This window comes from Crinia signifera, chromosome 1 (genome assembly GCF_055691185.1).
Source record: "Crinia signifera chromosome 1, ASM5569118v1, whole genome shotgun sequence".
NCBI classification, from domain to species: Eukaryota; Metazoa; Chordata; class Amphibia; order Anura; family Myobatrachidae; genus Crinia; species Crinia signifera.
In genome coordinates this window covers 446532812-447068921 of record NC_139217.1, presented here as the reverse complement: position 1 = coordinate 447068921, position 536110 = coordinate 446532812, and the positions used below count along the sequence as shown (strand labels likewise).

The following is a 536110-nucleotide window of genomic DNA, read 5'->3' as shown; positions in this document are numbered from 1 at the left end:
CTGCCACCTGTTGATGATGGCAGTAGTGCAAGCTGCAATTAAAGAGTTATCTGTAGAAGACATCCCTAACAGGTGGGTAGCGGTAACGGCCCCAGTTTATGAAAACGGAGACGTGCCACCCCTAATTAAGGGGAGGGAAAAGACCAGGGATCTCTGTTGATGAAAATGTCCTGGGCTCTGCAACAGGTAGTTTGCATATCCCCATGGAAGAGGCCCAATGGCGAGTCAATGATCAATACTTACCTAGAGCTCAGAGAGGATACAGGGACTGATATTTATGTCATCAAGCCCCGCCCCAGTAAGCAAATACTGCAATTTGCGAGGAGGAGGCGAGGCTAAAGTGACAAGATTTGCGTCATTGTAGCCCCCACCACCTCCCAGAAGAGCCATAAATCGCGGAATTTGAACAGTGGAGTGAGGAGTACGGGGGCATGATTCAGGAAGCTTGCCCACCTTTCCGGGGTCGGCCAGGAGTGGGACTCCATTTTTGGGAGGGCTATTCCGGAAGGGAAGTAGAGATGGGTCGTTTGCGAACGAAGCGGTTCTTTGTGACGGATCCCATAAAAGAGTGGGTGAGTCGGCGATCCAAAAAAGGTGAACCATGGTTCTTTTACTTTCAGTTTTGTTTTTCATTACAATGCATTTGCCTGAGCTCAGCACTGCAACCTGTGGCAGCTGAGATGTACCAACTCTGGAGGCTGAGTACAATGCTGCGACTGCAAGTAAAAGAAAGAATAACAAGGCTGCTGCTGCTGCCATCGATGGCGATTCTGCACCCAGCCATCGATCAGTGTTTTACTCGGTCATGTATGTTCTTATTTATTCAGCTCACTGTTTTTTTTAAAAAAAGTCTTAAAAAAAATGGCAATAAATGATTGTAAAACAAATTATGCTTCTTTATTATCAAATTAGCCCTTTTTTTTCAAAGCGAGTCGAGGGCTTGTCTTAAAGATCCGGATCTTTTTCACGCGGTGAGCCACTGGATCCCGGCTCGTCTTAGTGACTCGTTTCGCCCATCTCAGAGGCAAGTATGCAATCATCCATGATCCCAGGCTGCATGTCGGATCACTACTGCAGCGAGAGACATCTGCTTGTAACTTGACGCGTCCTGCAGCATTACAATAGAGGGATATCTCTGCTGCTTCCCAGAAAACTGCAGCGATAGCAGCTGAAACCACATCTGAATTTCTCCTCATGCCCCCAGCATTCTAGTTCTTGTCCACTTACTGTAGATCTGCGGATAGCCATGGTTACCTATAGATTAACTATTTACCCTATGAACAGAACATTTGATATTTCTTATTACATTTAACATGGTTGAAATGATCATAAACATATTTCTTTTGTAGTAAAAGATTAGATTCAGCTCATCATAGGCATCCCACTGTGGGCCAGATGTATCAAGCTTCAAAAACTGATACAGTGGAGAGTGATAAACAGCCAGCCAATCAGGTAGGAGCACAAAAGTGTGATGTCACAGGCTAGGTTATAAAAATGACAGGAAGGAGCTGATTAGCTGGTTGTTTATCACTCTATCACTTTTTGAATCTTGATACACCTGTCCCTGCCTTATGTCATGTCATAAAATGCTTCAGGAGGGCCGACGTAAGATCCTAATGGGGACGAGGAGAGTTAATATCGTCTGTGAAGCTTTCCTTCCCCAGACCGTCAGTCGCTGCCTCCTTCATATCAGGATTTAAAAGCTTTTTAATGAATATACCTTCTATTCTAAATTGAGTTTTCCTTGGAATTCATTTCATTATGGAGCAGCGATGCAGCAAATAGACTCATATTTTATGTCAACGTGTCTTCGTCTGAAAGTTTATTTACTTCCCAGCTGCTGCTCTTCATAAAACTATTTTTTTACCTCAGAACAAATGAATATAGCTTGCATGACATACAGTAAAATAAAGTTTTTAAGAGTGATAAACTACCAGGGAGCTGATTGGCTGGCGGTTTACCAGTCTCCATTTTTTCACTTTATGAAGCTTAGTACATTTGGCCCCCTATGTTCTGGAAGCTTCTTAGGTGTGTATGCGCCTGTTCGGCCATTTCTTATGTGTCTCCATGGGCCTGAAGATGGGCACGAGTTCCTGGGCAGATGCGTTTATATATTGAAACACGTGGCAGCTTGTATTAGGACACATCTGACACCAGCGATTGCAGCTAATGATGTAATTAAGGTGCCACCATTATTTGTACCCCCTTTTCAGTTGAGGGGGACAGCAAGTGTGTGCGTGTGCAATATCTATTAACTGGGATGTAGATGGAATTTTGGCACTCAGGGGGATGGAGGACAAAAGCTGTCTTCTCTTCAGCTGTCAGAATATCGACACCGGAGTCCCGACAACCAACATCCCGAATGTAAGCATTAGGGGGAGGAGGGTGGGTTATGGTTAGGCTGTGGGGAGGGATGGTTAGGGTTAGACTGTGGGGAGAGATTGGTTATGGTTAGGATGTGGGGAGGGACAGTTAGGCTGTGAAGAGAGATGGTTAGGGTTAGGTTGTGGGAAGAGATGGTTAGGGTTAGGTTGTTGGTAGGGATTGTGGTACTTGTGTATTTTGGCGGCGCCCATCGCATCGCATACCATAACACATACGATGGTATGCGATGCGACGCGATATCGTACGATAGTGCACGATGGCATACAATTTTGAAATTGTATGCCATTGTACATGGCATACGATGCCATACGATGCGATGCGATGCGATTAAACATTGTATAAGCACCCTAATGGGTGCTTATACAATGTTAAGCACCCAAATGGGTGCTTACAATGTTAAATGCACCCCCACGCCACCCCCCACTATAAACGTGAACCCGAAGCGTGGCGAGCGCAGCGAGCCCGCGAGGGGCGGCGGTACGCGTCCTACGACCTTTTCATACCCCCACTATCCACGTCGGCGTGGAGTTGAGAATAGAATAGTGTGGCGAGCGCAGCGAGCCACCGAGCCCGAAGCGTGGCGAGCCCCGCGAGGGGACGCGGATACTTTCACAGGTAAACGCGTCCCCTCGCGGGCTTCACAGGTGTCCGCGTCGCCGCGGGGCTCGCTGCGCTCGCCACGCTTCGGGCTCGGTGGCTCGCTGCGCTCGCCACACTATTCTATTCTCAACTCCACGCCGACGTGGATAGTGGGGGTATGAAAAGGTCGTAGGACGCGTACCGCCGCCCCTCGCGGGCTCGCTGCGCTCGCCACGATTCGGGTTCACGTTTATAGTGGGGGGTGGCGTGGGGGTGCATTTAACATTGTAAGCACTCATTTGGGTGCTCAAAAGCACCCTTTAGGGTGCTTATACGATTTTTGGTCGTATAGGGGGTCAAAATCGCGTCGCATCGCATCGCATGCCATCGGGTGCATGGCATGCGATGCGATGCGATCTGTTCGTCGTACGACGGACATCGGGGGCGCCGCCAAAATACACAAGTACCGGGATTGTTAGGGTTATGCTGTTAGGAGGGTTTATTAGGGTTAGGTTGTGGGGAGGGATGGTTAGAGTTAGGCTGTGGGAAGGGAGAGTTAGGGTTAGGCTATGGGGAGGGAGAATTAGGGTTAGGTTGTTGGTAGGGATGGTTAGGGTTATGTTGTTAGGAGGGTTGATTAGGGTTAGGCTGTGTGAAGAAATTGTTAGGGTTTGTCTGTGGGGAGGGAATGGTTAGGGTTAGGCTGTAGGGAGGAAGAATTACTGTTAGGCTATGGGGAGGGAGAATTAGGGTTAGGCTGTGGGAAGGGTTGGTTAAGGCATACCTCCTAACTGTCCCTCTTTGCGTGGGAACATCCTGGTTTTCGGGGACATTCCTGCGTCCCACCTGGGGCCGCCAGTGTCCCATGGCAGGCGGGGGCAGTTGGGCGCTGCTAAGGGGCGGAAAACAGGACGTGGCCTTAAAAAGCATCATCACATGAGACCACGCCCATTTTCCATAGGCCACGTCCTGTTTGACAGGCAAGAAGTTGGGAGGTATGGTTAAGATTAGGCTGTATGCATGGATAGTTAGTGTTAGGCTGTGGGTAGGGAGGGTCAGGGTTAGGCTGTGGGTAGGCCTGCTTTGTCCAGACCACACAATACCCTGTTGCTGCCCCTGCGGTCACTTTTTGCCCAGAAGCGACCACAATTTGAAAAGTCACACATGCGCACTGCAGTGGGCATGCATGCACAGGTGTTCGAAATCTCTGATTAGCAAGAGTGGGGTAGAGTGGGTGATGGAAGGAGTTACAATGATCTCTTTCTCTCTGCCTCCATGATGTGCAATTCACAGTGGTTGTTATATCTCTGCCTGGCAGCACACTAATCGCACAGCAGCTACAGCCTCATTGCGTCATCTGAAAATGGCTTTAATATCATAAGCCTCTCTCCATTTTTATTTTATTTTACAATCAACTTTAGTACATTTGAGAAGATCACATTTCCCATTATACAGTAGGTATGAGAAATGTGATCTGCTTGCCACCAAAAAAATGCAATACTAAGGGCTTGGAGGAGAAGTTAATGAATTCTCCCCAGTTGTCCTTTTTTGTACATTTAGGTGATAATAAAATAATGTGAAAAGGATATAAAAACACAATTTTCCATATGGGGGGGGGGGGGGGGGGGGGTGGGGGGGGGTGTCTATTCATAGAGCAGAGAAAAGCTTTGTTTTGAATGAAAACATGGCCTTTCTCTGCTTTAGGTTAAACACAAAGCAGGTACCGTGGAGAAATTCCTGACATCCATAAGCAAATCATGAACAATTCAATGCAGCGTTGGCTCCTATAACAGAGTTGCCGACTTTTAAAAGCTCCTCTCCAGGAGAAGCCCGGAGAGGAGACTTTCAGCAGGAGGTCGGGGGCGGGGCTTAAACGTGACATCATTAAGCCCCGCCCCATGAAGGAACGTTACTTCGTTTGCCTATCTCCGTGGAGGGGGCGGGGCTAAATGACGCGATTATGATGCTTTAGCCGTGCCCCCTCCCCGGAGATCGGAGATCTGCAGACATAAGGTAATTTAAACGCTGCGGTCGGGGGGGGGGTCCCCCAGAATCCGGGAGGGTTGGCCACCTTTCCGGGGGGGCCGGGAGGGTAGGCAACCCTGTCCTATAATGCTGCCCCCCTTCTCTGCCTCCACTGCTGGATCCCGGCACTGCCAGTCCCTTATGCCGCTGTCCCCACCGGTCTCTGTCTAGTATCGTCCTCAGTACTGCACATGCATGTACCCCCAGCTTCTATGCGCTGCTTCTGCAGCAGCCAATATAAGCTAAGTCACGGTCCCGGCGCCTGTACACTGCAGATGACAGGCACCGGGACCACCGCATGTGCAGTATCAGCCTCAGTACTATGCATGCACAGAACCTGGATTCAATGGGCTGCAGCCGACGCAGCCCATAGAGGCATCCTGGAGGGAGGGAACACCTCCCAATGGGACTGCCTTGGTTGACTGGCAGCTCAGACTTCCAATAGACAGTGAAGCCACTGCAGTCTCACGCTATTTGGGCTCGTACATGCGTAATATAATCTGTATGCATGCAGTCATTCAATAACTACTCAATTTGCGAAGTCGCTGACCAGTGATCAAATCAGGTTCTGGGTGCGATTCATGAAAGAACGGAGTTCAGACTTGCCATCTCGGGGTAGTGTTATCTGAACTCAATGCTCCCAGCAGCCCCTGGAGCTGAGCCGCTTAGCCGCTACCGCATGCTCAGAAGACACCTGCCGGCTAACTCCACACTTCATAGGGGACTGCAGAGGAAGACAGCACGGCCAGAGCCCTAGATAACATATCGCATCGCCGAAAGGTCTATCGCAACAAACTGATGCGATCTATAGTGATAGGTAACAACTGATCCATTGTTTCCTGCATGAACAAGGCCCATTGCTTCATTATTTTTGTATAGATAATGTTGGTAAATAGGCCGGACTGGCTTGATACATCTCCTCTTATATACTGTAGTACGTAATACTACATACGCTAGTTTTTTAGCTTTATAGCAAGATATAGGACAAGATGATTAATACCCCTTTTACACTGCCGCAAAAACCCAGGTTTTTCCCTCGTGGACCCGTGTCAGCGGTGTAAAAGGGATTAACCCGTGTCCTTTTACACAGGACTTCTAACCTGGGCCTTACTAGGGTAGAACACGGGCAGGGCCTGGGTAGAGGGCAGTGTAAACGGGTATGCCGGGTCATCCGACCCAGCTCCAGTTTACAGCAATGAGGGAAGCCCAACCTCCGGACCGCAGCATCCTGTGGTCAACATGGAGGACGGGCGAGGGGCGCACACAGTCTCCACTGCTGTCTGCTGTACTCAGCAGACAGCAGTGGAGGCAGGGAGGAGAAGAATGGATGCCTGTGTGCGGCATCCATTCACCTCGTGGATGGGGGCTGGGGGGGGGGGGGGTGCACGGGGGCTGAGGGCAGCCCAGCAGCTTACCTTGGTGCTGGGCTTGCCCCCTAGAGCGTTCCCGATGGGGTGATCGGCGGTCCCGGTGCTTGGAGAAGATGTCATCTCCAAGCGCCACCCCTGCTTACACTGCGGGTAGGCTGGCTTGGATCCGTGTTCCAAATGCCGGGTCAGATCCGGGATGTAAGTGTGAAAGGGGTATTACTGTTCTATGAAATTAAGCCTCATTGACATAAACATGGCATTTGTAAATGGAAAATGACACAGCCAGGTTAGATTAGATTGCCACTTGTTGGAACAGCGGACACATTTCAACTCTTAAGGCCCCCATACATTAGGCAGACTTGTCCTTAGGACAAGTCGGACCCAATTCTCCTGTGAGCCGCCCAGCAGCTCCCCGGGAGGCTCACATACAATTTAGCACTTGATGAGCCAGTTTTTACATGTGATAAATTGCTTGCGATTTATCACATGTAAATAAATGGGGAGCTGCAGGGCGGTGAGGAGCAGTGGGGCGGGCAGCGGTGATGCCAATGAGGAGCAAGTTAGTGGGGGCGGGTGGCAGCTCTCAAATGAGTTCCCGGCGAGTGATGCTGACCTGGCCAGGCATGTTGTAATCACAAATAGCAACGCTGTGGGACAGGCAGTGCAGTGGCATTTTTCAAAATACCTGTCAAATGACCGGCCGTTCTCTAATTGGCTGAGAGAGCTCTCAGCCAATCAGAGAACGGATGGTCATTTGACAGGTATTTTAAAAATCTAATAGCCGCCACTGCACTGCCCGTCCGTCAGCGCTGCTATTTGTGATCACAACATGCCCGGCCAGGTCAGTGTGTGTGCTAGTGCTCAGGGACCCGCTGCCCGCCGTGCTGCTCCCGGTCAGTCTGCACGCATCGGATCGGATCAGATGTCACACAACTGCGATTTTGGGCCGATTTTACCGGGTTATCGGCCCAAAGTGCCAAGATCGCATAGTGTATGGGGGCCTTTACACAATAACACTTGTTGTGTTTTGCTGAAATCATTTAACAAATGTAATTTGCTTTCATGTTAATGGTCAACATTATGCTGCATCTAGAAAGATAAAAATATCTGTTCTCCCCCCTCCCCCCCCCATTAACAGAACTGTGCATTTTGTCAGACAAAAGGCAATTACATTGTTATGAATCTGACTTTACATTACAAAATCACATCAGCATGGGTGCTAGAGAAAAAAATTGGGGGCAAGGAAGGACCCAATAGATGAAAAGTCGGTACTGCATGGCCTCAGTCAGGGTGGGAGCTATGAGCGATACCTGCCATGCACAGCCTCAGCCAGGGTGGGAGCTACATTATGGGCGGTACCTGCCATGCACAGCATCAGCCAGGGTGGGAGCTATGAGCGGTACCTGCCATGCACAGCATCAGCCAGGGTGGGAGCTATGAGCGGTACCTGCCATGCACAGCATCAGCCAGGGTGGGAGCTATGAACGTTACCTGCCATGCACAGCATCAGCCAGGGTGGGAGCTATGAACGTTACCTGCCATGCACAGCATCAGCCAGGGTGGGAGCTATGAACGTTACCTGCCATGCACAGCATCAGCCAGGGTGGGAGCTATGAACGTTACCTGCCATACACAGCCTCAGCCAGGGTGGGAGCTATGAGCGGTACCCGCCATGCACAGCATCAGCCAGGGTGGGAGCTATGAACAGTACTATCCATGCGCAGCCTCAGCCAGGGTGGGAGCTATGAGCGGTACCTGCCATGCACAGCATCAGTCAGGGTGGGAGCTGTGAGCAGTACCTGCCATGCACAGCCTCAGCCAGGGTGGGAGCTATGAGCGGTACCTGCCATGCACAGCATCAGCCAGGGTGGGAGCTATGAACGTTACCTGCCATGCACAGCATCAGCCAGGGTGGGAGCTATGAACGTTACCTGCCATGCACAGCAGCAGCCAGGGTGGGAGCTATGAGCGGTACCTGCCATGCACAGCCTCAGCCAGGGTGGGAGCTATGAGCGGTACCTGCCATGCACAGCATCAGCCAGGGTGGGAGCTATGAACGTTACCTGCCATGCACAGCATCAGCCAGGGTGGGAGCTATGAACGTTACCTGCCATGCACAGCAGCAGCCAGGGTGGGAGCTATGAACGTTACCTGCCATACACAGCCTCAGCCAGGGTGGGAGCTATGAGCGGTACCTGCCATGCACAGCATCAGCCAGGGTGGGAGCTATGAGCGGTACCTGCCATACACAGCCTCAGCCAGGGTGGGAGCTATGAGCGGTACCCGCCATGCACAGCATCAGTCAGGGTGGGAGCTATGAGCGGTACCTGCCATGCACAGCATCAGCCAGGGTGTAAGCTATGAGCAGTACTATCCATGCGCAGCCTCAGCCAGGGTGGGAGCTATGAGCGGTACCTGCCATGCACAGCATCAGCCAGGGTGGGAGCTGTGAGCAGTACCTGCCATGCACAGCCTCAGCCATGGTGGGAGCTATGAGCGGTACCTGCCATGCACAGCATCAGCCAGGGTGGGAGCTATGAACGTTACCTGCCATGCACAGCATCAGCCAGGGTGGGAGCTATGAACGTTACCTGCCATGCACAGCAGCAGCCAGGGTGGGAGCTATGAGCGGTACCTGCCATGCACAGCCTCAGCCAGGGTGGGAGCTACATTATGGGCGGTACCTGCCATGCACAGCATCAGCCAGGGTGGGAGCTGTGAGCAGTACCTGCCATGCACAGCCTCAGCCAGGGTGGGAGCTATGAGCGGTACCTGCCATGCACAGCATCAGCCAGGGTGGGAGCTATGAACTTTACCTGCCATGCACAGCATCAGCCAGGGTGGGAGCTATGAACGTTACCTGCCATGCACAGCAGCAGCCAGGGTGGGAGCTATGAGCGGTACCTGCCATGCACAGCCTCAGCCAGGGTGGGAGCTATGAGCGGTACCTGCCATGCACAGCATCAGCCAGGGTGGGAGCTATGAACGTTACCTGCCATGCACAGCATCAGCCAGGGTGGGAGCTATGAACGTTACCTGCCATGCACAGCAGCAGCCAGGGTGGGAGCTATGAACGTTACCTGCCATACACAGCCTCAGCCAGGGTGGGAGCTATGAGCGGTACCTGCCATGCACAGCATCAGCCAGGGTGGGAGCTATGAGCGGTACCTGCCATACACAGCCTCAGCCAGGGTGGGAGCTATGAACGTTACCTGCCATGCACAGCCTCAGCCAGGGTGGGAGCTATGAGCGGTACCTGCCATGCACAGCAGCAGCCAGGGTGGGAGCTATGAACGTTACCTGCCATACACAGCCTCAGCCAGGGTGGGAGCTATGAGCGGTACCTGCCATGCACAGCATCAGCCAGGGTGGGAGCTGTGAGCAGTACCTGCCATGCACAGCCTCAGCCAGGGTGGGAGCTACATTATGGGCGGTACCTGCCATGCACAGCATCAGCCAGGGTGGGAGCTGTGAGCGGTACCTGCCATACACAGCCTCAGCCAGGGTGGGAGCTGTGAGCGGTACCTGCCATGCACAGCCTCAGCCAGGGTGGGAGCTACATTATGGGCGGTACCTGCCATGCACAGCATCAGCCAGGGTGGGAGCTATGAGCGGTACCTGCCATGCACAGCCTCAGCCAGGGTGGGAGCTATGAGCGGTACCTGCCATGCACAGCCTCAGCCAGGGTGGGAGCTATGAGCGGTACCTGCCATGCACAGCCTCAGCCAGGGTGGGAGCTATGAGCGGTACCTGCCATGCACAGCCTCAGCCAGGGTGGGAGCTACATTATGGGCGGTACCTGCCATGCACGGCCTCAGCCAGGGTGGGAGCTATGAGCGGTACCTGCCATGCACAGCAGCAGCCAGGGTGGGAGCTATGAACGTTACCTGCCATACACAGCCTCAGCCAGGGTGGGAGCTGTGAGCGGTACCCGCCATGCACAGCCTCAGCCAGGGTGGGAGCTATGAGCGGTACCTGCCATGCACAGCCTCAGCCAGGGTGGGAGCTATGAGCGGTACCTTCCTTGCAAAGCCTCAGCCAGGGTGGGAGCTATGAGCGGTACCTGCCATGCACGGCCTCAGCCAGGGTGGGAGCTGTGAGCGGTACCTGCCATACACAGCCTCAGCCAGGGTGGGAGCTACATTATGGGCGGTACCTGCCATGCACAGCATCAGCCAGATTGGTACAAAGACACATCCCCTCGCATGTGCCCGCAGCAGGAGAAATCATTTCATGGTCACTAACCAACATATACAGTGAAATGTTGAAGCATCACTGTGAGATCGGCATCTTCTGGATTCCGTCTGCTGCACTATTTGCTGTATGTATTTTCTGGGACCCATGGTTATTGCGGGATGCGGTCATTAGGTTGGCACAAGAAAGGTCGACACTCCTTAGGTTGACAGACAGAAGGTCGTCAGGGACTGAAGGTCTACAGGGTCCTTAAAAAGGTCAACAATGCAGAAGGTTGACACGGGTTTTTTGATTTTTTCCCCCACTGTGGTACCAGAACAGGCGGTAATTCATGTCCTACCATCCACTATGGCATGGAGGGAGAATAGAATAGTGTGCCGAGCGTAGCGATGGGCTGCCGTACACTTAGACAGTGTCCAGAACTAGACGCCTAGATCTAGACGCCTAAAAAAAATAAAAAAATCCGTTTCGACCTTCCGCCGGTCCACCTAAGGACCCTGTCGACCTTCCAGTGTCGACCCAAGGAGTGTCGACCTTTCTTGGGTCGACCTAATGATCCATACCCGGTTATTGCAGGCAGTGCCGGTTCACAAGCTTTTTATATACTGTATATAAAGAAATTCAGGTTAATAATATATTCTTGGCGAGTCTCAATTTGAACGGCATTTGCATTTTTATCAGATGCTGACACAGATAACATTATACTGTATTTCTATCCAAGCTGTGATTTATCAAGCTCAGTGTCATATACTGTATATATATAAACGAGTTGCAGAAACGTTTATTGTAAAATCAAATCAAATCTATTTTTGGAATAATGCATAATGTTAGAAATAACCTCCATGATGCTACAAAAGAGAAATCATATAAGCACTTATATAATTTATATATATATACTTTATAAAATCAACTCCACGCCGACGTGCAGAGTGGGGTTATGAACGGGTCAGGAGGACGCGTAACGCGTGCGCTCGCCACGCTTCGGGATGACGTGGATAGTGGGGGTTTGAAAATGCCTCCTTTATTGTGCATAGGACGCACTTGCGCCCGCATACCCACTTTATGCATGAGGCGCACGTGCTAATAATTACTGAGACGCAGGAGCGTCTGAGACGCAGGTGTGTCTCAGACAGCTGGAGCGCCTCTCCGCCAGCGCCCGCATGATCCCCTCTCCACCGGCATCTGCCAGCGCAGGGGATCTGGCGGTTACCGGTGCTGCGTGAGAGGCGCTCAATACACTTGGCATGGATGCCGGGGACAGAGCCATGGACGCCGGGGACAGAGCCAGGCTGCCGTGGAGTGACCACACTAACTACGCTAGGCAGCCGTTGGTGTGGTGCCCCTGGACTGGTGTGGCTGGATGGCTTAGAGGTAGCACACTATTATACCTCTTTCACACAGCAGCTATAACATGGTTTATTGCCGATTTTTAAGCATGTCAACCCGGTTCTAGGTGCAGTGTGAAAGCTCCATAGTCAAAATACCAGGTCAAAAAAACCAGTAATTCAAACCTTGTTAAAAGAAGGATCCTACATGGGTCAAAGCCAGTGCATTTGGCAGTGTGAAAGCCTCAGACCTGGTATTTTGAACACATGACTGTGCCACAGATGGTGATAGGCTGTCTCCCTGCCTTATGAACCTATCCTGAATCAGGAAACAAGAGAAATTGGAAGTAGCGGAGAAGCATTGCTGGCATATTTCTATGCCATTCAGTGAGCTGCAGGGAAACAATGTGTTTTTTTTCTTACTAAGCGGAGAAGGTTCAGAGTCTAGAGGTTTATTTGCTAAAGGTTTTATTGTAGGTGGACCTTTCATCAGTGACTAGATAACAGCAGCAGGCTCCTATGGCGCAATTGCTGCAGGGTCTGTGTGATGGCGTCTCTGTGTTTTGGACATAGTGCTTCCTTTTATGCTTGATCATTTGTTATTATTGCTGGTACATTCCAATCTGTTGATGATGATGATGATTAAAACTCACTTGGGGGATTTTTACTAAGGATTATTTTTGGGGGGTTTTCTGGTCTATCAAAAGCAATCTGCTAAAGCCCAAAATTGATCGATAACCAATGATAAAGGCCACTTTAGAATAGGTTAGTTACTTACTAAAGGCCCCCATACACTAGTCCACAAAGTCGGACCCCATTTCTCTTGAGCCCCCCTGGAAGCTCCCCAGGAGGGCTCACATAGGATTTGGCACTTGATGTGCCATTTTTTACACATGTAACTTCTGGGGAGCTGCATGTGGGGGAAGGCGGGACAGGAGAATTAAAAAAAAATTATTCAAGTGAATCGTGGCTGCTGATTAGCAGCCTCCCATTCTTTTGTATGGGTTTTTTTCAAATCTCCTGCTCACCACCCACCAGGGATGCAGAGCGGGGAGAGCGTCTCTCCTACCTGGCACTTCCCCACTCTGCAGATGGCACACACCTACGGACTGTATCGGATGGTAAAAAGCACCCGCAATGTGCCATTGATGGCTGCACATACGACTTATCTTATGTGCAGCCCGCCCATCCTCCGACTCCAGTCTGATACACACGGGCCCCGCATTGGATCAAATCAGATGTCATACACAGTGGATGTGCCTTGAGCTCTGTGGTCAATATGGTGAGCAATCATTATACACATACAGGTTTAGTATTCTTATTAAAAAAAACGGGACCAGAAGCATTTTGGATAACGGATAATTCCGTAGTTTGGAATATATTCATATTTCAATGAGTTATCTTGAAAACGGGACTGAAGTGTGAACACAAAATGCATTTATGTTTTATAAACACATCAAACACATGAATCACACACAAATATATTGTATTTGTACATGAAACAGGGTTTCAAAACATGAAGCAATGTTTGTGTGCTATATCAGGCACTGAATTTGAATGCTAAGCAATCCTTTTCTTGCACATATTTAGTGACAGTTACATATCATGTCCCCGGTAGTGCCAGTTACAGATGTACCCAGTAGTGCCAGTTATAGATCATGACCCCAGTAGTGCCAGTTACATATCATGTCCCCAGTAGTGCCAGTTACAGATGTAACCAGTAGTGCCATTTACAGATCATGATCCCTGTAGTGCCAGTTACACATCATGTCCCCAGTACTTCCAGTTACATATCATGTCCCCAGTAGTGCCAGTTACATATCATGCCCCCAGTAGTACCAGTTACATATCATGTCCCCAGTAGTGCCATTACAGATGTGCCCAGTAGTACCAGTTACAGTATATATCATTTCTCCTTTAGTGCCAGTTACAGATTATGTCCCCGGTAGTGCCAGTTATATATCTTGTCCCCAGTGGTGCCAGTTACATATTATGTTACCAGTAGGGACAGTTACATATCATGACCCCAGTAGCGGCAGTTACAGATGTACCCAATAGTGCCAGTTACAGATCATGTCCCCAATAGTGCCAGTTACAGATGTCCCCATTAGTGCCATTTACATATCATGTCCCCAGTAGTGCCATTACAGATGTCCCCAGTAGTGCCAGTTACAGATAATGTCCCCAGTAGTGCCAGTTACAGAACATGTCCTCTTTAGTGCCAGTTACAGATGATGTATCCTTTAGTGCCAGTTACAGATCATGTCCCCAGTAGTACCAGTTACAGATCATGTCCCCAGTAGTGCCAGTTACAAATCATGTCCCCAGTAGTGCCAGTTACAGATCATGTCCCCAGTAGTACCAGTTACATATCATGTCCCCAGTAGTACCAGTTACATATCATGTCCCCAGTAGTACCAGTTACATATCATGTCCCCAGTAGTGCCATTACAGTTGTCCCCAGTAGTGCCAGTTACAGATGTCCCATGTAGTACCAGTTACATATCATATCCCCAGTAGTGCCAGTTACAGATCATGTCCCCAGTAGTGCCAGTTACAGATCATGTCCCCAGTAGTACCAGTTACACATCATGTCACCAGTAGTGCCAGTTACAGATGACCCCAGTAGTGCCAGTTACATATCATCTCCCCAGCAGCCCAATATCTTTCCTACTAGAGCTATTTACATATAACGTGACACATTTCTAAGTAAGTATTGATGATTACTAAACATTTCTGGGTGCGGCAAGTATGCAGTAGAACCATAGCAAACAGGCAGATACACGCTTTCACATGTGTGTTCTTAGATGGGACAGGAATGTATGTTCGCTAGGTTGCTCTGTTGCTATTGCTGAAATTTATTGTACATTTGTTGTTATCAAATACAACCTGCATACTGCAACCTGCGAACGCACGCGTCTGGCCGAACAGACCTGAATAAGGCCCCGTATCCCTTGTGCATATCCCTAGGCTGTCTCCAATTCAGCGGCATACTCTCACTAGTTAATTCTTTCCCTGTCTACTGTGAATAATAAGACAGTGAGAGAGAATGAACTTGTCATTCATCAGCCAGTCCCCTACAGACCAAGCACAACACATTAAGTAAATAGCATTAGTTCAGCAAGCACACAGACAAGGAATAAAATGTGGAAGTATTACTTCTTTTACCATTTAATAATAAAACATGTTTTATTGGAAAGGACATTTATGAAAATGTAATACCCTGATGCATATCACCCAGTAATGATATTTTCATCACACAGCCACAAAATAGATTTATCCCTATAAAATTGACTTAAACTCGGTTATCAGTAACAAAGCTTTATAGCTTATTTTGTCAAAACATCTCATCATTGCAGCTCTGTGCATTTATTACCGGAATTACTGGCTGGGGAAAAATACATTGCAGCTTTTCAGATGACGTGTCCTGTAGCCCGGTGGGATTTGGTACATGCATCTAGAGCAGAATTGGCTTGTTTGTATGGATGGTCATCAAAACACAATTACTTTTGATGAAACGGAAAAATCTGTTGTTTTTTGAAAGTTTGAAACACAAACTTTTCCTGTGGAGGTCTTCAAAGGACAAGACTGCAACTTTAAAAACCTCCTCCATCCGGGCCTCCTCCTCTCTCCCGGAGTTCCTCTTTCCCGCTGTTGCTACTTCCCTGGTGTGGTCGGGAAATCAGCAACAGTGGGACCATCCTGTCATAGGGATGGCCATCAAATGTTAACTATCAATGATCACCATCAATGGTGCCCTCAGGTCTTAACATTGATAGCATAAAACATCAATGGAGAGCCAATAATGGTTTGTACCAAAATAGCCATCCCTGCACTGCGGGCAGTGGGCCAATCAGATACAGGGGAGGTATTAACAGCTTAGGCCAGGTATGTCCAAACTATAGCCCTCCAGTTGTTGCGAAACTACATGTCCCGTCATGCCTTGCCACAGTTTTGCTATTAGGGAATGCTAAAACTATGGCAAGGCATGCTGGGATGTGTAGTTTCACAAGAGCTGGAGGGCCACAGTTTGCACATGCCTGGCATAGGCCTAAGCTCTGTGCCCCTGGAGCAGAAATAAATAAGCTGCCATAATAGGTAGAGACTCATTGGATCTTCGCCATTCAGAGGCAGAACTCTGGGAGGCAATGGAGTCATCTGCCGCCGGGCTCCTGCTCTCAAGGGGCACCTCTCCACCACTGCCAGTTTAAATCCATTAATTGAAAGCCATCAAAATTGCTTCTGTGGCTGAGTTCTCTATCTACATACAGTATATATGGGACAAACTTATGCCACTGCCGCCATTGATGGCGAAACCATCTACCATTGTTTACCTGTGGACCATTGATTAACCTGAGGCTACCTTTCCAGCCAGGAATTTTCCACTGGTTCTCTGTGCCTCAGCCACCGCTGGATAAATGTTGCTAGAACACGATGAGGTTTTTATTCTGTTTTACTTTTAATTGGAAAAGGAAAGGGAAAATAAATATTTTTCTTAGCTGCTTATTAACTCTACAATATAACTGATACTAAAGACTAGCTCCTTTATGTGTTGCAGGAAGAGGTTTTTTTTAGATGTATAATCTTTTCATGCAATTCCAGTATCAGTAAGTGCAGGGCTGAAATATTGGGCCCCATTGGTAAACAAGTAGCATAGAATGGGAGAACTATTCTGAAAACAGCAGTGGGCTGAAATGTGTGAGAATGTGCAATAACAGAGCTCTGCATCTGAAAATAAACACCTGTCTGTCCGGCGGATAGTGAGGAGCCTGTTACAGGCAGGGTAACACTTTCAGCTGTGTGTGCGCTGAGGTCCGAGAGCTTGTTTCCTTACACATTAACAGGCAATCTCCGACTTGCTCTCAGTGGGACCTGCTTTCTCCTTGCAAACGCCAGATGTTCTTTTGGCTACTCTAGGGTACACTAACCCTTTGCTTTATCTTCCCATTGTATTTGTCAAACTAAAATAATGGAATACACTGTATAAAAATGTTTTAACTCAGAGATGTACAGACCTTGATAAGAGACTCTTGGGTATATTCAATTAGTGTCGAAACTGCCGTCTTGCCGAAAAGCCATCAGTTTTCGACATGAATACATTGGAAGGGGTTCCGATGTTTTCAATTTGAGCTTTTTTCCCCCGGCATGTCGAAATGTTTCGACATGGCGAAAAGCAGGTGGATTGACGGAAGAGCCGCTGCCGCACCTGCCGCTGCCGCACCTCTCGCCGCCGCCCGCACCCTCCCGTACATACCCGTCGCCGAGCCGGGTGAGAGCAGCTCACCCGGCTCCATCCATGCTCCCCCGCCATCCCCCGCCATCTCCCGCTGTCTGCCGCACTCACCCGGTCCGAGCGCCGGCCAGGTGAGTGTCAATCATCGGCCAAATCCGACAACAGGATGAATTGAATAACTATCCCTATTACAAAGGCAGAAAAATGCAGGAGGTGCTCGTCTCCCAAATGTCCAGACTATCAGGCTTGTCTTCTGAGTAGAATACTACATTGGTCCAGGTTGCACACCGTTAAACAGTGGGTAAAGCCACTCCTTACCCTTTCCCATTAATGTTATCCCATGGCTCTTTCACCTCCCTAGCTCATCCCACCCCACGGTAGGCCCAACCATGGCATGTTGGAAAGTAGTTCGTAATTCTCTGTCTGTCTCCTCACTCTCATCCCCTTACATGGCTTTTCTGTATGACAAGCGCTTCCCTCCTGGTTTAGAGGCCAGTACATTTAGGCCGTGGTATAAATTAGGTCTCTTCTGCATGGGACAGCTGGTGAGTGGGGGGGTGGTGGTTTCTTTTGAGGATTGAGTGATTTTTGGCGTTATCTACAAACCTGCCATTTTCTGTCATCTCTAGACCCAATACCTTTCGGTCCTCCACTCTAACTCCCTTTGAACTCCTGTGCACAGCTGAAGACTCCCCCTCCCGTCCTATATCCAAGATTTATAACCGCCTGTTAGAGGACGCTACTCCTAATCTCCCCAGCTCTCCTAAAAGGTGGAATAAGGACCTGAGGGCTGACTTAACGGATGCCAAATGGGGAAAAATCCTCCAACTAGCTCATGCCTGTTCCCCCAGCATACTGGTAGTGGAGACACAATATAAATTACTGTCGCGGTGGTATAGATGTCCTGATACTATATCTAAAATGGGGATGGGTGTACCTAATATCTGTTGACGTTGTTCCTTGGGCCCCGAAAACCCCCTTCACATTTGGTGGGATTGTCCCTCATTACAACCTTATTGAAATAAGTTGGGAGGTATGGAATTCTGCTATTGCTCCAAAACCTGGTCTGGATCCTTAACATTACTTTCATATGGGGAGATGCTGTCTCTGCCACTATATATATATATATATATATATATATATATATATATATATATATATATATAAATATATATACAATCCCAGCGTATGTGCCGCACTCCAAAGATACGTCTCTTAAGTCAAATAAACTAAGTATTTATTTAGCAACGTTTCAATGTCTATGTGACATCGTCATCAGGCTTCAACCTGAAGCCTGATGACGATGTCACATAGACATTGAAACGTTGCTAAATAAATACTTTGTTTATTTGACTTAAGAGACGTATCTTTGGAGTGCGGCATATATGCTGGGATTGTTTATCGTTTGAACAGCAACACTATAGGAGGCTGTGCTAGGCTACCCTGGGAATATATATATATATATATATATATATCATACCTGGAACCCCCCCCCCCCCCACACCCATCCTGAAAATCCTGCTTTTGCTCCCGCTGTACAAAAAAACAATGGGAATATGATGCAAACACCATGTTCTCGGAGACCCGCTCATGCAGTGTTCCAGCAGGGAGAGGAGGGGGACTCATGTTGACTGCACATGTGTCTTCTCCTGTTTCAGTACGCCCCATCAAAATGTGAAATCATTTGTTATTTAATACATTGATTGTGTGCATGGAAATGGACATCTATTGGATAAATGCACATTAAAAAATCTATATAAGAGGAAGAGATATTTTAAAACATTATATCTATCAAACTAGAGATCTTACTCATGTTTCGCGCTCACTCAACATGTAACAGGAGTAATATCATATCCGCCATAGAGTGCTCTTGGGGGAAATTCTATATTGGGGAACGAGCAGGCCCCTAAAGACCTACAAACGGGAATAATAGAGGAATATTAAGAAGGGAACAGAGAGAAGACAAATGCACTTTCTGTACATTTTAATAACATTAGAATTAGGGATGCCAATCCCGGGGCATTTTTTCAATCACGGATTTCGGGATTGAAAAATGCTCAATCCCGGGATTCTCGGGATCCCGGGATTGGCATCCCTAAAAGAAAAACATGCCCTGTCCACCCGTTTAATCGACATGGCAGGGGGGGGGGTGGACATGGTCGGGCGGGCGGGCATCGACAAGGGGTGGGCGAGCGGGCGGGCATCGACAAGGGGTGGGCGAGCGGGCGGGCATCGACATGGGGTGGGGGGCGGGCGGGCATCGACATGGGGGGTGGGCGGGCGGTCATCGACATGGGCGGGCGGGCGGACAGAGCAGCGCTGCAGCCCCGCAGATTACCTTACATAGGCGGGCTGGAGTGGGGCACATAGCGCTGCGGACGGTGAGGGGAGGAGGTCAGTGCGGCCGGAAGCAGTCACCTGTGATAGGCTGCTGTGGCCTGCGCAGTGTGACAGTCAGAGGTCACGCTGCGCCGGGGTCGGGAACAGCCGGGCAGCTTCTGAGCATGTGCTCAGAAGCTGCTCGGCATTAGACTGCGCGTGCGCAGTCTAATCCCGAAATCCCGGGATTGGATACTCCAATCCCGGGATTGAAATCCCGGACATTTTGGGGCCAAATCCCGGGATCCCGCCGATCCCGATCCCGGGATTGGCCACCCTAATTAGAATTCCACCTCATACAAAGGGATTTTGGGGGTGATTCTGGTTCTCTTGCAATAATGTGAGTTCGGCCCTGTCCCAATGATTTGGGGACTCCGCATGTGCATGGTCTAATATGTGCATGTGCAGCCCCCAAAACATAGGGATGGGCGAAACTTATTGCGAGAGAACCAGAATGTTCGCAGCTTACCTAGTGAACCAGAATTGGACCCTTTATGTATTAAACGTGAGTTCCAGTGTTTTGTTGCGATAAACAAGAGTTAAGTACATACATATATATACTACACTATGTGGCAGATGTAATGAGAGATGTTCTTTATTATCGCTCAATACAAAGTTCAATGGTGATTCAGCCAATCAGCTCCTGTCATGTGTTTGAAAAATGATAGTAGCTGATTGGCTGGAGATTCTGTCTATCATTTTCTGGGATGCAATAGAGAAATTATATACAGAATCTATGGGCAACATCGAAAGCAATATCAACAGCCATCCAAGCCCATCTTTGTACAGTCCCGTTATCTATCTAAGTAGAATTATGCTGAGCGCAATAGCCTTGAATATAGTCCAAGCTGCTATCTCCAAGGGATACTCAACCCTTGGCAAATAGAAGAACAAAAAAGGGGGACAAAATAGACAGCGCTATAGGACTATATTTAAAACATAAAATAAACTTTATTTAAACATCACAATTCTATTCATATAAAAATTCTATTCATATATGACACAATATCACCGGCCGGTGCTGAATAAAAAAAGAATTACTCTCCTTTTGACATCCAATGATCATTTGATTTCAAGTAGTTCTGCACACCTGAACATGAAAGTCAGTTATCACAGTCCTTTTGCGCAATCAGAACTGGGTTAGTGTTAGGAACAGGGAGATCTCGCCTACCCTAACTCCGTTGTCACCCCTTGGAGTTGGCGGATGCGTGCTAAGCTAACCTTCACCAATAATAGCCGCGTTCGTGGGAGCCCGTTAGTCAGGCTCCCACCCCGATGCCACCTGGTCTTACTAGTGACAACGCAGCCGCCAAGGCCGGAGGTAAACAAGGGGAAATCTACCTAACAAACCAAAGAGGCGAGAACCACCCTGCCCCACGGAGGGGGGTGTCAGTGGATAGCGGACTGGGCTGGGACCCGCGGTGCTAATGCTGTGGGCAACAGGCAAGACAATGTACTGTGGCCAAACTGCCCGGTATCACAATACACGAGGTGTACCCAGATGCTGAGCAAGAGTAACAATACACGGTATGCTGACACAGTCAGACCTGCTGACGGGTGTAACAATACACAATATGCTGACACAATAAGAACTGCTGACGGGTGTAACAATACACAATATGCTGACACAATAAGAACTGCTGACGGGTGTAACAATACACAATATGCTGACACAATAAGAACTGCTGACGGGTGTAACAATACACAATATGATGATACAAAAGATAAATGACAATAAGGGAGGCAAGGAGTGAGAATCTCCCAACTTATCTGAAAACCAAGAGATCGGCAGGCAGACACAAGCAAGGATTCTGGAGGCAGCCAGGAACAGGGACTGGAAACAGGAACCACGAGAGAGCAGGAGCCTGGAACCGGAAACACTCAGGACGCCAAATCAAGAGCTATAGCCGGCGTCTGAGTGCCCCAGCAACCAAGTTTAAATAGCGCGCCAAGCGCTACCCTGACGCTGCGTGCGGCGTCATGCACACCTCTTCCTCCCTGCGGCCGCCAGGCGTCCCCCGTCGCCTTGGCAACCGCTGCGGCAGGGGAGGAAGGGGTTGTACGCCGGCAGCCTGACTGCCTGCCGGAAGCTCCCGGCTGATGACGCGACGGCGTCGCGGTAACCCGGCAACCGCCGGAAGAACTACAGAGGAGACTGCCGGGCGAGCGGAGGCGCTGCCCGTGCAGCTCCTAACAGTACCCCCCCCCTTGAGGAGGGGTCACCGAACCCTTAGAACCAGGTTTGAACGGGAAGGTCTTAAAGAACTCTGCTTTGAGCCTGGGCGCATGTAACAATCGCTCAGGCACCCAAGACCTCTCCTCTTCTCCGAACCCCTTCCAATGGACCAAAAATTTCAGTTGACCCCGAACAACCTTGGAATCCAATATCTGTTCTACTATGAATTCTTTGTGCCCTTGAATGAGGACTGGTTTGCGGTTGGGAGCAGGCCCTGATTGGGAAGCCATCGAGGCTGGTTTAAGAAGAGAACAATGAAAGACATTATTGATCCGCAGTGCTCTGGGGAGCTGCAACCTAAATGCCACCGGATTGACTTGAGCAGTGATCAAAAATGGACCGATGAACCTGGGCCCTAATTTTGGACATCTCTGGCGAAGCTTAATGTGGCGAGTAGACAACCACACCTTTTGCCCCACTCGGAAAAAACATGGTCTCCTATGTTTGTCAAAAATTTTTTTTGAACGTGCTGAAGATTGCCTCAGAGCCAAATGAACCTTTTGCCACGACTTCCTAAGGAAGGACACTGTGGAGAAGGGCGGCCGAGAGGAATCCCTTGGAACAAAAAAGGAGTTGCACTTGGGATGGAACCCAAAATTACACAAAAAAGGCGAGCTCTTGGAGGCCGCATGATAGGAGTTGTTATAAGCAAATTCTGCCAAAGGTACCAGTTTGGCCCAATTGCTCTGACATTTGGAGACGAAGCAGCGTAAATATTGCTCCAATGCCTGATTGACCCTTTCGGTCTGTCCGTTGGACTGTGGGTGATGCCCGGAGGAAAGACTGACCTGTATTCCTAAACCGGAACAAAAACTTCTCCAGAACCTGGCCACAAACTGAGATCCCCTGTCAGAAACTATATCCAAGGGAAGGCCATGGAGTCTGAAAATATGCGAGATAAAGAGCTGTGCCAACTCTTTAGCAGTGGGGAGTTTACGCAAGGGAATAAAATGTGCCATCTTGCTAAAGCGGTCGACCGTGACCCAAATGGTGGTAAAACGAGAAGAAGAAGGAAGATCGACAATGAAGTCCATAGAAATATGGGACCATGGCCTTTCTGGAATGAACAACGGCAGGAGAGTACCCACTGGTGATGATCTGGGAGATTTATGTCGAGCACATACCGGACAAGAAGAGATAAACAGAGCAACATCCTGTTTTATGGTGGGCCACCAAACCGCCCTAGACAAGTGCTCAAGGGTCTTGGTAACGCCAGGGTGTCCAGTGACCCTACTGGAATGAAAGTCTTTGAGGACCAATTTTCTGAGGTGTTTAGGAATAAACAGTCTATTATGTGGAGTCCCCTGAGGAGCAGAAGGCTGGGAAGCCAGGACACGGGAGGCCAAGTCCTGAGTCAGACCCGCAAAAATGACAGAAGACGGGACAATGGGTGTATCTTTGAGTCCAGCGCTCTGACAAGTCTGGAAACTACGAGATAATGCATCAGCTTTGACATTTTTGGGGCCGGGTCTGAATGTAATGATGAATTGAAACCTGGTAAAGAACAACGCCCACCGGGCTTGTCGTGGGTTTAATCGTTTAGCAGACTCGATGTAGGCTAAGTTTTTATGGTCGGTAATCACAGTGATGATGTGTTTGGCCCCTTCTAACCAATGACGCCACTCCTCAAAGGCCCACTTAATGGCCAACAATTCACGATTCCCGACATCATAGTTCCTTTCGGCTGAGGAGAACTTACGGGAGAAGAAGGCGCAAGGATGAATTTTCTGATCACGAATGTCCTTCTGAGAAAGGACAGCTCCAGCCCCTACATCCGAGGCGTCAACCTCCACAATGAAAGGAATTCTGGGATCTGGGTGATGTAAGACAGGAGCTGAGCAGAAGGCCTTTTTTAACTGATGAAAGGACTCAACGGCCTGTGGGGACCAAATTTCAGGATTGGCTCCCTTGCGAGTCAGTTCCACAATGGGGGCAACAATGTCAGAAAAGGACCGGAGAATCCTAAGAATCTTTGGATGGCCTTGAGATTGTTTGGACGAGCCCAGGACATGATGGCTTGAACCTTGCTGGGGTCCATGGAAAAACCCTTTGGAGAGATGACATAACCCAGAAAAGAGACTTGAGCAATTTCGAATTCACACTTTTCGAGTTTGGCGTATAATTGATTTTCACGCAACTTCTGAAGGATCAGGCGGACGTGTTGCCAATGTTCAGAAAGTGACTTGGAAAAAATCAAAATGTCGTCTAAGTAAACCACAGCAAATACCCCCAGGTACGGCCGGAGTACTTCATTGATGAAATCCTGAAAAACTGCAGGAGCGTTGGCCAAGCCGAACGGCATCACAAGATATTCGTAGTGACCTGAATGTGTGTTAAAGGCTGTCTTCCACTCATCTCCCTTCCTAATCCTGATGAGGTTATATGCTCCTCTAAGATCAATCTTGGAAAACACCACCGCTTCCCGGATTTGATCGAACAAAACAGAGATGAGTGGTAACGGATAGGAATTTTTTACAGTCATTTTGTTCAAGGCCCGATAGTCTATGCAGGTACGCAAAGATCCATCTTTTTTTTCAACAAAAAAAAACCCTGCACCTACAGGAGATTTAGAAGGACGAATGAATCCCTTTTCGAGACTCTCTTTTATGTATGAATCCATGGCCTGGGATTCAGGTTCTGAGAGGGCATATAGACGTCCCTTGGGCAATCTGGCATTGGGAACTAAGTCTATAGCACAATCAAAGGGACGGTGAGGGGGCAACGTATCAGCTTCCTTCTTGGAAAACACATCGGCAAAGTCTCTGTAGGGTACGGGTAAAGAAGAAAAAACGGGAAGGACAAGACGAAGAGGAAGAGAGAGACAATGATCAGAACAGGAAGAGCCCCAACGTATGATTTCTCCTGTGGTCCAGTCGATACTGGGATTGTGCTTCCTAAGCCATGGTAACCCCAGGACGAGTGGCGTGAGCGGACAGTGAAACAACAGAAAAGAAATCTCTTCCGAATGAAGAGCCCCCACCGAAAGCTGGAGAGAAGGGGTGCACGCGGTAACACTGCCGTTGGCGAGTGGCTGACCATCCAGGCCACAAACCGACAAGGAATTGACCAGGGAAATGGGTTTGAGCCCCAACGAACAAACCAGCCCCCTGTCAATAAAATTGCCGGCTGCACCGCAATCAACAAAGGCAGTGGTAGCGACAGTGCAGTTATTACAGGTGACAGAAACCTGAATAATGATCGAGTCTAGGGGAGAAAAACAAGATAGGCCCAAGTGAGTTTCCCCAAACCCACCTAGGCCCTGTCTTTTCCCGCCTTCAACGGACAGACCACTGCACGGTGACCCTGACCTCCACAATACAGACAGAGACCCTTCAGCCTCCTACGATTCTTTTCTGCGGCAGATAAACGTGTAGCCCCAATTTGCATGGGTTCGTCACAGACAACCTCCGAGGTCTCCCCCAGTGATGTGGAGGGATATACCCCGGAGACCCTCTCCCTCTGGCGTTCCCGGAACCTCCGATCTACCTTGATGGCTAACTCCATAATTTCATCCAGGGAGGTCGGGGTAGGGTAGTGAACCAATGCATCTTTTAACGTCTCAGATAAACCAATGCGAAACTGGCTACGGAGTGCTGGGTCATTCCAACCAGAGTCAATGGCCCACCTCCTGAATTGGGTACAATAAGCCTCTGCGTTACTCTGACCCTGCCGTAGTGCCCTCAGGTTGGCTTCGGCTGAGGCAGCACGGTCTGGGTCGTCGTAAAGCAACCCCATGGCAGAAAAAAAAGCATTCACAGAGGTAAGGGCCTCGGACCCTGCGGGAAGGCCAAACGCCCAGGTCTGAGGGTCTCCTTGTAACAGGGAGATGACCATTCCCACACGCTGGGATTCCACGCCGGAGGAGGCCGGGCGGAGTTTGAAATAAAGTTTACACGACTCTCTAAAGTTAAAAAACTGGGAACGTTCCCCGGAAAACCGGTCCGGGAGACTCAACTTGGGTTTGGGGTTTCTAGATGAGGATAAGACCCCTTGTACCCGTTCCTCTTGTGAGTTTACCCGGAGGGTCAACTTCTGAAGCTCTTGAGTAAGAGTATGCATCTGCCCCGCCAGAGCGTGATTAGCAGCCTGCTGGGCCGGATCCATAATAGCTGACTGGAAGTTGGGTGAAGTATGGCCGGCTATAATGTTAGGAACAGGGAGATCTCGCCTACCCTAACTCCGTTGTCACCCCTTGGAGTTGGCGGATGCGTGCTAAGCTAACCTTCACCAATAATAGCCGCGTTCGTGGGAGCCCGTTAGTCAGGCTCCCACCCCGATGCCACCTGGTCTTACTAGTGACAACGCAGCCGCCAAGGCCGGAGGTAAACAAGGGGAAATCTACCTAACAAACCAAAGAGGCGAGAACCACCCTGCCCCACGGAGGGGGGTGTCAGTGGATAGCGGACTGGGCTGGGACCCGCGGTGCTAATGCTGTGGGCAACAGGCAAGACAATGTACTGTGGCCAAACTGCCCGGTATCACAATACACGAGGTGTACCCAGATGCTGAGCAAGAGTAACAATACACGGTATGCTGACACAGTCAGACCTGCTGACGGGTGTAACAATACACAATATGCTGACACAATAAGAACTGCTGACGGGTGTAACAATACACAATATGCTGACACAATAAGAACTGCTGACGGGTGTAACAATACACAATATGCTGACACAATAAGAACTGCTGACGGGTGTAACAATACACAATATGATGATACAAAAGATAAATGACAATAAGGGAGGCAAGGAGTGAGAATCTCCCAACTTATCTGAAAACCAAGAGATCGGCAGGCAGACACAAGCAAGGATTCTGGAGGCAGCCAGGAACAGGGACTGGAAACAGGAACCACGAGAGAGCAGGAGCCTGGAACCGGAAACACTCAGGACGCCAAATCAAGAGCTATAGCCGGCGTCTGAGTGCCCCAGCAACCAAGTTTAAATAGCGCGCCAAGCGCTACCCTGACGCTGCGTGCGGCGTCATGCACACCCCTTCCTCCCTGCGGCCGCCAGGCGTCCCCCGTCGCCTTGGCAACCGCTGCGGCAGGGGAGGAAGGGGTTGTACGCCGGCAGCCTGACTGCCTGCCGGAAGCTCCCGGCTGATGACGCGACGGCGTCGCGGTAACCCGGCAACCGCCGGAAGAACTACAGAGGAGACTGCCGGGCGAGCGGAGGCGCTGCCCGTGCAGCTCCTAACAGTTAGTATTTATATTAAAGCTTGGTATAAGCAACAGTTTCTTGCTCCTCAGAGCCCGTCCAATTGCAATTGCTAATGTAGCAAGTAAGCAGCTGTTTTTAGGCTGAAGCTTTGATTAGTACGTTAGTAGCATTTTTAGGAATAATATTGTTGTAATTCCTTATATAAATAAACACGCGGTGCAGATCAATAGCACTATGAGTGTACTTGCTCTTTTGTAGCTGAATGGCACAGTCCCTTCTGGCTACCAGGAGCGGGTCCCCGGCTGCTAGCGCTTCCCAAATAATGCAGCCTTCTCTGGGAGTCCTCGGCTCCGGTTTCTGGGTCTCCGGCCGTGATCCGTTAGTGCGTGATGACGTAGCCTGATGACGCGTTTCTCCGCCTTGTAGGGTAATCGGCGGCTTCCTCAGATCTGAGGAAGCCGCCGATTACCCTACAAGGCGGAGAAACGCGTCATCAGGTTACGTCATCACGCACTAACGGATATACTAATATATAATCCCAGCGTATGTGCCGCACTCCAAAGATACGTCTCTTAAGTCAAATAAACAAAGTATTTATTTAGCAACGTTTCAATGTCTATGTGACATCGTCATCAGGCTTGAAGCCTGATGACGATGTCACATAGACATTGAAACGTTGCTAAATAAGAGAGGAGGGGGACTCATGTTGACTGCACATGTGTCTTCTCCTGTTTCAGTACGCCCCATCAAAATGCGAAATCATTTGTTATTTAATACATTGATTGTGTGCATGGAAATGGACATCTATTGGATAAATGCACATTAAAAAATCTATACGAGAGGAAGAGATATTTTAAAACATTATATCTATCAAACTAGAGATCTTACTCATGTTTCGCGCTCACTCAACATGTAACAGGAGTAATATCATATCCGCCATAGAGTGCTCTTGGGGGAAATTCTATATTGGGGAACGAGCAGGCCCCTAAAGACCTACATACGGGAACAATTGAGGAATATTAAGAAGGGAACAGAGAGAAGACAAATGCACTTTCTGTACATTTTAATAACATTAGAATTCCACCTCATACAAAGGGATTTTGGGGGTGATTCTGGTTCTCTTGCAATAATGTGAGTTCGGCCGTGTCCCAATGATTTGGGGACTCCGCATGTGCATGGTCTAATATGCGCATGTGCAGCCCCCAAAACATAGGGATGGGCCAAACTTATTGCGAGAGAACCAGAATGTTCGCAGCTTACCGAGTGAACCAGAATTGGACCCTTTATGTATTAAACGTGAGTTCCAGTGTTTTGTTGCGATAAACAAGAGTTTATTTTTTAAGTACATACATATATATACTACACTATGTGGCAGATGTAATGAGATGTTCTTTATTATCACTCAATACAAAGTTCAATGGTGATTCAGCCAATCAGCTCCTGTCATGTGTTTGAAAAATGATAGTAGCTGATTGGCTGGAGATTCTGTCTATCATTTTCTGGGATGCAATAGAGAAATGATATACAGAATCCATGGGCAACATCGAAAGCAATATCCCCATCCATCCAAGCCCATCTTTGTACAGTCCTGTTATCTATCTGGTAGACTTGCAGTTTTAATCAGGATTTTTGTTTATGGATAATGTAAGACATTCTATCATAATTGGAGAATTACAGAATTATCCTCCAAGCCCTTCAATTCACATTTATTTTAGTAAGCAGATCCACTTTTCATGCTTGTAATGGGAAATGCAATCTGCTAGAATTTACTAAAAAACATAAATGTACAATAATAATGTGATAATAATGCTATCTTGAGATTGCGTTATCCAGGCCCTGTTTCCCAACTCCTGCACAGCCTTCACTGCATGCTGGCAGTGAAGGCTGAGGTCAGAGATGCTACCTGTGATCAGTAACATGTGTCTAAATAGACCACAGGCTAATTACTTAAAAAAAAAGGTGTCCCTTCCTGCTTCGCCTCCTTATTGAGTGGAAGCAGGAAGAATTATAGCAGCACGCTTAACGCTGCTATAATACATCCGCCCCTTACTTACATGCTGCTACAGCCATGTATTGGTGCCAGACCCTTCCTCTGTTCCGGTTGGGATTGTCACAGCAGCAGCATACCAAAGACACACAGACAAGGAGCTTTGTACCGATCCGTGGCTGCAGCAGTGTGCAGATTACAAGGATAGAGCTTTTTCATGAGTTCTGTCTGTGAATGTGATATCTGATATATTCCGAAGAAAAGAAACAGAGAGATTCATGGAAAAATTACTATTCAGTTACACTGTCCTGGAACTTAGTAACCCCAACAAATCACCTGAGCATTCAGGCAATTCAAGTAATGGTGTTCTGAAGGTATGGTCACAGGCCCTTAAGATCTCGACTACTGTGAGGAGGAACCTCCTCAGGCCCACTTAGCAGATGGTGTTGGTTATGCTCATAGTTTGCAAGTACTGTTATATTAAGCATCCCCCAGATCAAGACACAGGTCCTGTAGCACTGGTATGGATATGTGATATAATGACTTTGCGTAAGAAGACTACGAGAGCCCCGTATCTTTTTCCATTACCGGTACACTAAGAGAGGGTGCACTGGAGACATAAGAGCTTGAATGCTGAACTGCTATAACAGACAAGGGTGAGTGAAAAAGGATCTGCACTCCAGTTATATAGTACCCCTCCCCCCACCCCTACTGTCTCATCAACACTTTACATACTAGGTTGCTCTCTCCCTTGTCAATGCTGTGCAGGTTTGAACATATAATATCAGTTTATTTGTGACTGCAGTGCAAAAAAAAATGGCTGCAGTGTGCAGTGATTCATTTTTTGTGGTATCTTGGTGCCGATACTTATCAAAGACTTTGTGCACAGTATGGGAAAAGTGCTTTGTTGCGAAGAAGTGTGCATGAGTGGACAGAGAATTTCAAAGAAGGTCACACAAAAGTGTCAGCCACGAAGAAGTAGCCGGACACTCGTACAGGTCCACTACTGATGAGAACATCAGCCATGGCTCTGTCTATGCAATACTCCACGGCAGAACTGGGTGCATTCGTGACTTTTTAATAAAGAAATTACAAAGCTTGCTGATGGATAGAGAGAGTGTACTTAAAAGTAGGGAGATAATATCGAAATGAATGTATTTATTTGAAAGTTTATCATTTTTGACTCGCCCTTGTATATGATGAACTGACCAGTTATATTATCTTAGTACTCGGAGGTGGGGACCGGCTCTGGCGGCGGGGGAGGCCGCAGGGAGCTCCGTCACCTTCTTGTGCGCACGCGCGCCCCCTGGCGGGAGCTGGCGATGGTTTCGCCAGCCCCTGCACAGATGGAACGGGCTTCATCTGTAGGTGCAGGTCAAACAAACTAATATAAAACATTCAAACAAAACAATAAAGACAGTCCCAACCTACCCTCACTGTCATGTGATATTTGAGACATAAATCCAATATTTTAGGACAAATACAGTAAGTGGTAGTAGTTGGTCTATAATACAGTATAACATATATTTCAGTTTATGCCAAGACCATTTTCTTGAGCATCCTCCAATTTGGAACAATAGGCACCCAAGACTTAACTAAGGGTTTTGGTGCCAATGGCAAGATGAAAAACGGTGCCACCACCTCCCCCCTCAAACAAATAAACAAATACTTTATTGCTTAAGAGCAGGCATGTTCAACCTGCGGCCCTCCAGCTGTGGTCAAACTACAAGTCCCCTCATGCCTTGCCACAGTTTTGCTATTTGGGAATGCTAAAACTATGGCAAGGCATGCTGGGATGTGTAGTTTCAGAACAGCTGGAGGGCCGCTGGTTGGACATGCCTGCTTTAGAGGAAGGGGGGGGGGGTTCTGTATGGGTATGCGTATCTAAGCTTTTTGCCTCAGTCTCTCATGTCCCTGCCACCAGTCCCGCTGGTGTCGATTTTACAGTACAACAAAAACATTGTCATCAAATGGAAATTTCATAACAAAAAATAAGTGATCTGTCCCTGGTCACACTCATGAGAAACATATTTGTTTTATCACATTTACAAAATTAAAATAGCGTCAAATAAATATGTTTGACTTTTTTTTTTTTTACAGTTTTGCTTTACATTGCAATTAAACCTCAGCATCTGAATTTCATTTTACTATATGCTTTTATTTTAATTGTTTAATATATTTGTAAAAATTTTTCCCTTCAATGGATTTTAGGGTATGGATAGAATGATTTTATTTATGTATTCATTTATTAACATTTATATTGCACTGATATTGTAGTTTGTATTGTGGGTGGAAAATCTATTTGTGCATTTTGCCTTTTAGTTGTTCCGCAAATAAAATTCAGAATGTATAATCCTTTTCAATAGCAATGTCCTACTATTTATTAAATGTCATTTGGAGTCCTAATAACTTTCTTTGTGTTGCGCGGAGAGGCTAGTCTGAGACTGGCTGAATAATCAAACTGATTGACTATGAATCTGTTTACTTGCTACCTGCATTCATTCCTTAAGTAAAATTTGATTTAGTTTTTTATTTCTGATTTTCTATAACTAGTGAACAATGAGGGCAACATTCAGTCTCGTGAAGCCAACATAGTGGATAAATTAGCATGCTCAGGGCCTGGAGTTATAGACAAAGAGATTCTGAAAGAAAATGCTTTTAAAATTGCCTCTCCGAAAAATGTTCATAATGTAACAATGGTACTTATGTAGTATCTGGGCTGCCGATTTCTAAATCGGGTCGAATCGGGCACATCGCATCGCATCGCATGCGACCATCGATGCAATGCGATGCGATGCGATGCGATGACCCGATTTTTCCATAGGAATCAATGTTAAAATGGACTGAGTCCATTTTAACATGGAATTCAATGGGAAAAAGGGGTCCTTTTCATACCCCTACTATCCAAGTGGGCATGGAGTTGGATATAAACCTGTGGCGAGCGTAGCGAGCCACCGAGCCCGAAGCGTGGCGAGCGTAGCGAGCCCCGCGAGGGGACACAGAATACCGGCCCCTCGCGGGGCTCGCTTCGCTCGCCACGCTTCGGGCTCGGTGGCTCGCTACGCTCGCCACAGGTTTATATCCAACTCCATGCCCACTTGGATAGTAGGGGTATGAAAAGGACCCCTTTTTCCCATTGAATTCCATGTTAAAATGGACTCAGTCCATTTTAACATTGATTCCTATGGAAAAATCGGGTCATCGCATCCGATGGTCGCATGCGATGCGATGCGATGCGATATCGCATCGCATCGCATCTGATTGTATGCCTTAACTTAAGGCATACAATCAAAAAATCGGCAGCCCAGATACTACATAAGTACCGTAACAATCAGTGACGTAGAAGAATAAATGTCTTTATTCTGCTGTAAACAACATTTTTAAAAAAATTTTTTTAATAAACTGTTTTTATTAAGATCTTTGCAGTGTTCTTCATCGACACACTTCCTGTGTTAGCATATTTATACTTGAACAAATCTTAAGATAAAACAAATTACTATTGACTGTATATATAAAGGGGGGCTACACTCGACATACAACACATAACAAGAAATCACAAGACAAGAGTAATGCTAGACAAAAGGGTAGGAACATGAGGATTAGGGAGGGGGGGAGGGGAGGGTCCTAAATATTTCACTTTTTACCTCCTCAAAAAGTTTGAATTTTCATAAATATTATTTATGTTTCATCTTACAGGGCATTGTTCCTAAGTTAGGAACGAGTAGATATCCATTCTTGCCACCTCTACCAAAACCTGGAGATGGGAATTCCTTTAAGTGCTACTGTCTGCTACCTGCCTCAGCAGGGACGTGTTTTCAAATAGCTTATAGATGTGAGTGCTCATGGTTTTGTCTAGGGATTCCAAGTAAATACCCCATTTTTTATGAATTTTTTCTATATCCGGGATAGTCGCTTGACTATCATGATACACCACTTTCAGGATCATATTGGTTACTTCCAGTACTCTAGGTTAGGATCTTTTAATCCAATGTCTCAATATGCATTTTTGTGCTATCGTGATAATGACCGTGAGAGCTGGGATCAGTTCTCGTTTCCTATATCCCAAGTCCCATACACTAAAGTTCACAAAGAGGCATGCAATGGGATGTTTTCTGACCGATATTTTAAATGTTTTATTCCAAAATAACGCGATTTTCCGACATTGCCAGAAGTTGTGGAAATAGCTGGCCTCCCTTGCCGAACATTTTGGGCAGTCTCCTAAGGAGGCCGAGTGCAAGTAACTTGCTACTTTCTGACTATGCGCTATCAGTGGCTGTACATCTAGGAACTCTCAAAATGTCTCGTTACCATATTGATAGCGTGCGTTTCCACATCCCTACACCTTAATTCTGATGTATTAGCATAGAGTATTGTTTTAGTCTAAATGAGTAGGAGTGCGACATGAGTATTGTAAACAACATTTTAATGAAAAAACTAACTCATGGAGGTGATCAGTATGCTGTTTTGCAGCGTCCCTTATGGTCCAATCAAAGCTTATTGATTTGACAGGTACAGTAAGAGATAAACCAGGTTCCATTTGGAAACATATATTCTTGTACCAAACAGAACCTTTCCCAGTGCAGTCTTAAAGTGTGTACACATGGATAGATTTGGCAAATGGGCGTTCCCGACCGATTGAAAACACCAAATCGCTCAAATCATTCCCTGTGTATGAACGATATAGATGCCGATGCGCATACACGCCGGTCATTGGTAGAGGTCGATGATCTTTCCTGCATGCAGTAAGATCATAGATAAATCGTTAGCGATGTGTACTAATCATTCCATGTGTATGCACAATGAACGATTGTTAAAGCTGATTACTGGCTCCCACTCCCCTCCACCATCGTTAAAGATCAATCGTTCATGTGCAATTGTTTGTACAATCGTTCACGATTTGACACCAAATCGTTTGTCCAGGAGTTCTGAAGAAATCGTTAACGAGATGGAATAGTTTCCCAAATCTATCTGTGTGTACGCACCTTTAAGCTGGGTAAATAGGTAAAGATTTATCTGTACAATCTGTCTGGCGGAAACAAAAACCTGGTAATGTATTGGAGCAATTGACAATTGCTCCCAAATGCTGGGAAATAGACAAGACAAAGAGGGAAATTGGTACTCTTTACCTAGAAGGGCGCCAGCGATTGAAATCGCGGTCATCGGGGGTAAAAATCGCGGTCATCGCGGGCATCGCGGGTAAATCGGGATGGCCGCGATGCCCGCGATGACCGCGATCACCGCGATTTTCCCATAGGGAACAATGTTAAAACGGCAGATTGACCGCGATTTTACTGTTAAATGCCTCAATGGACCCGATTTGGGGCCAAATAGGCCAAATTAACCCTTAAATGTCCCCCCAAAGTTTTAACGCCACCCCACGATCCACGCCAACCCGAAGCGTGGCGAGCGCAGCGAGCCCGCGAGGGGCGGCGGTACGCGTCCTCCGACCTTTTCATGCCCTACTATCCACTAGGGCGTGGTGTGAGAATATAATAGTGTGGCGAGCGCAGCGAGCCACCGAGCCCGAAGCGTGGCGAGCGCAGCGAGCCCCGCGAGGGGACGCGGATACCTTCACAGGTAGACGCGTCCCCTCGCGGGCTTCACAGGTGTCCGTGGCGAGGCGGACACCTGTGAAGCCCGCGAGGGGACGCGCATACCTGTGAAGGTATCCGCGTCCCCTCGCGGGGCTCGCTGCACTCGCCACGCTTCGGGCTCGGTGGCTCGCTGCGCTCGCCACACTATTATATTCTCACACCACGCCCTAGTGGATAGTAGGGCATGAAAAGGTCGGAGGACGCGTACCGCCGCCCCTCGCGGGCTCGCTGCGCTCGCCACGCTTCGGGTTGGCGTGGATCGTGGGGTGGCGTTAAAAATTTGGGGGGACATTTAAGGGTTAATGGGCTCTGTGGCCCATTTAACATTGATTCCTATGGCCAAATCGGGTAGATTGAGCCATTTAACAGTAAAATCGGGTCCATCGCGCCTTTTAACATTGATTCCTATGGGAAATCGGGAGCATCGCGTCGCGGGCATCGCGGGTACATTTATAGCCGGCCGCGACGCGACCGACACGATTTCCAAGTTTAACATTGGTTTCAATGGGAAATCGCGGGCATCGTGTCGGTCGCGTCGCGGCCATACATAAATGTACCCGCGATGCCCGCGACGGGCGCCCTTCTAGGTAAAGAGTACCGGGAAATTTACTAAGATGGCCGTTCTATTTCACATAGGATGTATCCAATCAAAATCTACTTCTTCTAGAACATAATAGATAGTATCGGATTGGTTGCCAATAGCAACATCCCATGTGAAAGGAAACTCACATCTTAGTAAATTTCCCCTCAATAGTTTTTATAACTTTATTAAATCAATTAGTATTAATTAATTTGTCTAAGCCACCATTGTCCATTTTCCCATGGTTATGAGCAAATCATTGTCATTTGCTCAAATACATTGCCAGATTTTTGTTTCTGCAAGACAGATTGGACAGATAAATCTTTAGGTGTGTACCCAGGATTACATAAACTCCTAACTTCCTAGGCTGCAGCGTATGGTTTAATCAGGCACTGCTGAGTACTATAGTGTGTCAACTAATAAATTGTCCAAAGACTGTGAATTGATTTTATATTTCAATATTTTAATGACATATGTTTATATTTATGATATTACAATGATATTATTTATTGACTTTTATGTAGTCACAGTGCACACATATTCTGTAGCGCCTTCTTTAGTGCTTTATTGTCAATCACACCAGTCCCTGCCCCAGTTGGGGTAGAAAAATAAGGCCCTTATGCTGGTTGACTCGCTCAGATGCAAATTTGCATCCTTGCGAGTCACCCTAAATGTTTAGCCGGCGCCACCCATTCGCATGCGGGATTCGTTCGCAAGGCTTGCGAATGGATGTTCCCATTCGCATGCCAGTGGGAACCTCCCCCATCTTTGGTCAAGGGTTCTATGCATGTAGAATTCCAGGGAATTGGGCGGCAGCTGACATCCGGTTATGTCAGCTGTCTGCCCCCCGCACGTCCGTCACGGACACATTAGCACGAGTACGCCCAACGTTTTTATGGGAACGTCCATGAAATGCTGGGCGTTCACATATGCTAATGGCCCAGCCTGGCACTCCACGCCCCTCTCCACCCTCCGCTCGGAAGGCAGGGTGCGTGCACCCACGAACAGACTTTTGCACCCAGCATATACACATGCGCAGAAATGCTGCTGGACATGCGCATACGCAAAACATCAGTCTCCATGCGAATTTGCGGGCGCTGCGAATGAACCAGAATAAAGGCCTATATTCCCTACCACATGTATACATGCAAACACATATACACTAGGGTTATTTTAGTAAGATCAGGCAGTAATGCTAACCATTACGCCATCTGTGCTGCCCATATTATGTACAGTATACTATATTTTACATGTTATGTGTCAATCTGTAGAATCATATATAGGATTTATGATAGCAACTTATTGAGTAATGCAATAAAGAGAATCTTACTTATAACAAAGTTGCAGCATTATTTTATTGCTGATGTAGTAATTCCTCTTGTGGTAGTACATAAAGTTGTATTTGTAAAGTTGCAGAGATCTGTTTCCCAGGATATAGTAAAAAAGTTGTCAATGACACAATTTTGAACAGTAAGGGTGTTGAAATTGTAAAAATGAGGATATACTGTACGTACTGAAGGGGGTGAGGAATTGGAGGATGAGGATGAAATCTACTCTGTAGAGTCGGTATGTAATAAGAGATAAATTGCTTCTTTTTTTGTGGGGGCCCAAATAAACCAATCATTTCAGCCACATTCGTGTGGAAGACCCTGTCACTGAAATGATTGGTTTGTTAAGTGTGCATGTCCTATTTATGCAACATAAAGGTGGGTGGGAGGGCTCCAGGACAATTCCATCTTGTACCTCTTTTGTTTTGGCATTATGTGCTCTTTGGGGTCTAGTTTTTCAAATTGCCATCCTGTCTGCCGCTGCATTGCCACTCCTAGATTAGCCACATCTTTAAGCCACCCACTTGTGTCACTTAGCATAGTCATCCATGCTGATGCACATCCCTAGTTCTAAACTCCGGTGTGGAGGGTAATGCCAACATTACCTTATAGAATCATACAGTGTAAGTGTTTCTTTCTGCATTGTGCTGTGGAGTGATCTGATTGGATCCCTTCCGAGCGTCCCGCCCCCACACACACCAGAGGAACTAATGGGGCTAAAATCTTCACAGGAGAGCCTTCCTTTGCGATATTAATGACCTGCATTTGTACATAGGTGATTAGTATTAGTGCGGTAAGGGCCAGGATGTACTGCAAAGGATGGTATATCCCACCCAAAGTGAGACTTAAAAGCATGTTGCAAATTGTTAAAGATATAATATTACCTACTGCATATGTGGTTAGTTTTATATATATATATATATATATTTGCTATTATATTTACAGTGGAACAAACTTTAATAGTGAACCAAGGTCGTTGTGGGTGGAAAGGTTAGGGACATTTTGTTCTCCAAATAAAAACCAAAATCCATAATCCTTTTCAATAGCAATGTACTTTTCACTGAACGTTGTCATCTGGAGTCCTATTAACTTTCTTTGTGCTGCACAGAGAAGCTCATCTGAGTAATATTGGCTGAATAATCAAACTGATTAACTGTGAGTGTGTTTACTTGCTGCCTACATACATTCCTAAAATAAAATGTCATTTTATTTGTATTTCTAATAACTACAACTAATGAACTACGATTGCAACATTCAGTCTTTGGAACCTGACATAGAGGTTAAGTGAGCATGTTCAGGGCCAGAAGTCATAATTTAACAAAATACACATCCGATAGCCCTTTTAAACCCGGGATTTTGTATACGGACACAATCTGGGTGCCACTCATCTGAGACCCCTTTCAGACTGGCATTCTGAGCCAGCTTATGGCTGGCTCAATTACATCACTGCAGACATGTGCAAGCACCGATTCTTCCTTTGCTGTGAACAGGTTCCAGGTTGCATCAACCCAGCGCACCCGTTCATACTGCATCGCAGCCTGGGTTGAATCCATATTCAACTCTGGTTGTGTCGCAACATTCAAGTATTGTTTGGTTCTTACCTGGTTTGTGACTTCTCCTGTCAGTTCAGCTCTTCTCCATGCTGCAAAGAAGTTCTGTGTGGTCTGAGCTTTGCTAATTGCAAAGCTCACCTGGGTGAGTCCATGCTGCCAGGCAGTTCAGTGTAACCCGACCATTGCTTATTGATTTAAGCACCTGAGTGAGACATGCTCAGCCCTCATTGATTGAGGCACCTGTGAGGATCCAGTTCCTTGCACTTCCTATAAAAGGCAGCCTCTAGCAGACAGACTCTGCCAGAGTATAGGTTCACATCAGCTCCAGCGTTCCTGTGCCTTATCAATTACCTTAAAATTCCTGACTATTGTATTTGACCTCGGCTTGTTTCCTGACCATTGTCCTGCTTGATCCTTCGGTACCTGACCTGTGTTATCCGGTGTATGATCTCAGCTTGCCTAGTGACCATTCTTTAGCTTCATTCTAGTGTACCGCAAACTGAGCTTTCCTGTCTATGACCCGGCCTGACCTTGAACTCCTTTTGCCTTATCCTTTGGTACCTGCTTTGTCCGTTCTGATCTCGACCCAGCTAGCCGACCACGCTTCCATATTTCACCCTCGTTAGTACTTATACCAACTCACAAGGGAAACCTGACTAGGGGGCCGCGACCGACGTGTCAGGCGCCGCAGAAGCCCATATCCCGATTGGTGGGGTCACTGGAAGAAAACCCCAGCACGGTTGGACTCTGCACCCCTGCGTCAGGTCGCGCCAATTCCCGAGTTAGGTAGAACAGTACTTCAGTTTGTGACAGGTTGGTACCTGGGTTGAAATGGACCTAGGTAATTTCAATTGCACCCAATTAGACTGCACAAGAACCCAGGTTGCTGAGAAATCACATGCAGTAACCCAGGTTATTTTTGGCAATGTGAAAAATATGAGTCTCAAGGTGCCCAAACACGGGACGTTTTGTGCTTCTTGTGTTTTGTACTAGATTGCATCACATCTGAACTGAGTTATCTGCCCCAGAGATGGACAAACAGGGGTAGGGCACTGACGTCAACTGCAGCGTGCAGACTTTGACCCGCCTGCATTTGCATGGTGACGCCCAGTGTTTTTCTGGGTGCAGTCACCATTTTTCTGGGCATGCCCAGGAAACACTGGTCATCCCCATGCGCTATCCACCTGCCTGCCCCCCTGTGCAAACGCCTCAGCGACTATAATAGTTGCCGAAGGCGTTCGCACTTGTGTATATTCGCCCATACGCATGTGCAGAGCCGCACCATCTGACCCGATGCGAATACGGCCCAATGTGCGGTAACCCTGTAATTCTGATTTAAGTGCAGAAATCTATGAGTTATCCCAAGCAATAAGCTCCAGAGGAAGAATTCAGTGCAGGATTCCATTATATCCCTTCCACATAATGTGTAATTAATTAATGTCCCAACTTAAGGTGATCCTAAATATAAAGTGCCCCTTGCCCTTCGGGGGGCCCGGGGCACTTTAGACAGGGGGCCCTCCCTTGCACTTGTCATTACTGCCCACAAACTACATGGGAGAATATTGCACTGTCAAAACATAAACTTGGTCAATGGGTAACTGCAGGGGGGAGATATATATATATATATATATATATATATATATATATATACACACACACACACACACACACACACACACACACACACACACACACACACATACACACATACCACATGAAAAGCCTGTGTTTGTCCCTCTGCACCTTACTCTGAAGGACTGTAAGAGACCTCACAGTCCCAGTGCTGCCTCTGATTAAAAACCCTCCCATGACTAGGCTGCTGCTGCTGTCCTCCATGGTCCTGAGCATGTAATGAGCTCCACCAATCAGAGCTCAGCATAAACTTCTCAGCCTCTGCCCTCTTGTGTAAAGTGTAATGGGGCTTAGTCAACTCCCAGTAATGCACTGCACACTTGTGCAGTAAGTGTGCCTTGGCACCCCATGCTCAGCTGCATTAGTCATTGTCACATTGGCAGATAGGTGAAGCTGCAGCACTACCGCATTCCCCATGCACAAAACCTTTAGCTAAAAAAAAACCCTGCACGGCCAAGTAGCCGTGCCGTGCACAGAAGTTTACAATGGTCGGGATGGCCACAGCCCGGCAGCCGTCCTTTCCAGTGGTGGCATCCGGCTGCAACCGGGCGGAGAGGTTTGGCCGTCTCGTGTGAATGGACACAATCCTGTCCATTATTAACTACTGTGTACGGCACGGCTTTTGTCTGTACGGTGTTTCGCCACCCAGCGTCAGCCGGAGCGTGTGAAACCGCCCATAGGCTCACACACAGAGAGAGCCCCTCTCAACTGTCTTCCTTAGGTCGTGGCTCACCATGACTAGCCATGGCTATCCTATTGTTCTCAGCAGCAGTACAATACATAGAACAATACAGTAGGGGATTAGCAGAGTAATCCCATTACTTATTTGCTTATACCTGATAATGTTTAACATTAGGCTGTACTATTACCTAAGGAAGACATTTTAGTAAAGTGTAGCCCCTTCTGTCAGCAGACATTTTGCTGGAGCCCTGATCATTGTGTAATACAGAGCTGGTAAATTTTGTTAAATAGTGTCCCTTACTACAGTAGGTGGTAGTACAGCTATAAATGTTCTCTATACTATGTCCTAAATTACCCTATCAACATCATGTTTACAGAGAGAACACAACATACATTATGTACTTTAGTCTCTGTTCAGCTAATGGTCCAGGTCACTTAGAGATGCTTGTTTACTAAATTGTTCAGTGCTCTTTTGAAAAACATAATTTCTGTTTTCCGTCGAAGTTTACCAGGTATTAATGAAGTCTGATAATAGAATGCACCAAAACCAACATACTGTACAGTACCGGCCAATCTCCTGTCAGCATCAAGGTTACAAGGCTTTTAATGCGGAATGATTAACAATCTGTTGTTTGCGATGAGAATATGTCTCCAACAGCATTTTAGAATATTAGCCTGTTACAAAGCAAAAGAAAAAAAATATATATATATGTATATATGGTACTTGTGAGTTATCCGGGCTGCTGATTTTTTCATCGCGCCCGAAATCGTGGGCATCGCGTCGGTCGTGGCCGTTATAAGGAGCCGCGACGCGATGCCCGCGATTTCCCATAGACAGTAATGTTAAAAGACACGATGGACACGATTTCCGACACGATTTCCCATAGACAGTAATGTTAAAAGACGCGATGGACCCGATTTCTCATAGACAACAATGTTAAAATAAAATGACAATGTGAAATTGGCCAATATGGGCATTTCACATTGGATATGTTTTAAAAAAAAATGTTTCATGGCCCCCCACCACCGTTAACGCCACCCCGCTATTGACGCCAACCCGAAGTGTGGCGAGCGCAGCGAGCCCGCGAGGGGCGGCGGTACGCGTCCTCCGACCTTTTCATACCCCTACTATCCACTAGGGCGTGGAGTGAGAATAGAATAGTGTGGCGAGCGCAGCGAGCCACCGAGCCCGAAGCGTGGCGAGCGCAGCGAGCCCCGCGAGGGGACGCGGACACCTGTGAAGCCCGCAAGGGCACGCGGATACCTGTGAAGGTATCCGCGTCCCCTCGCGGGGCTCGCTGCGCTCGCCACGCTTCGGACTCGGTGGCTCGCTGCGCTCGCCACACTATTCTATTCTCACTCCACGCCCTAGTGGATAGTAGGGGTATGAAAAAGTCGGAGGACGCGTACCGCCGCCCCTCGCGGGCTCGCTGCGCTCGCCACGGTTCGGGTTGGCGTCAATAGCGGGGTGGCGTTAACGGTGGTGGGGGGCCATGAAACATTTTTTTTAAAACATATCCAATGTGAAATGCCCATATTGGCCAATTTCATATTGTCATTTTATTTTAACATTGCTGTCTATGGGAAATCGGGTCCATCGCGTCTTTTAACATTACTGTCTATGGGAAATCGGGTCCATCGTGTCTTTTAACATTACTGTCTATGGGAAATCGCGGGCATCGCGTCGCGGCCCCTTCTAACGGCCACGACCGACGCGATGCCCCCGATTTCGGCTAAATCGCGGGCATCGCGTCGGTCGGGTGTCCTTAAGTTAAGGACAAAATCGGCAGCCCGGATAACTCACAAGTACCGTATATATATATATGTTTTAATTTTTAAGGCTAAAGATCCATTTTAGGAAGTATTATTTTTTTTTAATTTTGTTTAAGTTGCATATAAGAACATCTGTGTATGTTATACAGTGCTAACAACCCTGCAATAGTTTTCTTTGTAATGCCCATTACATATTATACCACATCGTAATGTCTATTACATATTATGCCACATAAGTGCCTCTTGCCTACATACTTGTTGCCATGCTAAGGGTTACAAGCTTGTGGCCAGGGGGTTACAAGCTTGTTGCCAGGGGATTATACACACCTTGACAGGGGATTACAGTATACTTCACAGGGCGAGTTACAGGCTCCTTGCCCAGGGGAAATTACATGTTCACCACAGAAGTTTACATGCTCATTGCCAGGGGTTTACATGCTTATTGCCTAGGGGGAATACAAGCTTGTTGCCATGGGAGATTACATGCTCATTGCCAGGGGGCATTACATGCTCAGTGCAATGGGGTGAGTTGTTTACATGCTCATTGCCCGGGGGTTTACATACTCTTTACCTGGGGTCGCAGCCTTGCAGGGAGGAAGCTAGATCTGCTTCACTAGGAGGACCTTTCCCATCATGCACTGGATCCATGTCTACCATATAAACCTGTGGCGAGTGAAGCGAGCCACCGTGCCCTAAAGCAGGGGAGGAGGTTGAGCGAAGCAAGCCTGCATGGGCCTACTGCAGTTGAACTAAAATAAAATAACCTACACCAACCTAAATTAGAGATAAATATAAAATGCTGTAAGGGCATCTAACAACTTTCACCCTCACCTCACGTCACATTCGGGTCCTTTCCACAAAAATAGTCACAACCTTGCAGGGACACTTTTGGGAATCCGCACTGCCTGATAGCGCTGGGCGCCCTGCAAGCCCCTGTTAGACACTAGAGGTGAAGGAGCACATTTAGTGTCTGTCTCTGAAAAGGTAGTGGCCATCTCCCCCCCCCCCCCCTGCCGCCAGCAGCTCCCAGCTCCAACTGGAGAATGGGGTGGACCGGTGCAACCCCAACCACCCCGCAGATCCGCAGCCTACAGTATGCTGATTTCAGGGGGACCGTTCCCCTAGGTTTACTAGTGGTAAATTCGGCTCTGCATATTATAGAAACAAAGCACTTGCATATTGATGAGCAGTGAAAGTATGGTGTCTCAGACTCTGAGACTACAGGACCTATTGAACAAGGTCAATCTCTGAGGCCTTCTTTTGCTTATTACTATTTTTATTATGCTTATGAGCCCTGTCTTCTCATATACAAAGAGGGATTACATATATTTGTCACTTTTCTACAATATGGCCAAATATAACTTCTCACAATAGAGTTATCATCAAAGAATCCGTTACCCTGATGAAGTCCACTTAAGGACGAAACGCGTTGGGTACCTTTTCTTGACTGTGAAAAACAACTGAAGTACAACTGTAAGCTTGTGCCAGATTCATATTTAAGACTTTTTAAATAAAAGTATTTGGATAAGACTTCTGCTTCATACTCTGGACTTTGGGAAACCACATTATGAACATTAATTACTAGCGCCAATACTCTTGCTTTACTATATGTATATATATATACTCTCAGAGGTCTTTTCAAATAAATATATTTGAGCAGAAAAGGCTTAACGTTTCGGAGCTGCGCTCCTTTTTCAAAAGCGTGTGGTGGCTTTTGAAAAAGGAGCGCAGCTCCGAAACGTTAAGCCTTTTCTGCTCAAATATATTTATTTGAAAAGACCTCTGAGTGCCGCCAATTCTTCGTCTGTTGTTCATGTTATGTGAAGGCACCGGGGCAGCTGCAAAGGGGACCGGAGAGTGCCAGCCTGCAACCCCGCAAGCTATATATATATATATATATATATATATATATATACACACATCATATATATATACACATCATATATATATACTGTAGCAATTTCAGGCACTCATCTCTGACAACTTGTTTAGGAAATAAATGTACACCCACACCAGTAGGTTATGCCAACGTTTCCAGTACACGACTCTTTATCAAGACATGGAGAAAAGAAAACATGGTACTTAAATTTATAGTAGTGGTCTGATACAAACAATCACCAGTGCAAACTGCAGCTCCCCGCAGGATCCTAAACAAGTTGTCAGAGATGAGTGCCTGAAATTGCTACAGTATACATTTATCCCTCAAGGGATTCAGCGCACCTTCCATCGTTGTGGAATTGTACAGAGTTCCGGGCGTTGCATGCTTTATATATATGTGGCATCCCAGAATTGGGGTACCCTTTTTAATGCCACAGAAACATTGGTGGCCAGTGCTGCCCTCACCAAATATGGCGGCCGGCAACCCAGTCTCAGGGGGTTGCCAGCTAACCAGCCCCAACCAGCAGTCTCCACACAAGGGACTTTAGGACCCAGGACTTACCCAGGTGCTGGGAGAAGCAGGAAGAGAGAGCCCTGCCTGTTGCTGGGCAGAAGAAGTTGTATCAAGTGCTTCAGGAGAGAGGAGGGGCTGGTGTGCTGGGCGCGAAGCGGTGTGCCCAGAGAGGGTAAGGAGTCAGGAGGAGCTGCCCGGCGTGAAGAGGAGATCGGGGTGAGCAGGAGAGAGACTGACCTGCAGGGGAGGCACCCGTCATCCACAGACCGGCGCAGCAGTGTGACGGCGCCGCCACAGAGGTGTCGGGAGAAGGAGCGCGCTGCCCGGCGGTGACTGACAGCGGGGCAGACAGCCGCAGCGTGACCCGGAGCAGAGGCAGAGGCGGCGGGGCACAGTCACTCACAGCTGTGCGCCCGGCGGATGAGTGACAGCCGGCGCACGCTGAGGGAGAGGCGTCTGCCGGGAGAGTGGGGGCTTTGTGACTCTGGTGTCCCCTGAAGCCGCACCACCAGTGCGGAGGAAGGAAGCGCTGGCCGCACCAGTGGCAGCATGAAAAAGAGACCCCCTGCATCCTGAGTGCCTCAAGAGTGGGACGAAAATCGGGATCAGCAGGAGCTGGCAGCTGTTGCTGGAAACAGGTATTTTACTCCCCACACTCCACCGTGGCATGGACCCCCTTAGACTGCATCCACACTGTAGCCACTGAACTTCCCCTTGCCTGCACGAGGAATTGATCCCACTGCGTCCGCAGTGAGTGCCCTTAGCCTCTATTTCAGCCTGGGCCCATATCTTTCAAGTTACTCTGCTAGTGTTCACAAACTATCCCCTACATTAGGTTAGTGACTGGAAGCCTATGTGACCGTTACCTCAGCATTGGCAGGGAGCCAAGACGCCGGACATATTTACCTTGGATTACAAATTTCCTCCATTAGTTGTTCTTCTAAATCATGGTGCACCTAGGCCAAATGGTACCTAGCTTTGAGCGTTAAACTGCAGTTCAGGGACTGATTAATAATTTGCATATGGACACTTGTTGTTATTTATATTGAAAGTGAATTATTGCATACAGTATTACCGCCATTTAGTGGGGAAGCCCTTGCGAATATTTTTATGTTGTGAATCTCCTTACACAGTGAGTTAACTGAAAGGTTGGTGACGGAGTGTATCGTGCGAATTGTGGCCTGTCAGTACCACAGACGGCCCCATCGCGCACGATATCTTCTCTTATTGAGTCTTCTTATTATTCTTACATTGTTGCGTAAAGTTATTTATAGAAAACGGTGTATTGCATTTATCATAGTGGTGCTGCACGAGGTGCGGCCTATGGTGCGGCCTATGGTGCCTCAGTGACCCCATTGCGCACAGCATCACCTAGGTGGAACTTCCTTTAAAACCCTTTATTCATAACGTAAATTGTCCTTATCTCTTTTGTTACAATTGCATTGTTTTGTTGTTGAATTGCTTCATCATTCTTCAAAGTGGTGATCCACGATCTTCTTGGTGCAAAAATAAAATGTTTGATCACCGTCCTAACGTGTGGTGACCATTCTGTGGGGTGTTTTGGGGTATTGTCTCCCTGGGGTGCCCTTGTCCCTCCGCCCTCTGAATTGCAGGCGAGTGAAGCAGGCAGGCCGCAGATGAGCAGTGCCGGAACGGAGACCAGGAACAGCAGGTATCGGGCACACACCTACACGTAGTCTGACAACATCACACATAAAGATTAATATATAGATATATATAGATATATATATCTATATATATAGATATCTATATATATATATATATATATATATATATATATATATATATATATATATATATATATATATTGGCTGCCGGCCGGCACTCTGTTACATGGCCCAGTACTGGGGTCCGGAGCTCAGTCTTCCCTTGCAGGGATACATACGCACACCAACCGACGGCTGCAACGGACTCACTTGTAATAAAACTCTCCACACACGGCTTTACTGTCAGCAACGTTTCAATGTGAGTTACATTGTCATCAGGCTTAACCAGTAACAATAAATTCATACCTTAATATACACCAGTGTCTCCTCAGTGCAAACAGCATTTCCGGGCAACGGGACTGCACTCCCGGCCCGCCAACGCGAACATGACGTCATCAGACGATACCTGTTGTCAGGGACGCCTAGCGACACACAATAGTGACATATAAACATAGCAACCACCACCACCAATACAAAACCGCATCTGAAACAACAAAGAAAGAATTGCGCTGTAAGAACCATACAAAATACAACAACGAAATGGACATTCATTATTACTATACATCAAACATTATGATTAGTATCTATCACAAATTGGTATATATTAAAAGCAGCTCAAAGTGAGTTGATCATTGAGGCCGTGTGGTGCTAAGGATTTTAATCTGTGGATCCACTGACTCTCCTTTCTAAGCAATGCTGATCCCCTGTCACCACCTCGCCTCAGCGGGGGGACATAATCTATCATGCGGTATCTAATAGATGCCAGAGAATGTTTCCTATGAACAAAATGACGGGCAACAGGCTGATCACTGTCACCCGTTTCCAAGGCCAGTTTAATAGAGGATCTGTGGGCAGCCATAAGTTCGCGGAACGTTTGCTCCGTTTTGCCCACGTATGACATACCGCACGGACAAATAATCTGGTACACTAGGTACCGCATTTTACATGTAAGATGGTATCTGATGTTGTACATTTTCCCAGATAACGGGTGAGGGAATTTGTCACCCTTAATCAAAAAGCCACACGTCGTGCAACCACAAGGGAAGCATCCGTTTTTAGGCTGCAAGAAATGTTGGGGTCTGATGGGTTTTGACATATCGGTGTGTACCAAATAGTCGCGTAAATTCCTGCTGCGTTTATAGCAGTTCAGGAATCTGGTATCACTAAGACCCAATGTCTCATCAGTGCTTACCATTGGCCAATTCCGCTTAATTACTGCTCCTGTGCTCTTACTGCAAGGATTAAATACAGTTACCCATGGGAAAATTTTGTTCTGTACTTTTGTTTTTTTCTTTAACAGATCGTTTCTATTAAGGTGCAATGCTTTGTTTTTGGCTTCCATTAGCAATTTTCTGGGGTAGCCACGTTGTTCAAATTTGCTAACCATTATATCTATCTGTTTAATGGCAGTTGTGTGATCACTATTTATTCTCATCACCCGCAAAAACTGGGAATAAGGCAATCTAGCCTTCAGCGGGGCAGGGTGAAAACTGCTGTATAACAATAAATTGTTACGATCTGTTTCCTTTGTGAAGAGTGTAGTCGACACTGTGTCATCACTCCTCACAATTTTTACATCCAAATATGATACCTCTTCCTTGCTCATGTGGAAGGTGAATTTAATGGGGCTAGGGCTCTCATTATGTGTGCCCAGTAATTCTTTAAATTCCATTTCAGACCCCCTCCACATGATCAGGAGGTCGTCGATGAACCTCTTGTAGAAAAAATTTTTTGAGGCTACATCTGGATTTGAAAAAAACACAGCCTCCTCCACCATAAACATAAAAATATTAGCGTACGATGGGGCCACAGGGGACCCCATCGCACACCCGCTGACCTGCAGGAAAAAATCTTTTGAATAAGCAAAGTAATTTTTGCAAAGGATCATCTCTAATCATTCAAGAATCAAATTAATGTCAGGACCAACATACAAAGGATGATCAGTGAGGAACCTTCTTACAGCCTGTACACCTGCCCCATGAGGGATCGAGGTGTACAGGCTGCTGACATCCACTGTGCACATCCATACATCTTCTGGAATAGGAGGGAGCTGTAATAATTGCGACAACAAGTCTGTAGTGTCCAACAGGTGATGATTGTGTGCTTGTACACACGGTTGGAACAGTTCATCCAAATAAGTCGAGACCATTTGAAATAACGACCCTCTCGCCGCTATAATTGGTCGACCTGGGGGTTCTTGTGGATCTTGGGGATTAAATAGATCAGAGGGACCTTTGGAAACTCTGGGATTAAAGCCTTAGCTAATTTCTTATGAATGATGTTTTTTGACACCACTGTGTCTAATATGACCTTAAGTTCCCTTGTGAACTTGGTGGTCGGATCGTCTGGTAATTTGCGATAAGTCCTTTCATCATTCAATTGGCTCTCCATCTCTCCCTCATAATCTTGCACATCCATGATAACCAACGCACCTCCTTTATCCGTAGAGCGGAATATTAGCTGGTCGTTTGTAGATAGTTTTTCCAAAGCTGTCCATTCATCACCCAATAAATTTCCTCGATTGTGGGATGATTTCGTTTCACCCATGGAAGGAGTCGCCTGTTCCATAACCCGCATGAATGTCTTTATTGTGGGGTTCGAGGATGGTGGATCGAATTTGGATTTTGGAAGTAACTTGCGAACCTGAGGTGGTATTGGATCAGGTTCAATATTGGTAGGAGGATTTTTTGTGAAGAACTCTTTGATGCACAGTTTTTTCTGTAGTTCATGTAACTCCACCTGGTGCCTAAGTGGGTCATGTTTACTAGTCGGCACAAAAGAGAGTCCCCTCGATAATAATTTTTCTTCGCTAGATGACAGCATATAGGAAGATAAATTGTAAATTACGGACGTCTGGGGAGTGGTGGTCTTCCCCGTTTTGCCCCTCTTCCTCTGGCCACCTCGACGGGTGCGGCTTCGAAACGTGGGGAACATCTCACCCCACCTAAAGGGTAGTTACCACGGTTACCTCTTCTGTTTTTGGGGCCTTGGTTGCCCTCATAGTCACTATTGCTAGTGGACCCGCCTTCTCCCGACGACATATCTTGGGTTGCAAACCTTCTACCACGGAGCGAACGTTCCGCGAAGGTATGGCTGCCCACAGATCCTCTATTAAACTGGCCTTGGAAACGGGTGACAGTGATCAGCCTGTCGCCAGTCATTTTGTTCATAGGAAACATTCTCTGGCATCTATTAGATACCGCATGATAGATTATGTCCCCCCGCTGAGGCGAGGTGGTGACAGGGGATCAGCATTGCTTAGAAAGGAGAGTCAGTGGATCCACAGATTAAAATCCTTAGCGCCACACGGCCTCAATGATCAACTCACTTTGAGCTGCTTTTAATATATACCAATTTGTGATAGATACTAATCATAATGTTTGATGTATAGTAATAATGAATGTCCATTTCGTTGTTGTATTTTGTATGGTTCTTACAGCGCAATTCTTTCTTTGTTGTTTCAGATGCGGTTTTGTATTGGTGGTGGTGGTTGCTATGTTTATATGTCACTATTGTGCGTTGCTAGGCGTCCCTGACAACAGGTATCGTCTGATGACGTCATGTTCGCGTTGGCGGGCCGGGAGTGCAGTCCCGTTGCCCGGAAATGCTGTTTGCACTGAGGAGACACTGGTGTATATTAAGGTATGAATTTATTGTTACTGGTTAAGCCTGATGACAATGTAACTCACATTGAAACGTTGCTGACAGTAAAGCCGTGTGTCGAGAGTTTTATTACAAGTGAGTCCGTTGCAGCCGTCGGTTGGTGTGCGTATATATATCTCCTATATATTTGGCTACATCTGTCACTCAAAGTGGGTGTCTGTGTCTATAACGCTCTGTTCCTGGACTTTCCTCTTAATGTGTGATTGCCTTCATCTGTGCTGAACACCTTTCTGAGAAATTAACCTGTTTAAAACAGGTGATGGCAATCATACATTAAGGGGAAGTCTAGAAACAGAGCATTGTGTCCCTCCTGGAGAGGGTCATGTTGGGAGGTATGTGACAGAGAACCAGCCCAGTGAGCCCACAGACAGTGCCAGACACCCACTGCCTTCCCATGTTGCCCAGCACTGCTACTCCACAGCCACCAGGTGAGCGCCCCCCTCCCGCGATTTGCGGCAAAACCTCCCCCCCGCGCGCCCACCCCCGCGATTCGCGGCAAAAACACCCGCTCCCCCGCGACCCCCCCTACCGCGATTCGCAGCAAAAACACCCCCGCGACCCCCCCTCCCGCGATTCGCTGCAAAAAGACCCCCCCCACGACCCCTCCCGCAATTCGCGGCATAACCACCACCCCGCGACCCCCCCCTCCCGCGAATCGCGGCAAACCCTCCCCCGTGACCCCCCCGATTCGCGGAAACCCCCCCCGCGACCTCCCTCCCGCGATTCGCGGTAAAAAGAAGCCCCCCCGCGACCCCCCCTTGCACAATTGGCGGCACCCCCCCTGCGACCCCCCTCCCGCGATTCGCGGCACCCCCCCCGCAATTCACAGCAGCCCCAGGATTAAATGGCACATGCAAAACACTGACATGGCTATGGTCGACAATGAAAAAGGTTGACATGAGTTTTTGAAGATTTATTTTTAATTTTTTTAATTTTTTCATATTCATTGTCATGTGTCGACATGGACACCAATGAAGTGGCACACTTATGTCAACATTTACATGTGTTGACCTTTCTGTGTTGATTTTTTCTTGTGGCGATTCGCGTCACACCCCCCCGCAACCCCCCTCCCGCGATTCTCGGCACCCCACCCCGTGACCCCCCACCTCCTGCAATTCGCGGCAACCCCCCACCGGAACCCCTGTGAACCCCGCCCTCCCGCGATTCGCGGCACCCACCCCCGCGACCCCCCCTCCCGCAATTCGCGGCACCCCCCCGCGATTCGCGGTAGCTCCAGAATTAAATTGCACATGGAAAACACTGACATGGCTATGGTCGACAATGAAAAAGGTTGACATGAGTTTTTGAAGTTTTTTTTTTCATTTTTTGAATGTTTTCATATTCATTCTCATGTGTCGACATGGACACCAATGAAGTGCCACACTTATGTCAACATTTACATGTGTTGACCTTTCTGTGTTGATTTTTTCTTGTGGCGATTCGCGTCACACCCCCCCACCCGCAACCCCCACTCCCGCGATTCACGGCACACACCCCCCCGCGATTCTCGGCACCCCACCCTGTGACCCCCTCCCGTGATTCACGGCACACCCCCTGCGACCCCCCCTACCATGATTCGCCGCAACCCCCGCCCCGTAACCCCCCCTCCCGCGATTCGCGGCACCCACCCCCGCGACCCCCCCTCCCGCAATTCGCGGCACCCCCCCCCCGCGATTCGCGGTAGCTCCAGAATTAAATTGCACATGGAAAACACTGACATGGCTATGGTCGACAATGAAAAAGGTTGACATGAGTTTTTGAAGGTTTTTTTTTCATTTTTTGAATGTTTTCATATTCATTCTCATGTGTCGACATGGACACCAATGAAGTGGTACACTTATGTCAACATTTACATGTGTTGACCTTTCTGTGTTGATTTTTTCTTGTGGCGATTCGCGTCACACCCCCCCGCAACCCCCCTCCCGCGATTCTCGGCACCCCACCCCGTGACCCCCCACCTCCCGCAATTCGCGGCAACCCCCCACCGGAACCCCTGTGAACCCCGCCCTCCCGCGATTCGCGGCACCCACCCCCGCGACCCCCCCTCCCGCAATTCGCGGCACCCCCCCGCGATTCGCGGTAGCTCCAGAATTAAATTGCACATGGAAAACACTGACATGGCTATGGTCGACAATGAAAAAGGTTGACATGAGTTTTTGAAGTTTTTTTTTTCATTTTTTGAATGTTTTCATATTCATTCTCATGTGTCGACATGGACACCAATGAAGTGCCACACTTATGTCAACATTTACATGTGTTGACCTTTCTGTGTTGATTTTTTGGTACTTATGTAGTATCTGGGCTGCCGATTTTTTGATTGTATGCCTTAAGTTAAGGCATACAATCAGATGCGATGCGATGCGATATCGCATCGCATCGCATCGCATCGCATGCGACCATCGGATGCGATGACCCGATTTTTCCATAGGAATCAATGTTAAAATGGACTGAGTCCATTTTAACATGGAAGTCAATGGGAAAAAGGGGTCTTTTTCATACCCCTACTATCCAAGTGGGCATGGAGTTGGATATAAACCTGTGGCGAGCGCAGCGAGCCACCGAGCCCGAAGCGTGGCGAGCGAAGCGAGCCCCGCGAGGGGACGGTATTCTGTGTCCCCTCGCGGGGCTCGCTACGCTCGCCACGCTTCGGGCTCGGTGGCTCGCTACGCTCGCCACAGGTTTATATCCAACTCCATGCCCACTTGGATAGTAGGGGTATGAAAAGGACCCCTTTTTCCCATTGAATTCCATGTTAAAATGGACTCAGTCCATTTTAACATTGATTCCTATGGAAAAATCGGGTCATCGCATCGCATCGCATCGCATCGCATCCGATGGTCGCATGCGATGCGATGCGATGTACCCGATTTAGAAATCGGCAGCCCAGATACTACATAAGTACCGATTTTTTCTTGTGGCGATTCGCGTCACACCCCCCCCCCACCCGCAACCCCCACTCCCGCGATTCACGGCACACACACACACCCCCGCGATTCTCGGCACCCCACCCCGTGACCCCCCCTCCCGTGATTCACGGCACACCCCCCGCGACCCCCCCTACCATGATTCGCCGCAACCCCCGCCCCCGTAACCCCCCTCCCGCGATTTGCGGCAACCTACCCCGCGACCCCCCTTCTGCGATTCTCTGCAATCCCTCCCCTCCCGCGATTCGCAGCATCCACCCCCCCACAACCCCCCCTCCTGCAATTCGCGGCACCCCCCGCGACCCCCCCTCCTGCAATTCGCGGCACCCTCCGCGACCCCCCCTCCCGCGATTCGCGGACACCTAAGTTGCAATACAGGGCATCTTTCATACAATTCTAACCATATTTCTAATATACAAACGTTCACAAATTAAGGGGGCGTAGCCCCTTACGACGGTGTGAAGAGCGCCCGTAGGGCGCGATGAATCACCTAGTAGATATATATATATATATATAAATAATGGTCCAAGAAACAGGCAGAAGTACTCAGGAGGACTTGTAAAAAAACTTTTAAGTCACAAAGTAACTTCCAACGTTTCGGGGTTCACTAACCCCTTTGTAACACTAGCCAGTGTCTGACATCATATCCTGTTGCCTAGAAACTGGTCCGGCGGAGACGCACCTCCACTATTCAGGACTAGCGTCTCTGTTGCCGGGTAACACAGCTAGTGTCAGTGCTAGCACTCCACGCTCCGTGGCTGGGCTTCCCTGGTGAAAAGACAAGTGCATACAAATACTATATTAATATAATAACAACAGTTATATGGCTCATAAGAAGAAGCTGAAAATACGTACAGCTAAAGTGTATAAGAAAAATAAAAAGTGAAGTAAAAAATGCGGGACTGTAAATACTGAAAGATAATAAATCATCTGGCACATACCTATGAAATTTAGAATAATAAATATTAAAACCTAAATAATATGGCCTTATAGTATAAATGTATCGTATAGAAAAAATAAGAAAAAATTAGCAAAAATACTGGATGACAGTTTGAAGACATTGTATGAAAGTCTCTCATTCATCAGTCCTTAGGGCCTCCTGGTTTTTAAATGAAAAATCCAGTGTGCTTCTCATTCCACAAGTTTGCCCCCTCTATCACCGCACCTTAGAGAAGGTAGTATGTGGTTGATGACATATGTTTAAAGTCTTTTAGTGTATGTCCTTTCTCTACAAAATGACGGGCGATGGGTTGTTCCGAGACCTTTCCTTTTAATGCCAGGTTGATGGCTGAGCGGTGGAGGGCCATCCTCTCCCTCATCGTGCGCACCGTCTTGCCCACAAAGCAGAGTTGGCAAGGGCATTTGATGATATAAATAATGTGTCGACAGGAAATTCAGTAGATGTCTGATTTTAAAAGTTCTCTTGCCTGTGGAATCCTGGAAAGAATTGCCCACATCCTGTAATTACACGTGGTGCACTTGAGGCACCGATAGCACCCCGGTTGTCTACTGAGGAAGTCAGTACCCAATGGTTCTTTCTGATATTCGGAAATATCTGTATGCACTAAATAGTCCTTAAGATTTTTTCCCCTGTTATAACACACCATTGGTCTGGAATTTTTAAAACCGGGAGTTTCTTGCCTGAGGAGACGATTGGCCGCAGGGCTCTGGTGGTTCGAGGGACCACCACACTTGCTGTATTATATTGAGACCCATGGAACTGTAGTTTTTCTATCTTTAAGTTGAGATTGAAGCAGTTCAGTTCTGGATAGGGCTAGGACTTCCGGTTTTTGGATGGCTAATTATTTGGGGTCATAGCCTCTGGTGGCAAACTTGTGCACCATCTTGTAAAGTTTACTGGTAACTGTGTAGTATCATTAGTGATACGGGCCACCCATATCGTTTGGGATCTAGGAAGTCCATTGATCAGGGCCTTAGGGTGGTGACTGTTGGCTCTTAGTAGCGTGTTCTTATCTGTTGGTTTGACGAAGACAAATGTGTGAAGGAAGCACTCCTTGATAGACACCTGTATGTCCAGGTAGTTGATTGAGTCCGTCGAATATTGGGACGTAATCTTAATGGGGGAGTCTCTTAGATTTATTTTATCAAGTAGATCTTGTATTGCCTCCATTCCTCCTGACCAAAGGAGGAAGAGGTCGTCGATAAATCTTGTGTACAACATGATGTGTTTTACTATGTTTGGGTCTGTAAAAAAAACATTTTGGTCTCTTCTTGGAACATAAAAACGTTTGTGAAGGAGGGTGAAACATTGCTCCCCATTGAGCAGCCTTTAAGCTGGAGGTAAAAGCTGTTATCGAAAAGAAAGTAGTTTCGCTTTAATGTTAAATTAAGCAATTGCAGAAACAGTTCAATATAAACATTGACCTCCTGTTATTTTGTCAGAAATTCTCCCATAACCTGGATGCCTTTGTCCTGAGGAATACTAGTGTACAGACTAGTGATATCTATTGTATACATGATGGTTCCTGTGGGTACTCTACCGATCTTTAAGATCTTCTGTAAGAAGCTGGTGGTGTCTTTGATAAAAACAGGCTGTCTCATTACCAGTGGCTGAAGAATGGAGTCCAAGAACTGCGAGATGGGCTGATATATAGAGTCCTGGGCTGAAATAATTGCCTACCCGAAGGGGCCCTCACATTCTTGTGGATTTTAGGCACCGAAAAAAAGACTGGCAAATTTGGGGTGCTCCTGTGTCAAAGCTTTCTTGAGCTGGGTCGAAATGCTTCCATTGTTGTGAGATTGCTCCAAAAGAAGATCTAATAGATTTTTTATATTGTTGCATTGGATCTTTAAGTAATTTGGCATAAGTATTAGTATCCGCCAATTGGTTCAATATCTCTGCTTTGTAGTAGTCGTAGTCTAGGACTACTACCCCCCCGCCTTTGTCGGTGGGGCAGATGATGACTTCTTTGGAGTTGCTCAGGTGCTTTAAGGCCGTCCATTCGGGCTTTGTGAGATGGTAATGTATATTGGTTTTTGCCTGTGCATACTTATTAACTGAGTCGTCCAGTAGACGAGTGAAAGACTTGATTGAGGGATTCTGGGACGTTGGATCAAACTGGGATGCAGATCTGGAATTAATGAACTGTTGATGTACTTCAGGCAGTAATCATACCAGGGAAAAGGGGAGGGGAGTTTTGCCTCTGCACAAGTCTGACTGTAATGTTGAAAACATTTGTTTATTTATATATATATAGTTCCACAATAACAGGAATAATTGATACTGACGTATCCATTTTGTCTGATAGTGGAGGTGCTCCCTAGAGAGTGATTAGATGCAAGTAAAGAGGAAAGAAAATAAGTCTTTTTTTTTTTTGGGGGGGGGGGGGGGGGGCAAACTTGGAAATTATTTTTATTTTTTAAAAATAACTTTTATTTTAATATTTAATTAAAATATGGAGGGACCAACTGTTAGGATATGCACATTTCTACAAACATTGAACATGCAACAGTTGTCAAAGATAAAGGGATTTCTTTGACAGGACAACAAAAAATATTGAGATAAAATAAAAATGCCCTTGCTTCAAATATAGGGCCTTATTCTAGTTCACTCTTTCTGACAAAATCCTTCTTAGATGGACAAAACCATGTGCACTGCAGGTGGGGCAGATGTTACTTGTTCAGAGAGAATTAGATTTGGGTGGGGTTTTTCTTCAAAGTGAGATCTATATTGCAGTGTAAAAATAAAGCAGTCAGTATTTACCCTGCACAAAAACAAAATAACTCACCCAAATCTAATTCTCTCTGCACATTTTACATCTGCCCCCCAGCAGTGCACATGGTTTTGTCCATCTAAGAAGGATTTTGTCAGAAAGAGTGAACTAGAATAAGGCCCATAGTCTGGAGCAGAGGGGATCAATGAAAGTGATAGTGTACTAGCGAAAATATCACCTTGCTGGTATCGTGTGCTGTTTTTAGTAGTATCTGTTGTAGCAGTTTTATCAGACAATTGTATAAATGTAACGATTGTGTGGAAACAGATAAAACAATGTACTGTAGGTAAAATCGTTACATTTATACAGTTGTCTGATAAAACTGTTACAACAGATACTACTAAAAACAGAACACGATACAAGCAAGGTGATATTTCCGCTAGTACGCTGTCACTTTCATTGATCCCCTCTGCTCCAGACTATATTTGAAGCGAGGGCATTTTTATTTTATCTCAATATTTTTTGTTGTCCTGTCAAAGAAATCCATTTATCTTTGACAACTGTTGCCTGTTCAATATTTGTAGAAATGTGCATGTCCTAACAGTTGGTCCCTCCAATTAATTAATTAATTAAATATTAAAATAAAAGTTATTTTTTTAAAACGATAATAATTTACAAGTTGTGCCTCCAAAAAAGAGAGAGTTCTTTTCTTTCCTCTTTACGTACTTCAGGCGGTCTCAAGTCTGGTTTATCTTGAAAATACTCTCCTAACCAGAGCTTTCTTGGGAAACGATGTAGTTCAATTTGCCAACCTAGATTATTGAACCCAGTTGTTGACTGCCTTTTATAAAGAGCTAATTGCTGGAGTCTCACAGGTGCCTCAATCATTGAGAGCTGAGCATGTCTCACTCAGGTGCTGCAATCAATCTACAATGCTCAGATTACACAGAACTGCCTGGCAGCATGGAGGAGAGCTGAACTAACAGGAGAAACCACAAACCTGGTAAAACACTAAACAAACTTGAATGTTGTGACACACGCATAGACTAATAGTGCTGGGTTCCATCACTGTAATGCTATTAATAAGGCAGCGGCAATCTCCCATCTAAAAGTTACCAAAGAGGGATTTTCAATTGATGATTTTTATGTCAATGGAACACAGGTCATTATGGTCAGGTTTTGCCGCTATGGGCGCGACCCCCCAAAAAAGCCATATTTGAGTTACTTTTTGCACATTTCATCTTGCCACCCCTGTGGGTGCAAGCAGAAATGCAGGCACCAACAGCCAATTGAATAGCTCAGTTGGGCTCCATCTGCTGGCTGCCAGGAACCTTACATTTGAATTCCTCCCTGTGATGGCAGTGTGACAACTGAGCATAGACTCAGTGCTACATGTCCATGTTGACTGTGTTGACATTTGGGTTAAAAAATATGTAGTAAGGTCGACATGGGGTTTTTACACCCCATGTCAACCTTATGACTGTCGACCTACTGACCATGTCGACCTTCCTGCATGTCGACCTAGACTCATTTCGACCTAAATGCATATCAACCTAATGGTATCAACCAACTTGCTGGTGACCAACTGATACACACCCACTCAAACACCTACTGTAGCTCTCCTGCCAAAGGATTTATTGACTCGCCACCTAATTCTTTGTTACCTGTGTGCTGCGGTCTCTCTGTTGCTGCACGTTTATCTGTTTGAAAACACAGAGGGAACATTTTGTACTTATTTAAACATTGAGAGCAAAGCTGCAAACAATCTGAAGACTTAGAGGGATAAAGGATTTAAAATTCCCAAAGGAATATGTAAAACCTTGTAGAGAAGTGGAGAGTTAAAGTAAAAGCCAGTCAACGCCCAACTGTCATCTTTCAAACCCAGCCTTTAAGATTGCAGTTAGAAGCTGTTGACTGGAGATTCATAATAGTGTGGAGAGAGATGAGCCAACCAATTTTCTCCTGCTATTTTTCAAACACCGACAGTTTAAAGTCCAAGGGCCATATGTAATGTGTGATTTTTAGGCAAAAACCATCTGAAATCACTTTTTCCAAAAATCCCAGAGATAGTAGTGTGCGAATGGCCGTAAAACGCTTTGACCTGTATAAGAAAATTGAACATTCAAAATCGCATTCAGAATTTTTCTCATAGAAAACATAAAAATCGCAAATGTAATAGGGTGCGATTTCTCAAATTATCGGGGGTCCCTACTCCCCCAGGTACCCCATCCAGGGCCGACCAGCCACGGCAGTCATGGTTCAGCCAGGGGACCTTGTATAAAGAGTGTCCCCTGGCTGTGGCATGACACTTCTGGCTGTCCCCGGTGCTGGTTCCAAAATATGGGGGACCCCAGTCTTTTTTGGTCCAGGAGCCCGCTGCTGGTTTATTAAATACAGGGGATCCATACTATTTTTTTCCCCCGTATTTGGGGAACCAGGACCTAAATGATCCCGGTCTGGTTAAGCCTGGGGGGGAGAATTCACTTTTTATTAATGAGAACAAAAATCTGCACACTCTCACTAAAAAAATTGCACATTACCGTTACTAAAAATTGTATAGGGGGAAGGAAAAAAGTTAAACTCTTTTTGGGAGCACACTTCCCGAGAAAACGTTTTGTGAGTTATTTGCTAAGAACAAATCTTTATTGGGTTATTCATTAAAAATAATCCTATTGTGTCCCTGTTGCTGTGATATAATCGTAGCAAAATGTTGGAAGATGCGTCAATACATCACAAAAATGTGTAGTAATGAGTCAGTCCGGTTGCTCACAAAAACAGTTAAGGATAAAAAATCTCTCCTGTGTATGAATCTGTTAACTTAGTAGGACCTTCATTCATACCACCATAATTTATCAGACAACATAAGTGATAGTGTAATGGTAACTTAAATCACGGGTCACCTGTCTGGTATTTATATGATGCAGTTTCAACCATTGACATTTATGCAATACAGTGAGATCCCTTTTAGGCAGTGTGTTTCTGTATACATACAGACATACGGTACCTGGGTATTCCCTGGAGGTCTCCCCACCAGGTACTAGTGGGTATCTACTGTGTGTATTGCAGAGAATTGTCGACTAGAAACAAAGCATCACTCCATGCTCGGAAAATAAGTAATTGTTGATAACTTATGCAAATGTCACATATCACCAGTGGCGGCTCTTACCATTATAAAGGAGGGGGGCTGGCACAATGTGGGCCCCCCCCCGCCACTGCCATTGCCGTCCCTGTCCCCAGCCACCGCCGCCGTCCCTGGAAGTCCGCGCAGGTGCGCACCCCTGTCCCCTTCATGGGGCCAGTGCATGCGTAGTAACTTCATATATACCAAGCCTTTGCAGCAGCCCTCGGAGGCTTGATCGGGTTCCAGGGTTCTGGCGCATGTGCAGTATGGTCTGCGGTACTGCGCATGTGCAGAACCCGTTTTGGATGCTGCCGCGCATTTGCGCACAGAGAGGCATCCCGGAGGGAGGGAACACCTCCCGATGGGATGCCTTGAGTGACTCAGTGAAGAGAGTGCAGGTTTAAGTGCACGGGTAAAACCCCTTGTGTTTAACGATACCGTCTCCCGCCCGGGGGGGTTGGAAATCTGGGGGATTCGTTCCTCTGTATCCCGTTTTCATGTGTGATCTCTGTGCATGTTGTCCCAGCGTCCTGCTCTGTGTGTAGGTCCCGGGCGTGCCCTTCATTGTGCGCCGTGCACCAGGTCCTGTTGTATAAAAATTTGCACCCTATTATATCTCGCCCCAAGCTTTTATGTATCTCCCCATTTATCGCTCTCCACTTTATCTCATTGTAATGTTTGATACATCTCCCCCTTCCCACTCCCCAATGCCTTTAGTCCAATGCAGGGAAGTATACAAAACCTGCTATGTAAAAAATCTGGAGGACTACAAACACCCCAGGGACAGGAAGTGCAGCCAGAACTCATAGTACTCATACCAAAGCCTAAACAAGTAACACCCAGTCTATTGTTAATTACATTAAAAGAAAATAATTATTGTCCCTTTAAATAAACCTGTTTATTTAATACAGCGGATGCAACCTGACAATCTACCTACATTTATTGAACCACTTACCCTCACACATTACTTGTTCCTCAAGCCCTTAATTTAAAGCAGAGACATAAGGCAGATTATCATTTCAGGCAGTATTGATCTTCCTCTCTGGCAGAAAGTGTCCTGTGTACAGTCGGAGCATTAGAAAAGAATCACATCCTAGTAAAACACCAACACTGCTTCTAGTTTGCAATGTTTTATAGTGTGGAAAAATGGACAATTCCTAACCACTTTATATAGTAAAGAATTATGAGATATTTATTTTTAAATTTAATGCCTCCAACCATGAGATAGTTTTTATCTTTATGTTAGGTTTGAAAGCTACCAATAAATTTAACTACTGTATGAAAATGTAAATTCTCCTGCCCGACGCTTCCCTGCTCTGCAGATAGGCGTGTGTGCCAATGGTGTGGCACCGCTGGCACACACCTACAGACCGTATTGCATGCATACTTGCTGACATTTTTTGTCTCCTCTCTGGCAGCAGCTCGGAGATGAGACTTTCAGCTGCCATTAGGGGGGCAGGGAAGGAGCCCCACATAATCTAGCCCACCCCCCATTGCAAAAAAAACTTGTGGTCATAAGTGTACGCATATGGGCGGGGCTTTTTAGCCCCTCCTCATACCCCCATGACTCGTGGGATTTTATGGGTGGGTGTCGGGGGCATGTGGATGCATCCAGGAGCCTTTCCCAAGCAGCCCACCTTTCCAAGGGAACGGGGGGCTGCTAATCTTTGGGAGCCTCCCGGCCATTCCAGGACTGTAAGCAATTCTGGATGTGAGTGCTGAAAAGAACTCTGGATGTGCCGCTCATGGCTGCACATATGACATCTTATATACAATTTGGGCCTAGTTTGATTTGGGCCGATTTCTTTGCCAAATCCACCGGAATCAGGTGAAATCGGGCCAAAAATCGCATAGTGCAGGGGTGGCCAACCTGTGGCTCTTGAGCCATATGTGGCTCTTTTCTGTTCTTACAGACACATATGTGAGAGAATTACTGAGTAGCGTCAACCACACACGAATCAGAATTTTTTTAAAAAATTATCGAAAACAAATGTAACCCTCTGTGGGTTGTATGTAAGGAAAAAATGTATCAACTCTGTTGATTTGTTTGTCATGCTCATGTGACAGTGAGGAACTTTCTGGATCCCTCACTGGGGATGCAGCTGTCACTCAAGGCTGTGTCGCATGGACAAACTGTTGGAAAAACTGGCAGTAACAGTTCACCACGAGCTGGGCAGCTGATCAGTTTCTGGGGGAGAAAAACACTGTCATTGCCAGCCAGAGACAGACTGCTGTTCACTCCTTCAATGACTGACCCTCCAGAGCCATAATCCTACAGCTGTAGACATTAAAGTGGGCATATATGAGGTAGCAGACAACCTCCCAAACCCTCAATAACCTACTGTGGTTGGCAGCGGGTAGCTGGGTCTGCACAAAGCCTTCCCATTCTACAGGATTGGAGCCTGTCTAGTCGGCTGTGGACAGGCTGATTGCTGTTGCTGTCACTGATTGCAGGAAGTGAGATCCGCCACCTCCCTCCAATCTCTGCTCCACCTAACATAGGCGCCGGCACCACCGACACTGGCGCTGGGGAGCACTGGGAGCTCCTGAGGTTGCCAAGAGACCCACTCCTTTCCACAAGCTGATGCCACTGATATCATTACCTGCTTATGAGGATTGACAGCAGCTTAGCTCGGTCCACAGCTAATTACAGCTCAGAGAAAGAAAGCGACAGCGCCCAAGTGGAGTGACAAAGGGAAGTTTCACAGGCAGTCTGCTTCAAAACGTACAGCCTATATTAAAGGGGATGCGGTCATTTGGTCTACTGCATTATGGTCGACAGTCATTAGGTCGAATCCATTAGGTCGACATGCTAAAAGGTCGACATGACTCTAGGTCGACATGGGAAAAGGTCGACATGATTCTAGTTCGAAAGTTCATTAGTTCGACAGGTCATTAGTTCGACAAGGTCATTAGTTCGACATTGTCTATGTCGACATTCACAAGGTCGACATGGAGTTTTTCACTGTTTTTTGAGCCAACATGTGCCGACAGGCGGTATTTCATGCCCTACCATCCACTAGGGCGTGGTGGGAGAATAAAATAGTGTGCCGAGCGTAGCGAGGCACCGTGCCCGACGCATTGCGAGCGCAGCGAGCGATGCGAGGGGATGCAGTGCACTTTAAACTGTGTCCATGTCGACTGTGTTGACATTCAGGTAAAAAAAACAGTGAAAAACCCCATGAAACCTTGTGAATGTCGACATAGACAATGTCGAACTAATGACCTTGTCGAACTAATGACCTGTCGAACTAATGACCTTTCGACCTAGAATCATGTCGACCTTTTCCCATGTCGACCTAGAATCATGTCGACCTTTTAGCATGTCGACCTAATGGATTCGACCTAATGACTTTCTACCATAATGCAATAGACCAAATGATCCCAACCCATATTAAAGCATCCTGACAGCATAGGTTCAGCAACGCTGCAAGAAGGGTGAGAAATAACAGTGCGGAAACAAGTACTTTACACTGGTCTTGTGTGTCCATCAATATCTTGGCTAACAGCCAGAATTAAGTTACTTTGTATATAGAAGAGCAGACTTTAAAGAGAACAAGAAAAGGTTGATTGGATTGGATACTTTTTATACAGTATACACATTAGTATCCAAGTCTAATACTTTTCAGCACGTCCATCTAGAGTTTCACAGAAAGGCAAACTAAACAGCATATTTATATCAGCTGAATATACAATGGGCCCCAACGCGCGCCAACTAAAATATTAATACAATGCATTGTATGGGTTTCTACTTTTAACTGGCCAGTTAATTGCTATTATAGCGAATGTAATTTTTTTGTACTGCATGCGTAAGTTTATGTATAGCGTTTTAAGGATAGATTAGAGATATATTTGAGTTGATTGATATCTTTATATTGAAGGTACTATAACAACTGTTCTGTTTACTATTTGTAATTTAATACAATTGCTAACATGTACAATAAATTTACCTACCATAATTGGGTCCTCTAGTCCATATGCTGATGCAGGGATCCTGATATAAAGAAAAGCAGGGGTTAGAATAGTAGTGAGGAGCATCTGGCTCCGCACTATCATATCAATCAACCAACCAACCATCTACACTATATAAATACGTAGGTTTCCCAAGCCACCTACATTGTAAATTGACTTGGGTGGAGGCACTAGCATACCCAGGGCCGTTTCTAGAGGCGGACAAGCCGTGCAGCCGCCCGGGGCGCCGCACGGCTTGTCCGCCTCTGTTTAGCTGCCAGGGCGCCCGCCAGCTTCCCCAACGCTGCTGTCCCCCCCGCACGCCCCGTCCGCCGCCCCAAAAAGATGCTCGACTTGGAGGGGAGAGGAGCGCATAAGTCTCTCCTTCCCCTCGCTGTGTCACTGGGCTGTAAGCCAATCAGCTCGCGGGCCGGCAGCCAATAAGGAGCCAGCCCGCGAGATATGATTGTCTGACAGCCGTCATAGTGAAGGGGAAGGAGAGATGCGCTATGCGCTCCCCTCTCCTCCCCTGGGAAACAGAAGCAGCGGCGGCAACGGGACGACGGAGACCCGGACTCTGCTCTCCCCAGCAGCAGCAACGGTGAGTTGTGCTGCTGCTGGGATATTTATCCTCTGGCACTGTGGGGGCATATAGGTCTGGCACTGAGGGGGGCAGATGTGTGGCACTGTGGGGGCATATTTGCCACTGTGGGGGCATATATGTGGCACTGTGGGGGCATATATGTGGCACTGTGGGGGCATATATGTGGCACTGTGGGGGCATATATGTGGCACTGTGGGGGCATATATGTGGCACTGTGGGGGCATATGTGTGGCACTGTGGGCGCATATGTGTGGCACTGTGGGCGCATATGTGTGGCACTGTGGAGCATATTTGGCACTGTGGGGGCATATGTGTGGCACTATGGGGGCATATATGTGGCACCGTGGGGGCATATTTGGCACTGTAGGGGCATATGTGTGGCACTGTAGGGGCATATGTGTGGCACTGTGGGGGCATATCTGGCACTGTGGGGGGCATATCTGTCGCACTGTGGGGGCAAAGCTGTCACTGTGGGGGCATATATAGGTGGCACTGTGGGGGCATAGCTCTCACTGTGGGGGCATATATGTGTGGCACTGTGGGGGCATAGCTGTCACTGTGGGGGCATATATGTGTGGCACTGTGGGGGCATAGCTGTCACTGTGGGGCATATATGTGTGGCACTGTGGGGACATATGTGTGGCACTGTGGGGGCATATCTGCCACTGTGGGGGCATATATGTATGGCACTATATGTATGGCACTGTGGGGGCATATTAGTAAATGGCATCAGTTGTGCGGCAGCGGCGCGTTGGGCATAATGTGTAATAGGCATTACGTTGTGGGGAGTATTGTGTACTTGCCATCATGGTGTGCGGCGTAATATGTAATGTGTAATTGGCATCACAGATAAAAAAGTGTATAATGATTTAAGTAGAAAGACAAGATATAAGCGATAATTCGCATATATCTAGAGAGCGCCACAGTTGGATGAATTCAATACAAATTTATTAATATAAAATAACACACAATAAAATTGTACAGACAATATAAGCTCATAAAAATACAAAAAAGTAAAAAGAATCGATATATTCGCACACACTCCTATTGACGATTTCAAGGGCTGTAATAGACAGCTGATTGTCCTTTAAATTGATCCCCAAATGGATTTGGGGAATTATAAATGTCAGTGGCTTACTCAGAGTATTTATCAATGATTAACCGACCTCAGATCCTTTGAAATTTGAACAGCCGAGAGAAATATTCAGTTGTGCTGTGTATATTCAACAGACAGCTCCAGCACCCCTGTCAGCGGTCGCCGCCTGTTGACAACCCACTGATGAGATGTTTCACAGGGGGCGAGCCGTCCGTCTCCGGCAAACAGCGCGGATGGAAGTTTGCTGTACTGCCGGGAATCACAGAAGTCAGGACACAGTGCAAACACTCACCCAGGTTGCGGTGGCTTGAATTACCGGTCAGACGCCGGCTGCTTGTTGAAGATAGCAACACACTGGGGAGGTCACTCTGAAACGGCTTGGAAATTTTTAAGGCAGGTTGAGGTAGATTGTTAAGCGGTTGCTCTGAGTCGGCTACACGGAGTGCCAGCTGGTAAAAATCCCTTGACGCGTTTCTCCGCTATGTGGGTAAGCAGCGGTTTCCTCAGAAGGTATAAGACAAGGTTTGTGAGCCATGCTATTTAAAAGACTGACATCCAATCATCTTTATGCACTAATTAGTGCTTCTAGCAAATGTCCTGATGCAGGTTGTGAGTTAACCCTTGGTGGGTTGGGTTTAGAAAGAAGCACTTTTTGCTTAGTCATGTGTAATTTCCCAGAACATTCGAATAAACTTATAAAACATTAATCCTAATGCTCCTGTATAACATATCATCCATACAAATTATAAACATTACATATACAAGTATATAAACCAATATATATTATCAAAAAACGAAATAAATAAATAGAAATAAAAAAAAAAAAAAAAAAAAAATTGCATAAACATAATATAATATAAACAATACTAAGAAAATAGAAAGGGGAATGGCATCCGAATATATTGTGGAGATAAAAAGGAAGGAAGAGCGTGCAAAAGAAGTTATTGCTTTGTATATATTCGACTCTAAGGAAGACTAATAGGGGTAAATGTGCCATAATGTTAATATAGAGCTGAATGGCTCACTCAGTAGTGCTCCCGCTTAGCAATAGAATCACTAGCTGTGCTATCCACAAGTTCAAAACCCCTGGTTAGCAGAGTTCGGCAAAGTTTATTTTTATTATTATAATTTTTTTTTTTTTTTTTTTTTTTTATATATTATTATATTATTATTAACCTTTTTCCTTTTTATCTCCATACCTTGTACTTGTGTTATAATATGGGGTATTATCCAGATAGAAACATATGATTATCCAAAAATTAAATACAGACAAAACCACATTGATGGTGTGGAAAACCAGAGTGAGTAGACCTTTAAGACAGAGACAATGACAGTAATGGTTTCTTCAACTTATTAACATATTAGATAAGTGGTTTGGGTGGTTGTATATGCAGCTTCACATTATATCAGAAAACTCAATAATAAAGCTCAATAATAAAGCTACAAGACTTAGGCTAATCAGATATTATTGAGCTCTATGCATTCATTTAAGCCCGCTGGATGCAAGCTATTAAGAGCAAAAATCCAGTAAGCTTCCTTACGGCAAAGTTGGTTAAACCTGTCACCACCCCTAGAGGTAGCATCGATGGTCTCAATGCCCTGAATAGTTAGGCCATCGATGCTACCTCTGTGTTTATACTTAATATGTCGCGATAGGCTATGAGTAGGGTTACCTTTAAGTATATTTCTTCTGTGTTCCAAAAATCTAACGTTAAGTGAACGAGTTGTACGGCCCACATATTGGGCACCACATACACAAGAGATGAGATAGACCACAAAAGTAGTAGTACAGTTAATGTACTTTTTAATAGGGTGTCTGACTCCAATAGAAGATGAGGAAAAATATGTGCTATCCTTCATAAATTTACATGTAATGCATTTATGTCTTAGACATTTAAAGCATCCCTTACGTCTACTAAGTTGTGCATTAGTTCCCATGGGGTTTGATAAAAAATGGCTTGGTGCTAATGAGTTCTTAAGGGTGTTGTTTCTTTTGAAGACTATTCTTGGGCAATCTTCCAAAGACTCTGACAAGATTTTATCGCTTTTGAGGATTCTAAAGTTCTTACTAACAATATTTTTCAGTTGTTTGGAGTGTGTATTGAACTTGGACACAAAAACAGGTGTGGAATTCTCCAACAACACCTCGTTAGTCTTATGTTTAGAATTCTGAATTAATAAAGAATCGCGATCAACTTTTAGTGTTTCATTTCTAACTCTAATTAGCAGATCTTCCGGGTAGCCTGCCTCTCTGAAAGCCATAGTAAGTTCATCTATTTGTCTTTCAAAAATGAGTCCATCCGAACAATTACGTCGGATTCTCAGGTATTGGCTCTTGGGTATATTGTCCACCCAAGGCCGGTGGTGGCAGCTCCTATAATTCAAATAATTATGGCAGTCTACCTCTTTGCGATACGTTGAGGTATGTATAGTACCCTCTCTGGCCGAGAGAGCGACATCAAGAAAAGTGATTTCGGAGGGGTGAGAAGTGCTCGTGAATTTCAAACCAAAAGTGTTGGAGTTAAGGAATGTAACGAAATCGTGCACAGAAGTGATATCCCCATTCCAAACAAAAAATAAATCATCTATGTACCGCCCATAGAACACCAAATTCGCCCCAAAGGGGCCGCCCCAAATAAGTTCTTCCTCGAGGCGGCCCATGTATAAGTTGGCAAAGCTGGGGGCGAATTTGGTGCCCATGGCGGTACCAAGAACCTGTAAATAAAAAGACCCATTGAACGTGAAATAATTATGTGAAAGAATGAATTGAACTGCATTTAACAAAAAATCACGTCTGGTGTCACTGAGGTCCTCATCTAGATCCAGATAGTATTTTAAAGCCTCAATACCTCCTTGATGAGGGATGTTACTATAAAGAGATTCTACATCACAAGTTAGGAACAAAAAATTGGAATCCCATTTGACAGTTCTGATGTTATTAAGAAATTGTGTGGTATCTCTGATGTAGGACCTCAGTGACACCACCCTTTCTTGGAGGTGTGCATCAACAAAAGCCGATAAATTGGATGTGAGGGACCCTACACCTGAAATAATAGGACGCCCCGGTGGTGCAGTGACCGATTTGTGTATTTTGGGTAAATGATAATATGTGGGGGTGACAGGAAAGGGATTGTGCAGAAAATTATGTTCTTTTCTAGATATCGCTCCCTCGGCCAGAGCCAAGTCCAGCAGTCTTTTGAGTTTTTTCGAATAAGGGGGGGTGGGATCCTGTTTCAAAATTTCATAGATATTTCTGTTATTCAATTGGCGATAAGCCTCCTTGACATAGTCAATTTTATCCTGAATAACAGTCCCCCCCCCCTTATCTGCTGTTTTAATAATAATAGAGTCGTCTTTCATCAGAGCTCTGAGAGCGACTCTTTCATTTGGATGAAGATTATCCTTTTTAGGGATCATTGTCTTGTCATTAGCTGTATCGCAAAGAAGTTTAAAATCCTGTAGAGTCAGAGAGTAGAAGGCCTCAATGCAGCCCTCTTTTTGTTGTATTGGATAGAACTCTGACCGTTTCCTGAGTCTATTCAGGTTTTTTGAAGTGGTGTCAAAAATGGGGACAGGATGAATGGGACTAGTCACACTTTCGCCCTGTAAATCCTCCAAAATATGAACAAAATGTTGGTCATTTTCATCTAAAGTGATAGGTATGCCCTCAATACTCTGTTCTCTAAGTTTTTTGGCGACAAAGTGCCTCTGCCTACATAAGTCCCTAGTGTAACGATTGAGTTCTACATAGAGGTCAAATAATTTGGGTGGTTTAGCAGGTGCAAATTTTAAACCCTTTGATATCACAGCTTTCTCACTCTCTGTTAAGACTTTGGAGGATAGGTTAAAAAGACTCTTGTTCCTTACTCTTTTCTTAAAGCTTTGGATTGATTTCTTATATCCTCCTCGCCTTCCCCGAAATCTGTGCTTTTTCTTTTTGGAGACTCTGTGCTGAGAGTGCTGTATCTGTTCTGGGTTTGCCACAACGGGTACATATTTTTCTCTAAAAAAGAGACCTGGGGAGAGGAATCTCTATGTCTAGTGTAGGATTGTTTTTTGGGTATCGCCCCCTTGTTTTCATACTCTGTTCTTTTCCCAGATAATTGGGAATCTCTCAATGGTTCAATAACCCGATTTGGGACATTATTATTACCTCCCATGGTGTTAGTGGAGTTCTTCCTCCCCCTATAGGAACGGTTCTTACTGGTATCTCTAATATTGTGGGAGTGGTCATTTGTATCTCTACTAGAGAATCTCCTTCTACTTTGTCTTATCTGGGGGTGTGAGTTCCCATAGACGGGTTCTCTATAATTGGTTTCTCTGAATTTTCTATTATAGGACCTCACCTGATTATTTTTATAATCAGAGATGTCACGTGAAAGTTTATTGTTCTTCGATTTAATTAAGAACTGTTCGTACTCAACAATTTTGTGGTTTAGTTCTAAATCATAATCTGCAAATTCTGGGCATGTTTTATGAATTTTCAATAAATTTTGTACTTTAACTATCTCTGCATTCGTCTCAGTGACTTTGGTATCCCTATAAGAAATCAAGAGTTTAATCAAAGCAAATGAACAGTTATCAAGAACCTCATTCCATTTTGTAGTTAAATCGGGATCTTCTTGAAAGGAACAGGTTTTAAAAATACGTAACCCTCTCGGGATCATTTTATTGTCTAGATATTTGGTAAGTAACATTTTGTCAAGCCAATGGCGTGTTTCGGTTTTAAGTAAACCTTCTAGTTTATTGAATAAATGTGTTATATTAGGAGAATTAGAGCTGGACTGTGAGTCCTCAATATTTAAATTAATTCCTAGTACTTGACTACGTCTAAGATTCCGAGAATCAATATCAGAGGATGCCATTCCCCAAAAAGAAAAAAGAAAAATAGAATAGAAAAATAAATAAATAAAAATAAAAGAAATAAACAAAAAATACACACAATATATACTATGTATAGCAAAATTAATCAATTAAAAAAGAGAAAGAAGTAAAAATTAAATATATATACAAAATATATAGAATTAATTAATGCAAAAGTATAATCACTAATACAATTATCATTAAACGGTATTAAATTTACCGCATGAATGAGACACTGATAAATGCTGCCCAAATATATACCAAAAGACCTAAAGATAACAGCTCTGGTTCAGAAAGAACAAACCAATCGGGCGCAATCAGTGACCACACCCCCTTTTGGGGAAAAAATAGAAAATAATAAAAAACTGGAAAATTACACAAAGATTATTGAATCAATTAGGTAAATATGGATGTAAATATGGTTGGCTGCTCCCAAGTACAAATAGGTATATTTGTAAGAGGACAATATGTAGAAAGACAAGATATAAGCGATAATTCGCATATATCTAGAGAGCGCCACAGTTGGATGAATTCAATACAAATTTATTAATATAAAATAACACACAATAAAATTGTACAGACAATATAAGCTCATAAAAATACAAAAAAGTAAAAAGAATCGATATATTCGCACACACTCCTATTGACGATTTCAAGGGCTGTAATAGACAGCTGATTGTCCTTTAAATTGATCCCCAAATGGATTTGGGGAATTATAAATGTCAGTGGCTTACTCAGAGTATTTATCAATGATTAACCGACCTCAGATCCTTTGAAATTTGAACAGCCGAGAGAAATATTCAGTTGTGCTGTGTATATTCAACAGACAGCTCCAGCACCCCTGTCAGCGGTCGCCGCCTGTTGACAACCCACTGATGAGATGTTTCACAGGGGGCGAGCCGTCCGTCTCCGGCAAACAGCGCGGATGGAAGTTTGCTGTACTGCCGGGAATCACAGAAGTCAGGACACAGTGCAAACACTCACCCAGGTTGCGGTGGCTTGAATTACCGGTCAGACGCCGGCTGCTTGTTGAAGATAGCAACACACTGGGGAGGTCACTCTGGAACGGCTTGGAAATTTTTAAGGCAGGTTGAGGTAGATTGTTAAGCGGTTGCTCTGAGTCGGCTACACGGAGTGCCAGCTGGTAAAAATCCCTTGACGCGTTTCTCCGCTATGTGGGTAAGCAGCGGTTTCCTCAGAAGGTATAAGACAAGGTTTGTGAGCCATGCTATTTAAAAGACTGACATCCAATCATCTTTATGCACTAATTAGTGCTTCTAGCAAATGTCCTGATGCAGGTTGTGAGTTAACCCTTGGTGGGTTGGGTTTAGAAAGAAGCACTTTTTGCTTAGTCATGTGTAATTTCCCAGAACATTCGAATAAACTTATAAAACATTAATCCTAATGCTCCTGTATAACATATCATCCATACAAATTATAAACATTACATATACAAGTATATAAACCAATATATATTATCAAAAAACGAAATAAATAAATAGAAATAAAAAAAAAAAAAAAAAAAATCTTGTCAGAGTCTTTGGAAGATTGCCCAAGAATAGTCTTCAAAAGAACCCTTAAGAACTCATTAGCACCAAGCCATTTTTTATCAAACCCCATGGGAACTAATGCACAACTTAGTAGACGTAAGGGATGCTTTAAATGTCTAAGACATAAATGCATTACATGTAAATTTATGAAGGATAGCACATATTTTTCCTCATCTTCTATTGGAGTCAGACACCCTATTAAAAAGTACATTAACTGTACTACTACTTTTGTGGTCTATCTCATCTCTTGTGTATGTGGTGCCCAATATGTGGGCCGTACAACTCGTTCACTTAACGTTAGATTTTTGGAACACAGAAGAAATATACTTAAAGGTAACCCTACTCATAGCCTATCGCGACATATTAAGTATAAACACAGAGGTAGCATCGATGGCCTAACTATTCAGGGCATTGAGACCATCGATGCTACCTCTAGGGGTGGTGACAGGTTTAACCAACTTTGCCGTAAGGAAGCTTACTGGATTTTTGCTCTTAATAGCTTGCATCCAGCGGGCTTAAATGAATGCATAGAGCTCAATAATATCTGATTAGCCTAAGTCTTGTAGCTTTATTATTGAGCTTTATTATTGAGTTTTCTGATATAATGTGAAGCTGCATATACAACCACCCAAACCACTTATCTAATATGTTAATAAGTTGAAGAAACCATTACTGTCATTGTCTCTGTCTTAAAGGTCTACTCACTCTGGTTTTCCACACCATCAATGTGGTTTTGTCTGTATTTAATTTTTGGATAATCATATGTTTCTATCTGGATAATACCCCATATTATAACACAAGTACAAGGTATGGAGATAAAAAGGAAAAAGGTTAATAATAATATAATAATATTTAAAAAAAAAAAAAAAAAAAAAAATTATAATAATAAAAATAAACTTTGCCGAACTCTGCTAACCAGGGGTTTTGAACTTGTGGATAGCACAGCTAGTGATTCTATTGCTAAGCGGGAGCACTACTGAGTGAGCCATTCAGCTCTATATTAACATTATGGCACATTTACCCCTATTAGTCTTCCTTAGAGTCGAATATATACAAAGCAATAACTTCTTTTGCACGCTCTTCCTTCCTTTTTATCTCCACAATATATTCGGATGCCATTCCCCTTTCTATTTTCTTAGTATTGTTTATATTATATTATGTTTATGCAATTTTTTTTTTTTTTTTTTTTTATTTCTATTTATTTATTTCGTTTTTTGATAATATATATTGGTTTATATACTTGTATATGTAATGTTTATAATTTGTATGGATGATATGTTATACAGGAGCATTAGGATTAATGTTTTATAAGTTTATTCGAATGTTCTGGGAAATTACACATGACTAAGCAAAAAGTGCTTCTTTCTAAACCCAACCCACCAAGGGTTAACTCACAACCTGCATCAGGACATTTGCTAGAAGCACTAATTAGTGCATAAAGATGATTGGATGTCAGTCTTTTAAATAGCATGGCTCACAAACCTTGTCTTATACCTTCTGAGGAAACCGCTGCTTACCCACATAGCGGAGAAACGCGTCAAGGGATTTTTACCAGCTGGCACTCCGTGTAGCCGACTCAGAGCAACCGCTTAACAATCTACCTCAACCTGCCTTAAAAATTTCCAAGCCGTTCCAGAGTGACCTCCCCAGTGTGTTGCTATCTTCAACAAGCAGCCGGCGTCTGACCGGTAATTCAAGCCACCGCAACCTGGGTGAGTGTTTGCACTGTGTCCTGACTTCTGTGATTCCCGGCAGTACAGCAAACTTCCATCCGCGCTGTTTGCCGGAGACGGACGGCTCGCCCCCTGTGAAACATCTCATCAGTGGGTTGTCAACAGGCGGCGACCGCTGACAGGGGTGCTGGAGCTGTCTGTTGAATATACACAGCACAACTGAATATTTCTCTCGGCTGTTCAAATTTCAAAGGATCTGAGGTCGGTTAATCATTGATAAATACTCTGAGTAAGCCACTGACATTTATAATTCCCCAAATCCATTTGGGGATCAATTTAAAGGACAATCAGCTGTCTATTACAGCCCTTGAAATCGTCAATAGGAGTGTGTGCGAATATATCGATTCTTTTTACTTTTTTGTATTTTTATGAGCTTATATTGTCTGTACAATTTTATTGTGTGTTATTTTATATTAATAAATTTGTATTGAATTCATCCAACTGTGGCGCTCTCTAGATATATGCGAATTATCGCTTATATCTTGTCTTTCTACATATTGTCCTCTTACAAATATACCTATTTGTACTTGGGAGCAGCCAACCATATTTACATCCATATTTACCTAATTGATTCAATAATCTTTGTGTAATTTTCCAGTTTTTTATTATTTTCTATTTTTTCCCCAAAAGGGGGTGTGGTCACTGATTGCGCCCGATTGGTTTGTTCTTTCTGAACCAGAGCTGTTATCTTTAGGTCTTTTGGTATATATTTGGGCAGCATTTATCAGTGTCTCATTCATGCGGTAAATTTAATACCGTTTAATGATAATTGTATTAGTGATTATACTTTTGCATTAATTAATTCTATATATTTTGTATATATATTTAATTTTTACTTCTTTCTCTTTTTTAATTGATTAATTTTGCTATACATAGTATATATTGTGTGTATTTTTTGTTTATTTCTTTTATTTTTATTTATTTATTTTTCTATTCTATTTTTCTTTTTTCTTTTTGGGGAATGGCATCCTCTGATATTGATTCTCGGAATCTTAGACGTAGTCAAGTACTAGGAATTAATTTAAATATTGAGGACTCACAGTCCAGCTCTAATTCTCCTAATATAACACATTTATTCAATAAACTAGAAGGTTTACTTAAAACCGAAACACGCCATTGGCTTGACAAAATGTTACTTACCAAATATCTAGACAATAAAATGATCCCGAGAGGGTTACGTATTTTTAAAACCTGTTCCTTTCAAGAAGATCCCGATTTAACTACAAAATGGAATGAGGTTCTTGATAACTGTTCATTTGCTTTGATTAAACTCTTGATTTCTTATAGGGATACCAAAGTCACTGAGACGAATGCAGAGATAGTTAAAGTACAAAATTTATTGAAAATTCATAAAACATGCCCAGAATTTGCAGATTATGATTTAGAACTAAACCACAAAATTGTTGAGTACGAACAGTTCTTAATTAAATCGAAGAACAATAAACTTTCACGTGACATCTCTGATTATAAAAATAATCAGGTGAGGTCCTATAATAGAAAATTCAGAGAAACCAATTATAGAGAACCCGTCTATGGGAACTCACACCCCCAGATAAGACAAAGTAGAAGGAGATTCTCTAGTAGAGATACAAATGACCACTCCCACAATATTAGAGATACCAGTAAGAACCGTTCCTATAGGGGGAGGAAGAACTCCACTAACACCATGGGAGGTAATAATAATGTCCCAAATCGGGTTATTGAACCATTGAGAGATTCCCAATTATCTGGGAAAAGAACAGAGTATGAAAACAAGGGGGCGATACCCAAAAAACAATCCTACACTAGACATAGAGATTCCTCTCCCCAGGTCTCTTTTTTAGAGAAAAATATGTACCCGTTGTGGCAAACCCAGAACAGATACAGCACTCTCAGCACAGAGTCTCCAAAAAGAAAAAGCACAGATTTCGGGGAAGGCGAGGAGGATATAAGAAATCAATCCAAAGCTTTAAGAAAAGAGTAAGGAACAAGAGTCTTTTTAACCTATCCTCCAAAGTCTTAACAGAGAGTGAGAAAGCTGTGATATCAAAGGGTTTAAAATTTGCACCTGCTAAACCACCCAAATTATTTGACCTCTATGTAGAACTCAATCGTTACACTAGGGACTTATGTAGGCAGAGGCACTTTGTCGCCAAAAAACTTAGAGAACAGAGTATTGAGGGCATACCTATCACTTTAGATGAAAATGACCAACATTTTGTTCATATTTTGGAGGATTTACAGGGCGAAAGTGTGACTAGTCCCATTCATCCTGTCCCCATTTTTGACACCACTTCAAAAAACCTGAATAGACTCAGGAAACGGTCAGAGTTCTATCCAATACAACAAAAAGAGGGCTGCATTGAGGCCTTCTACTCTCTGACTCTACAGGATTTTAAACTTCTTTGCGATACAGCTAATGACAAGACAATGATCCCTAAAAAGGATAATCTTCATCCAAATGAAAGAGTCGCTCTCAGAGCTCTGATGAAAGACGACTCTATTATTATTAAAACAGCAGATAAGGGGGGGGGGACTGTTATTCAGGATAAAATTGACTATGTCAAGGAGGCTTATCGCCAATTGAATAACAGAAATATCTATGAAATTTTGAAACAGGATCCCACCCCCCCTTATTCGAAAAAACTCAAAAGACTGCTGGACTTGGCTCTGGCCGAGGGAGCGATATCTAGAAAAGAACATAATTTTCTGCACAATCCCTTTCCTGTCACCCCCACATATTATCATTTACCCAAAATACACAAATCGGTCACTGCACCACCGGGGCGTCCTATTATTTCAGGTGTAGGGTCCCTCACATCCAATTTATCGGCTTTTGTTGATGCACACCTCCAAGAAAGGGTGGTGTCACTGAGGTCCTACATCAGAGATACCACACAATTTCTTAATAACATCAGAACTGTCAAATGGGATTCCAATTTTTTGTTCCTAACTTGTGATGTAGAATCTCTTTATAGTAACATCCCTCATCAAGGAGGTATTGAGGCTTTAAAATACTATCTGGATCTAGATGAGGACCTCAGTGACACCAGACGTGATTTTTTGTTAAATGCAGTTCAATTCATTCTTTCACATAATTATTTCACGTTCAATGGGTCTTTTTATTTACAGGTTCTTGGTACCGCCATGGGCACCAAATTCGCCCCCAGCTTTGCCAACTTATACATGGGCCGCCTCGAGGAAGAACTTATTTGGGGCGGCCCCTTTGGGGCGAATTTGGTGTTCTATGGGCGGTACATAGATGATTTATTTTTTGTTTGGAATGGGGATATCACTTCTGTGCACGATTTCGTTACATTCCTTAACTCCAACACTTTTGGTTTGAAATTCACGAGCACTTCTCACCCCTCCGAAATCACTTTTCTTGATGTCGCTCTCTCGGCCAGAGAGGGTACTATACATACCTCAACGTATCGCAAAGAGGTAGACTGCCATAATTATTTGAATTATAGGAGCTGCCACCACCGGCCTTGGGTGGACAATATACCCAAGAGCCAATACCTGAGAATCCGACGTAATTGTTCGGATGGACTCATTTTTGAAAGACAAATAGATGAACTTACTATGGCTTTCAGAGAGGCAGGCTACCCGGAAGATCTGCTAATTAGAGTTAGAAATGAAACACTAAAAGTTGATCGCGATTCTTTATTAATTCAGAATTCTAAACATAAGACTAACGAGGTGTTGTTGGAGAATTCCACACCTGTTTTTGTGTCCAAGTTCAATACACACTCCAAACAACTGAAAAATATTGTTAGTAAGAACTTTAGAATCCTCAAAAGCGATAAAATCTTGTCAGAGTCTTTGGAAGATTGCCCAAGAATAGTCTTCAAAAGAAACAACACCCTTAAGAACTCATTAGCACCAAGCCATTTTTTATCAAACCCCATGGGAACTAATGCACAACTTAGTAGACGTAAGGGATGCTTTAAATGTCTAAGACATAAATGCATTACATGTAAATTTATGAAGGATAGCACATATTTTTCCTCATCTTCTATTGGAGTCAGACACCCTATTAAAAAGTACATTAACTGTACTACTACTTTTGTGGTCTATCTCATCTCTTGTGTATGTGGTGCCCAATATGTGGGCCGTACAACTCGTTCACTTAACGTTAGATTTTTGGAACACAGAAGAAATATACTTAAAGGTAACCCTACTCATAGCCTATCGCGACATATTAAGTATAAACACAGAGGTAGCATCGATGGCCTAACTATTCAGGGCATTGAGACCATCGATGCTACCTCTAGGGGTGGTGACAGGTTTAACCAACTTTGCCGTAAGGAAGCTTACTGGATTTTTGCTCTTAATAGCTTGCATCCAGCGGGCTTAAATGAATGCATAGAGCTCAATAATATCTGATTAGCCTAAGTCTTGTAGCTTTATTATTGAGCTTTATTATTGAGTTTTCTGATATAATGTGAAGCTGCATATACAACCACCCAAACCACTTATCTAATATGTTAATAAGTTGAAGAAACCATTACTGTCATTGTCTCTGTCTTAAAGGTCTACTCACTCTGGTTTTCCACACCATCAATGTGGTTTTGTCTGTATTTAATTTTTGGATAATCATATGTTTCTATCTGGATAATACCCCATATTATAACACAAGTACAAGGTATGGAGATAAAAAGGAAAAAGGTTAATAATAATATAATAATATATATTAAAAAAAAAAAAAAAAAAAAAAATTATAATAATAAAAATAAACTTTGCCGAACTCTGCTAACCAGGGGTTTTGAACTTGTGGATAGCACAGCTAGTGATTCTATTGCTAAGCGGGAGCACTACTGAGTGAGCCATTCAGCTCTATATTAACATTATGGCACATTTACCCCTATTAGTCTTCCTTAGAGTCGAATATATACAAAGCAATAACTTCTTTTGCACGCTCTTCCTTCCTTTTTATCTCCACAATATATTCGGATGCCATTCCCCTTTCTATTTTCTTAGTATTGTTTATATTATATTATGTTTATGCAATTTTTTTTTTTTTTTTTTTTTATTTCTATTTATTTATTTCGTTTTTTGATAATATATATTGGTTTATATACTTGTATATGTAATGTTTATAATTTGTATGGATGATATGTTATACAGGAGCATTAGGATTAATGTTTTATAAGTTTATTCGAATGTTCTGGGAAATTACACATGACTAAGCAAAAAGTGCTTCTTTCTAAACCCAACCCACCAAGGGTTAACTCACAACCTGCATCAGGACATTTGCTAGAAGCACTAATTAGTGCATAAAGATGATTGGATGTCAGTCTTTTAAATAGCATGGCTCACAAACCTTGTCTTATACCTTCTGAGGAAACCGCTGCTTACCCACATAGCGGAGAAACGCGTCAAGGGATTTTTACCAGCTGGCACTCCGTGTAGCCGACTCAGAGCAACCGCTTAACAATCTACCTCAACCTGCCTTAAAAATTTCCAAGCCGTTCCAGAGTGACCTCCCCAGTGTGTTGCTATCTTCAACAAGCAGCCGGCGTCTGACCGGTAATTCAAGCCACCGCAACCTGGGTGAGTGTTTGCACTGTGTCCTGACTTCTGTGATTCCCGGCAGTACAGCAAACTTCCATCCGCGCTGTTTGCCGGAGACGGACGGCTCGCCCCCTGTGAAACATCTCATCAGTGGGTTGTCAACAGGCGGCGACCGCTGACAGGGGTGCTGGAGCTGTCTGTTGAATATACACAGCACAACTGAATATTTCTCTCGGCTGTTCAAATTTCAAAGGATCTGAGGTCGGTTAATCATTGATAAATACTCTGAGTAAGCCACTGACATTTATAATTCCCCAAATCCATTTGGGGATCAATTTAAAGGACAATCAGCTGTCTATTACAGCCCTTGAAATCGTCAATAGGAGTGTGTGCGAATATATCGATTCTTTTTACTTTTTTGTATTTTTATGAGCTTATATTGTCTGTACAATTTTATTGTGTGTTATTTTATATTAATAAATTTGTATTGAATTCATCCAACTGTGGCGCTCTCTAGATATATGCGAATTATCGCTTATATCTTGTCTTTCTACATATTGTCCTCTTACAAATATACCTATTTGTACTTGGGAGCAGCCAACCATATTTACATCCATATTTACCTAATTGATTCAATAATCTTTGTGTAATTTTCCAGTTTTTTATTATTTTCTATTTTTTCCCCAAAAGGGGGTGTGGTCACTGATTGCGCCCGATTGGTTTGTTCTTTCTGAACCAGAGCTGTTATCTTTAAATGATTTAAGTAGCCTGTCATTGTTTGGCCTTGATCTGTGAGGCATACTAGGTAACTGTGTGGGGCTTTATATTTTTATGTCACCGTGTGGTCTTCAGCCCGCCAACTTGTGCGGGAGGACAATGACAATTCCTGCGGTAACCAATGTCTGGACATGCAGGTTGCAAAAGTGAGATGTAAGGTAATTGTTTTGCTGCTAGACCACGCCCTTATTTAAGCCACACCCCCCTTTTAAAATAAGCCACGCCCCCTATTTCATCGCGCGCGCGCCTTCGGCGCGCGCAATTTCTTGTATTTCATGTTATGTATTTGGGGGGGGGGGGGGGGGCGCATTTTTATTATTTTGCCCTGGGAGCTAAATTGTCTAGAAACGGCCCTGAGCATACCTATAATTAACCTTTCCAGGATAGGGGAGGGTTACACAAGGATTTTCAAAAGTCCCACTAATAAAAAAAATTACAGCAAAGTGAAAAGATAATAAAAAATTTTATATTGGGAAGATTATGTAAATTCTGTATTTTCAATGTGCTTGTCTCACCCCCAGCCTAACTAAAAACTGAAGTTTGACACAAGGTCATGCTCCTACCAATGTCATCCCAAAGGAGCGAACACAAAAATGGGACATGGCCTTATGGGAGCTAGGCCACACACATTTTCTGCATGGTATCGTCTCTTTGTTTTACCATAAAATATTTTGGGCTCATTGCTTCTGGTTGGTTGCCCACCCCTGGCATAGTGTATAGGGTCCTTTACAGGTCATGCTAGTATACAAGCAGTTTAACCTTTAGTAAACCCCACATGAACATTCTTATACTGTAGGCCAGGCATATCCCAACTGTGGCCCTCCAGCTGTTGTGAAACTACACATCCCAGCCTGCCTTACCATAGGTTTAGCATTCCCTAATAGCAAAACTGTGGCAAGGCATGATGGGACTCGTAGTTTCACAACAGCTGGAGGGCTATAGTTAGGACATGCCTGCTGTAGGCTAAAGAATCTACACAGAATTTATAAAGGACTTTCTACTTCATATAAAAAAAGGGTCAGTCATTAGGAGGTTATTGGATTATGGGACACACTGTACTGTAAAATTGTGGCTTCATTTTGCTCATTGAGAAATTCAAGAAAAAACGCCTACAGGGATGACTACAATATTTTCCTCACTGCGTATAATTGTATAATGAATTCATGAATTTAGCATCTAATTTGTGAACATACTGCGCAGAATTAGATTATATCCCAACCACTGAACAGAACTGTAAAGAAAAGTCAATTTTGTTTTCTAACTGGAAAGATAGAACGAAATCTATTCAAATAAATTGAAACACAAACCGCTAGAGACCAAACTGCTCCTCTGCACTGACAGAATAGACGCAGACAACCCAGAACACAGCCTATCGAGGTGAAATACATCAAGTGCAAACCAAACATGATAGCAGGACCAGCGAATGGGTGATGGGCAGCTCCTACCTGCCACATCATAGGCTGTGTTTGAAAAATAACATGAGTTGATTGGTTCAGAGGCAGAAATACCACTGGCTGGTGTGTTCCCTCTGGAAATGATGAATGTGCAGGTGTTGATATTGCAGTGTAATATAGACACACATCAGTGGATTAAAAATGATGAAAAGCCCAGATAGTTAACCGTACAAACATGTGCTGTGCTAATCTATGTAACTATTGCCATTTTTTTCAGCTGTGTTGTTGGGATACGGTTATTGGGTTACCAGCAAGATGGTCAACAGGAGTCTAGGTCGACATGCAGGAAGGTCGACAGGAGTCTAGATTGAAATGGGTTAGGTTGATCGGGTCATTAGGTCAACAGGGTCATTAGGTTGACATGGGTTAGGTTGACAGTCAAAAGGTCGACATGGAGTTTTCCCTTTTTTTTTTTTTTGAGCCAACATGTGGCGGCAGGCGGTATTTCATGCCCTACCATCCACTAGGGCAGGACAGGCCAACCTGTGGCTCTCCAGATGGTTTGAAACTACAAATCCCAGCATGCCTTGCCACAGTTTTAACACTCCCTTATAGAGAAACTGTGGCAAAGCATGATGGGATTTGTAGTTTGACAACATCTGGAGAGCCACAGGTTGGCCAGGCCTGCACTAGGGCATGGTGGGAAAATAAAATAGTTTGACAAGCATAGTGAGGCACTGTGTCCGAAGCATGGCGAGCCATATGAGGGGACGCGGTGCTACCTTTCCATGTTGACTGTGTCGACATTCGGGACCCAAAAAATGAGAAAAACCCCATGTCGACCTTTTGACTGTTGACCTAACCCATGTCACTTAATGACCCTGTCGACCTAACCCATGTCGACCTAGACTCATGTTGACCTTCCAGCGTGTCGACCTAGACTCATGTTGACCTAAATGCATGTCAACCTAATGGTGTCGACCTAATGACTGTCAACCAACATTGTGGTGACCTAATGATCCGTACCCGTTTTATTTACGCATGACTAATTGTCGTTTTATGTGTAGTTTAATTTATTAAACAACTTTATTTATGACTTTTTGTCTCCAGCAAATGTTTTTGAAGTATTAAATATTCGTGGGTCCGATCATCATTCGCATAGGTTAGAATTAGGCTCAGGCTTATGCCCGCTTAGCCATTAGCCAATATTGGCCCTTATTCTGATTGATGCGTACTTTTCCGCATACTTTCGGATAGCGTCTTTACGGCGTCTGCGCATGCGTGGAGAACGCCACGCGCATGTGCCACGCATTGACTCCGTACCTGTTCGTGCAAATCCCGTACAAAACTGTGCCCCGCAATCAGTCTTGAAATATGGGCGTATTATGGGCGTCATGCGGAATGAGACATGGGCGTAGTTTCAAAGTGGGAAAAACTGGGAGGAAACATGGGCGGACACGGGGGAGTACACTTATGTTGGGGGGCGTACATTCGGATAGCACTCCGAATGCACGCGACCAAAACCGATAGAAATGTGCGGTGTCCATAAGTCAAGTATTACTTTGCGGAAACCACTCGGTCTTGCGGTAGCCGAACGGAACGCCTAATGACTATAAGCATTAACACCTGAACCCAATACAATCGACTCCTTTACTCATTACTCACTAATAGGACGCTTGTCAGTGCTTTAATTGAAACCATTGCACTTCAATTGCTGTAAGGGTTAATGTGTGCAATGCATGTGTTAGGCATGCTTGTAAGGATATATTGGCATCTAATTGATTCCAATTCCAAACAGGCATTTTTGTATGAGGATAGGTAATTGAATAAGTGGGTCATGTGATGTATTGCAGAATAGACATAATAGTTTGTAGTTTGGCGTAAATACACCGCTTCCGTGCGGAAGCACCGCTTGCCATCCGTTTGGATGCGGGATTCCCGTGCATACTCTGTAATACCGTGCAGAATCGGAGTGTTTCACCCGCACACGTATGGTTTGTATTTCGTCCGTAAACACGCCCTGTTCTTAAAGAGTGAGTCCGTCCGAATGCGGAGGACACGTGGGCGTTTCTACGGACGATGGCCGCACGCGGCAGCACACCGTGGCGTGCGGACCGCACCGTAAGAATTCGGGAATATCCGCACCGATCAGAATAAGGGCCATTGTGTGGATTAACAAGCAATATTACTCTGGACCGGCTATGGCTGCAGCGCCATCTACCTAGAGCAGAGGGGGCTGCTAACCATATATAGACGTACTGTCAGGGCTTGGGTAACCGGTGTCCCCGGCTGTGGCAGCAGTGAGCCAGTGGAGGATTCTGGGAATGTGAAACTGGGGGCTTGATATAATGATGGTGCATATGACACTGGGAACCGAGGACACATCTAGGGAGAGAGTTGACAGAACTCTAATCAGAGGCGCTGAGTCTAACCACACCAATGGTCTTCTCCAGGGACCCCCACATGGATATATGGGTTTCGTTGCATCTGGTGGGCAGGCCGATGGTACTGGGTTGGTCTGGGAACTGATGGTACTGGGTTGGTCTGGGAACTGATGGTACTGGGTTGGTCTGGGAACCGACGGTCTGGGTTGGGGCGGGATGTATCAACATACATCGCCGCCCTTCGCACGGCAGCCGCCGCGATGCTACCGCATATGTACTAACATATGCGGCCAGCTTCGGGCTGCGGTAACGGAGACCCCCGCGATACCTGTGATGTGGGCTGCGGGGGTCTCCGTCACCTCCCGGTGGCTGCCAGCGTCCCCCTGCGTCTTCTCCTCCCCCCCTGAAGCCGGATGTCCTCCCGGCTGTGACACCAGGGGGAGGAGGAGGTTAAAGGAGGACGGGAGGGGGGGGCGGCGCGCTGACGGCGTGCGGCGGGCGGCGAAAGAAGCCCATAGGCTTCTATAGGGTATCGCCACCCTCTGGGTGGCGATACCCTGGCCAGCGAAAACGGGGCGAACCGGTGATGATACATAGGAAAATGCGGTAAGCCGGGGGTTTTACCGCATTTTCCCTTTAGTACATCCCGCCCTTGGTCTGGGAACTGATGATACTGGGTCAGTCTGGGAACCAATGATCTAGGCCGGTCTGGGAACCGAGGATACTGGGTCGGTCTGGGAATCGATGGTCTGGAATCTTGTGCTGCTCTCTAGTGACTGATGGTAACTCTGGTAGAGGAAGGTGGTAATTGCAGATACCAGTAAAGCTCTGTGCACATAGAGCAATATATTGCTCAGTGTCCCGTTCTCATCAGCGACCAGAGATGGTCTCTGATAAAAAGGAGACTCTCTGCCGGGGGAAACAGCTGATCACAGGAACATGCTCCTCCGACCAGCGACCACCCCAGGGCTGGTTGCGGGAGTGTGCTCCTGACGACAGTTGCCGCGTACACACGGGAATATGGTCGCTTAGTGACCATATCCCCAGCGATATAGGCTAGAATCGCCCCACGTATACAGGGCTTAACTCTCTGGTAACTGATGGTAACGCTGGTAGCGGAAGGTGGTAATTGCCGAATACCAGGCAGGTGGTGGAAAGCCAAGAATAAGCAGTAGCAGCAGGACAAGGTAACATGGAGCCTAGAAATCAGCCTCTGGGATCTCTCTCAGAAGGTAGACAATTGTTCAAGGACCTGAGCTGTACAATTTAATCTTGGTGACACTCAGCGACCATATTGCCCGCGATATTAGCAAAAAAATCGCCCCCGTGTGTACACACCATAACATTTATATTTTTATTATATTGTATTTTTGGTACTTGTTTCCTAGCACAGTGCCCACTACGTTAATTGCGTAGAGGGCTATTCTGCGTAAAAAAAACGCATCGCATGCGATTTTAAACACATGCGATGCGATTTTTTTAGTTAATTTATTCACTGCTTTCATGGCCATCGCACCTCCCAAAAAATTGCATGCAATCGCATGCGATGCGATTTTTAAGTTAATTTATTCACTGATGTGTCCCTAGGGCCATTTCATCGCATGGCATCGCACCTCACTCAAAATTGCATGAGATCACATGCGATTTTTTGATCGCATGCGATTTTCTGGGGTGCTATGCCATGACATTAGGTATACAATATTATGATTGTATGTCCCAAAAATAGGTTTAACGCACCCCCCCACTATCCACGCCACCCCAAAGCGTGGCGAGCGGCGGCGGAACGCATCCTCCGACTTTTTCATTACCCCACTATACACGTCGGCGTGGAGTCTATTTTATATAGTGTGGCAAGCACAGCCTGAAGCATGGCGAGAGCAGCGGGTGTGGTATGGGGCTCCAACAGTCGGGATCCCGACAGTCATTAGCCCGACATCGGGATCCCGACTGCCCGTACTCAGACAGCATGGCGAGCGCAAAACAGCCCCTTGCGGGTGCGCTGCGCTCACTACGCTCGCCACCTATTCTATTCTCCCTCTATGGGGGTCGTGGACCCCCACGAGGGTAAATAGCGGGTGGCCATCGGGCACCCGGCTGTCAACGTTTTGACAGTCGAGATCCCGATGTCGGGTAAATGACTGTCAGGATCCCGACTGTCGGGAACGCGTCCGGAACCCGAGTGCAGTGAGGCCCGCGAGGGGACGGTGGCTCGCTGCGCTCGCCACACTATATAAAATCAACTCCACGCCTATGTGGATAGTGGGGTAATGAAAAAGTTGGAGGACGCGTTCCGCTGCCCTCACCACGCTTCGGGGTGGCGTGGATAGTGGGGGGGTGCGTTAAACCTATTTTTGGATCATACAATCATATTATTGTATACCTAATGGCATGGCATCGCACACCCTATAAAATCGCATGCGACAAGACAACCCTGACACACTCTATGAGTGCACTTCTGTTTTTTCCAAAGCAAGTTTGTGATGGTCTAACTGACTGCTTATTATCTAAGTGGGGCAGCACGGATGGTGTAATGGTTAGCATTACTGCCTTACAGCACTGAATGGGTTCTATTCCCACCATGGCCCTAACTGTGTATATTCTCCCCATACTTGCGAGGGTTTCCTCCCACAATCCAAATATATACTGGTAGGCTTATTGGCTCCCAACAAATTAACCCTAGAATGTCTGTGTGCGTGTACATGTGGTAGGGAATATAGAATGTAAGCTCCACTGGGGCAGGGAATGATGTGAATGTTCAATAATTCTCTGTAAAGCGCTGCATAATATGTGTACTACTGTATATAAGAAACTGTTAATAAATAAATAAATAATAATTAAGTGTACTACTCATCTGCGTTATTACTGTTCTTCTTCATCCATTTTGCTATGGTGACACATTGCCATTACTGCTACATGTTCAGTTAACATTTGTAATGTCTGAAAATTCAATAAATATATTTGAAAAAAAAAAACGACAAAGAACCCCACCTAGGTAGACTATAGTAATGTAATATAGATCTGTAACTTCAAATCTCTTATATATGTCTGTAATTTTTCTGTGTGCATAAAGCCAACTGTGGGACCAATTTGGATGAAACCAACGTGAGGTGACTTGATTGGGTCCAGATTATGCTGACAGCGACTAAAACCCCCAATCCACACCCCGTGGGGGTCCCGGGAGCCAAAAGAGTAATCCGCCCAGTACACAAAGTGGGCCAGGAAAGCAAGATATGGCAAAGTTTCATAACATAGATGGGGTAGAAGACATGGGGTCTAAGAAACAAATGTGGCCACTAAGACCCCTAATTCCAACCCTGTGGAGGTCCCAGGGCCCCAAAAATGGATCCAGACACTACACAAAGGGAAGCAGGGAAGCAAGATATGGCAAAGTTGCATAATTTATACCTCTTTCACGAAAAATAAAAAAAAATCCCCAAAAAAATACAAAATGAAATAAATAATATAAAAACTAAAATAAAAATCACTAAATGCTACAGACACAGGAAAAAGGCAAAGTCATTGACACCCCCCCCCCCCCCCCAAAAAAAAAAAACAACATTGAAAATAGATTGCTGCTCAGAGAAAGTCTGGAGATTATGGCTACAAGCGAAACCCCATCAACAGAAATGAAACCAGGCAGCCACCGTCTGCTGGAAGAGCTGTCAAGCTTAAAACAAGAGAAGGGTAAAGTTCAAGTAATGTGTATAGGAGCTCGAACATGGGCACAATACGAATAGGGGGATACATATGGATGAGCAGCGGTCAGAATACCGATGCCAGCATCCTGAAGGAGGTAATCCCAACAGTGTAAGGTGAATATACGTACCCTCCCACTGTACCCGCAATCCTCCTTTACAGCAGCCTAACCCTAACCTTACCTGCAGCCTAATCCCGCCCCCGCAGCCTAACCATAACCCCTGTAACCTGCCAAATAAACCTAACCCCTGCCCCCCCTAAACACACACACACACAGCCCAACCGTACCCTCCCCCACCTCCGCATCCTTACCCTGACTGACAGTGGGTATTCTCCCTCGTGGAGGTCCACGACCCCCCCATAGAGGGAAAATAGAATAAGTGGCGAGCACAGGGGGCTTTGTTGCACTCACCCTGCTGTCTGAGTCTCAGCAGTCGGGATTCCTACGTTGGACTAATGACTGTCGGAATCCCTACTGTCGGCGCACTATACCACACCCACCAGTATCTGATGCCGGTATTTTGACCTTATCCCAAATAAATCAATACAGACACATTACACTAACCAGGAAGGATTTTCCAAAACTGTTATTAATTCTACTGTATATGGCTGCTGGCATGAAATATGTAACGGGATGCGGTCATTCGTCAGACTGCATTTAGGTCTACAGTCATTAGGTCGACCCCACTAGGTCGACTGGCAGGAAGGTCGACCTGACTTAAGGTCGACATGGGCCAAGGTCGACATGACTTAAGGTCGAATTTGCATAAAGGTCGACATGAGGAAGATCGACTGGTCATAAGGTCGACATGGGTTTTTCACTGTTTTTTGAGCCGACATGTGCCGACAGGCGGTATTTCATGCCCTACCATCCACTAGGGCGTGGTGGGAGAATAAAATAGTGTGCCCGAAGCATTGCGAGACTGTGTCGACATTCGGATAAAAAAACAGTGAAAAACCCATGTCGACCTTATGACCAGTCGACCTTCCTCATGTCGACCTTTATGCAAATTCGACCTTAAGTCATGTCGACCTTGGCCCATGTCGACCTTAAGTCAGGTCGACCTTCCTGCCAGTCGACCTAGTGGGGTCGACCTAATGACTGTAGACCTAAATGCAGTCTGACGAATGATCCCATTCCTATGTAACGGTTGTCATCAGAAATACTGGTACACCAGAAAATAATAGCTTCTTAGCAATGTTAAAGGTCATAGAACATCTTCTGTTGGTTTAATAAAAAGCACAATAGTTGGTCACCATGACATGGTGTATACAGTCATTTATAACACTTTACACAAGGCAATCCTGATTACTATGTACTGCATTTAGGTTTTCCATAAACAGACTGTAAATGCCACTCTGTATAAATAGCAGCAGTACACTTCACTTTCACAGGCATTAACAATTCAAAGACATTTAACAGCGTTGAATTATCAATGACTGTAATTTCAGCGTTAGCATGCCCTAGGAGTAATTACTCGGTAACAAATCAGACAATCCGCAGGGTAATAAGATATGTATGGTTTTTTTCTTAAATCAATATTATAGCATTACAGTACAGTATGGCAAAGGGGACTTCAAAGCATAGTTGCCTACCCTCCTGCATTTTGCAGGAGGCTCCATGAAACCGCAGCGATCTCCCTCATTAGTCTAGCAATCTTCCTCATATCACCTAGGCCACATTACACTGTTACATCATATTTACCTCCCCTCCTCCATTCTTCAGGAGGCTCCCTGAAACAGCAGCAATCTCCCTCTCTCCCACATTAGGCTATCAATCTTCCTCATGTCACCTAGCCCACATTACACTGATAAATTTTTGGGCGAATGAGAGATACTGTAAATACATTTACATCATCAGCACCATTTCCCAGCACTTTACCAAGTATAGTAGCTCTTACTAACTGCTTTGCGGCTCATCTACATTTGGATGTAAGTCATTTTAGAAGATTCCTCTCAGATGTAGCAGTACACAGCCACGCTTCTAGGTGCCACGTTCACAATCTCTCCATATATGGAACTAGACACACCCTTTGGGAGGAGCATGACACGCCCCCTCAATGGGGCATTCTGACTTTGCTGCACTTAATAAATAAATAATGCATAATAAAATCATTCTAGTATAGAGTGAGCGCCCAAAGACCTTTTTTTGTACTAAAGGGCAGCTAGCACAATACTTATGTTTTTCGGGGTCTGCACATCTGCAAAATAGATCCTGCAACATCACTCACAGTCGGAGAATAGGGAGTAAATGTAACTGGGTTCTGGATTTACTTAAAAAAATACGTCCATTCTCGGACAAAGTCTCGAACCTCTCGCTTCTCAGACTCTATTACCCCAGGAACTTTCTACACAGTGTTGACTAATAACCCTTATTCAATGCACCATCCAAAGCTATCTCCCAAGCAATTCCATGGGGTTCACATGAAGAGGATGTTTCCTTTAGAGACAGTGGCAAACGCAGGATTTTCAGAAGGGGGTTTCCAGAGGGGCGGAGCAAAGCACGGAGATGGACACTTAGGTGACCCAGTATATGCCGGGTCAGTTAAAGTATTATAGATAGACCAAATGTATATAAATAATATTAATAATAAATATATATATATATATATATATATATATACATACATACACATACATACATACATACTAGAGATGTGCGGGCTCGGATTTCAGAGATCCGAGCCCCCACGGACGTCATCATTCCGAGCCCGATTCCGAGCAGCGCTCGGAGATTCCCGCCTGACTCGGTCCGTCCGCGTGATTAGAACGTCATCTCCCGGCGTCGGATTTCGCGAAGGCTTTATAAGCAGCTGCCGCGCCCCGCCATCTTCACTCCAGTCAAGTAGTGGGTTGGGAGAGGGTGTGTTGGTGCTGCTGCTGGGGCTTAAACTTGAGCTTGACCTTGAGCTTTTTCAATAGCTGGTGCTGTCTCTCAGTGCTGCTGTGTAGTAGTCTAACTGTGTACTTGTAGTACTACTGTCTCCTCTGTGCGGTCTACCTCTGGTGTGCTGTGCTGCCTGTAATTGATTATTTTATTTGCTGGGGCTGTCTCCCTCAGTGCTGCTGTGTACTCTGTTCTCAGCTTAGGACAACAGTCTAACTGTGTACTTGTAGTACTACTGTCTCCTCTGTGCGGTCTACCTCTGGTGTGCTGTACTGCCTGTAATTGATTGTTTTATTTGCTGGGGCTGTCTCCCTCAGTGCTGCTGTGTACTCTGTTCTCAGCTTAGGACAACAGTCTAACTGTGTACTGTACAGTACTACTGTCTCCTCTGTGCGGTCTACCTCTGGTGTGCTGTACTGCCTGTAATTGATTATTTTATTTGCTGGGGCTGTCTCCCTCAGTGCTGCTGTGTACTCTGTTCTCAGCTTAGGACAACAGTCTAACTGTGTACTGTACAGTACTACTGTCTCCTCTGTGCGGTCTACCTCTGGTGAGTTGTGCTGTAATTAATTATTTTATTTGTTAGGGCTGTCTCCCTCAGTGCTGCTGTGTACTATGTTCTCCTCTGCTTAGGAGAACAGTCTAACTGTGTACCTGCCTGTAGTACTACTGTCTCCTCTGTGCTGGGGCATACCTCTGGTGCTGTGCTGTGCCATTTATTATATATATAATTATTAATTATATTAAAATATAAATATATATAGTCCACTGGTGCTGCACTGCTGCCTGCACTGAATCTGCCAGTCTGGCGGTCTGTGGTCTGGGGCTCACTGGCTAATAAATAATTAAATACTGCCTGCCTAATAAATAATTAAATACTGCCTGCCTAATAAATAATTAAATACTGCCGTATATCTCTACCTTTGTGGTCTGGGGCTCACTGGCTATACTGCCGTATGTACCGTCTGGTCTGGGGCTCACTGGCTAATAAATAATTAAATACTGCCGTATATCTCTACCTTTGTGGTCTGGGGCTCACTGGCTATACTGCCGTATGTACCGTCTGGTCTGGGGCTCACTGGCTAATAAATAATTAAATACTGCCATATATCTCTACCTTTGTGGTCTGGGGCTCACTGGCTATACTGCCGTATGTACCGTCTGGTCTGGGGCTCACTGGCTAATAAATAATTAAATACTGCCGTATATCTCTACCTTTGTGGTCTGGGGCTCACTGGCTATACTGCCGTATGTACCGTCTGGTCTGGGGCTCACTGGCTAATAAATAATTAAATACTGCCGTATATCTCTACCTTTGTGGTCTGGGGCTCACTGGCTATACTGCCGTATGTACCGTCTGGTCTGGGGCTCACTGGCTAATAAATAATTAAATACTGCCTGCCTAATAAATAATTAAATACTGCCGTATATCTCTACCTTTGTGGTCTGGGGTTCACTGGCTATACTGCCGTATGTACCGTCTGGTCTGGGGCTCACTGGCTAATAAATAATTAAATACTGCCATATATCTCTACCTTTGTGGTCTGGGGCTCACTGGCTATACTGCCGTATGTACCGTCTGGTCTGGGGCTCTCTGCCTAATACTGCCGTACCTGTCTGGTGTGTGGCTCACTGCCCAATACTGCCGTATCTACCCTCTGGTCTGGGGCTCACTGCCTAAATACTGCCGTATATCATTATCTACCTGTCTGGTCTGGGGCTCTCTGCTTAATACTGCCGTACCTGTCTGGTGTGTGGCTCACTGCCCAATACTGCCGTATCTACCCTCTGGTCTGGGGCTCACTGCCTAAATACTGCCGTATATCATTATCTACCTGTCTGGTCTGGGGCTCTCTGCCTAATACTGCCGTATCTACCTGTCTGATCTGGGGCTCACTGCCTAATACTGCTGTACCTGTCTGGTCAGGGGCTCACTGCCTAATTTTTTTTGGAGCCTTGAGACTTTTAGGGATAGTGTACTAGCCGACACCTTTAGGTGGACTCTGGTCTGTCTTGTATCAAGCACAGTGGTCTCATGTGCATGAGATTGTTCTCTATCCTCTTTTAAAATTGTGTCACCATCACCATCTTCATGGGTGAGAATGTGATCTCCCTGACTTGGGGGAGTCAGGGCTGGGGCAGGAAGGGTACAGGCTGAGTGGGGGTAGGGCACCCTTGTACTCTGCTGCTTTTGCCGGCTCCGGCCGGTAGCGTCTCCCTGGTGTCACGGCTGGCACTCTGCAGGGCCTCCCTCTTGCCTTCCTCATGATGCTGGCTGCTGGCTCTCTCTGTGTGCGCCGCTGTCCATCACCGCCGGGTCTCCTGCACGGAAACGCTGCCCGGCTCTCTCCTCTCTAGCGGGTCTCACTTCTGCACGCTTCCAGGCTGCGCACTCTGCTGCTCTCCTCTCTGTGGATCTTTAGGGTGCCCAGCCTGTCTTCTCTCTCTAAGCACGTGTCATCGTCTCTCACGCTGCTGCAAACCCTCCTCCATCACGCTGCACAGTTTCATTTCACCTCTGACCTCTCCTTTTGCGCTCCCTGGGCAGCCAATCAGGGGGGTGTCAGGCTCCCTGCACGTGGACTGAGCTGGGGCTGTTTAACCCCTCACATCCCTGCAGTTTTCCTCTGAGCAGCATTGGCTGCAATTAAACTTCTTTGGGGGCACTCCAGGGGCACAGGGGGTATCCTGTAGTGGGCTGCCACACAAGCCCATTCACATTTTTTGAAATATGGCTATCCACAGGTTGTTCAGTCTGCCATTTGAGATTGGGATCTTTCAGCACAGAGACAAACTGCACATCAGGGTCAGGATCAGCCAGGTTGTTAAACGGGGTTTCGACCATAAATCAATCACATCAAAAAATTTATTAATAATCAATCAATCAATCATAATCACAATCAAGCCAGATAGGGGTCTTGTTAAATATTAAACTGACCAAAACAGATACACACACAACTAATACTGCCTCATCTACCTGTCTGGTCTAGTGCCCACTGCCTAGTACTACCGTATCTACCGTCTGGTGCCTAGTACTTCCTAGTACTGCCTTATCTACTGGTCTTGTGCCTAGTACTGACTTATCTACCGTGTGGTGTCTAGTACTGCTTCATCTACCTGTCTGGTCTGGTGCCCACTGCTGAGAGTCATTCGTATGAGGGACTTGTCTTTTAAATGCATACAACTGATTGCATTCCACTAATGAGAGTAATTGATTGCTGCACCAATCGCCCACTGCTCCTCGGCTGCACTGTGTAAACAGTGCACAATCAAGCCAGATAGGGGTCTTGGTGCTTGTTTTGAGGTTGTAGCAGGGGAGTGCAGCTACGAGTCGTAACACCTTGAGAGAAGATCAGTACTTCTCTACCGGCAAAGGACATCCTCCTCGACAGAGCGCACAGCTTCACGAGGGACGCATGTGAAGCAGTGAGCAAAGGGAACACCCGCCTAGCGAGCCAGATCACCTGAATCCACCCTAGCGATCAATAGAGTTACAGAAGTCGCAGCCAGATAGAACTCTTCCAGCTGCCACCTAGTCATTGATTAGCACCCTTCCCTCAACCCATTAGGCAATGATTGACGAGACGAATGGTAATAATAAATAATAAATGAATAATATTACTAATCACCAAATTAAAAATCAGATGAAATTAATTATAAATAATCATAATCACAATCAAGACAGATAGGGGTCTTATGAAATATTAAACTGACCAAAAAAGATACACACTCTGCACCATCGAGCAGGTGATCACTGACATGCCAGGTGCAACGGTCTTTAGCACCCTGAATGCCAAGTGTGGGTTTTGGCAGTTCCCTCTGGACAGAGCCTCTTCCATGCTTACTGCCTTCATGACCCCTATTGGGTGCTACGTCTTCCTACGCATGCCCTATGGCATCACCACGGGCAGCGAAGTTTTCCAGCGCTGCATGGAGCAACAGTTCGCTGGCTCTCCCTTTGACATCATCGCTGTCAGCATCCTCCTTATCTGCACAGCCGGGTCCATCAGTTACTCCCACTGCTGCAACCAATGCTAGTGATGGTTACGCATGCCCTATGGCATCACCACGGGCAGCAAAGTTTTCCAGCGCTGCATGGAGCAACAGTTCGCTGGCTCTCCCTTTGACATCATCGCTGTCAGCATCCTCCTTATCTGCACAGCCGGGTCCATCAGTTACTGCCACTGCTGCAACCAATGCTAGTGATGGTTTACATTACATTACATCTTCCATCTGCCACCTTAAAATTGATTAGCCCACTCCCCTACACCCATTAGGCAATGATTTAAGAGACGACTGGTAATAATAAATGAATAATAATCACAAAATTAAACAATCAGATTATATTATCACACAATCAAGCCAGATAGGGGTCTTGTTGGATGTTAAAGTGATCGAAACAGTTACACACTTGCAGACAAACTCTGTGCTGCACAAAATGCCCACCGCTCCTTGGCTGCACATGGTAAACAGTGCATGATCAAGCCAGATAGGTATCTTTTATGGGCCTATTTTTTTAAACTGCCATCATGTCTGCCGCTGCAGTGCCACTCTTACATGAGCCACGTGTTTGTGCCGCACACTTGTGTGGCTTAGCATAGTTATCCAGCTACCTCAGTGCAAACTTTGGCAATAAAAACAATATTGTGAGGTGTGAGGTGTTCAGAATACACTGGAAATGAGTGTAAATGAATGTTATTGAGGTCAATATAGCGTAGGAGCAAAAAAAAACACCAAATTCTGCAATTTTAGCTGTTTTTAGGCTTTTTTTAACAAAAAAATCAGAACCCAAAACCCAAATAAATCCAAACACAAAACACTTAGGAGGTGTTTTGACAAAACCCATTAGAACCCAAAACCCATAGGCGTGCGCACAGGGGGTGCCAGGGGTGCACAGGCACCTCCTAATGATGGGCACCCCCCCTCACAATTATAGCCAGAGCCGACATCAGGGGCAGCGGAGCAAGCTCGGCTGCAGTGTGTGACAGACGTGGCAGAGGCTGCTGCAGCAGGATACTACAGTACTATCTGTATCTAGTGAGGCCCCTGGCTGCCTCTAGGGGGAGCTGACGTGCACAGCTTCGCTGCCTGGGTGAGGAGGGACTGAGGAGTGAGGACTTCCTGCCTTTTGATTGAAATTTGATGCAGGTCTACTTATTGGGGCTAGGGAGGTGCTGGAACAGGGGTTTTTGTATATTATCTGGGCAGTCTATGGCTTTGTTTTATGGGGGGGGTATGAAATGTTATTTTTATATTTGTCTTTAATGATGCTGCCTGCTTTTTATTGTTATGTCAAAAAGGTGTGTGTGTATGTATCAGCTTTTTGTATGTATACTGCATGTGTGTGCATAGAGGAGCTGTGTATATGTATGCTGTGTGTGTTTGTGGGGGGGGGGGGGGGGGGGCTCTGTGTATACTACAGTACATCTGTGTGTATATATAAATATATAAATAATGTGTGAGCATACGGTAGGGGGCTGTGTATACTATGTGTGTGGGGGCTCTGTATGTATATATCTGTGTGTGCATAGGGGGCTGTGTATATGTATACTATGTGCAGGGGGGACTCTGTGTGTGCATACCCTCCAACATTTGAAGATAGGAAATCGGTACACATTCAGAAAGAGGGCGTGGCCATTAACAAGGGGGCGTGGTCATGGTAAAAAAAAAAAAAAAAGGTGCAGCCACGTCCCCTTTCTGAATGTGTACTGTGTGCACCAACTACTACACCCCAACCAACTGTGTATATGTACCCACTACCCAGGTTACCTCTGCTGATGGTGTCACTAGTCCTGTTGCTTGTGGACCTCCCCTTTCAGCCAGCATCGGATGTGATATTCTGTTCCCCATCTGCTGTTCCATAACAGCATCAGTGGATCCCCAGCTCCAAGTGGCCAGCAGTGCAGTTCATCTGCCTTCTCCTCCTCCCCCCGCACACCCGGGACCGGTGCGAGCTTCAGCCCCCGCGCGTGTGCTACGTCGCTTGCTCTGCCAGTGCAGGAAGGGAAGCGCCGCTCAGTCAGTCTTCTTCACTGCAGCCAGCCACTCTTCTCCCTGTGCTGCCGTGCGCACGGGCAGCACAGGGAGAAGAGTGGCTGGCTGCAGTGAAGGATCATTTCCACGACGAGAAACTAACCGATACACACTATTATACTGACTGAGCGGCGCTTCCCTTCCTGCACTGGCCTGGGTGTCATTCAGAGCAAGCGACGTAGCACACGCACAGCGGCTGAAGCTCGCACCGGTCCCGGGCGTGCGGGGGGAGGAGGAGAAGGCGGCAACACTGGAGCAGCAGGAGTTACCGTTCTGTGGCCCAGCTTGTTGTGCCAGTGCCCACCCGACCTGCAATGGCGATACAGCGCCAGTGCCCACCCGACCGCACTGACACCAGCGCGGGATCCCAAAAACCGGTACATTCGGTACACTATGATTTAGCCGGTACAGACCATTTAAAAACGGTACTGTACCGGCTAAATCGGTACAGTTGGAGGGTATGTGTGTGTATACTTTGAGTGTGTATGTGTTGGCTGTTTGTATGTATACTATGTGTTGGCTGTGTGTGTGTGTGTGTATCAACTGTGTGTATGTATACTGTGTGTCCTACTTGCCTACAGTCTCAGAATGGATGGGAGGCTAATAAAAATTACAGTGTGTGGCATTACGTGTAATGGGCATTATGGAATGTGGTATACTATGTAATGGCTGTGTGACGTGTAATATGCATTACGGTGTACATTTTTGGCGCGCACCATCCCTATTATGCGAAGATTTGTCAAGTCCTGACATAATGTGGAATGGGCATAACTGTGTGATGGGCATTATGGTGTTTGGCATGTTAGGTGGCATTGTGTGGAATGGGCATTACTGTGTGTGGCATGTGTGATGGGCATTATTGTGTGTGGCATTATGTCTAATGAGCATTACAGTGTGTGGCATTATGTGTAATAATAGGCAATGATGAACACGCCCAGTAGGCGGTGATGAACATGCCCGTCCAATGGTGCACCCCCTAAGAAAATGGGCTGCGCACGCCTATGCCAAAACCTCAAGGTAATCAGAACCCAAAACCCGAAAAGTGGCCGGTGCACATCTCTAATACATACAGGGGCGTCAACAGCAGTGAGACCCCTGCGCATAGCAATGTATTTGGGCCCCTGTCAGGAATGTGCTATGAAGCCCCATCACCCATCTACTGGTAGTGTCCTAGCATAATTATTAAAAGATCTATGTATCAGAATCAGAATCAACTTTATTGGCCATGTGTGCTTGTGCACACTAGGAATTTTTTGTGGATCGTATTACATAACAAGAATACAATAAAACCACTAACAGCACACATTATGTATAACTGACTGACGTACCTGGCATTGTCCTGGTTTAAGCCTTTGAGTTATTAAATTATCAATGAGTTGGATATAATGGTTATCATTTATAAATAATTGGCAGCTCTTCCAACACACCCATGGGGTGGCTGCTGAGTGTCGTTTTTTTTTTTGTTGGGGTTTCGCCAGTAGCCCTATTCCCCAGTTTTCCTTCAGGTGTAAAAGTTTCCATACACGTTACAATTATTGAATACAGTATTGTATATAATACTGTATACAATAATTGTAACGTGTATGGGTACCTTTACTGCCAGCCCGATTGCTGTTCATGTGTGCAATGTGTAATGACCAACCTTGAAAGGAGTGTACACCGTAAGATGCTGTGGCTTTGGTCTCAAATTGCGGTTGGGGATTCTTTGCTGGATACAGGGAGGAAAATCACGCAGCGGCCTTGCACTTTTTCTCACTTGATAAATATTCCCAGACCTGGGCAGGATCCCACGGCCTTGCTCTGGAGGATGAGGGACTTCCGGCAGCACTGTGGTCCCTCTGACGCCCTCGGAAGTCTTATTGGGGACACAGACACGGTTTTTCTCCACTCGCGTCTTGATAAACTTGGCCTTGCTTCCGTAGGTCATTGTGCTGCGGGATTCTTCATAAGCACTATCCGCAGGGCTGATGTGCGTGATCATAACCAATCGGCTTTTCCCGCTCAGTGCTCCCTTTAGTAGCCAGGTCAGCTTGCTGTCCCGATAGTTTATATGGCTGCCTGGTCTGTCACGCAGCGCCATGATACACATCCTGAGGGTAAGAAGGGATCGGTTGATGTATCCTCCTTCTTTCATGGTCTGGCCGCTGTTCTTAGTCTGGCTTGCTCGTTCTGATCCCGCAAGGTCTACCATGTACAACTTGCCTGTGCTCACACTATCACTAGCTGTCTGCTTTATGGTGACCTGCAATACTGCATGTGAGCGGGATGAGGTCTTATTAGAGGCTGTGGGAGCTTCTGTGCGCCGCTTGTTGCCCTTCTTCAGCAGGGTCATGGCTTCCTCAGGAGTGCTAAGGGAGAATGTAGAAATCCCTTCTATGTTGGTGTTGCCATTGGGATCCTCTCTGAGGACCAAAGACCTAGAGGAAGGTCTTAATAGGTCTCGGACGGTTTCATTATAGATCTCCGCGTATGATAATGATACGGAGAAATTCTTTTTTTCCCCAGTCTCCTCAATGGCTTTAAACAGGTCCTTCAGGGTGCGATATATTACTCCAGGTTCGCGGTCCTTACCCATCATGGTGAAGGTCTTTCCGGTGCCTGTGGGGCCGTAGGCAAATATGGCAGCATTGTACCCGGACAGGATGTCACCCAATAAGGGCTTCACTGTGGAATCATACACAGTCTCCTGGGTAGCTGCCTGGTCAAACACCTGGTTAAATTGGAATGTTGTTTCTCTTGTCCTGGTGGAGCGCAGGACATCGTTAGGATCCTCACCGGGGTCCTGCAATAGCACTGTCTGCGGTCCGAGCTGGTGTGTGATGCATCGGGCGCGGTTCTTAGTCTCCGTCAAATTAACGGGACGGATGCGCAGAGCGACAGTCATTTGGTGGTCTATAGCTTTATTAGCTTTCGCCTTCTTCATTTTATATCAAACTTCAATCTTCAGAAAAGAGTGAAAAATTATCTGTGTTGGCACAAGTCCAGCAATATTAGATATGACTCAGGAAGCAGTCAGCTGCCAGTGTTCTACCCATCACAGCCCATTGTGACATCATCGGCCCATTGTGACATCATCGGCCCATTGTGACATCACTAGCTGCCATATGGCAGAAGGGCACTGCTATGTATCTCATCCAGGGTCTGCTGTTACAGAAGTGGTATCGTCTTCTGGTCCCCCTGGGATGTCTTACCTCTTACTTATTTACGTGATAAAAGTTAATAGGCACAAAGAACCTTTTATCTCTGCATGTTTGTAGCCATACACAGCAGTGGGAGCAATTGTATTAGTTCTGAAAGAAAATATATGTTGCCCACAGATGCCAGTGGAAGTGCGCCTCCAGTGGCCAAATTATTAATTACTTTAGTATAGTGTGAATACTGCTTCATCTCTCGCGGCAGTTTTATAATCAGGAGAAATATACTAACCATGTACAGTTACCTTGTAATAAACCAGCTCATGTCCTCTCTTTCTGCAGTACAATGCATTAAGGACCGCCAAGGATATTATGCCAAGGATCCTTACAAAAACCATGATGGGGACTGGGACAGATGAGGATATGTTAATCCAAATTCTCATCACCAGGGCAGAGGTAACAGGCTATAGTTTGAGAATGGACATTGTGCTGCTAGGAGGACGCAGAGTGTTTCTCACTGATAAGATCACAACATGTGCTGTATGGCCATTCACACAAATTAGGGCCCTTATTCAGATCTGATCGCAGAACAAATTTGTTCTCAAAATGGGCAAAACCATGTGCCCTCCAGGTGGGACAGATGTAACATGTGTACAGAGAGTTAGATTTTGTTTCTGTGCAGGGTAAATACTGACTGCATTATTTTGACACTGCAATTTAGATTTCAGTTTCAAAACACCCCACCCAAATGTAACTCTCTCTGCACATGTTACATCTGCCCCACCTGCAGTGCACAAGGTTTTGCCCATATTGAGAACAATTTTGTACTGCGATCAGATCTGAATAAGGGCCTAGGTCAATCCATTTTATTTAACAACATTATCAGAACAATTGGTCTTTTGTTAAAGTTTATTTCACCATTTTTCCAATTGGCTGTATTATAATTTCTATATTGTATCATTTCTGTTCTTGTCATTTGCTACAGATATGCCGGAGCGACTGGATGCTGTGCAGGCTGTTCTGTGGGACAAGGAAATAGGAGTCTGGTTGGACTTTAATATAGAGGATCATAGACACAATCCAAACTTCTACCCCACCAACTTGGCTCCACTTTGGGCCTCATGTTACTCTGGCAACAGGCTGTGGACAAAGCAGTCTCCTACTTAGAGGTAATTAATTATTTTGTATTATATTATTTTTCTATTTGTTCCTAATTGTATTACATACTCCAGGCTTGCCTACCCTCCTGGAATTGCCGTGAGGCTCCCGAAAATCGGGTCCCCCGGGAAGGTGGGCAATCCTTCCGCATTGGCCAGGCAGCCCCCGCACCCCCTTCCCTGCAGCACAAAATGACCTTTTTTTGCGGGTCCGCGAATTACGTTGTTTGACTGTCATGGGGGTGGGGCTTGATGACGTCTGCCTGTCCCGCCCCCCTGACTTGCTGCTGTCAGCAAGTATGACATACTCCTATGGTATTGATTCCATCTGTTAATATCGAAATTCGTGCAGACCCTAGTGCGGGATCAAAACCTAAACACTTGCCAATACTGAGAGAGCGGTCCAATCAGGAACTATAGGTGCGCCATGTATCCCAGAATTCCAATGGCAGGCCAGGTTCATGCCACTGGAAAAGTTTATTTACAAACGCATTATTACTGGTTACTACTGAAGTAATATGTAAGAATATATATAATGTAATATAACGTATGAAGTAGCTTTTATGAACTTGGCAGAGTATATATAATGGGGTATATTGGTTTGCAAATCCACTGTACTGGTTTCTCATTTCCCTACAGTATTTGGCATGATGTTACATTACCTATTTGCTTTCTTAATGCCAAAACGTAAAAAAAAAAAAACTTTTTGAAACATAAAACTGATTTAAAATCTTACTTATATTGTCTGTATTATTTATAAATAGTGATAAAGATTTTCATGAATAGATGAGCAGGACCCTCATCCCTCGTGTGCTTTCCTTCTCTTAATGTCCCATACACTATGCGATTTGGGCCAATTCCGGTAGATCAAGCTGAGATATTGGGTGAAATCCATGTGTATAATATCCGTTCTGATGCACAGTCCTGTGTTCATCGGAGCGGAGTCGGAGGTTGGATATTCGGCGGGGGATCAGGTGCGACTTCTCCCTTCAGAGAATTTGCATAGTGCATGGGGGCCTTTACTTAAGCCATCTTTGATAGCACCAAACCCTGTGGTTTTCTACCACGCTGATACCCTGCGGATGTAGCTATAGTTATGTGCCCTCTATTGTATTCAGCTGTAGGTCACTGTTTCCCTCATTTGTATATGTACTCTGTAATTGGGCCCGGGGGATCCTTTGTGGTGCCATATAAATAAAGTATAATAACCATAATAATATGCGACCAGTGGCAAACGCAGGATTTTCAGAAGGGGGTTTCCAGAGGGGCGGAGCAAAGCACGGAGATGGACACTTAGGTGACCCAGTATATGCCGGGTCAAGATAGACCAAATGTATAAAAATAATATTAATAATAAAAAAAAAAATATATATATATACATAGTGCAAAAGATGTGGCACTCTGGGCGACTTGGTAAAGAAGACTCAGGAGACGTGTGTATCACCAATCAACGTTTCATTCAATCAAGAATTTCGTCAGGATTACATCAAATATCAAACATTATGCTTACCTTATATCCCCCATTTCACGCTGGATCGTCCCGTCCCCTGACGCTGAACCCGGAAGTGGCGCTTCCAGATGACGTCATGACGTCTGCAGCCCGGCCCGCAGACGCTCTGACACTGTTCCACGTCCTGTCCCTGGGTCAGTTGCCATGGAGACGGCGCGCTGTCAACAGAACAGAGTGTAAATAGGGATAAGGCAGCTATATACAAAAACATATAACATTACAATATCAAACCTGATAATATCATCCAACTATAGCATGTAGCAGACTATGGACCAGAAAAATATCCAAAATAAAAACACATAACAAACAGCAAAAATGTACATCAACATAAATGTATAATCATAATAAACAGGAGATAGGCATAGTATCATTTAACCCTCTAGGGTAGATCGTATCTAATTTGTTTATCCAAAACGCCTCTCTATGTAAAAGAACAAGATTCCTATCACCCCCACGTGACAGCGGGGGGATGAAATCTATCATGCAATATTTCAGAGATGTAAGACCATGCCGCAGTTCAAGGAAGTGTCTAGCCACCGGTTGCTCACTGGAGCCTGAATTAATGGCGGCTTTGATGGCCGATCTATGTGCTGTCATTCTCTCCTTGAACTTGCGGCTGGTCTTACCCACATAAGAGAGCCCACAGGGGCAACTTATAAGGTATACCACAAATGAGCTCTCACATGTGAGGTGGTGGCGAATATGGAATTTGACCCCAGAATGAGGGTGGCAGAACACGTCTCCAGGTACCAAAAATTTACAGGTGGTGCAGGGACATTTAAAACATCCATATTTTTTATGGGAGAGAAAGTGGCTAACAGGAGATGAATCAGGTTGAAGTATATCAGTTTTAACAAGCCAACTGCGAATATTGCGGGGATTGGAATAGCAAGGCATCAAGGTGGTGTTATTGAGATTAAGGTCGTCATCAGATTTTACAATACCCCAAAGCCGTTTAGAGATTTCCCTAATCTGTGGTGCTGAGGTGTTATATTGGGTCACCCAAGGTAAACGATCTTCATTGGTTCTAACCACCCTATTATCCAACAACTGTCTTCTATCCATCCCCAATACTTTGATCTTGGTCTCCACCAGGGACTCACGAGGATAACCTCTAATGACAAATTTTTCAATTAATTCATCTATTTGATGACTGGCAATAGTTATGTCGTTGTTAATCCTAAACATCCTCAACATCTGTGAGTATGGCAGTCCTGCTTTCAGACTCCGTGGGTGACAACTATCCCAGTGTAAGAAAGTGTTTCTATCGGTCTTCTTGATAAAAACAGAAGTATTAATAACCAAGTTGTTAACCCTGATGAGGACATCAAGAAATTCAATTTCACATTGGCTGCTCTTATATGTAAATTTCACAGGGTGGACAGACCCATTGATGTGATTGAAGATGTCGACAAGATCCCCCAATTCCCCCCGCCACACAAACAACAAATCGTCTATGTAGCGGGTGAAGAAGGGGATACGGGTGGCAACCTCATCCTTACAAAAGAAAAAATTCTGCTCGACATCGAACATATAGATGTTGGCGTATGTGGGGGCCACTGAGGACCCCATAGCACACCCCTTAATTTGTAAAAAGTGCTGCCCATTGAACCTGAAATTTTTTTTTGTCAAAATCATCACCAATAGTTCCATCCAAAAATCAATGAGATCTGTGTCAAAAGTGCCCTTAGAAATCAATAACCTGCGGACAGACGCTAGTCCTTCCGCATGAGGTATTACAGTATAAAGGCTAGTTACATCAGCTGTAACTAGCCAACCATCATTGGGTAAATTACCAAAAGCCTCCAACTTTTTGAGCAGTGTAGTGGTATCTAATAAAAAATGCTCATGTCCCTGTATGAGGGGTTGCAGTATGGTATCTAAATAGATTGCCACTGGTTGGAAAAGGGACCCCCTCGCCGAGATGATAGGACGCCCCGGCGGGGGGTCTAATCCCTTGTGGATTTTCGGCAATGTATATAGGATGGGCATGATGGGAAATTTAGGAATGAGCACCTGACACAGATCTTCACTGATTAAGGAATTCATACGTGCTCTATCCAGAATGCATTTCAACTGTTCAGAAAACATAATAGTAGGGTCTGACCTCAGTTTGGAGTAAACCTCAGAGTCAGACAATTGTCTAAAAATTTCGTTACAATAAACATCACAATCCTGCACTACAATCCCACCCCCCTTGTCCGCGGGTCGAATGACTATACGGTCATTTTTGGATAAATTCTGTAATGCCTCACGTTCAAGGGGGGAGAGATTGCAGTGTGGAGCAACAAACTCATTAATGGCGGTGGATACCTCTGAGTCTAATAAACGCATAAAGGTCTTAATGCTAGGATTATTAGATAAAGGGTCGAAAGTAGACCTCATTTTAAACTGCTTTAATTTATTAGGTAGAGGCACAGAATTCTCCGCCGGAAGAGATGGATGTTTATAGAAATATTCCTTGAGTTTGATCTTGCGCTGTAGCTGATGCTTTTCAGCATGCCAGTTCAGTGGGTTGAAGTGGGAAGACGGCACATAGGATAATCCCTTACTGAGCACTGATTTCTCAGCCTCAGTTAAGTTATGTGTGGATAAATTAAATATTATTTCCTCTTTGTGCCTGCGGGTGGCTTGTTTCCACGACCTCTGGCGTTGGTTCTGCCTCCCACGTCGAGTGGCTCTACGAGAGGGCCGCCTTGGGTACGTGTCTTCACCCCTAAAGGGACCGACTTCTTTCCTCTGGCTTGGACATTTTCTGTATCACTAGCTGAACTCATAACCTCAGCCGAGGTATCAGTGTCGACATTGGTCTTAGGATATTTTTGTCGCCTGAAAAATGGTTTCCTTCTGGAATCGTTACGGCCTTGATTAGAGGTCCCCGATAACCAGTTGTACACCTGATGGGTTTCATAGTCCCGTTCAACTTTAGTGAATTTTTCTTTTTTAAAAGCAATCAGATCTTTCTTATAAGTCGCTAATTGTGTCGACAATTTGGTTACCCAATCAGTGTCAGGATCTGCTGTTAAAATTGGCATATGGACGGTTTCAAATTGTTTAATCTTATCTTGATACTGTGTGATCTCCTTGTTGGAATGCTCAATCACGAGCAATATTAGATCCATCGCACATTTATTAGTAATGGCGATCCATTTGGCACAGAAACTTGAATCATACCGTCCAATAGTGGGGCAGTTTTTCACACGGAAGCCCCGTGGAATCTTTTTCTGGCGAAAATAGTCGCTCAATGATATAGCATGGTATGTGTAATCTATTTCCTTCTTTTTAAGTCTCAATAAATCCTTATAAGCAATATCGGCCGATTTGGCCTCCGATGCATCAAACAATTGTTGTTTGTGTATAATTCCGTCAGCATCTGACTCCGAGTAGCTGAACAGATCATATTGTGGGATGATACGAGGGTTGAATGCCTCGTTTGGTTCACCACCATTAGCCATAGGGAATAGAATTGCTTTAAACAGGAAATTGCACAGTGTGTATGGAAGTCCAATCACTGCAGCTGCACTTATCACGTTAGTTAATAGCGGTTCAGTCCAGCAGTAAAAACACCAATGAACACAGTGCTCCACAACCAAGATTCACCACGGTGAAAATCTCAGTAAATAACCCGGTTTAAAAAGTGACATATATTGCCACGAGATATCCTGTACGCAACAGTGTCATGTGGAGATAATTCCACTAATATATATACATACATACACATACATACATACATACAGGGGCGTCAACAGCAGTGTAGACCCCTGCGCATAGCAATGTATTGGGGCCCCTGTCAGGAATGTGCTATGAAGCCCCATCACCCATCTACTGGTAGTGTCCTAGCATAATTATTAAAAGATCTATGTATCAGAATCAGAATCAACTTTATTGGCCATGTGTGCTTGTGCACACTAGGAATTTTTTGTGGATCGTATTACATAACAAGAATACAATAAAACCACTAACAGCACACATTATGTATAACTGACTGACGTACCTGGCATTGTCCTGGTTTAAGCCTTTGAGTTATTAAATTATTAATGAGTTGGATATAATGGTTATCATTTATAAATAATTGGCAGCTCTTCCAACACACCCATGGGGTGGCTGCTGAGTGTCGTTTTTTTTTTTGTTGGGGTTTCGCCAGTAGCCCTATTCCCCAGTTTTCCTTCAGGTGTAAAAGTTTCCATACACGTTACAATTATTGAATACAGTATTGTATATAATACTGTATACAATAATTGTAACGTGTATGGGTACCTTTACTGCCAGCCCGATTGCTGTTCATGTGTGCAATGTGTAATGACCAACCTTGAAAGGAGTGTACACAGTAAGATGCTGTGGCTTTGGTCTCAAATTGCGGTTGGGGATTCTTTGCTGGATACAGGGAGGAAAATCACGCAGCGGCCTTGCACTTTTTCTCACTTGATAAATATTCCCAGACCTGGGCAGGATCCCACGGCCTTGCTCTGGAGGATGAGGGACTTCCGGCAGCACTGTGGTCCCTCTGACGCCCTCGGAAGTCTTATTGGGGACACAGACACGGTTTTTCTCCACTCGCGTCTTGATAAACTTGGCCTTGCTTCCGTAGGTCATTGTGCTGCGGGATTCTTCATAAGCACTATCCGCAGGGCTGATGTGCGTGATCATAACCAATCGGCTTTTCCCGCTCAGTGCTCCCTTTAGCAGCCAGGTCAGCTTGCTGTCCCGATAGTTTATATGGCTGCCTGGTCTGTCACGCAGCGCCATGATACACATCCTGAGGGTAAGAAGGGATCGGTTGATGTATCCTCCTTCTTTCATGGTCTGGCCGCTGTTCTTAGTCTGGCTTGCTCGTTCTGATCCCGCAAGGTCTACCATGTACAACTTGCCTGTGCTCACACTATCACTGGCTGTCTGCTTTATGGTGACCTGCAATACTGCATGTGAGCGGGATGAGGTCTTATTAGAGGCTGTGGGAGCTTCTGTGCGCCGCTTGTTGCCCTTCTTCAGCAGGGTCATGGCTTCCTCAGGAGTGCTAAGGGAGAATGTAGAAATCCCTTCTATGTTGGTGTTGCCATTGGGATCCTCTCTGAGGACCAAAGACCTAGAGGAAGGTCTTAATAGGTCTCGGACGGTTTCATTATAGATCTCCGCGTATGATAATGATACGGAGAAATTCTTTTTTTCCCCAGTCTCCTCAATGGCTTTAAACAGGTCCTTCAGGGTGCGATATATTACTCCAGGTTCGCGGTCCTTACCCATCATGGTGAAGGTCTTTCCGGTGCCTGTGGGGCCGTAGGCAAATATGGCAGCATTGTACCCGGACAGGATGTCACCCAATAAGGGCTTCACTGTGGAATCATACACAGTCTCCTGGGTAGCTGCCTGGTCAAACACCTGGTTAAATTGGAATGTTGTTTCTCTTGTCCTGGTGGAGCGCAGGACATCGTTAGGATCCTCACCGGGGTCCTGCAATAGCACTGTCTGCGGTCCGAGCTGGTGTGTGATGCATCGGGCGCGGTTCTTAGTCTCCGTCAAATTAACGGGACGGATGCGCAGAGCGACAGTCATTTGGTGGTCTATAGCTTTATTAGCTTTCGCCTTCTTCATTTTATATCAAACTTCAATCTTCAGAAAAGAGTGAAAAATTATCTGTGTTGGCACAAGTCCAGCAATATTAGATATGACTCAGGAAGCAGTCAGCTGCCAGTGTTCTACCCATCACAGCCCATTGTGACATCATCGGCCCATTGTGACATCATCGGCCCATTGTGACATCACTAGCTGCCATATGGCAGAAGGGCACTGCTATGTATCTCATCCAGGGTCTGCTGTTACAGAAGTGGTATCGTCTTCTGGTCCCCCTGGGATGTCTTACCTCTTACTTATTTACGTGATAAAAGTTAATAGGCACAAAGAATCTTTTATCTCTGCATGTTTGTAGCCATACACAGCAGTGGGAGCAATTGTATTAGTTCTGAAAGAAAATATATGTTGCCCACAGATGCCAGTGGAAGTGCGCCTCCAGTGGCCAAATTATTAATTACTTTAGTATAGTGTGAATACTGCTTCATCTCTCGCGGCAGTTTTATAATCAGGAGAAATATACTAACCATGTACAGTTACCTTGTAATAAACCAGCTCATGTCCTCTCTTTCTGCAGTACAATGCATTAAGGACCGCCAAGGATATTATGCCAAGGATCCTTACAAAAACCATGATGGGGACTGGGACAGATGAGGATATGTTAATCCAAATTCTCATCACCAGGGCAGAGGTAACAGGCTATAGTTTGAGAATGGACATTGTGCTGCTAGGAGGACGCAGAGTGTTTCTCACTGATAAGATCACAACATGTGCTGTATGGCCATTCACACAAATTAGGGCCCTTATTCAGATCTGATCGCAGAACAAATTTGTTCTCAAAATGGGCAAAACCATGTGCCCTCCAGGTGGGACAGATGTAACATGTGTACAGAGAGTTAGATTTTGTTTCTGTGCAGGGTAAATACTGACTGCATTATTTTGACACTGCAATTTAGATTTCAGTTTCAAAACACCCCACCCAAATGTAACTCTCTCTGCACATGTTACATCTGCCCCACCTGCAGTGCACAAGGTTTTGCCCATATTGAGAACAATTTTGTACTGCGATCAGATCTGAATAAGGGCCTAGGTCAATCCATTTTATTTAACAACATTATCAGAACAATTGGTCTTTTGTTAAAGTTTATTTCACCATTTTTCCAATTGGCTGTATTATAATTTCTATATTGTATCATTTCTGTTCTTGTTATTTGCTACAGATATGACGGAGCGACTGGATGCTGTGCAGGCTGTTCTGTGGGACAAGGAAATAGGAGTCTGGTTGGACTTTAATATAGAGGATCATAGACACAATCCAAACTTCTACCCCACCAACTTGGCTCCACTTTGGGCCTCATGTTACTCTGGCAACAGGCTGTGGACAAAGCAGTCTCCTACTTAGAGGTAATTAATTATCTTGTATTATATTATTTTTCTATTTGTTCCTAATTGTATTACATACTCCAGGCTTGCCTACCCTCCTGGAATTGCCGTGAGGCTCCCGAAAATCGGGTCCCCCGGGAAGGTGGGCAATCCTCCCGCATTGGCCAGGCAGCCCCCGCACCCCCTTCCCTGCAGCACAAAATTCCATCTGTTAATATCGAAATTCGTGCAGACCCTAGTGTTGGATCAAAACCTAAACACTTGCCAATACTGAGAGAGCGGTCCAATCAGGAACTATAGGTGCGCCATGTATCCCAGAATTCCAATGGCAGGCCAGGTTCATGCCACTGGAAAAGTTTATTTACAAACGCATTATTACTGGTTACTACTGAAGTAATATGTAAGAATATATATAATGTAATATAACGTATGAAGTAGCTTTTATGAACTTGGCAGAGTATATATATAATGGGGTATATTGGTTTGCAAATCCACTGTACTGGTTTCTCATTTCCCTACAGTATTTGGCATGATGTTACATTACCTATTTGCTTTCTCAATGCCAAAACGTAAAAAAAAAAAAACTTTTTGAAAAATAAAACTGATTTAAAATCTTACTTATATTGTCTGTATTATTTATATATAGTGATAAAGATTTTCATGAATAGATGAGCAGGACCCTCATCCCTCGTGTGCTTTCCTTCTCTTAATGTCCCATACACTATGCGATTTGGGCCAATTCCGGTAGATCAAGCTGAGATATTGGGTGAAATCGGTCCAAATCGCATGTGTATAATATCCGTTCTGATGCACAGTCCTGTGTTCATCGGAGCGGAGTCGGAGGTTGGATATTCGGCGGGGGATCAGGTGCGACTTCTACCTTCAGAGAATTTGCATAGTGCATGGGGGCCTTTACTTAAGCCATCTTTGATAGCACCAAACCCTGTGGTTTTCTACCACGCTGATACCCTGCGGATGTAGCTATAGTTATGTGCCCTGTACTTGTCCTCTATTGTATTCAGCTGTAGGTCACTGTTTCCCTCATTTGTATATGTACTCTGTAATTGGGCCTGGAGGATCCTTTGTGGTGCCATATAAATAAAGTATAATAACCATAATAATATGCGATGAGCATGTTCGGATCCTAGAGATCCGAACACCCCCGAACTTACCTGTTCCGAAGCGTTTGCGAGCTGTTTGCGTCCATCCCCCCCGATAATATGAACTTAAAACGAGGCCAAAACGTCATCATCCCGCGTTGGACTCTTGCGAGTCGCGGCTTCCAGCGCCATCTTCATTCGCCATGTGAAAGTCAGACAGCACGGATGTGTCCGTGCTGTCTGCAGAGAGGGGAGGGTGGCAAACTACACATGGTCAATTTCTGGGGTGCTGATAAATCAACCTTACAGTTCTCTTTTTTTTTTAATTGCAGGATTTCTGTGATGTGTGCCGTATAATTCCATGTGTGCTGCTAAGTGTGCCGTATCAGTTCAGGTGTGCCGCCATCTGTGCTGAATAATTCATGGGGTGAGCCTGGTCTGATCATAAAATACCTGGGGTGAGCCGTACCAGTCCCGGGGTGATCCTAAATGTGCCGTATCAGTCCAGGGATGGTGCTACCTGTGCCATATCAGTGCAGGGATGGTGCTACCTGTGCCATATCAGTCCAGGGACGGTGCTACCTGTGCCATATCAGTCCAGGGACGGTGCTACCTGTGCTAAATCAGTCCAGGGACTGTGCTACCTGTGCCATATCAGTCCAGGGAACGGTGCTACCTGTGCCATATCAGTCCAGGGACGGTGCTACCTGTGCCATATCAGTCCAGGGACGGTGCTACCTGTGCCATATCAGTGCAGAGGTGATGCTAGGTGTACCATATCAGTCTTGGGGTGATGCTACCTGTGCCGTATCAGTGCAGGGGTGATGCTAAGTGTGCCATATCAGTCCAGGGGTGATGCTAGGTGTGTCATGTCAGTCCAGGGGTGATGCTACGTGTGCCATATCAGTCCAGGGGAGATGATACCTGTGCCATATCAGTCCAGGGGTGATGCTAGGTGTGCCATATCAGAGTAGTGGTGATGCTAAGTCTGTCTTGTCAGTCCAGGGGTGATGCTGTGTGCCATATCAGTGAAGGTGTGCTACTAAGTGTGTCGTATCAGTCCAGGGTGATACTACCTGTGTCGTATCAGTCCAGGGGTGATGCCAAGTGTGTTATGTCAGTCCAGAGGTGATACTAAATGTACCGTATCACTCCAGGGGTGATGCTAAAGTGTGTTATGTCAGTCCAGAGGTGATACTAAATGTACCGTATCAGTCAAGGGGTGATGCTGCCTGTACCGTATCAGTCCAGGGGTGATGCTGCCTGTGCCGTATCAGTCCAGAGGTGATTCTTGGATGTGCAGTTTCGGTACTTGTGTAGTTTCACGGCGCCACCGCGCGCACAGTCTCTCATGAAACATGGCCGCTTGCCAGACTCTGTGTTTACTGTGCGCGTGCCGCTCTAGATGTAATGTACGTTATCAGCATAGCGCTGGCAGCAGCAGCGCACGCTGGCCAGCGCTGACAGGTCATTGTGGTACTTGTAGTTCCACAGTGGACACCCCGGCACACCGCTAGCGAACGGGGCTTCACCCCGGCACACCGCTGGGGAGGATTAGTTCATGATATAAGAACATCATCAACATACAATGCAGTTTTATGTTTGGAAGAACCAACTCTTATTCCAGCAAAGGATGACCACAAATCCTCGTTGCCAAAGGTTCCGTGATCATGGTGAAGACGGTTATGGTATATTAGGCCTACAATATCTAGGTCTACAGTAATATGGTCAACCAGTAATAGGCGACAGGGCAAAAAGGTCGACAGGGTCCAAAGGTCGACAAGGAAAAGGTTGACAGGTTCAAAAGGTCGACAGTTAAAAGGTCGAGCTTCAAAAGGTCAACATTGTCAAAGGCACTATTGTATTCTCTCTCCACGCCATAGTGGATGGTAGGGTATGAATTACCGCCTGTCGGCACACGTCGGCTCAAAATGTTGTTAAAAATGGCATGTCTACCTTTTCCATGTCGACCTTTTGACCATGCCATCCTTTTCTTTGTTGACTTTTTGACTGTCGACCTTTGGACTCTGTCAACCTTTTCATTGTCGACCAATAGTGGTCGACCGTATGACTGTCGACCTAGAGTCAATCTATCATGAGTCCGGATACCGGTGAAGATCAAGGTAGAAAGAGGACAACCCTGCCTCATGCCAATGGAATACCCGAAAGGTAGAGAGGTAACTTGTATAACCATGCCCAGTGGTGTCAAACTCATGGCCCTCCAGCTGTTGTGGAACTACACATCCCAGGATGCTTTGCATCAGTTTTGCTATGTGCCCATGCTGAAACTTGTGCAAGGCATGCTGGGATGTGTAGTTCATCAACAGCTGGAGGGCCGCTATTGCCCAGCCCTGCCCTAGCTGATGCTTAATGATACAATGCTAGAAATTAGCCAGTAAAACCAACAGCTCGGCATTGCGTCAGTCGGGATTCCGCCGTCGGTATCTCGACCGCTGGGATTCCGACTGCCGCCTATCATACCGGACCCGTTCTACAGTATGTACTTTTTTAGCTACTACACATTAGCCTAATTTCTCTATATGTCAGGCTGCAGTGTCTGTCAGGTGTTTAGCTGCAGCTATGTATCCACTCAGCTGTCATATAATTAGGCCATCAGCACTCTGCCTTTGTTTCTGGCTGTCCACCTGCTGTGATTAGCGGGCTGGTCCTTTATGGTGGTTCTCATTGGAAGTTGCTCCCTATATCACCCAGCCTGCCCTGACAGTCTGGTATTATGTGCTTCCCGGGGTTCAAGCCTTTCCAGTCTGTGTCCCAGTCCTCTGTTCCAAGCTATCAGCAATAGCTAAGTTGCTGGAGTTTTCCACCCTGTGTACTGTTATACACCTGTGCATATTGTGAGAGTACCTCAGTGTTATATCCTATGCATTGTTACACCTGTGGATATTGTAATAGTACCTCAGTGTTATATCCTATGCATTGTTACACCTGTGGATATTGTAATAGTACCTCAGTGTTATATCCTATGCATTGTTACACCTGTGCATATTGTGAGAGTACCTCAGTGTTACATCCTATGCATTGTTACACCTGTGCATATTGCAGTAATATCTCTGAGTTACAGTATATCCTGTATATTGTTACACCTGTGCATATTGCAGTAATATCAATTGTGTTATGGGCAGGGCTATTTTTGTGCAGGCTCTAGCAGGAACTGTGGCCCTTATTCTAGCTCACTCTTTCTGACAAAAACTGCCTCACCTGCAGTGCTCATGGTTTTGTCCATCTAAGAAATATTTTGTCAGAAAGAGTGAGCTAGAATAAGGGCCACAGTTCCTGCTGGAGCCTGCACAAAAATAGCCCTGGTTATGGGTAATGCATACTTGTTGCACTTGTGTATATTAGTGTTATAGTTTCATCCTGTGCATGCTTGTGAATAACATTAGTGGGTCATTGTTCCATCCTGCGCATTGTTGTGCTTGTGCATATTAGATGGTGTACACTCCATTCCTTACAGTATCGCATCAGTTAATATACCATCTCATAATCTTGAATTACTACGGCTATTCCAGTGTGGGGAGTTGGAAGTGTTCTAGTTACCCCGGCGTGTTCTCCATCTTTCTGTCCTGAATATTACCTTGTCCAGCCCTCCAGTAGCCACGTTGTCCCCCTAGTAAGTACTAGCGGCACCCCAGTACATGGTGGACATAATCAGCTGGGGAAAAATGGCAGTTATAGGTGAAGCCTTAGCAAGCAGGAGGCTAGAGGACTGCTGGGCAAGCGTAATTATAATATTCAGCAGCGCCACCTTGTACCACCTGGTGGCGCCCCTAACAACATGATTCCTCTATAGAAGATAAACGTTGGACAAATATGAATATAAGGGGTGATTCTGATTAGCTCGGTAAGCTGCGATGCTCGTAGCTTACCGAGTCCTTGTGACGCCACCCGGCAAATACCCCCCCATCGCGAAGACACATCCCCTCGCATGTGCCCGCAGCAGGAGAAATCATTCGATGGCCATCAAATGATTGCTCCTGTCTTCACAGCCCCGTCAGACTTTGCCCCGCGCACTCCCATGTGAACGGTCAGCGTTTGCATGGGGATGCCCATAAAACATGGCCAAAACGCCGCCATTTGCCCGTCACTCCCTCACCGCAGCGAACAGCCTGGCGACATTGTAAATTTGCTGAGGCCGGTCACATTCAGGTTTGCACATGCGCAGAAACACACAAACCCAGACCATCGGGGCCGGGGCCGAATTCGGTTCAATGAGTGAACCACAATCGGCCCAATAGTTCCTCAGATTCTACAGGAGAAGATCTAAAAGGAACTATAAAATTCTCTGATATTATCTTAGGGTAATAGTTATCATAAAAGCGTTGGTGAATTGTATCCCAACAAGAAAGGAGAGTGTTCAAGTGACCCTTAACCCCTTCCCTGGCACTCCCGAGAATTTTCCAGGCTATGCTCCAGTGCCCAGACTGGCAAACCCAGGAAATTCTCGGGATTTACACTGTCTGCGCTGCTTAGCGCCGGGCAGCACCGCTGAGTGCTGAAGCTCCGGGTGCCCGGCCCAGCCTTCCCCCGCCCCCTTCCCGGCTGTGTGCGACGTGACCTTGTAATGCCACGCCGCGCACAGCCGGGTTGTGATGTTATGTACAAATTATTGATTAATTATTATGTATGATTTTAGAAATTTGTTACCCCTGATGAAGTCCTCTTAAAGACAAAATGCATAGGGTACCTCTTCTTGACTGTGAAAAACTACTGACAAATCTGTTGGCTTGTGCCAGTTCATATTTAAGACTTTTTAATAAAAAAAAAACATTGGATAAGACTTCTGCTTCATTCTCTGGATATTAGGAAAACCATATTACTCATATTGGCAACCATTATGGACATTTATTACTAGCGCCAATACACTACCGTCTTGCATATATATACATATATACGTTGGTGGATTCTGGCACTCTCTATAAGTCCTTACTACGCCTGTTGCCCTCCGCATTCAGGAACCAACTCGTCCCCACATAGAGCAAAGTCCGGTGGCACTCAGGCATCAACACAAAGGAAACACAGCCACAGGCAAGTATGTATGTATGTATGTATGTATGTTTTTTTTTTTTTTTTTAATGGTCTGAGGCTACTATTTTGGGTACTTGTTTCCTAGCACGGCACCACCGATTTTAATTGTATGCAATCGGGTTGCAAAAATTGGGTCAATCTCATCGCATGCAACCAAATTGCATGCGATGCGATTGACCCGACCGACCCAATTTTTTACATTGGGAACCAATGTTAAATGGTCCCTGAGACCCGATTTTACATTGGCCCCATTGTTAACGCCATGATCAACGTGAACCCAAAGTGTGGCGAGCGGCGGCGGTACGCGTCCTCCAACCTTTTCATACCCCCACTATCCACGTCGGCGTGGAGTTGATTTTATATAGTGTGGCGAGCGCACGCGCATTACTTCAGACGTATTACGTGTCCCCGCGCGGGGCTCGTTGTGCACTCTTCGGGCTCGGTGGCTCGCTGCGCTTGCCACACTATATAAGATCAACTCCACGCCGACGTGGATAGTGGGGGTATGAAAAGGTCGGAGGACGCGTACCACCACCCCTCGTGGGCTCGCTGCCCTCGCCACGCTTCGATTTTACGTACGAATTTAACATTACATACAATGCTTACAATGTAAAATCAGGTCGGTCGCATCGCATGCCATTATAATGGCATACGATGGACCCGATTTTACATTTGTCGGGAAACCTAAAAAAAAAGCCCGAAATCGGGTCCGTCGGGTCCCATCGCATACCTTAAGTTAAGGTATGCGATGGGATCCGATGGGCGCCGTGCTAGGAAACCATTTTTTTGCCCTACTTTTTTCTTAGGGATGGATGCTGTGCTAATGGGACGGACAGCTTCGTACGGTTGCCTCGTGAGCTTCGCATATGCCGGAATCTTCATATTTCCGAACGTTAATGGTATTATGGTAGTTACCGGTATGAGATGCTTATCTTGTCACAAATAAAAAAAAAATAACTATAAACCAATTTGATGACTAAGACGTGCTGCAGAGAAAATGAAATAAACTACTTCATTAATTCAGACATAACAGTTTTTATTATGTGTACCCAATTTACAGATTGAAGAAATGATTATTGCGATGAACAACAAAATAACCTCATCATTACATTATTGAATCCAACCGCTTACTTATTTTGTTCCATGTACCGCCAGCTACTGTATGCAAGGACAGATAAAGAGCAGCCTTGTTCTGCTCTCAAAGGGCCTGACTCATACACAATCCGCAATCAACGCCGGAACTCATGTAGTTGAGGAAATTTGGAACTCCACCTGTGCAAAAAATTCTGAAGACTCCAATGAAGCATCTCTTACACACAGCATTAACCGCTGTAATCGCAGCTCCGCCTCCAATCAGCACAGATGCACAGTGTTCGGCGCCATTTTGGATACTGGCTGGCTTGCTGGCATTGGCATGGATTGTTCTCCTAGTCCTCACTGTGAGCATAGCCAAAGAGTGGAAAGGAGCCCTTTCTTTGGTGAATGGTCTCATGGGCCTACCCTTGTTTTTGTCACTCTGGGGGGGTCCAGGAGATGAAAGCTTCCCCCAGAGACAGCTCTGGCTGCATTGCCGGCTCCTGCACTGTGACAGGAGGCAGGTGCTGCAGTAATATCACAGTGCAGCACCTGTCTCCTGTCACAAAGCAGGAGCTCTGTATTCTACAAATTACTATGTGTGATCCAGAATCTGACCCATTGTGTAGTGTGTATGCCCAATTGCATGCTCCCACAGGTTGCATGCATCATTGGCTGTTCTGAACGGCCAACCAGAAAATATTGTGTGTCACCTGGTGCATTGCAATGAAGTACAGAATGAGAGGTTTTTCCGTCATTCATTACATCAGGTAATGTGTACCAGCAGTCTGCTATGGTCCGGGGTGACGGGAAATCTCCCTGACCATCAGCACGCTTGCCTTACATGGAGGTGTGTACCTGGCATTACACGCAGGTGTAATTGGTTCTGGAGAGTTGGGGGAACTCATTTCCTTCTGCCACCTAATCACCCCATCTCCCCTCCCCCATTAGGTAGAGCCAGTACCAATAGGCAGAGCCAGGGCAACTGGTAGGGTTTTTGGCTCCTCCCTTGCAAACTATAATGCTTTCCTCTTAGAATTACTATGAAGAGGTGAGGTGGAGGTTGAACTAGTTCCACCTCACCATTATAGGTCGTGGAACTCCGTCCCTCCCTTTAACCCCTGCTCAGGTGATGCACACAAGTGTAGCCCACCAAGATTGAGACTACTAGCACAGGAGACTACATCAATACCTTGTGTCACCATAACTTTACCTGACTGATGTGTGAGGAACTTATCCACTCATTCAGGGGGGGCGGGATTACCACTTGATTTTCAGGAGCCTCCCTCCCATTCCAGGAAAGTATGCAGTATGGGTTGGAGCGATAAATCCCCTATAAAACTGTGCAAAGATTCCCAATATCGATATACCATTAATTTGTGCTGGATTGTTCTGGATATTGCCTACACTGAAAGACATAAAATATATATATATCATCAATTATTTATTTTTACTAAGCAATGAAGCGCTGTCCCGGTTTTTTGAATAAACAGAAAATCAGCATTTACCGCTGAATAAACTCTCTGCCAGGTATATGTGTATTTCTACAAACAAAAGTTTCTTTATAGACTCGGCGAATGTTATTCTGCCTGACTGAACGTCTGAGGAAAATCCATCACAGCTCCCCTCCTGGGCTAAGTAATGCTGAAGGTAATATATTAGGTGCGGAAAGGGTGCATGACTTAATGGCAATGTTCATGTCTGATGCTACTGTGCATTACCCATATGAAACCAATCAAAGCCCTCGTAAATAATCTCAGCAATGTGAGCAGATGGTAATGCACTTATAGGTATAGAATATATATCGCTGCTATTTTAAATCATTCTTAACATACTGTAGCTGAACCTATCTGTAGAATATTCCATAGCACACAGACAATTCACATCAACAAGAAATGGTACACCATGGGCCCTTATTCTGGTTCACTCGCAAAGGCAAATTCCTTCTCGAATGGACAAAACCATGTTCGCTGCAGGTGGGGTAGATGTAACATGTGCAGAGAGAGTTAGATTTGGGTGAGTTCTTTTGTTTCTGTGCAGGGAAAATACTAGCTGCTTTATTTTTACACTGCAATATAGATCTCACCTTGAAGTAAAACCCCAGCCAAATCTAACTCTCTGCACGTCACATCTGCCCCACCTGCAGTGCACATGGTTTTCTCCATTTGAGAAGGAATTTGTGAACCAGAATAAGGGCCCATATGCTATGTGTTTTTGCAATTATCCAACAGACCACTGGTTTCTATGCTCTGGCTGCTAAGTTGAACCATTAGGGTCCATCACCTGTCAACACGGCTATTCCTGGTGTTTGCATTTGAGTTATGGAACTTGCAGCTTGATGAGTTGACATCCCTCACTGCTCCCCGCTGGTTCCTATCACCACTGTTATATTTACAATATGACACCTACAGCATTATGGAAAGGACATTTAGCTGAAGAAGCATTTTTAAAGTCTGCAATTGGATTTTCTTAGTTAGAAAACTTTGCAAGGTTCATAATTTACAGTACATAGAGGGTGATTCAGGTTGGTTTGCAAGAGCAAACTCCCTTAATGGACAAAACCATGCTGCACTGCAGGTGTGGCAGATGTAACATGTGCAGAGAAAGTTACATTTGGGTGAGTTATTTTGTTTCTGTGCAGGGTAAATAGTGACTGATTTATTTTTAGACTGCAATTTAGATTTCAGTTTGAACACACCCCACCCAAATGTAACTCTCTCTGCACATGTTACATCTGCCCCACCTGCAGTGCACATGGTTTTGTCCATTAAAGCTAGCATTGGCAAACCAACCTGATTCACCCCCATAGAGTACATAAAATCGAATATTATTATTATTATTATTAAACGTTTCTTATATAGCGCATACATATTCCGCATCGCTTTACAGAGAATATTTGAACAATCACATCAGTCCCTGCCCCAGTGGAGCTTACAGTCTATATTCCCTACCACATGTACACGCACACACATTTATTTATTAACAGTTTCTTATATAGCGCACACATAATCTGCAGCGCTTTACAGAGAATATTTGATCATTGGCATTCTAGGGTTAATTTTGTTGGAAGCCAATTAACCTAATTGTATATTTTTGGGTATGGAGCAGGTGAAGATTGCAAAGCTAATGTAGTGACAAAACCTAGTTAAAACTTTAAAAATGTAATCTAAAAAAAACTGGCACAATTGTCAGGCTTGCATACTGTATGTGACAATGGGATGCCACATCCATCAATGTCCCTATTTACAATTCAAATACCCACTGGGGCTCATGTATCAATTACATGCATTGCAATTTATGAATTACATTTATTGTAGAAAAACCCCATGTAGGTTTGGAACTTGTAACCAATCACAGCGCAAAAAAAATTGTCTGTTGATCCTGTGACCCAGAGCGGCAACCCGACATTCAAAATTCCAACAGATTTTGGTTTATATTTTAACTATAATCCTAACCCTAGACCACCCCTCCTGCATCCTAACTCACCCGTTCCACAGCTTAACCGTAATCCACCCCTCCAACAGCCTAACCATAACACACCCCTCCCACAGTGTAACTCTAACACACCCCTCATACAGCCTGTCACGGACCCACCGGTCGCCTGCTCCAATACGTCAATCTGAGCAGCTCCGGCCGTGACTGGGGTTCACTTTGGACACTCAGGTCCCCTCTTTGAGGTACACTGCCACCAGCCAAAACCTGATTTTAGCACTTGAAACTGCGCAAGGGGCGGCTTGGCTCGCACCTGACCACACAATACAATATAAACTAAGGTAACTCTGACCACTCTTCTGAGGCTAATGAGTCTAAAGAACACAGAACCAGGACTGAGAATATGTATTATTTATTCCTAGAAATACTACAGAGCTTTAAAAAATGGTTACAAGATATTACAATGATTTTAAAAGTACACACAAGATTAAATGCAATTTCAGAAATAAAAAAGGGATAAAAGAAATTACAGAACTGTATCTTACATGTAAGTACAAATCCTGATGTGGGGGGGGGTCTCCACAAGAAATCTCTGGTCGCTTACAGCCTGTTTGCTGCACCCCCAAGTAGTGACGCTGACTATAGGGAGAAGGGTCTTAGTTATACCTTGAAGACTCCCTCAACCCTCCCACCCTTGGGATTTGACTCTTTCCATGCTGATCACTTTTTCCTGGATAAATGAAGAATTGGTCCACTGCTGTGAAGTAGATTTTACACATTCCTCAAGTGATAAGAGGTAATTTAGTGGAGGGGCAGAGAACCTTTGGCCTTTTGGCTGGACACTATTACTCTTCCCCCCCAATGTGGTTTATGAGGGGTTTCCGATCTTATCTGACATCCTAACTTCGGAGGATTTTTACAGATGCCAAACTGAGGGAATACAGGCCTCAAACTCAAACCAGGGTCACCTACAGTTTACCCACATAATAAAAGACATGTCCTGATTCCAATACTCACAGGAGACATTACTTTACAACAATATCAGACATACATTGATCGAACAGATAATCATAACAGGAGGCATATGTTAATTTGATCGATCACCTGATCTGATCGTTACACCTCGCCCTTTTAAAATGGCGCACAGAGGCGGTGACCCACGTCACCGTCTCATCAGTGAGCTATTAACTACATCACCTGGAGGGGTAGCAGTGGTCTCCGTGCTGAGACAGACTGCCACTGAGTCTGCTGAATTTGTACAAACACTTCCTTATACTTGACGTCTGTCATGGCACCACCTGACGCCATGGCCGTGGCTAGGGTGGGCAGTGGGCATAGTCCCTGCCCCTCTCCCAGGAGATGGCAAACCAAAAGCACACAGGTGTCCTCGAACCCATAGTCTGTGAGCACGCTGATATAGTGGGAGCTGTGTCCCCTTTTTCCATCCTGGCTGGCATTGACACAGCCCACCACAGCTGTGCGTCGGACTCCTGGGCACGGATTCTCCCCTGCAGCTGGCAGTTTGGCTTGACTAACTGAGATCAGTACCAGCCAATTCCGCCACACCCCAAACGGCCATCCCCCTGTGGTGTAGACATTCCAGAACCTCTGCTTAGCTTCAGCAGCCATAAGGTGACCTTGGGCCAATGCTAGCAGGGATTGTAATGTTCCTTGGAACAACATAAGGTAACCCATAATGATGAGGGACATCATTTCAGCCATGGGCCTAATCTTGTCACCCTCGTCCCCTGGGACTCGTAACTCAGCACGTTTAACTATACCACAGGTGTGGGGCATTCTCCCAGCACTTTATACAGATTTAAACGTTTAAATGTCTTCCCCGCACCTCTCCTGAGCTGACTGACCCCCCCTCCCCTTCACTGGGGGGAAGGTCCACTCACTCAACACCTCACACCTCATCCTTTTGTGAGGAGATTCGCTCTCTGTGTCTGTGTCTGTGAATTGTGAAGGGGGGCACGTTTTTGCAAGGGGGAATACCAGCAGGTCATTGTCCCCTGTCTTGGGAACATCCCAGCTCAGCCTTTCCGAGGTTAATGGAGCTGAGTTTACCTGTGCTTCACGGGCCCTCCCACCCTTCTGGTTACACACAGCAGCTTCCCTACTAGCCACTGGCTCTATTCCTGACACAACCCTCTCACTGTACCCAGGGGTATCTTTCCCACTTCCCAGGTATGGGGCAGCCGCAGTGGGAGTCGGCTCACCTGGTACGTTCAGAGCAGCCTGTGCAGGGTTGGTTCTCAGTTCTGCGTGGAAAGCCAAGCTTTCCATGGCAGTCCAGGACACCTTCCTGAGCCTGACCTTCCCTCCCAGACCCGCAGGTTCTGTGGCTGGGGTGGTGCCACTGAGGTTCTCAGGAGAGGCATCCGTTATCCAGTGACGCTGGAAAAATGCACTCTCTGGAGGATTCTCAGTGTCCGGAGGGAACCCCTGCTGTGTTCCTGTATCTGTGTTTGTGTGGCTACAGGAAGGAGGGGGGTTTGGGGGGAAGGCTGCAGTAAGGGAACTCTCTCCCTATCTGACAGGTCTACAGTGCACACAGGACCCACCAGGTCACTTATTATACCTGGTACCACATTTCCCACAGTAGCGCAAGACATCACATTATCAACAGTAACATCAATATCATAACCTGGGGAGACATCCTGCAATACCTGCAAATTAGCCTGTGCATCTTCCACAACACATGGGGTCCATCCTGCTGGCTTACAATTGCACTGTGGCAAAACCTCTATATCTGGGTCCCATTGTCTCTGAGCAGGAATGGGGTTATCTGAGCATGTTGTCACCATTAACTTATTGGCAGGTACATGCTCTGCCTGCAACCAACTCAGATCTGTCCCATTTGTGCAGTTAGCGTCCCCTGGCACCATGTCACAACCAGACATCACTGGAAGAACAGGGTTAACTTCTAGCACAGCAACATGAATGACATCACCAGCAGCACTTCTACCATTGGTGAGTGAGGGTGTCTCATTCCCAACTAGATTAGGGCATTCATTTAACCCCACAAACTGGCAAGGATTGCCCACTATACCTGTCTCTAACTCACCCTGCCCTACCTCCACCTCCACAGAAGGTACGGCACTCAGTGGCGTAGCTACGTTTTGGGCGCCCCCCCCCTGCCGTTAGGGGGGGGGCACCCCCATCGCCGCCCCGCTGAGCACCCCTACCCCGCCGAGCACCCCTACCCCGCCGCCCCGCCGCCCATGCAAACCCCCCCTCAATCCCCCACAGCCTTACCTATCGCGCTGGTCCCGGCGGCTCCATTCTTCTGCTGAGGACCACCAGAAAATGGCCGCCCCCATACAGCAGACAGTTTCAGAGAACTGTGTGCTATATGGGGGCAGCCATTTTGTGGTGGTCCTCAGCAGAAGAACGGAGCCGCCGGGACCAGCGCGATAGGTAAGTCTGCGGGGGATTGAGGGGGGTATAACTATAGCACCGCAGCCCCCGGCGCCCCCACATGCACAGCGCCCCCCCCGCGGTGGCGGGGGCTGTGGTGTTATAGTTACGCCCCTGACGGCACTATCACAGATCATCACAGGAGCTTCACACAAAATCACAACATTGCAATGTTCAGCATGGTTACATACTACCTGAGATGGTTCAGAAGGGTTAGCGACAGTGGGGACAACATTGACAGATATGTGTGGAGTTAATAAAAGTCCCACATCAGTAGTCCCACACATATTTGTGTGCATACAGTCAGAAAGTCCCATCCCTCTTTCCGGCATAGTCTCTTCCCTGCATACTTTCACTATGCAGTTAGCCTCTGCTGGCAACAAATCTGGAGCAAAGGTTGGGAACATGCTGCTCACATCATCCAGCAGTTTAAACTGGGCCTTGTGATGTGAGGTCTCATGAGCAGGTTCCATGACTGCTGTAGTAGGCAGAGGCACCTTGCCCTGGTGGGGCACCCCTGGTCAGAGCAAGCTGCTGACATCCTCAGCTTCTGCTTCTCCCAGCAGTTTAAACTGGGACTTTGCTTCCAGAGCTGGTAACAGCAGCTGTTCTAGGCGATGCCACTCCGCACCTACCCGGCGGCACTGATCTCTCCAAAATGGGGTATCCAGCTTTCTCCAAGCATCGACCTCCTGCTGCGCGAATTTGTAACACTCTCCCAGTTCGCTCAGCAGCACCCAAGGAGACGCAGATGGACCCCAGAAACGAAATGCTGCACGATACTGGCTGAAGGCATTGCACTCATCGTCCCTTGCCTGGGTGAGCTGCGTGATCATCTCCCCACGAGTATGGTTGTGGCAGGAGATACCTTGCAGCTTGCATTCTTCCGTTAGTTCCTCTATGCTCATTAGGGTAAACTTATCATCATTCTCCACTGGGTCAATATACCCACTGGACTCCTCCAGTGCTGTAGGGGATTGGTACTCTGCAGTCTCCCTGGTGCTAGCAGAGATGTCAGCTCTCTGAGCATCAGCTGTAGTGCCCAGGGCCAGCTCATTATTCACAACCAAGCTGACACTCACTTGGCTTCCTCTGTCTGGCCAGAGAGAAAATGTAAGCAATGGACATTTCCTTTTCTCCAAAGATATTTATTTCCAACAGGTAAAAAACAACAGAATAAAAACTAAGTAAAATTAGAACCTTTGCTGAAAAGTGCCAATATACACAAATGTTATTCTTCTCACCCGGAATGAGTTGGAATAAATCGTGATGCCCAGATGGTATGGGGTGAATATTGGTCTCTCCTGTGTCCAGTGTCCCTGTACACCAACGTGTTTCTGACGTCTCCGTCCTTCCTCAGGTGTGCCAGTATTAATGAACATTTTGGCGGGATGTTCTAACATCCGCACCCCAGCTCTGCTGTATATCGCCGCCCTTCGCATACATAATTATCGCATATGCTGTAACATATGCGATAATTATGGCAAAGGACAGCTCTTCCGTTAAGAGCTCTCCTTTGCGGTGAGTCAGCGGGTCCCACCTGGTCCCGGCGGCTCCCCCTCTCTCCCTTACCTGGCACTGTGCTCAGTGTACTGCTGCTGCGGCGGGGAGCTGGCTTCCCTCCTCCCTGCACCCGGAAGAGGATTATAGTGCAGGGAGGAGGAGGTCACAGGTCTGGGCAGCACAGCACTGTGCTGCCCGGACACCGGTGAGGGGGGGGGGGGGGTGACTTAGAGCATCCCAAAATGCGGTAAAAAACCTGATAATGGGTTTTTACCACATTTTTAGTTTAGACTTTAGAGAATCTCCCCCTTTGTTTGACAATTGTCATTTAATGAAAGTAAGATCATGCAGTAGGCTGACATGGAGGTGAATAATACATTTCCTACAGCTGGTATTATTTCATTAGGATGCAGTAACTGTCATTTATTAAATGGCCGGAGAATTATGTAGGGTACACACCAGGGCGACCCGCTCACGATGCACATCGTGAGCGGGTCGTCAGTGTCTCGTCCGACCACGGTGACGCGGTGGGGCACGACCCGCTCACGATGTGCACCGTGAGCGGATCTGATCCGATGGCGACCCGCACCCGGCTGTATGGTCGTCATTGAGATCCTACCTGCAGCAGGTAGGATCTCAATAACGACGATCGACCAGCGGGACCGCGCATCGGATCGGTATCGGTCCACACCAGGACAGAAAAGGGCCCAATCACCACACAATCTACATCCAATTGGTCGGAATTGGATCTAGATTGAGGGGATCTGGCCCTAGTCGTCCTGGTGTGTACCCAGCATTAGGCTATGATTACAATTGCCCTAAGCAGAAGTCCTGTAATGTCAGAAGCTGCTGCGAATCACACAAAAAGCAGTCTGGTATCTATAATATTAAATGGTATCTTCCAATGCGGTATTTTAAACTCTAAAATATTAAGCTCAAAATTCTATGACTGTTGTATACATTATTATTTCTGGATGCAGTATCTATAATTGTCCGCCTCAAACAATTTAAATAGCAATTATCAGCGTGGAGATTTGCAGCACAAGGTATTGGGAACCTACGAGATTGGAAAACAGGGTAGGAGAGCGCTGTAGAGAGCGAATTGCAATACTGCAAATAATTATACAAGAAAGAGCATGTTTATATACTGTAATGAATGTAAGAAAAAAGGCATAGCTGCTTACCCTCCTGCGATCTGCAAGAGACTCCCTGAAATAACAGCAATCTCCCTCTCTCCCTCATTAGTTTAGCAATCTCCCTCATGTCACCTATCCCACATTACACTGTTAGTAGGAGTCAGCCATTGCTCTGAAAACTTCCTTGTGTGACCAAAATAGTGGCATGACCTGCAGAATGTCAATATGTAAATTAGTGTTATGGTGCCCATACACTGGGTCAATCCACATGCAATTTGGTCACTTGTTATGCGATTGGGATGATCTATCGCATTAAAAAGCATCCAAATCGCATGTTATTGACATCAGGTCCAATGCGATGTGCGGTCTCGCGGGCATTTCTTCGGAGCATGATGGTCACAAGGGCAGCAGGCCTAGAGAAGTCGCATTGCCAAGCCTTTAGGCAGGCTTGGCTGGGATTGCTAACATGCATACATTTTTCATACATTGTATAAAAAAGGACTGCATACGCCAGGCATAGTTTTAGCATTCCCTAGAAGCAAAACTGTGGCAAGGCATGACAGGGTATTGTCTAATCGCTGTGCCCAACTATCCCCCCACAAATGACATAACTCTCTTGTTGGATAAAATTGGCCACAGCAGCCATCTTTATTGAACAATACAATTTTAAACAATAATCCAAAAACATTCCCACGGAAGGTGGTCCCCGAGGCCCTCAATAAATATATATCCACACCTCTAAGCACTTCCAGGAGCTCTTACCCCCAGCCGATAGCGATTGGCTCGAGGGCACCAATTGTACACACCCAGTGCTCATTAATTAACCTCACCCAGGGGAGTCCAGCCCCCTCATGGGGCCCTCCCCGCCGCATAATTAAGCCTCAATGCCACCAACCTCGAGGACCCCCCTCCGCACAGGCCACTGTGACAAAAAGACATCCTAGCAAATATTCTACCTAAACTATAAAAAATAGGGAAGGGTGGGTGGGAGCTGTTGAGAAAATCTCCCAGTGACCCCTATTTCCTGCCTGAACCCTGCTTATAAACCCCTCCAACACCCCGTTAAGCCCCTCCCCCTATGACCCTCTCCTTAAGCACTCCTCCTATGACTAACTGCTAGTCAGCTCCCTACAAACCCTGTCAGGGGAGCCTACCCCCAGGCTTTGCCTCCAGTCCGGCTCCTACATGACAGGGTATTGTCTAATCGCTGTGCCCAACTATCCCCCCACAAATGACATAACTCTCTTGTTGGATAAAATTGGCCACAGCAGCCATCTTTATTGAACAATACAATTTTAAACAATAATCGAAAAACATTCCCATGGAAGGTGGTCCCCGAGGCCCTCAATAAATATATATCCACACCTCTAAGCACTTCCAGGAGCTCTTACCCCCAGCCGATAGCGATTGGCTCGAGGGCACCAATTGTACACACCCAGTGCTCATTAATTAACCTCACCCAGGGGAGTCCAGCCCCCTCATGGGGCCCTCCCCGCCGCATAATTAAGCCTCAATGCCACCAACCTCGAGGACCCCCCTCCGCCACAAAGCACGAGGTTAAACCCTTAACCCCGTGTGCCCCCCCCACATCCGGAACGCTGTTTCTATTCCCTCTTGTAGTCCCAAAGACCAAACATCTATCCCCACAGCATTCAGGTGCACACCGTCACCTCTCCAAAATGCCCCGGCACCAGACTCAAGTTCCCTGTGCCTCACCACAACAGCCCCGTTCCTGGCCATGAAACGCCCAATCGCCCTGTTAACTTTAATCCGTGCCTTATTGAGCTTGTCAGCCGACCTCGCATCCCTCCAATAATGGCGTGGCACGATGTCTGACCAAACCGTGATTAATTCCGGAAACATTGCCCATAACCGTAGGAGATCAAACTTGATATCCCGTATCAACTCCCTAAATGGTCTGCTCCCAAGGTCATTCCCGCCTACATGCAGAACTAATATGTCGGGAACCCTATCGAGCCGAACAAAACGGTGAAATTCCTGCAGCACTCCACTCCATACCATACCGCGTTTTCCCAGCCAGCGAACCACTGCCTCCTCTCTATCCAAACCCAGCTGGCGGCCGTTCGGTCTGACATCCGCCCGTAAAGCTCCCCAAAAGACATATGAATGTCCTAAAATCCAAATCAGGCACGGAGGCTGCCCTAAAACAGAAAAAACACGGTCAACCTCAACAATCCCCTAAACGAACATAAGACCGAAAGCGAGACGATTCCCACCGCCCAATACGCTTAATCAACTCATCCCCAAATCCCATTCTAGCAGCCTCAGTTGCGGCCCCAATGCGGAAAGAGTGACCCGCGTATTCCTCCCCCTTGAGGCCCAACGTCCGCAGGACTGCTCTAAACACACTTGTGAACTGAAACCGTGATAAAAAGGATCCATTCGCATGCATCAGCAAAGGATCCCTTTCCCTGCCCACTCTGACCTCCTTAAATATCCTCAGCCGTGCCACCGGGCACATATCCGACCCTGGTACAGAGAAGAGAACTACCTTCTTCCCCCTCCCTAACTGATCCGTCTTAGACCTCCTCACCACTAGCTCCACCCTATCCGAGTATAAATCCACATCCTCTCCTAACAAACCTCCCGGCCTGGACACGCTTGGACTCACGAGCTCCCCAATCCGCAGTGCCCCGAAGAAGGCAAGCGAAAAAGCTACCCCAAACAACCTTTCCTCGAAATTGGAACTACAGACCTCCCCTAACTTCATGCCCATATTCTGTAACAACTGGAAAGACACCGGCCTTCTCTGATCCTGTACGACATGACCTCTCCTCCAACCTTTCAAAGCCTGCGCAATCAGGAAATTCTTAGTGACGTCAGGCCTGCCGCCTGCACGAAACCCAAAAGCCAAGCCCGCCATGCAGCGCGTGATTTTTGCCACTGACCAACCAATCTCCTTACAATGGCCTATATATAGCAAGACAGCCAACTCGTCATCATCCTCCTTCAGACCTACTACCTCACGCCATTCTAACCAGCTCCGCCATTCCTGATTGTATGCCGACCATGTATTCGGGGCCAAGGATTCCCTGATGAGCTGATCGACTACCCGTCCAGCAGAGCCCAGAGCCGACTCGGGAACCCGGTCCCCTCCCTGTCCGCCTCTGGTGCCAACTCCCGAAAACGCTCCCACTGTGAACGAGATAAAGCATCCGCAATGCCGTTAGAGACACCAGGAACGTGCCTAGCCACAACCCACAAATTCAAAGCCAGACATTCCAATACTAACTGCTGCAAAACAGTGACCACTGACGGTGAAGATGCCGACAATTGGTTAATAGCCATGACAACCCCCAAATTATCGCAGTGAAAACAAATCTTCCTATTGCGGAATAGCTCCCCCCAAACAACTACTGCTACCAAGATAGGAAACAACTCCAACAATGCCAAGTTTTTAACCATGCCTCTCTGCACCCAAGACTCCGGCCACCGGCCTACACACCAATGTCCCTGGCAATATGCCCCGAACCCACCACTCCCGGCCGCGTCTGTGAAAAGGTCTAGCTCAGTAGCGACGCATGTGTCTGACATCCACAAAGCTCTGCCGTTAAAAACTTCCAAAAAAGTTGCCCACACCCGCAAGTCCCCTTTCAACTCGCTACCTAATCTGACAAAATGATGAGGAAGAACCACCCCTGCTGTCGCTGCTGCCAGCCTCCTGCTGAAAATGCGGCCCATAGGCATAATGCGACACGCAAAATTCAATTTGCCCAGCAAGGATTGCAATTCCCGCAATCTAATCTTCTTCAACAGCAATGCCCTCCCTACCTCGGCCTTCAAACCCAGCAATTTCTCCTCGGGCAAGCGGCACTCCATATTCTCGGTATCAATGACAATACCCAGAAAACTGATCACAGTCGCAGGGCCCTCCGTCTTACCTGGAGCAAGCGGGACCCCAAAGTCTGCCGACACCCTTTCAACAGTCCTCAACAATAAGTCACATACTCCGGTCCCCCCAGGACCAATACATAAGAAGTCATCTAGGTAATGAATAACTGAACTACACCCAGAGACATCCTTAACCACCCACTCCAAAAAAGAACTAAAGGCCTCAAAATAAGCACATGACAAAGAACAACCCATCGGTAAACAACGATCAACAAAAAATTCCCTGTCCCAACAACAACCCAACAAACGCAAACTGGTTGGGTGAACCGGCAGCAAACGGAATGCCGATTCAATATCAGTCTTTGCCAATCTGGCCCCTTTCCCAAACCGCTTCACCCACTGAACAGCCGCGTCAAACGATGTATAAACCACCGAGCAGATGTCAGGGTCAATGCCATCATTGACCGACGCCCCTTTTGGAAAAGATAAATGGTGTATAAGACGAAACTTGTTCGCCTCCTTTTTTGGCACCACTGTTAGGATCTCCTGTGCCACGCTGTCTGGCGAGACACCACGTGACACTGGCTGGAAGGAGATAGTGACAGGACCAGGGCAGCCTCGCCAACCTGACTCCGTTGCTATCGGCTGTAATTGACGAGAGTGTGCGAGGCTAAGTTTTCACCACTAATAGCCGCGTTCGTGGGAGCCCGTTAGTCAGGCTCCCACCTCGATGCCACCTGGTCTTACGGGTATACAACTCTCACGTCAAGGCCAGAGATGAGCAAGGGGAGAAACTAACTAAGGACCCTCCCAGGCGAGGTCCCTGACAGGTCTCTAGAAGGGGGAACCACAAGTGGAGTGGCACCTAACTGGCCCCGGGCAACGGGGGTAACAATACACACAAGATGACCCAATAAGATAACCAGTGTAACAATACACACAAGATGACTCAATAAGATAACCAGTGTAACAATACACACAAGATGACTCAATAAGATGACCAGTGTAACAATACACACAAGATGACAATAAGATACAAGCAGCAATGCAATATAAACGAATATAGATGCACTTAGCTGAACCAGAAAGCAGCAACAGACTGGTACTGGAAGCAGGCAGACTGGACCCACAGGGAGGTGACAGATAATCAGCAGGCAGACAGATCCAGGGACCGGGAACACTCAGGACACGAAGCACTGAACTATAACCGGCCCTGAGTGTCCCGGCGTCTGCGCTAATAAAGGCTGCTAGTTAATTGAATTTCCCGCCCCAGGCGCCTGGCGTCCCCGTCGCCTAGGCAACCTGGGCGGGCGTTGCGGAAGCGGCCGGGAGTGTGCTCCCCGGCCGTCCGTGACGTCGGACGTGGGATGCGCGTCACCGACGCGCCCCCGTCCGACGCGGCGTCGCTCAGTGACGCGGCGGCGTTTCGGCTGCCTAGCAACAGCCGGGACGTCCCGCCGCGGCTTCCCTGCGCCAGCATCGGAGCTGCGCGCAGGGAGTCTAACAGTACCCCCCCCTTGAGGAGGGGTCACCGAACCCTTATTCCCAGGTTTAAGCGGAGACTTCTTGAAAAATTCTGCCCTTAACCTGGGTGCATGCAGGAATCTGTCTGGTACCCATGACCTTTCTTCGTCCCCAAATCCCTTCCAATGTACAAGAAATTTAAGTTGACCTCGGACGAGTTTGGAGTCGAGGATCCGTTCTACCAGGAATTCCTTGTGACCCTTGACCATCACAGGTCTACTGGAGTTCCTTAAACGGAAAAAAGGGGAAACTGGTTTGAGAAGAGAACAATGGAAGACATTGTTGATCCTCAAGGATTTGGGTAATAGTAATTGAAAGGCTACCGGGTTGATTTGTTTGGTGATGAGGAAAGGTCCAATAAATTTAGGACCCAGTTTAGGACATTTCTGGTGCAACTTGATATGACGAGTGGAAAGAAAAACCTTCTGACCGACTTTAAATGAACAAGGTCTCTTATGTCTGTCATAGAATGTCTTGGATCGGGCTGAAGACAGATTCAAAGCAAGATGCACCTTCTTCCAGGACTTCCTAAGGGTGGTTACTGCTGAAGAGGGTGATTGAGGGGCTTGTACTGAATTATCAAAAGAACTACATTTAGGATGGAATCCGAAGTTGCAGAGGAAAGGAGAAGACTTGGTAGACACATGATAAGCATTATTGTAAGAAAATTCAGCTAACGGCACCAAATCTGCCCAATCAGTCTGACATTTGGACACGAAGCAGCGCAGAAATTGTTCCAAGGCCTGGTTGACCCTTTCTGTTTGTCCGTTAGACTGAGGATGATATCCAGAGGACAAGCTGAGTTGAATACCTAGGTCAGAACAAAAGCTCCTCCAAAAACTGGCAATAAATTGAGATCCTCTGTCTGAGACTATATCTGTGGGGAGGCCGTGTAATCTGAAAATATGAATGATGAAAAGCCGAGCCAACTCTTGAGCCGAAGGAAGCTTACGTAAAGGTACAAAATGAGCCATTTTACTGAATCGATCGACCGTAACCCAAATGGTGGAAAAATGGGAAGACAAGGGAAGATCGACGATAAAATCCATCGAAATATGGGACCAAGGTCTTACTGGAATGGTTAGTGGAAGAAGTTGGCCCGTGGGAGAAACTCTGGGTGTCTTCTGTCGGGTACAGACTGGACAGGCTGAAACAAAACGGGTGACATCCCGTTTCATGGAGGGCCACCAAAGCGTTCTAGACATACTTTCCAACGTCTTGACGATGCCAGGATGTCCCGCTATCTTACTCGCATGGAAATCTTTGAGGACAAGATCTCGTAAGATCTGGGGGACAAAAAGCCGATCCTGAGGGGTCAACTGAGGCGCAGAGGACTGAGCGGCGAGTACCCGAGAAGCCAGATCCTGGGTTAACCCAGCCAGAATGATATCAGGTGGAATGATGGGTTCATCCATTGATCCCGGGCTTTGAGAGGACTGAAAACTTCGGGAGAGGGCATCGGCCTTGGTGTTCTTAGGCCCGGGCCTATAGGTAATGACAAACTGAAATCTGGTAAAGAATAAGGCCCACCTGGCCTGCCGTGGGTTGAGTCGCTTGGCCGACTGAATATATGCCAAATTTTTGTGATCCGTGATGACGGTAACTTGATGCTGCGCTCCCTCTAGCCATTGACGCCATTCCTCGAAGGCCCACTTGATGGCTAGTAACTCTCTATTTCCAACATCGTAATTCCTTTCAGCGGAGGAGAATTTACGTGAGAAATAGGCACAAGGGTGGAGCTTATTGTCCAGGCTCTGGGTCTGGGAGAGTACCGCCCCAGCTCCGACATCAGAGGCATCTACTTCTACTAAGAAGGGAATCCTAGGATCTGGGTGATGAAGAATAGGAGCCGAACAAAAAGCTTTCTTCAACCGCTCAAAAGATGTGATGGCCTGCTGGGACCAGTTTTGTGGATCAGCTCCTTTGCGAGTGAGCTCCACAATCGGGGCTACTATATCTGAGAACGACCGGATAAATTTGCGATAGTAATTGGCGAATCCAAGGAACCTCTGGACTGCTTTGAGATTAGCGGGACGAGCCCACGACAAAATGGCTTGGACCTTACTGGGATCCATGGAAAATCCCCTTGGGGAGATGATATACCCAAGGAACGAGACTTGAGGTACCTCGAATTCGCATTTCTCCAGTTTGACATACAGATGATTTTTACGAAGTTTTGGAGAACCATACAGACATGTTGTCTATGTTCAGACAGAGACCGAGAAAAAATCTAAATATCGTCCAGATAGACAACAACAAAAGCCCCTAGAAACGGCCGGAGTACCTCGTTAATAAAATCTTGGAAGACTGCTGGGGCGTTGGCCAAGCCAAACGGCATCACAAGATACTCATAGTGACCAGAGTGGGTATTGAAGGCAGTCTTCCATTCGTCTCCTTGTCTGATCCTGATGAGATTATATGCCCCTCTTAAATCGATCTTAGTGAAGATGACGGCCTCCCGGATCTGATCAAATAAAACCGAAATAAGAGGTAACGGATAAGAGTTCTTGATGGTAATTTGGTTTAAAGCACGATAATCAATACAGGGCCGCAAGGACCCGTCTTTCTTCTCCACGAAGAAAAAACCCGCCCCTACCGGAGACTTGGAAGGCCGAATGAAGCCTTTTTCCAGGCTTTCCTTGATGTAATTATCCATAGCTTGAGATTCAGGAGCGGATAAAGCATACAGGCGCCCTTTGGGTAACCTAGGGTTGGGAACTAGGTCTATGGTGCAATCGAATGACCGATGAGGCGGCAATGTCTCAGCCTCTTTCTTGGAAAAAACGTCCGCGTAACTTTGATAAGGTAAAGGCAATGAGGAAGGAAGAGGAGAAACGGCCCGCAGAGGTAAGGACAAACAATCATCATGACAAGATGACCCCCAACGGGTGATCTCCCCCGTAACCCAGTCAATATCGGGATTATGCTGTTTTAACCATGGAAGTCCCAGGACAAGGGGAGAAAAAGGACAATGGAAAATAAAAGAGGAAATCGTTTCCGAATGCAAGGCTCCAATGGTCAATCCTAAGGAAGGAGTGCGGAAGGAGATGCTGCCGTTGGAAAGTGGAGAGCCATCTAAACCGCAAACTGACAATGACCTCTCGAGAGGCACCGGCTGAAACCCGAAAGAGTCAGCCAGAGCGGCATCGATAAAATTACCGGCCGCCCCACAATCCAAAAAGGCAGAGACCTCCAGGGATTGTCCTCCAAAAGAGACCGTGGTCTTAATATAAATAGAGTCAATGGGAGAAAAGTGAGTAAGGCCCAAGTGAACTCCCCCGAAACCACTTAGGCCCTGTCTTTTCCCGCCTTAAGGGGACACACCAAGGCACGATGGCCCGAACCACCGCAATACAAACACAACCCCTTAAGTCTTCTCCGATTCTTTTCGGAGGCGGAGAGACGAGTGGCCCCGAGCTGCATTGGTTCTTCCCCTAATGGGTCTGTAGACTCTCCCGGAGTAGATGAGGGAAAGACTCCAGACTCCCTTTCTCTCTGACGTTCCCTAAAACGTCGGTCCACCTTGATGGCTAACTGCATGATTTCATCCAGCGAGGTGGGAGATGGGTAATGGACCAGAGCGTCCTTCAAACTATCTGAAAGACCAATTCTAAATTGGCTGCGTAAAGCGGGGTCATTCCACCCAGAATCGTTAGCCCACCTCCTAAACTGCGTACAGTACCCTTCTGCAGTTCCTTGACCCTGCCTGAGAGCCCGAAGATTGGCCTCGGCCGAAGCGGATCTATCGGGATCGTCATATAATAACCCCATGGCCGTAAAAAAGGCATTAACGGAGGAGAGGGCTTCATCCCCAGAGGGAAGTCCAAAAGCCCAGGTCTGAGGGTCTCCCTGTAAAAGGGAAATAATTATTCCTACCCGTTGAGTCTCGGAACCAGAGGAAATGGGGCGTAACTTAAAGTAGAGTTTACAGGACTCCCTAAAGTTGTAAAATTGGGAACGATCTCCAGAAAAACAATCTGGGAGATTGAGTTTAAGCTCAGGGCGTCTAGAAGAGGAAAGGACCCCATGGACCTGTTCTTCTTGTGAGTTAACCCTGAGTGTGAGCTCCTGGAGCTTCTGTGTAAGGTTATGTATCTGGCCCACTAGGGCATGGCCTGTGGCCTGCTGAGAGGGATCCATGACTGATCAGAACAGCGGCTAAGTGAGTATTTGTTCTGGCCGGTTATAATGTTAGGATCTCCTGTGCCACGCTGTCTGGCGAGACACCACGTAACACTGGCTGGAAGGAGATAGTGACAGGACCAGGGCAGCCTCGCCAACCTGACTCCGTTGCTATCGGCTGTAATTGACGAGAGTGTGCGAGGCTAAGTTTTCACCACTAATAGCCGCGTTCGTGGGAGCCCGTTAGTCAGGCTCCCACCTCGATGCCACCTGGTCTTACGGGTATACAACTCTCACGTCAAGGCCAGAGATGAGCAAGGGGAGAAACTAACTAAGGACCCTCCCAGGCGAGGTCCCTGACAGGTCTCTAGAAGGGGGAACCACAAGTGGAGTGGCACCTAACTGGCCCCGGGCAACGGGGGTAACAATACACACAAGATGACCCAATAAGATAACCAGTGTAACAATACACACAAGATGACTCAATAAGATAACCAGTGTAACAATACACACAAGATGACTCAATAAGATGACCAGTGTAACAATACACACAAGATGACTCAATAAGATACAAGCAGCAATGCAATATAAACGAATATAGATGCACTTAGCTGAACCAGAAAGCAGCAACAGACTGGTACTGGAAGCAGGCAGACTGGACCCACAGGGAGGTGACAGATAATCAGCAGGCAGACAGATCCAGGGACCGGGAACACTCAGGACACGAAGCACTGAACTATAACCGGCCCTGAGTGTCCCGGCGTCTGCGCTAATAAAGGCTGCTAGTTAATTGAATTTCCCGCCCCAGGCGCCTGGCGTCCCCGTCGCCTAGGCAACCTGGGCGGGCGTTGCGGAAGCGGCCGGGAGTGCGCTCCCCGGCCGTCCGACGTGGGATGCGCGCCACCGACGCGCCCCCGTCCGACGCGGCGTCGCTCAGTGACGCGGCAGCGTTTCGGCTGCCTAGCAACAGCCGGGACGTCCCGCCGCGGCTTCCCTGCGCCAGCATCGGAGCTGCGCGCAGGGAGTCTAACAACCACCCCCAATGGAGAGACTATCAAATCTGGCCATGGTGCCGACCCAAAAGGTCCAGCCATACGACCCAGCTGCACCTCCTTACGCAGTTTGTCCTGCACCACCTCTGGATGCTCCCTTGCAGACTTCAAATTCCTCCTCAAGCCCCCTGAAACCTGCACGTCGGAAGGTATCTTAAAACCTTCCCTAAACCCCTCCTCCAACAACACGGCTGTCTGCTGGTCAGGATACCTACGCAGATACCCCAGCATCCTTTCCAGCCGAACAGGTGTCTCCCCCTTTTGAATTACCGTCCCGTGACTTCCCTCTGAAGCATTTATTTGCACCATGGGTCCCTCCACACGAGGAACATTCATGTTTAAATTTGCATTTTGCCCCAAAACGACATGACCCGTCATTAAAGGCAAAGCAGAGTCCCTTCTGCATGGCCGTCCCATTTGTGGCCTCCCTCGGCCCCCCCCCGTCCCCACGAAAGGGCTGCCCACTTTTTGTGGGAGCCGTCACTTTTAACCATAAAGCAATATCCTTATGATCCCAACGTATGTTAGGGCGAACAGCCTTCCTCTGCCTAAACTGCTCATCGTACCTGAGCCAAGCCAAGCCCCCATACACACGGTATGCCTCTCCTATCGCATCCATGTAACAAAACAAGCCTGAACAATTGTCAGGCGCCTTCTCCCCAATCACACTAGCTAAAATAGCAAATGCTTGGAGCCAGTTCGTGAATGACCGCGGTATCAGCCGGTACCGCCGCCGTTCCTCCTCCTCCTTCTTCTCCTCCTTACGGGGCCTATCTAGATTAAAACGCTCTAAAGGGAGCAATGAAAATATATCAACGTATTCCCCTTTCCAAATCTTCTCCCTCACCTCCTGCTTCAGGTGGGCCCCCAATGGCCCCTCAAAGCATACATACACCTCCCCTTTTGCAGTGTCACTGAGCCTTCCACTCTCCTCCTGCGTCCCAACACTGCCCCCTTCTGCCCCTGCACTACTGCTATTTTGCTCACCGCCGGATACCGGCACCCCGCTGCTCACCGGCACCCCACTGCTACCCGGCACCCCACTGCTAACCGGCACACTATTACTGACTGGCACACTAATGCTAGCTGGTGTGCCCGCATTCTGCGGCACCCATGCTGCCGCCGGGGACGGCCCCGCCCCCTGCCGCAAACCCACCAACCAATCTGTAAAACCACTCAATAATTCAGTAAAACCTCTACTCATTTCCCCTTGGAGGGCTAACCCTCCCCCCCCCTGACTCTGCGCTAAAGCATTAACAGACATAGAGACAGACTCACCAGGCTGCCTGGGGGCTGTGAACCCAGCAGCCGCAGGTCCAGTGTCCTGACGAACTCCAGCCAATGAGGAAGGACCAGGTATTTCTCCATCATCTGCTGACGCTGCCATCACTCTTCTCCTGACATCCCGACCCTCAGGTACAGCACCAGCCGGCGTGACCTCGTTGGAGGCGGAGCCAGCTGTGCGCCTCTCGCTCCGTGTACCAGGCCTGCGGTCCTCAGCCTGTACTTCTGCCCCCCTGGCACGACTCACCCCGCGCTGGGCAGCAGCATGCCCCGCATGCCCCACCGCACCAGGTCCAATACCACGCAACGCCGGATCTTCTTGCACGTGGGGGGGATCCCCCCCGCGCGGAGGGTTCCGCCTGCTGGTTGGATTCCTCCCAGACCTGGTCCTGCGGGCGGAAGGTGCCCGGCCCACAGCCTGGCCTGGAGGGTCCCTAACGGGGCTCCGTGAACGGCGCTGAACCCTGGGGGACACAGATGGGCTAAAGCGCTCCGGAGGCCTAGACCTCCGAGGCCGTGCACCCGCTGGAGCAGCCTCTTGCGTTGCTGCTCCCAGTCCCCCCAGCAGACCTGACATCTGCTGCTGCAGCCACTCAGTCCCTCTGGTGCCAGCTGCCTCCCTGAGGGCAGCAAGCACAGCGGATACCTCTGCATCAGCGTTGCCTGGGGAAGCCATGGGAGATGTCACGCTGCTTAGCTGTTGAGAAAATCTCCCAGTGACTCCTATTTCCTGCCTGAACCCTGCTTATAAACCCCTCCAACACCCCGTTAAGCCCCTCCCCCTATGACCCTCTCCTTAAGCACTCCTCCTATGACTAACTGCTAGTCAGCTCCCTACAAACCCTGTCAGGGGAGCCTACCCCCAGGCTTTGCCTCCAGTCCGGCTCCTACATGATGGTTACTTCCAGCTTTCATTATTTACCAAACGGAACTTACCATTATATGAGCAGCAGACCTGAAGACAACACCTGTGATCAGTGGTGCAAGTAGGAAAAACGACTTAGTGGTACTGTGTTGCGTGCCGAATGTGCGCGTTGAAAAATGGGCGTGGTCAGGGGCCTGGTCATATGACACTAGGAGGAGTGGCTGGAATATTGCACGCCGAAGGCCCACGGCCAAAATTTACATAGTAATGCCTGTTACGCGTCACAAACCCAATACATATGACCCATGCCATAATGCCCGTTACACATTATGCCCCACACCATAATGCTCATTGCACCGCACAACTGATGCCCATTACTAATATACCCCCACAGTGCCAGATATGCCCCCACAGTTCCAGATATCATATGCCCCCACAGTGCCAGATATGCCCCCACAGTGCCAGATATCATATGCCCCACAGTGCAACACATATGCCCCCAGTGCCAGATATCATATGCCCCCACAATGCCACACATATGCCCCACGTGCCAGTATGCCCCCGCAGTACCACACATATGCCCCCAGTGCCAGATATGCCCCCACAGTGCCACACATATGCCCCCAGTGCCAGATATGCCCCCACAGTGCCACACATATGCCCCACAGTGCCAGATATGCCCCACAGTGACACACATATGCACCCAGTGCCAGATATGCCCCCAGTGTCAGATATGCCCCTACAGTGCCACACATATGCCCCCAGTGCCATATATGCCCCCACAGTGCCACACATATGCCCCAGTGCCAGATTTGCCCCCACAGTGCCACACATATGCCCCCAGTGCCAGATATCATATGCCCCCTGAGTGCCACACATATGCCCTCAGTGCCAGACATGCCCTCACAGTGACACACATATGCCCCCAGTCAGTGCCAGATATAATATGCCCCCACAGTGCCACACATATGCCCCCAGTGCCAGATATCATATGCCCCCAGAGTGCCACAGATATGCCTCCCCAGTGCCACACATGCCCCCAGTGCCATATATGCCCCCACAGTGCCACACATATGCCCCCAGTGCCAGATATAATATGCCCCCACAGTGCCACACATATGCCCCCAGTGCCAGATATGCCCCCACAGTGCCACAGATATGCCCCCAGTGCCATATATGCCCCCACAGTGTCACACATATGCCCCCACAGTTCCAGAAGTAAGCACAGCACAACTCACCAGTGATGGCTGTGTCCAGTCCAGTCAGGTCCTCTACCCCCCTACAGTCCCCCGCCACTGCTGCCTGCTTCTGTTCTGCTTCCCTGGGGAGGGGAGCGCATCTCCCGTCTCTCCTGCCCTGGCTTCACTGACTCTATTTTGCAGGCTGGCTCCTGATTGGCTGCAAGCCTGTGAGCTCTGATTGGCTGTCAGGCGACAGCCTAGTCTCAGTGACACAGGGAGGGGAATCAGAGACGTGCGATGCGCTGCCCTCCCCTCCGAAGGCATCAGCTGTGGCGGGGCGGTGGAGGCCACACCCCCCACCACATACATATGCGCAAATGCGCATTAAACACTTGGGGGGTATTTGTTATGGCGATACGGAGTACCGGCAATATATCTATTACCGGTACGCCATACCACCCCGTACCGCCATACTTGAAGCTCTGCCTGTGCTGCCGGAGATCTGATAACAGGTAACTAGGGACCAAGGGTGATTTGGGATGAAAATCAGCCCAGGCAATTTCTGGAAGCAGCTCCTTAATGAAGGCTGGGTCTTTTGAGGGGGTGGTGTTTGTTGAAGGGGCTGGATTCTCATAGGCCTGAGATGTATCAAGCTTCAAAAAGTGAGAAAGTGGAGTGTGATAAACAACCAGCCAATCAGCTCCTGCCTGACATTTTTCAAACCCAGCCTGCAGCATGACAGGTAGGAGCTGATTGGTTGGCTGTTTATCACTCTCCATTTTATCACCTTTTGAAGCTTGACACATCTGGCCCTAGTTCTGACGCAGTTGCAGCTGTCCTTGTGTCCTTTCCTGCAATTGTGTCTGTGACTTTATGCTCATTCCAATATAATGGCCTTCCCCGGTGTCATGGGCAGAATCTTGTGTCCACAGTATTGTCATTGGATGTTATTAAAATATACAGAGCACATATATATTCAGATACTATAAGAAACAAATATCGTCCAAAGAATGTTTGGAAAGGCCAATAGTAGCAAACAAACTTTAATTCTTTAGGAACAAGTTCCAATAAGTTATATTACAGTCTCCCAAAAAAACCTGACACGCCCCATATTTCCCGCAGAGTGTCAATCACCCCGCGAGAAGCGAGCTAGGGCTAGCCTTTGCTCGCTGCCTTCAGGCGGACGGCTCACACGTGCACACTGAGTACCGTGCGTACATGTGGCCGTTCGATAATCGCCAATTTGCAGCCGGGTCTGAATGATCTCCATAGAGACATAAGGTGCATACACACTGTTAGATTTTGGCTATGTGATTTCCCTTGAACATCTCAGAGACCGGAACCTTACCATTTTGACTATATTTACTTGAGACTTTGGCTATGACGACTTGACTATACTAGAACACCAGACTGTACAAAATATAGTCAAAACTTTCCAGCGCAGTCTATTTTTCTTGCGATGCCGAACTCACGGGGGCGCGCAACAGCATCACAAGCTGTATACATACTGTGTGATTTGTGCTAACTTGCTGACCTTTTGATTGTCAACATTTTGACCCTGTTGACCTTTTGCTGTCGATCTACTAACTGTTTGTCTAGACCACGGGTCTTCAAACTGTGGCCCTCCAGATGTTGTGGAACTACATGTCCCAGCATGCCCTGACAGTTTTGGCATGCTCTTATAGGAAAAAATGTGGCAATGCATGCTGGAACATGTAGTTTCACAACATCTGGAGGGCCACAGTTTGAAGACCCATGGTCTAGACCAGTGGTGGCCAACCTGTGGCTCTTGAGCCTCATGCGGCTCTCCCGCTCCTGCTCCCACTGCTGCCCGCCGCCCACCGTCTGTCCCAGTCTCCCCTGCTGCCGGTTCCCTGAATCCCTTCTCCTTCTGAGGGGAGGAGAGCGCGCATCACGCATCTCTCCTACCCCTTACTGTGCATCCTTGTGACTGGGCCGTCTGCCAATCAGAGCTCGTGGGCCAGCAGCCAATCAGGAGCCGGCCAGCGAGCTTTGATTGGTGGGCGGCCCAGTCACAGGGAAGTGAGGGGGAAGGAGACGCGCGGTGTGCTGTGCTCTCCTCCCATCAGTGACATGACAGGAGGACTGCAGGGGGACACCAGACTGTCCTCTCCCCACCCGGCAGCAGCAGCAACAACGGTGAGTGCTGCTGCTGGGAAATTTGCACTGTGGGGGCATAGCAGTTTGTGGCACTGTGGGGGCATAGCAGTTTGTGGCACTGTGGGGGCATAGCAGTTTGTGGCACTGTGGGGGCATAGCAGTTTGTGGCACTGTGGGGGCATACCAGCTTTTTGGCACTGTGGGGGCATACCTGGCACCGTGGGGGGCATATGTGTATCTGGCACTATTGGAGGCATATTTGTATCACACCCACCCAAGGGGTCAAAATAGACTACGCCCCTTTTTTTGGCGCATGCGCCTTCAGCGCGCGCATGATGTCGTCTCTTTAGCTTGACTACCGATATTTTTTGTCTCTTTACCTCTGACCGGTTGGCCACCCCTGGTCTAGACAATGTAGATCTATCAATTGGATACAGGCCTCTCCATACCTCCATGCCCTGCAGGCTGACCTGGGTTATCCGAACCTCCAAGTGCCAGGTCACACCGTTCAGACAGCAGACTACCTGGGTCAGTGCCGAATTCAACCATGGTCAGAGTCGGTGTAATACAACCTGAGCCATTTTTTCCTGACCCTTTCCCACCATACCTCAACCCAGGTCGCCTTGACAATAACCCGGATTATAACTTTGGTGGAAAAGGGATACAGGTTGAGCATCCCTTATCTGAAATGCTCGGGACCATGAGCATTTCAGATAAGGGATTTTTACGGTTATTGGATTATTTTTACATACTTACCTGGTCCCTCCGATGGTCCCATGGTGTCCCCCGGCGTCCTCGGCTTCCCCCGGTGGCCTTTAGGATCTTTTTCAGCAGTCCCTGTGGTGCATTGCGCGTGACATCACAGAGTAATGCACTCCTGGGACCACTGAAGACACCAAAGAACTTCCTGAAGGCCGCAGTAGACATCAGGGGACTTGGGGGGGGGGGATTCTAAAAATCCACTTTTGGGGGGAATATTTCCGATAAGAGATCTCCGGATACGGGAGACTCTACCTGTATTAGAAGTATACTGTACAATACATTATATTGTACAGCAACATTCTGAATAGTTGTGGTTAGGCTATGCAGCCCTTTAAAAGTGAAGTATTAGAATTTACTGTCATTACTTATCTAGTTCTGACATTTCTGTTTATCGTCTAGTAGTTAGCAAAAAAACGTAAAGTGGAATTTTCTGTAATAGCTCAGCCAAAGCGAGGAATGTATAGCCGCGGTCATATTTCAGCGGAGTCTGCTTGGAGGATAGCTCAGTTTACAATACAGTCTTCTGTATCTGTGTGCCTCACTATCCCTCCCTCCACCCCTGCCTGTCACTCTCACACACTCTGACTGGATTACAGGCAACTGTCCTGTTATATACAGAAGTAAGACCTTACGTACTGTAGGTGTATGATGGACACACAACATGTCCAAACACAACTGGAGATAATCTGCAAGACTGAAACAAATGTTCATTTAAGTGACGTGTTTTGTACTGTAAAAACATCTTATGTACTGATGATTTACAAAAAGCATGTGAAAAAGACAAAAAAAAAAAACTTAATACCAACGCGTTTCACATGCATTTGTTAACTAGCATTTTTCGTTAAACGCAATGGGTGTTTACAATTGAAATGCACAATGGAAAATGCTGATGCTATGTAAATAAATGCTATTAAATACTGAGTATTTTCACAAAGGATACACTGCGTTCCATTGTCATGCTCCATTGCATGCATCATGCTACTGGTAAAAGCACTAACAAGCTCTGTTAGGGCCAAGTGTATCAAGCTTCACAAAGTGAAATGGGAGAGTGATAAACAACCAGCCAATCAGCTCCTACATATCATGTCAAAGGCTGGGTTTGACAAAATGACAGGTTGGAGCTGATTGGTTTCTGGTTTATCACTCTCTGTTTTATCACTTTTTGAAGCGTGATACATCTGGCCCTTAAGGAGCTGTGAAAAATGAAGCAGTTAAGGTGCCCATAAACGCACCGATGCAGGCTGTGCGATGTGTGCTTTGAGGTGCGGGCTCCCGCGGCACCTTATCGCACAGTACAAAAAGTATGTGCTGCACATACTTTTTGTACTTAGTTTTCATCACATCGCATTGCATGCACAACGCATGCACAAGGCATGCGATGCGTGCTAGTTAAGCACAGAACGCACGCCGGGATTGGAGCGTGTATGGGCGGCATTATTGCGGTGCAATAATTAGCTTGCTCCCTCACAGCATCGAGGTCCTTGGTTCGATTCCCATTAAAGTCTGTTCTGTGTGGAGTTTGTATGTTGCCCTGGTGTTTATGTGAGTTCTCTCCAGGTGCTACGGTTTCCTCCTGCAATCCAAAAACATATTTGTAGTTTATTTGTCTTCAGTCAAAAATAAAATAATCCTAGTACTGGATATAAAAGTGGTAGGGAATATAGATTAGAAAAACACAACAAAATAAATACCATGAGCAGTCTGCTAGAGGTCAGCAAAAGAGATATGAATCCTACATAATAATAAAATTCAGAGGGCTCGGCCACACATATTTACAAATCCCATACAATAAAAGGCTAACACTGCTCCTCACCTCTATGGGGAGAATTCAAGTGTTGTGCTTGCCAATAGGTGGCACCCGAGGTGTACAGTTATAATATATCTTTGTTTTGTAATCAGCCCAGCTTCCAGCTCTGCTCTACTTGTCAGTGAAGAGCAGGGATAATAGATCCAGACGGAAGTCTGTATAACGTCAATTGGAGATTGTGTTATTATCACTGGGCTACCTTCAGTATTTTATAACAATTTCATTTAAGCAGACCACATTCCCCATTACAGGTATAGAAATGTGATCAGATTACTAGAAAAGTTTGATATTAAAAGCTTGGAGGAGAATTTTGAAAATTCGGTACTTATGTAGTATCTGGGCGTCCGATTTTGTGATTGTATGCCTTACCTTAAGGCATACAATCAGATGCGATGCGATGCGATTCGATGCGATTTTGCATAGGATTCAATGTTAAGAAGGTCCTGTTCATTTCCCCACTATCCAAGTGGGCATAGAGTTGATTTTATATAGCGTGGCGAGCGCAGCGAGCCACTGAGCCCGAAGCGTGGCGAGCGAAGCGAGCCCCGCGAGGGGACGCATATTTCTTAAAAGGTATTCTGTGTCCCCTCGCGGGGCTCGCTACGCTCGCCACGCTTCGGGCTCGGTGGCTCGCTACGCTCGCCACAGGTTTATATCCAACTCCATGCCCACTTGGATAGTGGGGAAAGGAAAAGGACCCCTTTTTCCCATTGAATTCTATGTTAAAATGGACTCAGACCATTTTTACATTGAATCCTATGGAAAAATCTTGACCATCGCATCGCATACAATTTGGTCGCATGCGATGCGATGCGATCCGATTTCTAAATCGGACGCCCAGATACTACATAAGTACCGAAAATTCCCCTCAAACTACCCAACAGTACATTCCCGTGATACAAAAATGTGAAAAGGGTATGAAAACATGAGGTTTTACATTATTTTAGGTGAAATAATATTGGTGAATATGCCCATACAGTTGTGTCCAGCCCACGGACGAGGTGCGGGTGCGTATACATTGCAACTGTAGCTAGAAATGCCCACCTGCAACTCGTTCACTTGAGCATACAATCCAATGAGTTGAAGGTGTGTATGTGGCACACGTTAGTGTACATGCTAGTCTCATCAAACAATCTGCGATTGTGGATAGTCCCAGGTAAGATGAGGCAAGACACATCGGTACTGTATGTGAGAGAAAAGGTGGTGGATATGTGTAAGCGTAAGCGTAAGCATTCGCTCGGCGCAGAGGGGTGGGAGTTCGCACTGAATTACGCCCAGGGTGGCTTGGGCCCTTTCAGTGAGGCTTCTACTGATGACATGTGCTGAACGTCAGTAGTATAAGGCATTGTAGTACTTTGAATTTTTGCAGATGCTCAGTTGCCTGGCTTACATATCTCACTCATATGGGACCCATTTTAGCTATTCGTCATATATCAAAACATTTAAGTTTAATATAACAGAATGAGAACATATAGTACTGTAATGAATAATTTAATTATATGACTTGCCATGTAAGTCTCTCCTTCCATAGGTTATCCTTTTTCACTTATACCCTTCCAGGATTCCTACGAGTAAGAGGCCGGCTTGTGGATTTTTGTTATTATGTAACAGAGGTCATGAGAATTTCTCTAGTCATAGTAATTATGTACATTTCATAATGCTATGGGAACCAGACGACGAGACCCAAAACCTGAAAGATTGTTTATAGTGATGGAATTCGAAATTCAAAAATATTTTTTCGTTATTTATACTTGGTCTGAGTCTGACAAGCCTGCCTACGTTTTTTCTTGCATGCTGTTTAAATTAGAGAAGAGAAAGTATTCCCACATACCGGTTATTCTTCCGTGCAGGCAATCTTATACGCAGCACTTGTAAACATGTGGAAACGGACACCGATATAATGATTAAATGTTTTCTTATGCGTTAGATAAACATATTTGCAAAGACTCTGAAAAAAAAATACTTGAGGCCTTTTGTATTAAACGATGTTGGATTTAAAAAGTTTTGAGATATGTAATAAACAAAAATAATGTGGGACTAAGCGATAGATGTATGAAGCAGTGATAACAGTGTCTAAGAAGTGAAGTGGACCATGGCAACCAATCAGCTTCTCTGTATAATTTTATATTATGCAAATTGTTACTTCAGTGCTGATTGGTTGCCATGGGCCTCTTCTCATCTTGCTCACTTCTCCTTCCTTACATTTTCACTGCTTCATACATTTACCTAGGGATGAGCACCGGGCACTTTTTGTGTTTCGAGAAACTAGCTTTGGGTCTGTATCTCGGGTAGTGTTTTCGATCTGGATCTGTTCCAAAAAACCACCATTTTCGTGTTTCGTGTTTTGTGTTCTGATTTTTTTTTTTAAAGAAGCATAAAAACTGCTAAAAATCGCAGAATTTTTATTTTTATTTTGCTTCTACGCTCATTTCCAGTCTATTCTGAACACCTCACACCTCACAATATTGTTTTTTAGGGAAAAAGGTTGCACTATGGTAGCTGAAGAACTATGCTAAGCTGGATAACTATGCTAAGCCACACAAATGGGTGGCAGGAACACACGGCTCATCTAGGAGTGGCACTGCAGATGCAAGGTGCAAGATGGAATTATCCTTGGGCCCTCCAACCCACCCTTATGTTGCATAAATAGGACATGCACACTTTAACAAACCAATCATTTCAGCGACAGGCATGGCTGTGGCTGAAATGATTGGTTTGTTTGGGCCCCACAAAAAAAGAAGCAAGTTCCTCTGCCTGTACAAACTGGCTCTATAGAGAAGTGGTTCCCAACCCTGGTCCTCAAGTACCCCCAACAGTGCACGTTTCCAGGTATCCACACAGAATCACAAGTGACATAATTAGCTCCACATGTGGACCTTTTAAAATGTGCCTGAATAATGAGTGCACCTGCTGGGTGATGTTACTGTAATGTTACCTTTATATAGGGAAATTTTATCTATTTTTACACAACATTTTTCATTTGAATTTATATAACAAATGTGAGCGACGCTGGCATTATATTTAAACATCTCTTACAGAGATGTTGGCGCTCAAAGGGCTGTGGCCCTTTTTGGTTTAACATGGAGCTTTTCTCCATTGCCCCTCCATTTCAGACCGTGAAGCAGCTCCTGTAGACAGAGGTGTAGCATGGAGCCATGGTGCTCAGAGCAAGTGCTCGCTACAGTGCCCCCTCCTGTAAGGAAGTACACACGGGGAGAGGAGTGGCAGAATGTACTGTAGGAGTACGTTCAAGTGAAAGGAAAAAACATAATTGGCTGTGTCACATTGATCAATGATCCACTGGGGAAATACAGAGGTTGGGGCCCAAGAAACTGTGCCAAAAGGAAGAGAGTAGAGCAACCAAGGTAAGAACGTACTTGGTGGTTGTGAAAGAAATAGGCTGATTGTGGGCGGAGCCAGAGGCGTAACTCTGGGAGGCAATGGAGGCATCTGCCGCTGGGCTCCTGTTCCCAAGGGGGCACCTCTCCTCCCCTGCGAGTTTGAATCAGTTAATTGAAAGCCGCTGATATCACTTCTGTGGCTGACTCCCCCTCCTCACATCACTGTATTAAAACCCATGACCTGTCTTACTAGAGACAGACACCTTACTGATTGAGCTACTGGGCGGGGCACCAATATTTATCTTGCCTCCGGGCAACTGGGACAAACTTACGCCACTGGGTGGAGCTGACATCACATGACTTCCACCTCAAATGCCTGTGTTGTCCCTGACACTCCCAGAAAATGGTTGGTTACCACCCCCAAACACCAGCTTCTGGTCAATCAACTTGAGTAAGTCCAACGATAAGAAAAGTACGGACTTGTGCGTGCGTATTAAGGGCAGCTAGGTGATCACTTCCAAATAACCCCCCTAAATTATGATTTTGTACGTGTCACCTTTGATTGGCAGTTTGTGGTAACCCAGCAACTCCAGCTGAAAAGGAGGAAGAAGAGGGCAGAAGTGGCAGTAGGTGTGACTGCGGGCGGTGTGTGAGGGGCAGAGGAGGGGTGAGTGATGAGAACTAATGGTAGAAGAATGTGGATGAAGGAGGTATAGATATAAGCAGGGCTGCTGAGAGGGGGGCTAATTTCTTATTACCAAGGCCCAGGCTTGCTTAAGGGGCCGGCGGGGGCCCTGGTCAAACCCCCTCCATTCCTCCCAGGCAGAAGCACCAGAAGCACACACCTACTGTCAGCACTGCACATGCTGTAGGTGTGCTGCTGCTACTAAAGAGGTGGGGGGGCGAGTACAATAACACTCCCGACTTTAGCGTGTTTTATCACCCCTAAACATTTTGGAGGCGCGGCCCAACCGTGGGATGCGACCACGCCTCCCGTGATTAGGCCACACCTCCAAAATTTTACCAGCGTCAAGCATACCTCTCGGCTGCCCTGGATATAAGAGAGGTGTAAGCAGGCAGACAGGCCCAAATACAGGGAGAAATAAAGATCACTCACAATGCAGAGGTATAAAACACATACATTTACAGAGAGACATATGTGCAGGGGGAGAGCGGCATGGACACACAGAGAGGAGACAAAGGTGCACACACAAATGGGCAGAACGATGGGGAGTCCCATACTGTACATATACACGTACACATTTGGGGGGAGGAAAGGAGTATGCAGGAGTCTTGGTATAATAAGCTAGTACTGCACATAAACAATCCTCCTGCTGCTGCTGCAATATGAACGAGCATGCATTCCTTACATAGAGACAGGGGCGAATTTAGGGGTCAGGCCGCCCCTAGGCACAACATTTTTGTGCCCCCCCCCCCCCATTTTAATGTAATCATATGTATATACATTGTTATTTATATATTTCATTAAAATTTAACTGTAGCCCACCTTAATATTTTTTTAAGCACTCTGGACTGCTCACTGCACGGAGGACCCGGAGGGAGGGAGGCACTTTTTAGTACAGTGATTAGCACAGTGTCTCCATCAGTCTCTCTCCGGCTCGCACACTGTGGGCGGTATTCAATGTGAATACCTGCGAGGTGCAGCGAATCCTTTTTTGGATTCGCTGCACATTCGCCACGTTCCGGAGCCGGCGGGCTCCGGTATTCAACGAGTCAGGGGCAGCGAGCCCCTGACTGGCGAATATGAGCTCCTGCGGCGATTGCCGCAGGGAGCCTCAGGACGGTGCCAGGCAGAGAGATGGTAGTCTCTCTGCCTAGCCCAGAGCTTTGTGGGGGGTTAGGTGTGCTCCCCGGGTGCCAGGCAGCACAGGCTGCCCCCCCCCCGGGGGTGCCAGCAGGCAAGCGTATATTCACTACACACGATCAAAATGATCGTGCAGTGAATATATGAATATGTAATGAGCGGCTCCGCTCTGGCGCCACCTGCTGGATGCTGTGTAAAAAATAAATAAAAAAAAATAATATTATTTTTAAAATTAAATATATATTCATGTGCTTACAGCACATGAATAAAAATAGCATGCCCCTCCTCAGAATAAAATTCCTGATTTTTTTACACCAAATGTAAAAAACAAAACACTTTATTTTAAAAGTTCACATTCCACTTCACCATAAAAAGATAGCGATTGCTACTCGGTGAATCATGGTGAAAAAAACCTAGAAATGTATTCGCCATCTGGTCATTGAATAGGGTGATTCACCGTTTTTGACAGAAATTCGCCAAACAGCACAAATTCGCCATAAAAACCTGGCGAATCAGGCTCATTGAATACCGCCCTGTGACTAACAACTGAGCGCAGGGGGGATCTGCGTTACACTCAGCTCAGCTGTTGGATACACAGCAACCAATAGACTGTGTGTGTGTGTAGAGTAGCCAATGGGCAGGAGCCAGCAGCAGTGAGCCTGAGCCATTTCTGGAAGTGCAGGGGGACCGTCGGACCCAGCCACTAAGCGGTGATGTAATGTGCATGGCAGAGTGGGTGGGCAGTGGCGAGTGACGAGCGACGCTGCCGTCGACATATGATAATTCATGTCTGCGGCGGCGGCGCTCGTCACTCGCCGCTGCCCTCCTGCTGTGCCATGCTGCTATTTAACTGAATGTCAGCCTGCCTGCCGCCCTTAATTGGTGCAGCCCTGAGGCCGGTGCCTCACGGGCCTAGGCACAAATCCAGCCCTGCATAGAGAGAAGCAGAGGCACCTCTCTGGCGCACTTTCCAGTGGCGTGCGGTGAGGAAAATGGCTGGGGAGGCGCTGGCTGGTATCAGAGCCAGAACTCACACACACACACACACACATGGGGGAACAAAGGTCCTCCACCTCCCCCCAAAAATATTTATATTTGAGAGGCGCCAGTACTGCACCACGCATTGCGCCCTGCAGTGTGGCTGCCATTTACAGTTAATATATGTGGTGTGAGGACGAATACCACTGCTCAACTTCATCCCTACCCAAAACCTTCTCCTCTAACCTCCACCAAAATAAAATTATAATCCACCCCCCACCACCCCCCAACCAATCAGATTCTTTCTATAATTTTCTAGGATGCAATAGAGAAATGATAGACATAGGGGGAAATTTACCAATATGAAAAACCTAGTTTTTCGTATTAATATTTCCCCTACGACTGCATACGACTGTTTCAGTCGTATGCAAAGTCGTGTTCCGGAGGGGAATGTACAAAGCAGTCAGATACGACTGCTTTGTAACCCTCCGATGGTGTAACCATTCGTATTAGCTGGCCATATATACGGCCGCTAATATGAATTAGTGTAGGCAGTCTGCACGGATCAGTCAGATCCGTGCAGGCTGCAAGATGTAAAAAAAAAAAAAAAAATTAAATAAATAAATAAAAAAACCGGTGTGGGGTCCCCCCCACAGCTGTAACCAGCCCCAGGCTGTAAGAGCCGGGGCCGGTAATTAAAAATCAGGGAACCAGACAAATAGGGGTTCCCCGATTTTTAACAACCAGCCCCAGGCTCCAGGTCCGGGGCTGGTTCCCAAAATACGGGGGACAAAATTACTAGGGGTCCCACGTATTTTAAGAACCAGCCCCAGGCCAAACCAGCCAGCAGGGTAATGTCACAGCCGGGGGACACTTATGATATAAGGTCCCGCGGCCAAAACATTAACCCCCTGACCGGTCAGCCTGGCCAGGGGCCCTGGGGGAGTGGGGACCCCCCCCAATGAAGGGGTCCCCCCCCTCCAGGACTTACCTGACCAGGCTGAAGCCTGGTGCTGTCCCCGGTGACCCTGGGCTGTGGTCACCGGGCTGATTAAAGTGTAAAAAAAGAATAAACTATTGTCTAATACTGGGGAACTATGAGTCCCAGCAAGCCTCCCCGCAAGCTGGGACTTGGAGAACCACAAGTCCCAGCCTGTGGGGCATTAAAGGGCCCGCTGGCACTTGTAGTTCCACAGTATTAAAAATAGTAAAATAAAACACACTGACACGCACTTAAAATAAAACTTTAATACATCCAAAGCCCACACATACTGATACTTACCTATCTTCATCCCGTATGTAGCCCTGGTCCTGATGTCCTGGTCTTCTGGTCCTGTGTCGTCTTCTGGCTCCATGTCGACCGTCGCTGTCGCCGTTGCCGTCCGGGTCCGACAAAATCCATGGAGGAAGCTGTGGAAGGAAACCAAACTCACCTGTCCCAGGGCGACGTAGTCCAAGGGGGTCTTGGAAAAAAAAAAAACGAGAAGCCGAACCAGACGAACAGCTGAGCCGCACGGTACTCTGTGTACATGTGCGGCTCCGCCCCCGAATGCCGCTATTGGCCGCCTTGCGGCCTAGCGGCCAATCATGTGCGGCTCCGCCCCCGAATGCCGCTATTGGCTGCCTTGCGGCCAATCAGGAGCCGCTAGGCCGCAAGGCGGCCAATAGCGGCATTCGGGGGCGGAGCTGCACGATGTACACAGAGTACTGTGCGGCTCAGCTGTTCGTCTGGTTCGGCTTCTCGGTTTGTTTGTTTTCCAAGACCCCCTTGGACTACGTCGCCCTGGGACAGGCGAGTATGGTTTCCTTCCACAGCTTCCTCCATGGATTTCGTTGGACCCGGTCAGGGGGTTAATGTTTTGGCCGCAGGACCTTATATCATAAGTGTCCCCCGGCTGTGACATTACCCTGCTGGCTGGTTAGGCCTGGGGCTGGTTCTTAAAATACGGGGGACCCCTACTCATTTTATCCCCCGTATTTTGGGAACCAGCCCCGGACCTGGAGCCTGGGGCTGGTTGTTAAAAATCGGGGAACCCCTATTTGTTGGGTTCCCTGATTTGGGTTCCCTGATTTTTAATTACCGGCCCGGCTCTTTCAGTCTGGTGCTGGTTACAGCTGTGGGGGGGGACCCCCACGCTGTTTTTAAAAAAAATTGATTTAATTTTTCTATTTTTTTACACTGCAGCCTGCACGGATCTGACTGATCCGTGCAGGCTAAAGCCAAATACGACAGGAACATCAGGGTGTATTTTCCTGTCGTATTTTGGTTCCTGTTTTACACCAATTAGCAGCCGTATTATCAGTACGGCTGCTTAGTAAATCAGGAACCACCATTCTTTTGAATGGTGATTTCTGTCGTATTCTATCGATGGTGTAGACATTCGTATTTGTAAATACAAATACGAATGTCCCATCATTAGGAATACGAATTGTTGTATTTTCGGGATTGTAAATCCCGAAAATACAAATGTGTAAAAAATAGGTGTATTTCTGCCTACGAATACACCTATTTTTTACGAATCCATTTTGGTAAATTTCCCCCATAATCTGATTGGTTGGTATTGTTTTTGTTTTTTAGAAATATATTTATTGTTTTTCACAAGTTAAACAATTTAGGAAGTACACAAGTTAAGTACAATAAAAGCAGACATTGAGATAACAAAAAGTTTTTCCTTAAAGCAAATTATTAAAACAAAATACCTTGGGAGACATTCCAGTATAACTCAATGTTTCTCGTAAGAGCAAAATATCAAAGTATCATTCCTAAATAACAAACAAACAGGGTCTGAACTTATTATATATATTTATAGCAATTTAAATTAAGGAAAAAGGCAAATACTCCCTAGGGGCAGTGGTGTAGCTAGGTGCCACTGCGCCCGGAGCAAGGGCATGTTTCGCGCCCCCCCCCCCCCCCCCCAATTTGTATTAGGTGAGGCTCCTGTGCAGTGAAAAGTGGGCGCGGCCCAACATTATACCACACACCGTAATTCCCATTGCACATTTTACCAAACTGTGTAATACCAATTACACACAAAGCCACATGCCATAATGCCAGTTACACATAAGGCCACACATGATGCCCATTGCATACTATATAACAAACCGTAATGCCCATTACATACTATATAATACACCCTTATGCCCATGATATACTACATAACAGTGGGCACAAAGTAACACATAGCAAAGGTGGGCATAGGGCAGCACATAGGGGAGCACACGTCTCCCGCTGGACTGCTAGCCAATAGGCGCTCACGGTCCAGCAGCCACCAGTTGATTGGCTGCTGGACCGCAAGTGCCTATTGGCTAGCGCGGTCCAGCGGGAGACATGGATTGAAAATAGAAGCACGTCTCCCGGACACAGCGGGGAGCCGGGAACGGGAGGGGGAGCGGGTGGGGGGTAGCCAGATGAGCAGGCGAGCTGGCGGTGCCGGCATTGCTCCGGCGCCATGTTATCATCCGGCACCCGGAGCTGGTGCTCCGCCCTCACTACGCCTCTGCCTAGGGGGCTCTTGATAATTGTCTATATGAAAACCATGAAGTCGATTCAAAAAGTTTGTAAATGAATGTTTGTGTATCTCCATTTAAACTATCAGTGAATCTCTCCCACATCTTAGCACATTTCTGTACTCCCTGCTCCACATCAGGGAGCGTTGCTCTTCGTTCAAAATACAAGATCTTAAGTAACATATTTTTAACTGCAGATAATAAAGGTGCATTTTTTTTAATCCAGTGTATGAGGATTTGTTTTTTGGCTATTACTAACAGGATGGATATCACCGAACTGATTCTCTTTTTCTCTGGGCCCAAGAGCCAATCTTCAAAGTCAAGAAATAAACTTTAATATTAAATGTTTGATTAATATATTCCACCACTTTAATCCAAAATCTTGAATCCTTATTGCATGTCCAGAAATTATGACACAAGTCTGCTTTACTTATATTACATTTAACAACCAGAATCTTCTGGAACCATATGTGCTCTCTGATTAGGCGCAATGTATACCCTATGAAGAAATTTAAGATGTGTTTCCTGTAGGGAGGCAGAATGAAGATACCTCATTGTATACCTCTTCTACTCTGCAATTGCGGAGTCTGTACAGAGAGAGACAAATGCAGACTCCAAAAGGTAGTCAGAACTGCGGAGAAGATAATCGGGACAGACCTTCCGTCTGTCCTGGACCTGGACCTGTCCAGAACAAAAAAGCGGGCAATGAAGATAGTCAAAGACCAACTACATCCTGGCCATGGCTTGTTTAACTTGCTGCCCTCAGGCAGACGCTACAGGGCTATTCCCACCAGGTACAGTAGAAGCCTAAAAAGTTTCTTTCCTCAAGCGTGTCACCTGCTGACACGTGAACTCCTGAACACCTCACTGTTTAGTCGCGCCATAACCCTTTGCACATAATCTAACTGTGTCCCCTCGGAATAACTTTCTATATGACTGTACATGTTCTCCCACCTGTTTATATTGTTTATACTGTATGCTGTTTACTTGTTGCCCACCTGGCTGCTGCACAGCAAACCGAAAACAAATCAGAGGATGATACACAGTCGTGGGTAAACAGCAAATACAATAGGGGACTGAGGACACATTCCTGGGGTACTCCAGTTTTTATTGTCATCTCCTCAGATACAGCATTCCCCATTCTAACCACCTGTGGTCTGTCAGTTTAAAAGTCTAAATTATTGAAGGAAAACATTGAGTACAAATATATAGGGGGTCATTCAGAGCTGATCGCTGTTGTGCACATTTGCAAGACAGTGGATTATTGAACGTCTGCGCAGGTGTACAGATCATAGCGCGGATGCACCAGGCCAAACAGCAACAAAAATCAACGATTACTTTTTTCACAATCTCCATACAACTTGACTGACAGGAAGCTGGTGTTTAGGGGGGGGGGGGGGGGGGTGGCAATGGTCCCTTTTCTGGGAGCATCAGCAAAAATGCAGGCATGCCCAGGTGTCTTCAGGGAGGGACGGCTCTGGCCTCGATCAGCTTGATTCTGTAGCAGAGTTGTGCAAGGGTCAGTGTTATTTTTTCATACTGCCTGGGGTAAGTCTCTGCCCTCCCAGAAAGATACCCAGAACGGCCCACTCAGGGAGGAAAGGAACGGCCCACTCAGGGAGGAAAGGAACGGCCCACTCAGGGAGGAAAGGAACGGCCCACTCAGGGAGGAAAGGAACGGCCCACTCAGGGAGGAAAGGAACGGCCCACTCAGGGAGGAAAGGAACGGCCCACTCAGGGAGGAAAGGAACGGCCCACTCAGGGAGGAAAGGAACGGCCCACTCAGGGAGGAAAGGAACGGCCCACTCAGGGAGGAAAGGAACGGCCCACTCAGGGAGGAAAGGAACGGCCCACTCAGGGAGGAAAGGAACGGCCCACTCAGGGGGGAAAGGAACGGCCCACTCAGGCGGGAAAGAAACGGCCCACTCAGGGGGGAAAGGAACGGCCCACTCAGGGGGGAAAGGAACGGCCCACTCAGGGATGAAGGGAACGGCCCACTCAGGGAGGAAGGGAACGGCCCACTCAGGGAGGAAAGGAACGGCCCACTCAGGGAGGAAAGGAACGGCCCACTCAGGGAGGAAAGGAACGGCCCACTCAGGGAGGAAGGGAACGGCCCACTCAGGGAGGAAGGGATCGGCCCACTCAGGGAGGAAAGGAACGGCCCACTCAGGGAGGAGAGGCACAAAAGGGCTGATTCAGACCTGTTCTTAACTCTTGTCGGGCCGATTGCACCAGGAGGGTTGGGCAGGGGACAGAAGCAGGGTAACCCCCAGCATTTCATGGGCTTGCCCCTTCTTGCTGAGGGTACCCCTGCAGATGCAGGTGTGTCTATGCTTGCTTGAGGTGGGCAGCTGACGTCACATGACATTAGCGCCCACCCCAAATTCGGCGACCTGCGGCCATAATTAGCTAACGGGTAAAAAAATAATTTGATGATGAGCAACCATCGAATGATTTTTCACCCATGCAGCCTAGCGCACAGGTCTGAATCAGGCACAAAGTTAAGTAGGTGCGTCCCAGCTTCTCTTCTTACCCGCCTCCTGAAGCCTTGGATTCCAAGGAAACTGAACCGCTCCGAACACAGCCCCCCGAGCCGTCCAAGAGCCGCGCCTGCGAGTTTACTACTTTGTCCGGAAACCCGAGCGTGGCAGAACGGCATAGTCTTGTGTGGAGTCTTTAAAGGCTCGGCATCTCACGTATTCGGCGCCATTTCTCCCACACTTCGGAACAGCGCACAGCTCTGCGGGGTCTCTTATGTTGGGTCTTGTGGTGCACTGCTGGGTCTTGTGGTGCACTGCTGGGTCTTGTGGTGCACTGCTGGGTCTTGTGGTGCTAGCCTGGTGTCCTTGCTCAGACTGCCTGTTGCAGCCCGACTTGCAAGGCCAAGAAAACTGCGCCTCACTGCCTTGGCCTGGACACTACTGAAAAATGAGGGCTGCCCCCGGCCCACCCCTCAATTGCCATCAGAGGTGTCAATTGTTCTGCGCCACCATCAGGCATAATGCGGGTTACATCGCTTATGCGATCCAACCTGAATCACCCCCTTAACATGAAGCCATTGGCTCTGCATATACTGTACAGGTTTGCTACAAAGCAGAGCCAAGTAACAGAATGAAGTACTTGGACCTTTCACTACAGTTCAATTGAAGAATAAAAATGATTCCATATTTAACATAAACTATTATTTCTGTGTGATATATATATATATATATATATATATATACCCTCCAGCTACTAGGACGTGCACAGGAATATTACATTATCGGGAGTTATAAAGTGTTCTTGTAATGTGTGTTCAAGCATTAAATGGATTATAGATGGTTCTGCTCTCTTGTAGTACAAAGTTCCCTTAATCTGATCACCGCGCTCCTATATTTTCTTTGGAGTCACTCTGAAATGTCAGCAGTGTATCACAAGCACTGGAGAATCATCAGGCAATGTTTATGGAAGCCCTCAGCTTCATGTGCGATGAGTCAGCATTGGCTCCCACTCCTTCCCTTAACTCCTCAGTAGTGTATGCAGATATGGGAGGCGACAGTTTTTATACTGACACTGCTTACCTCAGCAGCACTTTCCCAGCACCAGTATGATGAGGGTGACGACCGTCAGCATGGATATTTGCAGTTATTGATAGTACAATGGAAAGAACAGAATAGACTGCGCTAGAATACTTGACTTTTTATTTTAAAAGAAAAACACAGAGGGTGGTATTCAATCAGGGGCGGATTGGCCCACCGGGAAACCGGGCCATTTCCCGGTGGGCCGGCCCAAAAGTCATTAAAAAGGGTCCGGCCGCGCCCCCCCCTGGGTTGGCTGGGCCGCGGGCAGCAGCTGCAGCACTTTTTATAGTAATGGTTTGAGTCTCTACTCTATGGCGCTGAATTGGGTATCTGCAGCACTGGTCACTGAAGTTACTCCCTTAGGGGTGAATTTATGAAGCTTGGAGAAGTGTTATCTATCCCCATAAAGAACGTTATGAGCAAGGTGATAATGGTTCAGCCAATCAGCTACAATATGTAAATTGACAGGTAAGAGCTGATTGGCTGAACCATTATCACCTTGCTCATAACGTTCTTTATGGGGATAGATAACACTTCTCCAAGCTTCATAAATTCACCCCTCAGTAACTGGAAATAGCAATGCGATTACAGTGATTAGTGACTTTGTGCGCTGATGCCCTCCGTCTGAAACCGTAACCGTGAGGCGTATGGTCACTTTTCTATTTAAGTGAACCCAAAAGTGAATTTGTAGGTAAAACGTTACTTCCCTTCTCTTTCGTACCTTCACCTCATCAGAGGCTCTCCATTATTGTAAACGTGATGGAGACATAGAGAAATGGAAATCCAAAATAGTGTAATATTGTAGGTATAGACAAATTTATTTGACAATGGGGTAATACAATAAATTTTGAAAATACAAGGGGTAAAAAATAAAAAAGACCACTATAGTGTGTCTCAATCTATTAAAAATGGAGGTTTACCAGATTGCGATGATAAAAACGCCTGTAGAAAGATCTTTTAATCTTGAGGTGCTGCTGGTTTTCCCGATTAACCAGGCCTCCAGGCGTCTCCAAGATCAACAAAGCTGGGTCCCCCTCCAGAAAATTCCAGGCTACTGCAACGCGTATCGGAACTACCTTGTTCCTTCCTCAGGCAGTACTCTGGAAATGACTCCTCTGGTGATATATATACCCCTTCTAGCATTAACTTCCGGGTTAAACAATCAAAAAAATAGGGATAATATGCACCTAAACTGTGAGACATTTTATTAAGTTTTTAAAGCTTTTTTAGCTGGGGTTTTTGTATTAAATGTATTTATATGAAAATCATTTTTTTTGATTGTTTAACCCAGAAGTTAATGCTAGAAGGGGTATATATATCACCAGAGGAGTCATTTCCAGAGTACTGCCTGAGGAAGGAACAAGGTAGTTCCGATACGCGTTGCAGTAGCCTGGAATTTTCTGGAGGGGGACCCAGCTTTGTTGATCTTGGAGACGCCTGGAGGCCTGGTTAATCCGGAAAACCAGTAGCACCTCAAGATTAAAAGATCTTTCTACAGGCGTTTTTATCATCGCAATCTGGTAAACCTCCATTTTTAAAAGATTGATACACACTATAGTGGTCTTTTCATTTTTTACCCCTTGTATTTTCAAAATTCATTGTATTGCCCCATTGTCAAATAAATTTGTCTATACCTACAATATTACACTATTTTGGATTTCCATTTCTCTATGTCTCCATCACGTTTACAATAATGGAGAGCCTCTGATGAGGTGAAGGTACGAAAGAGAAGGGAAGTAACGTTTTACCTACAAATTCACTTTTGGGTTCACTTAAATAGAAAAGTGACCATACACCTCACGGTTACGGTTTCAGACGGAGGGCATCAGCGCAAAAAGTCACTAATCACTGTAATCAAGCTGCAGCACTTTGCCCGCTACCAAAATGGCCATGGGAGGGCTGCTGCGCATGCAAGGGGATATGGTGGCGGTGGGGGCGGCGAGTTGGAGGGTGGCAGAGCAGGCCCTCTGGGACTTGGTAAGCTGCGAGTCAACCAATGGATACAACAAGTACCAATTGGTAGGGGTTTCTCATTAGAATAGTAATAATCCAATAAATATGTCATCTGTATAAAACATTAATACATATATTTAAATGGAAACAACCCTTATAATTATCTGTATTATAAAAAGACAAGTTGTCAATACATCCAACGAATAATAAAAGTAGATCAAAGGAATACGGGATGTGATGCTGATTGATCCGTTATTATAAGTTAATACATATGTTCATGAAGCAGGGTTATCCTGATGTTAAGGCCCCAAACAAATTTAAGCCGATTTCACCCGTTCCCGATGGAATGGGCCGAGAAATCAGCCCAAAATCGGGTCAGTGTGATGTCCCCACAGGTCCAATGCATGGTTCCGCACGCATCGGACGTTGCACCGGAATGCAGTTGTGACCTCAGACCTCCCTTCCGGGGCGGGCCGGGTGGGGAACATGCGATCCGTCACAAGTTAAAGGACAACCTGTGATGGATCACATTTGACCCTGCCACCCGGAAGAAGGTCCCGGGCGGCTCGTGGGTGATTGGCTGGGCGTACACTGCTGAGTCAATAAGCACAGTACTGGCACTGAAACTCTTTGACAGCCAGTCCATTTAATGTGCAGCCTTTATAAACATCCAGCTGTATAATACCTCCTGGTTAGCATTCCACCACACCTTGGGGCCGAATCAGACCCGTTTTTGATGTTGAGGGGTCTCTGTATGTACATGCGCGATTATGCACGTGTGCAAAACCACTGTGTGAATGCCGAGGCATCACATGACATCAGCGCCCGCCCCGGACTGCAACGGGCATTTGAAAAGTAAGTATTGACTTTCAGAGGGAAGCCTGCAGAAATCATTTGATGGTCAGCAACCATCGAATGGTTTCTCTACCGGGCGGTCTCATGTGAGGGGATGTGTTCGCATACACATCCCCTCGCATTTTAGCAAGGGGATTCGGGTGGCATGGGGGAGGGCGGTATAATGAGGAGCCCTGGTACTGACACGTTTCTCTGCCTTCTCCTGTAAATTAGTTTTAAGTGTTCGTATACAGGTAAACTGAAATTTACAAGGCTGTATTTCACCCAGCATTGGCCACACCCCCGAGGAGTCTGCAGGAAGAACAGCATTGGTTAGAGCAGCCGCAGAATGCCTCGGGGGGGGGGGGGGGGGCTGTACAGGATGCTCTGGGAGCACTACGGCGGGGATACCTTTCAGGAACAATTCTATCCATTCTAGCCCTGTGCTCTGTTCGACTGCACTGCTCGCACATCCTTATTTATGGCCCTGTTCTCAATATTCTGGTGCTGGTGGGTTTTACAACTACCCCCCCCCCCTTCCTGGGTGAGGAGGGCCAGTGCTAAGATCCATTGAAGACCGCCTTGGCTATGCTGTAACTAGAGAATTGCCAAGCTGTGAACCTGGTATGCTGTCTAACTGCTACAAATAAAGAACCAGACTTTGGGGCCAATTCAGACCTGTGCGCAATTCTGCCTCGTCCTTGATGGTCAGGGTCTATGCATACACATGCGCGAAAATGCGCATTAGAGCAAACTCCCACAGCGAATAAGGTCTGCCCAGTGACCACATGGGCGTGCCCACAAAAACAGCAGAAGTGCCCATGGAAATGCTGGGCATACCCCATGCCTGTATAGGGTGGGCATAGTGGCGTAACAATAGCCCCGCAGACCCCGCGGGGCTATTGCACAACACTTTTGTTGGTAAGCTGCTCAATCAGAGGTCTGTCACTCAGGTGCCAAACGGGAGGGGCAATTCTAATTGGGAAAACAACATTTTGTATACCAATTGCCGGGCTATTGTAATGCCGCTGTGCTGCGGCCGGGACACGCAGATTTAGTGAGAGATATCTACATAATAATCAGATAATACAGAGATCTTGGTTGCATATATCTGCAGATATAGGGCTAAGCCCCAGGCCGTACATCAAGGCATCTCTATCACTGGGGGTCCCTAATACTGGGTATGGGTCTGGGGTGTGGGCCCCCAACATGCCGACACAGGCTGAGTACTCCAGGGCAGCACACAAATGAAAGTTAGTGGGGGTTAATAAGAAGCACATAAGTGCTATATAGGGAAGTGAAGGTGTGATTAAAATACAAAACATATACAATGTGATAGGAAAAAATAAGTGTTAATAAAGTGTTAGGGTGTGCTAACCTGGAGCAGACCAGCCCTACCAACACAGGGGGCACCACACTCCCAAACCCATCCCATTAGCAATAACATATATGTCTGGGCTTAATAGCCCAGTGTAAGGCCACATGATAATGGCGTATAACGTCTGAGAGCCAGCTTACCTGGAGCTACCCCTGGCTTCTCCAATGGCACTCAGGTGTCAGCAATCCCTCCTAATGCTGACCCATCTATGCCTCTCTCAACTGCACAACACTTTTGTTGGTAAGCTGCTCAATCAGAGGTCTGTCACTCAGGTGCCAAAAGGGAGGGGCAATTCTGGTTAGGAAAACAACATTTTGTATCCGAATTGCGGGGCTATTGTAATGCCTCTGTGCTGCGGCCGGGACCCGCAGATTTACCTGTCTGCGCAGCGGTTCCGGCTCCCCTCTTGCCCTGGCTTCTACTGAAATGAAAATGGACCATCATAAAATATCCCCCCCCCCATACAGCAGACAGTTCTCTGAAACTGTCTGCTGTATGGGGGCGGACATTTTGTGATGGTCTGTTTCATAGCCGGGACTGCAGACAAAATCTGCGGGTCCCGGCCGCAGCATAGCGAAGGGTAAGGCACGGGGACATGGGCGGCGGCGGCGGGGGTGTGTTTGTGTTCTCTTTAAAGGGGGGGGGGGTGTGTGCTGACGAAATTTTCGGCGGGGGGCGCGGTTTTTGTAGTTACGCCACTGGGTGGGCAGATGACATCACATGAAATCAGCGGATATTAGGTAGAAAGCAGCCATATGAAAAGTACGTCTAGTCTAACTTTTCATACCGAACGGAGGAAAAAGAATTAGATGGTGTGGAAGCGTACACTCAGGGGCGACCCTTACTCCACAAATGTGTTTATTATCCTGTAGTTTGGGAGCAAAAGGCAAAAGTGAAAATATGGGACAAAGAACATTTCTGCTGCGTCCTGTCCCGAACCCTGAACAGCTGAGAGATAAAGACAGAGCATCAACACCCCTTGGAAAGCTGCCTCCAAAGTCACATTTACAAAGTGTTTTCTACATAAAGTCCAGGAGATCTGGGGGTCTACAGATGGGGCCGTTCTAATATGAGTGACTCATATGCCAGCGCCCCATTCACGGCAATGGACGCCCTCCGCCTGCAGCAGCCAGATGCAGGTATCTGGGGCACTGGTAGCAACAGGTAGGGTTGGTAGGGTTCCAGGAGAATGTGTGACCAGAGTGGACCACCAGAAGGGTGTGGCCAACCAATTCAGACCTGTTATCAAGGCTGCCATTTTTTGCAGATGGACAAAAACGTACTGCACTGCAGGTGGAGTAGATGTAACAAGTGCAGAGAGAGTTAAGCTGGCCATACACCTACAGATTTATCTTCAGATCTGGATGGTTGAAACAAAAACATGGTTATGGAGAGAGCAGATGACAGTTGACCATTTGCTTGGAAATGCTGGAAAACTGACAAACTGTCATTCAGAAATGACCAGAGTTTTGTTCCAACCAGCCAGATCTGAAGATAAATCTGTAGGTGTATGGCCACCTGATGATTTGGAGGAGTTCTCTTGTTTCTGTGCAAGGTAAATACTGGCTGCTTTAATCTTACACTGCAATTCAGATTTTAGGTTGAACACACCCCACTCAAATCTAACTCTCTCTGCACATGTTACATCTGCCCCACCTGCAGTGCAGCATGGTTATGTCCATTTGCAAAATTTAAAGCCTGCTAACAAGTCTAAATTAGGCCAATTGTCCTTTATAAAGGAGGGGAGAGGGGTGTGTCAGAAGTCAGATGGCTACCCGCTACTCATTATGTAACGCAGATGGCTACCAGATACCTATAACGTAATGCAGATGGCTGCCGGCTACCCATAAAGTAACGCAGATGGCTACCCGCTACCCATAAAGTAACGCAGATGGCTACCTGCTACCCATGACGTAACGCAGATGGCTACCAGATACCCATAAAGTAACGCAGATGGCTACCAGATACCCATAAAGTAACGCAGATGACTACCCGATACCCATAACGTTACTCAGATGTCTACCCGCTACCCATAAAGTAACGCAGATGGCTACCCGCTACCCATAAAGTAATGCAGATGGCTACCCGCTACTCATTATGTAACGCAGATGGCTACCCGCTACCCATAAAGTAACGCAGATGGCTGCACGCTACCCATAAAGTAATGCAGATGGCTACCCGCTACTCATTATGTAACGCAGATAGCTACCTGATACCCATAACGTTAATCAGATGTCTACCAGATACCGATAAAGTAACGCAGATGGCTACCCGCTACCCATAAAGTAATGCAGATGGCTACCCGCTACCCATAAAGTAACGCAGATGGCTGTCCGCTACCCATAAAGTAACGCAGATGGCTACCAGATACCCATAAAGTAACACAGATGGCTACCCGCTACCCATGACGTAACGCAGATGGCTACCAGATACCCATAAAGTAACGCAGATGGCTACCCGCTACCCATAAAGTAACGCAGATGGCTGTCCGCTACCCATAAAGTAACGCAGATGGCTGTCCGCTACCCATAAAGTAACACAGATGGCTACCCGCTACCCATGACGTAACGCAGATGGCTACCAGATACCCATAAAGTAACGCAGATGGCTACCCGCTACCCATGACGTAACGCAGATGGCTACCCGCTACCCATAAAGTAACGCAGATGGCTACCCGCTACCCATAAAGTAACGCAGATGGCTACCTGCTACCCATGACGTAACGCAGATGGCTACCAAATACCCATAAAGTAACGCAGATGGCCACCTGCTACCCATGACGTAACGCAGATGGCTACCAGATACCCATAAAATAACGCAGATGGCTACCTGCTACCCATGACGTAACGCAGATGGCTACCAGATACCCATAAAGTAACGCAGATGGCTGCCCGATACCCATAAAGTAACTCAGATGGCTACCCGCTACTCATTATGTAATGCAGATGGCTACCCGCTACCCATAAAGTAATGCAGATGGCTGTCCGCTACCCATAAAGTAACGCAGATGGCTACCAGATACCCATAAAGTAACACAGATGGCTACCCGCTACCCATGACGTAACGCAGATGGCTACCAGATACCCATAAAGTAACGCAGATGGCTACCCGCTACCCATAAAGTAACGCAGATGGCTGTCCGCTACCCATAAAGTAACGCAGATGGCTGTCCGCTACCCATAAAGTAACACAGATGGCTACCCGCTACCCATGACGTAACGCAGATGGCTACCAGATACCCATAAAGTAACGCAGATGGCTACCCGCTACCCATGACGTAACGCAGATGGCTACCCGCTACCCATAAAGTAACGCAGATGGCTACCCGCTACCCATAAAGTAACGCAGATGGCTACCTGCTACCCATGACGTAACGCAGATGGCTACCAGATACCCATAAAGTAACGCAGATGGCCACCTGCTACCCATGACGTAACGCAGATGGCTACCAGATACCCATAAAATAACGCAGATGGCTACCTGCTACCCATGACGTAACGCAGATGGCTACCAGATACCCATAAAGTAACGCAGATGGCTGCCCGACACCCATAAAGTAACTCAGATGGCTACCCGCTACTCATTATGTAATGCAGATGGCTACCAGATACCCATAACGTAACGCAGATGGCTGCCCGCTACCCATAAAGTAATGCAGATGGCTACCCGCTACTCATTATGTAACGCAGATGGCTACCCGCTACCCATAAAGTAACGCAGATGGCTGCACGCTACCCATAAAGTAATGCAGATGGCTACCCGCTACTCATTATGTAACGCAGATGGCTACCCGCTACCCATAAAGTAACGCAGATGGCTGCACGCTACCCATAAAGTAATGCAGATGGCTACCCGCTACTCATTATGTAACGCAGATGGCTACCTGATACCCATAACGTTAATCAGATGTCTACCAGATACCGATAAAGTAACGCAGATGGCTACCCGCTACCCATAAAGTAATGCAGATGGCTACCCGCTACCCATAAAGTAACGCAGATGGCTGTCCGCTACCCATAAAGTAACACAGATGGCTACCCGCTACCCATGACGTAACGCAGATGGCTACCAGATACCCATAAAGTAACGCAGATGGCTACCCGCTACCCATAAAGTAACGCAGATGGCTGACCGATACCCATAAAGTAACTCAGATGGCTAACCGCTACTCATTATGTAATGCAGATGGCTGCCCGCTACCCTTAAAGTAACGCAGATGACTACCCGATACCCATAACGTTACTCAGATGTCTACCCGCTACCCATAAAGTAACGCAGATGGCTACCCGCTACCCATAAAGTAATGCAGATGGCTACCCGCTACCCATAAAGTAATGCAGATGGCTACCCGCTACCCATAAAGTAACGCAGATGGCTGTCCGCTACCCATAAAGTAACGCAGATGGCTACCAGATACCCATAAAGTAACACAGCTGGCTACCCGCTACCCATGACGTAACGCAGATGGCTACCAGATACCCATAAAGTAACGCAGATGGCTACCCGCTACCCATAAAGTAACGCAGATGGCTGTCCGCTACCCATAAAGTAACACAGATGGCTACCCGCTACCCATAAAGTAACACAGATGGCTACCCATGACGTAACGCAGATGGCTACCAGATACCCATAAAGTAACGCAGATGGCTGCCCGCTACCCATAAAGTAACGCAGATGGCTACCAGATACCCATAACGTAACGCAGATGGCTGCCCGCTACCCATAAAGTAACGCAGATGGCTACCCGCTACCCATAAAGTAATGCAGATGGCTACCCGCTACTCATTATGTAACGCAGATGGCTACCCGCTACCCATAAAGTAACGCAGATGGCTGCACGCTACCCATAAAGTAATGCAGATGGCTACCCGCTACTCATTATGTAACGCAGATGGCTACCTGATACCCATAACGTTAATCAGATGTCTACCAGATACCGATAAAGTAACGCAGATGGCTACCCGCTACCCATAAAGTAATGCAGATGGCTACCCGCTACCCATAAAGTAACGCAGATGGCTGTCCGCTACCCATAAAGTAACGCAGATGGCTACCAGATACCCATAAAGTAACGCAGATGGCTACCCGCTACCCATAAAGTAACGCAGATGGCTGTCCGCTACCCATGACGTAACGCAGATGGCTACCAGATACCCATAAAGTAACGCAGATGGCTACCAGATACCCATAAAGTAACGCAGATGACTACCCGATACCCATAACGTTACTCAGATGTCTACCCGCTACCCATAAAGTAACGCAGATGACTACCCGATACCCATAACGTTACTCAGATGTCTACCCGCTACCCATAAAGTAACGCAGATGACTACCCGATACCCATAACGTTACTCAGATGTCTACCCGCTACCCATAAAGTAACGCAGATGGCTACCCGCTACCCATAAAGTAATGCAGATGGCTACCCGCTACCCATAAAGTAATGCAGATGGCTGCCCGCTACCCTTAAAGTAACGCAGATGACTACCCGATACCCATAACGTTACTCAGATGTCTACCCGCTACCCATAAAGTAACGCAGATGACTACCCGATACCCATAACGTTACTCAGATGTCTACCCGCTACCCATAAAGTAACGCAGATGGCTACCCGCTACCCATAAAGTAATGCAGATGGCTACCCGCTACCCATAAAGTAATGCAGATGGCTACCCGCTACCCATAAAGTAACGCAGATGGCTGTCCGCTACCCATAAAGTAACGCAGATGGCTACCAGATACCCATAAAGTAACACAGCTGGCTACCCGCTACCCATGACGTAACGCAGATGGCTACCAGATACCCATAAAGTAACGCAGATGGCTACCCGCTACCCATAAAGTAACGCAGATGGCTGTCCGCTACCCATAAAGTAACACAGATGGCTACCCGCTACCCATAAAGTAACACAGATGGCTACCCATGACGTAACGCAGATGGCTACCAGATACCCATAAAGTAACACAGATGGCTACCCGCTACCCATGACGTAACGCAGATGGCTACCAGATACCCATAAAGTAACGCAGATGGCTACCAGATACCCATAAAGTAACGCAGATGGCTGCCCGATACCCATAAAGTAACTCAGATGGCTACCCGCTACCCATAAAGTAACGCAGATGACTACCCGATACCCATAACGTTACTCAGATGTCTACCCGCTACCCATAAAGTAACGCAGATGACTACCCGATACCCATAACGTTACTCAGATGTCTACCCGCTACCCATAAAGTAACGCAGATGGCTACCCGCTACCCATAAAGTAATGCAGATGGCTACCCGCTACTCATTATGTAACGCAGATGGCTACCCGCTACCCATAAAGTAACGCAGATGGCTGCACGCTACCCATAAAGTAATGCAGATGGCTACCCGCTACTCATTATGTAATGCAGATGGCTGCCCGCTACCCATAAAGTAACGCAGATGACTACCCGATACCCATAACGTTACTCAGATGTCTACCCGCTACCCATAAAGTAACACAGATGGCTACCCGCTACCCATAAAGTAATGCAGATGGCTACCCGCTACTCATTATGTAACGCAGATGGCTACCCGCTACCCAAAAAGTAACGCAGATGGCTGCACGCTACCCATAAAGTAATGCAGATGGCTACCCGCTACTCATTATGTAACGCAGATGGCTACCTGATACCCATAACGTTAATCAGATGTCTACCAGATACCGATAAAGTAACGCAGATGGCTGCCCGCTACCCATAAAGTAACGCAGATGGCTGTCCGCTACCCATAAAGTAACGCAGATGGCTACCAGATACCCATAAAGTAACACAGATAGCTACCCGCTACCCATGACGTAACGCAGATGGCTACCAGATACCCATAAAGTAACGCAGATGGCTACCCGCTACCCATAAAGTAACGCAGATGGCTGTCCGCTACCCATAAAGTAACGCAGATGGCTACCAGATACCCATAAAGTAACACAGATGGCTACCCGCTACCCATGACGTAACGCAGATGGCTACCAGATACCCATAAAGTAACGCAGATGGCTACCCGCTACCCATAAAGTAACGCAGATGGCTACCCGCTACCCATAAAGTAATGCAGATGGCTACCCGCTACCCATAAAGTAACGCAGATGGCTGTCCGCTACCCATAAAGTAACGCAGATGGCTACCAGATACCCATAAAGTAACACAGATGGCTACCCGCTACCCATGACGTAACGCAGATGGCTACCAGATACCCATAAAGTAACGCAGATGGCTACCCGCTACCCATAAAGTAACGCAGATGGCTACCCGCTACCCATAAAGTAACGCAGATGGCTACCCGCTACCCATGACGTAACGCAGATGGCTACCAGATACCCATAAAGTAACGCAGATGGCTACCTGCTACCCATGACGTAACGCAGATGGCTACCAGATACCCATAAAGTAACGCAGATGGCTACCTGCTACCCATGACGTAACGCAGATGGCTACCAGATACCCATAAAGTAACGCAGATGGCTGCCCGATACCCATAAAGTAACTCAGATGGCTACCCGCTACTCATTATGTAATGCAGATGGCTACCAGATACCCATAACGTAACGCAGATGGCTGCCCGCTACCCATAAAGTAACGCAGATGACTACCCGATACCCATAACGTTACTCAGATGTCTACCCGCTACCCATAAAGTAACGCAGATGGCTACCCGCTACCCATAAAGTAATGCAGATGGCTACCCGCTACTCATTATGTAACGCAGATGGCTACCCGCTACCCATAAATTAACGCAGATGGCTGCACGCTACCCATAAAGTAATGCAGATGGCTACCCGCTACTCATTATGTAACGCAGATGGCTACCTGATACCCATAACGTTAATCAGATGTCTACCAGATACCGATAAAGTAACGCAGATGGCTACCCGCTACCCATAAAGTAATGCAGATGGCTACCCGCTACCCATAAAGTAACGCAGATGGCTGTCCGCTACCCATAAAGTAACGCAGATGGCTACCCGCTACCCATATAGTAATGCAGATGGCTACCCGCTACCCATGACGTGACGCAGATGGCTACCAGATACCCATAAAGTAACACAGATGGCTACCCGCTACCCATGACGTAACGCAGATGGCTACCAGATACCCATAAAGTAACGCAGATGGCTACCCGCTACCCATAAAGTAACGCAGATGGCTGTCCGCTACCCATAAAGTAACGCAGATGGCTACCAGATACCCATAAAGTAACGCAGATGGCTACCCGCTACCCATAAAGTAACGCAGATGGCTACCCGCTACCCATAAAGTAATGCAGATGGCTACCCGCTACCCATAAAGTAACGCAGATGGCTGTCCGCTACCCATAAAGTAACGTAGATGGCTACCAGATACCCATAAAGTAACGCAGATGGCTACCCGCTACCCATAAAGTAAATCAGATGGCTACCCGCTACCCATAAAGTAACGCAGATGGCTACCCGCTACCCATAAAGTAACACAGATGGCTGCACACTACCCATAACATAACGCAGATGGCTACCCGCTACCCATAAAGTAGCGCAGATGGCTACCCGCTACCCATAAAGTAACGCAGATGGCTACCCGATACCCATAAAGTAACGCAGATGGCTACCCGCTACCCATAAAGTAACACAGATGGCTACCCGCTACCCATAAAGTAACTCAGATGGCTACCCGCTACCCATGACGTAACGCAGATGGCTACCCGCTACCCATAAAGTAACGCAGATGGCTACCCGCTACCCATAAAGTAACGCAGATGGCTACTCGATACCCATAAAGTAACGCAGATGGCTACCCGATACCCATTATGTAACGCAGATGGCTATCCGCTACCCATAACATAACGCAGATGGCTACCCGATACCCATAAAGTAGCGCAGATGGCTACCCGCTACCCATAAAGTAGCGCAGATGGCTACCCGCTACCCATGACGTAACGCAGATGGCTACCAGATACCCATAAAGTAACACAGATACCCATAAAGTGCGGCTACCCGATACCCATAAAGTTACGCAGATGGCTACCCGATACCCATAAAGTTACGCAGATGGCTACCAGATACCCATAAAGTAACACAGATGGCTACTCATACCCCTTTTCCACTAGGAAATTCTAACCGGGTTTTTGGACGGGGACGTGCACCGACACAGGTTTTTTGTTAGTGTAAACGGGTCAGACTTCCAAAACACGGGTAGAGATACCAGGGAATTCTACCCTGGTATCAACCAGGGTAAAACACGGCAATGACACGTGTAAACGCACATTACCTGGGTTTTTATATCCAGGTAATGCTCTGAGGCCGTTTATTGGTTCTTCAGGGGCACCTGAAGATGATGTCATCTGCTGGAGCGCTGGGAGACGCTGGAGACACTGACCATGAGCAGGCTTCCCAGCAGCAGCTCTGCAATGCTGGGCACAAGCAGCTTCCCTCCTATGCTGGGCACAAGCAATATCACAGCAGCTTCCCTCCTACGCTGGGCACAAGCAGCTTCCCTCCTACGCTGGCACAAGCAGCCATCACAGCAGCTTCCCTCCTACGCTGGGCACAAGCAGCTTCTCTACGCTGGGCACAAGCAATAGCACAGCAGCTTCCCTCCTACACTCTGCAAAAGTAGCCATCACAGCAGCTTCCCTCCTACGCTGGGCACAAGCAGCTTCCCTCCTACGCTGGGCACAAGCAGCCATCACAGCAGCTTCCCTCCTACGCTGGGCACAAGCAGTCATCACAGTAGCTTCCCTCCTACGCTGCGCACAAGCAGCCATCACAGCAGCTTCCCTCCTACGCTGGGCACAAGCAGCTTCCCTCCTACACTGGGCACAAGCAGCCATCACAGCAGCTTCCCTCCTACGCTGGGCACAAGCAACCATCACAGCAGCTTCCCTCCTACACTGGGCACAAGCAGCCATCACAGCAGCTTCCCTCCTATGCTGGGCACAAGCAGCCATCACAGCAGCTTCCCTCCTACACTGGGCACAAGCAGCGATCACAGCAGCTTCCCTCCTACGCTGGGCACAAGCAGCCATCACAGCAGCTTCCCTCCTACGCTCTGCAAAATAAGCCATCACAGCAGCTTCCCTCCTACGCTGGGCACAAGCAGCCATCACAGCAGCTTCCCTCCTACACTGGGCACAAGCAGCCATCACAGCAGTTTCCCTCCTACGCTGGGCACAAGCAGCCATCACAGCAGCTTCCATCCTACGCTGGGCACAAGCAATAGCACAGCAGCTTTCCTCCTACACTCTGCAAAAGTAGCCATCACAGCAGCTTCCCTCCTACGCTGGGCACAAGCAGCTTCCCTCCTACGCTGGGCACAAGCAGCCATCACAGCAGCTTCCCTCCTACGCTGGGCACAAGCAGCCATCACAGCAGCTTCCCTCCTACGCTGCGTACAAGCAGCCATCACAGCAGCTTCCCTCCTACGCTGGGCACAAGCAGCTTCCCTCCTACACTGGGCACAAGCAGCCATCACAGCAGCTTCCCTCCTACGCTGGGCACAAGCAGCCATCACAGCAGCTTCCCTCCTACACTGGGCACAAGCAGCGATCACAGCAGCTTCCCTCCTACGCTGGGCACAAGCAGCCATCACAGCAGCTTCCCTCCTACGCTCTGCAAAAGCAGCCATCACAGCAGCTTCCCTCCTACGCTGGGCACAAGCAGCCATCACAGCAGCTTCCCTCCTACGCTGGGCACAAGCAGCCATCACAGCAGTTTCCCTCCTACGCTGGGCACAAGCAGCCATCACAGCAGCTTCCATCCTACGCTGGCACAAGCAGCCATCACAGCAGCTTCCCTCCTACGCTGTGCACAAGCAGCCATCACAGCAGCTTCCCTCCTACACTGGGCACAAGCAGCCATCACAGCAGCTTCCCTCCTACGCTGGGCACAAGCAGCCATCACAGCAGCTTCCCTCCTACGCTGGGCACAAGCAGCCATCACAGCAGCTTCCCTCCTACGCTGGGCACAAGCAGCCATCACAGCAGCTTCCCTCCTACGCTGGGCACAAGCAGCCATCACAGCAGCTTCCCTCCTACGCTGGGCACAAGCAGCCATCACAGCAGCTTCCCTCCTACGCAGGGCACAAGCAGCCATCACAGCAGCTTCCCTCCTACGCTGGGCACAAGCAGCCATCACAGCAGCTTCCCTCCTACGCTGTGCACAAGCAGTATCCCAGCAGCTTCCCTCCTATGCTGTGCACAAGCAGCCATCACAGCAGCTTCCCTCCTATGCTGGGCACAAGCAGCCATCAAAGCAGCTTCCCTCCTACGCTGCGCACAAGCAGCCATCACAGCAGCTTCCCTCCTACACTGGGCACAAGCAGCTTCCCTCCTACGCTAGGCACAAGCAGCCATCACAGCAGCCTCCCCCCCTACGCTGGGCACAAGCAACCATCACAGCAGCTTCCCTCCTACGCTGGGCACAAGCAGCCATCACAGCAGCTTCCCTCCTACACTGGGCACAAGCAACCATCACAGCAGATTCCATCCTACGCTGGGCACAAGCAGCCATCACAGCAGCTTCCCTCCTACGCTGTGCACAAGCAGCCATCACAGCAGCTTCCCTCCTACGCTGGACACAAGCAGCCATCACAGCAGCTTCCCTCCTACGCTCTTCAAAAGTAGCCATCACAGCAGCTTCCCTCCTACGCTGTGCACAAGCAGCCATCACAGCAGCTTCCCTCCTACGCTGTGCACAAGCAGTATCAAAGCAGCTTCCATCCTACGCTGGGCACAAGCAGCTTCCCTCCTACGCTGGGCACAAGCAGCTTCCCTCCTACGCTGTGCACAAGCAGCCATCACAGCAGCTTCCCTCCTACGCTGGGCACAAGCAGCCATCACAGCAGCTTCCCTCCTACGCTGTGCACGAGCAGCCATCACAGCAGCTTCCCTCCTACGCTGGGCACAAGCAGCCATCACAGCAGCTTCCCTCCTACGCTGGGCACAAGCAGCCATAACAGCAGCTTCCCTCCTACGCTGGGCACAAGCAGCCATCACAGCAGCTTCCCTCCTACGCTGGGCACAAGCAGCCATCACAGCAGCTTCCCTCCTACGCTGGGCACAAGCAGCCATCACAGCAGCTTCCCTCCTACGCTGGGCACAAGCAGGTATTTCAGCAGCAAAACAAGTCTAGCCATAATTGGACAGACAGTGAGATAAAAGAGCTGCTTAATATTCGGGGAGAGGAAGAAATTAGAAGGCAGATGACGGGAACAGTAAAGGATACTGTTGTGTACAAGGACATATCCCTTACACTGGCAGACAGAGGCTTAACAAAAACACAGCAGCAAGTGGTCAACAAATTGAAAGCACTACGCAAACAATTTACGAAAACACACGACCATAATCGCAAGAAAAGTGGCGCAGGACGTATTGATTGGCCATATTATGAGCTATGCTTCAGTGTCTTTGGCAAAAGTGCCCTAACTAATCCCATTGCACTATCATAATCCAGCCAGAGCCGGCCCTAGGCATAGGCAAACTAGGCAAATGCCTAGGGCGTTTGGAATGCCTAGGGGCACCAGCAGCTTCTGCTGATTAAAATGATATGCAGCATGCCTATATTCTGTGTGTGAGTGAGGCTGTATCTACATATGAAATAGTGTATTCAAGGAAATCACTGTAACATAGCATTCCGTATGCAGGTACAGTCACAGTCGCACACAGAATATATTCATGCCGCATATCATTTTAATCATCGGAAGCTCCGTGTGTGTGCTGGTCATAACAATGCAAATAAGATGAATTTTCAGCAAAAAAGGCACCAAACGTTAGCAGAACTGGCCAGGAGCTGCATGGCCTATTGAGGCAATATGTATGAGGAAACATCTGTATCCAAGCAGAGGCAGAGGTCACAGTGTTAGCGGCTGTGCGAGTGCTGTCTGTGGGTGGGTTGTTTGTGCAATAGTGTTCGGCATATGTGTAAGGGGCATTAGGTGTGTTATGTATAAATGCATTAATAATGTGTGACATATGTGTAACAGGCATTATGTGTGTCATGTGTATAACGGCATTCATAATGTGCAACATGTGTAATGGGCATTATGTGTGTCATTATGTGTAGGGCATTAATAAAGGTTGGCTTAATGTGTAAGAGGAATTATGTTTATAAGGACATAATAATAATGTGTGTCATGTGTAAGGGGCATTACTGTGTGGTATTATCAGGGGTGCTGAGAGAAAGGGGTAGGGGGTACAAATTACCCAGGCCAAAGTCTGATGGAAGGGCCCAGTGGGGGCCCCGGGCCCCCTCCCATTAAGTGACAGCAGCAACTGCAGCTCTTCTCCTCTGTCCAGCACACACTGCTTTATGCTGGGTTGCAGTGTGGCCATGGAGGTGCTTAAAATACAATATTTTCTCAGTATTTTTTTCTAAGGGTATAATGTGAATAATGTGAGGAGTAATGTATATAAGGTAAAGTGGTACTACTGTGTGATGTAACGTGAATAAGGGACACATCGCATGATATAATGTGAAAGTTGCACTACTGTGTGGCATAATTTGAATTGGGGGTACTATTGTGTGGCCATGCTCCTTCCCAGCAAGAACACACCCCTGTTTGGGCTGCGCACCGAATGTGTGCACTGTTTCTTTTTAAAATATTGCGGGTAGGAGCACCAAAATGATGACTGCTATGATGAGGGTTGATGGTGCTGGGAAAGGGGAGCAGGGTCAGATGCGGTGCTAGGGGGCTCAAGACAAAGTCTTGCCTAGGGAGTCATTTAGGCTAGGGCCGGCTCTGCATCCAGCTGTGCCAATAGTCAGATGTCAGTAGAGGAGGACTATGCGGAAACACAGCACAGCCTACCCAGCTCACAATGTGCACCACCATCCCCGCTGCTCATATCTGACTGCAGTTTGGAAGAGTCAAGCATGAACGATGATTCCGCCAGTCCTGTAAATGAGGAGGTAATGGCTTCTCAGTCGGAGACTTCACAGGTACCCAAGCCCACAACTTTGCGCTCCAATAGAATGGGGGAAATTTACAAAGATGAATTCGGCGAAAAAAATTGTATTTTCATTGGAAAATTAGATTTTTGGGGGGGTATTCGTATTTTTGGCATTTACTATAAAAAATATGCAGTCGTATTCAGTCGTATTAACTTTCCCCCTAAGTGTTAAATTTGCACACAGACAAACACACACATCATGCAGTGGTGTCAAAACTATCGCCCTTCAAACTCCTTTGGTACTACACATCCTAGCATGCTGTGCCACATGCTGGAATGTGTGGATAGATGAGTGGCAACTTAGAACAATATTACACCCCACAATACCTTTAAACTGTTTTTGAAAAAGGATAGAAAACATAATGGGTAATGTTGCAGTATAGCTAGTGTGCAGGTGGCGGAAGGCCACACACACGTGTTTGCTAAACTCTGCAATGTTTATATATGCTCAGTGTGTAACAAATCTTTTTTTATCCCTTTCACAGTCTATAACGTTCCCAAAAGAAAGCCGAAACCAAACAAAACAGAACAATCGGTGAGAGCAATGACAACGATTATTGTGGATCATCTACGTGAGGCGGATAGCGATTTGAACGCTCATGAAGATGCAAGAATTGACAGATTTTTGGCATCTGGAAAAAAAATGCATGATTCATTTATGACACAAATAGCAGCGATGCATGAGAGGCAGATGGCATTTTTTGAGCGTATGTTTAGCCGTATGCCTACCAATACCCAAGCACCATAACAAGACCACACACAAGTGCCATATGGCCAGTACAACTATGACCATGCTCAATATCCTAACACATCAACCCCACAACATCGGGTTTATAGGCAATTGCCTTAAGTAAGGCCTGTTGTTGATACAGCATTGTTTGTTTTTTACCTTTGCAGGTTACACTTGTTAGGTTTCTGCACAATAAAGCTAGAGAGACCAAAGTTGGCCCATTTGGTACACAATTTTCTTTTTGAAGTTATTTTTTGGATAAAAAATATATAAGTATATATATTTATATATATTTTGGTACCTCAAGGATGTACGTTAGTGGGCCTGAAATAAGTAGGTCCACATGATAGCTAGAATGGCCAAAGTCTGGCCATTTGGCACAGAGGGGCAGATGCATGGAGCAGTGATAAGGTAGGACAAGTGACAAAGTGCTTTTTGGCCCTCCTATCAGATCCAAACTGTTAAGTGTATACTGGGTTTCTGAAGGGACAGTTAGGAGCTGATTGGATGGTCACTTTATGGACTCCCCCCCCCCCCCCATAACTGCGTCATACATCTACCTCTTGTGTTCTCTTTGCACTTCTATATTTTATATTATATTCACTATCAGTCCCCATATAGGTTTATACACAGTGGTTAAAGTAGGGGGGAATGGGGCGGAACTGCGTTCCACCACCTGTAGTGGTAGTTGGAACTAATTTTACCTTCACCATGGCCCTAAACATTAATTCCAACAAAAAAACACCAACCTCGTCAATAGATAACGCAGCCAGCCACATCTAAAATCCTCCTCCTAAGTACCTGGCGGCTCCGTGGTTTTCTTCCACCTGCGGCCCACCACTCTTGGTACTCACATGAGTTCCACCACCTCTCCTGGAGCACTTCCTGTTTCTAAAGATGAAGGCTGCACTTAGCGAGCAATCTGACTTAAACTGTCCTTTTAAACACTGGAGAACGTTTTGTTCTCAACTTAATAAATGGACCTACAGTATTAATGAGCGCTAAGAGGGGCTATGTTGATTAATTTAAGGCACAGCACAATAAATGACTGATCCCCGGTGTGCATTTCCCAATACTGTCCTCTAGAGGGAGCCTGGAAGTTCCAGCAAAGTGACACGCACCAGGCTCCAGATTCCCCACTAGCAGCAAAGAGCAGCAGCAGCAGCAGCAGCAGCCAAGCGCTGGCAGCCAGGAGCTGATCCTTGTAGCCTCACCCTCCTTCCCCCCCTCCCAGAAGTGAGAGCTGTCCCAGCCTGACAGCCTGCAGTGGGGCCCCAGCGCTCTGACAGCTGACACCGGGGAACAGGGGCTCTTGTTGACCAGAACAGATTCCTATTGCAGCCTCCGAGTCCGCACCAGCAAGCAGCCAGCCAGGCAGCTGCACACAGGGTAGGTTGGCAATGCCCTTACTGCCTGTAGTGTGTGTGATCTGCTGCCAGTGTGCCCTGGGATCTGTAGTGTGCGTGTGGACACAAGTGGGTGTATAGTGGAAGTCAGTGGGTGTGCTGTGGAAGTCAGTGGGTGTGCTGTGGAAGTGCCTGGCTGCAGGCTTGGATCTTCCCTGCACTTTCCCAGTGAAGCTGTTATTATTATACGTTGCTAACTCTGAGGCTACATTTTAGCCAACTGCTTTGGAAGTAAGAACTTTCCCTGTGTTGGGAGTGTGAGGAAGCTGCAGCCGGGATTGGTGCAGTCTGTGTCCAGTCCATGGATGTCGATGTCTAGATGTTGTGGTCGACCAAACTTAGTTGAACGTGTCTAGTTAGATGCCTAAAGATAGTTGACTGATCGACAGTAACGGAAGTCAGACGCAAGCATAGTCGATCGTCACATAGTCGACATGGGTTTTTCACGTTTTTTTGGGGGTGCAGGTCGACTTTTTTCATACTTTACTATCCAAATGGACACAGTATTAGATTATAACAGCGTGCCCGAAGCGTGGTGAGCCATGCCAGGGGACACTTTGCACTTTTGCAGTGTCCGCGTCAACCTATGTCGACATAGCTAAGAAAAAAATGCGAAAAACTCAGGTCGCCCATGTGACCAAAGACCACGCTCCGTCAATCTAACGCTTGCATCTAACTTCCGTTACTGTAGGTGCAGTCAGTGTCCCATTCCCATCATTACTGAAGTTGGGCTGCTTCTGTCCTATCATCCCACTGGGAATCTGTGTATTGCCTGCAAGGTTTGTCCCCACTCAGCATTGCAGGAAGTAGGCACGATGGAACGCACCTCAGTGATACACCTGTGACCCAGGTGCCCTCATGCACAGAAATAATGTTCATGATGTTGCTGTCGCTGTCTATTTAATAAAGTACTTGTGGTGTGCAAAGTTGTGTCACGGGGTAAAAAATAGTATAACGGGGAAATGTTTTCCCCCCCCAGATATTCAATTGTAAATGACAGTGTTGTGTTGTTCATATTACTATTCCGTTATATTATTATTACATTTATAATTATTATTTTTATTATGAAATATTATTATTATTATTATTATTATTATTATTGCTACGTTATTGATCAGCCGTGGTTGACTACAGTTGTTATTGCAGATAGTGAACCACAATGTGGAGATAAGTATAGATACTGGATGTACTGTTTGGTAATGACCATATAACAGTATGTATTAACCCTTTGAACGCCAAGTGAATTTGTTAAACTAGGTGTGAAAATTGGCCAAGCCAACATTTCTATTTATCATAATGACCTGTGATGTTTTACTTATACAGGAAATATAATCTTTTTTTTACACGTTTTTTTATTTGAATTTATATAACAAATGTAAGCGACGCCGGCATTTTTATCGGATATATTGCACATATTTCACAAAGATGTTGGCACTTAAAGGGTTAATGTTCCGTCTTGCCGTTTTAGAAGCAACAGAACTTTGTAGCTGAGAAATAGTTTTGTCTCCTGCATATACAGTGGGTCAGGATAATGTACAGCAGTGGTTCCCCAACTGTGTGCCTAGGCACCCCTCAGAACACTTGCAGGGGTGTCTCGGATTGGCGTTCCAGGACTAGTTTAAATTATTTATGGACAATGTAATAGATAAAATCAGTGCTGGCGGCTGCAAATCATAAAGTATGTGTACAAACAGAAGCAATGTCTGTCCTTCACCACATACCTGTACCCAAGGATGACATAAACACAAGCAACTACATTTTAGATTTTTTTTCTACTTTGGGGGGGGGGGAGGGGGGGGGGTGGTGGTGGTGGTCCTGGGGGTGCCGTGAAAAAAATTCTGATACGCTAGGGTTCTGTGATACAAAAAAGTTTGGGAACCACTGACCTAGAGTGTACACTCTGCATAATGCACACTTTTCTTGGTTAAAGGTTTCATCTGTTAACCCTCAGGGTTAATTCATTTACACCAATACTGTTCTCATCAGCTATCTAATGCCTGGTAACTGCATTAAATAGGATGAATGACAGGGGGCGGGATGTTGTAACATCCGCGCCCATTATCGCCGGACATCGCATTTTTAATAACGGCATATGCTATAACATATGCCGTTATTCAGGCAAGGGACAGCTCTTGCGGTAAGAGCTGTCCCTTGCGATGCGGTGCCGGCGCTGGACTTCCGGGTCTGTGACCCGGGAGTCCATCTGCGCATGCGCAGACCCCGGCGCCGGCCGCAGGGCACGCTGGGAGGGATCCGTGACGGATCCCTCAAACAGCGCTGCGGTAAGAAGCCCATAGGCTTCTGCAGGGATTCGCCAGCTTTAGCTGGCGATTCCCTCCGCAGCGCTGACACTGCGGAGGCGCCATATAGCATATAGAAATGCGGTAGAAACCCCGAAAACGGGGTTTTTACCGCATTTCTGCTATATAGCATCCCGCCCATAATATGTTAACTAATATTACATAGCCTTTATCTAGACATAGATTTCTTCACTAAATACTCACTCACTCAATTCCGCCAGACCCCCGCATCAGCTCCTCACCGTATTCAATGTTCTGGGGGAACCCACACTGTCAGATGACGGTGAGGATTGCCCCAAACAGCGACGCTCGTGACTAATGCAGGGATGTATTTAACCGCAAGCCTTGTTGTTTTGGCGGCCACAAACGCCGTTTCCACATCACTGTGAAAACCCAGCAATGTGGATGCGGCATGTGCAGGGGGGGGTCAGTAGAATACAGCACTACTCACTGTCACAGCTCGCAAAAAGCATTGAATATACCCCTCTGCCTCTCAGTATGGAACATAGATTTTTTGTCTTTGAAGCTATTATGTGTTGCGTTTTGCTTACACGCAGCTAGACAGATCAAGAATGGAATGGGACCGAATTCAAAGATATTTTTTTTTTTTAATATATTATTTATCAGGGTGATTCGTCCGAGTGGGACTGGGGTAGTGCGTGTGTGTGTGTGTGTGTGTACAAGGCCTCTTTTTTTACCTGTGCAAAAAGGTCTTTGGTTAAGAAGTTGGGTACTTGTGTAGTTTCATGGCGCCCTTGCGGGGCTCGGTGGCTCGCTACGCTCGCCACGCTACAGATGGGGCCGGGCTCTTCTTTGCTGGCGAATCGCCAGAACGTCACCACTGGCGATCCGCCAGCAGCTCGGCTTGCCATCTGACTGAGACGCGCGTGCATCTCACACGCACGCACGTCTCAGTTTCCGTCGACGGTGCGATGGGAACCCCGCCCGTCTCTGCTTCAGGGAGACGGACAGGGTTATGGGGGGGTGCGGGGAGGCGGCGGGGACCCCGGGTGACCGCCGACAAGCTGGCGGTGACCCGGGGAAATCGATGGAAGCGCCGTCGGAAGGGGACGCGCTGTACAGATGGTGGCTGGCGGGGGATGGCGGCTGGCATCGCCATCTCCATCCCCTGCAAGAATGAGTCCTGCCCCATCTGTATCTAAAATCCCCCCCCATGCCAACATGGATAGTGGGGGTATGAACTACCCATGTTGGCATGGAGTTAAGTTACTTTATTTTAGATAGTTTGTGGCGAGCGTAGAACCCGGAAGTAGCAGGGCGCCATGCTGGTGCTGTGTAACTACACAAGTAGCAGAAGTTGTCATCGGTTTTGTGTGTACAAGGTTAAAGGCGCTGATTGATTTGTACAGCAGCTATTTGGTTATAGTAGCAGTTCATGCAACTTGTAAATTGCGTTTCAGTTTTTACTGACTTAGTATATAGTGTATACTGTCATTTGTTGTTATGTAAAGTAAGTGCGAAGACCCGCAGTTCTCTTTCATGTTCAGTATCTGGGGCTTCAGTGTGAAAGTTGTTACTGTATCTTTCGGGTGCTGGACGGGGTCCCGACAGTCATTTACCCGACGTCGGGATCCCGACTGTTAAAATACAGATGCACGGGTACCCGACGGCCACCGGCTATTCTCCCTTGTGGGGGTCCACGACCCCCATAGAGGGAGAATAGAATAGGTGGCGAGCGTAGCAAGCCACAGTGCACGCAGCGTGGCGAGCCCGCAAGGTACTTTGTTGCGCTTGCCACTCTGTCTGATTTCGGCCAGTCGGGATCCCGACATCGGGCAAATGACTGTCGGGATCCCGACTGTCGGAACTCTGTACCACACCCGTATCTTTCTATGCACTTTATGTCATATTCTGCTGTTTTGTATGCCTTTTATGTACTATTCTGTTGGTACTGTATGTTTGTATGCACTTTATGTACTATTCTGTTGGTTTTGTACCTTTTGTATTCACTTTATGTCCTAGTCTGTTGGTACTGTACATTTGGATGCACTTTGGACCCCTTGGTGCACCCTGGAAAAAAGGATAATATATAACTACCATATTGAAAACTTTTTAGTATCTGGTCTCTTGATTATTTGTTGGTAAACTCTCTGGGCATCAGCTGTCATGGGGGCACAAGGGCATGGATAAATACATCTAGAACTAATACCTGTATCCTGCAGGTTGCAATTATAGAAGAATGACTCTGTGGGGTCTGGGTAGCTACTGTTACACAGACAGCTTGTGCAATAAAGTTGTTTTTTTGTGCTTATTGCGACACAGCTTGAATGTCACGCCACTAGTGGACAGAGGAAGACTATGGGGCTAGCTGGAGCTGTAGAGAGACTGGGGGTTTAGAGGGGGCTGGAGAGACAGAAGGGTGCTGGCTGGAGCTGTAGAGACACTAGGAACTGGAGAACAGAAAGGGCTGGTTGGAGCAGGAGAGATACTGGGGGTGGAGGAAAGGACAGGAGAGATAGAGGGCTGGCTGGAGCTGTAGAATCACTGTGGACTGGAGAAATAGATGGGCTGGCTGGAGAAGTAGAGATACTGGGGGTGGAGGGGGAGGGCTGGAGAGACAAGTGGGCTGGTGGAGCTGTAGAGACCCTAGGGACTGGAGAAACAGAAGGAGCTTCCTGGAGCAGGAGAAATACTGGGGATGGAGGGGGGGGGGGGGGGAGACAGAAGGGGGCTGCTTGGTGCTGTAGAGACACTGTGGACTGGAGAAATTGAGGGGGCTGGCTGGAGATATACTGGGGTGGAGGGGGTGCTGGAGAGACAGAAAGGGGCTTGCTGGAGCTATATAGACACTAGGGACTGTTAAAATACAGTCAGTATTGGGCAGTTGCGCTGGCAGTCCGTGCAGCTGCTGTGTAAGACTCAGGTGCTAATCTGAGTAAAAAGACAAAGTTGCTATGAAATTTAGAGTTTCACCATGTCTTCCACCACGGATCATGGGGCCTAATCTGCGACAATGACTTTTTATGTGGCATCGATGTGAATAAGAGGCTGAGCATCCCAACATTCTGTGTGTTGATCTGATGACTGCCGAAATGCAATGTGGAGACTTGAGGAGGGTGAATGGCTTGAAATGAATGCTGGATGGTATGGGAAGCTAGTGTTAGCGGAGTGGTGTGACGTATATGGAGTAGTCTGAGAGGTAGGGTAAGGAAAGATGGGATGGACAATGCTGTGTAACAAGAGAATGGATGCCGGTGGCATCCAGCATGAGAAACGGAAGCAAAAGAAGAGACAAGAGAACATTATGAGGATGGGGAAGTAGGACTAATGGCAAAGCTGCTTTGGGCCACATAGTGGGGTCACTAGCCTTGGCTTTGATGTTGATAATAAGTGATGGATAAGGTTGGGTGGTGATACTGTATATTATATAAAATAATTTCTCAGTTTTAGAAAAGTTGAGCTATAGTTAGCATTGGGATTTTCATGAGGAGGTGCTGGATAATTGACACAGAACCTTGTGGGACCCCGACATAGTTTTAGAGAAGAAAGTTTTGTGGAACACTGATGGAATGGAATCGGTGAGGGCTGGCTGAATGACTGGTGTTGGAAGTGAGGTTTATTTCTGGTTTGTAAGTGACAGCGGAGTCCGGCATGGTGAAGGGTTCTTTTGAACTAGTAGCTGATAGTTCATTGGTCACTTTATTTATTAATTTACAGTGTCTTATATAGCGCAGCAGATTCTGTTGCACTTTACAATTGTAGACCGTGATAAAACAAACTGGGTAACAACAGACAGACTTGGAGGTAGGAGGGCCCTGCTGCAAGCTTACAATCTATAGGGATATAAGAGGAAACACAAGGACAGGCACCAGTAATAGCATAGCAGTCCCACCAAGTTACAAGTCCAGAAGGGAAGCTATAGAATACATAAGTGCCTCAGAGGGTTATGCGTATGGAAATTAAATATGATGGGCTTGCCTGAAGAGGTGAGTTTTCAGGGAACGCTTGAAAGTTTGGAGGCTAGTGGAGAGTCATATTGTGCGTGGAAGGGCATTCCATAGGATGGGAGCAGCCCGATGAAAGTCCTGTAATAGTGAATGGGAGCTAGTGATCCGTGCAGAAGACAGGTGCAGATCTTGCGCAGAGCGGAGTGGTTGAGATGGGAGATATTTTGTGACTTTATTGTAATCTTTTGTCTTCTACAAAGATGGGAATATATCAGAAGGATACATTATAGATGTACAGTATGGCCAATCACAGGGGAAGGAGCCTAGAAGAGAGGAGAGATAGACCTCGTACTTGGTAATGGGAAATGGGAAGAATGAATTGTAATGGACATTGTAGTGGAAGATAACATTGTCGTGACATGCGGGATATGTCATGATATGTCAGGCGTTGTGGTGAGGAAGGGAGATGAGCCAGTGGAACATAGAACAGCTATTTCTACAGTCAGGGGAGCAGCTTTGGGTGAGGGCTGCAGAGGGCCCCGTCAGCATCGCAACACCAGAGCTGAAGGTTCAAGTAAGAGGAGATAAACAAACATCATTGATCAAACAATGGCCGCACCTTCGGACTTCTATGGTTGCTCAGAATGTCTCACAGAATTTGCCCGCTGGTGTCAGTGGAACAGTATACACGCCGACGCCAGTTTACTTGTTTGCTAGGCTGTGCGCATATGCAGCTTAGTAAACAGGTCTGAATAATTGAGAATCACAGCCTTGGCACCCCTGAATTTCCCACCATTGTGGACGACTGCAGGGTGGTGCGGAGAGGTTGCAGATGCTGAGGCAGGACCCGGGAGACTTGCCCACTCTTCCCAGTGTTCAGGAGGGCCACACGATTTTCCAGGAGAGTAGGGAAGTATGAGTATGTATGGAATGTAGGCCTTTTTGCATTATATGTAATCACACATTTTAATAAGCGTGCCCATTGCCGGAACATATAGTGGTGGGAGCAGATATTTTACAAGCAGATGCCTCAGTGAGATCACTAGTTCCCAGCAAAATGTATAGTTGGAATTCTAATGAATGCTGGTTCAGCGGACACAATCCTGCAGCCTCTGTGTGTAAGTGATAGGGGCAGATTTCCATCAGGATCACTGTAGCGCGTAACTGGATATAAGAACCCCTGGAGTTCAGCAGAGACTTCACCTGCTAAAATGACAAATTGGAGCGAAAGAATCTGGAGTCGCTCTGTGCGCTGTCTCAGATCATTTCCGACGCCTGTTTCTATGGCTCTGTTCCCGTTGTACTTGCAGATTGGCTGTACGTCGCTATATGGCAATGTAACGAAATATGTTCTATGGGTTGTTATTGCAGAACGCACTTTGTTATATATAAAGAAATACAATAAATACGCTCAAGAGCTTTGTCGCGTAAAATAAGATTATTATAACTGTAAGGATTTAGGGGCCGATCCAGTTCGTCCCCAGCCCGGTGGTCGGGGTTTGCGCATGTTACATACTCGTCGGTCCACTCGCTGCGGGGTGGGTGGGGGGATGAAACGGGCCTGGAGCAGAAGAAAGGCCCAGCGTTTTATTGTCATCCCCATAAAAACACTGGGTGTTCCCCTGGCAACGCAGGCGGGCCAATGGCTGTCAGGGGTGGGCGGCTGACGTCACATGACGTCAGAGCCCTCGTTGATGGACTCCAACGGAAATAAGTCAGTTTAGACTAGGCAATACCAAATGATGGCCCTCCAGCTGTTATGAAACTACAAGTCCCATCATGCCGTGCTACAGTTTTGCTGTTAAGGAATGCTGAAACGATGTCAAGGCCTGCTGGGATGTGTAGTTTCACAACAGCTGGATGGCCACAGTTTGGACATGCCTGGTTTAAAATAATGATGTGTTCGCGTATATCCCCTCGCATGTTAAAAATCATTCGATGGCGAGGGACCATCGAATTTTGCCTCAATGCGGATGTGTAAGCGCACCCATTGCTTGCATCGTACCGGGGGGGATTCGGTCGGTGGGGGATCATGCTTTTGGCGGGCGTCATTTTCCTTCTCGCTACTTAGGGAGTAGGTCTGAATTACCCTCTTGGTATGCAGCGTGATTTATACGACACTTGCAATAAATTTCTTATTACCAGAATTTTTTTATTGCTTGATATAAAGTGCAGCAGTCAGGCCGTCCTCGCAAATAGCTTTATCTCTGAGTTTATCTCACAGTCTCCTATTCCCAAATCCTGCGCTACTGCTGACTTACAGCCGCTGAGCTTTAAACATACAAACAGTATCCAGCCATCCATCTGACAGGCCATAGGCGTTTTTGAAGGTGTCTTTTATTTCATATATGCATACAGCTTATTATTATTATTATTTTATTTATAAGGTGCCACAAGTGTTCCGCAGCGCCGTACAAAGGAACAGTACAGGGAGACAAAACTTGGCATAACATAGAATAAATAACAAAAATAGGAGTACAAATAAAGAGCACCACAGATCAATACACATTACAGCTTAAATATAAGTAGTGAGGACTCAATCAGCATACAACTAGAGGCTTGAGGCCAATGATGGAGATGAGTATGAAGATGGTCACTGAGTGTTGGAGTATAGGAGAGCTGTGAGTGAAATGTGAAGAGAAGTGGGCTTTGACAACAGGATGGAAGAGGGCCCTGCTCGGAGGAGCTTACAATCTAGTAGGAAGGGGAGACAGACAGATTACAAGAGGTGCAAGCAAATGGGTGGTGGCTAGATAGCAGGATGTAAACAGGCAGGGGGTCGGAGAACCAGCTGGTTTATGCAGGGGAAGGGTACGCTTTGATGAATAGGTGAGTTTTCAGTGCCCGTTTGAAGCTTTGCAAGGTCGGGGAGAGTCTAATGGAGCGAGGGAGTGCGTTCCACTGAAGGGGTGCAGCATGGGCAAAGTCCTGTACTCTAGCGTGGGAAGCAGTGATCAGGGTGGAGGAGAGACGACAGTCGTTGGCCGACCATAGAGGGCGGGAGGGTGTATGAATGGAGATAAGGTTAGAGATATATGGAACAATGGAATTAGAGATGGCCCTGTATGTGAGTGTGAGGTGTTTGAAGAGGATTCTGTAGGGGAATGGGAGCCAGTGCAGATTTTGTTGAAGGGGAGTAGCAGAAGTAGAGCGGCGGGAGAGGAAGATAAGCAGCAACTCGCCTGGTCTAAGTGATTGCCTGCAAACAGTCAGGACAACCTCGCTATTCTGCGTCACTGCCCCCCCCCGCGACCTTAAACTGTGGTCGCATTTTTCAGAATGCGACTACAGTTTCACAGCTCGTGGTTCTATGTCCCACCAAACACTGGAATGTCCAACATGTTGAGCTACACTTTACGCGTTTCAGCACTTCTTCTGTCTCTAGCAATCAGTAAGTCCGAAATGCGTAAAGTGTGGCTCAACATGCGCCGTTTCCCTTATTCTGGCTTTTCACCGTGGACAGACACTCCAGTGTTTGGCAAGACACACAACCGGTATTGCTGTTTTGCCGTCCTCACTTTCTTACCAACATCGAGGGGATCTGGAGTGAAGTCATTTCCGTTTCAGTTCCTGCCATATGGGATTTGGCGCATGCTTTTATTTTTGTCTCTTTATTGTAAGTGCGTTGTATAATTAAAATCTTTTGTATATCAAAGGTACTGCGCTATTATTGTCTTCTGTGCTTGATTGTCCTCCTAATCCTCTATCACTTACGGGAGAGAGCAGACGTGTTTTTACTGGCATTAAGACTGTTCTGTTAAGGAATATATAGGAGCTTTGACACTCCCTGGAGAAACCCTAATCTTAGAAGAGTAGATTATTACATAGTTTGTTTTCATTTGTCTTAGCACCAAGGCGTTGTGTGTATTTGTGCATGGTCCTAAAAGGCGACTGACATCACATGACGCATGCGCAGACCCCCAAACATGAATCAGGCGATATCTTTACTTCGACGTGTATACGCACACACATTCATGGTAGGGTTAATTTGTACTTTACTTATACCAGTATATGTCTGGAGTGTGGGAGGAAACCAGAGTACCCAGAGGAAACCCACACAAGCACAGGGAGAATATACAAACTCCACACAGTTAGGACCATGGTGGGAATTGAACCCATGACCTCAGTGCTTTGAAGCGGTAATGCTAACCATTACACCGTCTGTGCTGCCTGCATCCCAGCATTACCGCACGTGGAACACATTCCATACTTGCCTACTTTTGTAAACTAGTTTCAGGGAGATTATATTTGTTAGTAGAATTCTGCACAGCGCCCCGTTGAGGGGGCGTGTCATGCTCCTCCCAAAGGGCGTGTCTAGTTCCATATATATGGAGAGATTGTGAAGAGAGATTGTAAATGTGGCACCTAGAAGCGTGGGTGTGTACTGCTACATCTGAGAGGAATCTTTTACAGTGACTTATATCGAAACGTAGATGAGCCCAAAGCAGTTAGTAAGAGATACTGTACTTGGTAAAGTGCTGGGAAATGGTTCTGATGGTTCAATGTAAATGTAACTGTCTCTCATTCCTTTTTCCCTAAAAATGTAACAGTGTAATGTGGGCTAGGTGACATGAGGGAGATTGCTACACTAATGAGGGAGAGAGGGAGATTGCTGTTATGTCAGGGAGTCTCCTGCAGAATGCAGGAGGGTAGGCAACTATGACACCTTCCCTAAAAAATAATAGCAGGGACGGGCAGAAGATTGTCCCCTCCTCTGATCAGCAGGATATGCCATCATAACGAAAGTGCCCCTATGTCGGAGTGCAGCAGTAGAGCACAAACATTGTTCCTGGACTTTGACTACTATAGCACTGCTTGTTTCTCCAGCTATCAGTAAGCACTGCCTGGTGTCAGGGCTGTAAGAGGCTGGCTCTCCCTGTACTGCTACACATTTACTGTTCTAGTGATCCACAGTCCCAGTGCTCCTGTTATCCTGCAATTCTTGGTACTGGACCCTGCGTGTCTGAACTTTGTGTTCTATTTATAACAGCTCCTGTGTTACTGTGACCTCGCATCCAGCGTTTAGCAAGTTCCTGATCTCTCCCTGGCTTACACTGCAATCGTCAGACGCAAGTGCAGTGTGTGGCATTTCTCCACTGGAATCAGGGCCTTATTCTGGACGATTTTCGCTGCTTACCGAATGCAGAAACACCGCTGGCCAGTCGAGGAAATGCCCGCCCCCCTTCAGCGTGCAAATATTCGCCCCGGCATGCAGATGGATGTGTAAGCCATTCCTCCCAACTTCCATTGGTGGTCCAGTGGGACCCTCGCGCGGCCGACATTTTGGGGGCGTGACCTCACGATGAGAGGCGTGGCCTTCACATGCATCATTTGTCCAACGCCCCCTGTTTTGCTGCCTCTGCCTGAGGGGACTAGAGGCTGTGATCCCCCAAGCCAAGCTCAGCACAAGCCTCTCAGCCTCTGACCTCTTGTGCAAAATCTCATGGGACTCCCAGTGATGCACTGCACACTTGTGCAGTCAGTGTGCCTAAGATCCCGATGCTCAGCACCATTAATCATTGGCAGATAGGTAAATCTGCAGCACTACCCCACTCCCTTTAGCTTAAAAAAAAAAAAAAAATGCATAACAACCACAATGGTCCCCTAGATAGAGGGGGACCCATGGGTACTGCCCATCTGAGTCGTCCACCCCCCAACCCCCCCTTAATCCGCCCTGACCCCTGCCCGTCCATGCTGGAGTGATTGCCCCGGTAAGTATGAAATCGGCTGGGGTGGCGAATTCAGCCCGCACGGAGCCGTTCTGAATCGCCCCACTAATTGCATAGAAGGCAGGCTCACCAGACAGCAGTTCTCTTGTAACATGCCAGTGCCATAGATTAAAATGTCATTATAGTCTAATCAACGCTAATAAATCTAGAACACCATTCATTAGTTGTTTCTGTATAAATTAGAGCCTTCATTGTAGTATAATTTGGTGCGCTATGTTAATTTATTGGATAATTGCCCTTTTGAAAGAAGACTATATAAATGTTCCAAACACCAGTAATTGCTGCCAGGTGACGGGGAGGGGGAAGGCTACGTCCTAATCCACCCCCTCCATATAGGCTGCCAATAAAATGGACATGATATTTACTGTCATGCCACAATGTCTTGGCAACAGGACAAAAATCTGCATTAAATGAATAAAAAGGTTTTACAGTGGTGTGTTACAAAGTGTAGATGTGTCCTCATACATCATTGCTGCAGTAGCACCCAGCATCTTCTCTCTGCGATGTGTCCTCATACATCATTGCTGCAGTAGCACCCAGCATCTTCTCTCTGCGATGTGTCCTCATACATCATTGCTGCAGTAGCACCCAGCATCTTCTCTCTGCGATGTGTCCTCATACATCATTGCTGCAGTAGCACCCAGCATCTTCTCTCTGCGATGTGTCCTCATACATCATTGCTGCAGTAGCACCCAGCAACTTCTCTCTGCGATGTGTCCTCATACATCATTGCTGCAGTAGCACCCAGCATCTTCTCTCTGCGATGTGTCCTCATACATCATTGCTGCAGTAGCACCCAGCATCTTCTCCCTGCGATGTGTCCTCATACATCATTGCTGCAGTAGCACCCAGCATCTTCTCTCTGCGATGTGTCCTCATACATCATTGCTGCAGTAGCACCCAGCATCTTCTCCCTGCGATGTGTCCTCATACATCATTGCTGCAGTAGCACCCAGCATCGTCTCTCTGCGATGTGTCCTCATACATCATTGCTGCAGTAGCACCCAGCATCTTCTCCCTGCGATGTGTCCTCATACATCATTGCTGCAGTAGCACCCAGCATCTTCTCTCTGCGATGTGTCCTCATACATCATTGCTGCAGTAGCACCCAGCATCTTCTCCCTGCGATGTGTCCTCATACATCATTGCTGCAGTAGCACCCAGCATCGTCTCTCTGCGATGTGTCCTCATACATCATTGCTGCAGTAGCACCCAGCATCTTCTCTCTGCGATGTGTCCTCATACATCATTGCTGCAGTAGCACCCAGCATCTTCTCCCTGCGATGTGTCCTCATACATCATTGCTGCAGTAGCACCCAGCATCTTCTCTCTGCGATGTGTCCTCATACATCATTGCTGCAGTAGCACCCAGCATCTTCTCCCTGCGATGTGTCCTCATACATCATTGCTGCAGTAGCACCCAGCATCTTCTCCCTGCGATGTGTCCTCATACATCATTGCTGCAGTAGCACCCAGCATCTTCTCCCTGCGATGTGTCCTCATACATCATTGCTGCAGTAGCACCCAGCATCTTCTCTCTGCGCATCAGGTTCTGCTGGAGTACTCGCTGTTTTTATGTCTTTTATATAAATACTTGCCTACCTGACCCTCTCCAATGCTCTGTTCCTGGACTTCCCTGGTAATGTATGATGGCCATCACCTGTGGGGAGCTAGGTAATTGATAAGAAAGGCGTTTCACCACAGGTGATGGCAATCATACATTACCAGGGAAGTCCAGGATCAGAGCATTTTCTCCCTGAAGCAGAGGGTCAGGTAGGCATGTATGCTTTTGTTTTGAAAATGCATCTTGCTAGGCGGAACTTGTATATCTGTGTTTGACTGAGTCTCTAATGCTGCATTTGACGTGCTGCAATGTAGAGGCCGCAGCTTGTTTTAGTCTTTTGATGTAGCTTAGCAGCATTGTGTTGCAACGAAGCTGGCCGTACACTAGAACGACCAGCTTGCGATACTGATTGTTTCACGATTTCCCTTGAACTCCCCGGCAGCTGTGGACTCACGATTTGGGGCATTTTTGAAACATGATGTGCCAATAATGACTCGTTGTGCGATCCAGCTGCTGCATAAGAACGATCGTCTAGCGGTAAGGTGGGAGTGCCTGGGAAACTGCCAGTCAAATGAGGCCGGACGTAGGATCCATCGAATGCCCAATCGCATGTGCAAAAACCAACTCACGATCTGCACCCAATCAAAACTGATCAGACGTGCATGACGTATGGTCTGAGGATCAACTTATCCACCCGTGGGACCGCGCATCGAACAGATATACCACACCATTCGCACCAGGCATCTCAGGCTGCATTGCATACTGAGTTTAAATGTATGAAGACATGTCTGTATGTTTTATAAGAACAAGGTCTGCAAAAATACAACATCCTAAAACCAAACATCATTTTGGCCTACTTAAAAATGGGTTTTCTTGGTTGGTAACTGTTAGATATTATGCGTGCACAGGTGTTGATATTGCAGAGTTATATTCACGCACAGCAGCAGATGACTCAAACTATAAAAAGCCCAGTTACTTAACCTGGGAACGTGGTGTTGGTTCATTGAAAGATAGCAGATACAGCCGTACTCACTGTTACGTGTACACTAATGATGAGAGAGAGCTTGAGCATAGTAGGGCTTCATTGAGCTCACCAGCCAGTGAGCGTATACTGCAAACTGGTTCAAATTCAGGGATGATGGACAGTGGCGTCAAGAGGAGGGTGTTTTATTTTTACCTGGGACCGGGTCTGCTGTGTGCGATGAGGATCCTGCACCGCGCACAAATTATGGTCTTTTTTCCCACCTCCCGGAGGCCACACCCCCTCCATTTTACCAGGACCCAGACGACCTGTCGGCTCCCCTGATGATGGAACAGCTTGATATTCAGGTATTAACCGGGTCTCTCACAGGACCTGGAGATTTCGGTCTCCCACAGAGTCTCACTGAAGCTACAGTATATACACATTCGGTTACAAACGATAATATGCAAACAAAATGTTGTTATGTCAGGTTGTTATCGTGTATATCATTTAAATATCATCTAATGTGCACATGGCTTTACAGTGAAAAGGTACGATTGTCCCTGTACATGCTTATTTAAGATCTCAGTGGCCATCTTGGGATAGGGCATGAAGCCTCCCCGGAGAACAGGAAGACTGGAGTCTGCACACTAGCGCACTCCTCTTCCAACACTAATGCATTATTCCCCTGTCAGAGAGATTATGTAAAAGGTTTTGTTTGGTAACGGCATCTCTTATTATCAGGGCGATCTTAGCCTTGACTGAAACATTCTACCTTTGTTTAACTCGTATGAAAATAGGGATTTATAGAGAAACAAGGTTTTCAACGCATGATGCATTGCATTATTGATATCTGGTATGACAATGTACGGAGACATGTTATTTAGGTTATTAGGCTGAATGTATAACTGATTTATACTCCTGGTACTGTTATTGTTTCCCTGGACAGGAAGCTTGGCGTCAATAACATTGGGAAGTGTAACAACTCCTGTATTTGTCTTAATGGGAGTTATTGTAGGTGAGGGACATAGTCTGAATTCCTTATAGGATAATGGACCCAGTGCTGCTGTCCTGGTGGCTACAGCTACGGATTCCGCTTGTACAGTGAAATGTATTAGTTGCTGTGTACAGTACATCATCTCTGGGTTGGAATTTCATGTCAAATCAAAGTTAGTGAGATGACGTAAGCAGACCTGCGAGTGGGCCTTTGCTTGGGTACTGCAACCACTAAGTGCATCGGGCAGTGGGGACAGCTCACATTATATCTGGTTATATTAAAGGGAAAAGATCACTATAAATGCAGGAATATTGTCCATTATTTAAGCTGCTTTTGCTGTTTGCTGCTGTGTTGCAGTGAGCATAAGTATTGTACAAGTGCAGAGTACAAATGCATAAAACTAAGATATACTGTACACTATTACCCTATTAATAAAAGACAATATCTGATAATAATGGCAATAAGGAGTATCCACACACACCATTACAAATGCTGAAATCCTCAGGATCGTGAACAGTGTGGCTTCTTCGTGGCACGGGATTATCCCCTTAGTCTGAACGGTTCTGGGAAAAGTCGAATCTGCATTGTTGAAAACGGATGCCAGATTGTCGAATCCGCAAATTTTTGAGATGACCCATCTTGGCGTGCCGCTCGCCGGGACATGGACTCGTTCACACTGTGGTCACAGTAGCCAGATCATCCCCTTTAATAAGCGCACATTTGAATTACACAGGTTCTTGATTACTTTTCAAATGTAATGACAGTTGGTATGGTTGGGAGGTGACAGAGTTCAAGAGTTCATACCAACTGTCATTACATCTGGAAAGTTTGAAAAGTAATCAAGAACCTGTGTAATTTAGTGTTCATTCTAGCACCCGCCATCTTTGAAAACCCATGCAGTTCCTTTTCCCTGCCTGGGGTGTCGCTAGCACAGGTCTGGTTTGCACATCAGTGCTGATATACAGACCGCACTGTGCTAGAAGCAATACAGCAGACAATGACACCCCAGGCAGGGAAGAGGAACTGCATGGGTTTTCAAAGATGGCGGGTGCTAGAGTGAACACTATAATTTATATGTTGGGCTTATTAAATGGATGATCTGGCAACCCTGACTGTGGTGCGCTTCATTGTGCCCCGGGAGCCGCTCTAATGAGCTCAGCTTGCCTGTCTGCAACCAGACAGTGCATGACTGTCAGAATGCTGATTGGTCGATCGCTGGAGTTATTTACCAATCAGTGTGCTTACAGCCATTCTCTGGATGGAAGCACGTGGAGAGAGCCTCCACATGCTTCCAGACCCCCCCCCCCCCCCTCCCCGTTGCATCTTTGTCCAAAGCCTAAATGCTGTTAAGATGGCCCTGCCTATATTTTATGGCTGCATAGCACAGAAATGGGCATTTTACACCCAGTAATATTGGCGCATGTTGAGATGTAACATGTTTATGCTCCTGGCCAGCGTGTATACATGTGTGCGTGGTTCTGTCTGCAGGAAATCTGCTCCGTGCCCCTTTCATGTTCATGGAGGGATTTCATACTTATTTACACTTCTAATTACAGTATGTTTTAACTATAAAAGTTGATGTTTTTCCTGCCAGACGGTCACAGAAGAAGCCGGTGCTAATTTCATTGTATTTGTGTGCTCTTCTTTGTCTATATTTTATGTGAGTTTGGCTCTTATTGTATAATGCAAACCAGGTTGTTTCTGTTTGTATTGTACTGTAACAAATCCGATTAGCGGGTCCTCACATCCATCGTGCAGCCGGGATCACAGAATGAAGGCGCGACGTGCTGCAGAATTCTAGCAGTACCGGAGAGCAGGATGATGGCTCTGTTGCCGTATTGTGTGCATGTTATGTATGCATGGTGAAATGTAATAAGGATGATTCCTGCATCCTGCCAGAATATGATCCAGCCTCTGGGAAACCTCTGTTAGTACCGTGCTGAGCATCTTCCTGGGTGTTTACCTCGGGATACATCGACCCTAATTAGGTTGACATGCACTGGGTTGACCACTTAAGGTCGACAGGGAAAGTCAACAGTCAAAAGGTCGACCTGATTTTGTCACGTTTCTATTTTAGCCGACATGTGCCGACAGGCGATATTTCATGCCCTGCCACCCGCTACGGCATGGTGGGAGAATCAAATAGTGTTGTGAGCGCAGCGCACCACCGTACCCGAAGCATAGCGAGCGCAGCGAGGCACCTTGACTGGAATATAGCGAGCGTGGTACACTTTGATGGTGTCCATGTCGACTATGTTGACATTCCGGACAAAAAAAACCCCTCATGTTGACTTTTTTGACTGGCGACCTTGCCATTGTCGACATAATGCTTGTGTTGACCTTCCAACAATGTCGACCTTAGCCATGTCAACCCATTTGAGGTGTCGACCTTCAGTGGTGGACCCAATGCATGTCGACCCACTGACCCGTTACCTCCAACTGTGCTGCATATATTACATGTACTCGGCAATACCCAGATACAAGACGTCTCTGCTACATGAAGCTGAAGATCTGAGGGCATCCGAGAGCCTGCAGGCATATAACTCTCTGCAGGAAAGGTGACTTATGCTGCCCATACACTTGTGAGATATTGTATACAATCATTCGATGTCGACCAATTCTGGCCGATAAATCGTATGCATTTTTAAGGGACTTTTCGACGCGATGCGCGGGCACGCCGTCGAATGTCGTGTCGACAGATATTATGTGCTGCACACAATATCTATCGAATTGTAGGAGCAGTCGCATGTGGTTTTTAACCACATGCGATTGCTCGAATACAATCCGGGGGTGGGGGGCAGAGGGGACGTATTCAGCGTTATCAGGATTGGTGAGCGGGGGCCCTAAGGACCGCTGGCGGCGTACCTGCGGAGTAGTGTAGCGCTCGCAGTAGCGCTTGAGGGAGTCAGTGGTGGCGGGAGAATTTTTTTAAATACTGGGCTGCCCTGTGATTGGTTGAGAGAGCTCAGCCAATCACAGGGCAGCCCAGTGTTTTAAACTAATCTTCTGCCACCTCTGGCTCCCGCCGCCCGCAAGCGCTACTGCTAGCATACACTACTCCGCCGCCCCCTGCCCGCCCTCTTCCAGCACCCGATGTGCCATCGGAAGATGGCATTCGACATCGGGTGCTGACTTTTGCACCCAAAAATGTGATCGGATTCGATGGACATCGTACTTCGATGTCTCATCGAATCCCATCGCATATGTGTATGGGCAGCATTACTTTAGGGGAGAACCACATGCAGCTGCCCAGGGTTTATTTGACGTGCTATATTTAAATTGAATTCATTAAAGAATTGTATTGCATATGGAGTTTATACGCAGGACCTTCTAAACCGCATTGGAGGCACTTGGCATAGAAATACCCTCAGTCCCCAAAACCAACCATTCACAGGAATACATTGAAAATAAAAATCATAACACACCTACAGTCCAACACATTCTCTCCACACTCTTCAGTACAGTGACCGGCTGTCAGCACTCTGATTGGTAGATACCTCCAGCCATCCACCAACCAGCCTGCTGACAGCGTTTGGCTGTCTGGCTGCAGTCTGCCTTCTCAGAAGCTCTGGTAGCACCAGTCTAAAGGCCCCCACACACTTAAAAGAATTTTTGGCCGATTGTCCGATTTCCGACCGATCGGCCGGAAATCGGACAATCGGCCAAAAAATCGTTCTAGTGTGTGGGGGCCATAAGGGGTGTCTGCCCCCAAGCCTGCTTAGAATGGTATGGGCATCTGGCCAGTGTACCCATACATTAAGATGGGATGCAGTCAAAATCCCGACAAGGACAAAATCCCGACATTTAAAATCCCGACAAGGACAAAGTCCCGACAAGTTCAAAATACTGACATATAGAATGTACTGGTGAAACAGTCAACATGACTTTCGGTCGACAGGTCGGTATTTTGTCTTTGTCTGTATTTTGACGAATCCATTAAGAGGGCCCTGTTACATTTAGGATATTATAATAACAGTAATTCCTGATGCTTGTCCATGCTTAGCACAGAAATGGGCATTTTACACCCAGTAATATTGGCGCATGTTCAGATGTAACGTGTTTATGCTCCCGGCCAGCGTGTATACATGTGTGTGTGGTTCTTTCTGCAGGAAATCTGCTGCGTGCCCCTTTCATGTTCATGGAGGGATTTCATCCTTATTTACACTTCTAATTACAGTATGTTTTAACTATAAAAGTTGATGTTTTTCCTGCCAGACGGTCACAGAAGAAGCCGGTGCTAATTTCATTGTATTTGTGTGCTCTTCTTTGTCTATATTTTATGTGAGTTTGGCTCTTATTGTATAATGCAAACCAGGTTGTTTCTGTTTGTATTGTACTGTAACAAATCCGATTAGTGGTTCCTCACATCCATCGTGCAGCCGGCTTATAAATTGCTAATTTATTTGATCATTGTTATTGCAATTGCTAATTATATTTACAGCCTAATTATCTGCTAATACAAATTGCAGTAAGCGGAATCCTTCTTACTCTAGTGTCAATGTATTTCTATATGATAGCGAACATGCAGGCAGGGATATATCAATATAGGATGTGGGACCAATGTTAGACAGCACTTACATAGACAGCCATTACATCGACACCATTAGTTCGACAGCTCAATAGGTCGACATGCTTTTAGGTCGACAGCTCATTAGGTCGACAGCTCATTAGGTCGACATGTTTTTAGGTCGACACTGCCATTAGGTCGACAGTGTCTACGTCGACAGTCAAAAGGTCGACATGGTTTTTTTCACTTTTTTGGCTGAAATGTCGACACAGTCGACATGGACACAGTTTGAAGTGAACCGCAGCCCCTCGCTTCGCTCGCTATGCTTCGGGCACGGTGCCTCGCTGCGCTCGGCACACTATTTTATTCTCCCTCCACGCCCTAGTGGATAGTAGGGCATGAAATACCGCCTGTCGGCACATGTCGGCTCAAAAAACAGTGAAAAAAACCATGTCGACCTTTTGACTGTCGACATAGACACTGTCGACCTAATGGCAGTGTCGACCTAAAAACATGTCGACCTAATGAGCTGTCAACCTAATGAGCTGTCAACCTAATGAGCTGTCGACCTAATGAGCTGTCGACCTAATGACATGTCGACCTAATGGTATGTCGACCTATTGAGCTGTCGAACTAATGGTGTCGATGTAATGGCTGTCTATGTAAGTGCTGTCTAACAATAGTCCGGATACCATCAATATACTCATCGTGAATGGACTGTCTAGTCTCTGACAGTATCCCGCTGCTGGCACAGGTGGATGGGATAGGCTTACATCTGGGGGATATAGTGGCGGTGAGGATTTTATAGAGGGGAAACCAGCTGCACAGGCCACACACACAGCTGATGGTCTGAATGATGATTGGATATACAATTTGTAAATACCCCTTTCGCAATGCTATGCCGGGTTGCATTTGGGATTTAGTACATGGGTCCAACACTGGTATGACCTGTCTGAAACCACTTTAAAAAAAAAATCAGGAAGAGCGGTTGATTGTGCACAAGTACTAAGTAACAGTTTAAAATATAAATGAATTCAAAGTGGTCAGGTGTGTAAAAAAAAAAATAACAATTTAATAATAAAATATTAATATATTAAAAACATATATTAAGCAAAAGAAAAAAAGGACATTCAGATCAATAGTCTCCCTTTGTTTTCCAAAGTGCAATGCGGGGGGGGCGGTTTGGGAGGTGGACCCTCTTTTCAGGAGCCTCCCGACCATTGCAGGAGTGTAGTAAGTGTGGATGAAAGGTATTCCGCATTCCACATAGTGGTCTTTTCAAACACCAGTCTGACCCTTATTAGGCAGCTGTATAGAGGTAGCCGACTGAAGAGTATATAGTGGCGTCAGGGCCTTAACCGGTTATGATTACTGCAGCCCAGACATGTAGCCTGGAGCAATCACTGTAACTTGTGTATACTTTGGTATCCAATGCAGTCATTTCCTTTTTCTCTTTAACCCACTTTGTTTCATCTCGATCCGTCCACTTAAAGTTGTGCAATAAGAAGAACAAACTTTATTGGCATCCTCAATGCAAGAAGCCGGTGTAACGCCATGTGCTTGGTCGGCAATGGGTGTACGAGGGAGCCAGTATTCACTTGAATAGGATAAACTACATAGCAGTCTGTGCCGATGCCATACAGTGACCTTGGTGGGAGGAGCGGTGGTGGTGCTGTATAGCACTTGGTGGTTACGTGAGCCACTCCCACGTGGCAGGGCCCCTGTGCAAAAAATACAATGGTAAACCCCCCCCGATTTTAAACGATTTCATCAATATATCTGTATATACAGTACGCCCTGTTGGCCTCAAATCTGGCACCACTTATAATGATGAAAACCTGTGGTCATGTAAAACACACACTACCCGGAAAGACTGGCTGGCATGGTACAATGGTACAATTGTTAATGCCTGAAGAAGCACATCTAAAACAACTGTGGGAGTGGCCAAATGGAAGGACACTTACAGAATACAGGGAAGGATTTGTAGCAAAGCTTTGGGCTTAGTGTAAAATTAAATAAACAATTGGTATCATTGTCATATGCTGAAATGAATTTTAGATGATTACATAGTGCATATTATACACCTAAACTGCATTTTTTTTCAGGGGGGTTTCTGACAATACCAATTGTTTTAGCTGCAAGACACCAAGGGCCTGATTCATACTCGCACACAAATCTGGGAAAATCTCTAGTTGGCGATTTTTTTTTTTTTTACAGATCTGAGCATGACAGATGGTCTCAAAGAATACAATATTGGCAGGTATTCAATGCGGCAGGCGAGGGGGTTAAACAGCGAGGATTGCAGAAAACCAGCGATCCTCGCTGTTTAACCCCCTCGCCAGCCTCTCGCCCTAATCAACATTCTGGGTAATTCCCCAAAACAGTGAGACCCGCGGCTAATGCAGGAAACTCGCTGTATTTAGCCGCGAGTCTCGCTGCTTCTGGAGCCGCATACGCCAATTCCCCCTCGTTCAAAAAATGGAACGAGGGGGAATTGGCGTATGGGGGGGGGGGGGTGTGTTGAATACTGACAGTGTGAGTGGTGACAGCGAGCAGGAAGCTCTGCTCGCTGTCGCCGCTCGCCCACAGCATTGAATACCTGCCTAAGTCTGAATGGATGCACCAAGATCCCATACCACTTCCTCTGATGCTGCCTCTTAATGGCCCTTATTCTAGTTGATTCGGACAGATGCGTATTTTGGACAGGAACAGAGAGTTCTTAGCCCCGCCTACCGTGCGGATCGCTCACGATTGCCGTAAGACGCCGAGCGTACGGACCGCAAGTGGATGTTTCATGTGAACACCTCCTCCATCTGTGGGAACCTCCCCTAACCTCCGATGGTCGCTGACCATCGAATGATGGACCGAGCGGTCAGGCAGCACCGAGTGCTCCAGAGCACTCAGACATTTTTCGGTATGAAAGCAGGGATATGGGCGGGCAACTGACATCCGGCTATGTTATATGTCCGCCCCCCCACACGTGCGTCTCGGCCGCATTACCATACCTACGCCCAGCGGTTTCATGGTAACGCCCATGAAACGCGGAGTGTACGCATATGGTAATGAGCCCAAACAGCCCTTCACGCCCCTTTCCACCCCCTGCTCGGGTTGTACCGTATGATCGTTTTCTGCACTGACCTCACTCCGTGTTCGGACGTGCGAGGCATTCGCACATGCGCAGATACGCCTCCGCACATGCGCAAATACCAAACATTGGCCACCCGACCGCGCACACAGCTGTCCGACTCAATCAGAATAAGGGCCATTATGTATTTATATAGCATGGAATGAACTGACTTCCGTGCTCTTTAGAGGTGGAGTCTCGTGCCAAAAAATGATTTCCTATTTGGCTCCCTTTTATTCATTTTTTTTTGCACCCTCTATTAAAGCGTTTCTTAGTAGGGCAGTTCATTTATCTACTTGCTTGGTATCATTTAGAGGGCGCTACCTCCATTCTAGATTGTTAGTATTGTTCTGGTGTAAAGTGTTTGTTATCTTATGATATCTATTGTTCCTGCAACACTACAGTTACCTAATGCTACTTATCATTGTTCTCTCATTTCCTTTACTTGTATCGCTCTTCACCATGGGCCTGATTCAGACCTTCTCGCTGGGCTGCGAGTGTTCGTCGAAGAACAGTGAGCAGGTAAACGCCACTCTGACGGAGCCCCCCCCCCCCCCTTGTGCACTTGCACACAGGGGGAATTCCCCATAGAATAATTCCCCCACTGCTCTAGACAGACTCAGCGCTGCAAAGGCCGTGGGGAGAAGGAGGCCGCCGATAACGTCATCCGCCCTCGCTCCTTCCCTCCCAACGACTATGGAAACACCTGCATTTTATGGGGCACTCCTACAAAGCGATGTGTTTCCGCCCCGAAACACCCGCAAGGTGTCAATCACAAAGCGAGCGAAGGCAAGCCATCGCTCACTACCTTCGGTCGCACGGCTTGCGCACTGTGTATCGTGTGCATGCGGGGTTGTTCGATAATTGCTCGGGCTGTGAATTCGCAGCCCAGCGAGCATGGCTGAATCATGCCCTATGTCCTCTCTGATACCCTTAACCCATACTACTTTATGAATATTTTACCGTGTTCCATTGTATTTGATATTACTTACATGGGCCTATGTCACCTGTAATAGAATGTGACTGTTCTCAATAAAAACACACACACAAATAAAAGCAAAAAAGAAGCTGCAGATCTGATATGTGGCCGGGTAGTTCCGGCACCGCTGACGTAATGCTGCGGCATGTTCTCATTCCTTGTCGCAGGGCCCCAGCATTGCCACACGTGCACACTCTCCGGTGATAAGGGATGGACTTTGGAGTGGACGTGCTCGGCAGTCTCTTTCTGCAAGCTGGCTGTTCTGCCACTGGAAGGAATCACATGTGAAATTTGACCATACATAATGGTAATCAGTGGAAATGTCGGTGATTATACTGAAACAGCAGCGTCATTATAGTAATGAGCCTCTCTACAGAGCGTTCTTTGTTCCCGCTTCGCGTCTAGTCCTAACTATACTACTACTGTGCTACTCCATCCGCCGCAAGACTTTCAGTGTCCAATGACCTTAAATGCCAAATGTAGAGAAACACACGTGTATGGGCGCTCAGGGACTCGCCAGTCATACTGCCCATGTGCATGTCACAAATATCATACAGCTGGCAGGTAGGATCGAGGGCCTTATTCTAGTTCACTCTTTCTGACAAAATCCTTCTTAGATGGACAAAACCATGTGCACTGCAGGTGGGGCAGATGTTACTTGTGCAGAGAGAATTAGATTTGGGTGGAGTTTTACTTCAAAGTGAGATCTATATTGCAGTGTAAAAATAAAGCAGTCAGTATTTACCCTGCACAGAAACAAAATAACTCACCCAAATCTAATTCTCTCTGCACATTTTACATCTACCCCCCTGGAGTGCACATGGTTTTGTCCATCTAAGAAGGAATTTGTCAGAAAGAGTGAACTAGAATAAGGCCCCTAATGCTTGTGGCGTGTGAATGAGACTTTGGATTTAGGCTGCCCGGCTGGTGCTGTAGCACAATGTACATACAGCAATGGTTCCATCATTTTCAAGTTACATTGGCACAGCCATTTAGCTGTACCAAACTGTACCCCCCCCCCCTCAGTTTATAGACTAAATTAGGCCTTAATGTTAACTGGCACCTACAATGCCTGGTGCACTAGCACTGGACTGATTTACACTAGTGAGATTTGGCCCGAGCTCTCTCAGCCAATTAGTGGCTTCCCATTCATTTGTATGTTTTTTTTTCTTTGCAGCTTGTCTCCCGGCTCCTGGCTCCCCTGCCCAGCACTCCGTGAACTCCACCCCCACCCTTCCTCCCTCCCTCCCTCTGGGCGAGATGTATCAAATGGAAAATGCGGTAAAACCCCGGTTTTACCGCATTTTCCAATGTATCAAAAATGATACCGCACTGAAGGGTATCGCCACCTTTGGGTGGCGATACCCTATAGAAGCCTATGGGCTTCTTTTCGCCGCCCGCCGACGCAAACCCGCCGCCTCGCCGACCCCCCCCTCTGGCTTATCTTCCTGAAGGGTCCTCCTGGACCCCAGAAGGTAAGCCCTGCCTCCCCCTAGTGAAGCAGCCGGACATCCTTCTGGCTGCAGGGGGGAGGAGGAAGCGCCGGGGACAGCATGCATAGCTGTCCCCGGTGTAAGGGGAGAGCGTGGCGGCAGGGAGGTGACGGAGACCCCCCGCACACCAGTGTACAGGTATCGCGGGGGGCCTCCGTCACCGCACCGCGATGCCAGCCGCATATGTTAGTACATATGCGGCAGCATCGCGGCGGGAGGGCGGCGATGTATTTTAATACATCCCTCCCTCTGCCTGCATCTCTCCGGAAATTTCAAGTCGGACTAATGTATGGGGGCCTTTTCATGTATATAGCATTTCCATTTTCTCCGGAAATAGTAAATGTGCCGTTAGTGGCATTCAAAAACAAGAGCAGAACCCCAGCAGAAAGCACAGTAAAATATAGAGGTGAGATAAGTGCGCTGAGATGTAAAAGTGTATTGATTAGCACTTAGTGCAGCATTCAGTGCTACATAGGGATTACATGGGAATCAAAGGCCAGCGTCTTGACTGTAACCCCTCAGGCCACATCCAGCAACCTGAACAATGTTATCTCTGAGGTGTATGATTTGAGCATATCTATATAATGGGAAACATTCTGTTTCTTAAAGCAGTTATAAACGTACATCATTTTGTTACGCTTCCTGTAAACCATTGTTTGCCATTGGCTGGAAGAAGTGCCATTCCCAGTCTCTCATCGCTGTTTCCCAGTCATGTGATGTAGGTGAGCTGACTCCTTTCATTCCTGTTTTACAGAACAGTCCCTGGTTTGAGGTTGTCCTTCAGGAGTATCGTAAATGACATCTGCAAGTGGCTGTGAACCGGAGCCCGGCTGCAGTATGTACAGTCACTTTCCTCTTTTCATATGTGGAAGATTGCGCTAACAGAAATGCTATGTTATGTCTTGTACAGATGTGTCCTCATCAGTGGCGGCTCCTACCTTATGGTAGTAGGGGGGCTGGTGCTGGCCGCGATACCGGCACCGCCACTGCTCCTCTTAGTCCCCGCCGCTGCTCCTCAGGTCCCTGCCGCCTTCACTGAAGCAGTGTTCCCGGCACCTGTACAATGATGACAGGCGCCGGATCTGGTGCATGTGCAGTAACGACATCTGTACTGCGCATGTGGCCAGCTTCTATGGGCTGCTTCTGCAAAGGCCCATAGAAGTGAAATTTCAGTCCTCGCACCTGTATAATACAGATGACTGATGCGTGCGCAGTACCGACGTAGGTACTGCGCATGCTCATACCCCTGGTTCTATGGACTGTTTTGTATGCAGCCCATAGATACCAGAGGCATCCCAGAGGGAGGGAACACCTTCCAATGGGACTGCCTTGGGTGACTGGCAGGTCAGACTACCAATAGGAAATCACTGCCAGTCACAGTGAAGGCAGTGCATTCTCACAGACTGCATCTGGATTCATTACAGTAGAAGATTTTACCTGGGGGGGGGGGGCTGCAGTCCTGCATGCACAGACGCCCACTAGTGTTCCCTCTAAGCCAGGGCTGGGCAACACCGGCCCTCCAGATGTTAGTGAACTACACATCCCAGGATGCTTTGCATTAGTTTTGCTATGTGGCCATGCTGAAACTGATGCAAGGCATGCTGGGATGTGTAGTTCATCAACATCTGGAGGGCCGGTGTTGCCCAGCCCTGCTCTAAGCTGTGCGCATGTGCGCACACAATTTGTTGAGCATGCGCACAGACAATACAACAGAGTGCACAAAGCAGCAGTGGTCAACTTTTTGCAGTTATGGACTAAATTAATGTATGTTTCACCCATTAACTACATCATGTGCTGTGTTTTGAATGTTTAAATGTTTTGAATGTTTAATATCATTTTGAAGAAAAGTTAACACAAATGCTGAACGTCATTTTCCAGTTATATATAAGTGACGCACAAAAAGAAATATTTCCTTCCAAAGTTGCACAGCCAAAATCTTTTGCCGCACACAGCCTTTGTAAACTTAGAGGGAACATTGACGCCCACCCCGTCTTTGTCCAGGCACTCGTAAATAAAAGTCAGCATAGACTGATTTTTATTTGCGAACGGGTGGAACAATCATTCAATGGTCACGTGCGAATGAGTGTGTGAGTGTACACCTCGTTTGGCGTGAGTTTGCTCACCTGGTGGGTGAACGTCACCCCTACTATTTCCTATGGAGGCAAAAAAACAAAACCTGGTAGATATAATGTATCATGTTTCTGCCGCTATAAATGTTAATCCTGTATTTGATGTTGTTTGTATTAGCAGTGAACACTTTGTAACCTCAGTAAAGGAGGGCGAGGTGATCCAGAGGGATCCGTAACTTGTCACTATGTATAGGGTTCGATGTGGCAGCTGAGGGATATTATTGCTATGTCTTGTCCAAGTTATTTTCTTTATCTGGCAGTGACATGAGACGCCACTTACGGCTGCGATTATTTTCTTTTCAACAACTTTACCCCACTGAGACCTTTTTCAAACAGGACCTGTGCATTAGAAATGTTTTACCGCCAGACAGCTAATTATCTTGTTTCAAACACCGCAGGGTGTTTACATGTAATTGAGTTTGCTCTTGAAAAATTGTATTGCATCTTTACAAATAGATAAATCCCTTTACAGCAGCAATAGAATGCAGGCTGATTGTTTGTATATAACCTTGCAGGGGATAATAGGGCCGGATTGTATCGAGGACCTTATTCTGGTTGACTAACAAAGCTGAGAATTTCGCAGTATTGGGGTTCACCAAATGCCATCCGCCCCCCCCCCCCCTGCATGCCGTGATCCCCCGCAAGTATGCGAATGGTTGTTTTGCATAAACATCCATTCGCAGCTTGCATGCGGGGATGAAATCATTCCATTGAGCTCTGAACCATGGATAAGGGTTAAAGGTTAGCTCCACCCATTCCTGGTTAACAGCGTAGAGAAGGGGGAATTCATTCGGAATCGACTATAGCAGTCCTCTGATTATCCCTCAGGCTGCGATTTTGCAGCCCAGCGAATGGGGCTGAATCAGCCCCCAAGTCCTGTTATGCCGTAGCTGCGATTTTCTATGTGTTTACAACCAACTCCTGTTCCTTCATAAGTTGCATCTGCCATGCAAATAACACAACATACTGTATACAGAATAATACGTCTCGGCAATGCCCGTTGCTTTGCGCCACATGGTGTATAGACAGCCGTGTTTTGGATTTAATAAAATCACCGCATTAAAGGGGAGATGTACTAAGCTTTGACGAGGGAGAAACTGGCTAAAAATGAAGCCAATAAGCTCCAAGCTGACGTTTGAAAAATGGCAGTTACAAGCTGTTTGGTAGTTAGTCTCTCTCCTCTTTATCACTCTTCAAGACTCACGGTGCACCCGTTATGGGCTGCATTGCATTGCAACATATGTGTTTTGCATTCGATTTCCGTGCGATGCGATCCGCGGGCAATACAAAAAGTATGTGCAGCACATACTTTTTGTACTGTGCAATGCGATGCCCACGGGAGCGCGCATCGCTTTGCATCGCACGGTGCTATCGCACTGTGTATGGGCACTCACAGTTCATCCATCTAGCCCTTAAAACAGAGGTGGCCAAACCGGTCCTCAAGATCTATCAATGGTCCACGTTTTGCATATCCCCTAGCTGGTGCACAGCTGTAGTCATTACTAACTGTCACATGTCCCATATCCCCTAGCTGGTGCACAGCTGTAGTCATTACTAACTGTCACATGTACCATATCACCTAGCTGCTGCACAGATGTAGTCATTACTAACTGTCACATGTACCATATCACCTAGCAGCTGTAGTCATTACTAACTGTCACATGTCCCATATCCCCTAGCTGGTGCACAGCTGTATTCATTACTAACTGTCACATGTCCTATATCACCTAGCTGCTGCACAGATGTAGTCATTACTAACTGTCACATGTCCCATATCCCCTAGCTGGTGCACAGCTGTAGTCATTACTAACTGTCACATGTACCATATCACCTAGCTGCTGCACAGATGTAGTCATTACTAACTGTCACATGTACCACATCACCTAGCAGCTGTAGTCATTACTAACTGTCACATGTCCTAAATCCCCTAACTGGTGCTCAGCTGTAGTCATTACTGTCTGTCACATGTCCCAGATCACCTAGCTGGTGCACAGCTGTAGTCATTACTAACTGTCACATGTCCCATATCCCCTAGCTGGTGCACAGCTGTAGTCATTACTAACTGTCACATGTCCCAAATCCCCTAGCTGGTGCACAGCTGTAGTCATTACTAACTGTCACATTTTCAAACCTTCTGCATTCATTCCTACTATAGATCCACAGGTTGCCTGAGATACAGGAACTGATGGTAGATCTTGAGGACAGGTTTTGCCGCCCCTGCATTAAAAGTTCTATGGCAAAGATCACAGTCAAGGTCCAATTCAGACCTGTTTGTTAGGATGCGTATGTTCAGCCAAACACGCAGGGACCACCCCGCGTTTTTATGGGCTCGTCCATAAAATGCTGGCTGTTCCCAGGCTCCAGCCCCCTGACCACCCTTTTCCCTCCCCTGACCGTAGGAACGATTTGGCTTGTGTGATTCTTGCCTAAGGCATTCGCACCGTCTTAAACGGGGCCAAATTTGGACCCTAACGAACAAAATAAATAAATATGTTTAAATGCTCAGTTGTTATATTCATCCTTCTTAGAATTATATATGTTACAGGTATGTACAACCTATCTATTCCCTGGGGCGAAGCGATAAACCTGCACATCTATATTCCCTGGGACGAAGCGATAAACCTGCACTGTGTGCTCTCACTGCGGCCTACCCTCAACCCCGATTGAACTGTACTGGAATATTTAGCTTGGGTAAACACACTCTGGCTTGGAAGTGAAGCTACATTTTCCCTGCATAACCGCACTCTTCATTTTTGTGCTGTGCAAAAGTCTCCATTCTAGAGGGATTATTAAATATGGTTTTGTTCTCTGCCCAGTTCCAAGAGGTGAAAGAACTCTCTCAAGCAGAAATATTATATTTTCCATGGTTATAAGTGGAATAACATCTTTTCTCTATACTTCAGATCTCATCTAGTAAGTTTGTTCAATCATGTTGCAACGCAGCTAACATCTGATAATTAAGTGTTTAATTATAATACATTAGGTGCCATTGCTGAGCAACTTTTGTTAACGGCTTTCAGCGCAATTCAGTGGTTGCCGTTAGACTTTAATTCTCTATTGTGGGCTCTCTATTGTGTGGTACGGCAGGAGGTAGGACATGTTTTGTCACGTTTGCTTTTATGTAACAGTAAAGCTGTAATTGGGGTTGTTCATATTTTGTCAATATTGCTGGAAAATTGAGCTTGTTCGGAACTTGGTTTTAGCTTGTGCATAAATTGCAGATTAAAGCGATGAAGTTTTCAGTAAAAGCTTTGGGAGACAGTCTCACTGCTTGGTAAAATTAGTATGTTCATATTTAGGAAATATATTGTTACATTTTTTTAATATCATAATGTTTTCTTTTTTTTAATGACTTAGTGAATGTGTTTATGTAGAATTTTTTTGGAAATTGCAATCTTGTAAAAAATATTTTTGGGGTATACCTATGCGTGCCTTTTATATTAAGGAGTAGCAGTGCTGTCAGGAATTGGGTCCCCCTGTGTACGGTCTCCACAGTTCCCGCCAATGCCTGTAAGATTCATGCCACTGCTTCCTCCGCCCGTTTCAGTGCAGGGCAGGTGATCGCTGATGTCAGAGGGATCAGTGGATCCTAGTGGATTGCTGGTTGGGCAAAAGCTCAAGAGATGCTGATGACGCTGCAGGGAAGCTGGCTGGTTCATGTCCATGGCGGGGGAAGACTTCTTCCGCCATCGGGAGACTTCTTCCGCCATTACCAATATTATTTTCAAATACCCCCAACGGCCAAAATATCGACATTCTTAGTATGTCGACATTCACCATGTCAGTGGACACTGCTGAAATGTTGTCATGGTAGAATGCCAACAAACCATTTCCTGGTGATCTAATGGTGGCTTACCCAGTCTTGATGGCAACGGCAGCTCCTGGGTCTTGGCAGTCGTGTGAGGAGCAGTACCAGAGGAGCCTTGGGACAAGCAATGTTCCGTTGTGTGGTCCACCCTAGCCAGAGAAAATAGAGAATCCATTAGTGAATCAGGGATTTCCAACATGTCAACCCTGGAATCACCAGTACAAGGAATTGGGGCAATACATCTTAAGCTGGCCGTACATCAGGACGACCTGCATATGACCCTGATCATATACAGGTCATGGAGCATTGAACGAGCCATCGAGCACATACAGTTGTTTGACTGACCATAATGAAAGCTGCTGGATCAGACATGCAGCACGTCTGACCTGAGGGCCGACTTAACAACCTGCGGTATGTGCACATAGTGATTAAACACCACACGATGTGAAAACAATCCGTCGTATGACCAGTCGAGATTGGCCGTTTAGGTCCAATCTCGTTCTGGTGTATGGGCCACCTTTGGTAAGGACGAAACTGGCAGACTCTCGCCATTGCAATCCATTTTAAATGCTGCTGCTAGGCTGATCTTCCTAGCAAGACGCTAATTGTCTGCTGATCCGCTCTGCCAGTCCGCCAGATATAGTGAACATGGGAAGCCATATTTCATGCTGATTGTGTGATTTTTTTAGGGTTTGCGAGCCCGATGCGCTGCCGATGCGCGCTCCCGTGTGATTGCAAATCGGCAGTCAAATAGAGAGGGCAGCCAAGACTATATAGTGCAGATCTGCACTATATAGTCAAAATTGTGAGAATAGGGTGGGGGTATTGGAGTGAATTGCGCTGCTGGTAGATTAAAATAAGTAATAAATTAGACACACTATATGGCTGAAAAGATGAATGAGTAATGGACACACTGTTTGTAATTTGAATTATTTTATATGAGAAAATAGAAAATTAGCAATACATTTACAGTAAGTAAATTAAAACATATTTAATTCTGGTACAATAGAATTGTAAGCAATATATTAAAACTATGGAGTTGGAATCCCAAATTAAATGGAGATATCTTGATATTTAGTAGCAGCAGACTTTCAGTGGTATAGTTCGTTACACTAGTGTCAATTTTATAGACAGATCACTTTTGTATACAAAGTGAGAAACAAAGTGTCCAGGTCATAAATGGACTGGTTTTGTTAGAAAATGGTAGTGATAGTAACGATTATGAACATGAAATTGCAGACACAGGTATATATTCGAATGCTCACCCTTAGTAGTCACACTTTGTACATAGGATTGGAGTGGAAATTCTCCAGCACTCGGTTGCCAGGTATTGATATGGGAGGGTGATGTCTCCACTATTAGATGCTCCTGGTGCTCCTCTCGGCAAACGCCGGTGTAGCCAGCCAGTGGTTCAGTACGGGTTACCCGCACTGACCACGGCGGAAAAGGAGTAATTTGAGATGTTATGTTTCACCGGGTGCTCCGTTGGATGGGGGTTCAGCTCCCCTGATGTAATGGATAGGGCGCTTGATGGAGCAGCTGATGGCCGGCAGCGGAGGGGGGGGGGGGGGAATACGCTGCACTTCAGCTGATTTGGTGAATCCAATATCGGTGGTGAGACAGTAGTGTTGCCTGTGCTGCTGTAGCGTGGAGAGCGGCTAGCTGAGGCAGCTGGTGACCGGCAACGAGCGGGGATGCTGTACCTCAGCCGGCTAGTGCATAGGGTAGTCGGCGGTGACCGGCACTGGACTTGTGCGGCTGAGGAGTAGGTCAGCGTGAGGCGGCAGGTATCCAGCAGCGTGTGGAAGCTGCGCTGCTGCTGTGAAGGCAGTCAGTGGCCGGCAGCAAGCGGGGATGTTGTGCCTCAGCCGGCTATTGTAATAAGCAGTCGGCGGTGACCGGCACTGGACTAGTGCGGCTGGGGAGTAGGTCAGCGTGAGGCGGCAGGTATCCGGCAGCGTGTGGAAGCTGCGCTGCTGCTGTGGAGGCAGTCAGTAGTCGGCAGCAAGCGGGGATGCTGTACCTCAGCCAGCTATTGTAATGAGCAGTCGGCGGTGACCGGCACTGGACTTGTGCGGCTGAGAGGTTCTGGTCAGCGTGAGGCGGCAGGTAGCCGGCAGCGTGTAGAGAGCTGCGCTGCTGCTGTGAAAGAAACTGAAGTCTGCTTGCGTGGATCTCCAGGTGAAAGTAGGTTGTGACGTCAACGCGTTTCGTCCCCTTCAGTCGAATGGGAACTTTTTCAAGACGTCTTCCAACTTCTTCCACACGCTGCCGGATACCTGCCGCCTCACGCTGACCTACTCCTCAGCCGCACAAGTCCAGTGCCGGTCACCGCCGACTACCCTATGCACTAGCCGGCTGAGGTACAGCATCCCCGCTCGTTGCCGGTCACCAGCTGCCTCATCTAGCCGCTCTCCACGCTACAGCAGCACAGGCAACACTACTGTCTCACCACCGATATTGGATTCACCAAATCAGCTGAAGTGCAGCGTATTCCCCCCCCTCCGCTGCCGGCCATCAGCTGCTCCATCAAGCGCCCTATCCATTACATCAGGGGAGCTGAACCCCCATCCAACGAAGCACCCGGTGAAACATAACATCTCAAATTACTCCTTTTCTGCCGTGGTCAGTGCGGGTAACCCGTACTGAACCACTGGCTGGCTACACCGGCGTTTGCCGAGAGGAGCACCAGGAGCATCTAATAGTGGAGACATCACCCTCCCCTATCAATACCTGGCAACCGAGTGCTGGAGAATTTCCACTCCAATCCTATGTACAAAGTGTGACTACTAAGGGTGAGCATACGAATATATACCTGTGTCTGCAATTTCATGTTCATAATCGTTACTATCACTACCATTTTCTAACAAAACCAGTCCATTTATGACCTGGACACTTTGTTTCTCACTTTGTATACAAAAGTGATCTGTCTATAAAATTGACACTAGTGTAACGAACTATACCACTGAAAGTCTGCTGCTACTAAATATCAAGATATCTCCATTTAATTTGGGATTTCAACTCCATAGTTTTAATATATTGCTTACAATTCTATTGTACCAGAATTTGAATATGTTTTAATTTACTTACTGTAAATGTATTGCTAATTTTCTATTTTCTCATATAAAATAATTCAAATTACAAACAGTGTGTCCATTACTCATTCATCTTTTTAGCCATATAGTGTGTCTAATTTATTACTTATTTTGGTCTACCAGCAGCGCAATTCACTCCAATACCCCCACCCTATTCTTTCTTTCTATGTGAGTCAAGACAGACCCACAGGAGTGCATGCTGCAGCTGTATAAACCTGCATATACAGAACTTATAAAAACAGTATTTTTTCTGATACTGCCAAGCGCCGGGAAGTGTGCCTTAGAGTGTTCCTAGTTTGGGACCCTCTATTACACACCTACCCCCTGTCTATAGTCAAAATTGTGCCTGTGCATGCATGCCGTGCGATGCGAGTCCCGATGTGATCTGATTGCATCGGGACTCGCATCTCATGGCATATCTACCGTGGGTGAGAGATGTGCAAAATATCCGCTAAAATGGTCAGCTCACAGCAACTGTTCTTTTTTTGGGTGCAATATTTAACTGACCTTCAATTAAATAATTTGGCTGTATTTGTATTTATTTATGCTGGAAGAACAGTCGCTGGCATTTTTAGCGGATATTTTGAGGATCTCTGACAGCAACGTTGGAACTCAAAAGCTTAAATGGGTATGCACCGTGCAATAAAATACTTTCTTAAATGAACATAACTACATTTAGCTCATGGGGAAAAATACTTTGCGATACTTACCCTGCTGCAGCTACGTGACGCACCTACTGTATGTTAATCTCAGGTGAAGGACCCATTCATGCTGGATCAGTTATCTAAGCTCTCCAGTTTCTTTCAATTTACTGTTACTTTAATGTTGATGCTGAAGATGTTTCCTTCCCTGTAATACAGTATAAAACCATAAGTGTTACATAAGAGGTACTGGATTAAATGAGAAGCCTTCTACGAGCAGTAATTCAGGCAGGGCAGTACTTCCAACTCTGATGGGAAAGTCACATAGGAAGATCACATCCACACAAGTCAGCTTAGCACAGTCAACAAGACAAAATAAAAGACACAATGGTACTGTCATGCCACTGTTCTATTCAATTGCGGTGTTTCACCAATTTTTTTAGTTATATTTCACCAATGGCTTTTCACCTGATTTTTTCTTTAGATGAAAAGGCATGCGTGAAAAATTACACAAAACCAGTGAAAACTCAAAAATGGGAGAAAACATTTAGATTTGCCATTCCGCATGTTTTTTCCGCCCGTAACAGATTTTTCACCTTAGCAAAAAATCTGCATTTTAATTGAATAGGGTGAATCAAAAATTCTCCCCCCAAAAAACGTAAGTGACCTATTTTTTTCATCTAGGTAAAAAAAAAATCAGCACTTATTGAATACCCCCTTATTCTATATTACTATTTTGGAAACAAAAACATTACATACCGTACTGGGGTAAATATCGTTAACAATTTCCGTTGAGCTCCTGGACAAACTATAAAAGGCCTAATTCAGCATGGTTCACTATATAGATAAAAAACAGAGGACTGCGAGCAAAAAGCCACTGCCCAGTATCACCATTGCATGATTGCGAATGCATCGCTATTCGTTGTGTATTTGCAGATTCCCAAATCCCGAAGCATTGAAGAGCATCAAAGAGTACTTTTCCGTTTGTGCAAATGTGAGTACAGATGGACCGTTCTCACTGGAGCGGCTCCTGTCGTGGTCAGCACCACCCGCGCAACAGGAATAATGTGGTGCACTTGCATCGGAGATGCTCGCGTGCCCAATTCCCAGCAATAGACGCGGGAGCGTGCCAGGTGCTTGCGTGTCCACGTTGCACCAGATACACGATACGGGCAGCTGACGATGCGCCAGCAACAATAACAATGGTCCCATCTGTAAATCTGAGGCTTTCACTAATCTGCAACTGAGACAGGCTCTAAGTGGTCATCGATGACATCACAGACCCACCCTAAAACCGCCATGTGTCCGCGCCCAAATGCCGTCTTCTTGTCAGTGTAACTGCGCCTTTATTGTAGTTGTGAAGGGTTTTCATTTTCATTGGCGATTTCAGCATGGGCGATAATGGCTTGATTACCAGTTTCTCAAAATAGAGATCTATGCAGAATTAGGCCCCACACTAAACAAGTTTTACAAACAATATCATTCAACGGCCACATCGGGGAGCTGCATCTAGAGACAACAGAGGGGGGCGCTAACGACTTGCAGGATCGCGCATCAGTAACGATATAGTGTGTACACTCTAGACCAGGCATGTCCAACGTTGGCCCTCCAGATGTTGTGAAACTACACATCCCAGCATGCTTTGCCACAGTTTTGCTATTAGAGAATGCTAAAACTATTGCAAAGCATGCTGTGATGTGTAGTTTCACAACATCTGGAGGGCCAACGTTGGACATGCGTGCTCTAGACCATGGGTCCTCAAACTGCGGCACCCCAGATGTTGTGAAACTACAAATCCCAGCATGCTTTGCCACAGTTTTGCTATAAGGGAGTGTTAAAACTGTGGCAAGGCATGCTGGGATTTGTAGTTTCACAACATCTGGAGGGCCGCAGTTTGAGGACCCATGCTCTAGACGATAACTAGCTCTAAACTAAGATTATTGATTGCTGTTGGCAACCAATCAGATTCTATTATCTTCTAAAAGATGATAAATAAATAAATAGTAGATTCTGATTGGTTGCCCCTAGCAACATCCCATCTTCAATAGACCCCTAATGACTAAAGGGGATGCGGTTAATTTCCCGGCGGTCGGGATCCCGGCGGTCGGAATCCCGACACTGGAATCCCGACCGCCGAAATCCCGAAACTTTCTCCCTCCGTGGGTGTCCACGACACCCATAGAGGGAGAATATAATAGCGTGCCGAGCGTAGCGAGGCACCGGGCCCGCTGCGTGGCGAGCGCAGCGAGCCCGCAAGGGGGGGCGATCCATGTCCCCCCCTTGTCGGGATTTCGGCGGTCGGGATTCCAGTGTCGGGATTCCGACCGCCGGGATCCCGACCGCCGGGATATCATATCGGATCCGACTAAAGTATGGGATGATGATCACACCGATCAATACTGCAAAATGAGCTTTGCTGAGCCACTTTAGTGCCATAGGTCTGTGACTTTAATTTGCACCGGAGGCTCTGTACTTCGGAAGCCCAATAGAGATGACTAGGTTCCAATTATCGCCTGCTTAATTAAGACCTTAAGTTCTATTCCAAATTATTAGCTAGTCCTTTACAACCCTTAATCCCTAGTTTAGGCCATGCAGATCAAGTGGGATTTGTAGCGGAACATTCAGCTTCAAATCACCGTCGTCAGCCTGGTTTATTAATAAGATGCTACAGCAGAGGTTCCCAAACTTCGCCATTACAGTCCAGGTGTTAAGGATATCCGTGCGTGAGCACAGCGACTTAATTAGTACCACAATTCGATATCCTTCATGATCATAGCACAGTTCCATGTGTATATGAGTGGGGTACACCAGGAGTGCCCCTATATTATTTGCAGCATGCATAGAATCATTAGATTTGTCAGTAGAATAAATGGGTTGGGTACTGAATGCCAACAGACTTGATGTTGGCCGTTAAACATGTGGATTTTAACCATGTCAACATTCATCATGTAGGCAGTGACACTAAAACACAGGTGGGTCATTGCCTAAGGACAAGTCTGACCTGATTTTCCTCCGCAGCTCCCCGGGAGGGGGACACACGATTAGGCACTTGATGAGCCAAGTTTTTGCATGTGATAAATCGCATGCAGTTTATTATATGCAACTCCCGGGGAGCTGCAGCTGGAGGGAGCAGGGGGGGGACGCGGACATAGAGGTGGCGGGTGGGGGGCCCCAGGGAGTTGATGAGGGGAACAGAGAGCCGGGCAGGGGGAGCAGGGTGCTGCAAGAGGAAAAAAAGGAAAGCCCATACAAATGAATGGGAAGCCACTGATTGGCTGAGAGCTCTCAGCCAATCAGAAATTGACTGAGAGAGCTTTCAGCCAGTCACTGGCTGCCCATTCATTTGTTTTTGTCTTTTCATCCCCCGTCCACCTCTTATCTGCATCCCCCGCCCGGCTTCGGCTGCACATAAGATTTAGCAAATCTTATGTGCAGCCGGTCCGACCTCCCGACTCCGATTGGATGTGCAAGGGACCGCGCATCTGGTCGGGCGAGATGTCTACACCAGGGTTGCCGACTTTAAGATTCTCCTCTCCGGGAGAAGCCCGGAGAGGAGAGATTCAGCAGCCACTCAGGGGGCGGGGCTTACGAGTGACATCACTAAGGTACGCCCCATGCTGTTAAAGCAGCTAATTCACGGATCTCCGTGGAGGGGGCGGGGCTAAAATGACTCAATTGTGCCGTTTTAGCTCCGCCCCCTCCTCTGAGACCCGAGGATTTATTTATTTATTTATTAACAGTTTCTTATATAGCGCATACATATTCCGCAGCGCTTTACAGAGAATATTTGACCATTCACATCAGTCCCTGCCCCGCTGGAGCTTACAATCTTGCGGCATTTTAATGCCACGATCCGGGGATCAGCGGGGGTCCCCCCTGAATCCGGGAGGGTTGCCCACCCTTCCGGGGGGCCGGGAGGGGGACCCGATTTTCGGGAGACTCCCGGAAATTCCGGGAGGGTCGGCAACCCTGGTCTACACATGCAATTTGGGCCAATTTCACGGCCCGATCCATCCGAATCAGGTGAAATTGGGCCCAATCCGCATAGCGTATAGGGGTCTTAACTCTCTCTGCACATGTTACATCTGCCCCACCTGCAGTGCAGCATTGGTTTTGTCCATCTGTTACAAAAATTGCAGCCTTCCTAACACGTCTGAATCAGACCTATTGTCTTCCATAGATTGATTTCTGCACTACATTCACTTTCCATGTATCTGTAGCCCCTGGTGGCCAGATCCATCCATATAAACAATTATCAGAAACACTGGGGATTCTACTCATTATTGCAAATCAATTACAATGTAACACCTTCTGCTTGTACCACTAGCATTCAGCTCAGGGAGATGGTTATACAGGGCTGCTCAAGGTGTTTATTGCACGAGCTAGGACTTTGTCTCTGGGTTATCTGTGCCTTCAGGTCAGCAAACACCCAGCCATAAACAACTGGCTTTATGGGGTGTCTGTGATATCATGCTTTGTTTAGGAGACAGAACAGCAATTCCAACTAGAAGTTCAAGAAGTAAAAAAAAAAAAACTTTTATGTTCCTGTCTCTTCCCTGTGTGCAGTCTGATCCAATTCATTCTCCATACCCAGCTGCTGATACAGTAGCTTCAGACAGCGGGAGGGTAGACACTGAGCTTAGGTATTACAGACAGACAGACACCGTTTAGTAAAGGTAGTAATGCTCCCTATATACCTATCCAAGCGTATCCAAGGCTTAAATCAGAGCAGTTAGCCATTGGTCAGAATTAAGATCCCCAGCAGGATTGAAAATGAGAACCTGTGCAGACCTATCTCTTTTATTTAATTATAGGCCAACAGTCAAAGCGTAATCATCACACTAAATACTGCTCCATAAATCAATTATATCATTTGATTATTGTTAGAATTTCTCTTTTACCGTTTTCATACCCAAAAAATCCCCTGGGTCCAACCTGAGTTATTGATTACTATTTCAAACCATGTCTAGCTCCTTCAAATCACATTCACCTGTAGGCTGGACCCAGGTTATTGACGGGTCTTCCCCTTTTATGGCGCTTGGAGATGACATCATCTCTACTAACTGGTGATCCGGTTCTCTGTAGGCTTGTAGAACAATGGCCTGGCTACCCCGGTCAGTGCCAGTTTCCACCCTGGTATCAAAACCCGGGGAAACCCTTTAAAAATAAACCTGGACCCAGGTTGCCCCTGCAATAACCCAGGTTAGAACTTTGGTGTGAAATGGGTAGAAGATGTTATATAGTTAGTGAATATTGGGCACTGCCAATGTCTGCGTAGTTAAAGAAAAATCTGAATGTATGCACAAATGCGCTGTTGCGTATGGGGGCGATGGTATCAGAAAGTGACTGGTATTCTGGGCGGTGTATGGGAGGCGTGTCGGAATATGTGCTTCCTCAGGTGTATGGGAGGTGTGTCGGAATATGTTCTTCCTCAGGTGTATGGGAGGTGTGTCGGAATATGTGCTTCCTCAGGTGTATGGGAGGTGTGTCGGAATATGTGCTTCCTCAGGTGTATGGGAGGTGTGTCGGAATATGTGCTTCCTCAGGTTTGCACATTCAGGAACACACTATTAAATATCCAGGGAAAGGTTAAATCTATAGTGTTCTGTATAGCACCCTGCACCTTGTTAAATCCTTGCAGTTCCGCGAGCGGTCACGGTGCTACGCTTAGGAATCCATGTCGATACGACATGTGCCGACAGGAATGGTGGTACATTTCGGTGTCCATGTCAACACGACATGTGCTGACAGGCGGTATTACATGCCCTACCATCCACTAGGGTGTGTTGGGAGAATAAAATAGTGCCCGAAGCATAGCGAGCTATACGAGGGGACGCGGTGCTATGTTTCGGTCTCCATGTTGGCACCACATGTGCCAACAGGTGGTATTTCATGCCCTACCATCCACTAGGGTGTGTTGGGAGAATAAAATAGTGCCCGAAGCATAGCGAGCCAGACGAGGGGACGCAGTGCTATGTTGTAGTGTTTATGTTGACTGTGTTGACATTCTGGAAAATAAATAAATAAACATGTCGACTTTTCACTGTCGACCTAATGACCCTGTCGACCTAAAGTCATGTTGACCTAATGCTTGTCAACCATAATGCTGGTTACCTAATGATCCATAGGTCCAACCTTGTGTCCATCCCTGAATTTGAACCATTATATAGCAAATATTTTTAACTTCTGGAAATATGTATTATGTATGTCTGATCTCGGGCAGCACGGATGGTGTAATGGTTAGCATTACTGCCTTACAGCACTCAGGTCATGGGTTTGACTCCCACCATGGCCCTAACTGTGTGGAGTTTGTATATTCTACATGTGCTTGCGTGGGGTTTCCTCCGGGTGCTCCGGTTTTCTCCCACAATCCAAAAATATACAGATAGGTTATATATGTGGTAGGTAATATATGTGGTAGGGAATATAGATCATAAGCTCCACGGTTACCGGGTCCTGCAAACAGGTAGCAACACAGCAATTCGAACCAGTAAAAAAGAAGGGTTCTTACCGGTTCATTGCCGTGTTGCTTTGCAGTGTGAATGGGTTAATCAGGTGAAGCAACCTGTTTCCCATTCACACCAATGGAAGAGGCCGCCAGATCTAAGCACTGCCTCCTCCCCCACCCCCAATGAGGCTCCGTCGCTCTGCCGCACCTCCGGATGACTTCAGCGAACCGGTTTGCTGAAGCGATCTGAACAGACCAAAATGCAGGGTCGCATCGGGACTGAACCGTTTCAAAGTCCCGTGCGACCCTGCATTTGCGGTCTGAAAGAGGTATTACAGAGACTCATGTGAATGGCCAAATAAATAACTGATAATAATCTCACTGATGACACTGTTCAGGAGTAACCAATTTCCAAAACTTTTTGTTAAAGGTGATCTCACATGAGGGCAGAAATATGGAGCCTTGGAGATAGATAAAGTAGATAGGTAACCAATCAGCTTTGATCAGTCATCTATCTAGCTAAGTGTCACTCTCCAAGGTCTGTAGTTTCTTTCACTCATCCACTTGTGTTTGCCTTTTTTTTAAGTATCCTAGAGCTCTTGTTAAGTCTTAGCACTTCACAGATCTGAGCTGGTATCACATTCTGCTGACTGACGCGTTTCATTGCCACACGCAACATTACCATACTGCTGCTGGTTTTTTTTTGTTTTTTTTATAATTGCTACATTATTATTCTTGATATTATTGTCAAGAATTTATGGCTTTGCTTCTACAATAACATAAAAGCACTATATTGATGTAGACTTAAAAAAAAAAAAGGGATGTGTTTATTATGGAAGAAATACCCCACCCACCGAACGGTAGCAGACGGTCAATCGCTCAGTCAGCTTCCTTCCTGTGTTGCGCACATGTGGGACAGATCTTGCACATATGTAAAGTGTTGATAATCGACACTATGCTACATGGGAAGCCGCAAGTGAATGAGGTCCAGAGTCACTGTCACTGGCACTGCACCGTCTCAGATATGTTTTGGTCAGTGACTGGGAGATGGCTTCTTAGACACTCAGAGATACTTCCTAACGGGAATGTTATAGGAGTGTTGCGGACGTGTCCCAAAGCTACTGTAGTCCCATGAGACGTCTATTACTAATGGCCTCTGTTTTGTGTCTTTTTTTTTTTTAAATACAGTAAGTCTTACATTGTGTACACATGGTGAGATTTGGAGGCCGCCGATATTGATTCGATATCGGCAGCCACCGGAACACAACGGGGTGCCGGCATCAGCTGGCAGGGAGAAAGACATGGCGGGTGGGGGGGATCTCTGTCAACAACTGCGAAACCTGGCTGTGATGGCAGAGAAGATTTCAGGCCGGTAGGCCCTGGCCAAGGACCTCTGGTGGACTGCGGGACTCCCACCCCCCTTCGATGCTCCTGCTCCAGGTGAACTTAGAAGTGGCCCCAAGGGGGGAGGTACAGTTCCAGTATCGGGGGGGGGGGACCACAGCCCAGAGAGGGCCCAACTCTGGCCCCCGGCCTTGCTGACTGCCCCCACCCCCGCGGCCTCACTGACTCTCCCCACCCACCTACTTGGGTGCGGCTGCAGCCAGGGCACCTGACATGCTGGCCCAGCCCCACTGCAGGACAGCCTCTGGATCCATACACGCTGGCTGTGGTGTGATGAAGGGGAGGTGGCCTGTTGAGTCCTTCCACTGCTGCCCTGTGAGTAGCGTTGTCAAGATGGTGCGGCTGATGGCTGCCTAGGATCTGTTCCACTCAGCCAAAATATGTACCCCGTGTCTTGCCTGTCATGCTCTGCATTTGTTCTGGTTTTACTTGTTTACCTATCTAGCTGTTGCAATGACCAATTGGTGCTGCTGAATGGCTACCTAGGTGCCGTTCAGCTCAGCAAATAAAAGATTAAGCATGGCACTGTCTACTAGGTTCCAGTCGACCTTTTGCTTGTGTCGATCTTCTGTTACTGTTCTACACGCCGTCGGCTATGTTTAGGCTTCTAACTAGTCCACGTGATTATCTATCTATCTATCTATCTAGACATCGTTGACCTGTCTACGGGATATGAGAATATTTGGATATGTGTTTCTTTAAAGCCTGGGGAGGCGGCAGCTTGTCATTTGTAAGACAGCTGAGAAGCAGCCGCTTGCCTAAACCTAGGATAAGTCTTGGGTGTATTAGCTCTGGTTTACAAGGTATTGATGTGTAACGTAATGTGGAGTGTACACGCTCTGCATACACAATGATCACCAAATTCCAGGCGTCACTTACGTCTGTCCTGGGTTACAGAGCTTATGGCTGCACAAACCAAACATGTCCAAATCTGTTCAGATATGTCTCAAATACTGCGCAAAATAAAACTGTCTAAATCTTGAAATCAGACAGCGAACAACAGGGATAATTACAATGAAACGCAGAACCAGAAAAGGCACTGACGAGCGAACCCATTACAAGCTCAGGAATAAAAGAATTTGTAATTGAATACGGTCTTGAGTTAAGTACAGTATACTGATGTGCCGTCTTGTTGCATGAACTGGATGTTTGCAAGTTATATTCAAGATAGAGGGATGTAATTATATATCATTACTTTACAGTAAATAGTTCTTTTTCCATGTTAAAATTATATGGAAATGTTCCCTTCTGCTCTTTCATTTTTTATTTTTTTTTGTCTTTGTTCTACAGACTTTTTTTTTCTTACCCTGAAATTACCTATTTAAACCAAATATCCATTTTCTCATCTAATGCACATTTTTGAGCTTTTTGACTTTATCATTAAACTACATTATAGGGAACATGTAAAATGTATGCTTTTGATTTTATATTTACATGTATTAATGCTTCTCAGGTGCCACATTTGAAACTTTCTCAGAAGGGAACAAGTAATACCCCTTTCACATCGCTCAAAATTACCGGGTTCATGCCGGTTTCTGGCCGGTTTGACCTGGTAATTTGTGCGATGTGAAAGTGGTTACTAGTTACAGCTAACCGTTAGCAACACGGCCGTTTAAAAGTCCCGGTGCGACCCTGCTTTTGCGGTCTGAAAGCAGTGGGATATGGTTGGTTGGTCTACCTAAAGTGGTCGACACCACTAGGTAGACATACTGCAAGGTCGACATGGGTCTAGGTCGACATGGGACAAGGTCAACAGGTCATTAGGTCGACACAAGCATTAGGTTGGCATGGTCTAGGTTAACAGTCAAAAGGTCGTCATGAGGATTATTACTGTTTTTGAGCCGACATGTGCCGACAGGCGGTATTTCATGCCCTACCATCCACTAGGGTGGATGGTAGAATAAAATAGAGTGCCAAGCGCATTGAGGCACCGTGCCCCAAGCATGACGAGTGCAGCGGTGCACTTAATCCTGTGTCCATGTCGACTGTGTCGACATTCGGGTCAAACAGTGAAAAATCTGCATGTCGACCCAATGACCTGTCGACCTAGACCCATGTCGACCTTGCAGTACTGTATGATGGTCTAGTGCAGACATGTCCAACGTTGGCCCTCCAGATGTTGTGAAACTACACATCCCAGCATGCTTTGCCACGGTTTTGCTATTAGATAATGCTAAAACTATTGCAAAGCATGCTGGGATGTGTAGTTTCAAAACATCTGGAGGGCCAACGTTGGACATGCCTGGTCTAGTGGCTGTCGACCATCTTTAGGTCGACCAACCAATCCATACCCAAAGCAGTATAAGAGATCAGTTAATCGCTGAACAAGTATGGGTTGCGGTATTCGGTTCTATTCGCCCCGATGCTGACGTCATTTGGGTGCCCCAGACACACAAAGCATCATCCCCGATAATAAGCCTTTCCCAGCCACGGTAACACAGGGGTACTGAAACTTATCCCAGATCATACAGTAAGTGTCATCGCTGCAAACTGAGATTTATCAGCTGGAAAAAAATGGCCTTTCAAATTATTATAGTTAAACCATATATTTGTGCAGCTATGAGTAGAATATGAAGCAAATCTGATTTTCTTATTACATTTCTATAAATCAGATTATTGCATGATTTGAAAAATCTGAATTTTATCAAGTTTCGATTGAAATTGCAATCAAGGCTGTGTATTTAATAGCAATGATCTATGTACAGTTCTGTTTGAGAAATAGTCTGCATACATACATAAATGTGTATTACATTATCTATGGCCTCATCCCATCATGTATGGTGGGATCTGCACAACCTGTTCTTGTTTTCTTCGGGATTTAAGTAATTGGAAACTGTGTATAATTCTATTTCATATGTTTGCATTAAAGAGGACAGCTGCTATCAGTTTATGTACAAGATCTTGTATGTACTGACTCATCTCTTGCTATACTGTACATGTCAGTGCTATGCCATTTGAATACGCCACGCCCCCTTTCGGGCGCGAAGCCACGCGAGTGTCCCTATTCTTCACTTGCAAAAGTTGGGATGAGTGCCAGTGCCAGGCAGTGAGTGCCAGGCAGTGTGCGTTCTCCTGCAGGCTTGGGACATTCCCAGCTCTCAGCGGATCACTGCATCACATGACATGCTGCGGGGTGGACTGCCCGTGAGTGGAAGGGAGGCCAGTCCCAGGTTGCTTATGAAGGCACCCATACAGTCCCATCGGACTGAAGAGGCGCAGAGATTTTCATCTTCCGCGCCTCTCCTCCAGATGATTCTATTGGCCGCCTAGCGGCCAATCAGGAGCCGACTTTCTCGGCTCCTGATTGGCCGCTAGGCGGCCAATGGAATCATTCTGAGAAGAGGCGCGGAAGATGAACATCTCCGAGAGCGGGTACCAGCCGGGAGCAGCGCGTCTGCCGGAGAGGATGCCGATGTCGTCGCCGGGGACCAGGTGAGTAGGATTTCCTTCCTCAGGTACCCCTGTGGACTACTTCGGATCCTGGACCCCGGATTCTTCAGCCCAGGAGCCCCGGAACCAGGACCAAGGCCCCGGAACCGGACTCTTCTGCCCTGGAGCCCGGACCCAGGATCCAGGACCGACCTACGGGCTCAAGGTAGGTAAGCATCAGTGTGTGTGTTATGTGTGTATTAAACTTTTATTTTCCAGGGTGTCAGTGTGTTTTATTTCACTATTTTTTGTACTGTAGAACTACAAGTGCAAGCGGGCCCTTTAATGCCCCGCATGCTGGGACTTGTGGTTCTCCAAGTCCCAGCATGCGGGTAGGCTTGCTGGGACTCATAGTTCTACAGTAGAAAACAATAGTTTATATTCTTTTTTTTACACTTTACATCTGCCCGATGCCCACTGCCCAGGGGCATCGGGGACAGCCCCGGACTTTCAGCATGGGCTGGTAAGTCCTGGAGGGGGGGACCCCTTCTTTGGGGGGTCCCCACTTCCCCAGGACCCCTGCCCATGCTGACCAGCCAGGGGGTTAATGCTTTGGCCGCGGGACCTTATATAATAAGTGTCCCCCGGCTGTGGCATTACCCTGCTGGCTGGTTGGGTCTGGTGCTGGTTCTTAAAATACGGGGGACCCCTAGTCATTTTGTCCCCGTATTTTGGGAACCAGCGCCGGACCTTGAGCCTGGTGCTGGTTTCATTAAATCAAGGGGACCCCTATTTGTCGGGGACCCTGATTTTATGTCCCCAGAACCGGCTCAATGAGCCCGGGGCTGGTTATGCTCTGGCGGGGGACCCCGCGCTCGTTTTTTTTTATTTTAATTTGCGCTTTCCTGCAAACGTGCGATTTTCAGACATGAAAATCGCACATTTTCAGGACTAAAGACATCGCACCACCTCGCACCTATTCGCACTATTTGGCCCGTTTTTCGCATCTCATTAAATATGCGAAAAACGGGCCAATCTTGCGATTTTAAAAAGGGCGAAGTGGTGCGATAAAAAAAATGCGCATTTATCACATCCCATAGAATGTCACCCATTCTCTCAGATCGGATGTCAAACAAGTCTGATTTGGCCAGTTTTCATCAGATATATCAGCCCGATCCGTCAAAATCGGATGAAAACAGGCCAAGTCAGACCTGTGTATGGTCACCTATAGCTGGAAGATGCGATCAGTGTGGACCGGGCCATTGATGCAGAACGGTGCCTACTGTAGGAGTCAGGGCCAGTCTGCCTCTCTCAGAGGGCCCGGTACTCCAGTCCTGGCAGTCCCTCCCTCATGCTGGCCCTGTGCCTAGCAGCTGGTATGCTGACCCCAATGTACAATACATCACTCAGAAAATAATATTTTAACAGTTTGGTTAAGCTGCGTCTGCAAATCACCTTGCAGAGAACACCGTTGAGCTGGGACATATCGTACACAGGTATATTATTTATTTATTTTAACACTTTCTTATATAGCGCACACATATTCCGCAGCGCTTTACAGGGAATATTTGAACATTCACATCAGTCCCTGCCCCAAGAGCTTACAATCTATATTCCCTACCACATGTACACGCACACACACATTCTAGGGTTAAATTTGTTGGGAGCCAATTAGCCTACCAGTATATTTTGGGATTGTGGGAGGAAACCGGAGCACCCGCAGTAAACTCACACAAGCACGGGGAGAATATACAAACTCCACACAGTCAGGGCCATGGTGGGGATAGAACCCATGACCTCAGTGCTGTGAGGCAGTAATGCTAACCATTACACCATCCCTGCTGCCCTATATATTAAGGTAGCAAGTATGTTTTTGCTGCATTAATACTGTTTTACCTTTGTGGTAGATCTTCTATTGATGGATGTTGTAGTACAGAGGTTCTCAAACTGTGGGTCCTGACTCCAAAGTGGGTCCCGACCTTCTCAGCATGGGGTCGCGACTCCATGTTGTTGACCATCAGGCTGATGACTATTCTAATCTTTGTCAGTGATTGAAGGAGTCTAAAAATCTGTTGAATTGTCTGTTATTTAGACTCCTCCCATCATTTTGTGCCTCCACAATGCTGCCATGTATGTGCTGTCTGCTGACTACACGTGTGATGTGATGGGTTATGGTATATTAGACTCCTCCCATCACTCTGTGCCTCCACAATGCTGCCATGTATGTGCTGTCTGCTGACTACACATGTGATGTGATGGGTTATGGTATATTAGACTCCTCCCATCACTCTGTGCCTCCACAATGCTGCCATGTATGTGCTGTCTGCTGACTACACGTGTGATGTGATGGGTTATGGTATATTAGACTCCTCCCATCACTCTGTGCCTCCACAATGCTGCCATGTCTGTGCTGTCTGCTGACTACAAGTATAATGTAATGGGTTATGGTATATTAGACTCCTCCCATCACTCTGTGCCTCCACAATGCTGCCATGTATGTGCTGTCTGCTGACTACACGTGTGATGTGATGGGTTATGGTATATTAGACTCCTCCCATCACTCTGTGCCTCCACATTGCTGCCATGTATGTGCTGTCTGCTGACTACACGTGTGATGTGATGGGTTATGGTATATTAGACTCCTCCCATCACTCTGTGCCTCCACAATGCTGCCATGTCTGTGCTGTCTGCTGACTACAAGTATAATGTAATGGGTTATGGTATATTAGACTCCTCCCATCACTCTGTGCCTCCACAATGCTGCCATGTATGTGCTGTCTGCTGACTACACGTGTGATGTGATGGGTTATGGTATATTAGACTCCTCCCATCACTTTGTGCCTCCACAATGCTGCCATGTATGTGCTGTCTGCTGACTACACGTGTGATGTGATGGGTTATGGTATATTAGACTCCTCCCATCACTCTGTGCCTCCACAATGCTGCCATGTATGTGCTGTCTGCGCTGACTACACGTGTGATGTGATGGGTTATGGTATATTAGACTCCTCCCATCACTCTGCGCCTCCACAATGCTGCCATGTATGTGCTGTCTGCTGACTACACGTGTGATGTGATGGGTTATGGTATATCAGACTCCTCCCATCACTCTGTGCCTCCACAATGCTGCCATGTATGTGCTGTCTGCTGACTACACATGTGATGTGATGGGTTATGGTATATTAGACTCCTCCCATCACTCTGTGCCTCCACAATGCTGCCATGTACGTGCTGTCTGCTGACTACACATGTGATGTGATGACCTTCTACAGTAACTTGCTGGGGTCCTGTCATTATTTTTATTGTCTAATGGGGTCCCAGAGCAAATAGTTTGAGGACCCCTGTTGTAGTACACAGTATATGTTTTATTCTTTATATGTGGTTTCATTTGTGCATGGGCTGAGAAAGGAACCTTAAAAGCTGCCTGGGGATGGATAGCCCGGAGCTTTAATGCCCGGAGTATTACATTAAAAGCCCATTTCCTCCCCGTTAACTGACAGATTCCAGGTTAAGTCCTGCAGCAATGGTTTAATGTGCTCGCCACAGCAGGGGTGAAACCACAGAGGGTGCAACAGTAATCCGTGCTAAGTGGAGGCCCGCTGCTTATTGAGTATTCCCCATTGAGACCGTAGAATGTGTCTGTCAGTTCTCTGTAAATGTCTTTTGAATGTGATGACCCCGTAAATCCAGGCTGGATTGCCCCAAGTAACCAAGAACCAAAGTATATATAACACTATTGAAATGAATGGGTGTATCTGCACTGCAATACTTGTGCTGGGTCAGATTGGAATGTCATGAATGGGTCGACATGGCACAAGGTCGACAGGTGTCTAGGGCGACATGGGACAAGGTCAACACGACCGTTAGGTCAACATCGGTTAGGTCGACAGTCAAAAGGTCGACATTGTTTTTTTTACTGTTTTTTTTTTGTCCCAAATGTCGACACAGTCAACATTGACACAGTTTTAAGTGCACCGCGCCCCCTCGCATGGCTCGCTGCGCTCGGCACACTATTTTATTCTCCTACCTCGCCCTAGTGGATGGTAGGGCATGAAATGCCACTTGTAGCACATGTTGGGTCAAAAAACCGTGAAAAACCCCATGTCGACCTTTTGACTGCCGACCTAACGGTTGTGTCGACCTAGACACCTGTCGACCTTGTCCCATATCGACCTTGTGCCGTGTCGACTTAGACACCTGTCGACCTTCCGGTATGTTGACCCAACAGTGTCGACCTAATGACTGTCGACCATCTTGAGGTTGACAATCGACCGTATCCCGTCAGATTATGGGTCTGAGGTTGTACAGGGAAGTTTCTGTGTTGTATAGAGCACTGCGATAAAAGTACAGGCTACGGGCCTGATTCAGACCAGTATACGCAGCCTAGCGAAGCCCCACCGAGCGGTTTACGTTACTATGAACGTGGAATGTCACACTCTGCCCCTCTGAATAAATCCAGCGTGCGATAGGCTGAGATACTGCAGGCATTGTCCCCTCCCCCGGGATCTCTTTCAAACATACCATGGTCTTGGCTTCCATTCAGGTTTAGAACTCCGCTGAGCATAATTGATTTCTGGTCACCCTTCCGAGTATCTAAATCTGACATCTGGTTACACAAGGGCACGGCTGTCACGCTGATCGCTCCTACTGGGGGTATGTTTCATGATCCTTTGCACAGTTATTGTTCTGCTCTTTCGCAGTACACAGGTTCCTGGAAATGAGAGAATCCTGGTGCCACGGTTGCTGGGGCAAAGCTACAGGATCAGTCTGGCCAATATGAGCTGCACTATGCACGGCGTTGCTACACTTTTTGCAGTAGACAGGCTGCTGCCCTTATTGTATGCCTCTGCTTGTCCATCTGGCTTTCAGCATTCTTCCCATTTTTGCACTGACATCTGTATATGCTGCGTTGACATTACTGTAATTTGCCATGCTGCATCTTGCACTTGGTAGCATACTTCCCACACAGTGCACCAAAAACTCACCAAAGCCCAGTGGTGGATATTACCTACTGCAGCCCCCTAACCAAGGTAAAATCTGCGACCCAGCAAAATAGCAATGAGCCACCTTCAACTGTGGTGAGGCTGCATTGGCTTCACTGTGACTGGGAGTGACTTCCTATTGGAAGTACCAGTCATAGACACACAAAGCAGTCCCATTGAGAGGTGTTCCTGCCCTCTAGGACTGCCAGCCTGGGCTGCCATAAGCAGAGAGCTGGCTTTCTGTAGAAAGCCACTCTCAGCCTTATTGTGCAGCCCAATCAGGCTTATATGGGCTGCAGCCGGTGCAGTCCATAGAAGCCAGAGTAATGCACATGCACTGGTCCCGGCACCTGTTGTATCCATTGCGCAGGTGCCTGGCTCACAGCCTTTGTGTGCTAAAAGATACCAGAAAGTTAAAGCAATTCTGCAGGGACACAAACTCGTTTCAGACTAGATATGGAGAGAGAGAGAGAGAGCGGTGAAGACAGAGATTGGAGGTAGGAGCAGATAGAGACTGGGGGTGGGATGGAGAGTTGGTGTGCTAAAAACAGTCACAGCTCAAAGTCAAAGTAAAACCGGTCACAGCTCAAAATGAACATTGTACATTGCAGAAGCCGTCATTATGATGAGCTAGCTTTGTAAGATTTTAACTATTCCATTCCATTTTTTCCATTATGTCTTCATTAATGTACTGAGTAGTCAATTAAGAAACATTTTTGTAACATAAGGTGTTTATTCCGGATACATTAGGACAAGGCTACAAAATTAAGTTTGATTATTTTTGGTAACAACATTGAATGCACAACCCAAATAACTTTTTGTTCATTTTTGGAATTATATTACTAGTTCAAATAGATTATTGTGTCACACTCAACTTCACAAAATGCCGAAATGTATGTTGTGCCAGCAAACATGTCATTTAGCCACAATAAAGACTTAGCATCTGTCACAAGCTGCTTAACGTAAGAAGTACAATAAAACAACAGTTTTACAGTACCTAACACGCTGTCCCCGGAGCTTGTGAAGCTGGCAGTGAGAGAAACTAGAGAAGGAAAGAAAATACGAGACAGAGCAAAATACTGTACAGGGAGAAAGGGAAGGGAAGAGGGAGACAAAAATGTAATCGAGCGGTTACTGGGGCATGAAGAGCTTATAGGTGGAATACAGTGGTTGGGGCCCATGCTTATGTGTAGTCAGTCCCCACAGGGGGTATGGCCAGACACCATAGGGGCTTGGCCAATCATTAGAGAGTGCATCCCGTGAGATGCGTCTGGTGTGGGACTCAGGTCGGTCTTTCCATGTAGCTGCACTACAGATGCCATTAATAGTAGGACAAAGTGGTGTTGGAGCTGAGGTGGAACAGGTACGGCTATGGCCCAGTGACCGGCCTTGTGGAGATTTTGGGGGGAATCAGAGGATTTATATGAATTCTCTGGGCATCGGGAGACACTGGCCTTAAACTAGTCTCCCGCAGAATGTGGGAGTGTAGGCAACTATGCCATGTGCAATTTGGGGTGTTGACGGGGTGTCATCAAGCTCAGCCCATTCCAGCCGAATGCCAAAATTAGTGGGTATTTGGTGTGGGAACAGGGCTACAATGATGCAAAATTATGCAATTTGCATCATTTCAGTGCCGCAGTCATCAGATTTTTTTTGTGGTCGACATGGGTAAGGTAGATAAGGTCGGAAGGTCGACACAAGCATTATGTCGACAGTGGGAAGGTTGACAGTCAAAAGGTCGGCATGAGTTGTTCACACTTATTTGGCCCCGAACGTCAACACAGTCGACATGGAGACCACCTAAGTCAGGCATGTTCAAACTATGGCCCTCCTGCTGTTGTGAAACTACACATCCCATCATTTTAGCATTCCCTAATAGCAAAACTGTGGCAAGGCATGATGGGACTTGTAGTTTTACATCATCTGGAGGGCCATAGTTTGGACATGCCTGACCTAAGTGTACCGCTGCGCTCACCATGCTTCGGGCACGGTGCCTCGCTGCGCTCAGCACACTCTTTTATTCTCTAACCACATTGTAGTGGATGGTAGGGCATAAAATACCACCTGTATGCACACGTCGGCTCAAAAAAACGTGAAAAACTCATGTCGACATCTGTCAAGATCCATTGTGCTTCATGTGCAACATATAAGGGTTTGTACATGTTCAAAACCAATTACAGATCCATTCGATTTGCAGCCTATCACACTGTGAGTGGCTTTTCGCTGCAATAAGATGCAAAATGTGTACAGTGTCTCAATCATGCCTTATGACGTATGGACAACCGGTAAGTGACGACACATCTGCACATGGAGAGAGATATACTGTATAATGGGGCGGATGTATTAATCCTTGTAAGGTGATAATGTGGTGGTAAAGTGAAAGGTGACAATACAGCAGCAAATCAGCACCTAACTGTCATTTTTCAAACCCATCCTGGCTGCAACTCGAGTGGATCGTTTGGTGCTTTATCACCTTCAGGTTTATCACCACTCTGCCTCATTGTCCTGCATGATTGTTACTTGGAAAAATATTTTCTTCTTATGAAATTATTTTGGCTGATGAACAGTGTATGCACACACATAATCTTCTCAGGAATTCTTTTGGGAAACCTGATTTCACCCAGCTTTTAGCAGTGCACACTGCAGACAAATACATGGTCTTCAGCTATTTTGTTTGAATAAACACCAGGATGTGTACAAGGAAAGATTAATGCTGCTTCAGACCGCAAAACTGGCTATGACCCGGTATTTTAAAACGTTTCTAAAAACGGGTCTGCCAGCTAAAACCCCTTTCACACCGCATGTCTTTAAAAGGTATTTCAATGCAGTTTTTGTTCCTTCACAACACTGAACCCGTTTTAACCCATAGAAAACAGTGGATAAAAAAAATCGGGTCTGAAACGGGTAGGACCCTGCTTCATCACCATTTAAAAATACCAGTTCAATCGAACCGGTAAATTCAATCTGCACCTTTCTGACTGCACAAATTACTGTTTTAAAACGGTAAAAAAAATGGCACAATAACGGGTAAAAAGTGCGGTCTGAAAGGGGTATAAGTCTACATACACCCCAAATTCACATAAAAGAAAATTAATACACTCAAGGCAAATTAAAGTTGATCACAGCGGGGCTTTAGGGTATTTCTGTGTATTAAAATTCGTACCAACATTTAGCATGCCTTTTGCATTTATTTACGTTACACTAAAAAGTTAATCTCCCTTATATGACATGTTTTAGAAATCTTGTGTTGTTAAAGCATGTTTTTAATTTTTTTTAAAAATTGTGTGCCTTCAGCTGTTTTCGAGTGTGCCCCCAGATCTAGAGATACCCGAACCAGTTTACAGCAACCACCAGTTCAACTGTTATTTGCTGGTCTCTTCTTTTCATGTAAAGGGCCAATGTATTTTAGTTTTGTTACCTGTGGGGACCAGTGTGATTGTTTTTTTTATATGGGGGCCAATAAGTTTGTTTTATTTCCTGTGGGGACCAATGTGTTTTGCCCTGTGGGGATCTCATGGTGTGTCTGGGCAATTTTAAAATCTTATTTAGTGTGCCGCAAGGTAAAAAGGTTGAATATCACTGCAATAGAGGATAATCACGTGGGCTTGTATACTTACGTACAACTTACTGTATATACAGTTCTGTGCTCTGATATTTCACAAACACTTTAGTCATAGATTACAGTTCAGAACCATTGGGGGAAATTTACCAAAATGGATTCGTAGAAAAAAGGTGTATTCGTAGGGAGAAATACACCTTTTTTTTACGAATTTGTATTTTTGGGATTTACAATCCCAAAAATACAACAATTCGTAGTCCTAAAGATGGAACATTCGTATTTGTAGTTACAAATACGAATGCCCTACACCAGGGGTGGCCGGACTTTTACAACCCGGGATCTACTTTTTGTACACTTACTTACCCGGGATCTACCGGCATCTACCCCTGTGTAAAATATACCCCGTCCTTTACACATTATGCAACATGTAATGAGACAAACTTAACATTACAGTATGCCACATATGGATGAGCTAAAATTCGCATTCTGACATAGGGAACGTGCCCGAATTTCACATACTGACACAGGGAATGTGCCCGAAATTCACATACTTACACAGGGAATGTGCCTGAAATTCACATACTTACACAGGGAATGTGCCTGAAATTCACATACTGACACAGGGAATGTGCCCGAAATTCACATACTGACACAGGGAATGTGTCCCCGAAATTCACATACTGACCCAGGGAATGTGCCCGAAATTCACATCCTGACACAGGGAATGTGCCCGAAATTCACATCCTGACACAGGGAATGTGCCCGAAATTCACATACTAACACAGGGAATGTGTCCCTGAAATTCACATAATGACACAGGGAATGTGCCCGAAATTCACAAACTGAAACAGGGAATGTGTCCCCGAAATTCACATACTAACACGGGGAATGTGCCCGAAATTTACATTCTGACACAGAGAATGAGCCAAAATTCACATTCTGACATAGGGAATGAGCCAAAATTTACATACTGACAGTGGCGTAGCTTGGTTTGGAGCGCCCCCCCGCCATTAATGGGGGGGGGCTCCCCTCCCCATTGCCGCAGGCTTACCTTTCTGCGCGTCCCGGCTCCCCTCCTGGCTTCAATTAATTCTATGCAGACGGACCACGATAAAATGGCCGCCCCCATACTGCAGACAGTTTCAGAGAATTGTCTGCTTTATGGGGCGGCCATTTTATCGTGGTCCGTCTCCATAGAGTTGATTGAAGCCAGGAGGGGAGCCAGGACGCACAGACAGGTAAGCCTGCGGGGCATGGGGGGCGGGGACATTACTATAGCACCGCAGCCCCCTGGCGCCCCCACATGCACAGCGCCCCCCCGCAACTGCGGGGGCTGCGGTGCTATAGTTACGTCCCTGCATACTGACACAGAGAATGTGCCCGAAATTCACACACTGACAAAGGGAATGAGCAGTAAACTTTACATTTTGCCACACGGAATGTTTTAAAATTCACATTATGGCACATGGAATGACGCAAACTTCTTTTATGCGGTGGGAGGGGCGCTGTTTACAAAAGTTCATCCCAGTTGCTGCTTGTGATGGAGTTGTGTGCCCCCTTTAAAAAACATTTAAAGAAAAAAATAATAATAATAATAATAAATATATATATATATATATATTTTCTTTAAATGTTTTTTAAGGGGGCACACAACTCCACACAAGCAGCAACTGGGATGAACTTATATTTGTAAACAGAGCCCCTCCCACCCCCACCGCATTACATAACACTAAAAACACAAACCTGTGGGCAATTATGCCCTCACATGCAGGGCACTTAAGTAGAACTTACTGTGCTTCCTGCCGTTTGAGTGCAGCTTCCCACTGTGCGCTGCACTCTGAGTCCCGTCCCACTGCTGCTGAGCCTCCAGTCCCTCCAGTGCCTGCTGCGCTCCGAGTCCTTTCCTGCCACTGCTGAACCTCCAGTGTCTGCACCACTGAGCGCTCCCAGCCTGGCGGCCCCTGTCCCACGCGACGCTGAGCCTTCCAGTCGGCTCTCACTTGCAGTGCGCGGGTGACGTCACCCGCGCACGGCATCCATGGTAACGCTGAAGCCACTGTTCTTTCAGAGGCTTCAGCAGCTATGCGTGTGCAGGCAATGGAACTTGATCGCGATCTACCCGCAGGACCTCCGCGATCGACGGGTAGATCGCGATCGACCTTTTGGCCACCCCTGCCCTACACCATCGATAGGATACGACAGAAATCACCATTCAAAAGAATGGTGGTTTCTGATTTACTAAGCAGCCGTACTGACAATACGGCTGCTTAGTGGTGTGAAACACCCACGCAAATACGACAGGAAAATAGAACACCATTTTCCTGTTCTATTTGCGTTTTAGCCTGCACGGATCAGTCAGATCCGTGCAGGCTACAGTGTAAAAAAATAGAAAAATAAATAAATTAAAAAAAAAAAACGGCGTGGGGTCCCCCCCACAGCCATAACCAGCACCAGGCTGAAGGAGCCGGGGCCGGTAATTAAAAATCAGGGAGCCTGACAAATAGGGGCTCCCCGATTTTTAACAACCAGCCCCAGGCTCCAGGTCCGGGGCTGGTTCCCAAAATACGGGGGACAAAATGACTAGGGGTCCCCCGTATTTCAAGAACCAGCCCCAGGCACAACCAGCCGGCAGGCTAATGCCACAGCCGGGGGGAGACTTTTTATGCAAGTCCCCCCGGCCAAAGCATTAACCCTACCGACCAGTCAGCCTGGCCAGGGGCCCTGGGGAAGTGGTGACCCCCCCCCAATAAAGGGGTCCCCCCCCTCCAGGACTTACCTGACCAGGCTGAAGCCTGGTGCTGTCCTCGATGCCCCTGGGCGGTGGGCATCGAGCTGATAAATGGTGTAAAAAAAAGATGAACCTATTGTTTTTTACTGTGGCACTACAAGTGCCAGCAAGCCTCCCCAGCAAGCTGGGACTTGGAGAACCACAAGTCCCAGCCTGCTAGGCATTAAAGGGCCCGCTGGCACTTGTAGTTCTACAGTTAAAAAAATAGTGCACAAAACACACTGATACACTTTTAAAATAAAACTTTATTACACACAAAGCCCACACATACTAATACTTACCTATCTTCTCTCCGTAGGTAGCCCTGATGTCCTGTGTCGGCGTCTTCTGGTCCTGTGTCGTCTTCTTCCTCCATGTCGACCGTCGCTGTCGCCGTCCGGATCCGACGAAATCCATTTGGGAAGCTGTGGAAGGAAACCATACTCACCTGTCCCAGCGCGACGTAGTCCAGGTAAGGGTCTTTGCAAAAAAACAAACCGACACCCCGAAACCAGACCGGACTGACGGAGACGCACGTGTGTTTGTTTACATCGTGCGGCTCCGCCTCCCGAATGCCGCTATTGGCCGCCTTGCGGCCTAGCGGCTCCTGATTGGCCGCTAGGCCGCAAGGCGGCCAATAGCGGCCTTCGGGAGGCGGAGCCGCACGATGTAAACACCGTGCGTCTCCGTCAGTCCGGTCTGGTTTCGGGGTGTCGGTTTGTTTTTTTGCAAAGACCCTTACCTGGACTACGTCGCGCTGGGACAGGTGAGTATGGTTTCCTTCCACAGCTTCCCAAATGGATTTCGTCGGATCCGGACGGCGACAGCGACCGTCGACATGGAGGAAGAAGACGACACAGGACCAGAAGACGCCGACACAGGACACAGTAAAAAACAATAGGTTCATCTTTTTTTTACACCATTTATCAGCTCGATGCCCACCGCCCAGGGGCATCGAGGACAGCACCAGGCTTCAGCCTGGTCAGGTAAGTCCTGGAGGGGGGGACCCCTTCATTGGGGGGGTCCCCACTCCCCCAGGGCCCCTGGCCAGGCTGACTGGTCGGTAGGGAGAATGTTTTGGCCGCGGGACCTTATATTATAAGTGTCCCCCGGCTCTGACATTACCCTGCTGGCTGGTTGTGCCTGGGGCTGGTTCTTAAAATACGGGGGACCCCTACTCATTTTGTCCCCCGTATTTTGGGAACCAGCCCCGGACCTGGAGCCTGGGGCTGGTTGTTAAAAATCGGGGAACCCCTATTTGTCGGTTTCCCTGATTTTTAATTACCGGCCCCGGCTCCTTCAGCCTGGTGCTGGTTTCGGCTGTGGGGGGGACCCCACGCCGTTTTTTTTTTTATTTATTTATTTTTTCAATTTTTTTTTACACCTTGCAGCCTGCACGGATCTGACTGATCCGTGCAGACTGCTAGAAATAATTCGTATTAGCGGCCGTATATACGGCCGCTAATACGAATCATTACACCATCGGAGGGTTACAAAGCAGTCGTATCTGACTGCTTTGTAACTGATCCTCCGGAACACGACTTTGCATACGACTTAAACAGTCGTATGCAGTCGTAGGGAAAATACCAATACGAAAAACTAGGTTTTTCATATTGGTAAATTTCCCCCATTGTGTCTATTCTACCTATACACCACATGTGTAAGCGTATTGCACATGTTTATACCATTATTTTGTGTATGCATGAGACTATTGCAAAGTGTGCGCCAGACTCTTAAGACAACACAAAGCGTGTTTGCAGATGTACATAAGCTGATATATAGCTGTGTGATTCTGGGCTGTAGGCCAATGGCTAACCATTGTTTATATCATGAGCTGTTTAAACCAATCACATACTGTTAAATATTATATGGAGTTGACTTTACGAGATTCATTTGATAGTGTTAAAATGTGGTTGTGTTTGGTGTTTCCCGAAATCTTGATTGGAACAAGTCATAAGGATATTACCAGACATTAAATTCTACATTATAACATATCGATAAAAAAAAAAAAATTCCCAACAGTTGTCATCACATTATTCTTTAGGAAATGTTCACTCCTAGGAGATTTTCTTGTATACCTACATTTTTTAGCACATGCTCACCAAAAATAGCCCAGTTAGGATTTATATATTTATTCCCAGTTATTTATATAGCGCACACATATTCCGCAGCGCTTTACAGAGAATATTTGAACATTCACATCAGTCCCTGCCCCAGTGGAGCTTACAATCTATATTCCCTACCACATGTACACGCACACACAGACATTCTAGGGTTAATTTTATTGGAAGCCAATTGACCAGTATATTTTTGGATTGTGGTAGGAAATCGGAGTACCCGGAGGAAACCCACGTAATTAAGGGAGAATATACAAAATCCACACAGTTGGCACCATAATGGGAATGGAACTCAGGGCTGTGAGGCAGCAATGCCAACCATTACACTGTCGGAGCAGCTAGGATGGAGATTAATAATAATTAGGAGCTTACTGTCACCTTCAGAATTCTAGAGGGAGTTCAGAAAGTGCTTCCGCAGTGACTGCGTTCTAAGCAAGTCGCACAGGGAGGGGCTGGCAGTAGGCAGACAGGGGCTGGTGCATGGGGATGCCCACAAAAACGGTGCAAACACTGCAGAGGAGCCCTGAGATGGTGCTCACTGCGTTGGGACTTTCCGAACTCCATATAAAAGGGATTTACCCCTCTACAAAATGTGAGTTTTCTTTTATGCCTGAACACCGTAGTTCCCAACGTTTCTTTAATCACATTTGCATTTATTTTATTGGCCCCTCTAGGCCAAATAACTATTCTTATGTACCTGTCATCCATAGGTTATTTATATATATCGTGGTAGACAAGACTCCACACCATTCTCCCCCAAGTAACGTTCTCCACTTGTTCCAGCAGAGCTGGTTTAGGTCTTGCTGAAGACTAATCATGTGGGAAGAATGGATTTTTTTTAAATGTTTGATGATTCAAATGATCCTTTTTTATGTATTTAGAGAGGCGAAGAAAAGTTACCTTTCTAACCAGCTCTGTTTTACTATTAGATTATTGATCATGTGTGCGGTATAGCAGGTCGGCAAAGTCTAGGCCACAGGTTCTCAAAGTCGGTCCTCAGGACCCCACAGAGTGCACGTTTTCCAGGTCTCCTCACAGAATCACAAGCGAGATAATTAGCTCCACCTGTGGATCTTTTCAAATGTATCAGCGAGTATTGAGTGCACTGAGGACCGAGTTTGAGAACCGCTGGGCTAGGCTGATCCTAAAAGGTCAACACACACAAGGTCGACAATGGAAAAAGGATGAGGTCGACTCGGAAAAAGGGTAGACACATGATAAGGTGTCATTGTCAATACCTGGACAAGTAGAGCCCAAATTAGTGTACAGGTATGGGTCGACTTGTCGACATTAAACAGGTCAACAGTCATTAGGTTGACCAATATTGTTTGACAGTCCAAAGGTTGACACTCCAAAAAGGTCAACATAGACAATAGGTTGGTACAAGCAAAAGGTCGACATGGAAATGGTCAAAAATTATTTTTTTAAATAATTTTTTGGGTGACTATTCTGACAAATGTCGACATGAACACCGTATAAGTGTACTGCTTCGGGCACGGTGCCTCACTGCACTCGGCACACTGTTATATCGTCCCCTTCATGTCCACTGGGATGGTGAAGTACAAGTCCTTTATTTGGGAAAATATTTTGAAAAAACTCATGTCGACCCCTCTCAGTCAACCATTTTTTATTTCAACCTTTTGTCTGTCAACTTAACGTTGACCTTTTGGTGTATCGAATGTTGGCCTTTTGATCTAAAGTGGTCAACCAAATGATTGTCAACCGTTTTACTGTCAACGCCTCCCTATTGGCTGTGTATCTAAACCCTGTAGATCAGTTAGGCCACACCCACACAAGACAAGAGAAGGGTTGCACAATTTCTTGAAGGACGATTCATCGCATTATATGAAAGTTCCTGTGAGAAACCTCTATAACTATTTGGTGGGAACTGTAGCATTTCATTCATTGGATGACCTTAGGGGATATTTGGTGTTTCACCCTCCCGGCAGCCAGCAATCTATGCCAGGATACATGTTGTACTGACTCATGTAAGAACACCTAGATATCATTATTATCGTCTGTTTATCATTACCCGCGCTACAATTACTCATTGTTTATATATTTAAAAAAAATTCATTATTATTATTAAATGAAAAACGTGTTGTTCTCGGTACTAAGCGAATACGCATATCATCTCGCTTGTAATATTTAATTACTCTGTTTATTCAGATAAATGTAATTATTGTACAAAAGGTCAGATAAGTTTTTCCAACAAAATATTGCTCTGATCCTGATAAGTACCATAGATACACGTTCCGTAGATGAAACGGTCTTTAAAGAACTCGTATGGCGTAATTATGAAATCAGATAAAAGATAAGGGCCAGATGTATCAAGCTTCAAAAAGGGATAAGGTGTACCTCCCAACATTTGCCCGGAGGCAGGAGGGACAGGTCGCGAGCCGCAGTCGTGCAACGATTTTTGGGGCGTGGCCTGATGAAAAAGGGACGTGGCCTGCACTCGCGAGGCCACGCCAACTTTTTTGCCACTGTGTGGGCATGCTCAGCAGCTTCGTGGGCCGCTGGCTATGCCCCAGCCCCCCTGGCTCCAGGAATAGGCACTGTGCACATGCGCCCAGCGTCTATTCACGGATGTCTGGGGGGGACTCCCATCTGCCCCCCCTGCCCACTGCAGGACACTGCAATCCGCGGGAGGGATGCAGGAACGTTCCAAAAAACCTGGACGTTCCCGCAAAAAGTAGGACAGTTGGGAGGTATGGACAAGGTATAGAGTGATAAACAGCCAGCCAATCAGCTCCTACCTGTCCTTTTTGCAAACTGAGCCTGTTACATCGCAGATAGGAGCTGATTGACAAAAGGTTGACATTTTATCAATTTTTTTCAAAAATGTGTACATTTGGCCCTACATTTGAGCTAAATAAAATATAAATCAAATAGCATTTACCCTCAGTTGTCTCTGTGACTGGATAAATAAAATTCAGGGGTGATTTTTTTTTTATTACCGCCATTAAGAATTTGCAGCTATAGCGCACTTCCTGTGTCAGATTTTTATTTGCAGCCCCATAGGACACAAGGCCAGAACCCCTAGAACGTCCACCCCACTGGTCATCTGAATAAATTCCTGGTGCGCGCGGGCATTGTATACAACCTGGCAAGCACTCCCTCAGCTGATCTCACCTCTGATTTCAATCTAGATTTGAAATATTCCCTTTACAATTCCAGTAATTGGGTGGGTGTACAGCGCTAGGTTTATCTGAAGAAAGTATACATTACCACATGTAAATGTAAATATATTTATTAATACAAAATAATTATTATTATTGAATGAGAGCTCTCATAAAAACATATACAATAAAATTATATATTAAAACCAATTAATTAGACAGAGGCTCTCTGATGAGAAAGGACGTTCATCTTTCAGCAGCCATTAGCAATACCATGCCGGGTATACATATACCATAAGGACTGCCTATAAATTACCTACCTTGACACCTGGACCCACTGGGCACTTATCCGGATCAGGACATATTTCATGCAGCTATACCATCAAGGAGACCTTCCATTATCCTCCAGTCTCCCCCTGGTAAATATAACGTACTGGTGCAATATATTGTGGAGCCCTTTCTCATCAGAGAGCCTCTGTCAAATTAATTGGTTTTAATATATAATTTTATTGTATATGTTTTTATGAGAGCTCTCATTCAATAATAATAATTCTTTTGTATTCATAAATATATTTACATTTACATGTGGTAGTGTATACTTTCTTCAGATAAACCTAGCGCTGTACACCCACCCAATCTCTTGTTTTCCATATTATTGGGAGAATTACACACTCCCTGTACAGCAGCTTTGTCTGTGCCTGTGGTTCTTTTCCCTTTTTTTTCTACAATTCCAGTAATTACTGCACAACCTTGTGTGCATGAGATTTACTGATGTACAGTGTTGTATACAGAACTTCATGGTCCCCATAGCAATATTTTGGAGGGATCTCTTCCCATAGAAGTGCCCATGTTCACACTATGCCAGTGCCATATTGTACTTCCGACAGTTCAAAATATGCCACATTGTAGTGCTAACAGTATAAATGATGTCGCACAGTGGGGGGTATTCAATGTCTGTCGAGCTCCTTATTTTTGTCAAGCTTTGTTGTTTTCTCGACGAGAGGTTGGTTATTTATGAGGTCGCCTATTCATTGTCTAGTTTTCTCGACTTGTCGAGCAGAGCTCGCCTGATTTGGTTTTCGGTTTGCTCGACTGTCGAGTTGAACATAACTCGACTTGTCGAGTTATTTTGGGTAAAATCTGTCGAGATAATTCCTGCGGCCTATTCAATGTCAAAGAATTCACCTGACCTCGACTGTTTGAAATCACTCTTCCCTCAAATTTAACTCGACAATTATTTCTGTCGTGACAAGGGAGTTTCTCTTGTTGCATGTTCATAAATTGTGTTAAATGTATATGCAGGATTGTACTAATGTTTGTAGTGCTTATCTTGACTTCTGTCTTTGTGATATTTTGCTAAATATTCCTCTTTTGATTAACTTTACATTTGCTGCATGTTTATATGGTATGCTTTAACCCATTATTCCATTGTCCGCATCAGTTTTCAGCTTGTATTATTACGCATTTGTTTAAATTATTCCATTTGGCATATAAGAAGTATTATCTTTTTTTTCTGCTCACCTTTCATGTTCACTGTGCTGCATTTTGCCCATTGAAAGTCTTCTGTATACATGTCTATTTATGTCTTGTTAATGACGATATAATATGACCAGAGAGACAATAAGTGAAAAGCGTTGGTTACGTAATAAGTCCGCAACCAACGTACCCTTTATACCTAACTACATGCGAACAAAGCGTAGCGCAGCGTAGCGTACCTTTTATTGTATTATGTACACCAAGAACCAATACCTTAATCAGAGATTCCTTCGCAGTACTTTGTCTCTAATCTGCGAATATACCTTTATGGACAGTGTCCGTAATATACCTTTATCGCTAAATGCGAATAACAGACACAAACCACAGTATAGAAGTAAGGAGATAAGAACTCCATAAAGAGGTTGTATTTAAGTCCCTAATGGACAAAAGGGGGGTTACAGGAATAGAAAATACAGGTTTAACAAGTGATACAATATGCTAACAATGAATACTAAACAGGCTCTGCTAAGGGGAAAGAATACAGATACAAGACACAACCAGCCAACAATACAATAAGAATAAATACCGTGAATGCAACCGTTACCCGTCTCATCAAATATGCGAAGCGCAGTCCGGTCAGAGCTCACTATCGTTCAGGGCTGAACTATAGTCCGGTAGACAGTCAGGGAAAGGTAGATGTGCCGAAGAGACTTTGGCTGCTCTGGGTCGCCTATCTTATAGGGTCAGAAAGGGGAGGTCAAAGGCCGTTCTCATTGGTCAGAGGTCGTATGTCAGGTCAGCTGTGATTGGGGGGTAAGATGATACACCTGGTTTGGCTAGGTCCAGGGGAGTGAACTTTAAGAGTCCTTTGTTTGGTGGTTTCGGCGTCAGCAGTGATAAGAACTGGTTTCATCTAGATTCCTTTGTTACATTCTTTCAACAGAAACTGTCCCTGGAATATGGATTATGTCCATAACTATCGAGCCGTGTATATTGCGAAATATTCGCAATGACCGGAATACTTCGCACAATGAACGGAACGGAACGATACTAAACATGATACAGACAGATGTGTGCAGGGCTAACTAAGCTATGTGTGGCGTTCTAAACCTTTAACTATATTTCATTTAGTGTAAGTGTGTTATTATGAATTTATGTGTGATAGTATGGCTACTCTTCTGGTCCACTTTGTCACACATACTCGGGTATGGAAACTTTATTTGCGTAACTCTGCGAACCAAAATGGCGGCCATACTATCCTAAAATGGCGTGTGTGCAACTAGACTTCCACAGTCCACCCTTTAACAGTAAATATAAAACTGTTACAATACAAAACATTTTACACGACAATACAGAAATTCATAATCCTAACAAAGAAATTGGGATCCATGAAATAAACATATAAGGGGAGTAAACCATCTGCTCTTGGCCGATCCAGGATCACGGATAAACGATGGGCAGCATTTATCGAACAATCTACTCAGGGTCACGAAGGATAATGTACAATTTTGGGATAAAAATAAAAACAAGGGAGGTTACAACATATACACGTTTTTCAGATATGGCATCCTTTGGTAGGTATTGTTTGTGACAACAGACCCTTGAACTCTTTGTTGTTTCTCTTTTTGGTATGCTTTTAAGTATGATGGTATTATCACTATCAAACATCCGGTCCTGGGTAATGTGTCAAGTTTATAGATTCTACCATGACCTAAACTGGGACGGGTAACACACTCTCAGAACTCTGTATCGTCCGTCCAATGCCTGGCAGCAGTGCGGCGGCGGTATCCTTGATTTTGAAGATAAGAACGGATAGTGGGGGGGGAGACAAGAATAGGACCCACAACAATAGAGAAAACTGAGAAAGGAAAAGATTTTTGTTAGTGATCCTTCCAACCTGTTACCAGTGGGGTGTGTCACAGTCCCTTTTGTAGCTTGTACAGGTTGCTTGACCTTAGCTGCTCTCCAGTCCTCCCGAAATGGTGCCTCTTAGCGATTTCTTTCTTTCGCCCTCGAGTGTCAGGACCTTCTGGCTTTCTGTTCCTTTGGCAGTAGGGCAAACGTACCCGAATCTCTCTCTCTGCGACTTTGTTATTGAGGTAGTGCTGGTCAACAAGATTTGGGGTGGTTCTTTCCAAAGGTCTATCAAGCAACCTGTATATGGCAAAGCAGGGGAAACAACAACATCTCCTGGTTCATGGTTATGACAGTTCACAACAGGTGTCAACAAAGTCCTTTTGCTGCAGTTTTCCAGGTGTGGATACATCACTTGCATTTGTGGTCTAGGATCTCCTTGTGGGATTACCATAACCTGTGGCTGCCCGCCAAGCAATGTTTCGATGAGGACAAATGAGGTGGAGTTCTGAGAGTGATTCTACTACTACAAAAAGAGATTATGGGGTGTACCATCAGTCCCTGAAGGTTCACACATGACTTAAACCTTTCATATATATATTTGCATACTCAAGGGTGCTTCTGGGCTGCCATATCTATACACACAAACGTCAACATATATATATATATATATATATATATCTATATATATATATAAAAATAAATAACTTAAATGCTTCTAGAGTGGACTGTACAAAGCCAATTTTGTATTACCTGCAGAGGATCCTGCTGGAGGAGGGATGTGGAGATGGCTCTGTGGGAACAGCCGTTGCAGTTTCTTTCCCCCAGACAAGTAAGGCATGATCCTGTCGTCTTACCTGTCTGTGGGCACACTAGTAATTTCGGACTAATTTTTCCACATACCTTCCCTGTCAAGACAAGTCAGGCCATGGGCTATCTCTGTCCTGACAGTTTGGCATGTTCTCAGAGTCACTGGTTTTCCTTGTCCATCTTTCTATTCCTGTCCACATCCCTTCTCCTTCCAGACTGCTTCTCCTGCAGGGGACACAAATCTTGTATTTCTATGTGAATATACTGACATTTACAGGGGGAACACAAACATTATCCGCAGAGCGCATGGCTCACCCAGCTGCCTTGCCAGCATGTTCATCATCAAGTGACACTGAATCCTCATTGAAGATGTGGGCTTTACACTTGATAACAGCCACTCTGTCCGGCAGCTGTGTGACTGTCAGGAATCTTTTAAACTTACAACGCTTGCGCCACTGGAGTGCCAGCTACTGAAACAAAACATCTGAGGCGCCATTGGGCCTAAGATCTTCTGCATTACCCCAACAAACGTACTTGGAGTCGGCATGAATATTGGCTGTTTTTTTTTTTCTCTCAGCCCGCAGTACTACTAATGAGACTGCTGTTGCTGAGTGAGACGTCCAATGGGTTCAGCCTCTACTATGCCTTTTCCATCTATTACGGTATAGCCAGTGTACAATTTTCCCCTCTCGGTGTTGTGGAAAAAAAACGAGGGAGAGAAAAAAAATGACTTACCTCTTCCAATGGGTTGTTACCACCCTTTGGGGGCATGCTGCAAAGGTCTGATTCAAACATGTCATGCAATCATATTCGTCTCGGCTCCCACTAAACTCTACCATTCCAGCAACCTCATCACCAATCCACCCTTTGTGCCTTGGCGGGCACACCTGGTAAGAGTGTTGCTGGGTTTACAATATTACCCATTTTACTGGTAACATCAATGCAAGTTCCCATTTAGTGAACTTGGCTGATGAATATTTTTCACATGTTTAGGCAGAATTTTAGGAGTGTCCAGACTATATGAGGAGCATAAACAGTTAAAACACACCCCAACACCACATTCTCAGTTTTGTTTACCAGTAGTGCTATGGCAACTACACTGTGTAGACAAGTATGAAGTGCTCAAGTAATAGGGTTTAATTGCACACTGCAGTACGACATTGGTCAGGCTGGCATCACCAGGTTTCTTACGTCACTATATCTGTCGCCCCCTCAGCAGGTCTAATATTCTAAATCACATGATCTCTTGTGTCAGTCATACCCATGTCAAAGGCTGTAATCAGGCCTGTTTCTCCTTCTTTATTATCCACATCTGTCTGTGAAGACATGGGTATTGTGATTGCACCTATTTATATGTAAATGCGTTTTACAACCCTTTTCATTCTTTGTAGAAGGGGAATGCTTGTGCATTACTTGGACTGCTTTTCACAAGATGGTGGCTGTGGTTGCCCTGGGTAACATTAGGAGCAATGCTCAAAGTTACTGGGACTTTGTTCAAGATTTACTGGAAAAATATATATTTTGACTACTCGCTTTATGGGGTACCGCATATACACAATGGGTATTTCTCTGCTGGGAGTGCGACAGATCTTTCAAACTATTTTTCTATGATTTGTGGGTTTATGGTTACTAATGTGTCCCAGATTTCCCCCCCTCCCCCTCTTTCTTGTTCAGGCGCAACCGCAATACATCCTGAGATACCTTATGTCCTGCCTTAGGAGGATACACCAGAAGTTGTCTATCGCCAACTGCTGTTGCTGTGGATGAGGAAAGGACATAACAATAGATCATTAACCCATTGTATTGGTATTTACCCATTTGTGGGCCGTAAGGACAGTGTGCGATCTTGCAAGACCCGGGGGAGGGCTTGGTGGCTCTCTGAGGTTTCTGGAACAGAAGAGTAGGGGAAGGAGAAAAAATTGGAAAAAGAGAGAGAGAAAAACTAAAAAAAAAGTAGAAAATATTTATGACAGTAATGTGTACATTTATTTTCAACTGGAAATTTTTCTTTTATTTTTTTTTTTATGACACCAGGATTTAGCACTATGGGGGAATTGGCTCTCAACTATTTGGTTCTTACCCTTTTCAACTCCTGTTCTGATTTGTAAGCCCTCCCTTTCTTTCTGTTTCCCAGTGTGGTTGTGACTATGGGCTGTGTCTAGGGGTTTTTAGTTAAAAGTTCTCTTTTGGGAACCTTGTTATTTCACTGGGTATTTTTCCAGCTCAACCTCAGATTTCAAATGGTGAAGCTGTACTTTGGGGCGCTATACTTTCTGTTTTTAACAGGGTTTCTATTGAAGCTATGGTTGCCATTGATCCTGTGTCCTTCCCATCTTTAGTTCAAAGGGAACTCGGTATTTGTGCTGTAGTTTTTAGCTACCTTAGATGGATTTGACTCTATGACAGTGGAATACAACATTAGCCTCTGAGGACTGTCCAGCATATCTTGCACTTCTTGTGTAAGATTTCTAGGAGTGTCCAGAAATACCCCATCAGGGGTGCAATAGATGACACATCCCATTTTACATAGTAAATCTCTACCCAGGAGGTTAGTCGGGGCCGCTGCAGCCAACAGAAAAGAGTGTTTGGTATGCAGAGGCCCGCTTGTAACATCTGCTGGTTTCGTCAGTGGGTAATGCTGTATTTTTCCTGTTACCCCAATTGCTGCTACTAATTGCTTGGCACAACCTAGATCAGGAGGGAATGTTGTTAACGGGTTTGATACAAAAAAAAAAACTTTATATTTAAACTATTCCACTTACCCATATCTGGGGCTCCTCCCTCAGATATTGTCTTATGTTACCTGGATGTGGGGTGTATGTGTGTCCTACTCCCTGTTTGCATATATGTGTCATGCTTAGGGCGGCGTTGGCTACTAGGTGGGGCTATGGCTATGTGTTGAGACCTACCTGTCTTCTCCCATTGTGTCTCCCAGTTACTTACATATGTGTTATGTTTCCTATGGTTACTTACCCTGCAATGTCTGGCTATGTGTCCTTTGTTTCCACATTTGAAACATACCGTTTGGTTTTGTCTTTCTGTCCTAAATCGTTTGTCCAGATCAACAGCAGATTTCTTTAAAGTGTGTATTGACATCTGTCTGCAGTTGGGTTCTATGTTGGTTCTCAGATTTTCCCTAAGACCTTGTATCAGCACAGAGACAATCCCTCCCTTAAGATGTATGTTGTTCCTGGGGCTGGGGATACCAGAGTGTTTTGGCAACGCCTGTAAAGCACGGTTGAAATATCCGCTGGTGGACTCACCATCTTTCTGTGTGATGGTGAACCCTAGGGTATTTTCAACTGTCACTGGGAAATATACACCCAATTGTATATTTATTAGGCGTATATTTTCCTGGTTGCCCTGTTCAGTTAAAATCTGATCGCCCTCCACACCACTGTCTCGAATGAACTTCTGGACATCTATGTGTGAAGGGAGGCAAGCTCTCAACATGTATCGCCAATCCTTATTGGTGGGCTCATCTGAATTTCCTCGCTCCCTTACAAATTTCTGACACTTTGCCAGATCTTTGCTGGGATCAGGGAAATTTTTGATGATTGAATGACGTTCCAATCGTGTCCATGTATTGTGCATGTCACTATCCTTTACAGGCATTACCTCATCCCCGCCTCCCCGTCCACAAGGAGGTTCCACTGTGTGCAGAGGGTGGATCTGTATCCCCCCTGCACCATTGGACAACATCCCAGGAGCAACTATCTCTGTGCTGTGTTGTGTGTACTTACCTGTGTCTCCAATCGTGTTCCTGGCATCAGCCATCTCCTCGACCAGAATGGCAGCAGCAGCTTGGGCTGTCTCAGCCTCTCTCTCCTTTCTGCTAGCTTTGCAAGGGATGGCTGATGTCAGGAATCTCCCTTCTGGATCTGTATCTTGCTTATAGGGGGTAAAAACAGCGTACAAGTTAGCAATGGATACATTATTACTCATGTTTTTTTTATGAGTCATTAACCCCTTCGGCACATATGGGGGTGGGGGAGCTGATTCTATTGTGGCAGCGGTTGCATTTTTATTGTGGCTGATTGCATCTGGTATTGTCAGACCTCTGATTCCCCATTGTTCCTGTCCTTCCTTCTGCCACAATTTAAGAATATCTATATGCTTCACTCTCTCCTTAGGACTGGAGAGCAGGCATATTTCATCTTTTACTGCCGATAAGATTTCTGGATCAAAGCTACCAACGCTGGGAAATTCTAACTTGCTGCCTTGTGTCATTCTTCTCCATTTATTTTGATAAACAACTGCGAGTTCACCGTGCTTCCTGCACATAATGAAAGCCGCCGACCCTTTGGGTCGACTAGATTCCTCCCTAACTGACTCGGTATCCCTGTGTGACCCGTTATTACCCATAATTACAGGAATAAACGTTCACAGCTAGCAGAAACCGGAGGGCCGTTTATCAGTGAGTCACTCCCAAATCACTCCTTCTCCACAAAATGGCACTATTCCGCAATCAAGCGTGAAGCCCACTATGCGAGGTAATGTACTCAATCACCAAGTCTTTCAACTAGTAGCGAACTGCTAGCCAAATTGCAAGGTGCGGCAGTTTTTCCAGTTCACAGCAAAACTTGTTTTTCCTGTACCCCCAAAAACTGGTATTTCTAAAGTAGCTAATCGGATCACTGGGTTCCGATGTATCTCTTGTACCCTCCCAGTGGATCAAAATAGGTAGTTCCACGGAAGGGGCAGTTCCTATGGGCACGTCGTCACGTGAACCCGGTCCTAACTGGACTGTCCTACACTGGCTACACTGCGCTTGAGTCGTGTCTTCACACACCCGTTCGCCTCAGTTATTTTTCACACTGGGCGCTGGTTACACCTTGGTCTTATGCATATATTTGAAATATTTCTGTACAGAAAATCTTCCCAGGCTGGTAGCTTTTCACTAGATACTTATGCAGGTATAAATCCCTTATAATACGCTATAGGAATCTATTAAAATAATGCTTGAGTTGCTTGCTTAATGAGAAAATGAACAAAAAGAAAAAAAACTTATTTTCTCTTTATTTAATCACCACCTTATCCACAGTATATTGCTATACTGTTTAAATAAAGCTAGTGGTTCAATACTGTTCACCTTTGAGTTCCTATGTGTGCTGCATGTGCAGTACCAATGAACAGCCACGTGTGTACATGCGTTGTTCACAGGCCGCCGATGAATCGGCCACCCACGTGTTCTATAGTGTATTTGCAAGGTTGCACTCGGGTTTCGCTATACGCAGTAATTGCGCCTAAATGTGGAATAAATCCCTTAACTCCGTCCGAAAGTTACGTATCAAGATGCGAAATAAATCCCGCACTTAATCCGTAAATCACGTACAAAGATGCGAAAATTTCCGATACGGGCACGTGCGCGCGCACCTTGCGTAATACACAATAGACGCTTTACGTTACTGCAAAAGGCCTAGGACTTGTCGCCACGTGGCGGAGTCCCTGTTTTTGCAGTAACTAACAATAAACAGTTATAGTTTTGCACAGAGGGGATCCTCTATGTACTATAATAAACACAGACTCCACGTGTGCGAACCTTATCGCACGTGGTACATATACTGTAATGAACAAGCAACTCAAGACACTATACCCCGTTAAACTACTTGTGGCAGGCAGAAGTACAGTTTACTAAACACTTAATATATGCTTTAAAACACGTGGCTTTCACTTATTGTACTCCGGGTTCAGCGCTAGCACTTCCCGAACCCCGCACCGCCGCGGACCCGGCCTATCCAGCAATGGAAACAATAAATACTTCCACCCTTTTGCTGGTATAGGTCAGGTCGCACGCCTGGTACTGAGTTCTGGAATGTGGAGCGGACGGACGAGCCCTCAATTGTTAATGACGATATAATATGACCAGAGAGACAATAAGTGAAAAGCGTTGGTTACGTAATAAGTCCGCAACCAACGTACCCTTTATACCTAACTACGTGCGAACAAAGCGTAGCGCAGCGTACCTTTTATTGTATTATGTACACCAAGAACCAATACCTTAATCAGAGATTCCTTCGCAGTACTTTGTCTCTAATCTGCGAATATACCTTTATGGACAGTGTCCGTAATATACCTTTATCGCTAAATGCGAATAACAGACACAAACCACAGTATAGAAGTAAGGAGATAAGAACTCCATAAAGAGGTTGTATTTAAGTCCCTAATGGACAAAAGGGGGGTTACAGGAATAGAAAATACAGGTTTAACAAGTGATACAATATGCTAACAATGAATACTAAACAGGCTCTGCTAAGGGGAAAGAATACAGATACAAGACACAACCAGCCAACAATACAATAAGAATAAATACCGTGAATGCAACCGTTACCCGTCTCATCAAATATGCGAAGCGCAGTCCGGTCAGAGCTCACTATCGTTCAGGGCTGAACTATAGTCCGGTAGACAGTCAGGGAAAGGTAGATGTGCCGAAGAGACTTTGGCTGCTCTGGGTCGCCATCTTATAGGGTCAGAAAGGGGAGGTCAAAGGCCGTTCTCATTGGTCAGAGGTCGTATGTCAGGTCAGCTGTGATTGGGGGGTAAGATGATACACCTGGTTTGGCTAGGTCCAGGGGAGTGAACTTTAAGAGTCCTTTGTTTGGTGGTTTCGGCGTCAGCAGTGATAAGAACTGGTTTCATCTAGATTCCTTTGTTACATTCTTTCAACAGAAACTGTCCCTGGAATATGGATTATGTCCATAACTATCGAGCCGTGTATATTGCGAAATATTCGCAATGACCGGAATACTTCGCACAATGAACGGAACGGAACGATACTAAACATGATACAGACAGATGTGTGCAGGGCTAACTAAGCTATGTGTGGCGTTCTAAACCTTTAACTATATTTCATTTAGTGTAAGTGTGTTATTATGAATTTATGTGTGATAGTATGGCTACTCTTCTGGTCCACTTTGTCACACATACTCGGGTATGGAAACTTTATTTGCGTAACTCTGCGAACCAAAATGGCGGCCATACTATCCTAAAATGGCGTGTGTGCAACTAGACTTCCACAGTCTACTTCTGGTTTGATCAAACACCTATGTTTAGGTCCCTTGTATACATGCTGGGGCAGAATTACTCAGGATACAATGTTTGTTGCCATTCTTTTGTTTACTTCTACAATGCAATGCATTGCAATTTACCTCAGAGCTCTCATTCCTGTACTGAGACTTCAGGGAGATACCAGCATTGTGCAGTCTGCTGATTTGGAAATGGTTTTTATAATTGACTATAAAAATGAAGCCTATCTCTGACAATTGCCACTTTCCTCTCTAGGGGAGAACTCGACTTGTCGAGCAGGGAAGAACTCGACTTGTCGAGCAGATGAGAACTCGACTTGTCGAGCTAAATATTCATGTCGAGCAAAACGAGAAAAACAAATGCTCGACAATTCGGACTGTCACTGGTGGGATTGAATACCCCCGCTCTAGTGCACATTATGCCACAAGGCAGCGACCAACCCCCTCCTAAATGTATGTATACCATCTCTTTCTGGGGCAGTCCTAGGGCAAGATGTATTAGGCTGAAAATGCGGTAAAACACCCATTTTACCGCATTTTCCTATGTATTAAAACCTGGCCGCACTGATTCTGCATAGTAGGGTATCGCTACCTTTGGGTGGCGATACCCTATAGAAGCCTGTGGGCTTCTTTTCGCGGCCGCCGCCTCGCCGACCCCCCTCTCCCCCTCCCTCCAGCTTACCTTCTTGCAGGTCCTCCTGGACCCCGGAAGATAAGCCCTTCCTCCCCCTAGCAAGGCAGCCAGACGTCCTTCCGGCTGCAGGGGGGGGGGGGGGGGGGGGGAGGAGGTGCTGGGGACAGCCACACTGAGCTGTCCCGGCTGCAGGGGAGCAGTAGGCGGCTGGGAGGTGACGGAGACCCCCTGCACACCACGGTACAGGTATCCCGGGGGGCCTCCGTCACCGCACCGCGATGCCAGCCGCATACGTTAGTACATATGCGCTGGCATCGTGGTGGGGGCGTGGCGAAGGGTGGCGATGTATAATAATACATCCCGCCCCTAATCTTGGACATCAGATGCTCCATAATTGATTTATTTTCTAAACCATAGCAGTACCCTAGTTCATGTTATGCCCTTACCCCCCGCACCTATAGTAGCTATACCCCTGTATATTACACATGTAACTGTGACAGGGAAGGTGGCCCCCTTTCAGCTCTGGGCCCTATGGCAGCTGCAACCCCTTCACCTGTGACCTACACCCTTGCTTAGCATGCAATTTCAGGAACTTGGTAGAACACTATATGAATTTGTTCCGGGTCCCAGAAGTCTCTGGGCCCCATAGCAATGACACCCCTTGTACCCACTAGCTATGCTCATTTATATTCAGACCCCAGAAGGGGATTTGAATATAAGATAACATAAAATATTCCTCATTAAATGTTCTGGTTTCCACTCACTGGCTTATACAGTATATGTGCAAACACAATACTTTTTTACATATATTGAAATCCTTGTATGCCACTATATTTATATACAATGATATACATGCTGCTGTCCATCTCCATTTTTTCCCCACAAAGACGAATGCTGCGGTTGGAAGGATTTGTGCTCGGTAGTTTAGGAGATTAGCACAAAACTGACCTTGGATATTGAAAACAAAAAGATTAGTATTTATTAGGCAAGTAATAAATTAGTAAGAGGTAAAAGCAGAGGGATTTGTGTATGTGTGAGATTAATTCTCATGTACTGGGAGCACTTAGACCAAACACCTGCTCAGAATCCTGGACATGTTTCGGCCCAACACAAATGCTGAGTTTAGTTTTTAAATATGAAAGTACAGGATGATTGATGTGATAACTGGCAGCTGTCATGTCTCTCTGTTTGTACAGGTTTCTGAGTCTGGGAATAAGGACAGCTGGAGGCCAAGATTCACATGAACCAGACAGAAAACTATTTCATGAATCCCTCTTTGACAAAAGTGGCAGTTACTGGTAGTTGGTAATTTTGCAGAACCTTTGCTGTCTTGCTGCATATATGCAGTAGCTCTTAGTGGGGTAGTCAAGGCTTGGAGAGAGATAAAGTATCAACTAATAAGACTCTAACTTTTTTTTTTCAAACACAGGGCGATGCTCTATTCTCCGCTGCCCCTCACCCCCCCCCTCCGCCGGCTACCGCAACAATACTTATCGTATATGCTCTAACATATGCGATTAGTATAGCAATGGGCAGCTCTTGATATAAGAGCAGCTGAGCGGGTCCCCAGCGGCTCCCCCTCCCTCCCTTACCCTGCTGCTGCGGGTGGGCTCTGCCTCCTCCTCCCTGCACCGGAAGAGGATGTACAGTGCAGGAGGTCACTGGTCCTGGCAGCACAGCACTGTGCTGCCCGGATACAGGTGAGGGGGGTCTGTGTGGGGTTGTCAGGGTCAGTGTGGGGCGGTGGGGGTCTGCGTGGGGCGGCACTGGGTTGTGTTAAGAAGCCCATAGGTTTCTATGGGGTATCGCCATATCGCCTGGCAATACCCCCTGCAGCAAAAACCCTGTGTGCAGGTTTCCCTGCATATCAAAATGCAGTAAAAACCCAGATACAGCAACTGGGGGTTTTTTTTACCACATTTTTGCGTTTCGTCCACAACCTTTAAGGGGTAAATTTACTAAGATGTGAGTTCTATTGAAGATGGGATGTTGCCATGGCAACCAATCAGATTCGACTTCTTATTTTTATAGCACCTTCTAGAAGATAATAGATAGGATTTTGCCCATAGCAACTAATCAGATTCTATCTTCAATAGAACTCCCATCTTAGTAAATGTACCCCTAAGATTGTAGTTAGGGGGTCCAGAGGGGGTGACACCAAAACGCCGGCTACCAGGTGTTGCATTCTCTGGCATCAGCCAACTACTGCCACAGAGGTGCAGTGTAGGCGCTAGTCTCCTTGAGTAACCCAGCATCTCCGGGGATCTGCCCCAGAGGTGAAGTGTACAGTGTAGGCGCTAGTCTCCTGGAGTAACTCAGCATCTCCGGGGATCTGCCCCAGAGGTGAAGTGTTCAGTGTAGGCGCTAGTCTCCTGGAGTAACCCAGCATCTCCGGGGATCTGCCCCAGAGGTGAAGTGTTTAGTGTAGGCGCTAGTCTCCTGGAGTAACCCAGCATCTCCGGGGATCTGCCCCAGAGGTGAAGTGTTCAGTGTATGCGCTAGTCTCCTGGAGTAACCCAGCATCTCCGGGGATCTGCCCCAGAGGTGAAGTGTTCAGTGTATGCGCTAGTCTCCTGGAGTAACCCAGCATCTCCGGGGATCTGCGCCAGAGGTGAAGTGTTCAGTGTAGGCGCTAGACTCCTGGAGTAACCCAGCATCTCCGGGGATCTGCCCCAGAGGTGAAGTGTTCAGTGTATGCGCTAGTCTCCTGGAGTAACCCAGCATCTCCGGGGATCTGCCCCAGAGGTGAAGTGTTCAGTGTAGGCGCTAGACTCCTGGAGTAACCCAGCATCTCCGGGGCTCTGCCCCAGAGGTGAAGTGTTCAGTGTATGCGCTAGTCTCCTGGAGTAACCCAGCATCTCCGGGGATCTGCCCCAGAGGTGAAGTGTTCAGTGTAGGCGCTAGTCTCCTGGAGTAACCCAGCATCTCCGGGGATCTGCCCCAGAGGTGAAGTGTACAGTGTAGGCGCTAGTCTCCTGGAGTAACCCAGCATCTCCGGGGATCTGCGCCAGAGGTGAAGTGTACAGTGTAGGCGCTAGTCTTCTGGAGTAACCCAGCATCTCCGGGGATCTGCGCCAGAGGTGAAGTGTTCAGTGTAGGCGCTAGTCTCCTGGAGTAACCCAGCATCTCCGGGGATCTGCGCCAGAGGTGAAGTGTTCAGTGTAGGCGTTAGTCTCCTGGAGTAACCCAGCATCTCCGGGGATCTGCGCCAGAGGTGAATTGTTCAGTGTAGGCGCTAGTCTCCTGGAGTAACCCAGCATCTCCGGGGATCTGCGCCAGAGGTGAATTGTTCAGTGTAGGCGCTAGTCTCCTAGAGTAACCCAGCATCTCCGGGGATCTGCCCCAGAGGTGAAGTGTTCAGTGTAGGCGCTAGTCTCCTGGAGTAACCCAGCATCTCCGGGGATCTGCCCCAGAGGTGAAGTGTTCAGTGTAGGCGCTAGTCTCCTGGAGTAACCCAGCATCTCCGGGGATCTGCCCCAGAGGTGAAGTGTTCAGTGTAGGCGCTAGTCTCCTGGAGTAACCCAGCATCTCCGGGGATCTGCCCCAGAGGTGAAGTGTTCAGTGTAGGCGCTAGTCTCCTGGAGTAACCCAGCATCTCCAGGGATCTGCCCCAGAGGTGAAGTGTTCAGTGTAGGCGCTAGTCTCCTGGAGTAACCCAGCATCTCCGGGGATGCTGGGAATGCACTTAGAGTAATGTCATCGGCATTTCTTAAGACCTCTCTCTTTTATGTTAGGACACTCCCCATTTCAGGAGCGAGGGAGGTATATAAAGTATACATTGTATGTCACCAGACCCCCATGATGCCCCTGGGCCTTGGCCCGTTGCTGACAACTTTATACAATAAGGTTGCAACAGATCAGCGTCCTTGCAAAAATGGTTTTCACTTTCTGTTATGACAACTTTTTGCACACAAAGGAGTAATTTGGTTCTGTGAGTGACCTCTAGTGACCTCATAGGGGTGAGGAGTAGTTAGCTTTATACTATAGAGAGAGAGAGAGAGATGGGCATTCATGTTATGCATAAATCAAGTGCAGGTGCTTTACTTTATTCTATAGGATTATAAATACTGTGAGAACCACAATGTCCTAGAGTGGGTTACTGGTTCCAGATGTTAAAATGTGTTCATGCAATCATCTAATAATTCAGAGATACTGTACAATGAAGGCTTGAAATCAGATGTACTGTACATTGCCATGGGCACCACTGTGAGCCATTTGTTCTGGTCTTGCAATGACATATTTCATTTACGTAGGCCTGTGAAAATGTGTCTAAAGCAAGTACTGGGAGTTGTGCTTCCAACAGCATTACGTTCAATGACCACCGCTCATCAGACCTCTGTGCTAGAATGCTCACCATATCTACATGCAATATGTAGCAGGAACATTCTACCCAGATGTATGGACAAATGCCATACCTTATACTGAGAATTGGAACTTCACTGACCTCGCATGTGTCAGATCACGTCACTGTAGTTCAAAGTAACTTCCGTCATTTGATATGTAACTAAAAACTCATACACTTAGGGCAAGAGTTGCAAAGTGCCAGGTTCAGAAACTTATGGAATCGTTCAAGCTTATCATATTCCTGAACCTCCACATAACCTCCAGTAATATTCCGAACAAAAGCAATAGGTCAACATGGAAAAGGTGTGTACCGCCTCCCCTCACATGCTTCGGGCACACTATTATAACCCTTCTCCATGTCCTCCTGGATGGTAAAGTATGCAAAACCACCTTTTTTGGAAAAAAAATGTGAAATGTTCGTGCCAGCCTTTCCCATGTCAACCTATTGCACGTGTCAACCTTTTGACCATATCTACCTAAGGTATCTTGGTCTTTTTCCTGTATCATCATATGGCCTGTTGACCTATTGGCTGCATACCGTCTTAAAAGTAAAGAGTTGTAAGCGATGGGATCTATTCAGGCTGCTATATAAAAAAAAAAAATCATGCACATAGTTTAAATGGGATCACTTTGATTGGTCAGAACATGAGAGTTTACCGCATTCTGACCAATCAGAGCGGTGCTATTCATTCTCACGAGAGTGTACATGAAGGAACTCTCAGGCCTGGACTCTTGTACCCCTGTTTTTTACACTACCGACCCAGGCTTAGAGGTTTAGGGCTGCCTAACATTTGGGAAGAGAAATGTGCAGTGCTAACCTTATACAAAAGATGCCTTGTTTTCTATAAGAAGAAATGACACAGATGTTCAGTCACTATTCTACTTTTTTTTCACAATTGTGTATAGATTGCGGTGGTGTTACCTTTAGTAAATCTGCAAAATGCAGTGTAAAAAATAAAGCTGCCTAACATTTTAGGGCTACTGTACATGCAAAAGCCGCCAGTATTTACCCTGCACAGAAAAAAATATAAATTTATTTGCCCCATTGCAACATGGTTTGTTCCAGATACAAAGTTACTTTAAAACGGTTAAAATGGAGGGTCCTACCCGTTTCAGACCCGGTATTTTGGCATCAAAATCGGGTCTGAAACGGTATTTAGGACTCAGCCAACGAGCGGACTCAGCGCAGTGAATATTTAATGAGTGCTCATTAAATATTCACTGCGTTTCACCCCCTGGAGCCCCCTGCCCCCCCGCGCGCGGGTTAACACACACACACCCTAGGGCTAACACCCCCCCAATGTGTTTAAGAACCCCCCCCCCCACCTGCGTTGAGGATCCCGGCAGTATGTACGGATGCGCTTATAAAAAAAGGTGTCTTTCGGAAAATGGCTGCCTCATAGGAAAACCTGTTCAAAAAAATGTCTTTCGTATGGGGGCAGCCATTTTCTGAAAGTCATTTTTTTTTTATAAGCGCATCCGTACATACTGCCGGGATCCTCAATGGGGGGGGGGGGTCTTAAGCACATTGGGGGGGGGGGGGGGGTGTTAGCCCTAGGGTGTGCGTGTGTGTGTTAACCCACAGGTTGTGTGTGTGTGTTAACCCGCAGGGGGGGAGGGAGGGGCGGCCTAGACCGGACTGGCTTTGACACTGTATTTGGAAAGTTTCCAAAAACGGGTCTGCCAGTGTCAAAAAAAGGCACTTAAGCGGTAATATACCATTAAAGAGATGCGGTGTGATAGGGGTTTTACCTGGCAGACCCATTTTTGGAAACGTTTTCAAATACAGGGTCAAAGCCAGTTATGCGGTCTGAAAGCAGCATTATCTTCTTGATGATCTGTGAGAAGGCGACAGGTAGAGGAACTGTGATCTGTGAGAAGGCGACAGGTAGAGGAACTGCGATCTGTGAGAAGGCGACAGGTAGAGGAACTGTGAGAAGGCGACAGGTAGAGGAACTGCGATCTGTGAGAAGGCGACAGGTAGAGGAACTGAGATCTGTGAGAAGGCGACAGGTAGAGGAACTGTGATCTGTGAGAAGGCGACAGGTAGAGGAACTGCGATCAGTGAGAAGGCGACAGGTAGAGGAACTGTGATCTGTGAGAAGGCGACAGGTAGAGGAACTGATCTGTGAGAAGGCGACAGGTAGAGGAACTGTGATCTGAGAAGGCGACAGGTAGAGGAACTGTGATCTGTGAGAAGGCGACAGGTAGAGGAACTGTGATCTGTGAGAAGGCGACAGGTAGAGGAACTGCGATCTGTGAGAAGGCGACAGGTAGAGGAACTGTGAGAAGGCGACAGGTAGAGGAACTGCGATCTGTGAGAAGGCGACAGGTAGAGGAACTGAGATCTGTGAGAAGGCGACAGGTAGAGGAACTGTGATCTGTTAGAAGGCGACAGGTAGAGGAACTGCGATCAGTGAGAAGGCGACAGGTAGAGGAACTGTGATCTGTGAGAAGGCGACAGGTAGAGGAACTGCGATCTGTGAGAAGGCGACAGGTAGAGGAACTGTGAGAAGGCGACAGGTAGAGGAACTGCGATCTGTGAGAAGGCGACAGGTAGAGGAACTGAGATCTGTGAGAAGGCGACAGGTAGAGGAACTGTGATCTGTTAGAAGGCGACAGGTAGAGGAACTGTGATCTGTGAGAAGGCGACAGGTAGAGGAACTGGGATCTGTGAGAAGGCGACAGGTAGAGGAACTGTGATCTGTGAGAAGGCGACAGGTAGAGGAACTGGGATCTGTGAGAAGGCGACAGGTAGAGGAACTGGGATCTGTGAGAAGGCGACAGGTAGAGGAACTGATCTGTGAGAAGGCGACAGGTAGAGGAACTGTGATCTGTGAGAAGGCGACAGGTAGAGGAACTGTGATCTGTGAGAAGGCGACAGGTAGAGGAACTGCGATCTGTGAGAAGGCGACAGGTAGAGGAACTGTGATCTGTGAGAAGGCGACAGGTAGAGGATCTGTGAGAAGGCAACAGGTAGAGGAACTGTGATCTGTGAGAAGGCGACAGGTAGAGAATATTTGAGAAGGCGACAGGTAGATGAACTGCGATCTGTGAGAAGGCGACATGTGGAGGAACTGAGATCTGTGAGAAGGCGACAGGTAGAGGAACTGCGATCTGTGAGAAGGCAACAGGTAGAGGAACTGAGATCTGTGAGAAGGCGACAGGTAGAGGATCTGTGAGAAGGCGACAGGTAGAGGAACTGTGATCTGTGAGAAGGCGACAGGTAGAGGATCTGTGAGAAGGCGACAGGTAGAGAATATTTGAGAAGGCGACAGGTAGAGGAACTGCGATCTGTGAGAAGGCGACAGGTAGAGGAACTGTGATCTGTGAGAAGGCGACAGGTAGAGGAACTGCGATCTGTGAGAAGGCGACATGTGGAGGAACTGAGATCAGTGAGAAGGCGACAGGTAGAGGAACTGCGATCTGTGAGAAGGCGACAGGTAGAAGATCTGTGAGAAGGCGACAGGTACATATCCTGTTTCGGCACTGCTATTTCCCAAGCATGGACAGACTTTACAGACTGTAGTCAAATCAGCAGGAAGGATAATTATATACTGTAGTTATAGAACAGTTGTATGGAAAGCATGAATGCAGCCGAAATCTAGAGATAAACAAATATAAACAAAATACAAATAAACACTTTAAACACTTTTCTAGATATAAGGATTAGTGTGAAGTGCGGCCGGCATGTTTCGCTGTTTTGTACAGTACTGTAAGATGTATAGAGAAATAACCTCAGGTATCCAGGGCTGAAACAAGAACATCGTGTCCTGCGCCCCTTTCTAGACTATTCATCTATTTCTTGTACATTATTCAGAAAACATTTGCTGGGAGATTTATGACATGTCAGATATGAAGATGGAGGCGTGTTACTATCACATTTGCTGTGTCGCCAGGGTAAATGTTTCCACTTGCACGGTCGGGGTTGTGGTGGGGGGGGGGGGGGGGTTATGGGCTGCGGGGATCAGCCGAGTTTTCTGTTTATTATGAAGGATATCTGAAATACCCGCAACAGGCGTGTTGTGTGTAGTGTCTACTGGTATAAACATGTTACCAAATTCTATCTCTTGTTTATTACCATGGTTATATGTTCAAATTCAGTGTCAGTGGCTTGTTCTGCAACATTCTGAAATGTAGGATAGGATCCATACTACAGGATTGCCTGGAAGAATGAAGTGCTCCTGGGCTTGCCGTCTTGAGAAATATATTTAAAAAATGTGATATCCCTAATTAACTAATTCATGATCACAACAATACGTTTAATAGGGTTTGAGATGGATGGAACAAATGAATGCAGCAAAATATAACAATTTTAAAACATTATATGGTTTTCCTAGCATAAGGGTGATACTATCCCGTTTCCACCATAATCCCGGGTCTGGACCAAGGTTTTGAACACGGTTTCAATACGGGTTAGAACCGGGACACAACCCTTTACAATACGGCGCTGTATTATTCTTGGATCGGTGTTATTCACAAAGCACTTGGTTGGACGTCCTCAAGCTGGGCATACATTAGGGCGAAGTCTCCGAGAGGAGAAGTCACCCGCGATTTACACTTGAGCTGCCCCAGGACTTTCCGGCCTTTTGCATACGATATATATGCATGCAATCCCATCCAAACTGCCCGGTTCTGATGCGACCAAACCTCTTTAAAAACCCTTTAAAAAATTCTATTTATCAAAATCACGTAGGCTTCTGTCTCGACGATGACCTCCTCATTTGAGCTGAATTTTTTTCCTGCAAGCCAAGTTTTCAGGTTAGGGAACAGAAAGAAGTCGCAGGGAGGCAAGTCGGGCGAGTACGGTGGATGAGGCAACAACTCATAGCGCAATTCATGCAATTTGGCCGCAACAATTCCAGATGAGGGAACGGGTGCATTGTTGTGGTGGAAAAAATAACTAACCTATGAATCAATGTGAAATTTGGTATGGCGTTGTTTGACAGATGGTAGTACACGATTGTAATACCAATTGTCCTCAGCAACGCCACCTGTCTTCCTACACGGGTACTTATTGATCCACCCTCGTGTATAAGCGAATTCTTAGGGTATCTTCTGTGTGTGTGGTTTTTTTATGATGAGTGGTACCATCTGTCACACGTTGTAGTTTTATGGCGCCTTATATATAAATGTTCTTATTTAAACATGAGTAATTTCAGATGTTAGACATGAGTATTCCTATATCCAATAAAGCAATCTTGTCAGCACTTACAGAACTGCTTGTACATAAGATGACAGAGGCCGTTCAGTTTCCAGATTCCTGATTTATATTTGTAGGCAGAACCGATGGTTTGCGTCTAGATCCGATGTTTGAGTGCGTGCGCAGGTGCAGAAAGAGGCGTGTGGTATTGACATCCCGCAGTGTTCAGGGTGGAGAGGGGGCAGCAGTCGGATCCTTGCAGCTTTTGCAACTCCATAGAAACATGAATCGGGCCCAATGTTACATTATATTACCTTCTAAAGAGGACCGGTGGAGACGTTGCCTACAGCTTTCCTATATCAGCTGATAGTAATCATTTTTCAAGTGCTATGGGGACCTTCCCCACTTGTCCTCTGTAGAAGGTTGGATACTCCCCCCGCTGCGTTGTCTCCTTTATGGAACTGAATGGAAGCTCTGCTTGTGGCATGTGTGTGACTCATGTTACAGAGCAGTGTAGCTTCTGTACAAAGAATAATGATAATAAGACATAGATCTATTTGTTGAGCTCTCTCCATTGTGTATGTGATACTGAGTTATTTTCTTTCCCCTGCAGATTCTGTCACTGTTCCTCAGTATTCTTCCCCCCATGTCTCCTGGAATCCTGTGTAGAGTCCATACAACTGGAGGTAAGCTTTGTGTACAATGTGTAGAAGTAATTATAATAAGGGGGGGGGGGGCTATCGGTAACATCCTATCTTTTCATTTCTAAAATGAAAAGATAGGATGTTACCGATAGCAACCAATCAAATTCAGGGCCAGATGTCATCTTCAAAAAGTGATAAAATGTAGAGTGATAAATAACCAGCCAATCAGTTTCTACCTGTAATGTTTCCAAATGAAGCCTGTGACACGGCAGGTGGGAGCTGATTGGTTGTTTATTTATCACTCTCCATTTTATCACTTTTTAGAGCTTGATACGTCTGGCCCTCTATCTATCATTTCGGAATTGCATCCTAGAGAATGATGGACAGAATCTGATTAGTTGATCGGAGGTTTTTGTACATTTACCCTAGTTCTATATTTACTATTATTAGGTACCAACCGTTATAATATTATAATTGTACTGTATGTCTCTCTCTGATGTATGATTACAGATATACAGAGATATAGATACTGTGTGTGTGTGTGTGTGTGTGTGTGTGTATATATATATTTATATATATATATATATTTATTATGTACAGTATTCAGTATTGCTATGTTTTAGTGTTGGTTTTGGCAAGTCCATTGTATTTTGGTGTTGCTGTATCGAGATCAGATAAATAAGAGCAGGGCCGCCATAAGGGGGGTGCTGTATATACAGCTGTCCCAGTACCGGCCTCTTTGAGAGAGAGAGAAGGGCACAGGCCACTAATACCCCTTTTACACCAAGGCAAAAACCCAGGTTGGACCCAGGTCAGAATTGGTGTAAAAGGGGCCAACCCAGGTCGAGTAACCCAGGTCCTGACCAGGGTTGAACACTGGTTGGACCTGGGTCGTGGGTGGTGTAAATGGTACCAACCCAGGTTGAGACATCCAGGTAGTGCTGAAAGGATACCAGAAGTGCTGGACGCCTTTACGTAAATCAGCACCATGAGTTCCACAGTGCGCTGCAGTGGCAAAAGACAGCAGCCAGGAAGGATACGCGCAGTGCACACAGAAATCACCGCTATGTGTCCTTGAGCACTGAATATAACTTTTTTTTTAAATATTTACAAAATAAACAAACGAACATTTTTCAATGCTAACTTGTCAGGTCTTTTAATTTGTATTTTAAATCATTGAGGGAAGGTTGGATGGCAGTTTATCAGTCCTAAAATGGAAATTTTTAATGTCATCCATAGGGAAAAGCAGGGCTGACCGAGGTTCAGTGTAAATGGTGCAGACCGGGGTTCGACCTGGGTCACAGTGCTGTGTAAATGGGGTATGCAGCTGGGTCCAACCCTGGAAACTTCTGTGTTCAAAGACCAGGGTCTGACCAGGGATTTTGGTGTAAAAGGGGTATAATTTTGCCCACCGCAACCCCCTCCGCTGTGCTGCCTGCTCAGTGGCTGAACAAAGCCCTGCTCCCAGAGCGAAGGCTGCTTCACATCCGGACACTAGTAGCCAATTAATATGTGGCACCTGGTGGTGAGCCAATCAGAATGGCTTGCGGTACGCAGGCTCTGGTTGGCTGCCCTGAATAAGAGCCGTTTGTGAGTGATTACATAATGTACAGTATCCATTCTATACCAATTTAGAATCTAATATAAATATTATATGACTTCATTATATTAAATGGCAGATTACTGTGCAAAGTATACTGGGCGGGATGCGATAATTATGGCAAAGGACAGCTCTTGCGTTAAGAGCTGTACTTTGCGGTGAGCCAATGGGTCCCGGCGGCTCCCCCCTCCCTCCCGTACCCGGCTTGTGGTGCTGCTGCAGGGGGGGGGGGTGGCTCTCCTCCTCCCTGCACCCGGCAGAGGATTACAGTGCAGGGAGGAGGAGGTCACAGGTCCGGGCAGCACAGATCTATGCTGCTCGGACACAGGTGAGGGGGGGGGGGGGTGTTGGTGCGGGGCGGCAGTGGGTCACGGTAGAAGCTGGCGATGCCCCCCGTCGCAGGAACCTGGCGGGGGATCTTTAGAGCATCCCAAAATGCATTTTTAGTTTAGAGAATCTCCCCACTGTATGTTAGCAATGAAATGCTTTCCTAAGAAATTGTACAGTACATGCGCATTTTTCAGTATACTGCCCCCTCGGTGGTTGTAAAATATGTATGGTCTAGAGAGTGGTTGCACTTTTTCTGGCCCGTCTGCTAACCAATACAGTGCCCTCATTCATCTCTGTAATGCAGGATAAGCAGGAGCGACTGGAAATGTTTTGGTTTTCTTCAAAAATCTGTGATGATGCAACGTCAGCCGCCAACCACTTCCATTGCCCACTGTCAGCAGCCCTGTAAGCTGCCTTAAAGTGTGTACACACTACTATATGCACGATAACGTCATGTCAGAACGACATGTTCCTGTCTATCATCCAGTGTGTATGCACTATATTGTTAATGACGTGTGCTCATGCGTGTTGTTAATGATGCCCTCTGTCCTTGCAGGATAACGTAGATTAATGCTAGCACCCACGGTCTCCCTCCTTCCCCACCAGCATCAGCGAGTGTGTGCGCACTATGGGGGTATTCAATGTCGGAAACGTCCCGACAGTCGGAATACCGGGCCATTTCTTTTCTTCCGACTACAACTCGACAGCCAGAATTCCATGTTCCGTCTGTTGAGCGGCAGAAAGTCCATGGAACGGCGATAAAGCAACCGTTTTGTCGACAATACACGTCCGTTTCCGAAAACACAGATTCGCTTCCATAGGGAGGCAGGTCTGTAAGCAGGTGAGTCCAGCCTGGGATTGTATACTAAACTTCCGATGTTTCCGCTGTCGGATATATCGGCAGAGATTGAATATTCCCCAATATCGTTAACGATGCATGGTCGTTAGCGATGTCTTCTGTTGTTTGTGAATGCAGGATGACGAAGGATATTGCTAGTCCCCACACTCACCTCCCCTTCCCCCGCTGCTGCTCCGTGCATTCGGAATCGGCAAGTGTTTGAGCGCATCCTCGTAGTTAAGGAGGTTGCCGGGTACACACATCGCCTTATGTGTACACCTTGTTATATGGTCTTTAATTTGTATGTTGCAAGCAGTGCCAGGCAGTGGGGAAGGCAGAGGATGTACAAAGCACGAAGTATAAGGTAGACAAAATAATTGCAGACGTGAGAACGAAGGCCTGGGAGTTCCGTGCTCACAATCTAGTGGGAAAGCTCGGACAATGTAACTAATAGCCGCTGAATGCCGGCCCCAGCATTCTGTGTTGTGTTGATTCAAGGCGAAATGACTCAAGATAATTAAACGCTTCTCATAATAAATCCTTACAGGAAGTCGGTGCTTTGCTAAGTGATAAGAGCAGAGGATACATGACTTCTAGCTTTCCGCCCCATAGATGGTTTTACAGCAGGGCACAGCGGGTATATACTGTACCATTTATAGGTTTCCTTTTACAACTGGCTGTCTTAGTTTCTGCCCTTCGTGTTCAACTTCTTCACGTGCCACTAGAGTGACCAACCGTCCCGGTTTGCCCGGGACTGTCCTGATTTTGACCTCCTAAATTCCGCGTTCCGGCCAAACCCAGCCGGGACGCGGAAAGTCCCATTTTAACTAAATAAAATTGTTGGTTGTGACGGGCAGCTCTCCTGCACAGCATTAGACTGGGAGTGTGGGAGGGGAAGCTGTTACGCGGTGTGCACCGCCGCCTCCCCATCATTGGTTAGTTCGGCCACCGCGTGACCTCGTCCCCTCCCACACTCCCAGTAATGCTGTGCAGCCAGCCAGGGTGGGTGCGGTCAGGCAGCATTACTGGCCTGAGGTGACATACTGAAGGCGTGGTGGTGGCGGTGACCCGACAGCTGCTGGAGGCTGGAGCCTGCGAGGCTGTGAGTCGACTCTCTGCTGACTGTCAGTCTACGACGGTGTGCTGCTGAGTGTGCCCCCTGCCTGTGTGCGCTGCTTTGTATATGCGGCAGGGTTAGTCTAACTCTGTGAGAGTCTACCCTTATTATACTGACTAAGGGGGCTATGCTGAAAGTTTTTGCACTGGTCTGGACTCTGGACTGTCTGGATCGGATCAGGATGCATTAGTCAGTATATAATGGATTTCCATTCCCAACCCCAGGCCTAGCCAGTAGCCATATACTAAGGGCCTTAGTCACTAAGGCCCTTAGTATAGGGCAAGTCCTGGGATTGGGAATGGAAATCCCATTATATACTATATAGCTTACGCTAAAAGTACTTCATATCCCCCCAAAAATTCGGAAGGGCTGCTGCCCCCTAACCCCCGACTTTCCTGAGGGGGGGGGGGTGTTTGTCGACCCCGCGACCCCCTGTCCCGGGTTGGCCCTTTGGAAAGTTGGTCACCCTACGCGCCACCATCATATCATTATCCTGATCCGAGGTTCTGACTGGTTCCTCCTGTGCTAGATTAATGTGTCTTCTGTACAGCTGTGTCCTGGCGCACTGAGAAGGGAAAGAGGAACAGGGGCTAGTCCAGGTGCCAAGGAAACCAATTCAAGTTCCGACAGGACAGAGACTATGGGGGAAATTTACTAACGCAAATACGCCTATTTTAGGTGTATTTGTAGGCATTTTGTATGGACATACGACTGCCTATACGTATTTTCGGCATTTACTATGCCAAAAATATGTAAATTCGTATTCATGGCACATTCGAGTTTGTATTTATGAATGTATGCCATCGAATGATTACAACTTTCATTCGAATGGTGATTCCTAATTTACTAAGCGGCCGTATGTAATATACGGATGCTAATTAGCGGGATACGGCCGCTAATTGCCAGTCAAATACGGCTGGACAATACACCTCATTTTCCAGCCATATTTGGCAGAAGCCTGCAAGGACTTCAGTGTAAAAATTAGTGTTCATTCTAGCACCCGTTATCTTTGAAAACCCATGCAGTTCCTCTATCCTTCCTGGGGTGTCGCTGTCTGCTGTAGTGCTTCTAGCACAGTGTGGTCTGTATATCAGCACTGCAAACCAAACCTGTCCTAGAAACACCACAGCAGACAACGACACCCCAGGCAGGGAAGAGGAACTGCATGGGTCTTCAAAGATAGCGGGTGCTAGAATAAACACTAAAATTATTGAATACTGGTGCTGGTTTAATAAAAATCCAGGGGACCCCTACATGTTTTGTTCCCTGATTTTTTTTAAACCAGGACCGGCTCTGTGAGTTATGGCCGTGGGGGTCAGTGACAGTGCAAATTTTTTTCCCTAGAGATGGGTATAACTTGACAGGAGCCTATAACCAGGTAAAACTCGGCACCGCAGCAGCAGTACGACTGCATGTGGAGATGGCACAACAACTAGTTAACTCTACTAAAGAAGCGGGCAGGCTTGGAGGCAGGGCCGAGGGCATCACGTAAGGGAAGCGTGTTATACACAAGCACCTGACACACTGCACTGCGTAAGGCGCGTGAACATTTTGAATAAAATTTTTTAAATATAAAATATAATTAATTTAAAACATTTAAACCAGACAGTTTGAATTACAAAAAAATTAAATGCACATACCCACTGCAGTGACCTTTCCTTTGTAACCATTTGTTAATTACTTTGGGGCACGATCCTCTTCTCCCTTTCACAACTATCGATGTTGCTGAGCTTGCAGTTTTTTTTTCTTTTAAGCTAAATGTATCTCAGATAAACTTTGTGTGACTGCTGGTGCGTTTACCTACATTACCACACAATTCCAACCAACCAAACTTTATTGGCCACAAAACTTGGATGTCTGGGTAAACAATTAATAGAACAAACACGGTCTCTTGGCACATGACCTCTGTCTATCATTCTTCACACATCATAGTCTGCCGCCATAATAGATTTATTTCCAGGCCCATGCAGACCTACTACTACAGTACTGACCTAAATTGAAGAACACTTTGTTCACCACATCAAATCAGGTGTGGTATGGCGGGCCGAGTCGGTATTCCTACGGTCAGTATAATGACATTGGAATCCTGACCGCCATTACTGCGACAGGGGGCAAGCGCAATGAAGCCCCTGATTGTGCTCGCCACAGGTTCTATGGGGGGTCGTGACCCCCAGGAGGGAGAATAGCCCCTCTCAGTCGGGATTCTGACTGTCGGGTATTTAACCGGTTGGGATTCCGATGTTGGAGTACTGACTGTTGGGCCATTATACGGCACCCATTATAACGGCAGCAGAATGGGGGGTGGTGGAGTGCAGGGAGAGGTCCTGCCAGATGCCACAATGGGCCTAATTCAGACCTGATGGCACGGCTGCACATTTGCAGGCCAGGCGATTATCGATAGACCACGCAGGCGTCCGTCCATAGTATGCATGCGCGAGGCAATCCTGACATGAAGCCGACGTTTGCGGGTGTTAACCCGCCATTTTCTAGGAGTTTCAGGAAAATGCAGGCGGTTTAGGAGAAGGAGTGTGATGTCAGATCCATCCGCCATCAGCCTGCTTCTATCACAGCCGCCGAGTAAGTCCCGGGCTAAAATAGTCTTACGATGTCACACCTAGGGGGTGGGGCTACCAGCACTGGGAAACATTCAAAGGCAACTCAACAGGCCGTAGGATTATTCTTCAAAAGTGCTGCAGGATGCCGTTTCAGGCACCAAGACACATGCAAGTGCCATGTGCCTACGATGATGCCACCCCCAGGGCAATGTGCGGCGGCACTGCTTGTGCACCATAGATATGGCCCTGTGAGAGCTCATATTTGTAATAGGTAATAACCTATCAAGATTTATTCACAGCATTTACTTTGGGTGTGCGTTCGCTATGTCCACAGTCGATGTGTCAAACGCCATAATGTCGGCACTGCAAGGTCAACTGTCAATGTTGGTGTGCACATTAGCATTCATATGTAATTGAATCCCATCAGGACTGTCTAGGACTCTGGTGGGACTGATAGATTCCTATCCTTATGCGTCCCTCCTATAGGGCGGGATGGTCTAACATCCGCCGCCTCTTATCACCCCCAACCGCATCGATACTAATGGCTTATGCCGCATTTTTGTTTAAGTTCATCCCGCCCTTTATCCCTATAGATTGTAAGCTTGCGAGCAGGGCCCTCCTACCTCTGTCGGTTTGTTACTACCCAGTTTGTTGTATCACTGTTGTTTCCAATTGTAAAGCGCAACGGAATCTGCTGCACTATATAAGAAACTATAAATAAATACATGTACAAAATGTCAACAATGTAAATAAAAATTGGGTACTTATGTAATATCTGGACTCCCGTTTTTCTTATGAGACCGCGTCCCCTCGCGGGGCTCGCTGCGCTCACCACGCTTCAGGCACGGTGGCTCGCTGCGCTCGCCACACTATATAAAATCTACTCCATGCGTAGTTGGATAGTAGGGGTATGAAAAAATGGGGTGCATTTAACATGGGAGCCCAGATAATACATAAGTACCAAAAATTGATATTAGAGTAAATTCAGGGTTACCTGAGAAATAGCTTGTCAATGTAGTGTCAACTAGGGTGGCCAATCCCGGGATCGGGATCGGCGGGATCCCAGGATTTGGCCCCAAAATGACCGGGATTTCAATCCCGGGATTGGAGTATCCAATCCCGGGATTTCGGGATTAGACTGCGCATGCGCAGTCTAATGCCGGGCAGCGTCTGAGCACTCGCTCAGACGCTGCCCGGCTTTTCCCTGTCCCGGCGTACGGCCTGCGCAGCGTGATTAGGTCACAGGTCACGCTGCGCAGGCAGTAGCACTACATCGGACATCCCCACCGTCGGATCTGCTAGCCGCCGGGCCTCCTGCAGTTGCCTGCCTCTTCACCTAAGCCGCCTGCCGCCTGCTTCCCCCGCTTGGCACTCCCCAAAAGTAAGTGTGTGGCCTTGGCACCTGCTTGCCGCCAGGCCACCCGCATCACGCACCGCTGCCACCTGCCCCCCTCCCCAAGAGTCAGTTAGTGTGGGGGGCACAGGGGCATTTTTTTTTTTAGGCATGCCAATCCCGGGATCCCGGGAATCCCGGGATTGAGCATTTTTCAATCCCGATTCCCGGGATTGAAAAAATGCCCCGGGATTGGCATCCCTAGTGTCAACGTAGTGACCATTTAGACATTTCATCAGTGTTGAAACACTGTACGTCTACATGTCTGTCACTATATTGACATTCTGAATGTTGACATGGTGACTTTTGACTGGGTGTGGATCGTATTGTTGACCCAACTTAGGTCGACAGACATTAGGTCGACCGGTGTCTAGGTCGAGATGGGACAATGTCGACATGGGTTTAGGTCGACACGTGTTAGATCGACATGGGTTTTTTCACAGTTTTTTTACCTGATTGTCAACACAGTCGACATGGACACAGTTGGAAGTCATTTGCAGCCCCTCGCATCGCTCGCAATGTTTCAGGCACGGTGCCTCGCTTATTCTCCCACCACGCCCTAGTGGATGGAAGGGCATAAAATACTGCCTGTCGGCACATGTCGGCTCAAAAAACAGTGAAAAAAACCATGTTGACCTCGCAACCTGTCGACCTGACCCATGTCGACCTAGCGCATTTGTCGGCCGAAAACCTTGTAGACCTTGTCCCATGTCGACCTAGAACACTGTCGACCTTGTTGTCTGTCGACCCAACAGTGTCGACCTAATGACTGTCGACCTAAGATGGGTCGACAATACGACCGTAACCCTTTTGACCTTATATACGGAATCCTATCATTTTGGTATCGTTATTATGAAAAAATTGTCTTGAACAATATATATTTCCGCTTCCGAATGGGACGAGTGTTGCAGAAATGACATCATCTTCTCCGGTGTGTGAACGCAAATCCGAGATGATTTTCTCAGAAGTCTCATCTGGTAGCTTCATGTTCACTGTGTCAGATATTATTACGTCTTAGTACCAATGCAGCATGTACTATGATAGCAGATGCACCCTTGTGTGTGCGTTATCATGTACAAGGAAGATCCATTGCTACTTAATGTTGTCCATTAAATATATATATCACTTTAATAACAGCGACAACACTTCAGGGTTCCTTTTTGATGAGCCTGGAGTAACATCGTTGCGGTTAATCTCTAGTAAGTGTGAAGAGTAAGATCTCTCTCATGATCCTCTCACTGCAATATATGCGAGACAGCTGAGGTTGTGATCACATAACCATAACTTGTAATGGCATCCACAGAACTGAGGGCTTGATGACTCTCAGTTATCAGTGCCAAGCACCATTACAGGGATCTACTCTGTTCAAATAAACAACACAGCTCGTAAAAGAGTTTATAGGCCGGCTTTTATAGCGGACGCCAGCATTTTTCTCTACATCACGGTATTAAAGAGGCACGCACACAGGATCATTAGACAATCAGTCAGTCTACAACGGCCGATATCCGGAGAATATGGGGTGGGCGCTGGCATAATGTGACGTCAGCTGCCAGTCCTGAGCAGGCATCGCCATGCCTTCGTCCGTTGAGGGGGCGCCCATCGTTTTGAATATTGGAGTTGCAGCTGTCACTCAAATACACGAGGATGGCTGACAATACCAGTACCGAGGATGGCTGACAATACACCTACCTCTGGGACTGCCAGTTTGGCTGTTTATTGGCAGGGAGGAGGGGCTTCAGCCTTATAACCAGTGATGGTTCCAGAGGAGGTGCGCCTGCAGCATATTTTAAATTTCGGTACTTATGTAATATCTGGGCTCCCGTTTTTCTTATGAGACCGCATACCCTCGCGGGGCTCGCTGCGCTCGCCACGCTTCGGGCACGGTGGCTCGCTGCGCTCGCCACACTATATAAAATAAACTCCATGCGTAGTTGGATAGTAGGGGTATGAAAAAATGGGGTGCATTTAACACGGGAGCCCAGATAATACATAAGTACCCAAATTTCATATAGAGGAGAAACGCTAACTGCCAGTGAGTCAGTTTGGAATGACAGTTGGTGTGGTTCCCTCATTTAAAATTTTAACCCACCTCTATAGACACCACTGTCTGCAACCCATATGTAAAATCCCCCACTGGTCTATACTGAATATGGGTGATGGCTGGTGAGTGAAAAGACCAATCAGAAGCCACAAACATGGGCATACCACTTCTGATTGGTCATGCCAATAATCACACCCCCATCTGGAGCCACCTAAAAGTGGCAAACATAATTGTGCACCATTGTAGGTACTAATACAGCCTTCTAGTTCTTGCTGGAATATATCTTCATCTCAGTTACGCACAGCCAGTGATAGATTTTCATGTCATTTAATGTCATTACTCACCCGTTACATTCGCACTGTACCGAGCAGCTGTGTAATAGGGGTTGTTGTCAAGTTTGAAAAACGGCAGCAATAATTTATTCTAATTACAGTATAATTTGACACATTAAACAAGATTGTATCAAACAAAGAACATTAGAAACTGGCAATTTTATATGATATACTGCCAAATGGTTCTGCTGGCTGATCTGGTACAAGCACCCTAATGAGTGATAATCTATATGTCATACATGACCCCTTGGCAGTTGCGGGAGAAGCTTATTATCCGAGAAGGAAATTTCGATCACAAATGCTTTGTGTGTTCAGACAGTACTTTTTGGCAGGATGACAGTATGTTTTCTAGACGTATGACTTTGGGCTACGTATTAGTAACTCTATAAGATAGAAAATATTATGGCACGCGGTAAAAACCGCCATCGGATAATGTGGAGGAGACAACCCTGAAACCACTGTTTGTTTTTACTGTGGACTTTGTCGTGTTTCAATTATAGCCGTTGTGGTTGAATAAAGAGCTGTTTTGTCAGTGACGGCTTATATAAAGTCCATGTTGTATGTATTATTATATGAAGTCTTCTGACAACAATTACCACTCTCACTTATATAGGGAGAGAGGACAGTCAGAGCCAATGTAGACTTTTGGATCCCTTTTATGTTTGAGAAACATTCAAGTATACTGCAGTGTACTGTAAAGATGGTCCTGGTATAGATGGTCAACAGTGTCTACATCGAAAGTGACTACATAAGCCAGTAATAACTGAAAGTTGGCACCTAAGAACGGTCGATAGACACTAGGTTGACATTGGCAGAAAGTCGACACGGGCAAATGGTTGAAATTAACATGGTCAACACAGGAAACAGTTAACACAAGTTTTTCACGTTTTTGTATGTGTGTCTATGTCAACATTCTTTGAGCACTACTATATCCCCCCTCAACGACCACTGTGATGATAAAGTATAAACACGTCGGTAAAAGAAAAACAGGAAAAACGTATTGAACTTGTGTCAACCATGTTCTTGTCGACCTATGGCTTGTGTCAACCTTCTGTCAATGCCGAGCTAGTGTCTGTCGACCATTCTTAGGTGTTGACCTGGCACTGTTGACTGTTAGGGGTCAACCTAGTCACTGCCGACGTAGACTTGTCAGCCAGTTGACTGTATACAGTAAAGAGAACACGTCTCGCGTTCAGATATCTGATACCTTACTTCCAATGCAGGGCAGCCAGTGTCCCGGCTATTCAGCGCTGCCGAGGGACAGAAAACGGGGGCGTGGCCTTGGAAAGTTTCATCCAGTGAGACCACGCCCTCTTTTTCCGAGGTCATGCCCCCTTTTCGGCACACGCGTGAGGCTTTGCCGCTACTCAGAGACCAGAAGTTAGGAGGTATGTTACTATGAGGGGTAATTCGCAACCCATAGCAACCAATCAGATCCTGCCTAGCATTTTCTAGGATGCAATAGAGAAATGATGGGCAGAATCTGATTGGTTGCAATGGGCAACAGCACATTTAGTAAATGTTTAAAAGCATTAGTAAATGTACTTCTCAGACTCTCAGGGGGAAATTTACTAAAGGAAATGTGTAAAAAATAGGTGTATTTGTATCCAGAAATACACTTATTTTTGACATTTACTATCCCGAAAATACAGCTATTCGTATTGATGTGCTATCAATACGAATACGAATTGCCGTATTTTCGGGATAGTAAATGTCAAAAATAAGTGTATTTCTGGATACAAATACACCTATTTTTTACACATTTCCTTTAGTAAATTTCCCCCCCAATGTTCTGACTCGCCAACAGTGTAAAACTCTGGATGAACGAATGTGCAATGTGGTTTGGCTACAGCAGGCCCTGATCTGCCTACGCTGCGCCTTTTTGATGCTGAATATGAGGGGTATATATCTGGACAGTATTGTAGGGAAAGGGGAACAAATGCACCGTTGCCCATAGAAACCAAAGTCTGCCATTTGTCGGGTGTAGGGTAGGAACGGGGCGTGAAAGTTTGACATGTTTGTGCACACAAGCTTCCCATAGAAGCTAAGCAGTGTGTGGATTTACGTCTATGGATGTACATGTACCGTAAGCCAACAATTGTGTTAGTAAATTGGTTTTAAGTAGAGGGGAAAGAACAATGATATCCCCCCCCCCCCCCCCCAACCTTCCGATTTAATGTGTCTCTGGTTATCCTGGCGTAGTATTTTTTTACTATGTGTCAGTAGGGGGTTTATGTGTCGCTGGATATACTGTACTGTACTTAGTTTGCAATAAATTACACAGCACAGATCCAAGATGGTATAAAAGTTTCCAGTTGCCACGTAACACGCAGCACGCACTCCTACCCTGGCCCCATCGTTTCTGCTCCCAGACATGCCACGGGGGCCGGCTGTGCGCTTCTTACAATGACTTGACCCATAGTTGCTGACTTTCTGCCTCCCAAGATTTATGCATTTCATTGCAAATTGTGTGAGCGGCCTCCAGGACAGTGGAGAAAGGCTGCTGCTGGCGGAGGAGATGGAAAGGCTACTGATGATGATTTAGGCTCAAGGAAGTCATACTGTGATTGAAGCTGAGTGCTGTGCACACTGAAGGCAGACTGTACGTGATTGAAGCTGAGTGCTGTGCACACTGAATGCAGACTGTACGAGATTCAAGCTGAGTGCTGTGCACACTGAATGCAGACTGTACGAGATTCAAGCTGAGTGCTGTGCACACTGAATGCAGACTGTACGCGATTCAAGCTGAGTGCTGTGCACACTGAATGCAGACTGTACGCGATTGAAGCTGAGTGCTGTGCACGCTGAATGCAGACTGTACGCGATTCAAGCTGAGTGCTGTGCACACTGAATGCAGACTGTACACGATAGAAGCTGAGTTCTGAGCACACTTAGGACCTTATTCAGGTACGTTCATACAGACCCCTTCATGCGCAGGGTCATTTCAGCAGCCATGGAAAGATGTTGGCGGTTCCCACTAACGTGGATGTTTTCATAAAACATCCATTTGCATGTGCCGTGCGAATATATGCGCCCAGCGGGGGGTGGGCCGGCGTACCACCATTCCCAAGGCGGGATCTGGTTGACTCACAACAGTCTGCAAGTCATACCTCCCAACTGTCCCAATTACAGCGGGACGGTCACTCTTAGTGCAGACTGCACTCTAAGTGCAGAGGCTAACGAGCTGCTTGGGGAGTGCTGGGAGCGCCACCAAAATGACATAAACCGGAGGTCACAGAGCTCAGCCCCACCCCTAACGCCTGCGGCACTGCACCTTGTTCACTGCAATTCTCCACTCTGGGACTTCAGCTTTCAGCTGTTTCACAGCAATGTAAGAGACTGATGATGGCTGAGTGCGAATGCCGTACAGCATTGCAGTACACTGATTTTGGATCAGATACTGGGGGTTATTCAGCCCTGATTGCTGTTGTGCGACATCGCACGACGATCAATTATCCAATGACTTTGTTTGCATACGGATCACAGTACACATGCATGATGTCAAACAGCGACAGAATTCAAAGCACACGCCAACCACTGTTTCACTGACAGGAAGTCGGCGTTTGTGGATGGTAAGTGGCTGCTATCTGGGAGTGTCAGGGAAAACGCAGGCGTGCCCAGTCGTTTTCAGGGAGGGCAGCTCTATTGCAAAGTTAGAATGCCAACCACCATGCTGATTGACAAGTACAGTTCACAGGGATGCCAGGAGGCACACAGATGCCCATGATTCGACGCCAATGTACCTGTTAGTGGACACTCAGATCTCAATGTGTGTCATAACCACATTCCAATAGAGACTCTACTCTGGCTCTCAAACCTCCTCTTGATCGCTTATATATTACATATATACTAGCTTCCCTTTACGATCACCGCCACTGCCTGGACTTCCGGACTGCGACCCTGTACTCCCTCTGCACATGTGCAGTGATGCTGGTGGCCGGGGGGAATGCTGGTTATGTCTTTCACACAGCAGCACTGTGGAGAGAAGCCCGAAGACCCATTGGAGGGTGATTTAGTGTATTAGAAATTGCAACACCATAAAAAAAAGTGATTTTCACTGGACTTGGCAGAAAAGAGGACTTTCATTGCAGATTTACCTACGCCTGCCTTATTAATATTATTATTATTATTAATAATATCAATTAACTTACTTCTTTCTTTATTTAGTTTACAGCCAGTATATATAAAATATTTCTACTTTTTCTTATTTGTCTGTTTATTGTCTCAGCACAAAAACCCACACGGTGGTGTAACAGTTGCTAAGCAGTGCTAGGAAGCCATATGATTTATGGTGGAAAAACCATATGATTTATGGGGTGAGTTGGCCAAGGAAATAAAGTCTATAATCTTTACAAGCTGTTTAATGTAAAAATCATAAAATGAAAGTGACTTTGTACACTTAATATTTGACACTATTCAGATGCTGGAGTTAAGGTAGACTTTCATTTTCGTTTATTCGTTTATGTGAGAGTATGTGGAAAACGGGTCACTAACGAGAGCTGGGATCCAGCAGATCAGTCCGTGGAAAGATCCGTATCTTTCCACGGAGCGACGGATCACTTTGAAAGAAGGGGTAATTTGATAATAACAAAGCATAATTTGTTTTACAAAAAATTTTTGCCAATTTTTTTTTTTTACTTTTTTTTTTTTTAAAACAGTGAGCTGCACAAATAACCGATACATGGCCGAGTAAAACACTGATCGATGGCTGGGTGCAGAATCACCATCGATGGCAACCATCGATGGCGTCTGCACCGATGGCCATCCCTAGCAGCAGCAGCAGCCTTGTTATTCTTTCTTTCACTTGCAGTCACAGCATTGTACTCCGTCTCCGGAGTCAGTACATCTAAGCTGCCACAGGTGGCAGTGCTGAGCTCAGGCAAATGCATTGTAATTAAAAACGAAACTGAAAGTAAAAGAACGACGGGTCACCTTTTTGGGATCGGCGGCTCCCTCAGGGGGAGATTCTCTAAGAATCTCCGCCCCCCTTCGCCGCCCATCGCATTTATAATTATCGCATATGTTCTAACATATGCGATAATTATAGCAAAGGACAGCTCGGCGGGGGGTCGTTGCGGGGCGGCGGTGGGATGCGGTAGAAGCCCATTGGCTTCTATGGGGCATCGACAGATTTTTCTGGCGATGCCCCCCCGCCGCATTAACCTGGCGGGGGATGCTTAGAGCATCCCAAAATGCGGTAAAAACCCTGATAACGGGGTTTTTACCGCATTTTTTGTTTAGAAAATCTCCCCCTCAGTCTTTTATGGGATCCGTCCAAAAGACCCGCTTCATTCGCGAACGACCCATCTCTATAATAGGGTGTACAGTACATACAGTTTGATTTAGTCTATTTTTCTATTCAATTTTGCTTATATGGGCCAAATCGAATCAAAATCAAACGTTTTTCAGCAGCATTCGATGCCGATTCGATCTCGATGCGCACTCCCATTTAGTCTAATAGAAAAATAGACTGCAGGAAAAACTATATAGTACAGATTTAGTAGGAGGTCATTCAGGTTGTTGTGAAATTCATAAACATCCATTCGCAACTTGCGTGCTTGGGGGTATCATTCGATGGTCACCATCAAATTATTTGGTACTTATGTAGCATCTGGGCGTCCGATTTTGTGATTGTATGCCTTACCTTAAGGCATACAATCAGATGCGATGCGATTCGATGCGATTTTGCATAGGATTCAATGTTAAGAAGGTCCTGTTCATTTCCCCACTATCCAAGTGGGCATAGAGTTGATTTTATATAGCGTGGCGAGCGCAGCGAGCCACCGAGCCCGAAGCGTGGCGAGCGAACGCATATTTCTTAAAAAGTATTCTGTGTCCCCTCGCGGGGCTCTCTACGCTCGCCACGCTTCGGGCTCGGTGGCTCGCTACGCTCGCCACAGGTTTATATCCAACTCCATGCCCACTTGGATAGTGGGGAAAGGAAAAGGACCCCTTTTTCCCATTGAATTCTATGTTAAAATGGACTCAGACCATTTTAACATTGAATCCTATGGAAAAATCTTGACCATCGCATCGCATACGATTTGGTCGCATGCGATGCGATGCGATCCGATCCGATTTCTAAATCGGACGCCCAGATACTACATAAGTACCAATTATTTCCACAGTGCTCGTAGATGTAAGACACCCCTCTGGTGTCTTAAGGCCCCCATACACTAGGGCGACTTGTCCTTAGGACAAGTCGCCCCCGACTTCCCCCTGAGCTTCCCCGGCTGCTCCCCGGGGGAGCTTGATTAGATTGGCACTTGATGTGCCATTTTTTACATGTGATAAATCGTCTCGATTTATCACATGTAAAAAACCCGGGGAGCAGGGGGGGGGGGGCTAAGAGGTGGGAGCTGGTGGGAGCAGGGGGGCTGGGGACGCTGCGGGGGACACGTCTGTGTCCCCCGCTGCTGGGGACGCTGCGGGGGACAGCGTCTGTGCGGCGAGAAGGTAGAGGGAGCAGGGGGGGCTGGAGACGCTGCGGGGGACACGTCTGTGTCCCCCGCTGCTGGGGACGCTGCGGGGGACAGCGTCTGTGCGGCGAGAAGGTAGAGGGAGCAGGGGGGGCTGGAGACGCTGCGGGGGACACAGGCTGCATAGAGCCGGGCAGGGGGAGCCGGCCCGGGAGCTGTCAGTAATGAATAAAAAAAAAAAAGCCCATACAATGAATGGGCAGCCTGTGATTGGCTGCTGAGCGCTCTCTCAGCCAATTGCTGACTGGCTGAGAGAGTGCTCAGCCAATCACAGGCCGCCCATTCATTGTATGGGCTTTTTTTTTTTATTCATTACTGACAGCTCCCGGCCGGCTCCCCCTGCCCGGCTCTATGCAGCCTGTGTCCCCCGCAGCGTCTCCAGCCCCCCCTGCTCCCTCTACCTTCTAGCCGCACAGACGCTGTCCCCCGCAGCGTCCCCAGCAGCGGGGGACACAGATGTGTCCCCCGCAGCGTCCCCAGCCCCCCCTGCTCCCTCCACCGCCGCGCCGCCCCACTAGGTCCCAGGTCGGGTGGTCGGACGTGCAGCAGGTCCTACCACCCGACGCAGATCAGATGCGCACGGGACCGCGCATCGGATCTGAGGGGGCATCAAAACTAGCCGATTTTGGTCCGATTTCGGCCAGATCCGACTGATCTGGCTGAAATCTGACCAAAATCGGCTAGTGTATGGGGGCCTTTACATTTGCGAGGGCCCTGTGCTGGAAGCGGGCGGGCAGCTGACCAGCGCCATTGGCTTATTACCATGGGAACACCAAGCGGTTTAATGGGAACGCCCATGTTGTTATATACAGTTGTGTGTCTTCAGCAGATGGAAAATGATAAATATACAACAAACAACACAGGAGATCAGAGATCTCATGGGTATGGGTGTATATAGACATAGATCATACAGCGAGACATAATTACGGGTCTGAAAACACTGTAACTTCCAACACAGTCACATCTGGTTGCATTTAGGGGGCGGCAAACTCTCAGCTGAAGGGTCTCTATATATAATAGGGATTTACCAATCTATGTATATATAAAGGCTTAACTATGCCTGACCTCTGAGGTGAAGTACCGCCAGTGACCACTAGAGTTCTCTCGACAGACCAAATTACTCCTGAACAGAAAATGAAAGCAAAATTATCTGTTTTAAACTTGAGAAAGGCAGCTGTAAAGACAGAGATTGGATGACTGTCAGTCCTATTCAGCGGCAGCCGCTGGAGCGTGGGACAGCTGCAGCAGGACAATTTGTAAAGGTGCCCATACACGTTACAATTATTGTATACAATATTGTATACAATATCGCATCTCATCGCATCACGGTTTTGCGATAAGATGAGATGTAGTACAAAAAGTATGTGCTGCACATACTTTTTGTACTACATCTCATCTCATCTTATCGCAAAACCGAGATGCGATGATATGCGATATTGTATACAATATTGTATACAATAATTGTAACGTGTATGGGCACCCTAAGAGAAATTTTTACATATGGCCCCAGAAAGGATTTTTTTCCCCATACAAACGGCCCTTGGCTCAAAAAAGGTTCCCCACCCCCTGCTCTAGAGCCTGGGGCCTTATTGTGCAACTTTTTCCATTAAATGCTTCTTATTCGCAAAACGGAAAGGGAATGACGCACAAGCAGCTTTTACTGATTTAAATGATAAGCGGCATGTCTGTCTGTAACGTAGCATTTAGTATACAGGGAGATTGGTGCCTTTCTACAGCTGTGTCTTCATACATCTACCCTCAGTACGCCATACGGTGTGAGAAGCCTGACGCCTGTGGCAATTGTGCAGCAGGAAACATCTGTATCTACTGTGGCTGCAAGATTTAAAAGTGCACAGTGGGCAGGAGCTGTAGCTGCACACCCCTCTATGGGGTACATTTACTAAGGTGGGAGTTCTATTGAATATGGACTGTTGCCCATAGCAACCAATCAGCTCCTGCCTGACATTTTTCAAACACAGTCTGTGACATAGCAGGTAGGAGCTGATTGGCTGGCTGTGTCATACCCTCCAACATTACCCATTCCATTAGGTACAAATGGCCAGATGTATCAAGCTTTAAAAAGTGATAAAATGGAGAGTGATAAACCACCAGCCAATCAGCTCCTGCCTGACATTTTTCAAACACAGTCTGTGACATGACAGGTAGGAGCTGATTGGCTGGCTGTAATCAATCTCCATTTTATCACTTTTGAAATCTTGATACATCTGGCCCATAATGCTCTGTTTCTGGACTTCTCTACCAGTGGAAGTTACAGAGGTGGGGCTGCCCAGCACAGTACAGAATTCAAAGAGGGGGTGTCACATCAACTGTCAGTGAGTGCAGGACAGTGATGTTTGGGGTGGCAGTAGGTGTGTCCCCTTTTTGAATATTGGACTGTGCTGCAGGCTCACATCTGCAACTGCCACTGGCAGGTAAGTCCAGCAACAGAGCATTTTGTACCTAATGGAATGGGTCATGTTGGAGGGCATGCTGTTTATCACTCTCCATTTTATCACTTTTGCAGCTGAGTGCATCCGGCCCTCTATCTATTATCTTCTAAAAAGTGCTAAATAAATAAAGTGGAATATCATTGGTTGCTAGGGGCAACATCTCATCTTCAATAGAATTTATCCCTGGTTGTGTTGCATAAACACTACTTTGGTCATCAGTCAACTGGGAGTACCTGTTAGACTTTCTTGGCATCATGCTGGCTGCTTGCACACATATAAGTAGCCCATAACTTAAAATACCTTTACATTAAATTAAACCAAAACCTTATCTAAAATAATTTGAGACGACACTAAATAAACCACGCGTACAAGAAATAACCACACTGACACCAAGGGTTAAGTTTAAAAAGGTCAGAGGAATATTTATTGAGACCTTGAAAGCTAACTAAGAAATTTGGGTTTAAATTTGGATTTTGAGTCCCTAACTTTTAAACTAAAGGTTGGAGGATGGCAAAGACTAAGCCGCTACCAACACGCCAGCCCAGTCAACTTGATATACGTAAAGCAAAAAACTGCAGGAGGGGCTCACCACCGCCTCCTGCTGACACAACCTGCATCGTGAGGGTCTCACCACCCCTTAACCTGGCTGAGCCCTTAGCGGACGGTCCCGCAGGGGAACGCCCCCTGTCCACCCGCACGGGAAGGACCACCCGCCGTCCTACGAAAGGGATGGTGCCCCACGATGACCGCTTGTGCCCCCCTTTGACCGCTGGCTGGTAGCGACTTCCCGCCATGCTGGCTGGAAAGCCACAAAACTTAAAATTCTTTGCAGAAACGCTTCTGCAAAACACCAAAAAATTGCTCACTGGGATAACCATCCCGCTAGTGAGCCCGCTCTTGGGGAGGGAGGGAGGGCTTCCAAACTGGAAAGAGAAGGGTGAGGTCACATGATTATCTGCCCTATATAACCTTTACCTGGCTACTCCCACTAGTCCCTGATAGGTTCCTGCCTGATCCCAGCTTGTATCCAGGCAGGAAAACCCCAGGCTAAGTTTTTTCAACTCCTGAACTTTATCTGACCTAAGTCAGGGCTCTTATATGTGTTCAGGCTTATGCAGCCTTCACACAGTTTTAAGTAGCCCATAACTTAAAATACCTTTACATTAAATTAAACCAAAACCTTATCTAAAATAATTTGAGACGACACTAAATAAACCACGCGTACAAGAAATAACCACACTGACACCAAGGGTTAAGTTTAAAAAGGTCAGAGGAATATTTATTGAGACCTTGAAAGCTAACTAAGAAATTTGGGTTTAAATTTGGATTTTGAGTCCCTAACTTTTAAACTAAAGGTTGGAGGATGGCAAAGACTAAGCCGCTACCAACACGCCAGCCCAGTCAACTTGATATACGTAAAGCAAAAAACTGCAGGAGGGGCTCACCACCGCCTCCTGCTGACACAACCTGCATCGTGAGGGTCTCACCACCCCTTAACCTGGCTGAGCCCTTAGCGGACGGTCCCGCAGGGGAACGCCCCCTGTCCACCCGCACGGGAAGGACCACCCGCCGTCCTACGAAAGGGATGGTGCCCCACGATGACCGCTTGTGCCCCCCTTTGACCGCTGGCTGGTAGCGACTTCCCGCCACCGCAAAGGTTAACTAACCGCAGCCGCCATCCCCAAAAGAAAAAACCTAACTAACCGGGAAGGAACCTATTTAACTATTCAAGCCCACAAACGGTAGATGTCCTCCAGAAACATGCAATTTCCCGCAGGGGAAAGGTGCACCCCATCCTCTCTATAGTACCTCACGTTATCGAGCACCAATGAAGGATGTCTTACCACACTACCCCCCATAGCTCTAACAAAGACTCCTATGGCAGAGTTAACCTTTTTTCTCGCCTTCTCAATGGCTGAGGTCCGTACAGCACCCCGCCAATGGAAACGAGGGATAATTTCCGACCAAACTATCCTCACACCAGGCCAATGAGCCCGTACAGCCACCAAATCGGACTTGATACTTAGAATCAGGTCGATTCCTTTGACCATGCCCATATCATTGCCGCCCAGGTGGATGACCAACCATTGGGGGCGGCCCCAATTCCTCTCATGCCTGAAAAGTTCGTTCAAGAACTCACCCCAGCGCATGCCCCTCACACCTATCCACCTGACCGTTCTGTCTCCCAGATAATCATGTGACCTCCTGCCCATTGGGTGTCTCCCTGCCCAATAAATGAAAGAATGGCCAATGAGCCATATCTCTCCCGAGGATTCCATTGAAACTGAAAAAAGAAGAATCCTTACCGTCAGTAACTATATATATATATATATATATAACACAAAACTTTAAAATCAACCCATGTGAAGGAGAAAACTTAAAAAACCTCCCGTGGACCTTGGTTTGCCAATTGAATAAAGGCCCCCTCGGAGGAAAAAGTAAAAACAACCTTCACACCCACGATTTCTGAACGCTGTCGTTCAAAAACCGGGAGTAAACTTCGTTTTAGGGTTGGCGCAACAGGCGCAACTACAATTTATCTAATCTCACATAACTCTTATACGAATCGGACTTCCACCGACCTAGCGCCTGGATCGCCCCTGGGGACAACCCAGCTGCCGCAGCCTGTGTAGCCGACCCAATCCGAAAGGAATGGGTACCATACTCCTGAGGCGGGAGCCCCAACACACTCAAACAGCGCTTCAAAACGGCAGCAAATTGAAATTTAGAAAGCGCAGCCTTATCACTATGCACTAAAAACTGCCCCCCAACTGCTACTGGTCGGATCCCCAAGTAAGCCCGCGCCAACTGCACCGGGCAAATCTCTACCTCGCCATGAGCCTGCAGAATAACCCACTTACCTCTGCCAACCTGATCCGTCTTGGATCTAGTAATTCTGCAGCACACACTGTCGCTGCGCAGCTGAACTTCGCTGAAAAGCAACCCTGACTCACTATCCGTCCTGCTCTTGGCAACCAGTTCACTAACCCTGAAAGCCCCGAAAAATGCCATAACAAACGCGGTGCGAAAAAGCAGTATTTCGTACCCGGACTCCCCAACTTCTGCCAGAACCCTAACTAATTCCTTTAACAAGGCCAAGTCAATAGGTCGCCTTACGTCTTTACCCACCGGAACCACTTTCGCCCAACCTTTCATTGCCTTTCTTAGGACAAAAGACCGTGTGGGATCCTCCAGACCCCGCATCCGGGAGTGGAAAGCAATGCCCGCAAGGGCAGCTGACATGGCCCCTTTTGCCCTTCCTGCCTGGAAATGCTCCCAGGCAAATACACATAATCTATCCTCCAAGGACTCACCTTCCTGACCATACCTGCTCAGAAAAGCCTGCCAATCCTTCCAAGCCGCGTCATAAGCCTTCTGCGTGGAAGGCGCCAAGGCATTTCTGGCCAATCCCACTATACCGGCTCGACAATCTGCCAGATATAAGGTGGGCAAGGTAAACCTACTTCCGCTGCATCCGGCACCAACTCCCTCAACCTAACCCACTGGAAACGAGACAAGGCATCTGCTATGTTATTGTCGATGCCAGGAACGTGACACGCCGAGAAGACCACATTGAAGCGCAGACATTGTAGAACCAGATGCCTAAGTAACCGCAAGGCCAAAGGGCATGAGGTCCTTTGATTGTTGATGGTGTGCACAACCCCCATGTTGTCGCACCGAAAAACAACCTGCCTGTCCGCTAACTCCCGAGCCCACAACTCCAGGGCTACCACAATCGGGAACAATTCCAGGAGTAATAAATTCCTGGTGAAACCCCTGTCTACCCATGAGTCAGGCCACCCTTCCGCGCACCATTCCACTCCGAAGAAAGCCCCAAAACCTACACTGCCCGATGCGTCAGTGAAAAGCTGCAAAGCACTGTTATAGCAAGGAGGAGCTGGCCACAACACCACCCTGTTAAATGTTTCCAAAAAAGAGGCCCAAGTCCTCAAATCCTCCTTGATCTCTTTGGACAAATACACTGAATGGTGCTGCCTGGCGACCCCAGCGGTCGCCCTTTCCAACTTCCTGCTGAAGGCCCGACCCATGGGGATAACCCTGCATGCAAAGTTAAAACAACCCAACAAGGACTGGACTTGCTTCAACCTAACCTTCCTTCTTGCCAGACAATCCTCTATCAAGCCTAACCATTTATGGACCTTGTTAGCCGGCAAACGACAACAACCATCCCTTGTGTCAATTTCAATCCCAAGGTAACACAGACAGTGCGTGGGTCCCTCAGTCTTACCCTCAGCTATCGGAACCCCCAACACCCCTAAAACCTGCTCCGTAGTTTCCAACAATTTCTTGCAGGCAGGACTACCCTCAGGGCCCACGAAGAGGAAATCATCCAGGTAGTGGGCAATACCCTGGCAACCCGAAGCTCCCTGAATGCACCAATGAAGAAAACAGCTAAACCTTTCAAAGTACGCACAGGATATTGAGCAGCCCATAGGCAAGCACCTATCAACAAAGAATTCTCCCTTCAATTTAAAACCCAAAAACCGCAAGGAATCTGGGTGGACCGGAAGTAACCTAAACGCTGACTCAATATCCACTTTCGCCATCAATGCGTTCCGCCCACACTCCTGAACCAGACCAAGGGCCTCCTCAAACAACTGATACCTGACCCTGCAGAGCTCCTCAGGTATGGCATCGTTAACCGAGCCCCCGTGGGGATGTGATAGGTGCTGTATTAACCTAAATTTCCCGGGAGTGCTTTTGGGAACCACCCCCACCGGGGAAATACACAAACCCTGCAAAGGGGGAACACTAAAAGGGCCACACATGCGTCCCAGCCTAATTTCTGCCACAACTTTTTCCTTAACAATGTGGGGGAAATCCCTCGCAGATTTCAAATTCCTAGATGCCACTACATGAACTGAACCCCTAATGGGCAACCGGAAACCACAACTGAAACCCTCCCATAAAAAACGAGCCGCCTCGGCATCGGGGTATCCCCTGAGCCACCCACCCAGCTCGGAAACCACTATCGGCGAATACGCCTTACTTGTGACTTCCACCGGCTTCTCCGGCGTCAGTCGACTTACCAGCTGGGGCTGCGGAGCAGTCCTTAGCTGCATGGTTGCCCCCGCACACTCTGCATGAGTGGCGAAAACGACAGTTCGCCCCCCTGGCGCACTTGCCGTCATTATAGGCAAAACATTTGCCCTTTCCTGCTATCTTGGATGCTGGGGATGCCGCCACCACTGTTTTCTTCGCCACCACTTCCCCTGGGGGTTTGGTCTGCTGTGTAACCTCCAACCAAACCTCCACGTCTTTGAAACCCATGGGAAACACTGCATTCCCGTCCTGCTTGCGACGAAACTTTTCGTCGTAGTCCCTCCAGGAGTAACCCTTTGTTTTCAAGTACATTTCGTGTACTAAAAACAAATACTTCACGACATTTGGGTATTCGGCCGGCCTAGTCTCCGCATAGCAGGCCGCAAAAACCAGAAAGCCCCTTAACCATTGATGGAAGTTCCTAAAGGCGTTTTCCCCAATACCATCTGCCTTTTTGGCCTTCTCAAAGGCCTGCCGCATGTCCTCCGTAAGGGTGAACATGTCAACGTACTTCCCTTTCTTAATCTTTTCCCTCATCCTCTTACGTAGCCCCCTGGTAACTGCTGTATTGGCACAATGCACCATTTCAGTAAACAAAGGGGGATCCGTGGGAGGAGGTGCGGAACTCGCCACCTTATCCTTATTTGTTGCCTTCGCCACGTGACGCGCAATGAGCCTGGCCAGCTTACGCGGGCGACGCGGGGAATCCGACCCCACGCTGGTGCTATCACTATCTGATGATTCACATGTGGAATAAGTAACCGTGCACTCACCCGCACCAGACGTCCCTGGAACTTCGTCGGCCGCAACAGCCAACCTGGAACCTGCTGCTGTTGACCCCGCAGTCGTCCTTGACTCATCTCTGACCTCCCGACTTCTCCTTCTGGAAACCACCGATGCTGCTAAAACACTCGTTTCCTGTGAACACACAACTGGGAGGGGGGAAGAAGACAACAAATTGCCCCCACCTCCCACCTCCACCGACGCATCCGATGGCGGGGGAGGTGGAGCTGACACTGTGGCACTGGGTGGGGGTCCCCTTGGCATCGGGGGGACACCCATCGGAGAAAAAACGCTTTGCCCCCCCACAGAATTACTACCAACATGAGGCAGGGTTACCCCCTGCCCCCTCAAGGCAGACCAGGGCCCCTGAGGACCAAAGCACGGATCCCATCCATACCCGGCGGAGCTATGTGGGCTGTACCCCTGAACCCCCGTGGACCACAGGAGTGGTTGACTAGTGGGGACGCCCTGAAAACCCGCAGAGAATTGTGGCACCCCTGCTGGGACCGCCTGGTGCCTCCACGGCGCTATTTGTGGCCATGCCCCATAACCCCCTCCCCCCAACGGAGACTGGAAATACGGGGACCCCGCAGGGGGCCACTGCCCGGGGAAACCCCCACCGGGAGAAAACTGCCCCAATGTCCCTGGGTGAGCACCCTGCCATGAAGGCGTGGACAAGCCCCCCCCCCCCCCCAAGATGCTACGGGTTGCCCCCCTAGGGGGGGACCCTGCAACTGCACTGACGTCGCCACTGTGCTCCTAGAGTATACCAACCCCAGTCCCCCCGTGGCGATGGGCATGCCCCCCTGAAACAATACCGGGTTCCAGGACTGATTAACCCCTAATCCCCTCCCCACGGGGCCCAAGGCATTCGGCCCTGAACCTGGGGGCAGAAGGTTAAATCCCCCCAGGCCATTACTGCCTGCTGGCCTCTGCACAGAATTTCTAGAGCCTGCAGCAGCTGCAGCTGCAGACTCCCCAGATGCTGATGCACCCAGCCCCTCCCCCCAGCCACTGGGGGCATGAGGTACTCCCAGCGCCACATCCACCCTCTCCCTCCTGTCCCCTAACCCTCCCTCCACTAAACCCCCAACAGGCATGTTCTGACTTGAGCTTCCCCCCGCAAGGGAAGAAGCCCTCATGTTTGTAATTTCAACACTTCCCTCAGGCCGCGCGCCCTCTGACGCTGCGGCCTGAGTTACTGGGACTGGAGCCACCTGCGCCCCCGGAGCCGGCACTGATGACGCTGCATCCGCGTCAGCCGGCGCCGGGGCTTGCTCCTGTCCCGGAGACCCGCCCGACGCTGCCTGTGAAGACGCGACCCCCGCGCCAGCCGGCGCCGGGGCCCGCGACAACACCACCAGCCCGCCTTCTACTCCAAACTCCGGCACGGGTCTCGCGCCGGCCGGCGCTGCGACCCGTACCGCTCCCTGCAGTATGCCCGCCGCCTGAGGGACAGCGAGTCCCCCAGGCGCTGGCTCAGAAGCCTCTGGCGTCGCGTCCACAACGGACGCGACCTGAGGCAGAGGGAGCACATCCACGCCCGCCGAGGGACCCGGCAAGGCCCGGCCCTCGACGGGGTCACTCCCCAACGGCTCGCCTATTAAGGCAGCCGCAGGAACGACCCCCGGTGAAGCGCTGACCACGCTCACCGGGGAAGGCATACTGTTTGGAGGAAGCATGAGCCCCGCTGCTAGGCCCCCAGCAGGGGAGCCAGCGGCATCAGGGGCCTCCTGAGCCCCCAGCACCCTCACCCGTGGACGGCGGTACCCCGCCGCAGATAACGGCCGGGCCGCATCCACAAGGCGGCGGGGGGGGGGCGCAGAGCGTCTCGGACGGGGCATATTCAATTATAAAGCAATGCACAAGGAAAATTGTCTCACTTACCTCAGATCCGCGCAGGACTGCAGCACTTCCAAACTGGAAAGAGAAGGGTGAGGTCACATGATTATCTGCCCTATATAACCTTTACCTGGCTACTCCCACTAGTCCCTGATAGGTTCCTGCCTGATCCCAGCTTGTATCCAGGCAGGAAAACCCCAGGCTAAGTTTTTTCAACTCCTGAACTTTATCTGACCTAAGTCAGGGCTCTTATATGTGTTCAGGCTTATGCAGCCTTCACACAGTTTTAAATTAATGCATGGGGTAAACGGATCCTCGTAGGCACCGCATAGCTGCAGGGAGAGCTGCATACACAATGCAAGGGAAACGCATGTCATGTGTAGCGGTAGTGGAATTTACCCCTTACACAATAATAGGGACGGATATTGTATTACTGAGTATATGTTTCTTTTCTTCTACTCAGGAAATTTACAGCAGTTCATTGAACCAAATTGCAAATGTTTCTTGTGAAACATTTATTTGTTTTGCAAAATCCCCGTGTCTGGCAAAACTGGCCTGGACCCCAGATAGATGTTTACCTCAGATTTGAGGGGATTTTTTTGTGTTCAGAGAATATAAACAGAAAAATGAGCCTTAAATCAATGCGGACTGTCAGGACTCATGTCTAAAAATGGAAGCACTTTAGATTAGGATGGTCTGCTGAATTTGATTAAATATATCTTTATTTTGTCTGTAGTTATATAACCGAATAAAAGGAGATTAGGAAGTATACTGTCAGTGGATGTTTTGGCTATGTTATATACTAGGTATTGGCTTTCAGGTCTTTGGTAGGTTCAGCAACAACACAGTGTTTATATAAGCAGAGATTTGGTTTGTGGGCCAGGTTTAATATCAAGGGCAGCTAAATGTGTGCGTGACATTTTACGCTTCAGCCCTTAACACCGTAAGCCAGGCAGTATATGTTTTGTGATATGTTGTGTAATGAACACTGTGTCTGAAGATGTCTCAATTTGTATTATTATTGCTAGTTATTTATATAACGCTCACATATTCTGCAGCACTTACAGAGACTATCAGGTGATTCATAGGTGTCCCTGTAACAGTGGAGCTGTGGGTCTGATTCAGCTTTGTAGGCAATGCAAAAAAAGCACGCCAATGAGGCCCCATAACATTTGTGGCTTACATGCAAAAGCAGACAGTATTTACCCTGCAGAGAAATAATATAAATGTATGTGTGTGAGAGGCAGGTGGCTGGGGCAGAGCTGGGTATATGTGTGTCTGTGTGTGAGAGGGAGGTGGCTGGGGCAGAGCTGGGTATATATGTGTGTGTGAGAGGGAGGTGGCTGGGGCAGGGCTGGGTATATGTGTGTGAGAGGGAGGTGGCTGGGGCAGAGCTGGGGTATATGTGTGTGTGAGAGGGAGATGGCTGGGGCAGGGCTGGGTATATGTGTGTGAGAGGGAGGTGGCTGGAGCAGGGCTGGGTAAATATGTGTGAGAGGGAGATGGCTGGGGCAGGGCTGGGTATATGTGTGTGTGAGAGGGAGGTGACTGGGGCAGGGCTAGGTATATATGTGTGAAAGGGAGGTGGCTGGGGCAGTGCTGGGTTTATGTGTGTGTGAGAGGGAGATGGCTGGAGCAGGGCTGGGTATATGTGTGAGAGGGAGGTGAATGGGGCAGGGCTAGGTATATATGTGTGAGATGAAGGTGGCTGGGGCAGGGTAGGTATATATGTGTGAGAGGGAGTTGGCTGGGGCAGGGCTGGGTATATGTGTGTGAGAGGGAGGTGGCTGGGGCAGGGTGGGTATATGTGTGTGAGAGGGAGGCGGCTGGGGCAGGGTGGGTATATGTGTATATGAGGTAGATGGCTGGGACAGGGCTGGGTATTTGTGTGTATCGGGGGCCAACACCAAATTAATAGGTAGGCAAATATTTATAACAAATTAATGTTTATAGTTTGTCGGCCGAGTCCCCGGTAAGAAGATGAGAAACACATGACATCTGTTATACACATGGATGCGCTGTATATTATTTATCATCACTGTCACTTTTGTTTATTTTTCGAAAAAATCTCAACTTATTAAGTGACTGGGATGAGCAGAACTGTCCTGCAGCCCTTCGTTACTCCATAGCCTTGTTTTCTCTTTTCCTTTCTTCTCCCCCAGCTGTGACCAGTCTAGGGCCTTATGAGCCTGACAATAGGAAGCCGGCAGACAGTTCCGTTCTCGTACACCAGTGGTGGGGAACCTCAGGCCCGGGGGCCATATGCGGCCCCCGTAGCCGGTCTGAGTGGCCCTCCTAGCCACCCAGCAGCTTTGCCTGGAGTCAAGTACAGGAGACTTCTTTGGCCAGGTCAGTAGTTCTTGCAAGATTCCTCTTACTTAACAGCAGCCAGAGACTGTCAGTCCTATTCAGTGAGTGGGATGGCTGCAGTAGGACAATTTGTAAGTGAAATTTTACCATATGGCCCCCAAAGGATTTTTCCACCATACAATTGGCCCTTGGCACAAAAAAGGTTCCCCGCCCCTGTCGTACACCATTGCGCTCAGTTTTGTGCCTGCAATGTGGAACTGTGTTGATCTGTTTACTTCGTTGCATTGTTACATTTATCCGGGGGTGGCCACAGGGCAGACGGGCAAAGTCATGGCAACGTTGGCGGTTACCTTAGATTACCTACTGTGGCAGACAGTTATCAGATGATATGGCGTGTCTGCCAATATGTGTCTATGCCAAGTACAAATAGACCATGGCATGCACTGCCCTCTTGCTTTTTATTGCTGCCACGATTGAACAAGGTTACGTGAAAGTCTTGCACAACCAATTGTAATCATTTGTTTGGTGTAGCCAAGTTAGTTAATTATTTGTAAAGAATAAATAAAATCAAAGTACTTGTGACACTCCTGGAAATTTAGGATACACACACAGTAGGGTGAGTGGCATGGATCCTTCTAAAGAGGCTTTGCCTGCAGCAACCAATCAGATTTCCGCTCTATCATTTTATACAATTAACTGAATATGAACCCAAATCTGATTGGTGCTTTGGGCAACACCTACATTGATATTCTTAGAAGGTTTAATCAGGACAGTAACTAGACGTGTAGAAGTACATACCCATTTGGTAGGTACAGTACCTTTTTTATGGCCTGTACCTTTTTTGGGGTTTCCAACTGCCCATTGTAAGTATAGGAAAGGGGTCGTGGCCACTCCCCTTTACCTGTGACCGTGCCCCCTTTTTGAATTTCTACCGGTTTTTGCTCTTCATGTGTTGGTGGGTTAGCAAGGAGTGCCAATGTACAGAGCAAAGGGACACCTGTAGAGCTATCCCCAAACTCTACGGCACCCCAGACAGTTCTCCACTACCCAGGCAAGTGATATTGGGGCATATGTATTAAGCCTTAACAAGAGATAAATGCAAGGCTGATAAAGAGAGATAAACGTCCAGCCAATCACCTAACTGCCATGTTACAGGCTGCGTTTAAAAAAGTCAGTATCACCCTTGCATTTATCTCTTGTTAAGGCTTAATACATCTGCCCCATTGTGTGGTGCGCAATTAGCAGCAGCTGTCAAGGGGTAGTCACTCCCCTAAAGTGCATACAAAAAGGAGAAGTATGTCATCGCTGGCTGAATAATATACACAAGTTCGCAATGATAAATTATATTTATTAACTAGGACTAAGATAAGTGTAAAATCAATAAAAATAATGAACACAAAATATAAAGAAATTAGGAAAAAGTATGTGACAATTGTGGTATATATTGCTGATTATATTACCATTTATATGGTGATCCACTGATGGGTACTAGAATACTAGAAGGAAATATTAGCTCAATCTTCCTTTGATGAAATGAGAAGTTCAAACAGGTGAATCACCCTGATAATGAACAGAGTGGTATATATTGAGCTACCTTTTACTCATTCTAAAGGTGCACACACACTGTACAATTTTTATTGACCAATTTCGTTCATTTTGGAACTTCTGAACGATATTGGTCAAAATATCTTTCAGTGTGTACACTGAAAGACACTGATGACCAATTTCCCTTGAACCCAGTGTCTTGGACGAAAGATGTTGAAGAAAGACGAAAGACCTCCAAATTGAGCTGCATGCACAGTTGCCGTTCGTCGCTTACACACTGAAAGATGTTTTGACCAATATCGTTCAGAAGGGCCAAAATGAATGAAATTGGTCAAAAAAATTGTACAGTGTGTATGCACCTTTTACACTTGATCATGAGGAAGCTGGAGTTCATACTATCCAGGGAAACGCGTTGAGATTTTACATTGACCCACTGGGACTTTGCACACCTAAATCTCCTGAATCCATAGAGCACCACAAAAGGACTGGTAAAGTGACAAAAATTCTACATGGGATACCTAGCCCAATACCTAAACACACCAGATGTCAGAGTGGCCGCCATCAGGAAACCTGAAATTATAGAGCATTATTTTGGGAATACTGGGACCTACCTGCAAGGATTCCAATATTTCCTTCACCTACCCATCAGTGGATCACCATAAAATGGTAATATAATGGAATGGTCATTTTTGGAAAAATTTGTGACTTTTTAATTGAATTTTATCAGCACTATATACCAAAATTGAAGTCACATACTGTACGTGACATACACTTTTTCCTAATCTCTTTATATATATTGTGTTCATCATTATTATTATTTTTATTATTGTTAATGATTTTACATTTATCTTAGTTCTACTTCATAAATATAATTTATCATTGTGAACCTTCTTGTGTATATTACTCAGCCAGCGCTGGCATACGTCTCCTTTTTATCTCCACTACCCATAGCTGGTGGCACCGCGGGGCCAACATGGTGCACAGTGTGTTTGCCCACTTGTGTTAACAATCACATTATTGAGAGTGACTAGCAATGGCAGCGGGCACTTGGGCGTGGAGAAGTGAATGTAACAGTGTTCATTCTAGTACCCGCCATATTTGAAAACCCATGCAGTTCCTCTTCCTTGCTTGGGGTGTCGCTGTCTGCTGTGGTGTTTCTAGCACAGGTCTGGTTTGCATATCAGTGCTGATATACAGACCACACTGTGCTAGAAGCACTACAGCAGACAGCGACACCCCAGACAGGAAATAGGAACTGCATGGGTTTTCAAATATGGCGGGTGCTAGAACGAACACTATAACACATTTCATTACTGTTGCGCCACCTCTGATTCCAGCCACAAGGCAGGTGTTTCCCAGCCACAAATCCCCCTTTATTCGTTTTTGTTTTGAGTTCCAACAAGCAAATAAAACCATACAGTAGGTATAATAGGCTACCAAGCATCAGAATGCGTACAGCTCAAATACAGTAGCCATGCAAGAAGAAACAAGTTATACAAGTAAATCAGTGTATGTAGCATACTGTATATTGACACGGTTATGACGGTCAGAGTCCAGTAACAATAAACTGTCAGACAAAAGAAGAAAAATATAACAGGCCAAAATAAAACACAATACGGGGGCCCGTGTGCTCATTATTTGCCCAATTAATTGCCTGCTCCAACTCCCCTCTTTAATGGCAGTAGTACAGTAGGAGCAGGATTGGTTCATTAATGGATTTTATACAGAGTTTGTGCCTCTTTAGATCCAGGAGGTGAAGGGACATATGTACCTATTACAGTAATTATAGCTATTACACATTAATGATAGGCTTATTTTAGCAGTTTGCCAGCTTTCTGTGTGAAATAATGATATATTTGAATATTCATTGCCCCTAATGCACATCCCTGCGTTCCCTTTGCTGTATGTCAAGGTCAACACTTTGTAAACATAGTTTGGAAATCTATGTACAGTACAGCCTGGTATGTTCTCATTCCCTCTCCGTGACATTTCACCTATATATATACTGTATCAGTCCTCCTGCCGGGGAGATTGTACAGAAGTTATGCCGCAGTTGGAAGTCGAGAGGAACCTTTTACGTTGTTGATCTTTGTTAACCCCTTCATGATCTGCTGTACGTTCTACTCTACCGCCCATCGTGTTTTTGTGCTGCAATATCTTTGCCGGGGTACAGTTTGCAATAATAATAACTAACAATCTTGGATGTAGCGTATGTGCTGAAATATTGGTTGCCTACTCGGGAAGGTGATAGCCGGGCAAGAAGTGCGGTGGGATCTGGTACAGCAATGGTTCCTGCTACGCAATACAAAGCCACAATATCACTGTTTAGCGCAAATCACATCATCGATCTTCCCTGAGTGCTGGAGAGCCACCCAAGATTTGGGGGCCTCCTGGCCATGCCTGGAGAGAAGGCCATCATTGTAGGCACCATCATATTACAACAGGTATTGTTTACATCTCCTCTGTATCAGTAATACCAATTAAATGTAAATTTCTCTTAAGTATAAAATTGTTATTTTTATTATTTAGGTTTTTTATATTTTTTTTAAATAAAGACACAACATTCCTTGTTTTCAAGATGGGGTACTTGTTTCGTAGCACGGCAGCCATCGCATCGCATCGTATGCCATAAGCCTTACAATGGTATGCGATGCGACGCGATGGCACCCGATGTTATACAATTTTAAATTGTATACCATTGTATATGGCATACAATGCGATGGTATACAATTTTAAATTGTATAAGCACCCTAATGCGTGCTTTCAATGTTAAATAGCCCCCCTATAAGATTATTCATTGTATAAGCACCGTAATGGGTGCTTACAATGTTAAAAGCACCCCCACCCCGCCCCCACTATCAACGGCAAGCCGAAGCGTGGTGAGCGCAGCGAGCCCGCAAGGGGCGGCGGTACTTGTCCTCCGACCTTTTCATACCCCCACTATCCACGTCGGCGTGGAGTTGATTTTAGAGCCCGAAGCGTGCCGAGCGCACGCGGAATACATGTAAAGTAATACGCGCGCGCTCGCCGTGCTTTGGGCACTATATAAAATCGACTCCACGCCAAAGTGGATAGTGGCGGTATGAAAAGGTCGGAGGACGCGTACCGCCGCCCCTCGTGGGCTCGCTGCGCTCGCCACGCTTCAGGTTGGCGTTGATAGTGGGGGTGGCGTGGGGGTGCATTTAATATTGTAAGCGCCATTAGGGTGCTTATACAATTAAAAATCGTATAGGGGGGCCATTTAACAATGAAAAAACCCATTAGGGTGCTTATACAATTTAAATCGCATTGCATGCGGGTATATGGTATGCGATACAATGCATAAGATGCCATACAACTGAATATCGTGGGCGCCGTGCTAGGAAACAAGTACCCAAGATGGTAATGATGACTGATCTACTGTAGCCTCAGTATATGCTGTTTATGCTGATCTGTGCAAATCTGAATACACACACACACATGACACTGCAGCCCAGGGTTTACACCCACCTCTGCACTGCATTTTAATCTTTTGCCCATGTGCTTGTTAGAATTCGGTACTTATGTAGTATTTGGACGCCCGATTATCACATCGCATCCGACCAAATCGCATGCGATGCGATGCGATGGACCCGATTTTCCATAGGATTCTATGGGGAAAAGGGTCCTTTTCATTTCCCCACTATCCAACTACGCATGGAGTTGGATATAAACCTGTGGCGAGCGTAGCAAGCCACCGAGCCCGAAGCGTGGCGACCGCACGCGGATTCGTTAAAAAGTATTCCGCATCCCCTCGCGGGGCTCGCCACGCTTCGGGCACGGTGGCTCGCTACGCTCGCCACAGGTTTATATCCAACTCCATGCGTAGTTGGATAGTGGGGAAATGAAAATGACCCTTTTCCCCATAGAATCCTATGTTAAAATGGACTCAGTCCATTTTAACATTGAATCCTATGGAAAAACCGGGTCCATCGCATCACATCGCATGCGATTTGGTCACATGCGATGTGATGCGATGGACCCGATTTTTTTAATCGGGCGTCCAGATACTACATAAGTACCGAATTCTTCTTCCCTCTCTGAGCTCAATCTTGGAGACTCACGTTAAGGTGCCCACACACGCACCAATCCCGGCGGTGCGATGCTATACGATGGGGTGCGTGCTCCCACGGCACCTCATCTCACAGTACAAAAAGTATGTGCTGCACATACTTTTTGTACTAGCTTTTTCTAACATAGCATGCACATCGTATGCACAAGGCATACGATGCTATGCATGCTAGTTAAGCCCACAACGCACGCTGGGATCGGTGCGTGTGTGGGCACCTTTACAGTGTGAGTAGTGTGCTCTGAAGGGAAAGTTATCCGTACCCAGGGCTATTTTTGTGCAGGCTCCAGCAGGAACTGAGGCCCTTATCCTAGTTCACTCTTTCAGACAAAATATTTCTTAGATGGACAAAACCATGTGCACTGCAGGTGAGGCAGGTGTTACTTGTGCAGAGATAATTAGATTTGGGTGGGGTTTTACACCTGCCTCACCTGCAGTGCACATGGTTTTGTCCATCTAAGAAATATTTTGTCTGAAAGAGTGAACTAGGATAAGGGCCTCAGTTCCTGCTGGAGCCTGCACAAAAATAGCCCTGTCCGTACCTGCCTACTTTTTATCACTCCTCTGGAGGAGAAGCCCGGAGAGGAGTGAAGGGGGGCAGGACGAGCCTACGTGTCGGGGGCAGGACAAGACTGATGTAACCAAAGCCCCGCCCCATGAGTCAGCTGCGTTAATTTGCAGGCCTGTGGATTGGGGGAGTGGCTAAAATGCGGCGAAATTACCCAATTTGCGTAATTTTAGCCCCGCCCCCAATCCGAGAACCCGCATAATTCGTGATTTTATACAGCACGGTAGGGGGAGCGGGGGCTTTGGCGGTGATGCAGGAGACTTGCCCTCCTCCTCGGGGGGCTGGGAAGGGGAACCGATTTGCAGGACTCTCCCGGCCATTCCGGGAGAGTAGGCAAGTAAGATAACAAATCTTATGAAAAGGACGTTGGCGACCAATTAAATTCTTTTTTGATCGCTATGGGCAACAACACATACATTTGTCCTCAGTAGAAGTTTTGATAAATCTCCACCTTAATGAAGGCTAACAGTTTGTTATTGAAAGGAGCAGGGTCCTCCAGCAGCACTGAGCAAGGATATCCGGCTCCTGCTATAAAACTGAGGGTCGGGTATGAAATCCTGGTGGTCATGATACCAAGAGGTAGAACATTGAATAAGGTCAAAATCCTAACAGATTGCAGTATTTTAATTCTACCCCTAACCCACGCCTCCTGCAGCCTAACCCTTACCTACGCCTCCCGCAGGCTAGCCCTAACCTACTCCCGCAACCTAACCTCAACTGTCCCCTCCCACAGACCCCTGTCCTCTTCTATCTGCCTTCAGCTGAGAAACATGGCACCAGTATTGCTATTGCCGCAGCCAGTCTCTGTAGCCATAGGCCTACCGTTACAGTCAGTGTTCCTCATTGTCACAGATAGTCTCCGAATGTGTACACAATTGCAAATGGGTTTGCCAATCGCTCTGGTCAGTGTCTCTTTTCACGGCAGCAGCTTCTCTCACTAACATTAGTCATTTCCGTGGGCTAAAAAATTACAGCTGCTTAGGCAAGTGTGTACAAACATGAGGCCCTCCGTATACACTTGCACCAGCTTTATCCTTGGAACGAAACACATGTGATACGTTCCGCAAGCAGCTTTGGATAAACCTCAGACCCTATATACCTTTAATATCCCTCATGCTTACTACACCAGTGTCTGTAGATGCCTGACAACAGGCACTGCTCAGTGTAGCCGTGGAACTTCATACAGTGCAGCTGAATATAAATACTGTCAGGACCCAATGTTCCAATGAAGAGGACACAACACAGTTCAACTGAAACTTTAGAAAGGGATCATGGATCCCTATATGGATCTCACGATCCATTCACAAGTCAGGGTAAATACTGCACTTTGCATCTTCTGCAGTCCTAATTCCTAATGTGGAATGATCTTAGGATCCCCAATAGCTGCTTAGGTGTAACATAAAAATAATTCCTTTCATAAAACCATCGGTACTTGTGTAGTTTCACGGCGCCACCGCGCGCACAGTCTGTGTCTGAAACTTGGCAGCCTGCCAGACGCTCTGTGTTTACTGTGCGCGTGACGCTCTAGCTGTTCTCAGCGCAGCTGCTTTCCTTATGTAAGCTACGTTATCAGCGTAGCGCTGGGCAGCAGCAGCGCACGCTGCCCAGTGCTGACAGGTCACTGTGGTACTTGTAGTTCCACAGTGAAATAGGCAGTCATGCGCACCACTGACAACCTGGCAATTTAGACGCTAAAGCGTCTAAATCCAGAGACTCCCTGAACCGGACACCCCGGCAATTTAGACGTCTAGATTTAGACGTCTAAATCCAGACTCCCTGCAAACTGCTAAGATGGGGGCATCTAAATTTAGACGCTAAAGCGTCTGAATTTAGTAGGGTCTAGGGGTACACTATTAAACCTGTTCACAATGACACTAGTCGACGTAACAGCTGTCTTTTTTTTTTTTTAAACCGCAATCTTTATGGCAAAACCAGGTTGGTCCCCCTCAGCAGCTAGACCTCCTGCCATACTTGCCTACCCTCCCGGAATGGCTGGGAGGCTCCTAAAAATTGTGTGCCCCCCCCCCCCCCCCCCACAAAACCTCAAGGGCAGAGAATGCACCTGCTGTGGGGTCCAGAGCTCAGAGGAGCCACCATCCCTGTTAAAGTTACATATGTTATATGTATGATGGTACATTGGGGATCTTACAAACTTTTGCCTTGGGGCATGCAGTATATCTAATAATTATTCACTTGGACTTGCTCATTGTAATGTGATATACATTGAACTGGGGGGCATTATAGTGTTGCATAATATGAACTGTGGCACTGTAATGTGGCACAATATGAAGTGGGGGTACTATATTGTGGCATAATTTGCGCTTGGGGCCCTGTCATGTGGCATAATATGAACTGGGAGCACTGTCATGTGGCATAATATGAACTGGGAGCACTATAATGTGGCATAATATGAACTGGGAGCACTATAATGTGGCATAATATGAACTGGGAGCACTGTCATGTGGCATAATATGAACTGGATGCACTGTTATATGGCACAATACGAACCGGGATCACTGTAATGTGGAATGATATGGATGTGGAACTAGGGGCACAATAATGTTGCCCATTATGAGCTGGGTACACTGTAGGCCATAATGTGAATTGTGGGAACACTGTGGCATAATGTGAACTACTGCACTATGGTTCATAAAATAAACCAGGGCATAAACTAGGGTACTAATATGACAGAAAAATTTAACAAGTAGTGCGCAGAGATGTCTCTCTAGAAGCATTGGAACAGGGGCCCCTTCAAAATGTTGCTATGGGGCCCACAAAAATGTTGCTAGGTCTGGGAGAACTTACTGTAAGTGTTGGGGGCTGTGTACCACCACTCCCATGACCTTAATAGGTCCCCCATATGGAAGGCCGTCCACCTCGTGAAAATCGCTTGGACGGGTGACAATTGCTCAGCAATTTTTAACATCATTGCTGTGCATAATGATTGCTTCAGCAAAAACGCCCAGTGTGTACGCACCTTCAAGGTGTATAAATAGGCTGCATCTATAGTCATTTCCATTGCTGAGAAGAAGCTGGCAACAGATACTGTACGCAGACCAATGTTTATTGTCACAAGAAAACTTTACAAACTGGAAAAGCCGCAATCAGGTTTTGTGTTTCTTTCAGTGACCCTCCAACTTGAATCAACCATTTAGGATGTGTAATGTGGTTTAGGCCATAACTGGATAGATCTCCGTACAATAATAAGAGCCTTTGTGTGGCACAGTTGGAAAAAATGAAATTGTGACCCGCTAAATTAGTCCAGCGTTGGCCTTTGGGTATGCTGGGTGATTGATGTGCGGCATGTGTGCTGGGAGGCCTGAGCAGCCTGTAATGTATACCGGTTGCATGTCAGGATCCTACAAACTCTCACAGCCGCCGTGTTTGTTATGTACAGCAGTTTGGAATAGGTGGAGATGTAATTGTCTGTAGCACTTACTGTATTTTGTAAATAAAGTTTAGTGTGAGGAACAGCGTCCAAGCGCAGCCTGCAGTGACCGATAACGCACCACCAGCATGGTGAAAGGTCTTATTCTGGACAATGTTAGCACCCCCTTAAGCTTCTATAACACCACTTATGTAGATGTGTCTCAACACCCTCTTTTTGCTGTCGGCACCAGGGAACCTGAGCTGTGTCACACAGTACAGAAATATACTGTATCGGATGCCTTTCTGTATAATGACGTTAACCTTTCCCTCCCTGTCCAAATGAAACCAGGATTCCACTTTCTGTGCAGGTTCTTTAGTCTCGGATGGTTTATGTAACTGAGAAAGACGACCATTGAGAACTAGTGTTCATTATATGTTTATAATGTTATAAGTAGCGATATTGCATCTCTGTAACACAGAAAAGAGATAATTCAATGAATCTCTCTCCCCGCAAACCACAGATTGACTGACAGACTGTTGGCGTATTTATATTCACATTCTCCATTGTGCAGTGCGCTGGTGGTAATTACCCATACTGCGGGATGCAAACAGGTTTTTTCTGCCTCCGGCATTACTGGGGCCCGGTTCTGTATTAGGCAGCAGCTGCACGTGCAGACAGACAGCGGTTACCTGGGCTTGTCTTACGACCTCAATTATTAACACGTGGTAATAGTCCAATCATTTCCAGGCCTCATACACTGAAATATTGTCCTGGTTACTTAAATATCAGCTATATTGAAATGTGTGATGTCGGAATTAGCAACAACATTAACAAGTATCCAGGAATCAATGTAGGAATTATGCTTTATACATAATACTGGTGACACAGCAATAGCGAGCAGTGGAGGTTTTTTACCTAGGGGCTGCAGCCCCCCCCCCCCCCTCCCCCTACTAGCCCAGAGATTGCAGCGGCTTCCTATTTTTATCAGCTAATCTCATACAGGGCTGTGATCTGCAGATATGGCTTCCAATGGGAAGCCTTTCTGCCAGCTCAGCCCTGCTTCTAGGGCTGCAGATGACGCAGTCCTTAGAAGGCGCAGGAAATAGACAGGCATGCGCAATTTCACCCCCGTCAGTTGGTAGGGGTCCTCTATGGGCTGCGTGGAATGCAGCCCACAGAAATCAGTGCGCATGTGTGCCTCCGATGTCAGGATTTTCCCCCAACATTGTGGCTATTGCGCATGCGCAACAATGGTGACCTTGCACTAGCCAGGGGCAAACGCAGAATTTTCAGAAGGGGGTTTCCAGAGGGGCAGAGCAAAGCACGGAGATGGAAACAGGTGACCCAGTATATGCCGGGTCAGTTAAAGTATTATAGATAGACCAAATTATATAAATAATAGTAAAAAATTGGGGCCCCTACCAGCGGTAGGGGTGGGGGAAGCTTTGATGTCCCATGGGTGGTAGGGGGTATTGTATCAACCGCTCAGCATGCAGGGCCTGGATCAGTAATTTCCACTAATTACCCCTTTACTGCACAGATGGTGGGAGATGGGGAGGTAGAAGGGGGTATTGGGCTGAATGAAGGGGCCCTGATACATAACTTCCAGAGTGGTAGAGGAAGTTTAATACTCAGAGGAGGGGTGTATAGTGGAGTGGGCTTATTATTCATAATTTTCTGGTGGGAGACAGCTTGCTTGACTGCAGATATCTCCAGTTCCTGGGAATAGATAGATTTTAATGGAATTAAAAACTAGAGAATCCCACCTGCCAAATGGTACTGGGGACTAGGGGATCAGAGTTCAGGAGGCAGAGCAATCTGCCAATGAGTATATAAAACTACATACCAGGTGTATGGAGCTGGAGCAGTAACCAGCTGCTGGAAGGCTGATATCTCTGGTTCTGGGAACAGCACAGACAAACTACTAGTGTCTATCAAAGGGGGAGAGTCCCAGCTTTTGGAATATACCCTCTAAGTCAGACTGAACCTGAAATATCTGACTGGGAAGAGCAATTAACAGGCTTGGATGGGGACCACTTCTTTGAAGTCAGATATCCAGGTTCCCAAGGGCTGATTTTAAAAATTCTTGTACCCAAGGAAAGAGGGGGCCCTCAACTTTCAACCTAGGGCCCTTAGACTCCTGGGGGGTTTCTGGGTACTCAGAACCCCCCCCCACCCCCCCCACCCCCCTGCGTGCGCCACTGCTAGCTGCCCAACAATAAATATTTGTGGTGTTTTGTCCGGCACACAGGATGGAGATGTAGTTAATAGCTGAGGTGCCTTCCATTGAGTTAATATACACAAGTTTACCAGCAGAAGCAAAGCATTTGCAGGATGGAGGCGGCACTCCACGGACTTCAAAATCAATGTATTAAATTATTTAATTGAAGACTAAACATTCAAGATGACGACAACGATTCAAGGCCGGTGCGGCCTTTTCATCAGGTCGATATAATGTGGTCAAAAGGAAGTGAAAAAAGCCCCACTCCCTGACCGTGAACCCAAGAATCGCACCATTTTGGGGGCAGGGCCTAGTGTCTGATAGTGTCACATCTACAGGCTTCTTCATTGACGGCGGTTTCTAAATGACGCCAGAATCGCTGCTTAGTAAATGTAGTTTTTGCATTTTTTGCAAAACTTCTCCTTTAAGAAAAAAAAAAAAAGTTCTTGCTTGAAATGCGAGAAGATTTGTCTTCGGATTTCTTATCGCATACGGATATTTTTATTAGTCTGCAATTGACTGGAACCTCCCTGCGCCGTATCTACCTAAACCGCAAGTCCACTGGTCATCAATTCAACTTCTAGCAGAGAGCTAATGAAATATGCGCATATCTTAGATAATTCTGGATGAATTATTCACCAAAATAATATTCTGATTTATTGCTGGACAAAATAAAATAGTTTCTCTCTTCATTTTTTCCATCCGACAGATATGCCTTCATGCACCTGCTATAGCTTTTTGTGCCCTACGGCGTGAGATGCCTGGCACCAGGGACGGACCAGGCCGAATCGGCCCTGGCATATGTGCACACGCGCACTGAATTCACACACGACAGGCATGCGCATGTACACGCCGGGCATGCGCACACACCAGTTACATACTGTGATTCTGGCGTGCAGAAGAACCTATGTATTGTTAGTGCACGTGCATACGCAGGGTGCGTGCACCTACGGTGAATACGCACCCAGCGCAGAGGACAGGGGTGGAGAAGGAACGTGGGGCGCCATGCAGCCCCATTAGCATATTGGCCGTTCCCATGACAACGCTCAGAGCAACCTTACATATGCGTGCTCCTTCCACATCTTTCGATGGTCGGCGACCATCAAAACATGTGGGCGTTCTTCTCTGGTATGCAAATTGATGTTACTGCTTGCGGATCGCGCTTGCGAATGGGTGGCGTTAAAAATTGTCACCGCTCAAATGAAAGTAAAAACTGTCACAGCTCAAAGTACATTGCAGAAGCCGTCATTTTTGACAGGTTTCTAACTAGTAAATGTTATAACAGCAGTAGTACGGTGTTTTTATTTATTTATTTATATATTTGTAATTAGAGATGTGCAGGTTCTGGTTTACTCTGATTTCAAAGCAGGATCTTATTGGCTATCAACAACTGTCATGTGATTTGGGATAGCCAATAAGATCCTGCTTTGAAATCAGAGTAAATCAAAGCCTGCACATCTCTATTTGTAATAGATGATTGAATCTCATTTCAATGACCAAGATCCCAGAAAAGTTACTGACAAGAGCCTGAAGGGCCTGATTCAGGTTGGCTCGCTACTTTCCGAATTCGGTCCAGGGACCGATGTTGCGGGTCTGTGCATGCCTTTGGGCAAAAATACACCTGTGCAGATCCAGTGTAGCGAACACCTTCCGCAAGTATTACACTCACCCAGAAAAACACTGGGCATCCCCATGTTGTCGAAGCCTGCTTGGAGCGGGCGGCTGATGTCACATGACCGCAGCGCCCTCCCCAAATTCGGCCATGTCCATGGCATATAAAAGACAATCCAGACTGACTTTTATTTGCGAACAGATAAAAAATAATTTGATGATCAGCGACCATCGAATTATTTTTCCCTCCGTACGGCTGCATGTGGAAGCGAAGACATTAATGCAAATGCGGCCATACGCACTGCAACGGGGCAGGCGTTCGCTCACCAAGCAGGTGACGTTTACCGTTGCTAAGCAACGAATCTATGCTGCGTAGCGAGCCAACCCGAATCAGCCCCGAAGTGTGGAAGTAGACTTCACGGATATTAACTCCATTATGAAAGCATTGAGATCTTTGGCAGCTCCCAAGTGGCTGGGAGCCAGCGATGTAAACGGTATACTACCAGTTGGGAGCTGTGCCAGGGCACAGAGGAGTGTAACTAAAATGTGATACATCCTCTTGTGTTCAGCTTGGTTTGGCAGCTGTTCACCTTTAGGTGCTTTGTGTAATGAAACAGGATAATTGCAGATTTAACATTGACATTTCCCTATCTCCTGGGCTAACTGTTGCACTTGCTAAATATAGAGCAATGTTATATCCTTATAATAAGTCATTCTTCCCAGCTTGCACTTACTTGGCACAGCATCGACACCTCTAATGACTGCATTGCCTCCTATTTGTCTCCGTCTGCCTCCTGTTACCTGTTTAGATTATAAACTGGGAAGTTGAAGAGGTCATGCAGCGGCTTTGATCTTTTTATATGAAGGAAGCTTCCAATTATATTCACAGCTTAACCCTCTGGATAGGAATCGGCAGTCACATGGTGCAGTACACTTGTCCTAGATGGCGGATTAGCATTTAACGAGAGACTAGCTATGTCCATGCATTCGGTGTGAGTGCCAAGGGACTGTGAATAAGGTGAGCGGCCGGGGCGGGGGTTAAATGGCGAGGATCGTTTGTTTTCGGCGATCCCCACCGTTTAACCCCCTCGCTGGCTGCATTGAATACTGCCAACAAAGTACCAGCCAATCAGATCCTGACCTTTTTGAAATGCCGGCTGTGATTTGACAGGAGCTGATTGGTTGGTACTTTATCTCGGAACACTTTGTGCCTAATTCAGCAAATTGGCACAGTGACCGTTTAGCAATATACTGTGCATGCGTCCGGTTCGCAGTACGCATCCGCGAGGCCGCGCTGCGATTAAATCCTGCTTCTATTGCTATCCGTACGCTGTTCGCAAGATGATGGACATGAAGTAGGCATGTGGGGGATGAAAAATGGATGTTCAGCGGGTGTGCCTAGGAATACGCTGGGAGTGTCTAGGAAAACGCTAGGCGTGCCTGATCGGTTTAGGGGAGGGTGTGTGATGTCATCTGCTTCAGGACAGAGATGCCTGCTTCCATCGCACCGACGAGTAAGACTATGTTGGGTTTTGGACATATTCGCACGGTTGCGATTACATTTGTAGCTGTACACTTCCATATGCACAGCGCGCACAATTCATTTGCAAGGCGGGCGCCTTAACCGATCATGCCATCCGGGCTAAATCCGGCCTGTTATCGCTCTCCAATCTTTGATGAAGACCATGGCTTCACACACTGGTGGATCTCCGTCATCATTGGTCCATATTTTGCACCAGCTGATCAGTTCCGCAGCAGATCTATCTACTGTGCTCCCTCCCTTATTAGTTGTATTTGCAGTCCCCATAGGTTCCTACAGTATGAGAATATGCGATATGGCTACATGTGTCAAGTGAGCTCACCTCCCTATTACGAACATCAATGATGGTAACCATTGTATCCTACAGTATAAACGGCAATATCTGGGAGGGATCCTTCCTCTAGACCGGCAAGTACATTCACTTGGGAATCACGTCCTTGAACCCTAGGATCACCACCCCAATCCTCTCCTTCCAAGCAACAGGAGTCTTCCATAGATACCGCATACTTGCCTCCACAACCAGCGCGGCCAGTAGATCATAGGGAGTTTCAGAACAAATGTAGGGGCACGGTAGTATAATTGTATGGAGTGATCCTGGACGGTTATATAGGAAGGTCAAGGGGGGTGGCTAACGAATGTATTGAGGTGTAGCATCTCATGGGATTGTCGCAGGTGTGTCGCCTTTATTGGTTGCGTGTAATAGTGCAGATTCATTCGAAGCCGTCATCAGATTTAAGGGGGTATTCAATCTGTGGCAATGTTTCCAACAGTCTATCAGCACTTTTTGGTTGAATTTACATTCGAAATATTCAATCCCAGTGACGATTTTTCAACTGTCAGAAAAACTATTTTCCACGGATGCAGATTTGACTTTAAACAATGTTGAATCTGTATCAGAGGAAAAGCCGTCCGAATACAGTATGACCGCATTGAGTAGGCTACCAAAAAACAATCCGGACAAGATTGAATACCCCCCTTATAATCTGCACCTGCCATAGGGCAGGTGTAGTTTTTACATACATCAATCTGTATTTCAGCTTCAACGGGCGGTATTTGTACGCCTTGCCAGGGCTTTGTAGCGGCGTTGGCATACCCGCGGCAATTGGCTCTTTGCCCCTTGTTGTGCAGCACTCATGTCTTGGTCCGTTCGTCTGACGCAGCCCTCTCATCTTTTCCATATAACAATCCGTCATAACAATCCGTCATTAAGGCAATCATGATATATGTGCGCATCACATCTATTGGTGCTGGATGATGCACTGGTATTTGCTAGTGACTAGTGGATCAACTTGACATGACACATTAATGTTGGAAATGAATATCATTTATAAAAACAACCATTACAATTTAAATGAACATAAGGGAATGTGCCTTTGACTAATTGGGCCTTATACTAACGCCTTAACTGAATTAACGCTTCCATGAAATGAATCCACTACTAACTACAAGCTGATTCATTATTTCTCTGGGGCTTCCTGCTAACAGTTATACTGTATGTATACACTATGCTACTGCCCCTTTAGGATCACTTGCGATATATCATATCCAGTCCTTTTGCATACGATATATTGGGGCAGATGTATTAAGCCTTAACAAGAGATAAATCCAAGGGTGATAAACGTCCAGCCAATCACCTGCTAACTGCCATGTTACAGGCTGTGTTTGAAAAAAGTCAGTAAGTAGCTGATTGGCTGGACGGTTATCTCTCCTTATCACACTTGCATTTATCTCTTTTTAAGGCTTAATACATCTGCCCCATTGTATGCAATCCCATTCCCCGCTGCCGGGAGGCTGCCCGAGTCCAACGTCGGACATGCAGCAGGACCTATCTCCGACTCCGATCCGATACGCACTGGACTGCGCATCGTATGGGGGTGGATGCCAAACACATGCGATATGGCCACTTTTAACCTGATTTCTTCATCAAAATTGGGTGAAAAGTGGCCAAATTGCACTAGTGCATGACCAGCTTTAGCATCACAGTGATTCTGTGTTTAAAGGTGCCCCCATATACTAGGGTGATCTAAATGCAATTTGGTTATTTTTTATGCAATTGCGGTGATCAATCACATAAAAATGGTCAAAATCGCATGTATGCGGGCCCAATGCGATGCACAGTCCTGTGCGCATTGGATTGGAGCCTGCAAGTCGCACCGCCAGTAAGACAGATCTGTCGGATCACATGCAATATATCGTATGCAAAAGGTCATATATATATATATATATATATATATATATATATATATATATACAGTATATATATATGGTGCGGGAGACGTGGCACTCGCGGCGACTTGGAAAAAAGACTCTAGAGACGGTGTATCACCAATCAACGTTTCATTCTGGGTAGAATTTCGTCAGGATTACAACAGACATAAAACACGATTACCTTATATCCCCCATGCCACGCTGGATTGTCCCGTCCCCCGGCGCTGGAACCCGGAAGTGGTGCTTACAGATGACGTCATGACGTCTGCGGCCCGGCCCGCAGACGCTCTGACACTGCTCAACGTCGATTTCCTGGTCAGTTGCCATGGAGACGGCACACTAGAAACAAAACAGTGTGTAAAAAGGGATAAGGCAGCTGTACATATAAATACATATAACATTACAATGTAACGCATGATAATAACATTGCATACAAGACTATAAACGAAAAAGCAGACTGTAACCAGAGTTTATAAAGAATATAGAACAGCAAGAAATAAATTCAACCTATCATAATAAACAAGAAATAGGCATAGTGTCATTTAACCCTCTGGGGTGGATGGTATCTAATTTATTAATCCAGAAAGCCTCTCTGCGTAAAAGAACCTGATTTCTGTCACCACCGTGTGATAGCGGAGGGATGAAATCTATCATACGATATTTTAGAGATGTGAGACCATGCCGAAATTCAAGGAAGTGTCTGGCCACAGGCTGATCGCTGGAGCCAGAACTAATGGCGGCTTTGATGGCCGACCTATGTGCTGTCATTCTTTCCTTGAACTTACGGCTGGTCTAACCCACATACGAGAGCCCACAGGGGCAACTTATAAGGTATACCACAAATGAGCTCTCGCATGTGAGATGATGGCGAATCTGGAATTTTATCCCAGAATGAGGGTGGCAGAACACATCTCCAGGTACCATGAATTTACATGTAGTACAAGGACATTTAAAACATCCATGTTTTTTGTGGGAGAGAAAATGGCCAATAGGAGATGAACCTGGTTGTAATATATCAGTTTTCACTAACCAACTGCGAATATTGCGGGGGTTGGAATAACACGGCATTAGGGTGGTATTACTGAGATTAAGGTCATCATCAGATTTTACAATGCCCCACAGACGTTTAGAGATCTTATTAATCTGTGGTGCTGCGGTGTTATATTGGGTGACCCATGGTAGACGGTCGTCATTTATTCTGACCACCCTGTTATCAAGGAGTTGCCTCCTATCCAAACCCAATACTTTGTTCTTAGTCTCGACCAAGGCCTCACGTGGGTAACCTCTAATCACAAATTTTTCAATAAGTTCATCTATCTGGTGACTAGCACTGGTTATGTCATTGTTAATTCTGAACATTCTCAACATTTGTGAGTATGGTAGTCCAGCTTTAAGACTGTGTGGATGACAGCTATCCCAGTGTAAAAAAGTATTCCTGTCAGTTTTCTTTATAAATACTGAGGTATTAATGACAGAATTTTGTACCCTAATGAGGACATCAAGAAATTCAATTTCACATTGGCTGGTCTTATATGTGAATTTAACAGGATGGGCAGCCTCATTGATGTGATTGAAGATGCCAGTCAAATCCCCCAAATCCCCCCGCCACACAAACAGTAAATCGTCTATGTAGCGGGTGAAGAAGGGGATACGGCTGGCAACCCCATCACTGCAAAAGAAAAAATTGTGTTCTACGTCGAACATATAAATGTTCGCGTATGTGGGGGCCACTGAGGACCCCATAGCACTAGTGCATGACCAGCTTTAGCATTACAGTGATTCTGTGTTTAAAGGTGCCCATATACTAGGGTGAGCTAAATGCAATTTGGTTATTTTTTATGCAATTGCGGTGATCAATCACATAAAAATGGTCAAAATCTCATGTATGCGGGTCCAATGCGATGCACAGTCCTGTGCGCATTGGATTGGAGCCTGCAAGTCGCACCGCCAGCAAGACCGATCTGTCGGATCACATGCAATATATCGTATGCAAAAGGTTATATATATATATATATATATATATATATATATATATATATATATATATATATATATATATATATATATATCGAATGTGGGCTTGCCATCCGGGAGGTTCTCGGGCGGCTCAAGGAAGGGATCGCGGTAATGTGCGCACAGTCATCAACATTACTGCTATGTAGTTCTGTCGTTGTGGCAGGCTGGTAACTAGTGATGTATAAGTAAGCATACATACTCCAGGCAGCAGGACCCCACACTTGTGATGCGAATTTATTAGGCTACGGTTGTTCCTTCCCCTACTCTTCTAGGCTACACTGAGATGAAACCATTACATCGGGCAGGCTATGTTACTGAGACCTCCCCCAAGGTCAGAGTCAGTTCGCAAAGCTCCAGGCTGCACCACCACCCAGGGAGGGAAACCTGCAGCAATTATGCTGCTGACAGATACAGGATAAATCTTCTGATCTTACAATGCTGGTGTGTGTTCTGTAGTCTACATGTGGCTCCTGCAAGGCAGGGGCACAGTGTTCTGGCCACCAGATTGTCTCTTACATATGTTCCCAGTGCAATGTCATTGATACGGGAAGATGATAACATGACTGCAGGCTGTTTCTTAATACCAAGCACTGTCTGTACTTATGCCTCTCACAGTAATTAATGTTAATTCTTCATGTCAGTCTTTATTGCCAGTTATGCTTAGCGTGTTGTTCTGCTGTCATTATCAGGCACTATTGGCCTAATTCTCTACAGATCGTAAGGGGCCAAATTCGACCCCGTTCCGATGGTGGGCAACTTGTGCAGGTCCCAGTAGTGAATCGCTATGGCGAGTTTCACACTTGCCGAGCCGTTTGCTCCAGCAGAGAATCGGACATCGGCCCAGACCAAGGGAACACCCAGCGTTCAGTACAGCCTCGTCTATATTGAGATACAGACCAGACTGCTAGAAACACCACAGCAGACAGTGACCCCCCAGGCAGGAAAGAGGAACTACAAGGGTTTTAAAAGGTGCAGGGTGTTAGAATGAACATTAATAGTGTATACCCTCAGATGGCTTGCTTTGCTGTGCTCATTTCCAATCGGAGTCCATACTGTATGCATGTTAAAGTATAAAAATGAAAAAATAGCAAAAAACTCATGTCGATCTTTCTCTGTGTCGAAGATTGCCATATTGACAATTTGCTTGCGTGGACCTTTTTTTTATGTCAACATTTTGGTGGTGACCTATTTATTGTTGACCTACAGTATAGATTGTCAACCTATTATATGTATCCCTAGGTGGCCCCATAGCAGGACTTCTGTATGGGCCACACACTGCTGTAGCATTGTAAGCTTGAACTTCTAAAGCAGTACAGAAGAGGATTCACTTTATTCTTTTACAAGCAGTCCAAAGGTTCCTGATGAAGGAGTACCTGGCTTTACAGCCTGGCCCTGCAACATCAGTAGTTCCACCACTATGGGTTTCCATCAGTAGTTCCACCACTATGGGTTTCCATCAGTAGTTCCACCACTATGGCTTCCCATTAGTAGTTCCACCACTATGGCTTCCCATTAGTAGTTCCACCACTATATCTTTCCATCAGTAGTTCCATCACTATGACTTCCCATCAGTAGTTCCACCTCTTTGGCTTCCCATCAGTAGTTCCACCTCTATGGCTTCCCATCAGAAATTCCACCACTATAGCGTCCCATCAGTAGTTCCACCTCTATGGCTTCCCATTAGTAGTTCCACCACTTTATCTTTCCATCAGTAGTTCCATCTCTATGGCTTACCATCAGTAGTTCCATCTCTATGGCTTCCCATCAGTAGTTCCACCTCTATGGCTTTACATCAGTAGTTCCACCTCTGTGGCTTCCCATCAGTAGTTCCACCTCTATGGCTTCCCATCAGTAGTTCCACCACAACGGCTTTCTATCAGTAGTTCCACCACTATGGCTTCCCATCAGTAGTTCCAACACTATGGCTTCCCATCAGTAGTTCCAACACTATGGCTTCCCATCAGTAGTTCCACCACTGTGGCTTCCCATCAGTAGTTCCACCACTATGGCTTCCCATCAGTAGTTCCACCACTATAGCTTCCCATCAGTAGTTCCACCACTATGGCTTCCCATCAGTAGTTCCACCACTATAGCTTCCCATCAGTAGTTCCACCACTATAGTATCACATCAGTAGTTCCATCACTATGGCTTCCCATCAGAGCCATGTTGAAGCATGGATAATGAGACCTACTGTAGATAACGACCTGGATTTATTAACACAATAAAGGAATGAGATGGGCAGAGAGCACTGGGGGAGGCACTAAGCACCCTTAGGACACAGATATAAATTGGTACAAAGCTATTGCAGCTCAGATCCGGTCAATACATCCCTTGTAAGTGACCTTACTATACTGTATTTATAACACAAGTGATGTTAATATATATAATTTCCTGTAATTAGCATTAATTTCAATTATGATTGGCCAGTTGTCGAAAATAAATACAGATTAGAAGTCACCTTTCATTTCTATGACCGTTGTAGAAGTCCTCAGACTACAGCATGAAATGGTCTGGGAACACCTTGGTCACTTCTAATAACTATACAATGTATAGCAGGGGAGTGTGTCATCCCAAATACAAACTGAGCCCTGAAGTAGTGAAATGACTGCTCTTGGCCACACGATTAATGTTAATTGTATGCAGTGTGACTGTGTATATAGGGGGTAAATTTACTAAAGCTTGGTTTGGTATGGACAACATCACATTTTTTCCTTTTGTAGATAAACCGAGTTCCCAGCTTTGCTACGTATGATGGGAAGATGATGTAACTTTGCATTTTGTCTGTTCTTGCAGGACACTGATCTCACCTTCAAAGCGTCAGACTATCCAAACAGTGTTATCTCCAGTCTGTGGATGTAGGGTAAGCATTTCTTTTATTAATTAAACATGTAAATCACATATTGGCACAGGTCATGTGTGGTGAGTTAGAAAATCAATTTACCAAATGATTTGCAAAGTGCTTTGACTGTCTCATAGCACTGTATACCAGGGGAGAACATGGGATATGTATCAGCCTTGTAGATACTGCACAACTGGGATGAAAGGTGTCATATTGTCACCACATCCGCAGTATGACTAATACAGGGTTATATGGTTTATTGAAATTACAGAGGAAATAAAGACCAAGAAGTTGAAGAATTCCTGGAAAAAAAAAAAATACATGAAATCATTTCTGAAGTGGTGTATACTTGTATAGCAACTGCAATATTTGCAGGTTGGTGCGGTCAGTCCCTTGATGCTTGCTGTTGCCCACAGTGCACCACATTCTCTCCTGTGGCTGGGGCACCGCGGTGGCACTTACGGTCAGTTGACTTAACATCATACTCGCCTACTTTTGAAAACTAGTTTCAGGGAGATTATGGTTGGTAGTAGAATTTTGCATAGCGCCCCATTGAGTCATGCTCCACCTAAAGGGCGTGTCTAGTCCATATATGGAGAAATTGTGAAAAGAGTGGGTGTGTACTGCAATATAGCAGCGTGGGTGTGTACTGCTATATCTGAGAGGAATCTTTTAAAATGACTTAGATCCAAATGTAGATGAGCCCCAAAGCCATCAGTAAGAGATACTATACGTGCTAAAGAAAACTCACTGTTACGTGTCAGGAATTGTTCATCTATTGTGTCTTACATGTGGTTCCATATAAATGGCCACAATAATTGCATGGGAATCATTGTGTTTTATGACCAATGCTGGGAAATGGTGCTGATGATTCAATGTACATACTGTAATGTGGGCTAGGTGGAAATGAGAGAGATTGCCAGACTAATCAGGGAGATTGCTGTTATTTCAGGGAGTCTCCTGCAGAATGCAGGAGGGTAGGCAACTATGCTCCAGATCCTCCAACCACAATTGCTGCAGCGGTCAGCTGAGTCAGTCATCCAATTACCATTGGGCAAGGGGGATAAAAAGCCAGTCCAGACAAGCAACAGGTGCTCTGAGCTACAGTGCTTTGCTGTAGATGCGATCCTTGGCTCCAGACTCCTGTGCTCCAGTCTCTGTCCTAAAGGTGCATTGTAGAACCACAAGTTCCTGTCTGCTCTAGTACTGTTGTGATAACATTGGTTTTGCCTGTGCAGCTATTACTAGCAGTCTGCATTCCTGTTTACCAATTCCTGTCCAGTATTCCCTGAGCTCCAGTTCCTTAAATCGCAGCCATTCCAACTCGGGTCCCACTGTACTTCCTGCTGCTTCTTATATACTCCAATTACAAGTTCAGCCATTTCCAGTTCCAGCCTGAATCCAGTGCCATTCCTGTTGGTTCCAGTCCAGTTAAAGGAGCGTTGTCTGTTTCAGCTTAACTTCAGTACAATCCTGCTGGTTCCAGTCCAGTTTTGAAGCATTGCCAGTCCCAGCATAACGTCAGTTACACTCCTGCTGGTTCCAGACCAACCTAAAAATCATTGTTAGCCCCATTCGGACTCAGGTTCCATTTTAACTAAAAAAGAAAAAGAAAGCAGCGCTAGCAAAAAAATTGTATCACAGTACTACAGTAAATCAGAACGTTGTGTACAACAGGCTGTACACACCGCGTCTGAGGAGACAGTGATGGATTAGGAGTCTGTCCACCGGCAATTTTTTTATTGTGCACATCACTAAAGACAGTCCGTTGTAGGATTGGGTGAGAATTTGCAAAAGGACGGATAAATTGTGATTTAGTAAGGACGTGTCCATTCCTAGTAAGACCCAGAGAAATATATTTAAGATGGAAGCATAGTTACCGCTCCTGATTGTGCCAGGTGGATACGATAGTATGAGTGTCCATAAGTCCAAGTGGTCGGTCCAAGGTGGCAAAAATTACCGGAATCCACTGGAGATGTGCGGAGGACAACTTATTTGTATGTCCTGAGTATCCAAGGAATGGTGCTTGGTGAGCGGTGGTTATGCAAGTTTTAGTTGTCCCAATGGTGGAATGTGGGACCAAGGTGTAGCTGGATCCGTTTTAACTAAAGATGCATTGTCGGTTCCAAGCTTACTCCGGTCCTACTCCAGTTGGTTCATATCCAGTGCTACTCCGACAGTCTCACGCTGAACCTTGATACTACAGCTACAGTTCGTGTTCCCCAGCAGTAACTCATGCACAGGAATTACATAAAGCCATCTAGATTCCTGCACTCTGCTCTGACCATTGACCCGATAGTGTTGCTTCCGGGAACACAAGAATCTCCTGACGTGACAAAGGAGGGGGAAGCCACAGAGAGGTCAACGATACTTTTGAAGGAGCTAAAGGGTTCAATGGCTGAGACTAGAGTCAAAGGTAAACCAGTCAGTCATAAGAAGAGTTGGGGCCATGGTGGGAGTTGAACCCGTGACCTCAGTGCTGTGAAGCAGCAATGCCCATTGTTTCTATATAGAAATGTGTCCTCGAGTGGTGCGAGATGCCTGGCTCGAGTGAGCTGCACAATGCAGCGTTGTCTTTCTGAGCAAATGTGCATCTTAGTCACAATACGATGTGACAGAACCCCTTTACAATACTGCGCTCATTCATTTTATATCCGACACTTGTATATCTGTGTGTGACTGATTCTCATTGGTCGCTATGGGCAACATCTCATCAATAGAATTTTGTTCGGCAGGGGGGCCCTTTCTATTTTCCTTGGAATACTACAGTATTTATAAATACATATAAATTTCTTCTGAATCAGGAAGTGGGATTAGTTCTTGAGAATTGGTTAATTGTACTCTTTCGTCTGCCAACACGGCTAACCTCTGTAATCATTGACAATTGCGGTTTGTCTACACTCTCAACACCAGTAAATAATTGTCCTGCTTTTGGAACGCTGTAGTTGTCTGTGTCTGTGCGATTGTATCCTCAGGAGCACTGCGCTGTATCGTACCGGTGTTCTAGGCATGACTGCCAAGACAAGAATAGGTGTCCTATCAGTGTTTATTGTGTGGACATATGGGGCTCTGTACCCCTCCTTCCTCCTGCCTCCTCATCTTAGCCAAATTATTGAGCAAAAGTGACTGCATGAACCGATATCCTCTTATTGGTCCAACCGTACACACTCCTACTGGGCTGCCTGCCCAGGCTGGACTTCAGCATCAGCATTTGTGTGCAGCAGAGGAGGGAAGGTCCACGACAATGGCCCTAGTGATGCCCAGGATCTCTCTCTCCTCGGGTTCAAGTGCTGCTGCTAAGGTAGGTATCATTTTACCTGACAATGTTTAACAACTTGTGCTTTTTTCTGTACAATTCTGGATTATGTATGTTAGGACTTCAAGAATAATCCATTAAAGACTTTATTCAGTTCCCATCGCTCCCCCATGCGTTCGCGCGGGGAGTGATGTTTAGCGACTGTGCATGAGCATTTATGCGAGTGTTCTGCCGCTTGATGCAAGCAGGCATGGCGAGTTGCTTATTCGCTGTCCAGTTTGCACCTAGCAGTGCGGGCGGGGGGGGGGGCAGTGGCGATGGGCTGCACCAATGGGAACGCACAGTGTTTCATGAACCCGCTGGGCGTTCGGATGGAGATTCAAGTTTAAATCACAAGCAAAGCTGCGATTTTTGCAGCTTTGTGTGTGGACCTTAATAACCTCCTAAATAAGCGGTTATCCTGATCGCAAAGTGGGTCCCGCCATCTCAGCATGGGGTGAGGACTTCATGTCGCTGACCATCAGGCTGATGACTTCTCTAATGCACTCACACACAGATGGTAGTATGAGAACCCCTGGATTAAATCATTGAAACGTTGCCGAATAATGACTCTGCAAATCCAGCAGCTGCCTACAGATGTATCAGGCAGTGACCAGATAATGAATAGTCGGCATAATCCAGTACACCACATCAAGATCGCACTGTGTACATTTCAGCGGCTGCACAGCTGGGCTGCAGCTGTACAAAGCAAAGCAACATGTTGTCCTGAACTGGCGCAGTGCTACATTGCACATCATGCTGTGTACACTGCCCAGAAACACCTTTTGATGTGGATACATTGAAGATAAACAAGGAGTCTGACCACCAGGGGGTGCCGACAGGTGGGCAGGGCCCGGTAAAATGGAGGGGGTGTGGCTGAGCTTCACTAGCTAATCACCCGTCAAGATGACGGCTTTGTCCCTATCTGCTCCCACCTCCAATCTCTGCCTTCGCAGCTCCCTCCCGCCATATCTAGCTAGTCTGAAACAGACCATTTTGCTTTCACTTTCTTTTAAGGAGTCATTTGGTCCATTGAGTGGCCTCTAGTGATCAGTGGTGGTATTTCCCCTAAGAGGTGAGGAGTATTTAGCCTTTTATATATAGTGAGCCTTAATTTATAAAACAGAGGTGAGCTCAGTGTACCGCTGTTTGGGAATGCACCGCTTACGCCATACAGAGATGGCATTAACAGTATGGTCCGCTCTGCAGGTAATGGGTGGCCAATGAAGCCTTCCAGACTTTGCAGTGACCCTGCTGGGTAAGAGTGCAGGGCAGAGGCACAGATGGCCAGGCCAGGAGGATGCCGCTGGACATTAAAGTTATGTTAAATAGCGATGGCATATTCATTAGCTTCACCGTGATACTACACTTAGGGGGTTATTCTGGTTCACTCGCAAAGTCACAATCACTCTCTAATGGACAAAACCATATGCACTGCAGGTGGGGCTGATGTAACATGTGCAGAGATAGTTAGATTTGGGTGGGGTTTGTACTTCAAACTGATATCTATATTGCAGTGTAAAAATAAAGCAGCCAGTATTTACCCTGCACGGAAACAATAAAACACCCAAATCTAACTCTCCCTGCACATGTTACATCAGCCCCACCTGCAGTGCATATGGTTTTATCCATTAGAGAGTGATTGTGCCTTTGCGAGTGAACCAGAATAACCCCCTTAATGTGCCGCCTGTAAAAAGTACTGTTGTTGAGCTAGACAGTTACTACATGCAACGGAAAAAGCAGTTCTTCAAATAAGAGGTTTATACAGTGGTCTATGACCCTGGATTCCTAGCAGTAGTGATACACCTACGGATTTAATTGAATTGCGTGAATTTCATCTGGTACACAGCTGGCCTAGAGCTGTACATAGCTACATGCCGTTCTCAAGTATCACAGTACTACAGTAAATCAGAACGTTGTGTACAACACGCTGTACACACCCCGTCTGAGGAGACAGTGATGGATTAGGAGTCTGTCCACCGGCAATGATTTTATTGTGCACATCACTAAAGACAGTCCGTTGTAGGATTGGGTGAAAATGTGCAAAAGGACGGATATATTGTGATTTAGTGGGGGCGCGTTCGTAACACTAGCCAGTGGGACAAAGATAAATAAATGTATCACTTACCACTGCCAGAAGTCGTCTTAGTATAGCATACAGTAGGTGCACGAATGAATGGTCAGTCCCGTGCGGTAAACGATACATCCCGGGATAAGTGGTCAGATCTACGGGTTACGCTTTCATGGGAAGCCACAGGGGGATATGGTCATTTGGTCTAGCACATTATGGTCGACATGGGTCAAGGTCACAGGACGTTAGGTCGACACAAGCATTAGGTCAACTGTGTCTAGGTCGACAGTCAAAAGGTCGACATGGGGATATTCACAGTTTTTTTGCCGACGTGCCCACAGGCGGTATTTCACGCCCTACCATTTACTAGGGCGTGGCGGGAGAATAAAATAGTGTGCAAGAAGCATTGCGAGTGAAGCTAGTTATATGAGAGGATGCGGTGAAATTGGCCCAAATCGCATTTGTAATGCGTCAGACCAAAGTCGCTCTGAATCAGACCCGCTCCTGGCAACGGGGAACTAGATCGCATGGGGATCAGATGCGACTTTTCCCCTCGGTGGCCTTTAGCAGAGCATTAAGGCCCATACACACTGGGCAACTTTGAGCTGAAAGCAGCTCCGTTTCCTCATTTGAGCTGCTTTCAGCTTGAAAGATGCCCAGTGTGTACGGGAAGCGGGCTCCCACATCATCTCCGGCCCGGACGCTCATCTGCTGGTATGATCAGCAGACCAACAACGGTGTGGATGGCTTTCCAAGTCATCCACCCCCCAGGAAAATCGCTGCACTGAGCGATTTTCAGCCCAGCAATTTTCCCCATCATCGGTCAGCATACTGTACACAATGGGCAGAGTCGCCCAGTGTGAATGGACCTTTACTTTCTGGTATATTCAATGGTTCTGTTTTATTCTATTCTTAATTTGTATGTTCCCCTTCCATTGTAAATGTGGGCAGCATTTATTTATCCTGCAAGCATGACTCTAAATAAACCCTGTTAATTATTGGTCTCATCTTATCAGTCCAGCTTCGGGGACCTATTATTTATAATGTGAAACCTTATATCTGACCATAGATAGATTTCACTGCACACAATAGTCAAAGGGTCAAAAATAACAATTTATGATGTTAACATTGTTCTCTGAATGCCGACTGGGGAGATATAAACATTGTTAATGTACACATTAGCATTAGGCAGGGGGAGGAGTGTTAGGCATACTTGCCTACTTTTGAAAACTAGTTTCAGGGAGATTATAGTTGTTAGTAGAATTTTACACAGTGCCCCATTGAGGGTCTGTGTCGTGCTCCACCCAAAAGGAGTGTATAGTTCCATATATGGAGAGATTGTGAATGTGGCACCTAGAAGCGTGGCTGTGTACTGCTACATCTGAGAGGAATCTTTTAAAATGACTTATATCCAAATGTAGATGAGCCCCAAAGCAGTTAGTAAGAGCTACTATACTTGGTAAAGTGCTGGGAAATGGTGCTGATGATTCAATGTAAATGTATCTATCTCTTATTCCTTTTTTCCCCAAAAATGTAACAGTGTAATGTGGGCTATGTGACATGAGGGAGATTGCTAGACTAATGAGGGAGAGAGGGAGATTGCTGCTATGTCAGGGAGTCTCCTGCAGAATGCAGGTGGGTAGGGTAGGGTTACCAACTCATCCCTTTAATTCGGGACACATTAATTACACAGGTTCTGTCTATCATGTTCATGTGCAGTGGTCAGGTCATGTTGGGGGGTAGTGTCCTATATCTATATAGTGTGTAATATTATATAATGTTCATGTGCAGTGGTCAGGTCATGTTGGGGCATAGTTACCTCCCCTCCTGCATTCCACAGGAGACTCCCTGACATAGCAGCAATCTCCCTCTCTCCCTCATTAGTCTAGCAATCTCCCTCATTTCACCTAGCCCACATTACACTGTTACATCATAGTTACCTCCCCTCCTGCATTCTGCAGGAGACTCCCTGGCACAGCAGCAATCTCCCTCTCTCCCTCATTAGTCTAGCAATCTCCCTCATGTCACCTAGCCCACATTACACTGTTACATTTTTGGGGAAAAAAGGAATTAGAGACAGATACATTTACATTGAATCATCAGCACCATTTCCCAGCACTTTACCAAGTACAGTAGCTCTTACTAACTGCTTTGGGCTCATCTACATTTGGATATAAGTCATTTTAAAAGATTCCTCTCAGATGGTGCAGTACACACCCACGCTTCTAGGTGCCACGTTCAAAATCTCCTTTCACAATCTATGGATATGCTGGTGGTAGAGTAACGTGGAGCTTATTGTGGAGGATCTGCCTGATCTGCACCGTACGAGCTCTCCCAAAAGGAGCCCCAAAATGAACAATGGTAGAAATCACTGGGTGGTGCTGAATACTGGGCACTCCCCCTTGTCCACTGACACAGTACCCCCCGCAGCAACACTCCTCGGCCAGCGCCTGGCCGAGGACCGCTGGCCGAGGAGTGTTGCTGCGGGGGGGGGGGGGGGGGTACTGTGTCAGTGGACAAGGGGGAGCGCCCCGTAATCAGCACCACCCAGTGATTACCATTGTTCCTTTCACAATCTCTCCATATATGGAACTAGACACGCCCTTTGGGTGGAGCAAGACACACCCCCTCAGTAAGGCACTGTGCAAAATTCTATTACCAACTATAATCTCCCTGAAACTCATTTTCAAAAGTAGGCAAGTATGTGTTGGGGGTGTAGTGTCCTATGTCGGCATACAATGATACACACATGCCAAGTAATATCACCTATCCCGCCTTGATTCATGTGTTCTTTGATTATGTTATCAAATGATATTGAGCAGTGTGCAGCTATGAATGATAGTAAATCACTACGCCACCTGTAACAACAATAACAGCTACTAACTATACTTTTATTGTGATGTTAAGAATAATAATTCTGTGGTGCTAAAGATTAACTAATGTACCTTCTAATCGGACACCCTTTATCTAAAACACACAGTTATTCCTAATAAACCCTCAGCAGCAACCTGACAGTGGGCGTGAGTGAGCAGGAAATGTTCTTATAGACTCTGATCTGATTGTTCGTGAGCCATTTATTATCATTTTTTTAATGATATGCTCTGGTTTTACACTAGTTCAGCACTGTCTGTCCTATCTCCCATTGTATACGTTGTGCCTGGCTTGCTTTACTTGGATGTGGCATGAATCGCTGGCACAGGAATGTCTCCATTGATCTTTTGTGGCATGTCGATACGGTTATAAGGTCAGAGTTGCCTACTTTTAAGGTCTACCCTACGGGAGAAGCCCAGAGAGGAGACTGTCAGCAGCACTTTGGGGGGCGGAGCCTGGTGTAGATGTCATTAAGCCCCCACCCCCAGTACTGCAAACCCGTAATTAGTGGGACTTTGGGGAGGGGCTAAATTGTGCAATTTGCATCTTTACCCCCGCCCCCTGAAAAGCCGTGAATCATGGGAGATTAAAGCTGCCGCTGGGGAGATGCAGGGAGGGGGGTGGTAGTGGTATCTGGAAGGGTTGTCAACCTTTCTGGGGGGCCGGGAGGGGGACCAATTTTCGGGAGCCTCCCGGCCATTCCGGGAGGGTAGGCAACCCTGTATAACATCGACATTTTGTTATATCTGCCCGATGTACTGCTCCAGTGCACTGTATTAGCCACTTGCTTTAATATATATACTGTAGTTTTTAGAAATGAAGGCACTCAAAAAGAGCTTAAAAATAAAACTAGTTTGATGGAAAGTACATTTTGGCCCAGGACAGGTTCAGGAACTGTCATATTCATATTGTCATATTGATACCTCCCAACATTCCCGCTTCCCGCACCTGTGTCCCTCCTCACTGAGGCCCTTATTCTGCATCGTGCGGTACGGCCCGCGTGCGGCCGTACCGCCGATGTTTTTAGTCTGCACATGCGCAGAGGTCAATCTGCGCATGTGCAGCCCCATTCGCCGCAGACGTATTTCGTCCGCCGCAAAGGGGGCGTATAGGGGCGTGAGGGGCTTCATACCCTCATTTCCCTATGTATACGCCCCGCGTTTCATGGGCGTTCCCATGCAAACGCGGGGCGTATGCATGGTAATGAGGGTATGACGCCACTGATGGGGGCGGAAAGCTGACGTCGCCGGATGTCAGCTCTCAGCCCCCATACAAGCTATCACACGGACGATTGTCCGTGTGGTCTCAGCTTCCGGGAGCTGCTGTGGCGTGCGGCCCTGCCTTCGATGGTCGACGACCATCGAATGCAGGGGGCAGCTCCCACCATGGTGGAGGCGTACGCCCCACCATTTTTATGCGGATCGCCAGCCGTCCGTGTACGGACGGCCGTGGCGATCCGTCTCGTGGGCGGGGATTGGTTTGTGCGGCCGGAGCACCGTGTGCGGCTCTGGCCGCACCAACCAGAATAAGGGCCTGACACTGGAAGTTGGGAGGTATGCATATTTGATAAGAGGTTCGGGAACTGAGTTCCCGCTAGTTCCTAAGAATAGAAACAAAAACAGTGGTGCTTAAATGATGAAATAAAATCAATAATATTTCATGATAACACATATAGTATAAATATATAAATTTTAAATATATATCACAGATTTAAATGACAAAATAGTAATATAACAGGAAATTATAAATTAGTATATCAAATGGACCCAGACCAAGACTTTGATAAAGCTGTACCCCTAACACAGCGACACGCGTTAGGGCCCTTTGGACCACACCCCTATCTCTCCAAATGGAGCCTGCAGTTAAATCGGACCATTCTAAGATTGTTCCTTTTTTTTTTTTGCTGCTAATTATTTATGAAAACAGTGGACTGAATAAACCAACATCACCTGCGCCTTAAGCTGGGTACACATATGTACAATTTAATTTTTCTTGCGACCGTTCGATCGACCGAATACACGTTCGGCCGTCCGAAACATACGACCGATCTGCGCGTACACATATGTACAATTTTACTTGCGACGTCCGATGTACTCCCGTCCAAAAAATCGCAAGAAAAAGATTGTACCACCGTACACACTCTCCCGTTCTGGCTATTCACACGATAAAAATGTACACAACATTATCATAATGGGCTGGATTTAAAAGAGCATACCAAAACGAGGCGTGATCACGGAACAAAGAATCGTTCGTGTAGTACAGTGAATAGAGCCGTGACTATTCAGATCATTGCTAGCTGTACTGGATATACGTACGTACGTTCGTTCGTCTATCGGTGCATTTGGGCCTTTTTAATTATGAGCTTGAGGAGAAAGAAGGCTCGTGCGTGCATTTTGGCTGCTATGGCCATTAGATTGCGGGCTATTAAAAAAAGAAAAAGGACCAAGAATCGGAGCTGCTGGACCAGAGACTGGCTTCTGAGGAGAGACACCTTCTCCCACATGCCATTGCTACAGGAGATACGGGAGAACAATCCTGATGATTTCAGGAATTATCTCTGTATGGATGACGCTACCTTCATGGAGCTGCTGACACTGGTTACCCCTTTAATAGAGAGAGAGGACACCTATTTCAGGAGGCCTATTTCTGCAGAGCAGAGACTGGTGGCAACGCTGCGTTACCTGGCAACAGGCAGGACCCTTGCCGACCTGAGATTCACCACCGCAATATCATCTCAAGCGCTGGGGTTGATAATACCAGACACCTGTGATGCCATCGTCCAAGTTCTACAGGACAAATACATGAAGGTAAATATGGAAATTACATACATGTCCCCCATATGTATAGCTGTGCACATACCTGTACCCTATATGTATATCTTTACAATGCCTGTTGATTTAATCTTTTACACCAGTGGGTGGGGGGTCATTTTGATAAGGCGGGTAATAGCTTTGAGGCTGCAATGGGGGAGGGCTGATGGGTCTAAAATCAACCCAACAGATTATTAATACGCATATACTTTTATATTGCAGTTTCCATCGACCAAGGAGGAGTGGCAAAATATTGCACGTGATTTCCGTGATCTTTGGAATTTCCCTAATTGTGGTGGAGCTATCGATGGCAAACACGTCAGGATCATGCCCCCTGCAAAGAGTGGATCTTTTTATTATAATTATAAGGGGTTCTTCAGCATTGTTCTAATGGCCATCGCTAATGCCCGATACGAGTTTGTATTTGTGGACATTGGGAAAAATGGTAGAGTTTCAGATGGAGGAGCCCTGGAGAATACCTTTTTCCACGACCAACTGAAAAAAAATGAACTGAATCTGCCAGAGCGGACTGAAAATGAGCACGGTTTGAACTTTGTTTTTGTGGCGGATGAGGCCTTTGCATTGCACCCTAATGTCCTTAAACCCTACCCACAAAGGGCACTGAACAGGGAACGACGCATTTTTAACTATCGCCTGTCACGTGCCAGGCGAGTGGTTGAAAATGCGTTTGGGATTCTAAGTAATAAATTCAGAATTTTTCACAGTCCCATCAATCTGCGCCTAGATAAGATTGACAAAGTGGTGCTGGCCTGTTGTGTGCTGCACAACTACATGCGCAGAAAAGCGGTGCACACACAACAACTGGGGGCTACAGTGGACGAGAGCCAAGTTGTTGACGAGCCTATTGGTCTGACAGCTTTGGCAACTAATTTAAACACCAGAAATGCATCAACGCAAGCAAAGTTGTCAAGAGACGAGTACTTGAATTATTTCAATGGTGTTGGGGCTGTGGAGTGGCAGAATGACATGATTGCTTAAAAATGTACCTTTTTGTCATTGTAAATATATTGTTTTTTGGTGTGTAATAATCAATATTTTGCCAATAAAATTTGTATACTCACAGTTCCGCACAAGTTGTCCTCTGCGTCTTCTTGCAGCAAGGAGGGGGAGGTGGAGGCCGAATCACGGCAAGTGAGTGGTAGTACTCAGGTGCCAGGCATTCCTGGAGGGCACAATGCCACGGCACCTGGAGTGCAGACTGTACCCAGTACTGGTGTTTATGTACTAGCAAGTAGTTGCTCCACCACACCTATTTCTATGCCAATTTCTCCTGGTACTTTTGTACAGTCTCCAGGAGCAATACATGAAGGTAAATATTGAAACAACATGCATGTACCCCATATGTATATCTGTGCCCTATAGTCACCCTGCATGGTAAATGATATTTTCACACGGACACCAACTAGATTACAGAATTTTTAATTTTTATATAAATTATTAACTTATAAACTTATAAAAAATATAACATAAATAACAAGTAAATAAATAATAAAGAAATACTTAAACATAAAAATATTTAAAACAATAATGCACTTAAATAAACTATATAAAATATTTACATATGGTGGTAAACTTGTCCCACCCCATAATCCCCTGTATCCATCGGTGGTTGGGAGGGAGATGGACTTTCCACTAAACTCTGGAAGGGGCCACCAGGTGGACCTGGTGGGAGCGTATTAGCCGACGTTGCCGGTTGGTGCTGCCTTTGCCCAGTTGGTGGCTGGAAATGTTGATACTGGGGATATTGCACCGGGTGAAATACCGCTTGTTGGGGTATAGGAGCTGGGCTGATGGGTTGAAATTCAACCCTAGGCAGAGGGGTCTCATCGGTGAGCCGTGTGTGCCGGGACAGAGTCCCCACACGGGCCCGGTACAGCGTCTCATAAAATATGCGCTCTACCTCCACCCTTGTAGCCGGGTCCAACTTTCGCAAATTGTCAGCCAATACACTCCCCACCCGGTCCGCATCATCCTCATCCATGGTCATCAATCGGTTGGCAGACTCCAGGATCTTGGTGGTTGCCACGTCCGCAGCATCTGGAGTCTGCCTCGGCCTTTTGCGCCCTCTTCTTGATGGCGCTTCTGCTGGAGGTTGAGCGCTTGTTTGCGGTTCAGCGCTGGTCGTGGCGGTTGGTGTGGGGGTGGAGCAGAGGGCCGGTGAAGGCAGCTGTGATGCCACCTCCAGCGATGCCGAAGATTCATCCTCGGCAAATAGCGATGGCTGTAACAAAACAAGATGACAATGATGTATCACTATCGATTTTTAAGACTTCCATATATTTTTATATCTACGCAGAAGAACGCAGCCCATACACCACCATGTTGCTGCCATGGATGAAAGTGAGCTAGTTGAAGAGGCGTTATGACTGGCATCTCTGGAAACTAATTATTTAGATACCAGACATACCAAATACTAATTTAAACACCAGAAATGCATCTATGCGTGCTAAATTAACAGGGATGAATACATGCAGTATTTTATTGGTGTTGGCGCTGTGGATTGGCAGAATGATATTATTCCGTTAATTTTAGACAACAAAAAATATTACAATAATCCGCGCCAGAAAGACTACAACAGTGTAGATACCAGGGATTACCAATGCCAACCAAAAGTTCCAAATACAAAAAATGTGGTAAATGCACTTGCGATGTCTGAATATTGATCACTGTGTTCTCAGGCGGATAAGAGTATAGCTCCACCACTGAGAAGAACCAGAATTAGGGCCACAGAGAAGGTCAAATTGACGATGTATAACCAAAAGGGGGGGGTATCGCCCCCTGCAACTGACCTCTCTGTTGTGCCCAACAGAGAGGTCAGTTGCAGGGGGCGATACCCCCCCTTTTAATTTTACATGTTCACAATTTTTATACTGTACTTGCTGTTATATTTATCTGGTTTGAAAAAAAAATTTAAAATAAAATCCGTCTACTTACTGTGCCGCAAATGGTGTCATCAGAAACCTCTTGGTTGCACGCGGAGGTGGAGGGGGCAGGCTGGTTCCTTGAAGTGTTGCTGACCGAATCCCTGGGCAGCTCCTGGTCCACCGTGAAGGCCAGCAGGTCGTAGTACCACAGCCTGGGCACATAGACTTGGTCTGCCCCTGCCCCAGACCGCTTTGAGGACTCAACCTTATTCAGTTCTTTTTTAAAGACGGTCCTCATATTGGCAATCCGAGTCCGGACCCACTCTACATTTGCTGTGGGGTAGTATGTCTGGCTCACCCTCACCAGCTCCTCCAGAGCAGATAGCCTCTTCTGCCGATTGGAATGGTCTCTGGATTTTGTGTTCCAGAGACAATTTTGATCCCTGTAGGCCTCAATGAAGTCCTTCATGAACTCGACATTTTTTTCTGCCATGGTTGAATTTCTGTTCCAAAAAATAAAATAAAAAGGCATATTATTTTCTTGATACACAAAGCACACCATAAACCATTTAATGTACAGGTGTTCAGTCTGTGGGCCACTAGATATACTGTAGCTATAGTACAGGAGTTGAAACTCTGTGGGACATAGGATACACGGTCACTACAAGCCCCAGCATACCCATGGCCCACAGATTGAAGTCCCTGTCATAGAAAACTACACATTTTGTTTTAATACTCACCGAAATAATTGTCGATACAGTCCGGAAAATTCGCTGCGCTGCTCCGATCAATCCAACAGCAACGACGGAATATTCTTTCATGCTGAACGTGGCTTGAAACACAGTGATTGGATGAGCACAGGAATCTCCGCCCCACTCACGTGCTTCGCGTCACACAGACACGGGACATCGAGGAGCCATGTCGGAGGGTCTGGCGCCACCGCATATGGGGGAGGCCAGTACAGCACCTTTGTTTTCCAATTCAGCACTGATAACAACAGATAAAGAAATCGCTGACAACAAGGAGAAAAAAGTGACGCGCGCATCCGCCATGTCATCTGCAGAGGTGGAACTGATGGTCAAAATGCTGGATAGAAGGGACTACGATTGTTCGAGAAAAACATACCCCAAGACAAATTATAGAAAAGAAATTATTATGCAGCGTGTATGCAAGGAGATAAAGGAGAAGTTTGGGAAAAGAAGGTCCAAATACCAGCTCCAAAAACGGTGGTCGGACCTGAAGCACAAGGAGCAGGCCAAGCTCAAGAAAATTCGTGGAATTATTAAAAGAAGTGAGTCCAATGCCCTAGGTGGCTTTATTAATATACTGTCTTGATCCATTACATTTTGTGTGTTTTGCTGACATGTTGCTTGTTTTTACTCAGAGGAAATCCAATCCAGGAGAAGACATGAGGAAGGCAGAGACAGGGCCTCCAACCTAAAAATAAAGAAGGAGAGTACAACAGGTAAGGTTTTGTACCAGCACACCAACAGAACAACACATGTTTTATACACACAACAAGGGGTAGTAATATGTCACTTTACCTTGTCACTATAGATGATATCCAGGCTGCGCAGCCGATGGAAGGGACCACAGAGGGCCACCAAGTGATTGCGATCACCAGCAGTGTAGATGGTGAGTGTATACTGCAAATCATCTTTATGGGATAGTGACGTATCATTTGTGGAAAGGTAAACATTTCTTTATCTGTACTTATTATAGATATCATCGAGATTTCAGATGTCAGTGCAGAGGGGGAGAAGAACACACCATCACCTGACACGTCCAGCGACGAAAGCACAATGCAAGAAAACATGACACAAGTCCATAAATGTCTACAAGAACTTAGCGGGAAAGTCCATACCGTAGCCCAAAAAATTACGAAAATCCAAAAAGGCGTAGCAGTAGTACACTCTTTATATGAAAAAATTTATAACGGTTTGCATTATAAAGTCAAAAAATAGTTTGTGTACTTTATTTTACTTTTTTCTCCTTATTGTTTATTTGGAGCCCAGCAGCATGCACCTTAAAATGGTGCATGTCATGGCAAGCAGTCCCACGGCAGCAATGCATCACATGTGAGCAGGCCGGGATGTTCCCATGTGATGCGTTGCTGCCGTGGGCCCGCTTTCCACTACATACACCACCATGTTCAAATGTGTTTTTATGTTTTTTTGGTGGGTGGGCTTTCCTGCTACACCTTCACACGTGGCACTTATGTCATGGCAAGCAGTCTCACGGCAGCAATGCATCACATGTGAGCAGGCCGGGATGTTCCCATGTGATGCGTTGCTGCCGTGGGCCCGCTTTCCACTACATACACCACCATGTTCAAATGTGTTTTTATGTTTTTTTGGTGGGTGGGCTTTCCTGCTACACCTTCACACGTGGCACTTATGTCATGGCAAGCAGTCTCACGGCAGCAATGCATCACATGTGAGCAGGCCGGGATGTTCCCATGTGATGCGTTGCTGCCGTGGGCCCGCTTTCCACTACATACACCACCATGTTCAAATGTGTTTTTATGTTTTTTTGGTGGGTGGGCTTTCCTGCTACACCTTCACACGTGGCACTTATGTCATGGCAAGCAGTCTCACGGCAGCAATGCATCACATGTGAGCAGGCCGGGATGTTCCCATGTGATGCGTTGCTGCCGTGGGCCCGCTTTCCACTACATACACCACCATGTTCAAATGTGTTTTTATGTTTTTTGGGTGGGTGGGCTTTCCTGCTACACCTTCACACGTGGCACTTATGTCATGGCAAGCAGTCTCACGGCAGCAATGCATCACATGTGAGCAGGCCGGGATGTTCCCATGTGATGCGTTGCTGCCGTGGGCCCGCTTTCCACTACATACACCACCATGTTCAAATGTGTTTTTATGTTTTTTGGGTGGGTGGGCGTTCCTGCTACACCTTAACGCAAGCACCTGTATGTGATACTCTGTTCAGGTCCGACCACCCAAATAAACAAAGTGTTCACAGTATTTTTTGTCAGTATTTCTTAATAAATGTTAAGTGTTTATGCAGAACAATGAACATCACATATCTATCTATCTATCTATCTATCTACTTCTATAAAACTATATCTGTCAGGAATGCACACACAACGATTATTTATTTCAAAAGGAATGCACACACAACGAATATTCTTTAACAGCATGGCGCGGAAAGTACGGGGGAGAAGACTTCCTGTTGTTTACATGCTGCGCTGATGGAGGGATGACGCAGCTAGTCAACACCCACATGGGCGTGCTGCTTTTGGGAGGAATGATCGCAGGAACGGGCTGCATATCGATCGAATGTGCGTACACATGTCACTTTTCTTTCGATATGGAGCCGTCCTGTCGGAAGAATATTAAGCAGCAAAGAACCTGCGACCGACCGACCGTGGACGGCCAAGAGCGTTTTTGGCCGTTTATCGATCGCAACGAAGGGATCGGGACAGCGTACACATATATACAATCGAACGGCCGTTCGTCCGCAGATCGGAAGAACGGCCCGACGATTGTACATATGTGTACCCAGCTTTACCCCTGGATTTTAAATGTACCCTAACAGGTGCTCTACCGTATCACTCTGAGGATACTTGCTGCAATGCTATCCAAAAAGGATTGGAATCCTCTAGCGGCAACGGGTAAATATCAATATATCTATTGCAGGCATTCCATACCACACTTGTCATAGTAAGCTATTTACATCCAACAAAGCAGCCCGTCAGCAATGGGACTTTACCCCAGATTCTCACTGCAGATCTTGGTCCGGGTCCATGTGATATACTAGTTTTTTTTTCTCCTGTTTTATTTATATTTTGAAATTGAAATCTGTGATATATATTCAACATTTATATATTTATACTATATGTGGTATCATTAAATATTATTGCTTTTATTTCATCATTTAAGTGCCACTTTTTTTTTGTTTTTATTCTTGGTTTCTTGGTGGGACTGACTACCCCTACAACCAAGCGGCTGCTATTGACACAGCACCTGCTTAAGGTTAATCCCTTTTTCTATACTGTACATCCTGCTAGTTCCTGCTGAAAAATAGCGCTGCCAACAAGTACAGTATGTATTCACTGGCAGCCTCTGTCCCCATGTCACTGGGTATTGTTACATGGCCTAGTATGTATCCAGCTTTACAACATAGCTGTAGGACAGGCTGGAAATGTAGATTCTCTGCACATGAAGACCGAGCTATGGAAACTGATAAAACAGCGACAATTACAACCTTTTAGCCACAGAAGCAGCTGTTCCTGTATGATACATGTAATTTATGTTGTGCTGTACGTAATGAGCTTGTTACAAAGAAATATGTGATAGTGGTGTAGTACATGGCAGCTAAGTGGCTGATCGCCCAGTGCAAGCCCCTAATGCATCTGTACAAATAGCTAATTAGACTCTTCAAAACAAACATCATTTAAAATGTTTTGTGCACTGAGGCGATGGCTGATGCTGCTTACCTATTGTATATATTACAATAACTATTAATATTAGGAGACAGCACAGATCAATAATGTAGCTTTCACATCACACTTTTAAAACGGTATATTGCCGTTTTTTTGCCTTTTAAAACGTTTAAGGCTGCAGTGTGAAAGTGTCATAGTTGAAATACCATTTAAAGTTAACTGGTATTTCAACACGTTTAAAAAGCAGAGTCCTACCCGTTTTAAAGCCAATTCAGAGCCGTTTTTTGTGCTGTCTGAATGGCACTGAAATGGTATTTAGTAAAAAATAAAGGTTAGAGCACTGTGATAGGCTGTCCCTTGTCTTGTGTCCCTTCCCTGAACCAGGAAATAAGCTGTGGGTAGAAACGTGTTCAGAGGTTAAACGGCTTGACTGGTGATGTGAATGGTACTTAAACGGTATTTTTAAATGGTAATCTGCTGCAATATGAACACTAGACCCGTTTAAAATACCATTTAAAATTACAGTTTTTCAAAACGTTTCAAAATGTTTTATGTGATGTGAAAGCTACATAATACTGTAGGTATTTTGTTTAGAACATTTTTCAACATTTGAGCTGCATAATATGTGGGGCCATGTGACTTACAGCCTACCTCCCAATTGGCCCAATTTTAGCAGGCTAACTTCAAAGGGGTTGGGCCTCACTCAATGGATTCAGGGCGCAGACTATTTTGTATAGGTTTTGCAAGTCTTCATGTTGGAAGGTATGCTGACCGGTGACACACTGGCCCTTATTCAGATCTGATTGCCGTACAAATTTGTTCTCAAAATTAGATTTGTGTGAGTTATTTTGTTTCTGTGCAGGGAAAATACTGGCTGCATTATTTTTACACTGCAATTTAGATTTCAGTTTCAACACACCCCACCCAAGTGTAACTCTCTCTATACATGTTACATCTGCCCCACCTGCAGTGCACATGGTTTTGCCCATTTTGAGAACAAATACTGCGATCAGATCTGAATAAGGGCCATAGTCGCTTACTCTCATGCATCCTGCAGGAGGCTCCCCTTTTTTCAGCAAATCTCCTGCTGTCTGGCATTTACTCCTAATCTCCCATATACTTTACATTCTGCCATGGGTGCCACGGAGGAGTTTCTTTGCAAGGACAGTGATTTGCTATAGCTGCTCAGCGGTCCCTTCTGACGACTCTCATCACCCCCCTTCCCCTTGTGGTAACCCCTGACAGAATAGAGATGGCAACACATGATCACACCCTATAGGAGGGATGTGATAAAGTCCATGATCGGTGGTCATGCGGGATGCCGGACGAACTGAAACGTTTCTTTTAAAGAGGCAATCATTTACAAGGCAAACATATAAGTGTTGGTGATATAGGGGTCCCCCCACGGAGTACCCAGTGCGGAGTCTTCAGTGGCATGTACTCACACTCCTACAGGCAGTGCAGAATGAAGATGGCGCGCAGCATAATGATGGCTTAATCGGGTGGCTTCCTCCATCGCCTTTGGACGGCTTCAGTGATCTCGCAGAATGCCACCACACAAGTAGAGATGTGCAGGGCCTTCTGAGCAACCACTCTGAATTTATCAAGCAAGGACGTTCTTAATCACGGACCCGCGGGGCCGAGCATTTTAAACTACACACAGCGATGTTTAACCATTTTCTGAGCAACTTTGTAAAATGATGTAAAATCGCTCCGAAAGTGGCTGAATTTCGCTCTGGGTGTAGGGCCCATAAGATGGAATTTAAATAATTGCTGTAAATTATGGGCTAATTGATCTGCAGAGCTTATTCAATTAGCCCTGATAGCTGAAAGCATCAAGATTATATTTTCCCTCACCTTCCCGGAGACAGGAGGGGATCCCGATACACCAATATTTGCTGCTCCAAATGCGAAAGCTCATGGATCCGGGAGCTTATTCCATATACTGTTTTTTTTGCATTTAAACTAAACTGGTCAGTTTTTGAACACGAGAAAAAAAACGGCCTCATTTCTGATATCCGGTAACACCATCCGACAATATACAGACATTCCTCACTTAATGACCTGTTTATCCGCTCAGACTTACGATCCGCCTTCTTTTATTGACCACACTGCGACTGCTCAGACTCAGACGCCCTTGCGTCCCGCCTACCTAATCGTACTTATGACCCGCCTAGACTGTTTAAGTGACCCGTGCTGAGCACGTTTTGCAGCGTCTCTGCGACATGTCAGAGGATAGGAGGAGTATGAATTTTTTTCTTTATTTAGAAGTGTACTTTACTTGTATTTTTATACGCGTTCGTTTAATGTCCAATTCGTTTAAAGACTGAGTCATAGGAACGAACCGGTCGTTAAATTAAGAATATCTGTATTACGGTAAAGTCCCAATTTTCGGACAAATTAAGTTTCCTGCTCAATAAAGTTCCCCTCTTTGTTGTAGGATGCTTATTGATAATAAATAACACATCAATGCGCTGTGCTATCTCTTATATATTTGGCTACATCTGTCACTCAAAGTGTGTCTGAAGCTGTAACGCTGGGTGGAGCCTCTGACTCACATGACTGACTCACATGACAGAGAACCAGCCCAGTGAGCCCACAGTGCCAGACACCCTCTCTCCATGTTACACAGCAAAGACACAGCTACTCACCAGACACACCAGGTGAGCGCCCCACACCGCCATACCTCCCAACATGACCCTCTCCAGGAGGGACAGAATGCTCTGTTTGTGGACTTCCATCTTAATTTGTGATTGTCATCACCTGTTTTAAACAGGGTAATTGATAAGAAAGGTGTTTAAGCACAGGTGATGGTAATCCATAAATAAGAAGAAAGTCCAGAAACAGAGCAATGTGTCCCTCCTGGAGAGGGTCATGTTGGGAGGTATGCACCTCCCTCCACCCCCCCCCCCCCCATTCACGGCAACCCCACGATTAAATGGCACATGCAAAACACTGACATGGCTGTGGTCGACAATGAAAAAGGTTGACATGAGTTTTTGAATATTTATTTTTCACTTTTTCAATGTTTTCATATTCATTCTCATGTGTCGACATGGACACCAATGAAGTGCCACACTTATGTCAACATTTACATGTGTTGACCTTTCTGTGTTGATTTTTTCTTGTGGCGATTTGCGGCGACCCCCCTCCCGCGATTCGCAGCACACACCCCCACAATTCGCGGCGACTCCTGCGATTTGCGGCCCCACCCCGTGACACCCCACCTCCTGCGATTCGCAGCACCCCGCGACCCCCCCTCCCACGATTTGCGTCAACCCCCCGGGCCCCCCCTCCCGCAGTTCGCGGTACCCCCTGCGACCCCCCCTACCGTGATTCCCCCCCCCGCTGACCCCCCTCCTGTCATTGCAGCAACCCCCCGCACCCGCGACCCACCCTCCCACGATTCACTGCAACCCCCAACGTCCCCCCCTCCCACGATTCGCGGCACCAACACCCCCCTGCGACCCCCCCTCCCGCAATTCACGGCATCCACCCACTACCCCTCCTCCCGTGATTCGCGGACACCCCTCACCTCCTCCCTCCCCCCCCCACCCCCGCTCGCGATTCACGGCAACCCCAGGATTAAATGGCACATGCAAAACACTGACACGGCTATGGTCGACAATGAAAAAGGTTGACATGAGTTTTTGAAGATTTATTTTTCTTTTTTGAATGTTTTCATATTCATTCTCATGTGTCGACATGGACACCAATGAAGTGCCACACTTATGTCAACATTTACATGTGTTGACCTTTCTATGTTGATTTTTTCTTGTAGCAATTTTTTTTCCAGTGACAACTATTTGCACGTCAACCTACACATCATCAACCAATTCTTTGTATAATATATAACACCTGTTCTGTTTTACTGTAGGTGTCTTAAGTCAGACCTTTTACTGCTACTATTACTGTTTATGTAAATGCATTCTGAATGACAGCAACATCCTACCATCCTTCTACAAGAATATATAACCAACTAGGTGATTCATCGCGCCCCGTGCCCCCCCCTCCCGCAATTCACGGACCCCCCCGCGCACCCCAGCTCCCACGATTCACGCCCCCTCCCACGATTCACGTCACCCCCCGCACACACCCCCTCCCGCAATTCGCAACCCCCCCCTCCCGCAATTCACGCCCCCTCCCACGCTTTGCGGACCCCCGCCCTCTCCCGCGATTCGCGGACACCTGCGCCCCCTCCCTCCCTTGATTCACGGCACCCCCCACGCCCCTCCCACAATTCACGGCACCCCTAAGCCCCTCTTTAGTCGCCCGTATACTCACACACCCCTATCACTACCCAGCTTCCTGCTCTCCTGAACCGTAACTTTCACCACTGGGGAGTCGCTGACGCTGTTTTGCCCACATGCCCCTATCATGCCTCATAGCCCAGCCTCCTGCTCTCATGCACCCTAACTCCCACCCAGTAGGAGGAGACACTGACTCATTGCCACCATCCTGTACTGCCACGCTAGACCCTCACCCACTGGCAGAAGCTGCACAGTATCTCCCACCCTCCTCTTTAGTCCCCCTTATTCCCACACACCCCTATCACTACCCAGCCTCCTGTTTTCCTGTGTCGTGACCTCCGCCAGTGGGGAGCCGCTGACTCAAAAACACCCTACTATACTATTGCACACAAACACACACACACACCTAAACAGCATGCACACACAGCCCCCCCCCCCCACACCCACAAATGTCACTGTACCATCCACACTATCAATGTACATCTTACTCTGTAACCGCTTTTTAATTAAACAAAACAATACACCCCCCCTTCCACATCATATGCTATCTATTTAACACATTTCACCTATAACTCAAGTTGCAATACAGGCATCTTTCATACACTTCTAACCATCTTTCTCATATACAAATGTTCACAAATTAAGGGGGCGCAGCCCCTTACGACGGTGTGAAGAGCACCCGTAGGGCGCGATGAATCACCTAGTAGTAATATATATATATATATATATACATACTAGGTGATTCATCGCGCCCTACGGGCGCTCTTCACACCGTCGTAAGGGGCTGCGCCCCCTTAATTTGTGAACGTTTGTATATGAGAAATATGGTTAGAATTGTATGAAAGATGCCCTGTATTGCAACTTAGGTGTCCGCGAATCGCGGGAGGGGGGGTCGCGGAGGGTGCCGCGAATTGCAGGAGGGGGGGGGGTCGCGGGGGGTGCCGCGAATTGCAGGAGGGGGGGTGGATGCTGCGAATCGCGGGAGGGGAGGGATTGCAGAGAATCGCGGGAGGGGGGTCGCGGGGTGGGTTGCCGCAAATCGCGGGAGGGGGGTTACGGGGGCGGGGGTTGCGGCGAATCATGGTAGGGGGGGTCGCGGGGGAGGTGTGTGTGTGTGCCGTGAATCGCTGGAGTGGGGGTTGCGGGGGGGTGGGGGGGTGTGACGCGAATCGCCACAAGAAAAAATCAACACAGAAAGGTCAACACATGTAAATGTTGACATAAGTGTGGCACTTCATTGGTGTCCATGTCGACACATGACAATGAATATGAAAAAATTTAAAAAATTAAAAATAAATCTTCAAAAACTCATGTCAACCTTTTTCATTGTCGACCATAGCCATGTCAGTGTTTTCCATGTGCAATTTAATTCTGGAGCTGCCGCGAATCGCGTGGGGGTGCCGCGAATTGCGGGAGGGGGGTCGCGGGGGTGGGTGCCGCGAATCGCGGGAGGGGGGGTTACGGCGAATCATGGGAGGGGGGGTCGCGGGGGTGTGCCGTGAATCACGGGAGGGGGGGTCACGGGGTGGGGTGCCGAGAATCGCGGGGGAGGTGTGTGTGTGCCATGAATCGCGGGAGTGGGGGTTGTGGGGGTGGGGGGTGGGGGGGGGGTGTGACGCAAATCGCCACAAGAAAAAATCAACACAGAAAGGTCAACACATGTAAATGTTGACATAAGTGTGGCACTTCATTGGTGTCCATGTCGACACATGAGAATGAATATGAAAATATTCAAAAAATGACAAAAAAACTTCAAAAACTCATGTCAACCTTTTTCATTGTCGACCATAGCCATGTCAGTGTTTTCCATGTGCAATTTAATTCTGGAGCTGCCGCGAATCACGGGGGGGTGCCGCGAATTGCGGGAGGGGGGGTCGCGGGGGTGGGTGCCGCAAATCGCGGGAGGGCGGGGTTCACAGGGGTTCCGGTGGGGGGTTGCCGCGAATTGCGGGAGGTGGGGGGTCACGGGGGGTGCCGCGAATCGCGGGAGGGGGGGTTGCGGGGGGGGTGTGACGCGAATCGCCACAAGAAAAAATCAACACAGAAAGGTCAACACATGTAAATGTTGACATAAGTGTGCCACTTCATTGGTGTCCATGTCGACACATGACAATGAATATAAAAAAATTTAAAAAATTAAAAATAAATCTTCAAAAACTCATGTCAACCTTTTTCATTGTCGACCATAGCCATGTCAGTGTTTTGCATGTGCCATTTAATCCTGGGGCTGCTGCAAATTGCAGGGGGGGGTGCCGCGAATCGCGGGAGGGGGGTCGCAGGGGGGGTGCCGCCAATCGTGCAAGGGGGGGTTGCTGGGGGGTTCTTTTTGCCGCGAATCGCGGGAGGGAGGTCGCGGGGGGTGTTTTTTCCGCGAATCGGGGGGGGGGGGTCACGGGGGAGGGTTTGCCGCGATTCGCGGGAGTCGCGGGGTGGTGGTTATGCCGCGAATTGCGGGAGGGGTCGTGGGGGGGTTCTTTTTGCAGCGAATCGCGGGAGGGGGGGTCGCGGGGGTGTTTTTGCTGCGAATCGCGGTAGGGGGGGTTGCGGGGGAGCGGGTGTTTTTGCCGCGAATCGCGGGGGGGGGAGGTTTTGCCGCAAATCGCGGGAGGGGGGCGCTCACCTGGTGGCTGTGGAGTAGCAGTGCTGGGCAACATGGGAAGGCAGTGGGTGTCTGGCACTGTCTGTGGGCTCACTGGTAAGGTTCTCTGTCACATACCTCCCAACATGACCCTCTCCAGGAGGGACACAATGCTCTGTTTCTAGACTTCCCCTTAATGTATGATTGCCATCACCTGTTTTAAACAGGTTAATTTCTCAGAAAGGTGTTCAGCACAGATGAAGGCAATCACACATTAAGAGGAAAGTCCAGGAACAGAGCGTTATAGACACAGACACCCACTTTGAGTGACAGATGTAGCCAAATATATAGGAGATATGTCTAGTATCCGTGAGTCTCCACAACACTGTCATCTGCTGGCAGAGAGTGAAACTACATCTCTTTCTCTCACACATGCACAAACACATAAGGTATCAGACTAGCTTTCTAAGCTTTTGCTTCGAGGGGGGCTTACTAGTGATGACTATGTGGAAGAAAGTGCAGGCAGTCGGGACTGAGTGCCAGTTCAGTAGGGGACAGTAGCTTGAAGGGTTGCTCCTAATGAGTTTTAAATGGAAGAAGAACGAGTTAACTGACAGTGTATATTGTACAGTACAAATCCAGACCACCCTGTGTAGTTTCTTTCAGGTGTCTGAGTCATCATCAGAGCTGAGCATCAGCTTCAGATGTACATATGTGCAGGGAAATCAGCCAGGAATACTTAGGGAAAATGCAAAATGTGAGCTTCCATTTACAGCCAGCTTGCTTTGAGTCTACTGTACATCAATGGTTACTTTGAAGAGTATTTTTACCTTGTCCAGTGAGAACCTTTGAGCTCAGACAGTCTGGTTGGTTGTTTGAATTAAGGAGCTGTGAAAAAATAAAATACTTAAAATTGGAGCCATTTGCAGCCATTTCAGGGCAAACCATTTCTATTTCAACATTTTTTAATCCTTTCTGGGGGAGAGGCTTAAAATATCTGCTACAAAATGCCAGCGTCGCTCACATTTGTTATATAAATTCAAATATCTCGATCTTGGTCGGTAAAATTGCCAGTCTTGTGCACATCAATAGCAGTCTGCTGGTTGTGGCATAACTAAATATTTGTAGGCCCCAAAACAAAGTGTTGTAAGGGCTCATTTGTACCACGCAATGGTGAAAACTGTATATTGTACATGTAACTGTGACAGGGAAGGTGGCCCCTCTCAGCTCTGGGCCCCATAGCAGATGCACTCCCTGCATTATGGTAGTTTGCCCTTTCCTGCTGGTCTGTCACCCACACCAGTACTATGCCACCAACCTCCACTTAACTCACCTACCAATGGGCAATCCACTCCAATGTCCAATCTGCAGTGAGGTCAGTGTGTAAGAGAGGTGTAGGCGGTGTGGTGCCTTCTGCCGTGCAGGTGTATCCAGACCACTTACTTGCGCCACACCCTCTCACCTTCAGGCCGTGACAATCCATGGCCCTGGAAAACTCCGGCACCCGGACACGATAACCTAGGAGGAAGGAGAAGAGGTGAGTTTGTCTCTCTTCCTGGATGCAGACCGTTGTGCCCTCTGTCCCGCGACGTTTCTATAGAAGTCGACTTCGGGCTCCAGGGAGCATCATCCTCGGGACATGGCCTCAGAACCCGGAGTGTCGCCTATTGGCACTCGTGCACCTACAGTAGGTGAAGCTTCCCCTCTTCTGCCAGCAGGCGCCAGCAATCTTCTTTCTGGAGCCCGGCGTCTTCTGGCCTCTTCAGTGGCCGCTAAAGCTGTGCTCCGCTCCGCCGCCACTTTCTTCTTCCTCCATCATCTTCTGCAGTCTTCAGAAGTGCTCCTGCTCTCCGCCGATAGGGACCGGATTTCCCCCTTTGCCTCCTGGTGGCGTCTGACATCAGATGCCGGGGGTGGGCCAAGTATGACGTGGCGAGCGCTAATTGGCCGATTCAGGAGCCGTGTTTGGTTTCCGAATGTTGCCAGTGTTTAAATGCTGCGGGCGCCATTTTCCATTGACAGGTCAATGGTTTTGTGGGTGCTACTGGGATAGACATGCTACTGCTATCAACATACAACAGTGAGCTAAGGAATTCATCACCTCCAACACATACCGAATGCGCAGCCTGGACAGCCCTCACTGTGCTCCCTGCCTGCAGGTCCCTAAGACCTATGGTCATAGCCAGTACTTTCTGTTCACCCCAATATCTCAAGTCATATTTTCTCTGTATCCATTTCAGTGTGCCAGATTCCACATTGTATATGTCCCTCTTCACCTGCTTCTCACACTACCTACCCTAACTCTGTACTTACAGTATTTTCTTTTGTCTATTTTGACACTATCTTTCTGAACAACACTGTTGTACCAGAGCCATGGTTCCTCAATCCTGGGCTATACCTATTCAGTCTGCATGGTTTCTGCCCTCTAGAGGCATGGTCCACAGTGCAGGGCGGCTAGAGGTCAAAGGTGCAGGTAGAGGGGGGAGAGAGGGATAGGAGGAGGGCGATGACTACTTTGTCCATTCTCTCTCCCTGCTGCCTCATGTCCTGACCATCCCTGCCATCCTCACTTCTTACCTGCACCTCATGTCACCTCTCTGTCTCCCCCACCTTCTAGAGTGTAAGCTCCTTAGAGCAGGGCCCTCTTCCCTCCTGTTCTCACAGCACACTTCTTGCATTTCAATTACAGTTCTCTTACTCACCTACAATCTATACCTTTATCTCGTCTCACTCACTTCCCTATATCTCAGCTGTATTGTGTACTAAGATTTGTGCTGTTAATTGTGCTGTTTTTGATCTTCTGTCACTGTTATGTCTAGTACTGTTCTAATGTGTTCTATATGTATGGTGCTGTGTACCACTTGTGGCGCCTTACAAATAAAAATATAATAATAGCTAAACTAGAATACAATCTATACTACAGACTGCATTAAAACACTGCCCTCTGGTGGACACATCTACAGCTAAATCATTTAATAGAGAGAACTTACATCTCTCTTGTACTGTGAATTGTTTTATTTTGGAGGGCTTTGGCCTCCCATTGTCATCACTAGAGTGTTATATCGGAATTGACTGTAATTAGTTTTTCTTCATGTTGGTTTTATACTTCAAAGTCTTTATACCTCGTACGACATTCCAAAGTTCTGCCGTGTTTCCTGACTTAGCTAAACTAAGTAAAACTCCAGGAAGCTTGTGCGATTGAGATAAGAGTGAGTCCTGGTATTTGTGGTGTGCCGGACCGTCGTACTTCTGAATGAAGGAATTGGATTGACCGTAAACAAACAATAAAATTCTCCTGTTTGTTACACAGGGGGTGCTATTTATTGGTGTGTTATATAGTAGCACTGCGCTGTCTCCTGAGAAAACTTTTCCAGTTACATTTGTTGATATAAGATCTATAAAGTTGGATTTCCATTGAACCAAAAATAAAAAAATCCTGGATCTGGTAATGCTTTATATCCTGGTTATTAATGAGCTTGGTTATCAAATAGTAATTGTGGTATAATGGTCCTTATTCTGGGAAACTCCTTCTGGCAAATTCCTTCTTAGATGGACAAAACCATGTGCACTGCAGGGGGGGCAGATGTAAAATGTGCAGAGAGAATTAGATTTGGGTAAGTTATTTTGTTTCTGTGCAGGGTAAATACTGACTGCTTTATTCTTACACTGCAATATAGATCTCACTTTGAAGTAAAACCCCACCCAAATCTAACTCTCTCTGCACAAGTAACATCTACCCCACCTGCAGTGCACATGGTTTTGTCCCTCTAAGAAGGAATGTGCCGAAAGGAGTGAACCAAAATAAGGCCCATTATTCTTAGTATTATGATCAGGGTCGTCGCCACCACTAGGCAGGTTTAGGCATTTGCCTAGGGCACCGGCCACTGGAGGGCGGTAGTGAGCTGCAGGCCAGCAGAGGAGAGCCGCCCCCAGGCAGCACGGCGTGCACAACGCGGTACACCACCACCACACCCCCCCCGAGCAGTGCGCCAGCACCATCACACTCCCCATACCCCCCCCCCCCTCCCCCGGAGCAGCACAGCGGCCATATCGCACAGCCACCATCCCTTCCCCCGTGGCTCGGGTGAGCGCCGGGGCACCTCCACCGGCCTTGATTATTATCCTTTATTATACCGGTCCCGTCGCCCACGATGTTGTGCTGTATACCCATGGAATAAGCCTGGTAAAGTGATAACGCGGTGATAAAGTGCAAGGTGATAATACACTTGCCAATCAGCTGTGTTTGAGCAATGGCAGTTAGGAGTTGATTGCCTGGTGCGTTATCACCTTCCACCGTATCACCACTTTATCACTTTACCAGGGTTAATACATGTGCCCCACAGTTCACTGCGATAAGAAATGATAAATCAACCAAAGCGCCATACACATGTTGAGCGTTCTAGGGAAGGACGACTTCCTTTGAACGTCCCAGCAGCTAGATCGCCCATACAAACATAGCGATGTGTGTATGGGCGATCTGTGCTAACCAGTGTTCTGTTCTGGCCATCGAATGATTTCTCTAGGGCTCGCAAATATAAGTCAGTGGAGACTCACTTATATTTGTGGGCTCTGGGTCAAAGACAGGGCAGATGGCTGACGTCATTTGACACTGTGTCACTCCCACATTTACATGGGAACGCCCAGCGTTTGCATGGTAACGCCCATGAAATGCTGGATGTTCCCATGTCAGTGCGCCAGCCCCCCCCCCCCGTCCCAGCGAAACGCCGTCAGTGCAGGTCGGCGAAGAAGCTTGCACAGAAGCCCCGCACATGTGCATGAATGGTTATGTGCACCTAAAAAACATATTTAAAGTTCGCCCTTACCTTACAGAAGACACTGCAAAAACTCTAACCCATGCTCTCATCATCTCACGCATTGATTATTGCAATGGTCTCCTTATTGGCCTTCCCCAATACCGTCCATCATGAATGCAGCTGCGAGGCTAATCTTCCTAGCCAGACGTTCATCGTCTGCAAAGCTACTCTGTCAGTCACTTCATTGGTTACCTGTATTCTACCGTACTCAATACAAAATTATTTTACTTACACACAAAGCCATAAACCAAACTACAGCAACATACATCTCTTCTCTTTTCTCAAAACATCATCCAACTTGACCTCTACGCTCCTCCCAAGATCTGCGTCTCTCATGCACACTCATTGCTCGCTCCCATTCTCGACTGCAGGACTTTTTTGGAATGTCCTCCCAAGCACAGTAAGACTCTCCTCCAGTCTCCAAACCTATAAGCGTTCCCTAAAAATTCATCTCTTCAGGCAAGCTTATCAAATTCCAGAACCAGTCATAGAACCTTGCATTCTGGTGGAATCGATGCAATAAGAATCCTTATGTATCAATGCCTATTTTCCTATAGATTGTAAGCTTGCGAGCAGGGCCCTCATACCTTTTGACTGTCTGTAAATACCCTGTTTGTAGTATCACTGTCTCCTTTGTAAAGCGCAATGGAATATGCTGATCTATATAAGAAACTGTTAATAAATAAATAATAAATAAAATGTGCATGGCACAACCATTAATCCCCCATGCGAACACACGGGGGACCGAATGGATTAGATTCAGGGCCCTAGTCAGATCGCTTAGTAAAAGGGCTGATACTGTGGGGGAGATTCTCTAAGCTAAAAATGCGGTAAAAACCCCATTATCGGGGTTTTTACCACATTCTGGGATGCTCTAAGCATCCCCCGCCGGGTTACTGCGGCGGGGGGCATCTACAGAAAAATTTGGCGATGCCCCATAGAAGCCAATGGGCTTCTACCGCACCCCACCGCCGCCGCGCAACGACCCCCCGCCGCCCCGCATCGCCCCCTCCCCCCTCACCTGTGTCCAGGCAGCACAGAGCTGTGCTGCCCGGACCTGTGACCTCCTCCCTGCACTGATCCTCTTCCGGGTGCAGGGAGGAGGATTGCCCGGCGCAGCAGCGCCGGGTGTGGGAGGGAGGGGGGAGCCGCCGGGACCTGCTGGGACCCGGCGACTTTCACCACAAAGGACAGCTCTTAACACAAGAGCTGTCCTTTGCTATAATTATCGCATATGTTAGTGCATATGCGATAATTATAATTGCGAAGAGAGGCAAAGGGGGCGGAGATTCTTAGAGAATCTCCCCCTGTATCTTCTCATGTGTATGCCCCTTAAGTCTCATTTATGTTGGCCATGAGCGTTTTCCATCTTGTGTCTCTACCACCAACTGTCAATTATTCCTGGCACTTGTAGTTGAGCTTGCGGGCCAGCAACCCATTCACATGTGACCACGAGGCCGCTCTGCTGGGGGGCTTTGCAGAATGGTAAAGAAAAATCAGAATACCGCATCATTATTGGAAAAACTTTGTTTATTTTGAATATTAAATCACTTTGGGGCTCCAAGCTGTTTTCACAATAAACAACTAATTCCACGGTGCACACAGCGTTCGCCTTCCGCCTCCAGGTTTTATTCTGTGACGGACTATACTACAGGATAGAAGAAGGTGCTGGGAAAGCAGATTGCCCAATTAAATACACATGGAGTATAATGCCTCAAAACGCTGTTATCAAAAGGCCGTGTTTGCTCAGTGGGGCCAAGGGCCGCGCACTGGTTGGTTGAATCCTGCTCTTTAGTACTTGGGATGAAACACAGATGACAGAAAATGTTTTACGAAAGATACTGTGCGTCTGGGGAATATAACCGCTGCGATTCTTGGACTCGATCTGGCTGCAAATTCCAAGGTTGGATTTTTATGCCTCTTTATATATTGCAGGTATTTCTTACTTGTCTTGAACATTAAAAATGTTTGTTCTAGATGTAATCTAAGCTACGGGGGGCTCGGCTCAGTTGAATTTGCTGAAATCATAGAGACATTTAGAGGCACGAGTGTGGCAATGCATAGTTATTTATTGGCACGCAGCGAGAGATATGTACGTAGGCCGTTTACTGATGTCTAGTGCAAAGAAATAAATATAACCTATCTAACCTAGAAACGCATTTACAGGATTTCTGGCGTCCATGGGGTAATTCTTGTATAAGTGGATCGTTTACGTAAATGTTGGGAATTGTTAACTGTTTCAATATTTACATTTATTTTGAAAAACGTTTTATTTTCTTTGGTATTTCCTCATCTTTGTGGCCACCGCTTACGCCAGTTACGTTAGCCGCTTTCAGAATAGCAACACCGTCCCCTCGCGGGCTCGGCGGCTTCCTTCGCTCGCCACAACTTTACTAGGTCATAGATGGTGCCGTGGACCCAGGGGGTGCGCTGTACGCTACGTAAGTACCGTAGCGTAATCGATGGCCGCAAAGATGAGGAAGTAGCTGTTTTTTTGGAAACAAGGATACCGAACGTTTACATTTTTATTAAATATTACAGGTCTTAGAGTTTGTAGATTAGATTAAAGGTGCCCATATACGGTACAATTGCCGGGTGTGATGAGATACGCGCTCTCACGGACATCCCATCGCACAGTTCAAAAAGTATGTGCTGCACATACTTTTTGTACTAGGTTGCATCTCGTTGCATTGCAGGATCGGTGTGAGTTAGTCCAAATTGTGTACAATAATTGTACTGTGTATGGGCATCTTAAGGACATAACCAACCTGTAGATCTATTGGATTATTCAGAGATCCCCTGCGCAGTTCGCAGGAAGGGGTGGGGACAGCTGGCATGTACTACTGGCAGCCATAAATGAAAGCTTTCATCGCTATTCTTAGTGCAAGTTATCATTGTAATCCAATGAATATAACGACAAAAGGCTAAGATGAATCATTTCAGTGCCAGGTGTATTTATTCCAGTAGAAAAGGTTTTCACCTCTAAAGCCGGGTTACACACTGAACGATATGTCATCTAATGCAGCGGTTCCCAACCTTTTTCTCTCCCGTACCCCTTGATTAGGCTGTTCATTTATGAGTACCCCCCTCCTCTCAATTTGAAATAGCCACAGTACTTTCTAAATGGAGTGGAAGTGAGCGCTACTGTATGTGTGTTCTTATATAAATGAGTAGGGGAGGAGTAGTGTGCGGTCAGGAACCGGGTCCCTCTGTGTCTGACCGCTGGCTGTTTACTGTCTCTGGGGAAACCGCTAACACCTGTAGGATTAATGCTGCCGCTTCCTCCACCCGTCTCAATGGGGGGCAGGTGAATGCCGATGTCTGAGGGTGGCGCGGGTAGCACCCAGTGGATTGTTGGACGGGCAATAGCACGAGGAAATGCTGATGCGCTGCAACGGAACCGGAAGTGACATAACGTGGTTTATCTCCACGGCAATAGGAGACCTTTTGACATCAGGAGACTTCGGGCCACATGCACTAAGCTTCAAAAATGATAAAATGGAGAGTGATAAACCAACCAACCAATCACAGTCACAGCTGCAGCCACTGGGATTTCTGTGACGTCCAGGAGCTAAGAGTGAGGCAGCGCCATTTCACTCAGTCTTAGCTCCTTCCTCCAGTGTGTGATATGTGAGTTTCCCATATCTGAAAATCCGATATCCAAAATAATATGAAATCCAAGATTTTTCTACGCGTCACTGAGATAGTGAAACCTTTTTTTCCGGATGGCTTAATGTACCAAGCATGCAAGTAAGGAACTTCTACTTCCATGTCTTCTGTTAATAGCTGGGTCTCTAGTTAGGAGGAGATGAGTCAGACCTTAAGGTGACGTCACACTAGAACAATTTTTTTGCCGATTTTTCGACCGATCGGACGGAAATCGTCCAATCCCGATCAGATGCGCGCTCCTGCGGATCTCTTGATGAATCTTCTGATCTTACATGCTGCATCGGATCTAAAGATAAATCTTTGATGAAAACGTGCCCTTACCTGAAATCTTTTGGATAGGCAAAAGATTTCAAGGCAAATTTTTTTTTTCAATTTATTTTATTTATTAACAGTTTTTTATATAGCGCACACATATTCCGCAGTGCTTTACAGAGAATATTTGAACACTCACATCAGTCCCTGCCCCAGTGGAGCTTACAATCTATATTCCAGAGCACATGTACACACACATTCATTATAGGGTTAAATTTGTTGGGAGCCAATTAACCTACCAGTATATATTTGGATTGTGGGAGGAAACCGGAGTACCCGGAGTAAACCCACGCAAGTACGGGGAGAATATACAAACTCCACACAGTTAGGGCCATGGTGGGAATCAAACCCATGTTCTCAGTGCTGTGAGGCAGCAATTTTATGTTCACCTCTTAAGTATAGGGAGATAAAGAAACATGGGATTTATTTTCATGTATATGATATAGCCGTTTAAATACCAACATACTGTAGATTGAAAAGATTAAAACATTATTAGATTTACTCTGACGTAGATTCTCCCCTTGCAGATATACATTGTGCCTGTTCTTCCATAGCATAGCAGCTGTTCTAGAGCAGCACGGAATTCTGCGGGTGCGTGTCCAAAATAAACACAGTTTAGATGTAATCAGTGATACCGGCCGTGTTAATCTGTCACTGAGAACTCAGCAGCTCCATTATGACTCATGGGAAGGAGGGATTGCTACATCCAAACCCTTAAATGAATGTAAACATTTAAAAAATATATATTGTTTCATATAAATATATTATTGTCATTATCCCGTAAGCATAGTTTGTTTATTAATCACCGATGGCAGGTAGATAGATCCTCAGCATTGTGTATTGGTAATGTGCTGTAGCTCTGTAATGTAACTGCAAGAACTCATTGTCCAGTATAGGCGCCAAGCATGATCTTTGGGATTCATCCGCATTAATAACTTCCATATATAAAAGTGGGTACTTGTGTAGTTTCATGGCGCCTGGCGTCTCATGGTGTCTGAGTCCCCTTGCAGGGCTCGCTTCGCTCGCCCACGCTGCGGGCTCGGTGGCTCGTTACGCTCGCCACGCTATTTAAAATCAACTCCATGCCAACATGGATAGTGGAGGTATGAACTATCCATGTTGGCATGGAGTTGTTACTTTTTTTAACATAGTTTGTGGCGAGCGTAGAACCCGGAAGTAGCACGGCGCCATGAAACTACACAAGTACCTAAAAGTGAGATGTTTCTGTTGGTGCGCATGTATGCAACTTGCCTGATTCATGTTTGTAAGTAAACCAAAAACCAAGTAACTTTGGTTAGGGTAAGGAAAGTATGGGTATATCTGTATACACAGTATACCCCTTAGTGGCAGGATAGCAAGTACATAGAATGGACAGTATATGTGGCTTTATGTTGCCTGCATTGCACCCCCTGCCTGCATGCCACCTCCTGCCGCTGCCTGCATGCCCCCTCCTGCCTGCCTACCACCCCCTTGTCTTCATGCCACCCATTACCAGCATGCCCCCTCCTGCCTGCCACCCCCTGCCTGCCTGCATGCCACCCCCTGCCCGCATATCACCCCCTGCCTGCCTGCATATCAACCCCTGCCTGCCACCCCCTGCCTGCATACCACTCCCAGCCTACATAACATCCCCTGTCCGCATACCACCTCCTGCCTGCATATCACCCCCTGCCTGCCTGCATATCACCCCCTACCTGCATGCCACCCCCTGTCTGCATACCACTCCCAGCCTACATAACATCCCCTGCCTGCATACCACCTCCTGCCTGCATACCACCCCCTGCCTGCATACCACCCCCTGCCTGCATCCCACCCACTGCCTGCATCCCTCCTTCTGCCTGCATACCACCCCTGCCTGCATACCACCACCCCCCCCCCCGCCTACATGACACCCCCTGCCTGCATACTACCCCCTGTCTGCTGCGATCACTTAAAACTTGCATATCTGATAATTCTAACTTACTTATTTGTACTTCATTGTTTGTTTAGTTCTCATTTGCATATAATGGTTCTACATTGTTGTGCTGTTAATGGAAGGCAGGTCTAAGTTGGAAGAGAACGGTGTCAGTGAAGGGCCTAGAAGCAGTAATACAGCACAGCAGCAGTTGTCTGCTGCGATTGTCTTATGTAAGGATGAAGAAATGTCTTTTGTGCTGTAGGAAATGCTACAATGAGGTAAGGGGAGAAGAATGTGGCTGGGGTCCTGTCAGAAATAAATATAGCTCTGGCACTGAACGGAAATATAGATGATTGTCTCTTTAAATGTGCAGAACTGCTCAGCAGAAATCTGTCACTTTATTATCAGGCTGCTACTGGCCGACCTGTGTTCTGGATCTTGTAAAACAAATTCATGAACAATGAGCCGTACTTGCATCTTTTAGAAGAAGGAGATGTCACAGAACGACTGCAGATCATTTTTAGTATTTCTGCAGTGTTTATTCTGATAAATGATTGCTATAAAAATGTATTCAACAAGGAACAGAGTAGGGATGGCCATCCTTGCCATTGCGATCAATGGCAATTCTGCAACTGGCCATCGATAGTGCTTAACTATGCAATGGATGATCATCGATATTTTTGCATATCGACGGTCATCCATTGTGTTTTTTTGATTGGCCTGTGGGCCAATCAAAACACGGGGGCAGGGCTTTGCGGGTGTCGGGGGCGGGGCTATGCTCCGTGTCCAGGCACTTTGAAAAAAAAACAACCATCGTTTTGCTATTCCATCGATGGAGGGAAACCATCTGGTTCTGCCCCATCGATAGCAAAAGTATTCGACATCGGCCATGAACCATCAATTATTTTGAATCATCGATGGTCGATGGCCATCCCTACAACATAGGTGCTTAAAGAGTGGAGGTTCATGTGCAGCGCCCTCCGTTCGATCCCCCTCCTCTCTCCCGGCCAGCGCTGCACTAGTGCACAGTGCTGTAGAATCTGACTCTACTGCGCGCCGCAGCCATTTTTTGGGTGATTCCACCAGCGCTACTGCCGTCATAGTGTAACGCCAGAGGGGTACGTATTAAAAATGGGTGCAATGTGCACCCATTACAAATTCACCACTGTCAAGCATCTATTTTGCAGCATTGCCAGATAATGGGGTAATTCAGACCTGATCGCTGGCTGCTACATTTTGGAACCTAGGAATCAGTTAACTGCCGCCCCGTCAGAGTGAAAACCCATCCCTGTGCACGGCTGCAAATGGCATTGTGCCATTCTTCGCACAGAGGTCTCATGCATCCACAGTCCTTCAATAATCTTTACCACTGCGAATTCACAGCCAAGCATGGAGGTCTGAATCAGGCCGAGATCACAGTTTCCTACTTGACCCCATTACTAGTGGGACAATCTGCAAAGTCAGGTACACACAATGCAGAAATCACTGCGGTAAGATCATCTCAAAATGTGCATGCGGCACCCGGGGCCGATTTATTCGCATTTGTTACCGTGTAGCCAACTACCTGCAAGTTCAGCGGGGTCCCGGTGACATCACTGCATGAAATTGTTAACGATATCGGTCAGTGTGTATCATTATATCGTCCACCCATGACACCACCAATATCGTAAATGATGTTGGCAGTGCAATGGGTCGTTAGTGTATGTGGGGGGGTTAGTGACGAGCTGCTTTCTGGTGTGTATAATCATGAAATGTAAAGTTTAATGTCTGTAATCGTAGAACAACCTGTGATTTCCTTTGAAAGCATTGTCCTTTTATCATGCCCATAAGCACACTGCTGCTTAGTAATTAAACCCGTCCGACGGGAAATATAAAAGTCTGATCCTGTACTGTATGTCCTCATTGTATTTTGGTGCCCGAGGACCAATATTTTTAAAACAGGGACACAAGGCAAGCCCTGGCGCCCAGTGAAAGCACTTGCTATGATGCCCCTTCCCATATATATATATATATATATATATATATATATATATATATATACACACATACAAATTGCAGCTTCTGCATTGTACTTTTACTTTGAGCTGTGACAGTTTTTTGCCCACAAACTCTACACCTCGCCCCCTGTCCCTATCTGCTCTTACCTCCAATCTCTGTCTTCAAAGCTCCCTCTCTTTATATTCAGCAAGTTTGAAACAAGTCAAATTGCTTTCACTTTCTGTTAAGAAGTAATTTGGTCTGTTGTGTGGCCTCTAGTGGTCACGGATGGTACTTCCACATGGAGTCAAATCCCGGAGGTGGAAATACCAACGCCGGAATCCCAACTGCCGCAATGCCGGCAATTTCTCCCTCTATGGGTGTCCACGACGTCGGTATTTTGACCACCGTGATTACGACCGCCGGGATTTCGTACTGAATCCGGTACTTCACCTCATAGATGTGAGGAGGGATTGACTTTTTTTATATTTATAGATTTGAAATCACACATTTCTTAGCAGTTATACCCAGGGCCTTCAGTCACATCCTCTGTCATAGACAGGATTCAAACCCATACATTCCCCCCCCCCCCCACCCACAAATGCTACCATACTGCACTGTGAATCATTGAGACTGTTCACCAGCCGAGGCTTGTTGTATTACCATGATGGTTATAATGTTCATGTCTGTACTAGAACTTACTAATAAAGGCAATGGTTAGTAGAATGCAGTGTCACACGCAGAAGTGGCCACAGCCTTATGCTAATGACACTGCGATCTCTGAAATACTGAGATGCCCGCTTGCAGCCTTTTGCTGTGGTGCAAATCCATCTCGGTGGTCTTTAAATGTGCCATTGGACGTTCAAATATTCATGTTGGTTTTATGCATACAGACTATTAATCTAAACCAGTGATTTTCAACCTTTTTACTTTGCGGCACACTAAATAAGACCTTAAAATTGCCAAGGCACACCATGAGATCCCCACAGGGCAAAACACATTGGCCTCCACAGGAAAAAAAAATAAAAATCTATTGGCCCCCATATAAAAAAAAAACAATCACAATGATCCCCACAGGTAATAAAAAATAAAATACATTGGCCCTTTACATCAGGGGTGGGGATCCTCAGGCCCTGGGGCCGTATGCGGCCCCCGTAGCCGATGTGAGTGGCCCTCCCACCCTTTGCCAGGAGTCAAGTACAGGGGAATTCTTGCAAGAAGTTGGTAGTTCTTGCGAGATTCCTTTTAATTAACAGCAGCCGGAGACTGCCAGTGCTATTCAGTGGCAGCCGCCGGAGCGTCAAACGGCTGCAGCAGTACAATATGTTAGAGAAATTTTTACATATGGCCCACGAAGGATTTTTTCCCCATACAAACGGCCCTTGGCACAAAAAAGGTTCCTCACCCCTGCTTTACATGAAGAGAAGAGACCAGTAAATAACAGTTGAACTGGTGGTGGCTGTAAACTGGTTTGGGTATCTCTAGATCTGGGGGCACACTTGAGAAGAGCTCAAGGCACACTGGTGTGCCATGGCACGGTGGTTGAAAAACACTGATCTAAACTGAGATGTAACCTGGGCCTGAATGCTTTGCTTACCTGCTTTACCTGTCTAAGCTCAATAAACTGAACCCCCCTTCCCCCATCCTTCCTATCACAACAGTTCCACAATGGAACCTGGATGCAAATCACAAGTTTTATGACCACTAATTGTCTCCTGTGGCAACCGTTCACTGCTTATTATCCCAATCCCCGAAACACCAGATTTATTGGCCGTACACTTTTTGCTAGGAAATAATAAGCTTTATATAATAAGATTTAGGGTTAATCTCTTAAAGTAGCATTTAATTGGCCTATTTATTACTTTGGCACATGCTTAGGAAAATTATTTGGTTTTATACCTTGCCACTCTGTTATCCTAGGTCATTTGTCACCTCGTAATAATGCTGGAGCAATGTAGTATATGCCTCGCTAAATTCGGTTCTTCAATCACAGATTTGCATTCAATAAAGTTAAGCAAGACGTGTAGTCATAATGTCTACATTTGCATTCTCCACATTCATAATGTCGACAATACACCATTGATAGTTATGATGTCCACATGATTGGAATGTCAACATTGAGCGTGTTGGCATGTGCAGAATGTCGGCATCTGAACTGCTAACATTTTGCATGGACCGGAAGCAGAGGGTTAGGGTTAGGCTATATGAAGGGGGGGGGGGGGTTAGGGTTAGGCAATAGTTGCAATATTCTGATACTCCAAGGCCCTATGATTCAAGAAAGTTTGGGAACCACTGTTCTAAGGGGTTTATACCTGTAATATACAGTAGGTCTCTAAATTTACCACTTCAGGAGCAAATTTAGCACTTTCTTCAACTTGAAATATGTTACATGATCCCCTAATGCCCCTTTCACACTTGCAAAAATATCCCGGGTTTTTGCATATTAACGCGCATCAACCCAGGATTTAGCTCAGTGTGAAATGGTCTTGGACGAATATCCCGTGTTCAGCATTCCGGGATTTCTACCCAGGTCCTGACCTGGGTAGAACCCGGAATCGACACGGGATGTGGTCAGTGTGAACGGGTACTCTGGGTCAGCGTGACCCAGATCCCGTTCACTGCAGTGAAAATGCGCCGCTGGGAGGTGCTGACACCTCCCAGCACCGCCCCGGCCAAGCCTCCAGATGACGCCACCCGCCCGACTTCATTCCGGGTCGGGTGGCCAGTGTGAAAGCACTTGCAAGCCGGGTCGCACCTGGAACTTAGATCCCGGCTTGCAAGTGTGAAAGGGGTATAACCCTCTCTTTTAGTTTTTGTTCCATATACTTGTTTTGTACACTTTGTAACTGCTGTATGTAAAGTAACTCTGCAAACATGTACACTTCTGTCTTTGTGTTGCTTGTTGGTCAGTGCAGAAGAACCTAATTGTGAGATTCCATGGCCAAGTTAGAAATGATAGGAAATTAGTTACTAAGGGCCTTATTCTGGTTGGAGCGGCCGGGCCGTACGCGCACGTCCCGGGGTTTTTAATGATCTGCGCATGCGTACATTCGCTAATGCGCAGGCGCGAACATTCCACAACGCTTACGGACGGGTCTCTACGTGCGAAAAAAACCTGTACGCGAGTGTACGGGCATTGGGGGCGGCATAGGGGCGTGATGAGGGGAGCGGCCGAAATAATGAGGGAAAATGGGCGTAAATATGGGCGTACACGGGGGTGTGCACCAAAAATGAGCGGTGCTACTACCGCACGATCGACTAAAGCACCGTTCATTTCGGACACAAAACAGGCGGCCGCCAACCGCCATCTCAAACCACCCCTACAGATACCGCATGCCAGCGTGCGCCTGGGTTAGCTAATTTACGCGGATTACTACCAAACACATACACCTGAATGTAATAAGCAATGCTGCAGTCTATTAAGTCCAAACCATGATTTCACTACCTGCAAGCCACACACATCACTCTAACACATTGGAAGCTTATCTTTCTATACTTCTCTACATTTAAAGGTTTGTTTAATTTAAGGTAAGAATCTTTGTAAGACCTGCTTATATATATGCTAAGGTAGGTATTTGTTAAACAGTTATACACATTCACTACGTGCTTTCATAGACTTTACACAGAAGCACACTCAATCGACACAAGTCGACATGTGTCGACGTGTTCACTCTAATACAAACATAGGTTTTGTATTTATGATACAATAACATAAACCACATCTAACACCTACAAAGGATGTTTCAGCAATGTTTTAATCCCATGGCCACTATTTTGCACATTAATTAATTCAATCAATTAATTAATTTTCATAATTATAGTTGAAAGGCAACATTTGCAGGTCCATATATATGAAGGGTATGTCAGCGTACACGGACGTACGCTCACTCTCACGAGCGGTGACATAAGCTGACTTTTCTATTGAAAACAATAGGGACCCGTCCGTGCAAGCTGGCGTACGCTCAGATAGCCGCAAGAAGGCGGTGGGAAGACGGACGAGAGACGTCCGTAAATGGCGGCGTACGCTCAGTTGTACGCCAGTTGTCGGAGTGTAAGGGCTGGCCCGTCCGTGTACGTTGGCGTACGCTCATTAGTACGCCACTCCCCTTCTACGTTGTTTATGCCCGTACGTATGCGGCAGAGTTGTGGGTGGACTTAACCCCAACGGCCGCGTGCGGCTAGCGTACGTTAATTGCGAACGTACGCACGTTTGGCCGCACCGATCAGAATAACCTCCTAAATGTAATGTTCGGACCAGATAGTAGAAATTAGTTGATTTTAAATTGGGTTGTTTAGTCCAGTGATTTAAAAATATATATCCAGGCGTATGAACTAATTTCTTAGTAGTCCAAACTAAACAGCAGAGATATGGCTGGCTCCTATGCAGAGCTCCATATTAATAACAGCAGCATTGGATGATATGAATAGTTATGAAGTGCTGTCACTCGCTTTTGTCATCTAAATCTCAAGCATGTTCCCTGTTGTTGGTTACCCAGCAAGCAGCACAAGTTCCTTGTCGGATAAGAATTTACTGCCTCCAGTTGTCCATCCAGAGAAATCAATGTAAAAAAAAAATTGACCTGTCACAGGGAATGAAAACCTTGAATGATTATATAATGGTCCGGTCCACCATATGTTGTATGAATATCCGAGTGATATCCGATCTAATGTTCATAACGGACCGATCACCAATTAGAAGAAACTAATTTCAGTGCAGATATTTTTTTTTATATTGTCATCACTTTCATTTTTACTTTGTCATTATAAGTACATACTGTAAGTGTATTTTTGTGTTGCTCATAACAGTGTTACTGTATGTGTGAACCATGTTTATGGGTTGTGTTTAAAAAAAAAATGTAATCGGTGCTAGTCTCAAGTAAGATCTGGTTTAAAACAGTGGCGTATTGTAGCGATTGAGGGCTGGCAAGGGAGGCGGTCAAGGAGATTGCCCATGCTACCCGAAACACACACATACGCGCACACACATTTGCTCTCATTTGGGCAACTGCAATCTCCCTCTTCTCCCTGGCTCTTCCGCCCTCCCCACCTCCTTCAGATGAGCATGAGCTCCCATTACCCTGGAAGTCGCTGCTGCCTGAAGAATAGGGTGTGTGTTTGTGTTACCGCATACCCTCCAACATATGAAGGATAAAAATCGGTACACATGCGAGAAGGGGGCGTGGCCACGGGTAAAGTGGGCGTGGTCATACAACCTTTTCAAATATGTACTGAGAATTTTTTGCCTCCCACCCTCCACATCCACACAGCAACCCAAAGGCGCTGTGTTTAATTGTAGTCCCGATAATTTAAAATGAAATGAACAACTCACTGAGAGGCTGCGCGGCCCGGCCGCTCCAGAATCCCCTCACGTCAAGGCTGCTCTGTGTGTGTGGCGCCCACAATTTCAAAAAGCGCATGCGCCAGGGGCGTCTGAGACGGCACAGTGGACAGCCCCAGAGTGACAGAGCTGCAGTTCCGAGGGCTGCGTGACGTCATGACACGGCGCACGCTGCACAGACCGCAATGCACCCCTGGGAACGGGTGCATTGGCTTAGATTTCAGCTTTACACCAGCCGGGGCCCATTCAAGACTATGCATCACCAGCGCGGAGTCTGAGGACCTGAGGAATGGCCAGAAAACAGTACAATCTGTACTTTTTTTTTTAGCCGGTACAGACCGATAAAAAACGGTACTGTACCGGCTTATTCGGTACAGTTGGAGGGTATGTTACCGGTGGAAATCGCCCTGATACCCCCCTTACCGGATCCGCCACTAAGGAGTCCCAGGACTAAATGGAGAAGAAAAGGCTAGCCTTAATCCTTGTTTCTTACCTTCTGGATTAGGAGGGGCCAATCAAAGGTCCCATACTGATCTTGTGGATCAGCAGCTTTGTATTAATTGCACTGATTGGTAGCTTTGGCAAACTGCCCTTTAGTAAATATTATCCTAGGTTTCACTACCTGGAGGGAGAAAGTCAGCAAACTGTCCCTGAGACACGTGGCCATGAAAGTTGAATGTATGTGCTGATAGTTGTCCACTTTACCAGTAACCTCTCCCCATATACAACTTGTCTATGGACAACATGTTACGAGGTATCTTGTAGCGATGGGACATAAAATCAATGTTACATCTGTGATGTTACTGCCTGGTGATCTATTTCTCCTCATTTGTTTTCTTGACTCACAAAGGCCGGGTTCATGTATCATGTCACATTTCAATTATTTCCCGGTTGCCATAACAACACACAATAATGAGTGCTGTCATGTGTGGTTTAGTAACCACAGATCGCAAAATAAACAAAATCCTGCTACACATCGAGGACCTATAATTACTGGATGCAGAGCACTGAGTAGGTAGCAGTGGGTACAGTGAGCATTGTAGAAGTGCCGGCAATTCATACAGATCCCAGGAAATCCTCTCTCCATCCTTATATAATTATGTACACTCTTCCCAAATCCCAGGCAACTACACCCAGCCAGCTTCTGATTAGTGGATAATTAAGCAGAAAAGGCTCTTCTCACACATTAATGACCTCCGATTTATTACGGGCCTGCTTGTGAACCCTCATGAACTTTTCTGTACAATTAAGGGTACTTGTTTCCTAGCACGGCCACACCGATTTACATCGGGGTGGTCGTGTCGGAAAAATCGGGTCGATCGCATCGCATGCGATTTGGTCGCATGCGATGCGATCGTCGCGACCGACCGATTTTGGACCCGATTTTTTTTTTTAATGAAATGTAAATCGGGTCCCTGGGACCCGATTTTACATTGTATTCAATGTAAAAATATTCCCAACCCCCCCAAATTTAACGGCGTACACCGTACCCCACGATAGACGCCAACCCGAAGCGTGGCGAGCGCAGCGGTGCGCGTCCTCCGACCTTTTCATTCCCCTACTATCCACGTCGGCGTGGAGTTGAGAATAGAATAGTGTGGCGAGCGCAGCGAGCCACCGAGCCCGAAGCGTGGCGAGCGCAGCGTGCCCCGCGAGGGGACGCGGATACCTTCACAGGTAAACGCGTCCCTTCGCGGACTTCACAGGTGTCCGCGTCGCCACGGACACCTGTGAAGCCCGCGAGGGGACGCGTATAACTGTGAAGGTATCCGCGTCCCCTCGCGGGGCTCGCTGCGCTCGCCACGCTTCGGGCTCGGTGGCTCGCTGCGCTCGCCACACTATTCTATTCTCAACTCCACGCCGACGTGGATAGTAGGGGAATGAAAAGGTCGGAGGACGCGCACCGCCGCCCCTCGCGGGCTCGCTGCGCTCGCCACGCTTCGGGTTGGCGTCTATCGTGGGGTGACGACGGGGACATCTATAATGTGAAATGGGTCATATTGGCCCATTTCACATTTTTCACATTTTTTCACTATTTCAATGTCAAAAAATATTTTAACATTGAACCCGATGGAAAAATCGGGGGCATCGCGTCGTGACCATTGTTAATGGTCCCGACCGACGCGATGCCCCCGATATTTTACCTTTCCCGACACGATTTCAATGTTAAAATATTTTTTAACATTGAAGCCTATGGGGAAATCGCGGGCATCGCGTCGGTCGCGTCGGGACCATTGTTAACGGTCCCGACGCGACGCGATGCCCCCGATATTTTATCCTAGCCGGCCAAATGGACCTGATTTCAAAGGAAATCGGGTCCATCTTATGGATCGTGTACCTTAACTAAAGGTACACGATCCATAAGATTTGTGGCCGTGCTAGGAAACAAGTACCCAATTGTGTTTGTTTGTTTGTGTGTATGTATGTATATGTGTGTGTGCGCCAGATGTATGAAGCTTCAAAGTGATAAAATGGAGCGTGATAAACAACCAGCCAATCAGCCCCTACCTGTCAATTTTTAAACCCAGCCTGTACGTTTAGCAATATACCATATAATAAAATGAATACATTTATTTATTCAGGCCTGTTTAAAAAAAACAATAATTGACAATAAAAATATAACTGCAGAGATCATATATAAGATATGGCAGATAGTGGACTGTAATATTATATATAAACATAAGTACTAAAGGTTATATAATATAAAAATAAATTCTAAAAAGCAAAAAAAAAAAAAACAGAAGGTAAAAGCCAGAGGTTAGCTTAACGTAGCAGGAGGACATCATAGGAAGCATACAATGCGTTTCATCATTTGACTTCATCAAGAGGTCTCACAGGGGTCATTGTATAACGCCATTGGTTGCTGACCCCTAATCCTGTTACTATTTATTTATTTACCGTTTCTTATATAGTGCAGCAGATTCTGTTGCGCTTTACAATTAAAGACAGTAATAGAACCAACTGGGTAACAACGGACAGACTTGGATGTAGGAGGGCCCTGCTGCAAGCTTACAATCTGTAGTTCTCTTGCCCAGATTTACTACTTAGGACAGTGTTTTTCAACCACTGTGACGTGGCACACTAGTGTGCCTTGAGCTGTTCTCAAGTGTGCCCCCAGATCTAGAGATGCCCAAACCAGGTTGCAGTCACCACCAGTTCAACTGTTATTTACTGGTCTTTTCCTTTAATGTAAAGGGCCAATGTATTTTATTTTTGTTACCTGCGGGGACCAGTGAGATTGTTTTCTATATGGGGCCAATAGGTTTTTTTTTTCCTGTGGGGGCAAATGTGTTTTGCCCTGTGTGGATCTCATGGTGTGCCTTGGAAATTTTAAAATCTTATTTAGTGTGCAGCAATAAAAAAGGTTGAAAATCACTGACTTATGGGATAGCCTGATCATAGGGAGTGTACTATACAATCTTTTTTTTTTTTTTTTTAAGCAAATTATGGTATAATTCCATTACCTTAGTCAGGCGCCTAACATCCACTCTCTCACACATATAACAAGTGTATATAATGAATATACAGTAGTGACATCAATTGTGTCTTACCAATTTTTTTAAATGATCTTCTAGTTGGACCCTAGGTGGACAATGGCTGGATTGGTTACTTATGGTCCACAGTGAGTTGGCCAACACCTAAGAATGTTTGAGATGGGGGCGTGGTGTAATCACAGGAGGCGTGGCAAAGCACACTTCAAATAAAATACAGAAAATTATTTCTTTAAGCGCCTTCCTGGCCACACCACAGCCCAGCACACAGCAGCATCTCCTGGGCTGAGGAGAAGAGCTGCTTCTGCTTCCAGGTAATAGGTGAAGGACCAGGATCCTCGATGGGCCTCTCCATCAGTTCTGGGCCTGAGTAATTAGTACCCCCCCTCCTCTTAAAACTCTGTATGTACAACTATTCATAGCTTGTAGTTACATGAAGACGGACCTCTTCTACTGCGCCTTTATAAAAAGTCCCTTTTACAGACCAGACCTATTTCTTTCTCCCAGTTAATGGTGAATCTAATATGCATTAGTTGTGTTGCTATTGATGTATTATATTAGTTGGATTGCTGTGCATACATACATATTGCTTAGCTGTCATTGATAGTGTAATACATTATAGACAGAGGAGAATTTAAAAGGGTTGTCGTGCTTTATACTGGATAATCTCTACAAACACGCAGATTAGCATGTATGTAATGCAGCTTTGTTCTGTAGGTTGGGTTTTATCATGTATAATGTATTTGATGTGTAAGTTGGGCAGCACGGACGGTGTAATGGTTAGCATTACTGCCTCACAGCACTGAGGCCATGGGTTCGATTCCCACCATGGTCCTATCTGTGTGGAGTTTGTATATTCTTTATGTGCTTGCCTGGGTTTACTCCAGTTTACTCCCACAATCCAAAAATATACTGGTAACTTAATGGACTCCTGACCATGGACTCCTGGTGCCAAATTCTGTGTTAATATGTGAAACATATACTTCTGTTTGGTGAGTAGTGAATTCACTGGGAGACAAAAATTCCTGGTCCCTTCATCGTTGTCTTTTCTGTGTACACAATACGGGCCTACTTGACTACATTTGAAAACTAATTTCAGGGAGATTATAGTTGGTAGTAGAATTTTGCAAAGCACCCTATTGAGGGGGCGTGTCATGCTCCTCCGAAAGGGCGTGGCTAGTTCCATATTTGGAGAGATTGTGAAAAGAGATTGTGAACGTGGCACCTAGAAGCGTGGGTGTGTACTGCTACATCTGAGAGGAATGTTTTAAAATGACTTATATCCAAATGTAGATGATCCCCAAAGCAGTTAGTTAGAGCTACTATAACTTCAAATCAAAATCAAATATATCTTTATTGTCATCAAATACCCACATGCAGTGAACACTTAACGAAATTCAAATATGGACAGTACAGTGTAGGAGAATAATAAAAGAAAACAGCATCAGAATACCAGATCAATGCACAAATCCAACTATTCCCGCTAATTATTCAGAAAATGAATTGCCATTGGGAAGAAACTCTCTCTAAACCGTCTTGTTCTACATAAAATTGAACGATATCTCTTGTTTGATGGTAATAGAGAGAACAATTCTCCACTAGGGTGCAAAGGATCTCTCAGGATACTCTTTGCCTTTGAGGGGAGCCGGTTTCCATATATATGTTGAATACTTGGTAAAGCGACCCCAGTTATTTTGCTTGCCAGTGATACCACTCTCTGAAGAGATTTGCGGTCAGCGGCAGAGCAGGAGCTGAACCGTATTAGGACACCGTAGGTGAGAACACTCTCAATGCGCTCACTTGGTAAAGTGCTGGGAAATGGCGCTGATGATTCAATGTACCTATCTCTCATTTAAAAATGTAACCGTGTAATGTGAGCTAGGTGAAATGAGGGAGATTGTTAGACTAATGAGGTAGAGAGGGAGATTGCTGCTATGTCAGGGAGTCTCCTGCAGAGTGCAGGGGGGGAGGTAACTATGATGTAACAGTGTAATGTGGGCTAGGTGAAATAAGGGAGATTGTTAGACTAATGAGGGAGGGAGATTGCTGCTATTTCAGGCACTCTCCTGCGGAATGCAGGGGGGAGGTAACTATGATGTAATGTTGGCTAGGTGAAATGAGGGAGATTGCTAGACTAATGAGGGAGAGAGGGAGATTGCTGCTATGTCAGGGAGTCTCCTGCAGAGTGCAGGGGGGAGGTAACTATGATGTAACAGTGTAATGTGGGCTTGGTGAGAGGAGGGAGATTGCTAGACTAATGAGGGAGAAAGGGAGATTGCTGCTATGTCAGGGAGTCTCCTGCAGAATTCAGGAGGGTAGGCAGCTATGAATACGGGGGAGTTTATACCTGATGTACTATAGAGGATATTGAATTGTAACTGACACCTAATAGCAAGGGCATATTTGTAAAACAAAACAAATGGTTACAGCATATACATGACTACAGCATCAAAGTACGGGGCATTCATTTGTGGCATCTGATATATGGGTGCATACATTTAGCAGATAGGCTGCAATGTCTAATCCCATCAAAAGATGACATAAATTATCAGTAAGGTAAGCAGGATACATTCACCAATATAGCAGTCTCCATAGAAATAATGGGAACAGAAGGATAGACTTCGACTGAAGGGTGGGTTTTCTTCATAGAAAGGATATTTGATGCCTAACCTGCTTAGAATAGACATCTAGATAAGTAGGAAACACTATATTTTGAACCCATGGAGCTGAATGGAACAGGGTGTAAGAATCACGAAGGACAGTAATGGCTAACCTTGACACTCAAGCGGTTGTTGAACTACACATACCAGCATGCCCTGCATCGGTTTTAGCATGGCCAAATAGTAAAACTGACGCAGGGCATGCTGGGATGTGTAGTTCAACAACAGCTGGAGTGTCAAGGTTAGCCATCACTGACGTAGGAGATTTTGGGATAGTTTTCCTGATTTTTTTTTTTTTTTGATTTTTTTTTTGAAGCAGCAATCATTTACACACACACACACACACACACACACACACACACACACACACACACACACACACACAAAACAGGTTGTTTTTGTCATGTATTGGATTGCCGCTTTAAAAATAAACTTGGAAAACTCTCCCAAAATATCTAACTTTCTGATTCTCACACCCTATTACATTTGGCCCATGGAACCAAATCATGATCTACAGGAACTTTGTCTATTTACTACATTCAAAATAATGATCCCCTTACGGCTTCTGCAATCTACTGTACTTTCATTTTGACTGTTTTTACTTTCACTTTGAGCTGTGACAGTTTTTAGCCCACAAAGTCTCCGCGCCACCCCCCAGTCTCTATCTGCTCCCACCTCCAATCTCTGTCTTCGCAACTCCCTCTCTCCGTGTCTGGCAAGTTTGCAACAGATCAGTGTCCCTGCAAAAAAAGCTTTCACTTTCTGTTATGACATAGTTTAGCACACAAAGGAGGAATTTGGTCACTAGTATTCACTTATGGCATTCACCTCATAAAGGTAAGGATCAGGTAGCCTTTTATATAGATATACAGATGTAGCGGGATTCATCTTTGCAGGTGATGGCGATGGCGTCGCCATCCCCTGCCCCGCCGCCATCTGTATGCCGGAAGGGGACGCGCGCGCACGAGGTGTGCGCGCGCGTCCCCTTCCGACGGTGCTGCCCTTGGTCGCCCGGTGCCCACACCTGGCAACCGCACCCCCCCACAGTGGCCAGAGGTCCCCCCCAGCCCCCTCGAGCGGGAGGCGGACGCAATACTGAGACGCGCGTGCGTGGGGGACGCACATGCATCTCAGTCAGATAGAGGCGCCGTGTTGCTGGCGATCCGCCAGCAGCATGCTGCTGGCGGATCGCCAGCAACAACAAGGCCCGATACATCTGTAGATGGCTGCCCAGCCTCCACTATTTCCAGAGAGCAGACATTGGTGATGCAGTATAACGGTGCTTCTCCATCTTGCAGCAAGACAGCCGGAGCTTATGTGAGTGACTAGTGAGTCACCACAGTAACGGGAATACTCTGCATATTGCATATTGATGGATTGCTACAGAGTGGTGGCGGGTGCCCAAGGCGAGAATTAGGAGACGTTCTGTTCAGGGTCCCGGGAGTTATGCGGGCTACATAAATATTATTCTAAATATAAGAATATCTGACTGTTCAACACTTCTGCCAACTAGATTTGGCTGATTTTTCTTTAAAATACTAAATATGTGAAAACATCTATTGTATTTGTGCGGAGAACCATGTTACAGAAGTGCAGAAAACATGTTGTGCAATGGTTTATTTTGATTTACTTTTGCACTGGAACATATTATTTTCATTTCACTCATGTGCATGCCACATGCTATTTAAAGACCTACATTAATAACACCACGCGTAACTGAACATGAAGGCAAGCTCTTAAGATGGGAGTTCTATTGCGGGTGGGATTTTGGCCATAGCAACCAATCAGATTCCACTTCTTATTTATTTAGCAGCTTCTAGAACCTTGATGGCTAACGTTGACACTCCAGCTGTTGTTAAACTACACATCCCAGCATGCTCTGCTTCAGTTTTGCTATTTGGCCATGCTAAATCTGATGCAGAGCATGCTCTGAAGATAATAGACAGAATCTGATTGGTTGCTATGGGAAACATCCCATCTTCAACAGAACTCCCATCTTTGGAAATGGATCCCAGTTCCTTTACATCAGTCGTTCTCAACCTCGGTCCTCAGGACCCCCCCCAACAGTTCACGATTTCCAGGTCGCCTTCCAGGTGCACTCATTATTTACTGACACATTTGAAAAGATCCACAGGTGGGGCTAATTACTTCAGGTTCCTTTAAGCTTGGGAAATGACTAAATATAATAAATAAGAAAAATAAAGGCTTTCATACTGTATATACAGTATGAAAGCATTTCTTTTTCCTATTTACTATATTTAGTATTTTCCCAAGCTTAAAGGAACCTACTGTAATTAGGGATGGCCATCGACCATCGATATTAGAAATCATCGATGGTTTATGTCCAATGTCGAATAGTTTTGACATTGATGGGGAGAACCAGAATAGTTTAGTTTTTGCTTTTTACTTAAGGAGCCAGGACACGGAGCATAGCTCCGCCCCCGGCACCCGCAAATCTCCGCCCCCGTATTTTGATTGGCCTAGAGGCCAATCAATCAAAGAAAATGGATGACCATCGATATGTAAAAACATCGATGGTTATCCATTGGATAGTTATGCACCAACATCGATGGTCAGTTACGCTTTTGCCATCGATGACAAAGGCAACGATGGCCATCCCGAACTGTAATTACAAGATCAAATTACAAATGCTGAAATAAATATACTTGCATATATATAAAACAAAATGACATTTAAGGTACACAGCAATATATAAACACAACGTGTTTGGAACCCGTTTTAACTGAGATATTGATTAGAAATGAAGCGAACTTCGTACTGTTCCTGGCTTGCTATTGGGCCAGGCAACGCTGCATAACAGCAAGTGCACCATAGTAAATTTACCTCACTATATTTTTTTTCAAGTCTCAGCGTGATTGCACCTCCACTGAGCTGCACTCACATATCACACGCCAGTGACTCTCCAAGTCACACCCACACACAACTATACAATGGCCAACACTTTTCACTTTTTATTGCTGTGTAAAATTTTATTGTATAAATGGGGGAGATGAATCAGACATTGGAAAGAGATAAAAATGACCCACCAATCAGTTTCTGTCATTTTTCAAACAGAGGGCGGGATGTTCTAACATCCGCTGCCCGTTTGTGCCCCCCTCCACCGGCTACCGGATCCCTACTAATTGCGTATGCACTAACATATGCGATCAGTAAGACAAAGGGAAGCTGTTGTGATAAGAGCTGTCTGAGACCAGGAGTCCCTCTGCGCAGGTGCAGACTGAGGGCGCCGGCAGTGGGGCATGCTGGGAGGGATCCGTGACAGATCCCTCACACAGCGCTGCGGAGAGGAGCCCATAGGCTTCTACAGGGTCTCGCTGGATTTTGCTGGTGATTCCCTCTGCAGTGCTGCCCCGACGGAGAAAGTTTAAAGAATACGTAAAAACCCAATAACGTTTTTTTACCGCATTTTCGTGTTAGAGCATTTTGCCCACAGTCTGTTACTGATTGGTCAGTACTTTATCTCTCACTTTTTCGACTCCAAGTTTTGATATATATTGCCCCTAATATAAGTCATTTTTAGTAAAGTGAATAGATTATTACTGTATACAGGGGTCTGTACTACAATGCCAGGGGTCATACAATAATCAGTATACAGTATTTAACACCAACATTATACAGGTACCCTTATGCCGGATTATCAGAGGTATATAGGGCAACCCATTTCACTGCGGGACCCTCCTCCACAGCCTGGCTACCTCCCACCAGCAGTCCATCTAACTGGCGGCACAGCATGGCTCCTCCAGTTCCACATCCCCCCCCCCTGTGGAGCGGCGCTCATCTCCCCTACTACAGAGACACTCATCTCCCGCACCGCAGCATGACTCCACCCCTCCCCGCTGCCTCACTCCACCCCTCCCCACTGCCTCACTTAAACCTCCCGCTGGCCCTCTAAGCCCTCCCACAGCCTACATCCCACCAAATTCTAATTTCCCCACTGGGAACCTGATGTACCCAGAGTAAAAAAGGTGCCGGACTATCAAGTGCCGAGAAATTGGTGGTGTACCAGTATTATTTAAATGAGAATTAAATTGTGGCTGATTTTTTTGCAAGACTCATTCAGTCTCAGTGCTGCTTATACATACAGTGTGTACATTGCTGTTTCTTGCTTTTAGTGATTGGTTGTGTTGTGCTCTGATTTCAGCTCCCAGGAGGTATGACTCTCTGGCTTCTCCTGTCAGCGCTGGCACTGGCCAGTCCGGGTGGCTTCATCTCTGCAAGTGAAGGTAAGTCCCGCTGTTTGCTTCATTCAGTAAGAAATGCATTGAACGCCAAATGAAAATGATATGTAACATGTCTTTGGTTATGCAGCGCGTGTTTTATTAACTGCTTTGTAGCGACTGTCCTCTCCAGTCGCAGGCTACCAGCTCCATGAGTATAAATGGAATAAATCACTGTCTGGGATAGTTTGAGGCACAACGTACTTTTATAGCAGTCTTCACTTTGGATTTCTTGTTACACCCTGACCCCACCAATGATCCGTTTGATCTCATTTTTGTCTTTGCTGGTAATTATTTGATATTATTTAAGGATTGGGTATAATGGTGACTTGAACCTGACCTGGGTGCATTATTACTGTGTTGTTGGGGAATAGTATGTGCTTCTGCCCTACATGTTACATCTGTGTTTGAAAAATGATAGCAGCAGATTGATTGGTTCTTTATCTCTCACAATTTTATCTCTCTCCAAGCTTTGATAACTTCAACTGCAAAAATATTTAATTAAAATAATTAGTGCATTTGCTTAAAACAACCTGCTCTACTTTTTTTAAGACACAACAGCAAAGCTGTAGCTCACTATGTAAACACTTTTATCTGCTATTTTGCAAAGGGAGCTTGTAAGCCAACAGTGACTTATACCCCTTTTACACCAAAACGCCGGGTCGCACCCGGCTTTTTTAGACCCAGGTTCAAGCCGGGTGCGACCCGGCGTTTAGTGCAATTTACACCAGGCGGACAGCCCGGCCCGCACCCCCCCTCCCTTTGCTTGGAGATGACAGGATGATGTCATCTCCAAGCGCCAATCACCGCCGCCGCCGGACCGGAACACTGCTGGGGGCAGCCCAGCACTAAGGTAAGCTGCTGGGCTGCCCCCAGTCCCCGCGCGCACCCCCCACCGTCGCACAGGAGGTGAATGGATGCCGCACACAGGCATCCGTTCACCTCCCTCCCCCGCCGCCGCTGCTGTCTGCAGGGTATAGCAGACAGCAGCGCCGGCTGTCAGTGTCAGGCTGACAACCCGTCCAACCTGCGGTCCGCAGGTTGGACGTTCCCCATTCATGTAAATGGGAGCCGGGTCATCCGACTCGGCGTTCCCATTTACACCGCCCTCTACCCAGGTCCTAGCCGTGTTCAGGACCTGGGTAGAAGTCCCGTGTAAAGGGACACGGCGTTAGGGATTTACACCGCCGAAGATCCGGGTCTGACCCGCCGCTGACCCGGATTTTTCGGCGGTGTAAAAGGGGTATTACAAACTCTATGAAATGAGTGGAGAGAGATATGTCCTAGAACAGCCGCCCCCTTTCTTGGTGCCCCTCTGACAGTTGGAGCCCAGCAGCCACAGTCTCCAATGTCTCTGGGAGTTAGGCCACTGATTCTCCTACTTAAATCAAGACACAACCTCTCACATAAAGTCCTGTCCTCACACCAAGCTTACCACAATTTTGCACAATTTTGGGGAGTACCCACAAACTCTGAGAACTGTCTCTCACCCTCCTGCATCACATCCACATCCTAATGAGAGGAGCAGGGCAGGGACGGAATGATCCCAATTTTGGCTGATGTCAACATCGTAGTCTTGCCCCATACGTGTGATGTCATGATTTGCGGCACATGCATTGGTATTTGAATGGTGTTTAAATCGTAGGAGACGGTATAGCACAGCAGAAGACCCGAGAACAGACCAGTGGGAGCGCGGTCCCACAGAGTGCTGTGGCCATGTCCGCTCATGGCCTGATACAATGCTGTGGCCAGGCTTTGGGTTTCGAATGTTAGGTTGCTTGGCTGCTACAGAGAATATATTACAATGCTACTGCTTTAAATCATACAGCATACTGTGTATGGGTATAATAGATATGAGACTTTGTTACCTTCCACGAAAAAGGTGCGAGCACCGGTTAATCTGCAACACAGGGAGAATGGGATGATTTGACCTTGTTGTGCTGCAGAGTAGACCACAAACCACAGGTAGCTGATCATAAAGGAAACCAAGCAGCTTCATATAAAGAGGCAGAGTCTCTAGGGAACAGTTATTTGTTACAGGGAGAGCCGCACATTCTTCCAGTCCAGTCATTAGAAGGCTGCTGCTACTGTATAGGAAGAGCCCTACCACACAAGTCATCCTGACCCGAGTGAGTCACGACTCAAGGCTAAATGTGAGGGGTGTTGTCGTATCTGTTTTATGTTTAAGGAATGTTTGTATCCAGATACAGTGATACTGCTTTCACATTGCAGAAATGGGTAATGACACGGTATTCTTAAATGGGACTTTAAAACGGGTCTGAGCCTTGAGACCTTTCACATTGCAGGTGAAAACCGTTTTAAAAATCATTTAATACCATTCAAACATTCAACCCGTTTAACCCCAAGGGACACGTTTCAAGCCATTGAAATAGAGCTGTTCAAACTGCCAAAAAAACGGCTTTAAAACGTGTAGGACTCTGCTTTTTAACCGTGTTGAAATACCAGTTAACTTTAACCGGTAAATCAACTCTGGCACTTTCACATTGCAGCCTTAAACGTTTTAAAATGGAAAAAAAACGGCAATATACCGTTTTAAAAGTGCGATGTGAAAGGGGTATTAGTATTGTTATGGTTTGTTTGTGTGTTTGTTTTTATTTTTTTTTAACTCTTAAGGGTTCATTTACTAAGATTGAAGATGGGTTGTTATGGGCAACCAATAAGATGATATATATTATTTTGTAGAAGATGCTCAATAAATAAGAAGTAGGTTATGATTGGTTGTTATGGGCAACATACCAGTTTCAATAGAAATCCCATCTTAGTAAATAAACCCCTTAATATAGGTATAGATGCAAGTGATAAAATTAATTGTGCAGGTAGTTACAACATTACCGACCACAGCCATCTACGGCCCACTCAGATTAAGGGCCAGATTTACTAAGCTTGACAAGTGATAAACCACCAGCCAATCGGCTCTTAACTTCCATGTCACAGGCTGTGCTTGAAAAATGACAGATAAGAGCTGATTGGTTAGTGGTCACTCTCCATTTTATCACATTTCAAGGCTTAGTACATCTCGCCCTAAAACCCTGGAACATTGTTAAGGAAGTCCTCCAGACTTTGAGTATTAAGCTTAGCCTATATGCAACAGGCTGCTAATACACCATTACTCACACTTTCCAACTTTGCCACTTTAGTGATCGGAACATGACCTCAGTCCAAGGGGGCTTGGCCTCATGAGGATGCCACATCCGCAAGCCACTCCCACATTTTTTCACTATGGGGGCATGGCCAGCGCTCTGTAAGCTGCTGGCCATGTCCTCGGCCCCTCTAAATAGATGCTGTGCGCAACTCCCAACTGCCCCCCCCCCCTCCCACACCGTGGGACACTGCCGGTACGTGATGGGACCGTCCCAAAAAAGTTGGGAGATAGGCATTACTGTAGGTGCTTAATTGTTTCATATTCCTTTTACCCAAGCATAGCTCCGCCCCTGACACCTATGAAGCCCCAACTCCAAGCTCTGATTGGCCCAGGTGCCAGTCATCCAAAGAAAAGGGTTGACCATCGGTGGATGAAATCAGCCATTGCATAGTATGCTCCCATCAATTGTCATTTACAATATCGGTATCTATTGTCATTATCAATTGCGACCACACCAATGGCCATCCCTACCCCACAACCATACAAACTACAACTCCCATGAGACAGTGGGAGCTCTCGCCACAGTCTTTGGAGCCTCTGTAATCAGAGGCTAACATGGGTCAGCTGCCAGTGAAGATCTCTTTGGGATACTAAAAAAGTGGGGACTGGCAACAATTCCATGATTCTTTACATAAAGCCCTGTGGCGGGAGACTACAAGAATATGGATATTGACTAATTTCCCTAGACCTGTGTTGTGGATCACTATGCCAACCACAGTCAAGTGGTACATGATGTGGGGCCAGATGTACTTGAAAAGTAGAGAGTGATTAACTACCAAACCATCATCTCCTAACTGTGTTTTTCAAACACAGTATGAGGCAAGCCATTTAGGAGCTTTACACTCTCCACTTTATCACTTTTAAAATGTTAGTACATCTGGCCTTTGGTGAGTAAAGAGGCTTTGAAAAGTCGCTCTCAGCTCCGTCTGCTCAGTGTACAGTGAAATCTCCATTCAGCTTGTACCTGTGTTAACTGGCAACCATATTTTGTAACCTCCAGAGAGATTTTGAAAGGAATATAATTACCCGTAGAAGAACGCTAAGAAAGACACATACTTAAAAGTTGTTTAACTTGCCAATTAAACAGTAAAACAAAAAATTGGAGCTTTAAGTTTGTTTGTGGGGATTACAGTATATAATGCCCTGTAATAAATTTATTAGATTACTGTATTGCCAATACAGAAATGAACCTATGTCTCAACACATTCAAATTACCCACAGTTTCCATAACTTGACTTCGTTTGAACTTTTAAATGGGATTGTCAGCTGTTTTCTGGACCTCCCGTATTAAGTCCGTCTCATTAATCATTCTTCTCACAGCATCAGAAAATCTTCCTGCTCGGAAAACTCTTCTCACCCAGATCATGTTGCTGTTGGCTGTAGGTTAGAAGTGTGTGTTTCTTGTTGATCTTTTACAATGGTGTGATGGAGCTTTATGCATGACAGGGAACCAGGCCATGGTGTCCAAAACATAATGCTTCATTAAGAAACACAGAGGAAGAGAACAGAGCTCCATGCCTGCAGCCTTATGTTGCTTCTTAGTTTATGCCAATTAATTGGATCATACATTTCACTGGGGGGAAAAAGTCTCCATTACCCATTTATGCCATTTATCCCATTCATCAAATTATAACCAGAGAAATCAGAGTTCTCCAGCTTTAACCCATACTATACATACCAAAAGCAATCCAGCCATGAGGAGATCCACACATCCACGGCCATTTTATTGAAGCCTGCAAATTGGGACAGTTAGGAACTGTTGGGAGTTATACTACTATACATACTGTGTACAGACAAAGCTGTTTTACAATTCCTTTCGTGTTAAAGTTTAGTTTCTTATTAAAGTTACCTTTTAGGTTTGTGAGAAGATCTTTGGGACAGATATATAAATAATCATGATCAATAATAAGTATTTGACAATTCCATTCCAGTAATGACATTATCATGCTCGCTGCACTTGTGACAAAGTTTATGTGACATCATCAGGCTGTTAGAAATCTGCCATGTACATTGGCTGAGAGTGATCACATGACATGAGTGCTACAGAATTTTCAGCTCACACGAGCAGATCATTGAAAAGCTGTCTAAAGCATTTTAGCAGGGAGTATTAGAGACTAAGACAACATGGAGTTCCAACATTTATAAGTTGGGAATATGTACATGGGGGTGTGGTGGTATCGTGATGGGGCTGTGCCTACACTGTTGGGGGTGTAACTATGGAAATGCAGTTGGAGGAATCATTATAATGCCTCCGAAATCAATACTGTCTCTACGAAATGGGGATGGTTGGGGGATATGCCTTGCTTTTACCAGGTACTGGCACTTATAAAAGGGCAATTTTCAATAGATTTAGTAAGCAATGTGTTGGGATGGAGACTGAGGAGAAGGGGGTAATGGAGTTGTAGGAGAAGAAAGTAATGGAGTTGGAGGAGAAGGAAGGGATGGAGAGGGAGGAGAAGGAAGTGATGGGGAGAGAGGAGAAGGAAGTGATGGAGTTGGAGGAGAAGGATGTAATGGAGTTGGAGGAGAAGGATGGGATGGAGAGGGAGATGAAGGACGTGATGGGTAGAGAGGAGAGGGAAGTCATGAAGTAGGAGGAGAAGGATGGGATGGAGAGGGAGGAGAATAGAAGAGAAGGAATTAATGGAGTTGGAGGAAATGAAAGGGATAGAGAGGAAGGTGCATTGTCACGGGTAAGGCCGTTTGAAGACCCAGACGAGGCTCAAGTATGGCGCGACTGATTAGAGGCGGAACGACAAACGTAACAGGTTTATTCATGCAACAAATCCGTAAAAAACATAGGAAGAACAATCAATCAGACCAAATGCAATAACAATATACATGAGTCGTCTGCGCTGCAGGAGTGCTGGGAGGATGCAGGCCAGACACCAAGTGCTTGCTAACAATGGTGGTGGACTGAGAGAATGCAGGTCAGTCACTTAATAAATAAAGAGTACCTTGCATGATGCAGCAAAGGCTTAAACTGTTAAGCAGAGCAGGACACCGGAATTAACCTATGAGCAGAGCTGGAGACAGCAGGACACCAGGATTGACCGACGTGCAGAGCTGGGGACAGAATGGCACATTAACCGATGAGCAGAGCTGGAGATACAGTAGCAGGACAGCATGATTGACCAATGAGTAGAGCTGGAGACAGCAGAGCATCCGGAATGACCAGTGAGCAGAGCTGAAAACAACAGGACACCGGGATTGACCGATGAGCAGAGCTGGAGACAGCAGGACACCGGGATTGACCGATGAGCAGAGCTGGAGATAGGAAGACATCGGAATGACCAAGCTGAGGAGCTAGTCAGGGATAGCCAGGGAAGCCAAATGGTGCAAATTACCGGGGTTGAACCAGACAGCAGGAATGCACAGCAGGTGAGACAGAACAGCTATCTGGGAACACCGGAATGGACCAATGATTAGCAGTAGTACAGCTCAATAGGATAGCCAAGGAAGCCAGGCAATGTGTAGATAGGAGATAGAAGTCATGGAGTAGGAGGAGAAGGATGGGTTGTAGAGGTAGGAGAAGGAAGTGATGGAGAAAGAGGCAAATGAAGTGGGTCAAGAAGAAGAAGGGATGTAAAGGGAGGAGAAGGAAGAAACAGAGAGGAATGAGAAGGAAGGGGTGGACATGGAGGAGTACATCGATATAGAGATAGAGATGGAGAAGGAGGAGAAGGAAGGGGTGGACATGGAGGAGAACATAGAGATGGAGAAGGAAGGGGTGGAGAAGGAATGTAAACAAGGTGAAGAACCTGATTTGTGACCTCAGGTAAGATACATTAATGGTTCTTGTGGTAAGAATGGTCAACAGGATGCAGGATCAACCATTATAACCATTATAATCCCTGGATTTAGAGGATTTAGGTTACTAAATGGGTGATCCAGCCCTGCATAGAGGGAGAGGCAAAATTGTAGCATTGATTTCGGCAACAACTGTACATTTATAATTTTTACTGAGGCTGCACTATTATTGTCCGCTTTTACAAAACCGTAGGTTAGAGAAATAGTTATTAGCTGTGTTTTGCTATTCTGAGCCTTTTCAGATGCTGGAGAATCCCTTCAACTAAGAATTGATTATTTTTTTATTAAATGCCATCTGAATTCCGATGCTCTGCACAGGCCGCCTTTGTCTTTCTGTTATTATATCTTTTTCTGCTGACCTGCCCTTTAATCTGTTGCTCAAGTTTTTTCTTTTTCAACAGGTTTTTAATATACTTTTATTGACTGTGTCAGTGCCACTGGGGGAATCGTTGTTTTATAACTGTAACTTTATGGATGTCTGATACGCAGAGGTGTAGCGTTTGAATGCCCTATCCATTAGCATGCTTTGTCAGCCAAGGCCATGCTTCCCTACTTTTTGACTGTCGTTGTTATTGTCAGATGTTGTGCTAGGAACAGTGTCACCACAGCTCTGGAGCTGCTCAAAGACCGATCTAGCTATATATATACTGTATATGCATAGAGATAGAGATACAAATATATCTTTCTCTAAATATTATATATATATATATATTACATACATACATACATACATACATGTTGAGTATCCCTTATCCAAAATGCTATTTTTATATTTCAATTATGGATCTTAAGGTATCTTTCATTGATGTTGTACAAACACATGAAATACACACAAATAAATATATATATATATATATATATATATATATATATATATATATATAAAGGTTTCAAAGCTTGTGTACAATCTGTACACAATTTGAATGCCAAGCAATCATTTTCTTGCACATATTTAGTGCCAGTTACATATCATGTCCCCAGTAGTGCCAGTTACATATCATGTCCCCAGTGGTTCCAGTTACATATCATGTCCCCAGTAGTGCCAGTTACATATCATGTCCCCATTGGTTCCAGTTACATATCATGTCCTCAGTAGTGCTGTTACAGATGTCCCCAGTAGTGCCAGTTACATATCATGTCCTCAGTAGTGCTATTACAGATGTCCCCAGTAGTGCCAGTTACATGTAATGTCCTCAGTAGTGCTGTTACAGATGTCCCCAGTAGTGCCAGTTACATATCATGTCCTCAGTAGTGCTGTTACAGATGTCCCCAGTAGTGCCAGTTACATGTAATGTCCTCAGTAGTGCTGTCACAGATGTCCCCAGTAGTGTCAGTTGCCTATCGTGTCCTCAGTAGTGCTGTTACAGATGTCCCCAGTTACATTTCATGTCCTAAGAAGTACTATCACAGATGTCCCAGTAGTGCCAGTTACATATCATGTCCTCATTAGTGCTGTTACAGATGTCCCCAGTTACATTTCGTGTCCTCAGAAGTACTATCACAGATATCCCAGTAGTGCCAGTTACATATCATGTCCTCCGTAGTACTGTTGCAGATGTCCCCAGTAGTGCCAGTTACATATCATGTCCTCAGTAGTACTGTTGCAGATGTCCCCAGTAGTGCCAGTTACATATCATGTCCTCAGTAGTACTGTTGCAGATGTCCCCAGTTGTGCTTTTAGCAAAAAAAAAAAGTATTTTTTCACTTTCTGGAATGTATGTTTTTTGGAATAATTTGGATAAGGGGTACTCAACCTGTGTATATAAATAGGATTTTATATAACTAATAATATAACTAATTTTCATTAAGGATGATAACAGATGTCCTATAAGATCACTGTAAAAATGCTTCGTGATTTACCCCTGAGGAAAGATGAAAGATGAAACGCGTGGAGTGTTTGAGAACGATTGTACTTACTATGGAATCTGTAATCAACTGACAACTATGAAAATCTGCAATTTGAAATAAATGTACTTGATATAAGCTTTGTGATAGCTTTGAATTGTGATCACTTCACATAATTTGTGTTTATTAACCAGAGTGGCATAACTGAGTTTACATTTGCGCCCTCTAATATCTTGTTTTGATAAGATCACTTTTTTGGCCCATACTGGTACTGTGATACTATAACCTATGGCTGCTTTAGTTGAATGCATTTTTCAAGCCACTTGGAAAAGACAGGAACATATATCACCTTCTGTTCTGTTACTATCATGGTGTTGTGTGTAACTGGCAGCTTGGTAACATGATTCAGTGGCTACACAGATCCATATTCACTGCTCCTGAAGGAGATATACTGTACAGTAGCTAGCGAGGCCCACAGTGTAATGGAGTCTAGCGCTGCTTCCCATGCAGTGAGATGTGCACATTCTGTGATAATGCTGTCATTGACCTCAAAGGTGGAATTGTTATTTTGTTGTACATTTGCCAAACATACTTTGCAGGGAAATGAAGTGAATAGTTTCAGTGTTTCCTGTTAGGGAATACACGTCTACGTGTGCCAAAATGTGAACCACAAATGGAAATACTGTAGGCCAGGGGTTCCCAATCTTTTTAGAATCACGGCACCCTATAGTAGCAGAATTTTTCCACGGCACCCCTAGGCCCCCCCAAAAATATATAAAATGAAGTAAATTGTGTTTATATGTGTTTCTTAGGTTCAGTTATGTGGTAAAGGGCAGGATTTGCTTCTGATTGTACATATTTTATGATTGGCAGCCACCAGCACTGATTTTGTCCACAAATAATTGTTCATAAATAATTTGAATTGGTCCTGGACCACCAACCCGTGGCACCCCTGTAAGTGTCCCGAGGCACCCCAGGGAGCCACGGCACACAGTTTGGGAACCACTGCTGTAGGCACTAGAACCCCCTTTTATGCCCTCCTGCATGACATGCCATAAACAAACACTAGGGGTCCGATCCGAACCGGCACTAAATGGGACGTTTTCATTTGTACAAACATTTTACAAAGAAAGTTTAAGTTTTGTTTCCCTGATGGTTCATCTAATTTAATGGATTTCTCTATTGAGGATCTGCTGCCAACTGGTATTATGGGCATAATATGGCAGCCATTGAATGGAGTGCCCTTTCAAGTAGGGCTGCCGAGAGCAGGCACAGGCCCAGGTACTAGGGGGGGGGAGGATAATGCTACCTCCGTGATGGGTGATCACCATCATTTTGTATTTTTATACTTTACCCTAAAAATAACATGTCACTATTGGCAAGTTAAAAATAATTAAAAACTAGGGGGGGGGGGGGGGTATTCAATCTTGGGTCACGGGTGTCAAGCTGGCCTGCCAATCGTGACCCTGTCCCGTTCTCGGTCTGCTGGGATTCAATGTCCCACCTGCAGCAGGACGAGAAGGGGGCGTGGCCGCGAGCTGCGGCCAGGAAGAGGTGAGCTGCAGCTGGGACCTCGTCACTTCCCGGCTGACTACACAAGCCCAACTGCTTGTGTAGTCGGGCTTGTTCTGCCGCGATCCCCTGTTCAATGCTGTCGGGAGATGTATAAATCTATAAATCTTAGTGACATCACAGAGGCCCAGTCACATGATCAGACTATTGAGCTATTATATAACAACCTTCTGCATTTTACCACTGAATATAAGAACGTGGATGATTCCTTACAGGATAACAAGAAACATTCCATAGATATAAACCCAGTTTCCAACAGGCTGTAAATTGTAAACTACAGTATAAGCTACCGCTGTGTCAAATTTATTTTGGAGCTGCCTTTCTTTATTTGAGGGGACTCATGTGGTTCCAATACTGTGTAGCATAGAGGCTGGTTGTTGATTTGTGGTGATACGTTTCCAGCATCAGAAGACAATGTAATGTGTGCTGCAATCTGTATGTGTCAGGGAACTTTATGATTAAAACCTGTGGATAAACAAGTACAATCAAAGAGAGGTTCTCTGTTATCTTGTCATGTGAATAACGTTATGCAACAATTTGTTATTAATGTTGGTGCATTTATTTATATATATATATATATATATATTTATAAGCATTTTACCTCTCATCTCTGCTATAATTTTTATAATTCTGTTCCCTTAACTGGAACTTTATACACAATAAATATGTATTTCCTTGAATGACATGTTACGTGGGGAATCCAGTTATGTGGTCACACCCCTTAGTATGTGGTATCCAGCAAGTGAACCTCATTCGCCAATGGTAACCCTATTCTGGTAGATGGCTGCTATTTGTCATGGTCCTGACAGTCAGGGAACTATGGTAAAACACTTTTGTATGTTAAGTGTTGTGGTAAAATGCCTGTATCTACTTGTTGGCACGTACACTGCAATAGTGCCAGTGAGTCCACGCTATATAGGACAGTGGTTCCCAAACATTTTTTGAATCAAAGCACCCTAGAGTATCAGAATTTTCTTCACAGCACCCCTAGGCCAAAAGTTTCTTAATAAGAAATGTTGATTTTTTTTTTTTAAATAAAGTAGTTTATGTTTCTAAGTCATCCTTAGGGTCATGTTTGTGGTGAGGCACCGGACTCAATTGTTCACATTGGAAGCCACAAGCACTACTGCGTGCTACAATGACCATAAATAATTTGAATCGGTCCTGGACCACCAACCCCGGGCACCCCTGCAAGTATCCCGAGGGAACCCCAGGGTGCCACGGCACACAGTTTGGGAGCCACTGCCATAGGGTATACATAGTGTTTTCACAGAACCCTTACCCAGGTCCGACCCTGGTAATTGCCTCTTGTCGGATTCCTAGATAACTGGACCCAGGTTATTTTGCCAGGGAACATTTGAGCTGTCACCCAGGTATGCCATGTGATAAGGCTAGTTTTTTCGGCAGTGGACAGGGGGTTACAGAGACAGGACCCAGGTAATCCCAGCTATATCTGGTGTATTGCACTCAGGGCAGATTTCTTAAGCTCGGTGAAGTGATAAAGTGTCTGGTTTTTATCACCGGCTAATCAGCTACCTGAGAAATTACAGGCTAGGTTTGCAAAATGACAGGTAGGAGCTGATTGGCCGGTGATAAAAACCAGACACTATCACTTCATCGAGCTTAATAAATCTACCCCACAGTGTTAAAGGAGTATTTCTGTATATATATTTGTTGTCTTATGTCATGTTATATTGTTTTATTTATATTTTTCTTTCTTTTTCTTTCTCTGAACTTCATTGTTTTTCCCTGTGATTTTATTTCCCTCCTCTTTATTCTCCTGTCTCTCTCTCTCACCATTTCTCTCTTTCACCCCCTGTCCTTCTCTCGAAACTTCCTTTTCTCTATCCCCCATCTCCCCATGTTCCTCTCTTCTCCTTCACACCTCTTTTTTCTCTATTCCTACCTGGCTCTCCTCCTATCTCTTCTACCCTCTCTCTCTCTCTCTCCCTCCCTCTCTCCCCCTCCCTTTCCCCCACACATACATTGCCTGCAGCCACCTGTCTACATTATGTAATATCTGTGTCTTGTCAGTTCTGGAAATGACAGTGGCCAGCAATGGCCGCACAGACCCCGACACAGGACTTATCCTGTCTAGAGTAACCCTGGTCACTTGCTGTCTAATGTAGAACATGTCATGTTACCTCAGCAGCGTCACCACATCACAGTACATGCAGGCTCAGCGTACACACGCAGAAACCTGTGCGGTGCACAGTCACGCACAAGCTGTGGTGAATATTTTACTAGAGTATGTCATTTATAGCATTAACCAAACTAGTTTTTGCTTTGAAACAATATGGAAAAAAGGGGGGTAAACCATTTACACTGCAAAATCAAACTGATTGATCATTATTGTGCAACCTTGACCTAAATCTAAAGGCATACCTAACCCCCCCCCCCCCACACACACCAAATATATGTGTTTGTGTGTGTGTATATATATATATATATATATATATATATAGTACCCTCCAACATGGCCCATTCCACTAGGTACAAAGGGGGGATGCTCTAACATCCCCCCCCCTTACCGCCCCCAACACAGGTGAGGGGGGGGGGGTCGGTGCGGGGCGGCGGTGGGTCGGTGCGGGGCGGCAGCGGGTCGAGTTAGAAGCCCATAGGCTTCTATGGGGCATCGGCGGGGGATGCTTAGAGCATCCCAAAATGCGGTAAAAACCCAGATAACGGGGTTTTTACCGCATTTTTTTATTTAGAGAATCTCCCCCTAAATGCTCTGTTTCTGGACTTCCTTGCCATTGACAGTTACAGAGGTGGGACTGCACCACTGTGCAACATTCAAAAAAGGTAGCCACACCTACTGCCACCTCAAAATCACTGTCCTGGACACACTGGCAGTTGATGTGACCAAACCCCCCCTCTTTGAATTTTGGATTGCGCTGGAGACCCACCTCTGTAACTGCCTGGAAGTCCAGAAATAGAGCATTTTGTACCTAATGGAATGGGTCACGTGGGAGGGTAAGTATATATATATATATATATATATATATATATATATATATATATAATGCACAATTGAGAAATCTGATTGTAAAAGCAGCCAGCTTGAGTGCAGTGCCGGCCTGCCCCCGTGTGCTGCTTTGTATATTTAGGAACTGAGTTAGCCAGATTGGGTCAGCTGAGGACAGGGACAGAATTATCTAGGAAGAGGTCCAAGAACATGGAACAACTTGCAAACTAGGAACCACGGTCCAAAACCAACCTCTCCGTAGTATAAAAGCAACAGAGTTTTTGGCTCCCTCTTTTTTTTTTTTCACGTTACTTATTCATTTTTAGCTGTACTCGCAGAGATGGTATATTGTGGTAAAGTCAATTCTAAAATGATTACAGGTCATTGCCGCCTACACAGTGCATTGTGACAATTGTCGTCTTCGGTTGTAAGGATTTCAGGTCATCCCAGCAACCTGTGTTCATATAATGCAGTGAGCCCAATCGCTTTTGTCAGGATAGTGGCCTTATTGTACACAGGCTTTTATTTGCAGGTGCCGTACAGGAATTCTAAATGGAACTGATATATTAAGGAGGTGATAAAGTGGATGGTGATAACTCACCAGCCAATCAGCTTTGTACTGTCAAGTTACAGGCCGGTTTGAAAAATGATCTTTAGAAGTGGACTGGCTGGTGAATTATCACGCTCAATTTTATCACTTCACCGTTCTTAATTAATCTGCCTTGTTCTGCTGTCGGTGGTGTAGCTTTTAATTCCCATGTGTGATATAAAATTATATTGCATACTGAATTTGTTTTTTTATTATTATAAAAACAACCCCAGATAATTATTATTCACTATGCAATGTAATAGGGAAGTGCAGATGGGGGGGGGGGCAGTATCATGCGTTGTGCGGTTTGGTGCGTTGCGTGATGTCACTAAGCTCTTTTGTATGGATAGATGGACAGGTGGCTAGTCCTATGGGGTTCCATATAAGTTCCCTTCCAAGAATCCAGACAGGTGAGCAGGTGGCCATTGCTAGGCGCTGCATTGCCGCAGCCAGGCCTGCAGTCCCTGAGCACCCCCAGATCCTTGGGGCCCCTCACAAGGGGTCAGGCCCAGTACAGGTGTCTCCTTTGACCCCCCCCCCCCCCCCTGTCGCTGGGCTTTTGTATAAAAGTAAATTAATTTTACTGTCTAGGATTTGTGTCCCTTGTATCCTCAGTATGGTCCAGGGATAGGAGCTTTCCGCTTTGAAGCCACCGCTCGCTTTCTATACAGTGCCACCACCGTGATTAATATCCTGTTTGCTGTTATTGTGACAACCCTCTCCAAACAGTCAATATGGATGCATTCCTGCCTTAGCCCAGACGCATGAGTGTGTTATAGGGTTGTTCTAGGGTCTAGGGTCACCATGGGCGCTTTTTGTACCCCCGATCTTAGGTAGTTCCAGTGCAACATTGGAAATTGAATTGTTGCGTTATAGTAGATCACTTGAGTTTTTATCTCGTAATGATCATTATTGTGATCCAGTTAAAATGTTTTTAGTTCTCCTTCGTTTCCTGTCTTGGGACCTCATTTTCTTATCCTGGCCCTGATTACAGGCTTTATGACATTACAATGTGTTCCCTTTATCAAATAATACACATGGTAATCTGCTGTTACAGGCAATATGTCACCCTATCGGGGCTTATCAGACCTGTATATCGGGCACATCATCTAGTGCAGGGGTGGCAAAACTGGTCCTTGAGATCTACCAACAGTCCATGATTTCTAAATCCCCTAGCTGGTGCACAGCTATAGTCTTTACTAACTGTCACATGTCCTATATCACCTAGCTGGTGCACAGCTATAGTCTTTACTAACTGTCACGTTTCCCAGGTCACCTAGATAATGCACAGCTTAAGTCATTACTAACTGTCACATGTCCTATATCACCTAGCTGGTGCACAGCTGTAGTCATTAGTATTTACTAACTGTCACATGACCCAAATCCCCTAGCTGGTGCACAGCTGTAGTCATTACTGTCTGTCACATGTCCCATATCACCTATCTGGTGCACAGGTGTAGTCATTACTAACTGTCACATGCCCCAGGTCACCTAGCTGATGCACAGCTGTAGACATTACTAACTGTCACATTTTCAAACCTGCTGCATCATTCCCATCATATGACCTGTTGGTAGATCTTGAGGATAGGTTTGGCCAACCCTTCTCTAGTGTGTACATGCTATGTTGCAGATTCCCACGGGTTCTCAGTGACCTGCTACGTCAGTCCTATATGAATGGCAGATGGGGGATATCTTTAGCGAGGATCTTGCTTACCAGTTCCGGGTCCTGTCACTGCCGATGTCAGGCTGGGTACACATAGTTTAGTGTGTACCCTGCTTTAGTCTGTTTGTTTAAGGCTGGGCACCCACCTAGCAGATCTCCTCTGCCAACCTGTCATCGCACCGACTGACCAGGCAATTCAGGTAAGCATACACATGTATTAATTGGCTGCCTGTCTGTCCTGACATCACAACTGGGTGGGCATTTAAGTTTTCCCGCCCAGTTTAGATGTCAGTCACCAGCAGCCCCAGCAGTCAGTGCTTACACTGACTGCACATTTCACATGCACACAGCCTGATGCGCCGATATATGGGGGCATAAGCTGTTTTGGAGCGCCAACGCAATGTTATACACAGACATACACATGTGCGCACACCTGCCCATCTGCAAATGATGTATATCTTCTGTTCATTAGAATATGTGATATATATCGTCCTTTGTGCACCTGGCATATGGAAGGGGCATTGGATACCAGAATTTAAATGTATTAAATACACATATATAACATATATTTTAAATATAAAACACAGGTTTCATTCTCATTACAAAGGTTAAATGTGCTCCCCATTCATTATTAGTATTTTGATACCTATTTTACTGAAAGACACTAACTACTGTATACTTCCCCTGTAACCGTGATCTGACACTCACCTCTGACACTTATTGCTTGGCTTGGCTATAGGTCCTGGAAGTAGCCTATGTTATATGCTCTATAATATGCTATACTATAATACCATACCATATCTTAGCAGCGCGGCCATCCCGACAGGGGGGCAAGGCTAAGGGGTGGGCATGGTCTAAGGGGGATGGGGCGTGGCCTAGAGCCGCAACACCCATTATTATCCCTGCACTGAAAAGAGGACATTGTCACCCGCGGTAGGGACAGTAGGAAAGCCTCCAAATAGTAAGACTGTATGTAATATTATTATTTATTTACAGTTTCTTATACTGTATATTCTTGCACTTTATAACTGGAAACAATAGTGATACTGTACAAGTTGAGTATTACTTATCCAAATATCCGTTATCCAAATTATTCCGAAAACCATAGTCTCCAAAATGTACTGCTATTTGAATTTTATTGCAAAAAAACCTACTGGCTACATCTGTAACTGCCACTACTGGGGAAATAACATGTAACGGGCACTAAATATGTGCAGGGACATGATTGCTTGGAATTCAAATTCAGTGTCTGAGATTGTTCATATTTTAAAACCTTGTTTTATACACAAATAAAATATATTTTGTGTGTATTTCATGTGTCTGATGTGCTTATACAACATAAATAAGATACCTCAAGATACCTCATTCCAATATAAAAATATACCAAAATACGGAAAAATTCTTCTGGTCCCGAGCATTTTGGATAAGGGATGCTCAACCTGTAAAAGAAACTGGGTAGCAAATGTCTGACATAGAGGTAGGAGAGCCCTGCTCAAAAGCTTACTATCTATAGGGATAATATTATAAGCTGCCTGAAGAGGTGAGTTTTCAGGGAACGCTTGGCAGTTTTGAGGCTGGTGGAGAGTCATATTGTGTGTGAAAGGGTATTCCATAGGGTGGGTGCTTCCCGAAGAAAGTCCTGCAATTGTGAATGGGATCTAGCACATCATGATTAGTTATTTCTGGCAGAAAATCACTGAGCGGTTAGAACATGGAAATTCCAGAAGAGGTTTTACAGGAATAGAGTTACTTTGAAAAGTGGTAGTTAACTAAAAAAACAAGGTAGTATATGTATATAGTTCCAATCTGGTGCTGTTTGGGGACCCTTTTCCTCCCACTATCTAAATTCCAGTCTGTAGCTTCCTGCTTGCCTGCATTCCCCTTGTTACAGTACATCATGATGCTGTCACATTAAAATCAGAACTATTTCTGCATTCTTGCTGATGCTGTCGAAACAGCCAGGGGCAGGCTGGGTAAAATCCAGGTACTCCAGCTTCTTATTGGTCCGTGGGTTCACTGTTTACGACATACTGTAATTGTCTTTTTAACCTTATAATATTACAGAGATGAATACGCTTTTGCCTGCTGCAATATAAAAGAAGAAAAAAACAGGTCTCAGTATAGACACATGCATATTACTAACATATTAATCACATACATTGGCAGGTCACTGCCTCCTACAAGATCAGCAAATAAGTCACCAACATACTCTGTGCTGCTATGGTTGTTTTTATTGATTGAATAGCAATTGTTCTTTTCCTGATCAATGCACCCTAGAAGAACCCATCAGGATCTCCTGTTAGCAACAGACAGAATTGCAGATATCATTCAGTATTACAAGCACAGGCATATTAAATTCCCCCACTGTTTATTCAACATTAAGATTAGACGATAAGGCCAGAGGGTTGTGAGCCTTTATTTAGAAATAAATTGTCTGGTTGGCAGTTTATGAAGGCGGCTGGGTTTAATATGCACAAAATTAGTTCATTCATTAAAGATTTCTGTCTGTTGGCAGATAATGTTATTCGTTTATTTATAGCGCACAGCCTAAACGCAACAAGCGTATCATGCTAAGACATAGGTGTCAGTCTCGCTACCATACAGGGCGGTCTTGTTCCAGTCTTTTCAACATATCCTCTTCTGTAATGATACAATAAATTCAGGGCGAATCTCTTCAACAGCCATTCTAGTGACCCACTTCACTCGATTGGATAGGACCTGTCAGTGAGGCAGAGATGTGCTGCTGTCAGTGAGGCAGGGATGTGCTGCTGTCAGTGAGGCGGTGATGTGCTGCTGTCAGTGAGGCGATGATGTGCTACTGTCAGTGTGGCGGGGTTGTGCTGCTGTCAGTGAGGCAGAGATGTGCTGCTGTCAGTGAGGCGATGATGTGCTGCTGTCAATGTGGTGAGGTTGTGCTGCTGTCAGTGAGGCGGGATGTGCTGCTGTCAGTGAGGCGGAGATGTGCTGCTTTTGGTGGGGCAGCATGGATGATGTAATGGTTAGCATTACTGCCTCACAGCACTGAGGTCATGGGTTCAATTCCCACCATGGCCCTAACTGCGTGGAGTTTCTATATTCTCCTCTTGTTTGGGTGGGTTTCCTCTGGGTACTCCGGTTTCCTCCCACAATCCAAAAATATACTGGTAGGTCAATTGGCTCCCAACAAATTAACCCTAGAATGTCTCTGTGTGTGTGTGTATGTACATGTGGTAGGGAGTATAGAGTGTAAGCTCCACTGGGGCAGGGACAGATGTGTTCATATTCTCTGTAAAGCGCTGCAGAATATGTGTGCGCTAGATAAGAAACTGTTAATAAATAAACACATTTACACTGCTACTGGCTCAGGGTATGCCCCGTGTCTGACCCTGAGCATCTCCTGGGTACTGGGATAATTTTTTTCACGCCATTTACACCAAGCCCCAACCCGGAGTGGCGAAGTCAATAGATCGACCATCAAAGGTTAATATGCATAAAGTCAGCTCTGACAAAATGGCAACTGGGGCAATGACTGCTGATCCTATAATTATTGGCACTATCATTAAGGCTTAGAACATAGGCAGCTGTGCCTGTTCTAGTTCATTACACAATATGAGGTTGCTTGAAACAAATGGAAAATAACCAGCAATAAACTTTGGCACCCGTCGCGCAGGTCATAGTATCTGTTGTTTTTCAGTAAATATCTCGTTGATTTGGATCATCTCAAATATGTTAAATATGGTAAATGTCATCACATCTAAAAAAAGAACTTTGCTCATTAGCCTGACATGGCTGGGAACTGGGGGGTAGACGTATGAAGCAGTGATAAGGGAGGAGAAGTGAGCCAGAGGAGGAGTGGCCCATGGCAACCAATCAGCACTGAAGTAATTATACAGAGCAGCTGATTGGTTGCCATAGGCAGGAAGGTCTCGTGCATGGATTCTATGAGCGGTACGCATGCACAGCCATTCGATTACCGCCCCTGACCTGCAAATTCAGTGCCATCAGGTCTGAATAACCCCCTAAGATGCATTTTGGTAAAAAAAGAAGCAAAATAGACACTTGACGCTAGAAGAGTCTCCTGCTTCCTGGCTTGCCAAGGGCGGCTGTTTGTCGTGACTGTAGCAGATATGTATGAGGACACATCTTTACATAGGGGCAGACATGTTCGTTCAGATCTGAATTAGGCCCCAGTCCTGATTGTGTGGGTTTGCGCAAGCGTGAATATGCGTATATGCGCATGTGTAAACCGCTGGAGAAACCGCCTTTGGCAAGTTTCACATTTGCCGGAGCGCTCGCTCACTGATGGGCGGGCAGCGGGAGGTCGCTGGGGTCCTCCCAGCATTCCATGGTCGTCCCTTCCTAGCTTGGGGCAGGCGGCTGATGTCACATGATGTCACTGCTCGCCACCATCTCAACCATCTCCGGTACTTGAGTGATCACTGGCCAAATACAGATCTCTGGAGTTTAGCATGGACTCTGTGGTCTTATAGCTCGGCTGTGATTTGGCTATTAGCAGACTGAAGCTTATGTTGTCACTGGTTTTACAGCATGACCTTTGGTCCAAGAGCAGGTTTTCAGATGGACATCACATGGATAATGTATATTTTGTTTCTAGGTTTATAAATGTAGAGCAAACAGGTATTTTGTTCAGTTACATCATTGACACTAGTGGCTCCCAAACTTCCTTGAATCACAGAACCGAAGGGTATCGGCATTTTTTCTGAACACCCCTAAGCCAAAAGCTTCTTACGAAATTCATAAATGTGGTGGTGGGAAGGGTTGGTCTTCTGTTGCCACATTTGTCATTATTGATAGTCACCAGCACAGGCTTTGCCCTAAACATGTCGACCATTATTATTTTGATGTGGTCGTAGACCACTGATTTATTTATTTTTATTTATTTACCGTCTCTTATATAGCGCAGCAGATTCCGTTACAGTGTCTTATATAGCGCAGCAGATTCCGTTACAGGGTCTTATATAGCGCAGCAGCTTCCGTTACAGTGTCTTATATAGCGCAGCAGCTTCCGTTACAGTGTCTTATATAGCGCAGCAGATTCCGTTACAGTGTCTTATATAGCGCAGCAGATTCCGTTACAGTATCTTATATAGCGCAGCAGATTCCGTTACAGCGTCTTATATAGCGCAGCAGATTCCGTTACAGTATCTTATATAGCGCAGCAGATTCCGTTACAGCGTCTTATATAGCGAAGCAGATTCCGTTACAGTGTCTTATATAGCGCAGCAGGTTCCGTTACAGTGTCTTATATAGCGCAGCAGATTCCGTTACAGTGTCTTATATAGCGCAGCAGATTCCATTACAGTGTCTTATATAGCGCAGCAGATTCCGTTACAGTGTCTTATATAGCGCAGCAGATTCTGTTACAGTGTCTTATATAGCGCAGCAGATTCCGTTAAGTGTCTTCTATAGCGCAGCAGATTCCGTTACAGTGTCTTATATAGTGCAGCAGATTCCGTTACAGTGTCTTATATAGCGCAGCAGATTCCGTTACAGTGTTTTATATAGCGCAGCAGATTCCATTACAGTGTCTTATATAGCGCAGCAGATTCCATTACAGTGTCTTATATAGCGCAGCAGATTCCGTTACAGTGTCTTATATAGCGCAGCAGATTCCGTTACAGTGTCTTATATAGCGCAGCAGATTCCGTTACAGTGTCTTATATAGCGCAGCAGATTCCGTTACAGTGTCTTATATAGCGCAGCAGATTCCATTACAGCGTCTTATATAGCGCAGCAGATTCCGTTACAGTGTCTTATATAGCGCAGCAGATTCCGTTACAGTGTCTTATATAGCGCAGCAGATTCCGTTACAGTATCTTATATAGCGCAGCAGATTCCGTTACAGGTTGTCATATAGCGCAGCAGATTCCGTTACAGTGTCTTATATAGCGCAGCAGATTCCGTTACCGTGTCTTATATAGCGCAGCAGATTCCGTTACAGTGTCTTATATAGTGCAGCAGATTTCGTTACAGTATCTTATATAGCGCAGCAGATTCCGTTACAGTGTCTTATATAGCGCAGCAGATTCTGTTACAGTGTCTTATATAGCGCAGCAGATTCCGTTACAGTGTCTTATATAGCGCAGCAGATTCCATTACAGTGTCTAATATAGCGCAGCAGATTCCGTTAGTGTCTTATATAGCGCAGCAGATTCCGTTACAGTGTCTTATATAGCGCCGCAGATTCCGTTACAGTGTCTTATATAGCGCAGCAGATTCCGTTACAGTGTCTTATATAGCGCAGCAGATTCTGTTACAGTGTCTTATATAGCGCAGCAGATTCCGTTAAGTGTCTTATATAGCGCAGCAGATTCCGTTACAGTGTCTTATATAGTGCAGCAGATTCCGTTACAGTGTCTTATATAGCGCAGCAGATTCCGTTACAGTGTTTTATATAGCGCAGCAGATTCCGTTACAGTGTCTTATATAGCGCAGCAGATTCCGTTACAGTGTCTTATATAGCGCAGCAGATTCCATTACAGCGTCTTATATAGCGCAGCAGATTCCGTTACAGTATCTTATATAGCGCAGCAGATTCCGTTATACAGGGTCTTATATAGCGCAGCAGATTCCGTTACAGTATCTTATATAGCGCAGCAGATTCCGTTACAGTGTCTTATATAGCGCAGCAGATTCCGTTACAGTGTCTTATATAGTGCAGCAGATTCCGTTACAGTATCTTATATAGCGCAGCAGATTCCGTTACAGTGTCTTATATAGCGCAGCAGATTCCGTTACAGGGTCTTATATAGCGCAGCAGATTCCATTACAGTATCTTATATAGCGCAGCAGATTCCGTTACAGGGTCTTATTTAGCGCAGCAGATTCCGTTACAGTATCTTATATAGCGCAGCAGATTCCGTTACAGTATCTTATATAGCGCAGCAGATTCCGTTGTGCTTTATCATTTTAATCAGAGATAAAACAAACTGGGTAACAACAGACAGACTTGGAGGTAGGAGGGCCCTGCTGCAAGCTTACAATCTATAGGGATATAGGAGGGAAACACAAGGGCAGGCACCAGTAATAGCATAGCTTGTAGGTCCAGAAGGGAAGCTATATGATACTTAAGTGCCTCTGAGGGTTATGTGTGAGTGGAACTTAAATATGATAGGCTTGCCTGAAGAGGTGAGTTTTCAGGGAATGCTTGAAAGTTTGAAGGCTAGCGGAAAGTCTTATTGTGCGTGGAGTGGCATTCCATAGAATGGGAGCAGCCCGATGAAAGTCCTGTAATAGTGAATGGGAGCTAGTGTTCCGTGCAGAAGAGAGATGCAGATCTTGTGCAGAGCGGAGTGGTCGAGATGGGAGATGTTTTGTGATGAGTAAAGAGAAATATGCTGGTGCAGTATGGTTAATTGCTTTATATGCTAGCAGAAGGGTTTTATATTGAATACGGTAAAACACAGGTAACCAATGGAGGGACTGGCAGAGCGGATCAGCAGACGATGAGCATCTTGCTAGGAAGATCAGCCTAGCAGCAGCATTTTGAATGGATTGCAGGGGCAAGAGTCTGTTCTTGGGAAGACCAGTTAGGAGACTATTGCAATAATCAATGTAGGATATAATGAGTGCATGGATAAGAGATTTAGTAGTGTCTTGAGTGAGATAGGGTCGTATTTTGGATATGTTTTTGAGATGCACGTAACATGATTTGGTGACAGATTAAATGTGGGGAAAAGGACAGTTCAGAGTCGAGGGTGACATCTAGGAAACGAGCTTGTGGGGTAGGGTAGATTGTCGAGTTGTCAACAGTGATGGAGATACCGGATGGTAACTGTTCTTAGTTGGTGGGAATATAAGTAATTCCGTTTTGGAAATGTTGAGTTTGAGGTGGCGAGAAGACATCCAAGATGAGATGGCAGAGAGGCAGTCAGAGACTCGGCCCAAAACCATTGGTGACAACTCTGGGGTTGATAGATAGATTCGAGTATCATCCGCATATAAGTGATTCTGAAATCCGAAAGAGCTGATTAGTTTGCCAAGAGAGGAGGTATAGATTGAGAAAAGCAGAGGACCTAAGACTGAGTCTTGCGGAACTCCGACTAACAGAGGTAGTGAAGAGGAAATAGAGTCAGAGAAGTGAACTCTGAAAGAGCGATCAGATAGGTGAACCTGGAAAGGGCTGTATCATTAAGACCTATGGAGTGCAGTGTTTGTATGAGAAGAGTATGATCAACAGTGTCAAAGTGGGAATTCTAGAAGAATAAGTAGTGAGTAATGGCCTTTAGACTTGGCAGTTACCAGATCATTCACCACTTTAGTCAGTGCTGTCTCAGTGGAGTGTTGGGAACGAAAGCCTCACTGAAGCGGGTCTAATAGGGTGTGAGAGTTAAGAAAGTGTGTGAGGCGAGAGTAGGCAAGTCTCTCCAGTAGCTTGTAGAGGCATGGGAGCTGAGAGATAAAACGATGGTGTTTTTTTGGAATGGACGTAATCACTGCATGTTTAAGCAAAGAAGGAAAAGTACCAGTAGCAAGAGAGAGATTGCAGATTTTAGTTAAGGTTGGGATAAGAACAGGAGACTGAGTTTTAATGACTTGTGCAAGTATACTGTATGATCAAGAGGAGAGGTAGTAGAGTAGGAGGATAAGAAGAGTGTGAGCTCAAATGAAAAGGAAAAGTGCCAGAGGGTTCAGGTGTGGAAGAAAAAGGGCTAGAGGTTGTGGAGCATACCATTTTATCTCGGATTTTATCATTCTTGTAAAATGCAAGTTCTTGTGCACTGATGGTAGCCAGTGGGGGAGGAGAGGGAGAGTACAGAAGAGACTTAAATGTGTTAAAAAGTCGCTTAGGTTTGGTCGCATGCGAAAAGATGAGAGATTGGTAGTATGTTTGTTTGGCATTGTCCAAAGCATTGCAGTAGGAGTGGTAGCTAGTCTTATATGTGAGGAAATCAGTCAGATTACGAGATTTACGCCATTGGCGTTCTACTTTACGACCCGTTTTCGAGGTGCAGGGTGAGACTCACCCTGCATCTTGAAAACGGGGATTAGGCTCCGAAACGTCGGTCCACATGAGCATTTTTATTATGCTTTGAAAAATACAAATTCTTTACCAAGACCTCCGAGTGCCGCTGTCTGTTTTCACCCATCATATATATAACAAGGATATATATATATGACAAGGATCACAAACACGGGGACTCAGATTCAGACTTTATTGTTTATTTTGAACAGACAGCAGGTCACAGCTTCTCAGGTTAATCCATATGCAATCTCAGCATCACAGACTTTTGCAAAGGCTCCAGTGGTCCTTCCTATAGCCCGCACACCCATTGCCTATTTCTTGGGCGGCTAATCCACCATCAAGAGCAAGGTGACTCTGCCCTGGAAATCCTTATATCAGGAAATCCCAGGTTCTGCTGATTACACACCTGGGATTCTGCTACTGCTTCCATAACCTGGTCTGGATCCTCCACATTACTTTCATGTGGGGAGATGCTGTATCTGCCACAATATATATAGTTCCGCCACAATGCAAGTAGGTGTCGGGGAGCCAGATGCTGCATGGTGACGTTATCTGCATCACCCGTCTCCTGCCACTGCAGTCTGGGATACATCTCTTTACAGTCACATTTAATCAGCATTAAATGTGACCGTTTACAGCAAGTGTATGGGACGGATGTGTGCCATATTCTTTAATGAACTTATACTTCCTTACTGTGCTTGCTAGTTACATGAGCCCAAATACCTTGCCAATGATACCGTGTCTGTTTGTGATTTATCGTTCACACTATAATTCCATCTATTCGTGCAGAGGAGAATTTGGCCTCTGCTATTAAAGTTATTGATTCTGTAACTTAATTTATTCAGGGCTTACCTCTTGGTCATTACATTTATTAGGTCTCTCCCGGAGCTTGTGGTCCGTGTGGGTAATAATGGCAGCGCTGCGGTTCGCGGTGCTGCTGAGTTGTTACTTTCAGGATATATCTGGTGATGCATCAGTGAGATTAATGATATGTCTCATCCTATGAGCAGTCAGTTATCACAGCGCACATAAATCAGGATGCGTGTGAGTCTTCTATCCCCGTGCATGTAACAAATCATGCTGGGTTTGTCCCTGAAACGATATATATTATTTGATGTCTGTCCAAGTGAGATATTGATCTTTCTTCAGCCTACTTTAAGAGGTCATATTTCCTCTTCGTTAGCCCATAGCTTCCTCACCAGCGGCTTAATGCTTAATAATGCATTAAAGAGAACCAAATGCATTATTTCTGATGTACCTTCTCCCAAAGTTCTAATAGTTCTAGAATTTAAACATTTCTCTGTTCCCATTTCATGTCCAATACAATATTTAGTGATTTCGGTTTTATTCATTGAAATTCTGTCATTTATAATAGATGATCCCTGCAACGAAGCAATTACCGGCCTATGGCCCTTATTCTGGTTCACTCGCAAAGGAAAATTCCCAAAACCATGTGCACTGCAGGTGGGGCAGATGTAACTTGTGCAGAGCGAGATAGATTTGGGTGGGGTTTTACTTCAAAGTTAGATCTATATTGCAGTGTAAAAATAAAGCAGCCAGTATTTACCCTGCACAGAAACAAAATAACTCACCCAAATCGAACTCTCTCTGCATTGCATAGGGTTTTGTCCATTTGAGAAGGAATTTGCCTTTGCGAGTGAACCAGAATAACCCCCATATATCTTTATGGCTATTGGGCCTTATTCACATCTGAGCTGCAAATGTATGGAGCCCTGCAATCAGGTATACACCCACCCAGAAAGATATCCCGCCATATGCAAGCCTGTGAATTACATAGCATGGCTTGAGAACATTAGTTTAGTCGGCAAGTAGCTGCAAATCCATATGCAACACGCTCACCATTTAATGATTTTCCAGTGTGCGCAGCCTGTGCGTAGCCCAGGATTTACTCAACGACTTTGATTGAAATAGGCTGTTTAGGGCCAGAGCTGATTCAAATGCCTGAACCTCAAATGCCTGGGCATGCCTGTGATTTTCCTGACACTCCCAGAAAACGCCCAGTTCCCACCCCCAAATGCCAGGGAGAGAGGGAGATTGCTAGACTAATAAGGGAGAGAGGGAGATTGCTGTTATTTCAGGAAGTCTCCTGCAGAATGCAGGAGGGGAGGCAACTATGACTTGGGTACGGCCAGCAATGAAAGAAGCAGCAGAATTTTATCACAGGGTGGCCTCATGCATGCGTACTACAGGCCGTACGCATGTGCAGCCAATCGATTATCGCCCGCTCTGCGAATTTGCAGCAGTGCGATCAGGTCTGAATTAGGCCCATTGTCCACTAAAGTGTCTGGTCTATTTATTCCTTTATTTATATTGTAGATCTTTCAGGTGTCATCCATTTAGGCTACGCAGTTGCTTGTGTCTTTTCCTGTGTAGCTGTATTATTTGCAGCACATACTTCTATAGTGTTACTCTTTCCCACAGCTACAGTGCCAGATGTATTCCCAGTGTTATGAGATTACCGGGAACAGATATTATTGCACAATCACTATTGAATGACTTGCAGAATACAAAACAGTTTAGATTTATTGACCGGCCACAGAGTTATACAATTACACTGGAAACTTGGCTAAATGTAACAGGGCCATATTATCCCTAATGTAACAGGCAGGGCCGCCAAGAGGGGGGGTAGCGGGTACTAATTGCCCAGGCTTGCTGGAGGGGCGCTGGTCTGACCCCCCCTTCACCCTTCCATCTCTCCCGGGCAGCAGCGAGACAGAGTGAGAGCTCATGCTGAACCTGCTGTCGGCACAGCACACGCTGTAGGTGTGCTGCTGATTGGGGGGGGGGACACAAATACACCCCCCCTCCCCCTCAAATTTAGAGTGTTTTATCCCCCTAAACATTTTGGGGGCATGTCCTCATTGCGGAAGCTGGCCATACCTCCTGTTATTAGGCCACGCCCCCAACATTTTACCGGGGCATGGCTTACCTCTCAATGGCCCTATTATACCTAATATAACAGGGCCATATTATCCCTAATGTAACAGGGCCTGATTATTCCTAATGTAACAGGGCCAGATTATCCCTAATGTAACAGGTCAGATTATCCCTAATGTAACAGGGTCAGATTATCCCTAATGTAACAGGGTCAGATTATCCCTAATGTAACAGGTCAGATTATCCCTAATGTAACAGGGCCAGATTATCCCTAATGTAACAGGTCAGATTATCCCTAATGTAACAGGGCCAGATTATCCCTAATGTAACAGAGCCAGATTATCCCTAATGTAACAGGGCCTGATTATCCCTAATGTAACAGGGCCTGATTATCCCTAATGTAACAGAGCCAGATTATCCCTAATGTAACAGGGCAGATTATCCCTAATGTAACAGGGCCAGATTATCCCTAATGTAACAGGGACAGATTATCCCTAATGTAACAGGCCAGATTATCCCTAATGTAACAGGGCCTGATTATCCCTAATGTAACAGAGCCAGATTATCCCTAATGTAACAGGGCCAGATTATCCCTAATGTAACAGGGACAGATTATCCCTAATGTAACAGGCCAGATTATCCCTAATGTAACAGGGCCTGATTATCCCTAATGTAACAGAGCCAGATTATCCCTAATGTAACAGGTCAGATTATCCCTAATATAACAGGGCCTGATTATCCCTAATGTAACAGGGCCTGATTATCCCTAATGTAACAGGTCAGATTATCCCTAATGTAACAGGGCCAGATTATCCCTAATGTAACAGGGCCTGATTATCCCTAATGTAACAGGGCCTGATTATCCCTAATGTAACAGGGCCTGATTATCCCTAATGTAACAGGGCCTGATTATCCCTAATGTAACAGGGCCTGATTATCCCTAATGTAACAGGGCCTGATTATCCCTAATGTAACAGGGCCTGATTATCCCTAATGTAACAGGTCAGATTATCCCTAATGTAACAGGGCCAGATTATCCCTAATGTAACAGGGCCTGATTATCCCTAATGTAACAGGGCCTGATTATCCCTAATGTAACAGGTCAGATTATCCCTAATGTAACAGGGCCAGATTATCCCTAATGTAACAGGGCCTGATTATCCCAAATGTAACAGGGCCTGATTATCCCTAATGTAACGGGGTCAGATTATCCCTAATGTAACAGTGTCAGATTATCCCTAATGTAACAGGGCCAGATTATCCCTAATGTAACAGGGTCAGATTATCCCTAATGTAACAGGTCAGATTATCCCTAATGTAACAGGGCCAGATTATCCCTAATGTAACAGGGCCAGATTATCCCTAATGTAACAGGGCCAGATTATCCCTAATGTAACAGGTCAGATTATCCCTAATGTAACAGGGCCTGATTATCCCTAATGTAACAGAGCCAGATTATCCCTAATGTAACAGGGCCAGATTATCCCTAATGTAACAGGGCCAGATTATCCCTAATGTAACAGGGCCTGATTATCCCTAATGTAACAGGGCCTGATTATCCCTAATTTAACAGGTCCGATTATCCCTAATGTAACAGGCTAGGTAATCCCTAATGTAACAGGCCAGGTTATCCCTAATGTAACAGGGCCTGATTATCCCTAATGTAACAGAGCCAGATTATCCCTAATGTAACAGGTCAGATTATCCCTAATATTACAGGGCCAGATTATCCCTAATGTAACAGGGCCAGATTATCCCTAATGTAACAGGGCCTGATTATCCCAAATGTAACAGGGCCTGATTATCCCTAATGTAACAGGTCAGATTATCCCTAATGTAACAGGTCAGATTATCCCTAATGTAACAGAGCCATATTATCCCTAATGTAACAGGCTAGGTCAGTGGTTCCCAAACTGTGTGCCGTGGCTCCCTGGGGTGCCTCGGGACACATGCAGGGGTGCCCTGGGTTGGTGGTCCAGGACCAACTCAAATTATTAATGGTTAATTATTTATGAGCAAAACCAGTGCTGGTGGCTGCCAATCATAAAATGTGTACAAACAGAAGCAAATCCTGCCCTTTACCACATAACTGACCCTAGGAATCGTATATAAACCCAATGTAATTAATTTTGTTTTGGCATAGGGGTGCTGTGAAAAAAAAATCTGATACTCTAGGGTGCCGTGATTCAAAAAAGATTGGGAACCCCTGGGCTAGGTTATCCCTAATGTAACAGGCCAGGTTATCCCTAATGTAACAGGGCCAGATTATCCCTAATGTAACAGGGCCAGATTATCCCTAATGTAACAGGGCCATATTATCCCTAATGTAACAGGGTCAGATTATCCCTAATGTAACGGGGCCAGATTATCCCTAATGTAACGGGGTCAGATTATCCCTAATGTAACGGGGCCAGATTATCCCTAATGTAACAGGGCCAGATTATCCCTAATGTAACAGGGCCGGAATATCCCTAATGTAACAGGGTCAGATTATCCTCCTATATGTGAATGGGAATGGTTGCTCGACCTGTGAGGGAGGGAGCTGTGAAGACAGGGATTGGTGGTAGGAGCAAATAGGGGGTAGTGTGGAGAGTTTGTGGACTAAAAACTGTCACAGCTCAAAGTGAAAGTACAATGCAGAAGCTGTCATTTTGATGGGATTTTATATAGTATTGGATAATTAATATCATCATTATTATTATTATTATTACTATTATAAAATGAGAGATGAGACCGTACAAACCAGCTCACAATACAGACTGACACTGTCTATTGTTGTCTCTAGAACGGCGGCGTGATCAGACATGTTAAAGCCCTAATTAGTTACATAGTAATGCTAATTTTCCTTCCGAATACAGTGTTGACTTAGTAAATACATATTTAATCACTTATCACTACCTCATTGTGCTCGGCGATGATGACTATTATCCCTGATTTATTTACCTTCAAATCAAGGCAAAGTACAAAATAACATGTTCATACGCTGCAAAATAATACATTATCCCCGGCTGTAACACATTAAATATATGCATGCCAAGGGCAGGTTGTACTAAACGGCAGATAGGAATAATAGCAATTAGTGCACAGAGGATGGGGTTCCGTTAGTCTCTCTGGCAGGCTCTGCTTAGAATATGCATGGTACAGTTACATCCTCTGGTTTTGCAATCAGTTTAGTATCTACAACAAATAACGAATCTTTCTTCCTAATTGTTCTGTGCTCGTTTATGTGCAAAAATACTCTTCTTTAGTGAAGATCACAGAGTTCTATGGCGAATTAGCGAGACATGGAAGGAGTTTCAGAACAACCCATTAATAATGAATCTAATTTATTATAAACATTTTGAAGTGTAAGCTGCTATCTGGGCAAGTTCCCAATTTGCCGATGTTAAGTATCAAATGAACATGCATTAAACAGAGGTTATTTATTGTTGATAATACTGAGTGGGAGGAAGAGCATAAAAAAACACGGTTCGTTTTTATCTAGGCCGTTTATTACATTAACTACTTTTACGTTAGTCATATTAAGTGGGGTAGACGGAAGCCAAATTTGAGGCGGAGGAACAACAGAGGCTGACTGCACGCTTACACCCGGGCGAGACCCAGCACAAGGAACAGATGGCTAAAGGCCCCTCATCCGCTTGTCCGATTTGGCCCCTTGTACGAAGGATTGGGCTGAGAAATCGGGTGAAAAGTGGCCAAATTGGAGGTGTTTGACATCTGATTCGATGCACGGTCCCGTGTGCATTGAATCAGAGTCAATTGTTAGGGCGTGGTGGGAGAATAAAATAGTGTGCCGAGTGTAGCGAGGCACCGTGCCCGAAGCATAGTGAGCACAATGAGGGGACACGGTGCTACGTGTCAGTGTCTATGTTGACATTTGGGACAAAGTTTTTTTTTTTAAACCATGTCGACCTTTTGACTGTCGACCTAACCCATGTCGAGCTAAACGCATGTCGACCTAATCGCGTCGACTTAATGACTGTCAACATGCTGGTGACCTAATGATCCATACCCCAGCAGACTTGGTAAGCTGCTCTGGGCATGAACAGATGCACCTGACTGGGGGAAGGGGAGATTCCAGGCTTTGTGGACAGGTTTCTGCATCTAAAGACACACCAGCAGCTGAAATAAATAGCCAACTTATTGTGTATTGTGTTAACGTCATGTCACAGAAACAGGTTTGGGATTGGTGCACTGCCTTTGATAACAGCAGGACAGGTGTTTATTATAAGCAGCTATCACAGGGGCAGATGTAAGTTATTAAGCCTGGTGAAGAGATAAAGTGGAGATAAAATGGAAGGAGATAACATACCAGCCAATCAACTCCTAACTGTAATTTTTCAAACACAGCTGATTGGCTGTTGCGTTATCACCTTCAACTTTATCTCCACTTTATCTCTTGACAAGGCTTAATACATCTGCCCCATAGGGGGATACTGGACCATGGTCCTCCATTGCTTTGGACCATTTTAAAAAAAGCATCTGGGTGGAAGGTAATTTCACAACCAATGGTGAAGCGAGCCCTCATTTCCAGGGCAGTAGAGAGCCTGGAGGAACCCATGTACTTTTCAGGGGGCATGGCCTAATTGCAGGAGGCACCATTAGAATAAAATGAGAAAATACCACTGGGCCTGTCCATCAGATCTGGACTCTGGACATTAGGACCCCTCTCTTGGCTCCACTGGTCATGTTCTGATTCCAGGCACTTGATACTGATTCTTCTATGCTTGTATTCATAAAGGTGAGCTGCCAGATTGGGGATTCATTCAGTGCTGTAAACCCAACAGCGTATACTGTAACTACTTGAACTTCTTTGTCTCACTGCCCTTGGAACCATTTACACTGCACAACCCTTTTGTGCAGGAAATACATACCGGATTATGTAGGAGAAATTGCTCATTGTTCTACGACACTCTCTTATATACTGTAGACCCGTTAAATGGATTGAGCCATTTTATTAATCTGCTACTGATTGAAGCATGAGGCTACTGAATTCTGAATGAGTCACAAAATGCTGCTTTACAAAGGGCAAAAAGCCATAAGACAATCCCTCCATAAAATGTCTGTGGTTTAGCAAGTCAACTCTAGTCTCCCTATAATAACAGGGTGAAGTCCTATATATGGGGAGTTGTTTTTTCTCTTTTATAGGACACCTTCTTTTGATAGCTTTTGATAGGCTGTTTAGTCTGACTTGGACTAAAGCCAACGCCTTTAATTGGCTGGTTGGGCTGTCTGGGACTTAAGCCATAGCCTTTTATAGGCTGGGTGAGCTGAATGGGCCTAAGGTCATAGCCTCTGATAGGCTGGTTAGGATGACAGTAGCCTTTTATAGGCTGGTTTATCTGATTGGGCCTAAGACCGTAGACTCTGATAGGCTGGTTGGGCTGATTGTAGAGACATGGATGTGTAGAATAGATACTATAGTCACTAGAATAGGCTATACAGTATATACTCACACTAAGTGCCTCCGTTTCCCTTTTCTTTGGATAGTATTGCATGGAGATATTTTTAGTTTTATTTGATGAAGCAGGCGATATGGTAATATGTGAAAATAACAGGAATTTAGCAACAACCTGTACTTTGCATACAGTTCAGTAAATAATCCGGTACTAATATTTAACCAGTACAAATAGTGTCACCATTACTAATCGCCCAAACTGTAGTTTCTTCACAGCGGTTGCATATCAATAAGAAGCAGTGTAACAGCAATATTCAATATACTGCAAATGGAACATAACTAACAGTGTATTCCAGTGGTTCCAAAACTTTTTGAATCACGGAACCCTACAGTTTTAGAATATTTTTCATGGTACCCCCTAGACCAAAAGTTTGTTACTGAGAATTTCAGAAACAAATATTAGTTGTGATTACATTTTATCCTTCGGTCCAGTTATGTGGTGGGGAACAGGATTCACTTCTGTTTACCCACATATATTATAAATGGAAGCCGCAACCACTGATTTTGCCTATTTCATTGACCATAATTAATTTGAATTTGCTCTGGACCACCAACCTGAGGCACCCCTGCAAGTACTCCGAGGCACCCCAGAAAGCCTAGACGCACAGTTTGGGAACCACTGGCGTATTCATTACATGTGTGCCTTGTGATTGCTTCTTGAGCAAGTACTGATAATAGCATAATAGTCTATTTTCAGACAGAAATAAAAGCTATATTATCATATTACACTCCTGCTGTCCGTGGTTACTACTGAATGTTAGACTTAACATCTGTCATCTATTGTGCACCATTTTGCTTATGGTATCATGCTATAATATTTATATATCCCTTTTAGATTGTTTGCTAAAAAATTGCCTTATATTAAATCTAATTGTCTCTGATGTTAATGGTTTAAAGTATGTCGTCATAAATCAATTCTATTTAATCACTTAGCACAAAATATCCACAAGAGTAGGCACCATTAACTTTTAGTCCAGGTTGTGTTTCAGGTAATTGTATTGTAATTGTATTGTTGTCAAGTCTTTGCGGATATAGGACCTTTTTCTGGTCCACATGCAACGCTGCGAAATTCACAGCGTTGCGTGTGGATGTAACGCCGCCCGCTGTTGTCAGCTGCCCGCACTGAGTCACAGTCGCATTTACAAGGAAACACCCAGCATTTTCATGGGAACATCCATTAAATGCTGGCCCTTCCTATGTGCGCACCCCCTCGCCACCACCCCACGCCCGCACTGCTAGGAGCAAATGGGGCGGCGAACTAAGATTTTGCCGTGCCTGCTCGCACCCAGCTACTTCACATGCTCATAAATGCGCAGACGCTCAACATCGCCTACGCATATACACAGGGGAGCGCGTAAATTAGAATAAGCCCCATAATGAGCAGCAGTTGTGGCAGAGCTAAATTGTTCTTAAGATGAACAGAACACATGAAAAAAAAAAACTATATAAAAAAAAACTATTTTTACACAATGCAAGTGTTCCATCCATTTGTATTCTCTTGACCTTACAGGTGAGGTATTGAGAACGGGTAGTCACAGGGGGATTATTTTATATAAATCCGTCATATAACGAATATGAACCCTGCAAACTATTCTAAATAGTTATACAGCTTAAAAAACCCTCTACATTATTTAGTGAGCTCCTTGTTCCAGGCATCAAACCAAAAAGACTAAAGATGCGCAACACAAGTATTTACCGCAGCCACTACAGAAAAGAAAAACTGTGAATCTGCATGGACATGGATGTTGTGAGTACACTCTTCCTGTCATAGAAGATAGACCCAGTCATACTGATGACTAGGCACTCTACCCATCAAAGAAGATAGACCCAGTGTTCCTGTTGAGCAGATACTATACCCATCAACAACAAAATGGACCTAGTCTTCCTGATGAGCAGATACTCTACCCAACAGAGGATGGACTCAGTCAACCTGATGAGAAGACCCTCTACCCAACAAAGAGGATGGACTCAGTCTTCCTGATGAGAAGACCCTCTGCCCAACAAAGAGGATGGACTCAGTCTTCCTGATGAGAAGACCCTCTACCCAACAAAGAGGATGGACTCAGTCTTCCTGATGAGAAGACCCTCTACCCATCAAAGAAGATGGACTCCATCTTCCTGATAAGCAGATACTTTACGTATCAAAGAAAATGGACTTAGACCATCCTCTTTGATCGGTAGAGTGTCTACTCATCGGGAATAATCAGTATTCCTGATGAGCAAAGACTCTACCCATAAAGGAAGATGGACTCAGTCTTTCTGATGAGCATACACTCTACTCATCAAAGAGGATGGGCACATATGCATGAATGTTGAATAACTGTAGAAACGGCCGAGATCCGTACGTGCGTACGTTCTATATGCAGCCCAATACACATGCACAACGGGCAAGATTAGGCTGCATACAAAGTTGCGTTTGTGAATCGATATCAGGCCCACAATGTCTACTGCTGGGTACACATTGGGCAATATGTGGTTAACTATATGCATGATATCATTAACAATATTGCGTGTACATTGCCCAGCGTGTAGGTCAGGCATGTCCAAACTATGGCCCTCCTGCTGTTGTGAAACTACAAATCCCATCATGCCTTGCCACAGATTTGCTATTAGGGAATTCTAAAACTGTGGCAAGGCATGCTGGGATGTGTAGTGTCACAACAGCTGGAGGGCCACAGTTTGGACATGCCTGGGGTAGGTCAACAACATTAATGATGCACATGGCTGCGGGTCGTTTAACAACCCCCCCGTCCGTACACGCTGCTCAATCTGACAATCTCGTCAGTGTCTACATGTATGTATTCTTCCGCGGCATTGCCGTTATAGTTAAATATATTGGCGGCCGCTGGAATCACCCTGTGTGTGCCCAGCATAAGGGTGGCATCCATTAGATTATTTCATTGCTATAGTTCCGAACAGCCCATTGCTTCCTTGCTGAGAGACTGAACAGAATTGGGAAGGCTCCTCCGCTGTCACTTAGGAGATTCAGTACTTGGCTCCGAAGAGGCTGCAGTGTTTTCTGACGGTAATAAGAATTTTTACAACGCTGTAAAACATTTCAAATGACTTGTTTTTTTCTTTCCTCACATAGATGGGTTTTGTTTAATGGCATAGACAGAATTGTGGAATGATTTACAGTACAGTGGTTGCAGAAAATAAGCTGTCCAGCGCTGCTCTGGAAATATGCTGTCCTGACAGATACCATTTATAGCCAGGAGGGTTCTTTTATCTATCTGCAGCTTTGCGCCTGCATTGATGTGGCAGAGGCCATACGAGATACGGTCGTTAGGTTGACCCTATTAAGGTCGACATGCATTGGGTCGACCACTGAAGGTCGACAGACACCTGAAATACAGATGGAGCCCCTCTCATTCACTGCCAGCGCTCGCCAGCGGAGAGGGACTCCATTAGACTTGGAAGCGCAAGCGTCTCTCACACGCACGCGAGCCCCAGTCGCTGGGCAGAGGGAACCTACCCATCTCCGCTTCAGGGAGACGGGCAGGGCTGGGGAGGGGGGGGCGGCGGCGGCTACCGACGGGGACTGGGGGGCATGTGACAGCTGGAGGGGCCTGTCGGCTGGCGGGGGCTGACAATTCTATCGCCAGCCCCCCCTGCAAGCATGAGAAGTGCTTTATCTGTAGGTTGACATGGGTAAGGTCGACAGGGTTGGAAGATCGACAAAAAGCATTAGGTCCACTATGGAATGGTCGACAGTCAAAAGGTCAACATGAGTGTTCACGTTTTGTTTTTTTGAGCGGATATAAGCCGACAGGTGGTATTTCATGCCCTACCATCCACTATGGCAAGGTGGCAGAATAAAATAGTGTGCCGAGCGTAGCGAGGCACCGTGCCCGAATCGGTACACTTAGCCGGTGTCCATTCAAGACGAGAAAAAAAAACTGTAAAAAACTCATGTTAACCTTAGGATTGTCAATCTTCTCATTGTCGACCTTCAGACCATGTTGACCTTACCCATGCAGACCTATTTTACTGTATGTTGACGTAAATTGGGTTGACCCAATATTCCATACAGATAGAACGCTTCTCTTCTTTAGCCAGGGATCACGAGCATGTATCCCCTGGCAATCGCCGGCGCAGAGGCGCTCCATCTGACTGGAGCACACAGGCGTCTCACACGCACGAGAGTCCCAGTTTCAGGATGGCGCCGCTGCGGGTCCCTGCCCGTCTCCACGTCAGGGAGAGGGGCAGGGATAGGGGGGTGGCGAGGGGCACCGGGGGAAGGCGGCAGAGAAAGCTCCATAGCCACGGGGCACCTGCAAGTGTCTCGTGTGCTCGCGCCCCTGGCGAGAGCCGGCCGCTGGCGGGGGCTGGTGATAGAGTCGCCAGTCCCTGCAAGGAAGAAGAAGCCATCTGTACATAGTGCAAATCAATGTGCAACTTTCCACCCTGCAGTGAAACCGCTGATTGATAAAGAAGCCCAGAGAACGGCTCCTGCGAGGCGGCTTCGACACCTTAACGTGACCACCGAGAATCTTCATAAACAACCCTAATGTCGGCCTACCAGGCTCAGATAACATGTAGACATTTAGTGAAGTGGAACTATTGCATTTTCAGCTATATGACCCTGTTACTGATTAACCTCCCACTTGGGGCTAGATATTGTTCCGCTTATAGCAAAGTATATAATGGTTTTGTTTGCGGTGTGTGATTTACAGAAATGTTCCAGAACATACATCGAGTCACCAGGTTAATGTTTAACTGGTTTAACGTGTATTCTGTAAAGATGGTGTTTGTATGTTCCTTCGGCTTACATTGCAGCTATAGGATTATTGCTAACACTGCATTTAGGAACAACTAACACGAGCACTGAAGCGGGTAACTCTTCTGCAGGGTGACTTATGCAAGTTAGATGATGAAATGTGTGCTGTGTGGGAGCCACAGGCACACAATGCTGCAATACAAGGGATAGAAATGCAGTGCGGGGGGGGGGGGGGGAATATTGGCAGCATATAGGGGCTGATCCTGGTTGACACCAAGTCCCATCGCTGCCATGCAAGGGGGGATGTGTAACGAGGACACATCCCCTCACGTGCCGCCGCTGCAGGAGACATCAGTCCACGGTCCCCGACCATGGAATGGTTTCTCCTGCCTTCGTAATTAAAAGTCAGTGGAGACTGACTGTTATTTGCGAAGACAGGGCGGGCGACTGATGTCATATGACGCCCCCCCGGCACTCTTCGTCCCACCCGCATTTCCATCGGCCCAGCGTTTTCATGGGGACACCCCTACTCTGCCGCTGTCCAGCCCCGGCCTTCCCCCTGGGGGAACAGTACCCAGAATTTCCCTGAATTCATCTGGGGGGTCGAGCTTTCAACTTTGTTGCTCCAACTCTGTGGAACTCTCTTCCTTGCACAGTGCGAGAAGCCCCCACTGTTGAATCCTTTACAAATAGACTAAAGACTAAAGGCCCCCATACATAGAGCCGACTTGTCCTAAGGACAAGTCGGACCCTATTCTCCTCCGAGCCGCCCGGCAGCTCCCCGGGAGGCTCACCTACGATGAGGACTTTGATGTGCCATGCGATTTATCACATGTAAAAAAAATATCAGGGAGCTGCAGGGCGGTGAGGAGCAGTGGGGGCGGGCGGCTGGGGAGGAAGAAGCAGTGGGGCAGCAGCGCGTTACCAGATTGGGGCGGGCGGCGGTGACCATCAGTGACAGTGTCACTCTCCACTGTCCAGCGCTAGCGTGCGGGCAGCCGCGGCTATTACATCTTTAAAATAACGTGTCAAATGACTGCCCGGCTTTTGATTGGCTGAGATAGAGCACTCTCAGCCAATCAGCGGCCGCGAAGGGAGGCCACTGATTGGCTGAGAGTGCTCTATCTCAGCCAATCATTAGCCGGGCAGTCATTTGACACGTTATTTTAAAGATGTAATAGCCGCGGCTGCCCGCCCGCTAGCGCTGGACAGTGGAGAGTGACACTGTCACTGATGGTCACCGCCGCCCGCCCCAATCTGGTAACGCGCTGCTGCCCCACTGCTTCTTCCTCCCCAGCCGCCCGCCCCCACTGCTCCTCACCGCCCCGACTGACCTACATCGGATGTTCCGCCGGTCCGACCCCTGGGGCCGGGTCCGATACGCACGGGACCGCGCATCGGACCCGACCCCATGTCATGAAGAACCGATTTGGGCCGATTTATCGGACTGATTGATCGCAATCGGCCGAAATCGGTCCAAATCGGGTTGATGTATGCCCACCATTACCTATTTACTCAAGCATTTTACTGATATCTACTGTTAAGCTTGGTGTGTATTTTGAGCTGTAAAGACAATGGTAAAGCACTTTGAGTCCTATTGGGAGAAAAGCGCTATATAAATATTGTTATTATTATTATTATATATCTGGTCCCTTGGCAGTATATATATATATACCTCTGCAATACTAATCTCCCGGCCAGCAGCCAAGCCCCAGCAGCAGTATTAGAAGGGGCCACGTTGCTATAGAGAGAGATGTGGCCAGGCCCGCTAGGAAATAGATTGACAATGAATATTCTGCACAGTGCTGTGAGGGAGAACGAGGTGGAACTGAGTTCCACCAACTCTAATGGTGAGGTGGAACATTTTAACCTCCATATTGGCCCTGCACAGTAATTCGCACAGAACAGCTTTCTAGTTTGCAGTGGGATGCCAAAAACCCTGTCACTGGCCCTGTCTCTGCCAAATTGAGGGAGGGGAGGGGGGGGGTAATTAGATGGAATAAAGAAATCCCGCACCTCTTTAAGCCCTGGGTATAGATGAATGTACTTCGCTCCCTCCTCCAGGATTTCTGGCATTTATGGAATGTATATTTCTGGACAAACAGTATGTTAATGTATATTTGCTTCACACACCAATGGCTCAGATCCTGCTTCCAGTAATGCCGGGCTAGTTAAGGCTTTTACTCTACAATACAGTGTAACATAAATATTGGTGAGGATTATCTGCGAGCATTGCTGAAAGGGGCAGGTCAGCAAGAAATTCATACCAGCCAATCAGCAACTCATGTGCCCTCATACATTGTTCCTGCAGTGTCAGTTGTTACTGTCAATGAAATCAGTGTCTAGCTAATGTTAATGTAGATGTCTGTATATGCTGTTGAGGCAACTACAATGTCGATCTACCGTGGTCGTCAAAATAAGCATCGATCTAACACGCGTCAAAGCTATGACATACCCGTTCCTGTAGGATACTATACAATGTATTATTTATTTTATTTATTACCAGTTATTTATATAGCGCACACAGATTCCGCAGCGCTCTACAGAGAATATTTGATCATTCACATCAGTCCCTGCCCCAGTGGAGCTTACAATCTATATTCCCGACCACATGTACACGCACACACAGACATTCTAGGGTTAATTTTGTTGGGAGCCAATTAGCCCACCAGTATATTTTTGGATTGTGGGAGGAAACCGGAGTACCCGGAGGAAACCCACGCAAGCACTGGGAGAATATACAAACTCTGCACAGTTAGGGCCATGGTGGGAATGGAACCCATGACCGCAGCGCTGTGAGGCAGTAATACTAACCATTACACCATCCGTACTGCCCCTATGTCCGGAAATAAGCAGCTAGTAGATGCATAATCCCGGACATTGTATTGTCCACGCCTCCGGTCACCCAAATAGTGCACTTGCTTCGCTCGCCACACCGCCGGCCACATCTCTCGCTCCCCTACCGCTGTGCTTGCCACACGTTACCACTCCTGCAAGGATGATAAAAAAATCAACCTCTTGTCCCTGTTGACCTTTTGGAATCTACCTGTCGACTGCCGACCTGGACAGCGTATGTGACCCGCCTGCATACCTGATGTTGGAGTAGCAGCAATATTGAGTGGCCATCGCTTGTGTGGTAGGAGAGCTGGGATCGTTCCGTTTCATGGTGGGCGATGTGGGTCAGCGCAGAGGCAAAGGGAAAGGGCACCGACTGATAGGAAGAACAGGGTGAGATTAAGGATAGTAGTGGTTAGGTGACCCTGTCCTATAGGCCTGGATATTGGAGTAACTACAAGCAGATGGCACATACTGTTGACACTCCACCATAGTGTAACTTTCTATGATTATTTTATGCTCTGTGGACCAGTTTATAATGTTATCTAATATTTTGGAAAGAATGGAAAACAAAATCTACAATGTGTTTTGTCCATATTTTAAAGCAATATCGTGGAAGGCCAAACACAGTTACGACAACCGTTTTAATTACAGGCATACAGTAATAGGCAGATGTTTAATCACTTTTGTCCATATAGACACAACTTTCCCAATGGGAGCTGCACATCTGCTGCAACATTGCCCCCTAGAGGTATAAAAGGGCGGTGCACAATGGCCCTGCGTATATATTTTGACCCAACAGTTTACACGCTGTTCACTGACTTCTAATACTCTGTTTAAACATATTATTTACACATACCTTAAAGCCAACACGTGTTTGTTGAACATATAATCAGACTACTGCGATGCTTGTCATTATTCTCTTTGCTAAAGTACAGGACTACATACTGCCGTGAACAAACAAGTCTTTTATTTGCTAAAGAACACTAATTATTTGTGGAATGTTTCTGAAACGCAGTGTTTTTCTTTCAGACTTGTTCCCTTAGCTGACGGCTGGTGGTGCCTCAGGCAATGTAACTTTAACTAAAGGAGTAGTATTTACAGCAGCTGCCGCCATTGCTCCTTGGTTGTAGGATATGACTAAGCTACAAAAGGCTCAAATAGGTGCCAGATTTTTAAAAAAATATGCACTTGTCAAATTTAAATCCTACCTATTCCATAAAGCAAAATTTCAACTGTCCAAAAATCCTGCATGATACAAAAACACATGGATCGGCGAATGACTCTGCGGCCGTTTTTTTTAGTCATGTTTCACTGATGCAGTTTTTAATTGTAAAAAGTTGAAACATGGCTAAAAAACATCCAGAACGGGCTATAATTAAATAGGAAAGTTTGTTATTTTGTTAGGGCGAGCTGAAAAAAAAAATGCAATGGCCAACATCACCTCTTTTCATTTTTAGAAGCTTTCGAATCAGGCTCTTTGAAGACTGGATATTCCATTGCTTATGTTTGCTTGGAAGTTTATTGATGTGCATTATTATACTGTAAGGCAGGGATGGCCAAACTGGTCCTCGAGATTTACCAACAGGTCACGTTTTCCCAGACCACCTAACTGGTGCACAGGTGTAGTCATTACTAACTGTCACATATTCAAACATGTGCTGCACCAAAACATTCTACGGTACTTGTTTCCTAGCACGGCACCCAATTTTTTCATCTTATGGCATCTTATGCCATCGCATCGCATTGCATGCCATAGAGCCGCATGCGATGCGATTCGATTTTTCATTGTATAAGCAGACTAATGGGTGCTGACAATGTTAAATGCACCCCCAATATGATTTTTTATTGTATAAGCAGCCTAATGGGTGCTTACAATGTTAAATGCACCCCCACTATCAACGCCAACCCGAAGCGTGGCGAGCCCGCGAGGGGCGGCGGTACGCCTCCTCCGGCCTTTTCATACCCCCACCATCCACGTTGGCGTGGAGTTTATTTTAGATAGTGTGGCGAGCCACCGAGCCCGAAGCTAGGTGATATGTTTCATGTGACAGTTATTAATGACTACTGCTGTGCATGAGCTAGGGAATTTGCGTCATGTTACCGTTAGTAATGACTGCAGCTGTGCACCAGCTAGGAGATTTGGGTCATGTGACAGTTAGTAATGACTACAGCTAGGCACCAGGTAGGTGATTTGGAAACTTTAGTACACACTTACCTACATTTAAATTGACCTCTCTGGGGGCGGGATGTACTAAAGGGAAAATGCGGTAAAACACGGATTTTACCGCATTTTCCTATTTAACATTAGCCGTCCGACCCGTCTCGGCCTGGCTGGGTATCGCCACCCTCTGAGTGGCAATACCCTATAGAAGCCTATGGGCTTCTATCGCCGTCCGCGCGCCCCCCCTCCCGTCCTCCATCGATCTCCTCCTCCCCCAGCAGGTGTCACAGCCGGGAGGACATCCGGCTGCAGGGGGGAGGAGGAGACGCAGGGGGACACTGACAGCCGCCGGGATGTGACGGAGACCCCCGCAGACCACATCACAGGTATGTTAGTACATATGCGGCAGCATCGCGGCGGCTATCAGGCGAAGGGCAGCGATGTATATTAATACACCCCGCCCATAAAGAGGTCTGGAGAGGACAAGCAGGTAGGATGTGATGAGGCAGAGGTAGATAATTTGCATCATTAGGCCCTCCTACTCATGGCAAAGTGCAGCGAATCACACATCTCTGAGTAGGAGGCAGGAGGCGTAAATTACATGATTAACATAGAACCGCATCATTATGCATTGCCCCCTCAGCACAGACCGCGGATTCCTGTTACTCTTCTCCCCATTCTGACCACGTCACTCAGGTTCCTATGATTGTGCATGGTTTGCTACAATAAGCATACCATCATTCCTGAAAACTAATATAAAGGATTATAGAGTAAGAATAATGACCTGTGCGACATCTACAGAGAACCGGCCTTGTACTTTCCAATTTTGTTTTCATACTGCATTTTATATAGAGACGAGATAAGTGTCTGACTATTGGCTCTGTACAGAACATTGTACGTATCGTTCAGATGCCTGCGCACAATGTATAACAATAGTATGTATTGTCTTCTGCTTCGTACAATTAGGGTTACAGCCGACTTATAAAACTTTGCATATAAAGCGCTTGTCATGGGACAAGAAAACCCATTGTCATTGTGTTATACGAGATGTCTAATTATCCTCACAGAATAGCTAATGTCTGATTTATTCCTCTTCATAGAAAATATGCTGCACATAAGCCCTTATTCAGATCTGATCGCAGTACAATTTGTTCTCAAAATGGGCAAAACCATGTGCACTGCAGGTGGGGCAGATGTAACATGTGCAGAGAGAGTTAAATTTGGGTGTGGTGTGTTGAAACTGAAATCTAAATTGCAGTGTAAAAATAATGCAGCCAGGATTTACCCTGCACAGAAACAAAATTACTCTCCCAAATCGTAACTCTCTCTGCACCTGTTACATCTGCCCCACCTGCAGTGCACATGGTTTTGCAGATTTTGAGATCAAATCTGTACTGCGATGAGATCTGAAGAAAGCTGGGTACACACGGATAGATTTGAAGCCCGATGTGGGCGTTCCCGATCGATGGGAACGACCAATCGTTCAAATCGTTCCGTGCATCGTTAACGATGCGCGTACCCGCGAATCGTTAACGATGGTCTATGATCTTTCCTGCTTGCAGGAAGATCATAGACAAATCTTTTGTCAAGTATATCCAATCGTTCCGTGTGTATGCACGATGAACGATTTGATACACTCGTTAACGATGTCGGAACGCTTCTGACATCGTTCCGTGTGTACCCACCTTAAGGGCCATAGTGTCGATGCAGCTGAACCGATGATAGGCTTATCAAGTCTACATCATAAGAACTAAGCGTTAATGGCACAGATCCTTTCAGTGTGTTACATCCTACATGAAACTGTAAAAGTCTTTATATATGATAAATTTAATAAGTGTTGATGGAATATTGGAATATTAACGATAAACTGCGGCCAAATACATTGACGATCTTCCTACATCTGGCTGATATTTTGATGTTCCCATAGCACCCTGCTGAGAAATATATCCCTGAATCCTCAAGCTTGGATAAACACAGCTCAGTATCTTGGGGAGATGTTAATGACAAATGTATTGATAAAGTTGAGTGAAGACATTGGCACGGATTGTTCCAGTCAAAATTCTACAGGTTGTTGATCTCTGGAGGAATAACTATTAACTATTGAGGCTGAACTGAGACCAACAGGAAATGTGGGTGTAACAGATATGGGGGAGGTCTGTTTTCTGTTATGAAAAAGTAATATATAAAATAACTTTATTCAGCCTGTTTTATGGTCATACAAAAACACAGTGAGAAATGAGCACCTAAAGTAGCTTTGCTCAGTTCTAAAACATAATTTAAATGAGCTAAATAAATGAAAAGGTTATATTGATGTATAATACCATGCTTTGTGTAAGGCAGAGCCTGCTATTACCATACAAATAACACTGGATTTTCTGTCCTTGAAAGTGTTATTGGAGGCTGGAGCCATTTGCCGTTTCTGTGTAGAAAACATGGTTTAAGCTACATTTTTAAATTGTTTTATTCGTTCTGTTTTATGAGCATATAAATGTAACATGGGGAAAGATGAGCACCTAGTTTTGATCAGTTCTAAGTAGGGAGGCCAATCCCAGGATCAGCGGTATACCAGGATTTAGTCCCAAAAATGCTGGGATCTGAATCCTGGGACTGGACCTTCCAATTCTGAGATTCTTGGGTTACAGTGCACATGTGCAGTTTTGTCTTCAGTGGTAATATATGGTTAAATAAATAAGAAGCACAGACAAAACAGGAAGCAAACGTGACATCATCATCCAGTGCCACCCGCCAGATGCACACCAAAAACTGCAGCAATGCGGAGAACGTGGCAGCCACTGGTGAAAACGTATAATTTACAAATTGTTTAGTTTGGCTCCCAAACCTCCGGAGATCTTACCAAATGCTATGCCTCCAACCACAAGTAGGAACTAAACCGCTGCCTGGCACACCAGCTCCGCCACATACTTTGTCAAAACAGATATTGGGGGTATTCAATCCCGGGTCTCGAGTGTCGATCCATCCCAACAACCGTGACCGTGGCCCTTTTCGTTCTGCTTGACAGAATATCACCAGGCAGGATTCAGGGTCCCGCTTGGCAAAAAGTGGGCGTGTCCATGTAAACGGCCGTGGATTGTCTAGATTCGGCAGTGATCGCGACAATTCACAGCCGTAATCCTCAAAATGTGCTCGACAGATTTAAAAGTTGAGCCGGTTATGTCGATCTGCCTCTTCAATACTGTCGCACAAGACCGCATTGAATAGGCGCTCGCCACTATTTCCCCCATTGGAAATAGTGGCAGGGATACAATACCCCCCTTGTCTCCTTCTCATCAATATTCTATATTTCATTACTCCCATATCTGCCGCTAATTACTACCCTCTCTTCCACTCACAACCTCTCCCTTTTAATAAACTATAGTACTTGTTGGTGACCTATGAAATAGTCACAACTCAACCTGAACTTTACTTAACTGTATTAAAGATTTAAGATCTTATGCAGTGACGTAACTTGAAATTTTGCGACCCCCTCCTAAAAAAAAAATCTTGCAAACCCCCGCCCCCCATACATTTATTATATAAAAAAAATCCTAAATGCTCATTGCCAGGGATTACCTGCTCATTGCCAGGAGTTTCATGCTCATTGTCAGGGGTTACATACTAGTTGCCAGGGGTTTCATTCTCATTGTCAGGGGTTACATTCTCGTTGCCAGGGATTACATGTTCATTGCCAGGAGTTTCATGCTCATTGTCAGGGGCTCCATGCTCGTTGCCAGGGGTTACATGCTAGTTGTCAGGGATTACATGCTCACTGACAGGAGTTAATTGTTCATTACAAGGGGTTTCATGCTTGTTTCCACAGCTTTTTATGCTTATTACCAGTGGGTCATTTTTTGAAGGACATTTTCAGCGGAATCCATGCAGATGGCCATACCCATTGGAATCTGCAGAGACCATGCGCCCCCACAGCAGCAGTTCTCCATAGCCATGCATGGGCTGCAGTGCCCTTGTTACACCACTGATCCTATGGTGAAAAGTGTGATTATGTGTATGTTCAATTCAATTCCACGATCCTGTAAATACCGAAATTTAGTTTTTTTCCATTCCTGAATCCTTAGATTACAAAAATGCATTTCAACAACCTACCAGTGGTGCCAGTAGAAAAAATGACTCAGTGGTACTGTGCTGCGCACCGCCGGCGCGTAGCGGAAAATGGGCGTTGTCAGGGCGTGGTCCCATGACACGAGGGGGAGTGGCTACATGACAAAACTTTAGAACACAATGACATTTCTGTTTGGGCTTGTGCATTGCATCCTGCACACAAAATGTAGGAGCCAGGGTCAAAGTGTAGGAGCCAGACAAACCATAAATAGGAATATTGCACGCCGAAGGCGCACGACAAAAATCTACACAGTACTGCCTGTTACACGTCACACACCCAATACATGTTACCCATGTCATAATGCCCATTACACATTACAGTATGCCACATTTCGTAATGCCCATTACACATACCACACACCGTCATGCCCATTACACGTTATACCAAACACTGTAATGCACATTACACATTATGCCACACACTGTAATGCCCATTACATATATCACACACCGTAATTAACATTAAATATAATACCACATGCCGTAATGCTCATTTCATATTATGCCACACAAGTGCCGCTTACCTACATGCTCATTGCTACAGGTTTTATGCTCAGTGCCAGGGGTTTCAATGTTTCATGCTCGATGCCAGGGTTTTCATGCTCTCTGCCAGGGGTCACACACTCTCTGCCAGGGGTTCAATGCTGTAAAACAGATCTCCCACTGCAAGTAATGCTCCAATCTCCGCCTCCTGCTGACCAATGCGTTCACAAGCTCAGGCCCACTGAAAGGAGCAGCCTCTTTTATAGGTGACTCCGGAGGGACAGCAGGAGGGAGAGAGCCGCTAAAAGTAGCAGTGGGGGTGTGGTCACCAAGATGGCGGGTGGCCATACCACAGTACTCACGGAGCCGGCTGTGGAGCGCTGGGTGACTGCAGTGGAGATCCGAGCTGCGCACTGGCCGCAATGGGATCTTCACCAGGGGCACCAGAGGGACACGGGAACAGCAAGATCTCCGGCTCACGCCGGGACAGTCGCATTACCTGGCCTCTCCTGCAAATCTAGGCCGCAGCTTCACCTCTCCGGGAAGGCCCTGCCAGCGAAAGGCCACCTAGAGTCACAGTGGGAAGGAAGAAGGCCGCCTCGTCCGCCGTCATGACATCACTGCGCATGTGCAGTAAGAGCTTTCATTTTTTTGTTAAGACGGTACAGGGTTCCAGCGGAATATGTCTTAGCGGTACGTCGTACCACCCCCTACCGCCATACTTTCACCTCTGCACCCTACCAGCGATTGGGATTTAAAATCAGAATTCCAAATCGCTGTAAGACCCAAACTTATTTTGCATCGTATCTCCTCCAAAGTTTGAGTCGAATCCCAAGATATTGAGCTGTGTTTAGAATTCTTAGGAGCCAAATTACTAATTCAGCAACTATATCAGCACGTCCCTGAGTGGTTGAGGTGCACCCTTTGTACCCCCCATCCCCCTAATGTTACCAGGCCTGCATAAAATACCCCCCAACATTCACCAAGGTAAAATTGTGACCGTTGCAAGTGTGAAATATACCTGTAGGTCTTAATGAACGTAGAGTTCTAGAGCAGGCATGTCCAAACTGTGGCCCTCCAGCTGTTGGGAAACAACATATCCCAGCATGCCTTGCCATAGTTTTAGCATTCCCTAATAGCAAAACTGTGGCATTGCTTGATGGGACTTGTAGTTTTACAACAGCTGGAGGGCCATAGTTTGGACATGCCTGCTCTAGAGCCTGGTGACCAGTGGCATCTCCTACCTTATGGTTAGAAGGGGTCTGGCGCTGGCCACGATGCCGGCACCCTGCCACTCCTCCTGGTCCCCACCGCAGCGTTCCGGGCACCTGCACTATGATGACAGTACATGAATCTGTACTGCGAATGAAGCCAGCTTCTATGGGCTGCTTTGGCAACAGCGCACAGAAGTGAAAGGTCCCGGTGCCTGTACAATACAGATGATCATGAGCAGTACTGACTTAAGTACTGTGCATGCACAGACCCCAGATTTTAGCCCATAGAGGCATCCCGGAGGTCGGAAACACCTCCCAATGGGACTGCCTTGGGTGACTGGCAGGTCGGACATCCAATAGGAAGATACTGCCAGTCACAGTGTGAAGTCTATGCAGTCTCACACTACAGTGGTGAATTTCACCTGGAGGGGCTGCAGCCCTGCAGCCCATAGGTAAAAACTGCCACTGCTGGTGACTGCGGTAACCTAGAACACCTTTCATTACAAGTTGTATTAAGAACCTCTGTGTGTTGAGATGAAATTGCCTAGGTTAATATGAGTAAACATTGGAGAATATGAAAATATTTCCGTTCAAATGAAAATATATCATTTCTGCTTGTGCTTTCAAGTCCCCTGTATTGTTATCGAGTCCCCTGTATTGTTCACAGGTCATGTGATTATCGATAGACTGTGCATATGTACAGATGGTAGCTCGCATGCACGAGTCCATCCTGCGATAGTGTTTTAATCACTGATCGCAGGGCTCTGCAGTGTAGCAGAACAGCGATCAGGTCTGAATAACCCCCATAATTGTGATTTGCAACGTATATTGGGCCTGATTCAGACGTGGGTAGCCTCCGCCCCACCGTAAAAAAAAAAATCGTACTGTACCGACAAAATAGTTCCAGTTGGAGGCTATGGCCCCTACTATCTTTCCCTCGGGCAACTGGGATGAAGTTACACCACTAGATAAGCTGTCTAATGCAGCAAGTTTGGGACGCTTGAAGGTTTGGAGGGAGAACATTCCACAAAGTGAAATCGTCTATATATCGTCAGGTGCCCTGACCTGGCGCAGGCTGGCGACAGGAGCTCCACCTGACGGGAACACGCAAGCGTCGCTGTCAGCATGGCTGCGGGGAGATGGGCAGGGCAAGTGGGGGCTTCAGGGGGAGACGGGGGAGCCAGCGGAGGGCTCCAACACTACACCTTCTGTCAGATGGCGCACAACGGCGATTGGCAATACTATCGCCAGGAGCAGCTCCATTGAGTATCAGGAATTGGGAGCAAGTTGTCTTCAAAGTCATCTCTCAGAGAACGATACTTGTTCTCCGTGGCAGCGCAAGCCCAGCTGCCGTGGATCTACACATCCCAGCATGCCTCTGAGCAGCACATTAGCTGGAGAGCCTCAGGTGGCCTATCTTTGTGGTAAGGCATTAGACACAATGCTTCAGTATATTCAGTAAGAAGGATTTATTCTGCCGCGTTGCCCCTGTTCCTATGCAAATCCTCTGACCTTTTGAGTTTGTTTATATCTCATCCTTCATTCCAATAAAAGACGCATAATGACTTTGCTCTTTCGCACTTAACCCTGCGGATACCAACCAGGAACATAGTGTGCAGATCATGTTTTATTCCCAAGGGTAAGGTTACTGCGAAATTCTTTTTTGGCATTTAGTTATAACTGTGCCAGTGCTTGTATCTCCTTCTGCCAGTGTGTATAAAAGTCATTAGGGAGCATGTAGGGTGACCGAAGCTCCACACACTGAGCAAATGAATATTGAGGTTTAATATGTGTTAAATATTCCTGTCCAGAAATGGGATTTCAATGGAATCATTTAATGAGGCCCATTCGGATGGCTGCGAATTCGCAGCCTGTCCGATAATCCAAAAACAACGCATGCTAGACTTCGCTGGTTGTAGGCAAGGTGATTGACAGGTGCCGGGCATTTGGAGGAAATGTGGCATTTTCTGGGAGTGCCCCAGAAAACACAGGCATTGCCTTTGGGAGGGAGGGCCGCTGACATCCACAGCGGCCTCGTTCCCCAAATCTTATGTTCATTCTTCCTGCAACCCAGCTAGAATAAATAGGGTGCATGGCTTCGTGGCCTGGGGGTATGGACATGCCCCCTGACCGTGAAGCCACACCCTTTATTTTCAAGTGCGTGCCTGTGGTGCACACGTTTGACCCGCAGTCAGTACAACAAATGTTGGGAGGTATGAAAGTGGCATTCCTGGTATCACATGGTAGTCTAAGGCCCTTATTCAGATCAGATCGCAGCACAAATTTGTTCTCAAAATGGGCAAAACCATGTGCACTGCAGGTGGGGCAGATGTAACAGAGAGAGTTAGATTTGGGTGAGTTATTTTGTTTCTGCTTTATTTTTATACTGCAATATAGATCTCACTTTAAAGTAAAACCCCACCCAATCTAACTCTTGCTGCACAAGTTACATCTCCCCCCCCCCTGCAGTGCACATGGTTTTGTCCATTTGAGAGGGAATTTGACTTTGCCAGTGAAACAGAATGAGGACCATAGGCCGGTAATTGCTTTGTTGCAGGGATAATTGATTATAAATGACAGAATTTCACTGAAAAAAAACGAACTGAAATCTAAATTGCAGTGTAAACATAATGCAGCCAGTATTTACCCTGCACAGAAACAAAATAACTTACACAATGGTTTTGCCCATTTTGAGAACAAATTTTTACTGCAATCAGATCTGAATAAGGGCCTATATGCATTCGCTCTACGTTGCAGGATATTTTGCTGTCTTTTTAAGCCTCCTCTCCGGTAGAAGTTTAGAAAGGATTTGCAGCTAGTCACTTAGGGTTCGGGGCCAGAGATTTGCATCATTAAGACCTGTCCTCATCGCGTTATAATCTTTCAAATCAATAACAAGAGGGATAGAGCCAAAATATTCTCATTGCATTGCTTCATATTGGCTCATTCCCTCCCTGTGGGCTCCTGTCATTGAACTCCGCATCCTGAATGCTTCAGTAAGAAGTGAGCAAGATGTAGGCTATACACCCAGTTCTCAGGGGATACACATGGACTACCCAACATATATTGGGGTACAACAGTAAGTGGTGATGTGCGCAGTCGCACATCGTTGCTAATTGAATTGCCGTGTGAAGAGAGCTGGTCCATTCACATAACTGTGCGGTGAGTTTGAAAGGAGCAGGAGGGGAATTCCACGCGGAGTACAAAAGGACACTCGGCCAGAAAATGTGCTCTGAGTTCCTCTCCAAATCCGGAATGAAACAAAAATGACATAAAACTTTTTGACAGCTTTGCTCATCACTAATTGTGGCAATATGAGTTACATTTACAAGACCAGATGTTTGGCTCTTGTGATGTGTCGGATGACATTTCTGAAATCAGATGCACTGGTAACTGTTCAAGCTAGATTCGTAACCAAGTGAAACTTATAAAATGAAACTTATTAAATGATGTTATTTTTCTATTATGCTTGACAAATTGAAAGCATAGCATGGTTATTATGGGTCAAAGCGCCCTTTTATTACATTTAGTTCAGCAGCGTATTTATAAAAGTGAATTTGTCAAAATAGGTGTGAAAATAGGAAATATAATAGTTTTTTTTACACACCATTGTTTATTTGACTTTATATAACAAATGTAAGCGATGCCGGCATTTTTACAAGATATTTTGCACATCTCTCACAGAGATCATTTTTGAGATTAAGACATTTTAGTTTTTTGGGGGTTTTTTTTGCTTTTTTTACTGGGCTGTTTGTTTTTTAGAACATCGTATTGACATTTGTAACCTATTCTTCAAATCATTATATTATCTCCTATTCAAAGTCTCTCTGTAGGTTCTAAAATATGTCTGTCAGTTTCACAGACAGAGACTCTAAGCACCTACTGTAGCTTGCAGTGTAAATGTAGACCTGTGGCTCTCCAGATGTTGTAAAACTACACACCCCAGCATTCCCTGCCGCAGTTTTGGTATAAGTGAATCGTAAACGGTGGCAGGGCATGCTGGGATGTGTAGTTTCACAACAGCTGGAAAGCTACTGGTTGGACAGGCCTGATGATGTACAGGGGTGTGCAGATGGGGAAGCTTTTCACAACACATGGAATTTCTCGCGCGCCCCATTCCGAAGGAGCTCCCCGTCGGTCCTCGGCGCCGGTCCCCGTCGATCGCCACTGCCCCCCTAACCCTGCCCGTCTCCCTGAAGTGGAGACGGGAAGGGTTCCATCGCCCAGCCGCCAAGTGACTCGGACAGCGCTCGCCAGCGGAGACATTCTGGTGGGCACCGGCATTGAATGAGAGGGGCTCCTTCTGTATGTGGGGTAGATAGATAAAGTGTAGAGAGGAAGTAGCAACCAATAAACTCCTAGCTGTCATTTTTTCCAAACACAGCCTGTAACATGGCAGTTATGAGCTAATTGGTTGGTTCTATTTCCACTTTAAATCTTTGGGATAAGATCCAGTTCAGGAAATAGAACCATGTATATGTGTACATTGCTGCAAGGGCCCTAGTGTGTATTGTACATTGCAGTGTTCACACTTAGTTGCCATGGAGATCTGGCTGCATTTGGAGTGGGCAATTATAAAGGACCTTTTCAACTTATAGAACAATTATACAGGCAAGCAAAGCCAAGCAAAACCTATACACATGCTATATATATATATATATATATATATATATATATATATATATATATATATATATATATATATATATATATATATGACGTTACAGCAGTACTGAGGGCTTAGGGGTACATTAACTGATGGGAGTTTTATTTCAGATGGGATGTTGCTATGGGCAACCAATCAGACACTATCTATGATCTTCTAGAAGGTGCTAAATAAATAAGTAAATTTTGATTGGTTGCCATTAGCAACATCCAATGTGAGACAGAACTCCCATATTAGTAAATTTCCCCCTTAGAGTGAACCTTTTCAGTTATCACATTATAGATTTTGCTTTTTATGTTCCCAAGTGTAATTGTTTTAGGTGATGATGTTTTAGTTTATGATGTGGTTTTGTTGGCGAATGTTTGAATCTAGAACAGGGATTGGGACCCTTCGCTTCTCCAGCTGTTGTTGAACTACATATCCCAGCATGCCCTGCAACAGTTTTAGTATGGCCAAATAGCAAAACTGTAGCAGTGCATGCTGGGATGTGTAATTCAACAACAGCTGGAGGGCCGAAGGTTCCTCATCCCCTGATCTAGAATGTACTCCGCATATATAAAGATTCTCTGGCTGTTTGTCGCCAAAGAAAACAGTTTTGATGTACAATTCGGACAGTTCTTTTGTGGATGAGTGCTGATGTTTCATTATCTAATGCTACAAGAGAGCGATAAAGGGCTCTTCAAGTTATCAGATGGACATGGAATGTTCGGTAAGCTGTGAACAAGTAAAAGCAGTTGTCTTAGGGATCATGCACTTTACAAGTAGTATCAAGGAGCACTGGCAGCAGGTAATCTCCCAGGGGCCAACACATTATTAAGGAAGTGTTTGTGAATAATCAGCCAGGACATAAGTATAACTACAGTATAACAGCCAATCTGACAGCTATGGTGCCAGGCTCTGGAAAAATACTATGTATTCTGCATTTATAGTTTGCAATCACACAGGCCATTGTTTGAAACGCAAGCCAAGGATCTGGCTGAGCCATAAGTAAGCCATGAATTCATTATTTTGGTTACCGCTTTAAATTGCAGTTGGTGTATGTGATTGACAGGTTAGGTAGCCAACGGTGGTGAGAAGGGCGTGTTTGTTTTATAAGGTGCTATTGGCTGGCCGCGCTCCATCTTTTTTTTTCTGTAAGTCCCTCCCTCAGTTTGTTGTGTTGTGTGCTATTTTGTATATTATTTATGGTACAATGGCTATTCGGTTTGAATTTTTAAATGTGTTTGCTGTTGTTCGATTACCCCTTTGAGTGCCAAATAAATTTGTCAGAATAGGTGTGAAAATTGGCAAACAAAAATTGTTTATCATAATGACCTGTAGCCATACCTTACATAGAAAATATAATATACCCGGATGTCGTTCGTCCGTCCCTCACATGTGACTTCCGACTCTTTCGATGCTCTCTCCCCAGCGGGGGTCGCTGGAGAGAGGAAAACAACATCCTGCAGATGAAGCACGCCGTAGGGCGACCCCCGCTGGAGAGAGAACATCGAAAGAGTCGGAAGTCACATGTGAGGGACGGACGAACGACATCCGGGTATACTAAGATTGCCGCCGAACTACAGAACGCCGGGGAAGATCACATACGGAGCACTGTGACATCACTTCCGGCGGAACCAAAATGGCCGCGGACCGGAAGTCCTGAAACGGAGCACTGCCCAGGAGCCTGAATGTAGTTTCAGGCAGTATGTTATTCTATGGGCGAATTTTTGGTTACACACAGGACAGGACTTTTCTACACATCTGAGGAGAATCCTCATTAGGAAAAGGGTATATAAACCCTGCTAGGGATCAGTCAGCTATTACCTTGAAAAAAGATCATTTAGTGATCGAAACGCGTTGGTACTGACTGCAGGGGAGTGAGGACTTGCATCCTATAGGAGGAGGGAGAAACAGCCGCTTACAAACGGGGCCCCGTTTTCTGTTTTACATCTCTACAGCTGCTGGACTCCTAATACCATAAAGATGAGTAACTCACTTCCCTTATTTAATCGAATTGTATAACTTACCTAATAAAGCCATTCATTTACTTTAGTGAATGTGTCATCTGATGATTTGGATCAACAACCATCCAGAGATAATCTTTTGATACGCCTACACTCACCTTATCATTGTAAGTAGTTTGTAAGGGGGGATCCCTGAAAGACTGTAGAAGCCAGCTAAACTCACCTGGCTATTGGCAGGAATCTTTAGCTCACACACTTGATCTGGGCCCGGGGGTTCGGCTTATCTTGATTGACGGGTTGGCTGATTTGAATGACGGTTCAGGATAGGCTGGTTGAGGTCAGAGGTGGAGATTGATGGGGTGATGTTCTTGCTTCCAGAAGATTCTGCCTCTTCCTTCAGGAAACGTTGGACTGTTGAGTACAGAACAATTATTAGCCTGTGTTAGAGATTTAACATTTCTTATATTCTATTTACCTATCTCTTTTCTCTCTCACCCCAGTTACCTATAATCTCACTGCTAAACTATCTTCACCACTGCAAAATCTTTCCCTCTTGCTATATCTAACCTAACACTGATTTAGCTTGTGGATATGTCACTAAGGCCTAAGCGCACTGCGGGGGCTCCCGCTAGATACGCTGAGCTGGGTGAGCCTGGGGAGTCGAGCAGGCTCAGAGCCAGGCCTCCATCCAGGGGCGGTGAGAGGGGGCTATCCCCTTCTCCTAGAAGGAGGGCTGCCGGAGCGCAGGCGCGACCGCCCGCTCCGGCGGTTACCAGCATCGTGCAGGGCAGAGCAGGGCGGCGTGGCGGTGCTGCCGGAGGCTCAGGAATCCCTCCGGCAACCCGCTCACGCCAGTCACGGGCGGGGGGGCGGGCGGCTAGAGGTGATGTGCCGGCACCCGTCCCCGCCGTGTTACACAGCGTCGCGCGGCGGAGCTCAGGCGCTAGGCCTGAGGCATCCGCCGCATCAGCTAAGAAGGATGCGGATGCCAGGAGTCACTCCGGACCCGCATCCGCACGTCAGGCAGGCAGGGTAGTAGAGTCAAGGCGCGACGGTCGGGGGACCGGAGCGCCAAATAAAGGCAAAAAGGGGGGTGCAGTGCCTATGAGCACTGGGCGTGTAATGGCCGCCAGAGGTAGAAATGGCCGCAGGGGTGCAGCCGGAGATGCTGCTGAGGGTGTTGCAGGCACTTCTATGCCTGGAGCGCCCTCTGCTGTAGGAAGGGGGAATAGCAGGAGGTCCCATAAAAAAGGAAATAATAGGAATGTGGCAGCAGCGCCATCTTGTGGTATTAATTATAATGGCAACCCCAGGGAGCAATTTATTAAGGACATGAGGCATAAGTTAACTGATGCCGAATTTGAAATATTTAAGTCGGCCGTAGCTACGTGGCAGGATAATAGCGAGGATTCGGCCGAATCTGTATCCTCAAGCACTAACTCAGGTGAAGTGGATTCGCAAAGCAGCCAATCCGGTCCACAAGAGCAAGCTCCCTTTGCTGTTTCAAGCAGAGAAGGCGAGGGTAGCGACGGGGACCAACAAAGTGATTCTGAAATGAATCCTGTAGAGGGGGTTAGAAATTCTAACGCCAGATCTAGACGGGCAGCGAGGAGACGGTTGGTCGCGGAGAAGGCTAGGGAGACCAATATGGCGCCACAAGGGGCCAGGACGCAACCGGGTCGCTCATATGCGGACGCGGTTGCAGGGAGGAACACAGAGGGTAACACCGTGTCATTAGACACATCGGCGCTTACATCTATATGCGCAGCGGTGGTGTCGGCAGTGGCTCCTCTGTTAACCACCGGGCCAGGTGGGCAGGGGGAAACTGCCCCTTCGGCAACTTTGGAGTCAGTATCTGACCTCATAGCCAAAGCGATAGCTCCGACTATTACTGCGGCGCGAGGGGGAAATGCCATTTCCTCTGCTGAAAGGGTATCGCCGAATGTCCCACCTGTGATGGGGGTTGTTAACGAACCTCTATTGACAGGTCAAGATTCCGCGGAAAAAGCCATGGAAGGACCATCGTCAAGTCGAGGAGGAGGTGAACGTAGAAGGAGGAGGGCAGCATCATCTGATACTGGTGAGTCCACGAATGATCCTGACTGGACAAATGATGATAATGCAGGGTCTAGCAGTGGGGGGTCAGAGGATTCATCTGTAGAGAAGAAAGCTAAGCGGAAAAGATCTGCAAAGTCTCGGAAGAGACGGCGCAGAAATGAAACCTCGGATTCCTCATTGGCATCGACGTCTTCCGAAGATAAGTCATCTTCGGACGGCGTCACGAGGAGACGAAGGCGAAAGAGGCGTAGAGAATACAGGTCCCATAGCTCCGGGTCCTCTAATGTATCGGTTGAGTCTGATGCAGTGCAGTGCGCGAACACCGCTGTTAAGCGGGGTTTGCGCCCCAGGGCTAGGGATAGGATCAGAAAAGGGCGCTACGTAGATATCTTTGCTTTAACAAGCAAAGATAGGCGGGCCCTTCTAGCCGCAAGGAAGAAAGGACCCGCTAGCGAGGATGCCTTTCGCACTTATAATAACTGGGTAAGAGGCATACTTATTTTTGCGGCCTGTTATTTAGAGACACATCCAGATGAATATGTGAACCTGGTGAGATACCAGTTCCTTATTCATAAACTCTACACCTCTTACGTCGGTCCTGGTTGGCGGGTCTATGACGAAGAGTTTAGGAGGAAGCAGCATGGCCGGGAGGTGTACGATTTTGGTAAGAAAGACGTAGAGTTATACGGCGAAGTTGCCGAATCAGCTACACCTATTAGGGCTCCTGAGAATAAGGGGTGGGTAAGACAGTATGGGAGTAGGCCTTACAATCATATTAATAAGGGAAGTAATACGAAGCATGGCCATGGTAGGTGCTACTCATTTAATAATGGGCAATGCAGCCTGGGAAACCGGTGTCGTTTTCGGCACCTTTGTATCAGATGCGGAGGTCAACACGCAATCAAGGATTGCACAAAACCACCAACTGGTGGGGGAGGTGGGGCTCAGTCCACGACAAAACAAAGCCGCGGTCCAGCGGCACCTGTCGTTGGATAGAGCCCCAACTCCAATACTATTGGTCAGGATGTTACCATGGCTGGAACGGTATCCGGACAGAGATGGAGCAAGATTTTTGCAGTCCGGATTTTCAGAAGGTTTTCAATTACCTGTTTCCGCTCCAATTGGTACGGGAACTAAGGGAAACTTACGCTCCGCCATGGAACATCCTGACATAATAGCACAAAAAGTTGAAGCCGAGGTAAAACTAGGTCGCATGGCGGGCCCGTTTTCAACACCACCAGTTGAGGGACTAATTTTGTCCCCTATTGGGGTGGTTCCCAAAAAAGTTAAAGGGAAGTTCAGGCTGATTCAGCATCTTTCTTGTCCTAGAGGGTCGTCGGTCAATGACGCCATCAATGACGATTTGTGCACAGTTAATTATTGTTTATTTGAGGATGCTATAGACATCATTCAAAAAATTGGTCCTGGTGCCCTCATGTGCAAATTGGATGTTGAATCAGCTTTTAGACTATTACCTTTACATAAGAACGCATTTCAGTACATGGGATTTAAATTGAATGGGGGTTTTTACATAGATAAATGTTTGCCCATGGGTTGCTCCATTTCATGTGCTTATTTTGAGCGCTTTAGCACATTTTTGCAGTGGTGCCTACAGGAAGTGTCGGGAGTTGACAGCATTACTCATTATTTGGATGACTTTCTTTTAGTGGGTCCTCCAAATTCTGACCTGTGCCTTAGGTTACTAGAAGCAGCGCTTGATTTATTTAGAGAGTTCGGGGTTCCCGTGGCAGGGGAAAAAACCGAGGGACCTACTACTGATTTGGTGTACCTAGGAATTGAAATTGATTCCGAGCTAGGTCTGTGTAAACTTCCTCTAGATAAAGTACGCCGGCTACATGACGAAATACGTTATGCCATCGCGGCTGCTAAGTTAACACTTAGACAGGCCCAATCTTTATTGGGCCTGTTTAATTTCGCATGTAGAGTTATACCCATGGGCAAAATATTTTGTAGAAAACTTCAGCGAGCGACCGTCGGGATTCGCAAACCCCACCATTTTCTACGTCTATCTTCAGAAATGAAGAGGGATCTGAAAGTGTGGGAAATGTTTCTGGATAGTTTCAACGGCATATGCATATGGCAAGCTCCAGCCGTTGCAAATGCGGAGTTGGAATTATATACAGATGCTGCAGGATCTTCCGGATTCGGAGCATTTTATGCGGGACGTTGGTGCGCAGAGGCCTGGCCCGAATCTTGGGCACGAGACGGCATGACCAAGAATATGCTATTATTGGAAATATTTCCATTAATGGTCACCTTAGAGCTCTGGGGCGCAGAATTGGGAAACAGGGAGGTTGTCTTTTGGTGTGATAACCTAGGGGTGGTCCAATCCATTACACAACTAAGGTCAACCTCTCTCCCAGTTTTGCGTATTTTAGCACGGATAGTGATGATGTGCTTGGCGAACAACATTACGTTGCGAGCCAAGCACGTCCCAGGCGTACTTAATGAAGTAGCGGATGCATTGTCCCATTTCGAATGGGTAAGATTCAGGCAACTTGTGCCTTTAGCCCAGAAGTATGGTGAACAATGTCCATCTTTTTTATGGCAGGTGCCTCTGGAGGGGTAGAGGAGCTGGCCCTGCGGTCGCTAGCGCCAGCTACATTTAGAGCTTATCTGGCCTCATGGGAGCGATGGAGCGAGTTCATGCTTGAACAGGGTGGCACAGGTAAGAGCTCTAAGCGTCTTATTAATGCCTATGTATGGAGCCTGTACACGGAGGGTAAGTCCAGAAGTTTTGTTGGACGCTCTTTGGCAGGCATATCATTCTTTTTGCGTCTTGGTGGGAAGAGAGACATCACCAAGTCTTTCATACTTTCCAGGATGCTAAAGGGATGGGCCAGAGCCAGGCCGGTTTTGCCCGACAGGCGACGGCCGATTGATGCCGGCCTGTTGCGTCGAATCTCGAGGTCCCTAAGAGTAATTTGCTCAAACGATTACAAGGTTCGACTTTTCAGGCTGGCCTTTGCCATGGCTTTTCATGGGGCGTTCAGAGTAGGCGAACTGGTGTCCGCAACCAGGGCATCTCCCTCGCCTATGCTGTTCGGCCATGTCGACGTGCACCACGACGGTTTATGGTGCAAGATACAGCGCTCAAAGACCGATGTAGCGGGCAGGGGGCAGTGGGTCCATTTGGGTCGGAGTGGCGACCGCCGGATCTGTCCGGTGGCGGCGGCTCTGGCTTACGTGGAGTTGCGGCCCCAATTGCCCGGGCCCTGGCTGATGCACATCAACGGGTCCCCCCTTACTAACTTCCAGTTTAGGTCGGTTTTCAGGCGCTGTATATTGCATCAGGGTCTTTCTCCAGCCGACTTTGGGACACACTCTTTCCGTATCGGCGCCGCTTCGGCAGCCGCTGCGGCGGGTTGGTCTCAGGTCGACATACGAGCACTCGGAAGATGGTGGTCTGGTGCATTTAAGCGATACATCAGGCCGACATAGTCCAGTGAGCCCATTTGAGGAGTAGCCGCTCGCCCAAACACGCTTTAGTGTTTGAGGGGCCTTGAGGAATTTTTTGTGTTATCACCAGTCTTAAATTAGGCTCTAGCCAACTGGTGGAAGATTTGTGTTTTTTGCCTCAAGTCAAATCGGGTGACCCACCCCCCCCCCCTTTCCCATAGAATGAGAAACAACAGGTATGATTATACATAATTTAAGTGGGTCAAATAATCAATTAGTCTTAAATAGATCACCCAAATCACATTCCTATTAGTTATCAACAATTTAATATAGAACTCCAAAATCACCTTTAAGGGAACTCCTGGGCCCCCCCTTTAAAATTTTGCCAGATGTATGCCTTTATTTCAATTTTCTAACAGTATCTATCATTTCGACTTACAGGTCAACGCTTGGACACCAATATGATTTGGATGGTGGGGCATTCATTTATGTATTGGTTGTCCCTGTCCCAGGTAACCACGGATACGGAACGTTTCCCTGAGACGCGATTTATCCGTTGGCTGGGGCGTAGAGGTATGAGGTGGTCCGCGTTGAGGGGTCTTTTGGATGAGTCAGTTAGGGCGTTTGGTTACCCACTTTTTGTCATCATCCACTTGGGGGGCAACGACCTCACGCATAATTCCGGTCTCAATATTCGATTTGAGATTAGGAATTTATTGCTGGACCTGATCAGAGAATGGAGATTTTGCCGTTTCTTCTGGTCAGAGATTATACCTAGGAGGGTTTGGAGAGATGCACTCAATCCGGGTGCCATTGATTTGGTACGTAGGCGGATCAATTCCGTAGTCGGCAGGGCTATAGTAACGGAGGGCGGAGTGGTCGTCAGGCACGAGGCCATATCCTTTAGAAACGAGACCCTGTACAGGCCGGATGGGGTGCATCTCTCTTTAGTCGGGATGGATTTGTTTTTTCAGAATTTAATAGACGCATTGAGAAGTTTAGAGGTCTAGTTGAGGGAGTATTTGGAATTAGGTTGGTGGCGGGTCAGTTCAAGTTGAACTGATATGGCGGAAAGAACGGTAGTTAAATTAGAGCTGTACTTACACTTAGCTGGTGGTTGATGTCGAGATGTGGGCATCACCGATCCAGGTGGGCCCACATCTGGACCTTAACGATCATCTACTTCGGATAGCGTAAATTGTTGCGGACATTTGTAGTTTAGGGCAGGTGGCCCAATTTTTTGATGACTCGGGCAGAGTGGTGAGCTCTGCCTTAGTGATATTGAGAGGTCAGAGGCAGAAGCAGAAGGTCAACCCCCTGACCTTAAGGGCAATTGGCCCCTTTTGAAAAGTCCGCTTCGTAATTGAGCCGTTGTCTTGGACGCTGGCAGGTGGCCGGTCCTTGGCATTTAAGGGCAGGAGGCCCTTAGATCCGGAGTTTGTTATTTTTATTACTTTGTTATTTTTCAGCAATGTTATTTATTTTGCATGCCGTTCTTTGCCCGCCACCTTAGTTAGAGCAGGGACATAAATTTTAGTTAGATTCAAATAGGCCGCCCCTGCTCAAAATAAATAAGCCGTCCCCTTTAAGCCCATTCAGTTGTACGCGTCTTTATTTCTTAGATAAGTGGGGTGAGTGTGGATGAATGCCTATGTCTGTGTGGAGTTTAAGACTGTAGAAGCCAGCTTGTCTGGCTGAAAACAGCATAAACTCACCTGGCTATTGGCAGGAATCTTTAGCTCACACACTTGATCTGGGCCCGGGGGTTCGGCTTATCTTGATTGACGGGTTGGCTGATTTGAATGACGGTTCAGGATAGGCTGGTTGAGGTCAGAGGTGGAGATTGATGGGGTGATGTTCTTGCTTCCAGAAGATTCTGCCTCTTCCTTCAGGAAACGTTGCCCTCCCGCCCGCCCCAATTATTAGTTAGAATTAGTTTTGAGAAGTCGTTTGCATTTATTCGTTTAGTTGTTGTCGGCTTATTTTGTCTTGGCGGAAAGAACGGTAGTTAAATTAGAGCTGTACTTACACTTAGCTGGTGGTTGATGTCGAGATGTGGGCATCACCGATCCAGGTGGGCCCACATCTGGACCTTAACGATCATCTACTTCGGATAGGGTAAATTGTTGCGGACATTTGTAGTTTAGGGCAGGTGGCCCAATTTTTTGATGACTCGGGCAGAGTGGTGAGCTCTGCCTTAGTGATATTGCGAGGTCAGGGGCAGAAGCAGAAGGTCAACCCCCTGACCTTAAGGGCAAGTGGCCCCTTTGAAAAGTCCGCTTCGAAATTGTGCCGTTGTCAAGGACGCTGGCAGGTGGCCGGTCCTAGGCAATTAAGGGCAGGAGGCCCTTAGATCCGGAGTTTGTTATTTTTATTACTTTGTTATTTTTCAGCAATGTTATTTATTTTGCATGCCGTTCTTTGCCCGCCACCTTAGTTAGAGCAGGGACATAAATTTTAGTTAGATTCAAATAGGCCGCCCCTGCTCAAAATAAATAAGCCGTCCCCTTTAAGCCCATTCAGTTGTACGCGTCTTTATTTCTTAGATAAGTGGGGTGAGTGTGGATGAATGCCTATGTCTGTGTGGAGTTTACTTATTTACAAAACCAATTATACACTTGATGATTTCTCAGTGTTTGTTAAAATAACATCTCTAAATTGTAACCGTATTACACGAGGATTGTGGTACCTCTGTGTTCTTCTTCCCCATGTACTAGTCTAATAAAAAGAAGAGATTACTGAGGAAGGAAGAAACCCAAATCAGGAGAGTAAAATTTGTTTTTAAGCACTTTCACATAGGTGTAGGGGTCTTTTTCCCTTGAGTCTGTGTTTCTAGGGGGTTGGTGTAACTTTCCTTTCCCTATCACCTATTACCTAAGCTGCTCTGAGCACTTTTGTTCTCTCACCCATCTTTCTACTTGCATAATGGGTTTGACCTTAATTAAATTCCAAGTCTGGTTTTCTGTGATTTTATTTATTACATACAGTAAGTATGTTTTACTGTAGTGATTAATTCAGTTCTGTGTGAGCTTATAGGGAGTCTACTGAATACTGTGAGCAATACTGAGCAGGTTTACCAGATAGCACAGGCAAAGCAGGGAGAGCACAAGTCCCAGGACCAGAACTGAATAAGGTGAGCAATACTGTGCAGGTTTACCAGATAGCACAGGAAATGCGGGAAGACCAGAAGTCCCAGGTCAAGAACTGAATACTGTGAGCAATACTGAGCAGGTTTAGCATATAGCACAGGCAGTGGCATAACTATTAAATTTGCGCCACCCCCCGCCACAAATTTTGGCAGTGCCCCGCTGTGCGGCCAGTAACCCCTGCCACTGGCGCTTATGACTGCGGGTCCCGACTCTCCCGGCTCCTGCTGCTAATAAAAAGTGACACTCACAAAATGGCTGCCCCCATACAGCAGACCGTTTTTTAAGGTTGCTAGAGGAGGACGCCGCCACCTCTAACATCCTCAAAAACTGTCTGTATTTTTTTATTAGCAGCAGTAGCCGGGAGAGCCGGGACCCGCAGACAGAAGCGTCGGGGCAGACAGCAGCGGGTAACAATAGCCCCGCAGACCCAAACCCCCCCCCCCCCCCCCCCCCCCGGTGCCCACACCTTCTCAGCCCCTCCCCGCCACCGCGGGGGCTTCGGGGCTATAGTTACGCCACTGAGCACAGGCAATACAGGCAGGCCAGTGGCGGTACATAATACAGTCCCAGTTTGCTAGAGGTGCAGGATGCAGATGGATCCTGCACCTCTGGCGAATTCGGATTGTATTACATACCCCCCGCAGGAGGAGTAAAAGGAAACCTAGCATGTAGCAACTAATAACCCATGCCGAAAAGAGTCCAAAGCTCCTATTTAATGAGCGCGTCACTGCAATGTGCTGCAAGTGGGACCAAGGTCAACTAACTGCAGCATAGCATAGCATAGCACTGGACGGATCTACTTTTATAATGTCCTTCATTGCAATTAGACTTTCTCGGACAGATCGTAACACCTAGGATCTAGAGATTTTGCAATCTTCTTCCCGAGCGAGTAGAAGCATAACGTTTGCATGGTAGCAGCAGAGCCCCTACCCCTTGTCAAGTGCTGCCCCCATATAGATAACAAGAGCAAGAAAACGACAGTGTACAGTACATATGGGCTGATTTTGAATTCAACCTGGAGCGAGCTCCTTCGGCAAATTCGAATTACCCCATAGTTCAGCCACTTGTGTCCTATAGATAAATCTGTATTGCTATTAAAGACGTTAGGGCCCCTTAATGGTTGCAGTGTGTAAGTTCCACATGTAGACCACAGTAACGGCCCTGCGGGTTCCGTGAGAATACAATGCATGTTCTTATTTCATTACTGTTTGTACACAACTTATGTAGCTTTCACATCACATACAACATTTTGAAACGTTTTGAAAAACTGTAATTTTAAATGGTATTTTAAACGGGTCTAGTGTTCATATTGTAGCAGATTACCATTTAAAAATACCGTTTAAGTACAATTTACATCACCAGTCAAGCCGTTTAACCTCTGAACACGTTTCTACCCACAGCTTATTTCCTGGTTCAGGGAAGGGACACAAGACAAGGGACAGCCTATCACAGTGCTCTAACCTTTATTTTTTACTAAATACCATTTCAGTGCCATTCAGACAGCACAAAAAACGGCTCTGAATTGGCTTTAAAACGGGTAGGACTCTGCTTTTTAAACGTGTTGAAATACCAGTTAACTTTAAATGGTATTTCAACTATGACACTTTCACACTGCAGCCTTAAACGTTTTAAAAGGCAAAAAAACGGCAATATACCGTTTTAAAAGTGTGATGTGAAAGCTACATTAGTAATACACAAACCATAACAAGCTATAACTGATATACTGTATTTTGACGACCCCCCCCCCCCCTGATCCATCACCCCCAGAGAGCTATATGCAGATCATTTGAGAGCATAATAATCCAGAGCTCTCTACATCTACTGCAAGTAGCAGAGTCCGGTCACATACACTTCAGCATTTCACCACTGTCAAGCCTGAGATGATTGCTCTTCTCGCAGACCTTGTCAGGCATGTTATCCGCCAGAACACTGAAGTGCTGCTCTGTCTGTGGGCCCCGTTTGTAGCTGTGGACAGAAGCCCTCATCTAACTTATTTGCAAAGTTTCCAATCATTTTTTTTGTGATTTCAAGGACTCCAAAATTACTTTTACCAGACTTGAGAAAATGATACTCTATTATATTATTATAGTTGCACTCAATCCCAGACACACGTATTATAGAGAAGAGAAATTGTACTTTATTATCTTAATAAATAAAATTTGAGATTGCAGATTTTACAACATTCCAAGCCAAGAGTTTGGTTATAAATTACGGTGTCACTAAGAGAATAATAAATCTCACCCCCAAATGTATTATTATGTTAAATATTATATTATTATTAATTAAATAAGCATATTTGTACATACTTAACATATACAAATATATCAGGGGACAATATAGCGAACTGTCAGACACCCTATTTACTTGACTAGGACACGTAGCCCAGACTGGAGAAGAGAAGTTTCCGAAGGAAAGGCTTTTTTACGGTGAGGGCAGTAAAAATATGGAACTCTCTTCCAGAAGAAGTGATGTCGGCAGACACAATAAAAACATTTAAATCAAGGTTGGACAAGCATTAATTGGATACAACCGATAACATCATTTAGCCCAAAGTGGAATCAAAGTAAAAAATTCAAAAGGGGATTTAACATCTAGACAACACCCTCTAAAGCAGTGGTTCTCAACCTCGGTCTTTAGGACTCGCCTAACAGTTCACGTTTTCCAGGTCACCACACAGAATCACAAGTGAAGTAATTAGCCCCACCTGTGGATCTTTTAAAGTGTGTCAATGAATAATGAATGCACCTGTGCACCTGCCGGGTGACCTGGCAAACGTGAACTGTTGGGGAGGTTCTGAGGACCAAAGTTGAGAACCACTGCTCTAAAGGGTCCTGTAAAAGCAGAGGCGTAACTCTGTGAGGCAAAGGAGTCACCTGCCACTGGGCTCCTGCTCTCAGGGGGGCACCACCTCCTCCTCCTCTGCAAGTTTAAATCAGTTAATTTAAAGCCGTCGATATCGCTTCTGTGGCTAATTCCTCCTCCCTGCAGGGAAATGCATAGACATCACACTCTCTTCATTTTAAACATAATAATGTGTGTGTGGGGGGGGGGGAGGTGTATGGTATACAAGTTACATAAACCAGAGCCAGTGAGGGATATGTTATACAAGTTACATAAACACTACTGCATCCAGTATGCAGTCATAATTCTCACAAAGGCCATGCCAGGTGGACTGAGCCCAGAGGTTGGTGGTGGGGAGGAGAGGATGGTATATATGAGGGAGGTAGAAGCATAAAAGGTAGGAGGGGATGCAGTTAAAATCCCGGCGGTCGGGATCCCGGCATTCAGAATCCCGACGCCGGAATCCCGACCGCCGAAATCCCGACACATTCTCCCTCCGTGGGTGTCCACGACACCCCTGGAGGGAGAATAAATTAGTGTGCCGAGCGTAGCGAGGCACCGGGCCCGCTGCGTGGCGAGCGCAGCGAGCCCGCAAGGGGGGGCGATCCACGTCCCCCCCTTGTCGGGATTCCGGCGTCGGGATTCTGAACGCCGGGATCCCGACCGCCGGGATTCAGTACTGAATCCGGTAGGAGGGCCCTGCTTGTAATAACTTACAATCTTACAATATATCATTGTGACTCCAAATGAATAGAATACCACGATATCCTGCAGGAGAACGATATATCTAGTGATCATTGTGGACAGGAATCGGAGACCACAGAATTTGATCCCAACATCTAGGATCTATTAACGTGACAATCACATTAATGTATTTTTCATATTACAAAAAAAAAAAACACTACTGTTTACATCAAACATAATTTCTCTTTATGAGGACTGACAAGCTTTACTTTCAGTAAAGATAGACAGAAATAGCAACAGTGCCACCATCTGGCTGCTGGAGAAATTGCTTTCCTTAATCTTAAATCAAAATATTAATGCAACTTTCACCAGTGAAAAGTGTTTTCCATATACAGTAGGATGATTTTATGCTTTCCTGCGTGCACACAGGGTAAAAGGTAATAACTCAGTCCAGCATGTGGTTTAACACGCCATCCAATTTTAATATTTTGCCCAATAAGTACCGAAATGTGATACTTCTGGGTATTGCTGTATTTTTCCACTACATTTAAAGAAAGAAGGGATTCTGTGTATGAAGGTCAATAACTCATTGTTTACACAGTCCGTAAACAGTGAACTCCCTTAAAGGAAGGCTGGAGCATTCTTTCATGGTCGGAATGTGTCCAACTCCGAATTCTCTTGGCAGGGATGGCTTGGCTCATCTCTAGCCCTCTCCCTTCCTGTGTACTGGAATCCCAGTTTGAATATAGATTTGTGCTGGTTTTCTGCCATTAACAAAATAGTCGTTCCTCTGTGCAGAAGATATGGGATGTATTTGAATAAACAATAAAACAACAATTCACCCCTTTAATAAAAATGTCGATCTGCCTGGACGTATGACACTTTGCTCATGATGTAAATCATTTTAATTGTGCAGCTAATTAGCAGATACGATGTAATGTTAAGAGAAAATTATCTTAACTAAATATTTATCACATCAGAATAATAAATATATATTCGACAAATGTTACACTGAATAAATATTTTGTTATAAACACTAAGGGCCAAATGTATCAAGCTTCAAATAGTGGAGAGTGATAAACAACCAGCCAATCAGCTCCTACCTGTCTTTTTCAAACTTAGGGCTAGATTCTCTAAGCTTCAAAAGTGATAAAATGGAGAGTGACAAACAGCCAGCCAATCAGCTCCTACCTGCCATGTCACAGACTGTGTTTGAAAAATGTCAGGGAGGAGCTGATTGGGTGGCTATTTATCACACTCCATTTTTTTCACTTTTGAAGCTTAGACAATCTGGCCCCCAGACTGTAACATGGCAGCTAATTGGCTGGCAGTTTATCACTTTCTATTGTACCACTTTTTGAAGCTTGATAGATTTGGCCCTTAGAGGTCAGGTTAGGCCGAGCCATCTGCTCCATGGAAGGTTCCCCCGAGCCTGTATGTACGGCGTTTTGTTTACAGGGCTGCATATTAAATCCACAAGAATTAGGGGATATGAGGGTGAAGTGCAGTTCCTGATTAATCAATAGGCTGCAGGCTAGGGCGCCAGGACTGGGGGTACCAACCTAAAGCCAAAGTCTCGTTCACATGACACAAGCATTAGACCTACATGTCAGTTGTATAACCTTTGTTACATGCACAGTGGGCAGTATGACTGGCGAGTCCCTGAGTGCCAATACATGTGTGTTTAGTGGCATTACAAGGGGAGCTACAGTACATGTGTATTGGCCTATGGCACCTGGAACCTACTGTATAATCAGGCCCTGTGAGATGAATTACCAAGTGCAATGGCAGTTTGATCTTCTTACACTGAATTGAATCCTTATAGTCAGGACAAGCTGTTTATATTAGAATGGCACCGGCAGCTGTCATTGGCTATTGTTATTAATGGTGTCAGTTGGTATAACAGAGATGTAATTAAGTGTCAGTCAGTGGAGTCCTCACTCCAACATTCAAATAGGGAAGCTGTCACCCCAAACACTGCCAAACATCCCCGCCCATTACTGACTGTCAGAGGGTGCAGCTCCCCTATGCATGTTGGGGTGCACTGGTGCTGACTATACAGTGGATGTATAGACTAACAGTGAGGGGTCACTTTCTGTAAAATGTGTAAATTCTAATCCAATTAAAATTATAATTATTCAGGCTGTCAAAATTAGATTTGTTTCAGTAAGTAGGATTAGCTGGATTTTAGTACATGTCTGGTTTTAATTTCTCAATCCCGGTATTGAAAAACGGACCCAGGATTGGCTTCCATATATTTTTTTTTCACTTGCCTTATACAAACAAATAAAAAATCCCGGATGAAACCTTTGTCCCAAAAAAACACATAGATCCTTGAACCTACCACAGATTCTACAGTAAGTGTTTTTGCCCAAAAATGTTTGAATTCCTCACCGAGTCTACTGCATTGTCGAACGTTCCACTCACAAGTTTCCTGCAGAGTGACGAGAATGAAAGAGTCTGACCGTGCTGCATTATTTCTTTGCTGTATGTTTTTAGTGTTTAACATGATTTACAGCTTTATATTTAATTGCGTGCTGTGAAAGTCCATTAACAAAGACAGTATGACAGGATATTGGCGTTTCTACATTTTACTGTATATTGGACAGTTTTTATTAGAGAGAAAGTGATAATTAGCAGTCTCATTACTTCTAGCTCACAATCCCATGCTTATATAAAATTGCAATAAAAAGTAGTGGTTCTGGATACAAGCTTGGGATCTACAGTTGAACTCTCATAAATTATATTGAAGATTATATAATTGTTATTATAATGGTTGCCTCGGATGGTTCCTCTTTGGGGAGGATGTGCTTCACATAGATCTTTCCATACAGGGTATATCAAGTGTCAGTTTTCCCATATGCCTTCTGCCACTTGTCACTGCAACCTCTGGCCCTAAGTCACTCTAGACTCCTAACCCCTGTCACTCCAGCCTCCGCTCTTTTCAACCTCTTGCTGACCAATCAGCCGTATCCCACCTAGAGACAGCGGAGACAGCTAGTTTGTGGGCTGAGCCAATTTATACCCTACTCTAGTAATACCTCTTTGACCTGGGATTTAATGCAAGGTTCCATTCTGGGTCAGATGACAATTACACTGGGTTTAAACTGTTCTGCCCAAGCGTGGAGGCGACATCTCTAAATTCTGCCTATGCTGTAAGTGGGACCCGGGCCATCTTTTCACACTGCTAGTTGGGTTGGACTCCTGTGTCATTGGACCTGGGTTATTTTTCAGGAACCTTCACACTGAGGTGTGACCCGAGTTAACCGTGGTGGAAGTGGTGGTGTGAAAGGGGTATATTTTTCAAAGACATCGTTGATGCCGATTATTCACCAAGTTTAGCGATTATCACTGAACTGCGCATGCAACACTGCAAATGCGCAGTGATTCATCAGCAACAACGGCCGCAGTGAACATTTATTGTCAGAGTGACCAACAGGGCAAGTAACAGGGGGAGGGGGTTGGCAGAAGAAGAATACACTTGTTGGCGCTGAATTTGTTTTTCACAGATTTATTTGACAGTCGTCTCCGTCAAAGTTCGATGTATATGCAAAAATAAATAGAAATGCAATGGGTCAGAGAAAATAATTCACTAAGGGAATATCTCAGTGACTTTCAGGAAGGGGTCCGTACCCAACTCACAGAAGGGAAAAGAGTAATACACCTATAAAGGTATCTTTTCACTGGTTTTAGCCCTTGAAGTCACCACGTGTTGTTTAGAATCCTGACAATGATGGATGTGGATAAGGAAGGGTGCGTACCGTACTCACTCTCAGGAGCAGTAGAATCAAGCGCGTAACGGTTTCTTTGCTTAAAGGGGTCACCACTCAGTGAAGTACAATTCTCATCATACCAAATACGGGGTGTCGCTTATTTAGATGCGTACCGTACTCACTAAAACAAAGTGTTGCTAGAAGCACATAAAGGTATCTTTTGTCTGAAGAGACCTCCAATCCCCTTCACACCTCGTCTCAATATCCACAGACGGTGGTATATATTGAGGGAGGAAGGAAAAAACAGGAGTCTCATACGTAGTTCAACAAAAGGTTTAATAAACCACACAGTAAAAAGATAAAAACATGAAGTAAAACAATCACCTGAAACAACGGTCACATTGGCCAATGACCGTGTGTGCAGGAAGATAGCTCACGACAAAGTCCTCAGTCACTCCTGGTCAACATGTTTCAACGGCTGCTGCCGTCTTTCTCAAGGCTGAGGAGTGAATGAGAGGAGGGGGGTATATATACCATATAGAGGTTAAACTTCCGGGTCACGGGGGTCAACTTTATAAAATGTGAAATACACTGAACAGACTCCTCTAAATAAAGGGGATATCCGGGCGGGACATAATAATATATGTGCCGCTACTGTAAAGCAGTGTGCATAGTGAATAAAGCTTTAACAGCCGATCGCTATAAAAATTGCCCTGAGCTGGAACGCAATACCGGACGTGCACATCCGGCTTCTGGAACGCACAAGCCGGAAGTGCGTCAGCACGGCTCTATCTCTGTTTGCCGTGGACCCCAAATGCGGAAGTAATTGTGTCGCCAGATGGAACGCAAACGGCAACAGGTGCCGGGATTACTCAGGCACGGCTGATAGTGCCATAGATAATTGGGGGACAAAGTATACTAATAATAAATACTCAACCAGCATTATGTAAGTGTGGTTGGGAGTTAAATGACTTTTTGAAAAAGTATAAAAAAATCGCAAATGAGTAAAAAATATATGGGCAAGAGAAAAAAATAGTTTAAGGAAGTTACCTCTATCTATAGGTATAATACCTTTACATGATAAAGTAACCTAAATATTCACAATATATAAATATATTTAACAAGCATATGAAAACACATACATGGCATAAAGATACAGCGGTACTTATGTAGTATCTGGGCTGCCGATTTCTAAATCGGGTACATCGCATCGCATGCGACCATCGGATGCGATGCGATGACCCGATTTTTCCATAGGAATCAATGTTAAAATGGACTGAGTCCATTTTAACATGGAATTCAATGGGAAAAAGGGGTCCTTTTCATACCCCTACTATCCAAGTGGGCACGGAGTTGGATATAAACCTGTGGCGAGCGTAGCGAGCCACCGAGCCCGAAGCGTGGCGAGCGGACACAGAATACCGTCCCCTCGCGGGGCTCGCTTCGCTCGCCACACTTCGGGCTCGGTGGCTCGCTACGCTCGCCACAGGTTTATATCCAACTCCATGCCCACTTGGATAGTAGGGGTATGAAAAGGACCCCTTTTTCCCATTGAATTCCATGTTAAAATGGACTCAGTCCATTTTAACATTGATTCCTATGGAAAAATCGGGTCATCGCATCCGATGGTCGCATGCGATGCAATATCGCATCGCATCTGATTGTATGCCTTAACTTAAGGCATACAATCAAAAAATCGGCAGCCCAGATACTACATAAGTACCGATACAGCTTAAAAATAAAATGTCTTAAAAACATTCTAAAAACATTTCATAAAAACCATTTAAGCTCAAAATCGTGGTTTAGGCCAGACGGGGCGAGAGATGATAAATTAAAAATCCAGCGCATTTCTGTTTTGGCTAAGTGGATATCTCTATTATTGTACCGCCAATTGTTTTTAATAGCTTCAAGGCCCCAAAAGCCAGTGATAAAATCCATGGAACAGTTATGGTGGTCTTTAAAATGTAGAGAGAATGGATGTTCTTTATATCCCTTTCTAATGTTAGGAACATATTTAAGTTTCTCTTTGTCTTGCCGACATAAATTTTGTCACAGGCAAACCGAATGGCATAGACCACATAATTTGAGTTACAAGTTATAAACTGTTGTGGTTTAAAAACACGATCATTAAGATGGATTTCAGTAAATTTTCTTATAGATGATGGGCAAGATTTGCACATACTGCAATCGCCACATCGGTGAAAGCCTTTATTACGTGTGAGTACGCCAGTGGAAAACGCACTAGAAACTAATTTGTCCTTTAAATTTGCGGCCCTCCTGTAAATAAATTTTGGAGTTTTGGGGAGAATATTAACCAGAATCGGGTCTTCTAGCAGCAATTTAAAAAAAATTCTTACAGATTTTTTCTATGGACTTATGATAACTGGTATATTGAGTAGTAAATGCTATGTCATAAGTTTTATCCGGGAATCTAGGTTTTGGTGTATTAGTACTAAGCAATTGATCTCTGGGGAGATCTCGAGTGGTGTCCAGGGCTTTCTCTATAAGGTCACTGTCATACCCCTTAATGAGGAATTTATCCCTCATAGTTCTGGCACTTTCTTCAAAGTTGTTAATGGTGGAGCAATTGCGCTTAAGGCGTATGAACTGACCTTTGGGTACGTTAGTTATCCACTTCTTTAGATGGTTGCTTGAAGGGTTAATATAGGTATTTGAATCCGAGGGTTTGACATACACTGATGTCTCTATTTTACCCTCATCAACGTAAATCCTCAGATCCAAAAAATTGACCTCTGATTTACTTATGTTAAATGATAACTTTATATTTAAAGTATTGCTGTTAAGATATGAGCAGAAGTCCATAAGTGTGCTTTCTTCTCCCCTCCAGACGAACAGGACGTCGTCAATGTAACGCCACCATTGGACCAGATTTGCACCCCAGCTATGCCCTTGCCAGACCATGGAATCCTCCCATCTGGCCATAAATATATTGGCATAGCTGGGGGCAAATCTGGTCCCCATTGCTGTACCAATCTCTTAGCAACCGTCGAAATTAAAGTAATTATTATGCAGTATGAAATCAATACTTTCCAAAAGCAAGCTTTGCAAATCCTTAACCATGTCAGTCTTACACAATGTATTTTTGACTGCCTCAATGCCATCGCAGTGACTGATTATTGTGTAAAGCTATGTAACATCGGCTGTGATTAAGTAATAATCGCCCTCCCATTTTATGTTCTGCAATTTATTAAGGACGTCTTTGGTATCTTTGAGGTGGTATCGATTTTTTAAAACCAAAGGTTGGAGGTGGTGATCGACAAAGTATGACAAGTTAGCTGTTAAGCTATTTGTCCCAGCTGTAATAGGTCATCCGGGTGGGTTACTGTTACATTTGTGCATTTTCGGCAGTAGATAAAGCACCGGAACAGAAAAATCAGCAATTTCACTAGTTATAGTCTCCAGCAATACATGTTTCTTAATCAATTCTTTAAGATTGTTAAGGATCTTATTTGAGGGGTCTAGAAAAAAGCATGTGTGTGTCTTGAGCATTGCAATATCCAGTAATATTCTGAGAGATCATAGGTCTGAAGGCTGCAAACTGACTGATCTGTGACTGATGCGGCAGCTTTGTACACGAATCCAGACGGCTTTAATGATGTGTCTTTTTGATCTGTTGGAATTGGGCATCATTCAAAATATCATCTAGTGTGTACCCAGATGAAGACACAAGAGGGGAGGATTTAAACATCCCTGATCTGCCCATCCTCTAGAACAGTGGTTCCCAACCCTGGTCCTCAAGTACAAAGTGCACATTATTCACATCACCCAGCAGGTGCCCTCATTATTCAGACACATTTTAAAAGATCCACAGGTGGAGCTAATTATGTCACTTGTGATTCTGTGTGGAGACCTGGAAAATGTACACTGTTGGGGGTACTTGAAGACCAGGGTTGGGAATCACTGCTCTAGAACATGGCTGGCCAAACCTGTCCTCAAGATCTGGCAACAGGTCATGTATCAGGCAACCTGTGGATCTATAGTAGGAATGAATGCAGCAGGTTTGACAATGTGACAGTTAGTAGTGACTACAGCTGTGCACCAGCTAGGGGATCTGGGTCATCTGACAGTAAGGACTACACCTGTACACCAGGTAGGTGATCTGGGTCATGTGACAGTTAGTAATGACTACATTTTTGGACCAGCTAGGGGATCTGGGTCATGTGACAGTTAGTAAAGACTACAGCTGTGCACCAGCTAAGGGATCTGGGTCATGTGACGGTTAATAACGACTACAGCTGTGCACCAGCTAGGTGATCTGGGTCATGTGACAGTTAGTAATGACTACAGCTGTGCACCAGCTAGGTGATTTGGGAATGTGACATTTAGTAATGACTACACCTGTGCACCAGCTAGGTGATCTGGGTCATGTGACAGTTAGTAATGACTACAGCTGTGCACCAGCTAGGTGATCTGGGTCACGTGACAGTTAGTAATGACTACAGCTGTGCACCAGCTAGGGGATCTGGGTCGTGTGACAGTTAGTAATGACTACAGCTGTGCACCAGCTAGGTGATTTGGGAATGTGACATTTAGTAATGACTACACCTGTGCACCAGCTAGGTGATCTGGGTCATGTGACAGTTAGTAATGACTACAGCTGTGCACCAGCTAGGTGATCTGGGTCACGTGACAGTTAGTAATGACTACAGCTGTGCACCAGCTAGGGGATCTGGGTCGTGTGACAGTTAGTAATGACTACAGCTGTGCACCAGCTAGGTGATTTGGAAAACGTGGACCATTGGTAGAACTCTAGGACCGGTTAGGCCACCCCTGCTCTAGAACATACTGTACTAACATCAGGTATGATGGCGGGGCTGGCAAAAACATGATAAAATAATGAGCTGGGAAGTGTGATCAGATTTCTGTGTCTAAAGGGCACATCAACAGCTCAAATCCATCACCAGCATGTCGTGGTATACAGTCATAACGTCATGGAAACAGGTTTGGTGCACTGCCTTTTATACACGCAGCGAACCGGTCAGCTACATATATTCACCACAAATGACAATTTGTACTGAAGGTCTGATTCAGGCGGGCAGATGAATTAAGCATATTTGGTCTAGTAGTCTAGGGTCTACTCCTGCAGCCAGAGGGGCTGGGGGCATAGCCAGCAGCTCAGAGCCGCTGGGCATGCCCCCACAGTGGCGAAAACAGGTTGTGACCTCGCCAGAGCGATGCATGTATATGCCACACCCCTTCTTGATAGACCATGCCCCCAACATTTCGGGCATGCAATAGCATCCCTCCTCCTGTGGCAGTAAAGTTGGGAGGTATGATTTGAGTTAGCGATATTGCTGATAAACTGATATATCAGTGACGTTCAGCAAACCGCCATGTCCTGGCTTAATGCGCATTACTCTCATTTCTTCTATTATGAAATAAACGCCTTGGTGTACCATTGGAACATATACTTAGACAGCTATGTGTACTATTCTATACTATTGAATATAGGTATATGCATGAGTTGAATACATTTCCACAATGAGAGGTCTTCCTACCTTATTTGCTGAACCACCCATGTATAGTAATTACAGTGGCTGTCACCAGTTTGTGACTTAATCAGCTACAATATACAGTACGTCTATGTGTAAAACCTTCGCAGTAACCCAAGCTTTTGTCTGTTCATTTCAGACACATCAGGATGGCCCCGAATCACAGAGTGCCACTCCCCGAGTACACATACGCTCAGCTGCCAATGGAGCTATGGTGATTTTCGGGACCTTTCAGGAGTGATAAAGCTGCAATACAAGATAAGGTACAGTTCCTCTATGTTATATATATATATATATATATATATATATATATATATATATATATATATTCCATTGGTGTACATTATAGTCACACTAGTTAACAGCCTGTCACAATGCTCCTACCTATTAGCTGGAGTACCCGACGTTGCCCGTGATATTAAGAATGTTTGTTTACAAAAATCTATTTAAATGTTAAAAACACAGTATACTGTAGATAACATTAGTTGTTCGCTAATTTACATTATAACGCAGAACATTATACATCTCCTGATATACTCTGTGCTGCTGGTGGACCCTGCTACTTCGATTATATAACTCTGTGTGTGGGTTTGTGCTATCTCTATTCCCCTCCTCACATCATGTCACTGTCCCTGTCATCACTGACATATCATGCGTGTCCTGATATACTCTGTGCTGCTGTCTCACCCCTAGGGATGCTAGGGGTGTCTTACCCCCACAGTATTTGTTCCCAGATAGGAAGTCGTATGTTTACCAAGTTTGTTATAAATTGCTACAGCCAGGAGTTATGTTGGAACATACAAAAATTGTGGTTTTTAATTAACAAAAAAAATTCACCGTAATTATTTGTTTAGATTTAGAATTTTTTTTTGTTGCCTCGTCCGTGTTGCAATACGCTCGTATATAAAATTTCATGATTTTCCCTTGTAAATTGTGGATTTGTATAGAAAGACAGAAGGACAGACAAATTTTTGCTTTTATATATTCGAGAAATAGAGAGATACTGTAGATCAGGGGTGGGGAACCTCAGGCCCGGGGGCCGTATGCGGACCCCATAGCCAGTCTGAGTGGCCCGACCGCCCGGTGGCTTTGCCGGGAGTCAAGTACAGCGGAATTCGAGAGAGAGAGAGAGAGAGAGAGAGAGAGAGAGAGAGAGAGAGAGAGGTCAGTAGTTCTTGCGAGATTTCGCTTAATCAACAGCAGCCAGAGACTGTCAGTCCTATTCAGCGGCAGCCACCGGAGCGTGGGACGGCTGCAGCAGGACAATTTGTAAGAGAAATTTTTACATATGGCCCCAAAGGATTTTTTCCCCATACAAACGTCCCTTAGCACAAAAAAGGTTCCCCACCCCTGCTGTAGATAGATGGACTTTTGCTCAGTTCAGAGATTATTGGCAATCAGTGCATCAGTATGAGTCACACTGAGTACACTGTATGTTGTGATGGGCTTGTATCAGTGGGTGTGATCGGTGATCTTGGTAATCCGAATGAGCGTACAGCAAGTATTGTGGTTTTTAATTAATTAAAAATGAAAAGTAATTCATTTCAATTTCACATTTTTTTAGTTGCCTAGGTCGTGTTGAGTTGATCCTTTGAACCATTCCCGTCTGTACTTGGTCTACTCATAACATAAAAAAAAAAATCACATGCACTGAAAACAATAAGTTCCTATATGTATAATTTCTGTATTGTCTCCTCAGCGACACGGACTGGACAGACTGCCCCAACAATGTGACGCAAGGAGAGAATAGCTGCTATTTCAGTGATGATCACACATTGGCTATGTCTGATTATTACATACGTCTAGTGGGTGAAAATGTTACATTTGATGAACGCCATTTCCCAGTGAAAACTGGTAAGCCGCTATTTACACTGGATGCTCAGTATAATTAATAAGCGATTGGATTTAAAAAATGAAGGACAGATGTGTCCTCCCTCGTCATTGCTGCCGTCACGTTACACAACCCTTGTAGTTGTGCCTAGTCCCGGATGCATTTACTAAGGCCGAGTATCTTGCACAAGCATACTACATTGATTAAAATGATATGCAGCATGCCTATATTCTGTGTGCAGCTACAGCTGTTTCTGCATACAAAATGCTATGTTACAGTGTCACTGGTATACACTGTAAAGTATTATTTCCTATGAAGAATCTCACAGAGCTGCCTGCTTGCTGCAACTCATTACATATGGGCAGTGGCGCCTCGAAGGGGGGTAATGGGTACTATTTACCCGGACCTGGGTCAGATAAAGGGGCCCGGGAATGGGATTAGACAGTGGGAGTAGAGAGGACAGGCTGCCACTGCAGTACAGCCTCTCTCCCCAGCTCAGCACACGCTGCTCAGTGCTGTGTGCTGAGAGGGGCAGCATCAGCCTGTCCTCTGTCTCCCTGAGAGGGTGTCCCACCTGCCAGACGGAAGGCCTCCCACACACGGTCTGCACCCAGTGCTTTTTTTTTTCCATACAGGGATGTGCCCACGCCCCCTTCTGTTGGCCACACCACTTTTCTTTACCAGGGCCCAGAACAAATCTACCTCACCTGCAGTGCAGCATGTTTTGTCCGTCTGCAAAAATTGCAGCCTTTTTAAGGTCTGAATCAGGGACTCTGGAGGACACGTCTGTAGTTTCTTTTATTGTATAAGTCTTATTATCTCCACAGAGAGAAGCACAGATGTGAGAGACGCTGCATTCAGGAACAAATGATGCACCCACCCTTTTTATATTCAGTGGCCAAACATTGCAGTGAATAGCCCATTGCATAAGGTCCTTATTACGTATGCCCGTTCATTGAGTTGACCTTTAGACATTGGGGGAATTCAATTGACTTTGATGGACACAATGGGCCTGATTCATGTTTCAAAGTAAAAAAAAAAAAGCAGCTGGGCAAAGCTGTGCTGCACTGCAGGTGGGGCAGATGTAACGTGCAGAGAGAATAGATTTGGGTGCAGTGTAAAAATAAAGTTGTCCAACATTTGTGGGCTACTACAAAAAAAATATAACCTACCTATATTTACTGCAACTCTCTCTACATGTTCCATCTGCCGCACCTGCAATACAGCATGGATTTGCTCAGTTGCTTGCTTTTTTGATTTATTTCCAATCATGAATCAGGCCCAGTGTGTTTAGTTGTGGCCTTCCCTGATCAGAAAATGTTGCCTCCCCACCCCCCAAAAATAGCACACAGCATAATGGGGCAGATGTATTAAGCCTGGTAAAGTGATAAAGTTGTGATAAGGCGGAAGGTGATAACGCACCAGCCAATCAACTCCTAACTGTCATCTTTCAAACATAGCTGATTGCCTGGTGTGTTATCACAGGTTTGCCTACCCTCCCGGAATGGTCGAGAGGCTCCCGAAAATCGTGTCCCCCTCCCTGCCCCAGAAAGGTGGGCAACCCTCCCGGACACCGGCGGCACCCCCGAATCTCCCTGGCTGCAGCGGTAAATGACAGCAATTTGCAGATTTGGGGGGGCGGGGCTAAAGATGCAAACTACGTCATTTACCTCACCTCCTACTTGAAGACCCACAAATTGCGGGATTTGCTGTACTGGGGGGCGGGGCTTGATGACGTCCCGGAGAGGAGACTTTAAAAGTAGGCAACCCTGCTTTATCCCTTTACCAGGCTTAATACAGCTGCCCCAATGTAACTTGCTTTCCTGCAGTTATATACCTTTATTTATGACTTTATTATTATTATTATTATTATTAACAGTTTCTTATATAGCGCATACATATTACGCAGCGCTTTACAGACCATAGTTATGAGCAAAAACACATAACGAATAACAGCACAAGACAGTTTAGGACAAGTACATGGTAAATATGGATAGTTGCATCAGGGGACAGGACACTGAAGCAATCATCAGGGTGGCAGAGGTTTATATATTCTAAGAAAGGCACATAAGGAGAGAGGGGAGAAATACCTTTGTACATTGTTGGTTTCGCACTGACTAGTTTTTTTCCTGAATCTGTTTCATGTTTCTCAAGTGTATGAGCGGAATAATGGATTCCAGTGATACTCTCCCGAGAACTCCTGCATTCTATGCATTGAATACATTATTTTGTACAGAGCCAATGATTACTGCAGTAATATGAAGTGCATAAGTAACCAGCGCCCACTTGCTGCTCACATGGTTTTCACATACCATCCGGTTCCTGAATGCTTGCCACACACAATGTTCCCCACACATAATAGAACTGCGAGATCCAATTTACCTATCAAGTGCAATTGTTATTAATTCTTATTATGTCGGCTTTGTACTTTAATGATGACTGAGAAGGAATAATTCAATGCTGTTTATACTGATTATAGCCACGTTCTGTAATTGAGTGACAATATACATTGTAGTACAGCAAATGAGATGCTGAGCTAGGTATCCAGATGGGATTCAGTATTGAATCCCGGCGGTCGGGATCCCGGCGTTCAGAATCCCGACAGCCGAAATGCCGACAAGGGGGGGACGTGGAACCACTAGCAAGCCACGCAGCGGGCCCGGTGCCTCGCTACGCTCGGCACGCTAATTTATTCTCCCTCCAGGGGTGTCGTGGACACCCCAGGAGGGAGAATGTGTCGGTATTTCGGCGGTCGGGATTCCGGCGTCGGGATTCTGAACGCCGGGATCCCGACCGCCGGGATTTTAACTGCATCCCATCCAGATGATGTCAACAGTGTCTAGGTCAGGCATTCCCAACCACGGTCCTCAAGGCACACCAACAGCACAGGTTTTAGAGATATCCAGGCTTGAGCACAGGTGAATTAATTAGTACCTGAGTGATTCTGATTAATCCATCTGTGCTGAAGCCTGGATATCACTAAAACCTGCACTGTTGGTGTGCCTTGAGGACCGCGGTTGGGAATGCTTGGTCTAGGTCGTCAGCATGTAGTCAAAATTCACACGGTCAACACAAGGAAAAGGTTGACCCAAGTTTTTAACAATTTTTCCCCTTTAAAAAAAAAATCCACGTGGACTAAGATTGTGAACTTACTGTGTGCAGAGTGCAGTGATGGCGGAGATTGGTAAGCGCTACACCAATCGGGGTCCATGTGCTCAGGTGTCAACATTGATACCCCAAAAAAGGAGAAAAACTCATGTCAACCTTTTTTATGTGTCAGCCATTTACGTGTTGACATATAGATTGTCGAACTATACACTGTCAACCCTAGGATTCATACCCACTGAGCAAAATGTCTGGCATTCCTTATAGAATATGTTGGCGGATGTGGTGTCACATATTGCATGTGAGTGGTTATTGTACACAGTGGCGGATTCAGGGGGGGGGGGGGAGCATGCATTATTCTTTCCTAGATCCGCCCCTGATTGTGCATCATCATGGAAGAATCTGCTTTCTTTATGGTAGGGCTGCTTAGCTACACTTCTTTCTTTATGGCCACTCTACAGTTAGGATGCTCTAGTCCCGGCCAAAGGTTGAATGAAACAGTGACTAAGGGGGTCATTCAGGTTGGCTCACAAAGCACATTTGGTTTGCTAATGGACATAACCATGTGCACTGCAGGTGGGGCAGATGTAACATGTGCAGAGAGAGTTAGATTTGGGTGGGATGCTTGCTTTAAAATGAAATCTATGTTGTACAGTGTAAAAATAAAGCAGCCAGTATTTTCCCTGAAACAGAAACAAAATAACCCCCCCAAATCTAACTCTCTCTGCACATGTTATTCCTCTGCCCCACCTGCAGTGCAGCATGGTTTTGTTTATTATCAAACCAAATGTGCTTTGGTAGGCCTTGGAGAGAGATAAAGTGGACAGCTCCTGTCACTTTTCAAACACAGGGCGGGGTGCACTAAACGTTGTCGATGCATCCTGCCACACATTACATGGGCATCACATTGATACTAATGGCTTCCGATAAGAGCTGTCCTTTGCGATGCTCGCTCATCACTGGAATTTCACATCTATGACCCGGTGGTCCCTCTGTGCTTTCCGGCTGGTGCAGGGCATGCTGGGAGTGTTCCGTGTCCAATCCTGCTAACCAGCACTGTGGAGAGAAGCCCATAGGCTTCTATGGGTTAACCCAACTGTAGCTTTTACTCCCAGTAACGTCAACGAGCAGGAAATGAAGAGGCGACCGGACGAAGGTGTTACTGGATGTTACCTTTATACAAACCTGAGGTTCTTAGGAGTTAAAGATAAACCTTGACAGCTTAATAATGGACATCGCTCGTTTATCCTCAAAATATATCAGAAAATAGACTAAAAACATATAAAATAACATTGTTACTATGATCCCCAGGTCATGACATCTTCATCCACTCAATGGGGCAGATATATTAAGAGAGAAAGTGGAGAAAAGTAGAAGGTGATGACGCACCAGCCAATCAGCTATGTTTGAAAAATGACAGTTAGGAGTTGATTGGCTGGTGCGTTATCACCTTACACTGTATTTCTTCACCAGGCTTAATACATCTGCCCCACTGTCATTTACATGAAAGGTTCTCATCGCTTTATTCTGTTCTAGGCGTTTTGTTCTAATGGTTTTGGTTTTCTGTTCTCAGCGGGAACCGATTTGCCAACCGACCTAAGCTGGTTTATTCGGGACATCAGCACAAATCTTGTACATATGGACGTACAGTTACTGTGGAAGCCTCCAAACTCATCTAGCAGTTCGGTTCCGCTGGAATGTGAAGTACAGATAAAGAAGGCAAATAAATCCCAATGGAAACTGGTAAGATCTAAATCCTATTAGTAATGAATACAGATGACTGGAGGTGGGGATGCCAGCGGTCAGAATATTGTCGCTGGCATCCTGATGGAGGGAATCCCGACAGAGTTCAGGTAAGTATACTACCTTTAACCGGCTCGCTCAACCCTGACCCACCCTCCATGCAGCCTACAGTAACTCTGACCCTCCTTCCTGCCACCTAAACCTAACACCCCTGCCCCACAGCCCAACCCTTCCTCCCCACAACCTTCCCTGCAGCCTATCCCTATGTCCCCCCTTACTACCTAAACCTACCCCAACCCCCTGTATTATGACTGCCGGCATCCCATCCCCCAGGGGGAGCCAGTAGGATAAGATGTTCTGTCACTATGATAATAATTACCAAAAGTCACACTCCGAACCCATTTAAGAAGCTGCCAGCTGTCCCCCCCCCCCCCCCCATTTTAGTGGTTGGCAATCAGTATGAGGCCATTGACAATTGAAGCACTAAAATAGAATTCACACTGATGAAGGATTAGATGTGATTGATTACTTCTTTGTTCTAGTATGATGTAGTGCCCACTACGTATTTACCGGTGTATGGCCTGAAGATAGGAGAGGAGCATTTGTTCCGAGTCCGATGCAGACCACGAGGGAATGACACATTTGGGAAATACAGCGATGTATTAGTGATCCCAGGTTTTATATCTATAGGTAAGTGTCAGCTATGAATGTGAATTGTGTATAGTCTGTACAAAGACAGCATATATGTAGACAGCATGTCCACATTGTTTAGATGAAGACACGTTAACTATGTGAGTGCCAACATTGCTGTGAACGATCCTTAAATTATCCGCTAAAAATGCCAGCGCCAGAGGCGGAACTACAATTAATGCAGCGGGTGAAATGCATCGGGAGCAATGGTCATAATCTGCCTCCCCCTTCCTCTCCCTGTCACCTTCTGCCTCCCCCTTCCTCTCCCTGTCACCTTCTGCCTCCCCCTGTCACCTTCTGCCCCCCCTTCCTCTCCCTGTCACCTTCTGCCTCCCCCTTCATCTCCCTGTCACCTTCTGCCTCCCCCTTCCTCTCCCTGTCACCTTCTGCCTCCCCCTGTCACCTTCTGCCCCCCCCCCCCCCTTCCTCTCCCTGTCACCTTCTGCCTCCCCTTAATCTCCCTGTCGCCTTCTGCCTCTCCCTTCCTCTCCCTGTCACCCGCTGCTGTGTTGCAAATTGTTAACTGGGGTTGGGGTGGAGGAGGGGGGGCCCAGAGTTTTTTTTTTCACCTGGACTCGTCACCCACAAGTTTCGACACTGGTGTTAGCTACCGTAAAACTGTGAGGAATGAAATAGTCGTTTAACCTATTAAAGCCTGCGGAGTTCGGGGCCAGCACCATGTTTTGGAGTGATTTACAGCATGTAGGGGACCATTTCTTTTTTCCCCCAGTAAGGTCCATGGGAAGGGAATTGTTATGAGGTTGGGACATAAGGTAAACGAGCATTCATGCGGTGCGGTTTTGCTTTCGGGATCGAATCAAAGGCAAGCAAAACGCATTCAATTTGGACTATATAGTACATATTCATTTTGATGCCGTGGGACTGCACATCTGGATCAAATCTGCATCAAATGCGGCTGAAACTCGTTCGATGTTCATTCGGTTTTGCTCATAGAAGCAAAATTGAATAGAAAAATAGACGAGTTATAGAGGCATCTATTTGTAATCGACAATTTGCAGGTGGTGGCGTCCCACAAGCTGGTAAAGTGGTCCCTTTGATAAAGTCATCTGAGCACGACAAAACATGTCAGGCAGCACTTGCACTTTTTAAACCGACCCCAGATTTTAAAGGTTGTATTGGACCTCCTACTACAATTCAACTCCTACGCTCACCCCTGGGTTCCAATTTTGGAAACTTCTCAGCACTTTACCAGCTTGTGGAACGCCACCACCTGCAAATTGTGGATGACAAATACCGCGAACATCATGAGGCTGCCACTATAACTGGAGGACTGCATTCACCTCCCCCCCCCCGCGATACTTAATATCCTGCATGGTCTATGGACTCCCTTAATTTGCTTCTGGCCAAGATACCCAGTGGGGAAGTGAGCCACTAACCTTTACAGGAGACATACAGTACAGGAACAAGCATGACTCCAGTATCACTAAGTATACAACCTCTATTGCTATACTGTTTATTATACAGTTAGTAATTATCAGTACACTTGTTGCATTTAACTGTATTATTATTCTTAGCATTAATTGCATGTTTTATGCCTATTTATTTTAATACATTTTGTTAGGTTTATTGTAATATCTAATTGATCCATAGTACTCAAAGCGCTCCACCTATATATATTGGAGAGTAATAAACAGCCAGACAATCAGCTCCTAACTACCATTTATCAAACCCAGCCTGCAACATGACAGGTAGGAGCAGATTGGCTGCTTGTTTGTCACTCTCCACTTTATCACTTTTTGAAGCTTTTATGCGCCATGCCTGCCATCTGGGGTGTGTCAGATGAGAATAACTCATGTATTAGTTTTAGATTGCTTTCTTGTTTTCCAGATCATTCTCCTTTGAACCCACTAAACTCTACAGTTGTCAGTAACATGCAGCCACTACAGAAGGAAGTGAAAAAGACAGGTACAGTAATATGGGTGTGGTATGACTCGACAGTCATTATCCCGACATCGGGATCCCGACTGCCTGGCCTCAGACAGTGTGGCCAGCGCAACAAAGCCCCTTGGGGGCTCGCTGCGCTCGCCACGCTGCGCTCGCCACGCTGCGGGCACGGTGGCGAGCTACGCTCGCCACCTATTCTATTCTCCCTCTATGGGGGTAGTGGACCCCCACGAGGGAAAATAGCCGCCGGCCGTCGGGAACCCGGCCGTCTGTGTTTTAACAGTCGGGATCCCGACGTCGGGTTAATGACTGTCGGGACCCCGTCCTGCACCCCAGTAATATTACTATTCCACGGTTTAATATATTTATATCAAGCCCTACAACAGTGCGCCTGTGCTATGCCTGTGATAGGCCTGTGCTAGGCCTACTGTGGTTGCATTGCGAAAAATGCGGCAGCAGTTCATGGACCGTCGGGGGGGGATGGGGGGGGGGGATGGGGCGTCGATGAGGCGGGTATGGGTCGGTGACTGATCAGTGTTTTCGGGGCACTGTCTGGACAATGCAGGTGTGTTCGGATGGAGATCTGTGGCAGCTGCAGCCGCTGTTTCCTGAAACATGGCCGGCCTGCGCCTGGCTTTGCATCTAGGCCGTGTAGCCAGGCTGCAGCCTGTACTGTGCGAGCGCTTCACTGTGTAGCAAAATGCTTGCACTATAGCGATGCGCCTCCACAATTCTGCGGGCACATCGTGGCCTATCATATTTAAGTTCTACACCCATAACCCTCGGAGGCACTTATGTATTATATAGCTTCCCTTCTGGACCTGTAACCTGATGGGACTGCTATGCTATTACTGGTGCCTGTCCTTGTGTTTCCCTCCTATGTCCCTATAGATTGTAAGCTTGCAGCAGGGCCCTCCAACCTCCAAGTCTGTCTGTTGTTACCCATAAGAAACTATAACAGAATCTGCTGCGCTATATAAGACACTGTAAATAAATAATAAAATAAATGGGAGCTGCAATGCGGGGCAGCCTTGTTCTGTGCTGGCCAGCCTACTGCAAGACTACAACCCAAGCTGAATTAGGCCCTGGATTTTTGAATATGTGCGCATTAAGCATGAAGCTAATTCCCTTTTTAATGTCCACTTGTTTTCACTAACCACTGTGATAGGAAAGCTGAAAACTTGTCACATATCAAGGAAGTGGAGTATTCCGAACATAACCGAAACATCTATATAGGCTTTGGTGAAGTACTGGCCTATCAGCTCCTATCTGCCATATCATAAGCCTGTAAATGACAGTTAGGAGCTGATTGGTTGGTACATTGGGGTCTGTGTACGACGCCTATGAGAAAGATAAAGTGACAGTCAGCTTCTTACCATCATTTTTCAAATGGGATGTGGTCACAGGTCTACAAGCATTAGGGTGACATTACGGAGGGTTGACATGACTGAAGGTTGACATAGGGTTAGGTCGACATGGGGAAGGTTTACAGTCAAAATGTCGACATGGGTTTTTTGAGCTGACAGGTGGTATTTCATACCCTACCATCCACTAGGGTGTGGTGGGAGAATAAAATAGGGTACTTGTTTCCTAGCACGGCCACAATCGTAACTAATCGTGTCCCTTAATTAAGGGACACGATTAGCCCGATGGACCCGATTTCCTTTGAAATCAGGTCCATTTTGCCGGCTAGGAAACAAAAATCGGGGGCATCGCGTCGGTCGGGACCATTAACATTGGTCCCGACGCGACCGACGCGATGCCCCCGATATTTGCATTGACTTCAATGTTAAAAAAATTTTTAACATTGAAATCTTGTCGGGAACTGTAAAATATCGGGGGCATCGCGTCGGTCGGGACCATTAACATTGGTCCCGACGCGATGCGACGCGATGCACCCGATTTTTACATAGGATTCAATGTTAAAAAAATTTTTAACATTGAAATGGTGTAAAAATGTTAAAAAATGTGAAATGGGTCAATATGACCCATTTCACATTAAAAATGTCCCCGTCGTCGCCCCACGATAGACGGCAACCCGAAGCGTGGCGAGCGCAGCGAGCCCGCGAGGGGCGGCGGTACGCGTCCTCCGACCTTTTCATGCCCTACTATCCACTAGGGCGTGGAGTGAGAATAGAATAGTGTGGCGAGCGCAGCGAGCCACCGAGCCCGAAGCGTGGCGAGCGCAGCGAGCCCCGCGAGGGGACGCGGATACCTTCACAGGTAAACGCGTCCCTTCGCGGGCTTCACAGGTGTCCGTGGCGACGCCGACAACTGTGAAGCCCGCGAAGGGACGCGATTACCTGTGAAGGTATCCGCGTCCCCTCGCGGGGCTCGCTGCGCTCGCCACGCTTCGGGCTCGGTGGCTCGCTGCGCTCGCCACACTATTCTATTCTCACTCCACGCCCTAGTGGATAGTAGGGCATGAAAAGGTCGGAGGACGCGTACCGCCGCCCCTCGCGGGCTCGCTGCGCTCGCCACGCTTCGGGTTGCCGTCTATCGTGGGGCGCTGTGTACACGCTTCAATTTGGGGGGGTTTGGAATTTTTTTCATTCAATCCAATGTAAAATTGGGTCCCAGGGACCCAATTTACATTGGATTTAATGAAAAAATCGGGTCAAAAATCGGTCGGATCGGTCGATCGCATCGCATGCGACCAAATCGCATGCGATGCGATCGACCGATTTTTTTCAGCACGACCACCCCGATCTTAATCGGTGTGGCCGTGCTAGGAAACAAGTACCTAAAATAGTGTGCCGAGCGCAGCGAGCCATGCGAGGGGACGCTGTGCACTTTTTAAGTGTACATTCAGGTAAAGAAGTGAGAAAAACCCCATGTCGACCTTTTGACTGTTGACCTTCCCCATGTCGACCTAATGTCCCTGTCGACCTAACCTCTTGTCTACCTTCAGTCATGCCAACCTAGTGGTGTTGTCCTAATGCTTGTAGACCTAGTGACCGTATCCCATTTGATACGGTATCCCTGGGTCTACTCTCTGCATCGACAGCCTGTGTAGACAGCATTGAAAAGTGCTGACGTCATGTCTTTGAAGTTGGTAGGAACGCACAGTGGAGCAGCTGGGCAGCTGCACTGCCACCGAAGGACAGAACAGACAGCAGGGGTAAAAGGAGAGCCGGGACAGGGGACGCAGCACTTAATACCTTGGTGGGTGCCTGGCATTACATTGCAGTCTGCATCAGCAGTGAATCATAGGCGGCAATGACAGTCTACCTATGGCCCTGCAGCCAAGGCTGCCCCCTCACCCCTTCACCACTGCAGCCCTGGTGCACCTGCACTGCCTGTAGTTCCAGCCCCGGACACTGTATTCCTCCACATGACACATTGACCTGCCCGCAGAGAATGACCGCAGTGCATTACTGGGTAATTTTTTTTTTTACTTGACTTTATTAACTTACAAATGCTTTTTCCATTTCAGATCTTTCTAGATGGCCCAATATCACCCTGTGCCGCTCCCCACAGCAGGAGACATTCACATGCCATTGGTCTAATGGTGGATTTCACAACCTATCAGGACGGCTAAAGCTGCAGTATATAAAACCGTAATATTCCCTTTTCTATTTATTTATACATATTGTATTTTATACTTAATATGGGACAATTTATTGCCATCCAATGTACATTGCTGTCAGATTTCAGCATCAGTGTAGTATGATGGTGATGTTCATTGGATAAAGTATTTTCATTGTAAAACCTTGTTGGATTATCCTTGTATATTAGAATCCACCATCAATCTTCGTCAAATCGAAAGCAAATTGTAGACATCATCTGGCAAGAGACCAACACTCATCCCGAGCCATAATGGCAACCAGCTTCAAACAGATTATCCCAGGACTGGAATCCCCAGGGAGGGTATGGAGCATTAGGTCACCAGCAAGTTGCTCGACAGTTGTTAGGTTGACACCATAAGGTCGACATGCTTTTGGGTCGACACTGGTTAGGTGGACAGGGTCATTAGGTCGACATGGGTTAGGTTGACAGTCAAAATGTCGACATGGGGTTTTTCACATTTTTTTGTCCTGAATGTCGACACAGTCGACATGGACACTGAAACGTAGTGCCGCGTCCCCTCGCATGGCTCGCTACGCTCAACATACTTTTCTTTTCTCCCACCACGACCTAGTGGATGGTAGGCCATGAAATACCGCCTGTCGGCTCAAAGAAATGTGAAAAGCCCCATTTTGACCTAACGATCCTGTCGACCTAGACTCATGTCGACCTAAATACATGTCGACTTAATGACTGTCGAACATCTTGCTGGTGACCTAATGACCGTTTCCCCCCAGGGAAGTGGGAACTCCAAAGTATGAGTTTTCCCCTCCCTAAGGCTTGGGCCACACATAGCGGTCAAGTGGGTTCTATTTAGCGGTACCTGCTTGACAGGAAGGAGCCTGCGTGGAGTCACACATTTCCAATCAGGTTCCAAGTAGAACACAGTGCGGTACATTCAAATGTATGAGTTCACCTTGAAATCCGGTCGTGCCGACAACCACAGCATGGTGCAGGTGGATCAGGCAGCTGCGGCCCTGTTGCATATGTGTGGACAACGCATAGTTCCCTTTTTTGCAGGCTCCCTCCGGAGCGCTGAAAGGGATCCGCTGTACCGCTACGTATGGCCCAAGCCTAAGGAGAACCTTTTCTGCATGGCCTGGGCTTTGGATAGGTAATACTATTAATAATTTATTAAATAATATTGTTCTTTTCAGGAGGACTACAGGTCCCAGCTTGAGTGCCCATTCATTAAGTCACTTGTCAAACTGTAACTGGCAGCATCAAAGCCCCGTTGGCACCTGTGTGGGATTCACGTCCTCTTCAGTACATGCCAAATCCCCATTTCTTGGCAAAATATACCCAAAACACTTTGCTACTGTTTCCCTAGATGCCCCTTAGTGAGGGAGAGGCCACTGGCAGGCACTCAACATGGAAATGAACTGCAACGGCTGATTGGTCAGCTAGTTCCCATGGTCTGGCCATCCCCATTCATTTTATGGGGAGTGTCTATTCGTTATTTATATATACCAGAGCGGCAGGTGATTAACCCTTTTCTCACCACGTGGGAGAGACCCACTCTGCCGCAATATGTTATTACATATATTTATCAATGTAATCTCTCTCGACAGTGGCCTGAATTGGACTGACTGTCCCGACAATGTGTCTGCTGGAGAAAACAGCTGCTATTTTGATAAAGAGCACACAGCGGTATGGGTGGGATATACAGTCCGTCTTGTCAGTGAAAATATCATGTTTGATAAATACTCCTTTACGGTTGATGACATTGGTAAGTCTCTATCCAAAACCTCACACTAGACATATTAGTACTGAAATACTTGTATTTAATCAACTATAATAACTCTTCTTTTAGTCAAGAAAAGATGATGGCATTCAGAGGCGGAAATAGACCTTTGTGGGTTCTGTTCAAGGTTTCCCCAATGCTTCTACCTCTATTCAAAACTATTGCAAATGCGGTCCAAAAATGTAAATACTATGGGCTGCCGTCTTTGATTTCATTAAACAAGTTGCATATGTTTCCCTCCTGTTGCCCCCTGAAATTGTTTTGTTACAGATGAAGCCAGAAGGCTGGTGTGCCATAGCTTTCCGTATTGCACGCCGACACAGGGACGCACAAGCATCTCGCACGTCTCTTTGCTGCGAGCGAGGCTTGCGAGCATCTCACACGCGCGCGTCCCATTCTTGGCAAATGGCGCACCGAGATTGAAAGCACCGACGAGCCAGCCTTTATGGACAAGCGTGGCTCTTTCTGTGCATCACTTCCCTACCTCTATCCCAGGTGACCATTATGGGGTATATTCAATGCCCTGACGGCAAGCAATACCGATAGCTCGCCATCACTATTCAACCCACCCCCCTTCACCCTCCGTTTCCATCTTGCCTGTTCCCTGAGGTGAGGTGGAAACGGCAAGGGTACCCTCACGCCCTCTGACAAGGAGGATTTCCCCAGAACATAGAATACAGCGAGGGTGGCTTAATTTCGGCGTAAATAAGCCTTCCTCACCGCACAAACCACCTTGCTGGCGGCATTGAATATACCCCAATATTTATTATTATTATTAACAGTTTCTTATATAGCACACACATATTCCGCAGTGCTTTACAGAGAATATATGAACATTCACATCAGTCCCTGCCCCAGTGGAGCTTACAATCTATATTCCCTACCACATGTACATGCACACAGACATTCTAGGGTTAAATTTAGCCTACCAGCATATTTTTGGATTGTGGGAGGAAACCGGAGTACCCGGAGGAAACCCATGCAAGTACGGGGAGAATATACAAACTCCGCACAGTTAGGGCCATGGTGGGAATCGAACCCATGACCTCAGCACTGTCAGGCAGTAATACTAACCATTACACCGTCCGTACTGCCCCAATGTATTACATTATAGGTCATAATGTAATGGCTCAATATCGGAGAAGAGATCCCCCCCCCTCCCCCCCTTCAGGGTTATCAAAGAACATATCTAACATTCAGGGCAGTTATGAAATGGAAACTATAGGCAAATGGCTGGTCTGGTTGACCTATTATTCCACTCATATTGTTTCAGGTACTGACCTTTAATAAGGAAATGGTGTTGCGAGTATCTATTCTATTCTACTGATAATATCGACCTTTACGGGATGGACCCTATATTACCATGTATTGCTATTAGTTTTTTTTTTTCCTTTCTTCTTTTTTGTTTATTGTTATTTTTATTGTTTCTCATATTATTACCGATTGTATATGGATGTTTTTTTCATTATAGGTGTATTTATGCTGATTTCAAAATCTGTATTGTTCATAAGTTTCTCTCTCAAGTACCCACAGAGCTGGCTCCATACATTCCCTATCATTGTAATCCCCATTGGAACCTTCTCCCCATGCCTTCATGTCGTTAAATAACATACAGTACCTAGTGGCAGTCCACCTAGTATTTACAGCTACACATTTTGTATTCTGTTCACATTTGCGAGCCTACGAGGGGACATGTTTTTCCTAAATATATGGTTAAACATTCAACATAACACCCCAAAAAAACTGTCACCTTTTGTACCTGTTGACATATTAAATGCCGATCTGTGGTATCAACCTATTGGCTGCCGACCTTATGACTACAGATGTAGTCATGTCCATCTGACACCGGTGCTCCCAAGCGCCTCACACACATGCCCCTCATTCTCGGCACGCATTAGCAAATGTCACTCAGAGAGCGGCATAGATGGACGTGGCCAGGGCTTAAAGTGGTCATGGAGGCCATGTTTATGCAAAACATCCATTCGCAGCCGTGCGGGGAACAGTACGAGAAAGGGTGGACTGGTGGGCAGCTGTCCGAGCGGCGATTCAATGACACGCGGCACTGCATGCAGGGGCAAACGCAGGATTTTCAGAAGGGGGTTTCCAGAGGGGCGGAGCAAAGCACGGAGATGGACACTTAGGTGACCCAGTATATGTCGGGTCAGTTAAAGTATTATAGATAGACCAAATGTATATAAATAATAATAATTAAAAAAAAAAAAAATATATATATATATATACATATACACACACACACATATATATATATATATATATATATATATATATATACAGGGGCGTCAACAGCAGTGTAGACCCCTGGGCATAGCAATGTATCGGGGCACCTACCGGGTATTATATCAACCGCTCAGCATGTAGGGCCTGGATCAGTAATTTCCACTAATTACCCCTTTACTGCACAGATAGTGAGAGATGGGGTGGGAGAAGGGGGCATTGGGATGAATGAAGGGGCCCTGATACATATCTTCCTGGGTAGTTGAGGATGTTTAATACGCAGAGGAGGGGTGTATAGTGGAGTGGGCTTATTATTCATAATTTTCTGGTGAGAGGACAGCTTGCTTGACTGCAGATATCTCCAGTTCCCAGAAATAGATTTCTTAGATTTTAATGGGATAAAAACTAGAGAATCCTCCCTACCAAATGGTACTGGGGACTAGGGGATCAGAGTTCAGGAGGCAGAGCAATCTGCCAATGAGTATATAAAACTACATACCAGGTGTGTGGAGCTGGAGCAGTAACCAGCTGCTGGAAGGCTGATATCTCTGGTTCTGGGCACAGTAGAGACAAACTGCTAGTGTCCATCAAAGGGGGAGAGTCCAGGCTTTTGGAATATACTCTCAGAAATACTCTAAGTCAGACAGAACCTGAAATATCTGACTGGGAAGAGCCATTAACAGGCTTGGATGGGGACCACTGATTTGAAGTCAGAAATCTCCGGTTCCCAAGGGCCGATTTTTAAAATTCTTGTATCCATGGAAAGAGGGGACCCTCAGCTTTCAGTCTAGGGCCCTTAGACTCCTGGGGGGGTTTCTGGGTACTCAGAAACCCCCCCTGCGTTCGCTACTGGCATGCGAACCAGAATAAGGTCCCAGGTACACAGCATTGGCAAGTATAGTTACAGCAAGCAGCATACAGGTAATCACAGCATAGTTTAAACTCTTCCGAATGCTCCAGTGGTCCCTACCGTAGCCCATACCCCGGCCTATCACTTGGGCAGCTGTTCCACCATCAGGAGCAATGACCTCCTGCCCTGGAGACACTTTTATTAGGAAGCGAAAGGTGCTGCTTAATCAGCCCAACCCTGATCACATCAGTTTTCTGGCTGCAGCTCTAAAACCTGGACTGGATCTTCCACATTACTTTCATCTATAAAGATGCTGTCCCTACCACCATACATACATACATACACAAACATACATTAACTAAACATTGGTTTTTCAAAGCTGTTACTGATTATTGCCTTGGACTGACGGAGCTTGTTTAGAATTAATTACTATTGATTTCACAACTCCATTTATCATTAATTACTATGGCTGTTTGGGAACCATTGTCGTTGATCATCAATGGCTTTTAAAAAAAAAAAAAAATTAAATGTGCAACACAAGTCTAAAGCCAGCCATACATCTACAGATCGATTGTCAGATTGGGCTGGTCTGAACAAAATCCTGGTAATGGATGAGAGCAAACAGTTGACCATTTGCTTTGAAATGCTGGAAAACTGCCAAACTGTCATTCAGATACTGCCAGGTGTTTGTTCCAACCGGCCCAATCTGACAATCGATCTGTAGATGTATGGCCAGCTTTAGTCTCAATTCTACTCTAGTTATGTGGCCGCTATAATGCAACAATTGTAACCTTTGCTGTAAAGATGAATCTTGCGCTGTAAATACTTGTACTCTCATCAGTGGGGATACCCATGCTCCCTATAAGGTACATGTCTCACCTGATGCAATGTTCGGTATTCATACAAGTTCTATCTATGTTTCAGTGCGGCCAGATCCCCCCATCTCCCTGAACTGGACACTTCTCAATATCAGTGCCACTAACCTGCGTATGGACGTCGAGCTCTCCTGGGAGCCTCCGGCCTCAGCGGATGTTAGGAGTGGATGGATCTCCCTGGAATATGCAGTGGAAATAAAAGAAACAAATAAAACTAAATGGAAAGTGGTAAGTGAAATAGCATACAGCTAAAGAAACTATTGCTTTTCTAGTATAGCGGCCTGTATATGGGCTACCCAGCCAGCTCAGTTTTGGCACATGCCCCAGCTGTATTGTAATGTAATACGTTTTTATATCAGACCAGTTGAATACCCGTGCTCCGCTACGGGATGAGGATGGTAAATTTATTTTATAGTTGTTCGTTTATTTTTAGTTTGTTAATTTAGATTGGAGTGAAGTACATTAGGCATTTCCTGATATACTCTGTGCTGCCACTGCCACTATATAATTCTCAGTGTGTGGGTTCTTGCTATCTCCATTCCCCTCCTCACATCATGTCCCTGTCACATGCAGCCCTGTCGTCACTAACATATCATGCATGTCCTGATATACTCTGTGCTGCTGCCTCAATCCTAGGGGGTGCCTTACCCCCACAGTGTTTGTTCCCAGATAGTACACATATGACTTCCTACGTTTGTTGAAAGATGCTCCGGCCATTCCAGTGTTATGCTGAAATACTCTGTGCTGCTGCCTCAGCCCTAGGGGTGCTAAGAGTGTGTTACCCCCACAATGTTGGTACACATATGACTTACAATCTGTGAACAAAGTTCGGTGTAAATTGCCCCAGCCATTCCAGAGTTATTCTGTATCCTGATATACTCTGTGCCGCTGTGCCACCCCTAAAGGTGCTAGGGATGTGTTACCCACAGTGGCGTAACAATATCTCCACAGACCCTGCGGTGGTGGGGAGGCGCTTAGTAAATGTGGGCACCAGGTGTCTGCGGGGCTATCACTGCACCGCTGCTGCCTGCCGGCACCTGCAGATTTACTTGCCTCCTGCAGTCCCGACTCCCGGCGCTCCACCTGCTGCTCCTAATGAAAGGTGCCTCCAACAAAATGTCCGCCCCCTTACAGCAGACAGGTTTTGAGGATGCTAGAGGAGGCGGCCACCTCTAGCATCCTTAAAAACTGTCTGCTGTTAGGGGCAGCCATTTTGTTAGAGGCACTTTTCATTAGCAGCTGCAGTAATTTTGGAGTTATGCTGGAACATACATATGCGCGTACAGCAAACATTTTTTATTTTTAATCAATAAAAAAGTTACAGTAATTAATTTCCATTTGGAATGTTTTTAGCTGCCTCGGCCGTGTTTCAATACGCTCGTATGTAAAATTTACCGATCTTCCCTTGTAAACTGTGGATTTGTATAAAATGTTTGTTTGCTTTTATATATCAGATGATAGCTGTACATTTTTCATGTTGTGTCACCTATAAATAATTATTTTATAATATCCGTACAATTGGGAGCGTTCTGCATTTCAGTTTCCATGTGTTTCTTTACTAGTATGATATAGTGTCCACCACGAGCTTACCGCTGTATGGCCTGAAGACGGGAAAGGAATATATGGTCAGGGTCCAGTGCAGGCAGCGTGGGAATACCAAATATAGTGACTATAGTGATGTCATTGTGATCACAGTTCTTTCATCAATGTGTAAGTATCAGTCCCTAATAGGACCCAGACATGTTGTTTGTATTGATTCCTTCTTATAACAATGACACATAGTGTACGGCAGTGAGGATTTAACAGTTACACAAAGTGTAGGGCACTGTCTCTTTCTTTTTCCATCCCTTATATAGTCCAGTGCATCTCATTTTATTTGCAGCTATTATGATTATTACCAAGGCCTAAATACATTACTTGCCATTTCTCTTCCCAGATAAGTGGAGTTAATGGGTCGTATGCCAATAGCGTTGGTGGCAAGTTATGGTGTTTTGGGATGGGACAAATAGGCAGCATTAAGCTTTAAAAACCATAGGTAATCCTCAGGGGTGTGGCCATGCCTTTATTACAAAATAGCCGTGCCCCCTTCTCCCAATAGCTCCAAACTTGGGCGGTATGATAATATGCACTGATAATTGACACTATTATACCTCTTTCATACAGCGAAAATGACCCGGGAATATTCCGGCTCCAGGCAGGTAGACCTGGGTTTTTCCTCTGTCTGAAAGGGTCGACTCAGGTCTAAAATGCTGGGGCTTCAACCCTGGATTTTCCCATTGTTTTTTCTGTATATTAATTTAAAAAACCTGGGTCGTTGGCTGGCTGTGTTTTTGCCTCAGGTCACGGAAAACGGCCCTAATTGGGTGACCTGGCAGGGCGCAATAGGCTGATTGGCTGAACGACATGGCAGTGGTGCTGGCATCTGAGGTAATTAGGGCCAGATGTATCAAGTTTCAAATGTGATAAAATGGAAAGTGATAAACAGCCAACCAATCAGCTCCTGCATGTCATTTTTCAAACCCAGCCTGTGACATGGCAGGTAGGAGCTGATTGGCTGGCTGTTCATCACTCTCCATTTTATCACTTTTTGAAGCTTGATACATCTGGCCCTAAGGGAGCTGCAATCCACAGAGCGTGGTGCACTGAAAGCCCACTGAGCAAGGTTCACCACATCTCTGTGTGCCCCCCCAAAATTTCATTTTCTTATGACAGCCATGTCCTACCCCATATTTTTTTTTTATCTAGGAAACACCTGGGTTTTTGGGGATCTGTCTGAAAGTGGTATTAATCCAATTACTGAAATTTATTTTATATATACATCTTATTGACTATGACCATTTATCGCTTAAAATGGCTTTGACAAGGTTATTTATTATTTCTATCTACTTCAATTTAACCTGTAATTATAACTTAAAGAGAATGACTACACATATACTGTACATATCATATACATATACATAAGCTCACATCTATACAATCATGCTTTTGTTACAGATCAAGAGGTTATTTGGCCCCTGTTTATTATCATTGGACTGTTTTGCACTGTACTGGTTCTGAGCTTCATTCTATTCTGCAAAAAGAAAAGGTAAGTCCTACTGTATATGCAAATCCCTTTATCTGTGATACGTGGGATCATTTTATGGCATGCTCTCACCCTTGTGAAATAACTGAATATGAGAATGATAAAGTCCAGACGTATTGCCAATTTCTCTGGCACAATCAATTAAGCATCATTTTAATATTTCCGAGGCACAAGGGTTTTTTTTTTACAAATCAGAATCAGCTTTCTTGGCAGTAACAGTATACAATATAAACAATAAACAGGGGAGGTGAATTTCCCCGCTTTTACAACCTGTTTTCTATCAGTCAGGAAGACCACAATCCATGAACAGGTAGCTTCAGGGACTCCTTGGCGTAGTAGTTTGGGGTGGAGGATGCTGGAGATGATTGTATTGAAGGCCAAGCTGAAGACAAACAGGCACCTTGCATGAGTACCAGGTATATCCAGGTGCTGCAGAATGTAGTGCAGGCCCAGCTTGACTGCATCCTCAACACATCGATTCGATTGGTAGGCAAACTGGCGCTGGTCTAGCCGGTGGCCAGTCACAGCTTTCAAGTGGTTCAGTACCAGGCAATCAAACATTTTCATGATCACAGACGTCAGCGCTATCGGCCGGTAGACGTTTAGATTTGTGATGGATTTCATAGGGACTGGAACAATAGTGGAGCTGTTCAGGCAGGAAGGGGGGGCCTTGCATAGCTTCAGCTTTTTTTTGAAGATCCTGGTGAATACCTGGTGCTTTCTTTGGTTTGGTCCTCTTGAACATTTTCTCAACCTCTTCTTGGGCAACCTGAAGTGACTGGAGTTAGCAGTCAACTTTTGGGGCTGCATTGAGGGTATAGTTCAGGTCGCAGGAGACTACTTTTTTAAACCTGCAATATAAGTGGTTCAGCTCATCAGCTAGGTCTTGGTACATTGCGGTGGATGTTTTCTTGTAGTTGGTTATAGATTGCATTCCTTTCCAAACAGATACGGGGTCATTGGTGGACAGGTCATTTGTCAGCTTGTTCGAGAACTGCTTTTTTCTAGTCTGATTTCTTTTGTTAGCGAGTTCCAGTCTCAGTTGCATTGTGCTGCAGAGGTGCAAAACTGGGAAAAAAATCCTGTGTTAAAGAGACACCCCCCCCCCCCCCCCCCCCCCTCATCCCTAATAGGAAATTTTCAATTACTGTAGCTTAATTAGGCCAAACATTTCATACAGTATCATTATTGAGGGAAAACCAGTGGCCTCAAATTACCCCTAAAATCAACTTTTTATGTTTTTCATACATCCCAAATTGAACTTAATATTTAAATGGCCTCAAGTTTACTTAGAAACAAATTTGTTAAAAAGTGCTCAAATTTGAAACATTTTTAAAAGTTACATTTTTGTGTGACAATAATGCACATCTATACTGTGGGCATAATTACAACAACCACATTTTCATTGGATAACATGGGAATTGGGTGTGTGCGTACCCATGTTAATAAAAAAAAAAACCACAGTAGTTTTTCCTGCAGAAATCTGAAAGTTAATTAGATGTGACCTTAGATCTGCTTCTTTTCATATTGTCTCTAAAGAGAACCAGTATAAATCTCACCTCATTGATTCACTTATACAGTGTGTCAGGATTTCCACATCTGCTGAAAATGTATTCGTTGGTGACTTGTCAAGTTGGTTTATTTTTATGTATTGGGGTATATCTCATGTGGCGTGTATATAACATTGTTTTCTGTTTGTTTTGAAGACTGAAGATGTTGATTTTTCCACCAGTTCCTGTTCCAAAGATTATAGGCATTGACCCTATTCTACTACAAGTAAGTAGGATGCCCCAAACATGGGATGGTCAGAATTACCCCACTTTTTCATTGTTGTAAGCCAGGAAAATAGAAATTATTCATTCTAATTTTCCTGCTCTACTTCCCCTACTATTCATATTCATTAAACTATTTTATTCTATTGTACAGAAAGGAAAACTGGATGAAGTAAATTCTATACTTGCCTGCCATGATAGTTATAAGCATCAGCTGTGCATTGATGACACATGGGTTGAGTTTATCGAGCTTGACCTTGATGAAGAGGATGAAAAGAATGAAGGCGCTGATACTGACCGACTTTTGGGAGAGGAATTCCCTAAGTCTCATAGCGGCCTGGGTGTAAAAGATGACGACTCTGGCCGGGCCAGCTGTTGTGAACCTGATATTCCCGAAACCGATTTCAGCAACAGTGACACATGCGATGGAACCTCGGATACTGGTCAACCACAAAGTACAAAAGACAACCAAGCTGACCTTCTGTGCCTTAGTGAGAAGTCGAGTCAAGGAGGCTTGCCTACAAGTTCTCAAATGCCAAATACTGAAAAAAGCACAAAACCAGAAGATGCCGAAGTATGTCCGTTCCTCTTTAATGGGACGGTAAATCGGCCTTCTGCAAAGCATTTAAGCAGCATCGGTTCAAAGCCAGGTATGGACTTCTACGCTCTCGTAAGTGATATTACACCAGCAGGAAGACTTCTCCTTTCACCCGGTCAAAGGTTGAGGATGGAAAGTGAAGAATGCATTGACCCCACCATCCAACATCCCACAAACCTTAACACGGACAACCCTTATGTCTGTGAGGCAGCGGTGTCGGCATTCTGTGCTGTGAATTTCCCTACAGATGCCCCACGAAATGTTCAACCAAGTCCGAATGTTGACAACTACTTCACCCCTGAAAGCCTTATAGCCGCCACCATGAGCGCTCGAGCTGCGGAGAAGCCTTCATGCTACGAGACTCCTGTGGCTGAATATACCTCTGTCCACATAGTAAACTTTCCGCAACACCTTGTGCTTAACACTACTGCTACGCCAGCCAAGGAGTTTGTTACACCATGTGGTTACATGTCCACAGATCAAGTGAACAAAGTGATGTTATAAGATATATTTGTTTCCTTTACAAACTGTACTCAACCAAAACCAAAAAGAAAACAAAAAAACCCTAAAAACATTGTCTACGAGCTTTTTATATGTGTTTTATCGTGTTAAAGCTGAAACTAATATATTCAATGTAAAAAAAACAAAAATGCCAGAATGTTTTATCAAATGATTTCATTTTGTAATAAATTGTAGCATAGGGTAGCTTGTTTTTGTTAAATACTAATCTTGTGGCAGCAGCTATGTTTAGGCAAGTCCTTAAATCTATGGCTCTCATGGGTTCATGTAAGTTGGATCTCTGCAACAGTCAAAGTACTGAATCAGAAATTGCCTTTCATCGTGCCAAAGCGATTTTTCGAAAAGGTGGACATCTACTCAGACACGGTCCCTAAAGTAGCCCTACCCGGGACTCCTGTTATTTGTATTGGGGCCATGTCTGAAGGACTTAATCGCCTGTCTGTCTTACTATCCACTGTAACACAGACAGAACTCACGTCCTTTATAACCCACTGCCATATACAATGTAGGTCTATAAGCAGCGGTTGTCCAAACACAGACAATCGTAAGTGTTGGAAGTTTATGTTCAATGAAATCCAGGTTTACAAAATGACGGAAAATACAGTTGTCCTCTGCATGACGCACTATGCCCGTTATTGAATTTAGTGTTTAATATAAAAAGAATGTGAACCAACCAGAGGGGTGATATACTAAGCCTTGGAGAGTGATAAAGTAGAGAGAGTTAAAGTATCAGCAGTGGCGTAACTACTAGATTTGTGCCCCCCCCAAGTAAAGTTAACACCCCCCTGCCTTACCCCTCCGCATGCCGCTTCTGTGGCAGGGACTCGCAGATCTTGTCTCTGGTCACAGCTTCCCTCCTGACTCCTGCTGCTAATGAAAACGGACTATCACAAAATGTCTGCTCCCATACAGCAGACCGTTTTTGAGGATGCTAGAGGAGGCTGCCTAGCATCCTCAAAAACTGTCTGCTGGGGCGGACATTTTGTGATGGTCCGTTTTCATTAGCAACGGGAGCTAAGACCGCAGACAAGTAAATCTGCGAGACCCGGCAGGTGGCAGCGGTGTTATAATAGCCCCGCAGACCCCTGGCGCTCACACTTACACAGAGCCTCCCTGCCACCGCGGGGTCTGTGAGGATAATGTTACGCCACTGAGTACCAGCCAATGAGCTCCTAACTGCCATGTTACAGGCTGTGTTTGAAAATCGCTAGGTGCTGATTGGTTTGCAGTTTGTCTCTCACTGCGGCTTAGTACATCTGCTCCTGGGTTTGTTAAGAACGAGAAAACATTAAAGCCGATATATTTTCTCTTAGGATTGAAAGCATGAGATTTGTTATGTAAGGCCGCATGTTCTATAGGCTGTGTCACATGACCATTGCACACATGTAGCCCCTGTTTTTCTAGGGATCAGTCCGTACCCCAAAGTTCTATTTAGCATCTTATTCTTATTCTTTTCAATGGAAAGCTTAGAACTTCTAATCACTGTGCTCTCTGTATATAAACAGACGCAAAACATAGAAATCCTTATTTTCATAGTGAATAAATGACATATCAAAACTGTTTTCTTTGAAGAATGAAATCATATTTCTTTATATTGGATTTTTGAGTTTTCAAAGCTCGTTAATTGTATCAGGTTGTTCAGCTTCGAGGTAGCGTATATCAAGTACATTCTATGAAATGATAGGTAGAACCTGATTGGTTGCTATGGGCAACGTCTCTACTGGTCCACACAGGTGTCAAAATGAATTGGACATCTATTTCCACACATCCCATCCCTGCCGATAATGGGCCTGATTCAGCTTCACTCACTAAGCAGCGGGTTACTGCTGCCCGCCAGGCAAATGAATGCCCACCCCCTGCCACCCAGCGAAGGTCCCTGCTGGCCTGTGAATGGATGCGTACGTTTACACACCCATTTGCATGTGAGCGTACGGGGGCAAAATCATTTGATGGTCAACGATCATCTGATGATTTTTTTCCCCCGTCCGCAAATAAAAGACCGTATATACTGACTCGGAACAGGCGGGTGCTGACATCGTGTGACGTCAACCGCCCACCCCTTGCAGGCTTTCGAATGGGGACGCCCAGTGTTTTTCTGGGCGCACCCACCGTTTTTTTGTGGCCATGCCCAGGAAACTCTGGGTGTCCACATGCGCCAGTCTCCTGTCTGCCTACTGCCCGTCCCCCTCTGTGCGAACACCTCAACGACTATGATAGTTGCCGAAGGCATCCGCACATCGGCCCTGAACATGCGTACAATCGCTAGTAGGCATGCGCAGATCCACATCCTCGGTCCCTGCAGCGAATTCATTGCGCGCCGAATGATGCAAAATCAGGCCCAATGTGTTCATTTACAAGTTATCGCAATTAGCGCTTCGGCTACCCTCTGGCAGATAAATAAGCAAAGCAATTTCTTACCTCCAGTGTGTACTTAATGCACGAGCTGGAGCTTACAGCTGACATATATCACATGCAGCAGAGATCCACAGGTTGCCTGAGACACATGACCTGTTGGTAGATATTGAGGACAGGTTTGGCCATCCCTGACATACAGGATCTTGATCTACTAGTACTGTCTAGTTTGAATTGATAACAGTCTAAGATCTCACAGCCACTATATCCTAAAACAGACCATGCGGCACTGTTTGTACGTTATAATGATTTTGTTTACCATAAAGCACAAGAGAAACATTAACCAGCATGTTTTACAAATCAACTTTTTTATGTTACAAATTAAGGGGTCAAAACTATTGTTTGCGCAGGGTACAATGTGTTGTTGACACCCCATTTCAACACTACTGTAGCATCCGAACCCGCACCCTTCATGGGCTGAAATCAGCCTGAATTCGCACAAGACTGCTCTGACCTTGGTAGTGAGCACTTTTGTTCGTGGCGTGGTAACTTGCGGCCACGGTGACTCGCACCCACGATATCATCACAGATTATTGGCCTGACTCCAAATTTGGAAGATATGAGGGGTAGATTTATTAAGCTCGGTGAAGTGATAAAGTATCTGTTTTTTATCAACAGCCAATCAGCTCCTAACTGTTGTTTTTCAAACCAAGCCTGTAACTTCGCAGTTAGGAGCTGATTGGCCGGTGATAAAAACCAGACACTTTATCACTTCACCAAGCTTAGTAATTCTGCCCCTGAGCTACATATGATCAGCCATCTATTTTATTATATTTCAATTAACACATGGGACAAGTGGGACAAATAGATAAAGGGGTATGATACAAATGTCAGGATGTCAACACCAGCATATGTCAACAGGCAAAATGTCAACATGGTCATAATATTTTGATACCTTAACCGCAGCCGGACCCCTAAAACCTGTAATGTCGACATTGTGTCAGTTTAATGGCCATGTTGACATTCACACCATGTCTGATTGTCAACATAATGACTACATACCATATAAGAGAGCACTAAAAAAAATGGGGCAGTTAGTGAACAGCACTTTTGCAGTCTGCATCTCGTTTTCTCATGTCTTAGGGAATGCTTTTGCACAGTTTGGGGTTTATTTACTAAAATGGAATTTCTATTGAAGGTGGGGTGTTGCCCATAACAACCAGTCACAATCTACTTTTTTTATTTAGCACCTTCTTAAATAGGCCTGGCCAACCTGTGGCTCTTCAGCTGTTGTGAAATTACACGTCTCAGCATGCACTGCCACAGTTTTGCTCTTATGGAATGCTAGAACCAAAGCATGCTGGGATGTGTAGTTTGCAACATCTGGAGATTCACAGGTTGGCCAGGCCTGTTCTAGAAGATAATAGATAGACTCGTCAATAGAACTCACATCGTAATAAATAAACCCCTTTGTATCTTCACTAAACTTAACACCTGGGCCAAATATTTTTCAATATCAGAAATGAATGCCTGTTACTCACTGACATTACAAATCATGCTTTCGTTAATAATTCCCAACACCAGTGAAAGCATCCAAATGGGTATTGGGTTGGTCCCTCTTGGTTGCAATGACGCCCCCATACCCACCTGTGCATGTGGCTGCAGAATCAAGTGGCAATGATGGCACCTTATTTATATACGCCAGTGACCGCAGATTCAATCTGGGATTCCGACTGTCGGAAACATCCCGACAGTCGGAATTCCGGGTGTTTTCACTGGCTTCCGACACTAATTTGACTGTTGGTATTCAAAGTACCGACAGTCGAGTGTCGGAAAGTCCTGAAATCGGGAAAACGGCCTTGTCGAATTCGACAATCCATGGCCGTTTCCGGAAAAAAATTAATTATGACTTTTAAAAAAAAACGGATCTGACAGCATTGAATTGATTGAATACCCACCATTGATGCTGGTATTTGGTTAATGTTGGTGGGTTAACAGCCAAACACTACATTGAATATGCAGGTTATGTGTGATTTATAAGTCACACAGATGCGCAGGGAATTAGTTACATGTTAAATGTTGTAAGTAATATATTTTGATAAGGAGTAAAAAAAAGCCTTTGTATGTTTCCTTTTTCCATTTCTGCTAGTTTGGGAAAGGGATCAGAAATGTGACGTGTCAGTAGAGTGGAATGGTTGTGTACATTTAATTCAGTTACTACATAGTGTTAAGTGCAGGTGTGGTGTTACTGCACTACTGCAGTGTTTAATGTGAAAGGCAGTGCAAAGAAAGTCAGGGAATTTTATAGTGAGGGTAAGTCAGTGACTCTCACTCTGCTGGTACTACAGTTCCCATCAGCGCTTGTCTGATCTGATGTAACATGCGTTGCGATGCAGAGAACCATTGTGTGGGCTGAATACGCAGCTAATAATTCACCCGTGCCTCAAGGATATTAGTCAGCGAGCTGAATGTTAGTCATGAAGTGCCTCCGTGATGTCTCCAGTGAAGTGAATATGAATCAGCCACACCATGGTCTTTTATAGATGCATTGTTGCAATAGTGCAGGAGCAGGGCCAAAGACATCTAGTGCATGGGCTCACTGGGCAACTGCCCAGGGGCAAATGATTCTAGGGCCCTTTAAGTAGGTCTGTTGCTTCTCAGGAAGCAGGTAGGGAATGTTGCATGGCCTCGCTGATTGTGAATTATACCCAATCAGAGCAGCCTAGTAGCATTCTCTACCTGCCTGCAGCCAGACAGTGAATGACTTACAGCATGCTGATTGGGGCCTGGCTGGAGCTATCCACCAATAAGACTGGCTGCAAGCAGGTAGAGAATGCAGCAGTCTTATGGGTGGATAGCTCCAGCCAGGCACCAATCAGCATGCTGTAAGTCATTCACTGTCTGGCTGCAGGCAGGTAGAGAATGCAGCAGACAGTGAATGGCTTAAAGCATGCTGATTGGTGCCTGGCTGGAGCTATCCACCAATAAGACTGCTGCATTCTCTACCTGCTTGCAGCCAGACAGTGAATGGCTTAAAGCATGCTGATTGGTGCCTGGCTGGAGCTATCCACCAATAAGACCGCTGCATTCTCTACCCGCCTTGAACCTGAAGCTAGACAGGGAATGGCTGGCAGCATACTGATTGGTACATAGCTGGAGTTACGCACCAATCAGAGTGCTAACAGCCATTCACAGTATAAAAATCTGTGGAGAGAGAGTGCGGGACAGCAGGAAGAGTAGGTTATCATTTTGCATTGATTTATTCCCATGAATGGTTGTTTAGGGCCTCAGTGCATTGTTTTACCCAAGGCCTACAATGCTGCTAAGATGGCCCGGAGTAGGGTGGGAACTGTAGTCAATAAATATATGGAACACTAGGTACTGCTATACCGATATTGGAAATGCACTACAAAAAGGAGAATCATGCTTTAATTATATTAGGTGAACCAGCATTACGTACCACATAAGCTGGTACCATGTATATATGAGAAGTTACTCAATACAATTCAGCCAGCATTAGAAATTATATGAAAAAGATATATATATATGTGTATGATACAAATGTTGTCTTTAAGGAAGAAATGATAAATAGCTACTAATTTACTGCTAAATATGTCTTACAACTATATTATTTAGTGGTGTAATAAGAATTATTAATGCATCTATTCAAATGAAATGTCTCAGTGAATGTTTTCTGCTTATGCTGCATTGCGGCTTTTACTTGTTATTGTTATTAGATATCTCTCAAACAGTAATTATAAAGGGAAAGGATAGCTTTGTACTATCAACTGCTTTGTACTATCAACTGCAGGAGTAAATTCAATGATAGAATAAGCCGCGTTCTGCAGTATAAGCCACGTTTGTAGCATCTGTAACTACGACCGTGGCTGTTCATACTAGTGTAGGTCATCATATGGCATAGTAAGTTGGTAGGTAGCCGTTGGTGTGCCAATGAGTGATACTTTTATGCATGCATTTTGGATCTTGATGAAATGCAAACCTATCCATAGGGTAGAACAAGTCAATTCAATTCTCTCAATGTTTCTTTAATTACTTTTCAGCTTTTCTGAACCGATTTTGTGCCACTGTTTGTAGCTATAGTGATTTACATTTATATTATACTCTTTTGTCTTATCCACAAACAAACACCGAAAAACAGAAGATTTAAAATGAATGTGTTTTCACATCACAGATCCAAGAGTTCGCCCCCCTCACTTACCGCCCCTGGCTCCAGGTCCCAGCCACCTTCCGCTGTGCTGCCCCCTGCTCAGTGCGCTGTGGCTGAACAAAGCCCTGCTCCCGGAGGTAAAGAAGTCTCTGGGACTCTGCAGGGCTTCGTTCAGCACACTGAGAGCACAGGCAGCACAGCGGAGGCAGTGGCGGGGGGGTGCGGCAGGCAAAATGAGTTGCCAGAGCTCTTACCTCTCTGTCAGAGAGGTCAGGTCTGGGACAGCTGTACCCACAGCACCTCCCAATTGTCAGGCCTCATGCCAACCCAAACATATTGTTTGCTAAGAAAAGTGGCAGTGTGGGTGCACCAACAATGGGGTGTCCTCTGCTTTCGATCAGGGATGCTTCCCCAGGCCCTATGTGTAAGTACTGTTTACTACTGAGCAACAATTCTACAGCAGTAGAAACAACAAACTTTTTTTATTCATTAACTAGTTACCAGCCCGTCAAAATTCCAGAACAGCATAACAATGATGTCAGCACTGGTGGCATCTAGTGGCCACCAGTGCGTAAAACATTTGAATTCTCCCCATACAGGTGAGGAGCAGTGTCAGACTTTTATTGTACAGAATGATTAGTTAGAATGATGTACTATAAAATTAATTATAGGAGAAATTAAGTGAACGCAATTAGCATACCAGGTTTTATTTACCAGTGTCCAATGGGCCTTGCAATTTGGTGTTCCCCTCCGTACAACTAAATGTCCAAGCAGAAGACCCTTATTCTTGCTTGGGAGCACAAATCAAAGTTCACTGAGGACGTAAAAGTCTGAACAAGGCCCACCAGATCTGGAAAGAGGGATTCCTTCTCCCTTTCACCAGTTAAAATAATTGTAAAAATGATAATAAATATGAAACATTAAAAAAGCTGATTTATCACACACATTTTAGTAAGAAAAAGATAATTTATTAAATAATTTAAGCAAGTTATATTAGTCCTCTACCCTTAAAAAATAAAATTTGTGCAGTACGGTTGTTATACTGTATGTTTAATATACTTCCTTAACCCTTTGGGTGCCAACATTGCTGTGAGCGATCCTCAAAATGTCTGCTAAAAACGGCAGCGTCGCTCACAGCGGCTGTTCTTTAAGTATAAATAAATACAACTACAGCCCAAGTCAATTGAATTGAATTTTTTTTTTTTTTTAAGTTTTTTATTTTATTGCACCCAAAAAAAATAAATCGCTGTGATCAGCATTGGCATTTTTAGCGGATATTTTCAGAATCTCTCACAGCAACGCTGGCATTAAGGGACTAAGCCAAATTTTTCCTCTTGATATTTATGAATTCATTCATGTTTATTATGATTATTTTTATCAAACACTATTGATAGTTTCAAAAAAGAGTTGTGTTCATATTTCCGTATTTGGGTTTTCGAAAGATGAGTTTTCCCCATCTAAAGATACAGTACCATTTACAATATAACTAAAAACAAAAAGACAAATAGCAGCGCAACAAGCCATAAGTATGTAAAATCCTTAATAGCTAATCCACTAAATTCTAAATATAAAAAAATATAATTGTAAATGACCAGAAAGGAAGGTTATCATAATTAGGCCGTTATCCAATTAGCCATGGAAATTTATAGCGGCTGTTGGATTAGCTAGGGACTATCCAATTAGCCCCAATAGCCCTCACTTATTGGGGATTACGCGTTGCGTGCTTCTGGACGCCATCATAGCTGCGATAACACATGGGACTGGATACTTATTGTCGATCCCATCTGTTATTGCCTAGTAATTGAATGTTTCTTAGCTGATAAAGTGAAGCTAATTGGATAACCCCCCTTAGTAGAAAATGACGAGCAAGAAAACAACATTTGAGCATTTCTCCTGCATAGATCATCATATAAAATATATATTGCATTTAAAAAAATAAAAAAAAATAACAAAGGGCCAGATTTACTGACGCCTGAAATCAACAGCCGTGCTGAAATACGGCGAAATGCAGATTTTTTTTTACAGGTGAAATCATTATCAAGGCAAAACAATGCCTTGTAACTGATTGCCCCTTTAAAAAAATGTCCGACTTTGACCGGCATCCCGTATGGCTGCTGAACTCGGGCGTCGTCTGACCCAAAGTCTCTTAGTCTATCTAAGGTTTTCTAGCCAAAAATAGCTAAATACCTCAGTCAATATCTGAATGTCAGTTTGGTACTTTCCTGGTTACACAAGTCATTATAAGCCATTAAAATGTATATTTCAATTTATATTTGATGTTCATCGATGTTATATCTGTGCTTTCTTTTATTTTCTTTCAGACGTAAATAAATTTATTTTCTTGAAAATGTATTATCCAGAGTGTTGATTCCTAATAAAATTAAAGAATTAACTTTTTTCAGCTATTTTTAAGCCAAACACCTACTGTATGATGTCATTTATATGATGTCATTCATGTTAGTATTTAAATCAGGTATAACAGATTTTTAGTCACTTGTGCCATGTAAATTTAGTCTATCATGTTATGGAGATAGATAGATAGATAGATATGGTGATAGATTACTGTCTTGTACAGTGGTGGCATCAGGCCCAACTCCACCATGTCCTTTACAGATGCAGACTATTTTTTTTATTGTACAGGCATCTACTGTATAATGCTTTTGCTGACATTTTTTTGTACCCTATGAGACGCTGAAGCGGGTGGTAGGGGGCAGGTGTCCTCGTTGCCCCAGTATACATTTGCAAAATAATAGGAAATGTTTATTAGGGTTGAGGCCTTGATTCTATAAAAAAATAATTCCTGAGCCCCAAAGCCACCCACTTACACAGAATCTGGGAATCTGATCTACTCTCTCGGAAGTATGGGAGACCTGTCTACTATTAGGGATTTTGAAGAAAATTAGGCATGTATGCTTTAACAATAACCTTATAGTAGGTGTATATTTAGATCAGTGGTTCCCAACCTGGGGTACTAGTACCCCTGGGAGTACACTGCAGACCAGTTGGGGGTACTTGGAAATAATATTGGTAATGGCGGAAGAAGAAAAAGTCTCCCAATGGCAAAAGAAGTCTACCATTGACATGGAAACAAGCCACGTTGTGTCATTTCCAGTTCCATCTGCAGCATCACCAGCGTCTACTCGTACATTTGCCCAACCAGCAATTCACTGAGAGCTACCTGTGAACATCTGCCCTGCACTGACATGGGTGGAAGAAGCATTAATCCTACAGGCGTTAGCGGGAACTCTGGAGACAATACACAGCCAGCGGCCAGACAAAGACGGACCTGATTCCTGACCATATACTAGTCCACGGCTACTCCTTAATATTAGGACACGCATACTGCTCACTTCCACTCATAAGTACTGTGGAAATTTCAAATTGAGAGGAGGGGTACTTATAAATGAAAAGCCTAATCAAGGGGTACGGAAGAGAAAAAAGGTTGGGAACCACTGATTTAGATCACCAATAGGCCTAGTGCAAGTTTTCCGGTTGGTGTTAAAAATGGATGCACTTTGTATGCAAGATGTGTTTAGAAGACAGATTTAACGAATCAGGTATAATAAGATACGTGCAACTCAAAAAAGAATTACAAACCTAAGTAAGCATTTTTGCATACTGTATAAGCAGAAGACAGTTTAATATTTTACTTTAAATCAGGTAGTTATTGAGCAGCAGAAAACACCTTAGTTTCCCATCGATGGCCAAGATGGTCCGTCCCGTGCACAGGAAGAAGCACTCCTACTTCCTGCTCTAGGGTTAGGTAAATATGCATGGTAGAAGTGCACCTACTATAGGTGGTTAGAGAAGGGGTAAAAAAAAGGTCCTGTGCATATGTTATTACAAAGGTCTTCTCTCTTACCACAATGGATGAACACCTTTCAGTCAACAAAGTTTCAGTGTTCCACCTAAACTCATATGTCAGGCGTGGATCAAAAAAAGATAGGATCATGGAAATAGTTTGACACAAGAAAAGTTTTTCACACTTTTTTGGGCCAATTTCAGTATTAGGATCATGGAAATAGTTTGACACAAGAAAAGTTTTTCACACTTTTTTGGGCCAATTTCAGTATTAGGATCATGGAAATAGTTTGACACAAGAAAAGTTTTTCACACTTTTTTGGGCCAATTTCCGTATTTGGACCCCCAATTAGTGTACCGTGTACCATTGCATGGCTCACTAACCTCTGCGCTTGGCACACTTTATGATCAACATGGATTATGATTGGAAATGATAATGATAAAGAATGGAAAAGTTTAGGAAAAAAATTTGCAAAACTCATGCCAAAAATTTCACGTTGATCATTACCACGTGAACCTAAGGCATGTCGACCTATTGACTGTTGATCTAATTGCATGTTGACCCAAAGTCTGGATTCCCTAATGTATTTCCAGATTATTTGGGTGTGTCTTTGGGAGAATTTAAGAATGTGTCCTCAATTTTATCCCTACTATCACTTACCTTATATAAGTACAAACAAGGGTGAAGTCACAGACCTACTGTATAAATCTTTTTCTTTTTTCAAAAATAAAATATGGAGTCATTTTAAAATGCATATGATCCAGGGCGAGATTTATCAAATCTTGGAGAGATAATGTGGAGAAGTTGCTTATAGAAACCCATCAGCTTTTCTATCACTGTAAAATCAATTTCCATGAGCAGTGATGTCCCACAATAAGCATTGGACTACATGTGAATGTGTGTCATATGTCATTTTCCAAGTGGGTAGAACCCAGAACACAGTGTAGCCAATCAGATCATTGGAATGTTTACAGCAGCACATTTTGTTTCAGAAGATGGGTTTGACATGACAACAGAGGTAAGGGCATATTATTTACTTATTAGGTCCTAGACCTCACACTTTTCATTCAGGGGCCTGAAAATATGAGAATCACAATGTCAGTACTAATGGTTAGCATTACTGCCTCGGAGCACTGCCGAGGTCATGGGTTCAATTCCCAACATGGCCCTTCCTAACTGTGTGGAGTTTGTAAATTCTCAATTCTGTAAATGTGCTTACATAAGTTTCCTCCAGGTACTCCCAGAGTAATCCATAAATATATTTGTATATTAATTGGCTCCTGATCAAATTTAAACCTAGTGTATTAGTATGACCATGTACATACTGTACACACACTAAGTGGCTCTTTTCTGCTCCCAAATTCTATGTAATGTTGGAATTACATATAAAGGAAGCTTCAGACTGATATTTGAAGAAACAAGGTCCTCCAGCTCTGTAGCCCCCCTCCCCTCTGATCACCTCCCATGTACGAGTCCAAGATTTCTCCTGTGCTGCGTCTGACTGGTAAAAAATCCAGGGGAATCCAGAAGACAATCAACCATCCTCCCTGCTTACAAATGTGCCATCAAAACCCATCTCTAATGCCTACCACCCCTCCTCCAAAAGTGCTCAGAGGGGTGCTGGTAATACAATTAACATAACTATTCAACCACTATCTACAGGAGTAATTTCAGAGAACTGAAAAATATTGCATGTACAGTTGTCCCAATGCACAAAAGTGGAAACAAGGAAGAGGTAAGAAACTACCAATCAGTGAGCCTTAAAACAAATTAGAGGATTCCAAACAACATGGATATACTGGATCATGCCAAACAAATCATATTGACTTTTTTGACTGGGTGATTAAATTAAAAAGGTAAAAGGGGGCTAGAAATGTAGCTTATCTAGACTAGTAAGGCTTTTGACACTGTCCAACATTGCAGACTGCCAAATAAACTTGAAACTAGGAAACATAAAGTTGTAGCATATAGAGTGCATTCACAGGAGAGAGAGAGGTTAAAAGTGGAGTACCCCAATGATCTGTACTTGGACCAGTGTTTTTCTAATATCTTTCTTTGTGAAATTCCAAATGGTACTTAAGGGACAGTAAACCTGTTTGCAGATGACACAAAGGTATACACACCAAGAGGGGTAAAATAAATGATCTAGGTAGGCTAGAGGAGTGGTCAAGAGCATGGCAACTACAGTTTATTGCCAAAAAAGCATAAGTAAAGCACTAACTGCAATATAATATTAGGAAAGAGATCTAGGAGTCACTATTTCAAATGCCTTCTGCATTGCTTTGCTATATTGCTTACCTGTCTTAAGGCAAGTCAGATGCTTGGTTGCATATGGAAAGGAATCAGCTGCAGGAAAAAAAAAAGTAATAATAATGCTGTAGAAGTATATAAATACGCTAGAGATGGTACAAAGAAGGGAAACTAAAATGGTACATGGCTTACATCACTGAACTTACCTGGAAAGACTAAAAGTTTTTCATATGTTATCTCCTATAATATTCTATGTGCACTTTCTATCTTTTATAATACCCAGCCCTGCAGCACAATTCCCTTTTGAGTTTGCAACCACAGTCTTCAAGGCACACTAAGAGTGCAATATTTGAGGATAACCATGCTTGAGCACAGCATACTTGCCTACTTTTATTTTCACCTCTCCCGGGAGAAGCCCGGAGAGGCAACACATTAGGGGGGCCAGGACAAGGCTGACATCACTTGGACCTGCCCCATGCCACAAAACTCTGTGATTTGCAGGCTCAAATGATGCGAGGGTGCATGGGCTCTGGAAAGCAAGCTGGAGATTTGCTCACTATAATTTTAATATAAACAAAGGAGATATCTAAAGAGGAAGGCCGTATCAACAGAGTATACGCCAATAAGATGAACCACACTAGTGGATAACCTCCTTATTTATATAAGATAACTATTTACCTCTGTGAATTTGTTCCCACTACCTTTATATTGATTTTAAATACATTGTCCGGTTTAAGGAATACCTTCATTGTTATAACATTGATATCAGATTTTGTGCTTTGCCTTGCCCCTGATGAAGTCGTGTTGACGAAATGCGTTGGCTTTTAATAAAGGACTACTCTAAGCTATGATCACAGTGACAGAGGTTTTATATATATATATATGGGGTCCCTTAGCGATGGGTTCATGAATTGATCAATGCATTTATTTAATTGATTATTTGTATGTTAAGGTTAGTTAGTTTATTATGGTGAGTGCTAGGCCCCCTGTATTTGTATTTACAAGAGTGTGTGGTCACAGGCCACTGCACCCCAACCTGGGAAGTGTGGGTGCTGTTTGCACCCCATTCTTAGGAACGGCGAGTGCGGTGGTACATCTGTACATCTGTATCGCTCTCTCTATATATATATACACACACACACACACACACACACACAGATGTAGCAGCTCTCAGAAGTACATTTGAAAACATTACATCTGGCTTATTTCTCACAATCACAAAGAAAGTATTTTGTGCCAGGCAATTTGGGATTATGCTTAGAACGATGAAAACATACTTTTACATTTTATCACAATATGTGGGATTGTGGGAGACTACACAAATTTTGGGACAAGGTTATGGTATTTATCAATAACGTATGTCATTTACAATTACACAAGGACCCATTAACGATGCTCCTGGACAACTTTTCTAATTGGGATCTGCAGGGCCGTAAAACGGTGCAGACCTCCTTTCTAACCATATAGGTTACGGCTGCCAAGAAAATCATACCGCTACGTTGGACGTCTTTGACTCGACCTTTCTTTTCGGCTGTGAAGACGACCTTGCTACAATTATTGTATATGGATCGTAGAGCTACACTCCCTGATATCGAATGCGGACTCCATAAAAAACTTAAAAAACGTGTTTATGAAGAGCTCTATGTACTAAGGCTTGAAGAGAGATAAAGTGGACAGAGATAAATTACCAACCAACAAGCTCCTAATTGCCATTTTTCTAACCCAGCCTGTAACATGGCAGTTAGAAGCTGATTGGCTGATACTTTATCTCCATATTACCCCCGCACATAAAAAATAATATACACATATTTGATCCGCCTTGTCTAGATCCTGTTACAAAAATGTATAAGGAATATACTTTCTGATGTTGAAGTGTCTGTGTTCAGCGTAGGGGATGCCATTATGGTTCATTAATGATTAAATTAATTTATATGACCGGGCTAGCCAAGCACACATGAATATTTGACCATTCACATTAATTTATAATAATTAAACTATTCTACATGTTTGTTAATTATTATCACTTGAATTAATATATTTACCCATGTAATTCTATTCCTGTCCTACTGTACATACCAATAACTATATAGGGGGGTATTCAATTGGATCCGATATGATTTCCCGGCGGTCGGGATCCCGGCGGTCGGAATCCCGACACTGGAATCCCGACCGCCGAAATCCCGACAAGGGGGGGACATGGATTGCGGGCTCGCTCGGCACGCTATTTTATTCTCCCTCTATGGGTGTCGTGGACACCCACGGAGGGAGAAAGTTTCGGGATTTCGGCGGTCGGGATTCCAGTGTCGGGATTCCGACCGCCAGGAAATTAACCGCATCCCATTCAGTTAGGTACGGAATGGCAATTTTTAGACAATTCCACCTATTCAATTAAAGTGCCAATTTATCGACTGTCAAAACATCCGTCACAGTCGGATTACACGTATATTGGCAAATTACTCGCAGATCCATTTTCTACTATTTTTTAATCATCCTGACAAAGAAAATATAGAGTATGTGACTGGAACTGTGGCTGATCTGCTACAGGTACACCTCGGAGATAATGTAACAGCTTACATTCCTTCATAAAATTGAATCAGTGCCCAGGAACACACTGCGTAATTTTTGTGGTATTGTATTAAGGGTCCATTTCTCCTCATAGGACAATAGCCAAAAGAGAAAATACAATACAATAGTGAAGTACTGTTATGACATTTACGGTAATGTATGGTACAAACTGAATATATAGAGGGCATGAGAACCTGTACCGTTAGAGGTGGTCTACGAAAATGTAGACTACTGGGGACAATTACATCAACTATCATCCATATTAAAAAAAAAAAAAAAAATCGGTAATAGTGTAACACAATTTAAATCCTGCCAAACAACAGTGGTCAAAAGGACAGCTTTTGACTGTCGACCGAGACACCGTCAACCTAATGACGGTATCCCTGTCATTATATGGTATGAATAAAAGTAAATTTTTATATATCTTTAGTGTGCAAGTACAGCTGGGTTGACAATATTTTGGCTGCCCGCTCTGGGAGTGGTCAGCCTGTATGACTAAACAGGGGGCGGGAGCAGCAGGTGTAATGCAATAGGGTGTGGGACTGACATGAGGAGGGTGTGCAAGGAAATGACAGTTGCATCATGTTCTTGCTTAATGCGGTACAATTGCTCTCTTTTTTTTCTTCTTCAAAAACAATTTGAAAAAAGTAACTTTAAAAAAAAAAAACTATAAGAAATGAAACAACCCGTATATTCTGCCAGACCCTTTTACAGTGTAAAACACCAGCAGCAGCTACAGCGCTGACCACCTAGTGCAGGTGAGAACCGCTAAGTACATGTAAACAAACCTGTGAAGATGTACAGTATATGTGTAATATATGTGTTGGCCGTGTATTTACGACAGCGGTGCTGTGTATCATACTGTAGCTGCCATAGTGAACCTGGGACTCAGTCAGCAAGCACTTGATTCACTCTCTTAATCCTGCCCTTAGATTCTCTTTGGCTAAATTTTAAAGAAGTCTGGGGGCAGGTTTATGAGAGTGAAGCTTGTTACCATGGGCCTTATTTTGGTTCATTCTTTCTGACAAAATCCTTCTTAGATGGGCAAAACCATGTGCACTGCAGGTGGGGCAGGTGTTACTTGTGCAGAGAGAATTAGATTTGGGTGGGGTTTTACTTCAAAGTGAGATCTATATTGCAGTGTAAAAATAAAGCAGTCAGTATTTTCCCTGCACACAAACAAATTTACTCACCCAAATCTAATTCTCTCTGCACATGTTACATCTGCCCCCCCTGCAGTGCACATGGTTTTGTCCATCTAAGAAGGATTTTGTCAGAAAGAATGAACCAAAATAAGGCCCCATGTCTCAGGTTCTGTACGGTCGCTGTGATAGTGCCGGTGCTGTATACAATGCCCAGAGCCGGCAACAGAAATCTTGGGGCCCTGTACAATGATATATCTGGGGCCCCCCACCTAATCCCAAATCCACACAACGCTCTTCTGCATGAGCCTCATTTAACCTTTCGCTGCTCCAGATCCTGCTTTCAGGTGCAGACTTCACTTATTCTCAGTCCTGCTGTCTTGGCTCCTGGCTGTTGCTTCCTGCTGGCTCCTGCTGCTGCTGGCCTGTCACTTTCACAAAAGAACGCTGAGCACTACGAGCAGGCAGGGCAGGTCTTTCACAGAGTGTGGAACAGATGACCCGCGCATGTGCAATAAAACACACAGTAGATGGCAGTGGCACACAGTGAGTCAGTCAGACTCAGCCACACACAGATGGTGCACAATAGACGGCCGGGCCCCAAAGGTCACTGACAGGCCAGCTAGTACAGGCAGTGGCCATGCCGGGGCATGGAAACTCTGGGGCCCTTCAGATCTCTGGGGCCCGTCACACCTGTCCCCCTTGACCCCCCCTGTCGCCTGCCCTGACAATGCCAGCACCGCACTATCACATCCATGTTCACATGTTCTTAGCCCCCCTTCCCCTCCGCCATTAGTTAGTCAGCGCTGCTGTTTTACATTATTTTCAACGCTATGCAAAAATATTATTGCTGAAACTGAAGTTATTGATCAGTAATTGATTTGTTCATGTTCAGCTTTAGGTAATTATTATGGATGCAATATAAGGTATATGTTTTCAAAAACTGTCTAAAAAAAAGCATAATTTGAAGAGAGGCTGCAGTCCGGGTGCCAAAGAAGAGCTCAACAGATCAACTGGCAGAATCTCCAGGCCATTGCGGAAGATATCAATGGGCAAAATCTTCCAGCCATCATGGCAGAGATAATTTGTCAGAATCTGCCATCCGCGGTGGTAGAAATCAATGGTACGAATCTTCCGGCCATGATTGTAGAGATCAATGAGCAAAATCTCCTGGCCATGGCGGAAGATCTCTATGAATTTTCATCTTATATTATTGCAGAATATAAAGAGAAACAATTATGTGTTATCTGTCTAACGGAGTATGAAGATGGGGAGCAGGGGCACATGGGGATGAGTTGATGTTCGCAGCTAGACACAGCTCAAAAAACGTGTAGCACAGCAGTCCTGACCTGTGAAATCAACAGGGTGGCTGAGCACATTCTGGAAGTTATAGGATGCCGTTCATTGACGGTTTTATGATAGACGCTAAGATCCTCTCCCCACCTCCTCCTTCTGCCTTCTTCTTGGCAATTCCAGCATCTACGCTGTTAATCCCCCCCCCCCCCCAACCTCTTCAAACTCATTGTTTGTGTAGTTAGTTGTGTGGTGGTGGTGCAGTGGTTCTGCGGTCAGAACCTTGCTGTGGTGGGAAAGAACAGCAGGTCACCAGTACGGGTAAAATTATTTTAGTCAAGCAGTGCTCTTTTTATTGACTGGTTGAAGGTAGTACCAGTTTATCTGCCGAAATCTACGTTTCAGTGTCTATATATTTTAGAATTTAAGGCTAAGTGATCTGCACCCAGGAAACATCTCATTCAATAGAAGGTTTAAAGGGACAGACAATAAAATACTAAAGCCCCTTCCCAATTCACAATGATCCATGTGTGAAAGTGCATGCTTGCAAACATGGCGTCTTCCGCGCAGTGACGTAAGTGAGTGCTTTAGGCTCCTGGGTCCAATTATTTTGAATATTTTAATCCTTCACACTCAGAGCCCCTTGAACACTTCCAAAAGTCAGTACAAAGTGATGGCAGCGGCTAGTTAAAGGCTAATCTCTGATTGCAGGGCGATAATAGCTCGGTTTCCCCTGTGCGTAGGGATTACAGAATAAGGATTACTCATTTTTCATCTCGTTAAATAAACCTCCAGTAAACAAATTGTACTTCTATGGAACATTTCCAGGAAAGCAAAGGAAGAGTTCCCACTGGCTGCCCTTCAGTCGCCTCTATTTACTGCAGTCTTTGGTTTAGAATTACACACACATTACACCCCAATGGAACTAGTCCATTTCACTAAATAATTCAGGTTATACATTAATATTATACCGCTATATATTATCTGCAAATTATGGTGATTACGTATAAGGACTATTTGCTAGGTTGAGATGCATTATGTATTTTGTTTCCTGGCAGGGGCGTAACTAGAACTTTAAGGGCCCCATAGCAAAATTGATAATGGGGCCCCCCCTGGAAATGCCCATTACACATGGGTGCCGGACGCGGTCCCGACAGTCGTGATCCCCACAGTCATTTACCCGACGTCGGGATCCCGACTGTCAAAACGCCAACAGCCGGGTGCCCGACGGCCACCCGCTATTTTCCCTCGTGGGAGAACAGAATAGGTGGCTCGCGTAGTGCCCGCAGCGTGGCGAGCGCAGCGAGCCTGCAAGGGGCTTTGTTGCGCTCGCCATGCTGTCTGAGACCAGGCAGTCGGGATCCCGACGTCGGGCTAATGACTGTCAGGATCCCGACTGTCGGAACCCCATACCACACCCATTACACATTATGCAACACACAGTAATGCCCTTACACATTATGCAACACACAGCAATGCCCCTTACACAATATACCACACACCATAATGCCCCTTATATAATATGTGACACACCAAAATGCCCCTTACACATTATTCGATACACCGCAATACCCATTGCACATTATGCAACACACCGTAATGCCCCTTGCACATTATGTGACACACCGCAAAGCCCCATACACATTATACAACACACCGTAGTGTCCCTTACACAATATGCTATCAGAACACCGGGGCTGGAACTTTAAGAGAAATGGGAGGAGGGGCGGGCAGACTCTCACGGCAGAGCGAGCCCCATATGTCTGCAGCTGGTGCAACATCATCCTAGCAAAGCCGCTTCCCGCAGACCCTGCTAGCTCCCCCAAGCCTCTGTGTGGTCTGCAGGACAATGTAGCCATGTTAATGTTTGCTGCGAATCGGCATGCTGCGCCGGCCTGTGACTATTTGTAACTGGTGATCGCTCCATTCGTTTCTAATGGAACGATCATTCATCACCGCCTGTGAATATTCGGTACTTATGTATTATCTGGGCTCCCATGTTAAATGCACCCCATTTTTTCATACCCCTACTATCCAACTACGCATGGAGTTGATTTTATATAGTGTGGCGAGCGCAGCGAGCCACCGTGCCCGAAGCGTGGCGAGTGCAGCGAGCCCCGCGAGGGGACGCGGTCTCATAAGAAAAACGGGAGCCCAGATATTACATAAGTACCAAAAAGTTTTTAAATAAAACATTTGACACTTATTATGTACAGTAGTACATCTCACCAGCAGCAGCCAGCAGGACCATCTTCTCTCATGCTTTCTGTCCCAGGCAGGCACTTGGCCGGCATCGTGGGTGGATGGCCCATCTGTCAATCAGGAAGCGCCCATCATCTCCCACACCTCACCACCTCCCACCCCCGCCCCGGCTTCTTCCGAACTGTGCACCACCTCTCACCCCACGCACGGCTCCTTCTGCGTGGGGCTGCCCCCCCTCCCGCTAGACTTACACCACACGCCGCTACACTCCTCACCCGACTATTCATCATGGCGCCGCCCCCTTCTGCATTGCACCGCCACCTGCCTGGCTCCTTCTTCATGGCACCACCCCCCCCCCGCCCGGTTCCTTGTACATGGTGCCACCCCCTACCTGCCCTGCAGTGGCGGAGGCGTGGTGAAGCACAAGTGGCCAGTGGCCGTGGCGGCTTCTCTGAGTCTCCAACAAAATAATAAAACTACGGAGGGTGCAGGGGATTGCTTGCTCTCCATGGGGCCCCCCTAGCCGCTGGGGCCCATAGCAGCTGCACCCCCTGCACCCTCGGTAGTTCCGCCACTGTTTCCTGGCATTGATGGATCCAGGCACTTAAAACTTAGGAGAAGACCGTGGTTGTCTCAAAATCAGCAAGTTAGAATAGGCTGTGGGATGGACAGGTTATGGTTAGGCTGTGGGAGGGGCAAATTATGGTGAGGCTGTGGGAGGGGCAGGTTATGGTTAGGCTGTGGGAGGGGCAGGTCATGGTTAGGCTGTGGGAGGGGCAGGTTATGGTTAGGCTGTGGGAGGGGCAGGATATGGTTAGGCTGTGGGAGGGGCAGGTTATGGTTAGGCTGTGGGAGGGACAGGTTATGGTTAGGCTGTGGGAGGGACAGGTTATGGTTAGGCTGTGGGAGGGGCAGGTTATGGTTAGGCTGTGGGAGGGGCAGGTTATGGTTAGGCTGTGGGAGGGACAGGTTATGGTTAGGCTGTGGCAGGGGCAGGTTAGGGTTAGGCTGTGGGAGGGGCAGGCAAGGGTTAGGCTATTTATTATCTTCCAGAAGGTCCTAAATGAAAAATAAGTACAGTAGCTTCTGATTGGTTGCCCATAGCAACATCTCATGTGAAATAGAACTCACAAATAGTACATGATACGGCCAGACTATTGTCCTAGGACTTGCTCATTTTTAGGCTCTGAAATATCACAAATATCCTGCCGTAGTCTGATGGCGTGTGTGGTAGTCTGATTGCGTGTGTGGTAGTCTGATGGTGTGTGTGGTAGTCTGATGGTGCGTGTGGTAGTCTGATGGCGCGTGTGGTAGTCTGATGGAGTGTGTGGTAGTCTGATGGCAGGTGTGGTAGTCTGATGGCATGTGTGGTAGTCTGATGGTGTGTGTGGTAGTCTGATGGTGCGTGTGGTAGTCTGATGGAGTGTGTGGTAGTCTGATGGCGCGTGTGGTAGTCTGATGGCGTGTGTGGTAGTCTGATGGCGCGTGTGGTAGTCTGATGGCGCGTGTGGTAGTCTGATGGCGCGTGTGGTAGTCTGATGGCGCGTGTGGTAGTCTGATGGCAGGTGTGGTAGTCTGATGGTGCTTGTGGTAGTCTGATGGCATATGTGGTAGTCTGAAGACATGTGTGGTAGTCCGATGGCACGTGTGGTAGTCTGATGGCGCGTGTGGTAGTCTGATGGCGCATGTGGTAGTCTGATGGTGTATGTGGTAGTCTGATGGCGCATGTGGTAGTCTGATGGCGCGTGTGGTAGTCTGATGGCACGTGTGGTAGTCTGATGGCGCGTGTGGTAGTCTGATGGTGCGTGTGGTAGTCTGATGGCAGATGTGGTACCACACATGTCAACAGACTACCACATGCACCATCAGACTACCACATGCACCATCAGACTACCACATGCACCATCAGACTACCACACGCACCATCAGACTACCACACGCACCATCAGACTACCACATGCACCATCAGACTACCACACGCACCATCAGACTACCACACGCACCATAAGACTACCACACGCACCATAAGACTACCACACGTGCCATCAGACTACCACATGCACCATCAGACTACCACACGCACCATCAGACTACCACACGTGCCATCAGACTACCACACATGGCATCAGACTACCACAAATGGCATCAGTTTATAATATGCGCCATCACACTATCACGTGCCCCATCAGATTATCACATGTGCCATCATACTACCACATACGCCATCATACTACCACATACGCCATCAGACTACCAAACGAGTGTGGTAGTCTGATGGGGAGTGTGGTAGTCTGATGGCGCATGTGGTAGTCTGATGGCGCTTGTGGTAGTCTGATGGTGCGTATAGAAGTCTGATGGTGTATGTGGTAGTCTGATAGTGTGTGGTAGTCTGATGGTGTGTGTGGTAGTCTGATGGCGCATGTGGTAGTCTGATGGCGCATGTGGTAGTCTGATGGCATTTGTGGTAGTCTGATGGCATTTGTGGTAGTCTGATGGTGCGTATAGAAGTCTGATGGTGTATTTGGTAGTCTGATGGTGTATGTGGTAGTCTGATGGTGCGTGTGGTAGTCTGATGGTGCGTGTGGTAGTCTGATGGTGTATGTGGTAGTCTGATGGTGTGTGGTAGTCTGATGGTGTATGTGGTAGTCTGATGGTGTGTGGTAGTCTGATGGTGTGTGTGGTAGTCTGACGGTGTGTGTAGTAGTCTGATGGTGTATGTGGTAGTCTGATGGTGAATGTGGTAGTCTGATGGTGAATGTGGTAGTCTGATAGTGTTTGGTAGTCTGATGGCATATGTGGTAGTCCGATGGCACGTGTGGTAGTCCGATGGCACGTGTGGTAGTCTGATGGCGCGTGTGGTAGTCTGATGGCGCATGTGGTAGTCTGATGGTGTATGTGGTAGTCTGATGGCGCATGTGGTAGTCTGATGGCGCGTGTGGTAGTCTGATGGCACGTGTGGTAGTCTGATGGCGCGTGTGGTAGTCTGATGGTGTGTGTGGTAGTCTGATGGTGTATGTGGTAGTATGATGGTGTGTATAGAAGTCTGATGGTGTGTCTGGTAGTCTGATAGTGTGTGGTAGTCTGATGGTGTGTGTGGTAGTCTGATGGTGTGTGTGGTAGTCTGATGGTGTGTGTGGTAGTCTGATGGTGTATGTGGTAGTCTGATGGTGTATGTGGTAGTCTGATGGTGTGTGGTAGTCTGATGGTGTGTGGTAGTCTGATGGTGTATGTGGTAGTCTGATGGTGTGTGGTAGTCTGATGGTGTGTGTGGTAGTCTGACGGTGTGTGTAGTAGTCTGATGGTGTATGTGGTAGTCTGATGGTGAATGTGGTAGTCTGATAGTGTTTGGTAGTCTGATGGTGTGTGTGGTAGTCTGACGGTGCGTATGGTAGTCTGATGGAGTGTGTGGTAGTCTGAGGGGGGGGAAGGAGGTTAGAGTTAGGCTGCAAGGAGGGGGTTAGATTAGGCATTTACATGGGTAAGTGGTTAATGTTAGATGCTTGGGGGGGCAGGTTTAGGTGGCGTGGTACGGGGGTTAGATTTAGGCACTAGTGAGCAGCGTTATTGTCAGGCTACTTTTTGAGGATGCATTTTGCAATTTAGTTCTCTTTGAATAAAGTAATGGATTGGAAATATAACCCCATACTTGAGCACAGATATTCCCAGTGTAAAGCAACGAATGAAAGGATAAATACAATATACAATAAAGCGTTGCAGGCCAAGATCATCTCCCTCACCGAGCTTGGCATTTGGCAGCGCTATAACTGCTTTTTTGTTTGCCTGCTGCTCCAGAGAATAGATGAAAGTAGAACACAATCAGCTGCTTCTGTGCTCAGTTTTTGAGTTGAATCTAATTACAAAGACGGCCACTTGTCAGAGACATTCAATCTAATTTTCCGAGGCTGGTCTTGTTTACTGGAGTTAGGATGCAGGAGACATGCTTAGAGCGTCTCGCGGTTATTTACCTTATGAGAAAGATGTGTCTCAGTTGCTGACTCCGACATTATCACAAGGATTAGCTTTCAGGGGGAATCGTAATGCAATGATTGCAAATGGTAATAAGGTTACGAACATCACACATTGGGAAAATGATTTTCATTATCTACTTTATCAGGATTACAAGGTATTTTATTTCCCTTAATAAGAACATTGGATCCTCAAGGGTGTTACCTGTTTTCTGGTCAACATGTCTCGTTAACATAATACATGTTTATATTTTACAATTCTATATATGCTTATAAATGGTTCTAGCGCAGTTTGCAAAGTTCATTCAGAGTGTGGCTACATTGATTGGCCGTGATCCGCTCACATCTTCTGAATCAATGCTAAATAAGTTCAATTTAGAAGTGGAAAACGGGAACATCTTTATTTAGATAATAACGCTTAGGGGTGAACTCATTTTGTGGCTGATAAGCGAACTTGCTTCTAAAGGCAGATGCAATGGTAATAGTCACACAAATGGTCGCTTTTTCAGCAGCCTAAAAACCTGTGTTTTTGCTGAGTCGACCCGGGACTCGTGTCAGTGGAGACGGCTATCGGGAAAAAATCCCGGATCTAGTGGCCCTGAAATTTTTACCCAGGACTCAAGCAGAATTTAGCGGGTAAAACAGGTGTGACGAGCAGTGGAAACAGCTCTTTTCTGGGTTTTTGAACATCGGTACATCCAGATATCGCTGATTGGTCCCCCCGGGACGCTGGCTGCTGATGTAATCAGCCAGAAACCTTGTGGAGATGCATGAATGCAGGGGAGACGCTGGCAAAGGGCGGAGGAGGGTGGAGAGAGGACTGAAAGGACACAGCAGCATCATAGGAGGGCAAAAAGAGTTGAGAGGCACTGCCTGGGCGGAGTCAGTGTGCAGAGGAGGGAAGAGAGGACCTGATGGACTGGCACAGTGTGCAGAGGAGGGCAGAGAGGTCCTGCTGGATGGGCACAGTGTGCAGAGAAGGGCAGAGAGGACCTGCTGGACTGGCACAGTGTGCAGAGGAGGGCAGAGAGGACCTGCTGGACTGGCATAGTGTGCAGAGGAGGGCAGACAGGACCTGATGGACTGGCACAGTGTGCAATAATGGGCAGAGAGGACCTGCTGGACTGGCACACTGTGCAGAGAAGGGCAGAGAGGACTTGATGGACTGGCACAGTGCGGAGAGAAGGGCAGAGAGGACCTGATGGACTGGCACAGTGCACAGAGAACGGCAGAGAGGACCTGATGGACTAGCACAGTGCGCAGAGAAGGGCAGAGAGGACCTGCTGGACTGGCACAGTGCACAGAGAACGGCAGAGAGGACCTGATGGACTAGCACAGTGCGCAGAGAAGGGCAGAGAGGGCCTGCTGGACTGGCACAGCGTTCAGAGGAGGGCAGAGAGGACCTGCTGGACTGGCACAGTGCGCAGAGAAGGGCAGAGAGGGCCTGCTGGACTGGCACAGCGTTCAGAGGAGGGCAGAGAGGACCTGCTGGACTGGCACAGTGCGCAGAGAAGGGCAGAGAGGGCCTGCTGGACTGGCACAGCGTTCAGAGGAGGGCAGAGAGGACCTGCTGGACTGGCACAGTGCGCAGAGAAGGGCAGAGAGGATCTGATGGACTGGCACAGTGTGCAGAGAAGGGCAGAGAGGTCCTGATGTACTGGCATAGTGTGCAGAGAAGGGCAGAGAGGACCTGGTGGACTGGAACAGTGCACAGAGAAGGGCAGAGAGGACCTGATGGACTGGCACAGTGCGCAGAGAAGGGCAGAGAGGGCCTGCTGGACTGGCACAGCGTTCAGAGGAGGGCAGAGAGGACCTGATGGACTGGCACAGTGCGCAGAGAAGGACAGAGAGGACCTGATGGACTGGCACAGTGTGCAGAGAAGGGCAGAGAGGACCTGATGGACTGGCACAGCGTGCAGAGTAGGGCAGAGAGGACCTGATGGACTGGCACAGTGTGCAGAGGAGGGCAGAGAGGACCTGTTGGACTGGCACAGTGCGCAGAGGAGGGCAGAGAAGACCCTCTGGACTGGCACAGTGTGCAGAGAAGGGCAGAGAGGACCTGATGGACTGGCACAGTGCACAGAGAAGGGCAGAGAGGACCCTCTAGACTGGCACAGTGCGCAGAGGAGGGCAGAGAGGACCTGCTGGACTGGCACAGTGCACAGAGAAGGACAGAGAGGACCTGATGGACTGGCACAGCGTGCAGAGTAGGGCAGAGAGGACCTGCTGGACTGGCACAGTGTGCAGAGAAGGACAGAGAGGACCTGATGGACTGGCACAGTGTGCAATAATGGGCAGAGAGGACCTGCTGGACTGGCACAGTGCGCAAAGGAGGGCAGAGAGGACCTGCTGGACTGGCACAGTGCACAAAGGAGGGCAGAGAGGACCTGTTGAACTGGCATTGTGCGCAGAGGAGGGCAGAGAAGACCCTCTGGACTGGCACAGTGTGCAGAGAAGGGCAGAGAGGACCCTCTAGACTGGCACAGTGCGCAGAGGAGGGCAGAGAGGACCTGATGGACTGGCACAGTGCGCAGAGAAGGGCAGAGAGGACCTGATGGACTGGCACAGCATGCAGAGGAGGGCAGCGAGGACCTGATGGACTAGCACAGTGGGCAGAGAAGGGCAGAGAGGACCTGATGGACTGGCACAGTGTGCAGAGAAGGACAGAGAGGACCTGCTGGACTGGCACAGTGCGCAAAGGAGGGCAGAGAGGACCTGCTGTACTGGCACAGTGCACAAAGGAGGGCAGAGAGGACCTGTTGGACTGGCATAGTGCGCAGAGGAGGGCAGAGAAGACCCTCTGGACTGGCACAGTGTGCAGAGAAGGGCAGAGAGGACCTGCTGGACTGGCACAGTGTGCAGAGGAGGGCAGAGAGGACCTGATGGACTGGCACAGTGTGCAGAGAAGGGCAGAGAGGACCTGCTGGACTGGCACAGTGTGCAGAGGAGGGCAGAGAGGACCTGATGGACTGGCACAGTGTGCAGAGAAGGGCAGAGAGGACCTGATGGACTGGCACAGTGCTTGCGCAGAGAAGGGCAGAGATGACCTGCTGGACTGGCACAGTGCTTGCGCAGAGAAGGGCAGAGAGGACCTGATGGACTGGCACAGTGTGCAGAGAAGGGCAGAGATGACCTGCTGGACTGGCACAGTGCTTGCACAGAGGAGGGCAGAGAGGACCTGCTGGACTGGCACAGTGCGCAGAGGAGGGCAAAGAGGACCCTCTGGACTGGCACAGTGCGCAGAGGAGGGCAAAGAGGACCCTCTGGACTGGCACAGTGTGCAGAGGAGGGCAGAGAGGACCCTCTGGACTGGCACAGTGCACAGAGGAGGGCAGAGAGGACCCACAGTGTGCAGAGAAGAGCAATCATTGTTATCCGGTCTATGATGTCTAGATGGACCACTATTTTTGGTGCTGTCACAGGTCGCCTTGGTTCATACTTTACTATCAAAGTAGACATAGAGTGAGATTATAAAAGTCTATTCCCAGAGACAGAGGAACTGGGGGCATTGGCAGCAGCTCACAGAGCGCTGGCCATGCCACCACAGCGGTGAAAACGGGTCATGGTCACTCGGGAGTATAGCCCATGCCCCATTACTGCAAGGTCACGCCCCCAAAATGCTGGCCACGCACCTTTGTTCCGCACAGGGTCTCACTTCCCATCCTTAACATGTTGGGAGGAAGGCTGCTGTGTGCTGGACTACAGTGTGGCCAGGGAGGTGCTTAAAGGGATGTGGTATGGTGCTCCGACAGGGTGCTGGTGCTCCAACAGGGGGGCGAGCGCAAAGAAGCCCCTTGCGGGCCTTGGACCCCCACAAGGGAGAATAGCCCCTGTGAGTCGGGAACCCCCCTGTCGGAGCACCAGCAGTCGAGATTCCGACGTCGGGATTGGCAGTCCTGCTTGTCACCATCACCTGACTAGATCTTGACTGCATGCAGTCAAAATCTAGTCAGATCACCAGTGTTCTCACCAGAGAACACTGGCCACCACAGATCATCCAGCACACATTGCCAGTGCATAGCATGCACTGAGAGATCTGTGCTAAAGCAGATCTCTCAGCACAGGGCTGAAGTCACCCCGTGTGAATGGGCCTTAAGCATAGTTGCCTACCCTCCTGCATTCTGCAGGAGACTCCCTGACATAGCAGCAATCTCCCTCTCTCCCTCATTAGTCTAGCAATCTCCCTCATGTCACCTAGCCCACATTACACTGTTACATCATAGTTGCCTACCCTCCTGCATTCTGCAGGAGACTCCCTGACATAGCAGCAATCTCCCTATCTCCCTCATTAGTCTAGCAATCTCCCTCATGTCACCTAGCCCACATTACACTGTTACATCATAGTTGCCTACCCTCCTGCATTCTGCAGGAGACTCCCTGACATAGCAGCAATCTCCATATCTCCCTCATTAGTCTAGCAATCTCCCTCATGTCACCTAGCCCACATTACACTGTTACATCATAGTTGCCTACCCTCCTGCATTCTGCAGGAGACTCCCTGAAATAGCAGCAATCTCCCTCTCTCCCTTATTAGTCTAGCAATCTCCCTCATGTCACCTAGCCCACATTACTAGGGTTACCACCTAGTCCCTTTAATTCCGGACACATATTAATTACACAGGTTCTGTGGCTGGCTGACTTCAAGACTCCACTTCACCTGATTTTAAACTGCCACAGAACCTGTGTAATTAACATGTGTCCGGAATTAAAGGGACTAGGTGGTAACCCTACACATTACACTGTTACATTTTTTTGGGGGGAAAGGAATGAGAGATAGATACATTTACATTGAATCATCAGCACCATTTCCCAGCACTTTACCAAGTATAGTAGCTCTTACTAACTGCTTTGGGGCCATTCTACATTTGTATATAAGTAATTTTACAAGATTCCTCTCAGATGTAGCAGTACACACCCACGCTTCTAGGTGCCACATTCACAATCACTTTTCACAATCTCTTCATATATGGAACTAGACAGGAGGGGAATGACCATGCCTCCTGTGATTAGGCCATACCCTCTGAAAGGTATCTACTGATGGCACAGTGTTGTGTGCATGCAGTCATTTACACACCATGGGCCAAATGTACAAGCTTCAATATGTGATAAAATGGAGAGTGAGAAACAACCAGTCAATCAGCCCCTAACTGTCATGTTACCGGCTGGGTTTGAAAAGTTACAGGTATGAGCTGATTGACTGACTGTTTATCACTCTCCACTTTATAACCCATGTGTGTTATATTTATTGTTGTTTCAATAAAGTTTATTTATAGATTTTTTTTTAAAGCAGTCTGTTCTGTTTCCCTGAGGAAAATGGGGCAAAGGTCACAGAGCAGAGGTCATGTGCCAACTAAAGGAGTGGAAGCCTTGATATTACCCAGGTATTGCTGCCACACCTCAGCTTGTCTACAGTCAGTACAGTAATATGCTGTACACAGTGCAGAGAGGTGAACACCCAGGTATTGCTGCCACACCTCAGCTTGTCTACAGTCAGTACAGTAATATGCTGTACACAGTGCAGAGAGGTGAACACCCAGGTATTGCTGCCACACCTCAGCTTGTCTACAGTCAGTACAGTAATATGCTGTACACAGTGCAGAGATGTGAACACCCAGGTATTGCTGCCACAACTCAGCTTGTCTACAGTCAGTACAGTAATATGCTGTACACAGTGCAGAGAGGTGAACACCCAGGTATTGCTGCCACACCTCAGCTTGTCTACAGTCAGTACAGTAATATGCTGTACACAGTGCAGAGAGGTGAACACCCAGGTATTGCTGCCACACCTCAGCTTGTCTACACTCAGTACAGTAATATGCTGTACACAGTGCAGAGAGGTGAATAAAGTATGTCCAATACACAGTACTTGATACTGTGTATAGTTTTTTTATATATTTATATATTTCCCCCACATGACCCCTACCCACAGGTTATTCCCCCATATTCTCCCTCACATACAGTACCTCTCACAGCTTCCCTGCCTAGTTGTCTGTCTGGGCTCTTTTGCTGTATTTTGAATTGGCAACTTAAGTGACTGACAACACCATACCCTTTAGCCTTCACCTACTGTATGTGGTGAAAGATTCACCCTACAGCAAGATAATGACACATAGCATTCCTCCAGGCTATGAGCACGAGGGATACGGTCACTGGGTCTACAAGCATTAGGTTGACATGCATTAAGGTCCACATGCAGGAGGTCGACATGGGCTAGGTCGACAGTGTCATTAGGTTGATACAAGCATTGTGCCGACATGGGGAAGGTTGACAGTCAAAAGTTCAACATGTGGTTTTTCACATTTTTTTGGAGCCGACGTGCTGACAGGCAGTATTTCATGCCCTACCATCCACTACGGCGTGGTGGGAGAATAAAATAGTGTGCTTGAAGCATGGTGAGCGCAGCGAGCCATGCGAGGAGATGCGGTGCTACATTTTAGTGTCTATGTCGACTGTGTCGAAATTCGTGACAAAAAAATGTGAAAAACCCCATGTTGACCTTTTGACTATCAACCTTCCCCATGTCGACCTAATGACATTGTTGACCTAATCCATGTCGACCTTCAGTCATTTTGACATTAATGCATGTCGACCTAATGGTGTCAAGCTAATCAGGGCCGGTGCAAGGCACCGGAGCGCCCCAGGCGAGTCGGGCTGGGGGCGCCCCGGTGCCGGGGGGGGGGTACCTGTCGTTCGGCGCTGTCTATTTAAATCTGGCGGCGGAGGCAGCGGGGGTCCCTGCAGTCCATTAGAAATCACGAGCGCTATCCGCCGGGCTATGCGGAAGCGCTTCTAGTGTGAAAACTCTGGCAGCACGCTGATTGGCTGAGATCAGCGTGCGCCGTGCTGCCAGAGTTTTCACACTAGAAGCGCTTCCGCATAGCCCGGCGGATAGCGCTCGTGATTTTTAATGGACTGCAGGGACCCCCGCTGCCTCCGCCGCCAGATTTAAATAGACAGCGCCGTAGGACAGGTACCCGGGCGGCACAAAATGCCGCCCTCCAGTGGCCGGCGCCCTAGGCAAATGCCTAGATTTGCCTAGTGGTGGCGCCGGCCCTGAACCTAATGCTTGTCGACCAACTTGCTGACTACCTAATGATCCCAACCTGAACACAATGTACAGTAGGCTTCAAATCATGCATTTGTCAGCACGGTCTCAGAACCTGTAAGCTAACCAACCTATACTGTAGATAGCAACACACTTTTGGGGACTTCTGGGAAGATCTTCCTGAACAATGGGCCTAATTCAGCATGTCACAGTTGTGTCCGGACAATTTGAAGGGTGGGCCGCTGTGAGCTCCGTGACGTCACATGCAGCTACTGCGACATGAAATATGGCCGCCCGGCGACTGGTTTAGCATGCTTGGCTGTGCAGTCAGGGTCTGCTCTTAAGATGCCAGCGCTTCACTGTACAGCGGAGCGCTCTAATTTCTGCAATACGATTCTTGCAACACTGGGAGTGGACTAGGGATGGCCATCGACCATCGATGATTCAAAATCATCGATTGTTTATGGCCGATGTCGAATACTTTTGCCATCGATGAGGGAGAACCAGATGGTTTCCCTACATTGATGGCACAGTAAAACCGATGTTTTGCTTCTTTTCCCCCCCAAAGTGCATATCTCCGCCCCCGACACACACGAAGCCCCGCCCGCGTGTTTTGATTGGCCCACAGGCCAATCACTCACACATAATAAATGACCATCGATGTGTAAAACTATTGATGGTCATCCACTGCATAGTTTTACACTATCGATAGCCATGTGCACTTTTGCCATTGATGGCAACCATCGATGGCAAACGCACCGATGGCCATCCCTAGAGTGGACCATTGCCCTGTGCTGGCGCAGAGAGTTGTAGTTTTGAGATTTCTTGCAAAACTACAATCTTTAATTAATTAGGCCCAATGTTTCATTGCCATTGTATGAGAGAGAGAGAGAGAGAGAGAGAGAGAGAGAGAGAGAGAGAGACCCAGCACTCAGGAAATAAGTGACATTATTATGGATAAGTATGACAGAAATCAAGGACATCATTAGACTAAGTGCTGTGACATCTGGATATTTCTTATATCTAAATTAACTGCATGTATTATCGCTTAGGCAAAGAGTCCACTGATACAAGCTATAGCGATGAATGAGGACAATAACCAAGGAGTTAAGAAACAATGTTCCGTTAATCTTGATAAACTTCTTGAGGATTACTCGGAGATTGAGAAGGTAAAAGCTGCATAATTAGCACCTAGACCAGTGGTTCCCAAACTGTGTGCCGTGGTTCCCTGGGGTGCCTCGGGACACATGCAGGGGTGCCCTGGGTTGGTGGTCCAGGACCAACTCAAATTATTAATGGTTAATTATTTATGAGCAAAACCAGTGCTGGTGGCTGCCAATCATAAAATGTGTACAAACAGAAGCAAATCCTGCCCTTTACCACATAACTGACCCTAGGAATCGTATATAAACCCAATCTAATTAATTTTGTTTTGGCATAGGGGTGCCGTGAAAAAAAATCTGATACTCTAGGGTGCCGTGATTCAAAAAAGATTGGGAACCCCTGACCTAGACTATTGTTAGTATGTTTTTTTCTTCAGGTTGGAGCTATTGTCAGTGTTGTCTTTACTATATTACCATATGCATGAGTTATAAAAAACACAACAATGAATAAATTCAATAATAGACTCGAAGCACTGTCATTGCTGCTTACTTTATTGATACTGATAAATTGGGGCTGTTCAAAGCCCCTGTGCGCCCCCACTCCCTGTTTTCACACATACAGCATAAAGAAATGTCTTATTTCCACATTAAAACCTTCATCTTTATAATTAAGAAAAAAAGACTTTTATCGGCCATATTATGTACGTCTGAACAGGGCCAGCATGAATTCCTATTCAGTTCATTGTATAGAATATTTATGCTTAAACGCAATTAACCAACAGTTTTATCAATAGCATACAATAAATGAATGTAATAACATCCTGGATTATATACAGCTACAGTACCGTTGCCCAGACACTCTTGAGCTGATTTAAAACCAAGCGCATTTACATGACCTACGCATTTCACCATTTTCTGCCAGATGTGTATGCATCTGGTATACGGTCACCACTAGGTCAACATGCACGAATGTCGGCATGGGGTTAGGTTGACAGGGTCATTAGGTGGACATGTGGTTTTTCCTTTTTAATTTTTTGAGCCGTTAGGTGGTATTTCATGCCCTACCAGTAGGGCGTGGTGGGAGAGTAAAATAGGAAAGACCCCATGTCGACCTTTTGACTGTTGACCTTCTCCATGTTGACCTAATGACACTGTCGACCTTCAGTGATGTGGACCTAATGCTTGTCGACCTAGTTGGTGTCTATTCAATGATCCATACCCATGCATCTAATGCTAAAACCACAGTCTGCACATTCATTGCATACTGCAGCCCGAGCAGCACCGTCCAGGTCACATCTCAAGCAGCCCCAGCTTTACATGAAATAGGTGTTCTATACATTGATTATACAGAACAGCGGCATCTCACGGGAACTGGATGAGCAGTTAGTCAGCGGGTAGTTCTACATGTGGTGTCCTGTATGTGGTGCATGGCCTACATCATGTTTTGTGATGTAGGCCATGCACCATTATAGTTGCCCTTCTTTATACAGAACAGCGGCATCTCATGGGAACTGGATGAGCAGTTAGTCAGTGGGTAGTCCTGCGTGTGGTGTCCTGTATGTGGTGCATGGCCTACATCATGTTTTGTGATGTAGGCCATGCACCATTATAGTTGCCCTTCTTTATACAGAACAGCGGCATCTCATGGGAACTGGATGAGCAGTTAGTCAGCGGGTAGTTCTACGTGTGGTGTCCTGTATGTGGTGCATGGCCTACATCATGTTTTGTGATGTAGGCCATGCACCATTATAGTTGCCCTTCTTTATACAGAACAGCTGCATCTCCTGGGAACTGGATGAGCAATTAGTCAGCGGGTAGTCCTGCGTGTGGTGTCCTGTATGTGGTGCATGGCCTACATCATGTTTTGTGATGTAGGCCATGCACCATTTTAGTTGCCCTTCTTTATACAGAACAGCTGCATCTCCTGGGAACTGGATGAGCAATTAGTCAGCGGGTAGTCCTGCGTGTGGTGTCCTGTATGTGCATACGCTTCCACAATCGGGCTGCAACTTGTTGCAATGGCAATGTGAAAGGGCGCAAAATGTATGGTTTGCAGGAGGGTACCGGACACCCTAGCACCGGCCCTGGGGAAGGGAAGAATGGTTTTTTTTTTTGTATCTAGTGTATGGGCCTTGTGCACCTAGGGCTGGTGCACCTAGTTTGTGGGGCTGAATGGTCATGTACCTAGGGCATGGGGCTGGTGCACCTAGTGTACAGACCTGGTGCACCTAGGGCAGTGGTTCCCAACCCAGGTGCACTCATTATTCAGGCACATTTGAAAAGATCCACAGGTGGAGCTAATTGTAGCACTTGTGATTCTGTGTGGTGACCTGCAAAACATGCACTGTTGGGGGTACTTAAGGACCAGGGCTGGGAACCACTGACCTAGGGCATGGAGCTGGTGTGCCTAGTGTATGGGCCTGATGCACCTGTGCATGCTGCACCTAGAGCAGGGGGCTGATGCACCTAGGGCATGGGGCTGGTGTACCTAGGGCATGGGGCTGGTGCACCTAGGGCATGGAGCTGGTCGTGTACCTAGGGCATGGGGCTGGTGCACCTAGTTTATGGGGCTGGGCGTGTACCTAGGGCATGAGGCTGGTGCACCTAGTTTATGGGGCTGGTCGTGTACCTAGGGCATGAGGCTGGTGCACCTAGTTTATGGGGCTGGTCGTGTACCTAGGGCATGGGGCTGGTGCACCTAGTTTATGGGGCTGGGCGTGTACCTAGGGCATGGGGCTGGTGCACCTAGTGTATGGGCCTGGTGAACCTGTGCATGGGCCTCGTGCACCTAAAGCATGGAGCTGGTGCACCTGTGCATGGGCCTGGTGCATCTAGGGCACAGGGCTGCCTATTGTAACAGGATTACACAGTGCAAGAATATTAGGAGTGTGCAGTGCAGGTTAGCAGGATTGCCCAGTTCATAATTAGCAGGATAATAGGATAGCACCACAGGATAACTGGACTCACTATTAAACATATAGGAACCTGAAGCTAAAGTACTTAGGGCCTCTTGGAGAGAAATGAAGAATTTGTTGCCAGCACCAGATAGTTTAAATAGTGCACCCTTGATGCTGGGTGGCCCAGCCAGTCATGTGGTCGGAGCCTGCTTCCTAGGATTGGTTAGATGTTGAGTGACATTATTCCAAGATGGTGACGGGAATGTATCAATGCAGCGGTAAATGCCGGGGAGAACTCCAATCCCGTAGCAGAGTATAAAAGATGCACAGGTGAGGACAGGACCCTGGCGGCCAGCAGGAACTATGCCAGATATGAGAACGGTGTCATGGGAGCTGGCATGTGACAAAAGAAGTCCTCAGTACTCAGCTAATCACAAGGGCCCTTATTCTGATCGGTGCGGCCCGATCAGAATATGAGGCCGCAACCGTGCAGGCGAATCCCCGCCTTCCATACGGATCGCCACCTGCCGTCCGTACGCGGATATGTGGCGATCCGCATGAAATTGGACGGGGATACGCCTCCTCCGTCTTGGGAGCTGCCCCTGCATTCGATGGTCGCCGAACATCGAATGCAGGGCCGCACGCTCCACCAGGTCCCGCAACACAAGACCACACGGACACTTGTCCGTGTGAAATCATGTATGGGGGCGGGCAGCTGACATCCGGCGATGTCAGATGCCCGCCCCGTACCCACGCGTCACGGCCTCATTACCATGCATACGCCCCGCGTTTGCATGGGAACGCCCATGAAACGCGGGGCGTATGCATAGGGTAATGAGGCTAAGTAGCCCCTCACGCCCCTCTACGCCCCCTGTGCGGCGTATAAGGAATCCGTGCGGCGAAATCGCCTGCACATGCGCAGAGTGACCTCTGCACATGCGCAGACGATCAACATCGGCGGTCCGTCCGCATGCGGGAATATCCGCACCGATCAGAATAAGGGCCAAGGACTGGTGGGGACTCTGGGCCTAATTCTGGAAGCAAATCATAACGCTCACTTCATATGTAGCAGATTTGAGAACATACAGTATGCAAATGTCACAGCTACTGGGATCTGTACTGAGATGCCCAGTCTCAGACCCATAGGTCATGTCGTCAGACCTCCAAGCAACCCAATGTCTGCACAGAATGGCCATTGCAATTTAGACGTCAGACCCAGTAAGTTTGCCTACAAGGGCACAGTTGTCCACTGCAACACAGCCACAAAACAGTTGTGATACCTTTATTTGAGACGACAACCCCAAATCCTCGCGGCAACCTCCATCTCTAGACCATTGGCGCATTTTCAGGCACATGTGCAGTAAAAGACCATCGACCACCTCTGCAAACATTGGCATTGCCCCTACCGTGGAATTCAGCCCTCTGCGCTGTGATGTTTTAGCGGAGTTTGTGCGAGTATGTGTTTTTTTCATGTTTTAAAAAAAATCTTCAATAAAAGCTAATAGCTTTGCCTGGGCGTTCACACTGTGAGGGGAGGGAAAGGGGCGGATACGGGACTGGTGCAGGTGAACGTCCAGCGTTTTATGGGGACGGCGACCTTCAAATGATTTTGCACCAGTGCGTTCGTAGGCATACAATGCAGGGATTCACGCTGCGGGGGGTGGTCGGGCGGCGTTTTCCTGTTCGCCAGGCTGCGAACATATGCAGCCTAGCGATCAAGTCTGAATCGGGCCCATTGTTCCCCTCCCACCCCTCCCCTCCCGCTTTCCATTCCCTCCCATGTTCTGGTTTATTTTGATTCTCTATTCTGCATTTTTAATATTATGTAAGGAAAAAACTGTAGTACCTCTTTACCTTAGACATGTTACGCTCATCCCAGTCTGAAGCTGTCCGTTGTCAAGGTGAGCTACCCTATGCTTGGAGTGCATGTCCCTGGGCATCCAAAAATGCTCTAGACATCTGCCTAGTTTGTCTATGCCTAGAGCCGCCTCTGATATCTCCCAGCTGTCCCACTTTTGGCAGGACAGTAACACTTTTCCAGATTGTCCTGCTGTTTTTCCTGTGGGCCACAGTGTACTGCGTGGGCCACGGTAACATGGAGGGGGTGTGGTCACCAGCAGGGGTGTGGCATCTGGGAGGGGGCGTGACAACGCCCCTGTGAAAAAAGGAGAGAGAGGACAGGTTGCAGCACTGAGCAGCGTCTGCTGAACTGAGGAGAGAGGCTGTGCTGGGTCAGCAGCCTGTCATCTCTCTCCCTGCAATGTGGGAGGGAGGAGCAAGACCCAGGCTCGTCTAGCAGACTGGGTAAAAAGTCCCCTCCCCCCTCTCCCCACTGTGCATGGGTGGGGAGAAAGTTGAGGGAGGCACACTCACTGCTTCTCTGCTTAGCAGTGCGGGATGTGCCTGGAGGCAGCTCAGCATTACCGAGAGCGCTGGACCCAAAGTTACATTTGCAAATATTGGAAGTTATGGGTAAGATACTTTAACAGTAAAAATAAGCAGTTCTAAAGTGTAAACAGCTGGTCCATCTAACACAATGCAGCTGTGTTACATAAAACCCATATTAATGTAGGGGGGGACTGATTACCAGCAGGCACTTACTGTTACATAAGACACCATTATTCTGTGCAATTACTGTATCGCTATTGAGTTTGGATTGTATAATAGAATACTTTTATCTGTACAGAAATTTGCAGAGGTTAATGGAAAGAATAACCTGCTGGAGATACAGCTGGAAAAATCCAGACAAATGTGGATCGTTAGTCAGACAAAACAACAGAGCTCAACAAAAGGTTTGGTCAGGATTCGCTTGCATTATTGTTCCACTGTTAAAGTGTACCCATTCAGACGTGTACCCAGCAGCAGCGGCAAAAGCTAAGACTAATTCAGCTGCAGTTGTAATTCTGCCATACCTCTCAACATTTTAGTAGGGAGAATCGAAAAAGGGGTGTGGCTGCTGCCACAGGGGTAAGGCCTCACCGGGATGCTGCTATCCGTGAGCCACACCCTCTGTTTCCTGTGACTGTGGAAGCAAGGCCAGCGCTCTGGGCAACTAAGCTTTGAAAAGTGATAAAAAGGCGAGTGATTAACCACCAACCAAGCAGCACCTAACTGACATTTTAAACCATCTGTAACATGGCAGTTAGGAGCAGATTGGCTAGTTATTTGTCACTCTAAATTGTATCACTTTTAAAGCCTAGTGCATCTGGCCCTCTGCGAGCTGCTGGCATGCCCCGTGAATAGACACTGCGTGCATGTGCACAATATCTGCTCAGCAGACCAGCGATGGACAGGGGGACTCAACTGCCCCCATCAGACACTGCGGTGGGTGGGACAGTCACAAATAATCTCGGGAATAAGAAGTAGGCCATGGTAATAAAGCAGGAAACATCATTCTTCCTACATGCATTACTGATCCGACCAGTGATCATTGGACAGCTGAATAACCCATCTCCTCTGATGGAGGTCTTGTCCCTCCACTTAAGGGCTGTAACACACCTCCATATGGAGGCATCAGATGCCATCAGACTGTCAATGACCGATGTCGCAGACCCGTACTGCACATGCGCAAAGGCCGAACATTGATGCTACTCCCACCACATCTGCATCACACCCCTTGTGCCATAGTGTGGGCTGTCTTTACCCCTTGATTGTCAACCGCTCTGTGAGTGATGCGCAACATATCCAGTAAAAATGCCACCATCGCTCACATTTGTTCTATAAATTCAAATAAAAAAATGTGTAAAAAAAAACATATTTCCTATATGAGGTAGACATTACAGATCATTATGATGAATAAAAATGTTTGATTGACAATTTCCACACCGATTTTGACAAATTCACTTGGTACTCAAAGGGTTAATACCCACAAGAATGGGTTCATCAAATCTTCAGCACCAGCGACAATATGATGGCACTTGTTGACCATGGGGCCAATGCGCAGTTTAACATACAGTGGTCCAGATGCACTAAGCTTCAAAAGTGATAAAATAGAGAGTGATAAACAGCCAGCCAATCAGCTCCTGCCTGACATTTTTCAAACACAGCTTGTGACTTAGCAGGTAGGAGCGGATTGGCTGGCTGTTTATCACTCATTTTATCACTTTTGAAGCTTAGTGCATCTGGCCCAGTATGTCCATTTGCGAAGGTTTCTCATGTTCTGTAACCAAGGGATACATTTATTAAGATGTGTCTTGGCAAGATTGATTATCCTTCAATTTTGGCTATTTTTTTTACACACACATATATTTACTAAAGTAAAACAGGGGAGACCCTTCATGGAGTCATTCTGATGAAAACATTACACCACCCCCCAACTTGTTCACCCAGGCCAGGGATTGATGGGAAGTTGGGACCCCCAAAAAAGGTGTCCTCCTTTTCTAGTATACCCCAGGATTGATCTGAAGCCTGGGGTTATCCCCACACCCCAATGGGTGCATGGTTGATAACAGTCAAAGTCAGATTTTAAATTACACAAACCAGGGCCGAAACTAGGTGTTTCGGCGCCCGGGGCAGGAGTCATTTGGTCCCCCCCCCCAAAAAAAAACCCACACCAAATGACTGCCTTGGGGACAGGCAGCGGGGGTCCAGGGACTGGAGTAGGTTAACTCCGGCTCCTAGCGCTGCCGAGCGGTGGGCGGGAAGCAGATTTTGAAGAGACTTGCCGGACGCTGATTGGCTGAATTCAGCCAATCAGCGTCCGGCAAGTCTTTTCAAAATCATCAGCGCTTCCCGCCGCCAGGCAAATAGCTCTAGGAGACAGAGTGACGAGTGAGTGAAAGCTGCCGCTACACCAGTAACTGGACCCCGCTGCCAACATACCTGTGTGCAGCCAGCAGGGGTAGGCAGCGTCCAGGGGTCCAGGGACTGGTGTAGCGGCAGCCTTCACTCACTCCATCTCCTATCGCTATCTGCCTGGCGGCGGGAAGCGCTGATGACTTTGAAAAGACTTGCTGGACGCTGATTGGCTGAATTCAGCCAATCAGCATCCAGCATGTCTTTTCAAAACCTGCTTCCCGCCCACCGCCCGGCAGCGCTAGGAGCCGGAGTTAACCCACCAGTCCCCGGACCCCCGCTGCCCGTCCCGGGACCCCGCTAGGAGCCGGAGTTAACCCAACAGTCCCCGGTCCCCCGCTGCCCGTCCCCGGGACCCCGCTGCCCCTCCCTCACACTAGCTCCCCCCCTCCAGTGCCCGGTGGGTGTGACCCCCCAGCCCCCCCCCCCCTAGTTCCGGCCCTGCGCACACCAAACATATAAGTTTGTTAATACACACTCAATCATACTGACAAACACTCCATACTCATTTTCTCCCTGGCACAGGTCATACTTGCCTACCTGACCCTCTCCATGAGGGAGAAAATGCTCTGTTCCTGGACTTCCCTAGTAATGTATGATTGCCATCACCTGTGGTGAGCTACTGTAAGTAATTGATAAGAAAGGTGTTTCACCACTGGTGATGGCAATCCTACATTACCAAGGAAGTCCAGCGGGAACAGAGCATTTTCTCCCTCATGGAGAGGGTCAGGTAGGCAAGTATGGCACAGTTTAGCTCATTGAGCAGTCAGAATTCCTTGCCCTTAGTTGGTCCCTCTTAGTAGGCATCTAGACTTGTCAAAATACAAAAATACCCCCACCCCCCGATCCAATGGACATAGAGGCGCTATACTGTATGTATAGTATGGATTAATAGCTCTTCTCTTGAAAGTGAGCTAATTCACGTGTGTTCTTGCAGGGGTGTGGTATAGGGTACCGACAGTTGGGATCCCGACAGTCATTAGCCCAACGTCGGGATCCCGACTGCCCGGACTCAGACAGCATGGTGAGCGCAACACCATGCAGCTTGCGGGCATGGTGGCTCGCTACGCTCGGGATCCCGACTGTCGGGACCGCATCCGGCACCCTTCCTGCAGATGTGTTCCTTGTTAGCCAATCAGTGACCTTTTTCCATTTGAGCAGTCACTGATTGGCTGAGAGTGGTTTTTCTCTTATCTAATCAATGACCAAAAGTTGAATCACCTAAAGCAGTGGTTCTCAATCTCGGTCCTCAGGACCCCGAACAGGGCACGTTTTCCAGGTCACCTGGCAGGTGCACAGGTGCACTCATTATTAACTGACACATTTTAAAAGATCACAGTTGAAGCTAATTATTTCACCTGTGATTCTGTGTGGAGACCTGGAAAACATGAACTGTTGGGGGTAATTGAGGACCGAGGTTGAGAACCACTGGCCTAAAATTATCGAACAAGTTTAGGCTAAGCAGAGTGGTGTGCACACGTAAATACTGTACATGTGTTTCAGTGTATACTGCATACTTGCTAGGGTTACTAACTCATCCCTTTAATCCGGGACACATATTAATTACGCAGGTTCTGTGGCAGTTTAAAACCAGGTTAAATAGAGTCTTGAGGTATGGCAGTTTAAAACCAGATGAAAGCCAGCCACAGAACCTGTGTAATTAGTATGTGTCCCGGATTAAAGGGATGAGTTGGTCACCCTAATACTTGCCTACCTGACCCTCTCCATGCGGGAGAAAATGCTCAGCTCCTGGACTTCCCTGGTAATGTATGATTGCCATCACCTGTGGGGAGCTAGGTAAAGGTGTTTCACCACAGGTGATGGCAATCATACATTACCAGGGAAGTCCAGGAACAGAGCATTTTCTCCTGCATGGAGAGGGTCAGGTAGGCAAGTATGGTATACTGCTGGGGTAGCCAACCCTAGTCCTCGAGAGCTACCAACAGTGCATGTTTTGCAGGTCTCCTCACAGAATCACAAGTGAGCTAATTAGCTCCATCTGTGGATCTTTTATAATGTGTCAGTGATTAATGAGTGCAGCTGTGCAGCAGCTAAGTTGTCTGGAAAATGTGAACTGTTGGTAGCTCTCGAGGGCTAGGGTTGGCTACCACTGGTATACTGTATTGTGCACTAAGTACATACCTCCCAACATGACCCTCTCCAGGAGGGACACAATGCTCTGTTCCTGGACTTCCCTCTTAATGTATGATTGCCATCACCTGTGTTGAACAGGTTAATTGATGAGAAAGGTGCTTCAACACAGGTGATGGTAATCATACACCAAGAGGGAAGTGCAGAAGCAGAGCAATGTGTCCCTCCTGGAGAGGGTCATGTTGGGAGGTATGTAAGTATGCTGTGCAAGTAGGGAAGCCAATCCCAGGGCATTTTTTGAAGCCCTGCATATTTACCTTCATGGCCGGGAGCTGTGTGGACGGACGACTGGGAGCCGAGATGGGGAGCCGGGCCAGGGAGTGATGCGGTGCAGCTTTTGGGACTGCGCAGCGTGACCTCTGACCGTCACGCTGCACAGACCCGAAGGCTGAGCATCGGGAACAGCCAGGCAGCTGTGTATGTCAAAGTAAAACCTTGAGCAAGTTGCCTCTTTGGTGCCAAACTATTTGTCTAGGCCAGTGATGGCTAACCTTGACACTCCAACTGTTGTTAAACTACACATCCCAGCATGCCCTGCTAAAGTTTTACTATTTGGCCATGGTAAAACTGATGCTGGGCATGCTGAGATGTGTAGTTCAACAACAGCTGGAGCGTCAAGGTTAGCCATCACTGATCTAGGCACTATTTTATCCGGAACCATTAATAAATGCTAACAGCTGTTGCTTACTCTGTCATTTAAGTATTGCGGATTGATGGTCTTAATTGATATAATATAGCTGCAATTACTAATTGTATACTGTAGCTGTTTTTTTTTTACTGGTGTCATGTTATTAAGCTAACCAAGTCATGAATCCATTATGAAAATGCTATGTGCATATACAGTGATTATAGGCGTAACTCTCTTTATATATGTGCAGAATGTGCAGCATTACAGGAGGTCATTAAGGGTCTGCAAGAAACTATAGAATTACAGTGTAACATGAGAGGTAAGCCATATTATGGTCTATACTAAACATTCGCTCTCAATTAAATTGCTCATTACATAATTAACTAGTTAAAAACCTGTGAAAATGACAGCTTAGTCTCTATCTGCTCCTACATCCAGTCTATGGGTAGTATTCAATGCTCTGGCGAGCGCACAGAATTTTGGATTCACCGTGCGGTTGCCGTGATTCACCAGTGTCCACAATTTGCTGCCGCCCTATTCAACTCATCAGGGGCTCTCTGCCCCTGACGACGATACTTCTTCAATACGGCAGACACAGGCAGCAGGGGGATGGCGGAAGGCAGGGGGTCGGCGGCAAGCAGGATGGCGGATGGCTGGGGGGACAGGGCGGTCGCTGCAGGTGGAGGGCTGCAGCACAAGGATCAAGACTTACTACTTACTCTCTTACTTACTAAGATGGGAGCTCTATTGAGCTCCCATCTTAAATGATAAACCGTGATAACACAAGTGATAAACAGTCAGCCAATCAGCTGCTACATGTCATTTTTCAAACCCATCCTGTAACATGGCAGCTAGGAGCTGATTGGCTGTTTTTTTATCACTCCATTTTATCACTTTCTGAAGCTTGATACATCTGGCCCTTAGTTAAATTAACCCATTGTTGTTGTTGTTATTATTATTATTAATAAAACAGTTCTGTATATTTACTTATTTTAAGATGAGAACTTCAGCCTGAAGAAGAATATTGATGTATTAGAGATAAAACTACAAGATACCACCCAGGTGAGACTGATATTATATTAGTAAAACATATACACAATGTGGTTCCAATATGCGCACATATAGGGCCTGATTCCGAGATGTACATTATGCGTATGCAACTAATGCCGCACGCGGTGAAAGGCAAGCAATTGCTTTGTAAGTGAGATACAAATGCGACTGTACTCATGTGATCACATCGCTCCACTGTTTTGTCCATCATTACTGTACATTGGTCTGTGTGCAAATTACAACAGGGATCTGGAGAGCTGCAGAAGTGTGGCTTTATTAGCTGCAGTCATGCTTAACACCGACTGCAGAGGCACTTCCTGAATAACATGGCATTCCGTGTCATGGCCCTCACTGGCAATATATCCTTTAGGGTTGACGGAGGCTGTTGCCGAGGATGGGTGGGAGTGCGTATGGTCAGCGTCATGGTGCAATAGAAACTGAACAATATTTTGATTTTGTCGTTCAGACCGATCAGAGTCGCAAAATTGTTAACAATATTGTCTGGTTTGCACCCAGCATAACACTTTGAGTCTGATGTCTATTAGACTAATGAAAGCACACATTTGAACTGGATTGATAAACAATGAAATATATTCGGAATTTAGGGAAATATTTAGAAAGCATTTACAGATATCAGGAAAAACATATACAGAATATACAGCGTGTATGGGTCATTGGGTCAACCCCCCCAAGGTCAACATGCCTAAGGTCGACACAAGCATTAGCATGACCATGGCTAGGTCGACAGTCAAAAGGGTGACACCTTTTTTGTCCCACATGTCAACATGGTCGCCATGGACACTTTATCAGTGCACCGCTGCACTCACCTTGCTTCGGGCACGGTACATCGCTACGCTCGGAACACTATTCTATTCCCCCTCCATGCCCAAGGGCATAACTACCATAGGTGCAGAGGGTGCAGCTGCTTTGGGGCCCAGAGCTGAAGGGGGCCCATCTTTACTGTCTAAGTAATATGTTTTACATACATTTATCACCATCAGTTGCTAAATAGGGGCCCGTACAAACTTCTGCTATGGGGCCTACAGATATCAAGTTCCACCCCTGTCCATGCCCTAGTGGATGGTAGGGCATGAAATACCACCTGTTGGCACGTCGGTTCAAAAAAAAAGTGCAAAACCCAACCCAATGCATGTCGACCTAACAACATCCTTCTTGTTTTAAACGATAATAACTTTTACTGGGACTAGGGAAATGACAGCAGAAGGAATGGCTCAGTGATTAAATGCAGACACACAGCACTCAGTGACATTTTTCTGAATAAGCACAATCCAAATATATTCATGTGGTGAAGAGAGCGTACTGAAAACAATTGGATGCACGGGTCTGTTTTCAGTTAGAACGTTTGGAATGTTAAGAGAACTGGCCAGAAGATTACTGGATGCCTTAGCCCACAGCACGACTTCATTAGGAACAACTGTCTGCCGGCAAAGTGACTTGACATTATGGTGGTGGTGGGGGGGATGCAGAGGTGGACGCAGGAAAGTAGAGGCTGCTACTGTTGTCACCGCCGCTACTGCACCTATATATAAATGATGCAGTTATGGGCATCCCACTGAGATGTCCACCGGACACGGCACAGATCCAGTGTTGGAAGACTATCAGTGGGGCATCCGACATTGCGCGAAAGGTCCATGGCCACCGGTGTCAGTAGAACTGGATTTCAAGACGCAGTTGTTGACACTCCCTGGACTCGCTCTAGAACACCTATTAAACTTGAACACAACTTTGATCTGCGTCCCCCTGTTGGTAATGCATTTGCAGTGTAGATGCATGTGTCTACCCATGAAATACCCCTCTGGTTGTAAGTTGTGGTATAAACAAGTTAAATGAGTTCTATGTACATTCAAAACCAATGAATTATGGGCCTAATTCAGCATGGTTCGCTAACCAGCGTACATATAGTATGCTGCTTACAGAGCCCATAAACGCCGCCCTGCCGAACGCCCGCCCCCACCCCACCGCCGAATCCCCTCGGTACCATGCGAGGGGATGTACACTAACATGTCCCCTCGCATGCGGCCAAAGGAGTGAGTAATCATTCGATGGTGGCCGACCATCAAATGATTTCTCTCCCCTTCGATAATAAAATACTTTTATTCCCGTTGGAGTCTGCCAAAGACGGGCGGTGCTGATGTCAGCCGTCTGCCCCGAGCAAGGAATGCCACATCTGCATTCCCAGGGGAACACCCATAAAACGCTGGGTGTCCCCCTGATGCCGCTCCCTTTCCTGCACACCCCCCACCATCGGAACAGGCCTGAATTCGTCCCCTTTCGAACCGTGCTGAATCACCCCCTATGTCTTCTATGTCAGAACTAGAAACATATCTCCGGTCCCTGTGTTATTTATTTTATAGTCCAGGGGTTCCCAAACTGTGTGCCTAGGCACCCTGGGGTGCCTCTGGACACTTGCAGGGGTGCCTCAGGTTGGTGGTCCAGGACCAAATCAAATTATTTATAGTCAATATAACAGCGAAACCAGTTCTGGTGGCTGCCAATCATATCATATGTTGACAAACAGTAACAAATCCTGTCCCTCGCCACATAAATTACCCTAAAGATAACATATAAACACTATTTAATATTTTTTTGTGAATTTGCAATAAGAAATGTTTGTCCTCGGGGTGCCGTGAAAATTTTTCGATGATCTAGAGCGCCATGGATCAAAAAAGTTTGGGAACCCCTGGTATAGTCTGTTTTTTTAATGTAATCTGCCTCCTATCACTGTCCACCTTTTGTCTTTGCCGACCTATTGTCTACTGCACACAGAATCACAAGTGAAATAATTAGCTCCACCTGTGGATCTTTTAAAATGTGTCCGTCAGTAATGAGTACACCCGTCAGGTGACCTGGAAAATGTGAACTGTATGGGGTCCTGAGGACCGAGTTTGAGAACCACTGGTTCGCTGCAAAATTATTTACTGTAAATGAAGCATACTTTTTTATATATAATTGAGTAGTAGAATTAAGTTTTGCGCCCATACTACAGGTCATGTGACCACAAGGAGAGAATCCGCCCATAGCACTGGTCTCCTGCAGAAGTCACAGTGGTACCTGTACATCTTTCACGCCTTCCCATAATGCAGTGAGGACTTGCTGCTGGCATCACAACCAGCCAAGAGCTGAAAGACCTCCACTGCATTGTATAGAGAAGGGTTGATCTGACTAATAACACATTCATATTCCCCGCAGAGAGAATGCAAATGTATCTGCTGCAACAATAACTTAGAATTAATTACAACATGACAAACAATCTTTTTTTTTATTTTTTATCTTTAATGAATTGCGTGTGTGAATAAAGGAATTAGAACAGGCAGAATAAAAATTCTACCCGCGGCTCTGGGTGTTTTATGCAGTATTTATCATTTTTCTGCACCTTTTAAATTATATTAAATAAGAAAATATTGAGAATTTTTTTTCAATTAATAGCAATTCACTGTCATTATGATGATAATTAATGAACATGTTGTTAAGTTTAATCTTTTTCTGTGAACCATTGTAGTAATTTGCTTTGGATTAATGTTAAAAATATTATTTAAGTCCAATTATAATGGATACTGTGGCAGCATGGGTGGTGTAATAGTTAGCATTACTGCCTCACAGCACTGAGGTCATGGGTTTGATTCCCACCTTGGCCCTAACTGTGTGGAGTTTGTATATTATCTGTGTGTTTCCTCCGGGTACTCCGATTTCCTCCAACAATTCCCATAATATACTGGTAGGTTAATTTGCTCCCAACAAATGCTACCCTAGAATGTCTGTGTGTGTGCATGTGGTAGGGAATATGTGTGCGCTTCGGGGGGTCATTTCTGACATCGCTCATTTCGTAGCTTTCCAACGAGCCCGGCCCTGCATTGCTAGCCCCTGGGAACCGGAGATACCACTGGAACGTTTTCGGTACTTGTGTATTATCACGGCGCCTGATTTTACTACGTACGCAAACGTAGTGAAATCGCATCACATGCCGTTATGGTATGGCATGCAATGCGTTGCGATGTGATTTTGACGCGTATAATGGCATTTAATGTACTATACCATTAAATTACATGTAATGTCATTTTTAAGGCCCCCCCCAGTATCGACGTAATCCTGAAGCGCAGCGAGCCCGCGAGGGGCGGCGGTATGCGTCCGACCGACCCTTTCATACCCCCACTATCCACATCGGCGTGGAGTTGATTGTATATAGTGTGGCGAGCGCACGCGGATTATGTTATGCAGAAACTGTTCCGTGAATGCAGAAACTGTTTTTAGCCTATCAGAGTACATCACAGTGACTTTGGTAGTGTGGGCGGGTCCATGTGATGTCATGATATCATATAGTATAGTAGCTCAGTCCTCCTCTGGGACTTTTTTTGGATGGCTAGGATATCAATATGGGGCCCCTTGGGACCTTCTGGTGCCTAGGTTGCCTTGTGCAGAATCCGCCTGTCTGTAAGGTGGCCTTTTACGATTTTAAATGCAATATTTAAATTAACTGATCACTGGTGGGAACTCTATTTCACCTGTGTGACACAAGGAGGGGAGACCCAACCCAAAGCCCTCCCCCTCCCCCTCCCCCATCAATCTTACAGAGGTTACAAAAAAAGGAAATTGAGCTAGTAACATTATGAAGCAATGTTACGCTTCTTGCTGACAAGTTCTATTTTATGTAAAAATCTGCATATGTATATTTTCTTAAAAGAATCAAAGAAAGTTTTATTGACTAGTATACTGGTTCCTCCCCACCAACCTACTCTGCAATTACAACAGACCCACATTTTCCTGCTGTCCAATCCCTTTGTCCCCCACAGTGTGTGTGTGTGTGTGTGTGTGTGTGTGTGTGTGTGTGTGTTTGTGTGTGTTAGTTTGTTTGTGGACAGAGGGTAGAGGCATTCTGGGGAAACAGGGCAAGTCTGTCCCAAGTCCGGAGTGCCCCCACTGTGCATGTCATATCTGATTTGGGACATGTCATTTAAATGTGAATAATTAACTTAACCAACCCCAAGTGAATTTTTTATACAGTACATTTAAATCACTTTTCCCCTGCCCTCACCCTCCCCACCAGCTACTCTCAGTGCACAAGTACTTGCTTCCTTCTTCAAGGTCAAGATTGATAAAATCCAAGATGAAATGACATGATCCGGTCTGTCCGTCCCTTCATTGGTTGCCTGTATATTACCATATTCAATATAAAATACTTCTACTCACATACAAGGCCATTAATCTGACTAAATAAATTTATATCTCTACGCTTATCCCAAAATATATCCCCACCTGATCTCTCCGCTCTGCACAAGATTTGCGTCTCTCATCCACATTCATTACTTGCTCCCACTTACACTTGCAGGACTTTTGTTGGGCAGCACCCACCCTATGGAATACCCTTCCATGCACACTAAGACTCTCCTCTAGCCTCCAAACTTTCAAGCGTTCCCTGAAAATTCACCTCTTCAGGCAAGCCTATCATATTTAGGATTCCTCACACAACCTCCAGTAGCAATTATATCTAATTGCATCCCATCAGGACTGTCTTGTAATCTGATGGGACTGCCATGCTATGGAATCCTATCCTTATGTATCCCTCCTATAATCCCTATAGATTGTAAGCTTGCGAGCAGGGCCCTCCTACCTCTATGTCGGTTTGTTTCTACCAAGTTTGTTTTATCACTTGTTTCCAATTGTAAAGTGCAACGGAATATACTGCGCTATATAAGAAACTGTAAATAAATAAACTTGAAAATTGTTATTATTGAATGAATAAGGGTTCCTGTTGGTTTTCGGCCCATGTACCTTATAGAACTGTTAGTTTTTTTTTTTAATTTTGACAATAGAAAAGGGGACACAGTATACCAGTTTCTTTAATGTTTATATATAGGTAGGCTATGGAGAAATAGAGACTCATCAGGTAGCAAAAGGAAGAGCCTTTCATTATTTGTCACCTAAAACATAGCGCCATCTGAGGATGACTATATGTGAGACTTACTAGTCCCGCCTCCCCCTCCCAATGTCTTGCACGCACACCATCAGTCCTGAATGAGATCTCACAGTCTTGTGCACACTATGCCCGCATAACCCTGTGATACAGATAAGGGAGACATTGCCATCAAGAAGTGAGTCATCATAACTCCTGTGACTCTGTTTTCAGTACATCTCAATACTAGGAGATCCTGCATCACTGTGATAAAGAGGGCAGTGAAGTACAGTGAGGAACATATGTAATGGTAGTACCTGCTGTTCGCCTGACTAGGACTTAAAAAGAGTAGCCTATTATATTTAGAGTTGCTGATCTGTCCAGCCAGAAGGAAGGAGAATGGGAGGAAGCCCTTGCACATCCCATTCCCTTTATAAAGAATGTTGTACCTTGGGTGTCCACGTTCAAAACCTCAAACTATCTCCTTGGGGTCCTGGTGGTTTTGAAGATGACCAGTGGGGGCTACTACACTCCCGGACAAGGGAAGATGTATAGGCTGAAGTTGGGAGAGGATACAGTCCTGGTCTCTGGTGCAAGGGTTGTGGACGGCGCAACTGCACAAGCACTGGTGGGACCAGCGCTTGGCACAAACACCAGCATCTAAGGTCTGCATCGCCTGCAGCTACTAGAAGCCAGGTAGGACAGAAAGAAGAGGAGAACTCCCATAATAAAGTGCTGTGGAATATGTATGCGCTATATAAGAAACTGTTGATAAATAAATAAATAAATAAATAATAGTAAATATACTCCTATTAACCTATTGCAGCCATTGTCTGGCATTAATCACTGCTATTCAGCTTATTACTGATACATACAGTATTGTTCGTAGTATTACTACATTACAGCTCCCCTGTGCATCACAAAAATGTCACCACAGCGCGATAAACACTTTAATTAGATGCACATTTGGTTTCAGGAATATAAGAAAAAGATTGCCTTACTAATGAATGACAGTAGAGCCAAGGAGGCGGAATACAAGGCACAGATGAAGAAGATCCAGTGTGACTTGGAGACCAAACGTACGTTCAAACATCCGATATGAATAGGAAACCATGTGACCTATAATTACTACACTCCAGCAAACATCAAAGACATCATTCTTTTTTGGTATCATTTCAAATATTGTGCTAATTATTTTAATTCCAATGTCAGTTATAATAATGATACCAGTTGGCTCCGGTCCCTGTGGATCATCTTTACAATACTACAGGGAACAATCGGATACTCTGTGGTTCTCTTACTATGGACATGAGCAGTATGACGTCCGACTTCTCCCTTATTGGACCAGTTGTTCTCTCAGGACCCGAATTGTACACAGCGAGTGTACAAATTCTCTCTCCGACTGCCATTGTGGCAAATTTACAGGGATACTTAAGGGGTGATTCACATGCAATTTGGCCTTTTCATGCGATTGCGGCGATCAATTGCATGAAAAGTGTCCAAATTGCATGTGATTGACAGCAGGTCCGATGCGATGCACGGCCCCGTGCTCACTGCAACGGAGCCTACGAGTTGCATTGGCTGCAGAAGACATCTGTCAGATGGCTTTCGGAGCTGGGCAGGCTTGGCTGGGATCACATGTGATATATCGCATGCAAAAAGACCATATGTGATCCAGCCACCCAGGAAGGTCACTGGCGGTTCTGCGTCCCATCCCCCGCCATACAAACTATACATTTACAGCTAGGGATGCCAATCCCAGGGCTCCCCACAAGCGGCTGGGCACATTTACTCACCTGGGTGGGTGCGGCTGGAAGTGGTGGGCCGGGCGATTTGGCCGGGAGTGAGTGGAGTGAGGGGGGGGGGCGGGCGGTGCAGCGTGTGGTGTGGCAGTCAGTGCAGGCAGGTGATATGGCGGGGCAGTGAGAAGGGTGCGGCCGGAGTCCTGTGCTGCATAACCTCTGACCGCGCTATACTGCGCAGAGCCACTGGGTGGAGAGCAGCCATGCAGCATGTGAGCAGGTGCTCAGACGCTGCCTGGCATTAGACTGCATTAAACTGCAAATGCAGAGATCCCACAGATCTTATTGCTGGGCTAAAGAGAGAGGAAGGGGGCAGATGCTGGGCAGATAGGGGGGGGGGGCAATAGTGGGCAAAGAGAAAGGGAGGCAGATACTTGGCAGAGACGGTATATACTAGGCAGGGAGGGTGAAACAAGTACATATATTTGTCCTGGATTGTATAATAATATATAGATTATTGTTCATTATAATCATACCTAAATAGAACCTACCTAAAAAGGTATGAAGTCATGTATTACAGATATAGGATTGACCTTTTCAGTGCCAAGGAAATTTATCAAAATAGATGTGAAAATTGCCAAGCAAACATTCATCACAATGACCTGTAATGGTTACCGCATAGAGGAAATATCTTCTTTTTTTTTTTTACACTTTTTTAAAAAAAACTTTATATAACAAATGTGAGTGACGCTGGCCTTTTTCACAGATATTTTTAACCCTCTCAAAGGGTTAATATCACTTTTACTGGACAAAATAGGTCATTTTAACCTTACTTTAAATTTAAACTACTTCAATATTTACAAAGTCCATCCCTCCTGTTATAGATACCACATATGCTTTCTGCCAATCTTGTGGTAATGATGTGGCACCATGCAGAAACAGGTTGGCAACTGGTACCACCGACCCTGCAACCATCACAGTGCCTAAAAAATAGTCTACACACCTCTGCTACCTACACCCTAACTTCATTCCTTAGCCTCATTAGCTCCTGTGACCGGCACTGTAAACAGAATGTTATTGGCCGGTTCCCCAACATGTCTCTATGGTAACACAGAGCACCATCCTTTGACTATGAGAAAGCTTGTGTACCTAGGCTGGTGCTCTTATTAAAGTGTGGACTTATCTCTGGCCTCTATAAATGACATATTGCTTTTTCAGAAGATCAGATTTGAGGGTCTCACAGAGGCAGCAAACAAATACAGATGAAGTAGCCTTTATTGAATGACCTAGCAAAGAATGAAGAGCACATTAACACACGTCTTGGCAGTCCACATACCACACCTTACTACCAGCACTTACTGTACAGGTTTATTCATCCGGCTGAGATCTCTGAGTGCCGCTGGTTATATTGATTGTGTACAGGTGCTGACCCCAGTACGAAATGTGACATTTCTGCTTCCCCACTTATATAAGAAGGGTAATGCGGTTCATTCTTACCTCTTGTTTATCACAAGACTGATCTGGAGCGAGTAACGATGCACTGCATGGGCTAAGTGGTGTGTAGTGCCGAGTGGCAGCTATCTAATGCTAAGTATTGTGAATTCACAGTGTTGTTGAAAGCAGAAGAAAAAGATAGCCTGCTGTCAAAGAAGGACGTAGAAATATCGGAGCTCACAAAACAACTGCGGACTCAAGAAAAAGAAAAGCACTGTGAGATGATCAAACAGCAAATAGAGGTATCGAATAGGCACCAGGAGCTGTTTCTGATTTGGCAATAAGGCAAACAAACAAGTAACTGTGAGCCTTAGCTGAACCATGTTGTGCTACAGCAGGGTTGTCTACCTGACCCTCTGTAGTTCCAATACAATATAGCAGTTCCCACCATGGACATAAATGGAGGCATCCCTTGATGGGGACCTGCAGGGCTTTATCTCTGACATTAGATTTAAGTAAAAAAAAAAAAAATAATAATATATATATATATATATATATATATATTTATCTGCATGTTACTTCTGCCCCCTTCTGTTGCACAGGGTTGACCCTCTCCTTCAGGGAGAAAATGCTCTGTTCTTGGACTTCCCTGGTAATGTATGATTGCCGTCACCTGTGGGGAGCAAGGTAATTGATAAGAAAGGTGTTGCCCCACAGGTGATGGCAATCATACAGTACAAAGGAATTCCAGGAACAGAGCATTTTCTCCCAGAAGGAGAGGGTCAACCCTGTGATACAGGTGGGGCAGAAGTAACATGCAGAGAGATATAGATTTATAGATATATATATATATAGTTCGAGACTCAAATCTAATGTCAGAGATAAAGCCCTACATGCCTCCATTTAAGTCCATGGTGGGAACTGCTACATTGTATTGGAACTACAAGGCAGTCCTCTATTAACCTTATGGTTCTCATCTTTGGATCCCATCAGAGGTGGTTAAGGTTAAAGGTCTATACTTACTTGGTGTTTTTGCCTAGCGTGTATGGACAACGATGATGGGAAAATTGCTGGACTGTGCAATACACACTGAGTGATTTTCATACACACTGAGTGATTTTCACCCATCCAAGCGATTTTTCTGGGGGTGGCCTGCTTTCCATAGCAGGGTGCTATGGAGAGCCGTCCATCCCATCGCTCATCTGTGGAAATACCAGCAGTTGAGCAGCGGTGGCCGGCGATGATGCAGGAGCGTGCATCAGTGCTCACTGCTCATCGCTGGCCCGTACACACTGGGCGGCTCAAAATCATCCAGTGTCTATGGGCCTTGAGACAGCAGTCATTTAAAATTGCTTGGGATAGGCATAAAAATATCCTTACACAGACCTATAGTAAGGTTGAGGGTTGAAGTTACCAAAAGGATAAACAAAAAATGGCAGAAGAAGTTATCTGCTATCAATTTATGCCAGGCAGCACTACTCTACATTCTGGGAGATTTTAAGAAGATAAGAGGAAGTGCTGCTAGTTAGCAGCCACTGATAAACATCTTAAACCCCACCCATTACCACCCACACAAGAACAATAGATACAAAAGAAAACCAAGGCAAATGTACAACTTCAACATTCTTAGGGGGCCCCCTAACCCTGAGCTGGTCTCAGGGTTAGGGGGGTATTCCATAATCCTAAATGGCTAGCCGAAATAAAGCACACTTTAGTATTCAATTGCGCCCATTCTTGGTCACTTTTCACCGATGCAGTTCACTTTCAAAACTGCATCGGCGAAGATAATGATCAAAGATGACCCCAATTTTGCCGAAAACATGTGGATCGGCGAGTCATTTTGCAGACCCACGTGTTTTTCGACCGTGCCAGATTTTTTCAACTAGTCAAAAATTCAGCTATTTAATTGAATAGGTCGAATCTAAATTTCACCTAAAAACGGTGAAAAGTGCAGTTTTTTTGTCTAGATGAAAAAACATCACTTCATTGAATCCCCTCCTACCGCTGCATTATGGTATTTTTTGTCTGTGTATACAGCAAAATCACCAAACTGTAGCAGATTGACCTTGTAGTTCTTTGGGTCTCTTTGGGAAAATTATTATTATTGATTATGCAGTGCTCTTCATACTTTACGTAACACAATACAATCACGCATGTTAGTTCCCATTGTCAATTTGCTTTCCAGTATGATAGTAGACAGCAAATGTGTATTGCTTTGTTCTTTCTTGTGTTTCCAGTTTAATGCAAAGTTGGCAAAAATCCAGAGCAGACATTCTCAATCGCACCCAGAGGCAAATCCTTTATCTCAGAATATCTACAGAATGGTATTTATCCTTCTTTTCTTTCACTGCAGAAATATATTCTACATACCGCATTTAGAATAAATTAAAACCTTCCCCTCCATCGATTGACAGGATGCGGTCAGTAGGTCGACAATAAATTGGTCGACAGTCAATGGGCCGATCAATCTTGGTTGCAGGCCTTAGTCCACACATGAAAAAGGTCGACGGACCTTAGGTCAACTTGGTCAAATAGTCAACATATAGGCCCTTATTCTGATCGGTGCGGTAATATCTGCGTGCGTTCGTGCCGCCGATGTTTTGTGTCTGCGCATGTGCAGAGGCGTCTCTGCGCATGTGCGAGCGGGGCGTACGGCCAAATCCCGCATGAAATGTGAACACTCCGAACAGGGGGTGGAGAGGGGCGTGAAGGGCTATTTGGGCTCATTACCATATGCATACGCCCCGCGTTTCATGGGCGTTCCCATGCAAACGCTGGGCGTACGTATGGTAATGCGGCCGTGACGCACGTGTAGGGGGCAGACATATGACATCGCCGGATGTCAGCTGCCCGCCCAGATCCCTGCTTTTGCACGGAAAAATGTCCGTGTGGTCTGAGGTTGCGGGAGCTGGTGGAGCACTCGGTCCTGCATTCGATGGTCTGCGACCATCGAATGATGGGGGAGGTTCCCTGAGATGGAGGAGGCGTATTCCGTGAAAAATACACGTGCGGTCCGTTCGGCCAGCTTCTTACCGCGTACGGACGGAGTTGGCGATCCGTATGGAAGGCGGGGTTTCGCACGCACAGTCCTGGCCGCATAATCGGATCCGGCCGCACCGATCAGAATAAGGGCCATAGTTTGACATGGGAAAGGTTGACATAAAAATGAGGTTACCATGAGTTGTTTTTTTTCAAAACAGGTGTTTTTCCATACTATACTATCCAAGTGGACATAGAGGGAGAATATAATAGTGTGCCAAGCGCAGCTAGGGACGGGGTACACTTATACGGTGTCCACTGTATGTTCATTACTACCCTTCAGTATACAGTAGGGCATCTGTTAAGCTTTATTATACACGCTAGTGTTAAGGGATGGGCAAAAGTTTATGCAATTCTTGTTCCACCTTCCCAACCACAGCAGGGCAGCAGCTGCTGCAGCAGCCAGAGCAAGTCTCCAACTATCCACCTACCCTACCCAACCACAGCAGGGCAGCAGCTGCTGCAGCAGCCAGAGCAAGTCTCCAACTATCCACCTACCCTACCCAACCACAGCAGGGCAGAAGCTGCTGTAGCAGCCACAGTAGGTATCCAACTATCCTCCTACCCTACCCAACCACAGCAGGGCAGCAGCTGCTGCAACAGCCAGAGCAAGTCTCGAACTATCCACCTACCCTACCCAACCACAGCAGGGCAGAAGCTGCTGTAGCAGCCACAGTAGGTTTCCAACTATCCTCCTACCCTGCCCAACCACAGCAGGGCAGCAGCTGCTGCAGCAGCCAGAGCAAGTCTCCAACTATTAACATTCCCTTCCCAACCACAGCAGGACAGATGCTGCTGCAGCAGCCAGAGCAAGTCTCCAACTATCCTCCTACCCAACCACAACAGGGCAGAAGCTGCTGCAACAGGCACAGCAAGTCTCTAACTACCCACCCCAACCACCGCAGGGCAGAAGCTGCTGTAGCAGCCAGAGCAAGTCTCCAAATATCCACCTTCCCTTCCCAACCACAACAGGGCAGAAGCTGCTGCAACAGGCACAGCAAGTCTCTAACTATCCACCCCAACCACAGCAGGGCAGGAGCTGCTGCAGCAGCCAGAGCAAGGCTCCAACTATTAACATTCCCTTCCCAACCACAGCAGGACAGAAGCTGCTGCAGCAGCCAGAGCAAGTCTCCAACTATCCACCTACCCAACCACAACCTACGTTCGAGACTTATTGTGGAACATACACAGACATCGTTTATATTTTATGTAGATTCCTACTGTAATGACGTAACATACTGTATATTCATAAATTGAGGATCTGATTGGACACTTACTGTAGGTGGGTATTCACAGAGAGTTGAAAAATCTGCACTTTTTGATGATTTTAGGCTGAATTTACATTCGATTCAATGCTGATTTTTCGACCATGGAAAAAATTGGCACGGTCGTAAAACATGTGGATTGGCAAATTACTTTGTGTGTTTCAGTCGAAACTGCGGTTGTTTTCGGCAATTTTTCACCGATGCAGATTTGACTTTTTAAAAAACAGAATCGGTGGAAAATGGCCGCATCGGGGGGGTGGGGGGGGGGGTGTGGGGGGGGGGGGTGTTTAAATTGTTAGCCATGGGGCATGTTGCAGTCTGAAGATGCATTCACTGTGGGTAATTAGGGCCTTTTGACCCTACCGTGTCTGCTCCGGGCAAGTTAACAATAGCTCCGGACAACCTATGTCTTACCATCAGAGGAAATGGGTTTACAATGTAATAGCTCTGGCATTATACTGTATGTCAAGTCTATAGTCGGGCATTAATCCCCATATCTATTTGTCCATTTTCCCCTACTTACAAAAATTACCCTATTGGGCTGTTAATCTACTGCACAGGTTCTCAAACTCGGTCCCTGGGACCCCACACAGTGCATGTTTTGCAGGTCTCCTCACAGAATCAAGTGAAATAATTAGCTCCACTTGTGGATCTTTTATAATGTGTCAGTCAGTAATGAGTGCACCTGTCGAGTGACTTGGAAAAATGTGAACTCTGTGGGGTCCTGAGGAACGAGTTTGAGAACCACTGATCTACTATATACCTGATGTGTTACTGTTCAATTTTGTTTCTGATTAATAAATGTGTGTCTTAGCTTCCTTTTTTCTAGCTGTGTATACAGCTGTGTCCTCATACATCTTGCCTCTATATGCCATGTACTGCGAGATGCCTGGTTAGGAGTGAGCTGGCAGTTTCCGGACAGCTCTGCTAATGTTGGGCGCCTTTTGTTTTTTGTTTTATGAAAATGCAGATAGGAGGCACAAGCAGCTTCCACTGATTAAAGTGACATGCAGCATGCCTATACTTAGTGGTGTGCGATGCATGCTATGCATGCGATGCGATGTTCCTGGTAAATTAACAGGAGTGCTTGTACAATGAAATATCGCATAGCATTGCATGCCAGCAATGAATGCCAGCAAATGACATGCAATGCGATTTTTAATTGTACAAGCACCCTGATGGGTGCTTACAATGTTAAATGCACCCCCATTGTCAACGCCACCCCCATTATCAACGCCAACCTAAAGCGTGGCGAGGGGCGGCGGTACGCGTCCTCCGACCTTCTGATACCCCCACTAACCACGTCGGTGTGGAGTTGATTCTAGATAGTGTGGCAAGCGCAGCGAGCCAACGAGCCCAAAGCGTGGCGAGAGCAGCGAGCCCCGCGAGGGGACGCAGAATACATGTAAAGTAATCCGTGTCCGCTCGCCACTATTCGGGCTCGCCACACTTTATAAAGTCAACTCCACGCCGACGTGGATAGTGCGGGTATGAAAAGGTCGGAGGAAGCGTACCGCTGCGCTCGCCACGCTTTGGGTTGCCGTTGATAGTGGGGGTGGCATTGACAATGGGGGTGCATTTAACATTGTAAGCACCCATCAGGGTGCTTGTACAATTAAAAATCGGTACTTGTGAGTTATCCGGGCGTCCGATTTTTTGATTGTATGCCTTAAGTTAAGGCATACAATCAGATGCGATGCGATGCGATATCGCATCGCATCGCATGCGACCATCGGATGCGATGACCCGATTTTTCCATAGGAATCAATGTTAAAATGATTCCTATGGAAAAAGGGTTCCTTTTCATACCCCTACTATCCAAGTGGGCATGGAGTTGGATATAAACCTGTGGCGAGCGTAGCGAGCCACCGAGCCCGAAACGTGGCGAGCGAAGCGAGCCCCGCGAGGGGACGGTATTCTGTGTCCCCTCGCGGGGCTCGCTACGCTCGCCACGCTTCGGGCTCGGTGGCTCGCTACGCTCGCCACAGGTTTATATCCAACTCCATGCCCACTTGGATAGTAGGGGTATGAAAAGGACCCTTTTTCCCATTGAATTCCATGTTAAAATGGACTCAGTCCATTTTAACATTGATTCCTATGGAAAAATCGGGTCATCGCATCGCATCGCATCCGATGGTCGCATGCGATGCGATGCGATGTCCCGATCCGACCCGATTTAAAAATCGGACGCCCGGATAACTCACAAGTACCTAAAAATCTAATCGCATCGCATGCCACTATATTGCATGCGATGGGATGCGATTGTATAAGATGTACTACGATCAAAATCAGGGGCACCGTGCTAGGAAACAAGTAACCAATTTTGTGTGGATGTGTCAACCCATGTCGAAATTCCCAGGTCTCCAACCCTGCTTTTTAAAATGGAAATTATCGGGTAGAACTGCTTCGCCCGGGAATTTGCGTTAGCAGTGAGAATGGGGGTCCATCGCTGCAGCAAAAGCCAGGTATTCCACATGAGCAATGTGAACACGGCATACCTCATTCTGACTAGAAATTGCTGGTGCACAGTGCATTGTGCACTGAACCAGGCCCAATGTAATCAGGATTCTATGGCTGGCTGACCAGCACTATAGCAGCTGTGTACTGTCTGTCTCTTTATTCCTGACCTAAAGTGCTCACTTCAGGAGTGTATTATGTTGCCTCTCCGCTCCATGATGACAGGGATACTCCTCCACGTATTGCAGGAGGGCTGTCATTTCTTAAGATGATAACATTTTCAAGGCAGCCAGTGCCATCTTATCAGCATTGTAGGCCCCGCCCTGTATGGGAATAAATACAAATAATAACTAACCCTTCCTTCTGTCCCGTGCTGTCTGTCTGCATGTTTCCATACAGGGAATGAATAGCAGAACTCTGATTGGTGGATAGCACCAGCCATCTACCAAGCAGCATTCACTGATTGGCTGTAGGCTGGGAGGCAGGTAGAGAATGCTGCCTGGCCTCCATTTTGATTCTCTACCTGCCTCCCAAGAAGCTCCTGAGGCACAAGATAATTTGGCCCCTAATAACACATTATTATACCACAATGTGCCCCCCCTCCACACACACACACACACACACACACACACACACACACACACACACACACACACACACACACACACACACACACACACACACACACACACACACACACACACACACACCATCATTGTGTATTGTTTGGTCTCTGGTGGGCTCCTGCTTCTTTTACATTCATTGACATGATGCTTCCTCCCCTCTCCAGTACTGGACTGAAGTGCACAGGGAGGGGGGGTGGGGTGGTGACATCAGATGGCATACCTCCCAACTGTCCCGCTTACTGCGGGAACGTCCTGATATTCGGGGACGTTCCCGCGTCCCGCCCGGGGCCGCCATTGTCCCGCGGAGGGGGGGACAGTTGGGAGTCCCCCAGCCTGCCAAGAATAGATGCTGTGCGCATAGCCTGTATTCAGCGCTGACGAGCGGCGGAAAACGGGGGCGCGGCCGGAGGTCGCGTCATCCCGTGAGGCCATACCCCCTTTTCGCGAGGTCGCGCCCCCTTTTCGGGAGCGCGCAAGGTCGCGCCCCCTTTTGGGGAGTGCGTGCGGCTTTGCCACGCGAGAGTCCCGACCTCCCAACTGCAGTTGGGAGGAATGAGATGGCATGCCATGCCGGTATGGCACCACTAAAAACAAGCTTTATGTCATAGGGAACCCTGTTCCCCCTTTCCCTTGACAACACTACTGCATGGTATAACCGAGATTTTTTACATAAGCTGTGAATCTGAAAATGTTCTTGGAAGATATTATAAAATGTGGTTTGCTGTTCATATATATATATATAAATATAGCTGTACTTACCTCTGTGCAGGAATCAGATCAACTGTTTTGCCAGTAGATTAATAGGTACGGTACTTGTGTAGTTTCACAGCGCCAGCATGACGCCGTGCTACTTCCGGGTTCTACGCTCGCCACAAACTATGTTAAAAAAAGTAACTTAACTCCATGCCAACATGAATAGTTCATACCCCCACTATCCATGTTGGCATGGAGTTGATTTTAAATAGCGTGGCGAGCATAGCGAGCCACCGAGCCCGCAGCGTGGGCGAGCGAAGCGAGCCCCGCAAGGGGACTCAGACGCACGGCGCCATACTGGCGCCGTGAAACTACACAAGTACCATGGGTACTTGTTTCCTAGCACGGCGCCCAGATTTTCTACGTACGGCACCGTAAGGAAATCGCATCGCATGGCATCGCATGTCCCGCAAAATCGCATGCGATTGCATGCGATTTTATAGGGTGTGCGATGCCATGACATGAGGTATACAATAATATGATTGTATGTCCCAAAAATAGGTTTAACGCACCCCCCCCCCCCACTATCCACGCCACCCCGAAGCGTGGCGAGCGTAGCGTGCTCCGATTTTTTATCGCATCCTATCTTTTTAATGGGCTAAGTCAGTAAATACATTAACCCCTTCACGACATTTGACGTATATATACGTCATGGTCGGGAAGTACTTCCCGACCGTTGACGTATATATACGTCATGACTTCTAACTGTCACTGCGTCTAGAGACGCAGTGACAGTTAGGTGATGTCTGCTGTCCCTGACAGCAGACATCCCCCCTCGTCGCCCAGGGGGGGCAGGGGTGCCCCCCCCGGTCGGCGATCGCTGTGATTGGCTGTTCAAATCTGAACAGTCAATCACAGCGTTTCCTGTGTTACCGGCGGCTAAGCCGCTCGGTAACACAGAAAACGGTGGTGATCGGTGCAGCACCGATCACCACCGAGCGGCAGCACCCCCCTCCCACCCGCCGGGCACTCACCCGGCAGCAGCAGCAGCTCCAGCGGCTCAACCGCTACGTCCGGAGCGCACGCTGCGCTCCCCTCCTCCCCCCTCCCCCCCGCAGCAGCAGCAGCAGCAGCAGCAGCATCATGCTGCTGCTGGAAAAGTTAAAAATAAATTAAAATTAAAAAATGTGCAAATGTGTGTGTATATATATATATATATATACACACACATATATATATTATAAGGGCACGGTAGTGCCCTTATATTAAGGCTGAATCCAACGAACGGATTTTTCCCATAGGGAACTTTTCGGATGGGGGCATGGTGTTTGAGGGACTGCACCTCAAAAGTGACTGGGCGTACTGAGCTGAAATTTGGCAGGTACGCGTAGAATCGTCAACCGGTGCTGCATGCCAAATTTCAGGGCGAAATATTAAAAAATGAGCAATTGGGAGCGATCTAAACTTCCAACTGCCAGTTTTTTTCTGAGACTTCAGAAATGACACTTTGTCACCCATGTTAGTCTATGAGGGTTTTTTTGGGAAGGCATAACTCGGGGTAGAGGAACAATTGAGACTTGGGGTTTGTTTTATTAGGTAGATATTGTCCCAGTGGAGTGCCTTTTGGGGTTGAGGATTTTCAGATAGGTACAGTTTTTTTATAATTTAGTGAAACATGCCCCATTATAGAGATAGGAGCTCCAACTTGTTGCGCATGCGCAGTACATAGCCGCCAGCAGGGGGAGTACACAGACAGGCAATCAATGTTGTGCGCTCGAGACAGGAGCGGGAAACTTTACGCACCCAATTGGAGTTTATATAACGGGCGCAGAGGAGGTCGTGCAGACTGCAGCAGACAGAGGAAGGTCGGCTGAGGAGAGGAGAAGTGTGCACAGAAGTCTGTGTAAGTGCCCTTCTCCTCTGCTTATTTTGTCTTTATTGAAAGCAGTCCCATGCTTTCCCCACCAAGGCACCGTTCTAGTATCGCGCTCCCTCCGCAGCAGTCTCTTTCTGCTCCAAGAGGTGCTGCTGCAGTCCCCCCCCCCCCCTTGGGCTTGGGGGTCCCCAAAAGCAATCCCCTGCAGTGGTTCCCAAACTGTGCGTCGCGGCTAACAGGGGTGCCGCGGCGCTGTCACGGGGGTGCCGCCATGTATTTTTTAGAATTTAGTGCAGGGAACCTGGGAGCGGGTGCAGAGACTTGACCAGTGGCGTAACTACCGAGGGTGCAGGGGGTGCAGCTGCTATGGGGCCCGGACTGTCCCAGGGGCCCGCTGCATCCCCTGCACCCTGTCACACCAGACCAGTCACCAGCGAGTGTGCACTATGCAGACATTGCAGAGCAGAGCGCAGGAGCGTGCTGGGGAGGTGTCCGTCATGGAGGGACAAGCCCGCCCTCCTGCTGCAGTGTTATTGGAGGAGGAGGACTTTGCGGCGAAGTACCAGTGGCCCCGCCAACAGGACCGGAGGGAGCCAGCTCTCAGAAGATGGATGGGGCGGGGGAGCCGGAGGAGAGGAAGGTGGAAGTGGCAGTGCCGGTAATTTTAAATGCTGGGGCAGCAGCGCGGACGGGACCCCAGCGCTCAGCGTTAGAAGCGCCGTTCACTGACATGCTGTTAGTGGATGGGACCTCTAATGCTGAGCGCTGGGGTCCCGTCCATGCTGCTGCAGCAGTGATATTGTAAAAAACACTTTTCTCCCCATCGTCCCAGTGTGTGTGTGCCCCTCACTGTCCCCGTGTGTGTGCCCCTCACTGTCCCCGTGTGTGTGCCCCTCACTGTCCCCGTGTGTGTGCCCCTCACTGTCCCCGTGTGTGTGCCCCTCACTGTCCCCGTGTGTGTGTGCCCCTCACTGTCCCCGTGTGTGTGTGCCCCTCACTGTCCCCGTGTGTGTGTGCCCCTCACTGTCCCCGTGTGTGTGTGCCCCTCACTGTCCCCGTGTGTGTGTGCCCCTCACTGTCCCGTGTGTGTGTGCCCCTCACTGTCCCGTGTGTGTGCCCCCCACTGTCCCGTGTGTGTGCCCCCCACTGTCCGTGTGTGTGTGTGCCCCTCACTGTCCACATGTGTGTGCCCCTCACTGTCCACATGTGTGTGTGTTCCCCTCACTGTCCTCGTGTGTGTGTGTGTTCCCCTCACTGTCCTCGTGTGTGTGCCCCTCACTGTGCCAGTGTGTGTGTGTGCCCCTCACTGTCCCCGTGTGTGTGTGTGCCCCTCACTGTCCCCGTGTGTGTGTGTGCCCCTCACTGTCCCCGTGTGTGTGTGTGCCCCTCACAGTCCCAGTGTGTGTGTGCCCCTCACTGTCCCTGTGTGTGCCCCTCACTGTCCCTGTGTGTGCCCCTCACTGTCCCTGTGTGTGTGTGTGCCCCTCACTGTCCCTGTGTGTGTGTGTGCCCCTCACTGTCCCTGTGTGTGTGTGCCCCTCACTGTCCCTGTGTGTGTGTGCCCCTCACTGTCCCTGTGTATGTGTGCCCCTCACTGTCCCTGTGTGTATGCCCCTCACTGTCCCTGTGTGTGCGTGCCCCTCACTGTCCCCGTGCGTGCCCCTCACTGTCCCCGTGTGTGCCCCTCACTGTCCCCGTGTGTGTGTGCGCCCCTCACTGTCCCCGTGTGTGTGTGCCCCTCACTGTCCCCGTGTGTGTGTGCCCCTCACTGTCCCCGTGTGTGTGTGCCCCTCACTGTCCCCCCAGAGCCCCTCGTGTGTACGCTGTGCCCTTTAATATTATTATTATTATGTTTCCAGCCCAGACGCTGACCACACCATGGTACCGCCGGGACTGAGGCGCTTCCACAGCCTGTGGACCAGATTCAGGCGCCTCCTTGAGTTGCCTCCGCCACCGGGAATCCAGAAAGAAGCCATCCTGGTCATCAGAGGAGCAGCTGCACCCAGGTAAATCCATCCCCCCACTGTCCCTGTGTGTACCCTGTCCCCCACCCCACTGTCCCTGTATGTAGCCAGTGCCCCCGTGTGTACGCTGTCCCCCCTCCAGTGCCCCTGTGTGTACGCTGTCCCGCCCCCGTGTACGCTGTTCGCCCCCAGTGCCCCCGTGTGTACACTGTTCACCCCCCAGTGCCCCCGTGTGTACGCTGTTCGTGCCCCCGTGTGTACGCTGTTCGCCACCAGTGCCCCCGTGTGTACGCTGTTCGCCCCGCAGTGTCCCAGTGTGTACGCTGTTCGCCCCCTAGTGCCCCCGTGTGTACGCTGTTCGCCCCCTAGTGCCCCCGTGTGTGCGCTGTTCGCCCCCCAGTGCCCCCGTGTGTACACGGTTCGCCCCCCAGTGCCCCATGTGTATGTTTTGGTCCCCCCCCAGTGCCCCAATGTGTACGCTGTCATCCCCCCACAGTGCCCCCGTGTGTACGCCCTACCCCCCGTGTGTACACTGTACCCTCCAGTGCCCCCCGTGTGTACGCTGTACCCTCCAGTGCCCCCCCCGTGTGTACGCTGTACCCCCCAGTGCCCCCCCCGTGTGTACGCTGTACCCCCCAGTGCCCCCCCGTGTGCATGCTGTACCCCAGTGCCCCCCCCCGTGTGCACGCTGTGCCCCCCCCGTGTGTACGCTGTACCCCCCAGTGCCCCCCCCCGTGTGTACGCTGTACCCCCCAGTGCCCCCCCGTGTGTACGCTGTACCCCCCAGTGCCCCCCCGTGTGTACGCTGTACTCCCCAGTGCCCCCCGTGTGTATGCTGTGCCCCCCAGTGCCCCCGTGTGTACGCTGTGCCCCCCAGTGCCCCCCGTGTGTACGCTGTGCCCCCCGTGTGTATGCTGTCCCCCCAGTGCCCCCCGTGTGTATGCTGTCCCCCCAGTGCCCCCGTGTGTATGCTGCCCCCCGTGTGTATGCTGCCCCCCCAGTGCCCCCCGTGTGTATGCTGCCCCCCCAGTGCCCCGTGTGTATGCTGCCCCCCCAGTGCCCCCGTGTGTATGCTGCCCCCCCAGTGCCCCCGTGTGTATGCTGCCCTCCCCAGTGCCCCCGTGTGTATGCTGCCCTCCCCAGTGCCCCCGTGTGTACGCTGTTCGGCCCCCAGTGCCCCCATGTGTACGCTGTCCCCCCAGTGCCCCCCATGTGTACACTGCCCCCCCGTGCCCCCTGTGTGTATGCTGTTGCCCCTGTGTGTGTATACGCTGTCCCTCCCCCAGTGCCCCCATGTGTATGCTGTCCCTCCCCCAGTGCCCCCCGTGTGTACGCTGTCCCTCCCCCCAGTGGCCCCGGTGTGTACACAGTCCCCCCCTGTGTGTACACTGCCCCCCCAGTGCCCACCATGTGTATGCTATCCCCCTCCCAGTACCCCCCATGTGTACACTGCCCCCCCGTGCCCCCTGTGTGTATGCTGTTGCCCCTGTGTGTGTATGCTGTCCCCCCCAGTGCCCCCGTGTGTATACGCTGTCCCTCCTCCATTGCCCCCATGTGTACGCTGTACCTCCCCCAGTTCCCCCCGTGTGTACGCAGTGCCCCCGTGTGTACGCAGTCCCCCCAGTGCCCCCTGTGTGTACGCTGTGCCCCCCATGTGTACGCTGTCCCCATCCCAGTGCCCCCCGTGTGTATGCTGTCCCTCCCCCAGTTCCCCCCGTGTGTACGCAGTGCCCCCGTGTGTACGCTGTCCCCCCAGTGCCCCCCATGTGTACACTGCCCCCACGTGCCCCCTGTGTGTATGCTGTTGCCCCCGTGTGTGTATACGCTGTCCCTCCCCCAGTGCCCCGTGTGTATACACTGTCCCTCCCCCAGTGCCCCCATGTGTACGCTGTCCCTCCCCCAGTGCCCCCCGTGTGTACGCTGTCCCTCCCCCAGTGCCCCCCATGTGTACGCAGTCCCCCCCCAGTGCCCCCCATGTGTATGCTATCCCCCTCCCAGTGCCCCCCATGTGTACACTGCCCCCCGTGCCCCCTGTGTGTATGCTGTTGCCCCTGTGTGTGTATGCTGTCCCCCCCAGTGCCCCGTGTGTATACGCTGTCCCTCCTCCATTGCCCCCATGTGTACGCTGTCCCTCCCCCAGTTCCCCCGTGTGTACACAGTGCCCCCCGTGTGTACGCAGTCCCCCCAGTGCCCCCTGTGTGTACGCTGCGCCCCCCCATGTGTACGCAGCGCCCCCCCCCCCCAGAGCCCCCCATGTGTACGCTGTCCCCATCCCAGTGCCGCCCGTGTGTATGCTGTCCACCTCCCAGTGTCCCCCGTGTGTACGCTGTCCCCCTCCCGGTGCTCCCCCGTGTGTGCGCTGTACCCCCCAGTGCCCCCATGTGTGTGCTGTACCCCTGCAGTGCCCCCATGTGTACACGCTGACCCCCCTCAGTGCCCCCGTGTGTACGCTGACCCCCCTCAGTGCCCCCCGTGTGTACGCTGGCCCCCCGTGTGTATGCTGACCCCCCTCAGTGCCCCCCGTGTGTATGCTGACCCCCCTCAGTGCCCCCCGTGTGTATGCTGACCCCCCTCAGTGCCCCCCGTGTGTACGCTGACCCCCCTCAGTGCCCCCCGTGTGTATGCTTTTCACCCTCAGTGCCCCCTGTGTGTACGCTGTCCACCCTCAGTGCCCCCCGTGTGTACGCTGTGCCTCGTTGCCTCCCATGTGTACGTTGTGCCTCCTTAGTGCACCCCCCCCGTGTGTACGCTGTCCCCCATCAGTGACCCCCGTGTGTACACTGTCCCCCCTCAGTGACCCCCGTGTGTACACTATCCCCCCTCAGTGACCCCCGTGTGTACGCTGTCTCCCCTCAGTGCCGCCCCCCGTGTGTACGCTGTCTCCCCTCAGTGCCCCCCCCGTGTGTACGCTGTCTACCCTCAGTGCCCCCGTGTGTACGCTGTCCCCTCTCAGTGCCCCCGTGTGTACGCTGTGCCCCTCCTGTGTGTACGCAGTGCCTCATTGCCTCCCGTGTGTGCGCTGTCCACCCTCATTGCCCCCCGTGTGTACACTGTCCACCGTGTGTACTCTGTCCACCCTCATTGCCCCCTGTGTGTACGCTGTGCCTCATTGCCTCCCATGTGTACGTTGTGCCTCCTTAGTGCACCCCCCGTGTGTACGCTGTCCCCCCTCAGTGACCCCCGTATGTACGCTGTCCCCCTCAATGCCCCCCCGTGTGTATGCTGTCTCCCCTCAGTGCCCCCCCGTGTGTACGCTGTCTCCCCTCAGTGCCCCCCGTGTGTACGCTGTCCCCTCTCAGTGCCCCCGTGTGTACGCTGTGCCCCTCCTGTGTGTACTCAGTGCCTCATTGCCTCCCGTGTGTACGCTGTCCACCCTCATTGCCCCCCGTGTGTACACTGTCCACCCTCATTGCCCCCCGTGTGTACGCTGTCCCCCCTCAGTGCCCACCGTGTGTACTCTGTCCACCCTCATTGCCCCCCGTGTGTACGCTGTGCTCCCCCCATTTGTACGCAGTTCCTCATTGCCTCCCGTGAATGCAGTGCCCCCTTAGTGCGTCCCCCCATGTGTACGCTGTCCCCCCTCAGTGCCTCCCCGTGTGTACGCTATCGCCCCGCTGTGCC

The 536110-nt window shown here is 46.3% G+C and overlaps 2 protein-coding genes and 1 long non-coding RNA gene across 6 annotated transcripts in view; all 3 read left to right on the top strand.

Moving 5' to 3' along the window:
* Nucleotides 1-99452: 99452 nt before the first annotated feature.
* LOC146032199 (uncharacterized) lies at nt 99453-109121 on the top strand. Its single transcript, XR_014457648.1, has 3 exons — nt 99453-99568; nt 107922-108035; nt 108565-109121. It is a non-coding gene; the product is annotated as an uncharacterized LOC146032199 (long non-coding RNA).
* Nucleotides 109122-177206: 68085 nt separating this feature from the next.
* GHR (growth hormone receptor) lies at nt 177207-469638 on the top strand. Of its 4 annotated transcripts, XM_083154187.1 has the most exons (17): nt 177207-177455; nt 203789-203869; nt 262375-262447; nt 313500-313566; nt 367034-367115; nt 443702-443825; nt 445262-445416; nt 450072-450241; nt 450784-450931; nt 452780-452857; nt 456273-456396; nt 457975-458132; nt 462157-462335; nt 463670-463817; nt 465102-465192; nt 466896-466965; nt 467116-469638. In XM_083154187.1, exons 5-17 carry the CDS (start codon nt 367046-367048, stop codon nt 468061-468063), a joined length of 2463 nt encoding a protein of 820 aa, XP_083010313.1. In that variant the 5' UTR covers nt 177207-177455; nt 203789-203869; nt 262375-262447; nt 313500-313566; nt 367034-367045; the 3' UTR covers nt 468064-469638. The 4 variants fall into 4 exon arrangements, with proteins under 4 accessions (XP_083010313.1, XP_083010324.1, XP_083010334.1 ...); XM_083154198.1 differs by lacking the exon at nt 203789-203869; XM_083154208.1 differs by lacking the exon at nt 262375-262447.
* A 27846-nt stretch (nt 469639-497484) lies between these two features.
* CCDC152 (coiled-coil domain containing 152) overlaps nt 497485-536110 on the top strand; it is a 62193-nt gene continuing 23567 nt past the window's right edge. The window contains exons 1-8 of the mRNA XM_083154172.1: nt 497485-497588; nt 499915-500031; nt 505549-505654; nt 510686-510754; nt 511433-511497; nt 518370-518472; nt 520744-520871; nt 522807-522893. Coding sequence (XP_083010298.1) covers nt 499945-500031; nt 505549-505654; nt 510686-510754; nt 511433-511497; nt 518370-518472; nt 520744-520871; nt 522807-522893 — 645 coding nt within the window. The 5' untranslated portion in view covers nt 497485-497588; nt 499915-499944. The remainder of the gene's footprint in view (nt 497589-499914; nt 500032-505548; nt 505655-510685; nt 510755-511432; nt 511498-518369; nt 518473-520743; nt 520872-522806; nt 522894-536110) is intronic.

Coding starts and splice junctions, on each gene's coding strand:
- GHR (XM_083154198.1), top strand. CDS start 367,046: ATGACTCTCTGGCTTCTCCTGTCAGCGCTGGCACTGGCCAGTCCGGGT. Junction 443,826..445,261: donor AAGCTGCAATACAAGATAAG/GTACAGTTCCTC, acceptor TTGTCTCCTCAG/CGACACGGACTGGACAGACT. Junction 463,818..465,101: donor CACAGTTCTTTCATCAATGT/GTAAGTATCAGT, acceptor CTTTTGTTACAG/ATCAAGAGGTTATTTGGCCC.